At 42.1% G+C, this 576716-nt stretch overlaps 3 protein-coding genes across 4 annotated transcripts; 1 reads left to right on the top strand and 2 right to left on the bottom strand.

The window, feature by feature from the left end:
- Positions 1 to 107487: 107487 nt before the first annotated feature.
- Positions 107488 to 120547, top strand: CD180 (CD180 molecule). Its single transcript, XM_054987189.1, has 3 exons — positions 107488 to 107621; positions 115002 to 115168; positions 117750 to 120547. Exons 1-3 carry the CDS (start codon positions 107532 to 107534, stop codon positions 119479 to 119481), a joined length of 1989 nt encoding a protein of 662 aa, XP_054843164.1. The 5' UTR covers positions 107488 to 107531; the 3' UTR covers positions 119482 to 120547.
- Positions 120548 to 121525: 978 nt separating this feature from the next.
- LOC129335200 (microtubule-associated serine/threonine-protein kinase 4-like) lies at positions 121526 to 447312 on the bottom strand. Of its 2 annotated transcripts, XM_054987644.1 has the most exons (27): positions 447249 to 447312; positions 370045 to 370076; positions 234938 to 235026; positions 214019 to 214088; positions 208410 to 208488; positions 197656 to 197813; positions 195409 to 195484; positions 193259 to 193468; positions 182459 to 182560; positions 179855 to 179987; positions 169971 to 170038; positions 168842 to 168927; positions 159727 to 159935; positions 157776 to 157914; positions 156708 to 156840; positions 155790 to 155955; positions 151665 to 151766; positions 141799 to 141921; positions 141482 to 141594; positions 139389 to 139516; positions 138727 to 138959; positions 135323 to 135523; positions 134100 to 134329; positions 131250 to 131372; positions 129549 to 129685; positions 128631 to 128812; positions 121526 to 127893 (listed from the first exon to the last, which is right to left on the bottom strand). In XM_054987644.1, the coding sequence occupies exons 1-27, from the start codon at positions 447297 to 447299 to the stop codon at positions 124025 to 124027; spliced, it is 7242 nt and encodes a 2413-aa protein (XP_054843619.1). In that variant the 5' UTR covers positions 447300 to 447312; the 3' UTR covers positions 121526 to 124024. The 2 variants fall into 2 exon arrangements, with proteins under 2 accessions (XP_054843619.1, XP_054843617.1); XM_054987642.1 differs by lacking the exons at positions 370045 to 370076; positions 447249 to 447312 and adding an exon at positions 287478 to 287863.
- A 3870-nt stretch (positions 447313 to 451182) lies between these two features.
- LOC129334539 (microtubule-associated serine/threonine-protein kinase 4-like) lies at positions 451183 to 574326 on the bottom strand. The gene is made up of 4 exons (XM_054986699.1): positions 573626 to 574326; positions 511374 to 511527; positions 470108 to 470229; positions 451183 to 451443 (listed from the first exon to the last, which is right to left on the bottom strand). Exons 1-4 carry the CDS (start codon positions 574070 to 574072, stop codon positions 451183 to 451185), a joined length of 984 nt encoding a protein of 327 aa, XP_054842674.1. The 5' UTR covers positions 574073 to 574326.
- Positions 574327 to 576716: the final 2390 nt, after the last annotated feature.

The raw sequence follows: 576716 nt of genomic DNA, 5'->3' as shown, positions 1-576716 counted from the left end.
ACGGAATATTATCCTGGACAAAACCACAGCACACCTCGCCACTGAACTTTGTCACTTCGTACTCACTCACAATTACTTCGAATTTGGTGACAACTTATATCTACAGATTAATGGCACAGCCATGGGCACACGCATGGCACCACAATATGCTAACATATTCATGGCGGACTTGGAGCAACGCTTCCTCAGCTCCCATCCACTGGAACCACTACTATACTTAAGATTCCTGGATGACATCTTCATCATTTGGACCCATGGGAAGGAAGCTCTTGAGAGATTTCATCAAGACTTCAATAACTTTCACCCTACTATCAACCTAAGCCTGGACCACTCTACACAACAGGTACACTTCCTGGACACCACTGTACAACTACATAATGGACGAATAAATACCACTTTATACCGGAAACCAACAGACCGATACTCATATCTACATGCCTCCAGCTACCACCCTAAACATACCACTCGGTCTATTGTCTACAGCCAAGCCTTACGTTACAACCGTATCTGCTCCAATGCTCTCGACCGAGACTCACACTTAAGAGATTTACAACAAGCATTTTTGGGACTACAGTACCCACCAAATGAAGTGAAGAAACAAATCAACAGGGCCAGACTAGTACCCAGAAACAGCCTACTCCAGGACAAACCTAAAGGAACTAACAACAGAACACCACTGGTTGTCACCTATAGCTCCCAGCTCAAACCCATCCAACGTATCATCAGTGAGCTACAACCCATCCTGGAAAATGATACCTCTCTCTCAGAAGCCCTGGGTGGAAGACCTTTCCTTGCCTACAGACAGCCCCCCAACCTTAAACGACTTCTCACTCACAACCATGAATCGGCCAGCAGAGTCACCAGCACAGGTACCAGGCCCTGCAACAGACCCAGATGCCAGCTCTGCCCCTATATCTACCCAGGGAATACAATTACAGGACCCAATGGCATCAACTACACTGTCTCTGGCTCTTACAGCTGCTCATCCTCCAATCTGATATATGCCCTCATGTGCCAACAATGTCCTTCTGCTCTGTACATTGGACAAACCAGCCAACCTCTACGCAAAAGAATAAATGGACACAAATCTGACATTAGAAATGGAAACGTCCAGAAACCAGTGGGAGAACGCTTCAATCTACCAGGACATTCCATCAAAGACTTAAAGGTCACTGTAGTTCAACAGAAACCTTTCAAAAACAAAATCCAACGGGAGGCTGCTGAACTGGAATTCATATGCAAATTTGACTCTGTCAAGCTAGGACTGAATAGGGACTATGAATGGTTATCACATTACCACAGGTAACAGATTTCCTTTACAGAGGTGGGGTCTGGGGGAGCTCAGTGGTACCTGGCGTGGGCTTTCGGGAACCACAGATCTCTTTGTCAGATTCATCTGGCAGGGAGAGCTGTGGTTATCGAAGGCCCATACTGCATTGGAATTGGATGGTCTAGCTGTTTGGCTTCTACAAACTAACAGGGCAAACTCCTTTGAAGCCAACTGATACACACACCAAAAGGAGATGTTTACATATACTAGCAAAGGAATGTTTTGATTGCTCCCTCCCCCTCCCCCCCTAATTGCCTCTTCCCTCTGCTCTTCTGTGTTTGACCAGTCTCTGTATCAGGCATCTGACGAAGAGAACTTGATTCTCGAAAGCTTATGCTAAAATAAAATTGGTTAGTCTTAAAGGTGCTACTGGACTCTTTCAAATTTTGTAAGGTATCACTCACTGATCTAACAGTGAAATCCTATCTATGCAGAGTTTTTCCAGTCTAAGAGTAACTCTGCTTAGGATTTCACTGTAAGTTTGCCACTTTGTTTCAGCTGGGAGACTGCCACTGACGCACCTTTGTCTCCACCAGTGATCAAATGATTGGGGGTAGAGGAAGTATATTTTTGACATCACTTCCTACTAAAACCCAGAAGTGATGACACTGACACTTAGGATTTTGCTGTGGTAAATATCATAGAGATCAGTGGATCCTAGAGCATCAGTGATAATTCTTCCAGGTTTTAGAAGGAAGTAACATTGTTGACATCCTTTTCCACATGTCCCCCCCACCCCCCCAAAGTCTTCTAGGGGTTCCAGGCATGTGCCTCACAACCCTACACTGGACTCCTGTTTTATTTTACAACAAGAAGACTAATAATGCTGCCCCCCTGGGATTATTAATCAAACAGAAGGTGGCATCTCAGCTAACACAGTTTATCACTGCCTTAAAATAATAAATTAACTTTTAACAAGGTTTCATAGTTTGCATTATTTTTCCAGCTATGTTATGTGGATTATATTTAAACAGTTTCATTTGGTTACAAAGGACTCAACATTAAGAAACAAAATGAGAGTATTATAGCATTCTTTGATTCAGTTGGGATAGCCACTCAAGAAATATAAAATTAACTGGTGATTGTTCTCAAGTAAAATTTCAGATGTGAGGCGAGTGGTGATAAGAGACAGGACTTTCTCAGTAGTGGCACCTTGCCTTAGGAATGATCTTCCTCTTAACACTGGCCTGGCACCTGCACCACTCTTAGGTATTGTGGCAAAAAGTTTTTTCCCAGGCTTTTAGTTAAAGAGTTATTCATTTAACACACACACCCTTTATAGTATGTTTTTATCCAGGAAACTGTAAAACTCAGCACTGTTTTATGTTTTTATGCCTTGGCTGGATTACTAATGCTAGATTTTAATTAACAATTGTATGGTGTTTTATGTTTTATTATATTTTATTCCAAAGAAAGCAATAGGAGGCAAGGGAAGCTCTGCGGTGAGAATATATAGCACTGGGAAAATTACCCGCTGAAAGTTGTCAGTCAATCTTTGCGGGAGCAATCTTGGCAGGATTCATACAGTCATGATAGGCACAGGGAAGAGGAGGTTACTTGGGCTGAACAAGTGGTAATGTCACAACATTACAACACATGCACAAACTTTTTTTAAAAAGGTGACATGCATTCGAAAGCCCCTAAAGCCTGCAACAAAACCAGAGCTTCGAAGCAAGTGTGAAACAACACACAGGAAGCCAATTCGAAACTTCTTGGACAGTGTGAAATGCACAAGTGCCGAGCCGAATCCATTGTAATTCTGGCGACTCCTCAGAAATGGCGTGTTAACCTATGAGTGTGAAAGGTACCTTTTGTCAGCCATCTCTGGCAGGTTCCCTAGAGAGGCAGTATAGGGATAGATTAAATAAATAAACCAACAAACTGAACAGATGAACTCTTTAACCACAGATCTGGCTGGAAATTGACTTTCTTGAATGAAATAGGTATGTATTTTAGTTTCCTTTGGAATAACTGTGATTAATGAGGGCAGGGCTTTTTTTCTGGGAAAAGAGGTGGTGGAACTCAGTGGGTTGCCCTCAGAGAAAATGGTTACATGGCTGGTGGCCCCGCCCCCTGATCTCCAGACAGAGGGGAGTTTAGATTGCCCTCTGCGCCGCCAAGCGGTGCAGAGGGCAATCTCAACTCCCCTCTGTCTGGAGATCAGAGGGCAGGGCCACCAGCCATGTGACCATTTTCAAGAGGTTCCGGAACTCTGTTCCCCCACATTCCTGCTGAAAAACAGCCTTGAATGAGGGACAGATTCTGATATTTTTCTCTCCCCATCCAATTCTAAAGAAACATTTCTTTCTAATTGCCATTTATAACTTTCAGTCACTGTAGAATATTTTTTAAAATTTAACTTTACATTTATAGAACTTTTAAAAATGTTTATTCCATATCAAAAGGAATTTCTCAAGTAGAAACAAACTGATTTCTCATGGCTTCTCCTCTAGGAACTGCAATTATTCGAAGAAAAGAAGCAGCTCTGAAATTTTCAACAGCTCAAGTAAACCAAAAATCCCAGGGGATCTTGGAGAGTTAGCTACGTTTAAACCTGGTTTCAGTTTGGAATATGTGAGCAAAGGAACTGTAGCCCAGGGGAAAGACCTACCAGTAGAGAAGCCCAATCAAAAGTGGAATAGTACAAGGGCTATTAATGGCTGGCTGCCATTAATCGGCACAAATGAACATTCCACTAGGTTGTGCCTAATGTTTATTGCCTTTTCTTCCATTCTAGGTAGTCCGATCTCATCAGATCCAGAAGCTAAGCAGTAGATCACCAAAGAAAGCCAGGGTTGCTACACAGAGACAAGCAATGGCAAACCACCTCTGATCTTCTCTTGATAAGCCCTACGGCATCACCATAAATCAGCTGTGACTTGATGGCGCACACACACACGCACAAAGAGGCTACTTCTCACAGAGTTTTTTTTATTGACTGCACTTGAAGTACATGATTATTTCCCCAAAATGCCTCCTTATACCTATCAGGCTGTGGATGCTATGACAGTTTTATGAATAGTTACATTTTTCCTTTCTGCTATAAATCTTCTTCTTCCAATGGTACATTCAATTTTATACCCATTAGGCAACAGGCATTGCAGATGCATACCCAGCCCTAACTAGACTTTTTTTCAAGCATTTCTATTAACATAAAAGAACAATTTTATGACGAGCCCTCTTCACTTGAAAGCTGCTTTGAATTGACTTAGGGAGCTGGAAACCCAAAAATTTGCAGGACATTTTCTTATCATTTTCTTAGATCAGCTTTGGAGCTGATCTAAACCACCCAGACAATTTTTGTCTGCATTCTGTAGGAGCCTTTCATATATCTGAATACTTACAGGCACAGGGGAAATGACCCAGACAACAAATTCTCCACCACTCCCATGCAGAATTTTCTCCCACAAACCCATTAGACACTCTACCATATGTGGAGAGCTTACACATGCAGAGCTCAGTGGTAAAGCATCTGCTTTGCATGCAGGTTCCAACCCCAGCTTTCCAGATGAAAAGATCAGGTATTAGGTGATGTGAAAGACCACTGCATAAGATCCTGGAGATCCAACTGCTTGCTTCTGACTTGCTCTTCTGCTTGTGCTGCGTCGTGCGGGAAGTTTTTTCACCGCGACGTCTGGAAAAGAAAACGAAAACAATTATTCAAGTGGACTTTTTCACTACAGTGTACTTACCTTGCATTGGATTGTATAAGAGATTATAGCTTGGTTGGCTACCCTATAAGAGACTTGAATTACTTGAGTGTTATGACATATGAGAGTTTATGTGTAAGTACTTGATTAATCATTGTATGGTGATTCTATCATTGTAAATTGCACACAGAGCTCTTGCACTTTTGATATAAATGCAATCTTATTTATTTAAGGTCCTCACTCACTCTCCATAGGAGATTTTCCCCTAGTTTTCTTTGTGTTAAGATCCTGGAGAGCCATTGTGAGTTACAATAGTCAATACTATCTTGATAAACCAATGGTGTGACTTAATATAAGGTTGCTTCATGTGTTCATATGTAGCATACCATCTGTTTTGTGCCTTGTGTGACAGCATATGCAATACAGCCGCATCTCCCTAGTGTTCCAGTATTATTATTCTGATTTAAATATGTACATCCAATAAACATGGTGAAAAAAACAACTGTATCCATTTTAATTTTGGTCCTAAATTAGCAATCATTTGTTTATATTATTGCATCCCCCCATCTATAAACAGCAAATTTAGCTACAAATCTATATTTTCTTCATCACTCCCACTCTATGTAGCAGATGTTAATTAACAACACAGGGAGTTGGACCGGTTGAAAGCATATCACAAATGCCAGAAAGCCACAGAAAACAAATGTTTGCTAACAAAATACATCAACTGGCCCCTCTCTCTTCGAGAGGAATGCATTTTTCCATCCTTAACACACTGCTGAAATGAAGCTTTTAAAATGCTGCAAATCTGTCATTGCAATGCTGATCAGCTTTCCTCCATTAATTAAAACTGACTCACAGTTTCCGCAATACACCCAGTTTCCCAATACATTTCTGTGATTAAAATATAGCAACTGATGTCGTCAAGTTTACCTGCCACAGATATTTTAGTTCCAGATCACACATTTCTTGAGAAAGAAGATGTGGGTTTGGGAGGTTGTTTGATTAGGGGGGCAAATCAATTACGGGAGGACATGGCAGAGGTTTATAAACATGTGAATGTCTTGAAGAAGATGATCAGAGAGAATTGTCCTTCCCCTTTCAGTAAACTTGATGAAAGTGAAATTGATTAGCAGTAGATGTAGCACAGAAAAAAGAAAATCCAAATACCTCTTCACAAGTTGCATAAAACTAACTTGCAGAATTTGTTGCTGTATGATGTGGGAATGAATAGTAGCTTAGATGACTTTAAAAAGAGATCAGACTGAGTCATAGATGGTTGGTCTATCAGCAACAATACTTACATGGAACTTTCCTTATCCAGACATCTTAATATTGCTTCAGGTGAGGAGCAAACAATGGCTGGTTTTACAAACATTAGAGAATGGTCTCTCGGTGCACTTTAGCAATTGTTTGCAACTGGATTTTCCTGCATGAAACAGGAAAATCCACTTGGAAACAATCACTAAAATGCTTTGAAAGTGCATTATCCACCGTGTATGAAAACAGCCAATGTTGAGGGCCTGGTTGTCTGTGAGCATCTGATTGCCAGCTGTAAGAAATGACAGGAAGACTGATTTACCAAGACTCTTCGAATATTCCTGTAGTATTCTTGATATTCCATGTCTCATTCACACTTGTTACTCTTCTGTTAGAGATGACATTCTTAATCCCAGTATTTGGCACTGACAAGGAAGTCCAAAGCCAAGTTAATTTTGGAGCCCAAGCTTAAATACCTTTCCATTAGATCAAATTTCATTCCGTCTTTGTGACAAAAACCAGAAACCAAGATCTAATTCTCACATGAAGGATCAGCATAGGATACTTGCTCATCTTCTTGCAGCTGTACCACTGAAGTTATCACGTTAATACATACTCTTGTGTGCAAAACTCTTTACAGGTAGAAAACTTAAATAGCAAAGTAATGTTTTAGTCTCATTTTCTCCTCCTCCTCCTTAATATATTATTTTCCACTAATATGGAGTTTTTAATTTTTTATGATGGGGACATTCAAACATTTAACCCCCTACCACTGCATTTGAAGTATGAAGTGGTACAATCCATGCAGGACTTCATCACTTGCTTATTCTGCATGTTTCAATCGGTCCTAAGGGCATTGGATCTGGGTCACAGTAAATACTTTCTGGGCCACCATAGTCAATGACCCACAATTGCTGTCATCTGACAGACAACTGAAACTGAAATCCCCAGTCCGGCTGACAGTATTCCAAGATAAGAGGTCAAGAACTAAAGAATAGATGCTGCTGATGGCCTTCCCTAGATAGACCTCCCTATCACTTTACTCTGATTGACTTTATGGAGGGACACATCATTGCTAGATTGTACTCCACTCACCCACTTCCACATAAACAGACAACAGTTGGTTTGTATAGTATAATGTATATAGAGAAGTTGTATTCCCACTGACAGCTACTGTTCTATGAGATACAAAAAAAGATGTAAAAATAATATCCATTTGCAGATGTCATTTGCATGTAGCCCCCGGGACACTTGCCTTATGGGAACCCCTACTTTGATCCCTCCATTTTAAATGAATATTGAACAGCAATAACTTTTTAGTTAGATTGCTATCTTCTTTTGGTTAATTAGCCTATTGGCTTTAAGACCTAGATGGGATTGGATTTGTCTCAGCATGGGCTTCAAAATAAGAGATGGAGTCTGCAATAAAGCAAATACCAAATGGCAGTAAGTCAGGCCAAGGGTGCAATGGAATGCAAAGCAGCTCATCCATCAATCATGCAAAAGACCATCCCAAGAGAAATTAAACCAGAAGGCCCCCTCCCCAGGCACTTCAGGTCCTCCTCCCTAAGCAATCTAACCCTAATGAACAACCCAAGATTTCCAACACAATAAGCAATGGACAGATTCTGGCCAGCTTATCCCTGCCCTTCCCTAATCCTATCAACCACGCAGACATGGTTCTACTTTTCTAAGCCTTCTCAAGGGAGCATGCTTTTATTATTAGTCTTCCTTACTTTTGCTTATTGCTCATCTTGCTCTGGACAAACCAGAAAAAACCTCCCCTTTATAGTATTAATATAACTTTATCACACAAACTTGCCCATCTACAGGAAAAAATTGATTTTTTTATCACTGCCCCATTCAGATGCCAATGTTTCTTCACCTCCTCGGTATTGGGAGCAGCCTTATCATAAACCCATAATCCTCCCCAAGATAGCCATCTGTAACTCCCACTTGTTCACTTATCACTGCCTCATCTGATGACAAGCATGTTATGTATTGCTTGAGTAGAATGAAGGCTCCTGAAGACTACAAAGCTATTGGTGTTTGGGTGCCAGCATGGCCAATCAGAACTGTTGCCTTGTAGCCAGTCGCTGTGCTGAAAAATAGATACTTGTATATAATTCATGAAAATGAAGGATTCTAGCTGCTTACATTGTATTGGTTGTTGTACAAGTGGGTGTGGTTTCTACAAGTATAAATTGGTTACTGTTGAGCCTGAGTCTTCAGTCTGTCTGCTTCCAGTTTTCAATAAAGATGTTTATCATAATAAAGAGCTGTTAATCTCAATATACAATAAAGCACATTCCAGATCATGAACATCTGCACCATCCTGAACATTCTCCTGCCTGATAGTTAACCAATAGAATTCAAACTTTGTGGCTCCAACTCAGTCCTGATCATAGCACCACCAGCATATTTACATTATAAACACAGCCTTCAAATCAACAGTACTCTGCAGCAGTTTTTCCTGATTGTCCAGCTACTACTGCCCCTGTATGACTTGGAACAGAGTCCGTGGAAACACGAGCTGGTGTCTCTCTCTCCTCTCCTCTCCTCTCTTCCATTCTCCACATCAGGACTCTACAAGATTTCCACACTCTACAGGACAGGTTGTATGCTCTCATTCCTCACCCCTACCCTGTCCCCCACCTCTTTTAGACAGGTAGCTGTTAGGGAAAGGTTTTTTTGGTTTGCTGTTTTTTTTAAAGAAAAACTTTCTCTTCCATTTTCTTAACAGGTGTTTAAGATTTGGCTTATATTGCTTAAATAAAAAAAACCCTTTCATTTTAAAAATGCTTCTTCCTTCTCATTTTTTCAGATGCTGTACAGAATCTGGGCCTTGGTATACACAGGCTAAAATATTGACTTAAATACCCCACCATATGCGTGTTTGTTCTGTGCCTTTGCTTGTTACAGGGCCTCCACATGAAACATAAATGTTCCCCAAGCATGATATACCTAACAGAGGCACAAAATTTACAGTATGCAGTTTTGTACACACATCTGAAGATTCCACAGGTCCTTAGTCAATCTGTAACAGTCTATATGCATGTATGCAGGCATTATGCTGAATACATGTACTGGGGAGGGGGGCAGAGCAGACTTGCTAGCTAGCACAATTACATTCCAGTCATACAATGTTATTTGTAGTTTTTTAAATAAATTTTGTAAGCTGCCCCAGAAGAAAGATATTTTAAATGAATAATTCACATTTAGTCTATCCAGAACTAAGATTTGCACAGGGATATTGTCACAGCAAATCAGTCTGTGGCAAGGGGACTTCAACTTAATCAGGAGATCAATGTGGATTGCAATCATCACATGAATGATACATCCACACAAAGAAAAACAAAGAAACTGGAGTTAAATCATATTACAAGAAGCAAGTTCCAAGGGCCCTTGTTAGTTTCTGAAACAAATTTTGAAAGCCAACACTAGCAAAAATCATCACAAACTGTTTTGTAATGATTTTTGAGAACTGTTTTCTCTACTAAGATGCTCAAACGCCCATCAACTTGGCTCACATTCTGCTCCTCATGAACTGATTTCTGATTGTTTTATTTTTATTTTATTATGGAGCAATTTGGCTGTTTGTGAGAAGTTTGAGTCTGTCCAGCAGGTTACTTTATGCATATTGAAATAATACAATAAAATGCAAAAAGCAGCATTTCACAGCATTTTGTTTCCCTACTACCACAGACTTGTCATCTCTGTTTTTATGAAATCCATGACAGAATAAAGAGAATCAGAAACAATTGCATAGCAAAACCAACATTAAAATGGAGATACTTATGTTTTTTTCTCACCTGTAGCTGTTTTCTCTTGAATTGCTCAGATAAGAAGAGATGTGTTATCTTGGGTTTAAATTGATGGAAATCAGGAAAATAACAAATTAATGTCACATGAAGACATATTGCATGCTGCAATGTGTGTGCAACAACAGCAATGTCAATTGCAAGAAGCATTGATTGACAAGTTAGTTACATGTTTTAATCACTGTTGCAACAATCTCGTTGATTACTCCAATTAATTGATAAGAAACATTTTGATAGATTAAAAAGATGTTCCCAATTAATAGGCTAGGAGTGTTTTTAAAATATATATATATATACTGTTTTTAGTACAGCATTCCTCGTCTCTCAACATGAGCCTGTTACCAGTTGGCCAGAACTACACACTCCAAATCAATTCTTGCCTGAAGGAAGGATTGTATTTAATATCAGCACAGAAAGAAAACAACTGAAGATGGGATATCCAGTGGGTCATACTTGCACTGAATTGCTAAGAAGAAAATCTCATTGACCGTTTCTGTTCCAATGTCAGGGTTGTCTTTTCATTATTATTTGGAGTCAAGGAAGAATTTCCCTGCAGGTCTAACAGGCACGGGCGTCACAAGTCCACTCTCTTCTGTCACATACATCCCAACTCTCCATTTATACGTCATTCCACTAAATGCATTCCTTGTCCTGAAGTCTATTGCTTAAGTGTTATAATTGAAGTGTGGTTTAATTTGTCAAGATTTTACTCAGGAATATTGTATTGGAGCTCACTAAGAGTTACAGATGTTTGCAAGCTTGTCAATCAGCAGCCAGTTTTAATCTCCAGCATTCATATGTTGTTCATTATCTTTAATAAAACCTTCATTTATTCATTAGCTTGTCCGGACAATGGTATTCAGAGTCAGTGTAATACCAGGCACTGGCTATGGTAGGCAGTAACTGTAGCATCACAGGAAGTACCAGAAAGGAGAGGTATTTCTGCTTGGGTTTACACTTAGGCTTAGTCTAGACAATGCAGGCATCATGGGAATATTTCTCTGTCCATATGACATATTAGTTCATCCTGAAGACCCACCATGGCCGTTTCCACACAGCTTACCTTATTCTGCAAAATAGCGAAATCTTGTACAAAATCTCACGAGAAGACGCTGTTATCGTGTCTTCTCGCGTGATAACAGCGTCTTCTTGCGAGATTTCACACGAGATTTCGCTATTTTGCAGAATAAGGTAAGCCGTGTGGAAACGGCCCATATATATTTGCCACCTCAAGAATCTACCTCAAACCTTCCATGATAGTTTCCCCATGATTTTTCTTAATCTATGGCAATTATAATGTTTGGGAAAGAAAGCTTTCAAGATCAGCTGTTCAGAGTTCTGAGTCCAAACGGTGTGAAAGAATGGAAACTAATCAACCATCTATGTCTTACCAAGTACTGACTTCTACAGTGTCCTTTAGCAAAATTATAGTGTCTTATGGGATAAGTCCTCAGAGTTTCTGGGGACATTTTTATTTTTTAAAAAAATATCCTATACACCATGTTAAGGAAATTAACATTTGCAGTGATCAACACTTGTGGCAAACCCTCTTGACTGATACCAGTTAACCAGCCAGAAACATTGTCTGGCCCAAGCCTTCACTTCAATGTTTTGGTGTGCATAAAATTGTACCACTTGTGCTGCTTGCTAATCCAAGTGGACTGACATTAGGATTGGCACTAGGATCAGATTCAGAGCACCAATTAATCAGGAAAAAGTTGTACATGAATGGGAATTACTTCTTGTCTGTTGCCAGGGACAACCCCCCCCCCCCCCGTTATGGAGCCTACTCTGAACTGTGCCAGTCTCCTGCCCTGCTGTTTTGAGGCTCCACCAAAGACTCTGTTTAAGGGCAGCGTTGCCCATGTCTGTTTCCTGTTCTCTCTCTGCTGTAATGGACTGTGCCACCTATGCCTGTTTCCTGCCTCCTTGGACACCTACCTCACCTGGGCCCAGAGCCATGCCACTAGCAGTACAGTGCCAGCCGGAGGGACCCTCCACGAGCCTGGCCAGGCACCCCCTGGTCAGTTCTCACAGAGAGCCCTTGCAGGACGGTCACTGGGTCTGCCCTCGCCACTAGGCAGCCTGCTAGCTGGCCCCCAAGACAAGCCAAGGAAGAAGCCATGTTCCCAGGCAGCAAAGTACCAACATGGACAGTTTACTCTGAGGCTGCCATCTCAAGACCCGGCTCCTGTCATGTCCACACCACCCAGCCTCACCCTGGTATGCATATCGCTGGAAGCCACCCCGGAATGGAAGCTACGTGCTGGCTGTCCAGAACACCTAATGGACGCATTTCAATACAACCACCACATTCCAGAACAGATGCAATCAAGACAACTCCAGCTTCCTGGCAGATTCAATCAACCCGCCCGGCACTCCCCTCCCCTCCCTTGTCCCCTCTTCCCGAGGTGTCACAATCATATATTCAGACACTAAAGTGGCCCATTAGCGATAGTTGTAGACCCATTAAGCCTTTGCTTCCCCTCTTGAGAACCACATGGAAGGCACTCGCCTCAGGGTACGTTTTTGGGTACTTAAGCAGGCTTTCCCTGCCATGACTAGAGGTGGGCACGATCCAAAAAAAAATACCGATCAAGCTGATCATGGATCTGCGCTAGCGATGATCCCAAATTAACTATCCACACCAATCATCTCCCGTTTCCGATCTGTGGATCGTGGATCGTTGAGGCAAAAGTGGAGGGGCGCCCCACTGTTCTCAGTGATACAGGAATGGTGGCTGATGCCGGCGGCATCTGTGTTTGTGTTTGGCTGTCTGTGTTTGGCCATCAGAGCTGCCTATCAGGGTTTGCAGGGATGAGATTGGAGTGCCCATGGCTACAGAACACCCCCTTCCCCCTCCCTCCCTTGGGTGTCTTCTCCCAGCTGGTGACTGCTTTGCTGCTCCATGGTTGGAAGGAAGCCCTGCTGATCAAGGAAAGCTGGGCTTCCATTCAGGTTTCCAGGGCGACAGAAGGAGGGCAAACACAGCTCAGGCATTCCCCTGGCTCCATTGCCAGGGGAATAGATTGCTGGCGCCTGAGTGCCTGGCTTCCCGATCCGAGCACGATCGCCCCGATCAAGCCCCAATCCAGCCCCCCTCCCGACTGTTGGATCGTTGGCTGTGCCCGAGCACGATCCGCCGGGTCCCGATCGCGTGATCGCCATTATCGTGGGTTGTTTTCGATTGTAATGCAGATCGTGTCCATCTCTAGCCATGAGGTGTGCGCCATTCCTCTCTTGAACCTCAACCGTCACTCTGCGTATCTAGTGCCGGCATTAGATATTGCCCTGCTTCGCTGCTGCTTCATTGCTTCTCGCCGTGACCAGGTACGTATCGCCCTGCTTCTTCGATCTCAAGTGGGTTCCCTGCTAATGCAAATGGCTCTATTTTTCCTACTCTTTATTTCTTAGCTCTTTTATGTACTTTGCTTGTATGTGCTATTATAGGCATACACAACATTTTTAGTAAAACACGTTTTATACTTATTAGTCATTGCCTCTTTATTACACGAGTAATCTGAAAGACAGACTCTGGTATAGTTGGTTAATATCCGCACTAATTAAACCCAGACTGCGTGCTAATTTCCCCATAAAATAGCAGTTCTGGTAACATGTTTGAACTGTATTCTGTGATTCTACAATAACTCTGAGCCAAACTTTATTCTTCCTATCCTGTATATTGATTGGCAGTTAAAATAAGCCTTACCAAGTCAATAAATAAGGGCATTGATTAAAGAATTAAGAGAAACAAAGACATTTAAATTGCTAAACCATACACCAATCATCTTATCTTCCATGTTACAGTATTAAAATTAAAACAAAGAGGTGGTATTGAATTTTAGAATGCCTTGAGAGCCCAGAAGGCTGTCCGTTCCTTCCTGATGAAAAGTATATAACACAGTTAGAGTCTGATCCTATTATATTATCTTTAATTAAAGAACCTTATAAGAGAATATATACCTAAATAGAAATATGGAATACTAAATACTGTAAAATGAAATACACAAGGGAAGGGAGGAAACTTACAGAGATGGCTATAATAAAGTGATGGAGAAAATACAGCTGAGGAAAACAGCAAATACTTCATTTGCACACAATAGCAGGCAGGGCTGCCCCAGGAAGTGAGACGTTCATGCTCTGTGTTTCTCCCACAAGACTGCCCACCTGACAGGCAGGCTGGGGGTGAAATGGAAAAAGTGGCCAAAGCTCCACATGTGCACTATTTTAAAGAGCACACACACACACACACACACACACTCACACACTTGGGAGATCAGTGAAGACAAATTACCTTCTCATCCTTCTGTAAGAGAAAAAAAGGCTGGTTCGGAATCTGAGGTTTCTTCTTCTTCATGGGGTTAAAAAGCCTTGCAGCTAGCAGGGAGCTGTTCATGCTCTTATACTGCTGTTTGAAGCATATTTTCTCCTGGTCAGGTTCTGATATGGGTTGGAAGAAAATCCTGGAAGAAACAGAGTAGAGTGAGCTGCAAGAAGGGCCATAGTTAGCTTCCCTTGTTTGCATGCTGCATGTCTGCCAAGAAACAGATACTCACCACCTGCTTAAAAATCCTGAGAAAATGCATACCTTTTTACAGCAACTAAGAATCTTTATTGCTTATTGAACAGGGATGCGATCTGATTGTTTTCCTAAAACAACAGCCTCATTAAAGAAGGCAAATTTAAAAACAGCATACCTAATTTTGACTTTTTTGTTTGCACACCCTCACGTAGCCCTCCACTTCCTACCCTTAAGAATAAGTCTCAGAATCTCCCACAAATATATCGTAAACAAATCAAAGTAAAACCTTAGAGAAATGCAAAATTGCTTGGCTGACATTTTATGTTGTGGCCTTTTGAAAAGCCATGAAGCTTATAGGAGTGGGTGTAACCAAAGAAGTTTTCCCTAACTCAGCAATGCTACAGCCATCCACAGGAAGCAGGGGGGGGGATTTATACACTGACTTTTTATTGAAAGAGAATATGGAGACAATGTACTAATGCTGTTACTACTGGCTGACTTGACTGCTGTACTGATAGGGGGATCTCCCACCCTCTGCCATTGCCCACTGACTCTCCAGCAGCAGTGAAAGAATATTTAAAGATGGCTGTCAATAATGGCATGATATCACTTCGAGGAAAAACCTGGACGTCAGTCCTCTTTAGGAATTTCAGCAATTACAAGAGAAGAACGATGCCCCTTCCGGGCTTTTTCTGGAAAGTGATGTCATGCCATCTCCAGTGGCACCTCTTCATATCCCTGCTCCCCTCCCTCTAGACTCTCCCATATTCTAATAGGAGAAATATATGTTTTCCCAGCATTAAAGACAGATAGGCAGCTGGAGAGCAGTTCCACTGTCCACAATCTTCTGTAGATAAAACAAAGGGATAGGTATTGATTGCTGTCTGGAGGAATCAAGCGGCATTCCTTACAAGGGCCACTTCTGACCTGAGATGGGTCCAGGGGAGGCTCTCAAAATCCAAAGCCTCACCTGCCCGCACATATTTTGAAGTTTATCCCATCATTATGTTCACATACCTCTGTTACTCAAGAAGTTTATCAGGCCTGACATTTTTGGATGCTCTAGAATGCAACAAAGAGCCAGACTCCAAGAACAAGCTCCTCTGAACAGCACCGGGAGAGAAGACAGCTTTCAGTGCAACAAGCATGAGGCATAGGTGAATAATAGGGTTGTCAGGTCACCCTAGCAATCACTGGGAGGTTGGGAGGGCTGGGGTACTTACTTTACTCCTGTTTCATGCACCATGCAATGACATCACTTGTGGTTATGCTGGAAGTGACATCATCACACCAGGGCCTATTCTTTATGAATCTTAAAGAATTGGCCCTCATGTGATGCTGTCACTTCCGATATAACCCAAAATAATGCAATCATGTGGGGCATAGGAGCATGCATGGCCATTTACCCAGGCTGCCCTCCAAAGGCAAGCAATCTCTGGAAGGCCTGCCTCCTCCCAGTGATCCACTGGCAGAGGCAAATCGTTGGCAAGCCCAGTGAACAAGAAAGAATAATTTTACAGGCTCCTGAGCTAAGGCTTACAGAAGCATGAAACAGAGGTGAGCAAAGAACTGCTGTGGGTATGGGGAGCTGAAAGAGTTTTCGTTGAATGGCTAAGAAGAAACTTGTAGGCCCAGGACATTTCAAGTTCCTTAGAAAGAGAAGAAAAGGGAAATTATTAGAATACTTCGGTTTAGAACAGCAGATACCTATTGTCATAGCTTGTAGGTGGTGTCTGTATGTATGTCCACTTATGGAAAGATTACAAACATTGCAAAACAACACCCTTCTGTCTGTGAATCAGAGAGAACTAATGTAAATTAAACTAGGGCCATTAGGGTGTCCATAAGTTTACTGGTCCATATTTTACAATGTTTTGGAAAGAAAACAGAACTAGGATCTGGAAATCTTATAAAGTTTAGAGTTGGCCCATAAAACCTGATTTCTTCTTTCCAAGTTTCATTCCCAAGCTGCCAGGTCCCCACCACAGCTCTGTCACAGTGAGCCCACCCAAGCACCAGAATGTTATTTGCTCTAAAAATCACTGTGAGTGTGAGGGTATTAAAACAGGGCGATAAAAATTTAATGACGTGGAACTGGGAGTAAAAGAAAGCTGAAATGAATGATGTACAAATATACCTATGGAGTTAAGGCACTGTTGGTACTGCCTGATACTCCACATGCTGATCATAAACAGGTGTCTTTTTCTGTGTATGTACACCACAATACATATAAGCTCTGATCATGTTGTGAAATCAGCACCTACGCCCATTGGGCCTATGTTTGTATGCTCATAGCTCATCCCACAAGGATCGCAATTGGGGCAGGTGCTATTTATTTGTTCATAAATGGTCTCGAATTAGGAGCAAGCAGTGTAGCTACAAAATTATTCAGGATGGTGAAAATAAGGATTTCAGGATGGCGAAAAGCTCCAGGAGGATCTCTCTGAATTGGGTGAGTGGACAACAATGTGGCAAATTAAGTTCAGGATAGGTGACCCATATGGGAACAAAAAAATTCCAACTTTAAGTACATGCTGATGGAGTCTGAACTTACTGAAACTGCAAGGAAAAGAAACTTTGGGGTCATAGCATATAGCTGAATAAAAATGCTAATTCTGTGTGTGGCAGTGGGGGGAAAGTCAAACTCCATGCTGGGGATTATTAAGAAAGAGATTGAAAATAATGCTGCCATATTATAATGCCACCATATAAATCTATGGAGAGGCCTCATTTGGAATAGCGTGTACAATTTGGTCACTGTATCTCAAAAAGGACTCTACAGATCTGGGAAAAGTCCAGAAGAGGGCAACCAAGACAATTAGGGGCTTGGAGCACCTTTCCTATGAGGACAGGTTTGAAAGTGACTGGAACTTTTCAGTTGAGAAAAAAGACAACTGAAGGTGGTTTATAAAATTATGCATGGGGCACAGAGGGTTGATAGAGATAACTTTTTCTCTCTCTCCCAGAATACTACATCTTGAGAACGCCCAGTGAAATTGATAGGCAATAGATTCAAGAGGGACAAAAGGAAGTACCACTTTACTCAAGGAGTGATTAAAATGTGGAGTTCATCACTACTGGAGGATGTATTGATGGTCACAAGCATAGATAGCTTTAAAGGGGGATTTGATTCATGGAAGGTAGATCCATCCGTGGCTACTAACCATAGTGGCTAAAGAAAACCTCCATGTTCATGGGTAGTAAATTTCTGAATATCAGTGCTGGAAAGTAACGTCAGGATGCGGGACTAGATGGACCACTGGCCCAATTCAGCAAGGCTCTTCTTATGTTCTTATTCTTAGTGGTAGAGTAACTGCTTGTAATGCAGAAGACTCCACGTTCCATCCCCAGCAGGTTTATGTGAAAGGATTAATAGTAGGTAATCTAAAAGGCCTCTTCGTGAGACCCTGGAAAGCCACTGCCAGTCAGAATAGCCAATACTGATCTTGATAGACTAATGGCCTTTTCAGTATAAGTCATGTGTTCAGAAACTATAATCAACATATGCAGGCAAGGATGGTTTAGGTTCCCCAATACCACTACCATATATATTTGTAAATGTATACATTTTCAAGGGGCTTGCATCAACCTTCCCTCTAACTAACAAACAGTGTTTCTTTTCCAACAGAGCATTTCCATTCACCTTTTCAGTGTTTTTACTATCTTTCAGGCTGAAAAGTAATCTCTCTTGTACAGACAGGTACAAAACCAATTTTCATGCTAACATTGATTATATTGGACTAGAATGTTAACATCCATTACAGTTCTGAAGCCAGATGTTTTCTATCATCCATGAAAAGTTAAACCCCAGGTATCAACGTATGACTAAGTGAACATTCTTCATCCTAGGTTTCACAATTACAATAAAAGTGGCAGGCAGAATGGAAAGTGGATGAGTTTAATGATATCCTTCATATTCTCATTAAAGATATTTCATTTGGTAAGGCAAAAAGACTTTGCAACATGGCTGAGAAGCAAGACAACAAGAGCAAGCAATATCTGCTCTTGCTAATCTAGCAGGATTTGAGCCCAGGGACACCCTAGAAACCAACAACCTTTTCAGGGTAAAAGCTTCTGAGAGTCAAAACCCCCCCCCCCTGTTCCTTAGAAAAATGGAGGAGCAGAGAACCCTGAGCCTTTATGTCCCCCTCAGGAGGTGGTAGGAGTGAAATAAAGATGGGAGTCAAGAGGATGCAAAGGTACAATGCAGTTATGTTTGCTGTAAAAGGTGGAAATTGCTGAAGGCCTGGTGAAATTCCTCCAGCGCTTCTTTTCCATGTGTTCAGGTGATGGATATATCTTCAATAAATTTCAAATACAGAAGGGGGGATAGCGGGTGAGAGCTGAGAAAACACTTCCAAGTCAGCCATGAAATGGTTGGCATATTGTGGTGCGCTGCGAGTACCCATGGCTATGCCATTGATCTGAACGAATAAATCTTCACCAAATCTGAAGTAGTTGCAGGTGAGGACAAACTGGCAGAGATTGGTAGCGAGGTCAGCCATGGTGTCATCCTGCTAATCTATGTAGGGCCAAGCTACAAGTGACAAATGGCCCTTGAATGGCAAGTGGATCGAGTGGAGAGCAAGTGGGTGGCAAGTGAACAGGAAGGAATACACTTGCCGTTCAAGCGTCATTTGTCACTTGTAGTTTGGCCCGTAGTCAAAGTATAAATGTGAAGATTTTTTAGTTGGGTACAGACAGTCAGGGAAAGTGAAAGAATTAAACACCATTTGCTCAACCAATGTACTGTGAATCTTGGTAACTGCAGCCTTATTTAGGTGGTCAAATTGCACACAGAATGAATATGGAAGAACAGGTTCATGGTCACAAGTTCCTTCCTCCAACATCTATCTATTCTATGGCTTTGGGTGTATGTACCAGCAGTTTTGCAGAGTCCAATTTTGCACATACAGAGCCTATGCACATATACTATTTGAACCTATGAATGTTGAGGGTAGGGACAGTAGAACAAAGCCACTCCCATCCAACATGCATTCTTTATAGGGTTCAGCCATCTGAAAAGGACATGTAACAGACCTGCTCATGACATGCACTATCCCTGCATGGAGGTTTACCTGTACCTCCACGTCTTTCTACACTCCAAACCCATGAAGCTATTCTTCCACATGAGCCCTTCAACCCTGGGAATTATTTTTCAAGGGTCAGAAAGGGCTACGGGAACAGAGAGGAACATGGGAAATCTTTGTGTTCTGTGCATGGTGTGGTAGGATACTGCCAGTTATTTGATCCTGTTTTTCAAATGACATCTTTCTTCATTCCACTCAGTGTGTGTAGAATATTCCTGAATACACTGTTCAGGCCTCACAGGGTTTAATTATGGGCTCAGGGGAAGACTCTACTACGGTAAATATAGTATCTTCCATTTGAAGCATTACTTGGGAAATATGATGCAGGAGGCAAGCCTGATCCAATACCCGTTTCCATATTCACCACAAGAAAAAAATGTTTCCAGTGAGGATAAGAGCCAGAGTGGCATAGCTGTTGAAGTGTCAGACTTGAATCTGAGGGAATCAGGTTTGAATCCCTATGGAAGTTTGCTGGGTGGTCTTGGACCAGTCACACACTCTCAGCCTAACCTACCTCACATGGTTGTTGTGGGGATGTGGGGATAAAATGGAGAGCGGAATTATGTAAGCCAACTTGGATCCCCATTACGGAAAAAAGTAAGGTATTAAATAGATAGATAGATAGATAGATAGATAGATAGATAGATAGATAGATAGATAGATAGATAGATAGATAGATAGATAGATAGATAGATAGATAGATAGATAGATAGATAGATAGATAGATAGATACTAGCATATAGCAGCATGTACCTAATGTTAGTGTTTATCTGACAGAATGCTTCTGGGTATTTGGAACATGATGTAATTTTTAAAAAAAATTATTTAAAACATTTCCTCTCTTGCTTTTCCATGAATAGTGTTTCGTGTGAATTTCTTAACAAAAAGCATAAATATAAATATAAAAAAGGAAATAAGCCAAGCACAAAAGTTACCCTGGCATGCAAGAACAAAACGTTTCTTTGTTTTATCTTCTGTGCATTTCAGGAGGCTCACAGCAGCTTGTGCATGGATTGTTTCCTTCCAAAGAGATCACTGTAGATATGGAGTTTTCAAATTAGAAAGAAATCGATAAGATGTGAATTATGCCACTGCATAGGAAATGCCACCCCAAGTGAGTTATCAATGCAAACTCAAAATGCAGAGTCTCCCGTCCAGCCTCTACTTCCAGAGTAGATGATTTCTGCTTAGTAGATGTGGACCTAAATCCAATCCATACAAAACAGACAATGATAGACTCGGTTCACATATTTTGCTGGAAAAGCCATCAACATGTTAATTACATGGTTTGGATCTGACCTGTTCATGACCTAAAGGCAAGATTATCTGCTGCCTGTTTTGAAACCAGACACTAAATCCAGTTGCCAACACTTTATTTATTTGTTCTACAGATTGCATGCTGAATAAAATTGCTCTATTGCCTGCAAAGCACACATGATAGTCATCCCTAAATCCTTTTGTGGGGCGTGCTGAACATGATAAGGGCTAAAGGGTTTTGAAACTAAATTCCATTAAAAAGTGTCCCCCCCCCTTCCAAACTGCTGCTTATAATTTAAAAGGATCATGAATAAGTGAGAGTATACTACAAAACCAAGGAAGGAATGACAAATGCCCCTAAGGAAAGGGCTTTAAATGCATTTTTATCAACAATCATTCTTTGTGATTATTTTTAAATGAAGGAATTGAATTTTTTCCCACCAAATCAAATCAATACCACTCTAAAATATCAGGGCATTGTTTGGTTTCAGGCCTAACAGCTGCCATTTGGGATTAAAACAGTAATCTCTTCTAATCTGAAGGTATTTAAAATTACTGAAAGAATCCTGGAAATAGCTAAGCAAATGATTTAATACCTCATACAATTATTACATGCATAGAAAAGTCAGTGGTAGGGATTTACTTAACATAGGCCTGATAGATGTAAACTAATATGGAACAGGGTAATGCCAATCACCACTTAGGGGTCAGGAAGGAATTTTTCTCCAGGCCAGAATGGCTGGGGATCCTTCTTCTGGGCATAGAGCAGGGGTCACTGAGGAAGGGGGGGAGCCATGAATTTCATGCGTTGTGCAAGGGGTTAGATTAGATGATGCTTGGGGTCACTTCCTAGGGATCCCATTCCCCCGGTGGGGGCAGGGGACCCCCCACTGCACACCCGGCTGGCAGGAGGAAAGGTGGGGAACAGGCCTCCCAGGCACACTCCTGGGGTCTGGTGCAGCAACATCACTGACGTCATTGCACCACCCCAAGAGCACTCCCGAGCTTTGCAGCAGCCTTGCGCAATAATGACACTTCCTGAAAGCACTGGCATGGGGAGTCCCAAAGCACCAAGAAGGTAAGTGTTGGGTTTCCCCCCTCCCACTGGGAGGGTAAGGGGACCTGGCAACCCTATCACTTCCAGATCTATGTTTCTGTGTTTCTTTATCCCCCAAGCACGCTCATATCTCAGTTTCTTCTTGTGCAGATGACACCCCATTAACCTCCTATTTCACAGATGCATACGCATGGGTAAATCATTATTTAAAAGGTGATTGAGGGAAAACAAAGGAAGAAACAAATTAATATATGGAAAGGGCAACACGAAAAATTCAATTTTTCTAAAATTTGTACTACAGTGACAAAAGAAGAAATAGTGGGTTGGATTCTAAAAAGAACTGTGGGTCAAGCAGGTCCCCAGGAAGGATTTTTGCTTCATGTGCTGCCTGAAAAGCTGTTCCTAAGGATCAGGCAGTTCCAGGGAACAGCATGTGATACAGTGAGGAAAGCTGCTAACTGGATGGTATTACTTAGTAGCTGGAAGATTGGTGTCCTGCACCCTTCTTCCAAACAAGAAAGCTGGATTGTGGTTGTGGGGGGTGGGTGGGATGTTTCCAGTAGTGTTTTGGCCTCTCATTCCATCTTTAAGCAGGTCTACTCAGATGAAGGGTCCAGCCTCATTCTACTTGCAGAGACCATATTAAACCCACTCAATTTTTATTTCCAAATCCATCCCTGGATTTATGGGTAACGGTAATCTCTATGCTGAGCTTCTTTGCAAACCAGCTAAATTGTAAGCAGTAAGACCATGCTGGCTGGCTATACTCGGAATTCATTAATGAGAACAACAAAAGTAAAATCTACTTTAGAACTAATTCATTTGGGAAGACAAATTTAAGCATTGTTGCAGAGAAAATAATTACGTTAAGTGCAGTAGTGATATTGGAATGTAAGAGACAACATGAAAGCTTGAATTGCTGAGTGTGTGTAAGTGCGGTGGTGCAGCCGCCACCCCCCCTCCAGACACACACACACAACAATCTCCAGCAAATGGTTTGACTATCAGTCAATTTGAGCATCAATAAATCAGCGATGTTTTCAAATCTGTGTTCACTAGGCCATCCAAACCCATAGGAAGTCAAGCACCACTAATTCACAGCAGGCAATATGAGCAAGCATTTGGATACTCGCAGCCAAAAATATGTCTGAAATTTGCTCTTTTGGGTCAGCTCAGGGGTATCTGAAACGATCTGAAGAAGAATGTGCCATCAAGTCAACCTAAAACACTCCTAAAATTCCAGGAGTAAGAAAATTTATCCCCTAGAATTTGGCAAGTGTTTCAGGACAGTAGTAGAAAGACAGAGAGAGGAATGGGGCCCCAACAAACAACTGTGTGGTGGTACCTGGTCCATTTAATTTTAAAGGGCCATTATATTCTATAGGAAGATCTAGCCATCAGAGTTCTGGAGGCATCACCCCTACAAAATAATAGCCCTTTATAATTTAAAGAGATCAGCGTAACATCTGACAGCCCAGCCATTATTTCATCTGTGGGGGGTTAGACTTGGCCACTACCAATTCTGCTGAAATATCTGCTGTTATTTGTCTCAGCTGTAAGTTGGTCTCTCTGGTCACTTTAAATTTTAAAGGGCTGTTACGTTCTACGGTTTCTATGGAACTCCAGAGGCTGGGTCTTTCCCCAAACTGCTTTCCAGGGACAGCATCCCCTTTCTTCCTACTTGCCTCCCCGTTCCTGTTGCCTTGGGAGTGGGGGTGCAATAGGAGGTGAATGAAAGGTCTGAAATTCTGGAATGAGAAACAATAACCCCAAACCTTAAGCCAAAACTAATAAAGACAGTAATCTGTCTAGAAGAGTGGTATATAAGCAAAGTTATTATTATTATTAAAATTCAGGATCATGGAACCAGTGCCCTTCCAAAATCCAGATAGTAAATCATTATGACTTTTTAAAGCGCACACACACACACACCCCAGTGGCCAGCCAGTTGCCCTAGAGGGCAGAGAGGCCAAGATCTTCCCTTGACTGTGTCCAGAGGTTTACTTCCTATAAATGTAAAGGTTCCCTTTAGTCACCATGGGTAGCAGGCATTGATGGACCAATGCATTTCCCCAGTCCCCTTCTGTTCAGATATGTTCTTCCGTGCAGGTATGCCTTCCAGGCAGGTATGTGCCCCACAGTGTTGAAACGTATTCTGCTTTTCTAAGAGTGTGACTTCTGCTTCCTCCAGCTTTTGTTCAGAAGCAACATAGCCAAGGGAAGAGAAGCAGTGAGGAGGGTCATCATACCACACACACTGTAACCCTGCAGACTTCTTTGCAGTGATTCCACCAGGACCAACATTGATGTGCAATCTTGATCCCTTGGAGCAGAGCCCATGCTCACTGTTTCATGCTGTAGGGATGAAGACAGTTCTTGGATGAGGGAAGCAAAATGGAAACTCCCCCTTCCCCTTCCATCTTGGAGTACCATTTCCTCTATAAGCACAGGGTTGAAGGAGAATCGTGTCTGGTTTGAGAAGGAGTGGTTTTCTCTGTGATCTTCCAGTTAGACCAATAGTTCTGGACTCACCAAGAGGGCAGCAACATGATCCACCTCAGAATGGTATTGTCCTCTGGCTAATGACAAGAAATCTAATTTTCCTTTCTCCCTCCATCCTATACAATACAGACATTACAATTGCACAAGAGTGAAATGAAAGGGTTTTTCATAAATGCTCGTTCACTTTACAAGTATTTTCTGTGTTCATTAGGCTCACATCTCTTCAGGTTAATACATATTCAGCCAAACATTAAGGAGTGGCTGTCTTCAACAGAAACACTTGCATGTGCATGCAGATAGGAGAATTTGTGTGCCAGCAGAAGCACCAGCATTCATTTTTTCTAGGGGTTTTTTTTTGTGATTATCAGTAATAACGAATTGTTATACTAAACTGGCTCATACAATGAATTATGTTACTAATCCATTTACTAAGAAGATATTGTTGCTGAATGAATATTTAAAACAAGTAGTAAAGAATGCATTTGTGAAATAAGGAGCAGCTATCTTTTTGCTCTCTGGTGGTCCAGTCCTTAAATGTTGAGACTGGTACAACACCAGCACACATCCTGTGCTTGCACTGTGGAAGGGAAACATGACATAAAGACCCCACAACAGCACACACAAAGCATTGCTATTGAACTGGAATCCATTGCAACCCTGCCACAAGCTACCAGTTACACAGTTGCTGTTCACAGAATCATAGAATCATAGAGTTGGAAGGGGCCATACAGGCCATCTAGTCCAACCCCCTGCCCAGTGCAGGATCAGCCTAAAGCATCTCTGACAAGTATCCATCCAGCCTCTGCAACACAGCCAACTGGCATATAAGGGTTGCCAGTCCCTTTCTGGGGGTGGGGTATTGGCTGCTGCCCATACCACCACTCACCCGGCCAGCGAAGAAGGAGGTCTGGGGAGGCAGGTTGAGCACGTGGCAAAAAGGTGCGCGTGAACTCTGCGGGGCTTAAAATTATGTTCCCGTTCAAACCAAAAGTGACAGTGCCTCCAAGGGGCCAATTCTTTAGGAATCAGATGGGATTATTATTTCTATCTGTGGCTGTCAAATGAAAAGTTAATTGTGATTGGTTAGTTTTCCAGACCAGACTAGAAATTAATTTTCTTTCCTTCTCTTGGGTTTTGTGGTGATTCTTTTCAGTGGGAAGGAGGTGGAATTGGAGGTTCTGAGGCAGCTGTTTTTGCATTCAACAGCACAACCCCCCACCCCCAGAATATAGTCCTCCCTCTGAACCACCGACTCACTGAATTTCCAGCATACACAAACAAGGGGGTTGGTGTTAACAGACCCTGAAGTGGGTGAGTGTTGGCAGTGCAGGCTTGTTGTTTCACTCACTCCTATGGCAGGAAACTGCAAGCAAACTGCTAGTGGTGGGCTGGTGCCCCAAGCAGGAGAGCAGCACCACTGGCCTGTGCTAGCTGGTGACATATGGAAAAGAAAACCTACTTTTTTGTTGTTGAGGTCCCTTTAAGTTTACCCTCATTTGCATAACATGATCCTTTCCTGTTTTGCAGGGAAGGGAGACCCCTCCTTCCCCACTCCCTGCCAATGCCTCATGACACACAGAGACACTGCTGGTGCCTCTTTCCTTTCTGTGTGTAAAGGCACACAGAAAGAATCCTTTCTCTGTGTAAAAGCATTTCTAGAAGTGGGCAGCTCTGGGCTCTATTATCATGTTGGATGGGGGAAGAAATTGGGGGGGGGACCACGAAAACGTAGAAGCGCCTGCGTGCTGCTGTGATGAGAAGGCACAGTTGAAAGCACTTAAATCAAAAATATCACAAAATGTTCAGAGGAGTGGTTTCCAAGACTACCAAACAGCCCTGACCAACGTCTCTGTTCTGGAGAAATGGAAGTAAACCTCAAATGCAGTTTTTTCCATGATTTTTATGGCTCGGGATTTTTCCTCTGCACACCCCTATTCTGTATTGCTCTTTGCACTGTATCCAGGGTTATAGTGACACCTACTGGGAGATTACAAGCATTGCTAACTAGACATGGGCACAATCTGAATTACGATTTCAAAAACGCTCCGATTTTGGCATTTTCGCCATCGTGACTCAGCTAATCGGTTCCGTCCATGGCAACCGATCCAGCAGTTGGGGGTTTGCTTGTTCGGGACTTGATCGGATATATCGGTTTCTGTTCGGAATTGCAGACACTCTGGCACCAATAATTTATTCCCAGGGCAACGGAGCAAGGGGAATGAGCTGTGTTTGCCCTCCTTCTGTCGCCCTCAAAACACGAATGGAAGCCCAGCTTTCCTTGATTAGCAGGCTTCCTTCCAACCACGGAGCAGCAACCCAGGAGAGGGAGGGGGAAGGGGGTGTTCTGAAGCCATGGGCACAAAGGAAAGGCAAAAGGCAGTGCGGGAGGCTGGGAGGCTGCCCGCACCGTTCGTCTTTCCCCAGGACAAGGGGCGCATGGGCAAGCCAGCTGCCCCTTGTCCTGGAGAAAGGCAAAAGGCAGCGCGGGAGGCTGGGAGGCCGCCCGCGCCATTAGTCTTTCCCCAGGACAAGGGGCGCACGGGCAAGCCGGCCACCCCTTGTCTGGGCGAAAGGCAAAAGGCAGTGCGGGAGGGCTGGGAGGCCGCCTGCGCCATTTGTCTTTCCCCAGGACAAGGGGCGCACGGGCAAGCCGGCCACCCCTTGTCCTGGGGAAAGGCAAAAGGCAGCACAGGAGGCTGGGAGGCCGCCTGCACTGTTCGTCTTTCCCCAGGACAAGGGGCGCACGGGCAAGCCAGCCGCCCCTTGTCCTGAGGAAAGGCCAAAGGCAGCATGGGAGGCTGGGAGGCCGCCTGCGCCATTCGCCTCTCCCCAGGACAAGGGGCACGTGGGCAAGCTGGCCACCCCTTGTCTTGCGGGGCAGGTGAACAGCATGGGCAGCCTCCGAGCCACTCGCACTGCCGCCAGCTCTGCAGCGCACCAGGACAGCTGGCTTGCTGCATGGGTGGGGGGGCGACCCAGGAGCGCGCGCGCGCAGGAGCCTAACTACGGTTACCCTGGGCACTGGTAATTGTAGATCCAGCCCTGGGAATGTCCCCTCCCTGAGGGGAAGCAGCTCGTTGCCAGGTTAAAAACTTCCCCCCTCTACTCTAAGTGTGTGTGTGTGTGTGAATGTCCCCTCCCTCCCTGAAGGGAGGCAGCTCATTGCTGCCTCCCCCTGCCCACCGGGCCTCGCGGCCGCTGCCACCAACCACCGTTCCTATATCGCTAGAAACAGCGGGGCGCCCTCCCGCTTTGGCCTTCCCGATTCCATATCAGAAATGGGACTTGATCGGTTAGAATCGGTGGCCTGGGTTTGGCAGCAGCCCGGATCCAAGAACGGCTTAATCGGAATTTTTTTTTGGATCGTGCCCATCTCTATTGCTAACATTAAAAAATAAATTGTTTGAAACACTAACCAAAGGATATAGGGAGGAGATGCATTCAGATATTCCATGTTAGAAAGGTTGCACAGGTAAACAGACATCAAGTTCCTAGTCCTAACATCCTAAACCCATCATAACTTTGAACAGATCATGTAATTTTACTCATAGCATGTGGCTGTTGAACATCTACATATCATGTGAATTCTTGCATAGTATATGCCTCCTATTGAACTCAGTTCATTGAACTAGGCAGATTAACAACTCTGATCTAGTTAGATTATTCATATAAAACTAACTATATTTGATGTGACCACCACCACCACCACCTTGCTTAAAAGTGGAAAATCTGCATTCAATTTATTAATAGCATAAAGTAAAAACATCAGATGAATTCACTTTGAGGGTGGTCAATGTTGCCATAATAAATAATTGCTTTCAAAGCAATTCATTTTATCTCTTGCAGATAATCAAATCAGAACCCAGATTCATGTCCCACATGAAGAAATGTTTCTTGGAAACTAAAAGTGCTGCATGCTTTTTCAAAGAAATAACATTTCAAACTGAATGCCACTATTTATGCACAATATCTCGTGGGAGTTGATCAATTGCATTGTTGCAAACAGATTCCCAGTGAGGCTTATGAAGTGGCTTCCCATTAGCATTTCTTAGAAATAGGAAATTTAAAGTGAAGGGTGGAATGTTCAATTCTAGGAATTTAAAATAATGCCTCTACTGGGAAAAGGTCAAAGACTTAATAGACAGATATAAAAATGCAACAGAAGTGCTTCTCAAACACTAAATGTTTGCTTTGGAACATTTCTGTCTTTTGCTGCATATGTATATACATGCATATGCATAGATATACATGTGAGAGCATATATAGACAATTTGTTTCAATGGAACTTTCAAGGGCTATATTCTTGACTGAGATTGTATCCTCTGTTTTTTCCCCACACACTGTGGGATATGCCAAGATTTAAAAAAGAAAGAACCCCTCATTGCAGTTGGGCTGGATTAGAACAGTGGCCCATCTAGCCCCACATGCTGTTTGCATAGTGACCAGTCAAGTGCAAGGAGGCGCAAGCCCGTGCTGTTGTTGCCCCCCCCTCCCCGAACTGGTATTCAGAGAATTCCACTGAAGTTCCATTCATCATGATGACTAATCGCCAGAGATGGGCCTGCCTTCCATGAAACCTGCATAATATCTTTTGATGCCAACTGAACTAGTGACCACCCTACAGTTTATGACAATGAATTGCACAAGTTAATTGCTCTGCAAGTGGAAAACTTTTTTTTGTCTGTTGTCCTGAATCTACTGCCCAACAGCTTCATCAGGTGCCTAGGAAGTATAGTGTGAGGGGCAAAGTCTTCTCTATATACTTTCTACACTCCACGTGTTTTGTAAACTTCAAGAGACAAAGTTTCTGTACCATTCTACTCTTATGTAAGATTGCTGGCTGCTCTCCAGGGCTAAAATGTATTGCATTTTGTGTAATGTAATTGTGTAATGTATCACAATTTTGCTCTGGATTCTGAGCAATCAAACATGATAGCAGGGCCGTTTCCACACTACTTACCTTCATCTGGAACGCCAGGGAACGTCGCGAAAAAACCGCGGAAGATAGCATCTTCTCGCGCGAGTTTTGCATGATGTCACACAAAACTCGTGCAAGAAAATGCTATCTTCCACGGTTTTTTTGAGACATTCTGGATGAAGGTAAGTAGTGTGGAAACGGCCCAGTTTCCTAACTAACAGAAATATTTCTAAAAGACAACATAACTTCTATTCTTCTGCAGAGGAACGAAGAAAAAATGGGACAGAAAATTCCTTGGTTCTCCTACTTCCAATTAGTCTATTTTTCAAAAGATATCAAGCTGAAAGAAATAATGAATAAACCAAAAACTGAGTTTGAACATTTTATTGCCACTCAAGAATTCATAAGAAAACGTTTAACTTCCAAAATTTACAATTTACTAATACACTTATCAAGCACACCCAATACTAATCTATATTCCAGATGGCAAAAAGATTGGGAAATCACTATTTCAAATACTGATTGGGAACGAATTTGGGTCTGTAATTCATTTAATACACATGTGATCAATCTTTATTTACAATCATACAAAATTATTAATTACTGGTACCTCACACCCTATAAGTTGTCAAAAACCTACTCAAAAAGTTCCCCCCTATGTTGGAAACAATGCGGGGAACTAGGTAATTATGTACATTGTTGGTGGAAGTGCAAGTATGTAAAAGAATTTTGGAAAAAGATTTTATATCAAGTGGAACTTATAACTTCATATAAGATTCCTCTAAAGCCAGAAATTCTTTTTTTGGATAATTGGGACAATCTAAATATCCCTTCTGTTAGAAGGGATTTAATAACTATACTATTTCATGCAGCTAAATCCTCACTTGCTTCATTTTGGAAGTCACAATCAGTTCCTACAATTAACACCTGGTTCAACAAGATATGGGATTTTCTAATAATGGAAAAAATAACAGAAAAGCTATACCTACAGAAAAACCCCACTGGTACTTCGAATTTTTATGTTAAGTGGGAGCCTTTCCTCTAATTTCTTTCTAAAAACGATCTACTTTTGACAAAGCTACCTTACCGAGAAGTTATTGATATGGAAATGTGGGGTTTGTGGTGACCTTTTGTGCAGATTGTTATATTACTATTAATATCTCTACTGTTAAGATTGTTCTGTTTGTTACATATTTAAAATAAGTATTAATGGTTTCTTGTACGTTTACTGACAAACTTGTATCCATCTTTGGTTTTAATTTGAGTATATTGTTGTTTAGTTTGATGATAGCTGTTAATGTTATTAAAATTATTTTTAAAAAATTAAAAAAGCAGAGTTAACACCCTCCTGATTTACGATTGGACTGCGAGAAGCCTTGACATTTGTTGCATTATGATCCAACAAACGTCGTCACACAGCTCACATGCTTTTCTTGTAACCTCAATTTAACACCCCATTCTCCTTCTCTTGAGCAACAAACTGTTTAGTATGCATGTACAAACTTGCATGTGCATGTTGCTAGCCAGTAATTTGGATGATTGCATCTGCTGAAATAGACACATCATTCTTTACATACACAACCTTTTGAATAAGTTTGCTCTGATTGCAAAGAGATGAGAATAAGTATAACTATAAAATAAATAGTAATACCACAGAAGCCTCAGCAGGTACTCAACTCTTCACACAGACTATTAACTGAGCTCCCTTTGGATGTAGTGTGCAGATTAAGTACAAAAGCTTATACAGTGGATAAAATTGTGGAAGGGTAAAGGTAGTTTGGCCAGAAAGTTTGTTGCTTTGCCATGGCTGGATTGCTGTGTTCTGTTAGAAGAAGGAAATGGCGATGTCTCTTGCTCAGGCCCTGAGGACTGCCAGCAGAGAAGAAGAAAGGCAACAACCATAGAGTCAGTTAGATAAGGCGGCTATCAGTCTTCTTCCTGCCAGGGGAACTTCCTTCCCTTCTCTCTCTCTCCTTCCCTGCATGCACCAGGAGAGGCAGTATGTTGTCTCCTCCTGAGAGATGGCTTATTTTCAATCTAAAGCCATCCCTGTTTGTTAGATCAGTTAGTAGTTCTTTCTTTCCACTAAACTTATGTAAATATATTTCTTTAGATAAATAGTTATTGGGTCTCTACCTTGGTTGAGAGCTTTCTGTGTGCAGTTTGTTTAGTTAACATGCCTTAACTAAAACCCAATATATTCTGATTGCACAGGAAGCATCAGGATATACAAGAAGACAAGCTCAATATTGGTTTGAAACCACTGCCATTATTAGTTATCAAAGGAGAAGGTCCCAGGTTCCATTGTAGATCACCTGCTTTGCATGATCTATCCTTAGCATTTCTAGTGAAAGAGTCCCAGAGAGCAAGTTTTGGAAAAGACCTTTCTCTGAAGAGCTGCTGCCAATCAGAACTTACAGCACGGAGCTGGAAAGACTGATTATATGACCCAAATAAAACATGCAACTGTGAGTTCTGTGGATGGCATTTCTAGCATTTTTGTCTTTATACTGTTGATGTACATGGTGTCAATTTAGATTCAGACCACAGGGCAAGGGAAGGGGGAATAAGCCCCACTCCATTTCCTTGGCCTGTGAATCCATTATTTGCCCCCTTTGGAAAACAGGCAGGTAATGATAGAAGTGCTTGTATGTTTGCACAAACAGGGCAAAAAGCAGTTCTGTGGGGCTCTTTTGGTTGGAAGAACAGCACAGGAGAGGCTCAAGCACACCTCCTTCCTTCTCTCATACTTTGGGTCTGACCCAAATTGGAGAAACACATACTTGCTATTTAAAGAAAGAACACTGACAGCTCCATCCACAAAACTCCCAGCGGCACATCTGCTTGGACCCTCAGTATAAGTTGGTTTCACATGTTCTTAATTTATTGTAAACTACTTGATGCCAAACACTCTCTGAATAATTCAAGAGGATAACCTTTGCAGAATAAGCTCACGCACATAATTTCTATCCCCGAGACGCTTTAAGAAATTCCCTATTTCTTTTCCTCTTTGGGAGGGGGGGGGGAGTGTTAATTGCTTCTCCATGAAAAGTAGCAGAAAGCAAAGATTAATATATCCGCTAAAAATTAAGAGTATCTTGTTTGACAGAGCAAAATTAGGATATACCACTCTGAAATCTTGACAGCATCTTTATTATAAGATTCATGTTTCAGCTACAGCTTGTACATGCAAATGATGCATTTTCTGTTTATAATCTTTTCAACAAAAATAGTATAATTACCTAAACTGTTATCTTGGAGTAACATTAACAGCCACCCCTGTTGCACCTGGAAATCAATTTAAGAAGCGTAGATTGAAGAAGCATAACTGAAGTAAAATACAATAACAACAACATTCGATGTATATACCGCCCTTCAGGACAACTTAATGCCCAGTCAGAACGGTTTACAAAGTATGTCATTATTATTCCCACAACAAAACCCCCTGTGAGGTGGGTGGGGCTGAGAGAGCTCCTAGAAGCTGTGACTAGCCCAAGGTCACCCAGCTGGCTTCAAGTGGAGGAGTGAGGAATCAAACCCAGCTCTCCAGATTAGAGTCTCGCACTCTTAACCACTACACCAAACTGGCAGAATTTGGCTTCAAGATCTACATAAGTTAACTGGAAAAGGTGCATATTTTAATACTCTATTTACACCATTTAAGTAAATCAAATTCAGATGCAGTTCTAGGAGTAACAACTTTTTATTCCTTAAACAGCAGCCTTGCACATAGAAGTTACACAGGTAAAGCCTCTTTTACACCTGCAGAATTTCACCTGCAGAATTTTTGCTTATTGTTAAATGTATAAGAGCAAAGATTGCTACAACCAAACTTGGCAACTCTTAAGTTAGTCCTATTATCATTCAAATAGCCCAGGCATTCCCCAATCTCATCAGATCTTAAAAGCTAACCAGGGTCAGCTATAAGGTACTTGGAGGGCAGACCATAATAGAAAGTCCAGGGCTGCTATGCAGAGGCATGCGATGGCAAAGCACCACTTCTTGTCTCTTGTCTGGAAAGCCTGCAACTTGACAGCATTTGAGACACAATTTTGGCCCACAAAGTATTTTCTTCAACTCTTTTCTTCCCTCTCCAACCATGAACGTTCTTGTATTCTGAGGTTTTTAAAGAACTCTTTAGTTTGCCTACAGCTAAAATCTCTGCTATATTTATCACCATTTCAGCAGATTAATCTCTTAATGATATAGTCTGGAATGGATATGGTATGGATGGACTAAGACGCTTTCAAAGAACATCCAGGTGGAGGAAAAGGAACAAGCCCCAATGCACTCCTTGAAGATCAGTCTGGCTGACCACACTAAGCTTTGCTTTTTTAAAACAAGCATTAAGTTTGTTACAAATAGCTATTAACGTGTCGACTGGCCATAGACTCACCTTACCATTGAATGCAGGTCTAGACAGGTGGTGCCTTGACCACTGGCTTTCTACCATGTTAGACAAGTTATGATGTGCTAATCATGCATCAAGTCTTGAAGAAAATTTTGTCAGGGGTGGGCAGGCAGGGGTGGGCAGGCAACCATAATTATACATAGCACTTCTCTTTCACTTTCCAACTACAGATCTCACAGCATAGACTGCAGTTCAAATAGTACCTGTTTAATAATTTGGTAACTGTTTCCCCTTCTTTGAACGTATTACAAATATTTGCTGAGATTGAATTTGTTCTGGTTGAAAGAATACTGCCTCTCGTTCAGGTATGCTGGGAACTTCACAACTGACATTTGAACTGACTTTGTTCTAATTGCTTGATTTTTGTCAACCTTCTTTTTAAATCACTTCCTGGCAGCGGACAGAGAGAACGTGCATGCACAATCAGCTTTTTTGAACACTTGAGCATATGCAGTCTGTTCAAGTACAAACAAACAATATGCATATGTAAAGGTATGTCATTTCAACTTGAAGACAGCTTGCAGACAGAATCATATGTGTGACCAATCATATTTGATCTCGTCTCATCATTCTGTTATACTAAATCTAATAACAAACTGGGGGGCCCTTGCTGTCAATTTTTATTTATTTCTATCCCACCTTTCTGTTCAGAAAGAACACAGAAGGTGCTTAAAAGATACATTCTATTATAATACAAACATAAAATAATTAATTGTTAATTAACAAAACTGTACCAGATTTCACATTCTTTTACAGGCAGGCAGCTAGGGCGTGGAGGTGAGCAGGTGGGAAAGCTCAGCTCTGACCAGCAATCACAAAAGCAACAAAGATAGGCCTCTCACAGAAAAAATATAGGGGTTTCTACAAATGCCAGGCACTTGCTAAATATGAGAAGAATGCGAATTTGTAAATTAGCAAATTTGAGGACAGAGAAAGGTTCCTGGAGGTGTAGAATGATGGAATAATTGAAAGAAAGTTAAATGGGAGGGGGATAGGAGCAGGGTTGCCAGTCCCCCGCAGGGGGCAGGGATCCCTCACTCCCACCCTCCATCCCTGCTTACCTGGCTGGCCAGGGGGATGTGCCTCCCGAGGCATGCTCCTGGGCAGCATGGCGCGTTCCCATGCTCCACAGCAACCTGATTTGTGACTGATTCAGCCCAAATTGGGCAAGATTCAAGACAAATTGGGCCACTGAGGGGCGCAGGAGCACTCCTGCGCTCCGCAGTGGCTGGATTTGGGCCAGTTCGGGCCCTATGTGGTCTGAATTGGGTTGATTTGGGACAAATCAGGCTGATCCGGCCCCCTGCCGAGTGCAGAAGTGTTCCCAGGGCAGCACATATCCCATGTGATGACATCACTTCCTGGAAGTGACCTCATTGCACAGGCCGGGAGCACACACACTCTGCATGCATGAGAGAGGGACAGGAAAAGGTAGGTACCAGGCCTCCAACCTCTCACCCAGGGGGAGGGGGACCTGGCAACCCTAGACAGGAGGTGATAGAGAAATAATCTATTACATATTTATTCAACCCATTCTCCAAGGAGCTTGTTGTGGTGAATATAGTTCTTCCTCTATTTTATCCTCACGGCAAATTAGTGCAGTAGGACATAGACTAATTGGCCAAAGGTTACTCAGTGAGTTTCAGAGTGATGAATGTGAACCTGGGTATCCTCAGGTGTATTCCAATATTCTAACCTCTTACCCACTACACAGTTAGACTCTGTTCAAAACTCCTTATAAAACCCTGGAGGAGAAATTTCCAAACCGCTCATCTTTCGCCTATGATTTGTCATGATTCCTCACAAGCCTGGAATTCATTTCAGCCAAAACGAAATACATGGCAGAGTGCCTATCAGGGCGAAAGAGACTCATCAATAGAGAAGGTCCCTTGAGGGAATCCCTCGGTATGTAGAAAAATAATGATCTGTAAATTTAAAATACGAATCTCCATTAAGAAAGGTCTGAGTTGATTGGGCACGTTTATTGCCTTTGGAATGTAAGAGCAATAGAGTCAGTTAACAAGGAAGGCAAGTCAACAGAGAGAGGAAAGGAAATTGACCTCAAGCTTTTACTCCATAGATACTGAATCAAGTGTGGAATATTTTCTACTGCATTTTGACAAGCATTTGGAGGTGCCTCCAGCAGCCTGAAAAAACTTGCTGGGGGGTTGGAGGTAGGTAGTCAGATCTCGTCTGTTGGCCTCCAAATTGTTCACCCCTGGCTTTGATAACCACCCAAGTCCCCTTCTATTCCATGGGTTTTTTGAATGCTATAATTGTAAGTTACAGATGAAATAAATATTTGTACCAATTCCTATCATTGCATTGAAGAATTAATTGCATTATGGCTAAGGAGACTCTTCAGATAAATGGCACCAAACTTTCCATTGTAAACTTAACTTTATTTTAATAGTCTTTTTCAAGTAAAAGCGCCTGATTGCAGATGGCAGAGCTAATCCTCTTGATTATTAGATTCCAGCCACTTCATTAATTGCCAAGAGTTTCAATGTAGCTGTTAAACTAAATAATCTACACTTTTGCAGTTCTTGATGTTCAGAAAGTAAGGTTACCCTATAATTTTATAGTAAACAGTAGATTGTTAAAGTGCAGACATATAATTAGGATATCTAGACATTTTGAAAGGGGGAAAAGCCCAAAGATTTTCTTCACCGCTCCCACAACTGAATTATCTCTCAGACAATCTGACAGGCGGTGCGTTCCCCACATACACTTCTAGTTAACCCAGTTGAAAACATAGTCTAGTCTTGCAAACAGGGCACTAAGATTAAAGACTGTGGAGCCATATGCATATTTTGGTTGTAGCAGATTAATTTATGGGAAATTAAGATTTAGAATCAAACATTTTCTTAAAAGCAATACAGCTTATCCATCGCTAAACTGCTACAAAGCAGACCTTTTATTCACAAAGTATGATTTTAAGCAACAATAAGACAGAAGTATCTGTTTCTGATAGGTGGAACTATTACCAATATTTCATTTTCGAAAAATAAAGGAAGACATCTTCCTGCCTGTTACATGTTGCTGTAGTCATGGGAAGAAAAAGTATCTTCTTAGGTATCTTCATTTGTTACTTCTGTATTATTCTCTAAAACAGAATAAACAAAGAAGTAGATGTTGGGGGGATCTGAAAACTAGATGCACAAGATCAACTTCTTAACAGCAAAAAATAACACCAGAAAAGTGCAGGTATACATAGTTATTACTTGTCTTTTAAGCTCAGTTGTATTAGCATATGTAATAAACTTCAACCTATCTTATGTACACTTACATGAGAGTAGGGAGTTCCATTTTATTGAATGGAACATATTGACAGGTAAGTGTTCATCGGAACAGATTGGAGGATAAGTTAGATGCTACCAACACTAGAAAGATGAAAAGTGGATAGTAATATGGATATCTTGTCTAAAATAGAAATACTATAGACGCAATCCAGTACAGATCTACACATGCTTAAGCCCACTGGAATCAATTGGTTCAAACCCATTTTATTCTGGAATGAGTTGTGACCCATACGGTTCTAAACAAAATGACAATCTAATTCCCAAGGGAATACTCTTAGTATAGAGTACTTGGGTATTTGTCACAGTGGCCTGTAAGAGAACTTTCAAATCCTGTTTTCATACAACAACATCTATTAATTCTTCTGGCAATTTAAGTTGCTCAGAAAGGTTAGATAATGAGAAAGATCAATATTGTGAAAATAAGTTATTTGTAAGCAAATAAGTTATCTTGAAAAAGTTGGTGTTGGTATTGTGCAGTCATTAGGCATCACTGATATCAGAAAGTGCACAGGGTCCTTTTAGTTCTGCTAGATTTCTCCACAATTTCTGATACCATTGACCATGGAGCTATTCTAGATTGCCTTGCAGATATTCTAACAGGACACTCAGTGCCAGATTCCAGAATGTGGGGTCGATCAACTTAATGGACTTCAGTCTGTGCAATCCTGCAACATTCCATACGTTCATTGTGTAACATGCTATTTAATACCCACATGGAAGAAATCGTCAAGAAATTTAGACTGCATCCACACTAGTATACTGGTGACACACAGTTTTTCCATCTAGTCCTTAGGATCCTGTTGAAATCCTGGACAGCATTTGAAGGTAGATTAGGCTAAGAAACATAGGTGTAAACTACGGGGGGGGGCTGAGGGGCTCAAGCCCCCCCTGGATTTGGCCAGGGGGGGCTGAGCCCCTCCTGGGCATCCAGTGAACTAGATGGAGGCTGAGGGGCTCAAGGCAGAATCAGGACTCCTGTAATTAATATCCAGGAAAACTTTAAAAATGTTTCCCTACAGGCTTTTCTGTGTTGCCTTTCTTAGTGTCAAATTTGTGACCATTAGTTTGTCCTATACACATGGTATATATATTTGTAGATCTTAAAGTGATTATCTTAAAAGTGAATTTCAAAAACAGGACACAGCAGGAGATCGCTGAGATACCACTATAACCACTGGCCGACCCCCACCTTTTCCTAGGTTTGGCCCAGCCCAGGGTCATTGTTAGGGAGGTACCCATGGGTGCCTGGGTGCCCCTAAATTTGTGGGGAGTCCCACCCTAAATCCCCATGGCCCCGCCTCCATAGATGGTGGTAATGGAAGCTCCTCCCTGTGATGCCATTGGCTCCTCCCTATGATGTCACTGGGCTTCCAGTTCTTTTAAGGACTGGATATACAATGCCTCTGGCCCAGGCCCACCCACCCACCTGGAAAATTGGAAAGTCTATGCCCCTGCTAAGAAAGAATGACTAGATTCCCCATTGAGGTTCCCCTCAATGGCCAAATAAGGGCTTGGGGTCTGGATCCCCCAGTCTCAGTTTGGTACCCTAACCATTAGACACACTGGCTGTCTAGGAGTTTATGAAGAGCTTTCAGAAAGGGCTTGTGATTTCTACACTGGATCAAAGCAACCACTGTTGAGAATTTGGCACAATAGGGATGTGTGGGTCTTCTTTTCTCTCTCCTACTAGATGGCAGATGTACAGGCCATTCTCTGATCATTCCAGAATCCAAATGAATGGGAAAAGCCACAAGCTAGTTACATTTTACCTGCATGGATCTATCTGAATGTTGAAATAGTATTCTTCTGTGAAATTATGAGCAAACTGCATCAAAAGTTGGTAGTAAGGGCCATTATGACTCTCTGAACTGTGTGGAGAAATAAGGTCCAAGATGATGACAGGCAAAATGAAGTGATGTAATCAAAAAGTTAGGGAAATCAAAGTAAAGCATGGGTGTAAGAGCCGTTGCATTACTCAGACCAAAGAACCAAATCCAACATGGCAGATACTATGCTGAATCAGACCTTATCACATAACCAACTATGAACTTTGCCCTTGTCATGCTCAATGAGGCTTGTGCAAATTTTAGAAATTAAACAAGAAAATCAAGTGATTCAGACAAGAGTGGCAATGATGGAGTGCAAGGCAACGGAAAGACAGCTAAGATTTCGCAGCATTCAAGAATCTGAGACACAAACCACACAGGAACAGATGGCAGAGATATTGGCAGAATTTCTAGGGAAAGAGAAGGATGAAATAACAGCAAATATGGACCTTGCATATAGAATTAATTCGGCTTTTCAAAGCAAAGGAAGATACCAAGAGATATTATTGTGCAACGAGTGACAAAAAGAATGAAGGAAGAGATTCTCAAGAGACATTTTGAAAAACCCTTAATAAAAGAAGGGAGTAGAATCAAAATTATGAAAGAAGTACCAAAACGGATTCTCCAAGAGAGGAAGAAATACAGGGAGCTGACCCAGAAGTTAAGATACCAGGATATTAGATACAGATGGGAAATTCCAGAAGGATTAAGCTTTGATTATAAAGCGTTGAGAATAATTATCCAAACTAAGGAGCAGATGGAAAGATTTTTACAGGAACATGCAGAGGACTTTCCTGGCATATTAAAAATGTAACAATATGGAGTACAAGTTAATATCTTGGAATGTGAATGGACTAAACTCACCCCAAAAAAGAAAAACAATTTTTCATTGGCTAAAGAAGCAAAATTCTAATACAATATGCCTACAAGAGACACATATCAAAGATAAAGATGCAAAATATTTAAAAAACAAGCAATTGGGAAAGGAATATATATCATCGTCCAAGCAAAAGAAAAAAGGAGTAGTGATTTATATAAGTGAAACTCTAGAATCAAAGTTAATCTTCCAAGATAGTGATGGAAGATATATAGCTGTGGAAATAAATATAGATGCAAAGAAAACTCTGGTAATAGCCCTTTATGCCCCAAATGGAGCCAAAGACCAATTTTTTAAAGATATATTGAGTAAATTGGATCAGAACGTATTTGATCAGATGATTTTGGTTGGAGACTTTAATGGCATGGTGGATTTACAACTAGATAAAAAATCGAAAGCAAATGCTAAAAAATCAGGAAAATTGCCAAAAAAAATTTTTGAATTAGTCCAGCAGGGAAACTTGGAAGATGTATGGTGAAAGGAAAATCCAAAAAGTGCAGAATTTACTTACTACTCCGCAAGGCATTTATCTTTTTCACGTATTGATATGATTTGGGCGACAAAGGATTTGACTTTAATGACTAAAAAAGTGGAAATATTACCAAGGGTGAGTGCAGACCATAATCCAATGTTATGGGAATGGACAATGGGCCGAAAAAAATTTAGATGGAGAATAAATGAGATTTATTACAAAATCAGGAGAACCTGAATTATTTGAAAGAAGAAACTAAACAATTTTTTTAACAAATAATAATAATGAAGTTTCAACACAGATGGTATGGGACACTTATAAGGCTGTAATAAGAGGAAATTTAATTTTATTAAATAGTAAGGACAAGAAGAGAAGACAGGAGAAATGGCAAGAAATACAACAAAAAATTTATAAAAAAGAACAACAGTTAAAGAAAAAACCTGGGAAAAAGTCGATTATACAGGAAATTAAAATACTACAAGACCAAATAACAGCCATTAGTAATAAAGAGCTAGAATGGAAGTTAAAGACATTAAAGCAGAAATCATTTGAAGGAGCAAATAAACCAGGAAAGTATCTAACCTGGCAATTGAAAAAAAGGAAGGAAAGGAAAATTATTAATAGAATAATAGAAGATGACGAGAAGTTGAGAGAGCATCATTCAATTAAATGCACATTTTATAAATATTACGCTAAGTTATTTCAGAAGAAATCAGTAAACTTACAAGAAATAGAGGGGTATCTAAAGAATACTCATCTACCAAAGATACCAGAAAAGATGAAGCAGAGACTGAATGCTCCAATTACAGAAGAGGAAATCATAGAAGCAATTGATGCGGCTAAGATTGGGAAAGCACCAGGACCTGATGGGATCACAGCTAAATTTTATAAAGTAATGAAGGAGGACCTAGTACTGATTTTAAAAAAATATAATGAAAGAAATGCTTCAAGGAAAAGGCCTCCCAGATACATGGAATGAAGCAACTAATCATTCAGCAGGAACTGAATGATTTAACAAATTGCGAAGTGGTACATAGAACTAAGTATTTGGGGATAGAGCTGACAGCTAAAAATATAGATTTATTCAAGAATAATTATGAAAAGCTCTGGACTCAAAAATGGAATAAATTAAATTTGTCGTGGTTAGGTCGAATTGCCACAATCAAAATGAATGTGGAAAAGAAAAAGAGAGAGAAAAGGACAATAAGCAGAATTATAGAAGAGGGGAAGGAATTATATGATCAAGGATTGATTGAGAGAGCATTCTATAAATACTATGCCAAGCTATACCAGAAAAAAATAGTGGATTATGAAAAGATAAGAGACTACTTTGATATGATTGATTTACCAAAGGTGCCGGAGAAGCTGAAAGAGAAGCTTAGTGCTGAGATAACAATAATGGAAGTGCTACAAGCAATACAAGCTACTACAGTTGGCAAAGCTCCAGGACCAGATGGAATTACAGCAAAATTTTATAAAGTGATGGCGGAGGATCTGAAACAAATGATGCAAAAAGTAATGAATGAGATATTGGAAGGGGTTGAGATGCCAGATACATGGAATGAGGCTAATATTACATTGATACCGAAGGAGACATTAGACTTAAATAACGTTAAGAATTACAGACCAATAGCTCTAACTAATAATGACTATAAAATATTTGCAAAGATATTAGCGGAAAGACTTAAGGCTTGGTTAGTGGAATTCATAGATGAAGACCAAACTGGCTTTTTACCGGAAAGGCAAATAAAAAATAATTTACGAGTGTCGTTGAATGCCATTGAGTATTATGATAAAAATCCAGGGAAGCAGGTTGGGGTTTTTTTTGTGGATGCAGAGAAAGCGTTTGACAATTTGAACTGGGATTTTATGTTTGCAACAATGGAGAAGTTGCAGATAGGAGAGAAGTTTATACAAGCAATAAAGGTAATATATAAAAACCAATCTGCAAATATAGTTGTCAACTCAGATGTGACGAAAAAGTTGGAAATAAGGAAAGGAACAAGACAAGGAATGTCCGCTTTCCCCACTTCTGTTTGTAATGGTATTGGAGATCTTACTTAGGCAAATAAGAGAAGATAATTCAATAACAGGACTGAGGACAAAAGGATTTGAATATAAAGTGAGAGCTTTTGCTGATGATATAATGGTGATAGTGGAGGATCCAATAAAGTGCATGCCAAAATTGATGAAAATGAAAGACTTTGGAGATTTAGCGGGATTTGTAATAAATAAGGTGAAGTCCAAAATACTGTGTAAAAATATGACTAAACAACAACAAAAGGAGTTGATAGATAAGGTGGAATGTGAAGTAGTGAACAAAGTCAAATACTTGGGAGTGGAAGTTACTGCGAAAAATATTGATTTATATAAGAATAATTATGACAAGTTATGGCAACAAATAGATAAAGATATGATCAGATGGAACAAAATGAAGTTGTCATGGTTCGGTCGCATTGCAGTAATTAAGATGAATGTTCTTCCAAGAATGATGTTTTTATTACAGACAATACCTGTTGTTAAGGATAGTAAACAATTTGAAAAGTGGCAGAGAATGATTTTAAATTTTGTTTGGGCTGGAAAAAAAACCAGAGTTAAAATGAAAGTACTTTATGATGCAAAACAAAGAGGAGGTCTACAATTACCAAATTTTAAATTATATCATGATGCGGTATGTTTGGACTGGTTAAGGGAATGGTTGTCATTGAAGCATTTGAAGTTATTAGCATTGGAAGGATACAATAAACTATTTGGATGGCATGCATATCTATGGTATGATAAAGTAAAAGCAGACTCTATGTTTTTACATCATTATGTAAGAAGAAGTTTGTTTGCTGTATGGAACAAATACAAGAAATATATGGAAGAGTCTATACCAATATGGATTATTCCTGCGGAAGTAGTAAATCCAAGAACAGAATATGCAGGGGAAGACTGGCTGACATATAAAGAGATTCTTGAGATAAAGCAGAACAATTATTTGCTTAAAGGCAATGATGAATTGCCATTCCAATATGGAGGGTTTCAATATATGCAGATAAAAGACTTATATGAGAAAGACAAAAGGAAAAATGGTTTTAGATTACAAAATTCTGAGATTGAGAACTGTTTGCTTCAGGGGGGGAAGAAAATAATTTCTAAAATATATAAGATATTACTGAAATGGTTTACGGAGGAGGAGGTTGTTAAAGTTCAGATGGTCAAATGGGCAATAAATTGTAATAGGGAAATTTCAATGGAAGCTTGGGAAAAGGTGTGGAAAAATGTAGTTAAAATTTCAGCATGTACCACTGTGCGTGAAAATGTATATAAAATGTTGTATAGATGGTATTTAACACCGAAGAAGTTGGCCAATGGTAATAGCCAGATGTCTGACAAATGTTGGAAATGTAAACAGCATGAAGGTTCATTCTATCATATGTGGTGGACTTGTGATAAGGCTAAGCAGTTCTGGGGGGATATAGTAAAAGTTATGTCAGATATTTTACAAAGGAATATAAATAAAACCCCGGAATTGCTGTTATTATGTATGAACCTAGAAGATTTTGATAAAATGGACAGATTTATGGTGTTTTATATGATCACGGCGGCCAGAATGTATTATGCACAGTTGTGGAAGACTCAGGAGATACCATCTATGGAAGATTGGATTTTGAAAGTTTTGAATATGGCAGAAATGGACAAATTAACAAGGAAATTGAAAGAACAAGAAGAATTGGATTATACATTAAGCTGGGAAAAATTCAAGAAATATGTGGAGAAAAAGTGGGACATGAAGGGGAAACTGTGGTCTTTGGAGAATTAAAGGGGAGATAGAAACTTACTTAAGGTCAAAAAGGGGTATATTTTATTGTATTTTGTTGGATTAGTATGGAGTTATAGTGTTATAGTAATAGGTATTTAAGGAATAGTATGTTACACATATATATGTATCTTTTTTAGTTAGTATATTTAGTAGTACTTATTATATACTTATATAATTTTTATATTTTTAATTAAGATAAGTAATATAGTAAGTGTAGATAGCTAAGATAAGTAAAGAGATTTGATTAGTATGCATAATATAGATATACATTATAGACTTTAAGAATTTATATGATATACTTTTTAGATTAAGTTGGGTATGGAAAACTGCTGGGAGTCACTAGAAAAGGGGGGGGAAGGATGGGGAAATTGTTATGGGGTAGATAATGTTAATGATTTCTGTGTATGTTTGTGAACCCATCCAATAAAAAAAATTTTTTTAAAATGAATGTGTTGCCCAGAATGATGTTTTTAATGCAAACAATACCAATAGTGAAAGATAAAAAGCAATTTGAAAAATGGTAGAGAAAAATTTCGGAATTTGTCTGGGCAGGAAAGAAGCGGCTGAATAAGGACCCTTAGACAATCTTAATTACTGTTGCAAGGAACTGGATATCGACTTGCTGCTTTTGAACAGTGTTTATGCTATGGCCTGAAGAAAGATTTAAATATCTGAAACGAGTGAAAAAAAGAGGCCGGCGTGGCTCGTTGCCTTTGATCTAATTACAGCTCCGCCTTGCCTTGGATCATTTTACGGCTCTGCTTTCCACAGCAACTTCGTCTCGCACTTCTGACAATTTTCTAGCTCGAACACTGCAGCTTGCTCATCGACGCCTGCAGTTTCCAAAGCGGGACGTGCCTTGTCACACCCCCTGACATTGGATTTTCTCCAGTCCTCGCTACCGGACCTACATTGAGACTTTATTTTCTTTAATTTGCATGCCTTATAAGGAATGTGGGTCTTGTTGTTTAATTGTATTTATTGACTAAATTGGTGAAATAATACACTTTGGTGAGAATTTTTTGACCCACATTGTTCTGTATTTTTTATGCCTTACTTCCTTGAGCAGGGTGCTCCTTATTCAGTCTCTTTTGTATGCAAGGAAGTTGTTTCCCTCTTGTTTTGCTGGGCAGGAAAGAAGCCAAGAGTGAAAACGAAAGTTCTTTGTGACGCGAAGGAAAGAGGAGGTATGCACCTACCTGATCTAAGACTTTATCATGAAGCGATATGTTTGGTGTGGATTAGAGAATGGGTAACCTTGACCAATCATAAATTACTAATATTGGAAGGACATAATAAAATATTTGGATGGCATGCATATATGTGGTATGAAAAATATAAAATGGATGCAATGTTTCAGCACCACTACTTAAGAAGAAATTTACTGTTAACCTGGCTCAAATACAAGAAATATATAGAAGAAACCACTTTGGATTGTGCCGGCTGAAGTAGTTAATCCAAATTTAGAATATCAGGGGAAAGAATGGCTTACCCTCAAAGAACTGACAGTACTAGAAGATGATCAGTTGAAGCTTAAGAGAAATGAGGATTTGCCATTTAGATATGGTTGGCTGCAATACAGACAAATCAAAGACTTATTTGATTCAGAGCAAAGGAAAGTAGGTTTTAGAACCAAAAACTCAGACTTGGAAGAGATACTATTGGGAGATAATATTAAAGTAATATCTAAAATGTACATGTTGTTATTGAAGTGGTTCACAGAAGATGAGACAGTAAAAGTTCAAATGGTAAAGTGGGCTATAAACTGTAATAAAGAAATAACTATGGAAGCATGGGAACAGTTATGGAAAAATACCTTTAAAATATCAACTTGCACCAGAGAATGGGCATAAAATGTTGTATAGGTGGTACTTAACACCGAAAAAGCTAGCCATTGCTAACAAACAGTTGTCAAACAAATGTTGGAAATGTAAAGAGCATGAAGGTTCTTTGTTTCATATGTGGTGGACTTGTCAAAAGGCTAGGGACTTCTGGTCTAAAATATGTGCTGAAATGTCTTTGATATTACAATATAATGTTGCAAAAAATCCAGAAATGTTATTATTATCTATACCATGGTATAAGTATTAAGTATTATTAAGATCTATACCATGGTATAAGTATTAGCATTATAGTGTAATAATTATAATATCTATGAATAAACGGGGGGCTCAAGTGTTGTTGGAAGTCAACAAAGAAAAGGGGGAGGGGAGGGGTGGGGTATATAAACATGTAGAAGAGTTAAATTGGATAAATATATTGTATTAAGTAATGATTGTATATTACCTCATCCAATAAAAATTCTATAAAAAAAAAATGAGGCTTGTGCAAATTTGGCTAGTTGCTTGCATCATTCAGAGATTAGCAGTGCTGTGGACGAACCTGAATCCTTGCTCAACTTCTCCAAGGCTTACAGTCTTCTAGCAGCGTGAATCCTTATTTTCTTTGAGCATCAGGGCTAAAGAAGATCTATAGACAGATATATTAATGACAGGTATCGACTGGGCTCTGGATAACTGCAATCAAAGAGCCATGAATTCTGGTGAATCAACCACCCGCTGAAAATGGATAAAGGTAGTGACACTGAACCCCAGAAAAACTCCAAACACAAAAATGACTTGATCAGGGTATCAGTCATTCATTAAGGTATCAAAACAGTATGAAAGTTTTGGAATTCTCCAGAATTATTCTTCAGGATAAATGGTCTATATAAAACGGGGGAAGGAGAAAAAAGTATGTTGCCTCAGGGCACTATGGAAGACCTCCCCCGACCAAGTCTGCAGACTGTAGTCTGAAAATACAATACAAGATGTGTCACAGACTTCATTGCATTATAAGTTAATAGAGAGAGCCCTTAGCATTAAATGAAACACACAGGTCTCTTGCAAAGAGAAAGTGCAAACAATGAGGAGTCATTTAAAATGGAGATTAATTTAAGGAATTGGACTAGCTAAACAGCCAATGGAAGCCAAAGGGAGTAATATTGTGCATTGGTCAGAGGACAACCATCCTCTATAAGAAAAGTTTCATTTGAAGATCTTCCTTCTAAGAAAGCATTCCCCTCCTTGTTGGCTAAATCATTCCCATAAAACTGAGGTGGGGGGCTAGTCCCCAGATCTCAGAATAAGAGACCATACATGATTGAAAAGAAACTCTTCCTCCTTATACATTGGTTTGACAACATTACAATATTAAAGTCGGTCCCTGTATCTTCCACAGAAATGTTCTTGAAACAATAAAGCAAGGATGCACTGGCCTCAGTTTCATTCCAAAGTCATTTTCCCTCCCCCACCTTCTTCCAAATTGGCAACAATTAACATTACATTTGAAAAGAAGTATTATGATTCATCAGCTCATGCATAACCCACACAATTCTTCTTCTTCTTCAGAACAGGGCTATTAAAGTGATTAGGATGTCCAGGTTCCAATTCTAAACCCGCTTGCTTAGGAGCCAAATCTACTGAACTCCCTGGAATTTAACAAATGTGTTTAGGGTCAATAGCTTCACTTCTAACATTAAGTTCCCATTTATCATGTTCACATCAGTTCTCATTCTGAGCACAATAGCCAGTTAGTCGATTCCGATCAACTCCTATCGCTTTTTGACCTTTTGGCTAAGACCAAGTATAGTGTGTAATTATCCACCCATTTACAGGTACTGTTGCAACATTCAGCTCTTAAAGAATGAGGAGCTCTGATTGCTGATGCTATTGAACAACTATTTTCCAGCACTGACCAGTTTCTTCTTACCCTCCCTGCATCTGAAGAAGAGAACTGTGATTCTCAAAAGCTTATGCTACAGTAAAATTGGTTGGTCTTAAAGGTGCTACTGGACTCTTTTCTGTTAAAGTAGTGGGGATTTTTGTGGAGGCTGCAGAGGCAAACTGCAAATTGGCTGCATTGCATATCACAATAATAGCTAAGTGCTACCCCAGGCTGAATGGCACATCCAAAACAGAATGATTGCCAGTTCTTATTAACATAAAATATTTGTTTAAGACATGACTTGTGGGTTCCTGCAGATGTGAATTAGCATTAGAGCAGAAAATTACTATTTTATCAGTCTTTCTTGGTGATCTGTACACCTGGTTCCAAATCATTTAAGAAGTTCTACTTGAATCTGGGGAACAGTTTTGATGAATTCAACTTCTCTGTGAGCCCCCCATGGACTGGAGATTTTAAGCAATATCTAACAGGCTAACGCCATTGAAAGCAATGGGCTGGAGGTTTAGCCATCATTTTTGCTGGATTATACCCTGCATAAATTTGGTATAATCGTTAAGAGCAGCAGGACTCTAATCTGGAGAGCCGGGTTTGTTTCCCCACTCCTCCACTTGAAGCCAGCTGGGTAACCTTGGGTTAGTCACAGCTTCTAGGAGCTCTCTCAATCCCACCTATCTCACAAGGTGATTGTCATGAGGATAATAGCACACTTTGTAAACCACTCTGTGTATTAAGTTGTCCTGAAGAGCAGTATATAAATCAAATTATTATTATCTTTATGAACAGAAGGACATAAAATGAACACTGTTGGATCAAACCAATGGTCTATCTAGTTCAGGCCGACATCCTATTTTCCACAGCAGCCAACTAGATGTACCAGAAGGCCTACAAGCAAGGCAGAGAGGCCAAAGCGTCATGCTATTATTGACCCCACAAACTAGAACCCATAGAACGTGGAATCTTTATCATAGGAGGCATCATGAATCTGTTCAGATTTGCCATTGTCTCCCTCCCACACCCATTATAAAGCAGGTAAGAGATCAGCATTTTCCTTAATTTTTTTAAAGACTGTATCCACTTAGTTTGTGCACTTTCCACAGTCCAAAATAGCTTTCTTGCTCCATTCATTATCCCCTCTACTCCTTCTACCCTTGAAGGAGCATTGTAGTTTGAAGTGAATGTTCATTGTAGTTTGAAGTGAAGGTCTGCAGGCTTTGCATTAATTTTGGTAAAAAGATTCCAGTTATCTCAGGTTTTATTCACTGTTCTCATCATTCCTTCCTAGATAGCCTCAGAGCCTTGGATTCTGCCCCCTTCCCAGCAATCCATGGATGCTTTGTGTACTTGAAGGTTTTCAAGTCTGCAGTAGCTGATGCAGTTTATCTGAGAGCAGAACCACAAGTGACGAAAGGCACAGATTGGACACTTGTCTGCTTCCCTCAAGTTTTGATGGGAAATGTAGGCATCCTGGTCTCACAGCTTCGCTCTCTGACTGCTGTCCAATGGACTTTTCAACTGTCACTTGTCCAACATTCCACCAAGCTGCCTACATTTCCCATCAAAACTTGAGGGAAGCAGACAAGTGTCCAATCTGTGCCTTTCGTCACTTGTGGTTCTGCTCTGAGTGTTCTTTTTATTGCCAGTAATCATATTTCATCTTCTTGCTTTAAGCAATTATGCTGTCTTCCATAACACCATTTTCTTTCTTTTGCTGTTAGAAAATGAAACAGGCTGCTCACAGTTGTCTCAAGTCACCTTATAATATATATTGCAAGTACAGTACAACTTCAAAACACCTTCAGCTCAAGATACTAGATTTGCTAGTTCAGAATGACATTTTCGTTGGAACTTCTAAATGCCTTAAACAATGTGGTACTCAAGACTGCTTCCTTCCTGTATGTGCATACTTCAAATCATAGACCTACTGAATTCTTTGCACACAACTTTCTGGTGCCATGGTGATCTAGTTAATTCTTCCTTGTCTCAGGATCTGTTCCTGTGCAGCATGTACCAGGGAGGAACAAGGTGTCTGTCATCTGCTATGACAGCAAAAATGCTATTTACCCATTGCATGCTGATCTAAACAGCCACCTACATGAGAGAGATATGGGTAACAATGTGCTGGAAAGGTTGATACTGTACCTGCAAACAGCCAGGAAGTTGTTATAGCCAAGATTACCCATTTATGCCAAGCATACAATAGAATAGGCCTAAGCAAAACTGGAAATCTTGAAGTTATATAATTATCTGAGAATACCTGTCACTGGAAAAGGGAAACAGGCTGTTTAAACTCTCCACCTGTTTAGCAATTGTGTTACCATGCAGTTGAACAAAATATAAATGGCAGGAAATGTACTACTGCCATACACTCCTAGCTGTAGCATTGTTTCTTCTTACCAGTACTTAACTGGTAAACTGTGAAAGGAAGCAATTCCTGGCACCCATCATTTACATTAAAGGCCTCATGTCTTCCAGGAGATGGCAGTTGGTCAATGTTCCACACAAGTTTCCCAAATGTGAATTCTGGTGCAGAGTTGTCGTACACTGTTAAATAAATTTAACACACATTTAACACCATACAACGTATGCCTAACTTAAGTCTTAATGCTGTGACATGCATGCGAACGTTCAGTGTGCCATTTTGAAACCCAGGCATGCTCCCTTTCCCTTAGCCAGGTGCCATCTGATAACCTCTCCAGTTATCCACCGCTAGACAGTGTGTAGGAGGGAAATGCTCCAGCGCAAACTCTTGGGCTTGTTAAAAAACACCGCTGACATCCAGTGAAAGCAAATTACTCTCAGTAATCTGTGTCTGGAAATATGGAAACTAGAGTCGGGGGTGGAGACACTCCACTGGGGATGTGAATAGAATAATTTTAAATGTGGAAAACTGCTTGCTGCTGAGAACTAGGTCAAACATAATAAATAAAAAAAGTGAAACTATGCCTTAAATGGAATCAAGCTGCATGACCGTGAAAAAGAAAATGATCTGGCAATCAGAGTAGATATACATTTTAAACCATCAGCCAATGTCTGGCAGCAATCAGCAAGAGCTAATGGATTACTGGCTTCTGTCACTGAAAGAACCACTTTGTAAATCAAAGGACATTATTAAGATGGGAGGGTGATAGATCTGATAGCATGTGCCTCTATAAACTAAAAAGCACACACGTAAAGGAGCCACATTGTGTCCAATACAAAGCAAATAGTGATGGACAAAATTCCCCTTCTCTGAGAGCAGAACTACAAGTGACAAAAGGCACAGATTGGACACTTGTCAGCTTCCCTCAAGTTTTGATGGGAAATGTAGGCATCGTCGTCTTGCAGCTTGGCTCTCTGTCTGCTGTCCAATGGACTTTTCAACTGTCATTTGTCCAACATTCCACCAAGCTGCCTACATTTCCCATCAAAACTTGAGGGAAGCTGACAAGTGTCCAATCTGTGCCTTTTGTCACTTGTGGTTCCGCTCTGAAAGCCAAGCTACAAGTGACATTTTTCACATGAAGGACACTTGATCGTTTTCGCAAGTTTTTCTGGGAACTGAAGTCCCTCTCCCCTGCCCCTTTTCCTTCTGTTCCTTCCCCTCTCTGTTAGAATCGCTGCCTGAAGAGACAGAGAAAGCCAGCAGCAGCAGCAGCTTTTGCAAAATGGATCCTCATGAATTCATATGATTTTTATATTGAAATAAAACAAAAAGGCTGTCATATTATAGATCATGTCCTAGTCTACAGACAGCAACAAAACAATCATGCATCCACTAATCCGTGGCGCTGCTACAGCACAAAAACATGCTAAAAAAGTACGGATCTGCATAGATCCTCTTGATTTTTAAGTGGGGCCACCCAAAATCCACCACACAATCACAGACCATGTCTGTTGCCACAAATGGGACCAAAAAATTCAGCCATTCACTACTTCGTGGAACCACCATGGCGCAAAAATACGGTTCAAAAGCACGGATCCTCATGGATCCTCTAGGTTTTTACATGGGACCACCCCAAATCCACCATACAATCCCAGATCATGTCCATTGCCACAAAAGGGGCAAAAAAATCAGTTATCCACCACTTCGTGGCACTCCCATGGTGCAAAAACATGGTCTAAAAGCATGGATCCTCATGGATCCTTGTGATTTTTATGTAGGGCCACCCAAAATCAACCATACAATACCAGATCATGTCCATATCCACAAAGAGGACCAAAAAACTCAGCCACTCACCGCTTTGTGCCACAGCCATGGCGCAATAACTTGGTTCAAAAGCACAGATCCTCATGGATCTTCTTGATTTTTACATAGGGCCTCCCAAAATCCACCATACAAAACCAGATCATGTCCATATCCACAAATGGGACCAAAAAAATCATTCATCCACCGCTTTGTGGCAGCACTACAGCGCAAAAACATGGTTCAAAAGCACGGATCCTCATGGATCCTCTTGATTTTTACATGGGGCCACCCAAAATCCAGTATACTGTCCCAGATCACATCCAATGCCACAAACAGGACCAAAAGATCTGAAATATGACAGCCTTTTTGTTTTGTTTTAATGTAAAAATCATATGAATTCATGAGGATCCGTGTCTCAGATTCATGTTTTTTCACCGTGGCAGCGCCAAATATTTTTGGATCTGTGTTTTTTATATTTCAGTCTATGGACCAGGCTGTGATATGTGATTTGATGTTTCATTTGTGTTTTTCCTATTTAAAAAACCATAGGATCCGCGAGGATCCGTGTGGATCCTGGTTTTACTTTCTTCCTCTCCAGAGCAGCTCCCCGGGAGCAAGACGATTTGCAAAAGCTGCTGCTTCTGCTGGCTTTCTCTGTCTCTTCAGGCAGCGATTCTAACAGAGAGGGGAAGGAACAGAAGGAAAAGGGGTGGAAGAGAGGGACTTCAGTTCCCAGAAAAACTTGCGAAAACGATCAAGTGTCCTTCACGTGAAAAATGTCACTTGTAGCTTGGCTCTCAGTTCAGAACAAGTTAATATAAACTACTTTGGGCTTGGTTAGTATTGTTCAGCCAATTCCAATATGCAACAGGAATATGAGTTGGCCTGGAGGCCTCGCAAAGCTCTTGTGAGCCTCCTCCCTTCTTCCATTTTGCTTTCCAGCAGCAGTGATGATAGGGGATCCAGAACCCTGATCATTCCCAGGGCTCCCTTTGTGCTGGATGCATCCTGTTTGTAAAGTTTTAGGTCCTAATGAAGGCTAAGTAGCAGCTCTGACCTTTATTCCACTCTACATTCCTGCTCCTAGAAAGTAAGTTTTAAGAAAAAAAGAAGAGAAAGGGGATGAAGGAAGCTTAGAATTGGGGAAGGGGGGTTGAATGACGGTGAAGCCACGTTCCCAGCCCTGTGCCAGCAAATGCTGGGAGATGGGAGGGGGCAGCGGCTGGGAAGGGTAGAGTTTCAGGAGGAAATTAACTAACTTTCAGCTGATATTCTAGGTATTTCCCCTATTCCCTATGGGAAAGATCACAAAGACTAGGGTAAATTCCTATAGCATTACCACACTGACACCATTTCACCTTCTCTCCCCACCTCCCACCCCGCCCTCAAATTTTCAGTGGTGAGATATTGGAGGTGAGGGATTTCCCATTACCAGCAGGTAAATGGTGAGTCATCAGTGAGGACGTGAAGACAATGGAAACACATAAGCAATGTTCACAAGAAGTAGTGGAGTATAAATCACTAAAAAAGGATAATTCTTCGGCGCTGCCAAAAATGTTTACAAAGCACTGGGTGTAGCTTTGACTTTTCTTTGCAACTGATTAACATAAGCATGCTTTTGATGTGACTGGTGTGTGAAACTTTATGATGAACATTTTAGGACTAAAAAAGGAGCAGGATTCAGTCAAATCTGGTAATAGTCCTAATCCGCAAAAGAACAAAGCCAACAATATTACATACTCTAACTCAAATTAATCAAAACAGAGCATTTGTCCTTCCTTCACAGTACATTACTGTTGATTCTTTGAAAAGATGGGATACTATGGCTTGTGAGGGACTAGCTGGTTTCTGGCAGCATTATGAGCTTTCATACCCATGGTTATTGTTATGCAAGTCACAATATTTGAAAACTCCATTTGTCGACACACGGTAGTAGGAGCCAACGGAAAGTTATGGTGTGCCATAATTTATCAGCAGAGCTGTCACATGTTCCCTCAGTTGTTATAAACACATTGGTGCATTCTGAAAGGCAGCCTATCTATTAATCAGTTGGTACAAATGGCAATAAAACTATATAAATTCAGAACAGAAATCTCCAGAAAAGCAGCTATTCCTATGTTAGTACCAGGGAACCAGCAGGAAGGTTTTTGGGGGAGTGAAATCTGACAATATACCTCCCCCCACCCATGAAGTTGCTTAATACTAAATTAGAGCCATAATCTGCCTAGGCCAGTTCTATCTTCTCTGATTGTTTACTCCAAAGACTCAGAAAAAGGACAACTCCGTCCCTGTTAACTGAAATCCTTTTTACTGAAGGTGTCATGGATTGGACTCAGTCAGGAGGAGGAATGTATACGTGGAAAGCAATGAACAGCACTAAAAATAAAGAGTGTCTAAATAAAACATGGCTTTAATTCAGACCCTCATGCGTTGCTGGCTGAGCTATCCAGACTCCACCACTGAGTTCTCCTTTCCCCGTCTTGCTGAGTTTCCCCCCCCTCTCTCTGTCCCTCTCTTGTATGCCATTTTCTTTTGTAAAGCCACTAGTCTTATAAGTCTTGAGGCTTTTTTTTAAAAGTCCTACAGAAAATTGGGACTTTCTGCTTTGAAAGCCAGTTGGCCTCCTACTAATATTTTATGTATCACGGGAGGCCCATATTTTGAATTCCAGGCCAAGTGCAAGAGGCTTGTTGCATAGCAGCCCTTGCCAGAGAAAGATCTGCTTCTCCTTCTGCGGGACTCTTTAATAAATGTGACATATAATGAAGAATTCTCCCAGGTCGTTAGAAGTGCCCTCTACGTTCTCATTTTAATACAAAATGCAAACTGTGGTAGGTTTCAGTAAGGAGTGAAAAGGGGCTCTAATGGTGACCCTCCACATAACCCCGAAGCAAAGACCTTATTTTTCTTTCTTTCTGTGCTCTGAATGGTTTGCTTTGCACTCCAGTTAACTCATGTACTGGACCGTCTCCAAGTACATTTTGTCTTTTGAGAGAAGGCCAGCCTTCACTCAGCTGTGGTGCCGTTTTCTTCTCGCTCTTCACTCCCTCCCTCCTGGACTCTGTGTTATTATTCCCATTGCTTAGGACAGCTGAGGCGGGAGAGGAGAAGAAAGTGGGACAGTGGAAAGGCATACCTCTGATAAGCTCTGCAACGAACTGCTCGGAGGCTATCTGCCGCCCGCCGCCCCCCTGTATTAATGAGTTCTCCGCATCGAACTGTCCCGAGCTGAGCTCCAGCAATGAGAAGGTATGCCTGAAACCAGCTGAGGCAGAAAGCATTTGAACTCTGCACCCTGCCAAATAGCTTCCAGATGTGTAAGATACAGCCTCACTCTGTGCTCCGACTGAGGCTCTGCCAGCATACGTCTGCACATTTCTGGTACACGGGGAACATGAAAGAAGATCTTTTACAACATCTGCTGCCTTTTCCCAATGCTCTCTCTGTGTCACTCTGCTTCTTCCCCCGCCCCGCCCCCCGCAAGAAAGGTTCATCTATCCTCCTTTACTTTTTTTTTTTTTTACAAAAATTGTTGAAAAAATGTTACACATCTTCCCACTGACTCACTGAACCCTCCTAATTTGTTCTGCGCTTCCTTAGGCTGGACATAGGATAAACAGAGAAAGTTGCACTATCAGTTAAAAGAGCAACCAAGGATCAGCCCACCTATAAACTCCTATGCGGAGTGCTGAGTCATGCTCTTTATGAGCTATATCAAAAACACAGGATATAACCCAACAACTCAAGAAGGGTCAAAAAGTACACAAGTACGGGTTGGGTTTTTAAAAAAATAATTCCTAGGCAATTAGGGTCAAAGCGTGGTTTGATCACCGTGGATACAGCTGGTTTTTATCACCTTTCTTTCTACTAATGGACATATTGTTAATTTTCTAAACAAATCTGGAGGAATTAACTTCATGGCCCTAACGTACTATGGTCCTTGGAAGTATAGAATGATCAGTGGGTGGTTTGCAGCTCTTCATAAATACATAAAATTGCCTTCTAGTGAATCAGATAACCATTACTCCCCCACCCCCATCTAGCCCAGTACCAACTACCATAATTGACAGAGATTCTAGAAGAGGACAAGATTGGTTGCTAGAGATCATTTTAACCAAAGATGCCAGGTACTGAATCTGATGCATTGTGCATTCAAAGTACAAGATATACACTTCTTCCACCATCCTTTCTGAGTTGTGAAATGCTTCCAGAAATTATAGTTTTAGGTGGATAGCCATGTTGGTCTGCACTCTGCCGTAGAACATGAAGATTCCAGTCCAGTGGCACTTTAAACACCAACAAAATGGTCAGAGTCTAAGCATTTGAGAGTTAAAGCTTCCTTCATCAGATGAAAGTAAGAATGAAGATCCCTGAGCCTTTATATCCCACTCAGAAGGTTGGAGAGGTGTAGCAAAGAAGGGAGTCAGGATGCAAAGGTATAATGCAGCTTGATTAGAGCACAAATCAACATCTGTAGTGAGATAACAATCCTATGCCTTTATTTAACCCCTCCCCCCTTTTCAGGAGGGCATTGTTCTGAATTTGTGAATTAAGTTCAGCAATATCGTGTTATTGTTCTAACACCCCTTTGAAGCTTCTGTTTGAGGACTGCCGCTTTTTGGTCAGCAATGGAATGTCCTGGAAGAGTAAAATGGTCACCCACTGGTTTTTGAATATTGTGGTTTTTAATGTCAGATATATATCCATTTATTCTTTTGTGTTGAAGCTGACATGTTTGTCCAATGCAGACTGTGGAAGGACATTGCTGACACTTGGTAGCGTATATAACACTGGAAGTTGAACAAGTGATTGAGTCTGAGATAGTATATAACGGGTGCTGTTAGGTCCAGTGATTGTGTTATTGCACTTATAGTCCACTCTCCCTACAATGTTAGACTATCAATGTTAGACCATCAAACGAAAGAAAGTGATATAAGAACAATTTGGTTTGACAGTGAACGCTCAGATATGAAAAAGGTGTGTTCTTAGGGTGTACAAACTGATTCAAATTAACTGCTTACCTAATTTCTTCTTCAAACTCCATAATAAATATAAACACCTACTTTGTGGGGGGGGGGGGAAGCTGCCTCAATAAGAGAATTGTGGCATGAACTCCCTTTGGCCTTAACTCAGAGTTCTGCTGCTAGAGATTTGAGGAGTTCTGGATCAAAATGAGACCTGCAGTGCTCATATCCTTCTTTGTAGCAGCATGCACCTTACTCTCTACATTCACCTTGCTCTAAATTCTACAACAACATGGATATAATTTCTAGTGGCAGGGAGTTCACAGATCCAGAGGAGTTCACACTAATAATTACATAGGGAGAAATGATAGTGAATAATTGTGAGCCAGGGTTGTATGAAGCCCTCTGAAATGTCTTATCTTTGGATAACAACGGCTGAATCCACACATCTCAAGTTTTCCACTTTTTCCCCACCCATTATTTGCTTCTCAGAGGGCTGTTCACATACTCTTACCTCAATCCTGCCATTCTCTCACGTCTTTCACGTTGTGCCTCAGATGAATTTGTCATGTTTGAATGCTTCTCTTGCGTGGTTCTCACCGTGTATGTGAACAAATAGAAGCGTTTCACAAGGAGACTGCCCCCTTCAAACCACCCCACTTCCGTGTTTGCAGCCTTTCAGGAACACCATCCCTTTTTGCCATGCAATTATCAAGCTTTTCCACTCTCTCCGCAGCATGCCTGCCTGCCCGCCTCTTCCCTTTTTTTTTTTTAAAGGGGACTTTCCAAGCACTTTTGCACAATCCCGGGCATAAATCTTAATTGGGGTGCTCCAAAATCCCCACAGAGACATCAAGGGGTGGTGTCATTTCCATTTCCGTGTCATTTTTAGGATGCCGAACAATTGGAAATATCAGTGGCTGTTAAAATTAATTTTTTTTAACAGTTGAAATTACCGTTATAGCGGAAATCCATCATTCTAACATTACATTCAAGCGTCAAAGAATTAGTCTGCCCGTTTGGAGAGTTTGGAGAGTTTGGATCACCCCCACACCCCAATATCACTTCAAATTAGCCTGCCAGAATAATGGTCCAATGGATTTCAAAGAAGAAGGCATAGAATAACATTAACCAATCACAGGCATCATAGGGGTGTGGCCTCGCCATAGTGCTATAGCGGAAATCTGATGAAAAAATGGAGGGGGGGAAATGAACACGATGTCTTTTGCCTTCTGCAGGTGCCACCTTACTGATGGGCAAGATCAACAACTGCCCATCTCTTCATTCTCAGAGTGGCCCCTACCCTGAGAAACAGCCTGCCTGAGGAGGTTAGGAAAGCTCCTATGCTCTTGACATTTGGCAAACTATGTAAAACAAAATTGCTCAAGAGGGCATTTTTTAAAAAGGAAATAGGGCTACATTACTACAGACTGGCACAAGAAAATGCACATTTTTTACTGATTGTAATACCATGCTCTGCATTGTTTAGCATGTCATGTTTAATACTTATGCTTTTTTTAGAAGACAGTTCTGTTTCAAATTTCTACACTTCCTAGTTCTGTTACATTGCTTATTAGATGTATCATCCTATTGACTACATTGATTTTCATTGTGTTATCTGCTTTGAGTCTTGGTGAGAAAGGCTGGCTATAAATAACATGCAAGCCAATTTGATACAGCAGCCTTGGATGGTCAAAGCAAATACAAAGTCATACTAAACAAAGGAGGAACAGTTCCCTGGGTACAAGAAACACAAGCTTCAATATGTTAAACACATTATCCCCCCCGCCCCTGGCAGTGGAAATAGATCTTCAGAGCTTCACTCTCTGAACCTATGGACCCAGTGAGTGGCAGTGCAAGACACGTTGACTTGGTATCAGTCTCCTGATTTTGCAAAACACTTTGCACAAATTGCTACTGAAAATCATTACTAAGAAATAAATGCAGATGACAAGGGAGTGAGCAGGAGCTGCGTGATGCTACAAGTTTGACATAGCTTTTGCTTCCACTTGCTTGATATTATTCATGATAAAAGAGACTGGAGAAGTCTTTCTCTGAAAAGGTCTGCTCTGTTTATTGCAGCAGGACAGTCTGCAGGTTTCCTTATCACTTACTTTCCATTCTAGGTACAATAGAAAGGCTCACGAGGAGAGGAATCTCTCATACAGCAGCAATGGAGCAGCGTATCAAACTCATTTAGGTATTGTCCATGCGTAGTTTAAATGGCAGTTCTGTGTTGGATTAAGTAATGAATATCTGGCTTCAGCATCTCCGCTGAAAGTGCCTTAGGATCCAATTAGAATTGAGGGTTGTTACGGGGAGGGGAGAGGGAGTGGATTTTTTCCCTGTTTTTTTTTACATACGGAAATTGGTTCCTCTTATTCTCTTTTCCTCTTTCAAAAGAGGAATTCTCTTTGATTTCACATTAATTTAGCTTTGAACTTTTAAAATCACCTGATAATATAGATTTCCTCACTTGCGGGTTTCTGCCTGTTGTTGTGCCACTGTAATATGATACAAAGGGTAAAAAGAAGTCCGATGCAGCCAGGATATATTCATACAAGTCCTGGCTTGTGTTCAATTGTTTGTTTAATGGCTCACCTTGTTCTTAATTTTTCACCTGTGCTTGTAGTATATAAATAAATCAATACATTATTTCTTAGAGATCTAAACTGAATTTTCCTCTTTGAGAAAGGAATTGATTCAAAACTGACTCAAATTCCTTTAAAAAACGAATAGAAACAGGGACTTCCGGTTTGGGATCCATGGAGGTCTAACGCAGCTCTAAGTGCAGAGCTGACCGGGCTGCCGTTTCAGCGGCCGGAGGGGCACAAATAGCCCCCGGCCACCTGCTCTCAGGCGGAGAACAGGCAAAGAACGCTCAAAGACCTCAGGGCGCGTTGATCTCGGGCGAGGGGGGGTTCTGCGCTAAGGATTCTCTCTCGACCCTTGAGGTCCCACCCTTTGACAGGTCGGCATAGATCTCTGCGACAGACCCGGGGCCAGTGCGGCTGGCATAAGACCTTCGTGCCCAAGCTTCAACAGGGGGAAAACAAACGGAAAGAGAACTTAAGATTGAAGCAGTGATTACAACCCAGAAAGACGTTTGAAAAGGTAAAGATCACTATCTCCTGAATTGGGATGGATTGTTAAAAGTAACGAAGTTTTAAAAGGACTTTTTAAACTGCAACAGACTTACTATAAGGAGGGGGAAACCCGGCAAGAAATAGATTCCAAAAAGGACTAAGTAAAAAGAAGTAATTTCAGAAAAGAGACATTTGTTTATCATACCTGTGGTTGAGAATCGATAGCAGGCTGTGGGAAAACTTCTACCATCGCGAGAGCTGCAGCGGAGAGTCGGGAAACAGGAAGTACGTAATAGTGATAGAGTCGCCAGAAGGAGACGGCCCCTACTGGAAGACAGGAAGAAGGGCATCGCCATTTTTGAACAGGGAAGGGCTTTGGCTTCAGCAAGGGCGGAAGTAGGACATCTTGGATTACAAAAGGGTACAGAGAAACCATAGAGAAAAGACGCCCGACATTTTGGATTTTTGAAGCGATTTTTGTTCATTTAAAGGACCGGGACTTTTAAATTAATTAAAAGGACTACCAATTTGGACGCCACGGAGCTAAGAAAACGTGCAGACTCGTGGGAGCGAGGTAAATCAAGCCCCACGATGTCGAAGAAAGAGTGGCAAGCAGCCATAGAGAACTTGGACAAAAAATTTTGTGAAATGCTAAAGGAGCTTAAAGAAACAAAATTGGAGTTGGTGAAAGAAGTCAAAGATGTCAAAGAGACAGTTAAAAATGAGCTGGCAGAAGTAAAAAAGGGAATGGAGACGATACAAACCGACCTGCAGGCAGCGCAGCAAAAAGTTAACGATGTGGAGAAGGCGATGGACAACCTTACAGAGACGCAGCGAACGGACATGAGAGTAATGAGGGGAAGAATGGCAGTTGCGGAGAGTAAATATATGGAAAAGCAGCTGAGGTTTCGAGGTTTGTTGGAAGTAGAAGGAAAGACAGCACAAGAACAGGTGACTGAAGTGTTAGCTGAATACCTGGAAAAGGAGGAGGAGGAGGTTGTGGCTTTCCTAGATGTGGTGTACCGAATAAATTCCAGATTTGCGACCCAGAGAAAGGTACTAAGGGATGTGATAGTGCAATTTACGACAAGGAATGTAAGGGAAATGATAGTGACTAAGCAATTTCAAGATCCATTGATAGTTGATGGCAAGACAATTATCATCATGAAGGAGTTACCCAGATCGGTGCTCTTGGACCGGAAAAAATACAAAGTGTTAGTTCAGACTTTGAAAGACATGAAAGTAAGATACAGATGGGAATTACCGGAAGGGATATCTTTTGAATTTGGAGGGGTAAGAAAGCGCATCAGATCTGAATTGGAAATGGAAAGGTTCATGATGGACAATGAAAAAGACTTACCAACAACAAGGCTTTGAATATGGAGTGCAAAGTTTTATCGTGGAATGTAAATGGACTTAACTCACCTAATAAGCGAAAAAGTATTTTCCACTGGCTATTAAAACAGAAATGTGATATAGTTTGCTTACAAGAGACTCAGGGCAGTTTAACACGGACTGGGGAAAGCTGAAACAATATTTGGTGAAAAAATGGGAGGTGGGAGGAGAACTGTGGCAGTTTGAAAATTATTGAGGTACACAGGAGGAGAGAAGTGACTATACCGAGGGGGTGGAGAGTTAATGGAAAAATTCTAAGCAACTTTATATGATTTTTAAGTATTATATTAAGTAGCAATAGCGTTGATACTATGAGAATTAATGGGATAGAAATTAACTAATCTATATTTTTTGGAAAGATAACCGTATAACATAGAGTGAATATATACATACATACGTAAATTCAAAGATAGGTCTAATTGTTAGACTTATGGTATATGTATAGATAAAGAACAACATATAGAACAGAAGCCTAAGCAAATGACAATAAGTGTGTATAATAAGTATGTGTATAGAAGTATTGGAATTGATGTATAAAGGGGGGCAAATTGTTTGTCCCATATTGAAGAGAATAGAAGGAGTAAGATAAAACACAGGTTATCAAAATGAATATTATTAGTAGTTTTAATGAAGAAGATAGATTAAGAGGATTTTATTTATATGACAATTTATATGACAATTTATATGTGAAAGGAAGTGGAAATAGTGCTTAGAAGAATCTGAAAGTATATTATAATAAACAAATAAAATAAATATGAAGGAGTAGAGCGAAAGTGGATAGGGGGTTGGAAAACTGTTGGAAGTCAATAAAAAGGGGGGGAAAGGGAGGGGGTTAGAATTAGAAAAAATTAAAGAATGTGATTATAATTGTTATTATATGTTTCTAATCCAATAAAAATTCTTTAAAAAAAAAAACGAATAGAAACAGATTGCTGGATTTCAAGGAGAAATTCGGCAAAGATAAATTAAGAGAAGTCCACTTAACAACCCTATCAGAATCTCCAGTCCAGAAATTTGAGATGCGCTCAAACAGTACATCATAAAAACACAGAAACAAAGAGATGAAAGGTCCTCCAGGAGTCATCTAGTCCAACCCTCTGCACAATGCAGGAAATTCACAACTATCTCCCCCCTTACCTCCCCCAGTGACCTCTGCTCTATGGCCAGAGGAAAAAATCTCCAGGATACCCAGCCAATCTGGCCCTTCCTGACCCCAAAGTGGTATTTGGGCTTGTGAGTGTCAGGTCTTGCCAGGTATTTCCCTGCAAGCACTTCACTGCATCACTTAGGTGTATGAGTTAAAGTTACTTTATTAAAGAAGAATACCAGTATCAAGATTGGTCAGCCTTGATCATTGGCTGGAATGACTCAATGTAGCAAATCAAGGTTAATTATAGGGCAAAGTCCCCGCCCCCCTAGTGGGAAAGAAAGTCCGTTAGGATTTTGGCGTGCCGAGCCAGGAAGCCAGGGAAGAGGAGGGAAAGAATGAGCTATGCTCAGTCTCTTAGGAAGTTGGTGCAGTCTCTGCTGGAACTTCAAGGCCGCGTTCTCAGGCCTGCCAGGAAATTGTAACCAAAACACCTGCAAGATAAGCAGCTAGCAACCATTCAGCAAAACAGGTTTCCCTCTGCATGTTCTCAGAGGTACACTACACACTGCAGAGGTACACTCCAAATATGCTGGAGGTGTATCTGACAGTGAGAAAGGGCCACAAGAACCTAGCACTTGTTCATGTCTTCATGCCCTTCCTCTCCTGATCTGTTTACATTCATATTAAGTCAGAGAATCATAATAGCTGTCAGATGACCATCTAGCCTCTTCCTAAATACCTCAAGGAAGGAGAGGCCACCACATTTTACCCCGCGGTGCACAGTAGAGGAGTTTCTGTCAGCAGAGGCTGATCTGGACATGTTACATGTTAGGAATGGGGCAGATTTAAACATCACACTGTTTCCCATACTGCACTGCTTTACTTTCCCACATAGGAATGAATTAAAAATATTTGTTTACATGGTACATATAGGGACATCACTGGGGTGGAACCCCCTGCCCCAGAGCAAAGAGTAGGTGGGGACAAGAAAGCTTATCCGCAAGGCTATAGGATATATATAAGAAATGTACAACAGAACATTTATCAGGCTAACACAACTAAACTGGATTTTGTTGAATCCCAAGAGATAGCCTCCCACTCCAATCCACACTAGGCCTATTTTAAAAATTATGCAACTGTGGAATTAAAAAAATGAGACCTTTTTGGAATTTGACATTAAAAGCAGCTATTACATTGTAAGGTCACTTTGGGGGATGTACATCAGACTGTACCAGGTCCCTCTTCAGAGAATGCAGAGAATGTCTATGTATTACAAACTGGGAGAGAAGGAGAATAACCAATGGGCTCAGCATAGTGAACTGGAAAGAATGATGTAAAGAGAGGATTCTACCTTCTTTCATCACACCTGCTTTTATGAGAACAGACTTCCATCTCAGCTCATAAAAGCAGAAGACCAGGGTCAATGAAACTTCCCACCAAGACAAACATTTCTGTCTCAACGAGACACAGCAGAAGTTTCTCTGTTTATGGTGCCCCTCAAGGAACTTGCTTGTGATGTCTTTAAAACTTTCTTAAAGCTTCTTTATGTTGTTTTTATGCTCTGGGTGGGTTTTTAATAGTTTATTCATTGTTAATTACTGTCACGATATTTTGTCAAGTTTTGCTTTGTAAATTATAAAACACATTACAGTAATTATCGATGAATAAATTATTAAAAACCCAGCCAGAGCACAAAAACAACATGAAAACAATATGAGAATTTCATCAATCAGTTCTCAGGCACTGTAAAATGATTTTAAAAGATCAAACTCTTAATTAAAAGCATGGGTAAAAAGAAATGTTTTGGCCTGGGGGCTAAAAGAGACAAGGGTAGGTGCTAGGGGAGCCTCATAGCAAAGAACATTCCACAGGACAGGTGCCACCACACCAAAAGCCCTGTATCTAGTTGCCATCTGCCTGACTTCTGAAGGCAGAGATACAAAGAGCAGGGTTCATTGAGGAAGCTAATAACTGGCCGAATGGACTGTATGGGAAGAGATATCCGTTGCATATCCTGGCCTAGGGGTGCCATTCCTCTACCCGGGGCGGGGGATCTCCTGCTCCCACCTTTTCACACCCCCGCATCCACTTACTTGACCAGCAGGGGGGTGCACTCCCTGGGGCACCCCCCCCCCGGGTGGCGCGGCACACTTTCATGCCCACAACGGCCCAAATTGCGCCCCACAGCAGGCCTGTTTCAGACCGAATTGTGCCCCTCGGTGAGCACAGAAGTGTCCTTAGACCTGCGGGGCCACCCTTTGACCCGCGTAATGATATCACTTCCCAGAAGTGATGCCATCAATCATCATGCAAGTTGGGAACAGGCATGCTCATGAAGACAGAATCCGGGGATGCGAGAGGATAAGTGCCAGGCTCCCATTCTCTCGCCAGAGGAGTCAAGGGACCTAGCAACCCTATCCTGGCCCCAAGCCATTTAGAGCCTTAAAGGTACAAACCAGAACTTTGAATCATGCCTGGAAATGGGCAGCCAAAGCAGGTCTTTCAGCATTCCTGTACACCACCTTTGACAGTAGCCAAGCTGCTGCATTTTGAAGCACCTGAAGTTTCTGGATAGTTTTCAAAGGCAGCCCCCATGTACAGTGCATTGCAATAATCTAATGTAATCAAAGTATGGATCACTGTGGTCAGAGATCACACTTTCCAAGCAACAGCCATAGTTGACTCATCAGGCAAAGCTTATGAAAAGCACTGTGTGTCATGGAGAAGACCAGAGCCTCGAACATTAGGCTACAATCCAGCAGCACCCCTAAGTCACTAGCCTGTTCCTTTGGAGAGGACATATAATCCCCTCCAGGACACATGCTTAATCATTGAGAAGCTTTGACAACCAGCACCTCAGTCGTGTCTGGATTGAGCTTCACACTGTGTAAGTTTTCCCTTAATGATTCTCTCTGGATAAGCAAAGCATGGCATCCCAAGCCTCTGAGGAGGTAAGATTCCAAGAACATAGGAGAATTCTATACCCCTTACCTGCTGCCTAATTTCTGTCCTTGTGCATTATTTGGAACCGTCACTTTAGATTTTTCCTGCTGATAATACGGCAGGATACCAATATATGCTTGGTATCAGACAACCTAGTTAGTGAAATCCATGGATGCATGGCATCCAATCTGCAGCTGTTTAGCTCTCACCTTGGAAGTGGGTTCCAGCCACTATCTTATCCTGCAACCATCTTTAAAACCATTGCAAGATCCACCTATTTGGGCCAGAGTTTATGGCTTAGGGTTCAATCAGAAAAGAGGGTAGAAATATCACAGAGTTCAAGTCTATTTTACTGGGCTTTATTTATGGTCTGGTTTCTCCATGCTTAAGGCTGCTCTTCCCTTACTTTCCATGTCGGGGTTTTAGATCTGCTGAGAATGCCTTTTTGACTGTAATATCCACGTGCCCCACAACTTGGCAAAGCCTTTTTCCCTATGACAATTTTGGTTGTTTTTTGATGTTAGTTTGTTTCGAAAGAAACAAATTCAATGCAGCTGAACAAAGGGCTTAAAAAAGAACTGGCTGCCAAATATTTGTGTTGTTTCTTCGCCTTTCAGCACCCTTCTACTCCCCTGGTGGTGGCTATTTCTTTGTTCCAGCTTCTTCCCTAACTTTAGCCCACACTGCAATTTAATTGGATTGGTTGGGGCAATCCATATGATTTTGCCTGCAAGCATTTGGGAATCACATCTGGCAGAATAAAGGTTCACCACGGCCAATGGTATGTCATTAGTACCATGGGCAAATGAGCTAGATAACTGTACAGGTAAAGGAAAACAAAAATAGTCAAAAGAAGAGTACTGAAATGATTAAACCCTCTTTGCAATGAAGGCTGAACATTGCTGAAAACTGACATGAAAGCACACGTGAAACTAGTTAATTCAGCCCAAACACAAAACAAGTTAAGTCATTTCAGTTCTGCCCATTTTTTTTATTCTGTCTTTTTCCAACTGTTTTCACTGACCTTGAGCACTGGGAATGGGGAGGGGGAAGGGAGTTGACATTTAAAGAACCAATCAACCAACCCATGGCTGACCTGGGATTGGAACCCAAATCTCCCATGCTTCCACTCAATAGTCTTTTCGCTCCCCCACATTGTCTGTTTTCACCTTGGAGCTGGGAAGCAGGAACAGTAGGCCAAGGGAGGGCATAGGTGCAAAGCACTGTTTGCTAGCATTGGTTCAATATTCAATTACACCTGAGGATAAAGTAAAGTTATCAAAGCAGAGCACAGTTAGAATTCAGTTTTAGAAATGCTGTGGCTAGCATCCAGGAATTAATTTGACTTCACAAAGCAATGCTTCTTTCTATTTCCATGGATTTGTTTTTCCCTACTGTATTCAAAAGGGCGCTATTTCTTATTCACAATAAAAGTTAAAATCCATCTCCCGTAACTGCTTATGTTTGTTTCTTGCTAGGCAGGTGGTACTGTATCCTCTTCTAACAATCGATTCCCACAGGCACTAAAAGATAAGGAAATCCAGCTCCCTGTTGACTTTTGTCTTACACACGCTGTTATATAGGAAAAATATAAAATCAACTTTCAAAATTATTATTTAGGAAGATACCCAGGGACTATGATTCTATCTATCTATCTATCTATCTATCTATCTGTCTGTCTGTCTGTCTGTCTGTCTGTGTCTGTGTCTGTGTCTGTGTCTGTGTCTGTCTCTCTCTCTCTATCTATCTATCTATCATCTTCAAATATTATGTTAAAGGTTATGTAGGGGACAAAATACTTGTCATGTTAAGAATGTGTAGTAAGAAACTGAATCATTGCCTGAGGAAAGGAAAGAAATTGTGTACAACATACACAGGCCTATTGGATGAGAGTTTTAAAAGAATTCATCAGGGCCGTTTCCAGATGGCTTACCTTCACCCGGGACATCGCGCCTCGTTGCGGGGAAAATGAGAAATATCGCGTTTCCTCACACGAGGAAACGCAATATTTCTCATTTTCCCCACAACGAGGCGCGATGTCCCGGGTGAAGGTAAGCCATCTGGAAACGGCCCTGGTTGGGAACAGGGTTGTCCTTATTCCACAATCAGGATAGCCAGGTGTGACGGATCCCCCAGCCTTATCTGGCTGACACCCTTCGATGCCACCCCTTGTGAATGGTTCTGCTAGCTTAGGACGGTTCTGATTTGGGATCTCACAGCTCCTGTCACCACTTGTGAAGTATTCACTGGTCGAGGGACCCTTCTGACAGGGAATAGGGACCACTTACACTCCGGCTCAGTAGGTGTGTTGTAGACCTCTCCTCATGAGGCTAGAACTCAGGCTGGAAGCGGGTTCACTCTCTGGACAGAATGGAATCCTCCTCAGCTCTCACAGACACAAACTGGAACTAGAATGTCACTTCATTGCACCAGCACCTCCTCAAACTCTGCCATTTAGTCTGACAGGCTGAGAGCTGGTTCCCCTCAGGGCGTATAAGACAGGCAGGAATTATCAAACCGGACTCAGATGGTTAACAGAACAAATTAACTTTACTGAAGCACATTTTATCTTTCTCCTGCACAGCCTTAAACAGTTAAACGTTCCAGATACCTCATTAACTAGTCCTCCTCAGAGAACTCTCTAAACACATCTGCCTTCTCTGGTTGCTAGCCCTCCACTTTCTTTTCCAGAGTCTCCCTTAACTGCCAAAACTCCCAACTAACTCTTCTAAACGGTCTTAACTGCTCTTCACTGCCACTCTCTCTCAACATTCTGTTCAGGACCTGTCACTCAAACAGGGCCTGTCCGTCACACCAGGTCTCTTGGAGAAACGGCTGACTTACCAGTACCACCACCACCACCGCTGTTAAAATAGAAGGGAAAAGACTTTCAGAAGAGGAAAGGAGGTCAGCAGGGCCCAAAAAGTGGAAGTAGCACCAAGGGGATTAAGATTCTTGCTCAGTCCTACAGATTTGCTCCTCCTTTTCTTTTAAAAAAAGAAGAGCAAAAGAAAAAGAGGAAGAGAACTAGCTACACAGACATTATTCTGCAAGAGCCATCACTTGCAGCATGTGTCAAATGGAGCCTGTTGTCTCTGTGAACTCCTTCCAACTCTCTTGCATTTTCCATATTGTAGCACAGGAATGGCATGTGAATGGAAAGTCACATTTGTGGAAGTATGAGAAGGGTTTTTAGAAGGACAGGAGGCATCTAGGTTGTTTTTATCTTTTGTATATTTTTAAGTTTTAAATTGTTTTAATGATGTATTTATGTGTTAGTTCTAATGGCTTTTAAGATGTTTTAATTTGTATGTTTAATTTGTTTTAATGACTGGATAGGAGTAGAAGGCAGGAATCAGGGGTCTGATAACTCTTTACTAAACTCACATTGCTTCTTCTAAACTCCTTATTACCATATCCTTGCACAGAATCATAGAGATGAAAGCAGGGGCATGGCGGAGAAGGTACACTTCTGGAAATGCTAGAGGCCTAGCTGGCCCAAGCTGCATTCCATTACCACAATGGGTTGGGTGTGTGTGTGTGTGAAGCTAAATTGTAGGCAGGGCCGGATCGAGGGGGGGCAGGGGGGTAGTCTGCCCCCAGCGCCGCCAGGGAGGGGGCACCGGGTACAGCTGCCAGCTGCCGGAGCACACAGGCAGCAGCATGGTCAGCCTTGCAGCCCCCCGCACTGCCTTTCACCTGCCCCGCAGGACAGGGGGCGGCTGGCTTGCCGCACACCCCCTGTCCTGCAGGGCAGGCAAAAGGCAGCGCAGGGGGCTGCGAGGCCGCCCGTGCCATTCGCCTGTGGGGAGGCAAATGGCGCGGGCAGCTTCCCAGCCCCGCATGCTGCCTCCGTCACTCCGTCCTGCGTGATGATGTCACCGAAATGATGTCATCATGCAGCACCGGGGGGTTGGACTAGGGTTGCCCTGGGCACCGGCAACCCTAGATCCGGCCCTGATTGTAGGCCATACTTGCAGATACTTATTTAAATTTATTTCCTTGTATTGATTGATGTACCTATATGGGGTTTGAGATCTACTGAGATTACTGTCTGGAGGCAATGAGAAGAGGTCTTAGGAGAACAGGTTGCTGAACATTAAGTTGCTGGCCCAACCAAAGTCCTCCTCTAGAATTCAGCCATCCCAGCCAGTGGCAACAGCCACTCAGGCCGGTGGCTGCTTTTGCCTCCTTGGAAGGAGGAAAGCAGAAGGCACACCCTGGCATCCAAGGCTTAGCATTGGGGGCAGAGTCTGTAGCCTTAGCTGGCTTCTCCACCCCATTGACTTCAGTTGAGGCTTGGCCTCTGCGGTGGCAGGATTTAAGTTAGAGGATAATTTGAGCGGGCCGGTGAGCACCCTTGGCACCTCCCCATTGGTGGGGAATTGGGGTCTGTCAGGAGTAGCTGGCTGCCGTATGGCCCAGTTGCGAGGACAGACGCCCTGGGTGGGGAACCCCTGGACAAGCCAGTCTCCCCCCGCTGCCATACGGCCAGGTGGGGGAGCTTTACAGGGGTGAACCACTTCACCTGGCCAGGCCGGGTCCCAGCCATACCATGGATGGCTCGCACCCGGGGCAGCAGGTGTCTTGGCCAGACAGGTCAGGGCGGGGTCCAGGAGTGACCCCAGGGCCTGACCTGTACCGCTAGTTAGGCCCTTGCCGTAGTTTATGTTTAATTGTTGTAATTTTAATAAAGCGGCCCATTTTAGAACCCATATACTGTGTCTGCCTTTCATTCCGACTGAGGGGGCAACAGATGGCTCTCTGACTTTTCTTTTCCTCTCAGGACGATGAGAAACTATATAATTGCTTCTCCTACAAAGACCCAACTGACTGCACAGTCACAAAACCCAGGGAATGCAATCCAGTCCATGCATGCAGCTGTGCAGGTGCAAAGAGGGGTCAAAAGGCAAGCAATCCCATGCTTTGCATGTATCTGTCAATTTAATGACCAAATGGCCACAACCCCGGGGAACCCTTCCTTTTCTATGGCAGGATTTGAATCCATGGCACCTAGAGACCAACAAGATTTTTAGGGGATAAGTTTTTGAGTGTCAAAACTCCCTTCTTCAGATACCTTCTTCAGGGAGCTTTGATGCTCAGGCTTACACTTTGGGGCTCAGATCCTACAGTTCTGCTACAGACCAACATGGCTACCTACCTGAAACTGTTCCTCTTCTATGGTAAATGTGACAATGTATTCTTGAAGTGGGCAAAGGATTCATGTTGCAGTGACCAAGCAACACAGGTGTGGAGCTGCTTGATAGAGCACTGTGCTGAAGATGAACTTTTCCAGGAAGCACTTGGGCCATTTGATCAGGAGCTCGGCTCAAATGGAATCGAGGGAGTTCAAACAAGGTACATTCTGCTTGGCAAGTATGTCTGTTCTCCGTGTCTCAGCATGCCTACTCAAAATGCTGTTCATTTTGAATAATCAGCAGATCATCAAGATCCTCATCTGGGGAGGTGCCTGACTTAACAGAAAATAGGGAATATAAACAAGGCAAATACAATTTTTGAACACCTTATTTGCGAACATGAAATAGTCCCTGGTTTCATTTAGCTGCCCTGGTTCACAACTCTCTTAGCAACTATTCACCCCATAAGATACCAGCTCCGTAGGAAACAATTATGAGTTACTATTTAAGAAAGTGAAGGATGCAGCCATTCCTTGACTGGACTAATCCTAATTAAAGTCTGCAACCAGCTGCATCTGGCTGTGTAATTGTATTAATGCAAAATCACAAGTCCGGTCCTTGTGTGTGACAGAGATGATGCTTAGGGCACCATCATTTGCATGTGACTGCAATGCATGTACACACACAAACCCACGTGCACGCATGTGTGTGTGTGCACATGCACACATGCATGCATGCACACTTAATTTTTGTCCAGGATTTGTTTACTAGGCATTTCCATTATCTCTTCTGAGTGCATATAAACCCTACAGGATAATTTACTGCTCAGATTCTGTGTTTTCAAAAGCTGTTTTCGTATAGGAGGGTGGAAAATATGGAGCATCAGCACTAATATTTTTTTAAAAACCTTATGAAATGATCTACATTGATTGTATGAAATCATATTACAGTCTTTTTAATGTTGCTGTAAATTTCATTGCTCTGTTTGCAAAGATGTGAATATCACCATCATTTATCTTAACTAATTGTGTCATTATGATTATATTTTATGAAGGATGAAAGGAAGTAAAGAGCATGGGGGAAAACAAACTATAAACTTTATACAATGAGGAAAGTGTAGGTACATGTTCCCGAATTTACTCTATCTGTGTGTATTGCCAGTGGAGAAACTTAACTCCTTTGGGCTGCAATCCAGACCAGTGCAAATTTACGTTAACACTAAGGCTGTGAGATCCTTTCCCCCCTCTTTTTCTTTCTGCCTGTGTGTGTGTGTGTGTGTGTGTGTGTGTGTGTGAGAGAGAGAGAGAGAGAGAGAGAGAGAGAGAGAGAGAGGGAGTTGCTGCGGTGGGAACAGCAACAGCAACTGCTTCTTCTCCCAGCGATTGAAGCTGGGGGAAGTTTCATAACCTGCCTGGGATTAAGCATTTGGAGGCTATTGTGCTGAAAAATAAAAGTGAAACAATAGCTACACACATGGCTATTAACTCTCTGGACTGCAGCCTTTGGCAATACAATCACTGCCTTCCAGACAAATCAGGATAGAACTCCACGTTGCACTGTATTTCCCCCCCCCTCTGTATTGGTAATTTGGAGGTAGAACTGAGGGGGGTGCAGCACAAGAGGAAGGTTTAGGGCTGCCAGGTTGTCCACATTCTCCTGCCCTTGAGATCTGTGCTCCTTGTGATTTCATGGAGCAGCAGGAGTGGAATGGCAGGGGCATCAGCATTGCATAATGCCACTACGTCATTTTCGGTTTGGGGCCCAGAAGTGACATCATGGTATAGAGATCAGGCCATAGAGATTAGTTCCCCTGGAGAAGATGGCTGCTTTGGAGGGTCGGCTGTATGGCAATATACCCTGACGAAGTCCTTTATGTTCCCAACCTCCCACCCCCCACCCTCAGGCTCCACCCTCAAAATCTCCAGGAATTTTACAACCTGGTGCTGGTAACCCTACTTCAAATGTTGTTAGTGGGCTCTCCCACAAACACGTAACTGTACAGGCTTTTTAAAATGGTCTCTTGGCCTTTGATACTAGTTATAGAATAATGTTCCTGCTTCACACCTGAGTGGAATTACACCACTCACCCTCTGGGTGGAGTTATACGGCTCTCCCTCCAGACTTTGTCCTATTTTAAGGTCCTCCCAAGCACACATACCCATCCCCAAGCAGAGTTTGCCTGTCCCTTTGCCCTTTTTGGCTACCTACACATTCTTTTGCCGGTTTAAGCTATTTCCCTCTGACCTATGTGACACACTCCAGGCTAGTCACCCCCTGTCCCTCCAGGCTTCTTCATCTTTCTGGGCCCTCATTACTTGCCCCTGACTTCTGTCTGTGCTGCTTGTCTGGGCTTGCCTCTTGTTGACTGGCCACGTGGAGCTTCTGGTCCTGATCACAGGGCACAGGGACATCCAGGTTTCCTGGACCGACCAGGGCCATATTAACCCATGGCCAGGCGCCTAGGCCTTCAGGTATTTTGGGCCCCCTCTGGCACTTGAATCTTTCACCCCACTACAGCCTGACCCTGATAATAGTAGGTTCTAGACCACAGTACATAGCCCTATATCCATTTTGAGGGTCTCTTGAAGTATTCTATTCACAATTTTTAAAATATTTTTATTGCGTGAGTACAACTCTTCAGGAAAGCCTATTTTGGGGGTATCATTGTTCAATACTGTAATATTTTGAAGTGAATACAATTTTGATTATTTATAAAAATAAGTAATTTATGGATAATTGTTTTAATATGAGACAATGTGTTTCACTTCAATAAGGAATCAGTTAATTATCTTATTAATAGAAGTTATATAAGAGAATAAATTGTAATTTATGCAGGGGTGTGCCTCAGCAAAAAAAATTGAGGGGCCCCTCGTCCCTGTGGGGCCCCTAGGCTTCAACCTAGTCAGCCTTATGAATAATTCGGCCCTGGGACAGAACTTCCCACCTCAATGCCAAGAGTACTAGTGTTTATATATAAGATTCTTTCTGTTCTAATAATATACTTCCACTTGTTTACTGCAAAAATTGTGTTTTCTGTTTTCAGCTCTTTTTTTTTTGGTCTCTGTGGTTGCAAAAACTAAGATGCTAAAGTAAGGTGCAGAAGTTCACAGCTCTCCCAGTAGTATTAGGTAGATTCACAGCTTTGCTTGTAGAAGACAAAATCTTTCATACATTTAAAATTTCATATATATCCAAAAGGACAATTTTAGATAAATGACAAAAATAGCAAAAAATAACAAGATAAAATATTAAAGTAATAAAATTAATTTAGGTTTCATAAGAATATTGCATGCATTTTCATTTCCCCCAATATTTTCTTTCTTCTGGAAAAAAACTAAATACCTTTCAAGTTTGTCCTATGGCTTCAACATTTCCATAAATTTTACATCTTTGCCTCCACTGGGACTGCGGGGGATTATCCTGTGAAATTGACTAAGGTCCTGACAGAGTTCAGGAGAGGAGCCATAAACTCAAAGAGAGCAGATCACGGACACCAGGCACAAGAGTGTACTGGCAACATTGAGACAACTGTCAGTTCTCCCATATAAAGAGATAGTTGTGTTGTTGTCTCTTGGCCTTTGATACTAGTGGGAACTCTCCAGGCCTCTCCTGGAGGCTGGCAACCCCAGATGGGGAAAAGTTGTTGCTGCTCCTGCTGTTTTCATTTCCTTTCTCACTGAATCCAAAAGCAGATTACACCCCTTATAAGTGAAATACAACATAATCAACATTCACTGAGCAAAATATAATAATGATCAAGAGTAAGGACATTCAAGGAGCAGGTACAATAGGGAATGGTTGGGGGCAGGGGCTAGGGCTTTTGCCCCCTGCCACCATTTACCTGGCTAGTGGGAAGAAGGCAAGGAACAGGCCTCCCGGACACATTCCTGGGGATCAGTGCAATGATGTCACTGATGTCATCCCGCTGTCCCAAGAGCTCTCCTGCACGCACACGCACTCCCAAGCCTTCTGCGATGACATAACTTCGCAGAAGTGAAATCATCACACTGGCACAGGGCCGCACGCATGCAAGGAGCATCCCAGAGCACCAGGAAGGTAAGTGCTTGGTCCCCCCTCCCACCAGGAGTAGGGTTGCCAGGTCACTCCCCTTCCCCAGGTGGGAGGTTGGATGCCTGTCATTTACCCCTTGCGCACATGCCCAGAGTGTAAGTGTGCTCCCAGCCTGCATGATAACATCACTTCCAGGAAATGACTTCATCACACAGGTCGTGCCACCCTGGAAGTGCTCCTGCTCAGGGCCTGAATCGGGGCCAAATCGGGGCCAAATTGGCATGACTCTGGTCCGAATCTAGACGCTGTGGTGCACAGGAGCGTGCCCTGGGAGGCACATCCCCCCCCCCATCAGCCAGGTGAGCTGGGGCAGGGGGTAGAGATAAGCAGGGGCGGGGGACTGGCAACCCTAACCAGGAGAGAAAAAAGAACTGGCAACCCTAGGAATTAGGGTTGCCAGGCTCCCTCAAACTCCCGGGGGGGATTGGGGCCTGGCACTTACCTGTGGAAGTGGGAAGTGACATAATCATGCAGCCCCCTGAGAGCACGCCCACGCTCCACGGGGCCCCGGATTGGGGACGCTGCAGAGCACAGAAGCGCTCCTGCCCTCCACAGTGGCCCAAAACATGCCCGTTTCAGCCCAGATCGGGCTTGTTTTGGGCCCGTTTTGGCATGGATTGGGCCTGTTTTGAGCCACTGCAGAGCGCTGCACTCCCCCCCCACACACACACACACACACTGGCCAAGTAAGCAGGGGTGGGATGTAGAGGGCAGGGAATCCCCCATCCCTGGCAGGGGTCTGGCATCCCTACTAGGAATGGTAGCAGAAAAATCTGCAAAAAAGCATAAAGCCAAGAACAGAAATGAACTCTACTATATCATGGCAAGTTAGGAATTTGGTGGTGTTCTCTTATTGAAATGTTTTTCCTTTTTGAACTGTTTAGGTATTTCCCCTGATCCCTTAGGGCCAAAAAGCCTGTGCTGTAATTTGGTTTCACTTCCCCTTCTGGTAATTGGCTGTAGCAGAGGCTGGGGAAGACCCTGCTTTTGCTCAGATAAAACTTTCAATACTTCAGGCATGGTGTGCTTATGGAATTATTACAAACTCTTTCTGAAACAAAGTGTAATTAATTAACTTGGCATGTTTAGCAATGTGGAAACTTCTTAGTAGGAGCATATCTACATCAGCAGATAGTATCCAATCTGTTGTAATTCTGGGAGATCTCTAGGCACCACATGGAGGCTGGCAATCTTAGAAAGAGAAAAGTTCTATCCTAGCCTTCTATATATTGTGCTAGCTTTCCTCTAATGGAATTAGTGACGCTGGGAAACTTTGAACAATGCAATTTTCTCCTCACAATCTGAAGAGTCACAGTCTATTCTGCCTCCCCTGCACTGCCACTTCATTGGCACCACATTCTCCTGCATGTATTGACCTGGCAAATTATGTTCAGGGAAAGGATCTCGATATTAACTGTCTGTACTACTGTATGTTTCATAATTCCCCATCATGCCTCTCTACAGCACTTTCCTGTCTTAAAAATGTTTACTTGGGAAAAAATGCATCAGACATGCAGCGGAATGAAGTGGCAGACTAATAAGGAAATGCAGTGGACCTTACCACTTCAGGCTGTGAGTAAAGGATGACTTTTTAAAAGTTCTCTCAAATTAAGAATTCCCTGTAAGTGGAAAACTAGTGCAGTATGTAAAGGGCTAAATTGGAATCATTTCCCTAATGTGTTATTTATTTTTAATTTGGAGAGATGTTTTAGATGAGAGAGCTCTGACGTTACAACGCTACATCTGCAGTTCAACGTGGTACAGCCCACTCTTCCATTTCAGAAGAATGCTTAGGCTAAGTATGCTTAGGCTACTACCCTATGTATATCCCCACCCGAAGTAAAATGGCCTTCCTTTTTATCTCTTAACAGATTCATTCTCTTTGTGTCTTGATTTTTATTATATAGGGAGACAACAATTATAGACTTGTCTTTAAAAGTCAGCTTGGAACAACTCTTTATGGTTAAATTAGAAACCCATGCATATCACGATTTAGAAGGAAAAGTCTGATAGAACAAAGAAATGGACATGAACTGCCCCCATTGATTTTAGCCTCAGCAACCTCCTAGATTGTAATTATGAATAAAATAATATCTTTCCACAGATAACTAGGAGAAATTTTATAGGGGGGGGGGTAAAAAATGTCAACTATTTTTTAGTCTTCAAGAGAGAGGCATTTTCCCACAGCCTCAACCCACTAAGTATTGCCACAGGAGCATAGCCAGCCACCAACAGTTACAGAAAGGTTTTACAATGTCTGCTCCCACCCTGATAGTGGTTATCTTCCAAATACAGAAACCGGTACTGTGACCCCCCCAAAAAAGGACTAAAAAAGAGGATCTTAAAAATGTGCAAAACACTGTCTATATAATGGCATCTAATGTGCATCTGTTTTGTTAAGATCTGTCCGGGGTCTGAGCCCCAGCCCCCAGACTTGACAAGAGGGAACAGCAGGGGACAAAAGGGTGGCAGCAACTCCACCCCCCAAGCCGGCAACCAGGGCCAGAACCTACCTACTCCATGGGGAAGGGGCAAAAGGCCAGGACCTCAGAGGGGTGGAGGGGGCAAGGAGAGACCAGCCAGCCCCACCTTCCAGGGGGAAGAGAGGGGGCTAAGCAGGCTGGAGGGAAAGGGACACAGCAGGGGGAAGGTGGGTCCAGCAGCAGCAGCAGCCCAAGCAGAGCCCTTACCTGGCAGGGAGAGGACGCCGCTGCTGCAGCCCAGAGCCACACCATGGCTAGAAGACAGCAGCCTGGCTCAGGAGTTGCTAGAAGCCAAGCCTCTCCAGGGGGGGCTGCCACAGGCATTCTGGGGGAAGAGATGGGTAACCCCGCCCAGCATTGCTGAGCAGGCAGCGCAGGAGCTGGCTAAGGCAGCTCCTCGTGAGCAGGGCCAGGCAAGCTCAGTAGCTCAGAGGCTGGCTGGGGCAGCTCCTCGTGAGCAAGGCCAGGCAAGCTCAATAGCACAGAGGCTGGCTGGGGCAGCTCCTCGTGAGCAAGGCCAAGGAGCCCTCAGCTGGGGATGGCTCGCACTCAACCCCACCCTGCCAGCAAGGCAAAAGAGCCCAGGAGGGATTAGTGGTTGGAGGGAAACACCTGGAGGAATGCACAGCTGGGCCCAGTCAGGAGAGGGAACAAGCCTGGAAGGAGGGCGGGGTGGAGAAAGGAAACCCTATAAAGGGTGGCTGGGAAGAGCTCTGCGGTGGTGGGTTTGAGTAGGAGTGATGGAGCAGAGTGAGAGTGGAGAGAAGCCAAGGAAAAGGCAAGAAGGAGAGTGGAGGTTTGAAGGAGAGTCTTGGGAGGAAGAGATGGTGGAAGAGGCAGGGGGTAAGCAGGCCAGGTTGAGCAGGCCAGCGAGTGGATTGAGAGGGAGTCAGGGTGAGGTATACTGCCCCTCCTTCCACAGAGCAGGGTCCTGCAGAATCCCTGGCCCCCCTGTGACGTCAGGGGCAGACTGCCCAGTGCCACGCCCAGCGGCAGCTGCGGCAAGCCCTGACAAGATCTACTAAACCAGGCTTTGCAGAAACTTTAACAACCACTTTCTGTAGTTCCATTTCACCATAACATGCAACCTCTTCTTCTATACGCAATGGGCCCTACTGGCCTTCCACATAATCCATGCTTTAAAGGGGATGGTGGCAGAGATACACTTCTCTCTTTTCTTCTTTAAAATGCCAACAGCATTTCTAGCCCTACAATTTGAAACCATGAACAGCATCCATGGTCGTTCATGCCTCCACTGAATCCTTATAACAACCCTGTGAGGTAAGTTAGGTTGACAGAAAATGATTGGCGCAACATCATACAGTAACCTTCATGGTGAGGGGGATTCTAGTCTGAGGCAGTAACCACTAACCCAAAACTGTGGGGTGGCCCATCAGACTGTACATGTCTACTCAAAAGTAAGTCTCAATGGATTCATTGAGCCCCACACCCCCCAATTAGCAGCACATAAGGGCACAGTTTAACAGCCACATCCTAACCATGGGGGTTACTAGAAGGTCTGTATGGCCCCTTCCAACTCTGTGATTCTGTGATGATCATACAAAAATGAATCCCACTAATTTACTTTCACATACAAGAGTTTAGGATTACAGCCTAAATCTGTATGGCTTTTCAGAGAAAGCATTTATCTAATGGTTTTCATGTAGGAACAGATCATTCTCCCTTAACTCACCATGGTATGTGGCAAAGTCCTCTTGTCAGAGGAATGCAGACTCACTGATCAGAACTGCAGATATGTCCGTGGGATTCAGATAGTTAGAGGTTTCAGAAACAGATGGCATTTTACGTTTTTTCCTCCCCAAGGAGTCACTTTACAGCATAACCGCTTCCAAAACGGCTGCCCGCTTGCCAAGACAACTATATTTTTAAGGCACATACCAAGTTAAAAAGGCCATTCATATTGGAGCATTATCTAAGGCCTAGCTGTCATTATTAATGGACACAGAAGTCTGATGTGTTCAGCCAGTGCCATCTTGTGGACAGTGCTTTCAAGTGCTCTGGAAAAGAAAAAAATGTTACCATTAAAAAAGGTGGTCTTCTCTCTCATCTGCCAACAGATGTTCAAAACAATCCATTCCCTTAATTTTGTGTCAGTTATTCATTTTATGTGAATTCACACAGTAATAGTGTCTCTGCCTGTGCGAGCAAGTCTCACTGTCTTTGAAAGGAATCCTCACTTCAGTAAAACGGCATTATCTGTTTCTGAAATTTGTATCTCATCACATGATTCAGTTGACCACTTGGTGGCTTACAGCATTAAACATGAAACACTATTAAAATACAAAAAGATGAAGTTAAAACCAGTATAAAATCAGCCATCTTAAATAAGAGCTCAATTAAAGAAAATTCAAGTAAAATAGGAATATGAGGTAGTTTTACACACAGATTATGTGGTTTCCCCGTTGCTTGTGCAGCTGCAAATAAAGCAAAGCAGCAATGAGGCTTCGACATGGCAGGTTTCCCTGCAGTTTCACTGCCCCGGTCCCTCAACAGTGGCCACACAGCTCTCTCTCAGACCACCAAGGTTTTTACAATTTAAAAAATGGTAGTAGAATAGCTTTACGCTGGTTCTGTGAATCTCCAGCTTTCTTTTTAACATCAAAGCAAGTCTCTAGTCTCTTCCTTTGAGAAGATATGCCTTTCCCCTTATGGAAAGGGGCAAACACAGGGCTTTTTTCCAGCAGGAACGCGGTGGAACGGAGTTCCAGAACCTCTTGAAAATGGTCACATGGCTGGTGGCCCCGCCCCCTGATCTCCAGACAGAGGGGAGTTTAGATTGTTCTCAGGGAAAATGTCCTCAGGGACATTTTCCCCGAGGGCAACCCACTGAGTTCCATCACCTCTTTTCCCAGAAAAAAAGCCCCAGGCAGACACATATTTTTTTTAAATGAATGCTGATAATTCAGAGAACTTGTTATACCTATTGTTACAACAGTATAGCACTATAATCCAAATTTTCCTACCTATAAAGCATCCCTCCAAGCATTACTGCAGTCTTTCCCAAAACCTCTGAGCAATGTAGGTTTAAGAAAGATTGGAGGGAAACAGGGGATACCACAAATGTACCATGATGCTATGGGGAAGCAGGGGAGACATCCCAACAGCATTGAACCCAGGAAGATAACCCACCTTCTAACTCAGGATCTATCCCCAGAAGCTTGCTATAATATATAAATCTTTAGTTATTTGAAAGTGCATAAGAGAGTGGGCTGGCATTCTTTCAAATGGAAGTTCTGAAGTATAGGTGCAACTACTGAAAAGGCCCTGTTGCAGATCTGTGGTGGCCTGGTTCACAAGTTACATTACTCCACATGAGAGCGTATCTATGAACATTCTGAGTCACTCATGTGAGCAAAATATTGTGAGGTAGGGTTGGGCCAAGTAACAACAGATTGTGCAGAAATTTTGATGAGAAAGGGCTTTGTACAAATCGATTTATGTAAAAGGAAGACTTCTAAGCCTGGTGTGTGCATGGAAAACACAAAGATGACAGGGCTGCAGCAAAGACAATGAAAAGGAATGGTCAAGAGTGGTGTGGCAGGGAAAATACTTGAAGCAGAAAGCTTTATATACACGAATTTAAATCTTTCGTTGGATGCAGAAAACCGCAGATAGCCAGTGTTAAGGAGGTCTAGTAGACGGCAGCTATGCCACTGCCCTTGGGCAATCCACCTTAGGTCAGCACTTGGTCCTGTTGGCCCATGGAGTGCAGCCCTTGGTACTTCTCTTCCATAGCAGGGAGAGGTTATAAGCTGCCTGGAATTGTACAGGCAATTGGACAAGATTAACATTTTAAACACATTAGGAAAAGAACAACCTGCACAAGTGCTTTCAACTCTGAAAGGTACAAGTTTGTTTAGTTCTTACAGTCCTTTTTTGTTTGTTTGAGCTGTAACAGCTCAGGGATATGATGACCCAAGGGAAACCTCACCTTCCCCAAACATCCTGATTTTGATACATCCGTTCCCTCAATTGACCACATTATATAATTTATTTATTTACTTTATTTATAGTCCACCTTTGTCACGGAGAGTCAAGCAGATTACAAAATTAGAAAATAATGAAATAAAAACAATATAGAGCATATCATAAATGATGTAAAAGCTACAATGCAAAAACTAGATTACAACAATTAGAAGTCAATGCATTAAAAATAATAAACAGTACAATAAACTAAAGCCCTGTTCCATTTATAAAATGACTCTCCTGACCAACTCCATTTTGCTTTCCCTTTATAAAAATGCTGTTATGAACAGTGGCTGTGGCAGCTAAACCTGAAACCCAAAGAGACTTCATAAAGAACGCACAACCTATTGTTGCACTATAAGGAAGGTTATGGTCACACACAGAGACACACTTATAATTGTTGTCTCATAACTGTATAAGTTATAGGGGGATCCAGCTCCCAGTGTTCGATGGGGCGCCACTTGTGCCCGTACCGGCGGTCAAGAGACTTGGTGTGACACTGGACTCCTCCTTATCAATGGAAGCCCAGGTCACAGCAGTTGCCCAGTCTGCCTTTTTTCACCTTCGGCAGGCCAGGCAACTTGCCCCCTGTCTTTCAACCCATGACCTAACTATGGTGATACATGCAATGGTCACCTCAAGATTAGACTACTGTAACTTGCTCTACGCAGGGCTTCCCTTGGGTCTGACCCGGAAGTTGCAGTGGGTCCAGAATGCTGCTGCATGTGTCCTGGCGGGTACACCGTACGGGACACATGTGACTCCAACCTTGCAGCAGCTGCACTGGCTTCTCATGGAGTTCCAGATCAGGTTCAAGGTTTTGGTCTTAACTTATAAAGCCCTAAACGGACTGGGACCGGCATACCTGAGGGACCGCCTCTCCCCATATGTACCCCGGAGAGCGCTTAGATCAGCAGGAAAAGATCTACTGGTGGTCCCTGGCCCTAGGGATGCTTGACTGGTCTCAACCAGGGCCAGGGCATTTTCAGTCCTGGCCCCAACCTGGTGGAACTCTCTGTCGGAGGATACTTGGGCCTGCCCAGACCTTGTGTCCTTCTGGTGGGCCTGTAAGGCAGAGATGTTCCGCCAGGCATTTGGTTGAGGCCAGTACTCAGATCCATCAAATGGCCTTTCTGCCTGTCTCCTATTAGTAGGGGGCTATATTGAGTCATCTGCCCCATGTAGGAACAGTGGCTAATCTCACACCAACTCACGTCCCCACCCCCCCCTCTTTCCTTGTGGTTGGCAGGGAAGGGTGAAGTGAACCTGGGACATAGTGCAGAGTCAGACCATAGTGCAGAGTCTGTTTTTATGCTGCTAAATCTGGCTTTTATCATTATTTAATGTACCGTTTTATCAATGTGTTTTTATCTGTATGTTGTAATCCACACTGAGCCCATCCAGGGGGAGGGTGGACTATAACTTTAATAAACAACAACAACAACAACAGCAGCAATAATAAGTTACATGCAAAAAACCTGGTATAAAATATAGCCTTTTAAACGAATGTGCTAATTATTTTTACTGCTGAAGCTTATTCCCCAAAGCTTCAACATGAAATGTAATTTAGATTCTATCGGTTAGTTCCTTTTCCTGGGTACAGATTGGAGAAGCCAGTTGGGCTGCAAGAGAAGTTTCAAGGATAAGGAAGAAGAGAGGAGAGTAGGAGTTTGGGTAAGGAAAGGAAAGCTTTTACACACACTTTAATTACTGATAAAGCATCAAAATGAACCTTAAAATGAGGAGTGTGTCTTCATGCACTGTGCTGCTAAGTTGCTTTAAAACAATCTTAGTTTTGTGATGTGACTGAATATGGAGAAAGGAAAGGTAAGAAAGAAAACTAGGTGCAGAGGTTTTCCTCTAAAGGAAAGGAATTGTGGATTGGGCCCTTATACCAAAAATCCAGTCTAAGCATATAATGCTTAATGTTCCAATGCTCAGACACAACCTGTTGCTGATTTAAGCGTGTAGGGAAGCAGGTTATTTCAGATATTTAGTGTCAAGGAAAAGTACTCTACTCTATGAATACTCGAAGGTCCTTTTCCTCTGGAACTCGGACCTGATCTTGATCACAGACTCCAGAGCGAAGTCCTCTTGAGGACCCTGCACCTAATTAAGCAATTAAGTCGGGCTAAGAATAAGAAGGAGATGTTGCCAATGACACCAAAAGGGAAAAGGGTTTTTTTTCATGAAGCTGTTTTTGTGAAGTGTTGCTGGAGATGTAGGGAAATAGTGACAGTGCTTAATTTCTCAGTATGGTGGTGCTGAAGCTTTAATCTGCATGGAGGGTATTCCATGAACTCTATTCTAAAAGCCCTGCTCCTTAATTATGCGTGTGGGGAGACTTTGGTTCAGTAGACAGGGGGGAAACAAACTTAATGCTGACTAATTGGGGACTAGTCCATTATTGCTGTGCCCAAGTTACTCCCCAGCTACAAAATGGGACCTGAAATAATCTGGCCTGGAGGAAAATTGCTTCCTGACCCCCAAGTGGTGATAGGCATCGCTCTGTGCCGATAAGAAAGGCCCGCGAGAGCCAAGCGCTGGCTCATCCCTTCCTGCCGTCCCTCTCACAATCTGCCTAAATTCATACTGAATCAAATAATCAGCATTGCTGTCAGATGGCCATCTAGCCTCTGCTTAAAAACCTCTAAAGAAGGAGAACCCACCACCTCCAGAGGAAGCCTGTTCCACTGAGGAACCACTCTAATTGTTGTATTACTTTAGGCTAAGCTGTCCTGCCTTCCATTTTAAAGGGCCTCAAGGTAGGTCGACTTATAAAGCAAATATAAAATATCACAATTGCAGTTCTAGGAAGGATCCATAAGAGCAACCAAATCAGATACTGTAGCATAGAAAACAGAAATAAATTGCACAATGAGGTTTTAAATACTGTAGCAGGAGGCGGGGGGGAGGGGCAGGGCGGGGGTGAGAGTAAGCTCTGCTCTTTTCTAGAAGCTATATTATGGAGCCAAAAAGATACACTTCACAGAGTACACTTTTATGCTTCACAAACTGCATAGGTCTTTCAGTCATGCCTGTCCCACTTGGGTCCTGCTGTTCCTACATTGCAATACACCCAGCATTCTGCAGCCAGTATTACTAATGGAGGACTGTTATAATGCAGCCAGAGTGTAAGACGTCTTTCAGGTTCAGCGCCACAACATGCTGAAGCAGCTGTTCATCATTAAGTTTGTGGGATTTCAGGTAGGGTTGCCATCTCTGGGTTGGGAAACTCCTGGAGATTTGAGGATGGAGCCTGGGGTGGGCAGATTTTGGGGAGGGGAGGGACCTCCATGGGGTATAATGCTATAGCGTCCACCCTCTAAAGCAGCCATTTTCTTCAGAGAAATTGATCATCATCTGGAGGGCACTTATAATTCCAGGAGATCTCCAGACACCACCTGAAGGTTGGCAACCATAGAAGCAGACCCATGGCTAAGAGAACCCAGAAGTAGCTGTCCCATATAAACTGCCCCTGGAAGAATATCTTACAGTAACTCTGCAGAGACGTACACATAATCAAAACCAAGAGGACCATAGTCAGGTGCACAGCAAAAAACCAAGCAATGTTTTCATCATAAATGATGAAGAATACTCTTGATAAACGTTCTTTCAAGTAGTTTTTTTTTAACCATTAATAATTGTTTACTTGATGTTTTACATTAGTTTATATTATGTCGACTACATAACTTTAATAATTTGATTGCTAATTATGGGAACTCTATACTTGTAACAGTATATTACAGATTTCTCTGAAGAAGTCTTCTTGGTGAAACATGTATGTGAATAAGTTAATCTTTTCTCCTTATTTGAACCCTTGGCTTTTTTGCCTGCTTCCTTATCAATTGCCAGCTTCCAACAGAATCCTTCTTGTCACGTGGGCAAAAGCCTTATCAAAGAAGCAACTTATGCAACAGAGTCTACTACCCAAATACATAAAAACATGATAGTGTATGAAACAATGTCAGTACATCCCAGAAAATCCACAACAACCATCATTCTCCAGCCGTGAAAGCCTTCGACAATATTTCGACAATATAATGTCAGTACTCTTTTCATATCGGGAGATGCAGAAAATAGGAAAGCAAAATCACAAGAGCAGTTTTGGCTTATAACAAATGCACAAAGCATGACCACTGTCACCTAAATGTCTCAAATCATGTAATTCTCCCACCAGTTCTTAGTTGTTCAGTTGCTAAATACAGCTAATCCTGAATAGCCATTCAACAGCTTACATGCACAAAAGCCAGTTTGGTCTGTGGAGGGCTGCTGGAATCCAAAACTTCTTTAAATCCTGGGTACAAGAAAATCTTTGACAAATGTTTCAGCATTTCTTTAGCTCTGAATTGGATTTCTTTTGGTTTTAAATCTTTGCAAATTACTCGTTTATTGAAATATCTTTGAAATTGATGGACTCAGTAACTCACACTGTGTAGTTCGCGTTGCCTCTCAGTGAAAAAGATGGACTATAAACAATGTAAATAAATGAGAGCATAAATGAATGAGTTTAAAATCACAAAACCTTGCTGGTTCTAAACTTTTAAATGCCGGGAGACGTGCTAGATGTATATTAAGGTCCAGCTAAAGGCTCTTAGATTTCAGATTTTGAGGAAGACTTTACTCTGCCTGAAATCCGGGAACACAAACTACAGAGGCTTCCCTGATAATAAACCGGAAATGAAGGATGGAAACCCACAACCACAGAGATCAAAAATCAATCTATATAATATAGCAACAACATTTGATTTATATACTGCCCTTCAGGACAACTTAATGCCCACTCAGAGCGGTTTACAAAGTATGCCATTATTATCCCCACAACAACAATCACCCTGTGAGGTGGGTGAGTCTGAGAGAGCTCCAGAGAACTGTGACTAGCCCAAGGTCACCCAGCTGGCTTCAAGCGGAAGAGTGGGGAATCAAACCTGGCTCTCCAGACTAGAGTCCCGTGCTCTTAACCACTACACCAAACTGGCTCTATAGCGTATTAGTATAAATTTTAGTATACATTTTTAAAGTGCAAAGTGACTATGTGCTAATATACATACTAATAAATATTTAAAGGTTCTTACAAAAATCCCTCCACATTCCATAGTTAATTACAAGTCAATGCAAAGATAAATACATCAGGTAAGTACAAAAGTCATAATTGTCGGCCGAAATTGTACATTCAGTATTGTGCAATCAGTATAGGTCCAGATTTATATTCAGAATACTAAAGTATCTTCCTTTGTGTTTCTTTGCAGATGCGCAGAAGATAGGTGCTCTGAGAGGAAGGTCCTCCTAGGTTCTTAACCCAGTCAGCGAGTATTAGTTCAAAGTGGGAAGCACGACCTCAGCCATCCCAGCCAGCATTACAGTAATAATGACAACAACGTCATTTGCTTTATTACATGGAATTATATAGGAAAGGCTACAGAGAAGGATAGAATGAAAAGTCTTCTCTGATTCTTGTAACACACTTGGCCTCTGGGTCTCAGTAGGATAAAAATCCAAATTAAATTAATTCAGAGACCAGGGAGCCAAAATGAAAACTGTCTGGTGTTATCATCAGCTAACGTGTTTAAAAAAATAAAATAAAACCAAACCTGTTAATATGCAGCACAGCTTTACTCTCCGAAGCCAAGGAAGAAGCCAATTGTACGATGACGGAGCCTACTTTCAACTCTGTGACAGCAACCATACAATATGACCCACATTTGGTCAGAATATAGGCACTGTGAAACAGATCAAAGGGTGCAAGGAACAGCGCTATGGGCCATGCATATTTTTGAACTCAGTCTGGGAAGAACTTTTGAACTCAGTCTGCTGCAAAGATATTAGAGCAGATTATAAAGGGATCTGTCCCCAACAGATCTTGTCAGACCAACCTGGTTTCCTTCTGTAATTGAGTGACGAGCTTACAGGATCATGGGAACTCTTTTGACATGATTTACCTAAATTTCAGTAAAGCCTTTGATAGGGTTCCCCATGACATTCTAATGGGTAAACTGGAAGACTGCGGACTGGACTATAGGACAGTTCGGCGGATAGGGAACTTGTTAGAGGACTGCACCCAAAGAATGGTGGTCAATGGCGTCCAGAGGTGGAGGTGGAGGTGTCCCGTGGAGAGCCACAGGACTCGGTTTTGGGCCAGGTACTTTTCAATATTTTTATCAATGATTTGGATGAAAGAGTAAATGGGCTATTTGTTAAATTTGCTGATGATACCAAATTGGGAGGAGTGGCAAACACTCAAGAAGACAGAGTTAAAATTCAACAAGACCTGAATACTCTGGAGAAGTGGGCAGTTGTGAACAGGATGCAATTCAACATAGATAAGTGCACAGTATTACATCTGGGCCACAAAAATGTGAAGCACAAATACAGGATGAGGGATACACTTCTGGGTAGTAGTGTATGCGGAAGAAATCTTGGGGTCAGAGTGGACTGTAAACTAAATAGGAGCAGTCAGTGTGATATAGTGGCAAAAAAGGCAAACTGAGTCTTGGGTTGTACCAAAAGGGCTATTGCATCGAAATCGCAGGAGGTCATAGTCCCTCTCTATACTGCCTTGGTCAGGCCGCACCTGGAGTACTGTGTGCAGTATGAATACCAGTCCCATGAAGCAACATCAGGGGAAGGCCTTGGACTCTGTGCCTAATTTGTTGGGTGTCCATGGCAGGAGGCTGGCCACTGTGGGATACAGAATGCAAGGACTAGATGGACCACCCATCTGATTCAGCAGAGCTCTTCTTATGTACCACAGAGGCAAAGGCTGTTTTCTTGTCCTTCGCCTCTAATGCATCTGATACAGAATTTTGTTGAAAACATGGCTGAGCTAAAGTTGTACTATTGAGATTTCCTAACTAGCCCATTCTTGTATTTCAGTGGCACAGAAAGAACAGCACTAACTGCATGGTAAAGCATGTACTTTACATGCCCAAGATCCAATCTCCAGGAATCTCTGCTAGTGGGGCTGGGAAAAACCGATAGAGCATAAGTCCAGCAGGAGAGGACAGCACCAGGCCAGATAGACAGATGCTCTGATGACTCAGCAGCTTCATGTGGTATGCACAGGGAAGAGTTCATATCTCAAGTGCAGTAGGAGGTGGGAAGAGAAGAATCCCATTTATATTGCAAATGCAGCTGAGGAAGAATTTAAAAAAACACCTAGAATTAATAGAAGCAACTGATAAAGCTGGAGGAATAATTTATGAGCAAGCTGTGAGGCTGTTATCGTCAATGAAGGCAATTATTTCTTTCCTTTATTTCTCTCATCCTATCATTTATCACTATAAATGTCTACCTGCGAGAAAAAAGGACCATCCCTAAAGTGCTATTGTGCCTCTTTTCATTTAGTCATGGTAAGCAAATCCAGAGCCGCAAAATGCTAAACAGCCCAAACAATGGCTTATTAAGAGGCGTTGATATTCCTGGCACACTGGCATGCAAAGCACACAGGTAGTTTTGGAACAACTGGTTTGTTTATTAAATGCGATGTGGGTCTCCCACCGCCTCTTGTTTTTCCTTAAAAACCACTTTTCAAGCGAGCGAATCCCAGTGCCAGAAAGCTATTCCAAAAGGGGGCTTGTTTCAGATTGACAGGCACTGGTGCCTTTTACACGCTCCTCTCCATTGGCTCATCTCCAAGTTTTCTGGGAACAAGGATAAGGAACAGCTTATATTTTCTGGTGGGAACAACTTGTACCTTATAGCGTGTTTCCCAGCAGTGGAACATCACAGAAGACAAGTACAGCACCTGTTTGGAGGACAATTAATTTTTTTTTACACACTGCCAATAAAGAGTGTTTCAAAAAATGTGATGCACACATTAACACTAAAATAATGGCAGTAGCAGTGGAGGAGGAATCTGGAATTGGACTCCTTTTTACCCAGATGTTTTTAGAAAGGAATAGCTTTGTTATTCTAACCAGTAAAAATAGGCGGTGAACGACTAGAAGAAGAACTCTGCGGCAGTAGCCAGGGAAACTCTTTGTGGTCTTTAAGGTGCTATGGGACTTGAACCTTATTCATACCTTTTCCAGGGCACACACTCTGAGTCTGGGGTTCATTAGGTGCAGCAAAGGGGCTGTGCTAAGCTGGCAGGCTTTTTTAAAAATAGGACCCCCTGCTAGATGCCAGAGCATCATCTCCATTCACTTCAAAATCCATTTGGCATAGGGGCCTGCTGTTCATGTCCAAAACACACGAAAAAGCCCATAGGCATAGAGAACTCGGCATACAGCTTTTTAGATTCTCCACCACCACCGCTCTTCTATAGTATCAAAGCAATCCCACTGCTATGATAGCAGCTGATTTTTTAAAAAATTCACTGTTGCTTAATTTCCATATACAATTACTCAAAAATATCTGTGACAGGAGGCAACCTGGAAAAATGCTTCAGATGATAAAGTAGTTGATATTCTCATTAGCGGCAGACAACTGTCAACCCATCTATGCTTGAAATGAAATGCTAAGTTCTAAAGCAAGACGACTTGTTCTTTCATCATCGTGATTGATCAAACCATGTGTAAAGGAGAATTCCAGTTCTGATTCAAAGCAGAAATTACTGTGAAAATGTAATATAGGCACCATCTCTGTGAAATGTGGGAAGGGGGGAGAGAGAATAAGAGAGGCTCCACATATGCTTACATACGTGAGGAGAGCAGCGCTTGTTGAACAGAAGAATATTAATTTGCATCTCCCAGAGATTTCAATGAAAGAGGCAGCCAGCAGAGAAACAAGAAAGAGATGGAGGAAGATAAATTGCTCCCCAAGTACCAGATGATCAGATTTGATCTCACAAAGCTGCACTGGGATTTTGAGAAAGGATGTAGAGCTGCATAAATTAAGTGCATATGTGCATTTAAAAACTTTGAAAGAGGTTAAATACAGGTCCAGTTTTCAAATGGCGTGACATACCTTGGTTGCCCCAACTTTCTGAGGCTCATTAGGTAGCAACCCAAGAGGGCCCATCTTAGTCATGGTTCCAAAATTATGGCATTCCCTCCCCAGAGACCTTCATCAGTCCTCCTCTGTCTCCCCATCTGTCCCCCTGTCCCCCTTCACCTGTGGGTGAAGACTTTTTGGCCTTGTCTGTCTGAACAATGTGGGTCTGGACGTTAGAGGGACAATGTCCAGTCTCTAATATTTCCCTATGATGCCTCTCTGGAATTACTGCCCCTTCTCAGAGTTTAGACAGTATTTCTTCCTTACTGTTTTTTTTAAATTTATTTACAAGATCTGTTTGATTAATAAAACTGCCCATATTTACTGTCGGCAGCAGAATTGGCAAAACAGTGGAATTCCTCTCACCCGTCTTCCACTCTTCAGTAGTTTGGCACAAATGTTTTTGTGGCAGAGAGAGATTGTGCACCAAATTAAAGTCAGCATGAGCATAGCACAAACAGAAAACTTTCTATTGGCCCCTTGCCATTGATTTACTCTCTTGATAGATCAACATCAAGCCTGACCAATATACAACCACATACATACAGTAAAATATTTGGTTCTTTCCATCCTAACAAAGTCATTTCAAGGAGAAGCAAAAGGCCACTTCTCTTTTTTCTGATTGTGACTTAGCTATTTTCACACATGCAGAATACTGCACTTTCAGTGCAATTTAGCAATCATTTACAAGTGGGGTTTCCCATTTCACACAGTAAAATCCAGTTGCAAAGTGAATTGAAATGCATTATGCAGTGCGTATGAAAGCAACCTTAGATGTAAATGGCATAGCTAACTGAGAGCCAGTTTTGTGTAGTGGTTAGAGTGTGGAACCAGGATCTGGAAGCCCCAGGTTCCAGTCCCCACGCAGCCATGTAGCTTGCTAGCTGACCATGGGCCAGTCACTGGCTGATTCCGCACACGTTGGATAATGCACTTTCAATGCACTTTATCAATCGTTTGAGGTGGATTTTTTGTTCCGCACACAAAAAAATCTGCTCCAAATGATCTATAAAGAGGATTGGAAGTGCATTATCCAACGTGTGCGGAATCTCTTTTACTATCTCTCTGAGCTTAACTTACCGCATAGTTTTCTGAGGGCAAAATAGCTGGAGGGCAGTGCATGCCACTGTCTCAAAGGAAGAGCAGGCTGAAAATGTACTAAAGAAATAAACTGTATTTCGATTCGGTTTCGTTTTCGCAGCCATGTCGGACGCTCCTCTCGGCAGGTCCGAGAGGAAGCAGCCGAGCCGCCTGGCCGGGCGGCTGATCTGCAAAGGTTAGCCCCCAGACTCTCAGGCAGGGAGTCTGAGTCCGGGACGCGGCGGGAAGAGCCCTCTGACAGATTGAGGCAGGGGGTAAATCGCCCGTTTGTCCCTATGGAGGCCGGCAGACGAGCGCGGCACCTAGTGTGCTGCCGGGCTATGGAAAACGGCAAGGAGCAGGATTAGGCGAAAGCCTGCAAGTAAGCGAATCCCTTCTGTTACTACAAGCGTTGTGAGGAGTGGTGGGGTCTGAAGGTTAGAAGACTTGGATTTTTCCCCCCTCATAGAGTCTCGGAAGATTGGCGGTTTCCCCCCCCCCTAAAATGGCAGCAAGAAAGCAGAGTCCTTCTCTTGGCAAGTCAGTTACGGCGGCCTTGCAGAGGGGCGAGACGCTTGAAGAACTGGTTAAAAGAGCGGTTATGGAAGCCATAAAACCCTTTGTTGACAAGCTGAATGAAACAGATCAAAGGGTGGGCTTAATTGAAAGCGATGTGAAAGCCATTAAAGAAGCAGCGGGGGGGGGCAGAGAAGTCTGCCCGGGAAAGTGCGTCACTTATGAGAGCAATGAACAGGGAATTAAAGTTGGTGGAAAACCAGCTGATCGGACTGCAAGTGGAGCGAACACAAACCATTTTGCGTCTCCAGAATGTTAAAGAGGAGGAAAAAGAGGATTTATGGGATCTCGCCTCGGAACTTTTAGCGACACCCGCGAGGGCAACTAAAGAAGAAGTGAAAAGCGCCATTTTGGGAGTCCGTCGGGCATCTTCAAAATATGCAACGAAGCGGCAGCTGCCTCGCGAGATTGTTATCGAGTTTTCATCTAGGAGGGTCCGGGACAGTATCCTATATAATTCATACAATGCGGAATTGTACTTTCTGGGAAATAAAGTCAAGATATTGAAGGACGTTCCATTTTTAGTGCGGAAGAAAAGATTTAAGTACAAGATGTTGGCAGCTCTTTTGAGGGAACGGGACATAAAGTACAAATGGCTACTCCCGGAAGGAATCGGGTTTAGTTATAAAGATAAAGCTTACAAGATTAATTCTGAAGATCAGCTAAGGGATTTTGTGGATAAAAATCCAGAATTTGGACCAGACACCAAGCAAAAAGAAGAGGATCTGAAGCCTGAAGGGAGGGGGGAGGCAATGAGCGCTCCGGCGGTAGCTGCGCAGAGGGAATTGCGCCCGAGGCCCAGGGGAGGGAAAAAGATTTAATTTGAACTGTAATTTGTAATTTGTATGATCAACCACTCCGTCACTATTTTATTAAGCTATTTTTTTACTGTGGCAGTATGAAGGGAAAGCATTGAAACGTAGTGTTTAGTGTTTGTAGGTTACCTTCCCCTTTTTTTCCACCCCCCTTCCCTTTCTCTTTTTTCTCCCTTCCTTCCCATCCCTTGTGCTATTGTAGTCTTTTGTAGGTTATGTATGTATGTAGTAGTTTTGTATGTTAGATATTGAAAAATAAAAAATATTATAAAAAAAAAAGAAATAAACTGTATTTCAAACTGATGCCCCCCTCCCCATTCTGAAAACTTCTCTCTGCAGATTTGGGAATTCATGAAGTATCATTCCCAAACTCTTCCAAGTGAGAAAGTCTTACCATTGATGAGAATCTCACAAGGTTGCCTTTGTGAGGTCCTTCCAAAGTCGGTGGTTCTCTACTGATAGCACTCCCCCCACCACCACATTCCACATTCCCTACAGTTGTGCATCGTGTTTTTTTCTAATCAGATACACTTAGTAGTGAAACCATCATAGACTTTTCACTGCACTTTTGAATGTTACTTCATTAACCGCTAGGTGGCACTATTGAACACATGTTGAAATTCACTGAACATTGCTTGCAAAAGGCATGCAAGTAAGATGCTTGGCATTTCAATTACAAAGAATCATAAGCAACCTTTCCATTTTAATACCCAATTTCAGTTGTATGCATGGGTCACTTGTCTATACGACATAGTAAGATTTAAGTTTCTTAGTCATTTCCAAGACCAGGGCTTTGGAACTGCTGGTTTTAATGGAAAGCATTATAAAATATGCCATCTAGGTAGACTGAAATGTATGCCATTATTTGGTCCCTGGGCAGTAAAAAAGAACTGGTACATTTCTTTTGTCTGCTCCTGCAGAATTAATTGCTGCCCTGCCCTTTCAGTGCAGTCCACTGTAGAGCTACCTTCCCTCTAAAAGAAAACACAAGTTATCAGCCTACATGGCTATTTATTCCCCACATCTAGATGTTCCAAGTACAATTTGATTTATTTATATACTACATTTTTATTCTGCCTTTCTTCCAAGGAGCTTGGGGTGGCTTACCTCTCTCTCCCTCCCCTCCAGTTTACAACCTTGTGTGGTAGGTTAGGCTGAGAGGGGGTGGCTGGCCCAGGGACTCCGAGAAAGCTTCATGGGAGAGTGAGGATTTGAACACGGGTCTCCCAGATGCTAGCCCAACACTTGAAAGCATTTGAGGACTCTGGTTTGGGAAAGTCCCCAGCAGCAGCACTAAGTTCCAGAAGTCAGGATTGTCAAGCAGCTGCAGCCTGAGAGGGAGCAATCTGCAGCCCACACTGCTTGCCCTGTTCTGTCTTAGTAAACCAGATTCCGATTTGCCCAGTTCCTGCATGGGATAAATGCTTGGAGCCCCTAAATGTGCTGCCTAGAATTTCTCAGAGAAAGAGCCATTCAATAAAAATGTGATGCTTAAAAATGTTAGTGGTGCGCAGGGAGGTATTTGAAATGTAATTCCTCACTTCACTTTAGCTGTGCCTTTAATGGGATTTAATAAAAGCAGTTCTTATAATGAAGGCACATCCTTTGGGGAAAACAAATCTTTCTTCCTGTGGCCATATTTTTTTGTGCATACTTGATTTCTTCACGGTTTGCAAGCTAGAGGAGCAAAAAAGAGAAATGCTGGGCCTGTGCAAAGAACCACAAAGAGTGCCCGGGCCAGCCGTTTGAGGAAGTGAGCCACTGAGGCACCTGCTGAATCAGCCAGACTGTGTTGTTGTGGGTCAAAGCTGCAATGCTGCAGCAACGGGCGTTTTGTCTCCTCTGCCCTACAGTTCTCCAGGAGACCATCTGCTAGCCCTGAAAAAAGCTGGAAACTAGACTGCAAATAACCTTTGATTTTTTACGTCCTGGTTTCTGTGCCCATGGGTTTTTGCTAGGACCCCTGCTTCATAACCATTTAAAATAATTTCCTGAATCATATAAGTTGTGAGGATTCTTTTCATATAATGACAAAGTTTCCCCAATGTTTACATCAGGACGTAATAACCAAAGATACAACTGAAGTTATGAATCTACTGCTTTCGACTAACGACTAACGAATGATGTGTTGCTGCTAATCTTTGACTTCACTAATCTCTTAGACAGTATCACTGTTGGATGCATAGCTGATCATTAAGCAGTGATGGTGGTATCAAAACCGGCAGGTACATATTTCAGTGGCATACGTTCACTGCAAAGGGAGGGTGGGAAAGATCTTGATAAAGGCAAAGCAAGGTCAGCTAGGAACAAGACAGAGAAGTTCAGCCATTCCTCATTTTAAGAACATGCGCTATCGGTGTAGCAGATTTTACTCATGCAGTTACAATGAAGCACCAGTAAGAGATTCCTTAGCACAAAATGTTGCAGGGAACCAAGAAAAACACCAGTTCCAAAAGAACCTACAGGGGCTGCATTGGTGGGTCAGAAGATGACAAATCACTAGAGATGACACGTATTTTGAATCTAGAGGAACTGAATTGTTCAACCCCCCCCCCATTCTTTTACACAAGTTCCATCTACATCACTGCCCCCAGTTTGACTTCTGTGCTGTTGCAAAGTTTTCAAAGTGAAATAAAGTTAATATATTTTAATGGTTTTGTAGAAAGATTAAGAGCTGCTACAGATGACCACTGGCTCACCTGCCTCTTTCTTAGATATTCCCACCACCTCCTTTCGCCCTTATATAACCTCCCTTTCTCTAGCCTGCATTTTCTCAAAATCTCCTTCATCCATGCTGGTGAACTGAAGTGGAGCAGCAGACTGGAATACCTGTCTAAAGACATGTGCAACTGCTTGTATTATCACTGCCCACTTTTGCAAAATATGAGAAGAGCAGAAGAGAAAAGTCAGTTTGGTTTGCAGTAATGTCTGAACAAGTTATCTGAACATGTGTTACTAGCATGGGAGCATTGAAATAGAATAAGATACAAGAATTATGTAATTATTCATACTGAAATTTCCAAAGAGGTGCACTTATTTGCTTTTAGTAATAAAGTTCCCAAGTCAAAATTTATACATTTCAGTAACGTCCTGTACATGTCTGTGTCATTTCCCCACCCATAATTGATTCTCCCTCAATGTGAATCTAACTTCTTCTAGTCAGTGATTGGTGGCTTTTCCTCCGTGAAACATGATCCTTCGTGAAACATGATCCTTCTAACTTTCTGGAGCAGGGAGTGCTTGGTGCTTGCTTGCTAGGTGAGATTATTTCAGCATAATTAAGAAAACTTGTCAGTGAGAGTCTGGCTCCAGGCAGCAGACCCACTGTCTGTGGGACTAAGCACGCATGTCCTTGGCATTCGGGAAGTCCAGCTGTCTTTATCTTCTTGGGCAATGAGTTAGAGTCTGTCCAGATGGTGTCTTGATTGCTTGAAGCTCAATTGATTGAATTAGTGGAGCTGTTATCTGCTCAGCAGTTTCGACACCCAGGACTCCCATTCGTCCTCATCGCATTAGGCTTTGGTTGCCAAATTCCTGGTGGGAGGGCCGATCAATAACTAACAACTCAGTAGCATTTCTAAGTGTGTGTACTTAACAGCCTGGCTCTGGCCCGGAGAACGGGTTCATATGCTTCCTGCTGACCTTGATGTGGATGGGCAGAGATGCATCTGGTGCTCTTGAAACAGAAGGCTCTCACTGTCTGATTTACATTTCAGCCTCATTTAACCACATCCTCCATGCAAAACCCACAAGGCCTTTCTAACACCTGCCATCAGGCCACTACATCAGGGAACAAACCAATAACCTCCCATTTTTACACTGATGTTGTGAAGAGGCTACAGTAATTGGATCACAAAACGGAACATGAATCTTGGCCCTGATTCAGACATTGTTTGCCTCAAGAGGCCCTCGGCATGGCATTAAAGGTTCCAGCAATCAGATAACATTTCTTGTCAGAACAAAAATACTGAAAGACTGACATACAAATCTGCCATGACCTGGATTTCCTTCTCCTCCTCTAGAAGTATATGATGTTTTCTTTTGAGCACAATTTATCCAGCATATTTCAAAATCAGCTAGAAAAGATATTGCTGTTCTCTTGAACAGAACAAAAAGAATCCTGGCTAGTGCTGGAGAGAAAAAGAAAAGGTTCATACCCATCTAAATAACACTATGAATAGATACTCACCACAACAGATCATTGGCTACTGCCTGACAAAATGCTATCTTAATAAAGCATATTGATTTTTAATGGAAGCAATTTGATAGTATCTCCAGAGAATTCTGATGGAATGATGGAAGAACCAGACAAATTAATCTATGCAATAAGAAATGTTTATGGTGCCCACTAAGGGGCACCATAAACTAAGGGGCACCCAATAAGCCCCCCCTCCCACTAAGGGACACCCACCAAGACTGGATTACAAGCTTCGGCAAACAGCTTGATTTAGTGACTTGCTGCAAGTCAAGGGAGTGTGTTATTAGCAACGTGATTCCACCAAGTAATTAAACAGGACATAAAGTGGGTCAGGCAGAGCAGTCAGAGGGGAGGAAGAACAAAATGGAATAGTGGAGAAGAACTAAAGGACCTTGAACATTTTGATTTTAAAAAATCTGGTTGTATTTTAAGTTCATCATGGAATGAAATAAGCAGGTGTCCTTGTTACTAGGAGAGGGCAGAAAGCAACTGGATTAAGAATTAATATAATTAATGGCAATTTTTGTGGCAGAACAGAAGAGGAGGACACCAGTGTTACTACCATTACCACAGAGCTGTGACCCTGGTCACAGATTTCCAGCACTTGTACTCTTACAGGACAATTTTCTATCTCAAAAGCCAACATTCCAAACTTTCCTTAAGCTGCAGCCGAATTTCTTGGGACCATTTTAGTACATGAATTGTCCATTTCCGTTTTAATAGGAAATGTCAAACATCAAAGGATTAACTATGCTTGACCCAGGATCGAATCCCAACAATGGCCTAATGGGACAAATTGTGCCCTTGGCCTTGGTGTGGGGGTCACCGTTTCCAAACCAAGATCATCAACACATTGCACAAGATGAAGGTGAAAAACAATTCAGATATTCAGCATAATAGCTAGTGTTAATTAGCTAGCTTACCATCTGACACATCAGCTTTCCATTTGCATGGAAAGATGTTTCCGTAAGAGCACAGAGAAGGAATAAGACAGCCAGCTACTATTCACCAACCCTACCTTGATCACCTTCTCCTGCACTGTCCAGCCTGCCAGTAAAGACCTGCCTTCCAAGTTCTAGTCTTTGTGTCTAGTCTTTGCTCGGGCCCACTTGTGAGGGGGCATTACTTTTAAACAGTCACAAGGAGATAACACCCCTGTATTTCCCAGCCAATAATGTTGGAAGTCGCAACATCTGGTGTATAAAGATAAAAGGGGCAGCAAAGATTAGTCAGTCAGGAGTGTGAGGACAGCACCTCTCTTTCTGTTAAATGTCACTTCCTTGTCCTGTCTCCAGATCGGTACTCTTAGGGCAATATCCTGCTTCTTCTCATAACACTCTGTCTCTTAGTCAGCTAGATATCTATATGCTGTCTCTATCCTCTTCATTATCAAGTATGTAGTTCCTAAATAAACTTTCTTTACTCTTTAAGCAGTAACATGTGGCTATCATTGTGTAAGGCACTCTACCAACAAATAAACAATGTATTAATTAAAACTTATATTTAAAAGTTATTTGATGACTAGAGATGATTAAATGACAATAATTGAATAGATACAGAGAACATTGGCATACCGCACAGAAATCAATCCTGTATAAGCATACATGTCATTCATATTCTACCTAAACTGGTTTTTAGAAGAAAGGTTAAATTTCCAAACTCCTTACCCAGAGCTTTGCCAAAAAAGGGGAAAGAAGATTTCACTGAATTCCAAAATCTGAAAGATTCAGGAGCTAAAGAGTGTGGCCAGTTTATAGAGATGCTATCATATAGGCCAGCATATAAGTTTTGAACCTTTTGACTCATGCCGTATAAAAGCCTGATATGATACTCCTCTGAGCATTCGCCAGTATTTTTTCAATGGGATTTTTACGATGGATTTCCCCCCCCAGGCATCAAACCAACAGTGCGGCATTATCCTTTTGTTAAAAGCTAGTTTGGCAGAAGGTCCATCTTTCATAATTCATTCTAACAATGAATAATGCAGCTCATCAATTTGGCCAGCTTGTTCAAGGCTGAAGAAAAGTAACTGTGAGATTGTAACTTTTACAGGAAACCTGAAAGAAAGCTACCAGCAAGAGGCAGTCAAACATATCTTGCAAGTCAAACATATCTATAAAATTCCATACATGATATGAAAACAGAGTTGCGCTTACCGTAACTACTGTTCATTGACGTCTTCTGTGCAGACACACATGGGACTGCGCCTGCGCAGGCCTGCTGACCGGATTTTTCTTTTCTAGCCAACGCCCACTAGGCTTTTCCCGCCCGAGCGACATTGGGCGACGTCGCCCCCTTCCCCTCAGTTTCTCCTTTGCCGCCGAATGCCTTCACATTATCTGGAAGAACACAGCGGGGTAGGAGGGAGGGTTGTGTGTCTGCACAGAAGACGTCAATGAACAGTAGTTACAGTAAGCGCAACTCTGTTTTCACTGTCCATCTTCTGTGCAGCCCCACATGGGAGACTCACAAGCCACTTACCCAGGAGGCGGGCATGTGTTCTCATTGAAAAAGAGACTGAAGTACTGCTTGACCAACAGCAGCCTCTTTCCTTTCCCACACATCTAGTGCATAATGCTTAGCAAACATGTCAGAAGACGACCACGTTGCAGCCCTGCAGATGTCTTGCAAGGGCATGCCCCTAAGGAAGGCCACAGAGGAAGCTTGCGCTCTGGTGGAATGAGCTGTTACTTCCAAAGGGCAAGGTAACTTAGCATGCGAGTAGCAAGCCCTAACAGTCTGAGTAACCCAGCGAGAAATTGATTTGAGCTGTAGCAGCTTTTCACTTCCTGGGCCCATAATAGCACACAAACAGTTGTTTGGCACATCTGAACTGTGAAGTACGTTGAAGGTAAAATAAAATAGCCCTTCTCACATCCAAGGAATGTAATGCCCTTTCAGAGTTATCAGAAGGGTCAGGAAAAAAGATAGGCAGGACAATGTCTTGTGAGGTATGAAACTGAGTGGAGACTTTGGGTCTAAAAAGGTCAGGTCTCAGAACCACTTTATTTTGATGGACCTTCAAAAAGGGAGGATCCCACCTTAGGGCCGCCAACTCGCTAACTCTGCGGGCAGATGTAATGGTGATCAAGAAAGCCACTTTCCAGAACAACCATTTTAATTCACAAGTAGCCAGCGGTTTGAAGGGCGACTTCATAAGCCCCGCCAATACTACTTGCAGTGACCATTGGGGAACAATTTCCTTGACTTGTGGAAACATGTTATACAACTCTTTCAAAAAAGATTTCGACAAACTGTGGGAGAAAACCGTTTCCTCATCTATCTCAGGGTGGAAGGCTGAAATAGCCGCCAAATAAACTTTAATAGAGGAATTAGAGAGCCCCCCATCCTTTAGAGAGAGAAGGAACTCAAACACAGATGACAGATGGCAATCCCAAACATTCACCCCTTTGTCATTAGCCCAGGCTTCAAAACGCTTCCATTTAGCAGAATATGACCTGCAAGTAGTGTCCCTACGTGCATTCAGCAAAATCTGAGCTACTCTGTCAGACATTCCTTCTGGCCCAGAATGTGCCAAGCAGTGAGGCTCAGTTTGGGTAGGTCGTGATACCAAACCCCTTTGTCGGACAGAAGGTCCGGGTTCAGAGTGAACCGATAATATGACCCCTGTGAAAGCTGCACGACATGTTGGAACCAAGCTTGTCTGGGCCAAAAGGGTGCCACTAGAATCATGTGAGGCCCATCCCTCTGAATTTTGCTGATGATTCGAGACAACAGCGGGAACGGAGGGAAGGCATAAAACAGGTGCCCTGTCCAGCGTATCTGGAACGCATCTCCTAGGGAGTGGTGATCCAGACCTCCCCTGAAGCAAAATTGTGGGGCCTTCTTGTTGTCCTCCAGTGCAAAGAGGTCTATGTCTGGGAACCCACAGTCCAAAAAGATGGCGTTCAGGTAGCCATCTGCTATGGTCCATTCGTAGCTGTCGGATCGCATACGACTCAGTTTGTCCATGATGACATTGGTGGTGCCAGGAATATGGACCGCATGAATGAACACGCCTCTGTCCATGGCCCATTCCCAAATCCGAACGGCCTCGTCGCAGAGGGCCTTGGAGGTAGTGCCCCCTTGCTTGTTCAGGTAGAACATCGTGGTGCAATTGTCCATGAGTACCTGAACGGACTTCTGCTGCAGCGTGTCTGTGAATGCGATAAGGGCATAACGGACCGCTCTCAATTCTAGCAGGTTAATGTGATCTTTCCTTTCCTGCTCTGACCAAACCCCATGTGCCCTAAGGACTCCACACTGGGCTCCCCATCCTATCGTGGAGGCATCAGTCGAGATTGTGATCTCGGTTTGGATGGACCCAAATGCAACACCCCCAAGGAGATTAGTCTCATCAAGCCACCATCGTAAGGCATGGAGAATCCCTCTAGGGATGGAATACCGCTTGTTCTGGGATTCGTGTTCAAAATCATGAACAGATAGGAACCACAGCTGGAGAGGTCACATGTGCAACCGGGCCATAGGGGTAACTGCCGTAGAAGAGGCCATAAGGCCAAGCAGTCTCTGGATAGCCATTACCGACTGGAACCTACATCTCGAAAAGAGATTCACCATCCTGCCAATCTTTAGTGCACGTTCCCTGGACAGAAAACCTCTATTTACATTGCCATCCAGTTCCATACCGATAAACAGTATTCTCCTGGACGGGGTAAGGTTAGATTTTTTGAGGTTAACCAAAAGTCCTAATCGGGAGCAAGTAAGCATCACCTTATTAATTTGGACCAGGAGTGCATCAGCAGAGGGCGCTGCCAAAAGCCAATCATCAAGATAGGGATAGATGGTACAGCCTTGTTCCCTCAAGTATGCCACTACAACAGCCATACATTTAGAAAAAACCCGGGGGGCTGTTGATAATCCAAAAGGGAGTACCTGATAATGGTAGGCCTTATTGTTGCAAAGGAACCTAAGGTATTTCTTATGACTAGGATGGATGGCAATATGGAAGTATGTGTCCCTGAGATCCAGGACGGCGAACCACATGCCCTCAGGCATTAACTCGAGGACTGTATTTAAGGTAAGCATTCTGATCCGCTTAACGAGAACGAATTTATTCAATTCTCTTAGGTCTAAGATGGGTCGTACACCTCCATCCTTCTTGTCTATAAGGAACATCCTAGAGTAAAAACCCAAGGGGGGGGTCCTGATGGAGTACCTCCTGTACAGCCCCTTTCTCCAGCAGTGTTACAACCTCAGTCTGCAACTTATCAGAAGAGGATTGTACTGAGTGGTGAGGAAGAGACAACACTGGGTAAGCATCAAACTGAATTTTATAACCAGCTGTAACAATGTTAAGAACCCAACTATCAGAGGTAATCTCTGCCCATGCTGAGGCAAACTGAGCCAATCTGTTACTGAACACGACAGATTGTTCAAATTCTAGTCAGAACTGTTTAGGTTGAGTTGCTGACTCTTTGGCATCGTGGGCTTGTTGACTGCGACGTGGGCGGTAGCTAAGCCTCCGGCGCTGGAAAGAGCTCGCAAGCGGCTGGAACTGCCTGTAGGACCTATAACGTGGATACGGTTGGTATCTCTGCTGTCGACCACGATAGCCCTGCAAGGAACGATAATGGAATCGATTCTTGGTGAATGGCCTGGTTGGGAGAATACCGTAGGAACGGGCTGTCAGCCGATCTTTACATTTCTGCGACAGGTATTCATCCATTTTAGATGAGAACAGAGACTGACCCTCAAAGGGCAGATTTTCCACTTTGTTTCGTGTCTCGACAGGCAGTGCAGTTGTGCGAAGCCACGAGTGTCTGCGGAGCACGATGGATGATGCCAACGCTCTCGCAGAGGTGTCAACCGTGTTGCGGTCAGCATTTATCTGTTGTCCTGACAGTCGTAGGGCCTCATCAAGCACTACCTTCGCCAACACTCTCTGGTCTGCCGGAAGCTTTTCCTTGAAGACCGCCATGCGATTCCATAGGAAAATTTGATAAGCACCCATGATGGCCGAGTAGTTAGAGATTTTGAGTGTCAGGGCAGCAGACGAATACAATTTCTTGCCCAACAAATCGAGCTTCCTGCTCTCTTTGTCGATGGGTACAGCATAGGACCCTTGGCGTTGACGGGTCTGCATCTACTCAGTAATGAGGGAAGAAGGCGGTGGATGTGCAAAGAGATACGTACAGACGTCATCCCTTGTCTTATACAGAGCTTCTAATTTACGAGATGTTGGGTAAACAGAAGCCGGTTTGTCACAGATTGCGGTAACAATTTCCACCAAACCTTCAGTGAATGGGAATGCAATGGTTGGAGGATTCCCAGACTGGACATACTGCAGGATCTTATCCTTTGGTTTCAGATCTACAGCCGAAATCTCAATGTCCAAAGAACGGGCCATTCGGATCATCTGCTCAGTATAGAGCCGGTAATCTTCCAAAGGCGAGATACGACCAGTCCCAATGATGATGTCATCAGGTGACGGGTCAGATGGAGGGCTAGGGCTGGGACCTTGGTAAGGCTCAAGCTGCCGGTAGGGTGAAACATGCCCAGGAGAACCATAGTGGGAGAACTCACTCCGAGTGTCACCCCAATACTCTCTGCCAAAGGATGGAGAATAGGATCCATGAGACCTCGCATAAAGGGAGCCCTCCCTGTCATATCCACTTCTAGGCCAGCGATAATGTAGATCCTCTCTACCAGCGTAGTCACCAGAAGACCGCTTATGGGCCACACGAGGTGGAGCATCGGGCAGGTCATTGTCACCATCAGAGGAATGGTACGACGGAGACGACAGGTGCGGTGAAGGAGTCGTGGGCTTCTCCCAGAGCACCTCATCAGTTTGGACGGAAGTCGATTGTCTGTGCTTCGACTTCTTTTTGGCCTTCTTCTCGCCCTTGGAGGCTAAGCCCTGATCGGCGCTTCGACTCCGGTCCATCGGATCCGGCGGTGTCAAAGTAGGCAACAGATCCGAAGCCTTTGGTTTCGACCTGGCATTAGGCTTCGGAACGAGGCTAGGGCGAATCGGCTCTGTATGCTTCGGAACCGATGATGTTGGTTCTGGCATCGGAAACGAGGGTTTAGGAGCTGATCCGGCCGGGATGTTCGGATCCGATGAAGTCCTCTGCACCTTTGGAGTCGACGTAGCCGGCGGTTCCGACCTCAAGGGGGACTTGGAACGATATCGTCGCTTCCGAGTCGGATCCGACCGCGGAGGTTTCACGTGATCCGAAGTGGAGCCCGAAGCGTCTTTCGGAGTTCATCGGAGTCGGAGTCGGAGTCGGAGTTCATCGGAGTCGGAGTTCATCGGAACCGATCCAAAGAACGGGAGTGAGGGGTGGAAATGGAGCTACAGACAGACTGTACGGCCGAGGGAGCTTCAACTGTCCCGCTTACTGGTGGCGGTCCTTTTTGAGGGGTATCTGGGGCTCCCGATGCCCTCATAGCCCTCCTCCAGAGTAGGGCATTCAATCTATTCGCCCTCTCAGCCCTGGCCTTAGGCGTAAATCGCTGACAATGCTCACATTTCTCAACGATGTGTCCTTCACCCAAGCACTCGAAGCAAACGGAATGGCCATCCGTTCTGGTCATCTTCGTCGAAGAAGTCGAACAGCGTTTAAATAAAGCTTTTTCAGCCATCTCTGAAGAAAACGAACCATCTCCTCACAAAATGGCGTTTCTCACAGCGGACAGCTAGATCTTTACCGGTCGGTGGCAAAGAAGAAACTGAGGGGAAGGGGGCAACGTCGTCCAATGTCACTCGGGCGGGAAAAGCCGCGCATGCGCATTGGTGCGTACATGCGCCCCCTAGTGGACATTGGCTAGAAAAGAAAAATCCGGTCGGCAGGCCTGCACAGGCGCAGTTCCATGTGGGGCTGCACAGAAGACGGACAGTGAACTTCATAGTATACAGGATTAACACCACATTCCATCATACCCCTGCCTTCAGAACCGAGGTAGGTGACAACTGGAGAGAGGACATTTTCAGTGGTGGTCCTTCATCATCGCCATGCCTTCCCCTTTGAAGCTCACCTGGCACTAGACCACAATATTTCTTTTTACCCAGACTGTTAAAGCAAGCATTAAAAAAATAGCTGTTATACAGTCCACTTCTGGTCTGAAGTCTCTTTTATGGAATTGAGGGGGGGTGCACAATGGTTGCTTTATGCTGCTTTAGTGCCCCTGCATAACAGTGGTGGGTGCCATTTTAAAGCCAGTCAGAGTTCTATATTTTCAGTCTTATTTACCCAGAAACACTCAAATACTGATACAAATCAGAAATACAAATGTTTCTGCAACATCACATACTTCAAAAAGCTGGAAGGAAGCCAGCTGTACTTGAGGAGAGTCGTAATTCAGTTACATTACTGGGCTCTCCAGGTCAGTATTGTTGGCAGAGTACCTTTGCAGCAGTCAGGACATCAAACTGATATAAGAGTAACAAAAGCTTTATTATTAGAACTGACAAAACTGGATAGGAAAGTGGAGAGATAAGCCTACCTTCCTAGCTAGCTTGAGAGAGACAGTGAGTATTAGCAGAGAGGTGGAAGAAAAGCCTAAGAATAGCATTCTGCAGAAAGACAAGGGAAAAAACCTTTTGAAAGAAGATATTCTCTCTACAGTAGAGATGGGCATGAAACGAACCAGGGAACAAAATTCTGAACGGCACGTCTGGTTCATTTTCAAAGAAATGTGTTCTGTGAGTCCACGTTTTTATGGAACAAATGACTTTTCCTACTGTTCCGTTCCGTTGCTGGTTCGGGAAGCCAGACACTTTGCACCATTCAATCCATCGCCCAGGCAACGGTGGCAGTCTTTTGGTTGCCCCCAATCTGAGGCCTCCATGCTTGATTGGCAGCTGTCCCTGTGAACTAGAGAGCTCCCACTCTGGCCCATCCCACCAGGAAAAGGGCCAGCAAAATGACAGGAAAGGGGGACCCACGGATCATGCCTTTCCCAGGGTTCAATCCCTCTGAAACTTGGACAGGGGACAGTGACTATGTCCCCTGCAAATTTGGTGGGTATTGGACATTGGGAAGGTCAGTTTGTAGCCCCTCAAAGTAGCTTCCAGCAGACACGCTAGTTTTTTCACCGTGAAGAGAAAATGACAGGAAAGGGAGGGACCCATGGATCATGCCTTTCCTGGGGTTCAATCTCCCTGAAACTTGGGGGGCTGTGAGCAAGAAGGTGCCCATTCTGGGCTCCCTCGAACCTCAAACCGGTTTGGAACTGGCTCAAGTTTGGCTAATGCGTGGTTCCTGTTCCATGAAAATGAACGAACCACAAACAGCGTGTTTTGTTTCCCCCCCGTTCCGTGCCCATGCCTACTCTACAGTTCTGTCTAGCTACAGCTTGCTTCCCCCTGAAGGTCTTTTTCTCTTCTTAGACATTGCTTACTCCAACAAGTAGGGTCTACTTTGACAGGCAGCAACTCTTCAGGGTCTCAGGCTGAGGTATTTCACATCACCTATTACCGGATCCTTTTAACAGGACATAACAGGGATTGAACATGAGACCTTCTGTGTGCTGATGCTCTACCTCTGTGATGACCTTCCCAAAATTTTAATTATTTTGCAGGCCAGTATCCAGAACTAAGCATTTTAGCATTGCAGTTCTTACAGAGATAATGCAGGTCTTATGGAGATGTGGAATTTTCAGACTTTTTGGCTCCATTGGTTTCTACCTTCACAGGTCCTTAGTGAAATATGTCGCCTTTTCAGTAAGATGTGGTGAAGCAAGCAGAATTCTTATAAAAGCCTTGGAGACAGACTTTGACACCTTAAGCCTGTCATAACCAGAATAAGATCATGCATTCTTTTCTCTCCCAAATGCTTAATTTATCTACTCCATGGTATGGGAGCTGCTCATGGTAAAAGGTAAAGGTGCAAGCACCGAGTCATTACTGACCCATTGGGGGATGTCGCATCATGACGTTTTCTTGGCAGATTTTTTTTACAGGTGGTTTGCCATTGCCTTCCCCAGTCATCCACACTTTACCCCCAGGAAACTGGGTACTCATTTTACCGACCTCGGAAGGATGGAAGGCTCAGAGCCAAGCTACAAGTGACGCCTTACACAGGTTGGACACGTGTCAGCTTCCCTCAAGTTTTGATGGGAAATGTAGGCATCCTGGTTTTACAGCTTGGCTCTCCAAGACCAGGATGACTACATTTCCCATCAAAACTTGAGGGAAGCAGACAAGTGTCCAACCTGTGTCAGGCGTCACTTGTAGCTTGGCCCTGAGTCAACCTTGAGCTGGCTACCTGAACCTAGCTTCCGCCAGGATCAAACTCATGTCGTGAGCAGAGCTTGGGTTGCAGTACTACAGTTTACCACTCTGTGCCATGGGGCTCATGGTTTACACTTAATCAAACTTTCTCCAAGGGAAAAAAGGCCCATCAGATTTATACAAGATGTTCCAAGCACATGGGGTGTACACAGGAATATAGAGATTGGTTCTACTTAGAAAGCTCTCCTAATGAAACTGCAGCATGTCCCTTTATGAAGATAGTGCGACCACAAAGTCAGCAGGCTCCCTATCTTTCTGTTTGAATGCAGAGGAAGTGGCAAGTGTGATGCAAGGAGCTGAGGGAGGGAGGAAGTGAAAGAAGGATTTCATTGCATGAATGTCACTACTTGGTTTCAAAAGGAAACTTGGTTGGGAGGGGTTATCAGTCATGACTGTTAGTCTCACTTTCAGATTTAGCACTTTTAGGTTTAGCAAAGCTGTCTGAACCCTGTTCTAGAAAATTATTTTTCATCTGACTCCCATTACTGAAGCTCCTCTGTGTGGAGAATCTAATAAAGCTCCCTAATGGCCTGCTGCACCTACTGCTGGGTTCTGATGGGGCTTTTAGGCATTAGCTGTGAAGTAACCAGGACAGTAGATAAGATGTGCATTGAGGTGAGTGATAACTTATTTGTCTCTCTGTTGAGGCAAACCTGTCTTTAAGAGAAGATCAATAATTAATCTGAGGTAGTGAATACTTGCATACTAACATCGGGTTGCTTTAAAGAACAGAAAATTGCTGAAACTGTGACTGAAAGACATCAACAATAAAAAGGCATTTGCTGTCATTCACTGATGCTGGACAGAGCCAGGGCAATCCTTTTTTCCCTAGGGCTTCTGTTTTTGTTGAAAAGCAAGCAAACTTTGGTCCCAATCCAACGAAAGTGAGTTGCAATTATGTTTCATTGACAACAATGAGATTGAAATAGGTAGCGGTTAATTTGTGCTGTTCATTTCAATGAGTTAAATCATGACTAATACCCCTACCTGTTAAGGTTGGGGCTGCTTGGAATCTCAACCCAGGCAACTGATCAAGAGCTGAAGGATAGAGTTTTAATTTTGTATCAGTTTATGCCCAACTAATATGGATATGTGCAGATCTTTTTCTCTCATTAAGAGTGATGTGTGACCTTGCACCAGAAAAAGCCCTAGAGATGACAGAAAGCTCATTCTTTGATTTAGTTCACACAGTATTTCACAGAGTGAGGAAAAACAACATTTTGTGAGCAGTTTGCTGGAATCAGAGGAATTGTGATGAAAAAAACCCACTTATCCCTTTCAGCTGTGTGGATCAGCAGTGTCAGAACAGGTGCTTTGCTTTATAAGCAGTTTAAATGCACTCGATTTCTCTAGAACTAGACCTTGGGGTGATATTTTCCCTTCTGCACACTTCTGGCCACAAGCAGGACAATCTTTTATAGCTTTATAGCAGGAGTTTCTTCGCATTCCTGTTGGTTGGTAAGCCTCGCTTTCAGTTTTATTGCGCTATTGCTACCTTCCTGACACAAAGAGAGCTTAGAATGAAGATTTGTTAGAAGTGGTAGCTTTTTAAAATAGTAACTGAAAAACAGGCAATTCCAAATTCAAAATTGCTCTTTCCCAGGAAAATAAGTGTGCCAGAAGATGCAGTGTCTGAACGTGTGATTGTGCTCTGTTAATTTCTTGTGGTATTAGTTTTGATTCCATATCTTGTATTGTTTTTCTGTGATGACATAGCTATATGCTGAAAACTATCATTTCATTTCACCTTTTACAGTATGTTTATAATCGTACTTCAGCCAATTTTTCACTTAACATGCATTAACGTTGCAATGGTGATTATCTACAAGGATCTCACTCCAGTTTATAAGGATTTGAGGTAGCAAGATAAGGAAAGACCTTGGCATGAGGACGTAGAGAATTACTGCAAGCCAATTACACAGCCCCAAACTGGATAGACCAATAGTCTGACAAGGTGAAAGGCAGCTTCATGTTTTCACAAGCCTACTTTTTAACATGGGGGGTGGGGTTTAGTACATTGATCGTTCCCAACTCAGAAAATGTTTCCTGTAGGTTTTGAGCTTTCTTCCCTTGATGACTGGAAAACAGATCTCCAGGAGCACTTGGAGTTTTAATTAGATTTCCAGTTACTAAAACTGATGCTTTATCACAGGTTGCTGTGGCTTTGTCTGGAGATTGCCACAGTATTGGCCCTTGTCAAGGAGAAAAAGTGCCTGAAGTCTCATTGTGCGAACTAAATCAAAGAATGAGCTTTCTCATATGGAAGGTGTTCCAATCCCTTAACCATTTTAATTACCCTTTGTGTACATTGTACAGCTCTGAAACATCTTGTTTGAAACAAGACAGTTGGAAGTGTACACAGTATACCAAATGCAGCCACCTCTATATTGGTGGTTTTATTTTTAATCCTTTTCCTAAATTTCCCTAATATTTTAATATTACCTTTTAATATTACCACTCACCGAAGAGACGTTTTCACTGAGCTAACCATTGTGGCACCAAGATCTCTTTCCTGGTGAGTTACAGCATATATGTAAAGTTAGGATTTTTGCCCTAATTTGCATTACTTTACACTTAACTACACAGACTCTCATTTTACATTGTTGCCCATTCACCCAATTTAGAAATATCTTCTTGGAGCTCTTCACAATATGTTTTGGTTTTCTCCATCCTGAATAATTTTGTTGTGTCACCTGCCACTTCATAAATTTATCTGGACTCAGGGAGTGAGTAGTGAACAAATGAACAAATTAAACAGCCTGGTCCTAATGTAATACCCCTGGGGGACTCTTACACTAATTTCCCTCCACTGTCCCTTTGCCTCTTTCCCACAGAGCAATGCCTGGCATACATGTTGAATGGTGGCATGCTGAACCATTTTGCTCAGCATGCAGGGTTGGTTCTACACCCAAGCAACCAAGGTGAGCCTGAGCTGGTGGCATTGCTCCTGGGGATGGTGTCATGGGAGAAAGCAAGAGACATTGCTTATGCCCATCATCTCCTGGATCTTGGCAGTGAGTTGAGCCCCTAAAGGGCTGGCAGTGTCACTGAGTTTCAGTCTGCTCGCTGTATATATAGACAAGTGCAATATTCACCCCTGCCCTGGTTTTGTCTGCTGGCATAACATCTTCATATGCATATGATACAGTCTAGGGAAGACAGGGGGCAGGAACACGGACCACAGAGATTCCAGAAATTCCTAGAGTGGACTGACATCACTTCTGTTTTTCCCCCAGAAGTGATGTTACGCTGTCACTGAGGGCTACATTTTCCACACCATTTTTCTCCAGTTGGCTGTTGCAGGCCCACCTACCCCCATATCAATTTGAACAAGTATGGTTATACGTTTGCAGGGGGTGAGATAACATGGCCACAGGATCAGATGCAGGAAATAGGAGTCAGGGAGAATCCTGTACCAGGAATCTGGGAACCCTAGCATATGAAGGTGGGGCACTTGGGCCAAAAAGAAGTTGTCTACCCTGTCCTATCTTCTGCTACCATTAATTTAACCAGTTAGTAACCCATGAGAGGACCCATCCTTTCCTCCCATGAATGGAATATTTACTCAGAGCCATTGCTGAGGAATTTTTGGGAAATCCTAGTATGTGATGGCGATCAGATTACCTGTGACACTGTGACACTGAGAGATCTCTGTCTTTTGGTGCTACACCTCTGAAGATGCCAGCCACAGCTGCTGGCGAAACGTCAGGAACTACAATGCCAAGACCATGGCAATACAGCCCAGAAAACCCACAACAACCATCGTTCTCCGGCCGTGAAAGCCTTCGACAATACATCGATCAGATTACCCTTTGTCCAGATGCTTGTTAATATTCACCTAATTCTAGTTGACAGAAGGGATTTCCATCAGTGAATGGGGCTCTCTTCGCCCCTGTCATTTTGCAACCTGAAATGCTCCCCAAAATGCAGCTCAAAGCAGACAGGAACAGGTTTATTGCAAAAGGAAGAAATAGAAGCCAAAACACAACAGAAGATACACTAGTTTCTATATTTTCAGCTTAAAAGCATGGCAGACAACATCAATCTAAAGAAAATAATGAACACCCCAACAACTAAATTTGAGAATCTACTAGACACTACATCTACCACTCGCAAAGGCCTAATTATATATAAAATAATTTTAGCCGATTCCACTCACAAAAACCTAATTTGTCAACAGAAATGGTCCCAAGATTGTAATATAGAAAACTCGGCAGAGCAATGGAAAAAGATCTGGTCAAACAACACTCTCAACTCAAATATAATAGTAACTAAACTACAAATGTACAAAATAACACATAGATGGTACATGACCCCCCACCCCCAATTGCACAAATCTCATCATCAGCTTCTCCACTATGCTGGAAAGGCTGCGGGGAAATAGGCACTTTCTCCCATTGTGGAAATGCACCCACATAGAAAAATTCTGGATAGAAGTCTTACAAACAATTAAAGATATAACTACATATGAAATACCCCTAGCACCTGAAACAATCTTCCTCTATCAATGGATAATATTCAGATACCGAAAATCAGAAGAGATTTAGTCACAAATTTACTTGTAGCAGCTAAAAGCACTATAGCATTCATTTGGAAATCAAATAACGCACCTTCACTACAAAAATGTTTTCCCAAAGTCTGGGACCATTTCATCGCAGAAAAATTACATGCCAAAATCTACCAAGCAGAATACTTCCCACTTAACACAAACTATTTCGGAAAATGGCTCCCTTTTTTTGAATATATTGAAGATGACAACCCTTGGCCTCACACAAAACTTTTTCAAACTTTAATAAGTACATGAATGACTATAGAATAAGCACTGGTTGACAATGTAAAGTTGAATCACCTTTTGTGTAATGTTAGCTGTATGCTAAGTATGTAATACAAGTTCAACTGATGTTTTGTAAGCAACTTACCCTTCATTTTCTGTATCGTGTAAATGTTTAATTTTTTTTAAAAAAGCAGACAGGAACAGCAGAAGGTGAATTGGGGCTCTGCAGAAGAATGGTAGAATTATTGAAAATTGCATCCCTTTTCATTAACAGAAATATATGGCAAGATCCAACACATTGTGTCCCCTTTTAAGCATCTTTGGCATGCAAATTTCTCTTACATCCTTTCAGTCTCCTCAAAAGGCTTTTATTTTCTGCCAGGCACTTATTGTCAAACTCTGGCTGGTTCCATTTAGATGACATAGTGCAATCCTAAGCATAGTTACTCCCTTCTAACTCCATTAAAGTTCGGGGGCTGAAAATAGTGGAACTCTGTTTAGCATTTAGTTTATTTCACCATCTCTTAGAGATGAATTATCCCAAACTGGATGCTCCCTGGCTCCTACTGACTTTCCACCAGGCCAGAGTGGCTGACTTCCCCCCAAACAAAGATTCTCTCCCCTTATCCAGACCAAATCCAAACACACAGAAACAAATAACAAAACTTGCTCATCTCTGTGGGTCACAATAATTTTGCCCTCCTCGTTCCCTTCCCTCAGAAGGCCTGCTGGAGGCTTATATAGATGATACATGGAGCATACAAGGGGGAGGGAAAAATAGCCAGAAAAAGACCAGCATAGTCAAGAAAATGCTGATAAAGTGACTCATATGTATGTGCCCAGTAATCTAAAGAGTTAATGACAAACTTCCTACTCATCAAGAAAGCAAAATACTGCTGCTTTCCCTCACAAGTGAAAACTTTTCACTTACATGGTTTCAGTACAAGCAACCATCCTGCATGATAGGCTGGTATCATTCCCCCCATATTACATAGGGGCACATGTAAGAGATTGAAGTGGGCAGACTGTGCCTTAAAAGCAGACGATGGATTCATGGTTGGACTGAAATTCTGCTCATAACCTGTGCTGTTAACAATTGAGCTACACAAGCTGGAAAGATCCTTGTTCGTTTCCATTAACACGAGGATCTTTCTAGATGCCCTCTCACATTGCATTATTGCTTTCAAGACAGGCATATATTCTTTCTTTGTGAAAATCTGTTTCTTTATCCATTGGCAGCGGGACTGCAGTGCCATAAAAACAGATCTTTTGGAGGGAAGGCTAATGTGTACTAATCTCAAAGTTTTTGCTCACTAGGAAATTTTTATAGTCTTATGTTGCTAGGATACATCTTGTGTATCTTGCAGGCGACATTGAGAAAAATGGTAGCAAAACTATAACAGCAGGCTACATACTCTTGCCTCGTTGACTGTACAGTTAAAAGCATTTATTTTGGGTAAAAACAATCGAATTTTTTTCACATGGGCTTCACAGAAATTCTTCATAAACTATTATGGTCTCTTTAATAAACTATATTATTATAGTTCATTAATAGTTGGCTATGAATTTTTATCCACTATTAGCTGACATTTCTAAATTAATCTCTTTGGGGGAGGAGGAATAAACACATCTCCCTGCAGATAATCAAGGCAGAAATTCTATTAATTTTTTCCTGCATTAAATGTTTCTGGCCATCCCTATCTGAATGCACTGGAAGATCACTATAGTTCCTAGGACTAAATATAGAATATACAAAGGAGTTTGGGAACTCATTTTTAGTTAACTTTCTCAAGATGAAACACTAATGCAATCTCTATTGTAGTCCATTCACCTTACATTCATGAAGCTGTTTTATTATATTACTGACAAACTGTACAAGAAAATGCAGGACATCATGCATTTAAAAATATTTTCCATATCATGGCTTAATGCTTCATGCCCCACAAATTCTAGCCACTTACAGTATCACAATTATTTAGCAAAATGTGTTTTGAATTACTATATAAAATACGATCCCACCCTGGAAAAATTAACATCATTTACAGTAAAATCCTAAGCAGAGTTACTTCAGACTAAGCCCATTAACTTCAGTGGGCTTAGACTGGAGTAACTCTGTTTAGGATTTCATTGTTAGTTGTATATTGGTGCCTGGTATTCCCTTGGAAAATTTTTCTCCCAATTCAAGTGCCTTCTGGCTATAGGAAACGGAACACCCACCCGGGCCCTGGGTTCTTGAAGCTGATGGCAGATGGTTCCTCTCAAGGTCACCTGTAACAAATTACACGGGCATCTACTAATACATCAGAAGTTCAATCCTAATGTTTATAACTTGTTTTAAAAATGTGTCATATTCTAGCATGTCCCTAAAACCAGAGAGTTTTACGGTTTATTCTGAGTCTCTATATAACACAAATTTATACAAGACATCAAATAAGAGGAGAAATTGCCCAAAGTACAAACCAGCATTGTTAATTCCAGCATCTTTAGACTTTATTGTGCTACATTTTTACTGTATCTTGCCATTACTCTAACAAATTAAAAAGAGTGTTCATCGTAGCACAGACCATTGACCTGTACCTGACCTACTTTCTCTGTGGTGGCACCTAACCTGTGGAAGGGCCTGCCTGAGGAGGTCAGGAGAGCCCCCACTCTCCTAGCTTTCTGCAAACGATGCAAAATCGAATTATTCAAAAAGGCTTTTGTATTGTAGGGAGGGGTCTCAGATGCTCCATTAATGAGTTTGGGACCATACACTTCACCCTTGGACTTCACCACTATGTTGCCTTACGTACTATCTGTTGCTTTAAATATCTGCTCCTGTGTTAGCCCTAGAATTGCTTATGTTCTGTTTCAACATTTCTCCAACTCTGTATTGGATTCTTGCAAATGTTATGTCTTTGTTAATTTGCGTTTATTTACCCTATGGCATTGTTTATGAAATTGTCCTTGATACTCACTGTACTACTCTCACACTGTATAATCTCCCTTAGGACTCAGTGAGAAAGGTGGACCATAAATGACATAAATAAATAAAATAAAGACAGATGTCTTCAAGACTATTCTGCAGGCTTATGCACTGAACCAGTAACTTGTTTTTAATACAGTGCATTCATTAAACATGGGAACTATGTGATGCATTTCTGTCAAGGATATACCTACTTATGGTATCTCTATTCACATTAATTCTTCTTTTATGTATACTTTTCTTTTCTTTTTTACAGTTTATTGCTAACAGAAGCTACAGTTGTGAAGATTTAGGACTGGAACAGATTCCAGAATACCTTCCTTTCACTACAGAAGTCCTTGATTTCAGCTTTAACTTTCTTTATGCCCTTCAATCACCAACTTTCAGCAAGCTAGAGGATTTGGTATCTTTAGACCTAACTAGGTATGCTAGATTTTTACCACTGACTCTTCATGCTGGTTGGATTTTTACCTTCAAATTTTAAAGCAGGCAGTATCTCCGATTGCCATTCTTCCAGCTTGAAATATGAAAAAGATATGTAATAGAAATGTCTTTTGCTAAAAACCTTTCAAAGTAGTTGTACCTGTAAACCATTAATTGTCATGACATTCTGTAAATGTGGTATTTGACACTGATCCATAGACCATCTTCACAATTGCCTCACAGGCTGTGAAGTTATATTACTGAAAGTTCCCTGTAAACATCCTCCAATTTTTTTTTAAAAAAACCCTCTTCAATAATTCAATTCAAAAATGCTGCCTGAAACTTTTCCAAGATACCGGCAAACAAGTAATACCAATGCACGCCACAGTACCAGAAACTGAACATGGCTTCCTACAAGACATTTATATTTATTTAATTTATTTATTATTGGACTTGTAGTCTGTTCTCCCCACCAAGAAGGCTCACATCAATTTAAAAGACATAAAAACAAGTAAAAACTGGTAGCATAAAAGGAACAAATACAATTTCACAAGTTCACCTCCAGCAGTGCACCTTGTACAAACCTGTATACAGTCACTTGGGACCGATGGGGGCCAGTAACAGTCAATAGATGAAAAAAGCAAAGACAAAGAAGGGGACAACCCCCCCCCCCAATAGGAGGCCAAATAGGAGACCCACTTGCCTCAAACACCAAAGGCCTGGTGAACATTTCTGCTTACAGGCCAGGCAGAATGACAGCAAGTCCTGATGAGACAGAGAGTTCCACCAGGCAGGGTCCAGGACCCAAAAGGCCTGGGCCCTGGTTGAGGCAGGCAAGTAAGCTCTTATAGAATGGTATGAATGATAGACTGTGCAACCCTGTCTTGTTTCTAGCCATATATGAACTGATCAGTCTAATTCATGTAAGGGGCTGTGACTTGGTGGTAGAGCTCATGTTTCCTATGGTCTCATTTCAATCCCTGACATCTCTATTAAAGCATCACAAGCAGTAAATGTTAGGAAAGGTTCCTCCCTTCGTCTGAGCCACTGGAAAGCCACTGCGGGGACAGATAATTTTGAACAAGATGCTCACATTCACACAGAGCTGCTTTATATTGAGTCAGACTGTGTTGGTCTGTTGATGTTAGTATTGTTTATGCTGATTGCCAGTGGCTCTCTGAGGTCTTAGGTAAAAGGTCTTTCTCGTCACCTATGACTTGATCCTTTTTTTAGTTGGAAATGCTGGATATTGAACTGGAGATATTTCACATGCAAAGCAGATAACCTACCACTGTGTCATAGGCACAACTCCTCCCCATGATCTGGCTTAATAAAAGGTAGCTTCTAATGTTCATGCAACTCACTGAGAATTGAAGAAGGGACTAAATGCAACAATCAACTCAAATGGTGCTTTTCCCATCCAGGAGGGTACAGTTCTTACGAGGTTCTGGAAAGTCGGATGCAATCTTCTTTGTTTATCTCAGCTTGGTTTATGAAAGAAAGAGTACACTCTTATCACCTCTTCCTCTATTCCTCACTGTATTTTAAAACATTCTATTGAGGACCCTCAGATTCAGATTTTAGGCTGATTCATAGCGAATCCGTAATTACTTCTAGCAACTACCAAAGTATTTTTTTAAAATCTTTTTACTGTAATAATTGAGGGGCTACCTTAGGACCAAGAGCTGTGGAACATGAATGTTTTAAATAAATACATCAGCACGGGTGACACAAGCTTGAACCAATGGGAGAGATACAAGTTACCTGCAGTTAGAATCCTTATATTCTTCTGAATCGGTCCAAGCCCCTGTGCTGCCAGTCAACAAAAAAATGGGAGTTGCAGAGTATGAAGTGAAGTTCTAGTCTAACATGATAAAAATGGACATTTTGTCACCAATGCACAGACCGTTTAGGGGATCTGTAAGACAATTGGTCTCTTAGAGTGTTCCCACCATAAGGGTGAATCCACAATTGATAGTTACAAGTGTTGATTTAAAATAACTGTATTTGCCATTACTTAAATTATAATCAAATCTAAAACATTTTACTACTTACTTTATTTATACCCCAAGTCTCTCCGCAATGGAGACCCAAAGCAACTTACTTACATCATTCTCCTCCTCCATTTTATCCTCACAACTACCTTGTGAGGTAGGTTAGGTTCGAAGTATGTGCCTGGCCAAAAGTCACCCAATAAGCTTCCGTGGCAGAGTGGGGGTTTGAATGTGGATCTCCCAGATTGGAGTCCAACACTCTGATGCTACGCCATACTGACACTCTTTTAGTTTTGGTTAACTCTTTAGAATGATAGTGAATTAATCTTTATATTGATAGTGAATTAGCAAGAGGCTAATAGCCATATTTTTCTTACCCCTTATATGCCTGCAAAAGCCGTAATGTACACACAAAGATACAAGAGTATGTTATTCCTCCCCCCTTGCTACAGTCTAACCTGTTTTTGCATATGGTTCTCAGCTATCTAATGAAGATGGTATTCTTGTTTCCTTAATTATGTATTAATGGCTCATTTTTACATAATTGTTGCATTACTGACACCAGAATTATTGCTTTTTCTTTAAAGGTGTCAGATAAATTGGATATACGGAGGTGCCTTTCAAAGCAATTCTCACCTAGAAACAATTGTGTTGACTGGAAATCTTCTTCTGTTCCTGGCAGATGAAGCATTCACTGGACCCAGTCATTTGAAACATCTTGATCTAACTCAAACAGGCCTCACCAGTTTAGAGTTTATCCCAATGCAGGACCTTGGCAAGTTGGAGACCCTGATACTGGGAAGCAACCACATCCAATCAATACAATTCCCACCAGACTTTCCCACTAAGAATCTCAAATACTTGGATTTTCAGATGAACATCATACAAAAAATATCAGCTAATGATATAGCAATATTAAAGAAAACTAGCAATCTGACTCTCATTCTTAAAGGGAATAATATTGCAGTCATTGAAGACAGAGCCTTCAGTTCTATTTTTTTCTACAGTTTGAACTTTGGTGGTTGTATTAATATTTCAGTGATCTTGGATGGATTGCAAGGCGCCGAAACAGTTGTTCTTTGGCTTGGGTCTTTTGAAGACATGGCCCATGGAATAGACATAAGTGTCCTTATGTTGCAAGGCATCTGCAACATCTCTGCACATGAGCTCAATCTGCAGTATCACCATTTCAGTCAGATCTCAGCGGGCACATTTCAATGTTTGACCAAACTCCAAAAGCTAGATTTGACCCACACCTTCCTTAAAATGTTACCTCCTGACATTGTTAGCATGAATGTGCTGAAGGAATTACATCTCAGTAAGAATGATTTCATGCTTCTCTGTGACATCAGCTCTGCTGCTTTCCCCAACCTGACTCATCTCTTCATTAGAGATAATTCTGAGAAACTGAATTTGGGCTCTGGATGCTTAGAAACATTGTCAAAACTTCAGTATCTGGACCTGAGCAATAGTCAAGTACAAAGTTCAGACTGCTGTAACCAGGAACTCCGTGGTTTGAGCAGCTTGCGACACCTCAACCTGAGCTATAATCGCCAGCTTTTGTTGCACAACATAGCCTTTGAAGAATGTGCTAATCTAGTGATCCTAGACCTCGCTTTTACACAGGTTACCACCAGTGAGCCTGAAGGACCCTTCCGCAATCTGCATCTTTTGCAGTCCCTGAATCTTTCATACTGTCAGATTGGCTCAAGTATTCAGTACATCTTGCAAGGTCTAGAGAGCCTTAATGTTCTCAACCTGCGTGGGAATAATTTTGAATCTGGTACAATGCTGAATGACAATGTCTTTCGGCAGACACCCAATCTAGAGGTATTAATTTTATCTTCCTGTAAATTGCCAGGTATACAAACCAAAGCATTTTATGCCCTCAGAAAGCTAAAGCATGTGGACCTGAGCTACAATAACCTTATTGCATTCAGTTCAGACATATTTTCTAATCTCAGGAGCATTTATCTCAATTTTGCCAATAATAAAATCCGCATTATCCCACGTGATATGTTGACTAGCTTATCTGGCAAGAGTGTAATCAATTTAAGTTACAATCCATTGGAATGCACCTGTTCCAATATTGAGTTATTAACTTGGTATAAGCAAAACATAGATAAAATTGAAGATTCTGACAAGACCACATGCTCTGAGCCCAAATCACTAGCTGGCATTAAGCTCTTCTTTGTAAATCTTTCCTGTGGACATCACACTGCGCAAATAATATTGATTACCTTAGTTGTGATAGCTGTAATTGCAGCATCCTTAATTCTGATTACACGTTTTTTAAAAAGAAAGTACCAACATATTTGAGCTCTTTAAAAAAAGAAAGGCGCACACAAACAATTAATTTCAGAGAAAAAATTAAACAGCTTATAAGGAAAGGATCAATGTTTTGCTTCTGTCCCTCAACATTAATAGTGCACCCATTTAATTCAGTTCTGATGTTAGATAGGGTGGTAGCAAAGATCACAGCAATCTACAGAATATAGAAAAGAAAGTCAAATTCAACCCTGCATATGCTAAATAGAATTGCATAGAAATTCATTCTCTTCTCTCAGTTGTATACTAGGAGACTCCAGTGATGACAACAGATGCAGAACAATCCATATGCTAATTGGTCTTTTTATGTGGCAGATAATTAAAGAGACAAACAGCAACTTACCCTAGAAAGTGGGAAAGAAATGAAGATCAGCTTTTCCCAACTCTAATTATACATACTCCTTGGCCAGTGTACAGTAATTTAATCAAGTTTACATATCTAACATGAATTGAGAGCCCCACTGTGGTTACAGTACTGGACTAGAGAGACATGAGTTTAATTCCCCACTCTCCAATAAAGATCAGTGGGCAAACTTGGACTAATAACCCTCTCTTTCTCTCTCTCTCCCTGAGCCTAACCTACCTCACAGGGCTGTTGTAAGGATAAATTTATATGTATATCAGCAATTTATAAGCACAAGATTTCCACTCACCTGCTCATTCTCTGCCAGGTTACCAACATGAGAGCCAGTTTGGTGTGGTTAAGAGTGGCAGGGCTCTAATCTGGAGAACCAGGTTTCACTCCCCACTCCTCTAAGCCAGCTGGGTGACCTTGGGTCTCTCAGCCCCACCTACCTCACAGGGTGATTGTCATGAGGTTATTAACAACACACTTTGTAAACCACTCTGAGGGGTGTTAAGTTGTCCTGAAGGGTGGTATACAAATCAAATGTTATTATTATATTATATCAAGTTTGCCTGTTGCTTCCAGAGGCCTTGCACTGAAAATTCCCCATTTGCTATTGAAAGTTGTTTTATTTAACACATTACCCAGCATGTGTGTGTGTGTACAAATATTACAGGTTTTTAAAAAGTACATTATTTTTCTTGTTTATAATGCCTTCTAGTTTTGTCTGTTCTTAATTTTATACAGGTAAAAGATTATTTCCTAATTTCTCTTGTGTAGTTTTCTCAAATACAGAACTTCATTATAAGCATCTCTAGCTCATATATTCAAAATCAATTGCATATAATCTGTAGCTCATTTATACAAAGTATTTCAAATTTCAGTTTTACCCATTTTAAAAAAAATTCAAATATATTAATATTTCAAATAAATGTGTAGATAAACCATACTTAGATGCTTTATATATCTTACTCGGATGTTATCACATGTGATCAGTGTGCCCTTAACAACATGGAAACTAATTTTGTACCTTTACTAAAGGACTTCACAAGATATAAGAGCAGAAAGGAAAACTTACAGAGCAAACATGTCAAACAGTTCTGAAAACAGCAGTTTTAGATGATTATGTATTGATTGTACATATGGTTTTGTTTTGATTGTTTGTTACTTTTAGTACATTTCAAAAGCTGATTCAGTCATTTTAAATTAATACAAATATTTGGTAGTGTAGATTTTTATAAAGCCCAGCCACTATCAGCACCAAACACGGAACTACTTCTTGTATACCTTTACCAGCGAATATTGTTTGGCTCTCAAGTTAAATATAAGATACATAAAAGTAATGTATCGATCAGTGAAACAAATAACCAACAGCATGGCTTTTCAATCCATTTTAGTCTATGTAGTTGGTGGTGGTGGAGAGAGCCCTCAAGTTAGAGTTGACTTATGGTGACCCCTGGTGGGGTGGTTTGCCATTGCCTGCCTCTGCAACCCTGGTCTTGGTTGGAGGTCTCCCATCCAAGTGGTAATCAAGGCCAACCCTGCTTAGTTTCTGAGATCTGATGAGATCTCAGAAGCTAAGCAGGGTTGGGCTATCCAGGTCAAGGCAGCCTGTGTAGTTAAAGGCCTATATTTAATGATAATTCAAGTAAGTCATTTCAAGAAACAAACTCCGCTTCCCTTTCATGCTCAATTTTATTTCAATATTCTGCAACTGCATAAGTATAAATATTTTTATTTCAGTATCCAATGGTTATGACATCCTTAAAGAAAATAAGACTGCAAACACTTTATTGCACAGATCCTATTTTTTTAATAATCCAATAATCTATAATAGGAAGTACTACAAAGGGAACATCTTAATATACAATCACACGAAGACTGACAAAAGAGTTGAATACACACTTAGAAAGATCTCTAACAATTTACTGTAAGGTAAAACGTTAACAAACAGGGACTACATGAATACAAGCTCAGGAGCTACTTAATAAACTTCCAAAATAAGAAAAAAATATTTGGCAGAAGTGATAAAGCACTATACAAAATATACATACAAAAGATACATTTGTAAACAAGATAGCTAGATGTGCTTTAAAGGAAACTAATGGAAGGTTTTTAAATGCAGAGAGCTGTAAACGATGAAATACCTCCCAGATAGAAATGTCATGATTTTGGAGCGCATTAGTGTTTGGTTATTTCAACCTAAAAAACACAAAACACAGAGATGTAGCTTTAATTTAAATGTGATGCTGAGGCAAAAGAATTCACCTGTGAGACTTTGTACTCACACCAATGTTTCATTTAAACTGGGCCTCTACCCATGCAAAGGAGCTATGCAGCAAATGGAAGTGCTCTGCACAGGTAGCAGCCCGATTTAAACAAGATACCGCATGAGTGTAAAGTCCCTTTTGCCTTAGTCATCCTCAAGCCACAGACCACTTTGTTCAAAATAGGTTTTCCTTCAGGTGTTTTTAATCACTCAGAGTGAACTGAAGGGAAATGAAAGTACTAAGCATGACATGGAAAATTACAGACTTGCTAGTCATCTCATTTTCTGAAAAATGAACAAGCCCAACTAGACTAGTCCTTTTACTCAGGGTAATGCATTTACCACACTGCTAAGTACCCTACATGCTGCCAGTTCATAATTGTGCTATGCTTGGATGACAATCCTTAGAGAAATGGGGGAAATGCCCAGGAGAGGGGTCAGCATTAAATGAGCTTCTGTGAGGAAATATAGCAGGGGGAAAAAATCTATTATGTTCTGGATCCCAGTCACTTAAACATTCTTCTGATTCTGGAATGCAATGTTCTAAGAACCAAACCAAATGCCTTTGCTCCAAACTGAATCAGACAAATTCTACATATTCTGCAATACACAAAATTTAAATAAGGCTTAGCAAAAAAATCTTTTTGTCTGACACTCACATTCTAGCACCAAATAGCTCTAGCAGGTCCCTCTGTTACAAAAAATGCCTTTTTTCATAAAAAAAATTACAACATTAATTTCTTTTGCATACAAATAAAGGTCACAATATGAAATGTATAGAGCTACTTAATGTACTTCAAAAAGAATGTGAAACCTGGTATGACTTGCTAAAAACAGCAAGCTTATCTACAACATAAGGCCCCCAGCTAGGTATTATCAGATGTGGATATTTTATCTAGCTATGCGGCTGAAAAATACCCTCCCCCCCACACTTTACCACTTTTGTCATAAAAAAGAAAAGAAAGCTGAACCACTAAATGCTCAAATTTACCTATCATGATAATGAAGAAAATTCAAATTCATTAATGTTCATGAAAACCTGTTTAGCAGTTTTTGCCATGTGCTTCCTCATGCACTTTATTCCACACACCAGTCTGAATGTAAATCATTATGACCGGAACCAAGACAACTAAATTCACAAAGAATTCACAATGTCAGCATAGAATAAGGAGCAGGATATAGCTATACAGGGAGGCTCCATATTAGCAGAATAATATGAACTGGATGTTGTGAGAAAGATAATGGAGACACTTCCTTTCACTAGGCAGATCTTAACCAAGAGGCACATGCTGTGCTTTGAAGAGTTGCATTTTGATCTCCAATTCAAACTCAGAATGCAACTGGCTCCAAACAACACTGTCAATCCCTAGCTCTTACACATAACAATTCACAATAAACCACTATTTCTTAATTGTAATCTTATCTATAGAATTTTAAACAACTACAATTGGGGCACCTCCACCTAAGGGCACCTCTACTCTGCCCCCTCATTAAACCAATATATTTGTGGGCTCAGCCTAGGGTCAAAGCTTTAGTAACTCTGCTTCTTCCCAGATTATGGCAAATCAGTGGCAAAGCTACGATCATTAAAAAGATATAGTAAACAATGCAATCAGCAGCAAAATGGATATGCTACATTCAAAAAGATACAGACTACCTAAGTATTTACAAGGAATCCCACCCCAAACACATCTCGCAAATTGTAAAAGTATTTTGTACAAGTACAATATGGTAACAGTTTAACCGGTTGTATTTTGGGAAGGCATTTTGGGGGAGGGGGGAAGTGTCCTCTCTTTACACACCCTGCTTAAGTGGCTCTGAAGGTTTTCCTGCAAGAAAATACTACACAGTGCTGATTTCTGAAAGTAAGACAAAACACTCAATTTTCAACTAGGAAGTCCTATTTGCAACTGTTCCTATTAGGAGGCCTTTTTGTGAGGACTGTTCCGCGAGACATCTTTTCCTCGCCTCTGCCGGGCAGAGTCTTTGTCAGATGAAAGTGCACTGAAAGAGTCAGCTGGAGTCCCTGACTTTGGCAAATCTTTCCCTACATTCTGTTTTCTTGCAGCAGAAGACTGAGGCCGAATGGGATCTTTTCCCTTTATGTCCACAGTAGTGTTAGCAGACTGAGCCCTCTCTTGGCTTCTGGGTTTCCCCCCCAAACTTGAAGTGGGCATGTGCTCTTCTGCGGGAGAAGCCACAGAGTATAAGCCCAAGACTGAAATACTTTTAGTCATTTCTACTCTGCCCTCTGCTGAGGAAGCGCTGGCTTGCTTTTTTACTTCCCTGCAGCTCCCAGCAAGCGGCTCTGATGACCCCAGCTTAGCCTTTGCTAAAGGCAAAACTAGGGCTTCCTGTCTACAGTCAGGAAAGTTGGACGGGCAGTCAAGCTGTTTGGTAACTGTTGTGGCTGGGCGACATGAACTCTGTAAAACAGCTGAGGAGGAATGCTTTGCTGCATGAGGCTTGCTTCCTTCGGCTGGCTGTTTCTGATTTGTGTGTCCTTTTCCTTTAGCATCCTGAGAGTTCTTGCCACCCATGACTGTCTTTTCTGAAGCTTTCCCTCTGGTATCACAGCTAATAAAGGAAATATTAGAATCTGAGTTCCCATAGTCATTCTGAAAATAAAGTGCATCTGTGCATTTTTTCCATTCAGGTGGTTTTTCTGCAGAAGGAGTCTGATTGCTTGGGCCCTTGTCCACCTGTTTGTTTGGCAAAGGACAATCTTTCGCAGCAGATACCTTTGGAGCCACCGTTTGCTTGCTGTGTATATGGAGTGCCTTTTGATCAACAGGATCACTTAAGCTTGCCATTTCTTGCCTTTGAAAATTCTTAGTGTTCTCTGGGGCTGCTGCCACTGCATGGCTATTACTGAAGGATTTGAGCTGTTTTTCAGGCATGGAGCTATTGATTAGGATTGAGGGCTCTGACCTACATTCTATGACTAAATGCCTTTCTACCTGGATATGCTCATTATTTAGTTTTTTTTGAGAGCTTGAAGGGTATGAAAAGGAATCCAGTACAGTTTTATTGACGCTCTTCCCCTCCTTCCGAGAACCTGCCAAGACCTGAACACTGATTTCTTTTTCTTTCACATTTATAGCTATTTGTTTTTGTGTCGGTGTCAACTTGTCAGAATGCTTCGATTTAGAAGAACAAGCATCAGGGACATGTCTGGATTTAATGGAGCTGGTATCCATATATGATGCAGATCGGAGATTATCTTGGTGAGTGAAACACACAGGAACCACAGATGGTCTGTTGACAGATTCCTTTACAGCAGGAACATCAGAATTGCTGCCTTGTTGCCTAGAAGCAATGCTGGGCTCTCTGTCACCAGCTGGTAACATAGCTGGAGGCTGTGTGTTTTTGGATTGTTTCTGCTCTTTTGTCCCCAGTTCTCGAGGGGTGTCCTTTTGCACAGCAATACCAACCAACGGTTTTTCCATTTTGGCAGAATTTGTATCTGCTGATGTTTGTAAAGACTTTGAAGGAAGCGAGGCTTCAGATTTGAAATATGCACTTGCTTTCTGCATGTCCAACTCACTTCCTGAAGGTTGTTTAGTGATATTATCCTCTTTTGCATGTTGCCTGAGCACATCTTTGGGCTTCCCCTTTGAGCTCACTACCTTCGCTTTTGTTACGCCACATGTCTGCAGATGAGCAGCTGACTCAAAGGGACACCTCTGAATGTGTCTACTGTCTTGATTTGGGAGCACTTCTGTACCAGGCTTTTTGGCTGATGAATCCTCAGCGACCTCAGGCTTTTCTGGATGCAGGTCATCATTCCTTTGGGCCTTTATTTGGTTGTCAAGTGCTTCTTTGGATGCTTTCTTCTCTTTTTGTTTGGCTTTTTCAGAGATGCCCTGTGCTGTGGAAGATTTATAGGTTGTCAAAGCAGAGTCCTGGTTTTGAAGGCTGCTTGATTTAGCCTCACTTGCAATAAACTGGGTTACCTCTCTTTTTTCGTTAGACACCCGAAGAGCTGGGTCACATTTTGCACTCAGACTGCAGGCCATTTTTTCAAATGGCTGTTCTATGCCCACAGTCGTTGCTGATGGATTTTGAATATTTTTATTTGGTTTTGAACTTTGAAGCTCCAGTAGTTCAGATTTATAAAACCGGGATTGTTGGTAGATTGATGGTTGTTCTTTTTGACAAGAGGGCTCAGTCTTCACACTGCTGCCACTCTGGCACGTAAGTGTGATGGGACATTCAGATTCATTTTTGGCACTCTGTCCTCCTGGGGATGCACATGAAGACCCCTCTGAAGGTATCTTTGAAGCCTGTGGCCCTGAAAGTAAAGCAATATCTAATGTGCCTTCAATTGGTTTCAAGCAAGACACAGACCTCCCTTCTAGCTTATATTCTGAAGGACTCTTTCGGACTGGGGACTCTGTAGAAATCAGGGTTGATTTTTCCATGCCACTATCTGCTCGGCTATTCAAGGCTTTGAGGGGAACAAAAGAAACAGAGCTAATCTGAGCAGAATGAGCACTGCTGATGTATGATCGGCTGTCAGATGACAAATTTGAATCCTGCTGTACAGTCACTGGTCTGATTGTATTGAGCTGATGGCATTCATGTATATTTGATGTCAGTTTGGACTTTAGCACTGGACAAGGGCTGTCATCTTTTTCTTCAAAGGACATTTTCTTCCGAAGATAATCAATATTTGTGAGCTTACTATCTAATCTTTCGCATTTGACCAATTCTTTTGTTGGTGCAGTTTTATCTGCATTTTCTCCCTTTCCATTCAGTATCTTGTCAGATGATTGGGGCAGCATATCTTGCAAGTTAGAAGCAAGGGAAATTCTTTTGAAGTCGTATGACAAATGATTGAATTCATTAAGCAGGGGGCCATGACATGGTGTGTGTGCATCTGAAGCAGTGCAATCATTTGATCTCATGTTGGCGTTCTTTTGAAGGGTATCTTTCAGCATGCCACCTACCGACTGTGTCTCCAGAGCTGCGATTTTAGTTTCAAAGTGGCTTGATCTTTCCATGGCTTTATGAAATGTTTTCTTGCCTTCTTTCTCCTCCAGGCATGAGGTAACGGGGTTTTCTGATTCACAAAAAGGTTCATGCATGGTGCTTGCTTTCTGTAAATATTCTTGTTTCTCTGCCAGGTCTTGTTTTTTGACAACTATTTTGACTTTTAATTTTTCCCTGTCCAGCTCATCAATAGATTCCTGCCTGCCCAGTTTCCTAGAAACAGGCCGTTTCAGGCAGCCTTGCTCTACAGGCCTCACTCGCGTAAAAGATGGGGCATCTAATACATTCTCCTCCAAACTCTGAAGGGTTACATCTCTTGGAGATACCTCCCTGTTAACCTCTTCCTGAGTTACCTCCAAGCTGTGTTTGCGTGAGCATAAGTGTTTCTTGTCAGTCCCATATGAAGGGGCAAGTTTCTCTTCAGACTGAACCCTCTTGAGCAATGGAGATCTCGGTGGCTCTGCACTTTTAGGCCGAACTATATGCCTGACAATAGTAGGAGGAGAATGCATTTTACTAGGGAAGGCCTGAGTTATTTTTGCATTTCCAATTGAGTGTCCCAATAAAGGTGATGGAGACCGCTGAGGAGACGTTGGCTGAGGTGTTGGAGAAGGAGTCCGTGCCAAAGGTGAGAGAGGAATGCTACCGGCCGATTTACGTCTTCCTGATCTGTATCTTTGCCCACCAAGCTTTGGACCCAAACCATGAAGAGTGCTAGGTCTAATATGTCCTGAACCAGCTGGAGAATTGGGTGCACTTGAGCTTGGGGAGCTGCTCTGGGAAGAATTTGTTCCTGCAAAAGAAAAAAATTGAGACTTAACTAGGTTCCACATATATGAATGAATGAATGAATGAATGAATGAATGAATGAATGAATGAATGAATAATAAAAGGCTTTGCTTTGCTACAACATATTGACCAGGAAAACACTTGATGTTAACAAATCACACATTGTAGCTTTTGGATCTTTCTTCTCTCCCTTTTCCTTCAAGTGTAAACGAGCTGGAACTAACCTCTTCTGACCCACTCTAGGTTTCCTCTAGCTGATACAATTCAGATGGCTAACATACAACATTTTATATTACTGGATAATATAAGAAGCTCTTTCAGAAGCTTTAATAGTGGGTAGCTCAAGGTTTTTGGACTATTGAATGTCAAGCTTTTTTTTCAAATGAAGTATTCTGTAAGCTCTGATGGAGCTCTCTGTGCAATGAAGCAAAAAACAGTAATGCAGTATCTTGCACTGAACCAACTTTTGCTAATTTAAGAATATACAAAGGCTAGCTCTGACTCCATTAGATAAGGCTTCAAACTTGGCATTTTTTTGCCTTTTGGACGTTCAACTCTATACTTCCCTTGGATACAGCAGATCTGCTTGCCTCCACTGAAGTTAAGAGGAAAAACCTACTCATGCATTAGCTCTGTGTGAGCATAAACATGCACATAGGACTGTGATCAACTGGTTTTCTGTTTCTACACAGTAATTCCCTATCTTTCTTCCAGCTTGTATCTTCATTGTCAAACACTCACCTGAGGGGAAATCAGGGGTGGAGCGGAGGCTTGGTGTGGGTGAGCGGGGAGACAAGCTGTGAGTTGGAGAGCCTGGCAAGCTCTCTCCCGATGACAGCGATCGGTTCAGGCAGGAGAAACTCCGGCTTGTATGAAGAAGGGGTGACGGCTGCTTGGCCAGCTTTTTAAAGAGAGATCTCCTCCTAATGTGAGGACAGAAGATCTTTGTCAAATGCATACTCCGGAAAACATATCACTGGCTTTAACAGGATGTGCTGATATCGCAACAGACATGTAATAATCTACAAATTCTGTGAGAACAACTTTTTATACTCAGAGGTTTAGAAATCTTTAACAATAGTACTCTGATTTGTACCATGTGGCCTTTATTGCATGTTTTTCTTTTTTTCCCCTGTACTGAGAAAATGGTTTCTGAGTAGACAAAAAACTAGAACACCCTCACCCCAAACCACAAACACACCAAAAAAATAAATTTCTCACAGTGTCTATCAAATACATGCCATTTACACTGCACTTGAATTATGAAACTGAACGAAGAATTTGTTCACTGTAAAATATACAAGAATTTGGCACATCTTAAAGGACTTACAATGTATATATCAGTCAAAACAGCATACATTGTAAGACATACAGAGAACTTTCACTGTTTATTACAGGCATACAAGATAGTATAACAAACTGAAGTAAATGGAATGGGAGAAGAAAAAATTAGGGGTTTTCTTATGGGGCGTTCCTGTTTAGAAGAGGTAGGAGGACAACCAGAACTGTCCGGGCTGCCCCCTCATCAAGAGGAAAGGCAATCCTAAAGGTCCCAAATGTCTTTCAATCTATACTGGGGCATCCTGAGTAATTATTAAAGACATAGAAGCACATTTTCACAAACATTAGAAACTTGTTTCATATTAAACTACCACTCACCTTTCCAAACTCTCTTTCTTTTTGGTTTTCTTACTGCGTCTAACCATTCGGCTCCTATAGCTATTTCTTCTGGCTGGTCCTGTTTTTATTGACGTATTCTCAAAGGGTGTTGTAGTAATTGACACTTTATTACCACTCTGCCAAAATAAGAATGTTCCAAGAGTAAGTCATTAGTTACTGTTCCTACAATAGACTCCAGTGTTGGGTTCTGCTTCTTGTTGAAGAGTCAGGGAAAAAAATTATCTTGTCTCAGTTTCACAAGCAGCCCTTAAACCCAAACCTCACAAGCCATCTATTCATTCCTATTCCTTGCTTACTGCTACAATCCTACGAACACTTTCCAGGGAGTAAGCCCCATTGAACTAATTCAGTTTGCAGTGAAGCTCTGCATAAATAGGAGTTATGCATGTTAACGCAAGAAGCCAGTTACATCCAGGAGCTGATAGAGCTGTGCAGATTCACAAAAGTAATATAATAGTAACATGAATGAAGCATCTGATTTCATTAGGCAACGTATAAAAAGATCTTTTTTTAAAAAAGGAATTGTGCCTCTGGACTTACAATCTAAATATTCACCTAGATGTTGTAGCAGCAGCACCATGAATATAATAATATTAATGTGCTTTTTGATTAAGCATACATCAAAGTATGAGCACATATCTGAGAAATGGGATTTAAGACTAGTATCTCCTCTTTCTTGGATAAAAATTAAAGTGATTGTCCTCTCAGCTGTATGCTCAACAGCATATGCAGGCACATTCTTTTTCACTGTCTGGTGGATGGGCACAGTATCCACTACAGTCACTTAAGCCTTTTCCGTAAAAAACTGAAGGAAATTGTAAGTGAAGTTGTTGGTAGTGCCAAAAGCAGTAATAGGCAGTTATTACACAATAACCAACTCCCAAGTTTTGAAAGAACATCTTGATGGCTTTGTTGTAACATGAAGAAAAACAAAGTTACATCTAGCATGCCATGTCCATTCTGTGGAAAAGGCGAGTGTGCAACTGAAAGGACCAGCTGCTGAACGCCCCCTTTAATACAGCAGTGACATTTGTCAGGTGTTATCAGAAACGCTGAAAAGGATGAAATATTATTATACAGTTTGGAGGAGGGATAATTGCAATGAGTGCTTCATTTTATATCATTACACTTGTGCTATTTTTCTCTTCACTGACTTGTGAATGCATCTCTACCGCCACTGCATGCTTGCTTGCCCCATCTCTGCAAGGGGAGCATTCAAGCCCCAGTTTTATTATGTTTAAGTGGCTTTATTAATCCTTAGGCTTCTATTTTCCACTTGACTAGCCAAATGTACATGGTTCAGAACCACCAACAGATGCCCAGGGCAACCCAAAGAGAGTTGCAATAACAGAATTATTTATAGATTTTAAGAGCTCTTCTGATTTTGAAAGAGAGACAAAAGTGAAATCCTCATTTACAAGTTGAACCAATACACACAGAAACTTTCCTCTATCTTAATGTTTTATCAGAAACTGAGATCTCTTGGAACTGATACTTATACATTACTTTTATGCTACACTAACTTTATTTTCATGATCATAACTGTCAACTGAGCATCTTGAGATGTAAAGCAGGAGTCACAGTCACCCCAGCATGCATCTGATGAAGAGAGCTGTGGTTCTTGAAAGCTTATGCTACACATAAGTTGGTTAGTCTTAAAGGTGCTACTGGACTCTTTACCTTTAACAACAGCTCTATGACTTCTGTGTGAACAAGACCATGGACAGGCTCTCCATTAATATGAGTGATCAGATCGTCAGCCTTCAGTCCAGCTTGATAAGCCGGGCTTCCTTCTTCAACATTCTAGAGACCAAAGGAGGGAAAAAATATCATTCCTATCTTTTCTTAGTAATACACGCAGAAAATAATATAATACTCTTGCATATGTCACAAGAAGGATAAAAAACAGAAGGCTGGGTTTCACAAGCCTCCCCCACCACAGCTTTCAAACCATTTATGTTCTGGAGTTAGTACAAGAGGTGTGAATAGCTTCAGTTACTTCCACATGCTTGTTAATATCATTGAATAGGGAAAAGTACAATTCAACATTGCTGAAACTGAGTTCATTCAAAATTTCAAATAACAGACACCCTCCCCTAGGGCTGAATAGGGACACAGGGTTCTTCTCTCACCAAAGATGTTAATTTTCTGCATTTCTTCCCCTGCTCTAGTCAAGCTAATTATATTTCACATTGTACCTCCACATCCTATCTTATTTCTTTGCAATACCCCTCCCATCTTCTAACTGGGATATAAAGATTCAGAGATTTCCATTCCTTCTTATATCAGATGAAAGAAGCTAATACCCTGGAAAATCTTGCTGGTCTTTAAGGTGCTACTGGATTCCAATCTTGCTCATCTAACTGCAGACCACCATGACTACCTATCTGAAACCACTCAACAAGCGACTTTCTTGATCAAATGAAAGTCATCATTCTAAATGGGAATCAAAAAAACATTTTAAGATTTTGAAACAACTGTCTATGCTGTGATTTGTCAAGACACTTTCTGTCAAGACACTCAAAGCAGTTTGTAATTTAAAATAATGAAAGAAAAAACAAGCAAAAATTGACTCAGGAAAAACAGTTCTATTTTTAATCTCTACATTTCAAGCCATTTTAAATTGGAGGAGTGTGTTTTTGGAGAAGGTTGCTGTTTGGTAGTCTAACAAAATACTGCATCAATCTAAAGTTAATTAAGTATAAAAACACAATTGATGTTAGAAATCATTTAATGTGGCTGCAATTAAAATCCATGACGATACTACGAAATCTTCTCAGCCACAGACAAAAAATGAAGCTCTAGTTATATTGAAAAAGAAGAAGAAACAACAGAAAACCAAATTATGTTTTCCCCCTTCTACATAACATATTCATAAAATTGAGCTTGTTTCAAACTGATGTGAGCAAATTTAATAATCCTGATTGGGCAATGGAATCCTTGCTAAGATTTTGTCAACAAAACTGCTTCCATCCATTAAGGATCTATCCCACTGATTTTTTCTTCTTTTTCTGCAATGAATAATTTGTTTCATAGATATAATCTTGACTCCATTCAGTTCATGGAATGTTAGTACATCAAAGCAAAAGCACTGTTGGGCAAACTAGTGCTTAACTGTAGTCATTACAATTAAGCACTAGTTCACCCAACAATGTTCATGAAGTCCTTGTTTCTGAATCTTTCACAGAACCACAGAGTTGGAAGGGGCCATACAGACCTTCCAGTCCAACCCCCTGCCAGCTGAACAGGAACTTAATTTACTCGGTTAAAGAATCAGAAAATAGAAACTGCTGTAGTTTTCTTCTGTCAAAGCGCTGGTTGACCTTTGGACTGAGGAAATGTAATAGGCAAGTGACACGATCATACCTTTCTCATGTCTATGAGTCTGAGCAGCCCCTTGGTTTACTGAGGGATAGTGGATGATGAAAAGATAAAGGAGACAGCTAGAGCAACCGTGAAGAGTTAGGACGAATCCCACATTGGCTAGAATTCCTTTTAAAACCTACTCTGTGGTGGTGATGGCAGCAAAGAAACATTTCTCTGCCACCACTGCATCTGCAGAATTTTGGAAGTCTTCTGGGTGGTTGGGACCCTGCTGCCATCTGGCTTATAGGAGCCTGTTGCAATTGTTTTCCTCAATACCTCTCAGATAAAATCTCTTTCACCCATTCCATTATTCTTACTTGGGTTTGGGTAGATCTTAATACCCACCTTGAGTATTAGTTTTTGTATTTGTTTTTAAAAAGTTGGATACAAATATTATAATAAATAAATGTTTTAACAAATAAATGTAATTAAAAGATTAATATGGTATTGTGAATGCTTTTTCAATGAACTTACGCTAGGGACGTTTTCGGGAATTATGCCTCTATCACTATTTAGGGTAGCTGAATACACATTTCCTCTTTTAAAACACAACTATCAAGTTTAATTTTAACTTTAAATCTACATTTATTTAGAAAGATGATCCATAATACATTTAGTTGTAACACCTAATTCAGTTTACTAAAGTTATATTGGTAGGTTATTTGCCTTACTAAACCATAAAATAAAATAGTATGACATAACAAATAACTGAACATTCTGACCCATAACTTCTTATCCAGAGCCTTGGGCACATGTATATGACTGAAATTATTCATACAGCTATTTAAGTAATATCTCATTGGTGAGGTGACTGACTAGTAGATTCATACCTATAGGACCTGGGCTAAGAAGCCCATAGTCACACTCAGTTTAACAATGAAGCACCAATTGCATGCTTAGCTCTGCAGAAAACATAGAAACCGTGACAAACCTTGTCTTGTCCTAAATTGTCTGTTTTAGATGGTACATAACATAATAAACATTCTGTCCGCCTGAAGAGAGTCATGGGTAACTAGCCGAAGTACCATAATGTTAGATTCAGATGAGCATTTGTCTGACCAGGATCAGGTGATATATACTTGACAAGGTAAATGGAAAAAGCAACAATTTCAAACCCTGATAAAAAGAAAAGCCAGATTTGGGGGGGGGGGCTTTCCCTCTTACCCAAACAATATGTTGAACTGTGTAGATGTCACTGTCACCCACATACACTCTGATTGCTCGGATAGTGAACCCATACTTTTTGCCAGATGTGTGGATTATGACTGGTTGGTGAGGACTTGCAGAAGCGGTTGAAGAATCACGGCTAGGAGAGGAATCCCTTGAGGATGATGGATCTGAAGACATGGAATGAGGGGACATAGGGCTTCCCAAAGGAGACACACCAAATATATCTGGAAGCAAGAATCCAACTTTTAACAACATATTCTGAATTTGTGGGTAGATGTTAACACTAACACCTACACACCAAGACGACCGAATATAACTGAACATTAAGAACTGCTTCTCTTCCATCCTGAACATTTTCCAAAATGCTTGCAACTGTAAGTTTTACATACCGTTACAAAACTGCCAAATTAGAAGTTTATGAACATTTGAGCATCGTACATACAGTTACATATTTTAAATATTACCTTCTACACTTCTAACTTTTTAGCTATACAAGTCCCTTTTTCAATTACAGCACAAAGAAAATGTTTTGAGGTCACTTGGGTTTAAGAGGCAAAAAAAGAAAAGACGACGACAGCAGACATTTATGTGGTTTCTCTTAACGCCAAATCATGTATCTGTGTGTAAAACTGTACCATCCAGAATAGTCCCTCTCTCTAAGACATTTTCAGAACAGGAATACAGATGCAAATGATATCTGCATGATGAAGGTTCCTGCACTCTAAGCATCTGAGGAAGCTTGTGTTTTCCTTTCTATTTCAAGGCTGAAGGAATAACTCAAAGGTCTGTCATGTGAGAACTTCCTATCCTTCTCTATGGAGATAAATATTGTGCACGAGCAACAGAGGTACTCTCCTACTGCCCATACAGACTACTGTCTTGCTTATAGAAATATGTTTTTAAAAAAACAAAACACAAAGCTCTCTGTGTGTGTCAAGCTCCATGCATGAGTTGGAGTCACCTGATCACATTAAAATCTGAATGACTTATGAAGCTAAGTAGACTTTTGTATTCTGTAGCAGTGTGTCAAAGAATGTCAAACAGTTCCACAGATTATGGTCTGGCTTATTACTACAGACTTAGGGTAAATGCCAAGAAAACAATGACATCTGTATCTGAGAAAATTACTGGTGCAAGAAAACTTGCACTGAGGACACACTGCATAAAGAAAAGGATAATACAAGTATCGATTTCATAGTTATAATTGTAATCTCTACCTCCTGGGATCATGAGGGAAAGCGCACTAGCAGAGAGGGACTTTGTGACTTTTCCGGAGATTTTCTTTTTCTCTGTAGTTTCTAATCGCTGACGAGCCACACGAGATGCTGATTCACTGGATGGCTTTGAGGAATTATCTGTGCCGTCCACACTCTCCCTTGTTCCATTTATCTGATCCAAGTGCTCTGAAAAGCTGCCAACTGCAAAAAACAAGAGAGAGAAACAAAATCAAGAAACAAGAAAAGCAAGAGTTGATGGGACATTTTCTAATAATGTCACACAAATTGATTAAATGTTAGAGCTAGTGTGGACATCATTATTTACAATGTTTAGGGATCATAAGCAAGACTCAAGACTGCACTCCCTCCACTATCATACACTAACAGTGCAGTCCGAGGCAGAATTACTCCAAGTCCATTGCACTGTAATAGTCCTAGATCCTTATTGAGTTGGTCACCAAGATTTGAGTTCAAAAACAACAAGATTTTCAGACTATAAGCTTTCAAGAGTCGAAGCTCTCTTCTCCAGGTATCTGTTGACAGTGACCAACACATTCATAACCCAAATGCAACACTGAAGCAGGATTTTATTTGTTTTTATTTATAGTCCACCTTTCTCAGTGGGACTCAAGTAGGATTATAAGTATGACAAAACTATTCAATCAGTAAGCCAGTTACAAAATATGATATTTGAAAGATAATCATATTTAAATCTAATAGCAAAGATTTTTTTTAAGACAAAGCAATTCTGTTAATCAGCAAGAGGATTACAAAATATGATAAAATTTTAATTGCAACAGGAAAGGTATCTATTAAAAGGACAAATTAGGGACTGGGTAATAACGTGTGTGTTATGGGCTGTCAAGTTGCCTCTGACCTATGGCGACCCTATGAATGAAAGACCTCCAAAACGTCCTATCATTAACAGACTTGCTCAGATTTTGCAAACTGGAGGACATGGCTTCTTTTAATCATCTTGTTTTAGGTCTTCCTCTTTTCCTACTGCCTTCTGCTTTTCCTAGCATGATTGACTTTTCCAGAGAATCCTGTCTTCTCATAATGTGACCAAAGTAGGATAGCCTCAGTTTTGTCATTTTAGCTTCTAGGGAGAGTTCAGGCTTGATTTGATCTAATACCCACTTATTTGTATTTTTGGCTGTCCATTGTATCCACAGAAGTTTCCTCCAGCACCACATTTCAAATGAATCCATTTTTTCCCTGTCAGCTTTCTTCACTGTCCAACTTTCACATCCATACATTGTAATAGGAAATAATAACATAATAATAACATTCGATTTATATACCGCCCATCTGAAAAACTTAACAGCCACTCAAAGCAGTTTACAAAGTATGTTATTATGATCATGATTATGATTATTATACACACAACAATCACCCTGTGAAGTGGGTGGGGCTGAGAGAGCTCCTAGAAGCTGTGACTGACCCAAGGTCACCCAGCTGGTTTCAAGTGGAGGAGTGGGGAATCCAACCCAGTTCTCCAGATTAGAGTCCTACCCAGGGTTTTTTTCCCTGTGGAAAGAGGTGGGGGAAGTGAAGTCATCACGCACAGCACAGCTGCAACCCAGGAGCGCTCCCGCGATTTGGGCTCCCGCACATGCTCGCCCCTTACTTGACTGCCGGGCCCTCTGCCACAGGCCTGGCTGGCTGTCTCCCCTGGGCAGCCTGGAACACTGAAGGTGTGAAAAACCTGAAGATGAAAAAGCTGGCGGAAAGCCTCGAAAGCTCAAAGCTGCACTTTTGAAAAAAAGCTGGCAGAAAGCCTTGAAAGCTCAAAGCTCCCCAGTGGTAGGAGAGAGAGGAGAATCGCCCCACCCCTCCTCCCAGTGGGTGAAATAAGCGGCTGGAGCTTCCCCTGCTTCAGCTGGGAGGGGGGAATCCCCCTCCTATCAGTGAAGTTTAAAGCCCGTTTGGGGCTTCCCTGGCTTCAGCTGGAAGGTGCTGGTATGCCATTCCATGGTGGTCCGGCTGAAAAAAAGCCTTGGTCCTGCCGTTCCTAACCACTACACCAAACTGTCTTGGCCACATCATTTTTCTCTAGCATGAAAAAATGACCGCCTGTTTTAAGTAATGAGCACCTGTTTTAGGGCTCAAGGAAAGGTGCCCCAGGTCAGTGATTGATTTATAATGGACATTAAGAACTCATTGATGTGCTCTGCACATGCTCGAAGTATCCAGGATCAGCAAGGATATATAGATCCCTCAATGTTACCATGTGCTTTTTGCAAAGGCCTTGGATAAGCTCACAGATGCACATTATTTAACACTGTACTGCATCATAAGTTTGTAGTCTTTAAACCTGCACAGCCACTCTTCCACATATGAATACAAATACTATTTTGTACAATAGTGATTGAACATCATGACAATGTATACATCTAAAGAATATTTGTTCATAAAAACACAGAAGCGACTCCCACCTGTGATGTAGAAGTACTTCATCATAATATGATCTGAGCATGGGGAAGTAACAAGGATAATAAGATAAACTCCCCGAGATCATACCCAGTTCTCTCATAAGTGACCCCACTGTGTGTTTCTAAATGCTTAACTGGGATTTGCTGTTATGTCTGCACAAGCCTTTATATAACTTTACAGAATGGTTTCCGGTAACTTGGGAAGGAAAGAAGCTAACAATTAAGACATATCTTGTGTCATTTAACTATTTATGGAAGACTAAAAAAAATTCAGCAGTAATACAGCACTCCTTTATTTGAAGTCTTTTATCTCTTGAGCTTGCTGATGGAAATAGTTATTTACATTCTGCTGTAAGAGGATCAACAATGTTTGTAGCTTCAAAAAGCCAGAGAGATTTTGTCAGCAAAAATTTGGTCAACTGCCTTGAGAAATAATTTGTAGTGACTGTGTCTATTTTAAATAAAATCTGGCATTGGTTTACATGTTGCTTGTTCTATAATATGACAATTGATTTTAACATCATCAACTGCTTATCTGCATAAACCATATTTATTTGAATCTTGTTTACTGTAAACCTTCCTTCACAGCTACAATTAATAAATGAAAATGCAATAGAAATATATGTAGCAAGTGTTCCATACAGTACGTCTCTGGCTTAGGGGGGAAAATAAAATGAGGAGAAAGGACAAGTTTTGCATTATTTGCAGTGGAAATCAGCTCTGGAGAGAACTGTCAAATCTGCAAAAGAACTAAACCTACTCTTAAACATTCCTTAAGTTCCTGCTCAGAGCACCCTGGTTACAATACTCTCATAGAAGAGTTGCTTGTTTTACTGAAATTCAAGAAAATTTTGATCTCAGAATCTGAGGAGAAGAAAATTATCTCCCCTAGCGCTGACACTGTAATTAACAAATCTAGATGACTCTGTCATTTTGAGTGTAGAAAATACTTCACTGTGTGCACTCTACCTGACAATGTGGAGCTACTGATAGTGCTTGCTGGAGTTGTTACGTCTACTTCATCTTGAATTGTTTCCTCATTAACAAATGCAGCTTTTTCTTGTTCTTTACGGGCTCTGACAGAACGTGAGGCTTCTTCTTGATCTCCTTCAGCAGATATGGCCAATTTTGGAAGCAATCCTGAATTGTGATGTTGCCTGGAACTTTCAGTATCAGAGGAGACAGATGTAGATAGCTGTTGTCTGCATTTAAAATGACATTTGCATAACATAATTAATCAGGTGCACACAAACTGAAACCTGTACAGCATATAAAAGGTTCGCAGATATTGCAGTAAGCAGATGAATTTGTCCATTTCTCCAGGACAATATGTGCTTTTAACAGTAATTTCTACTCCAAAGAGAGCCAGAATGGTATAGTGGATTGAGTGTAGGATTGGGACAGGTACACATTTCAGCTCATGAAGATCAGTGAGTGGTCTTGTCATTTACGTCTCAGCCTAATCTGTTGTGCAGGCATGTTGAGAAGATAATAATAAAAATAACAATAATATCTGTTATTTATAGTCCGCTTTTCTCACTGAAACTCAAGGCAGATTACACAGTATAAGATAATATGTGATAACCCCACATATGCCTTGGGTGGGACACAGCTATAAAATTAATACTTACATTTCAGAATATTCCGAACTCCAACTTAAGGATTCTGCAGATGTTAGTGACACATTTTTGGCTCTCTCTGTTGCATCTTCCTTGTCTTCAGTTTGATTTCGAGTTATTCGATCTATACTACAAAAAACCTGTGCAAGGAGGCAAAACCACAGAGGCAAAATTGATAGCTAACTGTATCTAAAGGACTTCAGAAAAAATACTCATCACACAGAGCTCTGCATGCTTTAAATACTTATAGGCTAGTATCCTGGAGTTTTAAAGGCCTTTAGTAGATGATGAATGAATTTCCAACTTTGCTCTTAAAATGATTTTTTCAATTCCACTCTCCTTAGCTTATCAAGCTAAGCAACAGGACAGCAAACAGTATTTTTTCTGTCATAAAGATACCTCATTTCCTACTACCCCATAGGTAGTGGGGTCCTGAAACCCCACCTACCTTCGCTTCTGAGTGTATCACAGAATCCATGCACATCTCTCATTACTTCTTAACCATAAAGTCATTGAAAAACAAAAAGCAAATCCCAGTGAGCCATTTAATAGCTATCAGTCAGGGGTGCAAAGAAAGATTGGGGGTGGGGGGTGGGTGGGGAAGTGAACTGAAATTGACCATGAAGATGAGAATAAATTACTTTGCTAAAAAGATTTAGGAGAAGAAAACAAACAAAGTGGTCATCAGAATCCAGTTGTTTATCTAACCACCTGCTTACTAAGCTTGTCAGCAATGAGGAAAAAGTCAAGCTATGAAGTATCAGGCTACTCTTTCAGTATTAATCTCTCCGAAATACGGAGAAGCTGCCTGCAAAGAGAAGATTTTAATGTTCCTCGTTGCTGAGGAATTGGATTCCTGCTGCCAAGTCATGATAAAGGTTTCACTTCAGTACACAGAGAGCAAGACCTTCTATCACCTTCCCCACTTCTCCATTCTTAAAATGTCTCAACAGATGAGTGGTGATTAAGGATTATTGCAGACAAGAAAATGTATAAACATGGAGAGGGGAAATATAAATGTCTGCTGTAAAGAAATACTTTCCACTGAATCATATTCTGAAAAGAATGTGTTTGTGTGTGTGTATAAAATTGAGATGCTATATAGTCACCCTCCTTGAGTTTATTTACTCTTAGAGCCAATCGTTCACAAAAGTTCAGAGTTATGCAGCTATAGGAATATGAAAATATATATTTAAAATGACTAAAACAGAATTTCAAGCATTTCTTTTTAAAAAAGATTCTCCATATCACATTTAGTACTCTTCTTTAAAAGCTGATTTCACTGATACTTTGGAAAAAGTTAAATTAACACATAATTGATATACATTAAACTACTTATCAGTTTGCACTTTTATGAACTCAACAGTGTAGTAATTTTATTTGTAGGATTCCGAAGCTTACCTCTATTTTATGCAATGTTAACTAGCTTATTTTCCTTACTACATCCAGGTTCTTTACTACATTACTTTCTTACTTTCAAAATTTTAAAGTTTTTGAGTTCTCCCAAATTTGTGGTGCAGTTTTGTTTTGGTAGGGCACCCTGACCTGGACTGTCCAGGTGAGCCTGATCTCATCAGATCTCAGAAGCTAAGCAGGGTCAGCCTTGGTTGGTAATTGAAAGGGAGATTTCCAACAAAGAGCAGGGTTGCAGAGGCAGGCAATGGCAAGCCACTTCTGTTAGTCTCTTGCCATGAAAACCCAGCAGGGGGCGCCATAAGTAAACTCTGACTTGAGGGCACTCTTCACAATCATGTGATAGAGCAGAAAGGGAGAGAAAGAACCCTTGAGTACACGTAGAGTAGAATACAACCATTTTAGTATTTGTTTTAAGGAACCCAGAAGCATGCTCTGGATATTTTCCCAAGCAGCCCCCAGGGAACCAAATAAATACTACAATATGTTAATAGGAAATGACCCTTACAAAAAGATACAAGTGAAAAAAAATCCTTATGTTTCTGTTGCCATTCAAATTCTACACATGTATATGAAAAAGGTCTCCAATGCTTTGCCCCTATAATTTACTTTTTGTTCTCCCTCCATCTCATTCACTGTAAAGTATGGTATAGCTGAACCATATACTGTATGCAAAAGTAAATATTCCTTACTTTTGAAAATCTATGCGAACATGAGGAAAACTGCCTAATCTCCAAATTAAAGTCTTCATCATTTGTGTCATCTTCTTCTTCTGTTTCCATATGGTGGTATTTCTCAGAACGTGCTAAAAAACACAAAAAAAATTTGTGATTAGGCTTCATTAGGCTTGAAAACCTAATGAGGCCTAATTTTGTTTTATTGTTTCAAATACTGACAAAGAAATTCAACAATATTGTCTGGGACTAAAGACCTAATAAAACAAGCAAACCTTCCTAGGGCAGTAAAAAACAAAAGGTATCTTAACAGTACTATATAAGACTTCACATACTGTCAAAGTAACTTGTGTCGTCTTCAGATTCCAGTTGTGGAATGAACTCTGCTTTCTGTCTAAGCAAGCTATTCCAGTCTAGATTTTGGAAGAACGGGTGTTGTTTCACTTCATACGCACCACCTGGAGGAGCAAGAGGAAACCATCTGGATTTTTTGACAAAGAAAGAATTCACTTACATTTATTTTATGGCAATAGTACCTTTCCAAAATAAATTGTTCAGGTTGTTATAACTGAAAGCTACAGTCTATGGATGATGCTACCAAGTTGTATACAGAAGTTACAGGTTTATCTTATGCCATCGTTTCAATTATAGCAGGATCCAGTATTTTGGTATCCTTTGCCAGAAAGTGTGTCATTTTGCTATTTTTGTACTTTGGCAGGATTATTATTGTTATTAACTATGTGTAAGGGTCATATTTGGCTCAAACGTCTGACAGAATCAGACAACCTACTGGCCTGGATCCAAAGAACCAAATTGACCTGCATTCTAGAGCCTTCTGCACCACCTGCCCTCCTGATCTACTATAAAAGCTGCTCATCAGTAGAACCTTAGGAGCACTACCCTTAGGATAGTGACTTCTGCTTCTACAAGGGCACCTTTGGGTCCAACTCAATTTGCCTTGGATCCAAAGAACAGTGATTAGAAAGAAATGGCAGTGAGCATTTGGCAAATGCTTGTGCAGGAACTCATGCAGCATTATAAAAGGTAGTTTCTATAGGAGTTTTAATGCTTCTATATGTGCAAGTGGCTGTACAAGGTCTTGGACAAGTGGAAAAACTACTCTGGATTAGTTTCATTTTCCTTGTGCAATGCTCTAGAGCACCATCTTAAAAAAACCCTTTCAAAATTAGTGTGGTAGTTTTTATTTCCGGAGCCAGCACAGTACAGGGTATTAAACTAGGATCTGGGAGATCCAAGTTCAAATTCCCATCATGACATGAAGCTCAATGCATGATCTTAAGCCAATCACTCTCTCTCAGGCTAAACTACTTCACAGGATTGTTGTGTGGAGAAGGGGAGAATGATGTACATTGCACTGAATTCTGTGGAAGAAGAGCAGAATAAAAATAAATCAATAAAATACAAGAAACCTTTTGTACACAGCAAAACATCTTTGATCTAACCCGCTACATACTTTGTACAACACAGTGAACCTCTGAATGGGGCATTACCACTGACAGAGAGGGAAGCAGTATTACAGGATGTGATGGAGATAGATGTTATTGTTTGGTCAATCTGATATTGCTGATTTACATTTTAAAAGTAGAAACCTTCATTTTGGAGGCTTAAAAAACTTATTTATTTATTTATTTATTTATTTATTTGTATTTCAATTTATATGCCACCCATCCCCAGGGGCTCTGGGTGGTGAACAGTTTAAAATCAATAAAAACAAGAAAACAACAATATTAAAATCAATATACAAACAATAATGAAATAAATTAACCAAGTGCAATGGTGGGGAGAACCTCCCCCCCCCGAAGGTGGGAGGTTGACATGGCACCGCCCCCTTCAACCACCGAACGCCTGGCGGAACAGCTCTGTTTTACAGGCCCGGCGGAATGATAATATGTCCCACTGGGCCCGGGTCTCCATTGACAGAGCATTCCACCAGGCTGGGGCCAGGACTGAAAAGGCCCTGGTTGAAGCGAGGCGGGCATCCTTAGGGCTGGGGACCACCAGTAAACATTTATCCGCTGATCAAAGCAGTCTCCGGGGAACGTACAGGGAGAGGCAGTCCCAAAGATATGCTGGTCCCAACCCGCTCAGGGCTTTAAAGGTAAGAACCAATACCTTGAACCTGATTCGGAATTCAACTGGAAGCCAGTGCAGCTGGCACAGGACAGGTGTGATAAGTGACTGATAAGATATACCAGTCAGGACTCGCGCCACCGCATTCTGGACCAGTTGTAGTTAGTCCTAATGGTTATACTATTCTTTGAGTCTAGCATTTCCCTCTTCCAACTTCAACACAAAGTTAATTGCTACTCACATTTACATGACCTGAACTGCTCTAGGAGAAGACTAACTCTATATTGTTTCTTCAGCTATTAATTTGAATTAGTATGCAAGATTGAAACCTTATGCTAGAATAGATCCAGAGGAGTTAGCCGTGTTAGTCTGTAGTAGCAAAATCAAAAAGAGTCCAGTAGCACCTTTAAAACTAACCAATTTTATTGTAGCATAAGCTTTCGAGAATCACAGTTCTCTTCGTCAGATGCATGGAGGGCAAAAAGGAACTGGTCAGATATAGAGGAGGAGAGGGGAGGGTGGAGTAGATGCAAACAGCTCCTTCTGATATGGAGATGCAAACAGCTCCTTCTGATATGGAGATCAGTTTGCTTCTGTTGAGGAAATCAGTTACCTCTGATAATGAGATAACCATTCATAGTCCCTATTCAGTCCCAGCTTGACAGAGGCAAATTTACATATCTACTCCACCCTCCCCTCTCCTCCTCTATATCTGACCAGTTTCTTTTCGCCCTCCATGCATCTGACGAAGAGAACTGTGATTCTCGAAAGCTTATGCTACAATAAAATTGGTTAGTCTTAAAGGTGCTACTGGACTCTTTTTGATTATGCTAGAATATGCTTTCATGTTTACTTTTTTCACCATTTCTCCTGCTTTGTAGTAGTCTCAGTAACTGGTAATGTATTCATTGGCCTCAAACAACAAGAAGTTAAATTTCAGCCTTTCCCCCCTTGAAACTTGTAGGTTTGAAAAGAAGAAAGACTGGAAAGAATTCTCCCTCTCTTCTTTATAGATTTTAACTGAAACCTACATAAGAGACATAGGGGATGAGTCAGCTAGAGTTACAGCACAGCGTGGAGAGCCCAAAAGTCATGTGGCTGACTGCCATTTGTGGACGTTTGATATTAAACATTGAACTTTTGAAACAAAGTTTGAAAGGTGCACTGGGACCCTTATTCACTTACTGCCTTTTTAGTCCATCTTTGCTCTAAGAGATTCAATACATGACTCTCCCCTCTTCCATTGTATCCTCACAACTGGCTGCTAAGTCACCTAGTGAGTTTCATAGGGAACAGGAATTTGAATCTGGGACTCCCTGAGCATAGTCTAACACACTATTACACCACACTGGTTGTATTTCCATTTTAATCACAGTGTAGAACTTGTACTTTGTTTCATGCAACTTTTGTTACTTTCTATAATAGAAGGTGTTTAGCATGCATCTAAATTTTACAGAAAAGCAAATCAAGATTTCTTAAGTTTAGGGTTTTTAATGAGCTTTGAGCTGCAGTCATTTTTTAAAAGATATTATTGTAATAGAGTTTTATTGTACCATGTACAGTTTTAACTTGAAATTGTGACTCACCAGGGAAACGAAGGGTAAAAATGTTTTAATAAATAAACAAAAATGTTTTCTTACAGAAAGATATCCTCCTCAGATAAAAATGGAGAAAACAGAAACCTGGTTGGGGTGAACAAGGATATCCTGGACCTTGAAGCAGCTCTTACCTACAGCTTCTGACATGTCTAAAAGCAAGTAACCCTTTGCTGGTGGCGATTTGCTGAGAAACAACATTTGATAACAGAAAAAAATTGCTGAGTGTGTTTGAACATACAAAAGTACTGTCAGACTCTTCCCCAACAGGGACAGAATCAGCAAGCTCTAAGCTCCCAAGAGATATGCATCTCAGGATACAGAGAGGAGAGGGGTTCTGTTACACCCTAATCCCTCTCTCTCAAGCCCGACTACTCTCCACTGACATCTTAAAAATAGTCTAGCCCTTCCTGCCTACCCCTTCTCTGGGCTGATTTTGTAAGTGGAATACCCTCTTACAGGGCATATTTCACAACATAAAGAACATTTTATATTAATGTCTTGCAGAAAATGAGGATCAGGCAACTCTTCTTGAATTCTAACAAAGCAATCCTAACCAGAATTATATCTATTGAAATCAGTGGGCTTAGAAGGCATAATTATGTTTAGGATTGCAGTGTCAGAATCTATTACTAGTTAATGTTTAAAGGTTTCTGGGAGTCCTTGAAAACAGTTATTCAAGTTTGTCAGGTAGATATGTAATTATGTATTTTCAAATGATACCATTAAGATCATCAAATACTCTGAACCATCTTTTAAAAATTATAGCTAATTTGAACTAAGAAGTCCCAAATTTATCCTGAAGCAGGATAGAATCTCAAGCAATACAGTTAATTCCTTCAATAATGTTATCAGCAGATATACTTTGTAATGTACACTGAGTAATTGAAAATAGAAAAGAGTCCAGTAGCACCTTTAAGACTACCAACTTTAATGTAGCATAAGCTTTCGAGAAAAACAGGTTGCCTTCCCATAACGTTTGTCTAGGTCTTCGTGCAGGCACACATTGGGACTGCACAGCCTCAGGCCAGCCACCGGAAAGGATTTTTCAAGCTCTCAAACAGTACAGGGCGCTCTCGCACCACAACATGCATGCGCAACAGTTCCCACCGTGTGCCGTGTTGCTGGGTGGAGCGATCCCTCTTCCCTCAGTTCCTCCAAAGGCGCCACGAGCCAGCATCGTGCTTTGACTCACAGCGGGGTAGGAGGGAGGGAATGTGTGCCTGCACGAAGACCTAGACGAACAACAGTTACGGTAAGGCAACCTGTTTTTCGTCTACAGTCTTCGATGCAGTCCCACATTGGGAGTATAGCAAGCTACTCACCAATGGAGGAGGGTGTGAGTCCATCAGGAAAACAGTGAATGCAGGACTGCCGTTCCCACAGCTGTGTCCTTCCTGGCATTCACATCTACTGAGTAGTGACGGATAAATGTGTCTGTGGATGACCATGTAGCTGCCTGGCAAATATCCCGAAGAGGGGTTCCCTGCAAGAAGGCTGCCGAAGAGGACGGTGCCCTGGAAGAGTGCGCCCGGATGGATACCCAACATGTAACTTTGGATGAGGCATAGCATCGCTGGATGGCACTTACAATCCACCTGGAAAGAGACTGGTTAGAGGCCCTGCAACCTTTACGGGGACCTGAGTAACAGATGAACAATGCCTTAGATTTCTGGAAGGGCCTTGTTCTATCAATGTAATATAATAAAGCCCTTTTTACATCCAACTTGTGTAGTGTGCATTCTGACTCACTAGTAGGTTCTGGAAAAAATACTGGAAGGGTGACCTTCTGTTGTAGATGGAACCTGGAAACCACTTTAGGGAGAAATTCCATACTTGGGTAGAGGAGAACCTTTTCCGCAAAGAATTGTAAAAAGGGGGGATCTATACAGAGTGCAGTGAGTTCCCCCACTGTCCTTAGAGATGTGACCGCAACCAGAAGGACTACCTTCCAAGAAAGAAGATTGAGCTCACAAGTGGCCAACGGTTCAAAGGGGGTCAGCATGAGCTGACTTAACACCAATGAAAGGCTCCACTGAGGTAGGGGTGGAGTCCTAGGAGGGAAGGTGTTCTTAACTCCCTTTAAAAATTGTTTGGAGGCCTGTTGAGAAAAAAGTGTCTTACCATCTACTGGTTCATGAAACGCAGAAATGGCCGCAAGGTGCACCTTAATAGAAGAGGCCGATAGGCCATGCTTCAAGAGGGATAACAGGTAATCAAAAACCAGTGCAATAGAGCAAGAGAATGGGGAGAACCCTTTGCCTGATAGCCATGTAGAAAACCTTGACCATTTATAAGAATAAGCCATTCGTGTGGATGGCTTGCGGGCATTTAATATAATGTCCAATACTTCCTGAGAGAAGGGACAGTCTGAGGAAATAGGAGCCAAGCCATAAGTTTTAGATTGTTTAAGTCGTGGTGGAAAACCCCCTCCCTGTGGAGGAGGTCCGGTGCTTTTGGGAGGTAGATATGGACACCCTTGGACATTTTCCAAAGAGTTGGGAACCAATCCCTGCGTGGCCACAGCGGGGCAACTAGAATGCAATGCGTTCTGAAATGTTTGATTCGTCCTAACACCCTGGTTATCAGGGGAAGTGGGGGAAAGGCGTAAAAAAGACCCTTGGGCCACTGAATTTGAAATGCATCCCCCAAGGACAGGGGACCCAATCCCCCCAGAGAGCAATAGGCTGTGGCCTTTGCATTGGTCGCTGTCTTCCACCACTGGAAAAGCTACTGAAGTGGGGGAGTTGTTGTATAGTGCCTGGAGCAGCTTGCTCTTGGGTTTAGGAGTCTCTGATGCAATGTCAAGGTCAAGGGCTCTGGCCATCCTCAGCATTTGTTCAGAGAACAGGTGAGCATCCTCCGTTGGAGAGGGTGAGGCAGTATCTCCCACTGTCTCCTCAGGGGAGGGATCTGAGACCAGTTCAAGAGTCACATCCGAACAGGAGTTTACCTTGTCTTCTCCCTCAGATTCAGCAAGTTGAGAGGACCGTGCATCAAAGCGATGAGATGAAACCAAAGTTGCAGCAGATGCCAGGTCTGGAACGGTCTGGATCGGAACCGGTAATCTAGGTGAAGATGGAACCGAAGGTATCGGAACCAATTGAAAGCCCGACGTCGATGGAACCGGGTGTAGTGGAACCAAAGGAAGCATTGGAGCCGATTGGATCCATGTCAAGAATTCTTGCCAGCTTGGGGCTTGCGCCTAGGAAGACGTTAAGGGCCATGACGCCGATGTGTTAGGCGTTTGGGTATAGGCACCCGACTGAAATGGTACCAACGGTTCTGAACATGGTGTATTATTAGGGACCACCGTCGGAGGAAATGGGTCTTGAACCGGTTCCGGTGAAAAATGTTGGAATTCTTCGGATGGGCTGAAGTCCTCTATCTCCCATTGTAACAAGGAAGTAGGTGGTGCAGACGGTGTACGAGGATCCTGTAGGGTATCCTCTTCCACGACAAGAGAGGGGGTAGAACTAACAGACTGGTGACGGTGGTGATGTTTGGTCTTCGACTTCAACTTCTTTACGGAGGGTTCTCCCAAGTGCCCTCCCTCGGAGGAGTGGCATTTCTTTGAACGGATCCCTGCTCCTTATTCTTAGGAGAGCGATGCATCCTTATTCTTAGGGAGAGCGATGCATCCGAAGCAGGTTCCAGCGGTCTTGATGGAACCGATACAGCATTCAAAGAAGGGCCAGGTGGAACCGGTGGTAGGTTCCGAGATGGTTCCGGAGTACTCACCCTCAACGTGGAGGGATTTGCGTCGGAACGTTGTTTGGGCTCTCTATCTGAATGTTTAGCAGATAGTTTAGCTGAGCCTGTAAGGGATTGTTCCCAAAGTGCTGCTTTCAAACGCGCAGCATGGTCATTTCTGGCCTTTGGGGTGAAGCTTTTACAATGTTGGCAGGCCTCGACATTGTGTACTTCTCCTAAACAGAGTAGACAGAGTTGATGCCCATCGGAGTGCGGCATTCTAGTGTTGCATTGTAGACACTTCTTAAAAATAGCTTTTTGAGACATGCTGTCGATAGAAGATACGGAGAGCAGAAGAAAAGAACCTTTCACAGCGGCGGCAAGAAAGGAATTGAGGGAAGAGGGATCGCTCTGCCCAGCAACACGGTACACGGCGGGAACTGTTGCACATGCGTGTTGTGGTGTGAGAGTGCCCTTTACTGTTTGAGAGCTTGAAAAATCCTTTCCAGTGGCTGGCCTGCGGCTGCGCAGTCCCAATGTGGGACTGCATCGAAGACCGTAGACGAATCACAGTTCTCTTCTTCAGATGCTTCAGGGGCATCTGAAGAAGAGAACTGTGATTCTCGAAAGCTTATGCTACAGTAAGGTTGGTTAGTCTTAAAGGTGCTACTGGATTCTTTTCTATTTTTGCTACTACAGACTAACACGGCTAACTCCTCTGGATCTATATGACTGAGTAATTGACAAACTCTATTGGGAAAATTACTCTGGGTGGGCTGGAGGGGTAATTTTACAACCAAACTTCACCAAATTTGGAGGAAACCAACTCCAGACTGTCCTCTAAATATTCCCCTTGTTTCATGAAAATATCTGGGAGCTATCATGTGTGTCTGTGTGTTATTTTTCATGAAATTTCCATCAAATTTCCAGAGGACCCACTCCTGACTGTCCTCTAATGACTCCTCCTGTTTCAGGAAAATTGGACATCGGGGATCAATTCCATGAGGCATACAGTAGGGCGGAGTACATAGGCATGTGGAAATCTCTGCAAGGCAGAAAATGGTTCTGAGTAGGTGCAAAGGCAGCCATTTTAACAGTCTAGGAAGTTGACTATGATTCATTTTGCCTCTGTGGATATACACTAATTTCTTATGAAAATGCTTGGCTTGTATTGAAACAACAGATCTTCAAGAGACAATATGCAAGGCAGACAGTAGAAATAATCCCATGAAAAGCTGTACAGTAGACAGAGAGAGGCCTCTGTGATCAAGAAGGCACAGTGGGCAAGAAAGCAAGCAGCTTTATGCTACCAGTGCAGACTTCTCAGTGATAAAGTCAAAGGGCCAGCAGTTGGTGGACAAAAACAGGGGACAAGTGGACCCTGTTCCATAACCAGCTTCTTCATCAGAATTATACATCTGTCAACATTCACTCTGGGTGGGCTAGAGGGATAATTTTACCAGATTAATCTACACACAGATAGAGGCTAGATTATCAGTCAAACTGTTATATTGTGCTGCAGAGGATGCCAAATTGGGGTCCTTGGCATAGTGCGATTACAAGTCAGTGTCTATTCATGGAGATTATGTGTATACTTTCTAACAATCACTTTAGTAGATGTGGTACAAATGCCAGGAAAACTCAACACTGAATAATGGAGGAAACAGCAGATATGTTTGCAAAGGTGGAGAAATTTTAAATATTGTTAAACTGGTTTTAGCATCAAATTTCATTTAGCATCAAATTTCAGGTGTAGGACTACATATGTGCTTCTCTTGGGTTGTGAGCGTGAAAGACCAAGTGCATGAACAGTAGCACCAGGAAACATAGCAGAAAGATCAGAGAAATTTGGATGAAAAAAGAGCCTCTAGGTTCAAAAATCCTTTGTTGATTGGCATTTGAGTTCTTTTAGCAGTTGATGATTTCTAAGGCCCAGCAAGTGTGTCTTCATGTGCCCCCAGCAGAAACTTTGGTGCAATCCATATAGAAAGCATCTCTGAGACTAACACCTTCCAGCATACTTACTGAGAATTAGACAAAAATCTAATGCCATATACCACAAGTGCAGGGAAGGAAGTATTTATTTATGCACTTCATTTATACCCCACCCTTCTCCCCAATGGACACCCCAGGTGGGTTACATAATTCTTCTCTCCTCCGTTTTGTCCTCACAACAAGCCTATATGCTGAGGGTGTGTGAGTGGCCCAAGGTCACGGAGCAAGCTTCTATAGCACAGTGGGGATTCAAACCTGTTCTCCCAGCTCCTAGTCTGACACTCTAACCAATACATCATGCTGGCTCTACAAAACAAATACAAGCATGTTTCCTAATCTGAAAGAGGTTGGGAAACCCCACTAGCAGGGGTCTCCTACCTTCTCTTCAGCAGAAAAACTGCAGTGTGCAAATGTATGCATATGCATACTTTTGAATGAAGCACTGCTGCTTAAGCTGACATGCAGTGGGTCATTTGCAATCTTCTTAATTTGCAAAGTTAGCACAGTTAAGGGCTCTAGCATCTTCCCGTATGTGGAACAAGTAACTTTGAAGAATAACTCTGCTGTTTATCAAATGATGGTTAGTGTAGATGAAAACCTGTTAAATGGCGTTTCATTGAATGACAGCCTTGTAAAAGCGTTCCCTGTATCAGCAGAACAAAACAAAACAGAAGATGCTCCTGTCATAATGAATCTTCAAACTGCTCGGCTGAAGGTATTTCTCACCGAGAAACAAAAATGGGCAAACAAAAGGCCCAGAACAACCCAAACAAATAACTATTTCTAGCCTTCTGACAAAAATGAATGGGCAAGCCATGCATTCTAACCTGTGCCAAGTCTCTCCAAGGGGTTTTGTCTTAGAAGCAGCGCAATCAAATCCTGGGCATCTGGAGGTGGAGCTTCATCCTTTTCTGGCCAATTGATCTCATCTAGGACAGAGGAACCCAATTTGTGAACGTGTTTTAAATATATTTTAATGATATTACACACATTTCTCAGATTTTCCATCTAAGCACCGACCAGAGATACTTACCTTTAGCCAACTACTTAGCTTTAACTAACTACTACTTCTACTACTAATAAAGCACATTTATCGTTCAAAGCAATTCAAAACACTCCGTGCACATTAGCAGGTTGTAATCATTACAACAACCTAAAATAGATTATCATCATCAGTCCCTTACTGTTGTTTCGGGGTTATGAGGGACTTTCTTGTGTTAGGCCACCTTGCAACTTTGTGGCAGAAATATGAACTGGGACTAGAGGTGTGCACAGGGAAAAGATTTGTGTTTCCCACTTCAGGTTTACTTGAAGCAGGAAAACAATCCGGAATATCCCTAAACCCTAAGCGGCAAGACACTTTGGGATTAGGGCATTTCAGCCGCTTTGGTACGCTCCATAAAAATTTGGAGCATACAGAAGATCACAGCAGGAGCTCTCAGCTTTTTACCCTGATGGGAGGGTGGAAGAGGCAGGGCTTTTCAGCACTCCTCTGAGCTTTAAAAGTATCCAGGCTGGCTATTTCATCCAATGGGAGGGAGGCAGAGGAGGCTCCCTCCCATTGGGTGAAATAGCCAGCTTGGAGTTTTTCAAAACTCAGAGCTGGGCTTTTCAGCACTGCTCTGAGCTTTGAAAGTATCCAGGCTGGCTATTTCATCCAATGGGAGGGAGGCAGAGGTAGCTCCCTCTTCCTCCATCCCCTTGGGTGAAAAAGCCAAGGGCATTTCCCTCCCCACTTGGATCAGCTGTTTGGCGGGGATTTCTCCACCAAACAGCCGATCCGGGGTTTAAATGCCCCTTTCCCTGCTGCTTTGCAGGGGCAAGGAAAGGGACATTTTAAACGCTTGACCTGAAGCTTCCCAAAGCATAACCAATTGCTTCGGGAAGCTTTGATTTGGGATTTCCGAATCGAGCCCAGCATGCTGGGCCCGATTAGGAAATCCCGAATCTTTGCAAATTGGGTCTGATTCAGGTATTTTACCAGAATTGGAAACCCGAATTGCACACCTCTGACTTGTACCTCCCAAATCCCACTGACCTGGATACCAGGTCAAATCCCCGACCTCCTCAAGCAGGCCATTCCCAAATCCCCCTAACCACCTCAAGCAGGCCATTCCATTGGGTAGGGGCCACCACAGAGAAAGCCCATGTATGGGCTGCTGTTGATTTTGCCCATGTGCAGGCTGGCACCTGCAAGAGACCCTGTTTGGATGAGCGAAGCTGCCATGGAGGGACATAGGGAGGGAAGCAGTCCCGTAGGTATGCCAGGCCAAGGCTGTGAAGAGCTTTGTATGTAAAAACCAATACCTTGAATTGAGCACAGTAACTGATAAAGATCTGGCCACTGTCATGCATGCCCTGGTTACATCTAGATTAGTTCAATGTGCTGTACGTTGGCTCTCCTTGGAAAGTATTCAGAAACCTCAACAGGTATATAATGCTGCCAGTAGGATGTTGATAGGACTGGGTTGAAGGGACAGTATCACATCTTTAAAGCCATATATGGCTTTAAAGATCAGATTGGGAGCCAGTGTAGATAACCCATCTACACTGGCTCCCAAACTGATCTTTAAAGCCATATATGGTTTGGGACCAACATATCTGAAAGACTACCTCTTCCCTTAAGAACCTACCCAACCTCTATGGTCATCTTTGGAGGCCCTGCTTTGGGTACCCTGCTAAAGGTGCCTCCACCTTCTGAGATTAGGCAGGTGGCAACCTGGAAGAGGGCTTTCTTGGTCATGGCACCAAAACTCTGGAACTCTTTCCCTGGGGGAGACTTGTCTGTTCTGTTGCCATCTTCTGACAGCAGCTAAAGCCTTTTTTGTTTGTTTAATTTGGTGTTCCCTCAGGGCCAAACTAGATGTTGCAACAGCTGCGGGTTCAAGCCATGGCCACTACCACCATTTTAGGGAAGAATTTGTCCAATTAAAAATGCTGTGAGGGCCCCTTATGTCTTTTCAAATACCAGTGAGCCTTCCTTCCTGTCCAATGTTTTAATTCTTGTTCTTATGTTTTTCTATGTATTGTAGCTGTAGTTTTAATGGGGGCAGAAAAGTGGGGTATACATTTTGTAAAATAAAATAATGAAATATCTAATGATGCAAGTTGCAAACTGCTGTACATTTTACCAGGGACATCAACACAACCATGATGGAGTACAAGGAGAAAGGGTAACAGATTTTTTTCTGTATAGATCCAGAGGAGTTAGCTGTGTTAGTCTGTAGTAGCAAAATAATAAAGAATCCAGCAGCACCTTTAAGACTAACCAACTTTATTGTAGCAAAAGGCTTTTGAGAGCCACAGCTCTCTTCATCAGATGCATCTTCGTCATGCATCTGACGAACAAAGCTGTGGCTCTTGAAAGCTTATGCTACAATAAAGTTGGTTAGTCTTAAAGTGCTACTGGACTCTACTATTTTTCTATATAGAGCCTCCCTTTCTGCAAAAGTTAAGATAACTTAATTCTCATCCAATGCAGAAGCCTCTATACTATACATATATCCAAATTATGTGGGGCAACCTATATTATGAAGATTCAATATATACTAAGAACACAAGTTATTTATATGATTGCTCACCTACAGCTTCTGCTACACTTTTAAGTTTAATTTGAAAAAATTAGCTATGAATATACATTGCTGGTGTAAGGGATGAAAAATAAAGCCAGCATTTGCTATCTATGTTAATTAAACATTTGATTTCCCCTTGCCAAACCAGTGTTGTTTTGCAGCACAGCAGAAAAAAGCGTATCATATATCTATAAACTGCTAATATATAGTATAAAAAGGTTATTTACATTGCAGCAACCTACAAAGCTTCTTCATTAGCATTTGCAAACATGATCTAATGCCATACATCCTCACACAGAGAGCTGTAGTCTTTTCTTCCTTCACTGAAGGACCTTTCCACCATATTTTAGTAAAATGAATTGAGAAACAACCAGCAACAGAGATGTCATTCTGGCACAGTGGCCACCTACATCTATACATCTGGAAAATTTATGGAAACAGGAGGTAGGATAGCAATAGATGCTGTTTAATTATCATTTAGTTTTGCCACAAGCTGCATAACAATACTTAGGGTCGGCCTGTAGGTTAAGATCTAAAAGGTTATTGAATTTTAAATGAAAGACGAACAGCTGTTACAGAAATAACATTATACTGTAACAACCACTAGTGAAATCATTAACAATCTGTGAACTGCATTTGAATCCACACACCCCCCTCGCATTATTTATTATTTGGGACACATTTGTTTTATGGTTTTATTACATTTCGGTTAACTTACTGCATTGTGCCATTAGGCATTTATCCATTTATGCATATTTAGTACATGTGAACTTTTCTGATCTTTTTAAAAAAATAAAGGCCAAAAGGACTGTGATACCACACCCAAATCCAAAATTAAATCACCTATCTACTTTGTGTACTACTCTCCTTTATAAAGGTATTTAATCATTTCTCTTTTTCCGCATGCTTTTTCCTGTAAAGATAGCGAGAGCTTTTCAAAAAAAAAATTCATTTTGTCTTGTTGCAGCACTAACATAACCTCTTCCTAGTCTCTTCCTTATATTTGATGTCTTAAATTATAAATTCCAGGAAGGAAATTATTGCATATATGATTTTTATGAAGTATTTAGCACATGTAAAGTCAATTCTTGAATTCAGTCCTGCTCTAGTTCACAAGTTCAGATTCCAGCTTTATAAATTTTGCTGGCTGTCATGAGCAATTATATTTTTTTTATTTGTGCCAAATGACCTGAAAAAGAAATACGAAGTTGATTGATTGTTACATGGAAGAGACAGAATTACCAATTTCCCCTCAAGAGTTTTATTTAAAGACATGGTAGCAACAAAGGCCTGACTGAACAACATTAAAGCTGGCCAGATGGCTTATCTTGGGAAAGATTGGTTTTAGGATCTGAGGAAGAAATGCCTAGTGACATTTACCACTGATTACTTGTCCAAATAGTTCCTCTGGTGTATCCCCGAAAAATGGCACACATCCTACAAGAAATTCATATAGGATAATTCCCATGGACCACCAGTCAACTGGCTTGCCATATCCTTGTCTCAGAATCACTTCAGGAGCTATATATTCTGGTGTGCCACAGACCTATAAACGAGATAAGGGGGAGAAAGACAATTTAGTGCATTACGTTGTCAGTTGATTCCTATCTATGTTTCTAATGTTTCTAAGGATCCATGATGAAAAATGTCTAATTTCCTTTGCTTTTACATATTGTGGACAGTGTATATATTCTAAAGGAAGCTCTCAACTGAATTTACACAAAACTAAAAAAATTACAGTGTCTTTCATTTAGGTTGCTTACTATTATGAAGTCATAGTAAATTACATATATTTACATTAACAAAATCAAGTCATTCTTATTTTTACAAGAAAACTCAATGGTTTTTACCTTAAGTAACTCTTATGGGGAACAGATTGTGGGCAAATGGTAATGAGCCATGCTTGAAGGGAAATGGGCCATAGCTAGGATTTTTAGCACCCTTGATTGTACAATGCATCATGAGTTCCACAAGTACTCTGCTGAGACTCCTGAATTCTTTATAAAAACAACTTTCCATTTGTCTCTCTCACAATCTTACTTGCACACAATTAGATCGTTCATCTTACTAATAGACCATAATGTGGGGGTGGGGGAGGTCTGAAACAATCTGCAGTGCACTAGTAAAGGTAACTTTTATATAGATTTGTGAAACCAGTATAGAAATAAAAAAGCAACTACTGTGTTTTTACCTTTACTACTGTGTTTTGCCTTTAAACTGTCACTTCTTACTAAATTGTTAATAAGAATTAATAAATGCAAATACAGATGGGGTGGAAAATGGGAAACAATCTCTTACCTGTTTATCCAGAAATTCTCTAGCATCCTTCTCAATATGACCTTCATAAAGATTGGTGGTCATACTCATGAGGCCAACTTTAGATAGCCCAAAATCTGTTAACTTTATATGTCCCATGGATGTCACTAATAAACTGTAAATGACAATGACAGTAAAATACTATAGTCACCCTCACAATAATCTCAAGATAATGTCATTGCTGCGCTGAATTTTAAACCTGCATTTCAAACACATCTTGCCTGCATCAAAGAACAAACTTAACAAACGGTTTATGACAATTACGTTACGTGTCGTCTCATATGCCTTTTCTATAATACTTGGATGTCTGCTAGAGAGTGCTAGAAAACCATACTACTACTACTACAATTATGTATTGTTTACAGAGTGTTTCCAAAGATTCATACCATAGAAACTGAATTGTGATTGTACCCATAACAAACCTCAGTTTTGGAGGCTGTTGAGATTTATGCAATATCCATCTTAGTCCCACAAGATCACTCACTCAATCAATCAATAAATGATTGATTGTTTCACTCAATAAGTAAATACTTAAGATGCAAAAAAATAGAACATTATTTCAAGATCTACAAAAAAAGTTAACAAAAAGAAATGGGATGTTTGGCTTCCTTCCATTTAGCACAGAGTAAGGATGCTTCAACACAGTTGGCAACATTTACAGAAGGATAATAACAAATCTGGGTTCTTAGGCACCTTTAAATATAAGAACTGAAATAGATAGAATGAACACACTACCATTTCTCTCAAGTACCAAACTGCACCTTCTGCATTTTGTTTGCCTTTCAAGACATTCTTAAAATGTTATGTTGTTTGCCTTTCAAGACATTCTTAAAATGTTATGTTTAAGGAAATAAAACATAACCAAAAATGAACAATCCAATATGCCCTATTATCATTGCACTGTTTTTAAAGAGAAATAGAACATTTAATTGCTCAGTACTGTTTTAACATGTGAATTAATGTCTATGATGAAAACAATAACTTCAGGCTGAAGCATTTAATGCTTTCTAATGTGCCTAGTTTTCTTGCAGTCACATGCTACATACATACTTATCTGGTTTCAAATCTCTGTGTACTATTCCATAATTGTGAAGATACTCCAAAGCCAGAACAGTCTCTGCAAAGTACATCCTGGCCATGTCTACAGGCAGAGGACCCATATTTTTCATTAAAGTAGCACAATCTCCACCTACAAAATAAAGTGCATTAATGCTGGTTATTTCTCCCTGAGATATCCAAAATACATGATAAGTTTCATTTTTGCACCTATAATTGTGGACAGCATGCCCATAAGGGTGTAAATATTGAAATGTGAATTCCCAGTATTGTTCCCAGTATTGATGGAGCATCATTTGTGCAGGTGTGAAAGGGGGGGGGCAGAGAATGACTCCAGGTGCCTCTCAAGTGGCTTCCTGCAGCCTGCCGTCATGGGCCATATGTATTGCTGGGAGGGTGTGTTCAGTGAACTTGAGGGCTGCAGATTTTTCAATCAGATCTGTGACTCATGTTGAAAAGAAGGCACAGCAGTACACTGGGCATTCAGAGCTCTCTTCCAAGAAAGACCTACCCTCTCACCCCATGTTTTCAGATTTTATTTCTGTTGTGGCTACCTATCCTTTGCTAAGTCCACAGGGGGTCTCTGGTTAACAGGGTCAGGAGGGAATTTTACCCAGGACTATGACTGGCTAATAGGCCCTGGGGTTTTCACTTTCCCCACAGCAATATACTGTGTATGTCTGATCTCATACTTAAGAAGAGCATAACAATCCCAATTGGCTGCTTGTGTTTGGGCATTAGCCCAACATAGTACAGGTTATGCAACACCAATTCCCTGCAAGACCATAAAGAGGGGCCCTTTAAGAGGCTCTGTGGGGAGGCAGGAACACAGCAGCCAAACTCAGGGCTGATGCGGATTGGTAGGAATGGCAGTTTCTGTTGCTTCCAGCCCTAATACCAGTCCTCTTCCATTGATTACACCAACAGGTGGCTAAAGGAAGGTGCCAACAGCAGATGAGCTATAAACAACACCCACTGCCCCCACCCATGCTGCGCCAAGACCTGAGGGACCTGTAATCAATAAAACTGTGGTCTGATACTCCTCAGCACCGTGTATTTCTGTCATCTCTCCCCCCACCCATGGCCTGCCCCCTACTCCAGGCACAAATATTTTTATAAAAATGTTAGTATATAGTATTAATTCACTAATAATATATAATATATATTAAATAAATTCCTGTCATGTATTTTAGATGCATGCACATTTTAAAAAATCCATATACTCACTTACTTTACACAGGCCTTTTTATATAAATGTGGCCAAAAAGTAAAGTTACTTTGTTTTATCATAAATGTCTAGCAATAAAGGATGGCTATAATTTAAGAATTAAGCTATCTGGAGACGAAAGGAATCCTTTCTGTACGTCCCCAGTATACACTTGGGGAAGGTACAATTTCTAGTGTAAATACATGAAGTTTATTCATTTTTTTCAGTGTTACATTATTATGTGATAAATTCCAGATTGATTGTATCATAAGCTTTAGCAGAGTTTACTTCACCAGATGCATGAAGTGTGTCTTCAGTTGTCAGATATATAGGTATACATTGTTGAGTGAAAAAAAATGGTAAATACTGGAGTCAAATGACAATGGAATGCAAGAGATACAATCTGTGATATTTTTATGCATGGGTCAGTTTTATACAAGAAATAGAGTGACAGTTTATACCAGCATTAATAAATGAATTGTCATAATGTTTATCCTGCAAAGAACTGAGCTTCACACAAAAGTCCAACTGTTTCTCTAGTATTTCATTACCTTTTGACCCAATTGTTTATAATCTTTCTCTATGCCAATCCACCAACATCACAGGCTTTTTAAGATGTGGGCTCTAGTCCACAAAAGCTTATACCACAATAAATCTTTTAGTCTATGGTGCCACAAGACTCCTTCTTGTTTTTAGATTATCGAGTGTGTGCACGCAGATGCAAAACAAATACTGTACCTTCCACATACTCCATGACCATGCATAAATGGCGTCTAGTTTCAAAGGAACAATACATGCTGACTACAAATGGATTTTCTGCAAATGTCAGGATATCACGTTCAACAAAAGCCTGCTGAATCTGATTTCGAAGAATAAGATTCTGTTTGTTAATCTTTTTCATGGCAAATCTCTGTCTCGTTTCTTTATGCCGCACCAAATAAACAGCACTGAAAGAGTCCAAGTGAAAAGGCATCAGAATATAATTGTATTACTAATTGTCAATTTTTTAATGTTATTATTACATTTGAATAATAATTCCAGAACTTGTTTTCAGATCACCTCAGTTAACTAACAACTGATAAATCCTATTCAAAATGCATATTATATTTGGCAGTACTCCAGAAAGGTTCTATTACATGTCACAAAGTTATAGCCAATCCTGATGTCATTTATTCTGCGTGCCTGCATCTTATTTATGACTAAGAATCCATTGCTGATTTCTCAGGATGATATCATACATGAAGTACAAAGGAGAAAGGATAGGAATTTCATGAGCAGACAGACAGCTCCTCTTTACCAATTGTGAAAACATTACACCCACTGTCACTTATATGACCCATGAACAGAATTTATTGGCACTGGGGGAGATGAGCAGTGACTGAGTCAATCTTGAGGAAACAGTTACCTACATTATTAGCCTCTGAATAATTTCTGTAGAGAAGCAATTAATAGGTTTATTGTAATATAGGCTGAGAAACAGAACATATAAAAATGGTAACTGGTTAGAGCTGCTATTATTTCACTGAAGATTTAGTGAAATGGAGCACAGAAGAATAGATTACTCTGAAACAACATAGGTGGTTACTACTTTAAATACTTCATGGAGAAACGTATATACTGTTTGAAACTTTGCAACTGTTTCGAGTCAGACAAGGTAAGTTGTCTGGGAACCAATAAACCAATAAACAAGTCTTTCATTTGATTTGTGCCCCTCCCCCCACAAAAAGGACAAGCTTTTAAACATGCTGAAAGGTTGCCTTGCTCATTAATAAGATTTATCATCTTGATCTTTCTATTCTCTTTGCGCATAGTCAAAGAGGGTTCTTTTGTTACCACTGCAGGATAATTTTTGAGACATTTTCCTTTCTTTTCTGTCAACAGAGTTTCCATTTCAGTGTATGGTAGCGAAAGATGACTGCATAATATTGAAACTAGGATACTATTGCCTGTGGTAGACTATCAATCATATCCCTTTTGTACCTTCTACACATTTATACTTTACAACAAATCATGCCCCTCCCAATGTGGAGCCTTTTAAAAATTAGTTTGGCACACTATCTTCTTTTTTTCTTTTTTTCTTTTGCACTGTCAGTTGCGTTTGGATTTGTCCAGTCTGCTCTGTTTTGCCTCCAAAGTCCAGACACTTCGCCCCTTGATTCCAGTTCTTTTCCTCTTTGTCCATCATATTTATGCTGGCCTTTACAAATGCAGTATATTTGTAAAAAGAGTAGGATGACAAAGATAGGGAAAGAACCACTGACCAAACTTCAATTAAGTTTTTTTTTTTTTTAGTGTCTAGGATATGAGATTAAGACTCATTGTGTGAAATAGCAAACAGGTTATATACCAGGCAAACAAGAGCTGTTAAAAAAAACCTAACAGGGAATGAACATAAAATGCCATATACAATATACCACACAGTTCAAGATTCTGGATGATGACCTATTTCTTTTCCTTTAACAAAATGAAGAAAAAATGACACAGCAGATGGTACTACAGAACAAATACTATGGTTCTCTATAAGGGAGAAAGCCCACTGGAACAAACAAAACCATCTCACTGAAAAAGATCTTCACTGCTAGCAAGATCCTACTGGGTCTTCTAGTCCCTGAGCAACCAACACGAACAAGAGAAAGCCAGAGCAAATAATGCTTCTTTGGGGAAAATAACACTACAGGTAGAAACCAGAGATCCCCCTACCCAGCATTCATACAATAAATCCTTCTGTTCCAATTGGCATGAGGTAGAGATGAAAGAAATTCAGGATGCTGGACAACAAAGTCCCACTTGAAATTCTTTTATCACCCTACAGTCTCTATGAAACCTTAATGTCAATGTGACTGCCTATTTGCTTTGCATATATCAGATACATTAAAAATTAATAGTGATTCTCAGTGAGAGTTTCCCACATTATCGACAAACCACATCAAAGATGCATATTTTTCCTAATCTGACTTGTTTCCCCCCCTTCAATCTTTCATTTTAATTGTCATATTCCCGTATTCGTTTACTTTTCCTGCTTCTATATATATTATTTTCTAAAGAATGTGTTGAGAAACACCTGATTAAAGATCAGGATTCAGACGTGCATGCAGTAAAGAACTATATACTTTGCAAGAGATTTAATTCTGTTTTTCTGTGTAAGTCATTTGTGCTGCTAAATAGACCAGCAGATCTGTAGTTGAAAAAGTCGAAGTAAAACTTTAGGTATAGATATTGCACTCTTCTGTGTATGCACAACTATTCTTTGGATCCTAATTAAAATACTTTGAAAACTAATCATGTTTTAAAACATAGGATACATGTTTTAACTTTCTTTTCAGATGATCTACATAAAGTAGTGCATAAAGCAAATATGTTTGCATGAACTCTTAATAAACATGAACAAAGAACATAATGATTCTTTTTGTCACTTGCATACTTTAATCGTAGGAAAGCATCTTCCTATATATAAAAAAACTGTGCTATGTCAGCACTCTCAATCTCTAATTCACTTAAAACTGACTCATATTCATTGTTCTTTTGCTGAAAAAGCTCGATACAGATTTAGGCCACTTGCACAATATAATTTTTTTGTGCAGTAATTTTCAAGCTGGTATGTCTTGCCTGAAGATCAGACTTCAACTGAAAAGTTGTTGCATTTTCCCATCTTCATACTCAAATACTTTGAGCACGAGAAAATCTTTGGTCAGAGGAAGTTTCTTCCATCAAAGGAATCTTGCACACTTAGAGCATCCTCGGGTCCAACCTGTGGACACTGCTGCCATTTTAAAAGGATCAGGATCAGGCCCTCACAGCACTTTTAAATCCCTTTAAGATGGCAGCAGGGTCCACAGGTTGGACCCATGGATGGTGTCATGACTAGTCTGGCCCTCAGTGAAAGAGAATCCCCAGTTTCAATGCATTGTTCTTCCCCCCCAACAGCACCTGAATGGGCACTGCGACTGGTGTGTGAAATATGGCTGGATATTTTTGTGACATAATTAATGATGAGTGGTGCTTTCTTTCTTCAGTGACACAATGCTTTGCAAACTTTAAGCTCATTTTCATGTGCTGCATTTGTGGTGGTGAAGCATAACCCTGAATATCAGGGAAGATAGAGATGAAAGAAAGGTAACTTACGCTAGGAAATCCAGCTCATACATTGGCAAAAGGGGTGCTGGTCCTCTTCAAGAATGCGTGAACAATCATGTACAGGTGAAAAATCATGCACAGGTGGTACCTAACCCCACTCAAGCTACACTACATAAATCCTTCATATGACCCCCAATGCTGGCGCGGCTGCAAACAAACAGGCTCTTTTTTCCACTGTTGGTGGAATTGCCCTTTGATTTCACATTACTGGAGCCTGATCTTCAACATGACTGGGAAAATAACTGGTTATGTCATTCAACCACGTCCTGAACTGGTTTTTCTTAATTTGTGGGGAAATGAGGACATCCCCATAATCTGAAAAGATCTGATTTCAATTATGATCAGTGCGGCCAAAGCCATAATCACAAAATCATGGAAATCCAATTCCAAAGTCCCACTCACAATACAGCCTTGGATTAATAAATTATGGGAATTTCTCACAATGGAGAAAATCACAGACCGCATCTCAACCGCTGAGAACCAGAACTTCCAATCCAATTTCTATGAGAAATGGTGGCCTTTTCTGGACTATATGGAAAAATAAAACAAATACTTGCAGTCAATACCTGACAATTTCAAAGTTATAGCAATTTATTAAATTTTATGTTCTTTCGTTGTCTTTACCACATATATTGTAAATACTGCCAAGGCAATTGACATGCTGTCTCGAGAACATGTTTATATTCATACTGTTTATATAGTTATATGGTTATATATTTTTTTACTATTGCATATTATTTAAAAAATTAAAAAATAAAAATTAAAAAAGTATATATGACTTATATATGATATACCAGTATTGCCAGTCCTGATTAATCCTGAAAATATTCAGAATAACTAGGGCCATTTTTTTAAAGATCACAGCAGGGTTTTTTCCTTACTTCTAGAGGTTTCTTAGGTAAAAAAGGGAGGGGGAAGTGACTATCATAGGCAAATGGCATCATATGTTAGGGGGAGGTCAATTGTCTGTCCAGTCTCAACAATTCTCACATGTGGTCTATCAGACAACTGTCATGATTCTCTGAGAGTCTCCTTCCTCCCCCTCCCTCTCTTTACCTGGGAAAGATGCAAAAAGGAAAAAAAATCCCAAGCTGCTGCTAACAGATGCAGTTTCATGGTGAGCCTGTTTTTGAGAGCATGTCTTCTGCTGCCAGGTAGGTTCTGCTGGGATTCCCTGGTTTGTCATTGGTTCTGGTGGATTTTGCTGGTTCTTTTCGGTCAGTGGTTACTCTTATGTGTTTGGTTAAGGTTACTTTACTCTGGAGAAAGCATCAGATCCCCCTCCCCATAGGAAACAATGGAGAGTAGCTGGGGGCACCATGTTTGGGAGCCTATAGAATTGGATCCCCTGACCAAATCTTTTTGAAATTTGGTGAATCTTGAGCAGTCAGGCAGCCCTCACTCTGCTACAATTTATGTGTCATTAGCTTCAAAAACAGCAATTCCAGCTCCCTGGAAAGATTCCCCCATAAAGAATAAAGGGACAGCTTAAAAAAAAAACAACCAAATTCTAAATACTGAATACCAAACTGGCATGGGAGGACCGGAATATAAGGAATACTAATGTTTATGGCCTTTCCAATAGCTGGATCAAAAATATATAATTTTTTCCTAGTGCATGCCCCTAATTATCTATAATATTATAAGTATATAATATTTTTATGCATGTCTTATAAAATATGTCCTGTCCTAGATTATTATGAGACATAACCGAAGAAGAGTTCTCATAACTCAGGAACATATTCAAATGTTAAAACAGGTCACAGGAATCTCAAACTGGTCACCAATTTCAAAAACCTTGTAAGAACATTCCAAAAGAGACTGAACTATCACTAATCCTCCTAAGCCTCAACATACTTTCAGCATGCACGTACTATTTTTATGCAAGTATCCACACCAAAATATTATTTCACATCTAGTTACTAACATTTGCAGAATCATGAGAAGTGATTCCAAATTTCACCATACAATTGTTGCAATTATGTAACCCCCCCCCCCCCAAAACAAGAAAGGATTGTCTATTGAGCTAGTTCACAAAATCAGGCTGATGGGCGATTAGCTAATGGGACAATTCTGAAAGACACTTCTGTTCCAGCTTAGAACAATTCTGAGAGAGAAAACATGTTACATTTAACATAAGTAATAATTTACAAACAAAAGCAAAATATGTGGCTTGAAGAAAAAGTCTGAGAGACAGCTTGTGAGGCCTTTAATGATTTGGCCAGCATCCGACATGTTTACTGATTCACAGCTTGTTTAACTTCTTATATATTCCCAACAAACCATTCCTTGGTGTATCTTATCTTCTTTAAAGTCATTTAATTACATCACAAATGAATTCACTCTTCCAATTATACAGAGAGCTCTAAAAAGGTATGTATTGAAACTTTTTTTTACAAGAAATTTTTATTTTATTAAGAGAATTAAAAGCCCAGTGAAAACTTTTTAAAGGTTCATGTATAAAGTAATCGATTAATGCATCTGACAAATCTCTACCAAAATATGCCATGACAATTAAATTCTGAAAGAAAGCATTTTAACTCAGTAATGAAGACATCAAAATCCAAAGCAGAATCAAACAAACAAATTGGCCAATTTACAAAAACACTAAAAAATACACTTGCTCAATCACAATACTTTTTTCATTATACCCTTGGAAGGAATAGCATGTTACACAACTGTAATACAAACATTAACGAGCTACATCATAAAAATATACCCAATGACATTCCTGAAGACATATCAATGAACCGTAAACAGCAGCTTAATCATTTATGTTACCTCAGAAAATTAATGACCTGGAAAACACTGAAAGAAAAAATATTGTTGCACAACAACATTAACTTTATTTTCAGTTTATATTAGTAATAAAAAAAATTAAGTGCCTATGAAGCACTTTACTGCTTTGCATTCACAAAGGAAACAACCATTATTGTTTAATTATACTAACATTCCTAGGCACTCAGGTGTTAATGTGCTACTATTTCAACTTAGACCAAGTGAGACAATTTATTTGACAGAACAATGCTGACAACCAAAATGCTCACCTTTGGAATGCACAAGGCACTGGAATTAATGGTGAAAAACAGACACTATCAGTTTAGAACCACTGAATGGTTCTAAACTGAGGTTCTTAACTGGGCCTGGGATTCCTTTCCTAAATAACAATGTGGAAGCCATGTGACCATCCATCCCCATATATCCAACACACATAGGAGAAAATGACACAAACTGTTGTGGGCTGGGCCAGCCCAAGTGTAAGCAGTCCACCCAGCCTCCGCCAACTTTAATAGCCATTTTAACATGGCTGCTTGTGATATAAAATCACCAGGCCTCTGGATTTAAAATGGCAGCTTGTATTGCAGCCAGAGGACCTCCAGCCAACAGTTGCTGAGTCCCACCCGGGAGACCCAGGCATGAACAGAATGCCGCATAGGAATGCGGAGTGATCAGTGGGGACTGGATGTGCAGTCTCCCCAGCCCCTAAGGAATCCAGTGCAACAAAGGTCTCACAGAGTCATCCCCACTTAACACATTCCTTTACCTCCTCCCGTGATCAGATTTCCTGTCCTTGATTGAGGAGCTAATCAAATGACATTCATAAGTATTTACAGTTCGTTCCTGAGAAGGTACATTCCCCAACTAAATTCATCAACTAAGCTCTGGTGGACTTCATTAACAGGCTACCCCTTTTGTGCAGTCCTAGAACAAATTTTGCATTCTCCTTCACACACCCCAGCAGCTACCAATCAAGGTAATCAAGCCTTTTGTTAACCCCAGGAACTGACCATTGGAGTCTTTGTTCTAACAGCTAGGCGGGCCATCCCACCTCAGGACATGTTTTACTCTATAAAGGTAATGCCCCAGCCCCATTCAAATTGTACACGCTTATCGGATCCAAAGCGCTGTTCCCTTGAGGTTTGCCCTAATCCTCTTGCTCTCCTGGCTGAGAACGCTGGCATTTGAAGCTCTCCATCCGCAGACTTCCCTGCTCTCCTGATAGGTAATTATCGCCTTGCAGTCCCTCAAATCTATTCCACCTTCATCACTGCTTTTTAATTAAGAACATTGGCTTCATGTGTGTATCCTTGGGAAAGGACCTCTCACATAGCTGTCTTCCTTACTTTCTAATTCCCCCAATCTATTTACTCAGAAAGAGTAAATAGGGCAAATGCTGGTGTTTGAAGTCTCCGCAGACTTCCCTGCTCTCCAGATAGGTAATTATCAATCCCTCAAATCTATTCTACCTTCACCACTGCTTTTCCTAGGCCTCTTGTGTGTTGCATGCAATCTTGTGTGTATGCATTTGCCCCTCAAATAAAACAATTATCCTTTAACTAAGAACACCAGCTTTGTGTGTGTATCCTTGGGAAATGACTCCATAAATTATTGGTGAGAAAGATCCCATGGTTACCGGCCTCTCGCATAGCTGTCTTCCTTGCTTGCTAATTCCCCCACTCTATTTACTCACAAGGAAACCACTCCAGGTAACACAAGCAGAATAGTCAAAGTCTGGTCCAAAGTCAGAGCACGAGTCAAAAGCCAGGGGTGAGTCCAAAGTCCAAAAGCCAAGTCAGGAGGTCTGTAGGTCAGTTACTGGTAAGCTCAGGTCTAGATGCAGGCAGAGACAGGGCATGGTCCAAGAGCTACAGGTGCAAGGCAAGGTTCAAGAGAGTGGTCACAGCAGAAACAGGAATCCAACATGTTGCTTCCACACCTCCTGGTCTTTTGTGGCTGGGTTTTATAGCGAGGCTAGGCTCACAGTCAGGTGCTTGAGAGCTATCCTGTGGCTACTCCTCATCACAAACACCTGGCATTGACCCAGGAGGTATGCGCTTCGCCACCTCTCCTGCAGCCCCATACGTTGCCTTTGCCTGTGGAACTCTCTGGGTGAAGCTGAAGGTTTGGGAGTCCTTGGCTGTGCTCCACCTGTGGTGTTGGAGCTGGAGGATGTCAGCGCCTCCAGGTGCTAGCTGTGGACGCTGATCATCCAGCAGCTGTACTTCCTGATCACTGGCCTCTGCTAATTCAGGGCTGGCTACAAGAGGCTCCTCTCCTCCTGAGGAGTCAGGGCTGGCTGCATTAGGTTCCTCTCCTCCTGAGGAGTCCTCACTATCCGTGAGCCCCATGACAGAAACCAAGCATTCTACAGTTTTTCTTAGGCACACTTGCCATTCTTAAATAGGAAGGCTGATTAGAAGCTACGTTGAGAATCCCAGGTTTAAACAAACTGACTGTCTTAAAGTAATCCAAGTAATCTGCAGTGTATTGCAAAATTACAATTCACTGGCCTTCAAATTCATGCATTGTCTTTAACACATTTTATTCAAACCAGAGCAACTGAGAGGTCTTTAGAAATAATGTCAGTATTTAAAATAACAGAAGAGCTACTATTTCAGCTTTCATAACACTCATTTCAAAAGCAGGAGGTTAGGCTTAAAAACACAATTTTTTCTGAAGTTTGTTGTTTAGATCTATTTATATATGTTCATTTCTTACATTGCCATTCAAGTAATGAGAACTTTTAAAGATTTTATACAGCATTGTTGTTAAGTCTACTTTCCTAACATCTTTAGCTCTCTTTCAAAGAGAAATGATTGTGTGTATTGTAAAAGATAAAATTACATTAATAATATAATTACTGATTTAAAGTCATATACCATTTTATAGAAAAATACAGAAAAGCATGAAAAAAACCATGAGAGCCTTATATACTCACCCATATGCTCCATTACTAATTAATTTAATAGTCTCAAAATCACTTTCACGAGGCTTCCTTTGAAGTTTGAGAGATGTATTGGAACTCTTCAAAATAAATAAAAAGAGATCTAGTTACACTAGTTGCAGAACTTTGTAATATACAATATGTATATTGGAATCATAAAGAGGTGACAGTGGTATAACTTTAGCCAATCGTTCACAGGTCTTAAACCCAATGCCTTTAATAGATTCAGCAAGGTATCAACAGTACCAACATCAAGAGTGCACTTGATCCACTGCATAAAACGGATAAATGCAATTTTTTGAATTATTTTCTTAGGATATTCTTTTTCTATTTAGCAAAGAAATTGCTAATTTCTCTAAAAAATATTTACTTAAAATACTGTTTCCAGACTTCTGAGTGGGTCACAATATCTGTTAGTCTGGAATGGACTTTGTGAATGGATTAATATCTATTCACATTTTTTGCTGTCAAGCAAGCTGACAAACAATTGTTTGCTATTGCACCAATTTCATTCATTCTTAAAAGGATAATGGAGGAAAACTGCAAAAAAAAATTCTAGATTCATTTACAAAACTATCATAAGGAGCCGTTCTCTTCTATTTCACTCATTCTCTTTCCATATTGTATATATTATTTCATTTTAGATCCTTATTAGAGTCAAATTATAGAATATTTGTAACTAAATCTATCTAATAAGAGCAAAGACAGTGACTGTTCCCACAATCCCCATATAGATCTGAAATAAACAGAAAAAACCTTCATACAGTAACCACATAAGCTCCTATTTACTGGACAATCTTACAAAATCATTTATTGAAACTCAATAGTCAATCATTTATTTTAAACTCAGTACAATAAAACAGAGGCCCTGACCTGGATGACTGAGGCTAATCTGATCTCGTCAGGTCTTAGAAGCTAAGCATAGCTGGCCCTGCTTAGTACTTGGATGGGAGACCAACAAGGAAGTCGAGAGTCACCACACAGAGGCAGGCAATGGCAAACCACCTATTGTCTGAACATCTCTTGCCTTGAAAACCCTACGGGGTCACTAGAAGCCAGCTGCAATTTGACAGCGCCATCCATCACCACAATAAAACATAAGCCAATGTAACAAAAGACTTACACTGACTGATTCATCTGTTTCTGGAGTTGCTGCTGTTCCACTGTCATAGTTAGCTAGCTGAGCTATTTCTACAAATAAAAAATAAAAAAATCTGTTTTTAAAATACAGTTTGGACATTTATTAAAATGCTGAAGTACAAGATGGAAACAGTTGATTTTCAAGGTTGTTTCAGAGAATTATTGCAGTTTCAATTTTTTATATGTCCCACTATGTTCAAAATTAAAAGATTTATAGTACTGCAGTTTTGACAATGCTTGAGTGCTTAACATGATTTTAAATCATTTAACATATGACTACAGTTAATCAATAAACGCTTCCCCCAAAGCAACCAAATACATAGTATGCTTAAAACAGAAGGTCTCTGTGAGGAGAAAAGGTACATTTGTACAAGTTTTCCTACTCCAGGAGATGTAGAAAAACATTAATGGAGAAAATCAAGTATTTTATATACTATATACATCTTAATAGCTACTTGGGAACAATTTTACCTAAAAGCAGCAATGATCTTGTTTGGCTTCTTAAAATATTAAGAACTGGTAACTGTCTTACAAGCATCTAAACTTTCTTGTTTAATAATGCATGCATAAACAAACTATTTAGGTTAAGAGGACCTGCTTTAATACTTAAGGGGTTTACTTTACTAGGACTTGCAACCACCCAGAATGTCCACTAGCTTCTGAAAACTCACAATAATTCAAGTTGCATGTCACTTCTCAGCTTTAAAATAGTTTTACAACTTTTAACTTTAAATTGTTATTGATTGATTGATTGATTCAATTTTTATACCATCTCTACACATCCCTGTTCGATTAGACATAGGATTTCCTTCTGATATTAAAGAGATGTATATAACACAATCCCAAATATCACTGAAAGTTAAACAGTGTAACTTCCATCAAACATATAATTAGAGTTTAAAGCTCACAAGAGTTTCTGAACAACTTGAAATTGTACGTGTTATCCACAAAAGGAAGTTCTGATTTTTAAAAGATTTTTGTCAATATTAACTAATATTCAGACGTCAAGATACGTATATTTGACAGCACACAGAGTAACTTGCATCAATATATGAGTATCTGGTGTAGAATGCTATGTGAGATAAGCAAAGCCTTTTAACATGTGGTTAGGTCCGACATCTGGACCTGCCCAAGTGTGCAACATGCGTACCTCACACTTACTGCACACTGGTGGCAACCTGAACACCTTCAGGGTGGAGGTGAGGTGTCCAGAGTTAGGCAGGGAAGGATGGGAGACTGCTGGGCTGGCTACTGCAAGGCCTTGCTCCATGCTGAGGTTCTTGACGTGTCACGCACAGCAGAGAACATCGCGGCCACCTTGAGGAGGGAGTTGGATGGCTGGATAGGCGAGGGCACTGTCACCATGGGATGCATGGTGACGGATGGTGACCAGAACATGAGGGCAGAGGCGTGGGAGGTGAGCCACGAGCACATTTACTGTGCCGCTCACAAACTTCACCTAGTGGTGAAAGCTGCGCTTGGGGTGGGGTCCTCCCCAGAAACCCTGGACAACGTGACTCATGACGTCCAGTATCTCCTGCATGTTGGAGACTCACAAGTAACTTCTCACGCAGTGTGAAATCCACTTATGAACTGCACCAGAAGCAGGGCCAGGGGCATGTCCTGATCTCTGACATAGTCACTCACTGGAACTCCACCTGTGCCATGCTGGAGCGCTTGGTGGAGCAGCAGGCCGTACTCGAGGTGTGGCTCTCAGAGAGCGATGTTGTGAGTCAGGTGGGTGAGTTCAGCCAGGAGGATTGGCTCACCATATCCCAGACAGTGGAGGTCCTGAAGCCCTTCAAGGACTTCACTGTAGCGGTCTCGTCTGACATAGCAACCCTGGGTCTGGTCATTCCTCTGGTGCACACGCTCCAGAATTCATTGGCCTCCTTTGTGGACCCAGACGCACCACATGCAGACAGTGTTCCAGTGGTGCGCGTGCTCGTGAGAAGGCTGCAGCAGGGCATAGCTGCCAGGCTAACGCCTCTCATGTAGAAGGAGTCATACATGTTGGCGACCATATGCAATCAACACATTAAGGGCACTTTTGCCGAGCGGGACAGGAACCTCACCCAAGCCAGAGATGCCCTCTGTGTGCGGGTGAGGCGCAGTCAGGCCAACAAGGGACGCCTGTCATCAGAGGGGATGGGCTGCCCCTTCTGAGCAGGTTTACCCCCGCGGCCACCGCTGGAATGTCCATGGAGATGGAGATGCTCCGGCAGGCGCCCGGCCCCTCTGCGATTGTGAGTCGTGTGAGACAGGATTCAGCGGAGGCAGTGGTCAGGGACTACCTTGCAGAGTCCTGTGAGTTGCTGTCCATCGATCCGCTAAGCTACTGGGCCAAGAAGGAGGCAGTCTGGCTGGACCTCTCCCTCGAAGCGCAGTGGCTCCTCTCATGCCCTCCAACGAGCATGGAGAGCGAACGCGTCTTTTCCTATGCAGGTGACATTGTCAGCCCACATCGCTCTCGCCTTCTCCCACGGAGAGTTGAGCAGTTGGTCTTCCTGAAGGTCATCTCTCGACTCTTCAATTTCTCAGGAGTGGACTTCCAGAGTGAATGAGGTGAGCCCTCCTTGTGGCCTGCATCCTCTGCAAGTCTAGGACCTGGGGAATCACGCTCTTCCCTACAGTAATGAAGTAGAAATCCAGCAGCAGGAGGGTGGGTCTCAGTGGCAAAGGGAATGCACCCTGAAATTTGCCCCCCCCACAGGAAAAAAACCCTGAAACTACTGTCACAGACCCTGTAGGCTCAAATTTATTCTGATAATTGATAACAGGCCCCTGAAATGTGGATTGTCACTGGAGGGAGAGACAGGTTAGATAGGGACTGGTTAGGTTAGGGATTCCCAGCAAGAAACTCAGAGCTGCCAAACTTAGCTATGCTGCAGTGCTGAGGGAGAATGTGGTTAAATGTTCTTTAATGTTGTTTACAGTTGTTTTTGTTAAAGTTAAAAAATGTTCATGTTGAAGGGGTAGGGGAGGAGTGGGGCACGTACAGATGGTGTGGGAGGGGGCCACTGCCAGTTGATGACGAAGGATACATCCCAACACTAACTCACAGGTGTTTTCCAGTTTACCTGAAGCTGGCGGCGGGGGGGGGGGGCTCTGCAACCGTGATCCGCAAATGCCATTGTGTTGTGCTTGTGGCTAGGTACTGTTCTTCTCTGTGGTGTTTCGCCACTGGCTGAACTGAGAATCCAGCTGCAGGAAATGACAATGGTTCTGCTGGACTAAGTTGCAAGAGTTTCCCCCAGTTCAGTTTGGTTTGGGTGGAATGGATGTGTGACACTGTGGTTTGGCTTCCTTGGAGTCACTATAGTTATTGGGAAGGGGGGGGGGTTGTAAATGTTGTGCTGCTGTCTCCTACCCTCAGCCCAGGAACTCCAAGAAATAAAGTGTTTTTGCAAATACTTCTGTGTCTGATGTGAGGATACTTGTGGTACTGCTTGCCTAGGAGACTGTTGTGATATGTTCTGATGTGCCTTCCATGCTGCGTAACTTAAAGCCAAGAAATAAAATCTTTTTGCAAGTGTTTGTGTGTGAGTTGGTGATTCTCTGATGTGAGGATAGTTGTGGTGCTACTGCCTAGGAGACTGTTGTGATATGCCTTCCATGCTGTGTAACTTAAAGCCAAGAAATAAAATCTTTTTGCAAGTGATTGTGTGTGTATGTTGGTGATTCTCTGATGTGAGGATAGTTGTGGTGCTACTGCCTAGGAGACTGTTGTGATGTGACACTGGTGCCATGTGCCTCCCTTTTAATGCTATAAGTGAAAGCTAAAAAAATAAAAAAATGAACTTTCAATGCGTGTTTGTGTGTTATTCCCTAGTGTTAAGGTTGGTTCCCATCATAGGGAACTATGGGGAGTGGCTGGCCAACCCGCTCTGGGGGTGGTGGGGAACTTGGGGGTGTGCGTCTGTGGTTCAGGTGTGCTTTCCCAGGGATGAACTTGCACTCAGGAGTGTGCACTTCACTGTGGCACCCCTGGCCTGTGCAAAATTGCCCTGGGAAAGACAGTTTAAAAGTTCTCATCATAGGGAACAATGGGGAGTGGCTGGCCAGCCTGCTCTGGGGGTGATGGAGAACTTGGGAGTGCGTGTCTTTGGGTCTGTGGGGTTGCTGGGGGGTAGACTGAAAGGGGGATTATGCCTGTGGCCATGGATGTCACATTCCATGGGTTGCTGCAGTGGGAGGCTGAGCAGTTACTGCAGGGGTGGTTAGTTTTGTGTGGGGGGGTGGTTCTGAGGGGCAGTGTAGCCACACTGTGGCTGTGGCCATTTTTAGCCACAATCCATGCGTTTCTGCTGTGTGGGACTTCCCCACAGTAGAAAAAAAATGGTAAAATCACCTCTGGGGGGGCTATAACATGAACGTTGGGGAGGGCATGGTAGGACAGGTAAGAGCAGGTCCTCTGAACACTGGGTGCATTTTGCTTGCAAAATGCCACCCCAAGCCATGTAGAAAGCCCCCTTTCTTTACCATAGGGAATAGTGAGAGTGGAGGAGGATGGGGCACCTTCTTTGGGAGGCCATAACATGGCCCCCCAAAGTGCAATCTTCCTGAAACTTGGGGGAGGGTGTGAGAAGAGGTAGGAGCAGTTCCCCTGAAAATTGCCACCTAGAAAGCCCTTTTGTTTTTCCCCATAGGGAATAATGGAGATGGGGGTACCTTCTTTGGGGGGGGGCATAACATGGCTCCCCGAAGTCCAATTGTTCAGAAACTTGGGGAGTCATTAGAGGAGAGTTAGGAGAAGGTCCCCACCAAGTTGGGTTTGCTTCCTAAAGAAAATGCCCCCTCCCCAGGCTCCCAGAAAGCCGGGAGCATGTTCCCAATTGAAAACAAGGGCCGAATCTTTATGTAGCAAACCCGAATCTTTCTGAATCGGCTTGCCGCTTTGGAATTCCCTTTATTCTGAATTTTTTCCCCAATTCCGGTAAACCGAATCGGGAAACTCAAATCATCCTGGCCCTGCACACCCCTAGTTTCTATGATTTTATGATTCTATGCTACCATAAGCATCCTGATATTATTTGTAATACAGATGATACAGTCATGGAAGTACACCAACAGAGTGTCTGCTGAACTCATTGTATGCTGATTTAGCAGTCTATATGATTGAAGGATAAGTTTATGTTTGTGTAAATTATCTCTTTTTTGTGTAAATTATCTTTTTAAGTAACTGCATTGTTCATATGTAGCATATATGAAGGGATGTTTCATTCTTCGGGAAGCAAGCAAATATACAATATTTCAGAGAAAATAAACAGGTCAAAAGTCACTTTGTATGTACATGTACATTGTATGCACATGTAGATTAGTTTTGCTTTTAAAAGCAAACCAAAAAGGAAACATTCCATATAAGCAAATGTGTAGAAGAAATCATTAATACATAGTTAGTGTGTATATGCATGTAAAATCAAAACCAATGCATTTTGCTTCTTAAAACCACCTCTATCAGCAAGGTAAAACATTAGGTTAGCTTTACTAGCAGATTATAAATATGGGTTTGAGTAATCAAAATGCTGAAAGATTTTTGGGTTTGCAAGAACTGAGCCATTATAATATACTTTGACAGCCTTCTCACTCAACAAATTATATTCATAAATAGAAAATTAAAATGGTTCAATTTTAAACATTATTTTTTGTAAAATAACCATTATCTGAGAAATATATATTATTTGTAAACAGTAGGTAGTAATGGAATGAAACCAAGAGTCAGCTTTTGAAGCAAGGAGTTAAGGAACCATTTTGCAATGCTTGAAGGCATTTTTTAAAACTCATCTAAATACCATTAAACATCTGCCTTTTTATTTCATTGATTTAAACCATTTCTAAAGACTCATGATTCAAAAAGGTAAAGATGGTAATTTAAAAGCCACAGGAAAACATTTCTCCCCAGGGAATGTTTCTGAAATGCAGCGACCAGACTCTAGTAAATGATGAATCTGCTGTGCTATCGCTTCAAGTACAGTATAGGTTTATCTGGCATTATCTCCAAGAATTGCATGCATCATTTCACTTGCATAAAAGATACTGTAGCCAAAAAAAAAAAGTAAAGGGTTTCTGTCCTAAACACAATTTCTAGAAAACAAGTTTCATTGAGATGTAAAGCACCAAACTTGCTTTCAACTGAAAATAAACCTTTTGCATTTCATCCTTCAGTGGTTTTATTCATAGACTTATTTCAGAAAACTGACCAAACTGAGCTAGGCATGTCTCCTTTAGCGTACCAATAATTAAATATTATATTTCATAACGGACAAAGCAGCATGAATTCTAAACTGTGATGTTTTAAATAATGGCTCAAGTTGTTCAATAACATGCACTGCTTGGTAGAGATCTAATAATGAGATGTAAAAAAAAAAATACTATATAGGACTGCCAGGTCCTTCAAGGGCCAAAATGGGGGTGCAGGGGTATGGGCAGCAGGGCGCATGCATGCTCCCACATTCTCCTATTGCACTGGAAAATGATGTGATTTTCCAGAACAATGGGGAAGTGCACGAGGGTGTGCAAGCACTTCTCTTACCCTTTGGTGCCTTTCTCCCTGCCAGCCAGGTGCTCAAGGCCACGGGGCGGCAGGTGAGAGCGGGGTTTTCCCCATGCCAGGCAGGTTGCTGTCAAGCCTGTTCCTATAAGATATTGATAATGATGGAGAGAAAGGCTCTTAATGTGAAAATCTGAAGAGGCTGTCTTTGGAAATGTTCTCAAACAGTATTTATTAAATGTGTCTGCATATATCTACTACTAGAGACATTGACTCTTACGATAAGTAATATTCTGTAGATGAGAGTCAGCTCTCTATTTCATAAACATTCCAGAGCCCCAAGTAAAGCTGTACAATCCAGGAGCCTGGATAACCAATATGATCTTACCTTACCATATTTGCTCCACTGAACTATGGGCACAGAACTATAAGGGTTTTCAGAACTTCTGAAAAGCAAGATTACTAGGCAAAATAGTTTTGCCATGTTTTGGAAATTAAGTATCTATGATGAATTCATGAATATTAATAATTTGGAACAAAACACATTGTGGAGTTCAGACGGAATATATAAAATACAGATTCAAGATCATCTGGGCTCCAAGGACGGTCCCGCTTACATTCAGGGTCGTACTGCCTAGATTCTTATGCCTCTGATTACAAGTCCAGGGTACAAGACACTGTCCTCTTTTCATTGCATCTCCTCAGAAGTCAACTATTTCCCCCCATTCTACCCCTTTTCATTAAAAAACACTTATTTGATAAATGGTTATTATTCAGTTTTGAGATTGTGTGTAGGCAAATAAGATGCTTGTAGTAAATGATATTCTTCTTTAAACTAGGACATTTTAAAATATGGGCAATAACTATAGTTTTATATTAAATATAATGGAAACTTTAAAATAATTAATCTAATTTTTTTAAACATTAAGTTGCAGTGCAATCCTAAGAAGAGTTACTCCAGTCAGACTCCAGTCTGAAATCAATGGGTTTAGACTAGAGTAACTCTGTTTAGGATTGTACTGCTAGTTTCTGGTAATCTACCCTGCCGTTCCTTTAATTAATACTAAGCTCCGTCTAGCCTTTTCAGGAGCTTTAAAAAAATTATATTATGTTTTATTGAAAAGAATTTTTCAAGCTAATAAAAAGACAGCAAGAAAAAAAAGGAAAAAAATCATGTATCTACCAAAAAGAAAAAAAGAAGAAATTAGTTATAATCACCAATTTTCTCTGTGAAAAGATAGAGAAATATTAACTTCACATTTACCCTTACCATCAATATTATACCTTCACTTCAAATTTACCCTTACCATCATTATACCTTAACACCAAATTAATCCTAAATGACTGCATCTCCTTCCTCTTTAAAGCATTTTTCTCCACCTCCTAATCTTCAAATGTACAAACTATCAATTCATGTCTCTCCGTTTCCTGTAAAAAGTCTATAAAGGGCTTCCAGGTAACAATATATTTATCCAGTGACTTTTCCATAATCAAAGACATAAATCTGGCCAACTCAGCATACTCCATCATCTTCTCCAGCAATTCCTCTGTTGTAGGTATTATTGTAGCTTTCCATTTTTTGATCATATAACAGTCTCGCTGCTATTGCCATATACAAAAAAGTGTACCATGAGTAACTTCCAACTGTCCATTAATCTGACAAGAAAATCTCATTTCATTTGTATATTCATTTTTAGAATCTTCTGAATAATTGAATGTATTTGTAGCCAAATTTTTTTTAGCTTTATTGCATGTCCACCATAAATGATAAAATGTCCCCTCCTGTGGCTCACATTTCCAGCATCTATTTGAAACATTCTTACACTTGCTAATTTCTCCAGTGACATATACCATCTGTACATCATTTTATAAAAGTTTTTTTCATTGTATAATGAAATCATCTCTCAGTTTCATTTTACACTCACCTTGTAAAAAATCTAATATATCTCAATACCTTAACCACTTATGTTTGAATATCATTTCTCGTCTAAAAAAGGCTTCTTGTAGTGAAATCCAGAAAAGCGTTTTTGGGCACAGCCTGAATTTATATTTATTCCATACTCTCAGGACGGCATGTCTAATATAATGATTTTTTAAAATCCACATTAACTTTAACTTTGTCATACCACAAATAGGCATGCCATTCGTATCTTACCTCATGTCCCTCCAACTCCAATATCCTTTTATTTCTCAACATTGAACACTCCTTCAACCTTACCAAACAACAAGCATCAAATTATATTTTCAAATCAGGTAGGCCTAACCCCCCCTTTTCTTTGCAACTTGTAATATTTTATATTTAACATGTGGTTTCTTCCCTTGCCACACAAATTTGGATATATCCTTCTGCCATTGTTTAAATGGTCAATACTGGTATTGTCTGAAACAAAAATAACATTCTAGGTAGGACATTCATATCTTATTTACAGATATCCCAACAAAGACAACTGTAATTTCCCCCATCTTAATAGGTCTTTTTTTTATTTCTTCCCATGTCTAGTATCTTTAAATTAATGACATAAAAATTGTCCAGATTGTTCAATCATGCTTTAATATGGTTGTTGGGGGTTTTCCGGGCTGTATTGCCGTGGTCTTGGCATTGTAGTTCCTGACGTTTCGCCAGCAGCTGTGGCTGGCATCTTCAGAGGTGTAGCACCAAAAGACAGTGATCTCTCAGGACACTGAGATATCTGTCTTTTGGTGCTACACCTCTGAAGATGCCAGCCACAGCTGCTGGCGAAACGTCAGCAACTACAATGCCAAGACCACGGCAATACAGCCCGGAAAACCCCCAACAACCATCGTTCTCCGGCCGTGAAAGCCTTCGACAATACACCATGCTTTAATATGCTCCTCCATTATCTTAGATCATCACAATCCTTCCTTATCTTGGCCTAAGACCTGTTCATACATGCGGTTTCCTTTGCTTTTGTCAGAACTGTTAAGCATCTTTACTACAGCTTTCTTCACCTACTCAGTAGGTACTGAGTAACTTGAATTTCATATTTTATCAGTGAAATGAACAATGAATTTGCTGCATGCTTTATCTTCCTTTAGCGTCACGTATTTCTAAAATCCTTTTGTGGTTTCGAATACTGCCTCCTATTTGCTAAATAATTTATAAAGTGGAACTGGTTACTTTGCAGCTTGTTTGTTATTTATTACTTCTGTGTTTGAATTTCAGCACAGTGCTAGAACGGTTAGCTACTTTGAGTGTCCCTTGTGGATGGAAGAACAGGATAAAAATATTTTAACAAATAAACCGTATAGGATGATGCAAAACAAATATATGTTGAAATGAAAGGGCATCCAATATTAGACCCTCCCACTCCCATCTTGATTTAAGAACAGATTACTGGACCATGAAAGCCTCATACCTTCCAAAGGATCCTTATTCAACCCCAGCTGGCTAATAATATACCTAGGGATGTCAGTTTTAATTCCTTGCCCTTCTTTAGCATGCCCTTCTGCAGCTTCCAAAAGATAATAAAATTCTTCAGGATCAAACTCCTGAAATTAGAAAAAAAAAACTATTACAAAGACTGTTCGCTTTATTTCTATAGAAGGAACACAATTTTCTTAATTTGGTTGTTAGACTGAATAAACTTTAGTCACTGGAGAAGAAGACAGATTCTCTTATGATTTAATAACTGATTAAACTACAAGAAGCAGAAAGTACATGGAAAATTCTCACAACAGACTGTAAGAGAGCCAGCATGGTGCAGTCATTAGAATGTTGGACTAGAATCTAGGAGAACCAGGTTCGAATCCCCACTCTGCCATAGAAGCTTGCTGGGTCACCTTGAACCAGTCACACTCAGCCTACCCTATTGCTCAAGGTTGTTGTAAGGATAAAATGGAGGATAAGACAATTATGTAAGCCACTCTGGGTATCCACTGGGGAGAAAGCTGGGATTTAAATGAAGGAATCAAGGTTCCCTCAGGAATCTGGTAAAGGACTGTAATGTTTAATTTGTTCATAATTTCTTTTGGAATCAAAGATGAACAGTGAACTATCAAATTCGGTAACAACAAATTATTCAGAATGGTGAAAACCCAATTGTAAAAAGCTCCAAGAAGACACTTCCGAATTAGGTCACTGGCCAACAAAATGGAAAATGAAGTTCAGTGTAAGTATGCAAAGTGATGTCTATTAGGGCTAAAAATCCTAACGACATATACACTGATGGTGTCTGAAACTGGCAGTAACCAAGAAAGAGATCTTGGGATCATGGGCTTAATGAAGAATCATTATGAAACGGTCTGAAAATATAATAGCCAGTACTGTAAAGGCAGCCCTGACCTGGATAGCCCAGGTGAACATGATCTCATCAGATCTCAGAAACTAAGCAGGGTCGGCCTTGGTTAGTAAGTGGATGGAAAACCTCCAACGAAGACCATACCTTCAGAGGCAGGCAATGGCAAACCACCTCTGTTAATCTCTTGCCATGAAAACCTCACCAAGGGTCACCATAAGTCAACTCTGACTCAAGGGCTCTCTCCACTACCATTGTAAAGGCTAGTATTGTAATGCCTTTAGGTTCAACCACATTTGGAACTCCATGCACTGTTCTGGTTGCCCCATCTCAAAAAAAGTTATCATACAGCTGGAAATGGTGCAGAAAAGGGAACCAAAGTGGTTAAAGAGTTAGCAAACCATAACTACAAGAAAAGCAACAGATTGTGTGAACTTTCAGTTTAGAAAAATAGTAATTTGGGAGGGGGGCATATGATAGAGGTTTATAAAACTATGCAAGGGTTGGGAAGTTAATCAAAAGAACTTATTCTCTCCTCAAGACAAATGAACTTAGGGGAGAGGGATTAAATTGATGGCAGTGGAATCATGACAGAGAAGGAAGTACTTTTTTACACTCTGCGCAATTAATTTGTAGATCTCACTACCACAAGGTGTGGCAATGGCTGCTAGCTTAGATGACTTTAAAAAGAGATTTAAAAATCTTGCAGGATAAATCTGTCATTGACTGTTGGCAGTGATGACTGACTGGCATCTACATATTCAGAGGGAGGATATCTCTGGATGGCAGATAATTAGGGGGCAACAAGAAGGGGAGATTTTGGTTTCTGTGCTGTTGTGGTTGCCTAGTTCCTTCATCTACTCCATGGCTGGCTAGGTCCAGGAGACAGTAAATGCCTACCTCAAAGCAGGCAGTGGTGTTCTGGGGTGGGAAAGTGGCATAAAAATACTTTAAATAAATAGGAAATAAATAAGAAATTTAAAAAATCAAATAAATTAAATAAATTTAAGCTCGTATATTAACTTTAAGACAGAATTCATGAAGATAGTTTATTTACAGATTGTACTTAAATGGCTTCAATGCCCACAATACATTTATGAAGAAATGTCTGCATTATATATTATCTATTTGTAGCAGACTCTCTTGCGCATGTGCGCACATATACATACACATATTATGATGACTCTGAAATATCAAAGATGATTTACTACGTCATACTTTCATCAACTTGTTACCATGAAATATACCATAGTCTTGTTTACAGGAACTAGTGGTAGTAATCAAAATTTATTGCATGGCCATTGATTGTAACAGACGACTAGAAGTGAGGGTTCACAAGTTCCCTCTCTGATGCCCTAACAGCCTTATGCACTGGCTAGTTTTGAATGTATTTCTAAAGGTGAAACAATTTCATACCTACCCTCCCAACACACAGGGGCATACCAACCAAAACAATGAATGCATCCAACATCAAATCGATGGTCACAGGTCTCAAATGTTTACATTCTATTTTTGTCGCTTTCACAAAGTTTATCCCAGATAATAGGAGGAGGAACAAACCCCGCACTATGATTTAATATTCTCACATACCGGTATGTAATAGATTTTAAAAAATAATATTTATCTTCAAAAACAGCAGTTCAAACTTAATATACCCCCTCCTCATAACCTCTCAATTAAATTTCATAGCAATCCAAATACTGATTAAAGTTAGGATAATCTTACTAAGCATTCAAGTAAGCGAGCAGGACGAGCAATGACAATAAGAATCTTTCGGACAAGTTGTTTAATAAATGCCAGTTCTCCACTTTCTGATCTCTCTTGAGCCTGTTAAAGAAAATCAATAAAAACAGCCTTAATGCTAAAAACAGACACAGAAAAAGCAAACTAAACATTATCAGTAAAGTTAACTGTATATATACCTAACACAGCAACCTTAGTGTAGTTGTTTGTTTAACCAGGTCATCACAGAATAGTATTCACAGGTTTTATATGAGAGAGATAAACTTACAGAAATAATCAATCCAGACAGTACATCAATTAACAAACATACCAGTTTGAGAAAGGTCAAAATAGTTTATTTGTTATAATAAACTTCAGTTAAATGATCACCTCTTAAGGAAAGAGCAATAGATTGTACATTAGGTTTACGTTTCCCATCTGCTACAGCACAATTTGGAGTAAGCACCAGCAAAATCTGGGATATAAGATGACTCATTCTGTTTAACATATCCCAACACCATTAAAATTCAAAATAAACCTGGATCCAGATTGCAACAGAGGAATCACTGAAACTTAACAGTGCAATCCTAAGAAGAGTTACTCCAGTCTAAGCCCATTGAAATTAGTTGGCTTATACTAGAGTAACTCTTCTTAGGATTGCATTGCTCAACTATTATATTATTTTTATATTTATTTTATATATAGTTTGTCTGTAATTAAGGAAGATTACTGAGTGCAAAACAGCTAGGATATTCACTGAGCAAAATACAATAGTGATCAACAGTTAGGACATTCAGTGAGCAGATACAAAAGAGTATGGTAGCAGAAAATGTGGAAACTCCCTACTAAGAGCATATCTAAACATATCTAAACTATGCCAATACCATAGTTTATAGTACTTGTTCCTACCAAGACATCCGTGACGGACTGCACTTAATGGCAGGTTTCTGCAGTGCAGCAACATCAAAGAGCTGGGAGGGGAATAGTTAACTGTTCCCTAGAATGGAAACCTTAACAGGCTATTCCCTCTTCTCTGATTTGTCAGCACCAGCTTTAAAAAACCTGTATGATCAACTGAGTGCTGAGGAGTAGGGTTTTTTGTTCATTATTCCATACGGGAGTTTCTGTCAGTTAGAATCAGTCTGAACATAGTCAGTTGGTTTCTGACAGGATTTGGAGTGAGGGAGTCTGTCAAGGAAAGTTAGGCAGGTTCACTTTTAGAGTGAAGAAAGAAGACTCCTTTGCCTTAACAGTAGTATAATTGACCTTAGGAAGCCTTCTATCTAAGAAGTCAAAGTGTCAGTGTAAGCTGAAGCATGCTTTACCCAGACATCAGAAAACTGGGAGCGTGTTTTGGATGAGAGTGATTGGGTAGTGGGTTGAGACTCCCTTTATAGCCAAAAAGAAGGGAGTTATATTTTCTGAGGAGGAGAAGGTTAATTCCTGCTCAGTTTTGAAGAGGGTTTAGCTCCGAGGAGGACCCTGGGTCTGCTGTGAAGAGAAAATGGTTTTAGACTACTCAGGACATAGAAATAACCTCTAGTTTCAGGGAAGGAGAAAGTTAGGCGCACAAAGAAAGTGATTAAATCCAGAAAACCTGAACTATCATATGGAATTAGGAAACATTGTTGCTGTAACTAAATTACTAAGTAAAACACCTCTCACTGTTAATAACTAAGAAGATATGAAAATAAGCTTCAAGAATACTATTTTGCCTGTTATACAAAGTTACATAAATACCAACAAAATTTTACCCCCACCCTTCTATTCTCTGACTACATTTACTCAATCACAGCCTATTAAATAAAGCTGTTATTTCTTTTTGAATGTTATACAGTCTCTACTGCCATTTCCAATTGCAAAAAGAAGAGGGCTCCTGCTTTTCCCCATCAAGTACCTAGGCTGGGCTAAAAGCTAGAATTATATCTGCATGACATACTTTCTTCCCAGAGAACCTCACCCCCCTCAGGCACAGGACAGGACACAACTGAGATTTGAGGTGCTAGCAGCTGCCTTATTGTGTTCTGTGGATCAGCTGGCCAAGCAATCCTGGGGCACATTGCCTTGTAGGATTGGAGCCCTATGCAGCAGCAGCACTAGATCAGTCAGGTGTAATAGCAGAGCACTTCCTCAGGGGTTTCATAAGTGTCAATAGGATGACAATAGCATGTGCGTCAGGGGGAGTCTCTCGGCCAGACCCTGCTGGGATGCTACAGGCATGGCTCTGGCCAACACAGCATCTATGCTGTTTGCCATCACTGCATATGTCTCTGTTTCACTTCTGTGCAGGTGGTGATTCAATAAGAAGATCTGGGAGCTTGACCACTGCTGTTTCTGCCATTCCGCTCAATCACCAGTTCCAGCCCACCTCCAGAAGCATCCTGCCACAGGCTGCTTTTTTGCCCTGGGAGCCCACTTCGCTCATACATATACTGAGCTAAGAGCTTCTTAGCCTGTCTGCACATGGTCCCTTGGAGCAGCTTGCAAACACACAGGAGCCATACTGAAAAGACGGAGTTGCTGGAAAGAGGAAGTTGTCTCCCACAGCAGCCATTTTGTGGCTGGCTCCATCTCCCATGGTAGCCATTTTGTGGTTGTGCCCTCCACACTGCACCAGAACTCCAAAGGTGCCCATAGGCTGAAAAACAATGGGGTCATATTATAGGGAGTCATGTATAACTAATTTGTGGGAGAAATGAAATGTTCCCAAACTTTCAGTTGAAGATGTGGCAATGCTAAAAGCACCAATTATGGAGGGAGAGCTTCAGAGAATTATTCAAGACTTAGCAAATAACAAAACACCAGGATCAGATGAATTTCCAGCCTGTGCTTTAAGAAATGTATTTAAAATTTGAAAAAAACTATAACTTTATATATTCAATGAATTTATGGCAGAAAAAATATCCCAAAATCTTGGAGAGGGGCAAAGATTATTTTGACTCCTAAGGCTGGTAAAACCTTAACTGCCTCAGAACTGTATAAACCAATCACTTTATTGAGTTAAGACTTTAAAATATGGCCTAAGATTCTGGTAAAATTATTAGGCGCTATCTTGAGGAAAATATTCCGGAAGATAGTGCATTTTTGTTTGATAGAAATATAACATCAAATATCCAACATTTAGTAGATTCAACTGGTGAAATTCAGTCTCAGGATGTTTGCCTTGATTTTTTTAGATGCAGAAAAGGCCCCTGACCAAGTGGAATGGCTGCAGTGAGAAAGGTCTCAGAAGCTTTTAATTTGGGGGAAAGTTCTGCAAATTGGATTTAAGCAAAGTATTATTCATCAAATGCTAGCATGTATGTAAGTGGATCCAATTCCCAAGATGCAAAGACGTCCCTTTATTGCCTTTGTTATTTGTGTTAACTATAGAACCACTAGCTATTACTATTAAGGAACATCAGGAAAAGTTGTGGAACCCAACTGTGTGGAATCAATTAATTTTATGTGAATCTAGCTCTCTAGCTGGATTTAAAAATAATTGCACTAAGGCTGGGTTTAAATATACTATCTTCTTCGAAAATTGATATCTGTGTCTTTTCCCTACAAAATTACTACAATAAGTTATATGGAGATGTGGGTGAAAGAGGACATTAACAAGATTAATCAGTTTAATCATGAAAGACTACTCTATGAAATTTCTAAACAACCAAAAATATAAACATTTACAATTATTGTGATTGTGTGAATTGGGTATGTTCAAGTGTACAGTTCATATTTAGTTGGTGTTTGTATGGCTTATAGCTTCGGCCGGAAAAGCAATAAACATATTATTATTATTATTCTTGTGATTGGGACAAGTAACATTGATTAAGATGACTATATTGTATCAGATATTGTTTTTACTGATGAATGTTGAGCTTACCTAAAAATATGGCAGAAACTCGTGAATTCAGTTTTTTGGGCAGATAAACTTTCACGGGTGTCACGTTAATGCTATCCAGACAAGGGGGGTGGGTGGGTTTCCAGATATACAAATTTATTATTACACATGTAAACTACATAAACTGCTATAATTTTGTTGCAAACCACCTGGTGGTTTGGTTTAGACCAAATGTTGGAGTATAAGCAAAGCATGTTTAAGGAACATAATGTGGTATCATGACAGGAGATAGAAGTAGTTCCTTAAAAAAACTGCCAACAATAAATGCAACTCTGGCAGTTTGGGAGAAATTTAAGAAAATACTGAGCCCAGGATTATCACTCTAGCATGTGTAATTTATAACCAGAAAGTCTGTACTCTTCCAGGTTTTTTGACAGATTAGAAGAAAGATTAATCTCATCCTATGATGAAGTAGTAATAAACAGACTGAGTGGTTATACTAACCCAACATTTTCAACTCATGCAATACTAAATTTGGGTTTATGAAATTGAAATAAAAGAGAATTTCAAGTACTGGCAAGAAAGTCAAGGTGTAAAGGAAATATTGGTGTAATATATCAGATTTTAATTGATGTACAAGATAAAGAAGACACCTAGAGGAATAAATGGGTAAAAGATACAGGCAATGAAACTACAAAGCAAGAATGGAACTGGATATGGAGTAATCACTTGGAATGTGATAAATGTCTAAATGAAGGAGAGTTTCTATAAACTATTTTGAGTTGGTAAATGACATCACTGAGGCTGAAGCATATTTGTAAGCTAGATAATACAAACTGTTATTGGTGTAAGGCCTTGAATGCAGGCATTAGGCCTGTGTTTTGGAGTTGTCCAATAATTATACACTTTTAGAAACAAATCCAAATGTTACTTATATAAAATGATGTGACATTTGATATTAGGTACTTTGGTTAGGCTTTTTATAAAATATTTCTGGCCTGGATCATATAGAGCTAGTTACAATTTTCATAACTTGGGAGAAGATGAGATCACAAGTGCGTAGAAAATAACAGATAAATTATCAATAATAGTTTGTTGTAAGAGACTTTAGTCCATAGCTTTTATCACTAAACTGACTCATTAGAAGAGAGAAACAGAGTGCTTTAATCAAGCAGACTTGTGAAAAACTGAATTTTGTTTATATAGTGCTGGAATACAGTGTCTGTGATTCTGTAGAACTTTGTGTTATTTAGCTGATATAAAAGGAAAAATTAAAATACAAAATGATCAATAACAAAACAAGTCATAAAACAACATTAAACAACCTAAACAACCGAAAATGATATACATAAAAACAGTCCTCAGGCTAGAAGGAGACCACAAAAGCAACTAAGAGTTAAACTGCAGTTCAGTAGCACCTTAATGAAAGACGAAATTTAAGGTGCCACTGGACACCTACTTAATTTTATTGCAATAAACTAACACAGCTACCACTCTCAAGCTAAAAGAGGGGACTGGCTCAGTCTCCTACCATCAGTGCGATTAGTACTGTGAATGCTGATGGTGTAAACCAGTTACTACTTGTTATATTTCTATCCTTTCCTTCTTTCAGGAAGCTTGGGAGAAAGCATCTATCCCTGCTAGCAAATTCACAGGCATGACCCATTAATATCAAATAAACAGTAAGGTATTTAAAATACCAAGCATTCACAGACCACATCTGGTAATGTGATGCCTACATGGAAACTTGCTTTGCCATACTGATTACCATTGCTGGACCAAAGCAAAATCTTTAACATTTTTAGTCATATGCTTAGGAGTAAACATTTCACTTCCATAACTATACGCAGCTGAAGGGTGGGGGGGAGTAGGTAAGAAAGCTGCAAGTAGTAAATGCAGTGGTACGTTCTGTAGATAATCAAAAAAGAGAAAGGAAATAAAGGGCTTTTTCTGGGAAAAGAGGTGGTAGAACTCACTCGTACAAGGTGCTCCCAGGACCATGTGATGATGTCACTTCCGGAAGTGATGCCGCTTCCTGGAAGTTACGTCACTTCCCAGAAGTGATGTCATCACACTGTCCCGGGAGTCTCTAAAGTCTCTAAAACATTTAATAACATAATTGATATTTAACAGCCATACTAATGAAATGATACCAGATTCAAAATGTTAATAGTACAAAGTTCTCCACTTTAGACATACAGAAGAGAGCATAGAACAATAAAAGCATAAGAAATGCAAACATTAAATAGCACGTATCAGAAACACTACTAGAAGAAGAAAAAAAGACAAACCCCAATTCTTAATTGCGTTATCCTCCTCACCCAAAAGCTCGAGCCCTGTATCATGGAATTTTTGCCAGCGGAGGTTGCAAAGGGCTCCTTTCCACGGCTTGTGCAGGGACAAGCCAGTGGGAAGGAAGGCATGCAGGATGCCGCTCCCCGCGGCAGGGAACAAGGGAAGGGTTAAGGGTTAGGGATCCTCCTCTGTTGAGTTTCTCACTCCTGGTCAGATTAGGAAAGGCTCAGGGCTGTTAGGCCAAAATAAAGAGAGCTGCCAAGTTCCAACTGCCTGGAGGGGGGGAAATCCAGCCGCTTTAATGGGATGTTATTTACTTGCATGCTAGGAAGAGCTTCAGCTGCTCATTGTCACATATTAAACCACTATTAAAGGGACAGGACTTTTTTCCCCAAGCCAGTTGGCAACCTTACTAAATGTGGGTTGCCAACTCCAAGTTGGGAAATTCCTGGAGGGGTGGCAGGTGGCTTCAACAGGGTATAATGTCACAGAGTCCACCCTACAGGCAGCCATTTTCTCTGGGGGAGAACTGATCTATGATGTCTGGAGATCATTTGTAATTCTGGGACATCTGCAGGCCCTACCTGGAGGTTGACAGCCCTACTTAACAATGGCCATACTTTAATTAGGCTTGGATCTGGGAAATGCAGGTTTGAATCTCCACTTTGCCATGGAAGCTTCCTCGGGCCAGTCTCTCTCTCTCTCTCCTTCTCAGGGTTGTGGAGCCCAAGAATGTCATGAGAGAAGATGAGACCCACCTCTCTCTTCTCTCTCCTCTCAGCACACCACGAGGCGGCTGCTGCACAGCCTCTTTTAAAGCAAGTGTAAGGCTTCTAGTCTCTATGGTAGCTTTACCATAGAGACTAGGAGGGAGACTCCTACAGTGTCACTCCCATTTTTGAAAATTCAATCAGCTAGCAGGAAGGACTTTCCCCTGGAGATTGCCAGGCAATTGGGAACCCTAGCTGCCTGACCTGCTCTCCTGGGGAGGCTCCCTTCTGCCTCCAAGGGGACCAGGGGAAATCAAGAAGAATCAGGTAGGTGGGGCCACCAGTCATGTGATAATTTTGAAGAGGTGCTGGAATGGCGTTCCTGGGTGTTCCGGCTGAAAAAAGCCCTTGAAATAATAATGTGAAAGAACAGGAACAAAAGAAAACTTTTCTTCAAAAAGGTTGGAAAAGAATTTACAAGAGTTTCTGAATTGCATTTTGAATTATTTCAATTTTTTTGTCTAGTAACAAAGAACAGACTCTCAGAGACCTAATGAATGCAAAGAAGACATATGTTGCTTCTTTTGGCTGAATGATATTGACATTCCTTTGTTCAGTTCTCAAAAAAGGCACTTTGTTAGAATAATAGAAGCTGCAGGATAAAGTTCCAATTGCATCCAATACTTATTCTCAACTGTATTGCATGGATATTCATGAATGCAACGCTGAATTGAATAAACAGCTTACACTTGTTAGAAATTCCCTACCCTGCTAGAAACTTACCTTTCATTAAAAAAAAATTCTCATAGGTTAGAGCTAACCCAATAAAAAGCAAACACATAATTAAATATTTAGTTTGTTAAATATATCTTGTTGTTTAAAGGCAATACAGATCTATTATTGTGGTACAGTATTACATGGCTTAAGCAAGATTGGTTGCACTATATATGTCTTAGCTATGTCTGCCTTACAAACATTGGTATGCTGAATGTACCTCTATTTCTATCTAAAGTTTACATTTGCACCTAATGTTTCACATGAACAAAAAATTTCATGAAAGTAAAATAAGTTGCTGCAAGAAAACATTAAACTCAAATTGACCTTGACCTTAGAACTACAAAAATGTCAGCTAAATAAACTGCTTGCTCCCCTTATGACTTTCCCTAGTCATGTAGAGCAATCACAATGTGCCAAGCAGCAGGAGGTCGCTATCTACTGAATGTCACAGCTGAGAACTGACAACGAATGTATCATCAGAAACCCAAAGTGTGTTCCCACAATTTAGTTCCAACAAACAGCAGGCATCCCTGCTAGGATTTATGTTTAAGATGAACATTGTAAAAGCTGGCACAAAAGATAGTTTTCATACTTGTGAATAAAGGTACAAAAATGAAAATCATAAAAACTCTGTGTGAGCCCAAGGATATTGTATATAGGTGTGCTTTAGAACCAATCATCATCCATAATTTAACACCACCAAAATAATTCCTTAATATGTCCTTTAAAACTGCAGCACCGTTTTAAAATTTTTATTTGGTTTGCTATCGGTTTATCACAGCCAATAAAAGATATTTATTCCTTTCATATTTTTTCTGGAACTACCAGAAGACTCAAAAATATTTAAATCATATGTAGCATTTTTCCTGTACTACAACTTTATTAGAACTTTAAACGCAGTGAAAAAGTTTACATGTGAAACATATTTTTGTATTTGTCCAAAAGGAAAACTAGGGTTAAAAAAGAAGTCATATTATATTTACATGCAAGCTACAAGTATGTATGGTGATTTTTTAAAGAAGTGTGCATAGCGTATTTTTAGTGGATATCTTCTTATATTCAGTATCATCATCCTTTCAGGCAAATATGGCACATCTTCCACATATTTATTTTATACATTTCAAAACTAAATTTTAAAAACTTGAATGCTACTTACTTAATGCTTACAGTGCAACAGACAGTGATTTAACTGTAGTGAAAACTGCAAAAGCATCTTGATGGAATCAAACATTAAATTAAGAAAAATGCCTGTTATTATTGAGTCTATTGACTTATACACCATTTAATGCAGAATTTTAGCTATAGCTGGAAATGGTCCTCTCCATATTCTCCAAGACAGAGCTGCTTTACCCTGGCTGCAGATTTACCTGGGGTGCCAGTCTGCAGCCCATGGAGGGGGTAAAGGGGTGTAGAACATGGTGGTCACCAATAATTGGAGCCTGGCAGCTCCCAGCAGCTGCCTTGGAACAACACAGTCAGTCTGTGGTTCAAAAACACCCAACCAGCCAAATAGCAGAAGGCTGGCTGGGCTCGGACTGGCAAGGGCTTTTCAATCGGTGGATGGGGAGGGCATAGTCTCCCCTCTGAGCTGCTTAGAAATAAATATCACATCTGGCCAGGCCCCCCCAGCACTCTGCTCTTGAACTGGGTTCCCACCCACCCCCTCCCTAATTTCTAGGGATTGTTGGGCATTTGGATTCATGAGCTAGGCTGTCACAAATTTGGTAGGGGCTATTTTGGCATTGGGCACGTATCCTTTTGAAGGAGGGAGGAAACAAGGCCATGTCCCCAGTTTCCCCATACTTGGGGATCCTCTTAAAGGATCCTGGGGGTGAGGCATTGCAAGGACAAGCCCAGATGGGGGCTGTCAGGGCATGCTTCCTCCCAGGCGGCAGGGGAATCCATGCAGAGGTTTGTGCCCATGTGGAATCCCATGGTCTGCCATCCGGAGATTTCTCCCTTCAGCAGGAGGGTTGAAAAGGTGAGGGGCGTCATTGGTCGGCGGGCAGATTGGTCGATGCTTGGATCTATGCCCTATGCAGTGTGAAGGCTCCATAAGCTGTAAACCAATAAAGTTGCAGCCTTTTAAATTCCAACAAGTTGTCTTGGGTCTTTTGTTGCCTTGCCTTCACCTCTATAATGTTGCAAAGCACTGTTACCTCAAATTCATCAATATGTCAAACGTTCAAACCTTGGACATGTAGACTGTGTGTTCAGGGGATAAAAATGTATACTGAGTAAAAGCATTAGCTCTCCAAATAAATCATTATTCTGTACATATTGCTAAACATATAATTCTGAACTTAAGTAATATTTGCAGAACTGCTTAACCAAGCAATAGCTTAATTCCTCAGTCTCATTGCTCTCAGGTTCCAGTTCTGTACCCAGCTGATAAGCAAACAAACTTTTTAAAACAGTCAGCAATTTATTCTCAATGGGGATTTTGTGATGGGTACTTTTCCCCCTTCCAAACACATCTCTAAGTCCTCATAAACAAAGCAGGAAAGCAGTCTGGCAAGGACTAAAATAAATAGGACAAAACAATTTCAGTCCTTTATCAATGAATGTGTTTTGTATCATCTTTGATGTCAAAGGCACTTGCAAATCCAGTGCCTATATGCAACCATCAACAATAGATTGGACATAACGAAGCAACTATTCTAGAGTGGTATGTTTAGTCTTTAAACTTTAGGTCTGTATTATAAAGAGGTCCCATAGATTTCTGAAGGAAGAATACAAAGCATTTTACTATATATTTTTTTAAAACGCACAAGTTTTATGATACAGGATACTCATGTACTTTTTCTTCTTTCAGATGATTTGCAATTTTAATTGTGCTGATGCAACAGATACACAAGCCTTTTTTGGTAGAGTTTTCTTTTCCTGGCCCATCCAAATATTTAGCAAATTCAACAAAATTAAATAAGAACGTGACATTCCATTTGATCACAACAATGGGATATAGAAGACTGTTGCAACTGGCACACAATGGGAATATATAAATTATATTGCAGGATTTGTTTAAATGCCTTTACAAAGCAAATATTCAAGAGCGACCTACTAAACGTTTCCTTAGGCAGCCACTGAACTAAGCATGTGGTTATTTTTTTTAATGCAGTGGCATATCATCTTCAGAACTGTAGTTATTTAATTTAACATATCTCTGCAATTCCTAGGTAACCTTCACGTGGTTCATACCTCCTGCAGGAGCTTGTCCAATTTGTGCTGTAATTCAAAGAAATATCGTGAGGTGATGAGACCCTGATGCGATTTATCCAGGCAGTCGCGAGCCAGCTCAATGATCTGATGGTGGGTGAAACTAAGCACGCCATCCGCCAAGGGAAGGACGTTGTCAGGAGAATGGTTGGTGATAATCTCCTGAAGTCGATCTTCCATCTGAGCTGTCGCCTAGACAAAATGTTTTTAAGATTTAATCAAAATATGCATGTATTTACTATTTATTTACTTACTTCATTTATAGCCTGCCTTTCTGACAAAGATTCAAGGCAGATTACATTTTTTAAAAAATCAGACATACAGCACAATACATCCAATAAATGACGCAATAGTACTAGGATTATAAAATTACAAAATAATGTAAACAAAAAACTGTATAAGGAAAACATATCATAACAATGAAGAAAGTGGATTATAATGGTAGAAGACAACATGCTAAAAACAAGCAGATACATACAATAAATACTGCAATAGACCTGTGATAGTGTCTTGGGAGCCACATGTTACTCTTCGATATGCCACCTATGGCTCTTCTGAGCACCAGTCCTTCATGTGGCATCTACTCTATGTTTCAAGAAAGTGGGCAAGGCCCTTATCCAGTGGGGCTTGTGGATGACAGGTGGTTCCTTGCGCAAAACAGCTACTGCCAGAGGAACAGGTAAGCTGTGAGCTACCTGAGGTGCAGGCCACATGCCAGTGAGGGAAGTAAATGTGGCTATTTTCGTTAATGGTAATTGTGAATGTGACTGACCGCCTCCCTCCTTATGTTCCTCCACGGCAGCTTCGCTCATCTGAACAGAGTCTCCTGCAGGTACTAGGCTGCACACAGGTCAAGTCAGCAGCAGCCCGTACATGGGCTTTCTCTGTGGTGGCCCCTATCCTGTGGAATGACCTGCCTGAGGAAGTCAGAAGAGCCCCCACTCTCCTGGCTTTCCGTAAACGATGCAAAACTGAACTATTCAAAAGGCTTTTTACTCAAATGGGAGGGCTGTATTGTAGGGATGGGGTCTCACGTGCTTCACTAACAAGTTGGGGATCATAGACTTCATCACCATTTTTGCCTCATATATTGTCTGCTGCTTTAAATATGTACTCCTATGTACAACCATCGCTCCATGCTGTCTAATGTTAGCCCTAGAATTGATTGTTTTGCTTCAGTATCTCTACTATGTCTTGGATCCTTGCTAATGCTATGTCTTTAAACTTGTATATGTTTACCTTATGGTATTGTATTGAAATATGCTTACTTGATACTGATTGTATTAACCTCATACTGTGTAATCCGCCTTGAGTCTCAGAGAGAAAGGCGGACTATAAATGACGTAAATAAATAAATAAACTTCCAAGTGAGTACCACTGCAACAGACTACTCTCCTGTTCACAGAGTTCTGATTATTACAGTCCTTGCAAAACCAAATGTGAAGGGTAAATCCATGAAATACCCTGCATTATGTATGCCAAAAAATGAATTAGAAGTAAAACTATAATGAATCTTTGGAAATAGGTAAAACTTTGTCCCTCTTTTAACCTAGCAGCTCTAAAAATCAATTCAAATGCTACATTTGTAGAATGATTTAAGCACTAGTCTGTGTAAACAGCAGAAGTATCCCTTTTATAAAAGACCCAATAAAGCAACCTTTCAGGTAGATTCCAAAAATTGTAGATGAGCTTGCCACATCTTTACCAGGCTTACATGTATGACCCATGATTTCTTACATTCCTCTTTCCTGATCTTGCCCCTCGAAGAGCCCACTGGAAAGTCTAGCCTGTAGTATTGCTTCCACTGTAGCACAAATATTGCGGCAGAGAAAGGCTGAAATCAAGAAAGCTGGTGCCCAAGCACAGATCGTTTTGGACCCTGGTAACTGAAGACAGGCAACGCACAGCACATTTATGTCCCAAAGCAAATAAGCTGCAGTATTGGATAAGTATCTTGATGACAATAAATGTTTTAAAATGAATGTTTAAATAAGAATGTTGATGCCTTGATGAAGCATCTTTTGCCTTAGATATGTTAAACTGATTTACCAAAAATAATATATGATAACTTTGTGCCTTAGAACCTGGACTTCTTAAGTTAGATACTGGTTATAATGAATATTATTCATTACCTTTGGGAATCTTTCTTTGTATACATGGTTCATCATAATTATTTCATGGTCACAGCAGGCAGGAGAACGTCCAGGGCTGCAAGGAAAACAAATTGTCCCTTGAATCTTATATTGGATGAACTGAAAATAAGTTTTTAAATATATGTTTTTGCGATGTTAGCATCATTAGTATAGTATACTTTCTTAATTCTAGGGGAAAATGACTATATTACTTTGGAATAGGGGTCAAAGTGATCCCAAATTACAACAAAAATAATAGAAACCTGATAGCTCTCTAAATCATGGCATTAGCTACTAAGAAAAAAATCAGGCCTCAATAATAACTTTCTTCAACAATGCAGGACAAAGAAGAGTAAAATTTGGAATTGAGGTCAAAAGTATTCCTAATTGAAAATATCAAAACCCCAGAGAAAAGTAAATGGGGTTAAATTGACCCCAGCATTTTTAAAGCATGACACAGTTAGGAATCTGTAAAACTGTTTATTTTTTAACAAAGTGATTAAAGTGATCAAAGTGTTACAAAGCTAAAACATTTTTAATGTTACGAAACTGAAACTTAATGTAATAATAGTGCAATGTGGAACAACAGATAACAAAAAAGTGAAGCAACAGGTGACACAGGTAGAATGTTTTAAATAAGTAAAATACAGTAGTTTTAATAGAACTGTGGTCTGTGGGATTTTAATGCTTTGACCCTGCTGTAAACACTTCCAAAATGAGAAGGCTGAGCATGGTTTTCATAGATGGACTGCAACATATAATATAAATATATTCCCAGTCCATGTATTTTCAGATTAAGATGTAATAATCCCACATAAATGTAATTGGGGTCAAATTGACCCCAACATTATTATAGCTTATGACACAGACATGGAAAAAAGTAGGCACACAACAGACCCTTGCAATGAAAAGGGGGATTCCATTCCTGCCAGTTAAATGTTAACAAAAAGAAGGGAAAATATCTTCATTCTTTTTGCAAGCCTTCTTTTAACCTGTCCTCAGGCTGCACCTGTAGGACCCTTACAATTAAGAGCTCTTCCTGAACAACAAAGGAAAACAGTCAGCTCAGTGGACAGATGGCTAGGGGTCATCTAAAGTTCCAGGCTGAATGGGTTCTTCAAGTCTGGAATATGTGAAGAGGTTCAGAGGATGTCTGCAAACATGCTTAAGCTTGTCTTAAAAGGGGGATAGAATGATCCCATTTTCAAAAATTGCAATACAGTTTAATTTGAACTTTTCCATGTGGCTATGAGATATAAGGGAAGCTTTTTAGAGCACAAACACAGGGCTTTTACCTTCTCCTACTATATACCCAACTATTCAGGTTGCAAATACTGGTTTTCCCAGGTAGTAATTTCAACCTCCATATCTGTAAGTGTGATATTTTTGTACAACAAATATCTTTAGAGATAAATTATGGAGAGAATTTTTAGTTTTCACTATTTGCTCCACCTTCCTATAAAATGGAGATAATAGGTGTTGGTCCATCTATTTATACATGGAAACAGTGCTAAAATTATTTTCAGTTTTTGTTGGGGTCACTAGAAACCCCAAACACAATTATGCATAGTACTTTTATATTCAAGCCAGGTCTATTGGGGGCTAGAATGACCTCCTTTAACCTCAAACTTAAAAAAGAAAGGCAGCAGGGAGGGAAGAGAGAGACTTCAGGGCACTGCAGTTCATTGGGGAGAAAGCATAACAAGAGTTTGGTGTCTGTAGAATGCTATAAATAGGTAAACCAATTTTTTCCATGACTTTCGAGGTCAAAATAACCCCGATTTCTTTGGTAACTGTAAAATGAAACACAGACATACTGACAAAATTTAAAACAATTTAATAGTAAAAACCATGAGTTCATACAACTGGGTTGTATCTAACCAGTGTTTTTGCTAGGAAAAAGGTAAGCAGGGTCCCCTGAATTACCCAAACAGGATATGCTGGGAATCATGAGATCTGTGTGTTCAAAAGCCACATGAACTGGGGTCTACTCTAAGGAGAAGAACTGGGTGAGATAAAGTGAAAAGGCTGGTTGGATAGTACCCACTGTGAGCTACATTAGGGGAGGACTACTTAGAAATGAAAGTATATTATAGGCATAATACTATATTGACAAATACTATATTGACAGGGCAATCCTACGGTGAGTTTCGCTAAGCTAAGCTCATTGAAGTCAATGAACTTAGACTGGAGTGACTCTCCATAGGATTGCTCTGATAGTTTCTGATTTCAGATAAGTTAACCCACCTGAGGCTTCTTGATCGTGGACGCATTTGAGTAGTCCTACATCTATTATCACTGGCAATGCTTTCAGTGGCACAGAAGTGTTTAGACAAAAAATGTAGTTCATCTGGTGTTGGTTGGTATGGTAACTGGTGTAACTTCTCCTGGGAAGAGCAGGATGACTGTAATAAATAAGTGAAAGATTAATTCATATTATAGTCCTAAAACGATTTTAAAGATTATATGGATTCTTTCTGAAAATCCAAATTTTTCAGAACATAGTAAAGAAAAATTAACTTTGGAATTCTTAAAAGCAATACAATTAAAATATTCATTTAAAATGCAACTGTACAAATACAGGCTTGTACTTCCAAACAGTCTTTCATTGGTAAGTTTTCCATTAATCCTTTCACTTAAAATAGAAGCTAGTAAAACTATGAATATATGAGCTTTACTGGATTCTCTCTGATTCAATTAGGAGTCTGGGAGTTATGCTGGATCCAGCATTACTGGGGAATCAGGTTGATTTGGCTACTAAGAATTAGGGGTGTGCGCTTCGGCTTTCCGATTTGGAAAAAATGCCCAAATCGTACCCAATCTGTAAACATTCGGGTTTTCTATCTAAATCAGGGTCAGCATGCTGAACCCAATTCAGGACAAATTAAAGCTTCCAGAAGCAATTCAGGTCACTTTGGAAAGCTTTGGGGCCCTTTAAACTTCAGCTAGCCCGTGGGCCAGCTGAAGTTTAGGCCTTTGGGCATGCTGGAGGGGGGGAGTATAAAGGGAAAAAAGCTTACCGCACCATTTGCAAATGGTGCAGGAAGCCTTCTACCCTTTAAGCTCTCCCTCCCCTCCTTAGAGCCAGCTTGAAAGGGGGAGAGTTTAAAGGGCAGAAGGCTCCCGCGCTGTTTGCGAACGGCGTGCAGAGCCTTCTACCCTTTAAGCTCTTCCCTCATCCCTCCAGCCAGCTGCAAAGGGGGAGAGCTTAAAGGGTAGAAGGCTCTCCACGCCGTTTGTGAATGGCGCACGGAGCATTCTACCCTTTAAGCTCTTCCTGCGTCCTTCCAGTCAGCTGGAAAGAGGAGAGCTTAAAGGGTAGAAGGCTCTCCATGCTGTTCACGAACGGCGCGCAGAGCCTTCTACCCTTTAAGCTCTCCCCCCCTCCAGCCATCAGCGAATGACGTGGAGGAGGCCCTTCCTGCCCCTCAAATGGCCACCACGGTGGTGTCCATTTGAGGGGCAGGAAGGGCCTTTTTGGCCTCCTCCACTGCCGCGTGGGCCCACAGGGTGGTGGAGAAGGCCAGAGATGCTGCTGCTGGGCCGCAGCCTCCACCACCACAGCAACAGAGCCAAGGTAAGTGGAGAGGCTGGGGCAGGACACCGGGGAGCTTGGGGTTGTGGGGTTTAGGGTGTTTAAAGGGTACTGCCGCTTGCAAGTGGCAGGAAATGGGTGAGGGGTGGGATGGGTGGGGGTTCTGGGAGAAAACTCAGCCCCCTGAATCACTTTGGAATGCTCTGAATCTTTACGGAGCATTCCAAAGTGATTCAAATACCTGAATCTGAAGTGGCTTGCCTCTTTGGGTTTGGGGTATTTCCAAAAGTTTTCGGGGTGCACACCCCTACTAAGAATGCCTTCTTCTATCTGTCTTGCACAAAAGTTGGCTCCCTACTTCAAGTTAGCTGACCTGACCATGCTAGAGCAGGCCATACTAGTATCAAGACTAGGCAGTGGTAATGCATTTTACATGAGATGGTCTTTGAGCTAATTGGGAAACTTCCCCTGGTGCAAACTCAGGAGACTCTCTTACTATTTATTTAAGTATTTGTACTCTGCTTTTTTCCCTGAAAGGAATCTAATCAGCTTACAATATAAAAGACGCTGTACACACAAACCAGTAAACACCAAAACAGTAACATAACAGCAATATACAGATTCCCTGTGTTTTGAAAGTGCTTCACTGGCTGCTTATTAGGTTTCAAGTTCAATTCAAGTTACTGGTTATTACTTATAAAGCCTTTTAGGATGTGGGACCTATTTATCTACAGGACTGCCTCCTCAACCTGTTCCGTTGTGACAGCTTCACTCTGCAAATAAAGATTCGTTTTGGATTCCATCTTGCAGACAGGTTAGAATAGCACCTGCATGTCCCAAGGCTTTTCTAGAAATGACCCCTACATGATGGAATGGACTTCCTGAGGATGTTAGGAAAGCCTACATACTACTGGTTTTGCAGAAGCTTGTGAAAAACTGAGTTATTCCAACAGGCATTTATGTGAGCCTGTGTTCTCTGATTTTCTGGTATTTATATTAACATTATTATAATTTATATATCTGTTTAGAACTATGGTCTTAAACAACATGCTTTGAGTCCTTTTTGGAGAAAGCTGAGTTATAAGTGTCACAACGATATAAATGATGCATAAGAGAGTTTTGTCAAGGTTTATCTATGCAGAACAGCAGGATTTGAGTCCAACAGCACCTAGGAGACCAACAAGATTTTTCAAGTGTATAAGCTTTTGACAAAGTTCCCTCTTTTTTTGTCCCTTCTTTGGAAGATGGGGGCTTTGACTCTAAAGTTTATACCCTTGAAAAATCTTATTGATCAATAAGGTGCCGCCACTCAACTCAAATCCTGCTGTTCTACTGCAGACCAACACGGCTACTTACCTGAAACTATTGGAAAGATACAGAAGCAATTTTTAGAGCCATATCCACTTTATACATGTTAGTTTGCCTAGGTGGATTTCATTATAAGGTAGGAAAACAAGAGTTCACCATACATACACTATTTGTATATTTGCTTGCTTGAAAATTATTTGTGGTTATACATTCCTTTAAAAATCTTCATTTTTGTTTTTAATCTTGGTTAAAAAAATAATAAGCAAAGCTTCTCCATTAAAGTTATTTTTCTTTTGCTTGCTAACTAATTTTAATGAATTGCACTGACAGATTCAGATTGATTGGTTATTAGACAAAATAAAGGACCAAATGACATATAATATGGAAATATAACCATACTAATGTAGAACCATTAGTAATTTGCACTAAGCCATTTTCAAAAGGTTTAACACAATAGCAGAACATGACAGCATGCTGCAGTTCATTAACAATCCAACAATGGACAAAATGCAATTCATATTTCTTTTCAGTTTTCTACACTCCAGTGGATCTTGAAAATAAGTATGAATGAAGTTGGGTTCTATATTAAGATATTAATTCACAATTGCTGAGCCATCCATATTTTCCTTATAGTGAAGACAGGCCTCCAAAGGAATACAAGACTATCCAGGGATTATCAAATGTTATCTAAAGGGAAACACTGTTTACATCACTGTCAATGTAAACATTGGTTTAGATTCAGATTAAATTGGCAATTTCTACTAATTCCCTCTTCCCACTGCAGACATCTTCCTGATGAGGGCTGAAAAGAATCCAGGAGAGATGCAGTGTTGAGTAGAGCCAAGCATCACTTAAAAGAAAAAAAAGTGTGTGTAAAAATAAGTCTGCTCAAGCGGAGCACTTAGGGAATCTTGGCAATTTTGAGCCACCCATAAACAAGGTAGTGGTACTCAGGAGTAGAGATGGGCATGAAACGGGGGGGGGGGAATGAACCCTGAGTTTCATGGTTTGTTGTGTTTCATGAACCATGAAGAACCACGAACTTTCACGAAATTGTCCTGTTTCGCGAAATGATTTGTTAGGTTCATGATTTGTCAGACCCCGGGACCCTACCACAGCCCCCTTCAAACCTAGAGATGCCAAACTCACAGGGAGACTTCAGTGGTACCCTCACCCAATAACGTTCCCAGCAAGGACAAGAGCAGAAAATAAGAGTCTTTTCAGTATTTTTTGAAGCAGCAGCAAATCCAGCCAAAAGCTCCCAAATCCACTCTCTCTCACTCCAAATCCCAGCAACAGCTCCTCCCTCTCCCTCTGTCTACTGGAACTGAAGGCACGAGGCAGAGGGCTGTGCCTTATATAAGAAACGCTCACATAGAGCAGAACAGGGACTCTCTGGTTGGCAGATAGACCTGCCTAACAGAGTTTGGAGGGATGAGATTGGTGTTCCCATGGCTACAGAAGGCCCATTTCCCCCCTGCTCATTGCTGTCATAGAACAGAATGGGAGGTCTCAGGTTGGCAGGGAGAGCTGTCTATCAAGGTTATGTGGGCTAAGATTGGGTTTCCATGGCAACCCATGGTCTGTAGGCATTCCAGGCTCTATGTTGCCTAGGGAATCAATAGATCAGCACCAGCCTGTCTGGCATCAAAAAGTGTTCACAAATCGAATGAACTGGCCCCAAAAGTCGTGGATTTCATGAAAAACACGGCCCCGTAAAATACGTTTTTGCGATACACGAATCGGCCTGACTTGTCACAAAATTTGATTCGTATTTCAATTCGTGCCCATGTCTACTCAGGAGGGTTCCTGCAGGCATTATGTAGAAAAATATGAATTGTAAATTAACCAAAGGAGAAAAAGTACTAGCCTGGATGAAGACCACATAGGCTCCATGGGCATGGAATGATAAAACAGTTAAAGGGAGGGGTCATTTCGTAGAAAAAGAGCTGGAGGAACTCATTAGCATAACTCATTAGCATATGTCACACTCCTTGCCATCACCGGCAGTGTGTCATTAGCATAACTGACATCACCTATTCTGGCTGTTTTGGACCCAATCCTGGGCATTCAGGGCCGAAATTGGGCTGAAAATGGCCAAAAAGGGGCCCAAAATGGTCAGGATCGGGCCACTGCTGAGTGGGAAAGTGATCCACCACCCATCAGAGGCCCGATCCGGGCCGTTTCAGCCCCAATACAGGCTGAAACAGGCCCAAAATGGCCGAGAGTCAGGTGGGCAGGGCCACCTGACATGTGACCTCTTTGAGGAACTGCCGGAACTGTATTCCTGTGCGTTCCTCCTCGAAATGAGCCCTAGTTACAGGAAATCGTCAAAGAAGGGGGGCAGGAGAGAGGAAATCAGCCTACTCAAGCCTATGAGAGTTTAGACAATCTGCACAGGGAAATTTTGGGTATGGGATGGCATACTCTACATTTCCCCTTCCCCATGGGCTCCCAAGCTTGTAAATTTTACTAATAGCAGAAATGATAAAATCTTTATTCAGCATATGCACATGTACACACATATCCCATTAAAAAATACTAGGCCAGAACAAATATGAAATCAAATAGAAATTTAGGGATCAAATTGTGGGATGCTCATTTTGGAATATATGGTTTTGGGGGTGGGGACCTTTCTACAAAGAGTTACGTCATGTTGATGGTGCTGTAAAACAGTAAAGCAAAAATCTACACACTTAAGTGAATTATAAACTATCCCAACCACCTAAATTGTTCACTCAATAATATGTGTATATGTATCACTAACTTATTTTTGTATTTGTGCACTAAATTATTTTGTATGTGTGAACAAATATAAAAATATGCTACCATATTGTGTTAAACATCTTTGCCAATGGCGGTTGTGTCATAATTTTAAAATAATGGATTCACACAATCATGTAGTCAAACTCAGTTTGTACAAACACACACACACCCAATGGTTGTTGAAGGACAGATTATTCAAAGAAGAATAAGAAACTGAAAATCATTTGTAAAATACAGTTCAATTTGATTTCAGGTGGTTTCAGTACAATTTTCCATGATGCAGGGAGGCTGCCATAGTAATTATTTATTAGCTAACTGTGCCTGTTCCTATTTTCAAGCATAGTTTAAGAAACACTGTGTTCATTTTTCATCCAAGATCAGCACACCCACAAGTGAGTTATGGGAAGTGATAACAGATTTCTTTCTAGACTCAACAATTTATTTTTTTAAGTAAATATTTTGACAAGCAAAATGAGGGTGGAATAAGAAGAAATCACTGATATCAATGCATTATACAAATGAAGTCATTTGAATGTTAATAGTGGAACTATGGCTGGCATAGGGATTAGCACATTGTACTTAATCAGCAATGTTCAAAATTAGTTTTCAGCCTTTTTTACTGAAAATATTAGTGTTTTTTGCAACAAAGGAAGGAAAATCAGGGGGAAAAGGCAAATATCAATATTGTATTGAAATATAGATCTCATGCCCAATTACCTCCACCTGGAGACAGTGACAGCCAGTTTGGTGTAGTGGTTAAGAGCGATGGGACTCTAATCTGGAGAACTGGGTTTGATTCCCAACTCCTCCGCTTGAAGCCAGCTGAGTGAATTTGGGTCAGTCACAGCTTCTTGGATCTCTCTCTGCCCCACCCACCTCACAGGGTGATTGTTATGAAGATAATAATAACATACTTTGTTAAACCGTTCTGAGTGGGTGTTAAGTTGCCCTGAAGGGTGGTGTATAAATTGAATGTTATTATATTATATTATATTATATTATATTATATTATATTATATTATATTATATTATATTATATTATATTATATTATATATTCCTTTTCAGACAACATAAATTCTATGCATAGTATCTACTAGGGGTGTGCGCTTCGGGTATCCTATTCGGAAATACCGAAATACCGAAGCTTCGAAGTAGCCAGCGGAAGCCATTTGCTGGCTGTTTGCACAAATGCAATGCATGCAAGCAGCCAGCAAAGACAGAGATTCCTGCCTAATTTACAGGTTGGGAGGGGTGAGTGACTAACTAGGTGTACAAGGGGGAGGAGGGAGGGGATCAGGGAAGGGAGGGGGAGTTAGGAGTGTCCAATCCCACTGCTGCATTCATCTTCCAGTCAATGGAATCTTTGGAAGGAGATGCATCAGGGGATTTAAATTAGAGGCTGGCCTTTGGGTCAGCTTCCATTGTGTTCCTGCTAGCCAAGAGAGAGACTTTGAGAGAGAGCCTGTTTCTCACTGTCCCTGTGTTGGCCTGCCCTGCCTGGACTTCTGCTGTGCCTGTGAGGAGGATCATCTGACTGACTCAGTGCTGGACTTCAAGAGACTGGTAGGAGAGAATTTCTAAGGGAAGGGAATTTAATTTGAAGCTTTTTACTTTTAATTACTTTATTTATTTGTGGGGGTGGATCCTTGTCTGTGTGTGTGTTTTTGTGGTGGCCTTTATTTTGCTTTGAGTGGCTGCAGGCTGGGGAATTTGGTTTTTGTTTTAAGGGTTTATAGCTGTGGCTTTTTATTTTCCAGTTGCTGTTGGGTGGACCTGGGCTTTAAAGGTTTAAAGAGTTAGGGGCTTGTTTTTTTTCCAGTCGTTGGGGGAAGGGTTAAAGGCTAACAGTATTTTGATTACTATTACTAACCAGCTTCCTGGCCTAGAAAGACTAGAGAGACTCTCGTTGCTGCTGCTGCGCTTGTAGAGGCTCTCTGTCTCCAGTTTGGCTGCAGCCTGCTACAGAGGAGGAGAGGACTTCACCTGGGGGATTCCTGCCTGCCTGCCTGCTTGACCATCGCTGGACTGCAGGACTGGTGAGTCAGTCACCGACTCACTAGGTTTTCTATTGTGGGGGGTGAGGTGGTGGGCTTTTGCTTGTCTGGGTGGGCGGAAGGGGAGGGAATTTAAAGTTACTGTTGGGGCTTTTATATATATATATATATATATATATATATATATATATATATATATATATATATATATATATATATAAATAGGCTGCCCATTAGTTCTCCCCTGACTAGGGTTTCACTGCCCAGCCACCCTTGGAGCCAGGCAGGGCGCATTAGTTGTAATAGGCTTTCCTTTGTATTGGGGTTCAGGGCCAGCTAGATTCCTGAGGAGGAATTCAGCTGTTTGGTAGGTTTAGGTTTCCAAAAATAAATAGGGTTGTTTAAAAAGATATCTAACTGGTCATCTCCAGTAGTAATACAGCAACAAGAAACATAAGATTTAGAAATAGGTAGATAGGTTTTGAAACCAAATTGTAAATTTTTGGTTCTTTTAAAAAACTTTACAACAGGTAGTTAGTGTAGGTTCAAGGAGGGGAAAAATGGCTGACATGAAAGCTGAGAGGGGCCTCGGGGAAAAGGCTAGAGGTAAGTCTGGAGGGGTGGAGGGGAGGGGGAGGGGAAGTGCTGCGGCTATCCCCCCATCTGAGAGGAGGAGGCCCTCCCCTGCACTGCTGCCGTTCACCAGCCTGGCTTCTGGTGACAGGAAGAGGGTTCGCAAGGCCCTATTTCCTGAGGGAACTGCTGGAGGTGTCTGAGTCAGGGTCTGGCACTGGGCAGGGGCCTGCTGCTGAGGCTCCCCCTCCTCCAGTGGTTGAGACCCAGCTGTAAGAGGAGGGGCAGCATGAGGTGTCTACTGGGATGGACGTGGGGCACGTGACTTTTCCGTCCCTCACGCTCACCCCAAGGACCCGTTGGATGTTGGAGGAGCTGCAGGAGGAAACCCCTGCTGGGCAGTCCTCCCCTGTTTTCTCTGAGGCCAGCAGCAGGCCTCTCATGGCTGTGCAGGAGGAGAGGGTGCTGAAGGAAGAGGAAGAGAGTGTGGTGGAAGAGCCCACATCTCAGGTCCTTCATCCTCATCCATCTCCAACTGTCCAGCCAAGAGTGGGACATGATGTGTCTGGCCCGTGCACAGGCGGTGTCTGCTGGGGAGCCTGTAAACGCCTCCCCTATGTGGCGTTGGGCCTCCATTACCTCCGATATCTGGCATCACTTCCAGAGAACGGAAGACCGCCGGTTTGCCCAGTGCTGGCATTGTAGGCAACGGATCAGTCGTGGTAGGTATATGAACCATCTCTCCATGTCTGGAATGCAGAACCACCTGAAGAGGCAACACCAGGTGGTGCTTCTTTGGGGGGGAAGAGTTCAAGTGGCACCACATGGCTGCCAGCTAGCCAGAAGGAGGCAGGCTCCTCTGATACTCTCCCCCCATGGATTCCTGTACGGCAGGGATGCCAAGCCTCTCTTCTGGAGATGCTTGGTGCGCTGGGCCCTAGTGTGCCCAGAGAGGGGATCCAGAAGGCGACCCGGCACCTGATGCGCCACCTCATCAATATGATTGCAGTCGATGGTCAGCCTTTCTCCGTAGTAGACAACTTCGGCTTCAGTGGGCTGCTCCATGATGCCTGTCCCTGGTACACTATCCCTGCTCACACAACGTTGAGCAGGGCCATGGTGCCCTTGTTTTACAGGGCTGCCAGGGACCACGTGAAGGCACAGTTGTCCTGCATTGCCAGGAGAACTGTGTACTTCATGTCCAACATCTGGACTTGCCCAAGTGTGCAGCATGCGTACCTCTTGCTTACTGCACACTAGTGGCAACCCGAAGAACTTCAGGGAGTGTGTGAGGTGTCCAGAGTTAGGCAGGGAAGGATGGGAGACCGTCAGGCCAGCTACTGCAAGGCCTTGCTCCATGCTGAGGTTCTCACCGTGTCGCACACAGCGGAGAACGTCGTGGCCAACTTGAGGAGGAAGATGGATGGCTGGATAAGCGAGGGCACCGTCCCCATGGGATGGATGGTGACGGATGGTGGCTAGAACATGAGGGCAGCGGCGCAGGAGGTGAGCTACGAGTGCATTTGCTGTGCCGCTCACAAAGTTCACCTAGTGGTGAAAGCTGCACTGGGGGTGGGAACGGCGAAGGAGTGCATGCCTGCAGGCACAGCGGCTGACGGAGCTGGACACTGAGGGCGAGGCTGGGCAATCAAGTGAAGGAGAAACACCTGGCCCTTGTCCTCTTACGCTGTCCTGAGCATATAAGGAGAACGCTGGGCAGGGCCCAGTGTGGAAGCAACGTCATTCACCACTCCTTGCGCCCACCAGCTCGGCTCCTGGAAGCTTGACCTCACTTGGATAGACCTCCTGTTCCTGACTTCAGCTTTGTCCTCGACTACTCTTTGCTTGTCTCCGTGTTTGACTGACAACTCTGCTTTCTGACCTCAGCTTGACTTTCGGATTCCCGTTTGCTCGTTACACTGACGGACGGACTTTCTGGCTCTCGACCCCGGTGTGTCCTGGACTCTTGCTCGCTCTCTCCCTTGCCCAGCCCTAATTGTGACACAGCATGAAATCCACTCACAAACTGCGACAAAAGCAGGCCAGGGCAGGTGTGCCGGAGCATGTCCTGATCTCTGACACAGTCACTCGCTGGAACTCCACCTGTGCCATGCTGGAGCGCTTGGTGGAGCAGCAGGCTGCACTCGAGTGTGGCTCTCAGAGAGTGATGCTGCGAGTCAGGTGGGTGAGTTCAACCAGGAGGACTGGCTCACTGTATCCCAGAGAGTGGAGGTCCTGAAGCCCTTCAAGGATGTCACTGTAGCAGTCTTGTATGACGCGGCGACCCTGGATCTTGTCATTCCTCTGGTGCTCACGCTCCAGAATTCATTGGCCTCCTTTGTGGACCCAGACACACCACGTGCAGTGTTTCAGCAGTGCGCACGCTTGTGAGAATGCTGCTGCAGGGCATAGCTGCTAGGCTAACACGTCCCACGCAGAAGGAATCGTACATGTTGGCGACCATGTGCAACACACACATGAAGGGCATAGAGTTGGACTGTTCCATGTATAGTAACTTCCATGTTAGTAACTTCTAGCATATCTAAGGGATGACACTGTGCCACTTGGAGTGCATATACCTCCTAGCAACGACATCTTATGCACAAGATTAATTATTTGTACAGATGTTTGCAGGCTAAATGCCATTATAATTTACACTCCCAAACACACAGACATTGCTGTATGACCTACAATTGACTCCATTCTTAGTATATAAAATCTAGAAACAGATTCGATTTTTTGTAAACTGAAAGTGAAAATACATTTTAATTGGCTGATTTTATACAGATATGATTGTACAGATAGTTACAGATAATTCACTTACTGAAACTGTTGAGCTTGGAGTATTTGTACCATAGCCAGAGGAGGGGAGAGATGCCAGTGACCAACGTCGTCCATCGGTCCTGTTGGGAATTTAAGTTCACACTATATAAGACAGCTGTTGCACCATTATTTATTCCTTACTTGGAAAATTAATGATACAAAAATAATACATGAATCTGACAACAACTACAAAATGACAATGACAAAATGTAGACAAAATCATAAGCATGTATTACAGAAAGCACTTAAAGTAACTTGCATTAAATAATGAGTGCAAATGAGGCTGTGGAAAAACACCTTTTTTTGTGGAGTTAACTTTCTATGGGCTGCAGAGGGGAGGGGCCAGTTCTGGAATGGAATCTGATTGGAGGGAGGGCGAGTCAGTTGGTGGAGGGAAGTTGGAAGTTGACAGTTGGTGGCTGGAGTTGAGGGAGAGATGGCTCTGAGGGGAGATGTAGATCTAATGTAACCCCAGGTACCAAAGTATCAGGCCTGCCTTACACAACATCAAATTAGGGCATGAGGGAGATAGAGTAGGGGTTTCTTTTTAGGTTGTATTATTCCTTCAGTTCACTGTATATTTGCCTGTGTATAGTTACAAGTTAAATAAATGATTTTTGGAATTTATGAAGGAAGAAAGATCTTCTGTTCCACATAGTCCCCCAACCGCTTGCGCCCACTAGCAAAGGAGGGAGGTTAAGAGGCTGTCCTGCCTAACCAGGACCCACTACAGGGACAGTGGTGGCAGCAACTACCCAGAGACAGGAAAGTGAGACGGCTCCTCCAGGAGCTGGGCTAGACAAGGGAGGGGTAGGCAGAGCGGGGTCTACCAGTTAAGACAAAAAAGAAGGGAGAGGCCCCGTTTCGCCACAGAGGCATTTAGTTAGCAAATAAAAAATACTGAGTAGAAAGGGGTAACATGGGCACAAAGACTGATACACTAGTGTCCTAGTGCGCAGTTCTTAAGAATTAAATGGTCCTTAAGTTTTCAGGGTAGGGGCAGTGATTTTTACTAGTTCCTTACTCCCATTTCAGGTCTCCTCTTTGATGCTGCTCCCGACAGTTCCTCAGGAACATTTCATATTCACAGAACATGGGGCAGGGGTGGGGGAGTAGGAAAGTCCCATTCTGTAAAATTAGCAGATGATACCATTTCCCAATGATTACATTGGGAAAGCACTTCCCAAGGATTGCAGGCAAATCTTAAAATTTCTGACAACCCTACCAGGAGGGGCTTCGCTCAATGATTCCCAGACTCTCACCTGGAAAAGCTCTTTTAATGGAGATGGTTTCTTAAACAAAGAAACTGCCTAGGCTTGCTATGATCTGTGCAGGTTATCCCTGTAATCTGGATCTACTTCCCAGCCTCATGTTTCTGTGAGATGCCATGCTGGAGGCTCTTGCTGAGAGCTAGACAGAGCCCAAAGACAAATCACTGCAAAAGCTGCTGCAAGGGCAATCTTCTTCAGTTAATCCATCGGCTCTTCAGAGATGTCACAATCTGCCAAACAAAGATCGCTGGTACAGAGAAAGATGGTTCTAGAGAACAATGAATTGAGCCACTGAGGCCCTGAGGACTTCAAAAGAGGCCTCAGAATTCTCTCTCAGTGCCAAGTCCTATCATATTGAGCCCTAGGGAGTCCATACGACTCGCCAAGAATCACTGAGTTGGAGCTAATGGTGGTCACTGGAACATCTACCAAAGGCAATATGAAACAGTCTGTGAACTCTGAAACTAGAGAGTTAAACTTAGAAATTACTTGGGGATTACATTTTGTTATTTTCAGAGTGCCCCATTCAGTCTGAATCACCTTATCAAAGGCTACTGAGACAGGCAGAGCAAGAGGTTTGGGTACTCCTTAAGGAAAATCCCTACTGGACTCCTGTGGGATGATTGGCAACCTGTGCCTGCTCCCCTTTTTGCTCATCTGACAATTGCAGAATTCTAAGGACTTTTGGAAAAAATCTGTGAAGTCCTCTTGGTTCCAAACTGTCTTCTGGGATCTGTTCTTTCTCATGTGTAGCAATTCAGTATCATTATTAAGAGTTGTGGGATTAAGTGTCATCAGTATGCAGATGACATCCAGCTGACTAAAGCTCAAGATGAGGTCATTCTGGAATGTTGCCCAGAGGTTGTGGTCAAGTCACTAAAGCTACATCCATTCAGGATGGAAGTAATGCTGACTGGAATGGCTGGTGTAACTATGGCATTGGTGTATTTAATTAAGGGAGTATTCTTGGATGCAGCCTTGCAGATGGAAAAGCAGATTGTTGTTGTTGTTAAGACTACTTTCATTAAGTTAAATCTAGTTCTGAAACTGGGTTCCCTCCCGGATATGGCCAATGTAGCTATGCTGATCCAGGCTACTATAACTTCATGACTTGATTACTCCAATGCACTCTCTGTGGTATGCTATTCTACAGACTACAGCTGCCTGCCTGCTGAGAGGGTTTAGTAAATTTGGCCATATTACTGCCATCCTGAAATGTCTACACTGGCAACTGGTTTGTTTCCACATCAATTCAAAGTTTAATTTAACCTTTAAAGCTCTTAACGATCGGGGACCTACATACTTTTTAGATTGCTTCTCCTGTTACTACGCTCTTCAAATCTGGGTTGTTTACAGACCCAACACTGAGAGAGAATGGGACAGTTTCAGTTTGTGCTTGTGTTTTTTCAATGGAAGCTCTAGTCCTTTGGAATGGGCTACAGCAAGTGTCATCTCTGAACTATTTGAAAGCTCTTTAGAAATTGTAGTGTGGTACTGATGGTTTGAATCTACTGTTGTTGGTTTAAATTTTATACTCTGATTATATAATGTTATGTTATACTCCTGTTTCTCTTCAGAGTGCATAAATTATCTGTAATATTATCTTATATCATAATATATAATTAGTATGACTAAAAGAACTATATAATTATTTTCAATAAATAAAAGAGAAAACAACTTCAGTGTACCCCTTTCCCTCTGAGAAAGTGGCTTGGATGGGGGAAAACTTGCTGAGTTTTTTTTGGGCGGGAGCTTCCACTGCTACTCCTAATGAGACATGAAATTTATGACCAAATACGCAAATTACAAAAGTTTAGATACGAATTTTATGACATTTACCTCTCATTTCGGTGCCCATGACTGCAGTGCAATTGTATCAAGTAAGTTAAAAAAACACAAGTGGAAGAAGTATATAAATACATAATTTGCATATACAGTTTCAAACAAAACTGAGCTTCAATTCATATACATTTTGCAGTATTTTATTATTATTGGATTTTCTCTATGCATATGGAATGTTTTCCTTCAGCATATACTGTCATTATTGTTCCATTAACTACTCTTTTTTAAAAAGTTTGAAAAAAGAGATACTCTGTAACTTGGAAGGAATCATATCTTTTTTAAAAAAAAAAGCTGAAAAATAAAGAATACAATCAAATGAAGTATTAGATTAATCTGAAAATTCAAACATATTTTTAACAACTAAAATGTTTATTGGGCCATTATCACATCCTTATATAGTGAAATTAGGAGTGAACTTTGGGTCTATATGCGTCTTCCTGCATGCCACAGAGAGATTAATATCTGCACCAGAAGATCCTGCAGGTTAAAATGTGCAACAGTATTTATTCAAATGCAAGACTAGACTTGCTTTCACACATGTTGGATAATGCACTCTCAATGCACTACCGCAACCATTTGCAACTAGATTTTCCTGTGTGAAACATGAAAATCTATTTGCAAGTGATTACTGAAAGTGCATTCAATATTGACCATGTGTGAAAACAGGCCTCATTTTTCCTCAAGTGTTCCATAAAAAAGAGAGGGTATTTTCTTACATACAAGTTAGAGTTATGTCCAGCAACAATTATTTTGTGTGGACAACATTTTACATCTTACTTTTATTGTACATTCAACGTCTTCCTTTCGAATAAATACAGCAGAATATTGAACACATTTGACAAAACAAGGCAGGACTGTAGGGATCCCGTTCCCCTGGTCAGGATGTGGGATTCCCAGCTCCCAGCCTCCGCCCCCCACTTACCTGACCAGTGGAGGAGGGGAGGTATGGGGAACAGGCCTGGGTGCTCTGAAGGACTTTCTTGTCACACTGGGAATGACATCATTCCCAGTGTGACAAAGAAATCCTATGGAGCATGAGAAGTACGTTCCCCCCACATATGTGCTCCTCCCACAACCCACTGTCCCTCTGGTTTGAGCCCCAGGGGACCTGGCAACCATATAAGAGAGGTCATATATTTTAACAACCACATGATCTTATAGTTTGAATGTTACCTTTTATTTGTCTTAAAGCACGCAAACCTGAGGCCATTTTCAATCAACATGTACAAACCAGGGTGAGAGAGAAGAGTAACATCTAAACACGACCTATATGCTACCCTGAAGATCTGTTCAAGCTTTAGAAAATACCTTTAAAAACATCAGTGAGTTCCATTTTTTTAGTTCAAACCCCACCCCATTGCTTCAGTATAACATTGGACAGTTTTATAAAAAACAAAAATCGATGTATTATTTTCTGTGCCCTAGAAGAGATTGTTGGGGCCCCTCGGGGCTTAGCAGTAGTCTTGGACTCTCCAGTGAAAAACAGTCAGTGTGGTTCTTCATCATTTTCTTTGATTACAATTAAGTGCCTGCTAGTCACACACTATATTTCGATGTAATCTCAGTTCTATTATTTCTAATTATCTGAATATGTCAGGTCAGTTATTAAAATGAGATATTTTTGTGCCATTTCAAATATATCTTCCAAGAACTGCACCAACATGAATCCTCCCACATTTGCTTCAGAGTAAAATACTTTCACTCACGCCTATAGAGCTTTGGATTCTGTATATTCTCATCCAAGAATGACCAACTCATTTCCTAACATAGGCTTCATTTTCCTCAGTCTTTTAGTCTATGTTCAGCTGAAGGCACCTCCACCTGTTAACTACAATTGATGAACAGCAAACCCACTTCAGGAGGGCTTAATTTAGACTTGCATCTTAACTAACAGTGCAGTAGAATGGCATGGCAGCTACGATCTTTTTCAATGAGTCCCTATAGTCACTGCATTCTCTCCCAGCATGTGGAGTGACTGGTTTGAGATTCACTGAGATAGGTAAACTCCCACAATACTATACATAATGAACTTGCTGAAAGCTACACCACATAACTTAGGCAAAAGCAACTGGGATTTAAATAACCTATTCACGAAATGCCATTGTTACATTTCATGAACCAATTGAAAAGTCAGAAGTTTTAAAATAGTACTAAATCTCTTCAGTATTAAAAATGGAAAAGGCCAGTTTATGATTCTGTGTAAGGTTCTATATTCAGTTTCCTGCCTTGATTATGGAAAGAAACAGCTTTCAGTTGTCATGAAAATAGATTTCCTATAGTTTGTCAGCTGCAACATGTCTGATTTTAAATAAACAAACTTATATATCGCAACAATTGAACAATGTAAACCAAAACAAATGAGGACTAACTGCATTTCGTTTTATTTAAAAAGTTGTGTTTATCACTTCGTTCATCACATTTATCAATAAATATGCACACAGCATAGTAGCCCTTGGTAGTTATGACATGTTAAAACAATCAAAAACATATTTCCTACCTTCGTGCAAAAGAAAAGTGGGCTGAGGCACTAGGAGAGAAGTTTCTTGGGCTGTCTTGAGGGCTACTACCTATTAGGAAAATAAGAAGAACAAAATAAGTTCATTGAGTTTTTAAAAGGAAGACATCAAACATGTAGTATTGGTTTTTACATATTAAATATCTAAAGTACAGAATTTTATAACACAGTTTGTCATAGAAGCCATGATTGGAGCTGTTTTTTGAGTCCATGCCTCTTAGGTATACACATCCTGCTTTTTATCTGCTGAATCTCAACTTCACAATATCACAACAAACATCAACCCACTTCCCTTATAGAAAGATCTCTCATGTTTTAAAAAAAATACAGATCAGAACATTCTTTTTTTGAAGTAACACAAAGTACCTTTCTGTACTTGCACATTAACATTTATAGACATCACCATGACAAAACACTGAGATAAGGATAAATTCTAAAAGAATTAGAAGTTTCCTTTGTCTATTAATCTATGTTTTATGCTATTTTATATGTCAAGAAGCACTGTGAAAATTAGATGGGAAAGTTATTCCCAAAGCTGTTAAAACCAAGAGGTGATCTCCTTAAATGATATGAAGATGTGACTGCTCATTGTGAAGAGGACATTTTCTTTGGGGGCTTGTTACTTCCTCACATTAGACCACTCAGCCTGCTGCTGAACACTAAGAAAGCTTGGCAGACAGCTGTTGAGGGAAAGTTCACCAACACTCTAGCATGCTTGTGCCTCTCAGCATGCATAATTAGAGTATGAGGACTGTCTACAGAGGAAATATAAAGCCAACACCAGAAAAAACGTTCTTTTTATGAGCAGTGGTGCCTGTTAAGAAATATATAAAAGTCCTTCCAGAGATCATATATACACTGAAGAAAGTACATTTTTTAAGTGGGTAAAATTATCAGACACATCTTGTATTTTTCTCACAGATATCAGCATTGTTTCAAAAAGGTGGGAAATTACCATCAATATACTGAAGAGTAACAGCTACAGATTATAAAGACACCGAATACATGATGGATTTATATTTGAATTATTACATTATTTTATAATCAGTTCATTTTCTCAAGACAAATCAGCAATGTGTAATACTTACTGGATTAACCTGTGTTGTAAAGTGCCAACAAGTCACAGCTTATAGCGACCCCTAGAGGGTTTTCAAGGCAAGAGACAAAGAAAGGTGTTTCGCTATTGCGCACCTCTGTGTAGTGACCCTTGGCTTCCTTGGTGGTCTCCTATCAAAGTACTAACCACAGCCAACACTGCTTAGCTTCCAAGATCTGACTATTCAGGTTACGACAAATAAGCCAATACTTATTGAGCATGGATAGCCAAACTAGAAATTAAATTAATCAAATTTTAAAACAAAATAAAACTAAGTATTGCTTTTCATTTTCAGGATTCTGTTAAGAGTTAATGGGATGTAGCCCAGTGACAGAATTTAAGAAAATAAGAAGATTCCTGCTGGATCAGACCAGTGGTCCATCTAGACCAGCATCTTGTTTCACACAGTGGCTAGCCAGTTGCTCTGAAGGGTCAACACACATGGCATAGGGGCCAAGACCCCCACCCACCCTGCCTCCTAGCACTGGGTTTTAGAGGTTTACTGCCTCTGAATATTGAGATTCTCTTTAATCATCATGGCTAGTAACCACAGATGGACCTAATCTCCTTGCCTAATCCCCTTTTAAAGCCATCAGTGCTGGCGGCCATAACTACATCAGCAGGCAGTTAATTTCACAATTTATTAATTCAACGAATAACAAAGAATTTTAGTTTGTCTGTCCTGAATCTACTGCACATCATCTTCATTAGGTGCTCCTGAGTTCTAGTATTGTGGGAGAGGGACAGAAAGTTCTCTCTATCCATTCTCTCTGCACCATGCATAATTTCGTAAATCTCTATCATGTCCCTCCTTAGTTGCTTTTCTTCTAACTTGAAAAGTCCCAGACACTTTAGCTTTTCATCATTGGAAAGGTGCTCCAGAGCCTTAATTATGTTAGTTTCCCTATTTTGTACTTTCCCCACCTCTGCAATATCATTTTTGAGAAACAGTGACCAGAACAGCACATGCTATTTCAAATACCACCATACCATGGAAAAACAGTGTTGTACTTACCTGTAACTGTTGTTCATCTAGGTCTTCCATGCAGGCACACATGGGACTGTGTGCGCGCAGGACTGATGATTTTGGAGATTTTCTAGCTTAAAACTACTAGGGGGCGCCCTCACCTCTAAGCGCGCATGCGTGGCTGCTTTCCTTCCTAAAACGACACTCTAAGAGGTGGGGCGTCCCTGCTTACCCTCAGTTCTCTTTCGCTGTCATACTCTCAAGTAAGATAGAAGAGCATTAGCAGGGAAGGAGGGAGGGTATGTGTGCCTGCACAGAAGACCTAGATGAACAACAGTTACAGGTAAGTGCAACGCTGTTTTTCATCGTCGGTCTTCCTGTGCAGTCCCACATGGGAGATTAACAAGCTTAATTACTTGGGTGGTGGAACTGATGTTCTATTACAGGAAGATAGACTGGAGGGCTGCTGTGCCCACTGGTGTCTCCTTCCTATCCAGGATATTGAGCGCATAATGCGAATGGAATGATTCAAGATGGCAACGACAAGGTAACGCTGTTGAAAGTTCCCCTTGGTATCCGGTTAGAATTCTCATTATCATAGTTCATTACTGAACTGATTCGTTTATATTGTGGTTGGGAACTGTCTGAAGCCTTGGCCAAAACTTTAAAACAATAAATCTGAGGTGTGCTGGCTAGAAGTTCAGAAGCTCAGACCAGGAATCATGGGGGCTGGAAAGCACCCACGAGATAACGAAGATAAGGAAGACGTATCTTACTTACCAGCCACTAAACAAACAAAAATTGTGGAGTTCTTCCCTCAGAAGTCAGGAAATATCTTTGCTGTACCTGTTTCAAACTCTTTTGCTCCCCTGGCTTCCCTGGCAGTGAGCCCTGACAGAGGAAGTGAAAAGAGGGGAGTAGTGAATAAACAACTTGCAGTTTCCCTAGATAATTACGCCCTTAATGTGGAGCAATTCAGCAAGGATGTAAAGCTAAAAGATTTACTGCTACAGAAGGAGGAGGTGGATGGTGACAGAGCTAAAAACTTTATTGAACAAACTGACGTGCTGAACTTAATGATTAGACCTTTGAATCATATTCTCAAATCCCTAAAGGAAATATCTGATTTTATTGAGCACATAATGCTTGACAAAGGTGTCAGCAGCTTCCCACATTGCAGCTTTACGGATGTCGATCTGGGACACCTCTTTTCAGTGCTGCAGAAGCAGCTTGGGACCTAGTGGAGTGAGCGTGGACCTCCAACGGACAAGGTAAGTTAGCTGCTTTGTAACACATATTATAGCCTGGACAACCCACCTAGCTAAAGTCTGAAGACTAGCTATCCTCCCTTTCTTAGAGCCTGAAAAGCAAACAAAAAGTTGAGAATCCACCCTCAAAGGTCTACATAAAACAATAGCGCCCTCCTAACATTTAGAGTATGATGGGCGTTCTCAGCCTCGGTGGACTGATTGCAGAAAAATACTGGCACTGTTTTCTGTGCCAAGTGGAACTTAGAAACTACTTTCAGCAGGAAGTCAACCTTTGTCGTGAGTACCACCTTTTCCAAGCATATCTTTAAACAGGGGGGTTCACTGCATAAGGCAGCCAATTCCCCGACCCATCTCGCCAAGGTGACAGCTACTAAAAGAGCTACTTTCATCGATAATAGCGTCAAGTGGCATGTGGCTAAGGGTTCATAAGGTTTGGTCATGAGTTTAGTCAGAACCAGAGGCAAAGACCACTGTGGGACTATAGTCGTAACTGGTGGAAATAAATTATTGAAACCGCTCAGAACTAATTTAGAAAGATAATGAGAGAAAACTGTCTTCTTATCTATAGGGGGGTGAAAAGCAGATATTGCCACTAGATACACTTTAACAGAAGAATTGGATAAACCCCTCTCTTTGAGGTGTAACAGAAAGTCTAATATTTCGGGAAGGGAACCATCAAGAGGGTCCAACCCTCTCTCCTGAGCCCAAACCCTGAACTTTTCCTATTTCAGATTGTACAACTGGCGGGTAGACAACTGCTTGGCATTCCACAGAACATGAGTCACACCCTGTGAGAAGGTGTTTACTGAAGTATCAACCATGCCGTCAGTCTGAGCTTGTCTATGCTGTGGTGTAACACCCCTCTCCAAGACAGCAGATCTGGCTTTTTTGGTAGGTGGTATATTTGAGTCTGCAACCTCATCAGTCTGTGAAACCAAGGTTGTCTCAGCCAGTACGGAGCTATTATGATTGCTGATGTTTTGTCTGCCTGGATCTTTTTGACTACTCTGGTTAGCAGAGGGATGGGTAGAAACATGTAGTGGAGATGGATGGACCACTGAAATTGGAAGGCGTCTCCTAATGATCTGAGGCCTATACTGCCTCTTGAACAGAAGTGAGTGGCTTTTCGATTTTCCTCTGAAGCAAACAAATCTATTTCCGGAAGACCCCACCTGATGAAAATGGGCTCTAAATATGAATCTTTTAAGGACCATTCGTGGTTGCCCCCCCCCCACAGTCTGCTCAGGTGGTCCTGATATATATACACCTGATATATGCACCACTTGAAGCACACCGCATTGTCCATGGCCCAGGTCCAAATCTTTATGGCTTCTCTGCACAGTGTTTGATGCCATGTCCCCCTGTTTCTTTAAATAAAACATGGTGGTTGTGTTGTCTGTTGAGTATCAAGACGGTTTTGCCTCTTACTGCATCTGCAAATGAAGTCAAGGCATACAAAACTGCTCTCGGTTCCAATAGATTAATATGAGACTTCCATTCAGTCACGTCCCACAACTCATGTGCATAAGACCCATTACAGTGCACTCCCCAACCAAGGTTGGATGCGTCAGTAGTGATGGTGATATCAGTATTTGGGTGACCGAAGGAAATAACCTCAAGAAGATTAGCCTCATTCAGCCACCAATCTAAGGAGCTCAAGATCCTCCTATGGATGCTAAATTTCTTATTTTGCGCATCCCTCTTGGTGTAGAATACTCAATTAAACCAGAGTTATAGGGGTCACATGTGTAACCTAGCAAGTGGCACCACCACAGTAGTGGAAGCCATACAGCCCAGTAGGGTCTGGATATCTTTGGCGGATTGGAATCCACAATGTTTAAACTTGTTTGTCAACCCCTTAATTTTATGTATTCTTTCCACAGGTAAGAAACCCTTGTTTTGGGCTCCATCTAGTACAGCCACTATAAACTGTACTACTCTAGAAGGTGTTGAGTTTGACTCCTTTTGGTTCATGAAGAAAACAAGGTTTAAACAAGTGGACAGTATGATTTAGATCTGCTTAGTCACATCCTCCGCATAATGACCAGTGATGAGCCAATCATTTAAATAGGGATAAATGCAACAATCCCGGGTTCTAAGGTAGGCTACAATGACTGCAACACACTTAGTGACAACTCTAGGTGCAATTGATCGTTCAAAGGGGAGAACACAGCACTAGAAAATGCGTCTATTATATGTGAATCGCAAAACCTTTTTCTGTTCTGGCAATATGGAAATATGGAAGTATGTGTCTTTGAGGTCCAAGACTGCAAATCATGACTGCAAGGGCATTAGCGCCATAACCGTCTGCAAAGTGGTCATATGGAATTTATGTGTCACTACTGACTTGTTCAAATCCTGGAGATCCAGGATGGGCCTAAGACCCCCATCCTTCTTCTCCACCACAAAGAGGTTGGAGTAAAACCCCCATCTTGAGGCCTGATCTGTTACCTCCTCAATTGCCCCTTTAGCTAAAAGGGCTTTTAGTTCCACATGCACCCCCGAATGAGACACTGAGTAGGCAAAATTAGGAAGTCGCAGACAGGGCAAGTTTAGGAACTCAATTTTATATCTAGAATAAACAATGTCAAGAACCCAACTGTCAGAGGTAACTTTAAGCCACTCTGAATAAAAGGACCTTAACCTATCCTCCAACTTGGGATCTGTACCCTGCAATAGACAGAATTACTTCTGAGACTGGGGCTGCTCTTTTGAATGCTGTTGTTGTGAGCCATGCTTATTTCTATTATTCTGCTTCCTTCTCGAGAAAGGTTGAGGACTCTGGTAGGAACAATGGGGCTGATAACAACCCTTGATAAAGGTGGAAACACTGTGAGCGGCTTCTCGAGAAATATTTGTACTGGGGTCTCCTAGTCGATTGTTGTTGTTGTGGGAATTGCGACAAATATTCATCTGCCTTTTCGAAAAACAGTCTTCCCTTCGAAGGGGAGATCTTCCACTTTGTTTCTGGTTTCCGTGGGTAAAGCCATGGCTCGCAGCCAAGCATATCTACGGAGCACAACAGCAGACAGTAGTGCTCTAGATGATGTGTCAGCCACATTACAACTGGTGTTAATCTGGGGTCGAGTTGAACAAACTGCTTCCTCCTGAATCACTTTGAGGTAAACTCGTTGATCCTCTGGTAATTTGGGGATGAAAGTTGCAGCCTTGTTCCAGAGCAGTAGTTGGTACGCCACCATTATAGCTGAGTAATTAGCAATCTTGATGTTGAATGCAGCCAAAGTATATATTTTTCTGCCTATGGAATCCAATATCTTCTATCCAAGGGGGCAGAGTGGGATCCCTGACGCGTTTTTGTTTGCATCTCCTCGGTCGCCAAGGAGGAAGGTGGAGGGTGCAGAGATAAATAGGGACAGAGTTCATCTCTGGTTTTGTAAAGGCTCTCGAACTTCTTGTTCATTGCCAGCGTAGATGCTGGTCTCAGATTCATATTGGTCATAATTTCAATTAAGACTTCGATGACAGGGAAGGCAACATTGGTCGCAGATCCGGAATAAATATACTGTAATATTTTATCCTTGGATCTAGGTTAGGCAGATGAAATATCAATATCAAGTGTCTTGGCCATGCACAGGAGTAAGCCCAAAAATCATCTGTAGGCAACGCCTCTTCCCATGACCCAACTGCCTCGTTAGGTGAAGGTTCTGACAGGGCTAGGACTGGATCGAGGAAGGTAGGTATCTCCATTGTCTCCCTCAGAAAGCAATCTTGAGCTTGTAACGGGATAAGCCCTCAACAGAGGTGACAAGGAATGATCTCTGGGGAGAGAATATCTCCCAGAGTCTGGGTGACCGGAAGGTGCACAATCTCCATGCCAACGTTCTGTGGTATAGTGTCCTCCATGACGTGCGTAGTGGGTTTCCACTCTCTTCTGAGGAAGCTCGCCTTTCTCCCGCGAAGATCGAGAGGTCCAGGAGTTGTTTGAGAGTGACCTGGAAAGTCCTGTTGGTGTGGGAGGGCGATCAAGGATAATTACATCATCTTCTATCCAACCTCTAGAAGAAGTAGAGGCGCTTCGATCCAAGGGGGACGGTGACTCGAACTCGAGTCATCTCTTCCTCAGAGGTTCAGAACCAGATCTTTGTCCAGGATCACTGACAGGTGGGCAGCTCTGTAGTCACCTTGTCTACTTTGGACCCATGGCACTTCTTCTTCTTCGGGTCGGAGCTGGATGGGGGTCTCCATTCCAAAGCCACCTCCTGTTCCTTTGGTTCCAAAGGCTGCTTGGGTTGGATACAAGGAGACCACGCGGAAGGCTGGGTCGAAGCCAGAATGGAAGTCACTTCAATCGAGGTCGATGGAGTTCGACTCCAAGGTGTCTTCGATCCTGATGGGATCGGATCCGACAAGGGGGCCGGAATTGATGTTTCTAATGTGCTCCAGGTCGGTTGGGCATTTGGATCCGAGGTTGATGGTTCCGGTGGAGCTTGAGACTCCAAATGTGAAGGCAAGGCTCGGCTGCACGGAGTTTTCAACCCACTGCACAGGGGGTTTGACCTGCTAGGTCTTGTAGAGTGGTCGGAGACACCAGATGAGGCGAGTGTCTTTGCCTTTGCAGGGGGATCTGTGGCCGCCATGGTTCTCTGCAAGAGGGAGGCTTGCAATCTGCCCGCTCATTCTGCCCTTGCCTTGGGCATAAAGGTATGGCAATGCTTACATGCCTGGGTATTATGTATCTCACCTAGACAGACAATTAGAGTGGCCATCTGACCAAGTCATTTTCACATCTCTTGAATAATGCTTTGTCCGACATGCTAGCAAATGAGGAACGCTTTCCAAGACAACGTTGACGCTAGAACCTCCTGCAATGGCGGCGAAAGAGGAACTGAGGGTAAGCAGGGACACCCCGTCTCTTAGAGGGTCGCTTTAGGCTGGAAAGCGGCCACGCATGCGTGCTTGGAGGCAAGGGCACCCCCTATTGGTTTTAAGCTAGAAAATCTCCGAAATCGGCAGGCCTGTGCACGAGCAGTCCCATGTGGGACTGCACAGGAAGACCAATGATGAACTATATATTACAATTTTGGCCACCTGATTTTTGATTCATTTTCTGGTATCACTCAAAATGGAGTTTGCCTTTTTCACTGCAGCCACATGCTGAGTCAACCTTGTAATCAACAGACCCACTATGTTATCCACCATGACTCCAAAGCCTCTTTCCGTCTCAATTAGTTAATATCCCATCAACATATATTTAAACTTGGAGTTTTCTGTTGCAACATGCAATACCTTCCAACACTGTTGCCTGTTCAATTTCAAGAGTTCCTCTGGGAGCTCTTCACAAAAAGCCTGGGTTTTTACCAACCTGAATAATTTTGTATTTTCATTTTTTATTGGTTTAGTTATAGACTTTGAAAACTTGATCAAGGCAGCAAAGATTTTTCATTCTTGCAATATAGCAATAAGCAGGAGAAAACACACTCTTTCTGAACCAAGATGGTGCAATGTGATCAGTAGACTAACACTCCTTTTTACACTGAGTTCCATTTTTTGGGATGGGCAATTATATAAACCCCCTCCGCTCTTGCAATGCATCCTCCACAAAACAAGTGATTAGACTGAGACATAGTTAGTCACAGTGTGAGAGAACTCAAATGCATTCAGAAGTTCCTTGTTGCTGGAATTTATAGCAGTATAGTGCCTGCTTCTGAGACTGGGAGAACCACTCTGATGGTGCCTAAAACCAATCAGAATACAGACCTCTACAGTTCTGAAATGAAGCAAGGGTTGAGACTCTTACCTCTTCCCATAAGAAGCAGCTCTCCATTAAGATGCTGTTTTTTAGTCAAATAGGTTACCAAGTTGCTGAATACATTTGAGGAGTTGGAAAATGGGAGACATTACTTAGATTTCATATATAAAAAGATCATGATTATAGAAGGTCTCTAAATAGAAAAATGGTAGCAATGATATTAGGAAGAAAGCACTTTTTAAACAGCAAAAAAGGCCTACCGTTAAGAAAACATTTTTAACAGCAAAATATCTCTTCTTTGACCACATATTGGTTCTTTGTAGAAAATTATTCTACCAGGAACTAGATGTAGCCTAAGTCTTAAAATTCACTCAACTTTCTGTTCCTAATTTTTACATGAAAAGGGAAACTAAAATGTTTTCAGTCTTATTTTGTACCATTCTTGCTTTGAAGAGAGATACCTTAAATGCCATTGATGTCACCCAAAAAGTAGAGAATTAACAGCTTCTGAGACCCTTCCCCTAAATTCTTTCCCAAATGAATTAAGCCTAAACCACAGTTAACACTCAGACATTTCTTTAGAAATGCAATCTGAAATTTTACTGCAAACTGAACTAATTTTTTAAGGAAATCAAACAATTCTAAGAGTCATCAAGCAAGCAAGAAAACCCAAGAAAAATAGGGAAAGGAATTCTACTGCTGTGGATTTTAGGTGTGGCATTCCAGAAAAGCAAGAAAGATTACAACTGAAGTCCTATGTATGACCTTCATCACTCACAGCATTTCTCTCAGCACTCATTCACCCATCTGCAAGTCAATGCCTGAGAGGCTTCTAAAGGATAACTAGCAGCAGTTAATTCTCTGCCCATATGTGCAGTGCCTGCTTATTACTCAGACCCTGCTATTCCCAGGGATTTCCTGGCTGTTGCATGTTTTAGTTTTAGGATATGCTGGTTGAGTCTACTACTGTCATTTCTGGCCTGATAAAGAAAACCTGATTGCTGGGGTCAGGTATTAAAAAGATAATTAATACTATGATCTCCAGGGACACGTTAACACTGAACAAAAATAATCAGCATTTCAAAACAATACAGTATTTAATGGCAATAAATACAGATCCTCATTACATATATATTTAGTGTTGAGAATAATTAGCTTTAGAAAATGTGTATCTCTGCCACAAAGCCAAGAACCAAAAATCGTATACCGATTAAATATCATAATTGTTATAGTATTTTAAAACCTGTCTATTTATAAAAACAAGAGTTTCTGATGCACTGACAATGTATTAATGCTGAGGGATTTAGAGATTCATTATAATTGCTCTTTTAAATTCCAGATAAATAATACACTGATAGGACAGTCACAAACCTTGTTGTCACTATTTGACAACTACCTTAAGTGTCCCTTGGCATTTTAGTATCATAGGCACAGATCATACAAGCACTGTAATGACCTCTTTTAGTAGTTTATAGAACATGCTGTGATTAAATCAGGAATGTTATAATGCAGGTGATATCCAAGAAATTATAATTTCTAAGGTATGAGTTAGGTATGCTTGCTCCACCAAAAAAACAACTTTTCAAGAAACTGCCAGATGATTTCTGTATAACAGTGTATGAGTGGCTGAAGATTTACAAAACCACGATTCACTACGTATCACCTAGAAGGTGACAGAGTTCAGTTAAAGATTCACCAGAAGATGTTCTTTTCAGTGCAAATAAAGAAAACATTAGTCTATAAAACGGGCTTATAATGATAGCTGCTGACTTGATTTTTAAAAATCTTCAGAAAAATAATGCTAGGAGTCTTAAAATTGGCCACAAGCTTCAGGATCATCTTGGAAATTGCAGTGTCCAAGGGAAATCTGAACACCCTGGCCCACATTGTCTCCAAAAACCACCACTTCCAATGCAATTTGCAACAGAAGCCAAGGTTCTCTATGGTTTGCATAATTCATCATAAAATGAAGATGGGAGTTTAAAAATGGACCACCATATTCAGGAGAATCATGAGAGATGCAGTGCAAAAAATGAAGGGAATTGGAACTTCTGTCCCAGGTTATTTCCAGGTGCCTGGTCAGCAGATGTACCAGCTTGTGAAGAAGAGAGAGATGTTCTAGAGTTTTACATTGAAGGCCCATACAGTTTGAATGATGAAACAGATGATGTGAACGGGGTAGAAATATTTGCCAGTTTAAGAGATTGGGCTCTATGTATCCTGGGGAATTGTGGGATATCTGAAATGGAAGATGGAACTTCTATTCAGGTGATAGTAATTTTTTTTTGCTGTATTGCATCACCTCCCTCCCACTTTACTGTGTGTGTGTGTGTTTGTTTGATTCCCCACTCCTTCACTTGAAGCCAGCTGGATGACCTTGGGTCAGTAACAGATCTCCAGAGCTCTCTCAGCCCCACCCACCTCAGAGGGTGATTGTTGTGGGGATAATAACAACATGCGTTGTAAACTGCTCTGAGTGGGTGTTAAGTTGTTCTGAAGGGTGGTATATAAATCAAATGTTGTTATTGTTATACATACCATTCTTGATATGATTTATCCTGATATGGCTTATAAATATGGCGTATTCTTTTTAATTAAATTTGTTCTGTAGTTTTGGAATTGGCCTTTTATATAGCTAGAACTAAAAAAATCTTGAATAGCTCTTAGACAACTGGACTACTGAAAAATTATCATCTACTCTAATTTGAGTGCAGACTCTCTACATATTTTTTGACTTAGTAGTTTAATTTTACCTTTATTAATTTTTAGAATTTGAGGGGTTTTTTTTAACTAACAGATACACACACAATAATTAAATAACTTTTCTTCTTCTTCTTTCTCCCCTTTAGGATTATTTAGTGCTTAATCAGGCATCCTATAATATATTGTGTGTATTAGGGGAGTGCAAGGAATACCAATGATATACCCGAAAAAATAACTATTTGGAATTATTCGAGAATATCCAAATATATCCAGCATATTCAGATATATTCAGATAAACCAGTATTTACATTCCCAAATTATCCAGATATATCTTGGGATATCCAGGAATCACATTCTAAAAATTGCAACAGCTAGCCCCCCCCCCCCCACACACACACACAGACACTATTGCAGGCTTCCCAGGCAACAGGAGGGAGAGGAAAGCAGCATTATTGTGTGTGTATGACTGTGTCTGTTTTGCTTGCTTGCCATCTGCCACTGACAGGTTTGGCTGCTGCCTTGGTATTACTGCCTTGCTGGTTGCATGCTGGGATTCTCTAGTTTGACATTGGTTCCGTTGGGCTTGCATTGGCCCTGGGTTCTCACTGGCATCTTTGAGTGACACTGGGTCTGTTGAACTTGTAATGGTGCCCTTTGATTCAGTTTGATTCTGCTGGGATTCTCTAATTTGATATTGGTTTTAGTGAGATTCTCTGGTTAGAAGATTTTTAGAGGCAGGAACAGACTGAATTGCCCCCTTAGTTAACAGATCGTTCAAAGCATTCTGTAATGCACTGGAACAATGAACTGGTCTTGAAGGAGGAAGGGTCAATACCAGAAGTTCCATAAAATGCAGATGGTAGCCAAATTTGATAATGGAAAGTATACAAGAGTCATTGTAGATCATCTCCCACTGAGTTGCAAATGGAACCAATCTACTGAAGAATGAAAGCGTTCCAATCCTCTAGTCAATCCTCTAGTCAAAAGAGATATTTGAGCATCTAAGCAGTCCAAGAGAATTCCTTCTGGGGTTGCTTTGACCTCTGCTTGGAAGTGCTCTTTCTAGGCAGAGTTTGAGATGGTGCATAACGTCTCTACTGCTGGTAAAGTTGGTGAAAATATCTGGAAGGAGGATAGTGAGAGTGCTGCTCCAAATAGTGGGTAGACAATCACTGTCACTATTGTTGTTGAGGATAAGCAATTATCCCCACATATTTAGCAGTTTGATGGTTCTTCTTGATTTGAGAAAGAGAACTGACAGTCTTAGAGGCAAACACAACCGAGTATCCTGGAACGAAAAATGCTCAATTTTATTTTTGGTGTCCTGGGGCACAGCTGTCAACTTGAGCCAGGATTGTTGTTGAAACAGAATACCAGAGGCCATGGCCCAAGCTACAGTGTTGGCTGTATTCTTAGCAACTGTCATCAGTTGATCTGACAACTTCATTGCTTCCATCTGCAGTACGTTGTCAAAGTAATGACAATCTTCCGATAAAAAGCCTAAGTAGGAAGTAATATTTTCCCAGAGGAAAAGATTGTAGGAGCCCATGATTGCTTGATAGTTAACAATATGGAAGATCAAGGCTGCAGAGGAATAGCACTTGCATCCCATGAGTTGAGCTTCATACCTTCTCTGACCACCGGAGCAGAATGGGAGCCTGGTCTGTAGCAGACCTATACCTCTTCTGTGATCATGGAAGAAGGGGGGAGGATATGTGAACCAAAAAGAGCATTCTCTTCTCTTCCCTCTTTTTAAGTCAAGAGAGGTTGAAAGATCGGAAAGTAGAAGAAAAATTAGGATAAACTCTGTGAGGAGAAAAATGAATGCTGAGGTAAGTATGAGAGGAGCAAAATGTTAAAGGTGTTCTCCTGATAGTGGTGAAAGAAGAACTGACAGAAAGGAGCACCACCACTTCTACAAATCATTTCCTGGCCCTGCTTAGAGGTCCTTTTATCTTGAGATGCTAGTACATAAATTTGGCATCTTTTTGCAATATTAAACTATGCTTAATATAGAAAAAACATCTGAAAAAATGGACTCTACTCTATGAACTCTTGCCACCAAAAATGTGCCTCATAACTCCTTGTGGCTGGAAAAGAGTTGCACAGTCTCCCATTATGGCGGGAGGCCTCTCAGCTAATCACTGCTGTTGCCTGCTGCTGCTCCAAACAGCAGCAGAAAAATAAAAATGCCAACCTCTGTGCCAGTACTGCACTTCTGGGTACAACATGAAAGTGATAAAGGATAGGTCTAGAAACTGCTGGAAATGCTGTGGCAAATTTGGTTGTTCCTAAAACTAACATAGTGATGTTACCGCTGTCAAACACACACACACACACACACACACACACACACACACACACACACACATCAATACTCTCACCTACCCAACCTTCCGACTGGTTGCCACACTTTGCCTGGCAACCCTAAAAACTCTTCACTTTTGTAATAATTTCTTTTGGACACAAGTACATCGCATTTCTAAGAAGCTCAAATACTATCTAGTATATACATTTGGCATATAAACAAAACCCAGATGTAAAGAAGTTCTGGATTGGCTAAAAGTTCTTCACATTTTGTGAAAGTTACTGCGCCAGAAAATATACTTTAAAAAAATCCAAAATAACATTAAAACAAAGTTACATTTAAAGTAAAATAAATATTTGGTAGAACACAGGCCTAACAAAAATAGATGGTGCACCCTTAATAAAATAATAATAACAAATATTAGGAAATGAATATTAATATTTTGCATGTACTTGTTAAAGCCAAGTCCTTCTTTAACTGTAAGGTTTAACATTGCTTCAGTCCACCTTTCTATGTGAGGGTTAACTTGGCTCTAGAGAATTCGTTCTATGCGCTGATCAAGAATTCCTCACTACATCCCGACACACACAGAAAACTATGCAAGTAGTTGGAAGTGTTGTCCAGTATTTTGGTGTCCTGGAATAAGATACTGTGCCCTGTTTGTGTTAGGCTATGTTCAGCCACTGCTGATTTTTCAGGTTGTCCAAGTCTGCAGCGTCTTTCATGTTCTTTTATTCTTGTCTGGATGCTACGCTTTGTGGTCCCGATGTACACTTGTCCACAGCTGCAGGGTATACGGTATACTCCTGCAGAGGTGAGGGGGTCTCTTCCTCACTACATCCCGACACACACAGAAAACTATGCAAGACAGAAGCACAGCCACCTAGACTATATGGACTCCCTAAAATACATAAGGATTCAGTCCCACTCCGACCCATTGTGAGTGCCATTGGTTCACTGACATATGAATTAGCTAGACATCTGGCCGATCTCCTGCAGGACCACATCGGAAAAACCTCATCTTACATCAAAGATTCAGCAGATTTCATCAACAAAATCAGTTCTCTGAAACTCAATCCACAAGACATACTTGTCAGTATTGATGTTGTATCCCTGTTTACCAAGGTTCCAGTAAAAGACACTATTGCACTTATTAATCAGATTTTTCCAGAGGATGTAACAGCCTTATTCCATCATTGTCTGACAACCAGTTACTTCCAATGGGATAACGAATTCTATGAACAGATGGATGGGGTGGCCATGGGGAGCCCTCTCAGCCCAGTTATAGCCAACTTCTACATGGAACATTTTGAAAAAACAGCTCTAGAATCAGCACCCCACAAACCTAGTGTATGGTTTCGGTTTGTGGATGATACATTTATCATTTGGAGCCATGGGGAGGAAGAATTGATGGGGGTTTTGAATCATCTCAACAACATCCACCTGAACATACAATTCACAATGGAGAAAGAAATTGAGGGAAAACTCCCATTCCTGGATACCTTGGTCATCCGCAAAGCAAACTTTCAGTTAGGTCACAAGGTCTACAGGAAACCAACTCACACTGATCGGTACTTGCGCAAAAACTCCAATCACCACCCCCGACAGAAAAGAGGCATAATGAAAACATTAGTGGATCGTGCAAGACGGATATGTGAGCCGCACTTTCTCAGTGAGGAAATTAATCATCTAAAGCACACACTTCAGGCAAATGGCTACTCCAGAAATGAAATCCGAAGAGCAATCAAACCCAGGATGAATCAAACAATCAAAGAAAAACAGTCTCCTACAGGAAAAGTGTTTTTGCCATATATCAAAGGAATTACTGATCAGATGGGAAAGCTTATGAAAAAGCATAACCTTCAAGCAGTATTCAGACCCACCCGAAAAATACAACAGATGCTACGATCAGCAAAAGACAGTAGAGACCCCCTCACCTCTGCAGGAGTATACCGTATGCCCTGCAGCTGTGGACAAGTGTACATCGGGACCACAAAGCATAGCATCCAGACAAGAATAAAAGAACATGAAATACACTGCAGACTTGGACAACCTGAAAAATCAGCAGTGGCTGAACATAGCCTAACTCAAACAGGGCACAGTATCTTATTCCAGGACACCAAAATACTGGACAACACTTCCAACTACTTTGTCAGACTGCACAGGGAAGCCATTGAAATTCACAAGCATAAGCAAAACTTCAACAGGAAAGAAGAAACCTTAAGAATGAACAGAGCATGGTTTCCAGTTCTGAAAAACACCAGGCTAACAAAACACTCTACACCCGACAATAGCCCTGCAGAGAAGATTAGCACATCAAGCACCAATCCATATGCAAAAGAACCTCCTCAGGATACAGTGAAGCCTCCCACCATTAGCATTCCACACCCTGGGAAACTCTTACAGGATGACTCAGCTCAACCCCACCCCTCCTGAGTAGATATAAATGACCTGCCAACATCTTTTCCACACTGTGTCACTGAGAGATCTCTGTCTTTCGGTGCTACACCTCTGAAGATGCCAGCCACAGCTGCTGGCGAAACGTCAGGAACTACAATGCCAAGACCACGGCAATACAGCCCGGAAAACCCACAACAACCATTGTTCTCCGGCCGTGAAAGCCTTCGACAATACATCAAACTGTATTGTTTTTATTTGTATTCTATTTCAAGCAGGACTCTGTAGAAGCAGTATTTACATTTCTTAAATAATAGCAGTGTTAGTAAAAGGTCCAATTAGTCTAGAAATTATTTTATTTTTACAAGTAATATTACAGTGGTATTGGACTCTGCAGAGGGCTTATAGAAAACAGCAGTTGGCTACCTCCTAGTCACAGGCCATATATAGCAGTCTGCTTTTCAGTGTAGCCTGATTTCTGGTAAACTAGTGCTGAATTTGTAGCCTGCCAAACCCACATATAGGTAAGCCACCCTGAACAGCATTATCTACTTCAATATTTACCATGCACAAATGGATGTCTGACTGGAGGGTGAACAACTGTTCTTCCTTTCCATTCTTATGGTCTTCAAGCTCCTATAAATTAAGTATGTTTCCTCCTGCTGCAACATCTCCCAATGTGTCCCTTCTTACATTCTATATAGGGTTGCTAGAGGGTCATTTAAACAATAAGTTTTTAGGATGATTTAAACTTTATCAGGATGGTATTTACATCCTGCCCTTTTTTATCAAACTTGAGGGGCTGATTGCAACATAAAAGCTTTTGTTCCTTAAGCATAATGTTCCACTTGTCTCTGTGCATGCAAAGCTAATTCCTAAATATATTCTCACTATGAATATTGTCCCAAGCCAGGTTGATCAGTAAAAGCTATTCTGGATAAATAAGCAAGCATTATATGGCTATGCTATAATGTCAGTCTACTTTGAGATGACTCTGTATTTCCCCCCTTGAAAGTACTGATGAACCAATAGCATCCATGGCAGAAAAATAGTGGCTTCATGGTACAGATGAGATTTGAGCCAGGAACTAATACCATGATTAAGGATCACTTTCTCTTTAAAACAACAGTCTTTTTTTGGAGATTAAGATCTCTGTTTGGGAGGCATCTGACCTAATAGATATCACTAGAAGGAAATTGGGATGATTCACGATACACCCAGCATTACATGGGTTTAGAATTAAACATACCTGGATATTTGAATGATATCTTTGGATGTGTAAGTACAACAACATGTGTATTATAAATTTTATGTGATTTAGACTTTATATTGTGGTATTATTTTAATTGTATTAAATTAATTACAGAGACTGTGATTCTTTGATAAAGATTTATATTGAAACGGGACATCCTGTTGGAACAAGAGTATTATCACAGCCTGTTCAATTTACAGCAGCAGAATGACTAGCTAATACGTTCTTTCTACACCGTGAAACCTCTATTATTATAAGGACAAATGCCTATGGACTTTGGGACTTCATTGTGAATGTTTGAGTATCTTACAAATGGACTTGTGCAATATAAGAAAAATTGAATAGTATCATTTTTCAATTGTTTATACCATTTGTGGTAAGTAGCAGTATTTAAGATGTGATTTAATTCTGTCTTGCACATGCCACTTTATTATAAATTATCAGCACAGTAGACTTTAACAGGAGAATTCCCAGTCAATATACCAGTTGCATATTGCTTGTCTACACTCAAGTTTGTAACTTAATGTATGAACTGAAATGTTGATATTTTTGAGCATACAATATAAGAACATGCATGATTTCTACTGACCTCTGAGTACTTTTCATTTAGAGTTTAGTTTGTGGTTTGTACCCACTTTGTAGCCTGATTGTGTGGCTAAGTTGCTAAAGAGTATTATAGCCTTGAGCAGCTCAATCCTAAGAGGGGGGTGGAAAGTGCACAGAGAGAGAACTAAGTCTTGCGCAGGTGTAAATGGCTCATGTTGACATAAACCTCTTTCCACTGGTGCCCACCCGAGGCGCACTACTGCAGACGGGTTGCCGCCAGTGTGAATGCTTGGTGGCTGGGCGTGGCGCAAGTTCCCACGCCAGCACTGGAGGGGGTGAGGCAAGGGGCGGGCCACGAGTTAGTCCACTTCCAAAGCCACTCCAGGCCCAGGAACGCCCCCTGCAGCGGTGGAAAGTTACGCCACAAAAAAAGGAGGTGTAGCCCATAGGCGCCCATTGAGCTGGAAAACTCGAGCCCCTCTCCTGGCGCCCCGCCCCACCTCTGCAGCCCAAAGGAGCACAGGATGGGAACTACCATGGGGGCCAACCCATGTGCGCTTCCGGGGTGAACGATCCCCCGTCCTCGCACCCAATCACCTGCGTATGCACCCTCCAAAACCTTCAGCTGCAAAGCTCATGACCTTAGGTAGGTGAGCACGCAGCCGGAGGCTCTGACCATCAGCCTCCTGCCGCGGGAACTTTGTGTGCAATACGGGGAAGTGGGTACTCACGGTGGCAGGCCCTGAGTGCACTGGGGGGACTTAGTGGGAAAACTGGGAGAACTTTGCACTTGCTCAAGGGAAGAAGGGCAAAGTCCAGAATGTCTGGCTAACTAACAATAACCACTCAAGTCTCCTTGCAGGTTATCTGTCTCTGAAGTTCCAGTTCAGTAAGGAGTGAGGGAGCACTTACAGTTAAGAAGGAGATGGGGGGTGGCTAACCCGTCAGCTGCCATGTCAGCTGCCCCCTCACCTGCCCTCTCCTGATGGCCCACCTGTGCAGGTGATGCTCAACGGGGAAGGGAGTGGTGGCAGCAGCCCCTGCCTGCCATAGACAGTTGCTCAGAAGACTACACTTGACACAGCCATGGGGGGGGGGGGCTCACCGGCTACCCATCTGGGTGCTCTGTTCAGACTCCTTCAGCCACGGGTCAGGTTGACTGGGTGTTCTTAACACCCTGTTGACTTTCCCCCTCACAGAATAAGATAATCCCAAGGCAGAGCACTTCCTCGCCAGAGGGTCATGCATCATCTGGTCACTAGCTGCACCTGTGAGGCTGCAGCTGCTGCTTTCAACTACGGGCATCTTCCCAGATGTTGCAAATTGGGCTTGGCTTCAGACATGGACCAGGCTGGGTCACTTGCAACACATGTGTCTCTTTCCCTTGCAGGCATGTCACAACTCATCTGGGAGACCACGGAGCATGTCTGTTTCAGCCCTCCCCCATAATCCCCCACGATTGCCATTCAGGTCCAGCCCAGGGGGCAGTTTCCCAAGGCAGCCCACATCTCAGCCTCGCCCCTGGGAGCACAGAACAAGGGCTGTGCAAACTGCCCTGGCTCCCTTCCCAGCTGAGGGACATTGGCACTTTTTCCAGTTTAATAAAACGTGTTGAAAAACAACAAACTGCTGTGTTTTCTTGCTTGCCTGACACTGAGTAGCTGCCCCCCCCCAGCTCCCCATCAGAATGTTTCCCAGCTCAGGGCAGAGATGGATGGGGTGGGCTCTGCTGCCAGGAGGAGCAGGTGTCAAGTAGCGCCCCATCCAGGATCACTGCCCCCTTCCTCCCCTCAATGTAACTTCAGGCAGTGGGGTGGGAATTGCAGGTAAGTGCTGCATGCGAGGGAAGGATGGAGTTGCTGCCAGAAGGTGGGGGATGTGAAGTGACATCTTGAGATCTCCGGGCATCTCCTTCCAGGAGGCTGGACCATCTTCCTTTCCACTGTTTGCAGAACACGGATGGACTTGGGAAATCTGGCGTGAGGAGCGGCTGCAAATCTGTGGGTGCTTTTCAATCCCCTCGCCTCCAATCGGCCTTCTGGCTTCTTGTTTGGATTTCAATGCATGTTCCCATCACTCATTGGAGAACCTGCCCCTCCCACCTGCCTCTCCGGAACCTGGGGTCTGATTAGGGTTGTCAGTCTCCAGGTGGTGGCTGCAGATCTCCCAGAACTACAACGGATCCCCAAGCAACAGAGATCAGTTCCCCTGAAGGAAATGGCTGCTGTGAAGGGTGAACTCTATGGCATTTTACCGCAGTGAGGAGCCTCCACTCCTCAAATGCCGCCCCCTCCAGGAATTTCCCAACCTGGACCTGGCAACCCGCCAACCTCCGCTAGACTGCCCCTTGATGAATTGCCCAAGCTGCCTGGATTGGCTACCACCAGACCCATGACTGCGCATGATCCTCGTGTGCCAAGGGCCAACGACCAGATGGCTTAGTGTCCACATGCTGGCAGAGAGCGTGGACACCCCGCATGCACCAGGTGGTCTGACACACAGTTGGGACTGGTTCAGCTTAGTAGAATTATAAATCAGTGCCAAAACTTTGTATCATATATACATATACTGCTAAAATGAAAATAATACCATTTAAGAAATATTTTAAATCAGTCTTTTTAAATTAAAGTTCATGAACAGAGAGTAATTACCTGCATGAGCTGAAAGTGGTGAATGGGGTCGAGGCATAGCTGGAGATTGTCCATTGCATATCAAACTTTTCCGGTTACTTGTACGGCAACTGTACAAAGGGAAGGGAAAGTATTATTAACTAGAGAATTGTAAGACACTATACAACTGCATCATTCATTGTTATTTATGGTACTCGTATATTTGTTTCTTTATTATTCCAATCTGCTATTAAACTCTGAGTCTATTAAACACTATTTTGATGCACAAGACACCAGGATAAGACCCATACTGAATGGCAAAATGAGTTATGTTGTTTCACTAACAGAGTAAAATTCACGGAGTTTAATTATAACCACGTATGCAATTCAGGTACAATCCAGAAAACTAACCCACCTGCCATTGCTACATTGCTTTATTGAAGTCTGAGATTTCATCTGATATAGCGCAGAAATGTTGTAATGTATAATTATGCCAGAAAACAGATCACCAATTTACAATCATCATTCAATACATGTATTTGTGTTTACATGAATCCCAGCTATACAAAGTGCAATAATTTATCAATCTTATAATATAGTAATTAAAAATCTAATTATTGAGGCAAATTTCACATCTGTGCCTTTTGTAAATAGACCATACATATCCTACAAAGATAAATGTGTTCCTTCATACATTTTTCATCTCAAGCATGGCAAATCACTATTTTTCTCTATTACAGATAATTATGACATGAATAGTAAACTCATAAATCTACTAAAGGAGGAGATTTTGCAATTTTCTTTACATGTATTGATAGGCTTGTAATTATAATCAAATACACTTATGAATACCTTCCCCACTCTGAAATAAATTAGGTCACCAAAGCTAATGAAGTTATGAGTGTATATGTGCATCAGATATTTAAATAGTATTCTCGATTTTACTTAAAACATTTGTAAAAGGGAAATTTACAAAGCACGCCTCACTTCAACCAGGGCCAGGGCCTTTTCAGTCCTGGCCCCAGCCTGGTGGAACACTCTGTCAATGGAGACCCAGGCCCAGCAGGACATATTATCGTTCCACCAGGCCTGTAAGACAGAGCTGTTCCGCCAGGCATTCGATGGTTGAAGGGGGCAGTGCCATATCAGCCTCCCACCTTTGAGGTGGGGGGGGTTCTCCCCACCATTGCACCTTAATGTATTTGGTTAATTTATTTTATTATTGCTTATTGGATGTTAATTTTAGAATTATTGTTTTCATGTTATTATTGATTTTAACTGTTGTTCACCGCCCAGAGCCCCTGAGGATGGGCAGTTTATAAATCGAAATAATAAATAAAAATAAATTATATAAACTAAGTGTAAATACATGGATTTAATCTGAATCTAGCCCAGCAGTGCCTCACAATCCTATCAAATCATGTATATGGATTAAAAACCAATGGCTTTAAACTCTACTGAGAAGACTGAATGAAGAGATGCAAAGAGAAATATGCACGTAATGGATGTAAAGTATGTTGCAACTGACCTGCCTCAGGTAAATTGGTGTTAAATTGGTGTTTTCTGCAGAAAGCACATGAAGTGTAAATGAGAAATTAAGTCCTTTAAGAACCAATGTCTTTTCATGCTATCTTTTAAAAAAAAATTATAGAAGAGGTGCTATCTTAACCAGGTCTTCCAAACATGACCACAAGCATGATTAATTCCATTTTTATCCTTGGATCCAATTTTAAGTGTTGACACTGCTCAGGATGGAGCACTATTATTTCTGCTACTCAGGTGACTGTTCTTAACAACCACCACAACAAAAACATTTTATCTCATTTATAGTCCATCTTTTTCACCAGAATCCAAGGCAGATTAATATGATGCAGAACTTTTCAGTTAATCAGCAAATGGATTACAAAATATAATAACAACAGGCAATCAGTGAGTGGATTATAATATATAAGATTTGAATCTAGCAGCAAAGATTCCTAGTAAAACGAAAATGTAGCTGGGCTGGGATTGTAGAACAAGGGAAAACCCAAAACAACACCTACAAACTTATCTGCTTAAGGCAACAAAACTATCAGTTTAAGACTTTACCCCTAAACCATTACACCACCATTATATTCCTACAGGAATATTCTGAACAATTCTGCTTTGCACATTTTGCAAAATGATAGAGGCATGGGTGCCTTTCTAATAACACCAGCTAGTCCATTCCACAATGTAAGAACTACCATGTGAATAGGCAATAACAACTGTAATGCCACCAGTTGCCCCGGTGAGTTCTACTAAAACATTTATTCTTATTCAGAAATGGGCTGGCAATAGACAACAATCTCCCTGACTCATCTTCTGAAAGCAGGACAGTATAGTCAACTGGACATTATTAGCATCTGTATTTACAAAGAATGCCACGAACTTTACCAAGATATAGGGAGTCACGAGATCTTAAATGCAGCTACTGATTTATCCATTCATCCTACATATCTGGCCAAGCTACAAATAGCTGCAATCACAGGTGTCTAGGCCCCAACCAGATTGTGACCTTTCCTATGCAGCTCCTAAATCTTGTTAATCTATAACAGTCTGTCCTTCTGCTGTCCCTGCCTGCTTCCTTCCAGCTTTCATGTATCCCGATTCCCTACCTCTCCTGCTACTTTTTTTGCCTGCTTGCAGTTTCATCTCCCCTGGAATTTTCAGAAACCAGCCTACAATGGTCATTTCTCCTGTGAATCTATCCCAGTGTTCAACATCATTTCTAAGCTTCAATTCTACTGGGTTTGCACTTGTCTACCTGTTACTCAAGTACATATATATAGGAACACACAGTGTGAGTTTCTTGATTCATTCGTTTTAGTATGAACTATGAATAACTGAATTGTGAATTTGCAATAATAATTTGCTTTTCTTCCATGGTCCTCCCATAAATACTGCAGTAGTTATTAGTCTTCAACTTTTTAAGAAAATGAATATACTGATGTGTCAAACTGCACAGCAAGAGATGGCAGCTGAGAGGGCATGACAAGAGAGGGAAGCTGAAAAGGAACATGAAAAAGAAATGTACAGTATGAACATGAGGGGAATTCAGATAAGGGCAGAGTTGCTGCTTCCACAGAGAAGTGGGAAAAGTACTTTACTGGAACAAAAGAAATTCCTACGTTATTAAAAAGGGGATGATATGAAGGCAGTTTTGAATGAACTTGTAGAGATTTGGGGGATTCTGAAGGGGCGCAGTATAAAATGTGAACAGTGTAAAATGTTTCATGTAAACATACTAAAGTCTTACCATGATAGAGGTAATCTGGTTCTTACGACTAGAGGAGGGCAGAAATTGCATTGACAGGTTGGGAGAAGGTAACCCAAAGTAGCACAATTAGTGAGGTGAATTTGGCACTTATCCTAACTAAAGATCAGCAATGGCATGTTAAGGGAATATCAGACCATCTTTTATGATTTCTCAGGGAGAACACAGTTAGCTCAACATAAGATCGATACTGGAGATGCCAGGAATACTGCTCTCCCACCTTATAGAGTAACTGGCCCAAATACCATCAGTATCGAGAGGGAGGTTAAAGAAATGATGAACCCTGAACTTATTGTTCATTCCAAAAGTCCTTGGACCTCACCAATTATTTTAGTTCCCAAACGGTATCAGACAGTGAGATTTTGTGTTGACTAACGAAGTTTAAACATGGTTACAGTCCCAAATATATAACCGATGCCAAAGGTGAATGAACTGGTGGAAACCATTGGGGCTGTACATTTCATTTCCAACACTGATTTAACAAAAGGATGTTGGCAGGTGGCAATGGATCCTAACAGCCAACCCAAAATAGCTTCTGTGACCAGAGAAGGAATCTTTGAGTTCATGGTCTGTGTCTGGGCTTAAGAATGCCCCAGCCATGTTCCAGAGGCTGACTGATGAGTTGTTAACAGAGCTAAAAGACTTTGCTCTTGCCTATATAGATGACATAGCCATCTTCAGCTAAACTTGGAACGAACACTTCTAACATCTGGATATTGTGTTTCAAAGAATAAAGGGGGCTGGCTTGACTGTAAAAGCCTCAAAGTGTCAAAGAGCAATGAGCCACGTGAAATACCTAGGGCATGTGCTTGGAGATGGAATGACAAAACCTGACTGGAGCAAGGTGCAAATGATACAGGAGTGGCCTAGACCCACAACCAAAAAAGCAGTTCAAAGCATTTATAGAAGTTGTGAGTTTTTATAGGAGGTTCATTTCCAAATTTAGTTCCATTGCTGCTCCTTTGTGTGAACATACAAAGAAATTCTTTCCAGATGTGACTTGGATGCAAGAATGCCAAACTGCATTTGACCACCTATAAAGGGTACTAACCACAGAGTTGAGGGCTCATGACTTGATGAAACTCTTTACCCTCTAACACCAATACTGGGATACGGCCACGTGAGGTCAGACTGGGGAGTATGGAGATCACCAGCATACTTTACATTAGTAGTAAGTTGGTGGATAGAGAGCAATGCTCTGTGATTGAGAGGGAATGTTTGGCAATAGTGTGGGCCACAGGTAAGTTAAAACCATACCTACAAGGACGGAAGTTCACTTTGCACACTGACCATTCACCCTTCTACTGGCTCAAAGGGAAGAGTGGCCAAGCTGGCAGAGGGCAGGGGCACAAGCAGGCAGCAGCCTGCCTGCCACACAGGGAAGATGTATCCCTTTGGGAAAACACATTTTACCCCTTTTTACCTTAAAATCCCTTCTTAGCTGGCATTAACATCATGAAAGGAATGTTCTCCCCAAATTTCATGTTTCTAGGTCCAGGGGTTTGGGCTGGGCATTGATGAGTCAGTCAGGACACTTGTCTTTATCTCTATAGATTACCTCATAAATTTTCAACCCCTGATTTCACCTGACCTTTCCCCCCTAAAGAAAATAAACTAGTTAGTTGTTTTTGGAATTTTAAAAATACCTCTGGTGGCATTTCTGTTGTTTAAGGATGAAGGAACGTCATAACTGATAGCACCAAAAATAGTTAGGTGGGTAGCCATGTTGGTCTGCAGTAGAAAGCAGTATTTTAGTCCAGTGGCACCTTAGAGACCAACAAGATTTTCAGAGTGTAAGCTTTCAAGACTCAGAGCTTTCTTCTTTAGACAATTGAAATTTGAATTTGACATCTAGACCAAAAGCCTTTTGCCTGCTTCAAATACAGTCTTTCAAGTATTTGGTAACTATTTAGTTTTTATAAAGAAAGCCACAACGAGGTAAGTCTGTTTTCATAAGCATGTCAAATAAAAGACCATCACAACTCATATCTCCAACAGATGGGCAAGACCCAATTGGCACAACTTTCATGTTATGTGGATATTCACTGGGAATAAATCAAATATATAATGGACATATAAATCAACATTAACATACAATAATTTTTCAACATGGTGCTAAGTGCAGCTTTCATGATAAAGCAATGAATAGCAGAGATAAGACACTGTTACCATTAACATCCCTTCTTCAGAGAAAGCTTTTTACTATGGATACAGGGGTAAATTACAGGCAATAAAGGTTAATTGCTAAAAAGAACAATGTGAGAGGGATGAACTGACAGCAATTACTCCCTGACATACTTCTCACATGAAATCTGGCATCTGTTTTAATCATTTATAATGATTTCATTTTAACATCCTCAATTATTAATATTTACACTTATAACAAAGATGGATATGGGCTCTAAACTATTACAGAAGCACCTTTAACATCATGTGCTGACTACTGCACTCTGCTACAGTGCAGGCTTTAATTTTGGTGTCATATTAATACACTGCTTGAGGAAAAGCTGAAGTTTAAAAAGTAGATGGATATTTGTATTTGAAAAGCTAATGCAAATAAAAGCCCTATAATACTGAGCTAGATCAAATACAGCAAATAACTTCCTGTAAGCCAATTTTAAATTCCGAGTGCCATCTAGGAGCACATAATGACTCTAGGGGGAGAGAAGCTGTTACAGTTTGATATGAAAAATGTATAGTTGAACACCACCCTCAGGACAAGCAAACTGCCTCTTGCAGGACATGGGACACAGCCACTGTTTACACAGGATGAGTTTAATTTAAGATATATTTATTAAATGTGCTGGTCTAGGACTCTAGATTTATTTGCTGCCCTTGCAAGAGCATAGATGTCAGACAGCCAACTACAAATGCTGTACAGAACAGTAAACTTTACCTTGCAGTTCATATGTTCAACAAAGAGATTCAAAGGGGTAAGAATGCTTTTTTAATGGCTTATCTAAGAGTAGTGGAATTTATAACAAAGAAATGCCAACATTCTGCTCCTTTAAAAGGTTAGCGTTTGCTTGAAACAGCCCTTTGGTAGCCCTGTTGACATCACATCAGAAGCATTCATTTGCATCCTTAAAATACTCTTCAGAGCAACCAGTTATAAAATTACTGCTAACCTATGTTTCCATTTCCCTTCTTCTCTCCCCACCTCTCCGTTAAGGCTAAAGGAAAATTAGTTATGAAATATAAAACATCTGCACTGGCAGATATATATGAGAACAAGTAGTCACAGCAGTGTCAACATATATGAGCAAGAAGGGAGACCTAATGCCTCTCCCACGCCACCCACCCCTACTTCCTTGTCTTAAGTGATTTTTTTTCTGGAGCTATTCCTGCATGCAGAGCTCCAGAAGAAGAAAAACAGCTGAAGAAATGCTATTTTATGTAGGAAACGCAAGCAAGTATGTACTACCCTCTCTCTTCTGCCCCTCAGTGCTTTGCTTTGCAGCTCCCTCTCTCCCTTGTAGGGATTTAGTGGCAACATAGTCCTGACATCCTATAAATAAATAATTGATAAAAAGCATCTTATATAATAATTGCCAAGTTGGCCCTGATCTGAGGATACTTAAATACAGAGCCTGGAGCCATGAACAGGCAAGACAAATCATCCTACACACCTAAAAAATGCCCCAGATTTCCAGAAAAATCTGAAATCTAAAAAAAACCCTTACACTGTGGGGGTTAAAATAACCCAAAATGGTAAAGAAGTACCTGTAGCTTTAACTAGATAGCCTCAGTGGCTGTTGCTAGGCAATCATAACAGTTTAGCCAGAATTCCAGGCTTGATTTCTATCTGTAGAAGACAGGGGAAGGGGACAGGGCTCTTTCCAAGGCTGTTTTGGCCTTTGAGGGAAGAATCATTGGGGCCAAGCCCAGATGCAACACAGAGTGACTTGCTACCTTGAGATTCACATAATGGACCCAGGCCCGGCTGCTTGCTACAGTTCAACAACAAAAAGAGGCTCCTGCGGGAACAAAGCAGGGAAAACCCCACCCACCAGAGGAATATCTCATATACAGCATTATAATGAATCATATAAACATGTATTTCCAAAGTGACAAGTGCATAAGGTGACTAAATAATTCCTTCCTATAAATATAAATATATAAATAACAGTAATTACAATATCCATGTACAATATCCTCCAATACATCTAATCCTCATAATAAATACAATAAATACATTATCAAAACACATTCATGGATGCATGTATATGGCCATTAGTCCAAAGCAAGAATAACTGTTCTTTCCTTCTCTTGTAGAGATGCTAGGATGAAGTCTTAAAGTGACAAACGCTATCTCATCCTGTTCAAAAGACTCCACACCCAGTGTTTTCTACAGCAGCACATTCTCAATTAACGGCTGTGACGGACTCAGCCTCAAATGCTGAGACAGTAAAGAGGATGATTGGACAGTAAAGAGGATGATTGACAGCCCCCCCCCCTTTGTGGCTGGCCCAAAATGGCAGTTAGTGATGAAATGTTGAGGGGTTGACAGTTGGAGGAAACTGACGAGTGAGAAGAGTGAGAGTTGAAGTCTGACCAGCGAGGGTCAGCCAGAGAGTCCTCTGTGTGACGAAGGAAGGGGAAGGTGTACCCTTTAAAGAAATATCTTTATGTTCATGAAGCACTTGTAGTCCTTTGACTAAAGTGGGAGAGACAGCATTAACTTCTGCATAGACACAAGAGATCTGGGAATTGTAGTGTGCCAAGGAAGTGGGTAGAAAGGAGTCTCCCCTTCGGCAAAGGAACAGGGTTATAACTTGAGCATAACTATAATGCCTGCCCAGTTCAAAAAAAGGGTTTTGACTCAGTGAAGTACCCTGTCTGCAGAAGTGGGGAGAGTCATGCTGTGTGTGTGTTAACAGTGCCGCACCTAACTTGTGAAGCAGTGCCAACCTCTGAAAGAACTCACTTAAACATCTTTAAGTCTAATAATACCAACATCTCTAATACAAGCCAGCAACTTAAGAATCAAACTAAGTGCTTTGTGCCTCACACAAGTGAAGTGTTCAGTTCATAAACCTCTTTAAGTTATTTCAGTTTAAACACCTGCTCTACATGCTTTCTTACGTTACCTACTTGTAAATAAACTTTGTTTCTTTTTGAATCTCCACAAGCCTTGTGTGCCAGTTTCTGTTTAAGGGAAGCATAAACCCCTGATCTTTCCCCTACTTGGACCTGGATGGGTAACCATATCACCCATACGTTCCTGAAGGATGGGACAAGAAAGAAAGTTGAAGCTAAATCACCACGCTACTACAGGCTTCCCAGCCCAGTACTCAACTTCATAGGCTTAGAGAGGAGAAGTTTTATCTCATGGTAGAGGAAGGTCAGCCCAAGCCTGAGTTAGATGAGGGTTTGCGACAATGGCCATTTCCCATCATTGCAAGTTCCCCAGCATGTAACTGGGAAAGGCTACCGGGGGGGGGAGGGGAGAGGCTGCCAAGGAGAGAAGGAGAAAAAGTTGACAGGGAGACAGATAAAGATGGGTGGGAAAGAAAAAAAGGAAGCAGGAAAAAAGGAAAAGGCTATGGTGGGGGCAGGGAAGGGAAAGAAAACATGGTGGGGGAGGGGGAAATGAAATGCCCCCCAATACTTTGTGGGTCCCCACTTGTTATCAATAATAATTTTGTCTAAGACTTTGTTGTTGTTCTATTTTACTTCTGTACATTGTTTTTGTTTGTTTGTTTGGTTGGTTGGTTTTTTAAAAAAAATTGTTAAAAAAATAATAATTTTGGAATGTTCCTCCAAGTTATAAATTATTTGTGCAGTTTTTTTTTAATTTACAGGAAGTTGGGCGAGGAGGGAAAAACTTTTTCCTTGCCATACTAGCATTCTATTTGCATGGAATTTGTAATCTGAAAGGGCAATCAAGAACTAGACCCCCACTACCTGCAATGGTGCAAGTAATTTTGCATCATTAACCTTCTACCATCTCATTTCCTTACATGTGTAAACCGAATCCTACTCCATCAAAATCAGGACGAACACATAAGATATAAATGAAACATTTCAGCATAGCATGACTAAGGTACTATATGCTTTTTACCCATCACATGGCTCAGAACATGGTGTTTCCTGGATACTAATTTCATGAGCTGAGGGAAAGTGAGAACTCTGAACCACCTAAGGAAGCTTGTGGGCAGTAGACTGTGAACAGAAAAGCAGTAAACAACACAGCATTAACTTCTGGAATTCACTGCCACATGCTGAAGCAATGGTCACTAGCTAAGATGTTTTTTTAAAAAGGGTGCTAAACAAATTTATGGAGAATTAATCCAAAAATAGGTGATAGCCACTATGTCTCAAAGGAAGGGAATCTGCATGCAGATATGCTGTACCTCTCAATACCAACTGATGGGGGCACCAACAAGGGCCAGACTCACTTGAGGGTTTTCTGGAGGCTTCTGTTTGGCCATCATAAGAAACAAGATGCTGAATTAGATAGATCTTAAAGCTCTTCTCGTGTTCTTATATATTCAAGGATGACATAGGATTTACTTCACATTCACTGGAATTTCTGAGGCAACCCCTTCTACCTGTATCCACGTAGCCTGAAAAGCCACCCAACATTGCTCTTTGAAAATGAAAGACTATGGCCTAAAACAGACAGGATTCAAAACGTTTTATGCATTTCACATGCTCAACAAAATTTTACCAGTTTCCCTTTTCTATGCAGCTCCGTGTACTGACTCAGAGGCAACTCAGAAAGAGCTTTTCAGAAATTATTACATTTTCAGTCATATTGACACTTATTAATTATCATTTCAATTTTTGCACATTACAAATTTAGCTAAAAGAATACCCAACTGGTTCCTAACTACATGACAGAACTTGCTTTACTTGTTCTATTTTATCACTCAATTTGTTGATTCAGAAATTACATAGTGATAGTAAGATTTTATTGAATCGTCTAACTCTATAATAAAGATTTGTTCATAAAATGGATGTCTATGAGATATGAATCTGCAATAAAAATATATATGGTCAGTGTAGGGACACATTAAATAGTACCCTAGCCCTGCCTCAGTAAATATCTTATTTTCAGTTTATCATCCGTGTAATGTATATATTTACAAGCAATATATCCCACATACAAATGTTAAAATTTAACTCCAATGGGGCATGCATGTTTAGTATTTTATTCATATTATGTAAGGAATTCACAGAGCACAGCCACTTCTGTAACTGCAGTGTTGCTATCAACTAACTTAATTTCACAGTACACAAACATCTTTTCTTGCCTTTAAGGGCAAATATATCAATAGGTGTGAAAATCTATAATAAGAAAAAGCTCATAAGGCTGGAACTTGGCTAAGTCATTCAGAACCATTTTGCCCATCTGCCATCCATACAAGCTCTACAATCATATGCTGTTTTCTGTAGCTGAGTGATGGTATGGATGAAAAGGCAAGCCTTCTCTTTAAGGTAATATTGACTTACAGAAATAAAAAAGTCCACAATGGTGAATGAAACTACTAGTCCTTTTAACAGAACAAGACAGAAAAAGCTTACTTACAACACTGCGGCATAATCCGCAATATTTCTTTCAAATCTTGGTATCCCCCACCCCCGCCACCAGCCCAAGATGGAATTAAACTGGCTAGGAGAATCCCATGTTGGACTGTTTGCAAGCTTCTATCCAGTTGCGCTGGAAATCAATATGAGATCAAATCTAGTTAAGTGGCTCACCTGATCTTCCTTCATCCCTTTTTGTCCAGTCTTCCTGTCTCTTACCTCCACCTGTCCCTTCATTTGTCTGCTCTCTCTCTCTTTTCTCACTTTTTACCTGTCTCCTTCTGTGCACACTCATTCATCTCTGTCTCCTACCCTATTCCTAACGTATAAATGATAATATAAGGTTGCCCGAATATGCGCAACAAGCCGCAGCCAAACTGAAGATCCTCCCTTTTCTTTAACCATGGCTAAAGCCAGCAGCTTGAGAATGAAAATGGTTCCATGCCAATGGCCACATCACTTTCATTCTATCCTGCTCCTAATTCATCTGCCTTTTCAGCAACAGGGCTAGCTCAAGGCATTTTGATGAGTGAGGGAAAAATCCAAATGGCACTGCACCCTCCACCCACACAATGCACACACATTAGATTAATGCCCCATTAACATGCTTGGCTTTAGCAATCTAATTATATTCATTCATCATGCTTTAAATTTGTCAACTATGCATATCCTCTTCTCAACGAATACCTGATGATGTAATATTGTATTCTGCCAGTGTGATAATGGAATAGTGACAGCATTGATTCAACCCACAAGGTCATCTTGTAAGACAGGTGAAGACCTCCTGTAAGTACTCCCTTGGCCACTAGTCAGAAGAAACTGCAGGGATTTCAGGAGAGGAAACAAGCTTTGTTAACTACACTCCTGAACTTGGGAGCCAAGAGAACAAGGAAATCCAATCCCATGTGGCTTCAGGCTACATAGCTTTAAAGGCTCCTGCTCTCTCAGTATGTGGCATCACTGCAATAAACTTTCCTCTTAATGTGACACTTTATCTGCCTGTTTTCTGCTATCTCCCACACTAGTCACAGGTTTGCCTGCATATAGTTATATCCTACATTCACTGTCAGTCTTAAAGACTGTTACCTTGGCTTTTCAAGCATTCACTCATTTTTACTGCATTATAACAATGAAAAGTAATATTTTGTAATAAGACTGTTATTCTAATATAATCGGTCACTCTTACTTATAATTGTCAAATTCTCAAGTCCGGAGTTGCCTCTATAATTCAGATCAATCCAGATGAGACAGATCCTTACAAGCAGGGTGGCCTGCAAAAATCTCAGTAGGGAGGGGAATCACAGGTAGCCACGGTAGGCTTTTCCACTCCTTTGCAAAAACTGTTGTCTTCTCTCCCCCTCACAACAGTTTCCCATTGGCTCCCTTCTGTCCCAAATACCCTTATCCTTCCCTCCCTCCCAAACACCCTTCTCCTTTGGACCCCCTCCCTTCCAAGCAGCCATTCCTTTGCCCCCTCCCCCAACCCTTGGCCTTTCCCCCCTCTCTCTCCCCAAACCGTTCCCCCTTTCTCATTCTCCCTACAAAAAATGTCCCCTCCCCGCTTAACTTTGGTAGTGCTGGTCAGGGCTGACCTGGACTGTCATGGTGTAGTGCTCCTTGGGGCCAGCGCTGCTCTCCATATAGTAGCGCTGCCACTAACCAATGGAGATGAAGGGTGAATTCATTTTCTGCTCTTGCACAGGAAACACTTGTGTTAAGTGTCTTACTTTGGGAGGATTAAACCCCACCCCCCCAATGAACTTTGTTGATAGTTAAGATTTTTCTTTAAATCTGTGAGGGGGAGGTGTCTCCAGTTTGCAGAAAGTTCTGTTGTGTTCCCCAGTGGCCTTGATTCACAGGTTAAAGGCTCTTCATGCAGGGGAAACTTCCAAATTAGATATATGGTAATAATCTCATCAATTAGATTTTTGGGGGGAAATGGTAGACTGGAGTAATTCTGCAGAATTACTCCAGTCTAAATCCATTGAGTTCAATGGGCTCAGAAGAGTAATTATGCATAGGATGGGCACTGTATACTTCCCAAATTGGGAATTCCTGTGAAATATCTGAGAGCACCCAATAAAATATCAGACATTGAGTATGATGTAAAACACCTCTAAAGTACAAAAGTACAGCTACTCATATATCAGTAGTATTTCTGCATGGCAAACATTATACCCAGCAAAATTTACAGCATGACACTTATTTTCAAAAATCTGTTAAGTCATTCCGGTTCATATCTAGTCATCTGAAAAATGAATCAGCTATATATTTATTGAAATGTGGACTCCTTGTGAGCCAAGAAGTTAGAACAGATGAAGGAAAGGAAGGGGACATTTTGAAGTCCTTTACAACAGATATTCAAGTAACTAAACTTATTGTAGAAATATCCATTTTTAGGTGTTCTGCCTTTTGGATTACATAACTCAGGCCTATTCCTACATCAGGTAAGCTTTATTCACATTAGCAAGCATACGAAGGCCCAGTTACAGAGGCTGACTGCTAGATACTTCACTGGATCACTCCTCCCTAAACAAGTTTTATACTCCATTCCTTTTATGACAGATATCCTTCCATAGGGAACTGGAAATGCAGCTCTAGCTTAAATTTCAGAGTGCAAAGAGGAGGGGTCAGAACAGCAGCCCAAGGCTTGGATGTTAATCTCCACTTGGACGAGGAACTTCTGCTTTTGGAAGAAGGGGGGTAATTTTTGCCAGTTCCTCCCTCTCACTACAGCATTTCACTATGACCACCAAGGTGCTCCACTGACCCATGGGAGCACAATTTTGGAGTCGTACAATATTGTGGGAGTAAAAGAGAGAAACTGCTGTTTATGCACTGCAGCTCCACTCACACGATATAGTATATCCGACCCCCAGTTCCTGTAGTTTTATCAATAAAGTCTTATTAAACCTCTGTATTGTTTGAATAATCTAAGCACTATTAAAAATGGTGACAGAACTAAGCAGGGTTTTTTTTGAGCTGGAAAACTCCAGAACGGTGTTCTGGCAGCACTTTAAAAGACCCATGAGACTGGTGTCACGTGAGAATTTTTTTAAATGGCCTATTTTGGCCATTTTGGGCGCAGATTGGGTGGCTGTCGAGCAGGGCAGGGTTCCACCACCAGGTACCAGCCCGATCCAGGCCGTTTTGGGCCCTAAATAAACCCAAAATGGCCAAAAAGGTGCTGAAATGGCCCAGATTGGGGCTAAAACGACTAGGATCAGGCTAGCACCAGGCAGGGGAGTGTTGCCCCACCTGGAAGCGGCCCATTCCAGGCCAGTGTGGCCCTGATCCGGGCCATTTCGATGCCATCTTGGGCCCATTTAGTGCCCCAAACGGCCAGGATTGGGCCGGTGTCAGGCGGGGGAGGGTTCCTCCACAAGGTAGCAGCCCGTTCAAGGCCGGTTCAGCCCCGATCCAGGCCATTTTGGGCCCATTTAGTGCCCAAAACAGCCAGGATCAGCACCGAAATGGCCAGGATCAGGACCAAAAAAGCCCAAATCGGGCCTCTGCCAGGCAGGTGAGCACTCCCCCACCAAGCAGCGGCCTGATACTGGCCATTTGGGGCCAAATTCAGGCCCAAAATGGCCAGGATCGGGCCCAAAAAGGCTAGAGTTGGGTCCCTGCCAGGCAGGGGAAGACTCCCCCGCCTGGCAGCAGCCCGGTCCTGGTCATTTTGGCCTCCTTTCAACTATTTTGGGCCCAATTCAGACCCAAAATGGCAAGGATTGAGCCGCTGCCTGGCGGGGGATTGCTCTCCCATGTGGCAGCAGCCCGTTCCAGGCCAATCTGTGCCATTTCTGGCATGTTTTGGCCCAATTTGGGCCCAGAACGGTCCAGATCAGGCCCTAAACGGCCAAGTTTGGGCTGCTGCCCTGCAGGGGAGTGCTCTCCTGTGTGGCAACAGCTTGTTCCAGGCTGATCCGGGCCGTTTTGGACCCGTTTTGGCCCAATTTTGGCCCGACATCCCCAGATCTGGCCACTGCTGGGCGGGGGAGTGCTCCTTCACGGCGGAGTGGCTCGTTCTGGGCCTAATCAAACCCCCCACCCTGGAGCACAAGAGCACTCCAGAGGCAGCCACGCCTACGTGATGATGTCACTTCCTGGAAGTGACGTCTTCATGCAGTTCCAGGAATGTGCATGTGTGCTACACGCACATGCATGTATTGAGAAGCACACTACCTCCTCCCAGGAACTGCCCCAGGTGAAATTTCCCCCACCTTTCCCCCCAGAAAAAAAGCCCTGGAAGTAAGAATGCTTTTCTGAAGACAAAGGGTTGAAGCAGCATTACAGATAGAACAAATATAGGGAGGATAAACAGATATTTTAGCAATATAGCTTGTCTGATTCTAGTTCCTGGATCTATGGCTATGTCAGGGGCTGTACCTGGATGTTATTCAAGGTGCAAAAGAGAATTATGAAAAGTTAGGCTTTCAGTTGTATCAACTGAAACTTAATCCTAGCAAGACAGAATTGCTACTGGTGAGTGAAAAGTCTGACCCAGGACTTCAGATGTCACCTGTTCTGATGGGTTTGCAATCCCTTTTAAGGAACAGGTCCACAGTGCAGGAGAGCTCTTTGACCGTGGTCTGTCTGTCTGTCTGTCTGTCTGTCTGTCTGTCTGTCTGTCTGTCTGTCTGTCTGTCTCTCTCTCTCTCTCTCTCTCTCTCTCTCTCTCTCTGTGAGAACTGTGCTGGATAAGAGGTGGCAGCTGTGACCAGGAATGTCTTTTACTAGCTTTGACTGGTAAAAGTTGCAGTCTTTCCTGGTCAGAAAAGATACGGCCACTGTAGTGCATCCTGGTTCCATCCAGCATGAGTCCTGGAGTCCTGGCTCTGTTGGAGTGTGGGGGGGGGAGGTGCTTCTCAGAAAGGTAACAAAAGTCAACTGTATCCAGGCAGGGTGGACAAAGGGGCTGGCAGCGTGGAGGCTGTTATAGCTCCAGAAGAGATTTTGCGCACTTGTTTGTGTGTAAGAGGGCAAATCTCCACACTTCCCTCTCCCTTTGGTTATACCTCCCTCAGACTTGCCACCACTAAACTGATTTCCAGTTTCCCTTGCAACAGCAATTTGGCTCTGGTGAACCTTTAAACACATGCAGATTGTCAAGCATGAATAAACAGCTAGGCATGTGGAGGAGAAATCTGACACAGCCTTCTTCTTAAACAGAGAAAGATCTTTACTGTACTATACTAAATAAGTTTCAAAGCACAAGAAGGCAATATCATGGCATAAATGCCAAACAGAACTAAAGAAAAAAAACATACTAAGTAGTCTAACTTAAGGTTTATTCTGATGGTACCACAAATCAAAGCCTATGGAATGGATGTCCCAACACCCAAAACACAGGAGACAGAGGCAAATGTCCTCCTATCCCCTCCTGAACCAGAACAAACATATTGTCAAGGGACATGCAGATCTTTTTAAACTCCTTCTGTCAATGAGCCCATGTCCACTCTCCCACCAAGCTTGGTTTTGGACGGGCAAGCCCTCATGGGTCCTACGGCGTCTCTTTCCAATTATTTGGGCTTACACACATGGTATGCAGCGGGAGTCTTTTATTGCCCTGCATAGTTTGCAAGACAGTCATCCTTCTAGCCCAATTTCACATTTCAGCCAAGTGGTTAGAACTCCTCTCCACTCCATGGCAATGCGAGAACTTTAGTGCTCTCTCCTCCTGAAAAAGAGAGTCTTCCCAGGTTCTGATTTCTTGGGGGTTCAATTAAAGGCCATCATTATCATTATCATCCACAACACAGGCTTCACCCATGCCTGAGGCAAGCTGGTAGGAGACATTCAGACAAGGTCAGTAAAAGGAAATCACACCCACCTGGCTGCTTAATAGTAATTAGATTTGCACTCAGGAAGACTTGCATTTGCTGATGAAATTACATTGATAGACCAGTGGGTGTCCAGCTTCACAAGTCCCTCTGGCAATGGGCAGACATGCAGATGTCCCATCAGTGAATCAGTCTCCCGCCCAAGGATTTGGCATAGCCTGAATAAAGGAGAGCCTTGAACTCACCTTTTCTAAAGGAAGGTATTGCTCAGTCCTAAAATGGCTGCCACCTTGACCTAAGTACTGCCGGGGGAGTAGGTGCAAGCGGTCTGTTCAATCAATCATACTAGATAAAAGTCCTGGAAGACTTCAATCACAGGCTGCAATTCTAAAGACATTTTCCTAACTTGAGGCATACATCTGAGTAGACCTGTTTAGGATTGCTTCCCCCTCCATCACCTGCCAAAACATTCTTTAAAAAAAATTATCTGCATCAAAATTAAGTCAAGCCTCCTGAGAGCCATTTGCCTACTCTGCCCCTTCAAAAACAATCCAGCCAGCCCACAGCAAAAGGAAAACTTATGGAAAAAACATAGATCTGTTTAGGCCAGGGTGGAGTGGAGGAGTGAGAAAATCATGCTGCCTCCCTGTATGCACTTGGGTGATAGAGATTGGCTGCGATTAGTGCAATAACACCATATTTTGAAGTGGAGTGCTGAGAATCAAAAGGAAGGATTTGTCCCTTATCCTGGTAACAAAAGTGCAAAGCACAAGGAAACATGGTACTAACAGGCAACTGCAGGTAATAATTTATTGGCACTATAGAAAATGAAAAAGTGAATATAACGCAGGATTATTTGTAATGATGCCCCCACCCTGTTACCCCTTTGTCAGCCACTTTCCCACCATAGCATGCTCCCATCAGCATAGTCCATTATTGTGTTGGTATGTGTATAGAAAAAAATGATGGATAGACGATTTAGAGGGAGGACTGTGTACTGTGCAATTCTGGTGCTGTTAAGTTAGGTATCCCAGGTCCCTCAGTGGGTGCTGGGGATTCTGCACTCCCACCCTGTTGCCTGCTACCACTCACCTGGCCAGTGGGGGAATAGGCCTCCCGGGCGCATTCCTGGGGAGGCACAACAACATCACTCCTGGGAGAGATGTCGTCATGCTGCCCCGGAAGAGTTCCTGCGCTTTGCAGCTTTCCAATTTGGGCCTCAAGTGGGCCAAATCAGGCCCATTTGGGGCCAAAATTGGTCCACTGCAAATCACGGGCACGCTCTCAACACCTGTGCAATGATGTCACTGCCCGGAAGTAGTATCATCATGCCACTCTGGAAAGGAGAGAGCCACATCCCCTCTCCTGCTGGGAGGGTAAAGGGACCTGGCAACCCTATGTTAAGTACAAAGGAGCCTGGAAGCTCGTACTGCAAAGAATGGGGCCGAAACTCATGATAACGGGGGGGGGGGGGACCAAATGGATTAGATCTGAGCCAGCAATGCCTCACCCAGCAAAAAATTAGTAACAATATACATAGTTCATTTGGAAACTCTGGATTCAAAATTGAAACAAATTTTTCAGTGAACACCCCTAGTAGCTATGTAGAACAGCCAATGGCAAACCACCTCTGAATGTCTCTTGCCTTGAAAACCCTAAGCAGTGTTTCCCACCAGGGCTACACAGGACATCGTCAGGGGTTCTGCGAGAAATTAAGAAATAAATAATTTGAAATACCACAAAAATTCCAAATATCGCTCAAAATATTATGGTTATTAAGGCCATGTTTAGTTCTATTGTGTCTGTATTCATTTCATATTGTTACAGAGCATTGACAATAAAAATGACAATAAATTAGAGGAAACTCAATTACTGAATTGTGTTCCCTGCCATCACCTTTTCTGCCCTGTAAATGGTTTCATAGGGGTTCCTCAGGACTTGAAAAATTAATTTAGAGGCTCCTCTAGAGAAAAAAGGTTGGAAAACACTGCCGTACACAGTCGCCATAAGTCAGCTGTAACTTGAAAGCACTTTCTACCACCAAAATGGCTGCCAAGGCAAATTTACCCAAGATGGAATCACAAATTAATTCATCCAATAGTGCCTCAAGTAATCTCAGTCTTCTCTGATATGGATGTACAAAATTCTTCTCCAACAAAGCAAGAAAAATATATACTCTACATCCCATGTAGAGGCAGAAAAACTGAGTGACCTGTACAACCCTACAACACCGCCAAAACTGTAGAAGTAAAGTGATCAGAAAAATTCAGCTGCACATATTGGTACTGTGAAGAGCACCATGCCCTGAGCAAACCATCTATACAATACAAAAATTTTGTAAATGAATGATGGGTGGGGTATGTAATTTATGAGAAATTCATCAATATCACTTACATAACTACATTTTAATTGTTTCAAATGTTTATGTCAAGAAATTGTACTGTTGTCCTTTATTTATATTTTCTTTATTTATATTTTCTTTCTACTGTCCAATAGGGCGTGTTGCAAAAAAAATCCTAATCTGATTTGTACAATAATGCCCTCACTGATCACTCTTTGCCCTAGGTGTAACTTTTTAAAGCTAAAATGTGGGGGACAGAAGCTGGACAATTTCAGTTTCAAGGTCAAACAGTCAAGGACAAGGTCAGAACATCAGCCCAAGAAGTTTCTGCAGATTTCCAGTAAAGTTTGAGCCATTAAGAGTAGACCTCTGCATGGTTTGAACAATCCAAACGCTATTAAACCATTTCCCAAAGCTAGTCTTACTTTGTTTTGAACAAGAATCCTCTTCACCTCCTTTTCCCTAACATCCATCCTGCCCAACCCGTGGGGGTCAGAGAATAGAAAGCTTCTGGGCTGGCTTCTTAGCTACAGCCCTAGTTTACAGTTTCTAGGTCTGAGTGCTTCTATTCCAGTTGTCCTTCTATTCCAGTTTGTAACCTGCTTTGCTCCTTCCCTCCCATCCCTTTCTTTTTCTCTCTATAGCTTCACCTGCTCTCCATTTAAAGCCCTATTCACTGTATAGCTGTTTTGTCTCTTTCTGGCTACTGCCATGTTTCTTTGACGGCCATGTTTCTCACAGCTGACTTTGTCCTTTCCTCAGTCCTTGGATTTCTGTTTGCCCATAAGTTTTGTGAGAGCTACACTGGGAAGGAGTCGTGCAGACTGCAGCATAAAACAGGTCACACTAGCAGGAAGGAGTCCAGCCGTAAATATTTATATACTGCTTTATATTGGTCAAGGTAGGACTTCCCAGTTCTACTCCGTTAGACACTCTACTACTCTAACTTACTTAATATATAATTATGACCTTAATATACACAAATAGGTTTCACATTTCCCATAGGCATTCACTGACACCAATACTTCTTCAGCACTGGTATTAATGGAGCCCAACATCCCTTGTGATAAAAACTAGGTAAAAAGGCAACAACAACACAATTCACAGACAGACTGATTGGAGGAAAAAAATATTGGTTCTAGCCTTCTTGCATAAAATACAAATGCATAGCCTTTCATTTAAAAACCAAAATACTGATCTTAAAAAATGTATTTGTCCTCTTTGTCATGGTTTAAATTTAAAATATTGGACAGTGAGGCACTGACAAATACAGATTTCAAACGCTGACAATCCTATAAGATTCTTGTTTTTTAAAAGACCTCTCATCAATTACTCTGTTGTACACAATATGTATTGAAAACTTCTATATGACTCACTCCACTCAACACTCTAGTAGCAGAATTCTATTCATTTATTGTAAGTTTACATTTACAATTTCATCAAAAAAAACCCACAATGGTTCATTCAATATGATTACTAGCGTAAAACTAACTGATTTGTACATTGAAATTCTGAGAGTTCTGTCTATCAAAGTCACACATCTTTTCACACAAAAAGACAAATGCAAAGCTGCACAGTTAGGGACTGTCCTGTGATTCAGATTTTACCTTTTAGACTTTTAAAGGTCCACGTAAAGAATACATGAAAAATTAGTACAGTCAGATTTTAACTATCTGGAAAATATCCTGAAACATCTTATGAACACTAACTGTTCCCTAGCTTCTGCATATTAACCACTTCTATTTTCAGGCTGGAAAAAAAAGAAGGAAGAATTAGATTTCAAAGAGAACAGGCCAGTGGAATGAGTCATCATTTCTCCAGATGAGGTAATAAACTTTTTTTAAAAGCTTCCTTCAGATTCTATTGAATGTAACCTAATTTTGTTTCAGTTGTACTAGAACAATAATACATAGCTTATTCTGTTCCTGCAGAACTTGTTTGTATTGCCTTTTAAAACTATATATTAGTTTTTCATATACACACAATACAATACATGATAGCCTGTGCAACCTAGATCTTAGTGAGTCAGATTATAAATAAAATATTATCATACCTTGTCAAGACTCAGTGAGATAAGCAGCCTATTAACAAACAATTCACAGAGGATCATGAACTATATCCAAACAATATCACAGTTAAACTGAACACATTTCATCTACTAAAGTATAAGATATCTTGCATACCTAAAATTAATTATACAAGACTGTTTTCTTCTTTTTTGCTTTACCTTTTGATTTTGCATTGGGACAGAGTAACCTGTGTCTTCTTAGTTAGAAAATCTGGCTAATTGTACACTTCACTGGAATTGTGAATATTCTTTGGACAACCCAGAACAGAGCTTTCTATATGTTTCAATAAATCCTGTAAATAATAATAATCCAATAAAAATAATCGAATAAATCCAGTAAATACCAATAAAATATGTGATGCTGCATTTCTGACAGATAACAGTTGAGACAAGCAAGGCCTCCACAAAAATTAGCAACTATTTTTGAACTGAATTTTTTTCTCTCCTCTTTTTTAAAGGAGAACTTTTACTACTGATCCTTTATAAGTCTTTCTACTACTACTCTTAAAGCATTAGCCAAGAAAAACAGAATTCACAGTTAAGGGAAACATTCATTCTATAACTTTTATTAACTTATTACCAAAATAAGTTTATAAACAGTTTTCCAGGTTTCTCTAAATTGTGATTTTAAAACCCCCAGAGATAATTAGCTGTAGCAAACAACTGATGAAAACTACTACTAATACTCAAGTTTATAAACAGGACATGGCCTCCTTGTCTGATTTTTTTTTCTTATTCTACCCTTCATGTTTCTCACAACAATGCAATTTAATAATTAGGAGAACATCAAATGCCAGTTCCAGGATGGTTCACACTTTACTCTTTCTCTGCCCATTCAACTTCTGTTATCTATAGTTAATGCCAAATCAAGAGACAATTTGTTTTGCTTTTGAACAGCAGGAATGTACACAGATTCTCTTCATTAAGAAGCAAAGATTTCATGCAAGTGTCGAAGAAACATATAAAATAAATCCCAGTGACAGACAAATTCATGACTGGTCTAGAAGCTACTTGGGTCAAGCTTGTTAATAACAGTCCCATGATGACACACTTTATAACAGTGGATCACAAAGAACAAGAGCTGCACTGAGAAATAAGCTGTTTCCAGTAAACACATAGAAATAGATATTAAAATTGTGATATATTGTGAATATACATGGTTTAAGCACAAACATTATGCTGGCATGTCTACCCAATGCATTTAAATCATGCCAGTTAACTCAAACTTCCTATCCAAGAAACCCTGGAAACTGTAGTTCACGACAAGGCTAAGGGCCTTTCCTAATAACAAGCAGTCACTTCAATCTGGCAAAATAAAAAAAGTACATTCTAGTGCCTGTTTTCTCATTATGTGCCGCCAACGACAAGGGAAAGTAGTAAAGTACAGCAGACTCATATTGGGATGCTCAAGGTGATATGTTGTAAAATAAAAATGTTCTGCAATTATGATTCTAGAATGTCAACAAAATTTGTTTATGGCATTTCATACTTGTAATGAGATAACTGTACCTCAAAAGGATATATTCAAAGGAAATATTTTCAGGATAGGATTCCCTTGAAAAATAAACTGAAGTTATTGTCAGTCTCATGATAATAAAAAGTACAGGAAACCTGAGAATTTTTAGAATCAACCTCGGAAGGAAACCTTTGTGAACATCTTATCTGATATAGGCTAGTTTTCATCACAGAGCCCAGGGTACCGCGATGAAACCCAGCTCTTTTCACAGCTTCTGTTTTGTCTTTCTCAACCTTGGTACTTCTAAGACTCCTCAACTTTTACTGCTTTCTCTTCATCTGTTTTCTGTTCATTTTACCGGAATTTTCCAAGTCATATCCTCTTTCTTCTATTTATTGCACAAAGGTAAATGTCCCAAGATTCCCAAACCCTCTTCCCATTTTTGAATGGTGAAGTCATTAAAAATGTCCATTAGCCTGTTCTTAATTTGATTTTATATGAATATTCTTGTTTCCTTATCTCTTTTATTTAATAGAGTGCTCTTTGTCTGGGAGAGGGGATGCTCTGTTAAGCTTCTGTACTGAAATATCCCAGGAAGCCTCTCCAGATTGACTTACACATCAAGGCTTCCAGGAGACCTGTAGAAACTTCCTCTGTTGGACCTGCAGTTGCTACTGTGACCTTGTTCCTCAGCCAAGCAGATCTTTTATAGACCTCTGACATGAGTAAGAGGTAGTCAAAAGTAGGGCTGCAGTGCTGCTGCAAGAGGAAATGTCACCTCCCAGTCACAGTGGGAGTTTATAAAAGACCAGTGTATTAGAGGAACAAGGCATCAATAGGATCAGCAGAGCTGATGGAGAAGTAAGTTTGCCGTGCTTTGCAGGAACTTCAAGGGCAGGGACATGGGGGGAGCACATCATCTGTACCATGACATCACTTCCAGGAAAATGCCTGTTGAAGTGACATTGCAGTGCAGATGCTGGTGATCTTTGTTTTTCTTATGCTGCCACTTGGAGCAGTGGCAGGCAATGAAGGCAGCTGGCAGGTAGTCTCCCACTGTAGCAGGCAGCCTGGCATCCCTACTGAAAAGGCTATAGCAAGACTCCCAGGAGGAAGCCTCAATGCATCACATCTTTCCAGGCAGCCCCAACACTTCTGCTTCCAAGTTGCACAGGTCTTTCAGAGACTTACGATGTGGGTGGGAGATGGCTGGAGTTATACCAAAAGATTTGGTATGATGCCTCTGTGGGCAGGCTGTGGGCTCAACTACATCTCCAAAAGACCAGTCACAGTTGAGGAACAGGAGCAGTGGGACCAACAGAGAAGACTGCTCCCAGAAGGAAGCTGCAATGAGGAAGGTGACCTGGAAATGATTCTCTGTTTGCTGCAATATGGGAGCCTAACAGAGGCAGTCAGTTGATGGTTGCTTCCTCCTCCAGTCTGCCCTCATATATCACTCATACATAAGAAAACGAGATGCTGTGAACACACCTCCACTGGAACAGTGCTATAAATATCTCCTATAGTGCTTTTCACACAGCAGTCGTTTCTAGGAATACATCCATAACATTCTAGGAAGCATCACTGCATAGAATGCATAGTACTTCCCTGCATAGTAGAGAACAGCTAAACTACAGAAAACAGACTCAAAGGGCAAAGCCAAAAGACTGAAAGTGGAATAAATAAATAGAAGAACTGAGAAATGAGTTTGCATTATCTGGTGTTTTCACTGTGTTTGCACTATCTGGTAAATAAAACCACTACTCCCACATTATCTCTCTCTCTCTCTCAAAAAAAAAAAAAGTATCCTCATTTGAATCCATTAGCCAAAGTTTGGTCTTGAGCTTTTTTTGTTCTTTTTATTCTCTGTGGTTCCAGGAAGGACCCAAAGCCAATTAAACATGACAACGAAAGAGGGAGAGAAGAGCAACACACTACAGCATGATCAGACTCAGTAAGACAGGAAAAACAGCACACATGGGCTCTTGAGGATGTTTTCCTGATGCCTAAGGCCTTAAGTTAAGGTACTTGTCATCTTCGCTTCTAGGCAGAATTCAGGCTTGATTTGATCTAGTACCCACTTATTTGTCTTTTTGGCTGTCTATGGTATCTACAAAACTCTCCTCCAGCACCACATTTCAAATGAATCAATTTTCTTCCTATCAGCTTTCTTCACTGTCCAACTTTCACATCCAAACAAAGCAATGGGGCATACCAGAGTTTGGATTATCTTAATCTTGATTCCCAGAGAAACATCTTTATCTTTAAGAATCTTTTCTAGCTCCCTCTCAGCTGCTCATTCCAAGTCTCAATCTTCTGATTTCTTCGTTGCAGTCTCCCTTTTGATTGATGATTGAGCCAAGGAATAGAAAATCTTGAACCACTTCAATTTCCTCACTGTCAGATTTAAAATTGTGTAATTCCTCAGTAGTCATCACTTTTGTCTTCTTGATGTTCAGCTGTAATCCTGCTTTGGTACTTTTTCCTTTAACATTCATCAGTAGTCATTTCAAGTCTTCACTATTTGCTGCCAGTAACGTGGTGTTATCTGCATATCTGCCAGTAACGTGGTGTTATCTGCCTATCTCAAATTGTAAATGTTCCTTTCACCAATTTCCATTCCACCTTCATAAGTTTTCCTTATACTATACTCTACATAGAGGTTGAACAGGCAGGGAAATAATATGCTCCTTGTCTGACACCTTTGCCAACTGGAAACCATTCTGTTTCCCCATGTTCTGTCCTGACAGTAGCCTCTTGTCTAGAGGACAGTTTGTGCATCAAAACCATCAGATGTTGTAGCACCCCCATTTCTTTTAACACTCTCCATAGCTTTTCACAATCCACACAGTCAAAAGCTTTGCTGTAATCTATAAAACACAGGCTGATTTTCTTCTGAAATTCCCTGGTATGTTTCATTAGACATGGTAAATTTGCAAAGTGATCTCTAGTGCCTCTAGTGGCATGAATTAAAACAGCCTAAAATGTTAAACATTAAAAATGCAAACCCTTAATTTAATTCACTTTTATGTTAAAAAAAAATCATACATGTAGAACATAAAGGTGATATCTAGAACAAATCACTTTCTCAATTATTCTATTTTAAGCATTTTTTATCCATAACCACTATCACTGATAATTCAAAATTACAATAAATATAGTTCCTAAAGACATGATGCATAATACTCAATAATGGATAATACTTATTGTAAAATGCCATCCAAGATTCAGAGGCCTAAAAATAAGCAAAAGAACATGATCACACAGTCTAGCTGATCTCAAAACTAACACATACATTGATCATGCAAAATGAGAAGAGAACAAGCAAGTTTTAGTAGCTTCATGTCCCTCATTAATCTAATTGTTTAGCTTAAAACAATTTTTCTCAAGTAAAAGCTCTGAAAAGTGAGAATATAAATAAGAATGCTGCTTTGGCAATTCGATCCATTTTCAGTTGTTGTGTTTAATTGCACATATGGGACAGAAATCTGTGGGGCTGCCTGGAAAGATGTGGTGCATTGAGGCTTCCTCCTGGGAGTCTTGCTATAGCCTTTTCAGTAGGGCTGCCAGGCTGCCTGCTACAGTGGGAGACTACCTGCCAGCTGCCTTCATTGCCTGCCACTGCTCCAGTGGGACAGATTTCTTCCAAAAGGGGCAAAATATATGCCAGCTTCAGAACATATATATACCAGTTCCCAGATTAATCTGGTACATGTGTGTCACCCTTTTGGAAAAAAATCTGTCCCATGTACACAGTCCCAGATTAATCTGGGATATAGTACACATGTACAGAGTGGAAAATCCATGTACAACTCCCATTTAGTGTTGTGTTTTTTTGTGTTTATATGTTCTTATTGAATTACTTTATATATTATTTTAAATCTTGTTTTAATGTACAGATGTTTTAATGTTTGCTGCCTTAGGGTCCCCATTTAAGTGGAAAGGCAATATTAAAATGTTTTAAAATAAATAAATAAATTCAGAAGAAATGGTGCACATATAGCAGGAAGATCGTACATGACATGTTGATTCCATACCCAGTATCATACTGTCAGAAACATAATGACCAGGGCTTTTTTTGAGGGGGAACACTCCAGAATGGCATTTCAGCAGTTCTAGAATCTGCCCATGTGATTCCTTCCTCCTTTGGCCCCGCGGGCTCTGCAGAGGAGGGCTAAGCTGCTTTGAGTTCATTCTGCTTTCCTTTCATTCCTCTATGAGAGAGAGAGACAGAGAGAAAGAGAGAGAGAAAGAGAGAGAGAGAGAGAGAGAGAGAGAGAGAGAGAGAAAGAAAGAAAGAAAGAAAGAAAGAAAGAAAGAAAGAAAGAAAGAAAGAAAGAAAGAAAGAAAGAAAGAAAGAAAGAAAGAAAGAAAGAAAGAAAGTTCAAGCAGAGCTGCTGTAGCCGGCTCTCCAGAGGAGGCTAAACTGCTTTGAGTTCATTCTGCTTTCATTTCATTCAGGGGTTTCTATGTGTGTGCTGCTTTGAGTTCATTCTGTTTTATTTTCATTTGAAGAGTGGGTGGGTGGTGCTGTGTGTGTATATGTGTGCTGCTTTGAGTTTATTCTGCTTTCTTTTAGGGGGGACTGTGTGTGTATGCTGCTTTGAGTTCATTCTGCTTTCATTTCATTCAGGGGTTTCTGAGTATGTGTGTGCTGCTTTGAGTTCATTCTGTTTTATTTTTATTGGGGGAGTGGGTGGTGCTGTGTGTGTATATGTGTGCTGCTTTGAGTTTATTCTGCTTTCTTTTTGCGGAGGACTGTGTGTGTATGCTGCTTTGAGTTCATTCTGCTTTCATTTCATTCAGGAGTTTCTGTGTATATGTGTGCTGCTTTGAGTCCATTCTGTTTTATTTGCATTCGGGGGTGGGTGGGGCTGTGTGTGTGTACTGCTTTGAGTTCATTCTGCTTTCTTTTCTTGGGAGTGTGGGGGCTGTGTGTGTGTGCTGCTTTGAGTTCATTCTGCTTTCTTTTCAGGGGGTGGGTGGGGCTGTGTGTGTGTTGCTTTCATTCTTTTGTTGACTGAAGTTGACATTGTTATGGTTCCCACAGCTTTTGAACAAAGATTGGTTCTGCGTTAGTTAAATATATCAGTTATGGTTATTTGTATTAGTTAAAACATGTTATGGTTATTCCAGTTTTATGCTAGGAGTGGATAACCGTGTCCAAGTCACAGAAGGCTTTCATCAATATATTCATCAGCATATAGGTGTTCTTATGTCTTAATAGCTGTAACTCAAATGGTTCTCCCCACCCTCAGCTGATTAACATCACTGAAATTGCAATGGACATATGGGTGTTAAAGAAGTTTTTATGAATATTGTTTGTATGGGACAATGTCACAACAGCTTAGCCATTGGTAAGGTAGAGTTGGCAGGCAACAAAAAAAAGCCATTTTAAACTAAGTATAGGTTTAATGCAGCTAAAGTTGAGTATCTAATTTTGATTTGCTCCAGTAAAGCAAAATCCTCCCTGAAAATTTGAAAATTCAATATTCATTAGATTAGGAATTTCAGAGTCTGTGGAATTTTGAGAAAGAATTTTGGAATTTTTTTCCCTACACTGCCAGAGGGAATCTGTTAGAATTTAGATTTGTGATATGGGTTTTGGATTTTTAGAGGCCCCCTCCTTCTTGCATATTTTAAAATATGATTCCAAAAAAATGAAAAGTTTGGGAAAGGGAATGGAAGATTTCACTTTTTGTAGAGGATACAGAAAGGAAAAAAACCTTTTCTCATAATAGTGTAATTTTCCAAGCTTTTATCATGTATCTCGTCATAATGCATTGTGCTTGGTTCCGGGAACCAGCGTCACTTCTAGGAAGCAGCAGCACTTCCGGAGGTGATGTCACTTCCGGAAGTGGCGTCATCATGCATTTCCCATGCGCACATGTGATAACAGAGAGTTCCACCACCTCTTTTCCCAGAAAAAAGCCCTGATAATGACTGAAAGGGGCTGTTGGGTTTTACAGATCAGTTCACTTTTTCCTCAGTTATCTCTTCCCCATTTCCCTTGGCCATTCACTTTACTGAACACACACTATCCACAACCAAACAAATCACCAGAAAGAACACATTTAACCTGGAAAATAAAGCAAACCTTGCAAACTAGAGTTATTTGGTTAACAAAATGTTAACCAAATAACGACAGGGGTGAATGCAAAAGGAAGTTTTGAGGTCTAATTATGTGTCGTTTAGCTGTTTATGTTCTATATAATATATTGTGAAAATAAATCTTAATAATGCTGCACACAAGGAAGAGGTCGGCATATACTGGAGGTGGAATTCCCCTCTACATTTAAAAAGCTTTAAAGCACAAATAAAATAGGCCCAGAGAAGAGACCGGATAGGATGGGAGAGTATGCTATTGCTACGTGCTGCTCTGGGGTGGTTTCACCATGCATCTGCTCAGGACAGAGTTCAGGGAAATTTTATGCAGCAAATATTACACAGAGTCAATAGTCAGTACTCTTCTTCCAAGCTGGCCCATGGAAAACCCACTTCCTCATTCACTCCTTTTTGCAGGACACTCAGTATACCTAAGCTGACGTCATGAGAACAGTAGAGCTGTCTGCTGAAAGGGACCTTTACTAGCAGATCTACTTAAAGTTACCACTCCCAGGTGGGTTAGTAACAATCAAAAGTTCAAGCTAGGAGCTAGAGGGTGCTGTGTCTTAGATATGAAGCAATAGCTGTCTACTGAAATAGGCTCCAAACTAAGTGTAGTCTATATCTCCACAGTGAAACAGCTGAAACTACAGTTCTATTAAAATAGCTATAGTTCTATAAAAGTTCACCCACAACTTCAAATAAATTGTGGAGTCTGTATAAAGCACAAGTGTTCTATAGATATCAATCTCTGACAAAAATCACACTCTAGGTCTAATAACTGCTAAAACTAACAAAACAAGACAGTCAAGATAAACTATTTTAGAATTTATCAAACTCCAAAGAGTCAGTGCAAGAAAAGGGTTGAAACTCGAAAGCTTTTCTGGAACTGAAACTCCAAAGTGAATGCCTCTTATTACAAAAATTTCAAAAGAAAATTGAGGCTTTTCTTTGTTCACCAATTTCTAAAACTCCTATAAACTGGAAAACAGAAAAAAAGATGAATCTTTGGTAAAGCTATTGCTACTCAATGGCTCAGCAAGGGGTTTCAGTCTTATTTCACACATAAATCAGATCAATTGAAACTCAAAATACATTATACATAAGACAAACCGTTTCAAGGCATGGCTGCTCCTTATATACTATGAGAATTATCACTGACCCGCATTTGTATTCTGTATTAAAACACAAAACAGCATGACAGGGAATAATGCACATCCATTCCTTTCCAGCTCTTGAAGAACATTACAGTAAATACAAAAGTTAATGAATCTGACAGCAACTTTTTGCAATGAAGTTCCCTCTACCACAAAGCATAAATTAGTTTCCTATCTAGTTTTACAGAAACTTGTAAAATATTCATAAATTTTGCATTGTTCCAAGTACTCTGAACAGATAACAAATGTTAACATACTATTTAAATGACAACTGGGCTTTAAAACCAGGGCAAGTTTATGTAAGCCTAAAAACTACTTTAAGGTTATAATTTCAAAATTCTTTTAAACAAAATTGAACAAAGTACAAACACGGGGGGAAATCTCAATGAGATAAGCTTTAAAAGAAACTGAAGATGTCCCCAGTGCCTCGCTCTCCTCTACCACTGCTGAGATCCTGATTGCAGTGAACATGCTCCGTTAAACACTGATTTTAGCATACACCTCCTGCAGAATCATCGCATATTTTAGAAATAAATATATACAATGTACAAAGAATGCAGATTCTGCTCTGGAAACTGAGAGGTACAAGTAAGCCTTCAAGAAGAAACAGTTTGGGATTCCTCTATTCTGCAAAACTTTCATATACCTCTTAAGCACCTGCTCTGGCATCAGTAAATCTAATTCTCAACATGGCCCCATCTGTGAATACTTAAATGGCAATTGGGGCCATGGACAGATCTTCCTACAAATCTGAGAAAAACACCAGGTTTGCAGAAAAATATGAAATCTTTAAAAAATATATATTGGGAGGTTAACTCTCCCAAATGACAGAAACAGTGCCTGTAGCTTTAACAAACAACTGCCCTCAGAGGCCATTGCTAGGCAACCACAATAGTATTGCCAGCCAAGGTATGGATTCTGTCAGTAAAAGGCAGAGGGGAGGGCCCTCTCCAACGCTGTTTTGGCCTTTGACAGAAGACTCATCAGGACCGGGCCTGGCAGCCACTATCAGGAAACTTGCTACCACACCACTTCCATCACTCACCCAGGCACAGGTGCTTCCTACTGTTGAATGGCAGCCTGCCCACAAAAGCCAGTGTGGTGTACTGGTTAGAGTTTTGGATTAGGTTCTGGGAGATCCAAGTCTGAATCACCACTCTGTCATGAAAGCTCACTGGGTGACCTTGGATCACTTACAGATTCTCAGCCTATTTTACTTCACAGTGTAAAATGAAAGAGAGAGAGGAGATACAACTGGGGACAGTGACGACAGGAACCTGCGTGTGCACGCACACAAACCGTGCCTGAATCCCCCAGTGATTAAGCCATTTCCAGTGCAACCTGGAAGCGATAGATCGTGACAAGGGCAGATTTTTTAAAAAAATCAGCCCAAAGCATAGCGCTCCTTCTCCCACCAGCCATGTGAGCAGTGGAGGGGGTGCCGCTGGGGATGGGATATAAGCTGCTTTGGGGCTCTGGGGTGTAAGCTGCTTTGGGTCCCTGTTGTGGAGAAAGAGGTGATATAAATAAAGTAAATAATAAACAGCTGAAGATGGGGGGCAGTTTTCTAGGAGGGAAGGAGAAAAAGAAGCAGAAGGGATGATATGGACTGACAGGAGGAATAAAAGAGAAAATAATGTGTGGAGGGGGATGCAGGAGAAAGTGAAATGCCCTCCACAAGTCCTAACAAGTTCCACACCATGCAGATGGAACCAGCATGGAGGTTGGCACTATGAAACTGGGCCCAGCCCAGATAGCACCACACAACTGGGCCTAGCCTAGTGACTTGCACTGTGCACTTTGGGCAGTTTAACCCAAGGAGAAAGGAAGTAGGGAAAGCTGAAGACGGGGGCGGGTTGATAAAGGTAGGTTGGCTGGTGGCGGGGAAGGAGAAAAAGAAGAAGGGAGAATCTATGGGGCTGACAAGGAAAGGAAAGTGGAAATAGCATGTGTGTATGTGCCATCAATTCATTTTCGACTTAAAACATCTCTGTAAAAGAATGCCCTCCAAACTGGTCTTACAAACTGAAGGCTGTGGCTTACTTTATTTAATCTATCCAACCCATGCTGGGTCTTTCTCTTTTGCTAGCATTATTATATCTTCTTTTCTTCTCATGGGGGAGGAAAAAATGAGATGTCCCTCCCAAGTCCTTGTGGATCCCCCGCTTGTCTCCACAGAATATCCATATCTCTTTCCATCATCCCATGTCCTAACAAAATCAGTTCTTCACAGTCCAAGTATTGCTATTTAGTTATGATGTGCTATGGGAAAACATTGTTAACTTTCCCACCAAGGATGGATACAGTCTTTTGTTTTTTCTTGGCTTTCAGTGTGTGTGTTTGTGCTACAACTCCATAGTTTCACATTACTGTTTCATGACAATGCTATTTTTGAAGGCAAACCACAAGTCCTAGGTAGATCAGCTCATGAAATCAATCAAGAAAGCTATTTTTTGAAATCTTATCCATCAATGAGAATAAATGGTATTTACCGTCCCCTAGCCCAACAAAAACACTCTCTGCTTTACACTCAGGCCTTCTGCTACATTCTCATGGCTTCATAACTGTTTTCGAGGTTAAATCTAAACATTTCTTGATCTGTTCCCCAATTCCAGTATTTTTCCCCCACATTCCCTCTTAAAGAATTCAGAATCTAACATAACATCATCATGCAACCAAATATTGTTTTAATTAGCTGGTAACAGCAGGCCATGATGAGCTTGCCCAGGAAGTAAACATAGGAGACTGAATCTGAGATTAATACAGATAATAGATGTTACGAAGACAACCTTGGTATTCGAATAACATAACCTGGTATAAAATCCAATACAAATTGGATTTAAAACCTTACTTTAATATTTTAAAAGTTTGTGCCATTTTAAACAGTTTCTGGCAACAACCTGAAAGCTTGAAAATGAAGCAGAGAAAAGATGCACAACCACTGAGCGCACAACAGCCTATGTTCCACTTGCCTGAGATACTACAGTCCTCCTTTCCTCATTGCTACTCCCATGACGTCAAACATGTTTTGGCTAGCTAGCCCTTGGAGAAAGTGGGGAGGGAGGATCCAAACCATGCATGTACTCAATTCAATGATTCCTGGACAAACCAGCACTGAGCAAAGGGCATGCATGTCTCCGCTGCTCTTCTATGCTCCCAAGACTAGCAGAGACACTCAAGTGAACCAAGGTGTAGTTTATTACTCGTATGTGTGCTAAGGATGTCAATTTCCTGGAGATTTGGGGGCAATGTCTGGGAAAGGGGAACTTGGTGAAGGGAGAGAGCTCAGTGGGAGTATGATACCACAGAATCTGTCCTCCAGAGCCGCCATTTTCTCCAGGGGAGCTAATTTCTACATTCTAGGGATCAGCCCTTCCGGGAGAACTCTAAGTACCACCTGGAGGATGGTAACCCTAGTGTGTGGGCAACTGTATATATCTCAGATGAATTGCAAATTACAAGGTTCACACAGATGGGCAGCCAGTAGAATAACCCCGGAGGAATATATTGTCGAAGGCTTTCACGGCCGGAGAACGATGGTTGTTGTGGATTTTCCGGGCTGTATAGCCGTGGTCTTGGCATTGTAGTTCCTGACGTTTTGCCAGCAGCTGTGGCTGGCATCTTCAGAGGTGTAGCACCAAAAGACAGAGATCTCTCAGTGTCACAGTCAACCCCGGAGGACTCTGAAAATCATTCCTAAATCCTTTGGTGTTCTCACTGCCCATGCATGTTCAACCTTTTCTGCCCCACACCCTCCTCACCTATGAGAGCTATACAGTGCAATCCTATGGTGAGTTACTCCAGTCTAAGCCCATTGAGTCAATGGAATTAGACTGCAGTAACTCTCTATAGGACTGCACTGATAGTCTTGCTTTTTGTGACTGCTTTTCAAAACAACAGCTTAAGTTATCAAGACACTGAACAATGAACTGAATACTTGATATCAGATAGAGGAGGAGAGGGATGCTTGTTTAAAGACAAGGAAAAACACATTACATGAAGTTCAAGCACAAATATACTGTATTTCTCCCCAGCAATGTTGCCCTTGCCTCATTTGCTTCTGTTTATTTTACACCATGGCTCTGAGGAGGCTCCTTCACCAGGCTAATCATTCTGCCTGACTGAAGTAGTAGAATATAAATACCTCATCTGTATGTGGAATCCCACCCTGCAGCCAAGACATATTGGGTGGAATGAAACACTATGTAGTTCCATAAATATTTTTCCCTAACCGTAAAAAAAAAAAACAGTATGCTATAACGGAGATGCAATATAAATGGGAGGCTGGCTATTTAACTCTTGCTGCTTGTGCTATTTTTCCACTGAAAATCTCCACCCACAATCATTTCTATGGTAAAAGTTTTACCCAGCTGTAAGGTACCTTGGCCTGTTGAAAATTTAACTTTAATCATCATCACCCCCCCCCCCCAAGTTAAAGCAACTTGAGAATGCTCGAGCAAAAGAACAGTATGAGGATAAAGAATTACATTGTCTTTATCTTCCCACAACAGTCTTCATTTTAAATTACAGCTCCTGCAGCTGCATTCTGTTAAAACAACTTGGGAAAAATAATTATGGAACTATACATAATGTTCTGCTGTTCCATGGCCAGTTTCATTTTGGAGATATCTCTTCCTGGAGAATATGTTTTTCTACAAGTAGGGAAAAGCCTCCCTGAATGAGGGTGTATTTACACAATTAAGCTTTAGAGTTAATCTTTGGGCATTCTAGCCGTATTCTCTTACAGAGTGTTTTGACACGAGACCTTCAGAGGTGCTTTCATTTTCTGGTGGTACTGCAATCTTCAGCTATCAGATACTACAACCCTTCTGTTTACTTTTCATGAACATTCATCTTGGAAAATAATAAGGAAGAATTAAGATTACCTGCTATTGCTAGAGCTTCTTTCCAAAACTTCAATTCATTTCAAGCTTTGAGTCACTCTCAAGCCAAAAGCTCACAAATCGCAGAGATGCCGTGTCAAGATAACTATGTAAAACAGCCCCTTAGATTGCTACCTGTTTCAAAATATCTGTTAAACGTAAGAACAAAAACAGGGTTGCATTTACCTTTAACTGTTGTTCGTCTAGTGTCTTCTGTGCAGGCACACATTGGGGACTGCACAACTGCAGGACAGCCATGGAGAAAGATTCTCTAGCTCTAAAACTGTAGGAGGTGCTCCCTCCTATTTCAACATGCATGTGCGGGAGTTTTCCCACCTAAACGGCGCATTGTCGGGAGGAGTGCCCCTGTATCTTCAGTTTTCCTGAACCGCTGGAGGTCAACTCTGATAGCTCTCACAGTAGGCCTAGTGCACAGAAGACACTAGATGAACAACAGTTACAGGTAAGTGCAACTTTGTTTTTGTTGTCAGTCTTCTGTGCAGTCCCACATTGGAAGTATAGCGAGGTACTCACCAATGGAGAAGGGTGTGAGAGGCGTAGGTGAACAACAAATGTAGGACAGCCATCCCCATTGCAGCGTCTTTTCTCATATTTGTGTCTATGGAGTAATGTCTGATGAAGGTGCCTGCTGACGACCAGGTGGTGGCTTGACAGAAGTCTCACGGTGGGGTTCACCGGAGAAAGGCAGCCAATTATGCTTGTGCTCTGGAAGAGTTTGCCCTGATCATTACTGGACAAGGTACCTTGGCCTGAATGTAACACTTTCTAATAGCTGCCTCTATCCACCTAGAAAGAGACTGATTAGCAGTGGGGAGGACCTTGCACGGCCCAGAATAAAAAACAAAAAGACTCTTGGATTTTCTGAAAGACCTTATTCTGTGCAAATAATACAAAAAAGATTTTTTACATCCAACTTACGAAGAGAATGTGATTAGGAAAAAACACAGGCAAGATGACTCTTTGTTGTAGATGGAACCTGGAGACTTATCTTAGGAAGAAATTCCAAACTAAGGTATAAGATTACTTTTTCTTGAAAAATTTGCATAAAAGGGGGATCTATGCGGTGAGCAATTAACTCCCCAACTCTCTAACAGGAGTGTGATAGCTATCAGGAGGGCTACTTCCAGGATAGTTATGAGAGGGTTATGACAGGATAGTTATGAGAGGGCCAATGGTTCGAATAGAGGCAGCATGAGCTGTGCTAGTGCAAGTGAAAGGCTGCATTGTGGCACTGGGGACATTCTAGAGGGAAAAATGTTAATTATGCCCTTAAGAATTTGTTTAGAAGCACGGTGGGGGAAAAACTGTCTTACCATCTATCAATTTATGAAAGGCAGACAGCTGCTAGATGGACCCAATTGAAAGGACAGCTAATAGCTGTTTTATTAGTGATAACAAATAGTCAAAGATAAGAGTCAGCGTGTATGAGAAAGGAGACTGTGTAGTGCCCGCCACCCATGTAGCAAAGTAGTTCCACTTATGCCCACAGGAGGACCTTGTGGAGGTCTTGCGAGCATTCAGCATAATCTGGGCTACCTCCTTCAAGAAGGTAGAGGCCTGGGGAACAATAGCAGTGCTGTGACCCTGAGGGTGGATATATTGTCATAGAGAATGTGGCCCTTCTGAAGGAGGTCTGGTACATTTGGCAGGTGTATGAAGCTTCCCTGGGACATGGCCCACAGGGTCGGGAACCAGTCCCAGCATGACCAGAAGAGTGAAATAAAGATACAGTACGTTTGGAAGTGGTGGATTCTGCACAGGACCCTGGGCACAGAGATATAGTGTGGGGGGGCAGGGAGGCAGCATCTCTGTGCGCAATATTTTGAAGGGGCGCCATGTCCACACACCCCCGGGAGTGCCCCCATTCGCCTCTCTGCTCCTTCGCCGCTGCTGCCGCTACCCGTGCTGCTGCCGCCGCCGCCACAACCACCGCCTCCAGCTCAGCGTCCAGCAAGCTGGCAGGAGGCATGGCAGGCAGCGGTAAGGGGCGGTAAAGCGAGCCGCCCTAACTGCGTGAGTGCTCTGGGGGGCGGGAAGCGCCCCTGCGCGATAACATCATGGAAGTGACATTATCGAGCAGGGCCTGGAGGGCAAGGGCACCCTCTCCTGTCCCGGGCGCAGCTAACCCATGCTATGCCACTGCCTGGGCATTAGCAGTATTGGGGGGAAGGCGTACAACAAGTCTTGGCACCAAGGGATTTGGAAAGCACCCCCAGAGAGTTGGGATCTGTGCCTGCCAAAGTGTTGGATGATGCTGCAAAGAGGTCCACATATGGGGTTCCCCATGTTTGGAATATGGGAGATATATAGTTATTATTGATCGACCACTCTGCTTAGGAAGTATGCTTTGTCATTTGTTGTGCCTGCTATATATATTGCCTATGGGAAGACTGGTTCTTATGGCTCACTGCCATAGTTCTGAAGCCTTGGCACATAGAGTCAGTGAAGCTGTTCCCTCTTGCTTGTTCAGGTAGTACAGTGCGGTGTTGTTGGTGGTGTGTACATGAACTCTTGCTGCATAGAATGTTTATATGCCTTCTTGTTTCTGAAGGTGTCCAAGTACGCTGAGAGGAAATATCAATGCACTGCACTCCCCAACCTGTAAGGGAAGATGGAAATGTACGGGAGCTAGATCCCAAAGGACACACCCTTAAGGAGATTCTCACTGTGTGCCCACCAGCAAAGGGATGTGACTATAGATCTGGGAGTGGAAAACTTAAACTGTTGAGAATCTCTGGCCTGGTCGTAGCACCTAAAGAACCAGCTTTGTAAAGGTATCACATGGAGAGGAGCAAACAAAACAACACTAGCGGTAGCTGCCATGAGTCCCAGTTGTCTCTTTATAGACAAGTCTGATTGGAAACAGACTGGAAACAGAGAGCAACTGATTGGAGTGACCCTGACCTATGCAGTGGTAGGAATGGCCTCCCTACCATAGCATTAAACCTAGCCCCTATGAACTGAATAAATTGGGTAAGTGTAAGGTAAGATTTTTTTCCAGTTAATGAGGCCCAAATATGACATACTGTGTATGTTAATGTCAATGTGTTCTAAAAGCAGCTCCTTTGTGCAGGCAGCAAGGAGTCAATCATCGAGGTAGAGGTAGACAGCCCCTTCTACCTGAGAAAAGCAACTACAACAGCCATACCCTTGGTAAAAACATGTGGTGCCAAGGCTAACCCAAAGGAGAGGACAGTATAGAGGATGGCTTCATTTTTGCATAAGTACCTGAGGTATCTCCTGTACCCAGGGTGTATGGCAATATGAAAATACACATTTTAAGATCTATTACAATGAACCAGCAATCTGGTTCTAAGTAATGTATCACATTGGATAGGATTAACATTCAAAATTTCTCGACTTTAATAAACTTATTCAAAGCATGGAGATCTAAGATAGGGTGGACCCCACCATCCTTCCTGTTCACACGAAAATAGTTTTGAGTAAAATTCCAAGGGAGACTTCCTGGGGTACCCTCTGGATAGCATCCTTGGAAAGCAATTCAGAAATGGCAAGATAGAAGTCCTGAAAGGGACATGAAGGAATGTTCCTTGGTAGGGTCAAAGGAGGCAATTCTGAGAAATGTAAACAATAACATTGAATAACAATTTCAAGCACTCAGGCATCATTGGTAATCATGCCCCAATTAGACTGGAAAGAGGTGGGTGGTTCCGTCTTCATTTGAAGGAAAGAGTCACTGGTCTTTTTAAAAAAGAGGGAAGTACCCTTGAATGGAAAATCCTCGATCTTGTGGCGCTTATCCTGTGGCAAGTCAAGAATGACAATGTAAGACAATGGCAGAAACCACAGACCTGGCAGAACAATTGGTTGCATGTTTACCCGCAGACATTTGTTGTTTAGCCAGTCCTGTTGCCTCACTTGCAAAATTCTCACAAATACCTTCTTGTCCTCAGGCAGATCCTAGATATAGTTGGATAGACATTCTCATAAGAATAGACTGTAGGAGCCCATTATAGCTTGAAAATTAGATATTCAAAAATTAAGTGCTGCAGAGGAATAAACCTTCCTGCCTAACACATCAAGTTTGTGTCCCTCTTTGTTCACAGGAGAAGAACAGATCCATAACGGTACTTAGATTGAACCTCTTTGGCCACCAGTGATGATGGTTAAAGAGGAAAGTACAGTACTGTTATTTCAACTTATAATAATTTTTGATCTTGTGAGAAGTGGAAGGTATGGAAGATGGCTTTTCCCAGATGCCGTGGGCAATATTCAGAAGATCCTCCACTGTGGGAAAGATCACAGACATTGGTGAATCTGTGTAGAGAGCCTTTGGTTTAAGTGCCATTGCGGAGACATCTAGTTCTAGAGTTCTTGCCATCCTTAGCATTTGTTCAGAAAAAAGGTAAAAATCATCATTGGGAGATGACAAAGCCACCCCTCTAACCGCCTCCTCAGAAGAAGGATCCGGTCAACTCAGATGAAGTTGAGAGCCTGCTTCTTCCTCCTCCTCAGAATCCGAAAGACTCAGGGATCGAGTCCAGAATCAATGAGATGAAACAGATGGGTCAGTTGGAGCTTATGGGTCACTGGGGCGAGAAGAGGTGTAGCTTGTAGCCAAGTCAGAAGTTCTTGCCAATTTGGTATCTGCGTTGAATAGGCTGAACCCAGTGACCAGGGCATGGATAAAGGAGGAGGTGCACTTGTTAGAATCTAAGTTGGGTTCCATGTCTGAGGCAATGGTTGAACAGGCTGTTGTTGTACAGCTTCTGGATTCGACAGTTGAACAGATGTACTTGCTACCAGAGCCGAGGAGACTCAGAACCAAAAGAGTCAGAACCAATGTTAACAGAACCAATTGAGTTGGATGCATAATAAAGGAGAGTGCAACTCCTCTGTTGGACTCACATCCTCTTATTCCTGATGTAAGATTGGAGTGGGTGGAGGTGAGGGTGTAGAGGGAGCAGTGATGATCTCCCTGACAATAAGCGATGGTGTCAAAGACAAAGAATGGTGGTGTCCACAGAATGAAGAAATAGAAGCCAGTTTCCTGGGATATTTGGTTTTTGTCTTCAACTTCGTCGTAGGTGATTCTGATGCGGTTTGCTCGGAATGGGATGGTTCCGGCAACTGGCACTGGTTTCCATCTTGCGCTTCGGTCGTTGAACAGGTGACGATGTCCTAGATGGGCAAGACTCCACAGGTGGTGTACTTGGAACCGGTGAGCGAGTCTTTGGAACTGAAAAGGGTTGTTCAGATTGGGGGTTGGGTTCATCCTCAGCAGATAGCTCTGCTGCCAGCCTGTCGAAACCTGGCAAAACCATCTCCTACATTACAGCTTTGAGGTAGGAGGCCCAATCAGTCCTGATCTTTGGTTAAATCTTTGATAGTGTCAACAACCGAAAACATTATGCGACTCCCCCAAGCAGAGAAGGCAGAGCTCATGTTTGTATGTATGAGGCAACTTGGTGTCACATTTTGAACACTTCTTAAATAGTGCCTTGTAAGACATACCTGTCTCTATAATATTTTCCTTGATTTTACTGCAGGTGAAGAACATATCTGAAGGCGAAAGATCCGAAAAGTGGAGCAAAGAAGAAAAAGTGATAGAAGAACCTTTCTCAATGGTGGCAAAAAAGGAACTGAGAGATATGGGGGCACTTTGTCAGACAACACATTTCAGCAGGAAAAGTCCTGCGCATTTGTATTGAATAGGGCCAGTGCCCCCTACAGTTTAAAAGCTAGAGAATCTTTCTCTATGGCTGGCCTGTAGCTGCGCAGTCCCCAATGTGAGACTGAACAGAAGACTGACAACAAAAACCTATTTATATATTTTGTTTTAGTATCTTCTTTTTAGTAACCTCTTCAATCAGGCATATTTCATATATATTTTTAGCAGCATCTGTTTGGTAAAAACACTGTAACTGTTGCCTCCCCGCTAATTGCATCCTGTCCCCTTGTGATATATGTCCCCTTCTTTCTCCCCTCTCTCCCCTCCTCTTCTGTATTTGACCTGTTCGGATCATGCATCTGACGAAGAGAACTTGATTCTCGAAAGCTTATGCTACAATAAAATTGGTTAGTCTTAAAGGTGCTACTGGACTCTTTTTGATGTAACTGTTAGATGTGGTGGGGAGCCTGAAGGAGAAACCCATATGATTCGTAAAGCAACTATGAACCTCCTCAAGGAATGCAAAACAGAACATGGGGAAAATTTAACCCTCAATTCCAACAGATGTTCAATATTCCATTACAAAACTCACTTTGTGTGTTCCAAAATGTTTTGGTTTTTCATGGTAGTTATTTTCCCCATCTACCTTTTGGCTGGAATATAAAGGCTAAGGGATCGCTATTCCTACTCATCTCTGATGAAGGGAGCTCTGACTCTCGAAAGCTTATGCGCTGAAAATCTTGTTGGTCTCTAAGGTGCTACTGGATTCAAATCCTGCGGTTCCTCAATCTGGGCCTGAAGCTGCAGATCAAGACCCCAAAGTGAGTTACAACTCTCTTGCAGGAGAGTCCCACAGTCAAGAGGGAGGAGGAAGAAGAGGGTGAACTGAGAGGGGACTGCTTCTTCCCACTGGTGGAAAAAGAAAAGGAAGGAGCTGACACATTCCCTTCTCTCCTCTGCTTTATGGCTCCATTGATTCCTTCAAGAAGGGAGACCCTCTGAGCTGAACTAGACAGCTGCATGTCCTGATGGTAACTCCCATGTGGAAAGTGCCAGACAGGCCCAGTTCTGATTGAGACCACAGCCTGGAGAGAGGAAGGGCTCCTGCCTCCCCACCCGTACAATTATCAACAGTCAAAATGACCCAGGACTGCAGAGGGGTGTTATTTGTTCTAGCAACAGGTTACTTCAGCTGCTGAAAATGGTCCAGGGGGAGGTTGGAGCACCTCAGAATTGTATCAGAATCAGGCCTGCCTGCACTTTTTATATGGGCATTGCCACCCGGACTTTCAGCTGCAGTATTGGCTGTGCAGATTTTTAAAACACTGCTTTGGCAGAAGCTACATCCATAGCACAAGGATGCACTGTGTGACTGAAGGTAAGTTGTAGCAGCCATTTTGTGACAGCCATTTTGTGGCTGTGCCCACCACACTGTGTCAGTATTCCAAATGTGCCCACAGGCTCAGAAAGGTTGAAGACCCCTGATCTAGGCCATCGTAGTAACTGATATAAATACACTAAAATTATGTTACTGAGGAACATATAGTATGTTATGCTTTCCTTCTCTTAAAAATGCTGTCTCATTTTATTTGATAAACGGAAGAGCGAAATGAAAACTTTTTAAATGCACATGTTCACATGTTTCACATTAATTTACTATCTGGGGATTGTCATTACATTCCAACTGTAGCACTGGCCATCTTCTCTTGGCAAGGTTTCCTTTAAAGCAGGCTCCAATTTAATAACAGAACAGTGAAACTTTTCATCACTATGTAAGAAGCTTCACATCTCAAATTTCTGCTTGTCATGCAAAAACAACTGAGAAGAAACAAGTGGCAACAAGCTTAACAAACTATGTAGTCCCCTTACTGCTTCTGGCTCACTACAGAACATGACTATTACTGTTGTCATTGTTGTTGTTTATAGCCCACCTTTCTCACTGAGGTCCAAGGCACATTACATACTACAAGTGAATACAATATAATCAATAGCTAGGACATTCACAGTAAAAATACAACATGATCAAGAACTGGAAGATGCAGTGAAAACAGATACATAGCATAAAGTTGAACACATAGGTGAAATCTTTCTGAATTAAAGTATAATTAACATGACAGCTTTAGCAATGTCCAACTGCCCAGCAGGAGAGTATCGGTATCAGCAGCCGGTACCCAGTAGCCTAGTCTACGACCCTTCCTGTTTCTGGCTCACAATGGAACCTGACTGTTATTGACGACCAATTCTCTGAAATACTCTGCTGAGTATGCAGCGATAACAAAGGAGGAAATAGGGGATGGTGACATATCTTTGTTCAGTTCTGAAACTACCTGCTGTAGTCATACATGAGAATAGCATTACATCATCCTAAATTAATTTTAACATAAGGAAGTGGCACGCAGACAGTAAAAACAGGGTGTCATCTAGCCTGAAGTCAAATGAAACTTTTATGAAAGCTGTCTTCTCTTTCAACATGCCCTTACTTGTGCCCCTGGTAAAGGAAGGATAACCTATTTATTAGTTATCTTTGGGTGGTGTGATGAGTCATGTGCTTTGGCAAAATTTGTGAAATCCTGAATGAGAGACAGCCACAAATCTTGTTTTTCTGTTTCAAGCAGCATTTTGTAAAAAGAAAATACCCACTAGCACAAACAGTAGAGCACATCAAATAACACAGATTAAGAAACATTTTTACATAAATTGAATTATAACAGAAACGGTACAATTAAATAAAACAGTCACGGCAATAAGCATGGAAAACAAGACTCAAAATATCACAGTCAAACAGATGAGCAAAATTACAGCTCAGCATTATATTTAAGAAGCACAAGTTTGTGTCTTTCATAGATACAGCAACAAACACAATATTCTTGGGTCAATGCAAATGACTCAAAATGGACTTTGCTGCAAGATAAATTGTATTGTCAAGGTAGACATGGATTCTTTTCAATGATTTATCACTCCTATCACCTGCACAATGTTTCTAAAAGGCCTTCTTGTAGGGCAGGTGAAATAGTTATTATACATAATCAGCAGAGATTAAAGAACAGGCTTCTTCATTACAAAACACATTTTTTTAAGTGAAACATCAGGAAACAAGTAAAAGGATAACAACTCTCTCACATAAAGCTGAGTCACCAAATAAACCCCTTAATCACTGGTTTGGTTGTTGGTAGTACACTTTAGAAGAAACTTCTTGTGAGTAAAATTTTAAAACAACTCTTATATCTAGAACTAATGGTCCCTTTTTAAAGTGAAAATGAGAGGGACATTGAGCACAGCTGCATATTTCTGAGGGGACAGAAATATTTACAGTAGAAAAGTGCCTTTTTAAAATGGGAAAGTGAAGGGTGTAGGAAAATGTCTAAGCATTATACAGCAGAGTATCTGTAAAATCTTAAACATCCATTTTTATTGGTTCTGAAAATTATCTGAACCCACCTGACTTAATAGGCTTAATAGTGTTTAAACACAGGGAGCCATCCGACATTTTTAAAAAGGGTCGGTTTGTTATAAGAACACGGCTGAACTCCTCTGTTCGTTTGCTCCCCTCTTCCTTCCTTCTCTCCCAATTGCTCAAGAGGTGAGGGTCTCCAGAGTCTCCAACTACAGTAAACCCTTGCCATTCCTGGGGGATCTGCTCCTGGGATCACTGCTAATGGCCAAATCCACAAATACTAGGAGGCAGGGGTCTGCTGCCTCCCAGTGGTATATCAATCAAATTTCCCACAAAGTATAGCAATGTAATGATATCAAATAGCAAGGCAGGAGTAAAAACAAGCTGGGGAGGACTGTGTTATGTGAATAATTAGCAAACTGTGAATAAGGGAAACCTGGAGTTATGAGTCCCCAAATAGAGAGGGTACCATACTACAGTTTGTCACAATATGTGAATTGTTTTCTTCATTTCAAACAACCTACAATCTTGGGAACCTTGCCTCCTTTGATATTTGAGGGGAAGGAAAGGGGAGTGAGGAGCACATGAGACTGAGGATTTCAGAAACATTCTCATAATGAATAAGCTATAGTCGAAACGTTACACACAAAAGTGTTTAATTACTGTACATAACTATAAATTATAGACGAACTTAAGATACTCCCAGTTCTTTTTCCTAATGGCATATCTGAGGAAAAAAACACTACTTTTTAGATATTTTCTTCTGTTCATAAAAGGCAGCAGCATCTAAATCACATGTGTAAATGACAATTAAAAGTTAGAGATTTATTCTGAATAAATCAAATAATTACTTTGATTTGCATTATTTAGTTTTAACATTTGCTTCCATAATCAGTAATCTTTTCTCTTCTTACATTTTTGGATTTATAAATGAGAGTAAACATGTGGCCACCATTCACTGATTTCAGATTGTAGAGCATTTCCAAATAAGAGGTTTAGGATTACATCTACCTTGTACTTGCCTAAAAGTTAGCATTCATCAAATTTGTAATTGTTAAAAGTTCATGGGTTGGAATCAATGACTTCCCTTACACTAAGTGAAGATCTTTACTTCAAACAAAGAGGGCTTTCTTGGACAGAGGAAAATTTGCAACTTGGTAGAAGGGAATTTGCTGGATCCTAGATTTTTTAATATATAGAATATTGGCTTTTGATTATTAATTAGCATTTCTATTGGCAAGTACTCAAAAACTGTGTTACAAGACCTTTTTTCATAGTTTATTTTTCACTTAGACAAAATTAACCAATAATGAGATTGGTTGTGATCATGAATGTTGGTTATAAATTACTAAACATGTAGAAACACAAACTAGTGGGAAATGTAATGATCTCTCTTATTTACCAAAATAATTAAAACAAAAACAAAACTATAATCTTTAAGAATATTCCATGTGAATTTCATCAATTCCACAGCAATTATGCAAGGAAGATTAATAGTAACTAAAAGGACATGAAGAAGACTGGGATGCTTTTGCTGGTATCACACCAAATTAATTAATGCTTAGCAGCTACTAGGGCAAAGCATTTCTTAGTTTGCACCTTCTCAATAGACCTTTTACAAATTGGCAAATTTATTTGCTATGTATCAAACTTTTGTAAGTTGTTTCTGTCCATGATGAATGGAGCCCAAATATTTTTACCTGCTACCATACAGCATCTTCTGGCCCTCTGCTGGATTGTTTTATTTATTTATTTACTTCATTCCCCCTCCCCACTGGGGCCCCAGAATGGCTTACACAATTGCCTCTCCTCTATTTATCCTCACAACAACCCTGAGAAGTAGGTTAGGCTGAGAATGTGTGATTGGCCCCAGGTCACACAGCAAGCTTCCATGGAAGAATAAAGATTCAAACCTGGGTCTCTCTGATTTAGTCTGACATTCTGACCAGCTCTTTTAACCTAGCCACAATCTTATTTTTCCCTGACCTCATCAGATAGTTTTGACCTTCAGGTTTATTCGGACTGAAAGTAAACTGTTTTATCACTGCAAACCTAAGTATTCATAAAAGCAAATGAAAGCTCATTATATTCAGTTCACTGAAGAATATTTTCTCTGAACATTTATTGCTGGAGTAACATGTCAGAACTTAATGCCCCAAAAGGTACAGCACATGTTTTCTGAGTCACTGATTAATATTAGGAATCAGTACATTAGAATAAACCTATCATAGATCTTATCAATTTCTGCTTCAAAACATCTAGATTAACACTATGACAATACTATGCAAAGAACAAACAAGCTACACAAATGATCGGAAAGGTTTATTTAAAATAAATGTCCTGCTCATGCAAATAATAGTTTGATGGGCTTAGCCAAGTCAATAAAGGCTGTTACTCAGAAACAAAGATGGCTCTTTAAAGGCTACATCTATCCTTGCACACCTGACAGACATAGGTAAATCAAAGCTAAATAAACCAGTACTTGATTATACGTAGAATAGCATGGATTGTGTTTTTCTGTGTTTTCTATGCAGCCAAAAAAGTTTCCAAACTGTTCAAAATAAAAATTTCTATAGTAAGCAAGATTCTAAAAGATATAAAGCTACTGTGTGCATGTTAAAAGTAAAATACTGCAAATGTCACAGTTATCCTATCCATGGCTTTCTTAAACTGAAATGGTATGTATCCTAGGATCATTTTATATTGCAAATAGCTTGTACACTGTGTACTGAAATAAAGCCCATATCTCTTGTTACATCAGAAAGCTACACCTCCCACATCTATCGGCAAAGACTGGAGAGCTACATTTGTGGTTAAGCTAAAGGCGGCTTCAGGAGCAACCAACCCTAAGCTTTACTACCACCCCTCCCTCTCTCTCCAACTGCCATGGCAGCCACGTATATAAACAAAAGTAATTTTTATCACCACAATAAATTTGTTCATTCATTCAAACTATTTTAACCAGTTAGTATAAGAGTTGTCCATTCATTCCCCTAATTTATTACCAAAGATATTAAAGAGAGGGAATTGATCCATCTATCTTCTTTCCCTAAAGTACAAGAGATTTTTTTAGATCCAGTTTTAAAACAAGAAGTCTCCTTTTGATTTATTAGTTCCAATGCCCATTTACAGGTTGGGCTTATATAAACTGCAAAATGCTATCTGTACTATCACAGCAAGCGTTCAACATTGGCAAAATATGGCTAGCTATGAATTGTGCTTCTCTATGTTAATTCTGGTGAACTAAAGAGAAACTGTATGTTAGTGACATTTATGTTAGTCTACTATATGCTTCAACCAACCTACTACTGCCATAACCTTGACAGGTGGCATTAGATAAGCCACTCCTCTTAGCCTCAGCTACCCAGGTGTATTGTGAGGGTAATAATAAAACTGACCTTGTTCACCATTCTGAATGGGGTGCTAACCTGTCAAGAAGAGCAGTATGTAAATGTAGTTGTTGTTGTTATAGGCAGCAAAATTCTTATAATTATGTTTGAAAAAAATTATGAAAAGTATCATAGTAATTGATAGCGCAAGATTCCCTCATATTTCCCTGTGTATACTGAAATATTTTCTTTCACAATTGTTTTCCTCCTACAAAGCAAACATCTGCAGACATGCTTGCCTTTCCTTGCCTGAACACTTCACAACCTATTCTACTCCAAACCATTCACTGCAGAATATTCTATATCATCACAGTAATTCAGTCATTGACATCGGGCGGGGAGTCTTCCCCTTTGTTTTCAGTCCCTTTCCCCCAGACTCAACTTCCTCCAGAAATTTTTCTCCATTCATCTTTCCCACAGCTCCCTGCTTCCTTTACATGCACCCTATACGCTTGCTGCTACCACCACTCTTCTTTCATTTGCTGCTTTTTCTTGCTTGGATTTATTCTCCCAGACAGGATCATTTTTTAGTCCTTTTTGCCCTCAGGACCTGCCATCCTCATTGCAATTCCTTCCTAGTCCACCTGCAGGGTTCTGTGATAACAGAGCCAACAATCTGAAGGGTCCTCAGAGATAAGCTAGTAGTTACCTATCAGTGTTTAGAAACCTAAAAACTTAGGATACACATAATACCTACTGTGCAGCAAATGCACTGAAAATCCTATTTTTATATTAATGTCAACTAGTATATCAACGAATCAGTGCTGATGCATCAAGGCCTGTCTTGCTCAAGCAATTAATGCTGCCACTCTCTCCTTCATCTGGGAAGCCATGCATTTCCAACAAGGCATCCAAGATGGATGCCTCCCTCCCATTTCAGACACCAAGCAGAGGGAGTGCTTTGGTTCCTAGGCAATGGAAGAGAAGGGGCAACAGTAGCAACAAAACAAGTGGAAATGGGTGACAAACAGCAGCATATCTATTATCAGTCTCCTCATGTTATACAGTCAGACGTTAATACAAAAACGAAATGCCTACAGGATGTTCACAGCACAGAGAATTCTCTCTATATATATTACCAGTATCTTTCACTTGACTGGCTGTTATATGGGGGGGGGGGGGGGCGGTTAGTATGTGTGCACAAGTAACAATATATAGAGACAGGGAAATCTTCAAACTGAAGCAGCAGTGATAAGAATCTGGGAACTTGACTGTTGGGAGTTTAAAGAGTTTAGTCTTGAGGGTATTGATGGAAAAGCAGAAGCCATGCCTTACATGCACACATGCATATTCACATATGCGCACTGCCTCCATCTACATATTACATAGCCTCAAATACTGACTATATATTTATTTATTGAACAAGGGCTGGGATGGGATATTTTTCTACAGATAAACTTTTAAACAAGCCCATCATAGACTGGTAAGGATTAGAAAGGGAAGAAAGGGAGCACAGTCTTGTACGACAGTGTCCTAGAGTCTGCATACAGTGCTAGAAGCTTGTCCTGATGCTGGAAAAGCCATCCATCCCATGTGCTCTGTATTCATAAGCCGTGGAGGCTAAGACAAGGGCAGGATCCCATTTCTTTCAAGATACATACTCAAGGACTTGGAAATTGGGAATACAGCAACAACCTGCACCATGCTGAACACAAGGAGAACTCTTTTACCCTTGGAACTTCTTAAGGTCCAAGGCTCTGAAGCGTCAAACACAAATAAATTCCCAATAGATGAGGAACACTGGAAGAAAGGACTGACATGTAGAGTAGGTGACCACCTTCCCAAGAATTATGATTAGCAATGACAGAGCCAATGCAGTATTATATGCTTTTATGTTCTAAAACCTTAATATGTTGTATGACCCTTCTGTAATCAGAAAGCATATTCAATATTAATACTTTAGAACACAAAAGAATCAAAAACATTGCTTGCTTCTAGCATTGCTCTTGTTCTGATGTGATATTAGAACAGGTTATTAATAGCTTGCATAGTAGACATTCAACAGTTTCAACTGTTTCCAAGCAGCATAGTTTGTTCCCAGTCGGGACAAAATGCCATGTAGCTATCTATTCCATCCAAGAAATGGGCCTGCAGCCTCTACATAGAGTGTGTACTTCCTTACCCACTAACTTTTCTCCGACACAGCACTTTGGGTAAATTTACTTTGTAATGTAAAAAGACTGACATCATAATCCTATTTACTATTAGCCAATGTTCATCTTCCTGACAATTTAATTTAAACATTAAGATTTTTATATGGCTAGTTGTGGTATACCTCTGGGATCTATGCCAGATAAAGTTAATTTGTTATGCAACTTAAGGGGCTGGAAATCCAGGTGTTTCCTTCCTGAATCCTGAGCAAAAAAACCCCCTTCAAATAAATACACTGTTCATCAGAACTACAGACTCACCAGGCTTCCAATAGTGAAATTTACATCATTTCTAGTTCAGGAAGGCAGATCAATAATTTCAGAATACTCCCAAAGTACTATGGATTTTTATTTTGTGGAGATCCTATCAAATAGGCAGAAGGCTATTACAGATTTTAACTATGGCTAACTTTTTTATTTCAGAGAAATAAAAAACTAACAGCATTATATTTAAATGTGTACAGATTTGTGTACAAAAAACTAACAGCATTATATTTAAATGTGTACAGATTTTTGCAAGCATGAGATTTAAAGCAGCTGTCTAAGACCTAAACAAAAGGATTTTGTAAAAAATATGTGGGCACTCCTAATCTCTCACAATTGTTCCACCTATGAAAGTAGATCCAGAGGAGTTAGCCGTGTTAGTCTGTAGTAGCAAAACAGTAAAGAGTCCAGTAGCACCTTTAACACTAACCAACTTTATTGTCACATAAGCTTTCGAGAGCCACAGCTCTCTTCATCAGATGCAACAAAGTTATCTGCTAAATCTTTTCTGTTTCTCTTGGCATACCCACAGTAAACACTTATTGACTCTCTTATTGATTAGCTGGGCATGTTTGTTTGTTTATAGGTACATAGTTCTTACTGCATTTATATATACATATTAAATGTTATTTTAATGTTTTTAATGGTTTAATATCTGTTCACTACCTTGAGGATTCTGCTTGGGTGAAAAGGTGGCATTTAAATGTTTTACATAAATAATAAAAATAAATTTTAGCTAGTGAAAATTTGAATTACTAACAAGCCATGATCCACAGCTCTCCTCATAACTGCCTATAGCTAGATACTGGCACAGAAACGTTTCCTTCTAGGAAAGGAAAATGCTACCTGCTGCTCAAGTTGCCTTTTAATGCACAGGTACGTGAAAGTGAGCAGCCTGGCATACTGTTGATGCAAAGCTGCCTTTTCCATACAAACATGGCAGAACAAGTTATCTCTTTTCCTTCCCAACCCTTACAACTTTCGGCTTTACCATAAATGCCCTGAATTATGTAAATATTCACCAGCCAACAGGAGCTTTGTCACTAAAAGCTCCATAAAGGTGACAATGGGGAAAATTTTTGAAGCAAACAGAATACTGAACATTATCTCAGTGTTGTAAGGAATGGAGAAAGTAAAGTAAAATGGAACTGATGAGAAAGGGTGGAGCTTGTCTCACTTTTGACAACAGCTGCAAGCTTCTTAAAGCTTGGCAAATACTCTACAGAAATACATATAAGAACAATGGAGGTCATTTTGCTGCACTGTCAGTTTAAAACATAGTTAGGACCAAAATCCATTTTTAGAGGAAATTTATACAAATCTAGACACGAATAATTAAAACACACGGCAAAAAGAGAGAGAAAACTATGAATGCCAAGTACTGATACCCATAACCAACCTCACTATTCACCCATTTGTTGCGGGTGACAGCCAGCACTCAGAAAAGAATGCTCTTAGATGTTCTCTGAAATAAAATGCTAGGAATTATTGAACTACATAATTCAAGAGTAAACTTCTATTACCAATACACAGATACGACGTTAGTGGTCATATTAAATTGCAAATGCAAAAACATGCAGACCCGTGCCCTGCTGAAAGTGGCTAAAATCATAAAGCTGAATAAACTTAGCCAAAGGTAAAGAGGCACAGACTGCACCCAGAGTTCCCAACTGGACAAGAAATCATTTACAAATAATAAGCATCTGCCTGGATCCATCAGAAAATATCCACTGACTGAAGAGATTTCCATTGGTAGAGTGGGCCTTCCTCACTACAAGACAAAAAAACTTTCTTGAAATGCTTCTCTTTGGGGGACAGGAAACACCTAGGAACAGCTGTAAGGAAGAATTGTAGGTCTGCAATGGAATAAGGGAATTGGCAATCCCCCCTCCCTCTAGTTAGTGAGTAGAAATCTTCCAAGGAATCCAATGTAACTACACCTACAATTAAACTAAGCCTTAAAGTTTATATGAGGAAAAGCATGAGTTGCTAATATTTGGTTCGTAAACTGAACTGTGCTTCTTCAAACACATTCCCCCCACCCCAATCCCTTCTAGCAGATGACAAATACATGCAAGTTATGCTCATCTAAATCTACTGGGTTTTGTTGTCCTGCCATTTTTTTTCCTTTACCAAAACAGAAGTTGTAGTTCACATCCTCACATTTTATATGCGAATTTTTGCAAAATATGCACAAATTAATGTACTTTTGGATTTATTGAGGAAAAAAATGAAAACAATTCAATTTGAATTCTGTCATTTTATTTTTAGTGAAAGTGCAGAAAAGTCAGAACACATCCTCAGGGCACCTTATTAAGAAAAAGGGCCAGACTGGCAGAATAGTTTCAAGTCATACGAGTTTTTATTTTACTTCATTTATAGCCCAATTTTCTCCTCAGTGGGGATCCAGTGTGGGTTGCAATATTATCCCTTTTGCCATTTTATCTTCACAACAATCCTGTAAAGCAGGTTAATCTGAGAGTCTATGACTGGCCTAAGGTCACCCAGCAAATTTCCATAACAGAGTGGGGATTCAAACTTGGGTCTCTCAGATCCTAGTCCAACGCTGTAACTACTACATAATGTCGACTCTTAAACACAAAATTTTATCAGTCATATTTTCTTCATCATTTTTAACTGTATGATAGAATCAAGTACTTTGCTAGGAAAACAAAACGTTCCGCAGCTAACCAACTTGTGTATGTTTTTTAAATTAGACAACTTATAAAAATTAGAAATTACATAACTCTTGATGTCTCTTTATAAAATACTTCTTCAAGTATTCTTCAGAACATTAAACTAAAATTTATACAACCAAATCTCACTCACTGTTATTGTTGTTTCAATCTCTCCACCACCATCACCACCACCACCACCACCACCTGTATTTAAGGTAGCTTTAAGCCCCCAAGCAAAAGAAAGTCAACAAAGCGATAAAAATAGCATGAAACTCAAAACAATGAAGCAGGAAGTATGAAAGAAATATTTACCAGCATTACAAGCCATTCAGCTACTGTACTTGGTTATCTATTGTTTACATTTTTAATATATTTGTAACATAAAGATGACAGGCAAGGAGGCACAAAAGCTTCCTCCTGACTCAGTTTTTACCTTTGTGTTCGACGAAGCCTGTTTCCACTCCTTAAATGAGGCAGAGTAAAGTTTGAGAGAACAGTCCAAAAGTTTGGATCAGACATATCCATTGTCCTCTCTTTCTCTCTCTCTCAAGAAGAGAAAAGAACTAAGAAAGGAACGCAATCCGCAGCCTGATTATTCTTTTCCCCCGCCGAAAATGTAAACATTAAACTTTTCTTAAGAACCACTTCCAAGCACAGCAAAGTAGCTGGGTTTTTTTACACTTCCTTAATAGTTAGCAACTTTCATTCCCGAAAGTCTGAAAAAATCTTCTTTGCTCTTCAGTCTACAGTCGCCGGTAGGTACGCTGCCAAGCAGTAAATAATAATTACAATAGTTTTAGCCTCCCGTTGTGCTGAAAACCCCGTCCTTGTACGTGTGATTCAACCACTAAGGTACTTGGTCATGTTTGGGAAATACCATTTAGATGAAACAGAAGGGGGAGCCATAATTTTTGTTTCCTTTTATAGTTCTCTTCGCTATCATAACTATACGCTTCGGATGAAGAAACATCATTACTCAAACATTCATTTTTCGTCACTGTTCTATAATAAAAAATGAAACCTTAAAGCTCACTTAAAGATTGCACCCCCAAGCATTTTTAGAAATGAGCTCAACTTTCAGAGACTTTTCCAGGACTTAAACCTGTCACCTTTGATCTCCTCTTCCTGATTACGGATGGGGCAAAAACGAAGTCAGGATCTTTTTTAGCACAAAAGTAACCCCAACACACACACCCCGGCAGCGAAAACTTCATCTACTACAATTAAATATTTCTCACAGCATTCTTATATCGTGTGATACAGAGATCTCAGCAGCAGATTTTGTGGAAGAGCAGGCAGGATATGCCATCTTGCCCAAACTGGAGGGCAGTGGCAACAATTTATGAATATTTCCTCCCTAAATGCCATCGTATTTTTCCATGGGCAAATATCAAACCTGGGAGAGAAGGCTGTGAAAACAGCTTGGGGGAAATGGAGGTAGTGAGTTCCTCTGCCCAGCCTGCAAAGATTGTGGTTCCAGCAGCTATTTAAAAACCAGAACAGTGAAAATATTTCACTGATGCCAATGTATCCAGTGATAGTTACTCAAAGCAAAAATACACTTCATAATGCCCCCCTAAGAAAGGAACATCTAATATGTTCAGTTTGTGCCTAAAATCAGAAATCAGGGAATTTAAATATTATCATATTGAAAATTACACTAGTGTAAATATCTAATTTTGAGTAGCAGAAATGATCCTGCTCACATGCTGAGGCTTGATCTGTAATGAGCAAGACTGAGACGCCAGTAATGTGGACGAGTGCTCAGCCAATGCATGGGAAGTGTGACAGCAGACTTCTTGCAACTAGAACTCTCCACCCAGTACAACATTAAAAAATTCAGGGTGGGGCAGAAGAAACTATTCAATGAATACAGCTACACACCCCATACTTTCTTCCACTTCCAAGCACCTTGATACTTCACCCACTCATTAGTCCCAAGACAAACATCATTTTATCTACCGAGTCAGTGCAATATAGTGGTTGGAGTGTCAGACTAGGGACTGGAAGACTGAGTTTTAAATCCCCACTCTGCCATAAATCTCACTGAATGAAGGTGGGCCAGTGACAGGGCTCGTGGAAGGATAAAACAAGAAAGGAAAAACCCTATATACTGCCTGGATCTACTTGGTCCCCACTTAATTATTTTGTCCATTTTTCTACTAACTTTCCAGAAAAGCTTGAAACAGCTTTCAATAACTAAATCCACAAAATCACTCCATAAAAGAAATACTCATAGTGCATTATAGAAATCAACCAGCTGCTTACACCTACACATGTAAGCAAATTAAGTGGGAATGAAATGGTAAAATGCTGAGGTGGTAAAATGGACTCATCACATTAGACTGCAGGTCGAGGATCACATTTTGGAATGTTCTGTCAAGAAAAGGCAGGGGGGAAGGGGCAGGGCTCTTTCCAGGACCTTTGAGGGAGGACTCATTGGGGCTAGGCCCAGAAGCAACCACCAGGCAACTTAATACCGCAGGACTTCCATGATGGACCCAGGCCTGGCTGCTTGCTACTTATCAACAGCACCTCCTCCCACCACGCACACACAGAAGCCAGTGTACTGCAATAGTTCACTTCAGAGTAGGATCTGGGAAACCCAGGTTCAAAATACCACTCTCCTGTGGAAGCTCACTGTATGACTTTAATCTAGTCACACACTATCAGCCCAAACTTCCTCTCAGAGTTATTGTGAGAATAATATGGAGGCAAAGAAGGGTTGCCAGGTCCCCTGCCCCCCCCCGCACCCGGTGGGAGATCAGAGGCCTGGAACTTACCTTAGAGTTTCCCTTGTCATGCGCACGCACTGCCAGCTTGTGTGATATCACTTCTGGGAAGTGACGCCATTCTGTGAGTCACAGGTCACCCTGGGAGTGCTTCTGCACTCCCTAGGGGAGCCAAATCTGGCCCGAATCAACCCGTTGTGGAGTGCAGAAGTGCTGCTGTGCTCTGCAGTGGCCCAATTCAGGCTGATTTGGCCCAAATCTAGGCCAATTTGGCCAAATCTGGCAACTGCGGAGTGCAGGAGCGCTCCCGAGCTCTGCAGTGACCTGATTCTGGCCAAATTGGGCCCAAATCCAGACAAACTGGGCCTGATTCGGGCCAAATTTGGCCCAAGTCGGGTCACTACAGCACCCTGGTAAGCATGCCCCTCCCTGCCGGCTAGGTAAGTAAGAGTGGGGGGTGGAGGGTGGAAGCAGGGGATCCTCACCCCAGCAGGGGACTGGCATCCCTAAGGCAAGGAGAATGATGTAAGCTGCTTTGGGTCCCCACTGTGGAGAAAGGGAGTATAAATGAAGTAAATTAATTAATAGATGAAGATGGGGGGGGGGGTAGATAAAAAAGTTTAGTGGGTTTGAAGGAGAGAAGGCTGTAGGAAAAGGTGGGTGTATAGAGGCTGCCAGGAGGAGAGAAATAGTGTGGGAAGGGGAATCATGTAACTGGGCTTGGCTCGGCTAGCACTATGCAACTGGGCAATAGGGGAGAGCCTGTTGGGGAAGGAGACAAAGATGGGTGGGAAGAAGGAAACAGGAAAAGGGGAAGAGGCTATGGGAGGCTGGAACAGTAAAGAGGAAATGGTGGGGGAGGGGAAAATGAGATGCCCCCTTAAGGTATTTTAAAACTTTTCAATCATTCTATATTTCAGATAAATCTTGCAGAGATAAAAAGATATCTATAAATTAATTGTAAACCACTGATGTCAAAAGAGTCCAAAAACTTAGATCAAAACCAAAGTCATTTTGAAATTAGTACTAGATGTAATTTTAAAAAGTTAAGATTGATAAAACCAGGGCTTTTTTTCTGGGAAAAGAGGTGGTGGAACTCAGTGGTGGAACTCAGGACAGCACAATGACGTCACTTTGGGTCAGCTGAAACAAGGGAAGAGTTTTTAAAAGTTTAAATTGCCCTTGGCAAAAATGGTCACATGGCCGGTGGCCCCGCCTCCTGATCTCCAGACAGAGGGGAATTTAGATTGCCCTCCACGCCACATGGCACAAAGGGCAATCTAAACTCCCCTCTGTCTGGAGATCAGGGGGCGGGGCCACCGGCCATGTGACCATTTTCAAGAGGTGCTGGAACTCCATTCCACCACGTTCCTGCTGAAAAAAAGCCCTGGATAAAACTCTAGGAAGAGATGGCCTCCTAACAGAATTCCATAGGCAATTCAGCAACAAAATACCAATACATCTAAATGATCTTTTTAATAATATTCTGTAGCACATCAGAATCTCTGAAACATGGTGAGAGGTATGAAATGTGGTCATATCCAAAGCAAGTAATGTTCTTACCAATTTATTTTCATATTCTATTTCCCTACTGAACCCCAGCCAGTTGTCAGAATTAATCTCTTCATCATGCATAATGAAGTCAGACAAACTGGGCTTTATACTTTAGCAAAGCATATCTCAGAAGACATCACATGTACTTTAAACATCCACCATTGCAAATTCAAATCTGGCAATACTTTCACTTCATGCCAAGAAAACCTTTGACTGCCTAGAGTAGTCCTTTTTATCAGAGATGCTGAGAAGTATAAATTTTGGAGATAAGTTTATCCAAGTAAGCAATGCACTTTATAATTTCTTGAAGACATCCATGGAAGTCAATAAGAGCATAGGAAGAGCCCTTCTAGATCAGACCAATGCTCCATCAAGTCCAGCATCCCATTTCACATGGTGACCTAACAGTTACTCTAGATGGCCTTCAACAGGGCATAGATGCTGAGGCCTTCCCCCGATGTTGACTGCTGGCACTGGTATTCTACTGCCTCTGAATGTGGAGGTTCCCTTAGTCAACATGGCTAGTATGAACTTATCATCCAGGAATCTGTCTAAACCTCTTGTAAAGCTGCCTGTGCCTGGGGCCATCACCATATCCACATTTTAATCACTCTTTGAATCACTCCTTGAGTAAAAGAAATACTCCCTTTTGTCTCTTGAATGTACTTCCCATCAGCTTCACTGAATGCACTCACGTTCTTTGGGAAAGGGAAAAAAGGTTATCTCTGTCCACTCTCTCTATGCTATGTATAATTTTATAAGCCTCTGTCATGTCTCCCCTTAGTTATTTCTTCCCTAAACTGAAAAGTCCCTGACTTTTCAGCCTTTCCTCATAAGAAAGGTGCTTCAAATCATCTTCTATACTCTTTCCAGCTCTGCAATATCCCTTTTAACATACAGTGACCAGAATTGCCCACAGACCACACTACAGATGTATGCAGGGGCATTATAATATTGGCTGTTTTATTCTCATTCTTTTTCCTAATAATCCCCAGCATAGAGTCTGCCTTTTATACTGCTGCGGCACACTGAATTGACATTTTCATTGAACTATTCATTACAATCCCAAGGTCTCTTTCCCTCTCAGTTTCAGCAGCTTCAGGCTCCATTAGCATATACTTGAAGTTGGGATCTTTTGTTCCAACGTACATCACCTTACACTTGTCTACACTGCAGGGTGGATAAAAATCAATGATTTTTTTAAAAAAAAATTTTAAAAATCGGATTTTTTTATTTAAATCAGATTTTTTTTATTTAAATCGGATTTTTTTTATTTAAATCGGATTTTTTAAAATAAAATGCTTTTTGAGGAAAATATATTACCATCCAAAGGTTATTCCATCATGAAATAAAGATTAGTTTTTAATTATGTAGAATAAGGCTGTATATGTTTAATTTTTTTGGTAAATAAATTCCATTAATCCATTCACAATGTCATGCTCTTCCAGAGGTTTTTGTAAGATTATTGGGCAGTTTCTCTGCCTACAAGATATTATCACAGATGCTTGGTTTTGCAGTTCTCAAAACTGAATTTGTGTCAGCTCAGCAGAGATCACATGCCTCTTCTTCACAGCAAAAATGTTATAACATGAATAGAGCTGAGGAAAAGACCTTAATCCTATTGTTCTACAAACCTATGAAGACAGAATCAACCCCGCCAGTGCTAAGTTTCAAGAAGTTCAGTGAATAGAAACAATATTTTTCTGATTGTTTGGAGTGGAATAGATCTGCACAAGAAGAAACTAAGTGTGAGGAGGGAGGGGCAAGCAGTACAAAATGAAAGTGAAACTTTTTGAGCACAATACTGCACAAGTCTTTGGCTCTTTTGTGTGTATGACCTGAGGTTTATCACATTCTTTCCTTGGAAGAAAAAACCTATAATGGCAGCAGGCCGTAAAAGAGACCCAGTTTGGGAATACTTTAATGAAGTTCCTTTACCTATCGGTAAGGCAGGCATCTACTTGCATATTAAAGTTATACCAGCAAGAATTAGTCTTTATGTAGAAAACTATGATTTAAATCAAGCCTTAATGACTAGTGATTTAAATCGTGATTTAAATCATGATTTAAATCAGTTTGATTTAAATCAAATCCACCCTGCTACACTGAACTTCTTTTGCCACATTGTTGCCCACTCACCCAATTTGTGGAGTTCCTCCTAGAGCTCTTCACAGTTGGCCTTGGGTATCACTGTCCTGAAAATTTTTGTGTAATCTGCAAACATGGGCATTACACTGCTCACCCCCAGTTCCAGATCATTTATGAACAAATTAAATAGCACCAGCCCTGTCAAACTCGATCGTATCCACACACCCCTCAGAGCAGGAGGAGGGGGTTCCAGAGCAAAAAACCCAAAACCGGGAGTGAGTCTTCACTTCCAGGATAACGATGCACTGCTACCAGCTTCTCTGACTAAACACTCCGCTGTGGAACCAAGAGGCAAGTTCCCAGTCCTACCAGGTTTTAACGAAGAAGTCAGCCCTGCAGGGTAGGACTCCTATGGACTGAGTTTCAAAAGAATTATTTAGGTAGCTATAGACAAATAGGCCAAAATACTGGATTAAGACTGAAGCTTTCAAACTCCCAAAGAATATACAAGGATATACTCAAAAGAGTTTATTAACAGAAGTGCAAAACAGTACAGACATAGAAATGTGCAAGCAGAAGAGAAAACAACAAAAGCTAGCTAGTCTATCATAGTATACTTAAACAAGACTTTCAATCTCCCAGGCAGAAGTTAGCTTTCAGGATAAAACAAATTGTCCAAAGAAGGTTCCAAAATCCACTCAAAATCCAGAGATAGAAATCCTGGGCTGGTACTAATCCAGGTAAGCAGGTCCAGAGCACCAAAGAAGGTAGCAGGAACCCTTCAACAATCACACAGAGTCAAAGGGGATCAAGCTAGAATGACCCTTGTTTAATCCAAAACTGTTGAAATTGTTCTTATCCTAATTAGCCAATCAAGGACAGTGCACGTACTCCCATCTAAGATCCCTTGCTAAGATGATGTAATGTAGGTATAAGACCTTGGAGCTATGACATCATTGCACCCATGTAATTCTATCCCAGCTCCAAAACTGCAAAATCTAACCCAAAAAGTGAAGTGAACCAAGTAACAGGTTGGAACAAGGCAGCTTCTTTACAAGCCCAAACACTGATTCTTGTGAGACAGTCCTGCTCACTCCCCTACTTTGAGAGAACTGTTGGTTTTAGTTTAGCTTCTCTACCATCTCTGGTTCTAGATCAAATCAAATCTAACTCGTACTTTAGTCACATCATGAGAAAACAAGACTCATTGTAAAAGACAATGATGCTAGGAAAAGTGGAAGGCAGTAGGAAAAGAGGAAGACCCTGGGGATTATTTTAAAATCTTTTCTATCTGATATTCAGAACCAGCAGTGTAGTTCCTTTTGGGGTCAAGTGAAGCCCATCTCTTCTGTATAGGTTCAACTTGCCCCAGAAAGTTCCTCAGTGCCTAACAAACCTAAATCCTTCCTCCCAGCACCACTTTCTCATCCACATGATGAGACCCCTAAACTGTGCCTGTCTAGCTGGTCCTGCATGTAGAACTGGTAGCGATTCTAAGAAACGCTACCTTTCAGATCCTGGCCTTTAATTTTCTGTCCAGTAACATAAATTTTTCCTCCAGGACCACAGAACTACATTTCCCGATTCGGTTTCATTTTCTCAGCCATGCCGGACGCTCCTCTCGGCTGGTCCGGGAGGAAACGACCGGGCACCCTGACCGGGCGGCTGATCTGCAAGGATTAGCCCCCAGGACTCCCAGGGAGGGAGCCAGGGTCCGGGACGCTGCGGGAAGAACCCCCCGAAATCAATGCGGGGGGGGGAATTGCCCGTTTGTCCCTATGGAGGCCGGCAGACGTGCGCGGCGCCTCGAGTGCCGCCGGGCAACGAGAAACGGCAAATAAAAGAAACAGGCGGAAGCCTGTAAACAAGCGAATCCCTTCTGTTCTACAAGCGTTCGTGAAGGAGAGGTTGATCTGAAGAAGACTCGCTCTTCCCCTTCGGTGAGTTCCAGAATTTTGTTGGCGCCCCCCCCCCCAAAATGGCAGCAAAGAAGCAAAGTCCCGCTCTCGGTAAGTCAATCTCGGCTACCTTGAAGGGAGAGTCGCTCGAAGAGTTGGTGCGCAGGGCGGTGGTGGAAGCCATAAAACCCTTTGTTGACAAGTTGAACGAAACTGATCAAAGGGTGGGCTTAATTGAAAGCGAAGTGAAAACCATTAAGGAAGTAGCGGGGGGGGCAGAGAAGTCTGCTCTGGAAAGTGCGTCACTTGTGAAGGCTACAAAAAAGGAGCTGAAGTTGGTTGAAAACCAGCTGATCGGGCTACAGATGGAACGAACGCAGACAATTTTGCGTCTCCAAAACGTGAAAGAGGAGGAAAATGAGGATCTGCGGGATGTGGTCTCGGAACTATTGGCGATACCCGCGAGGACGACTAAAGAAGAGGTTAAAAGCGCCATTTTGGAGGTCCGTCGGGCTTCTTCAAAATATGCAACAAAGCGACAGTTGCCTCGTGAGATCATTATTGACTTTTCATTTAAAAAGATTCGGGACACCATCCTATATAACTCATACAATGCGGATTTGGACTTTATGGGTTTGAAAGTCAATATTTTGAAGGACGTTCCATTTCTAGTCCGGAAAAGACGTTTTAAGTATAAAAAGTTTGCAGCTCTTCTGAGGGACCATGGAATAAAGTACAAATGGTTATTCCCGGAAGGAATATGGTTTAGATATAAAGATCAGGCCTATAAGATACTATCAGAAGATCAACTAAAGGATTTTGAGGATAAAAACCCGGAATTCTGCTGCACCGAGAACGAAGAAAAGGAGAAGCCGGAGGGGGGGGAAGGAGGAGGAGAGCACCGCAACAGCGGTTGGACAGAGAGAATTGCGTCCGGGACCTAGAAGGGGGAGGAAAGTTTAATCAGAATTTGAAATGCCTATTCTCTGTATGATTAACCACTCCATCATTATCCTATGGAGCTATTTTTGTATTATGACAGTATGAAGGGAAAACATTGAAGTGTAGTGTTTAGTGTTTAGTGTTTGTAGGTCATCCCCCCCCCTTTTCTTTTTCCATCCCCTTTGTCCCTTCCCTTTCCCCTTTCCTTGTGATAGTCTTGTGTAGTGCTGTGTAGCGTTTTGTAGTTTGAAAAATAAAAATTTATAAAAAAAAGAAGAACTACATTTCCCAATCTCATCAGTGCCAACACTCACCACAACTACTGACACATCCCCAGCATTATCCAACCTATATAGGCAACACGAAACCTTTGAACCAGATAGGTAAGACACCACTGCAAACAAAACACCTGTCACAGACCCTGCTTTCTATATTCCAAATAATCAAATTACCCACTACCAAAAGCATACCCCACCCCCAACCCCAGAAGGGTACCCTTGATACAACAGGATATTGATCCATATCTGAGGAAGGGGTCCCATCTAAGGGATCATGTTACTTCTCACACTGATGCCCTCCAACTTTGAGACTCTCATTCTCCACAACAGCAGAAGAGCTGTCAGCACATGAGTGAGACTTTTCAAGTAGGCTCCTGGAAGTCTTGCCCACTCAGCACACACCAAAGGCTACAAGATTTTCAGACATACATACTCCAATCATCTTAGAAACCACACAACCTTGAGCAGACAGACACACACTTACCCCTCTTTGCCGCTTGCACCAATTCCAAGCTCAACATTTGTTAGACTCATATGGGTGGGCAGAAGGGCAAGAATTAAATCCAATTATCTGGATACAGTCAGTTTTTTCACGGGTAAAAAGAGAGAGACGGGGTCTCCTTTGTCCACTGAAAAAGTCTATGCTGAGTATCATGGGGCCTACATTAACAAAAGCCATGTAGGATGGAGGCTATAGTAAGGAAGAGAACTGAGCATGATTGAGCGAAAAATCAAGCTGAATTCAAATCAATATTCATCTAGGGAAAAAAGCTGCGCTGCTTGGCCTCAAATTATACTCACCTCAAAATGTTACTACAATATGCTTAGACCACCCCCTTCCCCCACCAAAATGCATTACCTGGAAAGAGAAGCACATGGAAAATAGTCCTTAGAAAAATTAAGACAGAAAAGTGAACAGACCAGACTCCATATAAATACACCTCACTAACAATTAAATGACAGGAAGGAGTAAAACAAACATCTGGTTTCTAATTCTTCACTGGTAAGGTATCCCCGTTCAATATTAGTTTTAGTCAGGCATCTCAAATGTGCAGCTCTGAAAATGGGGGTAACAAGATGAACAGATTCTGTGAAATCATGCCCAAAAAGATTAAACAAGGAGAATTTAAGCACCAAAATAGAAGTGACTTGTGCCATGGAATCAATATTTGTAAAATAGCTCCACTCTGCCAAACTCAAGTTCCTAAAAAATAAACACAGGCCTGATCCCTTATGAACAATTGATCAAACTGATACTCAACTACTTTAAAGTTGTTACCTCACATCTCTGTCAACAATAAGGGCCACTTAATTGGAAAATTACACCAAAATATGTATTTTTTAAATTTTATTTTATTACAGCAAATGACAAGCAAAGGTTTACATTAGGAGACAAATACATGAAAACAAACAAACAAACAAGAATATAGAGGTAGACATACCATTTAAACATTTTACAGAGTTTTTCTTTCTTCTTACTTAATAACTCATCCATAATACCCATCTTAACTAAACATAAAACTTCGACTTTACTGCGAAGATATCTGCATTTTTCCGCTTGCTTCAGCCTATCATTTGTTGCCAACCTTATAACTCTAATGTTCAAATCCACAGATCATTAGTTCTGACTTCTCTTTTATATACAGAAAGTCCATGAAAGGTTTCCAGAACTTCACAAAATTTGCTGTCGTTTTGTCTCTCAGCAATTCCGTTAATTTTGCCATTTCCGCAATCTCCAACATCTTTATTAGCCAATCATCTACTGTTGGCAATTTATTCGATTTCCAATATTGTGCATAAATTATTCTTGCAGCCGTTGTCACGTATCTAATCAAAATTCCAAATTCATTTTCTATTGAAATATCCACTAAACTCAATAGGCACATCTCTGGCTTTAGTTGCAGGTTGGTCTTTAATATTTTTTGCATTATTAGATATATTTGTTTCCAATACTTTTTAGCAACCGGGCATGACCACCACATATGGTAGAAGGAACCCTCATTTCTTTGACACTTCCAACATTTATTTGACATCCCCTTGTACATCGTCGCTAGTATTTGTGGGGTCATGTACCACCTATACATCATTTTATAGAAGTTTTCTTTCAAGTTATAACATGTAAATTTACACCAAAATATGTAGGGCTCCAACAAAAGGTTTGGGGGAAAGAAATTTGGAATGACGTTTGAAGAACACAAACATGAATATCAAATGCCATAGTATTATGGAAACTGTATTCAAATCAGTAGGTAGATGGCACTTCCCACCAAAGAGACAAAAATGAAGCTCAGCAAATAAATCTGAACTTTTACTGAAAAGGTTGTGGACAAGAAAGTACTTATCATATTTGGTGACCTGTACCGAGAATAAGAACTATTGATCTAGATTTCTCTATTATATCAGAAGACATCCCAGGCTACAAAAAGATCACTTAGTCCCAAAGATGTTCTTCTAAACCGTGTACACAAACTCGATTTCTTCTATCAGAGCTGATCTGGTCTCTAACTTACTGATGTCTGCTAGGAGACAAGTGACCACTGTGTAAAAATAATAATAATACAGAAATACCTTAATCCATACAGAAATAGCAAAATATGGATTTACTTATAATTGACAAGATAGAATAACAGATAAAAATCCTATGAAATACTTCAGAAATGGCACCCATTTTATTACACATGGAAACAAGCCAAATTAGGAAAACTAATTATAATGTTTAAATCACAGGAACATTTTATTGTTAACCATCTCAAATATTAAGTAAAACCTAGAATCACACTGTTGTTACAGGCAATCAAAAAAGAATGAAATAAATCACCAGCTATATCTTGCCTGAAAAGGTAAAATAATAAAAATTATGAAAAAGTCCTATGAATAAAATTCCAGATTTTTCTCCACACAACAAATAGGAAACAAACCAAACATTAAAAGGTTGGCTGACAGTTCTCAAGCACTTCACTGAATATGCCTGAGATCTGGGTATGATATGCATATATCTAAATTGTCCTCTATGCTGAGGAACCCTTGATCATCTGTCTCAAAACCTCATGTAATGTTACTGCCTCCAGAATCCTGTACATGCTCTATAATGCCTCGATGCATACAAGGCACTTTTGGGCTTCACTATCACATCAAGTTGACCTGGGGTTGTGGTCTAAAACTGTGGTATCCAATCTTTGGGGTATACTGACCCATGTCCAAATTTACTTTATATGATGACCCATCCAGGGTGCTACTGGACTCTTTACTATTTTGCTGCGACAGACTAACTCCTCTGCATCCCAGGCTGGCTCAAGAGAATGAGAACAATTTAGGAGATGTGGGAAAATGGCATATGTCAGCAAAGAGGTGAGTGGCAAGTGGCTCAGTGCAATACATCTCCCACAGCAGGCAGAGGGCAGTGAAACACTCCAAGAAGCTGGGCAAGAGGTTGAGCTGCTAAGAAGCAATGCCAAGAGAAAGAAACAACCTGAACACCTCTTTTTCTCCTCCTCTCATTTTTCCATTCACTGAACAACTCACCTCCCAACCACTCTCCAGATTCCCCCCCCCTTCTTCCACCTATCATAAAGATACTAGTTACCAGATAGCTTTTCCCCCTCATTATTGTTAGGGGGGGGAGGCAAGAATGTGAGGGGTTAGAAAGGAAAGAGGAAAGAAAGAGAAGGGCGCAAAGAGTAGGTGCTGCAATTAGGGATGGCTAGCCAACAACCCACTTTCAGAGGCTTAGCAACCCACTAACTTCCTCCTGCAGCATCACACTGAAAGAGAAAATTAGCCAAATGTGTTTCAGGAAACCTTGTCTCCTTTTAAATAAGAAACCCCAGACAAGTTTCTGAAACCCAGCTATTATAATTAATGTTTCTTTATTTTTGGTTGAAAACTAAACTAATAATGAATGCCCATTAGACTAATCAATACTGCATCTGTTGGAGCTTCTTCGTTTACTAGACAGGCGGAACCACTTCACATTTTACCTGGCAGCCCACTGTGAAAAAGAGAAATGCAGAACTGCAATGAACACAGCAAACACACATGTAGGTGTTTAGGTATGGCATGTTTCTCCTTCACATGCTTGCCATGATACATACAATATTGAATATACAATATTGGTATATTCAAGTACAATTATAGTCCCCAAGTTATGAAGAACTGAGTTACTAGCAACCTATACTTACAAACCTTGGAAGTCATGTGCAGACACTGGAAGTAAAGTTCAGTGATCTGGTCAGAGCTGGAGATCAAAAGCTGGAAACTGTGTGACAGTGAGTGACTCAGTTAGAAGAACTGGGAGAGAGCAGGAAAGCTGTAAACCTCAGCACTCAACCAATCAGGAATGCAAAGGACCTGTGGCGTGGTTCTGCCTAGAGAGCTGATATGGAGGCCATGGTAAACTTTGCAGGTCTCCAAAAGCAACCTAACAAGACAGAAAATTTGCAATGAAGCTCACAAAGAAGTTATAGCCAAGGCGTACTTGGCTAGTGGAGGTACAGGCTGCTGCCTGCTGCTGCCCTTGCAAGGGAAGAGCCCATTTTGCTCCTGCCTGCCTGGGAAAAGGATAGAGCACCAGCCAGTGGAGACAAGCTTTTTTTAAGTCTCAAGGTTTCCAAATGCTTTGCAAGGCCTGTGCAGGATCCTTTACAGGATAATATGTAGGGAAAATGGCAGTCAAGGGAGGGCAAGGTTGAAGTTTTAAGTCTGGAGAAATGGCTGGGGATAACACTGAAGCCCCTTTCTCCCATGTCATTTTCCAGATCCTCAACAGGCCCTAACAAGCAACAAAATGGCAGGAAATGGAATAAGGTTGAAGCTGCTCCACTGTGCCAACTTCTTGGCCCTAAACAGGCCTCAGTAAGCATTTGGGAACCTGGCAAATAGCGAAAAGCCTCCCCACCCCCACCGCCCAGCTCCCCTTTTTTATCCCAAGCAGCCAAGAGCTCAATGGGCTGATTCCCTGCAAGTGCAAGAGGGGCAATACCTTCACCAACCAAGTAAACCTCTGCCTCAGCTCTTTCAGCCTCAGCTCTCCTTGAGAGCTTCATAAGTTGTTGGGTCACTTTTGCAAACTTCACAGCAAAAAGTGACCCTTCTCATCCTCACAGACATTGCCTGCATATTCAAGGAAAACATCCTTTCTCCTTTAACCTTTAGCGCATTACAATGGAGGTAGGTGGCTGGGGTAGATTGGTCATCAAGGCCATTGAAAAAGGGTCCAGCCGCCTCATCTTCTGGCAGGGTGCCCTGCTGGAGGTGAGAAGAGTGCACCTCATCTGATGCCACTTCCTGTAATAAAAAATCTTATTCTACAGTTATTTTATTGTCTATTTTGTTTAATTACTACGCAGTATTACAACAGTATTATTTTCCTCTGTTTCTCACTGTAAACACACAGTATTTCAGCAGCAATATGGGTTATATCAAAGAGCCCCGTGGCGCAGAGTGGTAAGCTGCAGTACTGCAGCCCAAGCTCTGCTCACAATCTGAGTTCGATCCTGGCGGAAGCTGGGTTCAGGTAGCCAGTTCAAGGTTGATTCAGCCTCCCATCCTTCTGAGGTTGGTAAAATGAGTACCCAGTTTTCTGGGGGTAAAGTGTAGATGACTGGGGAAGGCAATGGCAAACCACCCCATAACAAAAAAAAAGTCTGCCAAGAAAACATCGTGATGCAATGTCCCTCCATAGGTCAGTAATGACTCGGTGCTTGCACAGGGGACTGCCTTTACCTTTACCTTTTTATACCTTTATATAGACTTCTGTGGGCTACCTTGAATGCCTCGTTACATGTATCTTTATAGGGAAATGTGTTCTGAGTTCCAAACATCTTACTTGTAAGTAAACTTTTAGAACACAACCCATTTGAATCTTGGGGACTTAAGTGTATAAAGGAGCTCTCAACAAGTAATTATATTTAATTAACTGGAAATATAGTCAGTTTATGTTACAATTATGCTTTCTTTAATGGAGAATACAGAATTTCAACTAACTAGATACAGAATTTGGTGGAGGGGAGTGAGGGATATGCAGTTCTTATTTGTCTGTAGCAAGATTTCAGGCACGATACAAAGTAAATAATTTTTATAGTTTACCCTTCTAACAGTGCAGTCCTATGCAGAATTCCCCCAGTCTAAGTCTACTGAAATCAATAGGCTTAGCCTGGAGTAATACAGGCTGCATTGAAAATTTGATAGCACATTTAAAGACTGACCTACCAGAAGTGAAGTTCATTCCCTATGAGTAGGCAAATTCCTGCCACCCAGAGTTCCCAAAATAAAAAAACAGGGCTGTACCTACCTGTAACTGTAGTTCATCAAGTATCTTCTGTGCAGGCAACACATTGGGACTGCACATGCGTAGGCAGATTTTTGTAGCTTTTAAAATGATTAAGGGGGTGCTCAGCCTCTACTGCGTACACACAGAGCCTTTCCCGCCGAAAATGGTTGACTAGGCTGAGCGCCCCCACATTTTCTCAGTTCTCCTAAACCGCTGGAGACAAAGAATATCATTAAATAACACAGTGGGGTAGGAGGGAGGGAATGTGTGCCTACACAGAAGATACTTGACAAACAACAGTTACAGGTAGATGCAACCCTGTTTTCATCATTGTCCTTCTGTGCAGTCCCACATTGGGAGTACAATGAGCTACTCACCAATGGACGAGGGTGTGAGTGGTTAACTGAATAATGATTGTAGGGCAGCTGTTCCCACTTCCTGGCATTTGTATCCTCAGAGTAATGTTTCACAAAACTGTTGGCTGAGGACCACGTGGCAGCTTGGCAGACATCACACAAGGGAACTGCATGGAGAAAAGCAGCAGAAGAGGCCTGAGCCTGGTCGAATGTGCTTTAATCAACAGAGGACACTGAGTTCCGGCCTTCTGGCAACAAAGTTTGATGGCCAAAACAATCCACCTGGATAGAGTTTGTAAGGAAGCAGGCTGTCCCACTTGATGACCAGAATAACATACAAACAATAATTTAGTTTTAGGAATGTTAACATCTGATTTGTGAAAAGTACGTTCTGCTTTAAATGAGGGAGAAAGGAAAAATGCAGGTAATGTAACCTTCTGCTGCAAATGAAATTTTGATACCATCTTTGGCAAGAACTCAATACCATTCTTTCTGCAAAAAACTGTAGAAATGGAGGGTCAACTCTAAACGCAGTGACTTCTCCCACACATCTAGCTGAGGTAACTGCAACCAAGAATGCAACTTTCCATGTAAGAAGTGATAACAAACAGGAAGTCATAGGCTCAAAAGGGGACAGCATCAACCGAGCTAGGACCAATGGAAGGCTCCACAGCAGAACTGCAGAAGTCTTAGGAGGGAAGGTTTTCAACATACCCTTAAGAAATTGTTTAGCTAAATGATGAGAGAAAACAGTTTTCTCATCTATTTTGTCATGAAATGCTGATATTGCAGCCATGTGCAACTTGATAGATGAAAGTGGCAAACCTTGCCTTTATAAGGACAGCAAATTGTCGAGGATAGTAGCCAACAAGCAAGAAAAAGGGGAAACCTTCATGAGTTTTAACCAAGCCGTAAAACGATTCCACTTGTAATTGTAAGACGTTCTAGTTGATGTCTTTCTGGAGTTTAGAATGGACTACGTCATTTGAGAGTTCTGGTTTGGTGGGTTCAGCAACCATGCTGTCAGGCATAGGGTAGCGACACTGTGGTGCCACACCTGGCCCGTGTAACAGGTCTGGTGTTAAAGGAAGTTGCCCTGTGCCATGGAACAAAAGGTGATGAGCATGCAGTGCATGCGGAAAGAACGGATACTGCATAGGACTCTGGTTATTAATGGTGTTGATGGGAAGGCATAGAAGAGGTTCGGTGTCCGCGGACTTTGAAAGGCATCCCATATTGACAAAGGGACCATATCCACTAAGGAACAGAACTTCTGGGCTTTTGAATTGGCCTGTGGGGCAAAGAGATCCACTGAGAGGGAGCCGCACTGTTGAAAAATTGGAATGAGGTACTTCATCTCTATTGACCATTTGTGCTGTGAATGGAACACCCTGCTGAGTGCGTCTGCTTTGATATTCTCTGCCCCAGCTACGTGAATGGTGTGTGGGAGCACATTGTTCTTGATGGTCCATTCCCACAAAGCCATGGCTTCAGCTGCAAGCATGTTTAAGTAGTATAAAGCTGTTGTATTGTCGGTGTGAATTTGGACTCATCTGTTGCACAGGGTACCTGCAAATCGCTTTAAGTGCTAAAACATTGATATGTAGTTTTTTTCCTAAACAACAAAGAGGATATAGAAAGAAATAAGGAAAAACAGAAATATCCATTACACTCAGGGAAGATTAAGATACACTTTACACAGATTATCTAGAGCACAATCACCATACATCAATTAAATATCATGTTCAAGCCCACAACAACCATTCTCAGACATTTCCTCTCTCTTCCACTATGTCTCGCTATTAAACCAAATACCAAAAATATTATAGTGTTTTAAAATATTTGCTGCTGTACCCCTCCTTCCTCCAAACCAATAGCATAGAACACACCATGATCTAACATTGATATGTAGTTTTGACTCATCCAAAGACCATGTGCCCTGAACTGATGAATTACCACAGTGTCCACCCCAGCCTAAATTAGAGTCATTGGTTGAGACAGAAATATCTGCACAAGGCCTGCCAAAGAGGTAACCATGAGTTAGATTTTCAAGGTTAGTCCACCAGGCCAAAGATCTCAGAACCGACCTGGGGTTAGACAACCTAACCTGTTGGTTGGTAGTTATAGGGTTATAATGACACAAAAACCAATTTTGTAAATCAGGCAAAAAAACCCACACATGTGGTTGATGCCATGAGACCTAGGAGGGTCTGGATTAGCAACGCAGATTGATACCTGTGTGCCATAAAAAAACCCTTGCCAGGGTTTGTAACCTCTTTATTCTCTCTTGGGGTAGGAATGCTCTGTCTTGTGAAGAATCTAGTACAGCCCCAATAAACAGAATGGTTTTGGAAGGGATAAGAATCAATTTCTCCCAATTGACTAACAAACCTAAAGTAGTAATGGTTGCCATGTTCATATGAACATGTTCACGAAGTAAATGTGGAGATTGTGCTACCAGGAGCCAATCATCCAAATAAGGACATATGGCGCAGCCCTCTGATCATAAAAATGCCACTACTACAGCCATGCACTTAGTGAATACGCATGGCACTGATGATAGGCGTATCCTTATATTCAAAAACCTTATATTCAAAAACTTCGTTACCATATAGGAAATGGAGGTATTTTCTGTAAGTTTGATGGATATATGGAAATAAGCATCCTTCAGTTTAATAAAGGCAAACCACAAACCACACATTAGCTTCCAATAACTGAAGGACAGTGGCTAAACTGAGAATGCGAAAATTTTCAAGTTTAATAAACTTATTTAAACCCCTCAGGTCAAGAATGGGGCATGTTCTCCCATCCGTCTTTTTGATTAGGGTTAGAAACAGAATCAACTTTCTGAACAGCTCTTTTCTCTAATATTACTGAAACATTTTCTACTAGAACAAGTGAACAAAGCCCAGAACCAAAGGGCCATAAAGACTGTGGCAGCATTTCAGAAAAAAACCATCTATAACCACACTTAACAATAGAAAGGACCCATGAGTCCATGGTAATACGCTCCCAGGCAGGAAGGAAAGGACTTAGTCTGTCCAGAAATGAGACAGTAGAGCTTGAGTCCTTGGGGTCTAGTCAGAACAGAGGTTTCTGTCCTGAGTAGATGACTTTGGAGAATGAGGTTGGTTCTGTTTCCCTCTAGATCTAAGCGCCCTTTTTGATGGGGGATGATAAGAGGATGAATAAGACCGCTGCCCATACGGTTGTTGGTATTGGTGGTATTGGTACCTTCCAGATCGATGTTGGTATGACTATGAACCTTGGAAGTGAGGTCTAGCCCAGGGGTGGGCAAATTGCGGCCCGCTACAGAGTTTTTTGTGGCCCGCCAAGACAGTAGAAAAGTGTGATAGGGTACATTTGTCTCATTCAACTGATTCTAAAATTAAATGTGCTTGCAGCTATAGATGATATGAAATTAGCACAATAAATAAATTGAATAAAACTATCACTATTTTATTTAATTTATATTTATTGATTTTTATGATACAATTTATACCTTTTCTGAAATGCAAAGTTAACTAATGAATGCAATCATTTTAAGAGGTGCAGCCCTCCGCTAACCTCCGCTCCCACAAAGTGGCCCCCAAGCCAAAACAATTGCCCACCCCTGGTAGCCTGTTGAGAATGTTGTGGGGCAATGACACCCAGTGACTTAGGCCGTTTGCTGAATCTTTTTCATCTGATTTAGTGAATCATCAGTCTTTTCCGCAAACAACAGAGCATTTTCAAAAGGGAAGTCTTCAATGCAATTCTTCTTATCTAGAGGAAGAGCTGTTGATCATAGCCATGCATGGTGTCGCATGACAATGGAGGATGCCATAGATCTGGCCAAACAATCCACAGGGTGCTTTCCTGCTGTCATTTGCTATTTTGCAAGTCTGGAGGCCTCTTCCTGAACCAGTTTCACCAAGGGTCTTTGGTCATTTGGGAAGTCTTGTACAAAGTTTGAGAGTCTCTTTCACAGATATAGACTTTAATGAACCCATTATCGTTTGATAATGGACGATTCTAAAATTGAGAGTGGTGGAAGAGTACATTTTTTGTGCCACAGCGTCCAACTTCTTTCCCTCATGGTCAGCTGATGCTGAAAGGGAACCATGTCGGTACCGAGCTTGTACTCTTTTGCCACCAGGGAAGATGGACATGGGTGGCTAAACAGGAATGGACAGTCCTGTGGATTTCATTTGTAGTATTTCTCAATTTTCTTTGACATAGCCAGGATCGAGGCTGGAATCTGCCAGACGGTGTGGGCAATATCCAAGAGATCCAATCCTGGAGGAAAAGCAATAGATGCAAGAGTATCATTATAGTGACTGCCAGATCTTACTCTTAGGCTCAGAGGTTGAAGAGGAAATATCCAACTCTAATGCCCTGGCCATACGTAGCATTTACTCCAAGAAGAGTTGGTAGTCCTGATGAGGAGAGGAGGATCCAGACTTACTGACTGATTCTTCTGGAGAGGGATCAGAAGCCAAATCAGAAGCGATTTCAGAACGGGACTCCAAGTCCTCTTCTTCTGATTCCAAAAAATCAGGTACCAAGCTGAGATTGTTGCTGAGGAACTGACGAATGCACCGAATGGGAAGATGAAGGGACCATCGAGTTTGGAACTGAAGGTGGTATCATCGGAACTAAGGAGCAAGGTGCAGATCCCAGAACTGAGGTCATTGGAACAGATTAAGATGGGTGGAGTGACGGAAGAATCAGAGCTGATCGAAGGCAAGTTAGAAAGTCTTGCCAGTTACTCACACATCCCATTCCTGGAGCTGGTAGCCAAGATGGAACCGATTGAGTCAGTGGTGCAAGCTGTTGTGCCCAGTTAGGCACTATCGACTGTTGGGGTGTCGCAAGTCAACTAGGAAACGGAGCCAGAGCCAGCACCAAAGGAGGAGGTGGAACCATAAAGTCATCTTAAGGTAAGCATTCAGCTCGTCTTCATGGAAGAGCGGTGTTGGAGGTGGTAATGGCATATGTGCCAGTTCCATGCTTCTCTCCTCTAAAATAATAGGTGGAGGTAATGCTGGTGAGTGGAGCAGAGCACTTCTAATTGGTGACGCTGTCTTTTTACAATGCTTGGTCGTTGGCTTTCACTTTTTGACGGGTGGTTCTGAAGATGCTTGTTTTATTTGCTTGCCTCTCAAAGTGTTTTGTTTTTTCCATTTCAAAGAATGAGAAGGTTACAGATCACTTGCGGTGGAACGCAAATCCACAGAAGCTGATTGCGCAAACGACAAGGATTGTTTCGTCTGATCCAAAGTATGCCCAGACGGAACCGATGTTGGTTGGCTCTTGGCGGGCAATGTCCCTTTCACGGCAGATTCTTTTGCTGCTGGTTTTTGAGGGCCTTGTAATACCTTCTCCCACAAGGCTGCCTGAAGATGCTTGTTTTATTTGCTTGCCACTAGGGGTGTGCAAAGGCACACTGTTTCGTTATTCTTGTTTCGGGTTTACCCGAAACAAGAATCTGTTTCGGATACAGGCAAAAGCCGAAACGGCTAGCCGTTTCGGCTTTCGGGTTTGTTTCGGCTTGTTTTGGCTTTCTTTCGGCTTTTTCAATGGGAAAATGCCTCCGTCTTCCCGGACGCCTGGGGGAGACATTTTCCCATCGAATCATCCCAAAATTGGTGGGGACCTTCCTCTAACCCCTCTCTAACAACCCCCCACGTTTCAGACCGATTGGACTTTGGGGGGCCATGTTATGGCCCCCCAAACCAGGTCCCCCTATCATCGCATAAGAAAGGGAAGGGTGAGCATATTGTTAGCTTGCTGCTGCTCATCTTCTTCTTCATTATTTCCTATGGGGAAAAAATGAAGAGGCAGGTTTCCTTTGCCACGGGTGGCATTTTGCATGCAAAATGCCCCCCAACCCTCTGGGGCCCTTCTCCTACCCTTCCTCCCACCCCCCACCAAGGCACAGCCTGCTCCCACTTGGGGGGGCATTTCATGGCCTCCCCAAGTAGGTGCTCTTTTCTCTACTACTTACAGCTGGGGGAGGCTTGTCTTGCCAGGGGTGGCATTTTGCATGCAAAATGCCCCCCAACCCTCTGGGGCCCTTCTCCCACCCTTCCTCCCACCCTCCACCAAGGCACAGCCTGCTCCCACTTGGGGGGGGGGGCATTTCATGGCCTCCCCAAGTTGGTGCTCTTTTCTCTACTACTTACAGCTGGGGGAGGCTTGTCTTGCCAGGGGTGGCATTTTGCATGCAAAATGCCCCCCAACCCTCAGGGGCCCTTCTCCCACCTTACCTCCCACCCCCCACCAAGGCTCAGCCTGCTCCCACTTGGGGGGGGCATTTCATGGTCTCCCCAAGTAGGTGCTCTCAGCCCCCAAAGTCCACCTCCTACAGCCCCACACAAACCCAATTCCCCCCCAGCTGCCACACACAGACCCAAATCCCCACATTAGCCCCTCACAGACCCAAATCCACCCCCAGCAGCCCCACACCCATAACCCCAGGAACAGGCTGGCAAAGGCCAGCCCCTCTCCCTTTGTTCCCTATGCTGGGAACTTCTAAACTCTCTTTCCATGGCCAATTCTGCACAGCCCAGGGGTGCCACAATGGTGGGCACACTTCTGAGTGCCAGCTGGTCCCTGTGAAAGAGAACCTGAACCACAGACACCCTCCCTCAAATTCCCCCACCACCTACAGAGATGCCCCATTGTTCCCTATGATGGGAACCAACTGCACAACAAAGAATAAAACACGAACAACACAAAATAAAGTTTTTTAAAAATTATTTTCTCCCTTTCAAAGTACAAGTAGGCAAAGCATTATGACACATTACACCAGCAGTCCCCCACACAGAAAAATAACACAACCCACTTAACATCAGAGAATCACAAAGCACAATTCCTGTCAAAAACACTTTATTTCTTGAACAGCTTTAGGTTACACAGCAGGGGGGCACACCAAAAGGCATGGCAGCAGTATCTTACACAAAAATAACACAACTCACTACACATCAGAGAATCACAAAAGCACAATTCCTGTCAAAAACACTTTATTTCTTGAACAGCTTTAGGATACACAGCAGGGGGGGCACACCAAAGGACATTCCAGCATTCCACCTCACAAAAATAACACAACAGGACATGATAGCAGTGTACTACACAAAATAATACAACCCACTTCACCGTTTTTGACAGCAATTGTGTTTGGGTGATTCTCTTATGTGAAGTGAGTTGTGTTATTTTTGTGTAAGATACTGCTGCCATGCCCTTTGGTGTGCCCCCCTGCTGTGTAACCTAAAGCTGTTCAAGAAATAAAGTGTTTTTGACAGGAATTGTGTTTTTGTGATTCTCTGATGTTAAGTGAGTTGTGTTATTTTTCTGAGGTGGAATGCTGGAATGCCCTTTGGAGTGCCCCCCTGCTGTGTAACCTAAAGCTGTTCAAGAAATAAAGTGTTTTTGACAGGAATTGTGCTTTGTGATTCTCTGATGTTAAGTGAGTTGTGTTATTTTTCTGTGTGGGGGACTGCTGGTGTAATGTGTCATAATGCTTTGCCTACTTGTACTTTGAAAGGGAGAAAATAATTTTTAAAAAACTTTATTTTGTGTGGTTCGTGTTTTATTCTTTGTTGTGCAGTTGGTTCCCATCATAGGGAACAATGGGGCTGGCTGGCCAGCCATCTCTGTAGGTGGTGGGGGAATTTGAGGGAGGGTGTCTGTGGTTCAGGTGCTCTTTCACAGGGACCAGCTTGCACAGAAGTGTGCCCACCATTGTGGCACTCCTGGGCTGTGCAGAATTGCCCAGGGAAAGAGAGTTTAGAAGTTCCCAGCATAGGGATCAAAGGGAGAGGGCTGGCCTTTGCCAGCCTGTTCCTGGGGTTATGGGTGTGGGGCTGCTGGGGGTGGATTTGGGTCTGTGAGGGGCTAATGTGGGGATTTGGGTCTGTGTGTGGCAGCTGGGGGGGATTGGGTTTGTGTGGGGCTGTAGGAGATGGACTTTGGGGGCTGAGAGCACCTACTTGGGGAGGCCAAGAAATGCCCCCCCAAGTGGGAGCAGGCTGAGCCTTGGCGGGGGGTGGGAGTAGAGGTGGGAGAAGGGCCCCTGAGGGTTGGGGGGCATTTTGCATGCAAAATGCCACCCCTGGCAAGACAAGCCTTCCCCAGCTGTAAGTAGTAGAGAAAAGAGCACCTACTTGGGGAGGCCATGAAATGCCCCCCCAAGTGGGAGCAGGCTATGCCTTGGTGGGGGGTGGGAGGAAAGGTGGGAGAAGGGCCCCTGAGGGCTGGGGGACATTTTGCATGCAAAATGCCACCCCTGGCAAGACAAGCCTCCCCCAGGTGGAATTGGTGGAGAAAAGAGCACCTACTTGGGGAGGCCATGAAATGCCCCCCCCCAAGTGGGAGCAGGCTGAGCCTTGGTGGGGGGTGGGAGGAAGTGTGGGAGAAGGGCCCCAGAGGGTTGGGGGGCATTTTGCATGCAAAATGCCACCCCTGGCAAAGGAAGCCTGCCTCTTCATTTTTTCCCCATAGGAAATAATGAAGAAGAAGATGAGCAGCAGCAAGCTAACAATATGCTCACCCTTCCCTTTCTTATGTGAGGATAGCGGGACCTGGTTTCCAATCGGTCTGAAACTTGGGGGGTTGTTAGAGAGGGGTTAGAGGAAGGTCCCCACCAATTTTGGGATGATTCGGTGGGAAAATGCCTCCCCCAGGCGTCCGGGAAGACGGAGGCATTTTCCCATTGAAAAACCCGAAACAACCCGAAACGTTTCGGGTTATTTTCTTTCGATTAACCCGAAACGTTTCGGGTTTCCCAAAACGTTTCGGATAACCTTTCGGGTTTCTGAAAGCTCTGTCACTCCTTGCCTTATTCATGAACTTCTGACAAATGCAGCAAGCCACGACATTATTACCTTCACCCAGACACAGAAGGCAAAGATTATGTTCATCAGTGTGAGTCATTTTAATCTCACATCTAGTACCCCTTTTGAATAAAGATGCAGAAGACATTGCTACTTTTACTAACTATAATTGCACTAGCTACTAAGAACCTCTCTTGACGGCAGCGAAAGAAGAACTGAGAGAATGCAAGGGCACTCAGCCTAATCAACCATTTTTGGCAGGAAAGCCTCTACGTGTGCACAGTCGAGGCCGAGTGCCCCCTTAATTGTTTTAAAAGCTACAAAAAACTCTCTGTGGCCGGCCTGTGCATGTGCACTCCCAATCTGGGACTGCACAGAAGAACGATGACGAATATACAAGAAACAAAAATATATAAAGTTCCTAGTTATGCAGCCTCTGCATGTGCACAGTAGAGGCCGAGCACCCCCTTAGTCATTTTAAAAGCTACAAAAATCTCTCTGTGGCTGGCCTGCGCATGCACAGTCCCAATCTGGGACTGTGTAGAAGAACAGTGATGAATATACTAGAAACAAAAATATATAAAGTTCCTAGTTATGTGGCCAACATTTCCTTTTCAGCCCTCATCTGCTCATGGTGTTTGAAAAGGAACAGTACAGCTGCTGCAGAAAGATAAAACTTTTGAACAAACATTAATTTACTCAGATATACAAAAGTGTGATAAAACAAGGCTTACAAAGTGAAAACAGACATACAAAGACATGTTACATTTAATTATTTCCCAGTGATAGCTTTATTTAAAAATTGCAAGGCTCAGCTTTTAAATCTTCATAGTTCCTATTATCCAAATCTTATTTATAAAATAGTATTCAACAGAAAACATGCTAATGATTTGTCAGATATCAAACCAAAAGCCGAAAATCACAGACCGGCTTCACAAATTCCAAGCTACAGCAAAAGAGACCTTTTATAAACATTTAAGCTTAAACGTGCACAAGTTTGATTCGGTGGGTCACAGACACATACTGTTGTCTTACCTGACATCATTGGGTAGTTCAAAAGCCCATGTTTCGTTATCTACACAGAAGTGCAAAATGAGGAAGGGTTTTAAGGTAAAGGGCAATATGCACCTAATCAACACAGTTGCACACGCACATGACACTGTTTTATACTGAATCAGATCATTGGTTCATCAGAGTCAGTACTGTCTGCTCAGTCTGGCAGCAGCTCTCCAGCGTCTCACACACAACTCTTTCACATCACCTACCCCCTGATCCTTCTAACTGCAGATGCCAGGAATTGAACCTGGGACCCTCTGCATGCCAAGCAGATGCTCTACCAGCACCTCCCACAGTGGTGGACTTTGCCCGTTTGGTGGTCAGCAAGTTATAATTGCCTTTAGTAGAACCATGTATCATGCTAAGGCACTGACCAACATCTGGGCTAGATCAGTATGTAGACTGAAAATAAAACACTACTTTTGTCTTGTTGGTAGCCTGCATGAAGTGGTCAGAGTCCTCTTCTGTCACAAAGCATATCATTCCCAATTACTGAGCTAACAATACTGCCCAGTTTGCATAGTTAGTAACTGGCTAAATGTAACACATATATTAATTATCCTTATAAATCTGCTTTAGTATCTTCATCCTTAAACATTACAAGGCAGTCCTCTGTGATCCCATTGAGTCAAATATTAAAAGTTCTCATAATACTGATCTTTAGATCAGAGGGACATGAAATACCTCTTATTACATCCCAAAAGCTGAAAAACCTGAAGATCATTAAAGAGAATACTAGAAAAAGAGGGAGCAAAAACATATCCACAATTTAAGCTAAAGTTTGTTCTATGTCACATATATGCCCCATACATGACAGAATTTACTGACTGCTGAGAACAGAGGAAGAAGGAGAGGGAAGGAAGGTCTTTCTCTGAGTAGTAGCTGAAGCAATAGACAAATTTCATTAATTGCTAATACACAAGTCCATACAGCCTTCATAAACCACCTCCAAATCATTTTCTGCACAAGACTTTTTACAAGATGCAACTAACCTTCTTTCCCACATCATACTACTATTTTGCCCCCATTATCATACAGCCAGTCCTTGCTTCTTCACTGACTACCCAGCTAGGTGAATCTGTTGCAGCAATAAGGTAAATTTCCAAGCAATGTTAATGGCTGGAGGATAACTGGGAAGCAATCAGCACAGCATGGAGGTACATTTACTCTTTACATTTACTCTACTCCTCTTTCCCCTTCAGTCATTTCCACCATTCATAATCACAAGAGATGGGACTGCAAGAGAAGAGCATATATATGAGTGCCATTGCAACATGAGGCAGCAGCAAAATTAGCACCAGTTTAGGGGAAAGTATTGCACAACAGATCCGCCAACCTAAAGAAATTAGCCTGTGATATTTTTTCATTTTCTTTCACTGAGAACCAATGTAGACAAACAAGCTAACAAATAAGGAAATATAGCACAGCCGTGGTACAGGGAGAATGGAAAGATGTTTTCAGAACATACTAAATCAGCCTCTCAAAGGGAATAAATAGTGACCTTTGCTGATAACAGGCACATACTTCTAATTAGATCAGTTGCTAGTTATCTAGTTATATTTCCTGCACAGTCGGCACTGGCAACAATTAAGAACTAGCTAAAACACAAGTCAATTTTATTTCAAGCCCTTGAATGCACACAGCAATAGAAATTAAGTCACATTTCAGAACAAATCAGAATTATACACTTATTTTGTTAAATGAAGAAAAAGCTGTGAAAAATACTTGTCTTTAAACAACTAGTTACCCTCTTTCATTTACTGTCAAACAGAAAAAATGTAGATTTCAATTAAGTTTACAAATGAAACAAATCAAAACAATATATTTCTTACCCTGCCTAACACTGCCAAACAGCTGGTGTACAGAATTCAACAGAGATAAAATGTAGGAAAAATGAGTAATTTACATAGTTTGTGTGTTTTCTCAGAGTGACTCCATGCATATCTATTTATCACAAAATAACTGCAGCATCCTGGTAACTTTGAAGCTTGACTGGGAGCTTGCCTACCCAACTTTAAGTGCCAGGAGAGCAGGGCAGCTGCATGGTTCATAAACTCTGAGGGCCAGAGGACAGAACTACTGTTAATAGGTTTTAGCAGCCTCTCACTGAGGAATGTCTGAGAAAAGAGGTAAACAGAGCAATCTCTCTCTCTTGCTCTCTCTCTCTCTCTCTCAGATCTCTCAAATCCGGATTCCTCGGCTTCTGTATTGTCTAAAAATGGTCCAAATGGCCACAGTGGGGGATTAAAGGCATTCTGCATCAAGCTGAAGATCCTGCTGCTTCTATTAATCAAGTCCTGAAAGATCTTACTCCTGAGCCAAACTGAGACAGGAATCAGTTCTGTCAGAAAGCCGGTGTAGGGCTACAACACAATGTTGGGTAGACAGGGTTTTAACATATGCTTTGTGGGATCAGTAGGACTAACAGATTATCTTGCACTTGTTTGACCAGATTTTGCATCAAATTAAGGCCACTGCCACTCTCTCGGCTGGAAAGATACTAATGAGCTCAGATGAAGGGACTGTTCAAGACCCTGCTTTATTCCCTCCTCTAGATAATTTACCTTCCTTGCAGCTCTTCTACTAATTCTTGTGCTCTCTTATTGTTACAGTTAACTTCTACTAATATACCCACTGTATTATTATTTATGCAGTAATGGTATTTATACTTTATTAATAGCAAAGCCATTTCTTATATTCTGAGCGTAACTATTAACACAAATCAGTCTGCTTTTTCTGTTTTGCATTATTACTGGCCTATGAACAAATTTAAGGGGAGTAGATCAGATTAAAAAAGATTTACCCTCCAAAGATCAAACACACTGACAGATTTCTTATCTCAAACCTAATATTGAACTGGACGATTACTGTTTAATTTGGCTCTGTTAATGCAGCCATAGGCAAAAAAGCAGACAAGCATTGCTGAGGGTTTGCTGAAGGACCCTGGGATACAGGCTCTGTCTGTCTATCGGTCTGTCTGTGATCTGGGGTGGCTAGCAAATCTATTGTCCTATATTGTCCTCAGTGCTTTCCCTTGTATTCAACTTGTATATTTATAAATAAATCAAATACTATAAATCTCAAGTACTCTCTTCTATGAAGGAACCAACTTGGATAGGTGCTATTTCCTGGAATTTCTCACCACTCAGAGAAGTTAGACAAGCATAGCAACATTTTCCCATGAAAATTCTCCATTCATCCAGCTACAAATCATTGACTAATGAGTTATGTCATTAAAGTTATGGCTGGTATTCATATATGCACCAAGGCCTTTCCATCCTCCTCCTCGCTGCAGCTTTTTGAGCTCTCATAAAAAGTTCTTCTGAGGATAAAGTCTCCCCCCACCACAAGTGTCTTTCCATGCAGCATGGGGGGGGGGGAGCCTAACTTTGGAAATCATCTCCTACCATTTGGATCTTTGCCAATGTAAAAACATATGAAGGTCAACTTTTAATCTGTCAAAAATTTGACCTCTAGGGCTAAGCCACAGGTCTTGCTTCTGTCTTGCACAGGTGGCAGTACCCTCTTGCCTTGCTTTTATCATTCATAATATTTTTCTCCCATCAATGTCTATTCCCTTAATTGAAAAAAATTAGTAAGCTTATCTAGACAAAGATGGGGTAGTTCAGGCAAGGGGTGGAACTTCCCCCAGGTGCTGCTCCAGCCCCTGGCCCTGAGATTGGCCCACAACCTGGGGGTGGGAATAGGTGTATGAGGCTGGGGATGAGGGGGATAAAAGAAGGCTCCAAGGACAGGACAGGAAGGAGGATGGAGGTGCTGCAGGGGGACCAGAGAGAGAGCAAGGCAGCCCACTGAGGGTGCATTAGAGGCCCCAGCCCAGCATATCGATCTCTGAGGCCTGTGGGAGACCTCAGGGAAGGATCAGCAGGACCATGGATGATTGGGAAGCAGGCCCTGTGACTCCATGGGCCCACAACATGGTTCATAGTTAGGAAGACAGAGCTGGAAAGCATCCCAAGGGTCATTAGTCCAACCCCCTGCACAATGCAGAAAATTTACAGCTATCTCTCTCCCTCACCTCCCCCAGTAACCCCTGCTATATGCCCAGAGGAAGGCAAAAAACCCTCCAGGACACCTAGACAATCTGGACTGAAGGAAAATTCCTTCCTGTTCCCAAAGTGGCAATCAACATCACCCTGGGCATGTAAGAAGGGGCCACAAGAGCCTCATACCGGCTCATCCCTTCACGCCCTCCCTCTCCCAATCAGTGTTTCTTGCTTTTTGGCTATATCAAGAAGAAATTGTGCAAATGTACAGTTCAGATAACTCAGAAAATATCAGGAAAATGTTGGACAAACCTTGTCCCTATATGCACTAGGCATACCATAATCAGGAAAAACATAAACTTGAATGAGATATAAGTATACAAGTAGGAAACCAGAAATGTATCATTTAAACTAGAATGTAACATAATTGATAGAAGAAATATCATTTGCATACATCATCATCATTATTATTATTATACAATTTTTGCCCACCATTCCCATGAACGGGCTCAGGGCAGGTTACATTACATTTAAGTACAATATAAAATCACAATAAGATCAGGTAATCATAATACATATAAAATGTACAGCTTGCAATTTCCAAGATGGCAGTCCTCAACCTTTGCATCCACCCCTGTTAATAGTGCATAGGGGGTAAGGAAAGGAAGGGAAGGGCAACGTTTGAATTGGACTGATTTATAAGGGGGGTTAGAATGATAACACGGCCCCCTCCCCTCACAAGCCCCCCTAAATTGTACCTGTTGGTAGGTACTGTCATCAATATACTACATTTACTTCCAAATCTTCTTTGTGCTGCTACTTTGTGCTTCTCTTTGTACTGAGAAACAATATGGCATAAGTCCAATGCTTTGTAAATAACTTTGAAAATGTAAAAAAGGAACTCCTTATCTGCTGTACTAAACTGAAGTTTTGTGTGTTATATCTTTTACATCTTGGGAGTCTTAGATCAAATTTCTTACAATATAGTTTTATATGATGCATCATTAGAGAGAGAGATAAATCAGGGGATTCAGAGTAAAGTACCACCAACCTGTGGATGACACCTAGCGATACTTCTCCTTAACAGCTGAGTCAGATGGGTCTTTGGATGTTTTGAATAGGTTCCTAGTGAAGGTAATGGGATGGATGAGGGCCAATAAACAGAAGCTCAAGCCGGACAAGAGATGCTGCTGGTTAATAATAAAGTTGTTTGAGGACTGAGGAGTCAGCCTGTCCTGAAGGGAGTTGTACTTGGCCTGAAGGAACAGTTTGTAGCTTGGGGGTACTGCTGGATCTTGGCCTATAGTTTGAGGCCCAAATCTCTTCTGTGGTGAGTACTGCCTTTTATCAGCTTCAGTTGTTATGACAGCAATGGCCATTCCTTGAAAAATACAATCTGGCCACAGTAATTCATGCTCTAATGACATCCAGGTTAGATTACTATAATGCACTTTACATGAGACTGCCTTTAAAAATGGTACAGAAACTTAAGCTCATCCAAAATGCAGCAGCCAAGCTATTGTCAGGAGCCAGATTCAGGGCTCTGCACTGGCCCCTGACAGTATGCACTGGCTCCCCAATTGTGTCCAAGAACAATTCAAAGTGCTGGTTCTTATCTTTACATCCCTATATGGCTTGGGCCCAAGGTACTTGAAGGACCACATCCTCCCATATTGTTCAGCCCATCAGTGAAGCTCTGCCTCACAAGCCCTGCTCTTTGGGCCTCCACCTTCAGATATGAGGCATGTGGCAGCTAGAGACAGGGCTTCCTCAGTAATGGTACCTCACTTATGGAATGTCTTTCCCCTTGAGGCTCTCCTGGCACCTATGTTGCTCTTTTCTAGGCATCAGGCCAAAATGTTTCTGTTTACCCAGACATTTCATTAAAGTTTTAAATTAAGGGGTTGATCTTTAAATACTATTTTAGTCTGGAAACATATTATAAACTGTCAGTAGTCTGTTTGTATGGTCTATGTTTTTATGCTGGACTGTGTTTTTATGCTGGATGTATTTACTAAGTTACTTACTTATATTCCACCTTTCTCCTTAACAGGGACCCAAGATGGCTTACATAACTCTCTTTTCCTCCATGTTATCCACACAACAACCCTGTGAGGTAGGTTAGGCTGAGAGTGTGCAGTGGCCTAAGCTTCCATCGCAGCATGGGGATTCAAACCTTCGTTCTACCAGATCCTAGTCCAACACTCTAAGCACTATACCATGCTGGCTCTCTGGATTTTAATTAGTATCTTTTAATGTTTTGTTTTCATTATTTTGTAAGCTTCCTCAAGCAGGTTCCTGGAGAGGCATCATAAAATATTTCTAAATAAATAATAAATGAGTACTGCAGCTAACAACTTTTTCACTGAAAAAAGTTTTCGCTTTAACTACATATTAATTAACTGTATATTCATGAAGGTTTCCCTCAAAAATATGGTCTAATTATTTGATATATTATTCTGTAGTGGTGTACCCCCTAGGGATTGGCTGCCCAGCCCTAAACAAATGTACAGGTCTGTATCATGATACTACATATCAGTTTAATGCAAATGTAACAATTCACTTCCAAGCAGTAGGGCATATGTTTGTACAGAAACAATTGTATCCATGGGATATGAAATGACTTCAGTGTGGTATTCACAGCCTCCGTCACACCATAACCCATTTCAGCCTCAGAGCTATACCATACTGCAGCAATGGATAAAGCTGTACCTGGCATAACAGTACCAACCCACCTTGCTGCTAGGCAGTTTAGAACACCATAGCTCTTATTTACCACACTAAGCTCTATCAATACATTGTACATTAGAGATGGCTTTTCTGGTTTCAACGTATAAATACTATTATTTTTGTATTCTTCCAATAATTTGCAGAAATTGTCTTTATATGTATATGATGATCAACAGATCTGATCATATAAAAGAAAAAAAGCTAGCAAGCTTCCTGAAATCCCCTATCTCTGACATATTTCATCAAACTGACATTATCTGAGGTTAGTCAGGCAAATCAAACAGTACCTGGAAGAGTTCCTGTACCGGGAAGAGTTCCTCTTCACTGATGACCAACACATCAAATAAGAACGTGTATGTATGTAACACTACTATGACAACTTTGGTTACAGAGTGTATGAATGTTTAATAAATTCATCTGTATCTATCTCCATGTCTGTGTGTGTTCATTTACTGTGGACCATTCATAACGTCACACATCAAGAGATTAACAAAGCTGAGACTGTAAAGGAATGAAGGACTTGGTAAATCAGTGCAGCCCAATGAAGCAGAATGGAATCGGGAATGTAGAGGTCTTTTACGAGAATGGCATATTTTATCAATACTCCCTTATGTCAAATATAATGTATATTGCAGCAGAGACAGTTCCTCTCATTGTGCCACAAGATCAACAGTCATGCAACAAGTGATAGACATGTATCACCATGTATGTGTGAATTATCTCTTTATTTCCCTATTATCACAGTAATTCTCAAGAACTGGGCTAAAGCTATTTTTACCAGATGTAGTTAATATTGAAAATTTCTCTCTTTCTTTACCATATCAGAAACCAATAAAGTGCAATTTCAGAACACTGAAATCTATAAAACAAAACCAATAGTTGTAAAGAATTCATTATTGTAATATTGAACTGGCAACTCTATTCGTAACCCACCAGATGAGCTTTGGGCAAGGGATCAAATTACTTCTCAATTACAAAATAGAATAAATTAAAGGGTTTCAATTACTGCAGAATTGATTGGGATACAAATAAATTGAATGTTGTTATTATTATTATTATTTAGTGGTACATGGAAAAGCAGTGTGAACACAAAGCTGTCAGTGACAAGATTTGCAAGGTGTTATGCACTTTTGGTGGTGGAAACTGCCATCAAGTCATAGCTTAGTGACACACACACCTGCAATAAGTGCTGGGGTTTTCATGGCAAGGGTCTAACAGAGGTGGCTTGCCATTGCGTGCCTCTGCAGCCCTGGTATTTGTTGGAGGTCTCCCACCCAATTACTAATCAAGGCCCAACTCTACTTAGCTTCCAAAATCTGACACGATCAGACTTGTCTGGGATATCCAGGGCAGGGCATTATGCCTTTTTAAGATATCTATAATAAGCCTGGTATTTTCCCTAATCCAGACCCACAAAGACCATCTCTGACACCTTTAATTTTCCAGTATGCTCTTGGCATGCATACAAAACAGCAGCTTTGGAAGATTTTTTTAAAAAGAACCACTCATATTTGCTTAGTTGGACATGCATACATAAAAGTTTCAATTACATGTTATTTTTTTCTTCCAAAGGCGGAAAAAAAGAACTGCAACAATGGAAGTCAACTTGCTTACCTCCAAAAATGAAAAGCGAACAGAGGACTGCAGGGACTGCAAGGGCTTGTTGGGGTTGGGCTCAGGCTTCTTGGGGTGAGACTGAAAGTTAAAATATAATGCCATCTCTAGTAAACAGAAGCTCAGCAAAAAATATTATAGTATGACTGAATTTCGGGGTCTGGGCCTTAAAAACAATCAGGCAACCAATCTCCTACACTGATACAAAATTAAAACTGTTAAAATTATTTACACTGATCGTACTGAAAAGAGGGAAATATCTGTAGCAGCAGCCTCCATATTTGGCATTTCAATAAAAAACTGTCCGTGGAAAAAAATTCCATACCTTTCAGTAACTTCACAGTTAAAAACACAGAAAAATGTTATTCATTTTTTAAAAGTTTTTTTTAAAGAAACCTTAGTATATTTAATGCATGGGGGGAAAAATCAAGGTGACTCCATAAACTCACAGTTGAATAAACTTATGGGAACATAAATTGACACTGAAAATAAGAACTAACGATTTCAAGAACACTAACAGTGCAATCCTAAGCAGAGTCACTCTAGTCTAAACCCATTGGGCTATGGGCTTAGACTGGAGTAACTCTGCTTAGGACTGTGCTGTAAATGCGCTAACTTTTGAACTCACACTTCCTTGCAAAAAGTTGAAAACGATTTAAAATTTCAAATAAAAGTTTGTTTCAATGTAAATGAAATGATGACAATATTAGTTTGAATAGGGCTTTGGTCAGAAGCCAAATGCAGTTCTATTTTGAGAAGTGCCATTTGTGAAAAATGTGGTATAACCACTGACAAACCGCAGAGCTGCAATACTGAATTATGTTCACATGATGTCTCAAATATTTGTTCTACAAAAACATGTAGCATTTTTATCATGTTCCTGCTTGTAAATAGTGCCAGTAACAATTTTGTGCCATTGTGCATTGTTCATCCATAGTGAAGTAAATTTTAAACCTACAGAGGCAAAGCAAACAGAACTGCCAGGTTCCCCACTATGATAATAACAGTGCTTATATATTATTCTTCTAGATTAGAGCCCCACTCAGAGTGGTGAATAAAGTCGGTGCTATTATTATCCCCACTAATACAGCTGGGGAGCTGGGGCTGAGAGGAGTGACTTACCCAAGGCTACCTGCTGAGCTCATGGCAGTAGTGGGATTTGTACCAGTAGAGTGATGACTCGCAACCCAACTATTTAACCACTATACTACAGCAGCTATTGTGGGAGATTTCTTGCTCCCAGCCCTCACCAGCCACTGCCCCCACCAGCTGCTGCCGCTCTCCTGTCCAGCTGGGGAAAGACAGGTGGAAAGGGGAGAAGCAGGGCAGCAGGTATACATGCCCCTAGTGATGACATCATTTCCTGCATTACCTGGAAACAAGTTGCGACCCATTGCTTCTGGAAATGATCATGTCATTGCTGGGGGTGTAGTAGCATATGTGGAAGAAATTGTGATTTTGAGGAGTCTAGTGGTGTGCCACAGCTCCTTCATCTTGTGCCCAGATTGCTGTGCAAACCATGCCTGCCCATTTCTATTTGGCAATGTACAGTGTTTTTATTCTGAACATCTTATTTTTTACTCTAATGGCCATTTATCTAACCATGTTACTGTATTTAGGAGTGAGGTATTTAGATTAGCACCTGGTACGAGTGTTTTAGGGAAGATAGCAGCACTCCTCGTCTTGGACGCTTGCCAGATGCACTGCTTATCAGTTAGCCTTGCATATATAATCTCCCTCTGTCTGAAGACAGCTAGGGGTAAACAAGTACCAGGTGTAACTATGTAATTGCAACTTAGTTTCTATATAAATCTTAGAAACCCCCTCACCTGCTGAACTCTAGCTCAGACTGAATAGCAGAGCAGCGCCATACAACCAACCAGAATCAGGGGTCTGCCTGTTGTAGTTTCCAGGGGTTCCCGACAGTAGTATAGGGGTATAAACATAATTTGTTCCGTATCTGTTCTCAGTTTTGCATCAATTCATTTCTTTCCTGTAAATTACTGGAGGGATTTAATAAAATGTGTCTTCCTTCCACACTTGTGCGTTTATTGCCTTCAAATCCAAACGAACAATTTGCCCCTTGGCAAAACTGGGGGAAGCAGACTCAGCTGAGTTTTCTGTATTCCCAACCCCCAGTTTGGAGAAGTGGGAACCTGGCAAATCCAGGTGCAAACTGCTTATGCTGAAGATTTCCAGTGATTCTTCCTTTATAAAAACTCTACTGACCACAACATGAAAGATATTTGTTTAATTAAAAATATCTTACCTTGCCTCTCATAGGTAGCCCAAAGAAGTTAGAGGAATGGCAGTATACTAACTACTAATATTAAAATCCCAAATTTAAATTATTCAGAGCAATGGCAAATAATCAAGTTATGCACAGTTGAGCTGCAACTAGATAAAGAAAGAATAAGCAGTGGCAACCCAATTCTTCCGCAGTAGAGTAGAAGAACCTGGCCTCTTTCAGCAACAGCTCTATTTGGAAATAAAATATTGCCTAAATAGGATTAAATACCAAAATGAACAGAAGAACCAACAAAATCCAAATCTGACAGATGACTTCTACAAGCCAAAATCATAGTTTAAAATAAGGGTTATCAGACTGTTGATAAAGAGGTAAAGAAATAAACTGGACAATTTTTATCTTGGAAACTTTGTAAATAAGTAGCATTGTTGAATACAAGTAATATTCAACGTAACATCTGTAAAAGGTAATGATAGAAGATTTAAAAGTGTAGTAACTAATAGATGTCATAACATATTACTTTAAAAAATAAATTGCATAACATGACATACATAGTAAAGTTCTACTCAAGTCTCTAAATTCCACATCTACATGAACATAGAAGTCTACCAATTTCCTATAACTATATCCAAATTAAAACCCTAAAGTTAACATGCATTTTTATAATAATGTATCTGTAAATATTATGTGTGTTTATGTATTACATACATATGTATATATACTTAATGTTTATTACATTAAATTCTAAAAGAAAGATCTGGAATTATTAATAGTGTTTCTGTACTGTAGTTAATGAGAGTTCAAAACTATTAAAATGCCATTTTGACAATAGGACTAATATATTCTAACAAGACCAACTACTGAAAATGGCATAATGTACAAACCATACATAAACCTATGTTACATATTACACTGCAGGCTTAGCAAACGGGGGTTCATTGAAAAACGACCTAATCTTACATCTAACTTGTTCTCTAAAGCAAGCTACCATACTTGGTATCCGAAATCCCTATTAAAATAGAATATTTGTGGAATACTGACTGCATGCATATGTATAAGTGCATATATGTATAAACACGTATACAAACCCATTCATGCAGCAAGTCTGTGTGGGGCATAAACCTATTAGTTTGGGGCTGATTAATTCACAACCAATTGTGCTGTCAGTTTTTGAATCAGAGGTTATGGCCAACATGGTCACTATAAATCAGATATGCATGTTTTTATGTAGCAGCTTTCAAAATGCAAAACAAGACGTATTCAAATAAGTCCATCGGCTCTAAAGGAGCTCTAAGTAAACAAAGCTCTTACCTAACCAAACATATTTGGTGCAAAGACTAGAATACCAAGCAGAAATTTCAAGATGCGATACAATTCACCAGTACTGCTATTGAGTAACATAGATCATATGCAATGAATTTTCACAAATAGCATTCCTCTTATGCGCTAATCTCTTGCAGAGCTTTCTATTATTCAGCAGAGAAAGAGGCCTTTCAGAAAGGCAGCACTGGGATAAACAAACAGTAACAGAGAAGGGGAGAGAAAAAGAAACACCATGGCCTACTGAAGCATTCATTGTTATGCTTTTAGGAAGCTCAGGTTCATGCATTAGGATTCAGCAACTTTAAATACGAAGCATCATTCAATCTAAAATGTACTGCAATATCCTGGCTTTAGACTCACACATTTGCAGGAATCAACTGCAATACATTTTGAAAATGTTCCTGCAACCTTCAAGCTGCAGTGCTCTGAGACTGTCAGCACATACGCATGTTAAATAACTACAGCTTGCACAAAAGCTAGTGCCATGCAGAAAAACATTAAAATATTAAAGGCAGACAATACTTACTCCAAGGTCAGCCCTGGAATTTGCAGCCTTTCCCGTTGGGCTTTCATGGCTGTTACATTATCACATTCTACTGTAACCATGACACACACTCAGTGGCAGCATCCTGGTGATGACAGAGAGCCCAAATGAGCCACTATAAAGGAATGGACTAACAATCTCTTGGGGAGGGAGCACTGCAAGTTTGGGTCCTTCCACTTCTAGCTGTCATGAAGAAATATCAGCTGCTTTTTTCCAGGTTAGCTGCAAAGCATACTGCACTGATTTTGCTAGCAGAATGAAGGCTTCGTGTCTGCATATCAAGCTAATCATTTCTAATATTCTAAGAAGCAGTTGCTGACACACAGACTTTTCACTTTGAGGAATGAAAGTCAGCTTGCCACGCAGACTGTCAGTTCCGAATAAAATAAAAAACCAGGAACAATGTACATGTAAAACATTACTTCTTAGCAAATGCCTAACATTCACCACCCTTTATGACCCTATCAAAGAGGATTTAGCTGCTTGGGTCAACCCATCCTCCTTTCCTACAACATTATTCTCTTTCTGCAGAAAAATCACAAGATCAGGTTTGTTCCTTCCCACTGAATGCAGAAAAATTTATTATGGTTCAGACAGGAACAGATGACGTCGAAGCACTGCTGTTCTTCAATTCATGATTGAAAGTTAATCACCTTACTTGGATAAGCTTGAAGTTGACTTCTAAAAATGGAAATAAGTATTTTATTAAAGAAGGATAGGCGCAAAAAAGGAAAACAAGCTTTTCACAATATAACTATTAAGCATGCACACAAGCATCATTTTTACATGTTTTAATATTCATAGATATTTTTAATATATAACATCATTAAGCAGCCTGAGAAATTTTGAGAATATTGCTTTTTTGCAGCCATCTCAGCTTTAAACGGAAGACTGACTAACAAACTCCACATTCAGTGTCCAGTTTTGTTTGCTTCTTGGTTCCTACATTCTATGAACTTGTACCTACTTTACTCCTTTGGGATATCTTTACCTTCATCTCAGGGAGAGGGAAGCAATGTGCAGAGGACAGTTTACAAACATAATTTTCTTCTAGATTAGTGACATCCCTGGGTTCCACTGGACACTACTTATCCCCACAATTATTAAGTATAAACCACACTAGATTGGTTGTTCCAGCTTTAAACTAGGATTCAATTCACCCTGAACCACACAATATGCCAATAGCTGCCATCACTTATTGGTTTAAAGAGTATTAGGCTTCTGACATTTTATGCATAAGAGATCCAACTGAGTCTGCCAGCAACCAATCCCTGACCACTCACATCCACTCAGAGGGCTGGGAAGGCATCAGGAATGGCATGAGATGTGGCATGTACAGCAGCAGCAAGAATGGAGAATTAACAGAAATCTCTCCAACCCTCTTGATCACAAAAGACCTTTCACAAGTGCAGGCAGCAGTAATTTCTGCAGATAAAGAGACTGAATCAGCCAACAGTTTTAGCCTGGATATAGATTCTTTTACTTTTTGCAATATCTGACTAATTCCATCGACATATAAACAACAAGAATTAGCAGTCGGTCAATGAATTATCACCTTGTGATGACTGACTTTCTTCCCCGGGTCAGGCCGACTAAACAAGGGACCCCAAACCTTTTTGACCTGCAGACACCACTGGAATTCTGACACTGGATGGTGGTTACAACCACAAAATGGCTGCCACAAGAGGCAAAGCCAACCACAGAATGTCAGGGAGTGACGTTGTGCTAAACTGTAACTCTCCAACATTTCAGGCAGAGGCTCTCTTTTAACAGTGATGATTCTTGTAATGAGCCAGCAATTGCTGCCAACGCAACTTTTTAATCTGCGCAGCCAATCAGATCTCCAATGGCTATCTGAGCTCCTTCTAGGAAAGAGACCAACCAGGCCCCGCCTACTTTCTAAAAACACTTGATGGACACAGGCTTAAAGGTGTCCATAGGCATTATGGCACCCACTGGCACCCACTGGAGAAGCCTGCTCTAAACCATGTAAGACACACATCTTTCACTGATACTAATGAATGAAGATAAATTTTTGTGATTTTTTTTCTTTAAGAGAAATCTAAGTCGCTGTGACATCTTAAAAGGAGATTCACACCCTTCTAAGTCTGTTAAAGTCAATAAGATGGCACTAGGATAGCCCAGTTCTCATCAGATCTCAAAAGCTAAGCAGGGTCAGCTCTGGTTAGTACATGGATGGGAGACCACCAAGGAAGTCTAGGATTGCTATGCAGAGGCAGTCAATGGCAAATCACTCTGAACATCTCCTGTCTTGAAAACCTTATGGGGTTGCCATATGTTGGCAACTTGATGGCAAAAAAAAAAGGTACAAATGCTCCCAGTCTTGTGAATAGGATCTAAACTTACACCACAGCATTTAAAATGATAGGGGGTGGGTGGAATGGATAAGATCAACTTTTGGACAAAGTTACCATGTGTTATGCTTGAAATTGTACACAGTATCTCAGATTTGCCATGCAGTGGAACAGAACAATGTCATGAGTGGGGGGAAGACTTAACATAACGTAAAGGTGGTAGAATGGTAGGGTTGCCAGCATCCAGATAGAGCCTAGAGATCTCCTGGAATTTTAACTGCTCTCCAGATGACAGAGATCAGTGCCCTGAGGAAAACAGCTGCTTTGGAGGTAGGTTCTATGGTAGGGTTACCAGGTACCCCTCACCTCCCATTGGAAGGGTGGAGTACCTGGCACTTACTTTGTGCGGAGCACGAGGTCTTCTTGCGTGCTTGTACAAAGTGTGCGTGCCCTGGAGCTGGAGTGATAATGTCACTTCCTGAAGTGATGTCACCATGCGAGCTGTGTGAGCACTCCTGCAATCCGCACAAGGCTGATTCAGCCCATTTGGGGCCCAAATCAACCCCCAACAATGCATGGAAATGCTCCCACTGGGCAATCGGCAAATGAGGCGGCAAATCCCTGGAAGTTGGCCCGCCACCAGCAGACACTTGGGAACCCTACTCTATGGACTTTTACTCTGCTGAAGCCCCTTCATTCCTTAAACTCTGCCCTCTCCAGGCTCCACCCCCCAAATATCCAGCCATTTCCCAACTTAGTGTTGGCAACCCTACAGAGTGGGCTGTACCAATTTAGACTGCAGGTGGGAGTGCCAAACAGATTCCAGTAAAATAAATTAAGATGACAATAAGGCAAACAGAATATAGTTTTAAGAAGCAGATTGCTAAAAACACAATCATTAAGCATTTCTTCAAATGTACCAGGAGTAGGAAATTTAGTCTGTATTACGCAGATTTTAAAAAAGAGGTCCAGGGGGGATCCAAGAAACTACAGACCAGTTACCATGACATCAATCCGGGTTACTTAGCAGAAAATGGTCTAAAGATAGAATTAAGCAAACAGAGGATCAAAGCCTGCTGAGGGATAATCAGCATGCCTTCTGCAAAGGGATGTCCTGGCTCACCAACTTAACAGAAAGTTAACAAGAAATAACAGGGGTTTAGCAGACATCTGTATACATGGACTTCCAGAAGGCAAAAAAACCCTCACCAAAGATTCCTAAGTTTAGCAGTTGTGGTATAAAAGGACTAGTCCTCTTCTGGATTAAACAATATGAAGCAGACAGTAGGAATAAACAACAAAGAGAAGCAAGTAGTAAGAGTCTCACAAAGACTCATACAGAGGTTGGGACTTTTTAATTTTAACATAAATGATCTGGAACTGGGGATTAGCAGTTTAGTGATACCAAAGTATTCAAGACAGTGAAAGCCAAAGCAGGTTATGAAGAACTCCAGGATAACCTCTCTATATCAGACAAGTGGGCGACAACACAGCAAATGAAGTTCAGAGTTTCCAAATGTAAGTTGACGAACATGGGAACAAAAAAATCCTAATAAATGCAGATGGGGTCTGAACTGGCCAAGACTGACAGGAGAACATCTTCCGGTTATAGTAGATTGCTTGATGAAAATGATGATTCAATGTGCTGCATCAGCAAAAAAGGCAAACTCCACGCTGGGAAATACAACAGCCAATACTGTAATGTGGCCTCATTTGGAATACTGTGTATAGTTCTGGTTGCTGCATACTGCAGAGCTGGAAAAACAACAGAACAGGGCAACCTGTGAGGAACAGCAGAAGAAATCTGAGGATATTCAATTTACAGAAAGATGTGATACAGGAGACATGATAAAGGTTTATAAAATTATTTGTGGAGTAGAAAAAGTTGATTGGGGGAGCTTTTTCTTCCTCTCATTGGGTAACTCACAGATACCCAATGAATTGATATACAGTAGATTCAGGACAGGCACAAAGACGTACTTCTTTACATAATGAGGAATTAAATTGTAGAATTTGTTACCAGAGAAAGTAGAGATGGCCAGGAGCAAAAATGACTTTAAAAGGGGATTAGACTGATTCATAAAGAATACATCCCTAATACATTCCTAGCCGAGGGAACCTTTATAATCAGAGACAGTAAACCTCTGAATACTAGGTGCTAAAAGGCAACTTTAAGTGAAAACTTATGTCTCTAGGACCTGTTTCCTGGCTCCAAGGGCAACTGGTTTACCATTGTGGCAAATGCTGGACTAGATGGACCACTAGCCTGATCCAGCAGAATTCTTATGTTCTTACGTCCACATTGGCAAATAAGGGAGAAAACATCTAGCCTATACTATTGCATGAAGTGCTAGTTTTCTGCTTCCAGAGAACTTTTAATGTGGAAGAACTTTGAACAATGTAATCTCAGATATGAAGTGGTTCAGTCCATTCTACCACCTCATAATCACTTCATTCTGCTACATGTGTAGACCACTACATAATGCACTTCAATAAACTGCTGTCTTCTGAACAAAACAACTCCCCCCGAACAGTCCATGGGTGAGTGTTTGTCAATTGCAAGAGAGCCACACAGGATGTGAGCAAAGAGGAGCCTGAACTGGGAGCTACAGCTATTAATTAATCCTGATTCCAATATAGATGACAAATGTCTAACATGTAACATTAATGGGGCACATTCCCCCCAAAAGAGTGGGGAAGTGTTTCATTATTTAAAAAATCTAAAACAGGATATTATTTGTTTACAAGAAACCCATAATAGAAAAAAGGATACAAAATATTTGGCTTATAAAGTTTTGGGAAAAGAATATATTTCAGCAGACATTAAAAAGAAGAATGGAGTGGTTTTATATATTAAACATCACTTAAAGCCTAATTTGGTTTTAACTAATGAACATGGAAGATGTGTAAGGGTAGAGGTGGACTTTCATGGTAGTAAAATGTTTGTGGTGGGAATGTATGCCCAAATGAAGGTAGTGAATGTCAGGTTCAGAATGCTGTGTTGTGCTGCTTCGCTTAACTGACTCCATCTTTAATCCTTTCAGTGTTTAAGTGCTTTCTCCACAGGTGCCAAGGTTCCCAGGCAGCTATCTCACAGAAGAGGATTGTTTTGGCTACCGACGTTCCACCAAGAACCGGCCTTGGGAACTTGCGCTATCCTGACTTCAAAGGGAATGTTTTGAGAACTATGGGGGGAGGTTGGGCCTTCTGTGATCTGTTACTTTGTAGCTCATGCTTTGCTAGTCATTGGTAACAATGCATATGTACCAACCTGAATATTGCATTCAGGCCAGTGGACTATAATGATCTTTTTCTTCATTAAATGCTTTTTGGAAACAATGGACTATTGTCTAATTGCAGAAGGCAGACTGGAGTAAGGATATTATCTAGCCACGGTTCTGACAGTGAAGACGTTTTATAAAAAAAACCCTTATGGGTTCTTTAATTGACCTATCTTATGAAGCTGATGTTTAATGAGGAATTGGAATGGAGTTATTGCCCCCGAAATAGATAGGACCTCTGAGAAACATATTAAACTGCTCCAGGGTAAATTGCTAAGAATTTTTTGACCTTATGGATAATTTGGGGCTGGTGGATCTCTGGAGAAAGACAAACGGTAATGCAAAAAACTATACATATTTATGAGAAAGGTACAGATTAGAGATGGGCACGGAACAGAAAAAAACAAACCACTTGGTTTGAAGTTCAGTCATTTTGCCAGAACATGAAACACGAACTTCCGAACCACAACCTATTCCCGAACCAGTTCGAGTTTGGGGTTCTGCTGCCGCCTGGTGGCACCCGTGCCCACCCACACAGCCCTACGGGCGATCTCACAGCTGGTGTGTGGGTCATGTTGGCGGTTGCCCCCTCCTTGCAAGCGGGTGTTGGGAGGCGGCTGGCCACCTCCCAACTTGGGGCGGGGGGTCTGGCTGCTGCATGGCATCATCCCCTGTGCCCGCCCTCATGGCCATATGGGTGACCGCAAGGCCAGCATGTGGTTCATATCGGTGGCTGCCCCCTCCTCATGTGGGTGGGCTTGGGCAGGCAGCCAGCCGCCTCCCAACTCGGGGCGGGGGGGGGGTCAGGCCGCCAGCTGGCCAGACAGGAAAGCTACCCGTGCAGTTGTGTGTCAGCAGGCAGCCCCAAAAACCAACTTCACCCAGACACTGTCCCCAGCTGGAAAGGGGCTCAAAATAAAATGAAACAGTGTGTGCACTGATGGTGTGCATGCGCACAGCAAAAGCAAGCTGCACAACAGAAGTGTGCAAGTGGGGAGCCTGCAGACAGAAAAGCTACCTGTGCAGTTGTGAGTCAGTGGGCAGCCCCCAAAACCAATTCCACTCAGACACTGACCCCAGCTGGAAAGGGGCTCAAAATAAAATGAAACAGTGCATGCGCTGATGGTGTGCACAGCAGAGACATTTGAGCAACCCTGTGCAGATGTGAATCTACACACCAGAGGCACGAGCCCAGTGGCACTGGCTGGAGAGGCGCTCCAAATAAAAGTGAAGGGCACTTGAGGAGTGTGGAGAAAAGAGGAAAACTGCACTACACTACACAAGTGCACAAACACAGGGAGCCAGCCTACAGAAAAGTGAGGCTCCTTGGAGTGGGGGGGACACAAAACAGAAGACAGACCCTTCCAAAAGCAGAGGAAGAAAGAAAAGCAAATAAAAGGGCTCCTTGGGGAAGGGGGCCCACAAACCCCCAGAAACCAAACCAGAAGATTGGAGCCCAAAAAAGCAGAGGGGGAGAAACAGAGAAAAAGCAAATAATACTCACTTAGAAAAGCAAGAACCCAGTCCCACTCAAAGGCCTAGGACTAGGCTGGGGAGGGGGAGGGTGAAAAGCTAGCACTGGAATGGGGTGGGAGAAGAAAGGGAAAAAAGCACCATTTTCCAAGAACCTCCCCCAGTCCCCAGTAAGAAAAGGAAGAAAGAGAAAAGAGGATTTTAGTGCCTTCCCAAGAAGCAAGAAGTGGCCACAGATCCTCTCCTAGCAAAACAGCCAGCCAGGCAGCCAGCAAACTTTCTACAACCCACTCAGGAGAAAAATGAAACCAGGTCACATGGCTTTCCGTATTTATAGAAAAAGCCAAGATTAGAACAACACAGGAGCACTCTGTTTGGGAGAAAAAGGTGCCTAACATGGTTTTGGAGGAAGAGATTGGTGTTACCATGGCTGCTGAAGACCCATCTCCTCAGTTGCCTTAGAGATCCTAACCCCACCCCCCACCCCGCTTTCCCTGGCTGGATTGGTCAGACATGGGAGATCTCTATTTGCTAAGGACAGCTGCCAATCAAACGTGGAGGCCTCAGATTGGGGGCAACCTGAAGACTGCCACCGTTGCCTGGGTGATAGAATGAATGTGTGTTGCTGCTAAAACCAGGAAAACGGAACAGTAGGAAAGTTCATTTGTTCCTTTAAAATGTGGCTGCTTGGAACGCGTTTCTTTAAAAATGAACCAGCCGTTCCGAACAGAATTATGTGCCGTGGTTCATTTTCTGCCCATCTCTAGTACAGATCCTTTTCAAAAAGAGACATGATTTTGACAGTGAGAGATTTAATTACCAAAACTTCTAAAGTAGAGATTTTACCAAAAACTTTTTCAGATCATAACCCTAGATCTATGATATTTAAGAGGAAAGTTGATACTTTCAAATGGAGACTTAATGAAGCTTCGTTATAAAATGAAATAGCTGTTAAAGACTGTAAAATCATATTAAAGGAATTTTTTGAAATTAATTTGAATAAGGGTATGGATATGAGAGTGGTCTGGGATGTGAGGAAAACTTTTATTGGAGGTTATTTAATACTCAACTAAAGGTTGAGGTTATAATGCTCAACTAAAGAGAAAGAATCAGGAAAAAACCAAAATATTTTGGGTGAGATAAAAAGAATTAAAGAAATTCCCAGGAAATATAAATATTTTGCAACCAATTAAGAATTTACAGCAACAATTATTGTTAACTTTAAGAGAAATGAAAACAAAATTGAATTATGTTAAACAAAGAATTTTTGAATATACAAATAAACCAGGGAAATGGTTGGCATACAAACTGCTAAAGGAGAGAGAAAAGAAAATGACATTGAAAATACACTATGTTAGACATGCCCTTCTGACAATATGGAATAAATATAACCTTAGGATCTGTTCGAAAACACCCTTGTGGCTATTGCCACAAGAAGCTCATTTTAGAAGGGAAATGGCAAGTATCTCTAATCGGTTAACGTATCGAAATAGCTTAGAATTTTCACAAGGTGAAGTTAAAATAAAATCAAGAGAAGAGTTCTCAATAGAGGTACTTACTTGTCAATGGTTTATGTATATGCAAATCTTAAGCAATCTAGGACTGAATTTGAGACGGATTTATATATAAAAGATTAACCTTATCAATCTTGTGATTCTTGTTATGTCAATAAAGGTAGATGATGATGATGATGATGATGATGATGATGATGATGATGATGATGATGATGATGATGATGATGATGAAGTTATTGTTAAAATGCATAAATTCTTGTTGAAATTTGAGACAGAAGAAGAGCAAGTGAAAGAATGTATGATTAAAGGGGCTAAAATTTTTGATGTGATATATTAATGGAACAATGGGAAAATATTAAAAGGGTTGAAATTTAAATTAAGCTCAAGTCTTAAGAATTTCTATAAGATGTTGTACCATTGGTATATGACACCTGAGAAACTGGCTAGAATGTACAAGAATATTTCAAACATATGATGAAAATGTACTCAGTATGAAGGACCTTTTTACCATATGTCGTGGACTTGTAAGAAAGCAAAAAAAAATGGACACAAATACAACTATTGATTCAGAAGATTTTAAAGATTAAAATACAATTGAAAACAGAGACTTTCTTGTTGGGAATGATGGGTGTACAGTTGGAATGAAGCTATGGAACTTTATTCTTATATATGATTATCACAGCGAGACAATTATATGCACAAAACTGGAAGAGTCCAACACTGTCTGCAATAGAGGAATGGTTGATAAAGGTGCTGGACCTTGCAACAATGGCAAACATACTTCACTGATCAGACAGAAGACAGTAAGTTAATTTATTGCTGAATATGAATGTCTATGAAATAGACAATAATGATTTGATGACTTGTAGATTTATGAACTAAGAATGTAGACACTGGAAAAAAGAGCATTTATTTTTTATAAAGAGTAAGAGAAAATTTGAAAATACTAATATTTATCGTGGAGAAAATTGGAAGCTTCCTTTTAATTTATACAGTTTTTCTTCATCTTTTCTGTTATTTCTGTTTCTCTGTTATTTTATTTGTCATTTAGTTGTTGTGTAATTGTATCTTTATGTTTTTTATTTTTATTATAAAAAACCCATATTATTATATAAAAGCATAGGAAATGGAAAGGCTCTTGGGAAGACTGAAAGATTCTGGAGGGTAGAGTCCCTACACCTGAACATTTTTTCAGATTGTAACACTGCAAATAAATAAACTCTTCATACAAAATTAATGTATTACCTTACAACTGAGGGTTCCAAGTTAATTTACAAAACAGAATTTTAACTTAATAAAACATTCTAAAACCACACTGAAAGTAGTAGCTCAATCAAAAACAAATCAGATATTGATGAAGCCAACAACGAAATGCTCTTCAAAAAGGTCTTCACTGGCAAAATCTTGGCTTAAAAAAAATTCTTCAAGAGAAGTAGTCAAGTAGGATATCCAACTAATATTCCACACAGTAACTTCCATAACAAATGAACATTTATTTTGATCAGGAAGAGGATCGATTATATGGGAGAAAACACTTGATTAGATACATCAGGGTCCTCACTATTTTAAAGGTTAAACCATGAACTAGACTCAGAAACTCAAGTCAACAATAGGCTTATTTCTATGACTTGGCAATCTAGAGGTCTCGAATCCCAGAATATATAACCTTGAAGTTAATTACTTAATTTTACAGTGCAATCCTAAACAGAGTTACTCCAGTTTAAGCCCATTGATTTCAAACCTATTGATTTCTGCTTAGGATTGCACTGTGAATCAATTTCTTCTTCTAATGGATTTCAAAGGTAAACAGAAAACATATTCAATTCAACAGTATAAATACAAGCACTATTTACTTATTTCGGATATTTCTATGCCGCCTTTTCAGAGTCCTGCTCCAAGTGGCTTACCATTAAAACAACATAAAATAAAAACAAGCCATTAAAAACAAGCTACTGGACATAAACAGCATAAAAGCTATTTATAAAACAGAAGTCCATTTTAAAAGCTGGTAAGATAAAACCTGGAGTAAAGGTCTAGGTAAAAAGATATGTTTTGACATGGCATTGAAAACATAAAATAGGTACTAGGCAGACCTCAAAAGGGAGGGCATTCCAAAGGTGAGGTGCCACCACAGAAAATGCCCTGTCTTTAGTCACTATCCACATCACCTCTGAAAATGGGCACAAAGAGAAGGGCTTGAGAAGGATATTTTAACTGCCAGGCTGGACAGTATGGAAGGAGATGGACCTTCAGGTACCCTGTCCATTTAGAACCTTAAAAATATGAACCAGCACTTTGAACTTTGCTGGGAAACAGATGGGTAACCAGTGCAGATCTTTCAGCACATGGTCATAAGATAACTATACAAACAATGCATTAGGAATCTAGGTAATCAGGATTATTTTAAATCTGTGCACAAGCAATAATGTGCTTGACGATGCCCAATATGATGAGCATATGCATGGGGGATAACATTTCAGGATAATATTCAAACAGGAATTTGGAGTTTTCAATATTCTGATAATAATACACTATTTTTACTTATCTATATACAGAAAGTTCAGGTGACGTCACCTAGTTAAATGCTTTAGAATGCACCCTGCTTTATTCTATAGTGTAACATCAGACTCAGCAAGTCTGCAATCAAAATTTTTAGTTCCTGGTTGCCAGCTAGAACTGAATGTTGGCAGGCTTTCAATGGGCATAAACTCCTACTGAGGTGCCATTGAAATGTTAAAGAACAGCTCTGAAATGAAACTGCTGGGATCTGATTATTTTTAAAAGAACGGTAAATGCTTTAAAAGATTCATGTGGTTTCAAGTTAGATTTTTAACTTCTCATTGAGACAACTAGCATCAACTGTAATGGGAATGAAAGAACCTACATTTAAATAAATATGAATCATTTTAGACTATGAAATCTCCAAATACGGTCACAGCTAAACTACTGACTTTCAAACAAACACACAGCAACAGTCATTCCAAGCAAGATGTCACACGTACATATAATATACTTAAGGTTAGTTGATAGGGGTGTGCACCCCAAAAATATTTGGGTTTCCCACTTCGGGTTTACCCAAGCTTTGGGAAAGCTTTGGAAAAACCTGAAATCCAAAGCAGCATGCCGCTTTGGATTCGGGTTTCTAAGTGACTTCGGTATGCTCAATAAAGATTCAGAGCATACTGAAGTGATGAGGGAGGGGGAGGGGAGGCCTACCCCCACCCTTAAACTCCCACCCCACCCTTAAACCCCACCCCCACCCCACTTACCTGGCCAGGCGGAAAGCTGGAACCAACGCTGCGCTGGCCAGCTGGCTGGCAGAGAAGGCCTTCCTGCCACCATCACCATGCAGCCGGGGCCAGCTGGCCAACAGAGAGGACCTTCCCTGTTGCTGTCACTGCACAGCCGTGGCCAGCGCGACCAACTGGCTGGCAGAGAGGGCCTTCCCTGTTGCCATCACTGCGCAGCTGTGGCCAGCGTGACCAGCTGGCTGGCAGAGAGGGCCTTCCCTGCCACCACTGCTGCACAGCTGCGGCCGTCATGGCCAGCTGGCCGGCAGGAGAGCCGCCGCCACCACTGGAGGCCAGCGGGAAGGTGGGAGGGCTGCCTCCTCCAGCACGGTGCCAGGTAAGTAAGGATGGGGAGGTAAGGGTAGGGAATGGGAAAGTTTAAAGAGCCCTGCCGCTTGCAAAAGGGCCCTTTAAACTTAACCCCCAGGGCCCTGAAGCTTCCTGAAGCATTACAAATGCTTTGGGAAGCTTTGATTCAGGATTTCTGAATTGGGCCCAGCATGCTGGCTCCGATTCGGAAATACCGAAGCTTTCCAAATCAGGCCCAATTCGGGTATTTTACCCAAATCGGATACCCGAAGCACACACCTCTATTAGTTGGCCATGTTCACTGACTCACCCACTTACACAGAAACATGAAAATGAAGGTTGCACATGATATAGAAAAATGCATGCAGCCAAGACATCATGAATATGAGTACTTTTTATGTATCTTCTCTGAAAGAAACTTTGAAAGAAGTTTTATCAGTTTCCTCCATAATCTATCCCTGTCAAGAGAATCAAAAGCCAAGGCCAGGTCTATAAAGGCAACATAAAGCACTTTCATTGGGCCTCTAATTGCATCCACAGCCAATGAATATAATGTTTGACAATGTTATAATCATAATAATAACATTCAATTTATATACCACCCTTCAGGACAACTTAATGCCCACTCAGAGCGGTTTACAAAGTATGTTATTATTATCCCCACAACAAAACACCCTGTGAGGTGGGTGGGGCCAATAGAGCTCCAGAGAACTGTGACTAGCCCAAGGTCACCCAGCTGACTTCAAGTGGAGGAGTGGGGAATCAAACCCAGCTCTCCAGATTAGAGTCCCGCGCTCTTAACCACTACACCAAACTGGCTCTCAATGTTCAATTGTAGAGTGTCCTTTTTAAAACCCTATCTGCAGGGGATGAATTAAGTTGTTCTCAGTAACACAGTCCTCTAATTTATTTTCAGATATTTACTATAAGGTTTAGAAGCGATGGACAATAAACTAATCAGCCTAAAATTATGAGGGTCGTTCCTATCACCTTTCTTATAAATTGGGACCACAATACTGGGCCACCCCTGCTTCTACGGGTTCTGAATTTGATACAACGGACCCCTCTGATACAGAACAATCGGGGGACGAGGGTGGCTGGACCCTAAGAAACCGTACGATTCCAACACAGCAGTCCCGGAGACCTTTTTTGGCCAGGGGCCGCCTCTCAAGGAGAGGGAGGTACAAGATTTAGTCTTTAATTTATCATCCAAACCACTCACGGATGTTGAACGCACTGTGTTAAACAAGGGGTTGGGATTTGTTCCATTACCCAGATACAATGCTTTGGATACCCGTATTGACTTGTTTAAATTGTTTCGTAAGCTAAAATTAAAGAAATATTTCGGCACTGCATCTGGGGTTGTTGTGAGTAGCGGCTTGAAACATCGGTCTACATTTACCCCTAGGATAATTGACGTACAAATAGAAGCATTTGAGAAATTGGTACTTAAAGAGGTAGGTACATTAGAAAGCAGAGAATGTAGGATCTGGCATAATGTGACCAGGGAGGAAATGGTGGCAATAAATAACCTTAGGAAAGATACGGAAGTGGTTATTAAGCCCGCAGACAAGGGGGGGGATAGTGGTTATGAATAAGGAGGACTATCCGAGTGAGGCCCTACGCCAACTGTCTGACAGGGATTTTTATCTCCCTATAGACCACGACCCCATAGGAGAAATTAGAAGGGTCATTAAGGTCATTTTAGATGAGGCATTGGGAAGTAATATGATCAACCAGTCCCCTACACCGGGATTTGATTAACAATGACCCCCGGACTCCTGTCTTTTATTGTCTCCCGAAGATACATAAAAACACCCGCCCACCACTGGGGAGACCGATAATATCAGGGTCCAACTCTATACTCAAACCTCTTGCACAGTATCTGGACCGCATCCTTCAGCCCTTCATAGTAAAAGTAAAATCCTATATTAAAGATACTACGGATTTCATCAATTTTGTAGAGAACGTCCAGATCCCTGAGAATGCTCTCCTTCTATCTATGGATGTTCAGTCTCTCTACACCTCGATCCCCCATCAGGAAGCGAGACAGGTGATAGAGGATGTTTTAGAACAAAGACCTCAGAAATCCCCACCTACCCACTTTTTGCTAGATCTATTAGACATAATAATGGAACGTAATTATTTCAGGTTTGAGTCCCAATTTTTCTATCAGGTCAGAGGAGTGGCCATGGGTTGCTCGGCGGCACCCAGTATAGCCATTCTCTTTATGGCCAACTTGGAAGATCAGTACTTTTTCAATAAAACAGCCAATCCCTATTATGATCAGATAATTTGTATGAAGAGATTTGTGGATGACGTTTTTATGATAATTAAAGAAGCACAATGTATTGATGGTCTGATGAGATGGATTAATAACATAAATCAACATATAAAATTCACTCATCAGAGTAACTCAGAGTATATTACTTTCCTGGACGTTGTTGTTTTCAAACAGACAGCCACACGACTGGGCGTCAGACCGTTCCGAAAGCCAACTGATCGAGCGGCGTATTTGGATTACTCATCCTATCACCGCTCGAATCTAAAGAATAATATACCGTTTAGTCAGTTCCTACGCATTAAGAGGAACGCATCACAACAACAGGATTATTTGTATGAGGCTAGGAATATGACGGCCGCCTTTGGAGCGCGGGGTTACCCTAGGCATGTGATTGTAAATGCAAGGAAAAGAGTGGAGGCAATTCCACGTACTGCCCTTTTAAAATACAAAGTCCGTAGCCAACCATCCGAAAGTAAGATTACATGGGCTATGGACTTTTCGCCGCTTGCAGGGAAAATTGCAGGCATTATTAAAAGAAATTGGCACATTTTGCAAGACATTCCGGGGTGTAATTCTCCTCCACAAATTGGGTTTAGACGAACCAGAAGTCTACGAGATATGCTGGTTCACTCCGACTTAAAGACGCAGGAGGTTGCTTCCAACTTGCCGCAGGGACATTACCCCTGCGGTCATTGCAACATCTGCCCACTTAGCACAGATCTTAAAAATATAGTGCACCCGAGGACTGGTCTTCCATTGTTTTCAAAATATTTTTCAACATGTGCCACAAATAATGTGGTTTACCATATCCAATGCACATGCACTTTACTATCTGTAGGTAGTACCTCGCGCCCAGTCCGATTGAGGGTCCAGGAACATATTTCGAAAATTAGAACCCAGAATCAGGAAGCACCTTTATCCCATCATTTTCAAACGTATCATAGGAACGAAAAAGAACTAAAATTCACAGTTTTAGAGGTCGTTAGAAGTCCGGGCTATGCCAATAGGCTTTTACTGCAGGCTGAAGCACGCTGGATATTTAGACTTAACACCTTGGCACCAGCAGGTCTGAATAATGAATTGGACTACTCGGTATTTTTATAAATTCTAGTCTGACCACTTTTGCAAGTCTACTCTGACTGATTCCATCAATCTTAGAGGGGGACTAAACAAATGTTTCTTCAATTATAAAATTAACTGGCAGGTTTATGATGTTTTAAGAATATTTATTCTGTATTTATGGAACGTATATTTATTGAATGATGTATAAAAAAGTATTTATTGAATGTTGTATAAAAAAGTATTTATTGAATGTATATTTATTGAATGTATCTTTAATGCTGCACAGAGGGGACCGATTCTGAGTGAATAATAGTTGCTTTTGACAACTGGAGGCTACAGGAGGTCTCTTTAAGCAGTGATTGGGTAATTTAATTAAATATTATATAAGCTAGTATTGAGAACAAACGATTACCTGTCCCATTGGATCACTGCTCTTTTCACATTGGAGGTTTAAATTGCGGAAATAGATGTTGATGTAAGTATACATTTTTGTTACATGTCTATAGAGATAGTTTTGGATGGAAGCTTATTTCGTTATGGTTTATTATAGAACTAACGGCCTGAAGAAGAAAGTGGGTTGAAACGAGTGAAAGTAAAGGAGACTGGTATAGCTTGTCGCCGTGGATACTGCCTTTGCCGTGGACACTGTTCTTAGTGAACCCAGTTGCCATAATCTTGGCAAGCTGTGGCATTGCTGCTACCACCGATAACCGTGGACATTATGTCTGTGATTACAACCCGCATTAGCAGAAAACAGTGAACTTATCCCGCATTAGCGGAAATTCATATTGAACGGAAATTTACACCAAATGTTGGTTCTTTATTTTACCAGTCAGTAATTTAGGCGTTATGGTTCTGTAAGTTTGGGACTTTATGATATATACACTGAGATTACACTGTATAAATTGTGTGTGTTTGTGACTTCCTTGAGCCTGCATGCTCCTCCAGTTCAGAACAGAGGGACCCACCAATTGATATGCATTTTGAAACATTCTGCTAAAATCAAGTCCTCTCCTGGGGATTTACCTCTTGGCAGATTCCACCCAGGATCTCACCAGATTCTGACACAGGGGGCCAATTCGGCACACTTGGTAATAAATTACATAAAATTGTGTTCCCATACTCACAGCTGTACATCTTCAAAAAATAATTATACCAAGAGTCAACCTGAGCAATTCTAATAATACATTCCTGAAAGTAAGCCCCACTGAGCAGACTTGAGTAAGATTCTGAGTACATCTGCTTAGGATTGCACAGATAACTTCTCAACAGAATCAATGTATTGCTGCTAGCTGAGTAGAGAATTCAGGAGGATGGTACTTGCCACTCCACTTGAAGCTCATACAGAGAGACAACAGTCCATCAGGAAAGGGGATTTGAATGTCACTTTCTGAGCTGGAACTGTATAATTCTCTGAAATTGCTTCAGTACTGACAATGAACTTAAAAGTGTTACTGCACGAGGACCATAAAGAAGCAACACCATTTGACACAGAAAAATAAAATGTTAAACACAACAAACACACACAAGGTACATAGACAACAGAAGCTAGTGTAATCCCCAATACTGATTTAATTCAAAAGGTGAAGATTCTGTCAATACAGGTTAGAAGCACGGTGACAGTGTTTACAGGGGAGCTGTATACAATTCTGAGCTCTTATCACATTGTCTAAGCTAACTGAAATTTATATATGTGAAACGTTAGATGGAAATGGGGGGGGTCAAATTTACTATGATTAGTATTATTATTGGAAACACATTTATTCATTTATCTATTTATTTCTCTATTTATTTACATCATTTATAGTCTGCCTTTCTCACTGAATCAAGGCAGATTACATAGTGTGAGATTAGTACAATCAGTATCAAGGATATTTCCATACAATATCAAGAACATTTCCATACATTGTCAAGGACATTTCCATAAACAATGTCAAAGGATTTTACAAAGACATAGCATTAGCAAGGAACCAATACAGAGTTGAAGAATTGCCGAAACAGAACATAATCAGTTCTAGGACTGACATTAGATAACATGAGTCATATTTAAAGCAGCAGATAATATGTAAGGCAACATAGTGATGAAGTCTATGGTCCCTAACACATTAGCAAAGCATCTGAGACCCCTTTCCCTACAATACTTCCCTCCTGAGTAAAAGCCTTTTTGAATAATTCAGTTTTGCATTGTTTGTGGAAAGCCAGGAGAGTGGGGGCTCTCTTGGCCTCATCAGGCAGGCCGTTCCACAGAGTAGGGGCCACCACAGAGAAAGCCCATGTGCGGGCTGCTGTTCATTTCGCCCATGTGCACTTGCAAGAGACCTTGTTCGGATGAGCGAAGCTGCCATGGAGGGACATAGGGAGAGAGGCAGTCTCATAGGTATGCTGGGCCAAGATCGTGAAGAGCTTTTTATGTAATAGCCAATACCTTGAAGTGAGCACAGTAACTGATAGGTAGCCGATGGAGTGACTGTAGGATGGGAGTGATATTCATGCTCCTGCTCACTCCTTGCTAACAATCAAGCTGCAGCATTTTGCACCAATTGGAGCCTCCTAGTTAACTTAGGTGGGAAACCAATGTATAGTGCATTATAATAGTCAAGTTTTGATGTTACCATACCATGGATCCAGGTGGTGTCAAAATGCTGGCAGTATCTACCATATCCATACTTGGGTGCGGGTTGGAGCTGGAGATGATGATGCTGTGACTGTCTGTTGCAGCTGTGTTTCCCAGGATGTGAATTCTTGACTAATCTCTTACTTAACCTTGAACCTTATATCCTCTCCTGTACAGTTAGTTTCAGCAGATTTAGTCAGCCTCTAGAAAGCGGGGCGTGGGGGGGGGAAGGTGAGAATGTTAGTCTGTGAATGATACAAGTACTTGATATGTAGGCATGCCTCATTTCTGATAATGAACCCAGTAAGATCATGAACTAGCAACTTTTCAATAAAGCTCTTACTAACAAATAGTGGAGTCTTTTGAAGGTTACTCAGCAGATCCTTACAGGTGGCCAGGTCAGCTGTGTCAAGGTAAGAAGCCATCCTCCAGGCTACAGTGTGGTTGTAAAAGGCATTTTTTTGCAGCTGCCTTAACTTATTTTTCTAATAGTAGTGCTGGATCCAGTATAACCCCTAGGCTCTTAACCGAGTCTACAAGGGTCAGACGAGCTCCATCAAAAGTGGGGTGTACAATGTCTTTCAACATTTCTGCCTTCCCAACAAGCATTACTTCCATCTTGTCCAGGTTCAATTTCAATTTGTCATTTTTCAGCTATTTCACCATGGCTTTCAGGCAGCGAGCTAAGATTTCTATTGCATCCGGTGGGGACCTGGACAGAGAGATATAGAGTGGGATGTCATCTGCATATTGATGATATCCCACTCCATAGCTGCAAATGAGTTCTCCTAAAGGTTTTATGTAGAGGTTGAATAACATGAGAGAGAAGACTGTGCCCTGTGGAACCCCACAAGACAGTTCCCATTCTAGAGATAGCTGATCTCCGACAGCAACCCTTTGAGTCTGTTCCATGAGAAACGATTTAAACCAGTCCAGGGCACATTCTTTGATGCCCACTACTGTTTGGGCATGATCTACTGTGTCAAAGGCTGCAGACAGATCCAGGAGCAGCAATAACAAGGCATGGCCTTTGTCTATATTTAGCCAGAGATCATCCAGTAATGCTACTAGTGCTGTCTCTGTCCCATGCTCTGGTCTGAATCCAGACTGGAAAGGGTCTAGAGCGCTAGCGTTTTCCAAGAAAATCTCGAGTTGGTCAGCTACTGCTCTCTCAATTACTTTGCCCAGAAAGGGCAGATTAGAGACTGGGCGATAATTGGCCACATCATTTTTGTCTAGGGATGGGTTTTTAATTAGTGGACGGATAACCGCCTGTTTGAGCATCTGGGGGAAGACGGCCTGAGTTAGTGATTGATTTACAAAAGACCTCAGTGAGTCACTTCTGTGGTCCTTACTTGATTTTAACAGTCAAGATGGGCAAGGATCGAGTACACAAGTAGTGGCTTTCATAGAAGTCAGGATCCTGTTAATATCTGTCATTGTAATTGGTTCAAGGCAGTCCAAATGCAAGCCAGATGGTGCATTAAGCATTTCTTCCATCTCGTCTGCATTGCAGCTAGCAGCTAGATCAGAGCGTATTCATGCTATTTTATCCGCAAAAAACTTAGCAAAGGCCTTGCAGCTGATTGTCTGTTCTTGGGACTGTAAAGGTTCAGAAGTAGGGGTTAAGAGGTGTCTGCATATCTTAAACAATTGGGATGAGAAAAAAAACGTAGCAAAAATCTTAGCAAAAGCCTCACAGCTGATTGTTCTTGGACTGTAAAGGTTCAGAATGAAAGATTTGTATTGACTTACTGTTAAGCTTCCTTTTTTGGTGGTCCAGGAGTGGGGCAGTCCTTACTTTTGGTATATAGCTCCTCCTCTCCGAAGGCAGGGTCAGTCAGCTGATTTTGATCCTGGAAGGGAGGGGCTTGTCCCTGGAATCACCAATCCGTTCTCAAGCCCTAACTCCCCATCACGATACCAGAAGGGAAAATAATAACTCCCTTCAATTTTTTTTAATAGAAAGATGCCTCCCTTGAATCCACTGGGAAGAAGACTATCGTCCTAACTCTTCATCCAATCCTAATAGCCGCCCCGCAAGAAATTCAGGTGTGCAGGACTACCCCACTCCTGGACCACCGAGAAAGGAAGCTTCACAGTAAGTGAATACAAATCTTCCATTCTCCAGTGGTCCTAGGAGCGGGCCAGTCCTTACTTTTGGGACACACAAGAGCAGTGTACCCCAGGGTGGGTGGTCCAGCTTCCAGGCCTAGAGGGTGTGTAGTAGTACCCTCCTGCTAAAGGTTGTCTCTGGGGAAGACAACTTATCTATCCTATGTTTCTTGATGACAGAATATACTTATTTCCATGTGACCACCTTATTGATAGTTTCTCACGACTAAAGGATTTATAGGTTGCCTGTGTCGTTGTTTCCCTTAGTGAGTGAGCCCTGACATCTATGGGCATCTCCAGACCTCTGGCTTGACATGCCAGAATTATGTACCCTCTGATTTACCTACTTAGTCAAGAAAAGGACACTCTGGGTCCCAAGAAGGACCTCCTGCAAACACACAACTAGCGTCCCAGACTTCTGAAACACTGTTTAGTCTTGCCCAAGTGGAATCTCACATCTCTACATATATCAAGATAGTGAGATTGACTGATTGATTGATTGATTGATTGATTGATTGATTGATTGATTGATTGATTGATTGATTGATTGATTGATTGATTGATTGATTTTCTTCCCGTGCTTTGGATTAGATTAGAAGGAGGGAAGTACTATCTCTCCTGTCCAATGAAAACATGAAGTTCACATTTGGAAGAAAGTCGTTTTCATTCATAATTTGCTCTACCATCTTGGAGGAAAGGGCACAGCTCTCTATCTACTGATAGTGCTTGCCACTCTGACACTTGTGTAGCTGATTTTATTCTCATCTGAAAGATGGCTTTAAAGGTCAATTCCTTTAGGGGACATGAGGTCATAGGCTCAAGGCATCTTTTGTATAATGCTCTCAATACCAGATTAAGATTTCACATGGGAAAACACGAGTGAATCCTTGGACGATTCTACAATGAGGTCCCCTTTTAGAATCCATTGCCATGAAGGTGATATATAAGGGAACGTCCCTTCCTAGAACCCCTAATTGTTGGGATGGTCACTACCTGTTGTCTAAGGGTGTTGGTATTAAGACTTTTCTTCAACCCCTCTTGAAGAAAGGATAGTAACTCCCTAATTAGCCCCAAAAGCTTATATGACTCTATCCATGCACTCTTCTGGGAACTTGGCAGGAACTTTTAAAGACTCTGTGGAACTCTTCTTGGAGGCTAGCATAGTACCAATCATGCCTTTTGTTTAGTCCAACCCTATTAGCTGTTTGTGTTCGACCTCCACACTGTGAGGCTTGTCAGAGCTGGTCAGGGGTGTCGTATTGATCCCTGCATCAATGGGCACTCCTGCAGTGGAGATGCCAGGGATCCATGCTTGAAAGATTCTTCAGGTTTTGAGACCATGTCTTTCTGGACCTGAAGGTTGCTATTAGCATCACTTTTGCACTTTACTGTGTGATCTTCTGAACAGCTCTGTGCAATAGCTGTAATGTGGAAGACATACAGGATGTGTGAAGGCAGCTTGCTGCTCACATCATCTATCCCTATGGTTTGAGGGTTTCTTCTCCTTGCGTCTTGTTGAAAACTGTGGTAAACCAGTTGGAGAATCTCTCTGGATAGCATCCATTCTGTTTGGTTCATCACTCTCTGGCTTAGCCAGTCCGCCTCAGAGTTGTCCTCTGTATAAAAATATAGTGACCTGTGGGAAGATTCTGAGATTCCACCATATCATGTCTGATGGCTCCGAGTTCCAAAAGGTTTACCCTGTTGATCATTTGTCCTTCAGCCAGATGACCTATGCCATTCTCCCTTGGGTGTGGGATCCCCATCCCCAAAGACATGCCCATGGTCATCACTGTTCTCTCTGGTTCCTTGAGTGGGACACCATCGTGGGAATGAATGAGGTACAGCCACTGGTTGTTTTCCTGTTTGAGCATCTCTGGCAATTCAACTATCTTGGCCTTCTTGTGATCTAACGCCCCATGGTATGGCAACAGGCATTTCTGAAGTGCACAGATCAAGATGTAGTTTGGATATGGGAAAGGAGCCATGCTCTGTGGTCTAGCCATGCTATCAGTGATACTAGGATTCTGATGAACACCATAGGTGGCGTTTTCAGCTCAAAGGAAAGGGTCCAATGTTGGAAGTACCTCTGAGAGACCGATGGAAGCCAGACAATTTCCCTTCTGAATGGCAGTCATGACCAATTTTAGCCTTTCCATTCAGACCTTCTTGTTCCTAGGCGTCTATTTTATTTGAACAAATTCCTTTGGATCTAGGGGAAAAGGGACCAGGTGGCACAGAATTGAATTCCACTGATCACAGTATTCAACACCCGCCTGTTTCTTCTTAGTAGCTGCCAAGAGTTTGCCAAACATTGTAAGCATCCCGCAAACACCATCGCACCTGCTGCCTTGGTGTAGACACATTGACTTCCCTTCTTTGGCACTTTAGTATTCTGATTAGATTTGTTGAGGGAGAAGGTACTACCCTCCTCTTGATGTTTGGTCTGCTTTCCGTTATTTAGAGTTTCTCCAGACAGGCTGATATCTTTGAAAGGAACTGCGGTTACTTTGGCTTTGGGGTAAATGGTTCACATTCCAATTTCTAAGCTAAGTGTTGTGCCTGGTTGCCTGAAAACCATGGTCCTTGTTGACCACAGCATAGCATATTGCCGGGGCTATTTTCTTAGTTTTGCTCTTTGGCAGGAGTTTTCTGCTCACTGCAGCCAGGTCTGAGACCCGAGAGAATGTGACTCTAGGAAGGAGTGGAGCTGTCACCAATGCTCTGAAGGATGTAGCGGAAACTTCCAATTTTCTGTGCATAGTCAGTTCAAACCACTTGATGCTGGAATCCTAGGTAGTCCATCCTTGTCAACAGGCAGCACAGGATTAAATGGCAGGCTGGTTACCAGATCATCCTCCAATGGCAGCTTGATACTCTCAGTAACCCCTGGAACTAATGTATAAGACTTGGGCGGGGAAGGAAATTAGAGTAGTTAGTTATGCCAAAGTTTCCCTCTTAGACTTCTACAAGTATGAGAGACTACTGGAAGGGAATCCCTGATGGGATTATTCCTGATTCTAGGGAGGATTCTCTCCAGCCACTTAGTCCTTAAGGGAAAAGACGCCAGGATCCTCATCACCTTAGGGAGCTTTCTAGGATATGGCTCCTGAGGAAGACCTGCTAGGGAATTTTCCCTTCTTTTTACAGCTCCCCCTTTCTTCTTGGCTGAGGGAGAAAACTGAAGGCTCAGGGGTCCTCAGGTTGAAGGCTTAACTGAGATATGTGCTCTTAATGGCCCTTGCCTCCTCTTTAATCTGGGGAGGGGGCACCCCTTTACCTATCTGGAGTCAGACCCCCATACTGGAATGCCTCTCTTGCCCATCTGAGAGTCTAGCCGCTAGATTATTTATTGGTGTGCCTTCAGGACCTCTTTAAATTCCTTATTCCCATCCTGGGCCATGCCAGTTCGTTTGTTAAATAATAACTATGGCTGCGACTATGTAAATAGAGGGCATGTGATTTCTTTCCCCTTAGTGGTGGAAAATGTCATCCAATTATAGTTGCCTCTGCAACACTGGTCTTTTTCGGAGGTCTCCCATCCAATTGCTAACCAAGGCCAACCCTGCTGAGGTACTGAGATCTGATGAGATCTGATTTGCCTGAACTGAGATATCACAGTCAAGGGCCGTGATAAGGTCAGAATCATCATTATTCCCCCAGAACTGCTAGGTAATTGAGACTTTTACCCAAGGTCAGCTACCGAGTTCAAGTAATTATGGGACTCAAACCAGCAGGGTAATAATTCATGGCCCAACACTTAACCATAACATTACAGCAACTCATTTCAGACTTCCTTGCCTGGTGGATGCAAACCCCAAACCTTCTCCCTTTTACTAGTCTCTTGAGATGCCCGGGAGTAGGCCGAGGCCTGGGAGTTGGGCAAGTTTAGGCTGCAGGCTTGCACTCTCTGAGGCCTGGAAGGTGGCTAGGCCTGCCTTTGCTGACCTACCACCAGCAGAAAATTTTTCAGGCATTCTTGCCTGACGGGTCCAGGCCCTTGGGCTTTTTCTCTTTCACTGGCCTATTGAGAGGCCTAGAAGAGGCTGAGGCCTGGGAGTTTGGAAAGTCTAGGCTGCAGGCCTGCACTTTTAGAGGCCTGGGAGATGGCTAGGCCTGCATTTCCTGACATTCTGCCATCCAGGCCCCTGGGAATTTCTCTTTCACTGGCCTGTTGAGAGGTCCAGAAGGGGCTGAGGCCTGGGAGTTTGGAAAATCTAGGCCACAGGCATATGCTCTTTGAGGCCTGGGAGGTAGCTAGGCCTGCCTTTGCTGAATCTGCTATCCAGGCCCTTGGACGTTTCTCTTTCACTGGCCTGTTGAAAGGCCTAGAAGGGGCTGAGGTCTGGGAGTTTGGAAAGTCTAGGCTACAGGCTTACACTCTTTGAGGCCTGTGAGATGGCTAGGCCTGCCTTTGCTGACATTCTGCCAACAGAAATTTTCCTGCCAAAAGGAGAAATGAAAGTGCACCTCACAAGTTCTGGCTGAAAGAAAAGAGAAATAAAGGAGGACTCCCTTGTATTTAGGGTGAGCTAGCTCTGAGGCTTCTGCTACTCCTCCCTCCTTTCTTTTGCTGCCCCCGTTACCCACAGGGTCAGTCTTACCGTGGTTCAGTCGGGGCTGCCGTGGTTGGATCAGGTCCTCTTCTGCTGCTGGAGGCTGCTCCCTCCAAGCCTGAGGAAGTTCCCAATTATATCGGTCTCTACAACAGGCTACCGCGGACTCAAACACCACACCCTCTGTACATCTGAGGGGGGGTTCCTCCCAACCCGAAGGTGGGGAATTTCGGTGGAGTTTTGCGGTTGTGGGTGTGGAACCTGGGAGCAACCTAGGGCCATTGGCTCTAATGCTCACCGTCACTCTGAGTGAAACGGGGGCAGGGTAGGCAGTACGGCCTTTCCTTTCCCCTGCGAGCTCCGCACTGCCTGTGGCCTCGGCCTCCCTGAGTACTGGGATTACAGGCGTGCGCCGCCACGTCTGGCTCATCTCTAGCAGTTTCTTCTTCACTGGGATCGCAAAGCGCTGCTGAAGACGTCCTGCTCGGATGGCAGGGTCAGAAAGACTGGTGATTCCAGGGACAAGCCCCTCCCCTCAGGGATCAAAATCAGCTGACTGACCCTGCCTTCGGAAAGGAGAAGCTATATCCCAAAAGTAAGGACTGCCCCACTCCTAGGACCACCAGAGAAGTAAGGGTTAGAAGGTGTCCGGATTTCCTGAACAAGCTAACATTGTTATTATAGGCTTGATTTTTCCAAATTGACGCCTGGTTTCTGTGATGCCTAGTTTACTCCTTTAAGCGAGAGAACTGCATTGGAAGACATTGGCACCTGACCTGATGGACCAGAAAAGCTAAACTTTGCTCACCACAAAGCTATATCAAACAACCAGTCATTGAATTGAATTCAAAGATATTATCTGCTGCAAGTTTCTGTTTCCTGTTACACCTGTGTGTTTTGTTATACAAATCTTGTTTTGTTCTGTACATTGTAAACTGTAAACTACCATGTAGTTTAGCAACTTTTTTAATGGTATTGTATATGTGGAGTGTAGTATTTGTTTTATGAATTGCTATTTTAGAATTATGTGTTTTACTGTGTAATGTGTTTTATGTATTAAATACACTGGTTCCATTGTTGTCAGACACGTCACGTGGGTTTTTGCTGTTATTATTATCCCCACAACAAAAAAAACCCGGTGAGGTGGGTGGGGCTGAGAGAGCTCCTAGAAGCTGTGACTGACCCAAGGTCACCCAGATGGCTTCAAGCAGAAGAACGGGGAATCAAATCCGGTTCTCCAAATTAGAGCCCCGCCCTCTTACTCACTACACCAAACAGGTAAAAAATTGATTCAAAGATAACTTTTATATTGTCTGAAGCCTATAAAAATAATAATAAGTGGTTAAAGTGTTGGACTAGGATCTGCAAGAACCAGGTTTAAATCCCTTCTCTTCCATGGAATCTTGCTATGTAACCTTGGACCAGTGATACATTTTTCAGCCTAACCTACCTCACAGGGTTGTTGTGGGGATAAAATAAAAGAGAGGAAAATTATGAAAGCCACCTTGGGTCCTCACTGAGGGAAAAGATTGGGGATAAATTGAATAATTAAAATAAATAAATAATTATATTGTCGAAGGCTTTCACGGCCGGAGAACGATGGTTGTTGTAGGTTTTCCGGGCTGTATTGCCGTGGTCTTGGCATTGTAGTTCCTGACATTTCGCCAGCAGCTGTGGCTGGCATCTTCAGAGGTGTAGCACCAAAAGAATGAACAGAGCATGGTTTCCAGTTCTGAAAAACACCAGGCTAACAAAACACTCTATACCCGACAATAGCCCTGCAGAGAAGATTAGCACATCAAGCACCAATCCATATGCAGAAGAACCTCCTCAGGATACAGTGAAGCCTCCCACCATTAGCATTCCACACCCTGGGAAACTCTTACAGGATGACTCAGCTCAACCCCACCCCTCCTGAGTAGATAAAAATGACGTGCCAACATCTTTTCCACACTGTGACACTGAGAGATCTCTGTCTTTTAGTGCTACACCTCTGAAGATGCCAGCCACAGCTGCTGGCGAAACATCAGGAACTACAAGGCCAAGACCACGGCAATACAGCCCGGAAAACCCACAACAACCATCAAATAAATAATTGTTTTGAACAAAATTGAAATATAATGAGGTTTTGCACAATCCAGGCCTGCACAACTTGTGACTAGCAAACTGAATATAGTCAAGCAGCCATACATGGTGGCTCATTGTGGGCTCAATAATCTGCTTTTGTGAAAATATGGGCAGTTGCCAAGCATCTGTCACGTGACAATATATAGCTGGAGGGCTGCATTCAGCTTAGTAGGTCACAAGTTGTGCTGAACTGGTACCCGCCAATTTTTGTTTGATATGATGTTTTAATGTTTTTATAATGTTTTTATTGTTTTAAGCTGTTGTTAAACCGCCCTGAGCCCGTCTGACGGGGAGGGCGGTCTAGAAATGTGATTAAATAAATAAATAAATAATACTGCATCTGATTTATGAGTTCATATAGCTTCATATAAATTCATATAACTTCCAATAAAGTAAAGTTTCTGCCGAAGCCAATGTCCACTGGCATTTTCACTGATAAAGAATATTCTCTGATCAGGTTTTATTTAAGCAAAGATTATATTTATTGAGTTGGATCCCACAAATCCATCAGTGGAAGGTGCCAATGATAGTGAATTTTTCCTGTGTCCCCTTCTCACATTGGAAAAATTGATTCCCTGGGTCTAAGATCTCACATGAACTAACAGCCACATGGTTTTGGGGAGCTGCTTGGCTTCATTTTTGCATTTCTCATCCATTTTGTTCGCCATATTTAGCCAGCTGCCAAGTTATGTTACTTTCCCTTTTATAGTACTGCAAATTATGTTCCTTCCTCTCCAAGCCCTTGGCAAAAAACCTGGTACATGCTGTGATTGTCTCTGACTACTGCAACTTCCCGTTCTCTAGTCTTCTCATGCCACACACTCCCCAATCCAGCATTCTACCACCAAAAATAATCCAGCCCTCTCACCATTCTAATGGGATTATCTAAACCTGATTCAATCTGGATTCAGACCTGCCTTTGAGATGGAAATGGCCTTGGTCACCCTGACTGATGACTTCCACCAGGGGAGTGCATTCCTGTTGATTCTTCTGGACTTCTCAGCAGCTTTCAATACCATTGATCATGGTATCCTTCTGGAGAGACTGGATGGACTGGGAGTAGGGGGCAACATACTTTGGTGGTTACACTCTTACTTAATTCCAGAAGGAAGTGGTGCCAGGGGATTGCTGCTCGGCCTCATGGCATTTGTGCAATGGGCCCCCGGCAAGGTTCCACCTTATCACCCATACTATTTCACATCTACATGAAACTGCTAGGAGAGATCATCGAGGGATTTGGAGTAAGGTGCCACAAATATGCAGATGAAATCCATCTCTATTTCTTCTTGATAGCTAAGCCAGGTAGGTCTGTGGAAGTCCTGAATATGTAGCAAGAGAAAGTAATGGGATGGATTAGGGCCAATAAACTGAGCTCAATTCAGAGAAGACTGAGGCACTGTTGGTCAATGGAGAAGCTGCCAGGGACTGTTCTTGAGGAGGCTGCACGCCCCTCAAAGGACCAAGTTCATAGCTTGGGAGACGCTAGTGGATCCTAGCCTATGGTTGGAGACTTAGGTCTCCCCCGTGGCATGTAGTGCTTTTTATCAGCTACAGCCATTCCTCAAAACGTTCCAACAAAAAGGAGAGGTACCCACTTATTGAACACAATACAAAGGTAAGATACCAGAAGTGGGGTAACACAAACAATTAACAGATGCTACAGTCAAATCAAAATATATTCATCATACAAAATGAAATTAATCATCCAAATAAGCAATTGAGTCAGATTAATACAGTCAACGTGCCATTATATGAAGTTTTTCAAACAGAAAAAGTATTGGAACAGGAAGATGGCCAACACGTAAGTATAATCTAGAGTTGGTATAATGAAGTTAGTACAGGAAGACATCTGACAGGTGAGTCTCCCGTAATGCCACATAAACATGTGGCATTCAGTTCTATGATTCTAATGATTCTATTTCCTTTGTTGTAGGTGGAGATGAAATTAGTGCTACTATTCTCATAATGGTAGCATGTAATGATTCTAGGACTAATTGGGAACCACTGCCTACACCACACTTTCCCATCATACCACCAAACACAACTGTGAAGGGGGGGCAATTTTTTTTTATTTACTGACCTGTGTGCTTAGTTCTATTTACTGTTAGTCACCCCTGAGGGGAGGTTCTTCCCCACCACCACCTTGGTAAAATCCATTTACAACCTTTTCTGCTGTTAATGGAGAACACAGATTTAATTTAAATACAGAGATATTCTTTCTTCACAGGGAAGTGTGTGTGTGTGTGTGTGTGTGTGTGTGTGTGTGTGTGTGTGTGTGTGTGTGTGTGTGTGTGTGAGAGAGAGAGAGAGGGGGGGGGAGAATGAATGCCAGTAACTGCCAGTGAGTTTTCCTACTGGGAAAGCTGTTACAGTTCTCCACAGTACAGACGGGCATGAACCAGGGGGGGAAAAGAACCACACGGTTCGTGAAGTTTCACGAACCACTAACTTCCACAAACCTGCCCCAGTTCACAAATTGGTTCATTTTGGTTCATGAAAGTGTCACTTCCGGGCCAGCAAATCACCACTTCCAGGTCAGCAGAAGGTCACTTCCAGGTCAGCAGAAAGTCTGCAGGAAATCCATCCCCTGTTGCCTAGGAAACTGATTGATCGGTGCCAGGCAGTGATGAACTGAAAAACGAACCAAACGTACCAGCCTAAAGTTCATGGCAGTTCATCAGAAATGGGATCTGACAAACCGCTGGTTCATGAACCATGAACCAGTCAGGTTCGTCACAAATTTTGGTTCGTATTTTGGTTCGTGCCCATCTCCACAGGTTTCCTACCCTTTTTAAAATGACTACTACAGCCTTTTTTTAAAATGCAGACCTCTGCCTGCCCCGTAGCTTTTCAATCACCCTGAAAGATATGAGATCCATATACCATTGTGTGCCACAACAGACCTGTCCACTTCCACCTGAAGTAGGGTCAGGTATCCTGGAGGTTCTACCTTCCTCTGGGCTTAGAGCAAGGGTCACTGGGGGAGGCAAGGGAGAAAGATAGCTGTGAATTTCCTGCACTGTGCAATGGGTTGGACTAGATGACCCTTGAGATCCCTTCCAGCTCTATATTTCTAAACCCTATCTGACTCAACCAGCATTTAACAGCTCTTTTTTATCATCTTTCTCCTCCCTCCAAGTGTCCTGATTGGCCATTGCTTGCTTTCTCTCCAGACTACCAGAGTACAAATGGGATGGACATGGTTCTGTCCCTCACAAAACTTCTCAAAGAAGAGTCCTGTATTCTTACACCCTGAAGGATGCCAGCACAATACAGTGGTCGTAGGACTGTTGTGAGGATAAAACATGAGAACAGAACAACGTAAGCCACTTGGTACCCCCACTGGCTTTATTTAACTAAAGTAAATAAAATAAAAAGTTCCTCGCATATTGATAGTATTATGCGAACAATATGTTCTCATATACTCAAAACAGTAAGACATATGATTCATGTTTTGCATTTTAAAATATTGTAAATCTGCTGCTTACTTAAAGTACTTTGTAAATCTGCTGCTTACTTGCTATGATTAATATCCCAGAAGAGCAAGTATATAAATAAGGGACATGCACAATTGTCAAGTTCAATCAAATAAATAAACACTAAGGTTGACAGAATATAACTATGGAGTAGAAATATTTTGAATCAGAAAGAGTCCGCACAATTGTCAACTTCAATCAAATAAATAAACACCTTATAGAAAGAGTCTATAAAGTAAAACTCATATAGAGTGACAAGAGACCCAACAATGCTGAAGGATTATATATATATGGTGAAAACTATAAGAATCTTAGAAAAATCCAGGCATATACAGATTATTGTATTATACTATTCTACTAGCAATTATAAGCAACCTCAAGCGTTTGTTCCACAGAAAGGCAGCATATAAATAAAAAAGTAAAAGTATTATATCTGAATAAACTCAAAATGCACAATCAAGCATTGTGAGACTCAATTTTGTTAAACATGAAAACAATCTCATATCAACAATCTCTTCACTTATCTTCTATATTACATCAGCTGATCATCCATACATAAAACATGTGATCCTGCTGCTTGTGCTCTATTGTTTGCTGCTTCTGAGTGTGTTAGCTAAAGAATGGAAAGTTGAAAATTTTAAAAATGCAGGATCAACAGGTCAGGGCAGAGGACAGGACAAGAAGTATACAGGTAAAAGCAGTCTAGCAGATAAAAAACAAGACTGAAAAAGCATAATTGAAGTGCCATATAAAATAGGATTGGCAGGTGGTCCGCTTTAGTCTTTTTGACTTCTTTCCACTTGCTGTTTTCTGGTCAATTTTTGTCAGGTTCATCTATTGGGTCTTGTTAGTGATTGTTGGAGACCTTTTACCTGCAGGGTATTTTTCTTAATAATGCTTCACTTCTCCAAGAATACTGCACAAAAGGAAGAGATGAACTAAGAAATATAAAATGTGTACTAAAAAAAATCCACTGTGTTCTTTCTTTAGCTTCCTAGATGCCCTTTTCAGGTTGACAGGAATTTCTGACATATTGAATTGAATTCTCTAGATCCTACTCTTATTACGCTAAAGAATCAGGTGAGATTTATTAATAGACAATATGTTCCAATGCTGAAAAATCTTTCATCACAGTTCATTTCTTGCTATGAGTAATTTGTAGTATTACAATAAATATTTCAAATACAAATTCAAGTGTCATTTAATTGACAAAAAGCAATTTAACAAAAGCAACCATGGCATACTTAGCCACAGAATATTCCAAGCAACCACTTAAGGAAACTAGTTGGGAGAGCTGGCATGGAGATAGACAGGTGGGAGTTGACTACATATAACTGCAAAGTATGTAAGACTGCATGTGTTTTTCAAAGTTCTCTGTGTGTTGTGAGGCAACGGAGCTGTAAAGATTATTATTTGATTTTTACCGACCCTAGTGACAAATGTATGAAAGCCCAGAGCACTGAGGGTATGCATAATGAAGACGGAAAGATGACAAGTTCAAAGTAGCTGTAAATACAACTACAAACATTCAGAATGGCGATTTCCGAAGAGCAAAACAGGATCCCCCCTGGATCTCCCAGTAAGTGGCAACGAGCCCGCCAGCTTAGAGTTGCTCATTTCGGTTTCCCTTCATCTTGGCCTCCTCTCTGCTATAAAAATATTAGTGATTATAAACCACATTTATTCAATAGTTAAACAGTATACACCATCCCTTTTACTTACATGCACATAACAGTCAGAATCACGCTTTCCAAATTGATACGCCCATAGCGACACTTTCTCTTTCCAATTAGTGCTAATTCACAGCAGGCGCTTGTCTACAATGATGGGCCTTTTTATATTCCCTCTAAACACGTTTTCTCATTCATCTTAAAGGTACAAACTACTACAAATGTCATAAGACAGAATGCTACAATATGCTACAAAAATCACAAGAACACTGCAAAATTGATTTCACTATTTAACCCATATGGTATCAGACAATTCATTCTATGGATCCATTGGGCTTCAAGTTGTAATAATTTACTGTTGACATAATTTTCAGATCGCATCACTTCCAATACCGAGTATCTGAGTTCTCTTTCATTGTTATGATTCTTAATGAAGTGATCTACCAACGGGGTTTCCAGGTTTCCTGTGCGGATCTTAGAAAGGTGTTCCCTTATTCTCACTCTAACTGGTCGTTTAGTACTGCCCATGTAAGTCAAGGGACATGGGCATTGAATAATATACGCTACTTGTGGTGTCGAGCATGTAGAGAAGGACTTAGAATAAAGCGATCTACCTGTCCCAGGATGTTTAATGGATGTTAGTGGTATGCTTAGGGCACAAACATTACAATGCCCGCACGTATGATGGCCAACAGGTAATGATGGTAAAACACTGGTCTCTCTAAAGTCTGAATGTACTAAAACATCTCGCAAACTCTTAGTTCACCTGAACCCGACCTTTAAAAGTATATCACATCCTGGTATATCCTGGATAACATGCCAATGCCTTTTGACAATACTGGCTATGTTGCCGGCTAAGTGGGAAAACTCTAATCCCCATGCTATGCCCGGGGGATCCAGGGGGGATCCTGTTTTGCTCTTCGGAATTGGCCATTCTGAATGTTTGTAGTTGTATTTACAGCTACTTTGAACTTGCCATCTTTCTGTCTTCATTACGCATACGGACTTTGTGCGCAGGACGAACATTAGTTTCAAGAATCATTGTCTCTCCAATAATTTGTACAGGAGAGGATTTGGCTGTATAAAAGAACTGCCGTTTGCTATCTGCAGCAATTTTGGGACATGTATGGATTTGTATATATGTAATTGTATGAATTTTGTAATATTGAATGAACTTTTGTAGTATTGAATGTATTCTTGTATACTCTGGTATTCACATGGTGGGAATGTTATTAATAACTAAATTTGTTTGATATAATTTTTGAAGAGTTGTGGGATTCCTGGGGTGTTACCCTCAGTGCTCTGGTATTTCTGGAACCCTTCCTGTTTGGTGTTGTTTTGATATGTATGAAAGCCATCATGTATTGGGATGCAAGAACCATACCAATAACAGCAGACATATTAGGTGTCCTACCCATAGAAAGACAATCTTCTTTCTCTTCTACAAAAATTTTTAATCCATGCATTACTGGTAGTTAATAGGCAAACCCAGAAACTCAGCAAGCGAAATGTCAACTAATATACAATTTATTCCAGCGACTGTTTTACAAATATTATTTTATTTTATTTTTATTTTTTATTTATGTCATTTATAGTCCACCTTTCTCACTGAGACTCAAGGTGGATTAGACAGTGTGATATTAGTACAGTCAGTTTCGGACTTCCGGTTTGGGATCCATGGAGGTCTGAAGCAGCTCCAGTTGCGGAGCTGACCGGACTGCCGTTTTAAGCGGCCGGCGGGGTGAAAATAGCCCGCGGCCGACTGCTCTCAGGCGGAGAGCAGGCAAAGAACGCTCAAGACCCCAGGGCGCGTTGATCTCGGACGAGGGGGGGCTCTGCGCAACGGGTCCCCTCCCGATCCTTGAGGTCCCACCCTGCGACGGGTCGGCTACAATCTCTGCGGCAGTTTTGGGGCCAATTCGGCTGGCATAAGACCTACATACCCAAGCTTCGATTGGGGGAAGAAGTGGAGAGGAGAAGCTAAAATCGAAACAGTGATTACAATCCGAGAAAAGTGAAAGAGAAGGTAAAGATCACTATCTTCCGATACGGGACAGATTGATAAAAACAGAGAGGAAAAAAAGTAGATTCTTAAGCTGCAACAGATTAATGAAAAGGAGGGGAAGACTCGGCAAAAGTTGTATTTGAAAAGAGACTAAGTTTAAAGAAGTTATTAAAGTAATTGGACTATTGTTTTGAATACTTGCGGTTATGGAGCTGTGAGAAAAAGACACCATCGCGAGATCTGCTGTGGGAAGACGGGAGACAGGAAGTGCGTAACAACAATAGAGTGGCTGGAGAGAAGCGGCCCTTGCTGGAGGGCAGGAAGAAGGGAATCGCCATTTTTGAAAGGGGAAGGGTCGCGGCTTCAGCGGAAAAGGAAGTAGGCCATTTTGGATTACAAAATCATAGAGAGACCATAGAGAAAAGACGCCCGACATTTTGGACTCTTTAAAAATTAATCTATGCAAGAAGACCGGGACATTTGAAATAAAAAAGGTACTAAACTCAACGCCACGGAGTTAAGGAAGAGAGCGGACTCGTGGGAGCGAGCTAAAGCAAGCCCCACGATGTCGAAAAAAGAGTGGCAATCGGCAATAGAAAACCTGGATAAAAAACTTTTAGAGGTGATAAAAGAATTTAAAGACATGAAATTGGAGCTGATCAAGGAGGTTAAACAGACAGTAAAATCGGAGCTGTCAGAAGTAAAATCGGAGCTGTCAGAAGTGAAGAAAGGTATGGAAACAATACAAAATGAATTGCAAGGAACGCAGCAGAGAGTTAAAACAGTAGAAGGAGCGATGGAGAACTTAGCAGACACGCAACAAACGGAGATGAGACTGATGAGGGGAAGGATGGCGGTTGCGGAAAGTAAACACATGGAAAAGCAGCTCAGATTTCGTGGTCTGCCGGAGATAGAAGGAAAGACAGCGCAAGAACAGATGACTGAGGTGTTAGCTGAATACCTGGGGAAGGAGGAGGAGGAAGTTGTGGCTATCCTTGATGTGGCATATCGCGTGAATTCGAGAATTGCAACCCAGAGGAAAGTACCAAGAGATGTGATTGTGCAATTTACAACACGAAACATGAAAGAGAAGATTGTGACTAAACAGTTTCAAGATCCATTGGAGATCGATGGCAAGACAATTATCATAATGAAGGAACTACCCAGATCAGTGTTACTAGATCGGAAAAAATATAAAGCGCTAATCCAGATGTTGAAGGACATGAAAATCAGGTACAGATGGGAGCTTCCAGAAGGTTTGTCCTTTGAATTTGGAGGTGCCAAAAAGCGCATCAGATCTGAGCGGGAGATGGAGCGATTTATAAGGGACAATGAAAAAGACTTACCAACAAGATTATGAGTATGGAGTGTAAAGTATTATCTTGGAATGTAAATGGACTAAACTCACCGAATAAGAGGAAAAATATCTTCCACTGGCTATTAAAACAAAAATGTGACATTGTTTGCTTGCAAGAGACTCATATTCGAAAGCAGGATGTAAAATATTTAAAATTGGGAAAATTGGGCAAGGAATTTGTAGCGGCCTCAAGCAAGAAAAAAAGAGGAGTGGTGTTGTATGTAAAAGAGGAGCTACAGCCAAAATTTGTAATGAAAGATGTGGAAGCCAGATTTGTAGCAGTGGAATGTATTTGGAATTTAAAGAGAGTGTTGGTAGTCGGAGTTTATGCGCCTAACGGTGCAAAAGAAAGCTTCTTTGAGGATTTGAGGAAGCATTTAGACGATCTTTCATATGATCAGATAATTCTTGCTGGAGACTTCAATGGAGTGACAGACTTGGAATTAGATAAAAAGACAATAACGACACAAAAGAAAAGAGGATTATTACCAAAGCTTTTTTTTGAGTTGATTCAACAAGAGACTCTCGAAGATGTATGGAGGAGAGAATATCCCAAAAGCAGACAGTTTACTTTTTATTCTGCAAGGCACTCTACATTATCAAGAATTGACATGATCTGGGCCTCAAAAGACTTAGCGTTATGGACTAAGGAGGTAGAAATAATGCCGATGATAGGCTCAGATCACAACCCAATTATGTGGAAATTAGGGAAAAGGAGAAAAAGGAAAGCATGGAGAATAAATGAGGACTTGCTACAAGAAGGCGAGAACATGGAGATATTGAGAAGAGAGACAAAGTTCTTCATACAGTATAATGTGAACAAAGAAGTACCAACTGACAAAGTTTGGGATGCTTATAAGGCGGTTATAAGGGGCATACTAATGGACTTAAATGGTAGAGCAAGAAAGAAAAAAGAGGAAAAAAGACAAGAGATTGAGGAGAAAATAAAAGCCAAAGAAATACAGCTAAAAAAGAGACCAGGGAAAAAGAAATTACATCAGGAAATTAAAATACTTCAAGAACAGTTAACAGCAATGAGTAATAAAGAATTGGAGTGGAACCTTAAAAGACTGAATCAGAAAGCATTTGAAGGTGCAAATAAACCTGGGAAGTACCTGGCATGGCAATTGAAGAAGAGAAGGGAAAAGAAAATAATAAACAAAATTTGTGAAGACAACAAAACGTATTTGGAACAGACTACCATTAGTAGAGCCTTTTATAAATTCTACGCTAAGCTGTACAATAAGAAAGAAGTAAATAAAGAATCAATAGCGTCATATTTGGAGAAAACGAAACTTCCAGAAATCTCGGAAGCTTGGAGAAATAAATTGAACAGTGAAGTAACGGACGAGGAAATAAGCAAGGCAATACAATCTGCAAATCTAGGAAAGGCGCCAGGGCCAGATGGACTGACGGCTAAATTTTATAAGACAATGGCCAATGAACTGGCACCATTCCTAAAAGAGGTGATCAATGGAGTTTTAAGGGATCAAAGGATTCCAGACACCTGGAGTGAAGCGAACATATCATTGATCCCAAAAGAGGGCCAAGACTTGACTAATGTGAAAAATTACAGACCGATATCGTTACTTAATAATGACTATAAAATCTTTGCGAAGATATTGGCGGAGAGACTGAAGGGGTGGCTCTCGGAAATCATAGAGGAGGAACAAGCAGGTTTTTTGCCAGACAGACAAATCAGAGACAATTTAAGGACAGTGATTAATGCTATTGAATATTATGATAAGCGTTGTGACAAAGAGGTTGGTTTCTTCTTTGTTGATGCTGAAAAGGCGTTTGACAATTTAAACTGGGATTTTATGTTTGCCACTATGGAAAAGCTACAACTGGGAGAAAGATTCATCAGAGCAATTAAGGAAATTTACAGAGACCAGACTGCAGCAATTGTGGTGAATGATGAATTGACTAAGAAATTGACTATTAGTAAAGGAACAAGACAAGGTTGCCCGTTGTCTCCACTGTTGTTCATTTTAGTATTGGAGATCCTGATGATACAAATACGACAAGACGAGGAAATTCGAGGAATAAAAATTAAGGACTATTCATACAAGGTCAGAGCATTTGCGGACGATATAATGTTAATTGTAGAGGACCCACTGGAGAACATGCCAAAAGTGATCGATAAGATTAAGGAGTTTGGAGACTTGGCAGGTTTCTATATTAACAAAAAGAAATCAAAGATACTATGTAAAAACATGATTAAGCAGAAACAACAATTGTTAATGGAAATAACGGACTGTGAAGTAACAAGTAAGGTGAAATATTTGGGAATAGAACTGACTGCAAAGAACATAGACTTATTTAAAAACAATTATGAAAAACTATGGATTCAGATAGAGAGAGACTTGATTAAATGGAATAGGCTGAATCTGTCATGGTTGGGTAGGATTGCAGCAGTTAAGATGAATGTGTTACCAAGAGTAATGTTTTTGCTACAGACAATACCAATCATCAGAGACTCTAAACAATTTGAAAAATGGCAGAGGAAATTATCAGATTTTGTATGGGCAGGCAAGAAGCCTCGAGTGAAAATGAAAGTTTTACAAGATGCAAAGGAAAGAGGCGGAATGCAACTGCCCAATCTGAGACTTTATCACGATGCAATCTGCCTAGTGTGGCTGAAAGAGTGGATGACATTAAAGAACAAGAAATTATTAGCCCTAGAGGGATATAAAAAAATATTTGGATGGCACGCATACCTATGGCACGACAAAGTAAAGGTCAATTCGATGTTCCTGCATCATTTTATACGGAGAAGTCTATATACAATCTGGAAGAAGTACAGAATTTATCTACAAGAAGGAACTCCTTTGTGGGTAGTTCCATATGAGGTGATAGACCCGAGAGCTGTTGATAGTGAACAACAATGTTTAACTTATAAAGAAATAACTAGAATTGAACTATCTAAACTTAGAATAAAGACGCAAGAGGAACTATCACCTCATTACGATTGGTTCCAGTATAGACAGATCAGAGATTTATATAATTCGGACTCTGTAAAGGGAGGTATACGAATAGAGAATTCGGAACTAGAGCAGACCCTTCTTAAAGAAGATAAGAAAAGAATATCTAAGGTATACCAAGTACTGTTGAAATGGTATACTGAGGATGAGACAGTTAAAACACAAATGGTGAAATGGGCTATAAATTTTAACAAAGAAATAACAATGGAGGCATGGGAATACTTGTGGAAGACTACAATGAAGACTACGACGTGTACTAGCATTAAAGAGAATATTTACAAAATGATTTATCGTTGGTACATGACACCAAAGAAGATTGCGCTAGGGAATTTGAATATTTCTAATAAATGCTGGAAATGTAGGAAGCATGAGGGCTCCCTCTATCATATGTGGTGGTCGTGTGAGGTAGCTAGGCAGTACTGGGGGGAAATAATAAGGGAAATGAGTGAAATTTTACAATTTCAAATTAATAAGAACCCAGAACTCCTGCTACTAAACTTGGGAATGGAGGGAATTCCAGCCCATCATAGGACATTGATATTTTATATGACGGCAGCGGCTAGACTTCTGTATGCGCAAAAATGGAAAGTACAAGAAGTGCCAACTATTGAAGATTGGATTTACAAATTGCTGTATATGGCTGAAATGGACAAGATGACAAGAAAACTGAGAAATCTGGACTCAGGGCAGTTTAACACAGATTGGGAGAAGCTGAAACAATATTTGGAGAAGAAATGGGAGGTGGGAGGAAAACTGTGGCAGTTTGAGAACTACTGATGTGTAACAAAGTGTAGAGGAGGGTGACTTTACCGGGGGGGAGAAGAGAAAAAAGCGAATCTATAAGCAGTTAGATTAATAGATGGATATATATATAGATATATGAAGGCTAACAAATAGAACATTGATAGAAAATAATTAACTATAAGGATTAAATATAAGGATTGAGTAACCAATAATATTTTCTTTCTTTGGTAAGATCTGTATAATGCACCAAACTGAATGTCTAAGGATAAAGATGAGTCAAATTGATTGACTATATGATGAGAGCTATATTGAATTATATTGAACTATTATAAGAAGACAGCAATATATATATAAGTTAAATTGTTTGACTTAAATGAATGTTTGATTTACATGGTTTATGGGTTATAGAAATATTTGAATTATAGAAATTGGGATAAATTGTTTATCCAAGATGGAAATAAGGACTTACAGTTTGGGTATAGAATATTAAAAATAGTTAAGGATGTACTGCTTAGAATAAAGGAGAATATATATTTGTTTTAGATAGAGGAATCAAATAGAAGTAAGGGAAAAGGGACAAGGGGTTGGAAAGCTGTTGGAAGTCAATAAAAGGGGGGGAAAGGGAGGGGGTTAGAAATGAAAAATTGGGGATAATTGAATGTAATGTAAAAATAATGGATTCTAACCCAATAAAAAATTTTTCAAAAAAAAAAAAAAAGTACAGTCAGTTTCAAGGACATTTCCATAAACAATGCCATAGGGTAAATAAACACAATTTTACAAAGACATAGCATTAGTAAGAATCTAATACAGAGTTGAAGAAATGTTGAAACGGAACGTAAGCAATTATAGGGCTGATATCAGATCACATGAAGCACAAGTAACTCATAGTAGCACATACTTATGACAACAGGTAGTACGTAAGGCAACATAGTGGTGAAGTCTATAGTCCTTAACTCATTAGTGAAGTATCTGAAATCTCCTCCCTACAATACAAAAGTCTTTTTGAATAATTCGGGTTTGCATAATTTGTGGACAGCTAGGATAGTGGGGGCTCTCCTGACCTCCTCAGGCAGGCCATTCCACAGGGTAGGGGCCACCACCGAGAAAGCCTGTGTACAGGATGCTGTTGATTTTGCCCATGTGCAGGGTGGCAAAATGTTCAGATGAGTGAAGCTGCTGTGAAGGAACATAGGGAGGGAGGTAGTCCCATAGGTATGCTGGGCCAAGGCCGTGAAGAGCTTTTTAAGTGATATCAAATATCTTGAACTGAGCACGGTAGCTGATAGGTAGCCAATAGAGTGACTGCCGAATGGGAGTGATGTTCATGCTTCTGCTCACTCCTGATAGCAGTAGTGCGGCAGCGGTTTGCAACAATAGGAGTCTCCTACTTAATTTGGATGGGAGACCTCTGTACAGTGCATTACAATAGTCAAGTCTTGATGTTACCATAGCATGGATCTAGGTAGCCTGGTTGGCCCTGTCGAGGTAAGAAACCATCTTCCAGGCTACAGTGAAGTTGTAAAAGGCATTTTTTGCAGCTGCCTTAACTTGTTGTTTCTAGTAGTAGCACTGGATCCAATATGACTGCTAGGCTCTTAACTGCTAGGGTCAGACGAACTCCATCGAAGGTGCGGAGTACAATGTCCTTCAAGACCTTGTTATCCCCCCCCTCTTTTTTCTGTACCCCTCTTTGTTCTTTAAAAAAAGAGATCTCTGCCTTCCCAATAAGGATCAATTCCGTCTTGTCTGGGTTCAATTTCAATTTGTTCGTTTTTATCCATTTCAATACAGCTGTCAGGCAGCAATCCATGATTTCTACTGCATCCTAAGGAGACCTGGATAGCGAAATATAGAGTTGGGTGTCACCTGCATATTGGTGACATCCAACTCCATAGCTGCGAATGAGTTCTCCTAAAGACTTCATGTAGAGGTTGAATAACATGGGAGATAAGATTTTGCCCTGTGGAACACCACAAGATAGCTCTCATTCTGGAAACAGCTGATCTCCAACAGCAACCCTTTGGGTCTGTCCCATTAGAAACAATTTAAAGCAGTCCAAGGCACATCCTTTGATGCCCACTTCTGTCTCTAGACGTCTCAACAGGATGGCATGGTCTACTGTGTCAAAGGCTGCAGACAGATCCAGGAGCAGCAATAACGAGGCATGGCCTTTGTCTATATTTAGCCAGAGATCATCCAGTAACGCTACTAGTGCTGTCTCTGTCCCATGCCCTGGTCTGAATTCAGACTGGAAAGGGTCTAGAGCACTAGCGTTTTCCAAGAAAATCTGGAGTTGGTCAGCTACTGCTCTCTCAATTAGGAAAGGGCAGATTAGAGACTGGGCGATAACTGGCCACATCATTTTTGTCTAGGGATGGGTTTTTAATTAGTGGACGGATAACCGCCTGTTTGAGCATCTGGGGGAAGACGGCCTGAGTTAGTGATTGATTTACAATAGACCTCAGTGAGCCACTTCTGTGGTCTTTACTTGATTTTAACTGTCAAGATGGGCAAGGATCGAGTACACAAGTAGTGGTTTTCATAGATGTCACGATCCTGTTAATATCTGTCATTGTAATTGGTTCAAGGCAGTCCAAATGCAAGCCAAACGGTACATTAAGCATTTCTTCCATCTCATCTGCATTGCAGCTAGCATCTAGATCAGAGCGTATTCATGCTATTTTATCCACAAAAAACTTAGCAAAGGCCTTGCAGCTGATTGTCTGTTCTTGGAACTGTAAAGGTTCAGAAGTAGGGGTTCAGAGGTGTCTGGATATCTTAAACAACTGGGATGCATTTCCACTTCATAGGTCCTCCATTGGGTTCTGTAGCATGCTTTATCTGCTTCCATGTGGGTTTTTCGCCAATGTCTTTCTAGACGTCTTCCAACCCTCTTTTAAGTCAGCCAGCTCTGTAGTAAACCATGGGGCTAGCTTCTGTCCCAAGGGCCGGAGGGGTCAACAAGGAGCAATGGCATTAATTGCTTTTTTATCTATTTTGAAATTAAGTGTTTAGCTTTTAATTGTAATTGATCATTTAATAGATGATAGAAAGTATATTTATCCAATATAAGGTGTTACTAAGCTCCTCATCTGTAGTGGAAGACACTCCCCACCTGTTGTATAGTTCAGCATTCTAAAATTAGTGCTTCATTTGCCCCTTTCTCCTTGATCTTGTGAAGCTACCAGCTTCGTTGCATATAAAACACCAGAGAAGGGACCTAGTGACTTGCTAACTGCTGCTCTCCGAGAATACAAAAATGGTTTTCCACCTGACAGACAGACCTATTCCGCACTGTTTTCAATATTGTGATTTCAAACAGATCTGCAATATTGCTTGGACAATTTGCTTAAAACATATGCTATCTTTTTTACGTGGACCCAAATCTTCCTTCTAAAATAGATGTCAGTAACACACAGTTAACAACAAAAAATTCAGACTTCTGCATAAATATAATACTGCCTCATTATTCTTGTATTGCTTGGTTGTAGTAGGATTCTATTCTATTTTCTATTTTTATCTTTTCTTCTTTAAAGTAATCCAATAAGCCACACTCAAACTCATTGATAAAAAGACCAATTACAAACTCTTATCAAACTGTCACAGTAAGCCTTAAGCAAAAAAGAAGCTTAACAATTCCTATTAAGTTGTATGCATCTGGAATCTTCTGTTCAGTACCTCATCTGATGTTATCAGTTACTTTCCTTGCACAACATAATGAGGTTTGTGATCATTATGTAGCAAACCTGCAATAGCCAGATTTGTGTGTGTGTGAAAACAGATGAAAATAGAACAAAATGGTCCATGGAAAGTTTTTAGTTTGACATCTTTCATTGAAATGAGATTCAGTACAGGATAAGTAAGTTTGAGAATCTGTTAAAACCAAAAATGACAGTACACCTTAATTCTGTTTTTTAATGGTTTTGGATTGTGAAGGCCTATGGCCATATACAATAAACTCAAATTCAGTAACTCAGTACACCTTAGTTCCAAAGTCCTCTACCATATTTCTAAACCAAGAAGTCTACTAACCATATTATCATTAGGATGTTCTATACCCACAAATGCACAGATAAACTTTCTACTTATATAACAAGAACTATTAGCAAAATTAGCTGAATATACAAAAAGTAGTATTACCCATTTCCAAAACTAGGACTTCAAATGGGGCTTCTTTGTCACAAGTAACTTAAATTCCCATATTCATAAATCTCATTTTAATGCTATTTACATCTATAGCTTGTATTTGCTGTTATTTCTGAAACTTGCATGCCGTTTTTAGCCCAACCCCCTCCTCTGCCCTATGTCTGCGGTATCCTCTTCCCAAATACTTCATTTTCTGATAAGAATGTTGGTAATTCAAGCAATAGTGATAATTCTACTGTTTCAAACAGTATATAATGTCCTAAAGAGGGCCACTACCATACAGGAAAAAGTTGTAGGATTACAACCACTACTGCTTTAATGGAAAAAAGATTAGGCATCACGTACTGAGAAACAGAGAGTATGCATCAGTGCTGAGCTGAAAGTCTTTTTCGTTTTAATTTCATTCTTGGCGTTTTTCAATTTTTATGACTTTTAACAATGTTGTTTTTAATTATGTTCTACTCTGTAAATCTTCTTGAGCTGGCTGCATAAAGAGGTGGTATAGAAATCATCCAAATAAACAAACATATAAGTATTCAATTTTGCCTAAGCATCCCTAAGAAAAAAAAAGATACAATACTAATGACCAACGCATACTTTAAATCATAACAGCCTAAAATAATAATATAAAAATAGTTTTAAATGCCCTTGGAAAGAAAACAAAGCATATGCATCTATACAATAAAATAACCACAAGATATTAGGTTATCTAAATATACTTATTTATAATCATTTTTTTTTAAAATAACATGCTTGCCAGGCTCTAAACAAAATCCGTAACTTCACTGATCAACTATCAAACTATCAACTATATTATCCAATACGTTTAGTTTCCTGAAAATCTATTGCTATCTAGATTTAAGTCAAATCAGCTCCAGCTAAATGCAAAAGTGTTCAGATATCTATGAAACTCAAATAATAGAATTTATGCCTCCAAGGTACATTTCTTTATTTATTTTGCTAATAGCCTTCTGAAAACACAATACATCCTTTACTAAAGATCACTAAAGTGTACCAACAGAAACATTCAGTAAAGCATAAGGACCTAAGGGCATGGGTCTACAATCTTAAAGTTTTCTTTCTGAACATCATAAAGCCAATCAACTGCCACATTTAACCTTCATTTCATTGGCCACTGAAAAAACAGAAAGAGATTGAAGAGCTGTCAAGCTTCAAGCAGAGCACTTAACACCATGAAAGAAAGAAACATTAGCTACTTACAAACTTCCTCTTCTTGGAAGGCTCAGCTCCTTCTGCAAATGAAGAAAAAGGTCATTATATGATCAGTTTACAGCATACAATGAAATATTTTTCATTTAACGGATAATCCATTTTTGCATGGATTTAGATTTACTGGAAAATCTGTTTAGTTCTTTGTGCACTGTTTGATGTAGTTATCCAAAGCACAGATTGCCTTGGTGATTTCCACTTACATTTTTACTATATATATAATATATCCATTTTCATGCAGAGAATTTTGCAATAGGAGTTCTCATTGCAGATTACCAGATCCAAGAAAGATGGGAATTGGATACAGGGTATGTATTATAGCTAGGTCATGATAGAAAATTTGTCAAACAAGCCTGTCTATGAAAGAATTACCAGGCTACTGTAAAACAGATCTCAGTCAGTTTTGTAAGGCATGAATGGAATATTTTTATATCTAATTGTAAACAAAGGTCAAGGAGTATGGATCAAAAAATCCACACAATGGGGCCAGATATGGATACAGGTAATGTTTCTAGAGGCATTTTTTTTGCAGAAAAATACATAAAAATTAGGGTGGTTAAACTCCTGAAAAGTGAGAATGTCTACTGACACTGCATGAAACTTCTAGAGATCACAGTAGTAATTGTTGAGTTGCCTTGCAACTAAAGCATTAGTCCCTTAGCCTTGCAACTAAGTTGCCTTGCAACTAAGGCATTAGACCCTGAGTCTAGGCAACCTTGGTTTGACTGAAGTCATGAGGGAAAGGGCTGGAAAAAGAGAGAGTGAGGAGCAGTGTTGAGGGACAGAATTTCCCTACTGCACAAGTCTTGTGGGTTCCCAGTTTGTTCTTTAAAAACTACTATCTAGCACTAAATGTTCTTTCTGAAAAGTAGATTATTATTGAGACAGTGCATTGGTTAATGTTATTTAAATAATCTTTCTACACAGTGGACCATGTTTACATAAAGAGATGTCAATTGAAACAAGGCACAGTAAATGTTACTTATTGAGCACAGCTCTTGAATACAGCATGACAACAAAAAATCAGCAATAAATCTCTATCCAGAAACGAATTCTATTTTTTCACATTTTTCTTTATACAGCATACTGCCATAACTCAAAAGACTCACAGTTACTGTATACCCCAAAACATTCAGTTTAATAGAAACAAGGAAGCTCACAAATAGGGTGTGGTGGATAAAAGCCATTCTAGAATATTGTCCTGGAATCTAGTACTCAGAAGCAACTTAAATGGACTAGTTACCATTTTTCCCCTTTAGTAAGCCTTTGCTGGTGTGACATAGTTCTTCAAATGCACTGATGCAGCACATATATTTCCGTTATGGCTCTCTCTCCAACACCTTCTGTAGCAAATTTGGTTGCAAATAATTATGTTTCTCTGTTATGTCTGTGTTTCTCTGAATTTTTTTTATACCTGTCTTGTACAACAGTACTGTTGTTTCTCTAGTGGTTTTGGTTTCTGGCATATTAACAGATGACTCCCATCTGATGAAAATACACTTCATATGTAGCATGGCAACTCCATGCATCTGATGAAGTGAGCTCTGACTTACAAAAGCTTATGTATGTTGAATTAAAGTTTGTCAGTCTTTAAAGTGTCTGATTCAGCATATGTACAATATAAGATAATACATTTAAAACTAAACAGGCTTAATAAATTCAATAAATGTATATTCTTTGTATGCTAAAAATATTCAAAGTGACTATCAAGATGTTTATCCATTTATTTGGAGTGGAAACATCACTTCTGTCTAGCCCTTGTAGCTTGCAGTATTTTAGTCAAATTATGAAGTTCTTTACAAATATATTTAACATTCTAAATCACTGATAGAGCAATCCTAAGTGGGGTGGAGTGCTCAGGGAGCCAACTAGACCTTACGCCAACGTACCTTGCACTTACATCTACACAAGTCTGAGCTACTCGAGCGCAGCTCCCTGGCACTGCCCCACCAGGTTGGTGCACCAGCACTGGCCCACCACAACCATCCACCAGTAGGCCCTTGTGTGTAAATACCTGCAGCAGTGTAGGAACGGGCCGGGGGACTGTCTGGGAGTTAGTAGGCTTACTAAGCTGCACCAGGATGAATAATGACCCAAACAGTGGCCAACAGTTATGCCATGAAAAAGATGGCATAGCCCTTAGTTGCCCATGCAAAGGGAAAAGTCAATCTCTCCCCCACCCCGAGCACAGCCCCACCAAAATGGCCCAGAAAAGCATAGGATGTCAACCACTGCCACAAACAATACCTTCACACAATGGCCAGGTCCCCATCCTACATAAAGCCCTCCCAGGCTGCCCTCGAACTCAGTAGCTAGGGGGCGCGGCATAGGGCTCTGTCTCAGAGCTCCCTGCCACGTGAGGCACTAATAGTGGTGGGAAAAGCACAGAGTGGGCAGTTTGCAGAATTGGGTGAGTACTTTTGCACTTGCACCCTGGGGGGACAGCAAAGTCCAGAATGTTTGACTAACATCTTTCATTGCAGACCCCTAACAGATACCCTGTTTCCAAAGGCTCAGCTCAAAGGGACAAGGACAAACTGACAGGTAAGCAAGAACAGGGGATCCACCAGACCCATTCACTAATCCACATGTCTCCCCCATTTCCCTCACACAAGGCAGGACACCACCCTCACAATGCTAGCCTCCACAATCGAGGCTAATGTCGTGGATGGGGGAAACAGCCTGAGCCTAGTCCTCTAAGCACCATGGCCCATGTCTAACAATGGGGCAGGCTCCCCAGGATGTCTAATCAACAGAATTGCCTCAAATGGGGAGGGGCAGAGTATGCTTGGAGCCCATAACAGGGCTGTTTGCAGACTCCCTTGAATGGACTCCCCCTGCCTTTGGGCAGACAACAGGACATAACTGTCGGTCAGGGTGGCTGGGAGCTGCCCCTGAACCAGGAGTCCCAGACGTGCTATCCTAGTGCCTTTCCACTGAGCAATGCTGATCTTTATGATATTCTCTGCCCGACCCCATGTTGCAAATGACATCAGAATTGCAGTGGGATGTCTATTCTCTGTTGGCATGTCTCTTGGGAACCCCCTCTTCTAGCCCTGAGGCTTGGGCACTGTGAGTTCAAGCTTAGTCTAAGCCTTTTTGGTCTCTTTTGGCTTTTTATTTTTACTTTTCTGAGAAAAGGGGTGTGTGTTACTCAGAGAAGGGGCATTTGCAAGTGGTGGCACTTTTGCTGCCAGTCTGGCCTTTGCCAGCAATGGGGTGGGCTCCCTGCTGGGGTGTGTGTCCCCTCCAGGCTGGGCAGGCAGAGTCTCAAGCCAAGTGCCTATGTCACAATGTCACAGTCCAGCTTGTCAGCTGACTCTCTGAGGAGAAGGGTGGCACTGAAAAGCAGCAGCCATAGAATGCAGCTGAAGATTAGCTTCTCTTGTAGCTGCCACTCATGAAGCTGCCAACGGCAACTATTGTGTGATTGGTGGATGTTGCTGGTGTTTCCATTTAGACTGTAAAGCTTGCTTTGCTGCCTGTGCCTGGCCAGGTTCATATGTTGGCATATCTCCCTGTCAGGAAGCAGACTAGCACTGCCAAAATTACACAGGCACCTAGATGTCTCTGCAACATCGCCCGTTAGAATTGCACTGTTAGTTCTGTACATCTTCATTTCCTAATAAAGTTACCTATTATTTGCTAACATAGCATTTATGATGTGTTAATATGGATGCATAACCTCCTATCATTTACCAATATTATATTTGATATAAAATCTGTGTGATCACTGTGGCTTTAAGACCAATGTAGAACTGTACAAGCCTGTCAGGAAAGGTTTACATTATGCTGAGACTCAGATTACTTTAAATAATATGATCCAATTATCAGTCTGAGCAAAGGTCACTTCTGGCTTAGGATATTTTTTGCTAAAGCAGATTATATTAACTGTTGCAAAAAAGCTACCTCCCCCACCCCAAATTCTCCAGGAGGCCAGTTTGTGGGTAGTTTGTGGCGAAGGCTCCTCCCGTGGTGTTTCAGCTCAGACAGCTCCCTCTGGCCCCATGTGACGAAGCGGGAACCAATAGATTTGAAACACTCAGCCAGCCAACTGGGAGCTGGCCAGCCAAGTTGAAGGGGCATGCCTGAGTGGGCAGACCTGGATAGCCTCGTTCTCCCCTCAGGTCTGCCCAGCTAACGCTGAAAGATGGGAGTCGCCTGGGCTCCACATGCTGGTTTCCATAGCTGGTGTCAGCAGCAGCACTGGGCAGCAGAGCAGCTGATAGTGGCAGAGAGCAGCAATGGCAAGTGGGGAGGAATTGAGGTGGACAGCAGGAGCAAGGTGGTGGCAGGAAGGTGGGGTGGGAGACAGCACTGGGTCTGCCGTTTGGTGTGGCTAGCCAGCAGCAGCTGTGACTGCAGCAGCAGACAATCCTCACCAGGCAGATCTGGCAGCCAACAGAGATAGCAGTGTTCATCAGGATTATTTAATTGTAGTAATAGTTGTATAGACTGGCTTTATTCTTGACATCGAAGAATAGACTATGTTAAGTCATTTCACTGGGACTTCATTACCCACAAGCTTTGGTTGTGCCAGGGGAAAGTCTCCCCGACACATCAAAGGAGCAAGGAGGGCACCTTCACAGGGCGGACCCTCGGTTGGCCTTGCAGCCTTTCCTCCTCGGGGGGGGGGTAGTTTCAGGTCACACTACTTTAGGCCTGGGTCTTCATTCTCTGCATGTGGGGACCAGGGGTTGGCCATGCCACTCAAGAGGGTAGCTGAGGCTAGCTTTCAGTGGAGGGAAGGCCACCACCCAAGCCAAAGGCACAGGGGGAAGAGCTTGTGGCCTGCTAGGCCTGCTCAGGGATCCTTTCCCAGGCCAAAGGGAAGTTACAACCTGCAAGGACTGTCTAAGGCTATTGAGCACCTTTCTGAGAGAGTGGAGCAACTGAGCGTCTCTGAGTACAGGGCAGCAGTGGAAGCTGTTGCCCCAGGGCCTGGAGGCCTCCTATCGGGCAGCAGGTAAGATTGCCAGGGTGGCATGTCAGCCATGAGGGTCCAGAAGAGGATGCTCATCCTCTAGTAGCAGCTCCAGCAGTCTGGAGGGAAAGAAGAAACTGGTGAAGAAGTGAAGACAAAGGTCTTGCAAGTCCCGGAGATCGTTCCATAGGGGTGATGAGTCAGCATGAGATCAACCAGTGAGTCCATTTTGGATCTTGCTGATGATTATTGGAATGAGGCCACACATGTGCCAGAACTGCCAGCCTGTGCCATACAGCGCAGGGCTGGAGGGAGAGCGTGTGTCTCTGGGCCCAGTCCTAGTTGGTCAGGTGAGTGAGAGGATGCCTCCGTATCCCTTGCTTCTCCTGGAGGTTCATTTGACCCACAAGGTCTGCAACAAGATCCTTGATATGTTTTACATGAATGTTTTCTCACTGTTGTGGTCCAAGAGGATGGGTGGAGCAACTAAACGTCTGTATGCCTGAATGACACAACTTGATATGTAAGCATATGATATGTATATTGAGATATGTGACCTTATGTATTATCAGTCCGGGATACATGTTTTGTTAAATTTGTTACACTGGCTGTTATTCTTTGAAAAAGATACCATTTTGAAATAGGATACCTTGGATCTAGATGACCCATTAGAACAAGAGACTAATCACAGCCATTCTCAAGTAGAACAAGTGACAACCCACAGCCATTATCAAATCTTGTGGAATTATTGTTGGACTTTCTGCTACAGCAAGGACAAAGTGTGCATGGATCCTTGAGGTTTATTATTTTGAATACATTATGGACCAATTAGCACTTTAATTAATGGATTTGTGTAACATGGTTAGTGTAAATGTGTTACAGATAAATTAGCACCTTAACATGGATTTGTGCAATATGTTATATAAAAACTGGATTTCCTGTATTTAGAACAGTATTGGAGCTCTTGCAATTTATTGCTAACAGGATATAGAATACTAAACATTCTGGTGTAATATTTATAAAAATGGTTTGATTAGCACATGCCACTTTAAGAAGGTCATTCTTGTTAGTGCAGAAACCAAATGTATTTCATTTGTTCATTTAAAGGATTGTGTTATTGTACATGAATTACCACTTTATAATACCTTATTAAATTGTAGTAATAGTGTCAGGGTCTGTTATCCTGGGAGAATGTGGCCTAAGTAACGCCATATTAATTTCTGTAGTTGTTTAGTCTTTCTCGGCCTCCAGGTCCCCCCCAAGTACCAGGACTGCATTTTCCATGGGAGAGGATGCTGCGTCTTATCTTTTTTTTTATATATAAATTTTTATTTTTTTTCATAACTACAAAACACTACACAGCACTACACAAGACTATCACAAGGAAAGGGGAGAAGGAAGGGACAAAGGGGGGTGGAAAAAGAAAAAAAAGAAAAAGGGGGGGGAATAAACTACAAACACTAAACACTACACTTCAATGTTTCCCTTCATACTGTCATAATACAAAAATAGCTCCATAGGATAATGATGGAGTGGTTAATCATACAGAGAATAAACATTTCAAATTCTGATTAAACTTTCCTCCCCCTTCTAGGTCCCGGACGCAGTTCTCTCTGTACAACCGCTGTTGCGGTGCTCTCCTCCTCCTCCCCCCCCCTCCGGCTCCTCCTTTTCTTCATTCTCGGTGCAGCAGAGTTCTGGGTTTTTATTCTCAAAATCCTTTAGTTGATCTTCTGATAATATCTTATAGGCCTGATCTTTATATCTGAACCATATTCCTTCCGGGAATAACCATTTGTACTTTATTCCATGGTCCCTCAGAAGAGCTGCAAACTTTTTATATTTAAAACGCCGTTTCCGGACTAGAAATGGAACGTCCTTCAAAATCTTGACTTTCAAACCCATAAAGTCCAAATCCGCATTGTATGAGTTATATAGGATGGTGTCCCGAATCTTTTTAAATGAAAAGTCAATAATGATCTCACGAGGCAACTGTCGCTTTGTTGCATATTTTGAAGAAGCCCGACGGACCTCCAAAATGGCGCTTTTAACCTCTTCTTTAGTCGTCCTCGCGGGTATCGCCAATAGTTCCGAGACCACCTCCCACAGATCCTCTTTTTCCTCCTCTTTCACGTTTTGGAGACGCAAAATTGTCTGCATTCGTTCCATCTGTAGCCCGATCAGCTGGTTCTCAACCAACTTCAGCTCCTTTTTTGTAGCCTTCACAAGTGACGCACTTTCCAGAGCAGACTTCTCTGCCCCCCCCGCTGCTGCCTTAATGGTTTTCACTTCGCTTTCAATTAAGCCCACCCTTTGATCAGTTTCGTTCAGCTTGTCAACAAAGGGTTTTATGGCTTCCCCCACCGCCCTGCGCACCAACTCTTCGAGCGAATCCCCCTTCAAGGTAGCCGAGATTGACTTACCGAGAGCGGGACTTTGCTTCTTTGCTGCCATTTGGGGGGGGGGGGCGCCAACAAAATTCTGGAACTCAGCGAAGGGGAAGAACGAGTCTTCTTCAGATCAACCTCTCCTTCACAAACGCTTGTAGAACAGAAGGGATTCGCTTGTTTACGGGCTTCCGCCTGTTTCTTTTATTTGCCGTTTCTCGTTGCCCGGCGGCACTCGAGGCGCCGCACACGTCTGCCGGCCTCCATAGGGACAAACGGGCAATTCCCCCCCCCCGCATTGATTTCGGGGAGTTCTTCCCGCCGCGTCCCGGACCCTGGCTCCCTCCCTGGGAGTCCTGGGGGCTAATCCTTGCGGATCAGCCGCCCGGTCAGGGTGCCCGGTCGTTTCCTCCCGGACCAGCCGAGAGGAGCGTCCGGCATGGCTGAGAAAACGAAACCGAATCCATGCTGCGTCTTATCTATGTTCTTCTTAGTCGACCTTGGGTATCCGGCGTTCCCACAGAGAAGGCTCCTGCTATGTGAACTCTGGGGTAACTAATAACTCTGGGGGAGGCTGGGTTCTGAGGGCTTGATGTGTAACAACTTTTGTTTTGTACCTCATTCCTAACAAAGCTTTGCTCAGCCAGGATCTACTTGGTCCTGGAGTATGGACATCTGGGCCTGAATGCTGTCTTTCAAATAAAACCTTTTGAAACCAAAAGACCTTGTCTTCTTGCAAAAGGGAGGAAGGCAGACTCGTGCGTCTGGAATGCCATAGCCTGACATATTGTTAGGAATCCTTTGTTTTTTCCCCGACACCTCACCTAGGGAGGATGGATACCAAGGACGACTTGATTGATCTGTCTGACCCCGGCCTGGAGGATAGGGGATTCCCAGACCAGACTCAGACGGTACCTGACAGTGACCCTGAGACTGTGCCTGATCCTAATAATAGTTCCGCTCCAGATGGACGAACTGAACCTGTTCAGGACAGCGGGACGGAACCCGTGCCCGATAGGGTGGCAGAACACGTCCACCCGGTCGAAGGGGGTGCACGGCCAAAACTGCGTGGGATTCCCGGGGGGGATCATCTGATTTCGCTACCGACGCCGCAGCAGTGGGGCTCCTGGCCTCGAAAGGCAAGGGAGAGACGAGCCAGCACCATGTTTTCCCGGTCGATGATAGATGTGAGACGAACCGTCGGGTCGATGGAGCAGGAGGGCCCGAGCGTCGTGTGGGATTTGACCAGGTCCGCCCGCACTCTGGAAGGAGCGCGGGCCAGCACCCAACCTTGTTATAGGTGGGGCACAGAATCTGGATGCCTGGAAGAGTGGGACCCCCGGAGGGAGACCAGAGATACCCAGGACTGGGAGGCCACACGACATGAGCTCATGAGCTGGGACTATACAGGTGTGAATTCAGCCAGAGCCTGGGCTCAAGGGCGCGCGCGGCAGTTGGTGTCGGGCCCAGGCGGTGGAGTCCAGAATTCTGGCCGTCACCGGCTTGTCAAAAGGAATACTTGCCAGCATGACCGTTGAGGAGGAGCAGTCCTTGCAAGGGGGAGGAGAGGAAGGTCCGATACGACCAACTAGAGAGATCCCAGATTAGAGGTCCGATGGCGGGGTAGAGGGTCCGATAAGACCATGGCCCAGGGATTACGTCCCTCCGAGGTCGCAGGAGCCATCGGTGGTCAACGACCGCGGGGAAGATGGAGCGTCAGAGAGGCTTCCGTACCACTACCACCGGATGGAGAATAGAATGGGAGCGATGGAGGAAGACCTAGCCCAAGCCATCTATCTTATCCACGTGTTGGTTAGAGAGCAGCGGGAGACGCGAGCTGCGGCAGCGGTGGGACAAGTTACAACCCCGTCCGCTCCAACGCCATCAGCGGCACAGGGCCAAGTTCCTCCGGGAACTCAACCAACGTGCAATTCGGGTGCCCCGTGCCAGCCACCGCCAGCCCAGACAACACCGGCAGCGCCAGCGCCACAGCTGCTTCAGCAAATTCCTCAAATATTACCGACACCTCCGCAGCAGCTCCAGCACCCACCTCCACCTCAGCCGACGCCAGGTCAAGTGGTTCAGCCACCTCTGCCACCTCCGCAACAGGTGATTCCACCACCTCCTCCTCCGCAGGTACCGCCGCCTCCTCCTCCGCGGCAAGTTCCTCCATCACCGCCTCCCCAACAGGTGCCTCCTCGCCAGATGACACCCCAACACCCACTGCCGCTGAGGCAACCGCCTCCCGTGCAACCTGCGCCAGTACTACCTGGACCCCAACTGGCCCCACAACCGATCCCAGGATTTCTTCCACCGGGCCCACCGGGGCAAGGGCCAAGAGCTCCACCACATGGAGGTGCACCCAGACCCCAGCCGCAGGGGATTGTAGGACATGTACCCCCACCACGAGAGCAACAGATCCAGCCTCAAGGACTGATGCAGGGGCCGGTGCCAACAGGAACCCCTCCGGCTCCGCGTTGCGAGCCCAATACGAAGACCCATTAGAAGAAGACCGCGCCCGCACCGAACTACAAACACTGCGACAAGGCACGCAACCGATCCGAGACTATGCTGCCAAATTTCGTCAATTAGCAGCCAAATGTCCCCATTGTGAGGAGGGAACCAAGATAGTAATGTTTAAAAGTGGCATGAATCCCAGACTTCTGGATCGCTCCCTAATGCAAGACGACCCCCCCAACGCTATTAGGCTGGATACAATTAGCCTGTGAAGTGGAAAATCGCATTCAACAGGTGAGGTTAGTAGAACAGCAACAGGCAATGGGAACGAGAAGGACCCCAGTAATCGCCAAAGGGGGGCGAGCAGGTCCTCCAAGCTGCGGAGCGCAAGAAACTCATTGGCGAAAAGGATTGTGCCTCCAATGCGGCCGGAGCGGACACTTTGCTGCCCACTGTCCCTTTCGCACACCAGCCCCAGTCGCCCCTATTCCTTCTTGCCCCATACCAGCACCGAGGGCGAGCCATGGGCGAGGGGTGCAGAAACGAAATCAACTGGAGAAGGGCCTGGAAGCAGAGGAAGTGCTAATGGAGTTTCCCTGGCAGAAAGTTGAGCGTGAAATTAAATTGGGCTCCACTCCAATTTGGAGGAAGGTTTTTTCGCTTGATCCCCCTTTCCTTTGGTTTTTAAGAGATTGGTTAAAGGAAGGGCAATTTGAGCGAATCCTTCTATGAAGTCTCTATAGAAGTTGGCAAATCCCAGGAAGGATTGTAATTGTTTCAGAGTGGAGGGAATATGCCAATCTTGTACTGCTTGGATCTTGGCGGGATCCATTTTCAGCCCTTGTCCTGATATACGGTAGCCCAAGTAATCCAGTTCCTTTTTATGGAACTCACATTTAGAGAGTTTGATAGGGAGCTTGTGGCACATTAAGGTGGTCAACACCTCCCGCATCAATTTCACATGTTCTTCTTTTGTTTTTGAATAAATTAACACATCGTCCAGGTAAACGACCACTCCCTTATATAAATATTTGTGCAGTACTTCATTGATCATGGACATGTATACCGATGGGGCTCCAGATAAGCCAAAAGGCATAACAAGGTATACACTGGATTTATTCTTGACATTGAAGAATGGACTATGATAAGTCATTTCACTGGGACTTCATCAGCCAAAAGCTTTGGTTGTGACTGGTAGGTTCCCACATCAAGGGCAGGGCCAAATGCTTTAAGGCAGGCAGATGGGGTTCCAGGCACGAATGGGCTCTGGGTATGTGTATGCTGGAAATACAATCCATCAAAGGAAGTGTCAGTGGCCCAGGTATAGATACGATCACACTTACAATGGTTATTTCGGCTCTCACCCCCCCAGCTAAGATGCCCCCAGTCTCCAGGAGCCAGCAGCCCCTTCAGGCAACCTGGCTCCCCTCCATTATGCCCACACGGAGAGAGGGTCCACCAGGGCACGGCTGGCCTCCTTCGGAAAACAGTTCCCCGCACATGGGACTGGGGATCACGTTTTCCCCCATCTGCAAGGAAGACCTCCACCACTTGCTGCATTTTTTTCCAACAGAGCAACCATCTCCTTTTTGAGGGATGGGTTTTGTAAGGGGTTCAATATATCCTTCAGAGTCCTAAGGTGACCACAACCTCCAGCTATCTTAAATCTGCCAGGGATTTGCCAAAGGTAGTGGCCACCAACATGGCTAAGGAGTTTACCGCCATCCGCATTGCAAGCCCCTTCAACAAGCCACCCCAACCCACCCCACTGGAGGATCTATGAAGCGGAAATGAAAGCGGCAAAGAAACGTTACTTCTCAGCAACCATTGCATCAGCTAGTTCACGACCGTCCCAATTGTTCAGGGTATCCAGACACCTTCTAACCTCTACTTCTGAACCTTTACAGACCCAAGAACAGACAATTAGCTGCAAGGCCTTTGCTAAGTTTTTCACTGATAAAATAGCACGAATACGCTCTGATCTAGATGCTAGCTGCAAAATAAAAGAAATGCTTAATACACCATCTGGCCTATATTTGGATTGCTTTGAACAAATCACAATGACAGACCTTAACAGGATCCTGGCATCTAGGAAAGCCACTACTTGTGCGCTTGATCCTTGCCCATCTTGGCTGTTAAAATCAAGTAAAGATCACATAAGTGGACCACTAAGATCTATTGTAAATCAATCGCTAACTCAGGGCACCTTCCCTGGCCATTCAAACAGGCAGTTATCCATCCGCTAATTAAAAAAACGTCTCTAGACAAAACTGATATGGCCAATTATCGTCCAGTCTCTAATCTGCCTTTTCTGGGCAAATGATTGAGAGGGCAGTAGCTGACCAACTCCAGATCTTGGAAAACACTAGCGCTCTAGATCCTTTCCAGTCTGGATTCAGACCAGGGCATGGGACAGAAACAGCACTAGTAGCATTACTGGATGATCTGTCTGAATATAGACAAAGGCCATGCCTCCTTATTGCTCCTCCTGGATCGGTCTGTGGTCTTTGACACAGTAGACCATGCCATCCCATTGAGGCATTTAGAAACAGAAGTGGGCATCAAAGGATGTGCCTTGGAAAGCTTTAAATTGCTTCTCATGGAATGGACTCAAAGGGTTGCCATTGGAGATCAGCTACCTCCACTATGGGAACTATCTTGTGGGGTTCCACAGGGCGTAATCTTATCTCCCATATTATTCAACCTCTACATAAAACCTTTAGGAGAACTCATTTGCAGCTATGGAGTTGGGTGTCATCAATATGAAGATGATACTCAACTCTGTATCTCACTATCCAGGTCCCCGCAGGATACATTAGAAATCTTAGCTCGCTGCCTGACAGCCGTAGTGAAATGGCTGAAAAATAACAAGTTAAAATTGAACCCAGACAAGATGGAATTGATGCTTGTTGGGAAGTCAGAGATCTTGAAGGACACTGTACTCCCCACTTTTGATGGAGTTCATTTGACTCTTGCAGACTCAGTTAAGAGCCTAGGGGTTATACTGGATCAAGTGCTACTACTAGAAAAACAAGTTAAGGCAGCTACAAAAAATGCTTACTACAAACTCACTCTAGCCTGGAAAATGGCTTCTTATCTCGACACAGCCGACCTGGCCACCTGGATCCATGTTATGGTAACATCAAAACTTGTCTATTGTAATGCATTATACATTCGTCTCCCATCTAAGTTAACTAGGCAGCTCCAATTGGTGCAAAATGCTGATGCTCGACTATTACCAGGAGTGAGCAGGAGCTTGAACACCACTCTCATCCTACAGTCACTCCATTGGCTACCTATCTGTTACTGTGCTCAGTTCAAGGTATTGGTTATTACATACAAAGCTCTTCACGACCTTGGAACAGCATACCTATGGGACCATCTCCCTCCCTATGTCCCTCCATGGCAGCTTCTCTCATTGAACAGGGTCTCTTGCAGGTGCCCGCCTGTACATAGGCGAAATCAACAGCAGCCCGTACACAGGCTTTCTCTGTGATGGCCCCTACCCTATGGAATGGCCTACCTGAGGAGGTCAGGACAGCCCCCACCTTTCTGGCTTTCCGCAAAAAATGCGAAACTGAATTATTCACAAAGGCCTTTTTCTCAGCTAAGAGGGCGGTATTGTAGGATAGGGGTCCCAGAAGTTTTGCTAATGAATTAGGAACCATAGATTTCACCATTATGTTGCCTTACATATTATCTGTTGCTTTAAATATATACTCCTATATACTGCCTGTGCTTCGTGTTGTTTAATGTAAGCCCTAGAACTGATTATGTTCTGTTTCAGCAATTCTTAAACTTCGTTTAAGATCCTTGCTAATACTATGTCTTTGTAAACTTGTATTCATTTACCCTATGACATCGTTTATGGAAGTGTTCTTGACACTGTATGGAAATGCCTGCCCTTGTCCTTGCCACTGATTGTACTAATCTCACACTATGTAATCTGCCTTGAGTCTCTTTGAGAGAGGTGGAATATAAATAAATAAATAAATAAATAAATAAATAAATAAATAAATAAATAAATAAATAAGAGGGTGTTCCTGCTGGTGGTGATTCTCAAAAAGGCACCAGAAGAATATTGTTTCTTTCTTACTCACAGGGTTTCTTTCCTACCCATGGGGCTCCTTGGTGAGTAACACAATCCCAGCTGAATACTGTTCAGTCAGGTAGGCATCTTTCGACTAGGCCGTGTACCTCGTCAGGTCCTGTGGGGTGGGTGCACTTATGGACAAGTGCGATATGCAGTTGGCTTTCCACCTGCTCCTCATGAACCCTGACAATTTTTGTCTCCTGGCTTTAAATTCAATGAAATTAAGTACATTGATAAAGCCATGCCCTTGAGATGCTCCATGGCCTGTATAGCTTTCAAGGACTTTAGTATCTTCTTAGAACAAGCAGCTAAGAGCTGCATGTGCAGCATGCACATCAAATACTACCTGGATAACTTTCTTATAGTGGGTCCAGTGGGCAGCATGACTTGTGCTGATCTCTTAGTTTCCTTACAAGCTCTAGTGACCAAGTTGGGTATCCCACTAGCTCAGGAAAAGACAGAGGGCCCAGTCAGCCACCTCACCTATCTAGGCATAGAGTTTGACTCTGTGGTGCGGTGTTCCCACCTTCCTGCAGCCAAGCTTCAGGCCCTGAGGGAGTTTCAACTGAGCACCCTGTCCCACGCCAAGGCCATGCTCAGGGAAATCCAGTCTCTGATTGGGTACCTCAACTTCACCTGCCAGGTCATGGCTCTGGGGCAGGCCTTCTGTGCCCACCTCATCAGGCAACAGACAGGGCCTCTGCCCCCACCACATTTGGGTTTCTAGGAACACCAGGGCCAACCTCCAGGTCTGGCTCGCATTCCTGGAACGGTACAATAGGGTTTCGCTCTGACAGGAGGTCTGAGAGCTGAGGGCTGAGCTGCAGGTGCACTCTGATGTGGCCAGTAGTGTAGGCTTTGGCATCTACCTTCAGAGATGGTGATGCTCTCAGAGATGGCTGGAGGCTTGGGCCTGGTCAGATCTGCGGCATGACCTAACCTTCCTTGAGCTCTTCCCTATCCTGGTGGTAGTCATCATCTGGCAGGGGCAGCTCAGGGACAAACTTGTCCACTTCTGGCGCAACAACCAAGTGGTGGTCTGGGTTTTGAACAGGCAATCCTTGTTTTCAGCTTGTTATGTGGCAGGGACTGATAACAGAATTGTGGACCCATTGTCTTGCTTCCAGATGGAGACTAACCGGAACCTAGATGCCTTCCCAGAGGACTATGGAAGCTTGGCGGCACATGATACTACAAGAAGTACTTGCTTTGGTCACCCCGTCCACCCTGTGGGCCTATCAGGGGGCCTAGGAAAATTTCACAGACTTTTCGTATGCAGTCGAGGGTAGGGCCTCCCTTCCCATGTCTGAATCCATGGTTTTGAGGTATCTGCCCCCCACCCCCCAGAGAGTGGACTTTGGCACTCAAGACCATGAGCAGTCACCCTGCTGAAATAACCTTTTCTAGCAAGGCCAAGGGTTTCTCTGACCCCTACAGCTCCTTTGCCGCATAATGATCCATTGTAGACTGGCGGAGGCACTGCCCTCCCCCAGCAGATGACGGCAGGCCCATCATGTGACTCATCCTTAACTGCATCATTGGCCAGCTCCTCGTGATTTGCCATTCCCCATTCGAGACCAGCATTTTTGTGGTTGCATTCATACTGGCCTTTGCGGAGGGGAGCCTTCAGGGTTGGGGAGTTAGTGGTGAGTTCTCACCACGATGCCTCTGGATATGCCTTGGCATGCGGGGATGTGGCCATGTGGGGGCCGCAGGTGGATATCTGCCTGCACCAAGACAGATCAGATGGGGCAGGGAATGTACTTTGCATTGGAATCCATCAAGGTGTTGCTTTGCCCAGTGTATGTGTTTTTGGCCTACCTCCAGATCCCGCCAGCTAGCAAAGGGTCCCTACTGGTCTATGCCAATGGGTCTCCCCATACCCACTTCCAGTTTGTCAGCAGCCTCCAGTCTTCTTTGTCAGCAGCGGGCTTGCCCGCCAGGGAGTTTGGAGCTCACTCCAGGTTCAGGGCAGCTACAGTTGCCTTGGGCCTGGGTCTCCTCCCTTCACAGGTCCAAGGAAATCAGCTGTGGTGAGTTCCCCTTCATTGGCAGTCTTCAAGAAGCAGCTAGACGAATACTTGTCAGAGATGCTTTAGGCTATTCCTTCATTGGGCAGGGAGTTGGACTAGATGGTCTGTAAGACCCCTTCTAACTCTATGATTCTATGAAGTCAGGTGTACAAGACCTATATTTGTCCTGATCTCACAGTTTGTAGTTTCCACAGGTGGCAGCAGACAGTGTGGTTCTGTGGGCACAGCACTATCCATCTGGCCAGTTGTTACTCAGCAGAATCAGGATGGGGCAGCATCTTGGACTTCAGAGAAACATTGAGGTGAAGTGGATTGGTGTGTGAGGGATGCGCTAGGACACCTTCATCCCCACAATGCTTCGATGTGTGCAGTACTCGAGGCTGCCGGAAGTATTAGTGATCCAGTTAGGGGAGAATGATTTGGCTTCGCAGCCTGACTTGGACTTATCGCATCTCATCATAGAGAACTTGGGGTTGGTGCAGCGACATTTTCCAGGGCGGCAATTGCTTTGGTTGGACTGACTCAAGAGACGCTCATAACAGGGCGTTGATTCATCCAAGAAAGTGGACTTGACCAGGTACCAGGTGGCAAAAGCTGTGGTGCATTTTGTGGAAGCAACAGGGGAGTCGCATCATCTTCCATCTACTCACTTCATATTGGCTGGAGGCCTTGTACCATCCTGATGGGAGTGCACCTGTCTAATTGGGGACAGGACATTTGGTTACAGGACATTCCAGATGGGCTGTGGGATAGTTTGCAGCTTTAGGAGCTTTGTTGGGAGCCATTCTGGGGCTCCTATAGCAGTCTGGCATTGGGCACAGAGCCGTCTAGGGGGAAAACACAGCCTGCGTGCACTATTTTCCCATAGCAAGGGATTCCCTTAAGGGATCTTGAGAATGATGCAGGATAGTGACAAGCCCAGCTCGGGGGCTGTCAGGCCATGCTTGCTCCCAGTTGAAAGGGGAATCACACAAAGGTGTATGCCCAGGTAGAAGCACACTTACTGTAATCCCATGGTGCCCGTCCTCAGCCGGCAGTCTGAGGGGGCGAGGGGGTCATCAGCTGGTAGGTGAGTCAGCTGATTTTGGATCCATACCCCATGCAGTACCAAGGATCCTCCAGTAAGCAATAAAACTTGTGGTTTTTTTATCTCCATTCCATGGTCTCTGTGTTTTTCTGTCACTGTCCTCACCTGCAGCCCTCAAGCTGGCACCACAAATTAAATGCTTTCTATGGGTCATGAAACAACCCAAGTCTGTTTGCTAAAAAAAGGTTGTTTGTCATATATCCCACCTTTCTCCCCAATGGAGACCCAAAGTGGCTTATGTCATTCTCCTCTCCTCCATTTGATCCCCACAATAACCCTTTGAGGTAGGTGTGACAAACTGCACTTGAAAGCAGGTTTCCTAAGTTCAGCAATCAGTGAGCAATCAGAGAAAGAGTTAAATCTTGCTTGGAATGGAGAGCTTGAGTGACAGACTGCCCCCTCCTCTCTGGTCAGTATGATTCAGATTTCAGGCTGACAGTGGGTTTCTGAGAGGATTGAGGAGAGTTTGTGAGGAGTCTGACAGGGAAGGTCAAACAGGTTCCCTTCTGAAGTGACGGAACAGGAAATCTGTGCCTTAACTGTAACATCACTACTGTCCTGAAGAATTCTATTTAAGAATTCTTAGTATAAGTGTCAGCAAAAGCTGAAGCCCGCTTGACACAGACACCATAGAACTGGGAGTGGTGTTTGGCAAAAGTGACTGGAGTAAGTTGAGACTCCCTTCCAAGCCAAAAGAGGAAATATTATATCTTCTTAGGAGAAGAAGATTAATTCCTGCCTAGTTTCTAAAAGGGAGCTCACTCTGAGGAGGACCATGGGTCCGGTGTGAAGGGGAAACAGTTTTTAAACTAACTTCAGGAAATCCGAGCTGTCATAGGAAACTCTGTGAAGAAACACTGCTGGTGTAACGAACTCTCACTGTTAAGAATCAAGAATATAACAAACTAAGCTTCAAGAAAACTATTTTGCCTGCTACTCAAAGTGTATTCTGTACTACCAACAAAATTAACCAGCACTTCCATTCACTCACTACTCTTATTCAATCCCTGCCTGTTAAATAAAGTTGTTGTTTTTTGAATGTTATACAGTTTCCAGTTTCATTTCCAACAAGAAGGAAGAGAGTTCATGCTTCCCCGCATCAAGTTCCTGAACTGGGCTAAAAAGCCAAAACTATATCTGACTGTCAGGGTGGGACAAACATTCAGACCACAAAGATTAAAACACTACTTGGGGCTGCTCAGCCAAAACAGGCAAACTGAATTTTGGTGGGAAAATCTGCCTCACTGTGGGTGAGTGGTTCCATCATAGTAGGTCAGGCTGAAATTGTGTTACTGCACAAGGTTACCCATCAAGCTTCTGTGGCATAGTGTCAATGCAACTTGTTTGTAAGCTAGAGATTTACCGTACTCTTGTTTAGAGCTCAGAGGGAACAAATAGGGTCTGGGGGGGGGGGCATCCTTGACTTTTGTGCAGGGGCTCAGAATCTCTAAGACCATCCCTTATTAGAGATGAATGTTCCTTTGAAAATTAATATGACTTAAATTATTGCTTAGTTATTGTTGTTCTACCTTGACTACAAATTAAGTTAACATTTTCATCTTTTATTTTCTATATTTAAAATATTGTTATGCTACATTTCCACACAATTTAGGACAGAAGGTCTGTTAGGGAATGTTCAACAGAATAGAAAAGTCTTCACCTGAATACTTGTATTATATGTATGTACTTGATATGTTACATGAAAGCTGGTGGAGCTTTTAAGAATACATAAACTTATGTCAAAGGGATGTAATATATCTATTTCCCATTTCCCAGAAAGATCATATTGAAATTACTCCAAGAATTTGTTTCAGTTGAAGTGCCTGTGATATAAAGGTCAGGTATTTGCTAAAATGCCACAAAAGCTAAAAGCATTCAGCAAAATAAGCACTAATACATTGTATGTGTTAAATATACTAAATGTATTGCATACAAATCTGTTTTGAATAATCAGAAATGCAAACAAGCAAGTGACGCAAAACTTAGAGAAAAGTTTGACAACTTCTGCACTGCTCTGTGGCATGTTCACCCATCCACACATTTCTCAATCATAAGTAGAACTATTGATAAAATTGACTTTTCAAAACTTAACACAGAAAGGTGGTTTGAATTTTAACATGCTTCCTTTAAGGAAAGCAAAGCAGGTATTAAAATATAGGGGGTTCTGCAGGGTGGGTGGGCCACTGCTTGAACCTGACTCTCTTCATACTTTCTGCCTCAGTTGATGCACAGTCATTCTCCAAATCAAATGCTGATTTCCTCTTTGTCTTTCCTCCCATGCATGAGGAGGCTGTTCTCCCGCCCCACTCATGTTTGACCCTGCTGCTTTTACAATACAAACCTCATGCAGGTTTACTCCAGTTTAAGCCCATTTTAATCCATGGGAGTGCACTGTTAGAAACCCAAGGAGATTTTTCAATCAGTTTTTCCAAACAAGAGCAGTATATTTCTTCTGAGACTGGTTGCATGCGCAAAATACCAGGAATGTGTTTCACAGCAGGTTCACAACTAAATTAGGTGCACTTGGATGAACCAACTTTTCTCTTAATATTCTTTGAAAATATCTACAGGTGAAAGAGTATAGACATGCTGCCACATAGCCTGGCTCCCTAAACACTACAAGAATATTTCATAAACAAAACAGTATTTGTATACACAGACTGTGTAGTGTCAGCATCTGACACATTTCAAAACACCATTGATACTCAATCTTCAGGAACCCAGATCATCAGTTTAACTATTTACTTTGAGTTTCCAGATGAAGAAGAACAAAGACTTTTACCTACAATAGGTGATAGATGAAAAGGATATATGCCACAGCTGTAACCCATAAAGCACTACAATTCTTTCCATTTATTTACCCATTACCAGTAAATTACTGTAAATTTCAAATATTGATCTAGAGAGCAAAGAGATGCCATCGACTTTTATTGCTTGTTGCTGGGTCCTCTTCCCAAGAATCAATAAAAGCTACAATGTTCACAAAGTGCTAAAGAGATTACTAATGTGGCTATAAGGAAGCTTTTAGATCCATTGTAAATCTGATCTCTGTCAGTTATACCGAAAATGTTTTCAAATATTTAGTGATCTTATCCAAAAGCCTTCTTACAATTATCTAAACATACTCCAGAACAAAAAACTGGTCATATAAATGTCACTTTCATGGGGTAATTCAGTCTTTTAAAATCCATATACTGACTGGAGCTGATTTCAAACTATACTTTTCAAAGATGTTTATTCTAGGGTTTATACTGGATCCAGCATTATTACTAGAAAAACAAGTTAAGGCAGTGGCAAAAAATGCTTTCTACAACCTCACTCTAGCCTGGCTTCTTATCTTGACACTGCTGACCTAGCCACTTGGATCCATGCTATGGTAACATCAAGTCTTGACTATTTTAATGCTCTATACATTGGCCTCCCATCTAAGTTAACTAGGAGGCTCCAATTAGTGCAAAATGCTGCAGCTCGATTGTTATCAGGAGCGAGCAGGAACAAGAACATCACTCCCATCCTACAGTCGTTCCACTGGCTACCCATCATTTACCGTGCTCAGTTCAAGGTATTAGTTATTACATATAAAGTTCTTCACAGCTTTGGTCTGGCATACCCTCCCTCCCTATGTTCCTCCACAGCAGCTTCTCTCATCTGAACAGAGTCTCCTGCAGGTGCCAGGCTGCACACAGGTGAAGTCAGCAGCAGCCCATACAAGGGCTTTCTCTGTTGTGGCCCCTATCCTGTGGAATGACCTGCCTGAGGAAGTCAAAAGAGCCCCCACTCTCCTGGCTTTCCATAAACGATGCAAAACTGAACTATTCAAAAGGCTTTTTACTCAAATGGGAGGACTGTATTGTAGGGATGGGGTCTCAGATGCTTCACCAACGAGTTGGGGATCATAGACTTCATCACCATTTCTGCCTTATATATTATCTGCTGCTTTAAATATGTACTCCGATGTACAACCAGCACTCCATGTTGTCTAATGTTAGTCCTAGAACTGATTATGTTTTGCTCCAGTATTTTTTCTACTCTGCCTTGGATCCTTGCTAATGCTATGTCTTTTAAGCTTGTATCTGTTTACCTTATGGTATTGTATTGAAATGTACTCGATACTGATTGTATTAACCTCATACTGTGTAATCTGCCTTGAGTCTCAGTGAGAAAGGTGGACTATAAATGACATAAATAAAATAAAAAATAAAATATCACATCACAGTAACACCAAGTAAGTGGGGTTTAAGCTCAATATAGAGACTGTCAAGACCACATTGACTTATAAACAAAGAGCATACAGCAGCTAAGAAAATTTCTTTTAAATGAGAAAATTTTCATTAGTGAGAATTTGCATGCTCTCCAGATCTGGATTCTTGAAACACTGTAATTGTGTGATTTTTTTTAATGAATGAAATAACTATTTCACATTGCAGTTTTCTATGGAAACTGGCTCAGTTACAAAGATTGATCTGTGCCACCTGAAATCTTTATGCCCAATGATTTGCCCGTCCTTCTATAAGAAGAAAAGCCTCAATGGAGCAAGAAATTGGGCTATTTTAAAAGAAACATCTACTCCCCACTGTATTAGAGGAAGGTGAGGGAGGGGTTAGGAGTAAGTCTTGAGCACTCAAAGCAAGCACAATACTGTTAAGCAGATAGAGTAGCTGGTGTGTTTAGGCATTTTATCTTTTTAATTGCTTTTTAAGAATATCATTTGGGTAGTGCTAGGAACTGCTGTATTCTACTAATAAGGGCTCACAATTATAGATGCAACTCCATCCCCATATTCACTCCAATAACACAATCACTGGACCTCACAACACCAGTTATACTATCTCAGGCTCATTCACTTGTTCATCTTCCAATGTTATATACTCTATAAAGTGTCAGCAATGCTCTTTCACTCTCTGCATTGGACAAACAGGTCAGTCCCTACTCAAAAGATCAATCAGACACAAATCTGACATTAAAAATCACAACACACAAAAAGCAGTGTGAAAACATTTTAATCTTCCAAGACATTCCATTACCAACCTAAAAATGGTTGTCCACAAAGAAAGAAGCTTCAAGGGCAGATTACAATGTGAGATTGCTGAACATGAGTTCATTAGCAATATCAGAACTATGCCAACCTGGGGGCTGAACGGAGACAGAATTTATCTCACTACAGATGCAAACTTCTGCTCAAATCAAGCTGCATTGTACAGAAGGGGAGAATTCTTCTTCTGTCTTTATTCTCAGCTTTGAATATTGTATTTGTGTAATCTCCTTGTAAGTTAGGCATTGCTGTTCGTTATCAACAGTTCTCAGATCTATTACTTCATACGGAACCACCCATGAAGGGATTCCGTCTTCCATATACACCTTATATTTCTTCCAGACCGTGAAGAGGCTTCTCCGAATATAGTGATGCAAAAACATAGAGTCCGCTTTTACTTTGTCATACCACATGTATGCGTGCCATCCAAATATTTTTTTATGTCCCTCCAGGGCCAGCAACTTGCGATTTTTTAACGTTATCCAGTCTTTCAACCGTACAAGACATACTGCCTCATGATACAGTCTTATGTTGGGCAGTTGCAAGCCACCTCTTTCCTTCGCATCTTGTAAAACCTTCATTTTCACTCGTGGTTTCTTGCCTGCCCACACAAAGTCTGAGATTTTCCTTTGCCATTTATCAAATTGTTTGGAGTCTCGGATAATTGGTATAGTTTGCAACAAGAACATCACACGTGGTAAGACGTTCATTTTTACTGCTGCAACTCTTCCCAGCCATGATAAATTCAATTTGTTCCATTTTATTAAGTCTCTCTCTATTTGTATCCACAGTTTCTCATAATTATTTTTGAACAAATCTATATTGTTCGCAGTCAGTTCAATACCAAGATATTTTACTTTATTAGTCACCTCACAGTCTGTTATCTCCATTAGCTCTTGCTGCTTCTGTTTAATCGTGTTCTTACATAAGATCTTTGACTTCTTTTTGTTCACATAAAATCCAGCCAAATCTCCAAACCCTTTTATTTTCTCTATTACCTTTGGCATATTTTCGATTGGATCCTCTACAATTAACATTATATCATCCGCAAAAGCTCTGACCTTGTAGGAAAACTCTTTTATTTTCGTACCTCGGATTGTCATCCTCACGTATTTGGATCATCAATATTTCCAAAATCAGAATAAACAACAATGGAGACAAAGGGCAACCCTGTCTAGTTCCTTTGTTAATTTTCAATTTTTTTGTCAAATCCTCATTCACTATGATTGCTGCACTCTGGTCTCTATAAATTTCCTTAACCGCTTGTATGAACTTTTCTCCTATTTGCAGCTTTTCCATGGTAGCAAACATAAAGTCCCAGTTCAGATTGTCAAATGCTTTTTCCACGTCTACAAAGAAAAAACCAACCTCTCTGTCACAGTGCTTATCAGAGTATTCAATAGCGTTTATTACTGTCCTCAAATTGTCTTTAATTTGTCTGTTAGGTAAAAATCCCGCCTGTTCTTTGGCAATGAATTCCGACATCCATCCTTTCAACCTCTCTGCCAACACCTTTGCAAATATTTTATAATCATTATTCAACAACGAGATTGGTCTATAGTTTTTGACATTGGTCAAATCGTGACCTTCCTTCGGAATCAGCGATATATTGGCTTCATTCCATGAATCAGGAATCCTTTGATCTTGCATCACTCCATTCATTGCCTCTTTCAGGAAAGGCGCCAGTTCGTTAGCTATCACTTTATAAAACTTTGCCGTTAGTCCATCTGGTCCTGGCGCCTTTCCTATTTTCGTTGATTGTATAGCTTCCTTTATTTCCTCTTCCGTCACTTCCTTATTTAATTTCTCTTTCCATTTTTCAGGAATTGTCGGAATTTTCATCTTCTCTAAATATTCCACTATTGAATCTTTGCTCACTTCTTTTTTTTTGGTACAGTTTTGCATAGAACTTAAAAAAGGCTCTACTAATAGCCGCTTGGTCCATAAACACCTTATCGTCTTCTAGGATTTTGCTTATGATTTTCTTCTCCTTCCTTTTTTTTAATTGCCACGCCAAATATTTCCCGGGTTTATTTGCGCCTTCAAACGACCTCTGATTCATCCTCTTTAAATTCCACTCTAATTCTTTGTTGTCCATTGCCGTCAATTGTTCCTGCAGAATTTTAATATCCTGATATATTTTCTTTTTCCCCGGTCTTTTCTTAAGTTGTATCTCTTTGGCTTTTATTTTATCCAAAATTTCAGATCTCTTTTCCTCCTTTTTCCTCCTACTTCTTGCATTTAAGTCTATTAGTATGCCTCTTATCACTGCTTTATATGTATCCCATACTTTATTAGTCGGCACGTCTTTATTCAGGTTATATTGTATAAAAAATTTGGTCTCCCTTCGTAGCAACACAATATTTTCTTCTATTTGTAACAAGTCCTCATTTATTCTCCACCCTTTTCTTTTATTATTTTTCCCAAATCTCCACATAATTGGATTATGATCTGAGCCTACCTTTGGCATTATCTCCGCCTCTCTAGTCCATAGTGCCAGTTCTTTAGAGGCCCAGATCATATCTATTCTTGATAGTGTGAAATGTCTTGCAGAGTAAAATGTGTATTGTCTGTTTTTAGGGTACTGTCTCCTCCACACGTCTTCTAAACTTTCTTGTTCCTTAAGCATAAAAAACGCCTTTGGTAATAGTCTTCTTTTTTTGTGAGCAGCTTTGGACTGCTTGTCCTCTTCCAGGTTTGTAACTCCATTGAAGTCACCCGCCAAAATTATGTGATCATAGGTCTGTTCATCTAATTGTTTCTCTAGGTCCTTAAAAAAATTTTCTTTTGCACCATTAGGTGCATAAATCCCAATCATCAGTATCTTCTTAGAATTCCAAATAATTTCCACTGCTAAATATCTGGCTTCTGCATCTTTTAAAACTAGTCTGGGCTGCAATTCATCTTTTATATACAATGCAACTCCCCTCTTTTTCTTTTTAGAAGCGGCAACAAATTCTTTTCCCAATTTAACAAATTTCAAATATTTTTCATCTTGCTTTCTAATATGCATCTCTTGCAGAGAGACTATATTACATTTTTGTTTTGATAGCCAGTGGAAAATAGCCTTACGTTTACAGGGTGAATTTAGTCCATTAACATTCCAAGATAAAACTTTACACTCCATGATCACTTTCTTATAGTTTTTGGTAAGTCCTTTTCATTTTCCCTAATAAAAGTCTCCATCTCGTGGCCAGATCTGATGCTCTTCCTTACTCCACCAAACTCAAATGCCAGTCCTTCTGGTATTTCCCATCTATATCTAATTTTCAACTCCTTTAGCATCTGAACCAGTTCTCTATATTTCTTCCGCTCGAATAGCACCGATCTGGGCAACTCTTTCATGATTCTCACCACTTTTCCATCGACTTGTAATGGATCCTGAAACTGTTTGCTCACAATCAGTTCTCTTGTATTTCTAGTCGTGAATTGGACAATCATATCCCTTGGTAGTTTCCTCTGAGCTGCAAATCTGGAATTGATTCTATACACCACGTCCAAGAAAGCTGCAATTTCTTCCTCTTCTTTCCCCAGGTATTCTGCCAAAATTTCTGTAATCTGGTCTTGGGCTGATTTTCCCTCTACTTCTGGGATCGCACGAAATCTTAATTGCTTTTCCATTTGTTTACATTCTGCAATGGCCATTCTGTCTCTCATTCCTCTCATTTCAGTCTTTTGCAAGTCTGCTAAAGTTTCTACCGTTCCCTCTACTGCATTGACTCTCTGCTGTGTAGCTTGTAGGTCATTTTGTATTTTATCCATACCTTTTGTCAGTTCTGCCATTTCCAATTTAAGTGTCTCTTTAAAGTCTTTTAATTCTTTCGCCATCTCTAGCATCATGTCCTTAAGCTCTTTATTTCCCTCTGAAACTTTTTTATCCAGGTTCTCCATCGTGGTTTGCCACTCTTTCTTCGACATCGTGGGGCTAGCTCTGCTTCGCTCCCACGAGTCTGCCCTTTTCCTTAAATCCGTGACGCTAATTTGATACTTTCTTTTATTTTTAAAAGTCCAATTCCAGTTTGTTTTTGTCAAACGCTATTTTAAACTGTCCAAAATGTCGGGCGTTTTTTCTCTATGGTTTTATACTGAAGCACTCGCCCTTACCTTCTTTAAAGATGGCCTACTTCCGTTCTCATTGAAGTTGCCGCTTGCCCTATTTCAAAATGGCGTCGCCCTACTTCCGACATTTAGAAAAAGAGTCCTTCTCCCTCGTCTCTTTATGGTTCTGACGTATTTCCTGTTCCTTTACATTTCACAGCAGTTCTCGCGATTTTTAAGCTTTCTCACAGTCCATTATCTCTTCCCCGCCACAGGTATGTAAACAATAATCCAATTTCCGCGCTAACTTCTCCTTGCAAAAGTACTTTTCAAATTTTTTCTTGCCGGAATCTTCCCCCTTATATAACTAGTCTGTTGCAGTTCTTAAATCCACTTTAGCCACTTATTTCTTTTTATAATCTGTCCCGTACTAAGAGATAGCGATCTTTACCTCCTTTAGCGTTATTCTTGGGTTGTACTCGCTGCTTCTGTTATCTGATCGAATCCCGTCCCTTTGCTGTTTGAGTGAAGCTTGGGCATGTAGGTCTTATGCCAGAATTTGACTCCAGAGCCACTGCAGAGATCTTGGCAACCTTTTTTCGGGTGGGACCCCAAGGGCGGGTGGGAGTTCGTTGTGTAGAACCCCCACACACACCCGAGATCAACACGCCCTCAGGTTCTCGAGCGTTCTCGCCTGTTCTCCGCCTGAGAACAGGTGGCTGCGGGCAATTTGTGCCCCTCCAGCCTTCCAAACAGTGGCACGGACAGCTCAGCTCTTAGAGCTGCGTCAGACCTCCATGGATCCCAAAACGGAAGTCTGCATTGTACTTTTGCATCTTGACTCCCTTCTTTGCTTCATCCCTTCTACCTCCTGACTGAGATATATAGGCACAGGATCTCTTCCTTGTATCTGGAGAAGGGAGCTTTGATTCTTGAAAGATTATACCCTGAAAACCTTGTTGGTCTCTGAGGTTCCACTGGACTCAAATCCTGTTGTTCTACTGCAGATCAACACAGTTATCTATCTACAACTATAAAGAGAGCGAAGAGGAACTACAGAGGTAGCTACTTTCCAGGTATGATCTCTGCTGAATATGGGACATCGGAATTAGATTCTGACAGTATTCTGTTTGCCTATGGGCAATTTCTAATTTTAAATATACTCTAATAAAATAAAATCATTAAAAATAAAATAAAACATTAAAATTCACAATAAACTAAGGCAGTTTCCATTATTATAGCCTCTCTATTTCCCATCTAAAAAAATCACCACTGACCTCCAAACAAAGATTCTCTTCAAGGTCTCTCTCATACCTACCAGACCCAACCCAATACCATGTGAAAACAAATCAAATGGTTTTCCCATGATACACAGAGCAGTAGAATTTTATTCCTCTTGTTCCTCCTCCCTTCCTCAATTGCCCTGGCTCAACCTTTCCATATTAACTGCAATCAATATCCAAACATCCAACAATTTCCAATCACTGATCTACAGAAACAATCCTATTGTTATATATTAGTCTTTCACGTTATTTATATTTGCATTTATTAAAACTACCTTACAGGCACTCCACTCCCATGGGTTCCTGATGAACCAGCAGAAGAGCTCCCTCACATTCTCATGGACCATCTTCCATCTAGGGGTATCAATTAAAATAGCCCAGTTAAATGTGACATTTACTCAGCAGCCATGGCTGTTAGCACAAAGGGATCCAGAGTACATCCCATCAGGGAGATTCCCACTTCTTGGAAAAGAAAATGATTATCATCTGTTTAGAAATGAGTCAGGTTAAAGCTTCTTACATCATCTCCTGCTAGTTGGAAAAGCAGAGATCTTGAAGGTCATTGTGCTTCTGACCTTTGATAGGGTTCAGTTGACTCTGGCTGACTCCTAGAGAAACAAGTAAATGCAACTGCAAAAAGGCCTTCTCATAACTCAGACTGGAAGACGGCCACTACCTCAACATGGCTGATCTGGCCTCCTGGATTCATGGCCCAATAACATCGAGACTATACTACTGTAACACTATCTACAGAGGCTTCACCTAAAAGTTGACTTGGAGACTCCAACTGGTGCAGAATGTTGCAGCTAGTTTTTCTCTCAAGAGCTAGATGGACCATGCATATCACTCCCATTCTGCAGTCATTCCATCTGCGTTCCATCAACTACTGGGCTCAATTCAAGGTCATGACTATCACATTTAAAGCCCTTCATGGCCTTGGCCCATCATATCTGTGCAGCTGCCTCTCCCTCTATGTTCCACCACAGCAGCTTCATTCAGTTGAGCAAAATTAACAGCTGTCTATTGGGCAAAATCAACAACTGCTCATACATGTGCTTTCTCTCTGTGATAACTTCCACCTTGTTAAACAGCTTGCCTGAGGAGGTCAGGAAAGCTCCCCCTCTCTTGGCTTTCTGGAAACTATGCAAAATGTAATCATTCAGGAGGGCTTTCTATCCAGATTATAGCGCTATGTCATAAGAAATAGCTCCAAGAGATGGGACAGGAACTATACACTATGCTATTGGGTACTGTCTACTAATGTACATATGCACCTACTAGGGAGTTTCCACATAGCTTAAATATGCTATGTCAATTGGTTACACTTTATTTTAGAAATATTTTATCTCTGTACTCAGCTTTATGCTTGTTTTCAAATTTTTCTGCTACCATGCCCTATCGTATCTACTCACTGAATGTCCTAACTATCGTTCATTATTGTATTTTGCTCAGTGAATGTCCTAGCTGTTGATTATACTGTATTTCACTTGTACTGTATAATCTGCCTTGGGTCTCAATGAGAAAGAGGACATAAAATTAATTAATCAATTAAACAATTAATTAATTAATTAATTAAATAATTGGCTGGATGGATGGATGTGAACATGGCTAAGTGTCTAAAAGTAGCTGATTATGTCTCTTTGATATTGATCTAGAAAACTTTTGTGACAACAGCCTTGGTTGTGTGAAAAAAGAAATTTTATAAAGAGGATAATTATATTATTAATGTCCTGTTAAATACTTGGTCAGAGTATATATTTAAATTAGTGCCAGGACATTATCCTCTTTCCTGTTATTAGAACGAAAACTTTCAGACTAGACATTATTTTTTTGTAAAAGGGAGAAAGAAGGAGATGCTAGACTTCATATCCTTATTGCTAATTGTAAGGTTTTACCTATGAAATAGTAATTACATTCGCTGGAACAGGAAAACTATTACCATGGCTTCACTATCTTCAGATAAAAATATCTTTATCAAAGTAAATAAGAAAAGGATGTATTTTGAGAGATTTTACTGAAACTGAGAAATTGTTCATTTCTGTTATCTAAAAAAAATTCTTCGATATTTATTGACTTTTGATTTATACTGTTAGTAAAATAGGAAAACTTTGTTATAAAATGGCAGAAAGCTTTTGGTTATAATATAATTGGTATTATCTGGAAATTTCTATTTCCAAAAGGATTAACATTTTCTGTGAATTTAAGAGAAAATACCATCAAGATGCTTAATCAATGGCATTTATTCTCAAAAAAGACTGTCAAGAATTTAAATTTGTTCTGGAAACTGATGGTACTGTGGTGCAGCCGATGGCTAATTTTTCCAGATTTGATGAAATTGCCCTATGGCATGCTATTTGGGAAATATGTTGTCAGACTGTATATCCTCTGCCACTGCAGTATAAATTTTACTTACTCTAAAAACGTTTTTGTTGAATTACGTAGGAAGAATTTCAAGTAAACTTTTAACATATATATTCAAAACAGCACATTTTTTTGCTCATTATTAAGAAAAGGCTTCTCCAAGTAGATAAGTGTGTTTCAATAAATTGAGACAATATCTTTGTATGACCAGATTAACAAATGTTTTATGATTAAACCTTAACAACTAATTAATGAATAGGGAGGAAGGGAAAGCCAGAAGATTTTCAAATTAAGTCCCAGAATAATAAAAATGATTTGTCATTACACAAAAATCATTCTAACAATATCCCACTGAAATCTGCAAGACTTCTGAGTAAACCATATAGGTAGAGGTGTGCAATTCCGATTTGTAAAGATTCGGGATTTCTTGATTGGCCCAGCATCATGGGCCTGATTCAGGAATCCCGAATTAAAGCTTTCCAAAGTGATTTGGGTTGCTTCAGAAAGCTTTGGGCGCGTTTAAACCCCTGTGTCCTTGCTCCAGCTGACTGGTGGGCTCCACCCTATAGTTCCTGTTTAGGTAGCCAAAACCCTGAAATGCTTATCAATATATCTAATTCTGAACATGGCCTCATCTATAGATTCTTAAATCTAGAGACTGGAGTCATGAAGAGAATAGACAGATCTTTCTATACCTGAAGAAATGCCCCAGGTTTGCAAAAAATCTCAAACCTTTAAAAATATACTGGGGGAGGTAAAACTTCACAAAATAATAGAAGCAGCGCCTGTACCTTTAGAAATGGATGGCTAAGATCTTGGTGGCCATTGTGGGGGTTGCTAGGCAACCACACAATCTTGCCAATTTCAAATCTTGATTTCTGCCAGTAAAAGGGAAGGGGTGGGGAGGGCTCTTTCCACGACTATTTTGGCCTCCAAGTCTTCCTTGGCTCTTTTCTTATCTGCCCAGAGGAAGGATTCAATGGGAACCAGCAGCAGCTATGACCAACTTTACCATGTAATTTGCACAACTTATCCACATGAAGCAGTGCCTATAACTTGATGCCATACACTTACCCAGGCCTAGCAGCAGCCTCCACACATCTTATGTAATTTGGCTGGACCAAGCAGTGACCACTAAACAAGTCACCTGAACAACGGGCACAAATACATATGCTCAACACTATGGCATTATGCCACTTCCAGGAAAAACCCAGAAGTGATGTCATGCTCCTCTAGAAATTGCCAGGAATTCTATGGTTTTACCACAGAGTTTCTAGCAATTCCTAGATAGGCATGCAGTCACTTCCAGGCTTTCCCCAGAAGTGATGTAACGCCAATTCTCCCCACATCCTCAGCTTCCCATCTTCCCTCCAGTAAGGCAGTCCTATTTTAGAGAGCATTTGGCGGAGGGTGAATGTTTCCAGCATATTTGGCTGTGAGTTTACTAATTCTATGTATTTCTACTCTTAGACCAGTTAGGCCATTATTGTAATGAAGAAGCTCTCAATTAAATAAATAAATAAATAAATAAATAAAATATCTGTGTTGCCAAAAGTATTTTCAAATATTTTCAAACAAACAGAGAAAAGATCCATTTTTTTCTCATGACCTGATAGAGAATGCAGTCTAGGAGACACTGCAGGCCCTCCTCAAGGTCTCCAAATCCAGATTGATATAGCAATGAAATTTCTATAACCTTATGATGTCTTCTATGACAGAAAACAATGTGGACTGAAAAATACAGAACAGTGAGAAATCTTCTTAAACTAATCCCATTTACCCACTCAAGATATTCTTCATTATTTATGCACTGACTTTACCGAAGGATATCAAGACATCATCTTGCAGTCATAAACTGCTGCCAGGTCACATTCTCTAGCAATAAAAACAGTGTTGCTTACCTGTAACTGTTGTTCATCTAGGTCTTCCATGCAGGCACACATCTAGGTCTTCCGTGCAGGCACACACAGGACTGCGCACGCACAGGCCTGCCGATCTCAGAAGTTTTTTATAGCTGAAAGCCACTAGGGGGCGCCCTCGCCCTTCAGCGCACCTGTGTGGACATCTTTCCTGCCGAAAACATCTCTTAAAGGGCGGGGCGTTCCCAACATACCCTCAGTCCTCTTTCGCTGCTGTACTGCAAAGGTAAGTACTAAGAGTATTAGCGGGGAAGGAGGTAGGGTATGTGTGCCTGCACGGAAGACCTAGATGAACAACAGTTATAGGTAAGCTACACTGTTTTTCATCTATGGTCTTCCTGTGCAGTCCCACATGGGAGATTACAAAGCTTAAATACCTGGGTGGAGGCAGAAACTCCAATCATGAGAAGATCGACTGCAGGACCGCTGTGCCAACTGCTGTCTCTCTTCTATCCAGGATGTCCAAGGTTTAGTGCTTGTCAAACGTGTCTGCTGAAGCCCATGTCACCGCTTTACAGATGTCCTGGATTGGAACACCTCTCAGGAGGGCTGCCGAAGATGCCTGGGATCTAGTGGAATGCGCATGAACCTCCAACGGACAAGGTAAGTTTGCAGTTCTATAACACAGTAAAATAGTTTGAACTACACAACAAGCCAAAGTCTGAGAACTGGCCTTTTTACTCTTTTTTGACCCCAGAAAAATACAAAAAGGTTGGAATCAACCCTAAAGGGCCTAACTCTATCCAAATAAAATAAAATGGTTCTACGGATGTCTAACGCATGTACAAACCTTTCAGCCTCTGAAGAGTGGCTACAAAAGAAAGGTTGGTAAAGATATTTCTTGTGGAAGGTGAAACTTCGAAACCACTTCAGGCAAAAACTCCACCTCCATGTGGCTGATGTAACAGCCACCAGGAAAGCCACTTTCAGAAAAAGAAAACATAAAGGACAAGTAGCCAAGGGCTCAAAAGATTTCGACATAAGCTTAGCCAAAACCAAAGGAAAGGACCACTGAGGGATTAAAGGCTTAACTGGGGGAAACAAATTGTTTAAACCCTTTAAAAATAACTCTGACGTAAAGTGAGAGAATACCGTCTTTTTATCCACAGGAGGGTGGAAGGTGGAAATAGCCGCCAAGTATACCTTAATGGATGAATTGGACAATCCCCCCTGCTTGAGTTCCCAAAGAAATTCAAGAATCTCAGGTAAGGAAGAAGCTAGGGAGTCCACACCCTTCCCCTGGCACCATAAAGTAAACCTATTCCATTTCAAAGAGTAGGATTGGCGAGTAGACAAGCGCCTCGCATTCTCTAGGACATGATTTACTTCTTCAGAAAAGGTTCGTCCTGCAGAATAAGCCAGGCCATGAGTTTGATTTTGTCTATCCTGTGGTGAAACACACCCCTCCAGAGCAATAGGTCCAATCTTATTGGAAACTTGTGCATTTGGGTCTGCAATCTCGAGAGGGAGTGGATCCAAGGCTGATGTGGCCAGTATGGGACTATTAGAATTACTGACGTCCTGTCCTCCTGTATTTTGCTGATGACTCTGGCTATCAGAGGGAAAGGAGGAAACGCATAGAAGAGGTGATTCGACCACTCTAGTTGAAATGCGTCCCCAAGAGACTTGTGGCCTGCTCCTCCTCCTGAGCAGTAGTGGGGAACCTTGTGGTTTTCTTCCAAAGCGAACAGATATATATCAGGACAACCCCACTTGGTAAAGGCTGGACATAAGTAACCGTCCCCTCGTGATTGTCCCCTTGCAACCTGCTGAGATGGTCCACCATCGTGTTGTCTACACCAGGAATATGGACTGCTTGTAGCCATACTGAGTGATCTACCTTCCAGACCTTTATTGCCTCTCTGCATAGAGTAACAGACGCAGTGCCCCGCTGTTTGTTTATATAAAACATGGTGGCTATATTGTCTGTCAAAATCTGGACTGTCTTGTTCTTCACGAGATCTGAAAAGCAAATCAAGGAATACACAATGTTCTCAGTTCAAGCAAACTGATATCTTCCTGACACTCCAGTTCGTCCCACCTCCCATAAATGTAGGACTCATTGCAATGCGCAGCCCAACCTAGGGTAGATGCATCTGTCGTAATTGAGATCTTGGATTGTCTATACCCAAAAGGGATTCCCTTTTACGCTGGAATCATTCAGCCACCAATCTAAGGAAAGGAGGACTCTCTGAGGAATGCTAAGCTTCTTGGACTGAGAGTCTCTCTCTATAACAAATACAGAAATAAACCACAACTGTAAGTGACGCATATGTAGTCGCGCCAGGGGTACAACAGCAGTGGTACCCCTGCTGTACACGCCATGTACACCAGCAAGACCTGGATGAGCTTAGCGGGTTGGAATCTACACCTCTTAAATTTCCTAACTAGCACTTTTATCTTCTGTGCTCCCCATCTACAATAGCCCCTATAAATTGGGTAACTCTAGACAGGCAAAGTTTCGACTTCTTAAAGTTAACAAACAAGCCCAATCTTTGGCAAGTAGATAAAGTGAGCGAAATCTGCCTTTTCACATCATCAGCAGAACTCCCCAAAATCAAACAATCATCTAAATAGGGAAAAATACCGCAGCCTTGAACCCTAAGGAAGGCAATGACCACCACAATGCACTTCATGAAAACTCTCGGGGCAGTGGATAATCCAAAAGGGAGGCCTCAGTAATGGAAAATTCGAGTACCATAAGTAAAATGAAAACTTTTTATGTTCCTTAAAAATCGAGGTATGAAACTAAGCGTCTTTCAAATCCGAAACCCCAAACCATGACTGTGGGGGCAATAGGATCAGCACCGTCTGTAAGGTGGTCATTTTAAACCTGCGGACCTTGACAGATTTGTTCAACTCGCAAAGGTCCAGAATAGGGCAGAGACCGCCATCATTCTTCTCTACTACAAATAAATTAGAATAAAATCCGAAAAGTGAGGTTTCATTTGTCACCTCTTCAATAGCACACTTGTCTAAGAGGGCTGAGAGTTCATCCAGCACCCCAGGTTGACAACTTGGAGTAGAGAAAGTAGGGAGCCGGAGACAGAGAGACTGAAAAATTCAACTTTATAACCATTTCTAACTATTTGTAAAACCCAAACATCAGAGGTGATAGTGCACTATTCATCAAAAAAACTCAGTCTGTTCCCAAAGAATGGATCAGATCCCTGTAATTGTCAACACTTGTGGGATTGGGGTTGCTCCTTGGCCTGCTGTTGATGACCTCCCTGTTTATTCTTGTGCCCTTGCTTCCTTCTTGAAAAGGATGATTGTGGGCTTTGATACATTCTCTGAGGCTGGTAACTGTATCCTTGGTAGGGGTGAAAAGTTGATTTTGGCTCCTCATAAAAGGCCTATATGGAGGCCTATTAGAAGGTTGTTGTTGAAACACTCCATCGGAGCACGCTTGTAAGCCTATCCTTGTGCTTCTTTGACAAATAGTCATCTGTCTTTTCAGAGAATAGTCTGCCCTTCAAAAGGGAGGTCCTCGACCTTATTCCTAGTCTCTGCTGGTAGAGCTGTGGACCTCAGCCACACAAACTTATGGAGCACAACAGCAGAAAGTACCTGGCGGAGGTATCAGCCATGTTTCAGCACACATTAATCTGGTGGCGGGATAGACAGACAGCCTCCTCTTGAATCACTCGAAGGAAGACTCTGATCTTCCAGCAGTTGTGGAATGAATGTAGCAACCTTATTCCATAGAAGAAGCTGGGATGCAGACATCATTGCAGCATAATTAGCAATCTTAATTCCAAAGGCTGCAGAGGTATACATCTTACGTCCCATGTTGTCAATCTTCCTGCTCTCTTTGTCTGAGGGTACAGACAGGGACCCCTGCTTAGGCTTCACCTGTATGTCCTCGGTAACTAAAGAGGACGGAGGGGGGTGAAGAGACAGGAAATGACACTGGTCGTCTTTGACCCTGTAGAGATTTTCCACCTTCTTGTTTGTAGCCGGGGTGAAAGTAGGCTTCAAGTTCAAGCCCAGGAGAAGTTCAACTAGGCCCTCGATCATAGGAAAAGCAACCGCAGGAGTCGATCCAGAATATATGTGCTTCAAAATCTTATCCTTAGAACGTGATTCCGTAGAAGCCACTTCAATCTCAAGGGCCTTAGACATCCGTTGAAGGAGTTCATTGTAAGCCCTAAAATCATCTGTGGGTGAAGCCTCCTCGGACGGACCGATCACACCCTCAGGTAAGTCATATAGGGGAGAATCATAGGACCCTGCGCGTCGGAACCAATCCTCATTCTCAGCGTCCAACAGCCTCGGGGATCGTCTCTAACCTGGGTACAAGCATGCATGTATTGATGGAGACCTCGAACGCTCCTTGTACCTATAATCGGAAAAGTAGGAGCTATCTCTATGATAGCGGTGCAGAGCCAGGTCGTCCCAAAAACGGTGACGGTCATAATACAGACTACCCCTTCCCTTGATAGAAGGGCTATCAGGGCACCTCGATCATCTCCTTTCCCCCTGAGATGAGTGCGAGGACCATGACTCCTGAAAAGGAGACTTGGAACATCCTGAAGGACTGGGTGGCTTCTCTATCAGGACTACATCCTCCTCTGTCGGACTTTTAGAATGTGTGGTACTGGGGGACAAATGATCACCCGATCCCCTATGTCTCTTTGCAGGTGGGATGGAGTCGACATCACCCTGAGGATCCCCTGATGGAGAAGGAGAGATAACGCTCTCTAAAATCTTATCCAGTTTAGAAGATTGTCGCTTCTTCTTCTTCTTTTCCAGAACGGGACCAGACGGATCCGAAGAAGCCGCAGGAACCAAAGGTTTTGGAACCAAGGAGGCACTGTGACAGATCCGAGAAGACCGTCGGTCCGAAGCTGTTCCACTCCAAGGCATCCTTGGTTCCAACGGTTTTGGAGTCGCGGAACCTTCCCATAGAGTTGAAGAGTGAGAATCAGTCGCCATTGATGCCGAGGGAGTACAAGGTGGTCTCGACTCCAGTGCGCTCGGATTCGAAGAGGTAGATAAAGTCAGTTTAGAAACTGAACTCAGTTATACCAAATGCAAAACAAGACTGTAAAAAGGATAAAGAAGATAATGAACAGTTCCTCCACACCACCACCCATTGACCATGACTAGCTAGGGAAGTAATGGTAGGACTTGTACTTCTATATAGCAGAGGTCCTCACAGGACTGTTTTTGGAACATTCCAGTTAGACTACTGTAATGTATTCTACATTGGAAATATCCTGGTCAAACTTTATTAGGCTACTACTCTAACACACACACCAAATTACATTACCATTAACAAAGGATATCTTTCCTTGAAAATACTTTTTCTAAAAAAGATTCAACACGAAGTTGTATTTTCTTGTGGCTCAGAAATGCAGTTTTTTTCATGACTTGTTCTACCTTAATACTAGCCAACTGCTCTTCAACCCAGCTAAAGGTTAAACTAACCATGTGTTTGCAAAGCTATGATTACTGTGTTGTGAAAGGGGAATGGGTTGGGGGGAAAGTATCACCAGGATTTGTTAATATTGGTTTTCTCTTTTCAGATGACATGGATTTTGCTTATCGTGACCCACAAATTCCCGCCCCCACCCCAATCTCACCAAGTTGTACAAGTTGTACAAGAGTGCACAAAATCAACTCTCCCAGCATACAAATTACCAATCTGAAAATAGGACCTTAGAACACAGAAAGGTTTGTGAAAGACAGAATGGACATATACATCACCAGGAAAGCAGTAGATCAAATAAGTCACAAGTATCGAGTCATATATAGCTGATCTAATTGGTTCCCTTTCCCCTGATCTTTCCCGGGCATTATAATCTAAAATTTGAGAAAAGGAAAATGAAAGGAGGGCAAGGAGGCAGGCCAGGGGTAAACAAGGAAGAATGTGTGTTAATCTCGGTTACATGTACTTCAACCCCAATGTCCTATCCCACACCACACTAGCAGTGTTCACATGGAAATTACCAAAATATATCTACCATTTCAAACTTTTCCTTTACAAAAGACTTTTATGTTCTGAAATAAACAACAATAAAAAACCTACAAGCACTTAACTTTTTCGTCCCATTGACATGGTTTTTCGGTTTCCAAAACATTAAAGCTATTCTTTCAGTTGGAATTTAAAGATTTCCTACATAAAATGAAATCCATTTCTGAACAACAGTGATATAGTAACAAGGAAAATAGGTGTAATGTAAAAACAGTGTTTCACTTACTGTAACTGTTGTTCATCTAGGTCTTCCATGCAGGCACACATGGGACTGCGCACGCGCAGGCCTGCCGATTCCGGAGATTTCCAAAGCTCAAAAACGCCAGGGGGCACTCTCACCTCTCAGCGCGCATGCGCAGCCGTCTTCCCGCCGAAATGGCTCCTAAGAGGCGGAGCATCCCCCACATACCCTCAGTCCTCTTTCACCGCCCTACAGCAAGGTAAGTACCAAGAGAGTTAGCGGGGAAGGAGGGAGGGCATGTGTGCCTGCACGGAAGACCTAGATGAACAACAGTTACAGTAAGTGAAACACTGTTTTTCATCTACGGTCTTCCTGTGCAGTCCCACATGGGAAGATTACAAAGCTTAATACCTGGGTGGAGTTGTCGCAGGTTTATTACAGAAATATCGACTGCAGAACTGCCGTGCCCACTGCTGTCTCATTTCTGTCTAGGATATCCAGCATGTAGTGTTTTACAAATGTCTCAGCTGAAGCCCACGTCGCCGCTCTGCAGATGTCGTGAAGAGGGACACCTTTCAGAAGAGCCGCTGACGATGCTTGGGACCTGGTAGAGTGGGCATGCACCTCCAGGGGACAAGGTAGGTTAGCAGTTTTATAACAGGTCAATATCATTTGCAGAACCCATTGGGATATAGTCTGTGAAGACGCTTTCCTACCCTTCTTATGTCCCGCAAAGCACAAAAACAAATTAGAATCTACCCTAAAAGGTTTCACCCTGTCCAAGTAAAAGAGAATCGCCCTTCAGACATCCAACGAGTGCAGGGCTTTCTCTGCCTCCGATGTCTGCGTACGAAAGAAAACTGGCAAAGTTGGTTCTTGAGAAAGGTGAAAACTAGATACCACCTTTGGTAAAAACCCAACCTTGGTCCTAAGAACCACCTTTTCATTATGGATCTTTAAGTACGGGGGTTCACATGACAACGCTGCCAATTCCCCCACCCTCTTAGCTGAGGTGATAGCTACCAGAAAGGCAACTTTCAGAGACAAAAAACGTAAGGGGCACGTAGCTAAAGGTTCAAAAGGCCTTGACATTAACCGTAACAAAACCAAGGGCAATGACCACTGAGGAACAATGGCCCTCACAGGGGGAAAGAGGTTATTCAACCCTTTCAAAAATAACTTGGCTGCATAATGAGAAAAAACTGATTTCCGGTCTATAGGAGTGTGAAAAGCGGAGATAGCCACTAGGTACACCTTCACAGAACTGTTAGCCAATCCTGCTTGCTTGATTTCCCATAAAAATTCAAGAATCTCAGGTAGAGACGACAGGAAAGGATCTGATCCCCTCTGTCGACACCAAACAGTAAATTTATCCCACTTAAGCATATAAGACTGCCTAGTAGACAGTCACCTAGCATTTTCTAACACATGAGTCACAGCAGTAGAGAAGGAGAGTCCCGCCTGATCGGCCAAGCTGTCAGTCTGAGTTTCTCGATGTTATGGTGTAGGACCCCCTTCCAGGACAAGAGGTCCGGAACCAACGGAAAACTGCGTGACAGAGTCTGAAGTTGCAGGAGAGCGTGGAACCACGGCTGACGCAGCCAAAATGGGGCTATCAAGATGACAGACGTCTTGTCCCTCTGGATTTTGCTGAGGACTCTGGCCAGAAGCGGGAATGGGGGGAATGCATAAAACAGGTGACCCGACCACCCGAGTTGAAATGCATCCCCACAAGATTTTAGGCCTACGCCTCCTCTGGAACAATAGTCCTACGTCTTGCAATTCTCTTCTGAAGCGAAGAGGTCTACGCTTGGGAACCCCCATTCAGAGAAGACAGGGAGAAGGTACTTGTCCTGAAGGGACCACTCGTGATTGTCCCTGTGGAGCCTGCTCCGATGATCTGCAATTGAGTTCTCCACCCCAGGAATATGTACTGCCTGAAGCCACACTGAATGCTCTATGGCCCACGTCCAAAGTTTTATTGCTTCGGTGCAAAGGGACACCAATGCCATGCCACCCTGTTTGTTTATATAGAACATCGCCGTCGTATTGTCCGTCAGGATCTGGACAGATTTGTTCTGGACGGCATCTGAAAAGGAAATTAATGCATATAAGACTGCTCTTAGCTCAAGAAGATTAGTATGTTCATTGCGCTCCGCATCAGACCACACGCCATGGGCATATGAGCCTTCACAATGCGCTCCCCAGCCCAAAAGTGAGGCATCTGTAGTGACGGAAAGGTGAGATTGTCTGTAACCAAACTCAACCCCTCTGAACAGATTGGAATCAACCAACCACCATTCTAAAGAGTTAACCACCCTCCTGGGCAGTGATAGCCTCCTATCCTGCGAATTTCGATCAGGGGAAAAAACAGAATTAAACCACATTTGTAATGGTCTCATAAAGAGTCTAGCCAGTGGAATGACCGCTGTAGTAGAGGCCATACATCCCAACAGACTTTGAAGAAATTTAGCAGATTGGAAACGGCATTTCTTTAACCTGCTTATGAGAATCTTAATCTTAGAAGCTCTCTCCTTGGGTAAGAATCCCTCATTTTTTGTACCATCAAGAACAACTCCAATAAATTGGAGAGGTTTAGCAGGAGTTAACTTCGATTTCTTTTGATTAACGAAGAGCCCCAACTGGATACATAATGCTAGGTGAGGGAAACTTGTCTATTAACATCCTCAGGTTAGACACCTACTAGCACCCAATCATCCAGGTATGGGAAGATACAACATCCCTGGATCCTCGCTACCACTACTGCCATACATTTTGTAAAAACCCTCAGGGCAGTAGCCAGTCCAAAAGGTAACACCCTGTATTGAAAGACATGTCCATTATATTGAAAACGGAGAAACTTCTTGTGCTCTGAGAAAATTGAAATATGAAAGCATCCTTGAGGTCAAGGACTGCAAACCAGGAATGTAATGGTAACAGATTCAAGACCACTTGTAAAGTGACCATCTTAAATTTACGGACCAGAATTCATTTGTTTAGGTTCCTGAGATCTAGAATGGGTCTCAGACCCCCATCTTTTTTCTCGACCAGAAATAAATTAGAGTAAAACCCCAACCAAGAAGATGTATTTGGGACTTCCTCAATGGCCCCTTTATCCAACAGCGCAGGGACTTCCGAGAGCACCTCAGGTCGAGGAGGTTTGGAAGTAAAAACAGGGAGACATAAGTAAGGAAACTCCAAAAATTCAACTTTATAACCCAATTGAACTATAGACAAAACCCAAACGTCAGAAGAAACAGAATGCCATTCATCCCAGTATACGCTCAACCTGACTCCAAAGAAAGGGTCAGGACCCTGTAATTGTCAAAACTGTTTGTGTAACTGGGGCTGTTCCTTAGCCTGCTGCTGCTGTGAGCTGGCTCGACCTCTCTGATTTTGCCTATGTCTGTAGAACGAAGGCTGCGGGCTCCTACGGGATTTGTAGGCATACCCTTGGAATGGCTGGTACCGTTGTTGACGGTTCCGCTGAAAAGACCTATAATATGGTCTGGAGGTCTGATGTGGAGTTTGATGGAGTACTCCATACGACTGAGCAGTTAGACGATCTGTCCTTTTCTTTGAAAGGTACTCGTCCATCTTCTCTGAAAAAACAGGGTTAACATACCTGTAACTTATGTTCATCGAGTTCTTCTGTGCTGACACACATGGGGACTGCGCAGGCGCAGGCCAGCCGCCGGAGAATTTTCTAGAGCTTCCATGGCTCCGAAGGGGCCATTTGTCGCGCGCCTCAGCGACCGTCTTCCCGCCCAAACGGTCACGTGATCCTCCAGCGACCAACGGCCCCTTCCCTCAGTTCTCCCTTGCCGCCGCTTGACCAACACACCTCAGCCATAACACCTTAAAAACACCAATTTCCGTTACAGCCATCACATTATCGTGCATTGGAGTTCACAGCGGGGTAGGAGGGAGGGTTGTGTGTCAGCACAGAAGAACTCGATGAACATAAGTTACAGGTATGTTAACCCTGTTTTCATCTTAGTTCTTCTGTGCCTCCACACATGGGAGTGTACCAAGCTTCACACAATAAGGAAGGCGGGGGTGAAGTCCAACACAATTTTATTAAGCAAACAAGAACAACAATAAATAGATATGCATATATACATCTATGTAAAAATACTGTGTAAGGACACATAAATACTCAATATTTACATATATACACACCCCCAGGTACATATATACACTGTCACTCAAGGGTACCCAACAGGTACGCCAAGAAAGTCATTCCAAAACTCCCTCAGGAAAAAAGGGAGTGTAAGACAGCCTTGGCCACAGATACATCCTGCTCCGCATTGACATCAACGGCGTAATGCCTGACAAAGGTGTCTGCAGAGGACCATGTGGCTGCTTTACAAATGTTAACCAGGGGCACCCCCCTGAGGAGTGCCGAAGAGGATGCTTGGGACCGCGTGGAGTGGGCTCTGACATGAAGCGGGCAAGCCACCCCTGCCAGGGAATAGGCCTTGCTAATGGCCGTCACAATCCACCTAGACAGGGTCTGTGAGGAAGCCCTGCTACCCTTGTCCTTGGCCCCAAAACATACAAACAGGTGAGGACAGGAGCGGAATCCCTTCGTCCTATCCAGGTAATAGGCTAGGGCCCTCTTCAAGTCTAGGGAATGGAGGGCCTTTTCCCCCTTAGAGGAAGGTTGAGGAAAGAATGCAGGCAGTGAGATATCCTGCGAGAGGTGGAAGGCGGACACCACCTTGGGCAGGAACCCGAGGCAGGGACGCAGGACCACCTTGTTGGGATGAAACACAAGAAAGGGAGGGTCAGACCGCAGTGCAGACAGCTCACTGACCCTTCTGGCCGATGTGACGGCCACCAAGAATGCTACCTTGTAGGATAGCATATCCAAGGGGCATGTAGCCATAGGTTCAAATGGAGGCAACATGAGACGTGAGAGCACCAAGGACAGCGACCACTGAGGCACTGGCGCCGACACAGGTGGGTAAAGATTGTACATGCCCTTAAGGAACTGGCGGGATTGTGGGTGAGAAAACACCGTAGCACCCTCAACTCGGGCGTGAGCAGCTGATATCGCTGCCAAGTGTACCTTGAGGGAGGACACCTTCAAGCCCAGGCCACGCAAGTGGCACAAATACTCGAATACAACCCCCAAGGGACTGCTGTCAGGCACCACTCCTCTGGCCAGTGCCCAGAGCTCAAACCTGCGCCACTTGGCCGCATAAGCGCGCCTAGTGGATGGCCGACGAGCATTCAGGAGGACCCTCTGTACCTCGTCAGTAAAGCCTACAGGGGAGGAACGATCCGCCAAGCCGTTAGGTGCAGCTTCCTGGGATCGTGGTGGACTAGGCTCCCGTTTAGGAGAAGGTCTTGCCGAGGGGGCAGACTCACATATGTCCGTTGGGACATCCGCAGGAGCTTCGGGAACCAAACCTGCCGTGGCCAGAAGGGGGCCACCAGGATGCAGTCCGTCCCGTCCTCCTCTATCTTGCACAGGACCCTGGGAATCAAGGGGAACGGAGGAAACATGTAGTGCAAGCCCTGCGTCCACGTAAACTGGAAGGCATCCCCAATAGAGAGGGGGTCGCTCCCTGCCCTGGAACAGAACGTGTGGGCCTTGGTGGTCGCCGCAGTGGCGAACACGTCTATCACTGGATGACCCCACATCTGGAAGATCGGCCCAACGCACTCTACGTTCAGTTCCCACTCGTGGTCCAGCAAAGGGACCCTGCTGAGGGCATCTGCCCGGGCATTGTCTGACCCAGCCACGTGTATAGCACGGAGCGACACGCCGTTCCTGATAGCCCACTGCCAAGTGAGCGTGGCTTCCCGGCACAGGGCCATGGACACTGTGCCCCCCTGCTGATTCACGTAGTACATGGCAGTCGTGTTGTCCGTCTGCACCAACACCTGACGATTTCTCAGCAGTGCTGTAAGAGACACAAGTGCGAAACGAATGGCCCTTAGTTCAAGCACATTGATATGGAGGGTCTTTTCCCTGTCAGACCAGACATCTTGCACAGACACATCACCACAGTAAGCCCCCCATCCCAACAGAGAGGCATCAGTGGTAACCGTGATGTCATGGTGTTGATACCCAAAAGGGGTCCCTTTAAACAAGTTGTCATCAGACAGCCACCAGTCCAAGGAGGAGAGGATGACCCTCGGGATAGAGAATTTGAGGGACGGAGGGTGCAGCAGAGCATCGTACCTCCGCACAAACCAGTTCTGGAGAGGGCGCATACGCAGCCTAGCGAAAGGCACCACAGAGGTGGCCGCTGCCATATGCCCTAGTAAGCACTGGATAGTGCGCACAGACTGGAATCGGTTCCTTTTAAACATGGACACTAGACCCCTTAGGGACCGAGCCCTCTCCAAGGGGAGCAGGGCCTTACCCTCCACAGAGTCTAACAGTGCACCAATGTAGGACACCTTGCAGTTGGGCACCAGTTTGGATTTCTCCAAGTTCACCAGGAGCCCCAGGCGTTGGCAAGTGCTAAGTACCAAGCCAATGTCCTGCACCAGCCTAGACTCCGATTCAGCCACGATGAGCCAGTCATCGAGGTACGGAAAGATGGTACAGCCTTCTTCCCGTAGGAAGGAAACCACAGGGGCCACACACTTAGTGAACACTCGTGGGGCAGTGGACAGGCCAAAGGGGAGCACCTTATACCGGAAAACCCTTTGCCGGTAAACAAAGCTCAGGTATTTCCTGTGCTCCTTCCGTATGCCCACGTGAAAGTATGCGTCTTTTAAGTCAAGAACCGCAAACCAATCTCCCTGTTTCAGCAAGGCGATCACAGCCGCCAACGTAACCATTTTGAATTTGGTCACCTTGAGGAAGGCATTAAGGCCCCTCAGATCTAAAATGGGACGTAAGCCCCCATCCTTCTTAGGGACCAGGAAGAACCTAGAGAAGAAACCCTTTACAGAGTCCTCATAGGGCAATTCTTCCACAGCACCCTTGGCCAAGAGCGACACGATCTCCGCATCCAGCTCGGCCATAGTGTTATTAACAGCTGTCAGGGGCGAACTGCATCTAGGCAGCTCAACGAATTCCAGCCCGTATCCCAGTTCAACAATAGTTAAGACCCATGAGTCAGATGTTATTGACTCCCACTCAGAGAGGAGTGGACTCAGTCTGTCCGAAAAGTCCGGGGATACGGCTGGCGTGACCCGTCAGTACTGCCTCCCGGCGCCCTGCTGATCTTTCTGCTGGGCCGGTAGCTGCGCCGGACGAGGCTTGAAGGGCCGACGCCTCCTCTGCTGTTGTGCGGGAGGGTAAGGCCGCTGCTGGTAGGCAGGATACTGTTGGTAGCCCGGCCGCTGATGTTGGTATCTGCCCTGGTAGTGGTAAGGGCCGGACCGGGGAGCGTACCGTGGCCTGGAGGAGGGCTTGTCCGCTGGAGCCAGACCCAAGGACCGCGCCGTCTGCCTGTCCTCTTTTTTCTTTTTCAGGGTCTCGTCGGTCGATTTGGAGAACAGCGAGTCCCCTTCAAAGGGCATGCTCTCCACCCTGGAACGCACCTCCTGGGACAGGGCCGTAGACCGCAACCAGGAGTGGCGCCTGAGGACCACCGCCGAAGCCATTCCCCGAGCAGCAGTGTCGGCAGCGTGGCTCCCGGCATTCATTTGCTGTTTAGACAGCCGGACAGCCTCTGTCTGCAACAGGGAGACGACAGCCTTCTGCTCAGGTGGAAGGTCTCGAGTGTAGGATGCCAACTTCTCCCAGAGGTACAATTGGTACCCTGCCATGATGGTCTGGTAGTTGGCGATCCTCAGACCCAGCGAAGCGACGATGTACTGGCGCCTGCCCATGGCATCCAGCTTCTTGCCCTCTTTATCGGCAGGCACCGAGGAGTGACCCGACCGTCGGGGGTTGAATTCCTCCGTGACCAAGGAGGAAGGTGGAGGGTGTTTCACCAGTGCCGGCCAGGTACCCTGCTTGATCTTGTAGAGCTGCTCAATCCTCTTGGATGTTGGAGGCTGATCACAGGGCACCTGCCATACCTTCTCCACGATTTCCTCAATACCCTCGAGCATTGGAAACCCAACGTACGCCGGATTATCCCCGTAAATACGTTTGAGGAGCTTGTCCTTGGTCTTCGGGGCTGCTGAAGAGATGTCCATCTCGAGAGCCTTGGCCATCCTTGCCATCTGGTCGGCGTAGATGCGGAGGTCCTCGAATGGGGAGTCCGCAGATGGCACTAGCTCCTCAGCTGGCGATGGTTCGGACCAGGACTCCGACTGGTAGCCGCCAAAGCTCTCCACATCCTCCTCATCGGAACCGAGCTGGGATTCCGGAACCTGGAGCGGAGGGGGAGCCCACGCCGACCTCGATGTCGAAGGCCTCGGTTCCGACACGGAGAAGCCCGCAGGTGCCCCCTCCCATTGGCAACGGTATGGCGAGGGGAGGTAGGAAGCCTGTCGATGCCGGGACGCAGTGGACCGGACTGATCGGACACTGTCCCCGGAACCATGCCGCTCACGACCGACCGGAGGTGGAGACGGACGGACAGGCGACGGACGGCTCCGACGAGGAGACGGGCTCGGTTCCAGCCTCGGCGACCGAAGGGCAAGCGATGGTCGGCTCCGACGGCGCGGGCTCAGCTCCGGCCCCGACGAGAATTCCGCGGGCACCGTCTCGAAGGCCATCGGATCCGGCACTGGCACGGAGATGTCTTCTGGCTCCGGGGAGCCCAGATGAGGGGAAGGCGTGTGAGGAAGCACGATGACCTCCTCCTGAGGAGCGGGACGCGGCGACCGGTGATGCTTGGTCTTCTTCTTCTTCTTCGCTGGTTCCGAAGAAGACCTCGGAACCGACGCGCTCCTCGCCTTCGAAGGGGACCTCGGCTTCGACCTCTTCGCCTTGATCGGGATCGAACCGGTCGTCGGTTCCGACCGGGGACTCGGTACCAGGACCCTCGGTTCCGAAGCTGGTCTCGGATCCGACCTGGTAGAAGACGCGCTACGGGGCGGCCGCACCGGTCCCTGCGCTGGAGAGGCCGCTCTCGACGCCGAGGTACTCGGGGGACGCGGTTTCGACCCCGACCTCGCGGAGGCCACTGAGCCAGCTCTGGAATGCCGTTCGGCAGAGGGGCTAGGGCCGGCCTTGGACGGACGTAACGGGGTTCCCTCCGACATGACCTTCTGCCACAGCGAGGAATTAAGCCGGGCCTGGCGATCCTGCCGGGCCTTGCTGGTGAAACCCTGGCAGATCCTACAGGCCGAGACATTGTGGGTCTCCCCCAAGCAAAAAAGGCACAAATCATGGCCATCGGATTTGGCCATTTTAGTGTGGCATTTTAGGCAATGCTTGAAGAGAGCCGTAGAGGCCATCTTCAGGGGCACGCGAAAGAAGGGTCAAAAACAGTCCGAGTCAAATTACCGAGTCCACGTCAAAGTCCAAAGCGAGATCCAAAGAATAGTCGAGGTCACGAAGTCCGAAGTCAAAAGCCAAGCAATCAGTTAGAGTAAAGTACGAAGCACAAAAGCACAGAGCAACGAAGCTCACGTTCTCTCCAAGCGGCGGCAAGAAGAGAACTGAGGGAAGGGGCCGTTGGTCGCTGGAGGATCACGTGACCGTTTGGGCGGGAAGACGGTCGCTGAGGCGCGCGACAAACGGCCCCTTCGGAGCCATGGAAGCTCTAGAAAATTCTCCGGCGGCTGGCCTGCGCCTGCGCAGTCCCCATGTGTGTCAGCACAGAAGAACGAAGATGAACAATGCCGTTTCTTCAAAGGGGAGATCCTCGACCCTGTTCCTAGTGTCAGGAGGGAGCGCGGTCGTTCGCAACCACGCATAATGGCGAAGCACCACTGCAGAGAGAAAGGATCTAGCACAAGTGTCTGCCATGCTCCTGCTGGTGTTGATCTGGTGGCGGGAAAGCCAGGTTGCCTCCTCCTGTATCACCCGAAGAAAGATCCTCTGGTCGTCAGGGAGCTTAGGGATAAAGGTCACAACCTTCTTCCAGAGCAACAGTTGATATGCGGCCATCATTGCCGCATAATTTGCTACTTTAATCCCAAAGGCAGCCGAGGTGTAAAACCTCTTCACCATAGTGTCGATCTTCCTGCTATTCTTATCGGCAGGAGCTGACATTGATCCCTGCTTGAGTCTGGTCTGCATTTCTTTCGTGACCAGCAAGGAAGGAGGGGGATGCGTAGAGAGAAAAGGATGGGCATCATCTTTTAAACGGTAGAGATTCTCTACTTTTCGGTTGGTAACAGGTGCAGACGCCGGTTTTAGGTTCAACCCCTTCCAGAGATCAACAAACCCATCGATTAAAGGAAAGGCTACGGTTGGCGTGGAGCCTGAGTAAATATGCTGCAATATTTTGTCCGTAAACTTGGACTCCGACTTCTATCTCCAGTGCCTTGACCATGCGCTGGAGGAGTTCATTGTACGCCCTAAAATCGTAAGTGGGCGATGGTTCGTCCAAAGGGCCAATCTCTCTGTCCAGAGAGTCAGATAGGAGCGAGGCACTGTAACGTGTGCGGGTCCCCAGGAACTCGACCTCAGACAGATGTGGTGTCCTTCTCGGGTCATCACAGGAATAAGCCCGTAGAGAAGGGGATCTAGAGTCCCTCCTATATGGCCGGTCAGACGAAGGTGAGTCCCTCCTACAGTAGTAGGGAATAGCTGGGTCATCACTGAGTCGGTCTTCCCTGGACCAGCTTCTGTATGAGTGTGGGCTATAACGGTGGCTAGATCGACCCCTTCGGCTCCCAGAAGTCATGGGTGAGCGGGGTTCACATGAAGCTGACCTTGGACGTCCCGATGGAGTAGGAGGTTTCTCAAGTAGTATCACATCATCCTCTGGGCTTGCTTGTCAAAGGGAGCTCCGAGGGGAACGATGATCTCCAGACCCTTCACATCTCTCCTCCAGTGGATTGGACCCAGCAGGCTCAGGCAGAACCAAAGGGGAAGTGGAGATAAGACTCTCGAGCACGGCTGTATCCTGCTTCGGTGAGTGCTTATGCTTCTTCTTTTTCTTCTCCAGGGTCGGCTCCCGGGTCTTCGACATCGAAGGTGGTTCCGAAGGCCTCGGATCCGAAGAGGGCTCTTGAGAAGACACCGGAATGGTCCTCGGAACCGAGGGTGTTCGACTCCGAGGAATCATCGGGTCCAGAGTTCTGTGTGTAGAGGACGCAGAGACAGCCGTCGACGTTGAGGGTTGATTACTCCGATGGACCCACGGAACCGATGGTCTCCGATTGGAGATCGCTGGTTCCGAAGCACTCCACGTCGAGGCAACAAGCGATTCAGCAGGTCTCGGTTCCGACTGACTCGGAGAAGGGCGGGAGCGCGGAGTTCTCGAACTAGTCAATCCCAGGCCGGGTCAAGAGGCGGAACCAGACGAGGCAGATGGCGGTGCCGTAGCCGGTGGGTCTGTAGCTGCCATAGCACGCTTGCAAAGAGAGGGCTGTAAAAGACCGCCCATTCAGCCCTAGCCTTGGATGTAAAGACACGGCAGTGCTTGCACATCTGGATGTTATGGGTCTCCCCAAGGCAGTACAAGCAACTTGAATGGCCATCTGACCTTGTCATTTTTCGATCATAGGTCTCACATCTTTTTAAAAGAGATGTTTCCGACATCGCGACAAGAGAAGAGCTGGAAACTTCATCAATCGGCAGCGAAAGAGAAACTGAGGGTATGTGGGGGACGCTCCGCCTCTTAGGAGCCGTTTCGGAGGGAAGACGGCTGCGCATGTGCGCTGAGAGGCGAGAGCGCCCCCTGGTGTTTTTGAGCTTTGGAAATCTCCGAAATCGGCAGGCCTGCGCTTGCGCAGTCCCATGTGGGACTGCACAGGAAGACCGTAGATGAACTATTGTTACGGTTAAAAATGCAAATATCATGAAAGATGTGAAATATTTCTCCCATTCAACATTTTGAAATAGCCCTTAAGTACACTCACTTTTGTAGCTGCTGGTTCCACTAGCCTCTGGCGATGCCGACTTGAGCTGAAATGACTCTTCTGTGGTGCCCCTTCCTGACAGTGAATACGAGATGGCAAAGGGAAGAATAATACAAACAGGGAAAAATGGAACATGGGAGGCAAGGGGGTGGAATGGGAAATGATTAGAGAAGGGAAGGGGAGAGTATTTAACTGGTGTACTTTCACTATATTTTTAAGATTGTTATGAAACAAAATTCACTAATAATACTAAAGATACTCATAGTTTATAACATTACAGTGAAATAACTATGGACACTCCATACAGAATTAAGAATCTTACCGGTTTCAGTGAAAAAGATTTAAGCACTTGCTTAATTCTAGATAGATTGTGCTGTATGCATCTAAGCTATTAAAGAACAAATTGTCTTCTGTCCATATTAATGTCAATGTTCAGTCAAGGACCAAAGCTTCAGTGTGCTTTAGGCATTTGCAGTCATTGCCCAAGTACACAGGAAAATAAACGTATTTAACTTCACTAGATCTTATTTAACCAAGAAAGATTATTCTTATACCAAAGACACTTGTGCTTTAAAATCTTAATATTAATTCCAGATTATTAATATTTAGCAGCAAATAGTGAAAGTCTTATAAACCATACTTCTTTAACTAAGCCTTGCTCAACTATATAAAGGGCATTCTGTGACATAATCAATGTATTACAGCCTTCTACAGTTTGTAGTAGAGGGTGGCTTCAAAAATAAACAAAGTTATCACTTGAAGCTGCAAACAAAACTTCTGATGTTTTCAACAAATAAAACAAACCATCAAATCCTTAATGTATAACCTGGAGGCAAAATGTAACTAATCAATGTGACTGACGTCACAAAAATTTAAAAACTAAACTTGTTTTTCCATCATCAGTTCCCTTAATTCAAACAGTTGAATCAAAAAGTGGACTGATTCCATCATCCTCCCAGCATATTAGCAAGAAAAGTAATGAACTGATGCAATGTATTTCCTCCTACCACCACCCCAATACATAGGATTGCTTGGCTGGTGACCACTGAGAGGCTTATTGGGTTACTAGCAAAGGGACTCGGGGGGGGGGGGGGACACAGTGGAAATGACATTGTGCAACATTGCAATGCCATTTCCTGCCAAATAACCGTAAGTTACATCACTTCTCGTTATTGGACATTGTGGCATGCACAGCACTGCCCCCCCTCCTCCCACCAGGCAACATATTGCAGCAGCAGACAATTGCCCGACCCTGGCAATGCTGCCAAGGCCCAACTCAGTAAAGGGAATGCAGAAAATAAGAAGACATACAGGAGGAACATAAGAAGAATACAGGAGGATGACCAACTACGGTTACAGGGAGTATGACAAAACAAAAAAGCCTTTACCTGTTGGTGAAAGAGAGAGGAAGAGAGAGATTAATCTCCGGGGTACGGAGTTCCAAAGTTTTGGTATCATGACCAAGAAGGCCCTTTCTTGGGTTACGACCTGTCTAGCCTCATATGGCAGAGGCACCCAAAGCAGGTCCTCCAAAGAGGAGGGGGTCCTAAATATATGCTGGCCCAAGCTGTAAAGGGCTTTAAAGGTCAATACCAGCATGCTGAATTGGACCCAGAAGCAAATTGGGAGCCAGTATAGATGGAACAAGACTGGAGCAATATGACTTTCTGGCAGTGATTTTCTACTTCAAATCTGTATTTTCAGTTCAAAACATAAAGCAATATGGTCCCTACAACTTTCTAGTACAACTTTCTACTTCAAATCTGAATTTCCAGTTCAAAAACTGCTTGTTTTGTCTTTAATTTCCCACCTTAACTATATACCATTATTATTAATCACAGACATTAAAAAGGCAATTCTAAGGCCAGTTCGGAAACTGGTTGAAATATCAACTAAGCCCCATGCAGGTGTATTATTTATTTTATTTTTATTTATTTTCTTTGAATTTCTATTTTGCCCTCCCCACGAAGGGCTCAGGGTGGATGCAGACCATGCGGATATAATGATGGTGTCTTAGGCTCAACCAGTGAACCAAGGTTTATGATTTTCAAATTCTTATTTTATATTTTTTTTCAAAACATAATGAAAAGTGAGATATGTATCTGCCACTATAAACAAGTTTTACACTATTCATAAAAGATTATTCATTTGGTGATAGCTATATTTTTTAAAATTGAGGTATTATTTTTTATTTCATAAACTTTATTATTTCAAATTACATATTTAATCTACCTTTAGTACATGCATAGAGAATACAAATATTAAAACAAAAATTAACTGTAAAATTACTTAAAATTCATATTTTAAATAAAAACTCCTCTAAACAGTCGATCCAGTAATGTCTTCCATTTGCTCCTAGTAAATCCTAAACTAATTTAGATTATCCAAAATTAACTTTGTTCCATGGCTTTTACATAGTACCTCCAAATGTGAGTTATAAGCAGCTTATGAACTACTAGACCCTAGCCTTATTACTACTGTTACTGATATTGCTACTAGAGTGTGCACCCACCAAAATTTGATTTGATCCGGATCCAGGTATCAAGAATACCATAAAAATTCGGTATTCCTGATATCCAGGTCAGATTCTCTAATCCAGTTTGGTAAAATTATAGAATCCCAAATTCATCCAGCCATTATACTTTATGGAAAAAATTATCTGGGGGGAGCGGCTAAGGGAGGCATTTTTTCAAGCTATCAGCACCAAATTTGCAGGTAACCTACTTCCTCCTGTCCATTAAAGATCCCCCAAGTTTCAGGAAGACTGGAGGGTCCAATTCTATGGGCCCCTGAACAAGCTGCCCCCAGCCACTCTCCATTGTTACCTATGAGGGCAAAACATTCCAAGGCTTTCCAGGGCAAATAAATCTTAAGCAAAGGCCTGGTCAAAAGCCAATCCCAATGCAAGTCCTGCTCCCAATTCCAACCGAACCAACAAAGCCCAACAGAACCAAACTGAATCAACAGAACCAATGTCAAAGCAGGGTATCCCAATGCTAAATGAGAGAATCACACCAAAACCAAACTGAAGCAAGGGATTCCTTTTCTAACTGACATCAGCATGGCATCGCTAAGCATCTGCCATTGTATGTCTACTATAGATGTGTTCCCCATTACACATGTTGACAACACTCACCAGGCTGCTTCATTACAAATGGACTGGACCATGTAGTCCATCAACAGAAAATTCTGAGTCATGGACTCTTCCCACATTCTCCTGGGGTCATTCCTGGGGTCATGGGGTGAAATTGCCCTTCTGCCTCTTCAATCAATGCAGCTCCACTGACAAAACAGAGAAGAAAGGATGGCTTCATTCCTTCCCTCACCCAACTGCAGCTTCCCAACCCCTATGGATATTAGACCACCAAGGTCCCTCAACCCCAGGAATAAAACTTCCAAGGATCAAAAATGACTGCTTTGGAGAGGGGAGTGCAGGATATATCTACAATCCTTGTGCCCACCGGATGAAAATATGTAACTTTTGAGACATCAGAGTGCTGTTTCTCCATACAGAAAAAGCTCTCAACCCCACCAATACATGAGTTTTTAAAAAACAAAATACCTATTTAAAAAACTTATTTGAATCTTTCAAAGTACATAAAGTCTTCTTATTGTGAAATCTAATAACAATGGATAAAATCCAGGGAAGACAAATGATTCCTTAAAGTAAAAGTCTAGCCATAAAACACTAAAACAGGAGAATACTTCCACACTCAAAGTTGGTAGACATGGATTAATAATTACAGATAATAATCCAGTTGTAGTGGGAACATGGATTAGATCACAATATACTCTTGTTATACACGTGACATATATTATAGTGAACTGTGTATGAATTTTCATCAGATTGTATAAAAATACAGCTGTTTGATGGTTGTTGTGGGTTTTCCAGGCTGTACTGCCGTGGTCTTGGCATTGTAGTTCCTGACGTTTCGCCAGCAGCTGTGGCTGGCATCCTGTGACACTGAGAGATCTCTGTCTTTTGGTGCTACACCTCTGAAGATGCCAGCCACAGCTGCTGGTGAAACGTCAGGAACTACAATGCCAAGACCACGGCAATACAGCCCGGAAAGCCCACAACAACCATCGTTCTACGGCCGTGAAAGCCTTCGACAATACATCAATACAGCTGTTTCTTTTGACAACTAATTAAAAGTAGTGGACAGTGGAAGATAAATTATTCTTTAATTCCTAGAGTGGACCAACCATAACCTGCTCATTTAACTTTTTATCAACAAGATTTATGAAGCTTATCTTGCACCTGCACCATACCATCACTCCTGGCTTAGGTAGAATGTCATAGGATTGAAAATCTGAAGAATCTAAAGAGTCAGTTTGGTGTAGTGGTTACTCCTCCACTTGAAGCCAGCTGGTCAGTCACAGCTCTTTCAGAGCTCTCTCAGCCCCATCCACCTCACAGGGAGATTGTTGTGAGGATAACAATAACACACTTTGTAAACCACTCTGAGTGGCCATTAAGTTGTCCTGAAGGGCGGTATATTATTGTTGTTGTTATCTAAAACCAATCATATTTTTATATTGTTATCATGTGTGAAAGATCTTAGATATCTTTGTAGATAGCACATTTCAACTAGTGTAAAAGATGTCACCTAGATGGGAGATTAGGGATTTGACAAAGGAAATCTCATGAAGATTTAGGTGAGAAATATATTTGTCTGTGTTCTTATTGAAAATTCAATGTATTTCAATGTAGATCTGATTTTAAATCAATCTTATTGAGATATATTAAATCAATCTATTAAGATATATTAAATAAATCTATTGAGATATATTAGAAGAATTAATCTTTATTGCATGTATTTGTTCATTAATTATAGGTTTCATTTTAATAATCCTTTATATTTTAGCATCTTGCTTAATTAAAAAGATTAGAGTTTATTTCAATAAAGAATAAATATTACACTAAAAAGAAGCCTCTGTATACCTTGATGGAAAGGGTTAAAACAAGAAGAACCCATACAAATTATTTGTACTAAGCAATAGGTTCTTTATAGAACTTCATTATCTAAAGCCTTTTGAGCTGTTCAGAACTGGGATATAAATCTCTGAACTGGACGATTTGGAAGCTTTAATGAGGCATGAATAAAACATTCCATTACACAATCACATGGGAAATGTGGGGAACTGTTACCGCATGATAAAATCCCCAAACTTTACTACATGTAAGACTATATTTCAAGACTCCAGATGTTTCTTCTCATATAGTCTCCATGCCTTTCAGGCCAATGTTGAAAGCACAAGGACAGGATGCAACCCTGTTGGACTCGACAGTAGGAATGTTTTGGAGCCAAGCAGCTCCCTCCATCAAGCACCATCTTCTGGAACCCAACAACTAGATTGGAGTGAAGCCACCAGAGTGCAGAACCTTCAATATTCAACAAGGCCAACTGGTCCAGGAAAAAACCCCCAAATTTGATAATATTAAAAGCTGCTGAAAGGTCAAAAGAAACAAGATCACACTTCTCCATGTTTCTCCCGATGAAGGTCATCCATCAGAGGAGTCAAGACTACTTCCATCCCAAAAATAGGTCAGGAGGCAGAGTGAGATGAGTCTTATCCAGGTATAGAGTTTTATCCAAGATTAGAGTATCTTGCGCCAGAAGTGGATTTTTACTATAGGTTGATAGTTAAGATTTGGGATCCACAACTGACTTTTTCAGAAGTTTCACAGCTGCCTTCTTCAAGGTAACTAGCACAATCCTCTCCTCTAATGAAGCATTCACTACCTTCACGGACCTAGCCAGGCAAATGTTTGTGAATACCTCACTAGGTATTGTGCCAGGACCTAGAAGGAGGCAGTTGTGAATCTAGTTATATAACCCTTGAGCAGTTTATGCCACCTTGAGTTCTGTGAGGTAGAAAGGCAGCTGATAAATTGTTTAAACAAACAAACAAACAAAATATTATGGAAAGACATCACAAGCAAAGATGGACCACCCATTCAAGCAATTTGTCGATATTCTCTGGCCTGAAAAATTGCAGTCAAGCTATGATAACATTCTAAGACTGAATCAGAACAGTCTAAGTCACAAGGAATACAAATGGATTTGTCTGCAAAATACTTAGTAAACAAGTCACAGATAGCTTCCATATTTCCAGAATATGCATCATAAGGGTTCTGATGTAAAAGCCCCACACCAATTAGAAAAGCTTAAGGAGATAGAATTACATAGATGTGATAACAGTAGATAAGTATAAACCCATTGCCATTGCACCTGCAGAATAGGAATCAAAGTATGCTGCAACTAATTTGGTTCTAGTTGGTCTTTCCACCATTTGCATTCAAGTTGTTTGCCTATCCACTTTACTGTCCCAAGCCCACAGTAAACTAAGGTACAGAACACAGAGATTAACTACCTATATTAACATAATAAATACTAAAATTTGATTGAGGGGGGCACTGCATTCTCTTGCACACGTAAAGCCTTCTGAATAAATTAAATTGTAGTCACAAAGCCTCAGTGACGGTGTTTGTCTGAGGATCCTGAAAAAAGGAGTTAGTTTCCTTTAGGTATAAAGCAACAATTTTTTTAAAATATCATTGGCCTGTATCTAGGGCTTTTTTCTGCAAAAAGAGGTGGTGGAACTCAGTGGGTTGGTAGCACACAGGCAACTCCCGGCAGGAGGTGATGCCTCTCGTACTAAATGCATGCGAGCGCAAAGCACCCATGCTCCCGGAACTGCGCAATAATGTCACTTACAGGAGTTTAAATTGCCCTCTCCACCGCTGGCGATCTAAACTCCCCCCTTGCTCCAGATGACTGTCGACAGCCAGCTGGAGCAGGAGGGGGGATTTAAAGTTTAAACCATTCTCTGGACAGCTGGAGAGGGCGATCTAAACGCCCTCTGCTCCAGCTGACTATCGGCAGTCAGCTGAAGCAAGGGGGGATTTGAAAGTTTAACTTGTTCTCCGCGCCAGCACAGAGGGAGATCTAAACTCCCCCTTTTACTCCAGCTGACTGTCGGCAATCAGCTGGAGCAGGGGGATTTTAAAGTTTGAAGTCGCCCTCCACTCCTGGGACCGTGCGATGACATCACTTCCCACAGTAGTGCTCCTGAAAGGGGGGAGTTTAAATTCCTCTCCCCACCACTGGTGATCTAAACTCCCACCCTTGTCCAGCTGACTGTCAGCAGTCAGCTGGAGCAGGGGGATTTTAAAGTTTAAATCGCCCTCCACTCCTGGGATTGTGCGATGTCACTTCCAGGAAGTGATGTCATCGCACAGGGCGCAGCCACCCTTGGATGTGCTCCCACAAGGGGGGGTTAAATTACCCTCCCCACTGCTGGTGATCTAAATTCCCCCTTGCTCCAGCTGACTGTCCTCCCCACTGCTGGTGATCTAAACTCCCCCTTGCTCCAGCTGACTGTCGGCAGTCAGCTGGAGCAGGGGAGATTTTAAAGTTTAATGGTCACTGGCCACTTGACCATTTTCTAGAGATGCCGAACACCGTTCCATCAAGTTATAGCTGAAAAAAAGGCATGCCTGTATCCAATGAGTTTCTTTACAAGTTGTGTTCTGTTAATGCAAGGGTCATAGCACAAGTAGTACTGATAGACATGGTAGATTTATAGACATGGACACTAGGATAAAAGCTGCTGTTAGGTAGAATCATTTTCTCCTTATATATGAAAATACAGTATAGTCCCTATTAGAATATTATTTCATAGCCAACGTTTTTCAAAAAAATTAACAAAAGTTTCAAAGGAACACTTCTCCCTGCACGTTCCCATGTGGCACCTTCAGTATGTTTTTCCTCAGCTCAGGTTTTTTCAATAGTTGCCTTATGGTTGTGAAAAGCCTCCTGGAAGAGGTCATAGAGGCCACTACCCTCCTCTGTAGGAACACAACAGAATTATTCCAATGAGGCTATAACAATTATTCCAGAGAGCTTGCAGCCAGGGAACTTGGAATAATCTGAGCCTGAGCAAAAGCTGTGCTGTATGTAAGACATTGTTAGATTGGTACTTTTAATACAGTGTTTATATTTATAACAATTAACTATGTCTTTTATATTTATAACAATTAAAGATTAAAATTATTTTTAACTCTGAGATTGTATAGAGTTTTATTGTATTTTATATTAATATTGTTACTTGCCTTGCATCCTGACATGGTCAGAAAAAGGCAACCAAATAAATATTTTAATTATAATAATCATTTTCAACTGGGCAATTCTAGTTTCTGGTGCCTATGTTTGTTACTATCTTATACTAGTTTTACCCTGAAAGGCAAAAGATACGTTTGTTATGACAGACAGTTGCAAGATGCTTTGAGTTTCACCTAGGAGGCCACAATCTCAGATAAAAATATTCTCTCTCTGGAACTAGGTCTATAAACTGCTTAAATTGCTGCCTAAGAGGAGATGAGTTTCCTGCATGGAGATAACCATTTGCCCAACTGTCAGGAAGGGGCAATGTGTTTTTAAAACAGGTTTGCCAAATCCCCAAAGCAGCCCCCCCGCTGCTCACTGGCTGGCAGGGAGGAAAGGCACCTGGAAATGCCAGAGGAAGGCCCAAGGCACACACATGAAGTGTACATGCATCCACCCACTGTACTGGAAAAAGATATTTTCAGCATGATGTAGAAGTAACAGGTCGCGATGGGGGTTGATTCTCTAAAAAACAGCCCTAAACGCTAAGTTTGGGGATGATTTTTAGAGACCCTCCGGTATGACCCACTGCTTTCACAGGGCACCAGAAATAATGTCATTTTCCGAGAGGATGTGCACACTTTGCACATGCATGGAGGTACCCCCTTCCCCCAATTCTCCCAGTTTAGCACCCAAGAGACCTGGCAACTCCATGTAAAACACAATAATGAAATTAATCCAATCCAAACTCATTCAACAGTCAAACTCGTAGACAGATATTGCAGACCAACACAGTTACCCACCTGAAACTTATCTTCAAAGGAAACAATGAATGACAGCTATTCTTTTTTCCTATCAGAATCTGATCTGCCTCCACACTGATTTTTAGTCCTCCTTTAATAAGAACCAATGCAAATCTTAGTGACTACTGCCCTATATCTAGTGTATGACTGGCCCACCGCTATTGATTTCAGTATCCGCCCATATACAGTAATGCCAAACTGGTTTTCAAAAAGCTTTTTCAAACCTGACCTTTATGGCCTGACAACATTTTGCCCGTCAGTCAAGGCTGCTGACTCCACCTGGGCACTTACAAGGTCTGTCTCTCTCTGTGTCTCTCTCTCATGGTATCAGTATCCTGAGTTCACTTGCTTATTTAGGAGAAACTGTACACACTTTTGTTATGTTCCAGGATGTTACTATGTTCCAATATTACTGGTAAAGTTAGTGTCTGTATATTGTTTCTTGTAAGCCTCAATATCAAGATATTTAAATTGATTTGGCTCAACAGGCAATTAAAATTACACTTATTTCCACTTCCTGACTATTAGTTACAAATCTGTTGAGCCATATTTGAAATATACAAGAGTTGATGTGATAACAAAACATGTATCTTTTTCTGTTTTAAAGACTTTTTAGAAAGACATCACTACATGCAGTAATCCATTTATGCTTTAACAAAGCTGTCTGGATAAATAATAGCTTAAAAGAAATTATTGCTCAATTGAGTACATTTCCCAAAGGTCATTTTATAACTCAGATAGTTAATTGGCACTGCCACTGTCTAATAAAGTATAGTTTTGTGCAACATGAAATGATACATATACTTTAGCACACCTAAGAGACAAATGTTTTTACATACTTTAACAAGCATTTACAAATTCAATAGTCAAACACTGCAGGTTAAGGCAAAATCTGACTCTTTATAGCTTAAGTAAAACTTCTCAAAGGAGGAAGATGAACTATCACAACTGAACTATCTTGTTTACATTTAATTAAGCAGAAACTAAATTAGATTGTTTTCCATGTTTTGGTCAAATTCATGCTTGATCACTACAGTGCTTCATTTGTGGGGACCCACACCATCCTCTCACTGACATTTTGGATCCCTGAGTCAGACCAGACTTCCATATCTTCTAAAACAACTCCTGAGTTTAACCCTGCAAACTTATGCATTCCTTGTCAACAGAAACGAGTCATACATAAGAGAATGAAGAATACTCATCTAGAAACTTTCTATGCCATCTCTCCAGAAAACTACGGAAACAGGCAAACCACACACACACACACACACACCACACAGGCACATACACACATACACACCAAGCCTCCTCATGGTCTTCTCTTTGTACCAGCCCATATCAGCTTACTTTCAAGAGCAGTGGGACTGCTCTTGAAGATTGTTTGGAAAGGTCAACTGTTCTTGAATACAGTAGCCATTCCGGGGGCACAGCATAGAGATCATTTCACTCCAATATGGAAAGATCTTCACCAGCTGATAATTTGTTTCCAGGCATAATTCAAGGTGTTGGTTCTTATCTATAAAATCCAAAGAGTGTGAGACCAGAGTACATAAAGGGCTGCCTCCTCTCATATGTAACTGATCAAGAATTTTTATCTTCCGCTAAGTCCTTTCTTTGGGTATCCTCGCCCTCAAAGTTAAGGCAGATGAGTATTAGAGAGACACCTTTTTGTGATGGCCCTAAGCTTCGGAACTTCCTTCCAAAGGAATTTTGCTGGGCATTATCCTTGCTATCGTTTATGCACCAGCACAGTCTATCCCATTTATCCAAGCTTTTAATAGTAAATTAATCTCTATGGTTTTTATTCTGATCTTTTTAAAAATGTATTTTAAGAACTGTGCACTGTTTTGAGGATTCTTCAATGGGAGGCAGAGTATAACATTTAAATAAATAACTGAAATTGGCTATTCTTCCACTCTGTCTGTAAGGGTGGCACGCCCTAAGACAGTGATATTCACTAAGTCACACATGGCTCTTCTGAGCACTGTCCCCTGATGTGCCACCAGCTACATGTCTTAGGAAAGTGGGCAAGGTTCATACCCAGTGGAGTTTGTAGTTGGAAAACGGTTTCCACTTTGAAACAGTTGCTGCCAGAACAACAGGTATTCTGCAAGCCTCCTTGAGATACAAGCCTCATGCCAGGGATGAAAGTAGTGGTGGTGGAAATTTGGTTGATGGTAATTGCAAATGTGGGTTTCCTTGAGCCATGGAAAGAGTACAACTAATCTAAGGGCTCTGGGAAGAAGAATGGTTAAAAAAAAACTTCAGTCCTTTTATTCAAAATATCACCCCAAATTCATTCTAGTTTCTGTCTTAGGCATGAAAGTGTATTTTATATTATTATTTTATGTGATTCTTTTTGTTTCTTTTGAGAATTGCCTTGAATGCACCTCTTGGGGTAGAAAAGCAGAAGTTACTTACTACTATTGCTTTTTAAATTTATGCCATTCTATCTGAGAACCTGCCAAATAAAGAACAATCTCAGTAACCTCCACAAAATAAAGAAAACGCAGTTTCAGAACTGACAGCCCCTCATGTTAAATTCTGCAACAGCAATAGCAATTATCATTGTGCATATCAAAATATTGGTAAGTTTAAAGAACAGATTCATTTATTTGGAAAGCATAGTTAGCTAGTAAGCAGAGAACCAAAACGAAACAAAATATGGTGCTGTTTATGGGTCCAAGAATCCAATGGAATTCAATTCAAATCATTTTCAAGATTTCTCTATAGAGACATATTGCTTGCTAAAGGACTTGACACGAAGGAACATTAAGCTTATGCTCTCCTTCCAAACATAACACTAGTCAGCTTTGTAACATATTGAAAGCATTATCAAGAAATGTTGGTGCAATTATCAAAAGGCATTAATGAGAAGTACGATATGGGCTACAGACATTTAGTTTGGCCAAATGCCAAATAGCTAATAATGTAGCGGATTTTTCTTCTACTACAGGAGGCCAGTAGAATACAGAGAGAAGTGAACCCATGGGAAACTGTGTTAACCCTTTTGTGGAGCTTGAACTTTATAGCTTTAATAATAGCAGGATAAACTGTCACAGAATAAAATGCCTTTTGTACAGCTTGGCAGACACATAACGATAGATAAATGCCTTAAAAACACAGACAAATCAAGCAAATTCACTGTGCTTTGTTACGCCAATAGAAGTGGCAACTAATCACAGATGCACATAATTTGAGCGATGAGACCACTGTGAAAATGCACTCACAGTATTTTGTTCATATGTACAGTTTTCAAGTTCATAGGAAACCCACTTTCCCTGCTTATTTTATTCGGAGACTCCACCAGAAGCTGGCTGCAGACAACACTGATTGACTAGCTCCTTCTAACATCACAGTTTTCTTACTTATAAAAATTGGGTTATTTTAATATGCATGGGGGGCAGACTTGTTTTTTTTAAAAAATGTTAAAGGCAGACAGCCAGTGAGAAGCAAGAACAGGGGGAGGGGCAAAACAAATGGAATGAATTATTAATTCACTCAATATTGCCACCCTGAATGCAGAAAGAATTACCCTGCTAGGAAAATATAAACTGGGACTTGTGGCTTTCGTATACTGTATGCACAAACACAGGTTAAGGATTATGGGTAGTTAGGGATGAGGAGGGGTAAGTAGTCAGTCCCAGCCTATTAGTATACAGTATACAGCCTATTTAGTATACAGGCCTATAATATAAAATCATAGGGCCGCTGGATTAAATGCAGCTTGATCTGCATCAGGGGGAATTCCAGCCGGCTGGACAAGAGCATTGCTAAGCCCCGCCCAGGAGACTAAGGCATGAAAGGAATGTTCATGGTAATGTAGAGTGACTGGTGGTGATTGAATTTACTATCCAAGATTCTTGAAATCAGGGAAAGATTCTCTGGTCCATTTAAGACAAGATTGGAGAATCCCAGATGTATTCAGCCATTATTCCCTATGGGGAAAACTATCTGGGGGCTATCCAGAGGAGCTGAGGGGACATTGTTCTAGCAAACTCCACCAAATTTGCAGTGAACCTACTCCCGACTATCCTCTAAAAACAGCCCAAGTTTCAGGAAGATTGCACCCTGGGGTCCAATTCTATGGGCCCCAAAGAAGATGCCACCAGCCTCATTTCCTATGGGGGAAACATTTCCAAGCAGGCTTTCAATCAGAAACACACATGGGCTAGGCTGCCAGTAGCGAAAGGCGCAGTCCCAAATGCAAGAGGAAGCACAAAAGAACCAAACTGAAGCAAGAGAATGGATGGAATCCTCCAGAACCAAACCAGGACCAACATTAAGCCAGGGAATCATGTCTAAGCAGAGAATTCCACCCAAACCAACTTAAAGCAAGGGACACTGCTGCAACATAGCATTTGTAAGGAATGTTATTTATACACTATATAAAAGCAAAGCAATGCAGAAGATGTCTATTTTCATGACAAAATAAAAACTTTTTTACTATAGTATTAGCACAGTGCCCAGAGAACCGCATAAAATGAATCTACTTAGAGCTACAAAACAATGAAAATTGAATTTATCCCACTCTACTATAACAATACTAGTTTTACACTTACACGCAACTAGAGTTGCAAAATATGCTATGCGATCAAATTTTGCATGTTCAAGTCAAGAGCATTAATGTTGTATAGTCAATTACAAAAAAGCCATGAAGAACATAGCTATTAAATTGTCCTTTCTGCCTGTAGGGGAAAACAGTGCTTAAATCTATTCAGAACTATTACTAAAATTTTCAGTATTTTCTTGTATGTAAAAAGATCTTTATTCCCTTTTAAAAGGTCTAATGAGTATTTCCTTTCTTATTCCATCAATTTTTGTTCACTTATCTATTAACATGATAAATACTGATTAAATCAACAAAATCTCAATACGGAATTAAATAAACAAAAGGAATAATTACATACATAGACTTTTTTCTTATCTCATTTCCTCAGATATAAAGCATTTTTTGCTGATGCATATAGTAATAGATCATGTATGTATTTCCAGTAACTTACAAAATTCATTTCACTGTAAGCAACAGGATGCAGAGCTTCCTTTCCCACCAGGAAAGGGTTGTGATTTGCAATTACCCTAAGATTACTAAAACCAGTAATGCTAAACCTATTTCAAAACCCATTCTAGAATTGCTGTCATTTAAACAATATTTTTGCTTGTGATAAAGTTGCTTTTAGAAGGCAGTTTTCATTTGGTGCTGCTTTCAATTACTTATTTGAAGACTTTTAAAAAACTGGGTCACAATCCAAATGAATTACATGTAACAGCACAATGGAATTTCCTTTGTAATTTTCATTACTGTAGCTCACAAGCAAGCCACTCTTAAAACTAAATGGCAAGTCTTGTTGAAACTCTAGCTTCATAGGTAGTTCCCTTGCCTATAAGGTATACTTGTGAGCACAAGCTAAATATGTAATTTGAAACCTCTTTCTATATGAATGTATTATAATTCTCATGGAAAAGTTCTTCTCTCTAACCCCTCCCCTATCCACCAGCTAAAATCTACAATATTTTTATACTCAATGCATCATAAGACAATCTTTTTTTTTCTAAAGATCTGTGGAAATGTAACAGAACTTATATTCAGTCATTCCATCTTACATCATCCTCCAGAGTTCTTTAGAAATTTATCAGATGGTTCCCCCCAGCTGTGCTCAACCACTCTTCTTTATTCTTCAATTATCAATACTAAATTCATGGTATGGTTTAACAATCACTGTTAATTTAGAATCCTGTGCCAAAGACAACTCTACTTATCCCATTTTCATGAATTAATGTTTAATTAAAATATTTATATACCCACCTTTCTCCTGAGCAGCTCAGGATAACTCTCTCTGAACGTCTCTTGCCTTGAAAATCCTTTGGAGTTGCCATAATAGAGCTAAGCCCTGATGGCAAAAAAAAAAAAATCTTGGCCACCATCACCACTGCTTCACAGATCTTCCAATGGGCAATATAATTTTGTGTTATTATAATTTATATCCCAAGGAAGAGTGCCTAGCCCCCTCAACGTTCAATCTTTAGGAAGCAGTTGATGATAGTTTTATTAAGAACTGCGTTTGATTAGTTTGCCATTTATTGATCGTTTTAGATTGTGATTTTAAATTGAGGTTTTTAATGTATTTTTATGTTTCTTATAAGTTGCCTTGAGTGCCCTAAGGCAGAAAGGTAGCTAATAAATGTTTTAAATAAATAAAACAATCTGTCAGATTCAGTACAGGTTTTCTTCCAGCATTCTTCTAGGTGTCTGCTGGCCCTGCTCCTGTTACTAAGCTCCATAGTAAATTAGATTCTGCCCCAAATGTGGAAGAGGTCAACTAGGGGCAATCTTGCCAATAGTTTCAAGAAGTTTCACATTCCATGCTCCCGCCTCAACAGAACACGTATTTCAAATCCTAAAATCCTCCAGAGAGATCTAAATCCAGTAAGATTCACGAGTGTCTGTGGGAGGACCATTTAACTGGGTGCCTTTCTAGTGGGATGTCAGGGCCACTTTCATTTTTGCTTTGAATAGATAATAGATCATGCTTCAGGCCAAATCTCAAACCACAAGGCCAAGCCTTCCCTCAAAGGCTCAGTGCAAAAGATTAAATCCAAAGTGCGACTTCTTTCACATTTTGGCCCTGTAATGATTTGAGGAAGGCCCTCCAGCATGACTTCTAAAAATACCTCAGCCAATTCACAGAGCATGCCCACTGTGGAACCTGCCAGTTAGCAGACAAGCAGAATGCCTAATCTATCCTTAGTCCTTAATGCAAGAAGCATTACAGACAATACAAGTGATAGTTTGGGCTGGAAGTCAGCAAAAGTTAAAGGACTCACAGATGACATGTCTCCTCCCCAGCCTCCTGTGCAGGGTGATAGAGGACCAGATGACAATAGTTGGGAAAGACATACCACATCAATTTCTTCCAACCATGTCTGTTATGCAATACAAGATGGATAGCCATGTTAGTCTGTCTGTAGCAGTGGAAAAGAGCAAGAGTCCAGTAGCACCTATAAGACTAACAAAATTAGCGGTAGGGTATGAGCTTTCATGAGTCACAACTCACTTCTTCAGATACAGCTAGAATGTGAGTCCATCTGTCCTTATATGAGGTATGCAGACGGGTAGTGGGTGTGGAGAAATTAGCACTGGTAATGAAACAGGAAGCCTTTGTCTCGATTCAGTCCGGGTGGATGCATAATCTTGACAATCCTTTTGACTATCCTCTTGACTATGCATCCACCTGAACTGAGTTGAGACAAAGGCCCTCTACTGGTTCATGAGTAGAGATGGGCACGAACAGCAATACGAACAAAGAAAAGCCACAAACAGCCCAATCTGCTGTTCGCGAACAAGCTGTTTGTGAGGCCCCATTCTAAAGGAACAGGTGGTCGTTGCAAGCCTCGTTCATTGATGTTCATCAAGCCAGACAGTCTGGCACCAGCAATCAATTCCCTTGGCAGCTTAGGCAGGGATTGTCTGAACTCCTGCTGTTGCCCTGGAAACCCCAATCTAAGCCCAACTGAGCTTGATAGGCAGGTCTTCCGTTCAAGTGTAGAGCTCCAAATTTGTTACAAGGGAGCAAAGAGCAGGGGGGAGGGGGCTCCCAGCTCTGGCTTAGTTTGAAGACAGTGGAGTGGGAGAGAGTTGCTGTTGGCATTTTGATAGAGAGAGTGCATTGGAGCTTGAATTTTCTTTGTGTGTGGTGGGATAGGGATCTACCCCTTCAATTTCCAGGGCTGCTGCCAGGCTCTGGGGCCAAGCTATTATTTATTATTGGTACCTTTCCTGGTGCCTGCTCAGGTCAGGTTTCTGGAAGTGGTGCAGTAGGGATCTTGACTTGGATGATGGCTGGAGGAGAGCCTGCTGGTCCCCACGAACAGTCAACCACAAACATGTTCGTGAACAGGACCATTTTCATGGTTGGTTGTGAGTCCCTGTTCTTGGATGGCAACGAACAACGAACATCATGTTCGGGGTTTTTTTTCTGTTTCTGCCCATCTCTATTCATGAGAGACAGAAATAGCTTCCAAATGTACTTTAAGGAAAGATATGATCAACAGAGGTATACAACCTAGTCTGGGATCTGGGAGGAAAACCAGAATCCCCCATCCAGGTACCCTGATTCAGACACCTGAATTAATTCAGGTAAATTTGGGTTCAGTAATCACAGTTTGGCTGTTCCCTTGCTGTTTCCCTGCAAAGAAACAGCATTTCATGCCTTTTTTGCAAACTGAATGGGGAGATGGGGGATTTGAGACAGAGGCAGGAGGTAGGAGGAATGAGGCAGGGAGGGGGAATGAGTGTCATTCCTTGCAGGAGCTCTCCTTCTGTGGCCAATGGGATTCTCTGAGAAACAGAGAACCTTATTCTAACTGGCTGCAAGGACTTAAAAAAGCAGGCTTGGCACAGCCCAGCCTCTATTTTGTGTCGTCTGGCCTTGCAGATTGCTGCTGCCTGCTGGCTCTCTCTGGTCTGGTCTACTTTGGAATGGATCTGCTTTGCTGCTGGCTTTCCCTGAGCCTACCTACTGCTGTTGCTGCTGCTTCCTGGAGAAAGAACAAAAAGAGGCGGCACCTAGGACTTCTTTTGCCATCTGCCTAGTTTGAGAGTTGTGGACTCATTGGGGGAACCTGCCCAAGATTGCTTACAAAAATAACAGTTAATGAAATCATAAACGCACCATAAAAGTTACCAAAACTCAGGATTAAAAGCTCAACAGAGCATAAACCCAACATAAAACATCAAAAGATCAACCACCCTATCTAAAGGCTTAGGTAAAAAGAAGTATTTCATCTGCTTCCTAAGAGAGTAACATATGTGCCAGCCAAGCCTCAAGGGGAAGGATATTTCAGGAGAGGTGCCACTGCTGAGGGCTGTCTCTGGTCACTATTCACCTCACCTCTGAAGCCAGGGGCACAGGGCTTGAGAGGAAGATCTTAAACTGGTGGGCTGGACAGTATAGCAGGAGTATTCTGGCTTCAAGTTACTTAGGGCCTTAAAGGTAAAAACTAGCACTTTAAATTGCTAATGGGCAGTTGAGTGCATATTTTCATAATCGGAGCAATACAATCCCTACATCCCACCACTGACTATCTTAGCTGCCACATTTTGGATCAGCCTGAAGTTTCTGGACAATTTTCAAAGGCAACCCCACATACAGCACATTATAGTAATCCAGCCTGGATCACTGTGGCTAGATCACATTTTTTGATAATCATTGCTGGTATATTATCTGAAGCTGATAAAAGGCTTCTCTGTGTGCTCCTAGATTAATAAGAGCAGCAGCAGCCATGAAATACAACAGCAAAGGGCAACAAACACCTACAGCACCTACTTCATTATAGCAGGCCACTCGCATTCCCAGAGCACCAGAACAATCATCACACTTTGCATTAAGGATGCTACCACAATGTACTTTAAGAACTTTGTGCCATGTATTAATTCAGACTTGCAACCAACTCTACCACTGTAGCTTTGAGATAAAAAGAACAACTAAAAACAAGGTAAATATTTTACCTTGAAAATAAGTTCACAAAAATTATCGATTCCCCCCCCCCCAAATATCTAAAATTCCCATCTACATCTGTCATTTTAGTAATTCGGGGGGGGGGGGGAATCTTACAAAAAAAACACAACTATGCAGTTAATCTGGACTCTCTTCTTTCCTCTTAACAGGGCTCTTTAGAAGCTCATCTTAATAAATGATCTATTAAAAAATCCTGATCCTTCTGGGCCATTTAATGCTTGATGAATTTAAAAAGGTGTTTCATTCTGGCTCAGCTCAGGTTGTGTTAAATTCTGAAGAAAAAGTTCTACAACTGGTATTCAGCCACTGGTTCTTTTAGAGTGCCCCTGTTCTCCAAATTTTGTAGTGTCTCTTTTAAGCTCTGAAAGAGAAACAGAGTATAGTCATCATTGCCCTAATTTATATAGAACACAGCATGCAGCTCCACCCCTTGTTACATGAAACAATTTTAAATCTCCATATGTAAAGAGGCCACTATAAGTTTGTTTTGCAAGAGGCAATAGGTCATTCCCATAATGCAACAGCAAACCATGATATCCTATCCTCTGCACAAATTCGGTGCTCTTTGGAGCCTTGTGGGTAGCTCCAACAATAGCACATTACAAATCTATCAAATACAACAGCATAAATGACAAATACTAGATAATCATCTTGTATTCATCTGATATTAATCTAATACTAGATATTATTCTGAAAGATTAATCCAGACAGGATTTGTGCAAAGTCATTTCCATCTAAAGATCTATGCTGGATAAGGCAGGATGAAAAAAGAGACATGTTATATAGGTCTACAGGACACACAGTAGAAAGTTCACTACCCTCTGGATCTTCTTTCTAAAAATGATGGCAACTAATTAACACAAACAAATGCCAAACTCCAAAGTCTGCGTTACATCAAGGATTGTTTCAAGGTCTAAGAACAATATAAATTTTGGCTAAGGCATAATTAAGATACAGAGACTAAAAAGGATATCTCAGTAATCATACAAAATACTAAAACCAGACTCTCACTAGGTATCTTATGCAACCCAGGGCCAGTTCACAGGTTTCCCCTCTGAACACCAGCACAAACACAACAGTGCCTAGTTTTACCCTGCTGGTCTGAGCACAGAGTGGCTAGTATGGTGAAGAACGGCAGTGCCTGGCTTTGCCATGCATGCAGAGTTTGGAGTTTCACAGACCCTGCATTCCCCATCTGCGGCTTCCCATTCCTGCCCCCAACTTTCCGTTTCCATGCCACATTCTTGTGCCTCCCGCTGCCCATTCTAATTTTTTGTGCTTGCCGTAAAGCCTCTACATTTCCCAGCTCCAATTCAGTATGCCTCCTAGTGCCACACTACATCCTGCCACACTTACTCCATCAATTCCTGGGCATCCCTCCTCTTTGCCTGTGCTCCATATACTAGTCAACTTCCAGAAAATGATAAACATGCTCAGGCCAGCCTTACCTCCACTTTGCCTTGCACCAGCAGGCCCTCCAAGAAGCTCTGGTTGATCTTCACAGCATGCATCAACCTCAACAGGAATAGTAATAGTAATATCAATTGCAGAAACTACAGTTGCCCCACTGAAGCTACTCCAGACTAGACAAGATGGGACACATCTTGGTTTCTTTGCCTTACTGTTTTTACTCTTCCCAGGGAAAGGGATGCAATAATATTTGCAAGTGGTTGGTACTTTTGCTGCCAGTCTCTCCCCTTGCAGTCAATGGGGAAGGTGCCCTGTCTGCCACTGGGGTGTGTGTCCCCTTCGGGCTGGGGAGGAGACCTCTCAAACCCAGTGCTTCTGTCAGGGTGCCACAGTTACAGGGTCTTCCACCCTGTCCACTGGATCTTGTGGGGGGGAGTGGCATTGAGAGGCAGCTGCTACATTTGCAATCCTAAGGGTGGGGGGAGTGCTGAGGGAACCAATTAGCCTTAATGCCAGCATACCTTGCTCTTACGTCAGCATAAGCCCAACTTATGCCAGAGCAGCTCCCCAGTAACATCCTCCCTGGCTGCTGCACTGGCATTGTCCTGCTGCAGCTAGCCGCCAGTGGACCTTGGGTGTAAATCACTGTGCCCATATGGGAGCAGGCAGGCTTGGAGTTAGTCAGCTTCCTAAGCCGCTCCAGGCTAGGTAATGCCTCCAAAATATAGCTGACTGTTACACCATGAAACAAGACAGTATAGCCTATAGGCACCCATGTAAAAGAAAAAGTCAACCACCTCCCCAATGGCACAGCCCTGCCCAAATGACCCAGAGGAGCACAGAATGCCAACCACAGCCACAAACCCCCTCGCATCCCAACACTCAATCACGCCCCTTCCCAACCCTTCCAGGACACCACTGAACTCAGTAAGTAGGACACACAGCATGGAGTTCTGGGCTCAGAGTTCCTTGCCATGTGACTTAGAGCGTGAGGCACTTTGAAGCCAGGAAAAGCACAGAATGGGCACTTTGAAAAATTGGGCGAGCTCCTAGCACTTGCACTCCTGCCAGAGAGCAAAGTCCAGAATGTTTCACTAACATCTCTTATTGCAGAGCCCTAACAGGGTACTCCATCTCCAGAGAGACAGCTCAAAAGGGCGAGAGCATACTAACAGGTAAGCAAGAACAGGAGATCCACCCATCCATCCACATCCATCTCCCCTGTTCCCCTCACACGAGGTCAGACATTGCCGTCATAACAGTGGCCTTCACAACCGAGGCCGGTGGGGTGTTGGGAGGCTGGGCTGAGCCTGATCCTCTAGGCATCATGGTCCATGTCTAACAATGGGGCAGGCTCCCAGGGAAATGTACCCAACAGAGCTGCTCTAGATGGGAGGCAAGAATGCTTGCAGCTCCATACAGAGCTCTTTGCACACTATACTGACAACCCCCACTCCCCCACAAGGAACAAGGACTGGGGACAACCTTGGATTATGGTGCCTGGGATGTGGCTCTCTGTATTCCACCATTAAGGTGGCCAAGTGATCCTGGGCTCAATTCCCTTGCAGGATGAGACCCCTATACAGAGGCAGCAGCAAAAGGCACAAATCAACCTGTCACAGTAGCAGAGAACTTCCTCTCTGGGTGGATAAAGTGTCATTTGGATACCAGCAGCATCCACCTTGGTGGGATCTCCTGGCAACACCTTCACCTGGTATGGAGCTACGGTTCTCCCAGGATGCTGCAGACTTGACTGTGGCAGATGCTTTCTTCCTTCATTCATGCAGGTTGCAATCCAACCAGGATACCTGGGTGCACAGCCATTGCAGTTCCCGGCACTCTGCTCAGAATGCATTTCCATCCTGACTCCTGGAGCATACTTCCTCAGGCAACAGTTTGACCCAGGAGTCTACCTTGCTCACAAGCATGCAATGCTAGGGATGGCTGAGCCTATGTCCACAAGTTGGCAACCTGGGTCCTGGGACCCCCCTTCATGATTTGCAGTTTAATAAAGTCTGGGTTGTTCCACACCTCACTCCCTGTCTGTTTGCTTGTGTGCAGATGAACACTAGCTCCACACTCATCCTTGCCCCAGCTCCCCATCTGTCACTTCCCTGTATGGGTGCCTCTTCACACAGCCCAGAAGGTGGGCTTTTGCTCAGGGTTGGTGATGCTGGGGTGGCTCCAGTAGGTTTTCCAGGTGTCACTGGACCTCGGATTTGTTTTGCTGCACAACAGAGCAGTGGTCCAGAGGCACCTTGGGGGTTGAGCCCACATTTAGGTCCCCATCTCCCTTCTTCCCCCTCACATACACTGCACGTTGCTGGTTGTGCCTTGAAGGGTGGTCCAAGGCAGGGTGTTGCTGCTCGTGGGGGGGGGGGGCGGGTCCCCACACTCTCCCACAGAACTGCTGGCATCTGATATGCCATGCAGATTGTTAACATATAGGTGGAATCCAAAGTGGATGCTAGGGTGCTACTTTCCATGGGTGCAGCAGAGGGTGAGTTGTGAAGCCACATCCTGGTCAAAATGATGGATCTCGAGGGTTCCTCATCAGCTGGGTTATTTTGATCTCCTTTTACTGTTGGCAGGAGGATGCAAAAATCCAGACCCAGGGCTTTAGCCTGTCTCTCCTTTTTGCCCAAGTGGGCTTTGAATCTGGAGCCTCAGCCACGCTATCCCAGTTCCCTTCCTGCTGAACCATGGTGATATGAGTAATATTCTCTGGCCTCCCCTATGTGCCTGGTGGTGACATCAGAGTTGCAACAAGGTGTCTAGTCTCTACTGGCATGTCTCTTGGGAACCTCCTTTTCTAGCCCAGGAGCCTGGGAGCTGTGAGTTCAAACTTGGACTAAGTCTTTTTGGTTTCTTTGCCTTTCTGTTTTTACTCTTCCCAGGGAAAGGGATGTGTGGTGCACAGCAATAATATTTGCAAGTGGTTGGTACTTTTGCTGCCAGTCTCTCCCCTTGCAGTCAATGGGGAAGGTGCCTTGTCTGCCACTGGGGTGTGTCCCCCCTTCAGGCTGGGGAGGAGACCTCTCAAACCCAGTGCTTCTGTTAGGGTGCCACAGTTACAGGGTCTTCCACCCTGTCCATTGGATCTTGTGGGGGGGAGTGGCACTGAGAGGCAGCTGCTACATTTGCAACTGGAGATTGGCATCGCCTGTAGCTGCCACTCACAGAGCTTCAATAGCTGATGTTGTGTGGTCCAGAGTTTCTGTGATGACTGGAGAGCTTGCTCTGCTGCTGATGCCTGGCTGGGTTCTTACTCTGGCATATCTCCCTGTCAAAAGACCTTAGGGAGCAGACTAGTACCACTGAAGTTACATGGGCATCTGTACACCTCTGCCACGGTGCCCCTTAGGTTTGTGCTGACAGTGTGCTGAACTTCTGCACCAGCTGCTTCTTTGGGGAATCAGGACTGTTATGGCAAATCTGGCAGGATGCCCGAGGAAGGAGGCTGAATACAAGCCTGCCATGACAGTCTGTTTCCCAGCAGACAGGATAAGGAAGGATCTAGAGTGGTACATCGCTGCTGAAGGACTGAACAGGCTGCTAAAGAAAGTCTCGTCCACCTCAGAAGAGAAAAAAAAGAAACTAATTTGGCACCCCTCGAGGTTTATGCTCTAGGGAACTGCCTACTCTGGCTATATGGTCGAGCTGACCTTGACGCAACCCATATAATGCCAGTACATAATTCCAAATTCTTATACAAAGAGGGCATTTTGAAACAGTAAGACAATTATAAAGTTAGCATAGCAAGATGTTTTCTTGAACAGTATCCAGGCAAATACAGAATTAAGTCTCTCTATCCTTGATAAGTTTGCAATTGTATTTAGCAACTAGTTAGCCACATTTCCCCAGTAACACCAGCTGAGGCCAATGCATTATAAGTGCTGGACTCTTTAAGCATAGGAGATGTAAAACACAGCTAAAGTTCAAATGAAAAGGAGTCTTGCAGCACCTAAAAATTAATTTAAACATTTCCAGCATAAGCTTTCATGGGCTAGAGCCCCCTCTTTCAGATACATCCTATAGAGCTACTCGTTAGGAATACATTACCCATACTATGATCTGAGATAACCACTGTTTACAAGGCTTTTTATTATACACAACAGAACAGTTCCACCAGGTAACATCATATACAGGCACTGCAGCAGCTACCCTTCCCCTCCAAAAAGGGATTTTCACCAACAGCACTATATTCACTTCACACATATTCAGCCGCCTGTCATGTGCCTTCCTACTGCACTGCCTTGGTAGAATCTAAGGCTGCCTGCAGGGGAAGTACTTCTGCCCCTAACCCCTAGCAGTCGCAGGGCAGTAGGTGATGTCAGGCACAAGCCACACCTGTTGCCTCCTCTCACAACACTTCCCCCAGTGGTTTGGCAGCCCAAGTGGCTGCTTCAGTTGTTTGAGTGCTAAACCCTATTCCTGTTCACAAAGAGTGCTGTCACTGTGTCTGCTTCAACATACTTCATCTTACAGTCTCATCACCTTTCTTATAAAGGCACATCACTCTCTCAAGACCCGAAGGGTAAGCTGCCTACTTTTCCCTGTTTATTGCTTACACTTTCACCCAACTTTTCAGTCAAAATTGGCCTGCAAAGCAACTCGCAAGAATCAAAATCTAATACAAATGAAAAAGTTCAATTCAAAGAGTTCCTCAGGGAGAAAACTGGGCTAAACTGGGCTAAAACAAAATAAAATGAATTTCAACAAAGATAAATGTCAAGTTCTGCATTTAGGTAGGAAAAATCACATACCTAATTACAGGATGGAAGAGACTTGTCTTGGCAATAGTATGTGCAAAAAGGATCTAGGGGACTTAGGAGACCATACACTGAACATGAGTCAGCAGTGTGATGTGGTAGCTAAAAAGGCAAATGCGATTTTGGGCTGTATTAACAGAAGTATAGTGTCCAGATCATGCAGTATGATGGTATCGCTTTACTCTGCTCTGATTAGACCTCACACCTAGAATACTGTATTCAGTTTTGGGCACCACAATTTAAGAAGAAGCTGTAAGATGTCCAGAGGAGGGCATAGAAGGTGATGAGGGCTTTGGAGACCAAGTCCTATGAGGAAAGGCTGAAGGAACTCGGTATGTTTAGCCTGGAGAGGAGATGACTGAGAGGTGATATGATAACCATCTTCAAGTGCTTGAATGACTGTCATATACAGGATGGTGCGGAGTTGTTCTCTGTTGCCACAGAAGGTCAAACCAGAACCAACAAGTTCAAATTTAAAAGTTTTTAGCTAAACATTAGGAATAACTTCCTGACAGTTAGAGCCGTCTCTCAGTGGAACAGGTTTTCTCAGGAGGTGATGGACTCTCCTTCTTTGGAGGTTTTTAGCTCGCCATCTGACAGCAACGCTGATTCTGTGAACCTAAGCAGATCATGGGAGGGAGGGCAGGAAGGGTTACATCAGTGCTTAATTCTTATGGCCCTTTCATACATGCCCAGGTTAATTCCAGTCGCCACTCTGGGGTCAGGAAGAAATTTTCTCCAGGTCAGTTTGGCCAGGGATCCTTGAGTTTTTTTACCATCTTCTGGGCATGGAGCAGGGGTCACTGGGGTGTGGGGGGAGATAGTTGTGAATTTCCTGCATTGCGCAGGGGGTTAGACTAGATGACCTTGGAGGTCTCTTTCAACTCTATGATTCTACGATTCTCAGTCAAGTTGGACTTAGGGACTGTGAAAGGGGTGACTGGCTATTTCCTGTTCTCCCTCTAATGGATCACTTAAAATATTGGTTGAAAACTGGAGGTGGGGCTCTCAGCTGCAGCTGCATGCAGGCATGATGGAGGTGTGCCTGGCTGCTTATCCTCTGATAGAATTATGTTCACACTGGAGAGATGTTTGATCTACAAGCATCCCTTCCATCTTTAATTCCTGTTCCAATTCATATGTATAGGGCTTTACAAATGTTCACAAGCTTCCTGACTCTTACTAACATCAAACCAAACTACCCTGGTATTCCACATAAAATTAACTGTAGCCCATCAGAGTAAGCTGACAAGCCATTCCTTCGCCTGTAGAAGCCTTATACTGAGTCGTATATGTTCTTATTAAGATCGTCTTAACAACAAGAGAGTACATGGTATCTGATAGACTTCAAGATGGAGGTACTTCTTAATAAAGTGCTAACCCATTCATTCAGGTACAATAAAGTCAATGTCACCTATTAGGCATTAATGCCTAAACAGGTTAAGGAAAGGCATTTTTCTTTGGGCTAAATACAAGCACAGTAGTGGCAGAATACAGAGAATATAATGAAAGATGAGGAAGAAGAAAATAAAGAAATTCATTTTAATATAAAAACCTACCCACCTGAAATTGTTAAATGCTCTTTTCCTGAAACTCATTGATACCTAATGATTCGTAAGTAGGTTTTAATTTTGCCACAATTATCTGGAAACCAATAATCTGGTATACAAGAGTTCAGAATCACAGTCTTTATTATGAACTTTTCTTGTGCCAAAACTCTGGTACAAAGTAAGAAAACATTTTTAAAAGTATTATATAATCAATAAAATGCCTCAAATAGCTGAGTAATTATCTTAGTTAAGATTATTCTGTCTGTGAAAATGGCCACCATATTTAGAAAAAAAATCTGTATTTAAAAAGGCACCAGTTTTAAGTTCTGAAGTTTAAAAACTCTAGCACACAAATGATGTGCACAGAAACAAAGGTGATAAATACAAGACAGCTTCTTTGTACTAACTGAAACAATAGCAATGTATAGAAAACATGGAGAAGGAAGTTCAAAGATGAGAGACCTAACCAATATTCTTCTGCTAACAATAGGGCACAACAATGACATTTAGAAGTAGCACTACTTCTCTCTTCAGTTGGGAAAACTGTATTTCAATTTGGGCTTAAATGATTATACCCACTAATAGTTAATATAAATACTGAGCTGTGATTTTACAATTCACTAATGTGTTAAGACAAATAGTTTTAAAACATTCTATGGCATTCACAAATCCACAAAACAAAAGCCCAACATGACTGAACAGAAAATATATAATTACTTTAAACATTAAGCAATAGGACAAGCATACTAAAGTTATTACTTTGATAGTACATTCAAAGCTTGCAGTAGTTTCGTTCACTTTCCCAGAAAATTAGGTCCCAGTAGCCTAGTTTGTCTCATTTTAACAGAACATACTTCCATAACCTACAAACTGGAAATAAATGACACTGCATGGTAAGTGTATCCTTTCCTCTCGAAACAAGTATTACTGCCAGCTTCACAACTTAAGGAGGGGCAGGAGGGAGTGGAGGTTATTTATTACTGAGAATTTAATATTGAGGATTTCCAACAGCTGCTCATATTTGCTTCAATGGTGAAATGGTGCCACACTTAGATTTTCTTTTAAAATGTCTTTATAGATCAGTCACATCAATACAATAAACTTACTATCACACTTGTAGTTATTCAACATCAGCTATATTTTTAAACATAACATGCTCAAATAAATATTACTAGAAAAATTTCCCTGTCCCTTGGAAAGGAAGCAGTTTTTCTAATAAGTCTTGTACTTGAGTGTCATAACACTCACAACACTTCAAATTTGTTCCTAATTTTTTGCATGCTACATGCAAATTAAACTTTTACAGCAATAGAATTATTGCTGAAAAAACATAATTCATTAACTATGTGTCCTACCTGAAGTCCTCGCCTCCTCAGAATGCTGGACTCGTCCATTCCTTCCCTCATTCCTTTCACAACAATATAGCCATGCTGCACTACCTCAGACTTCAGTATACTTATTCAGATCTTAGCAGCTGCTAAACACTTACATCACAGTTTATCTGATTGGAGAGAAAGAGTCACCTGACTTTGGCCAGTTATTCACTCAGCAACTTCTGAGCTCATGAATGCTTGCTGTACTGTGTTACAAAGCAGCAAGTGGGCTCTAGACACCTACCACACTCTATCCAGGCAGGAGTAGCTATTCAACAGAGGAAATCCTGCAAGAGCACTGTTACGCTCAAAAAACAATAACCCCGGCATCCTGTGCTGACAGCAAACAGTTTTAAGCACGAACTATAGGTCAAGACTTTGAGAGGAAACTGTAAGGTCAAAGTGTCTGAGTAAATCAGCAATGACATCTCAGTGAAGGCAGAAGCTGATAGTAATCGTGAAAAACTGAAGCATAGCTGGTCATTCAAGCAGCACAACAAAGTCTGGCTCTCATCATTCAGATGACATCAAAGAAAACAAAATGCAGAACAGGAGAGATGCACAGGCAGCTTTCCAGTCACTACTGGCAATTTTTTTTAATAACCTGAATACCAATTTGTTTAACTTCCTAGGAAACATTATTTTGCCCACAAATAAGGATTCCAAATATTAATAATATTTATAACAGTATTAACGCCAGATAAAATATAAAATACAGTCATTAATTAAACTGTTAGCCTATATGAAGGAGATGAAGTAATAGACAGAAATATCATTTTCCTGCATCATGCATAATTTCACAGTCTGTTTCCACTTGTTTACTCTGATAATTTTCTTTTTATTTCAGGTCAACACAGCAAGGAGATGAATATTAAGTTTTTATTGCTTGTAATTTACCGCAGCAATAGTTTACCATCCCACCTCACCAGCTTACAAAAAAGTACCTCCAGCTGCTTCCATGTTCTTTATTTCAATAGAGAAAACATATTGTGCTTTTTAAAAAGGAAACAAGAACCAGCATGCTGTTTAGCCACAGCCATGTCTTCACTTTTGCTCATGATTTCTGAACAAAAAAAATTTCAAAAAAGACAAGAGAAAGCTATCTGATTTGCCTTATCAGTACAGCTGAGGTTAACCCGGTCATTGATTTTTTTTAAAGCTGTCATCAGGCTATTAGGCTTGATATCAATTGATTAGACTGTGTCATTAAAAATTGCTTAGGGATTTAAGAAACTATCAACCAAGTAAATCGATGGCATTTTGAGCTTCAAAATGGGCTCTGCATATCTTGCTTGATTTACACAACAAACGCTGGTGAACCACATATTTAAATCCCCACCAAGAGGGTATCCCTTCAAGTATTTTAATGAGCTTTCCTAAAGATTGCTCTTCAGATACCATTTCAAGGCTACTTCACTATCTCTTTCCCTTCACAAGTATTCCTACTTGTGCTGAAAAAAAGCATACAAGTTTTTTAGGTAGAGATGGTTAATACAGTATACTACTACTACTAACTACATTTAGTATAGTTTTCAGTCTAGCACACACATTAAAATGACTCCTGGTATACTGACTTTGCAGTGCATGTACATGAATGAAGACAGTTCTAAACACATATGAAATTGTACACACGATGCATCTATAAGAGGGGAATCAGCACATTTTAATTGGCCATATTACTAAGATCAAACAGCACAAAACAATACTTGAGTAAAAACTGTCAAATGAGCATGGAGAACAAGATGTGTCAGAGAGGTTGTGGTTTAGTAGGAACTATCAGAACTCTCCAGTTACCCCAACTGGATTTTTATCATAACAGGACACAGTCCAGTGGAACAAGACGCTCCCAAGCACCATATGAAAGTCTCTATACACATTACAATTTTAAATACATTTAGTAAGTACATGTTAGTTACAAAAATATTTCAACAATTATTCTATGAATGAAACAAAGAAACCCATAGATAGAAGCAAATTTTTGCAACTGTTTCTAGGACATTCCCTTTACTTTTCAAATTTGCTTCCCAAAAGAATCACATTTTAGACATATCCTGATTACATACCACTTTTGTGCCTGCACAGTAGACAGGGGCACAAATTGAAATATGAAGCAAATTTCGTCACAAAACGGGCCATTCCGTGTGTCGCGAAACCACGTTTTGTGGGGCATAGTTATTATGAAATTCATGACTTTTTGGCCTGTTTCATTCGCTTCGTGAACGATTCGTAATTTCAGACAGGCTGACGCCAATCTATTGATTCCCTAGGCAACAATGGGCCCAGACCTTTTGTTGCCATTGGAAACCCCAATCATAGCCCACTTACCCTTGATTGACAGCTCTCCTAGCCATCTGGAGAGCTTCCATTCTGCTCTACACAACCAGGAGCAGGGAGTTAATCCCCTAAGCAACCAAGGAGGTGGGCCTTCTGTAGCCATGGGCAATCTCACCCCTCCAAACCCTGTTCGGCAGGTCTGTCAGCCAACCACAGATCTCCTGTTCTGCTCTGTCAGCATTTTTTATAAAAGGCACCTCTCTCTGCCTTGTGTTTCAGTCCCAGTAGAAAGAGGCAGCCCTGCACTGCACTGCAGACGGTAATCCTTCGTCCTCCTCCTGACTCACCAACTCCCAGTCTCCATTTTGATCAGGCACTGTGGCAGCACTTCCAGACACTTCCCAACAACCCCTGTGCGGTGCTCTTCCAACGATGCCCTGGTGCGTAGGAGCTGTGACCCTAAGCACCTGTCATCAACTGCTCTCTGCTTGCATCTGCAGAGGCACCACCCGAGTCTGCTGCCTCCGGAGCAACGTGAGTCATCTGGTGGGCGGAAGAGGAGGGCTCCTGATCAGAAAGAAGGGGGAGGGTCACGGGAGTCCACCCTGAGCAAGAAGCCTTGCCCCGAGGGTGCTGCGGGTGGAAGTGGAACATCCAGACAGGTTACCTTGCAGGAGGTTGTCCCCTCGGGGTTGGGGATGGTGCCTATCAAAAGAGTCAGGAGGCGGGCACTTGTGTGCTGGTGGAGATGATTGCACTGGAAGGACTCCCTTTGTCTATCATGGATAGCATGGGCTTTTGGAGGCTCCTGCATCATTTTGCCCCCTGGTTCATAATGCCATTGCGGCAGACCATTGGCCGGCTAGTCATTCCCGCCCTCTACCACAGTGTGTGAGAGATGGTTGCTCAGGAGCTGTTGCGTGCGAAAGGATGGACCATGCACTTCATAGCAGATATATGGAGCAGCTGCCATCATGGCTACCTTGCCCTCACTGCCCATTGATGGCAACCGGAGGACCTCTGCTGCCCCAGGGAAACACCAGGGCCCCAGGGTAAGGTGCTGCCCTTGCAGCCGGGGTACAGAGTGGTTATGCCCCAGGCATGGGGGATGGATGATCACCACACAGGGAGGAACATCACCACCATGATCAAGGCTGGGAGGAGGGAGTGGGCGCCCATGGGTGATTTTGTCCGTGGCATCATGCGGGAAGAGAGAGGCATCCCTCGATGGCCTTGTCTGCCTGGCACATAAGCTGCACCTGATCATGGCGGATGCTCTTGCACTAGGTAGCAAGGTCAAGGCCACCTGGGACCAGGCAACGTTGTCCATGGGTGACTTCTTGGACAACTGCCAGTGTCTGGCTTTACGCTTCTCCCGCAATATGAAGTCTTCGTGTGAGCTGCTCCAGAGGCAGGGGGACAGGGGGCGAACCTAAGCACTACCTCTACCAGGACATGCCCACCTGCTGGAACTCCACCTATGACATTGTTAGTCATCTGGTAGAACAAAAAACCCGGTCCAGGACATCATGTCATCCATGGCTATTATGCGGGAGAGGAGGTCAGCATCAGCTATGCAGACTGGTTGGCACTCTCCCAGATGGTCCGTGTCCTTAAGCCCTTTAAGGACGCCACTAAGCTCCTATGCTCGTACCAGTCCAGCCTGGGACAGGTCATCCTTCTGATCTACATACTGGACTGGGTCCTGATCGATGAGCTGGAGAATGAGGAAGATCTTGCCCGCAGGGTCCGGGACTTGGTCAGGAGGTTGCAGGTGGGCATAGCTGCCTGCTTGCATCCCCTCTGCCAGGAGTAGCCCTACAGACAGGCCTGCATATGTGACCCCCAGATAAAGGGCAGCATTGCCATGCGAGACAGACAGCTGCAGGACTGGAAGAAGGTCCTGCACAGAGCAGTGTACTGGTATCAGGCACAAAAAGCAGGGCGGAGGGTTGAGGGTACGGCGGGAGGGTGGAGGAGGGGGAGCGGGAGACTGTAAATGAGCCAGGCATTCTTAGCCATGAGAGCCCTCTCAACACAGAGTTCTGGTCATATGCGGTGGGCTGTGCGGTTGATGCCAGCAAGGTTGGTGCATCTGTCAGGGTGGAGGACCCGGTGGGGGCCATGATGCAAAACTACCTTGCCGAGCCCACCGAGCTCCCCCACACCAACCCCCTGGAGTATTGGGCATGAAAATCTGCCATCTGGCCGCTAACATCCTCTCCTGCCTTCCCACCAGTGTCCAGAGCGAGCGGGTCTTCTCCCACCTGGGAGACCTTCTCTGTCCCCGCCACGCATGTCTGCACCCAGACCTGCTGGATATGTTGTCCTTTATTAAGGTCAACCTTCCCCTGCTTGGGTACCCCTCCCTGGACCTGGACTTATCTGGGCCCTGAGCCACCCTGGATCGATGTGTGTCCACCCGTCTACCATCAGGCTCCAGGGAAAAGCTTCCTCCTGTGCTCCTGTTGTGAGGGGGACAGAAGGGAGGCGGTTGCGAGGGGGATCGACCACCTCCCAGGCCCGCGAGGAGGGGGCGCCCACCAACAAAACCCACATGACAGATGTCGTGGGCACCTATTAGGGCCTAAGGGGGTGCTGAGGTCCACCCTGAGCCCATGGCACGGGGGGACAGAAGGGAGCATCGACCACCTCCTGGGCCTGCGAGGAGGGGGCAGCCACAGACAAAACCCATATGCCAGAAGGTGTGGGCGCTCCTTAGAGGCCGCGGGCCACCCTGAGCCTGTGGCATGGGGAAAAACAGAAAGGAGGCGGTCCGGAGCATTGACCGCCTTCCGGGCCCGTGAAGAGGGGGCGGCCACCAACAAAACCCACATGCCTGGAGCATCGACCAACTCCTGGGCCCATAGGAGGGGGTGGCCAGCAACAAAACCCACATGCCAGAAGTCGTGGGTGCCCCTTAGGGCACATCTCAGTTTGAATGGCAAGGTTTTGGGAAACATCCAGCTCCTCCAGTCCACATCCACAATTCTTGGGACTGTCCCTGCCCGAGTCCACCCCTCACTCTGTCTTCCCGGCTCAGCTCCATATTGCGGCCAGTAATCCTTCGTCGTCCTCCTGGCCCAGCAAGTCCCAGTCCCCGTTTCAGTCAAGTAATCTGGCAGCACTTTCCTACCGGTCAACATATTGCAATCTTGGCCAAACTAGGAGGGTGGGTGGAGGAGAACCTGCTGAAATCTCCCTGCAAGCTTGGCATCTCTGCGTGAAGGGGGCCGTAGAAATGCCCCTGGTTTTGATGAGTCATGAAACTAAAGAATCTTTTCACAAAATGGGTCAATTTCGTGGAAATTTATGAAATATGATTAAACACGAACCTCTCGTTTCAGTTTTTTTCTGTTTCGTGCCCATGTCTACTGCACAGTCCTCAGACTAAGCAGGTGAGGCCAGGAGCCAATGGTGGTACATGCTCCTGAGTCAACATTTGGTATTGATGAAACAACTCTGGGTTACTGTGATTAGCATGAGCTTTTGTAAATGTAAAAGCTGCCAGAGAGGTTCCACCACCTCCCCAAGAGGATCCACGCTAGTAAATATGAAGAAACAGCAAGAAATCTGTTAATGTACAAGGAACACAGAACAAAAGGGAAATTCAAAGGTTACACACACTACAATTGCCAAGCAGCAGTGCAACAATGAATACATACCAAAAAAAGACATTTTTGACTCAATGAAGAACACTATTTGAAGAATTCACAGATGTTGCACATAAATGGCAACACAATTAGAATTCAAGATACATGGAATTTGTCCATTGTTAGTTATTACTACTGTCTGCAAAATCCATGTTCAGAGAAATCCCATGTACATAACTACCAGTCTAGCTGAAAGGACAATTGGCCTTTCTTAGTAACAGTAAATCAGAAAGAATGTTCAAAAGTTTGAGGTGGGGGGGTACCTCCATAAAAAGGTAGTGTTGTTGGAAAATGAAATCTCTTTCCCTACCTGCTAAGCCACTTTTATTCATTCCTCAAATATTCCCATTATGTTTGGAAGGCAACCCAAACACTCATCCTAAGTATATTCCTGACCCTTGATGTACAGACTAGAACACTAATCAAAGAAGCAATCAAGCATTATTGGCCAAACAGGGCCATCAATTAATTTTAGTTATCTTAAGTGTGGCCTTTTCTGACTGAAAAGGAAGTCTACATCTTGATTATGCAACTGTCAAATGTCATGCGTCATGTCTAAATGATCAAAAACAACTTATCTGAATGAAGAAAATTCAGCTATTGTGGAATCAGCCTCTGTTCTTGTAGGTGGAATTCCCTGACACTGAAGTTCGAGCAGGCATGCTCATGTTGCTTATGGGAACACCACAGTTCTGCATCCTCCCCATACACAAGAAAGTGGGGGCTATACACAGGACAAGATGAAAAGGAGGCAACAAAAGTCCCTCAAGGTTTTCTCCTAGAAAATGTATCCGGGAACAAACTAACTCAGACATACTGAGTTATGTGATAGTCTACTGGCTGTGCCAGCTTCTTCAGCAGTCACTGACCATAAACACTACTGGCCATTCAAACAGGATACAATCATCCCACTGCTGGTTCCTTTAAGGCACTGCTCGTATTGGAAAACGTGTTCACATTTATAATGCTCAAGATTCAACTTACAGTTACAGAAGCTCAAACAGAAGGCCTCAGAATGACCTCAACGCCTAAAGAAGAACCTGAGTAAACAACACTAAGAGTAGAACACTGGTTCTACAGAGTTATGGCAGGTCTTTTTTAAAAACTAATTTTTAAAAGAGAAAACACCACTGATACATATCATACAGTTTCCCAGACTTCCATTGGTGAGATTTAATAAGTTTTTAATGTAAACTAAAATAAACATTTCTCAACTCATTCTAAGTCATTCAATTTTTATTCTATTCTTGTTTTCTATGCCTAGCTGATGTTAGTGATGGAGAAGCTAACATATATATTGAGAGTTCATGTATTCTTCTTAATGATAACTTTTTATTTCTACAATTCTATACAGGTTTACTCAGAAGGAAGTCTCACTTTCTTCTATGGAGCTTATTCTCAGGTAAGCATGGACAGGACTGAAACCTAAAAGGATCTAACACCATTGGTATCTCAAATAACTCAACTATTCCAATAGATTTGAGCTCTAATGCAAACCAGTCACATATGACAAAAACACTCTTATTTATACAATGCTGGATCCTACTACTATTTTATATGTTATGTAAATTCTAAGATATAGAGGCTACTGAATTGTCATGTTATAGTAGTATAGTATAGCCAGTTTGGTGTTGTGGTTAAGAGTGGCGGGACTCTAATCTGGAGAATTAGGTTTGATTCCTCACTCCTCCACTTGAAGCCAGCTGGGTGACCTTGAGTCAGTTACAGCTCTTCAGAGCTCTCTCAGCCCCACCTACCTCACAGGTGATTGTCATGAGGATAATAATAACACACTTTGTAAACCTCTCTGAGTGGGCGTTAAGTTGTCCTGAAGGGTGGTATAAAAATTGAATGTTGTTATTATTAATTTATCTCTAAATAGACCTTTGAAGCCATATAGTTTAAATAAACTAACAATTAGTTTAAATAAATAAATATAACATTCCATTATGTAATTCTCCATTATTGGGTTGGATCCTATGGTACCTTTCAGTTAAGTTGATCCTATGACTCCCTTTTGCTAAGTCTTCGTTTGACACAGAGACATTTGCCGATGTGAAAACACTTGGCCAAAAGGAGTTGTAGGATCCAACCCACTGTCCCCTCAGGGCTATATTTTTCAGCTTATTATCCAATTTCTCCCTTTAATCATTGTCTCTCTTGGTTAGCATTCTTGTCTTCTCACATCACCCTCCACTCCCCCTACAAATTCAGAATAAGGCTGTCCTAACTTTAAACACTGATATTTCTTCACAGCACTTTATGGGGTTTTTTGTCATGCCACCTCCTCTTTCACCGATTCTTCCCCAGGCTCTTTTTTCTCAATCTACTGCCTATTCTACACCTTTTACTCCACCTTTTATTCCTGTTCCTTCACTCCTCTTCCCTACTTTCCCTGGCCCTTTTCACAATCTTCAACTTACCCCACAAAGCTACTCCTTAGATCCCAGTTAAATGCATGAGCATATCTCATTTAAGGTTTTACCAAACATTCTAGGATCATTGTCAAAGCACACATATTGGTTTCTCATTCTACAGTGGTCAAATCATGGGCACCATTACAGGGTGATGGCCTGAACAAGCACACCTCAAGAATCGCCTCTCATGAAGAATCCTTAGTAGTGGAAAAGAAAAATGTGCAGCTTAAAGACAGGCGCTGAATCTCTCCGTACTTGTAATTGCTGAAGTATAGTGAAGTAGCCCAATTGATGTTTGAAATTCTAGGTATTCAATATATCTCTTTGAAAAGATTTACAGAGCTGGGGGGACAGGCTCTGCAGTAGAGGTGAAAGGTACATCTCTTTCCAAAGGCCATAGAGACAGATAAAGCTACAGGTTAGTATTTGGCCATTAACAAAGTCTACAATGAGGATTATGACAATCACACCATCAAATCTAGTATGAAAAAGTATTGATTTGCTGTCAGAATGCATCACTTTGAAAAGTAGTGCACATACATTTAAAAAATTACTTGCTGGAGGCAAAAACATGTGGGACAAAATAAGAAGCTGTTGAAAGAATACCTCTGGGCAACCTTATATCTACTGAGAAAAGAGTAAAATTAACCTACTGTCTTTTGCTACATACTTGTGTATTCTGACCAAGTATGAGAAACAATTTTTGAAATAATGAACAAAATCAACTGAACCATGCTTATTTAAATTGAAAACTAAGTCCAAGGCTAAAAGAATCATTCACAAAACTTAGTATTTGCCACATAAATAGAGAGGATCAAGTGCTTTACATTGTCATCCTATGCAGAATTACTCCAGTCTAAGGCTACTAAAATCAATTAGCTTAGATTAGTGTAATTTTGCATAGGATTGCACTGTTAACATATGTCAAAGTGCTACTGTCAACTGTCTGCAGATATAGTAGATTCCCACCATATCATATAGTCACAGTTAATAAACAATTATCTTAAAATTCTACTGAATTTTGAACACAATTTCCAGATTCCCCAAATCCTCAGACAAATTATTTATTATTGAACTTCTTCTTTATAATTGTCATTAGCGCTGTCAGAAACTACAGTAAGTCTGTACAATTTGAGTACTTTTGCATGGTTTCCTATGCACTACTGCGTAATTCTCACATAAGCCTATGTCATACTGTTAAGGTAACCTTGACAACATGGCAAACAGCTACATAAAGGTTACCCCAAGATTTCCTGGCCTGCTTCTAACACAAGGACAAAATGTAAGTCAGCAGTACCCCTCACAACATGGGTAAGAACCACTGCTGCAAGAACTGTGGTAACATGCTTAGCTGGCCTCTTTGTGGCCTCTCTGTTTGCCACACGCAAGCGCAATCTGATTTACTTCAGTATGTCACAGGAAAGCCTTTGTTCTGTTTTTCCACAGTGGTTTCCTCCAAGCTAAAAAAAAACTAGATAAAAATGCTGCAAGGCATGTTTTAGAGTTAAAGAGATTATTGCCTTTGAATATAGTATGTAATTTGTCCTACAAGGAGACATTCAATTCTCCATCATTCCACTATATCCATCCTACATTTCAGTTCCTAAAGTGGCCTTTTACCAAATTATATTTAAGATAAATTACAGATCAACGTGTGAGCAACTTATCATTTCAAGTTTATAGTTTGATCTACAGGGCATTATAATATATACAGTGTGAACCTAAAACTCAATTGGCCAAAGTGTTCTTTAATCTCTTTCAGTTGATCAGGTGGTTAAATTTCTTCCTGATCTAATCATTTGATAATGTTATCCATCAAAACTTGATAAAGTAAGAGCGATAGGAATCCCAGTACTGAAAATTTACATTTGAAAAAGGAAAACAGGAAAATTTAAGTTTTATGTTACATTATTTGTGACAGTTTAACCATGACATTCCCCCATATTCATATGATATATAACAAACTGACTCCATACATTTCATCCCATCAATCACACAGAAAGATACTCCTATACTTTGGTTGCACATGGCTCACAAAGTTCTCATCCAGGCCAACTCTCAATTTGAATTTCTGGCTATAACAGTCATTAGCAGCAATAATCTTATATGTTTTTATTTAATCCATTCGTAGGACCTGGTTAGCCATTTAGGATTGCCAGGTCCCCCTAGCCACCAAGTAGGAGATGTGGGACCCAGCTCCTACTTTTTACTTTTAATTTTCATGCGTGCCAGCATGCTCATGCTCCCAGCTTGCACAATGACATCACTTCTGGGAAGTAATGTCATCGTATGGGTCACGGACTGCCATGGGAGCCAATTAGGGCCCAAATCAGGCTTCTGAGGAGCACGGCAGCACTCCTGCGTCACATAGCGACCAGATTTGGGCCAAATTCAGCCCGAATCCAGGCCGATTCAGGCCCAAATCAGCCTGAATCCATTTGCTGTGGAGTGTGGGAGCGCTCCCATGCACCACAGCAGCCCAATTCAGGCAGAATTGGGCCCAAATCTGGTGGAAATGGGCCCAAATTGGGTCTCTGCTGTGCACAAGAGCGCACCATACTACCCAGGGGGCATGCCCTGGGAGGCATGTTCCCCCCATCAACCAGGTAAGTGGGGGTGGGAGCAGGGGATTCCCCTGCTCCCAGAGGGGGACTGGCATCCCTATAGCCATTACATTTCCATATAAAAAAATCAACACTGTTAAAATATAATCCAGTCTCAGCCTTGTGTGGCAACACACCTTCCTCTCCCTTGTCTGTCAAAGAGCATAACACTCCTTCTAGCCTGAATCATATAAGATTTGCTCAATCCTCCCATTTGCCCTGCCTTTGAAGCCAGGGACAGATCACAAGGTCAGGGATTTATATGTTCACATAAATTTGTTAAACACTTAAAGTGCCACATTTGAAATGGTTTCCTTAATTGGCACTAAGAGGTTACCTTGTTGTTTCCCGAAGAATAGTGCCACAAAGAATTATAATTTTGATCCGACCTAAGTAATATTGTTTTACAGCACATGCACACATACACACAGTTTAAACACTGAACACTGTTTAAAATATACCTAGAAGCACCAGTAATAATGAACTTCCCACAGTAACCCCTAGCTTTCAAACAACTCCTATATCACACAAAAAAATATATATTTAAGATTCACATCAGTTCCTGTACCTTAAGCAAAGTCAAAGCATGGAGATGCAAAATATATACCATTTTTTCTTTTGCAACTTATGACATTAGGTATAGTACATAGAATTCTGCAGCAGCAGGGTAAGAGTAAACATGCACAGGATCCAAAAAAGGCTTACACCCTGATCTTAGATAAATAGTCAGACACTTTTTTTCACAGTCATTAGAATCATGCCAAACCACCCAGGTGTGAAATTTCACACAGAAGGCTGTGCACACATGCGCACACAGAGGAATATAGGCTTAGCCTGGTACTAGAGACCAACCTTTGTCAGAAGCCTAGCAGCCTCATTATGCACAGGTTTCAGATTATAAAGTGGCACAAACTGGGAGACCCCAAGGACTTGCAAGGATCACTTCATTTGCTCTTGTATCCTCTTTCTCTCCTTCTGGAAGCACCTGCATCCTCTCCTGCTTCCTTTTCATTCTCCAACCAACCTTTATTTTATCTTCCCTCCCAGTTGTCAGCTTTGTTTGTTTAGTTCATTTATACCACACCAGTCTTCCCAGTGGAGAGCCAAAGCAGCTTACATCATTTTCTTCTCCTCCATTTTAACCTCACAACAATCTTGCGATGTAGATTAGACAGCCTGAGTGACTGGTCTAAGGACACCAGGGTGGATAAAAATCAATGCTTTTTTTAAAAAAAATTTAAAAATCAGATTTTTTTAATTTAAATCGGATTTTTTTTTTATTTAAATCGGATTTTTTTTATTTAAATCGGATTTTTTTAAATAAAATGCTTTTTGAGGAAAATATATTACCATCCAAAGGTTATTCCATCATGAAATAAAGATTAGTTTTTAATTATGTAGAATAAGGCTGTATATGTTTATTTTTTTTGGTAAATAAATTCCATTAATCCATTCACAATGTCATGCTCTTCCAGAGGTTTTTGTAAGATTATTGGGCAGTTTCTCTGCCTACAAATTATCACAGATGCTTGGTTTTGCAGTTCTCAAAACTGAATTTGTGTCAGCTCAGCAGAGATCACATGCCTCTTCTTCACAGCAAAAATGTTATAACATGAACAGAGTTGAGGAAAAGACCTTAATCCTATTGTTCTACAAACCTATGAAGACAGAATCAACCCCTCCAGTGCTAAGTTTCAAGAAGTTCAGTGAATAGAAACAATATTTTTCTGATTGTTTGGAGTGGAATAGATCTGCACAAGAAGAAACTTAAGTGTGAGGAGGGAGGGGCAAGCAGTACAAAATGAAAGTGAAACTTTTTGAGCACAATACTGCACAAGTCTTTGGCTCTTTTGTGTGTATGACCTGAGGTTTATCACATTCTTTCCTTGGAGGAAAAAACCTATAATGGCAGCAGGCCGTAAAAGAGACCCAGTTTGGGAATACTTTAATGAAGTTCCTTTACCTATCGGTAAGGCAGGCATCTACTTGCATATTAAAGTTATACCAGAAAGAATTAGTCTCTATGTAGAAAACTATGATTTAAATCAAGCCTTAATGACTAGTGATTTAAATCATGATTTAAATCGTGATTTAAATCAGTTTGATTTAAATCAAATCCACCCTGAAGGACACCCAGCAAATTTCCATGGAGGAGTAAGTAAGTAGATGAATTTATTCTGGGACACCGTAACTACAACCAGACCCTGTGAGATGTCATGAAGATAGCCTGTTCAAGTTTACTCAAACATAAATCATGCAGGGTCCACAGGCTTGCCATTTGCTTAGGACAGTGTGCAAGCTCTGGCCCCCGAGGCTGCAGGGCTTGCTAGTGCTCTTCACATCAGGGGATGTGGCATATGCAAATCAGTTATACTAATGACACACTTCCAGTGATGGCAAGAGGCGTGGCATATACTAATGAGTTATGCTAATGAGTTATGCTAATGAGTTCCTCCAGCTCTTTTTCTACGAAATGACCCCTAGCAACATGTACCAGAAACTGAAAGTTGAGAGGGGGGTAGACGTAGAATGAAGAAAAGGGAGAATAATGATGATCAGAATTATTATTTGATAGCAAAAAATGTAGTGTGACAGAAAAACCAAACATAGGTACCGACACACCACCCATTTTCTCCCTTGATCTTTGATAGACTCTCATCCTTTGGAGCTAGCTACTCAGGGCAACATGTCATAGTGGTTAGAGTACTGGACTAGGACCTGGGAGGCCCAGGTTCAAACCCCACTCATCCATGGGAGCTCGCTGAGTGACCTTGGGCTAGTCACACCATCTCAGCCTAACCCACCATCACAGGATTGTTGTGATGATAAAATGGAGAAGAAGAGAACAACATGAGCCACTTTAGATCCCCACTGAGGAGAAAATAGAGTATAAATACATAAATAAATGCGATGGTTTTGTCACATCCTCCATTTTAAAATGATTTAAAAATTATTTAAAAATGCCATGAACGCCTGATTCTGATCAGGCCAGCAGCACAATGGGCTGAAACACTCTTGTTTCCACCCCCTCCCCCCCACACACACCTTTTCAAATGCCAAAACAACCACAGGGTGGGGAATGGGGGCCTTGCAATATTTTTAAATCACTTTAAAATGGCAGCAGTGCCCCCAGGGCAGACATGAGGGCAGCAGCACATCAGGTTTGGCCCCCAAAACCTAGACATTAGAGGATGCTATATTCTGCCTGCAGAGAAGTTAGCCGTGTTAGTCTGTGGTAGCAAAATCAAAAAGAGTCCAGTAGCACCTTTAAGACTAACCAATTTTATTTTAGCATAAGCTTTCGAGAATCAAGTTCTCTTCGTCAGATGCCTGATACAGAGACTGGTCAAACACAGAAGAGCAGAGGGAAGAGGCAATTAGGGGGGGAGGGGGTTTCTGCCTGAAACTTGTACAAAAATAAAGACATGCAAAAAACAGTTCAGCTAAAACTGAACTAAACATGAGGAAGCTCTTGCGTGCATTTTAAAGTAACTATATACTGACTGCAATCAGACAACAGCAAAAGTAAAGATAACAAAAGAATGAGAACCTACATCAATATGATATATGGAACTGACACACTTGGCTCTCATGCCACCTAGTGGACATCATTTGCACAGAATATTTGTAATCCTAGTACAAGTACTACATCAGTAACAGAAAATACTCCAACCTCACCCCTAAAAATACATTCATTTTACCTGCCAACACACTCCTTTGCCATCAAAAATAGTTGCCAAACTTGTCAGGATCAAAAGAATATGGAAAACTTTTTGCACTGTTACAAAGTTCCGTCATATTAGCTGAGTTGTTAAAGCTCTCATTCCTATCATTTTTTCATTTCATTTACAAACATACAATAATCTTAAGAAGAAAGTTCAGAGGTCTCTTCCAGTGCCACTTGGAAAACTTGCAATTCATTTTAAAAATGCAATCATAATTTGTGACGGCTGGGCTGAGGAATAAATTCTGATAGTTACAACCATATTTGGGAAACAAACTAAAGTTTCTACCCTTCAGGTATACTGACTGATGTCCATCCCAACCCCAAGCAGTACTGTGCAAGGAAGATGGCATTTTAAGCCCCCTCTATATATACACACACATCCACGTTTCCCCCTTTTTCTGTAAGTGATACTCAATGAGATTCCTCGAGCATATTCCACTTAGTCCACTGAGACGGGTTTCTCTTTTTTAAAATTTAGAAAATGATATTTTTCTGCATACCTGGGGAGACTTCTGAATACCCAGATATCCTGGTCTTTTCTGTAATGATGTTACTGTTTTGTCACCCTTAATTTGCTATCAGAAGGGAGGAGGAGGAGGAGGAGGAAGATGCCCCAAAAGAAGACACTGACCTAGCATGGCATAAGATCTTCATCCTAAACAATGCCAAGGAACTTTAACTGATCTTTCAAAAATATAGTAGAATAAATGCTGATTCACTGTAAGTTAACGGAGAAGTGGTGAATGCTCTCTGACTAAAGACTGGCCCACTGACTTTAGATCACCCTCAAATCAAGAAAAATAGGATGACCAGAGCTCGTGACTGGTTATCAGCAACAATTCCCACATTCCAGAGCTATGTAGCAAGAAAATTAAACTCTTTTTTTGAATTAAACAAAACCACAACCGTCTCCGGTGTCCAAGGAGATGTAACCTCCAAATCAATCCCCATGATGTAATCCCCTCTCACCACACAACCCAAAGCCCAACAAACTTAAAAAGTTAAAAGTACAGCTTTCTAAACCAAGATTTGTTCATCATCTCATTGCGTCACCTGAACTCCACTCGCATTACTCACTTTTCAGATCAGGCAATGTACAACCTAGCTCCTCTCCGTCCTCTTCTGCTCTCCTTCTCATTCCCCACCCCACCCTGAATCCTCACACTTCTCCACAAATCATCCCCTTCCCATCCACCTAGCAGCTGGCCTCATTCCCACCAAATTCTTCCTTTTCTCTCCCTCTTCTGTTCCCCTCTTCTGGCTGTCCATATCCCAGTTCCCAGCTCTTAGTCCTTCCTTCTCTGCAGTTCTTATTTCCTTCACTGCTGTTTCAACAGACTTGTCAGTTAGGGTACCCAACTCCTCTGCTCTCCTACGCCTTCCTCTCTCTCCACTCGGGAAGGATAATAAAACCACACACAAGTGGCTCTGAGTGGGTTATCTATTGGATTGGTTGTAACTGGATTTAACACAAAGTGAATTATTTTATACTGCACTGCATTTAAATTGCCTCTGTTCTTCCCTCGCTCTATTCCTCGTTGTTGCCAATTGCCTCCTGTTTTTCCTAATGTTGCTTCAAAACACACTTCTTTATACACAGACCTAAAGATACTATAATTAGGGTTGGGGGAACATCTGTGTAGACTGCCTGCATGTGCATCTTCCCTTGTTTCCTGGGAGAAAATACTATTAGGGTCAAGCTAGACATGCAAGTTTTTAAAGAGTTGGATCAGGGTTCCCCAAACCCAACTTGGGATACCCACAGCCACACAGCAATTTTTTGAAATGCCTGTTAAAAAAATAAGCCCAAATGGCCTTGCAACACCACCATAGGGGAAGGAAGCGCTCCTGCCTCCCCCCCGCCCCCCCCCAAGCTGTTTCCCCGTGTCAAAATAGCACTGGCGGGTTATTCCCCTGTTTTTATTGCACCATACACACAGAATGCTCCATGTGGAACAGCAAAAAACCCCACCCCGCCCCACTCTCTATTTTGGAAAACGGCTTGCAGGAGGAGGCAGAACCCCTTCCTCCCCCCATAGTGGAGTTCTGAGGCTATCTGGACTCTCTATTTTTTAACAGCCATTACCCACAGCTGCTGAGTGGTTGCAGGAAACCTGGATTGGATCTGAGGACCCTGGACCAACACTTTAAAAACCTGCTAATATAACTTGACCCTTAGAGAATATTATATATTCAAAGTGAGCATTTTCAGTTTCTTATCTGTATGATTTGGAGCTTTTAACAATTTTATTAGGTTTTTATCATTTTTAATGTTTAACTGTTGCTATTTTAATTCTTTGTATGTCACCATGAACTAAAGAAAGGCAGAATATAATCAACAAGCAAGACAGCCCTGAGAGCCAAACGTGTGCCTGAACTTTACAGCACTTCCAATAAATATGAATTCCATTGGAATAACCATTCTAGTCTGTTGCAGCTAAAACAACAAAAAGTTCTGTCGTACTTGTAAAAGACTAATGGGTTTGTTATGGCATAAGCTTCCATAAGACGCATTTGCAACTGATGCAGTGCCTCCTAGCTCACAATAGCTTATCCAACAGATGTTAGTCTTATGGTGTCTAAAAGACTGTTGATTTGATTTTTAAAACAAGCTGAAGTTTTGAACAGTCTCAAAGAAATTCCATATCATGTTAGAAGCCACTGACTTCACTTTTCTATATTCCCTCTCTCAATGACAGATTAAATAATCAAGAGGATGCTCTTAGCAAATCTGAGCAATCATGACAACATCAGGAAGTCCCACAGGAATTAATGGACCACATGGTTCATACATGGAATTTGAAAATAAGGCCCAGGAGCTCAGATTTCAGTAAATATTTTAAAGTTCCTAAGCTGATGACACAGACACTGTCAACAGTGTTTTTCTATAGAATTTCAATACTTTTAATGCATTGTGCTAGTGATTTCAACAAACACTGTATCTGAAAAGCATGTTTTACATGTTAACGTTATGTTCAATGTTAACTCATCTCCTCATTTAGCGTTTTTGAAAAAATACTTGTTTATATTGCATGAATATATCTAAGCTAGTATTTGGTGACTTGTTCGACAGGTAATGGATTCTTTATATGGAAAATACAAAATAAGACACCGTTGTCATAATGCTGGAATGTATGCCATTACTAGCAGTCACCATCTAATTAACATAATTACATTTGAAAACATTTTCATAATAGACAAGATATATGACAATTTAGAAGTTATTTATAACATGTTCAGCAATGCTATTTTTAATCTCTCCTAACCAGTAGTGAAAATCATAAGAAACAGAAGCATTCAGTTCATCCAGTATTACTTTGCATATATTGAAGTACCTAATGTCATGTCTGAGCCCCATCCATGCCAATTTTGGTTCTGTTCTACTGAACACAGTGTATCTTGCTATAGCTCAATTTCACTTTGCTAGTGTTATAACTATTCTTTTCTCAGGCTTTCACAGGTGTTTATCTGTTGGACTGTAACAGCTTCCAGTGTTTATGACTAGACATGGGCAAGATCTGAATTATGATTTAAAAAAAAACCCGATTTTGGCGTTTGCATCATCGTGACTCAGCTAATCAGTTCCGTCCATGGCAACCGATCCAGCGGTCGGGGGTTTGCTTGTTCGGGACTTGATCAGATATATCGGTTTCTGTTCGGAATTGCAGACACTCTGGCGCCAGTAATTTATTCCCGGGGCAACGGAGCAAGGGGAATGAGTTGTGTTTGCCCTCCTTCTGTCGCCCTCGAAACACGAATGGAAGCCCAGCTTTCCTTGATTAGCAGGCTTCCTTCCAACCACGGAGCAGCAACCCAGGGGAGGGAGGAGGAAGGGGGTGTTCTGAAGCCATGGGCACAAAGGAAAGGCAAAAGGCAGCGCGGGAGGCTGGGAGGCCACCCGCGCCATTCGTTTTTCCCCAGGACAAGGGGCGTGTGGGCAAGCCAGCCGGCCCTCGTCCTGGGGAAAGACAAAAGGCAGCGTGGAAGGCTGGGAGGCCGCCCGTGCCGTTCGTCTTTCCCCAGGACAAGGGGCACGTGGGCAAGCCAGCCGCCCCTTGTCCTGGAGAAAGGCAAAAGGCAGCGCGGGAAGCTGGGAGGCCGCCTGCACCATTCGCCTTTCCCCAGGACAAGGGGCGGGCGGGCAAGCCGGCAGCCCCATCTTGCGGGGCAGGTGAATGGCGTGGGCAGCCGCCAAGCCACTCGCGCTGCCGCCAGCTCTGCAGCACACCGGGACCACCGGCTTGCTGAGTGGGGGGGAGGCGACCCAGGAGCGCGCACGCGCGCAAGAGCCTGACTATGGTTGCCCTGGGCGCTAGCAACTGTAGATCCAGCCCTGGGAATGTCCCCTCCCTGAGGGGAGGCAGCTTGTTGCCAGGTTAAAAACTTTCCCCCCCTCTACTCTAAGTGTGTGTGTGTGTGTGTGTGTGAATGTCCCCTCCCTCCCTGAAGGGAGGCGGCTCATCACCGCCTCCCCCTGCCCACCGGGCCTGGCGGCCGCTGCCACCAGCCACTGTTCCTATATTGCTCATCACCGCCTCCCCCTGCCCACCGGGCCTGGCGGCCGCTGCCACCAGCCACTGTTCCTATGGAAACAGCAGGGCACCCTCCCGCTTTGGCCTTCCCAATTCCGGATCGGAAATGGGACTTGATCAGTTAGAATCGGTGGCCTGGGTTCGGCAGCGGCCCAGATCCACGAACGGCTTAATCGGTATTTTGGGGGGGATCGTGCCCATCTTTATTTATGACCTTGTGCTCATTCCCAGACAGTGCTGTGTCTTGCTTCCTAGTAACCTCATCATGATATCACAAATATGTGAAATGTTCTCACACCAAGAGAGCGCCAAAGTATTGTTCACGGTTGGGAGGGGGGAGAAAGGAGTAAACTAGAATGTTAAAAGAGAAGTTTCTCTCACATGATGTCATTCCTGTCAACTTCTACTCATGCTGCTTAGATGTCTGCCTTGCTTCTAAGGAGTCCTATAGACCTGTATATGGACATGATCTTATTTCTGAATAAAAGCCATTTGACTAAGTACTTGTGTCTTACTGCAAATGGTCCAAAGATTGGTCTGCCGTATCCTGTCATCCATAGCCTGACACCTAAGAGTATTACTTTTTTAAAAAGTTATAGTTTTAGCTCTCTGTCAATACCAAGGACACATACATAAGATCACAGTAACAGCAATAATCTGGGAGAAAGTCTAGCGACAGTGAATTAAGTGACAGGAAGCAGTTCAAAGTATCACAATGCTTCAAAAAGGCAATACATAAAAAGGCAAGCGTAAAAAAAAATGTAAAATGCTGATGTATTTTAAGCAGCAGCAGAAACATATAATTAGTTAATAAGGATTTCTATCCATACATTTTTGAAGTAGGAAGGTTTGGCCTTGGTAATATTGGTACAATATTACAAATGGTAAACTAGTGTACTCTATACTATGAATGTAGATGATTCCTGTCTGGTGTGACTATATCCAAGAAAAGAGAGGTAGGAAAGATATACATTACACTTGACTCAAGCTGACAAATCTATAGCAAACAACTAGTACACATAAGTAAATTTGCAGGACTCCTGAAAAGCCTATTAGCCTCCCAATTGCCATTCTGCATCAAACACAGCTGAACAACACATGATTATAAAGTATTTGATAATAAAAAATTTAATAAAAACACATATATCTCAAAAAAAAAGCAGTGCTCCCATCTGTAATTGTCTGCAGTATTTTAACAGTGAAGTTGAAAACATGCAGCTGATGCAAATCAGCACTCTGCTGGTTCGACTCCCACTACTGCCATGAGCTCAGCATGTGTCCTTGGATAAGTCATTTCCCTCAGCCCCAGCTATATTGTGGGGATAATAATACACTAACTGCTCTGAGTAAGGCCACTGTCTAGAAGAGCTGTATATAAGCACAATTATTGTGGTGGTGGTGGTTGTTAAAAGTTTAAAAGATACACTACTCTAATTCTTGAAGCACCACCTATTCCCATATCTAACCACTTCAGTCGTCTTCAGAGGCCTGCTTCAGGTGCTCCCACCATCTGAGGCTAGAGAGGTGGCAACTCAAGGGCCTTCTTGGCCATTTTGCCAAAACTTTGGAACTCCCTCTCCAGGGAGAGTCCTCTGTTTCCTTTTATACTGGTCTTCCATCAGCAGGTAAAGGCTTTTTAAAAAAATCTGTCAGTCCCTCACTGTTTATTATCCCTCCTACATTACGATGTTTTATGTTTTTATATATTTCTTATGTGTTTGTGCTTTGTTTGTTTCCAGTATTTTATCTATGAGTGTGTGTACATATACATATATATATGTATGTATTTTAAATGCTTTTTAATGTCTTAAATGTTTTGATGTTTACTGTCTGGGGACCCTGAATTGGGTGGAAAGGTGGCACTAAAATGTTTTAAATAAATAAATTTAATAAATGGGGGCACACTGTTGTTGTAAATATGAATACTTCTCAACTGGGTCAAATCAATTCAAGCTATTTAGTTTAGTAACTAGGCTAGGGGTGCCCAACCTTTTTCATCCTGTGGGCAAAACACAGCCACAAAATGGAAGCCATAGGAGGCACTGCAAACCACAACATGTGAGAGTCTTAGGTTCAGCTCCGGCGCCAGGGTTACTGGCACCTGAGGCCATCCTTGTGCGTGCGCAAAGCGTGCGCGTGCCCCCGGACTGCATGATGACATCATCATGCAGTGACGCAGGGGCCATTGGTTGGTAGGCAGCTGGGGCGGTGCGAGGAGGCCGCCCACGCTCCACGCTCCACACGCCGCCCCAGCCGCCTACTGTCCCTGGCCCGCAGCTGCTGCACCCGCCCGGGGGCGTGTGGCGGCAGCAGCGTGCGCCTCCACCCCCAGCACCTCCTCCAGCACCCCCTCCAGCCCCACAGCGCCCGCGGCCCCCGCCTCACCACCTCAACGGTGGCGCCGGCCCTGCTTAAGTTATGCATAGCTTTAATAGTAATCTTTCAACATTTCAGGCAAAATCTCTGTTTAATAAGATAGCTTTTAAAATGAACATTGTTTTAGAATACTTTCTTGTATAAGGACAGTTTAACAGTCATACAGTGAAGATTCTTGTGCTGTGGTGGCAGCGCTGCCAAAGTAGTATCTGTAAACATCTGGACATCCAATTAGATCTTCAGTGGCCAAGCCCCATCTGGCCCTACCCACTGTCTAAAACAATGGCAGGTACCAGGAAAGGTGTTGGCAGGTGCCATGGTGCCTATGGGCACAACACTGAAGAACCCTGGACTATACAAGGATATACAGGGCTACACCTTCAGGCTCGTTCAACACAGTAAGAGAGTAAGTCACTACCAAAAAAATCATTTTATATGACAGCCAAGTTTTGAAATTAAAGAAGCAGAGCATCACAAAGTTAAAACTAACAGAGCAATCCTAAGAAGAGTAACTTCAGTCTAAGCCCATTGAGTAACTCTGCTTAGAATTGCACTGAAAGTGAGGTATACGTGCATTAGGTAGTAAGGAAGGGGAACTGAGAGTAGCAAGGTGAAAACAGTACACTAGACAACCAAGGTGAAGAGACAAGAGACTGGAAAAGCAGCAGCAGAGTGCACTTTAAGCTCAGATCAGAGAACAAGATGGATCTGCAAGCTTTTGTAGATATAACACAACCTGCCCTGGACTATTAATGTTCCAAATTAAAAAAAAAATTGCAATACAGCTATGTTTTGTCCATTAACTCAATTAGCTCCAAATCCATGCACTGTAAAACCACATCCCTTTAGTAAACCAGTTACATGCAAAAAGCAACTCACAAGAATAATAGGATGCCCTACATAGCCTCATAAGCTGACACTAGAGTATTTTTTTTAAGTATGACTGCCTCTTTTTCTTAAACTTACTACTTTAATGGGGAAAAAACTTACTGAAATGTATACTTCCAGCTGAGATTTTATAGGAAACAAGCAAGGCAATTCAAAATTACAGCTCCCCCAGCAAACATAATTCAGATACACTGAACATGTTTAGTACCATTGTATACGGTAACCGACAACAGTTATGTGAAAGCCCCTGAATTACTGGGGCTTTTGGAAACCATTTTGGATTATTTGACTTTTGTGCATATAAACTCTTAGCCATAATGTTATATTAACATTAGTTTTTTGAATAAACAATAGTTGAAAATTTAACTCACCAAACTAGCTGTTAGAGAAGGAGCAGACTGTCCAAGAGCTTGACTGTGCATTCGGACAAGATTAGAAGTTTCTCCAGTCTGCCATGACGGTTGTGTAACAGCATTTGGCAGCAAGTACCTACCTGTCAAGAAGTTTTTAAAGAAGTGATAAGACACAGGTTTTTGTAAAAGTAAAGTGACTACAATATCAGTTTATGAAACATGCTGCAATCTGAACTTAGAGAAAATCATTTTATATAAATTTTTATTCCAATTGATACATTCAAAAATATAATCATACAATCACCTAAATCATACATCTACTACTGTATTAATCTACATAAAACATAAACTAAACATACATATTTTAACATAAACATAAAGTCATTCAAATCCGTCAAATCATATAGTTCACATATCTATATAAAACTTGCCTTATATATTCTTGATTTTTCACTTCTATTTAAGTATCTCTATTCTATCTTTACCATCTATCTTCATATCCAATAATGATTTTGTTACAAACATATATTGCCAATCTCTTTACTTTCTATTCTAATTTGAACTTAAATTTATCCTTACTTATTCTTGATTTTTAACTAAGTAATCAAAAAAGTTTCAATTTTTCTTGAAATTCTGAGATCGGTCTGTTATGTATATAAGATGTTAATTTTGCCATTGTTGCATATTCATGTAATTTGTTCTTCCATTCCTTCAAATCTGGGCATTTCACTGCCTTCCATTTTGCTGCAAATATTACTCTTGCCGCCGTCACCATATACTTAAATAATTCACTATGCATTTTTGTAATATTACCTGGTATAAATACTTGATTAGGTATAATATTGCTAGGTATAATATTTGAACTGTTAATTAGAAATTGGACCAACCTACTCCCTTAAGAACCAACCCATCCACTCTTCAGAGGCCCTGCTTCAGGAACCCTCGACTTCTGAGATTAGGTGGGTGCCAACACAGGAGGGAGCTTTCTCAGTAGTGGCACCAAAACTCTGAAACTCTCACCCCAGGAAGATTAATCTTTTCTGTTGCCAAACACTAATGGTTGGAGACTTTTTTGTTTCATTAGGTGTTCCCTCAGTGATCCTTTCCTTCTTGCCCAATGTTTTAATTGTGGTTTTATGTTTCTGTATGCATTTTTGTTCTGGTTTTAATTATGTGGGGGGCTGTTGGTTTTAATAGCTTTTAAGATGTGATTTTATTATGTATTTTTCAATTTGTTAGCTGTCTTGTTGGCCCTTATGAGGAGAAAGGTGGAATATAAATTTTGTAAAATAAATGCATAATTTGGACTGGCAGCAGTATGTAGGCCACTTTAACACTCACACTTTTAATACATTCTATGCTTTTGAATCCAAGATAATTCAGGTAACCTTACAGTTAGCTATTCACATACTCAAAGTAATGATTTTGAGTGGGCAAGCAGCTTATTAAACCCACCACTAAAACTACTGACAACTTAAACTACTGCTGGGCCGAATCCACACTTCCCTACCTTCCGGTTTTCCTGTGCATTTATTGCACTGGATTCTATCCCGCAATGTCCCAGGCTGTGTTCACATTCCCTTTCTTACTGAGTCAGCGTCGTGCTATGCTTCGTTCACATCCCTGGGAGAAAAGTGGGATAAGGGGCGGGTCTAGATCCACCGTCGCCGATGACATGACGGTTTTTAAAAAAAATTAATGAGAGATTTCCGCTATATCGATTTTCCACTGTATTGCAAATACATTTGATTCATAGAAAACACCACACTGCATTGCACGCTCAAGCCATGCGAGACCAAGTAGCATTTTTTGTTGGTCAGAGAGCCCCAGGAGAGCACAATGGGTCACTGAAAAAGACTGCAGACATTGGTGGGACACAGGTGTTCACAAGGCCAATTACCACAGACTACTGTGTTACTGCTCAACTATATAGGATAGCAATTTTTTGCTATACCAATAATTTAAAAAATAATAATTTAAAAACCTGGAAAGAGTCAACCTTTGCAGCCACACTCCGCTTATCGGAAATTACCTAGGCTGTCCTTCGGCAGTAAAACATTATTCACTGTAATAAAAATCCCCCCCCCCCCGATGCCTCCACGGGCTTTTTACAACGCCACTTCCCAAACTGCTTGGGAATTGAAACGAGATTGTGCAATAGCACTAGGAAAGCACCCTTTAAAAAAAATAAATAAACTGGACAGGGGTGTGGGCATGCCTCAGACAGAGTTGGGACCATAAGAATTGCTTGGCAAAGAGGGACGGTATTCCAGAAAGGCAAGAAACAAGGAAGTGGGGGTGGTTAAGAGGGGGCGGTTTTCTTTGTGAACCACTTCTATTTGTTCACATCCATGGTGAGAACTGCGCAAGAGAAGCGTTGGAAAGCATGACAAACTCGTCTGAGGCGCAGCGCAACAGGCGAAAGAATGGTGGGATTGAGGTGAGAATATGTTAACAGCCCTCTGAGAAGCGCATAAATGGAGGGAAAATAGTGGCAAACTTGAGCCATGCAGATTTGGCCAAGGACGTTAATTTAAGGTTCTACTGGACCTGAATCTTGCTCTTTTGCTGACAAAGTAAAGTACCAATAGAAAAGTAAGCTGGCCACGTTTGTGTATTTATATAAAGGACTGACTTGCCCCATCCAAACAATCTGAAATTGAATACTGCTGGACAGGTAGCTTTCTTTTATTTAGGGATTGATTCCATTTTTATCATTTCATTCCAGTTATTTTCATAATGCCTTCATAAAGAGAGAATATTGGATTTGTAGCTCTGAGAGGGGTTCATAGCACTGATACTTTGATTATTAGCATATTCTTGCTCCCCATTTCTTCTCTTAGCTCTTGTTACTTGCTTTTTAAAACTGGAACACTCACTTTACTCTTTAGGCATTGTGGCTTGGCTTCTAAGCAACACAAGTGAAGTTGCACTAGAGAAGAGAAACTTCCTTGCCTCCCCTCTTACGACTGCCTTCTTTGCTCCCCAAAATCATGTTCCTTTAATTTGATGGACCCAAAGGAACAGTAGAAGGAAGCAAATCAGAAATCTGCACCAGTAGGGAGCAATTCGAAAAAATCACCTCCCCTCTCACACAAGCAGAACAGTCATTCTGTCAGAGGAGCTGCTGCTGTGCTGACAGACCAGCTCCATAGGATTCAAGTCAATATAAATAAATAAAAAAGAGAGAGATTGCATTGTTGGGTGTTTATGTTGAATTACTTGTAGTAGGGTATAAGGACAGATTGCTGGGAAAGGGGGCTAGAAAGAAAACTGGATAAATTCTAGAGTGAACACTGTATGCACCACAATTATAAAATTCTCTAGCAAGGCTGAACAGTTCTGAATTGAATTCTTTCTCACCCTTCAACTGAGAAAGCCTATGAACTATGAGTGCCAAGAGCAAGATGTCAAACACCCTCTCTTAATGTTAGAGAGACTAATCAGCTGAATGCTTTTTAAAAATTTCATTTAACACAGAAAAGAGGATTAGAGAGTGAACAAAATATCAGAAATAGAATATGTAACAAGAGTATTAAAGCTACAAAATATTTCTCCTCTCGTTCCCCATACTTACTTATAGTAAAATACACTAGATATTTTGTATTCAACATTTTAAATTCTGCAGTTTAGATTACTGATTTAACAATCGGTCTATTTTACTAATTTTTGTTTTAAGTTTTTCTTAAAACCCTTTCCATTTTCCCTAAAATTCTGCAATTGGTCTACTGTGTACATAAGAAGTATCTACCTTGAATTGGTGAGGGATAAGGAGTTTATGTTTAGAACTTTAAAAAATAAATGGAATAAAGAAAAACAAATAACTTCTGAGGAGGTTAATAAGTTAATGGTGAATTTGAAGGCAATTAAGCTAGAAAAGTATAGAGAACTTGAAAGAAAGATAATCATGAAGTGGTATAGAACTCCTGCCCAATTGGCATACATGTTTAAAGGGATGAAACCTAACTGCTGGCATTGCAATGCAAAAGAAGGGTGGTACTCCCACTTATGGTGGGAGTGTCCAAAGGTTATAGATTTTTGGGAAAAGGTACGGGGGAAAATAGCATTGGTATGTAAGGTCAACCTTAATATAGATGTAGATCTATTATTCATGGGTGTATTGGGAAACATTAGAATTGAGAAACAAAACCAGGATATTTTCAAAGCAATGTTATTAGCTGCACATGCAGTGATTGCATACGGTTGGAAGGAGAAGTTAAAATGGACCTTAGAAAGATGGAATGATTACTTGTATGAATATATTCAATCAGATATGTTGGAATGTTTAAAAAAAGATAAGGCATGGGATGGAAAAATGGAGGAGATAAAAGAGAAATGGACTGCATATTTTCAATGGGTATATAATGGAGAAGCCAATACAACTATATTTGGAAAATTGGAAAAAATGTGCTCATGGCTTAAAATTTAATTTGTAGTTATAGGATGGCCACCATGTGGGGGGGAGGGGTACAAAAGGGGTAAAAGATGTATCACAGGAGAACTGTGACTGTATTGAAATGTAATAATATGTGATGCATTAATTAAAAAATTTAAAAAAAACTAGAAAAAAAAATACTGTGTACATAAGAAGTTAATTTAGCCATTGATGCATACACATACAATTTGCTCATCCATTCAGTCACAAGATTCTGCCTTCCATTTTGTTGCATATACTACTCTTGCTGCTGTCGCTACATATTTTAAAAAGTTCACTGTGTACTTTTGTAATATTATTTGGTAAAATATTTAATGACCTATTTTAGAGTCCAGCACAAAGCAGAGTTTTAGTTTCTTTTGCATCTCTTCATGTATTTTTATCAGTCTCTTCTCGCCTTCTTGCACATCCACACATATGATAAAATGTTGCATCCATGCATTGACATTTCCACCGTAGTCCTCACTAGTTTTTGCAATTTCCTTAGGAGTAATATACCATCTAAAAACATTTCATACCGGATTCGGTTTCGTTTTCCCGGCCATGTCGGATGCTCCTCTCCGCAGGACCGGGAGGAAGCGGCCGAGCAGCCTGACCAGGTGGTTGACCTGCGAAGGTTAACCCCCAGGACTCCCAGGTAGGGGGTCAGGGTCTGGAGCTTTGCGGGAAGAGCCCCCTGAAGTTGATCCAGGGGGTAAATAGCCCGTCTGCTCCTATGGAGGCCAGCAGACTTGCGCAGCACATCACATGCTGCCGGGCCATGGAGAATGGCAACAAGCAGATTTAAGGTGAAAACCTGTAAGTAAGCGGATCCCTTCTGTTACTTTAAGCGTATGCGAAGGATTGGTGGGAGTTGAAGCTTAAGAGGGTTCGGATATCTTCCCCTTCATTGAGTTTTGGAACTTAGTTGGCGGACTCCCCCCCCCCTAAGATGGCAACGAAAAAGCAGAGCCCTGCTGTGGGCAAATCGGTTTTGGCTGCATTGCAGGGGAAGGGAGAGACTCTTGAAGAGGTGGTTAAATGGTCGGTCATTGAAGCTATGAAACCCTTTGTTGATAGGCTAAATGAAATCGGACAAAGGGTTGATTCAGTTGAAAATGAAGTGAAAACCACTAAAGATGTAGCACTCGAGGCAGAGAAATCTACTCGTGAAAATGCAACACTCATGAGAGCTGCAAACAAAGAAGTAAAGCTTTTAGAGAATCAACTGATAGGACTACAAGTGGATCGTGCTCAGACGGTATTGCGTTTACAGAATGTGAAGGAGGAGGAAAGTGAAAATTTAAAGGATCTGGTGTTGGAACTTTTGGCGTCATTCGCAAAGGCAACTAAAGAAGAGTTAAAAAGCGATATTCTGGAAGTCCGTCGGACATCTTCAAAATATGTAACGAAGCGTCAGCTGCCTCGCGAGATTATTATTGACTTTTCATCTAAGAAGACTCGGGACACCATTTTATATCATTCAACTAACGTGGACTTGGACTTTCTTGGCAACAAGGTTAAGATATTGAAGGATGTTCCATTTCTAGCTCGGAAAAGAAGATTCAAATACAAAAGGTTTGCAGCTCTTCTGAGAAAGCGTGATATAAAATACAAATGGTTATTTCCGGAAGGTATCTGGTTTAGATATAAAGACCAAGCCTACAAGATAATATCGGAAGTACAGCTGAGGGATTTTGTGCTTAATCATCAAGAGTTTGAGCAAGAAGAAGATACAGAATCTGAAGGGGGGAGTGGGGAGGAGGAAGTGAGCGCAGCTATTGTAGCTGTTCAAAGAGAACTGAGACCGAGGCGCAGGGGGGGGAAGAAGATCTGATCCTGACTGTAGTTCGTATCTTATAAGATCTACCAATCTAATAGCATATTAGAAAGTTTAACTTTAAATAATTGTATTATGAAGGGAATTCAATACTTGTAGTTGTAGTTTGTGTTCTTATGTCGTTTTTTCCCTCCCCCCTTGTTTCTTTTTTCCTTTTTCTGTTTGTAGTTTGTAGTTTTGTAGTTTTGATGTTAGTAATTAAAATTTAAAAAAAAACATTTCATACCAATTCTCTCTTAACATTTGACAGTCTGTAAATTTAATTTCTTTAGTCCATAAAATTTCCCATTGGCTTATAGAAATATTTTCCTCAAAATTTTGCATTCATTTTATCATACAGTTTTTAATTTGTTCTGATTCTGTTTCATATTGCAATAGTATTTTATATACTTTTCAAACAAGTGTTTTAGATCGCCACTGATTAGCTGTTCGAACACTGTTTTTTCTCTTAATCGTAGAATCATAGGATTGGAAGGGACCTCTAGGGTTATCTAGTCCAACCCCCACCTTCTTTGAATCGACCACCTTCTTTGAATAGTTGTTCTTTAAGTTTGGACACCACTTGATAGTACATCAGCCATGGAATGTTTTTTTGCTTGAGAGTGAATTTCTTGCCATGTTTTTATTTTAACATCCTTGTCCATCATATATTCATAATTTACACGATTGATTTTATTTCTTGTAGTAATATCATAATAGGCGTCTACTGGTGATGTCAATGGCAAAATTGGCAGACTTAATTCATTCAGTCCATTCATTTTCCTTCTTTCTTTTTTTCTCTTAACTCTTTTTTTCTCTTACTGATCACTCCTTCCTTCTATCTGGTTGAGGGGCCCAGGTCTTCCAAACTCAATATTCTCTGTTTCCAGCTCTTGTAAAAAGTGCTTCCACTTGTTCAGCTGTTATTATTTTCTTGCCCCATGCCAAGAATATTTCTAGGGCAAAGGTAATTTTCCAACAGTATCTTATTTGCTTCTGCTGCAACACTCACTCTAAGCTTCCAGATTCTTTTCATTTCTTAATTATATCTGGTGGAAAATTTTGAAACGCTGAAGAGAGACAATTTATCGGCTTCTTTCTAGAAAAACGAAATTACTTTTTGGTATTTATTTTTTAATAATACACATGATCCAGCACAACCCAATCACTTTTAAAGCATAATATGATCTTCAGTCAGCTAATCTTGTCCTTATGGTAAAGTTAGGTCACAGGTCCCCCACCCCCCCCACCCCAGTGGTAGAGCCAATGTGCAGAAATGGCTTAACAGAGAGAGTGCATCTTCAGTCACTGCACTTAGGTAGGCGTAAAAGGCACTTGAATTTCAGGATGCATTTGGAAGACAGTAAAATATTTCAGCAGATTTGGTTGTTTTTTTTCAATCTGTGTGTTCTTTTTGCTTTTTAATGGAAAGTTATTTTTGTGTGTATATCTTTGCAATTTATGTTGTAAGCAGTCTTGAGTCTAAGGAAGTAAGGCGAGATATAATTATCTTAAATAAAATAGTTTAATTTCCCCCATTAAAATACGGAACTATGAGGGTTTAGCTTTGAATTAACTGTGCTTTATATATTTAAGTATATTAATGCATTAAATAAATTTTATCAAAAATATTAGATAATCTGAAAACAGCCCTTTCCCCCTCTTTCATATATCTTGGAAAATAAATCTAATCTGGGCAGTAAGAGGATAAATTGCTTTACAGTCTGACCAGAAACAGCCCTAGGGAACTATATTTTATTATTGCATACCTTTCATTGTTCTAGTCCCAGATGGAAGAAACAGTGTGAAAGGTATAATTTTAATATGTCTTCTCACACCAATGCATGGAGAATTAATACAATCATCCCCATTAGCCTTAATAGAAGAATAAAGGAACAGACTGGTTTCAATCCGTTGTTATGAAACACTTCGTTATTTTACCTTGTTTTCTTGTGGTTACATCAAGAAACTTTATTTAAATCCAATTTGGGAGGAATACCAGCAGGCACAAAAAAGTATGTTGCTGTTTAATTCATGCATCATTTGCTGCTTACAACTTAAGGAAATTAGCATCTGTCAAGTGTATTACTCAGCTGCATATGGTTAAAATTAACGGACAATGCTACTTTCTCTGCCAGATTTAAAATAGAGATGAACACTCTCCCCCAATCTGTCCATTAAAGCTGATATAATTCAATCAAAGCTAGAATTACAGCTGCTTTAATTATGCTGTCTTTGGCTGTTGCAAGAGAAACATTTGTATAAAACCCCATTAACAAAATTCAGCACTTTTTGCCCCTTCCCCTTCTCATGCAGTAATAAAACTTATCTAGCACACATTATAGAGGTACTAAAATATTCACAGCAGTCTGGAATAATTGCCCAGTTAACATTTACAATTAGTCTTATTTTAATTCTTTGCTCTTTAGGAATGACTACTAGTTTTTCAATATGATCTGTAATAAAGGAAGAAATTAGAGTCAGCCCAACCCTTAAATTTTAATTAATTTCAATAAAAGTCAATCAATGGAAAAATCTTCAGAAATGACTTATTATAACCTGAACAGCTGAAATGCTGAGTTTTTTGTATTAAACGGAGTATCACAGTTCAATATATCCACAGAAAATCACCACAAATACTGAAAAGAACAAAATAGTACCTAAAACATCTTTGCATATGTGAAGATGTCTTCAGATTACCAGGAAATGCTATAATCTACTCAGATTTTTGAACTAACTGCTTTATAAAAACACATCATCTGTGGGGAGGGCGGGGTATAAATCGAATAAAATAAATAAAATCAGCATGTGTAAGTACATGGAATTTTTTAGTTTCATAGTATGTGGCTTTTTATTCTTTTGCACTTCCTTTTAGAACACATTTCCAGAAGCTGTGCACAATAAGGTACTTCTCAACTTGCTCAAAGTTTAACTAAAACAAAACAAAGACAGACTGCTTGGCAAATGGCACTCCATCCCAGTGGCAAAAAAAATTAAAGAGTCTACAGGATCAGACCAAGTATTTATCTAGAATAACATGCAACCAGATGCCTCAGGTAGGCCCCCAAGCAAAACATGAATGCAATAACCATCCCCTCATTTGCTTCCAACATCATATATGCTGAACAAAGATGGCAGCTTATATTCTACCATCTGTTTCCAGCAATATAAGATCACTTCTATTGTTGAGGGTGGGGCGTTATTTCCATCAATTCCTCTTTCCCACCATTGCCGCTCAGGAATCCTAGGCTACTCATGAGGGTTCACTGATCCCCCAAGAACATAACTTCAGAAGCACAGTAGGCTGTGTTTATAAATTATAGCAAAGCTTTTAATTGTGTAGATCATGAAATGCTATGGATAGTGTTAAAAGAAACAGGAGTGTCAAAACATCTGATTGTTTTGATGCACAACTTGTACTCTGGACAAGAGGCTATTGTTAAGACAGAACATGGGGAAATAGTGGTTTCCAATTAGCAAAGGTGTCAGACAAGGATGCATATTATCTCTCTACCTGTTCAACCTCTGCATAGAAAATATCATAAAGAAAGCTGGATTAGATCTAAAAGGTGAAGTAAAATTAGTGGAAGGAACATTAACAATCTGAGATATGCAGATGACACTACGTTACTAGCAGAAAATAGTGAAGGCTTGAAATAACTACTGATGAAGGTTAAAGGTGAAAGTGTCAAAGCAGACTTACAGCTGAACATCATGACAAAAAGAATGACTATTGACGAATTACACAATTTTAAAGTGACCATGAGGAAATTGAAAGTTTCCCAGATTTTCTATTCCTTAGCTCAATCATCAACCAAAAGGGAGACTATGCCCAAGAAATCAGAAGATTGAGACTTGGAAGAGCAGTGGTGGGGGAACTAGAAAAGATCCTTAAAGATGTCTCTCTAGGGATCAAAATAATCGAAATTACGATATTCCCCATTACTATGTATGGATGTGAAAGTTGGTCAGTGAAGAAAGCTGGCAGGAAGAAAATTGATTCATTTGTAATGTGCTTAAGGAGAGTTCTGCAGATACTATGGATGGCCAAAAAGACCAGTAAGAGGGTTCTAGATCACATAAAGCCTGAATTCTCCCTAGAAGCTATAATGACAAAACTGAGGCTATTCTACTTAGGTCACATCATGAGAAGACAAGACTCATTGGAAAATTCAACAATGCTAGGACAAGTAGAAGGCAGTAAGAAAAGAGGAAGACTTAAAACAAGATGGCTTGACTCAATAAAAGAAGCCATGTCCTCCAGTTTGCGAGATCTGAGCAAGTCTGTTAATGATAGGATGTTTGGGATGTCTTTCATTCATAGGTTGCCATAGATCAGAGCCAAATTGATGGCACATAACACATGCAGTAGGCTGTGTGAAATTCCGTAAGTTTCTCTCCATTCATGGATCTCATAGGCTACACGCCTTTCTACAATTATCATGCTAATATGACAGACTTATTCTCTCTGAATATAAATCCTTTTTAACATTATCTTTGCTAAGGCCTAGTACTCATCTCTTTTGGTGGCCCCATTATGTCCAATTTCTTACTAATCGATGTATTGTCGAAGGCTTTCACGGCCGGAGAACGATGGTTGTTGTGGGTTTTCCGGGCTGTATTACCGTGGTCTTGGCATTGTAGTTCCTGACGTTTCTCCAGCAGCTGTAGCTGGCATCTTCAGAGGTGTAGCACCAAAAGACAAAGATCTCTCAGTGTCACAGCGATTAGTTCTTACTAATCGCTGTCCATAGTAGTCATTTTTCTTCTAAACTAAAAAAACTCATACACATTCCTAGAAGAAAGGTGCTCCACTCCCTTGATCATGACGGCTGCTGTAATGATTTCAAGTAAATGTGTGCATGTGTCTTTAAATGCTTGGTGTGAGATAGGTGAAGAGTGGGGGTGAGAGAGGGATGAGTGAGTGATATGATTGGCTCATAACTGAGAGTGTGGGCGGAGTGAATGCAGTTTGAGACTGGGAATGGAGAGAAAAGTTAGTCAGAAGAAAGCAGGCTAGCTGTGTGCTGCCTGAGTAACTTTAAGCACGTCTGTGAGAGAAATATTGAGTCAGAGAAAGAGGCTAACTGTGTGTGAAGCCTTAGAAGAGATCTGTGTGAATGAGTTTAAATGAAGTAACTTTAAGAACCGAGAACTACTTTTATGAAACCGATATGCTTCTTGAAAAAATGAAAGTTTATTTTGTTTGTATTATATCCCAGAGTAGCTGTCATTGCTATATCCCATTCCTATCCTCAGGGCCACATAGAACCACAAAGGAGCCTGGCGCTTAGGCATGTTACAAAAGGGAAAACTTAAATAAAATATCTTGGAATATAATATTCCTGGTGGCAACAAACTACCCAGAGGGTGTTAAGGGAAAGATAAAAGGCAAGATCTACCCAAGAGAAAGAAGGGGTCATAACAGCTGCCCTTTGAAATACTTTTCTTGCTGTATGACAAATAAATCAAACTTGATACTGCATAATATATTTATTTAATAAATTTCTATCCTGCCCTTCCTCTAAAGAGTTTGGGATGGCATACAGTCTGTTCCAATCCATTTTACCCTCACAACAACGCAGGGAGGTGTATTAGGAACTGAGAGACATTTTGGCCCATGGTCCTCTGGGGAACTTCATGGCAAAGTGGGGATTTGAACATGGGTCTTGATCCAAGTCTGACACTAAGCTCTACATTAAGGTGGCTAAGATCTCCAAGACTAAGTTGAATAAAAACAGGAGGAAAATCAAAAAGAGTCCAGTAGCACCTTTAAGACTAACCAATTTTATTGTAGCATAAGCTTTCGAGAATCAAGTTCTCTTTGTCAGATGCATGGTACAGTTTCTGTACCATGCATCTGACGAAGATAACTTGATTCTCGGAAGCTTACGCTACAATAAAATTGGTTAGTCTTAAAGGTGCTACTGGACTCTTTGATTTTGCTACCACAGACTAACACGGCTAACTCCTCTGCATCTAAAAACAGGAGGAAAGAACGTCAATACCATAAGCTCTAGATCTCTTGTAGTCAGATACAGCTATAGGATGGAGTTGGTGGCTGGTGACAATCTCTGTTTGAATGTAGACAAGGCCTGTGCTTCATTGTTGCTCATACTGGAATTATCCACAGGTTTTGATATTGTGGGCCACGCCATATTGTTGGGGGGCTTGAAGGTAAAAGCAGGGTTAAGGAAAGTCTTTTGGGTTGGTTTCAATTGTTCTTCACAGATTGGACACAGAAGGCTGCCAGTGGAAACCAGTTGTTTCAGTGTGTAGCTAGTCCTGTGGTGATCCACAGGGCTCAATCTTATCCCGTCTACTATTTAATCTGAATGTAAAGTCGTTTGGAGAAATCATTCATAGGTTCAGAGAAGGATGTCATCAATATGCTGATGACACCTGGCTCTATATTTCTTTATCTAAATCTCCCAGTGATGTAGTAGAGATTAGACATGGGCATGAACGGGGGGGGGGGGGACAAACACGATGTTCGTTGCTGTCAATGAACACGAACAGATGAACATGTCCCGTTAACCAACATGTTCGGTGTTCATTGTTCGTGGGGGCGAGAACGGCCCCCATTGGACTTAGAGAGCCCATTTTCACAGGGAGTGTTCAGCAGGCTCTCCTCCAGCCATCACTCAAGTTTGGTCATGATTGCAATACGGATCTTGGAGTATTACATTTCCAAATCTGATGCACCCAGGAAACTCCCACTCAATACAATTGGAGTCACCAGTTGACTTTGGCCCCGTATACAAGTGGTGGACTCGAAGGCAGGCCACCTCCCCTCTAGGGGATGGCTGGTTTAGCCGCTCGCCAGCGGCACCCCCCCCCATGTGCCCACCCACCAGCCCTCCCAGAGGCTACTTTTTGCCAAGCCATTAATGTCGGCCATATCAGCGGCCAACGGGCCTGGTGGGCTGGGGGAGGTGGAGGTGGGCCACCTCCCCTCTAGGGTGAGGGGGTTGGCTACTCACTGGCGGCACCCCCCAGGTGCCTGCCCACCAGACCTCCCAGAGGCTATGTTCTGCCAAGTCTGGAAGGCAGGTTAGGTCGGCAGCTGCTAGGCCTGGCGGGCTGTGGGAGGTGGAGGCAGGCCGCCTCCCCTCTAGGGGGCGGGGTGTGTGGCCGCTCACTGGCGGCACCCCCATGCGCCCGCCCGCCAGGCCTCCCAGAGGCTACTTTCCACCAAGGCCGGAAGGTGGGTCATGTCGGCGGCCACCACATAACCAAATGACCCAGCAGCAACAGTCTGCAAAGAAAACCCTCCAGCAAGACAAGATGGCGTACGCGGAGGCCTTGAACACACAAACACACACCTTGGTGGGTCAGAGACACCAACATACGTCCACCAGAAGGGGGCATCATGACATCGGGGCCAATGCTGTTTTCCACACCTCGCATGGTGCAGAGGCTGTTGCCACCCAAACACACCGGCTGGACATGGAGCACTGGACGTTTAGGTACATGGGATAGATAGGTTTCTCAATAGACAGGTACACAGCTGTATGGGATAGGTGTATAGGATAGAGGGATGCATGGATACATTGGATACCTGTATTAGATTGACAGGAGAGCCAGATACCGTGTACAGGCATATTGGGGAGACATGTGGATTGCATAAATATCTGGGTTATCCCGTCATTAGAAAGTTGGAAGAAAAGAACTAAGGGTGGGAGATGGGGCCAGCCCCTAACATGTAGAACCAGAGGCTCACATGCTGGCCATCGATGCGGTGGAGGATGCCTTCCCCCGTGTCATGGGGGAGGCATCGGTTCCCCTAGGAAAGGGGATTGTGGGCAGACAGGTAGATGCCCATGTGGGGAGCTGTGGACTGCCCCCCGCATCAACCACCGGCCTGCCATCACAGACATGGCAATCTATTCAGCACACCCCACAGAAGACAGCAGTTCCAAAGAATCCACACCACTCAGAGACAGCTTGCCTGTGCAGGTAGCACAGGCAGGCTGCCGCCATCATCACCCACCTTCCTGCCTTTGCAGGAAGGACAGGTGTCGCAGCCAGGACCCATTTCCCCCTGCTCAGAGGGGATAGCAGGTGCCTATGGATAGGGGGCACCATGCTGTGCAACCATATGTGCAACAGCTCCTGAACTGCTCTTCGTGCCCAAAAGCAGCAGCAGCCAACAGCACCAACCTTCCTGCCTTCACAGAAAGGGTGGGAGTCGTGGGACCCATTCCCCCCTGTTCAGAAGGGAAAGCAGGTGCCATGGATAGGGGGCACCATGCTGTGCAACCATATATGCAACAGCTCCTGAGTTGCCCTTCTTGCCCAAAAGCAGCAGCAGCAGACAGCACCCACCTTCCTGCCTTCACAGAAAGGGTGGGAGGGACCCATACCTCCCTGCTCAGAGGGGACAGCAGGTGCCATGGAATGGGGGACACCATGCGGCACAACCTAATCAGCAACAGCTCTTGAGCTGTCCATCGTGGCCAAAAGCAGTGGCAACTGACATCACCCACCTTCCTGCCTTCACAGAAAGGACGAGATGGGCAGGACAGAAGTCGTTGGGAAGGGTCGTATTGGTTCCATCCACAGAGGCCAAGGTTGAAAGAGGGACCATCCAGGAACTTGACAGGGAGAGGACGCAATGGGCAGGGCAAGTCGTGGGGAAGGGTCATTTGGGCACCATCCAGAGAGGGAGAGGTTGAAAGAGAGACCAGGATCTTGTCAGGGAGAGGGGGACAAAGGATTACTAGCCGCATCAAGAAGCAGGACCAGAAAAACCCCTTCACTGGAGAGCCATGAGCCGAGAAACCCACTGAGTCTCGGGGCAGCAGTGGCAGACAACATGACCCACCTTCCTGCCTTCGCGGAAAGGACAGGATGGGCAGGACAGGAGAGGTTGGGAGACATCCGAGCGGTTCCAGAGAAGGAGAGGTTGAAAGAGGGACCGTCAGGGAACTTGTCAGGGAGAGGGGGAGAAAGGGTTACCAGCCGCATAGTGGAGCAGGACCGGGTAGGCCCCTTCATTGGCGAGCCATGAGCCAAGAAACCCACTGAGTCATGGGGCAGTGGTGGCAGACAACATGACCCACCATCCTGCCTTCGCAGAAAGGACAAGATGGGCAGGACAGGAGAGGAACAACCTCCCCAAGAGGAACAACCTCCCCAAGGCCAGCCTGCTTGACCATTCCGCTCCCACCACCAGCACCCTCGGGGCAAGGCTTATTGCTTGGGGTGGATACCGGTGATCCTCCCACTGATCCCGACTCAGAGGAGCTGGTAGCCCTCTGTCTCCCCCTGCTGGATATTTCGCTGGCTGAGGATGGAGACCACAGGCTCAGGTGGCGTGTCTTCAGGTGCCTGGTCAGGACTGTTGATGACAGGTGTTTCCGGTCATTGCCCCTGCACACCAGCCCATCACAGACACAGCACCACACCACACGGGGGTCATATGGAACGGCCCAGAAGGGCCTCCATACAGACAATTTGAACCGTGGTCCACTAACTGTTCCAGGGGAAGTAGGATGAAGGGTTACTGGCTGCACTGTGGAGCTGGCAACGGAAGACAAAGTAAGGGGTGGACTGTAGGCAGGGACAGCACCGGGAGTTTGGGATGGGGACGGGATGGATGTTTCATCAAACCCCAACCATTCCTCCATGGATCCCTCGCCCTCCTCCTCCTCAAACATTTGAAAGAGTTCCTCTTCACCTGGCAGCAAGAGCTCTTTGGCCTCCTCCACAGCCCCCACAGGTGATTTTTGGGGAGCGGAAGTCTCTGCTGCCCCAGAGCTCTGCTTCTCGCGGGGCAACCAGGACAATCTTTGCACTTCCACCCACGACCACCCTGGGCCCCCGCCCAAAGCCTCATTGTGCCAGCAAACAAGAATTAAGGAGGAAAGAAAAGGAGAGAACACTGTGAGCCCTCAGCCGAGGCGCCCATTGAGCTTGGTCCCAGAGCCTGGAAGCAGCCCTGGAACCAGAGGGAGGGGGTAGAGCCCTAGCCCAGCACTCCCAGAAACCTGACCAGATCAGGCACTAATAATAATGTGAGCCCTCAGCCAAGGTGCCCACTGAGCTTGGCCCCAGGGCCTGGCAGCAGCCCTGGAACCAGAGGGGATAGATCCCTATCCCACCACACAAATAATCCCAGCTCCAATGCACTCTCCCTCATTCCCAAAAGGCTAGCAACAGCTCTCTCCCACTCCACTGCCTGCTGAAACTGAAAGCCAGCCTGGGAGCACAGTGCCTTTTATAACCAGAGGTCCCATAGAGCAACACAGGAGGTCTGTGGTTGGCAGTCGGAACTGCCTAACAGGGTTTGCAGGGATGAGATTGGAGTTCCCATGGCCACAGACCACCGCCATCCCCCTTCCCTCCCCCCCATGTAACCAATTGTAACCAATTTGGAGCTGCACACTTGGAAGGAAGACCTGCCCATCAAGCTAAGTTGGGCTTAGATTGGGGTTCCCAGGGTGACAGGAGGAGTGCAGACAGAGTTCAGGCAGTCCCTGCCTCCATTGCCAAGGGAACTGATTGAAGGCACCTGACTGTCTGGCTTCGCGAACAGCGGACAAACACAACGAACGAGGCTTGCAACGACCACTTGTTTGTCTAGAATGGGGTCTCACGAACAGCTCGTTCGCAAACCGCCAATCGGGCTGTTCGTGGCTTTTTTGCGTCCATAATGCTGTTCGTGGCCATGTCTAGTAGAAATCCTGAACCACTGTCTGATTGCTGTTGTTAAATGACTGAGGATGAAGAAATTGAAACTGAATCTTGACAAGACAGAGGCAATGCTGTTTGGGAAGGTTGAAGCCTTGAAGGACGTTGTGCTTCTATCATTCCACGGAATGTGCTAAATACTAGGTAGGCATTACTGGATGCCGTGTACTGCCTGACTGAATCAATTAAACTAGGTGATGAGCAAAAAAAACCCATATAGTATCAAAAGCATTCCATAGTACAGATTAACATCCTTAGAAATAAATTTAGGCACTAAATAGATGATGGAACAATGGCAATATAATCCCTCTAAACTCCCTTCAGTGTCACTATTGCACCCATGTAATGTTATCCAGCAGCACTCTTCAGGGCTGTCAGTGATCTTATCCCAAACCCAAAGATTTTGACCCAGAAAAATTTCAGCCCCCCTGTGACTCTGTGAATCATATCCATGCAATTTAGATGCTACGACTGATTTGGTTAAATCTTAGGAATGCAGGAATGCAGTCTGGCCCTAGTTGCACGGATGAATTTCAGTTGGTGAAGCCTGATGAAATGAACAAGCTGCTCAGAAGTGTGTGACCGACAATACTGAGACTCAATCCTCAAACTTCATGGTTGTTGGTGCCAAGCTGGGCTGGTTTGGTCAAGTAGGACCAGGAGGTAATAAATGCTTCTCTTCAAGAGTTCCAGCTGCTTTGAAAGGTGATGTTGTGAGACTCCTCCTGAAGAAGCTATTTATTGGACCCAATTAATCTAAATATCATCCAGTCAACAGTATTCCGTTCTAGGACAAGGAGCCTGAGTGAGTGGTGGCTTCACAGGTTTAGGCAGCCTTGGAAATTATCTGCACACACTTCGATCCAGATTCAGACCTGGCTTTGAAAACTGCCTTGGTCACCCCAACCGCCAGGAGAGTGATGGGGGAGTGCATCCTTTTTGATTCTTTCCCTGTCCACCACTTTTATGCAATCATTCTGGAAAGGCTGGCTGATATTGGGAAAGGAGAGCGGCACCATGCTTTGATGGTTTCACTCTTACATGGCTGAACAATTCCAGAATATGGTGCTGGGAAACTACTGTGCCACACAGCATTTATGCTATGGCATCCCAATAGGGAACTACCTGGTTCCCCATGCTATTTAACATTGACATGAAAGTGCTAGGGATAATTGTCTGGGAATTTTGAATGAGATATCCCCAACATGCAAGTTACACTCAGTTCTATTTTTATTTAACAGCTGGGCCTGTGGAGTCCTAAACACTGAGGAGATCCTAATTACCAGAGTGGTAAAATAGGAGGGGGGCATTTGGCCTCAGTGCTTTTCAGTTTGTATGTAAAGATTATCATTCCAATGTTATCAGACCCTGAGTCTGTTCCACCTTCTTTAGGTTCCCCCAATCACCTGGTCACAAAACTGGAATCCATTCAAAATCACTTCTTAAAGAGAATTTTAGCTCTACTCAGAGGCACCCCAGTGGCCGTGATGTACTTGGTCTGCCTTCTACCATGGCCCCTGTATTTGTCATTTTACTCAGATTCTGGAAAAAACCAAAGGATGACACTGCTAATCTACTCTGCAGACATGGTCTATGATGATGCAGGAAGTTGTTGCCAGGGTAGCTTGCTTCAATAATATTCTATACCACTAGTCCATCTTGGAGCATATTCAAGATGTTCCTAAGATGTGTACCAATTTTCATGACTATGCATTCAAGTGTGATGCCGCCCTAGACTGACAATGTCCAGCTCCAAATTCTCACTCTGATTTAAACTGTTCAAAAGGGATCAAATCGGAGCACCCCATCTGCCCAGCATCACCCTCCATAATCTCGGAACAGCCTTTACTTCTATTCGGTTTCTGACCATGCCAACAGTCTCGCTTGATGGTCACTGTTCCCAAATACCATTTGCTTTGAACTTCTGTATATGCACTGCTCTCGTTCTATAGAATTTATCCCACTATATTCTATCCCACTGTCTTTAAACAGAGGCTAGAACCAAATTTCTCATAGTGCTTTTGAGGGACTTAAATTTTTCCTCAGCAGCAGAAAGAAGCTGATTTTTCTTTTTTGGGATGCTGACCCACACATTTCATATAGAGTGTCACTATTTGCTCTGGCAACTGAGAAAATGCAAGCACATGCTGCATCCAAAGATGAAATATTTTAACCTTTTGAGTTTTTAAAGATTTGGTTATTTTAATGATAACATTCATATTTTACATCTTATGTTTTCTTTGATGTTTGATTGTAATAATAACAACAACTGTGCTTATATATCACTCTTCTAGAGAGATTAGTGTCCATGGAGAGCAGTGAACAAGGTCAATATTATTATTATCCCCACAATATACCTAGGGAGCCAGGGCTGAGAAGAGTAATGGCCTTTGCCTACATGCAATTAAAGTTTTTTGTACTTTTTTTAAAGTCCTAAACAGGTCCTGGAGAATGCAATGGGATGGATGAAGGCCAATAAACTGAATTTTGATCCAGACAAAACTAAGTGCCACTGGCCAGCAGCAAAGCTACTTGAGGACTGCCCTAGAGTACCTACTTTCCTTTCCTTTAGATCCCAGGCCAAAACATTTTTCACCCAGACTTTTAACCAAGGGGCTCCATTTTTCAAAATTTATTTATATATTTATTTATATTTATGTTTTATTTATATTTTTACTGTCTGTTTTCCTGGTTTTGTTACATTGTTGTGAGCCACTTCAAGCAGGTCTGGAAAGGTGGCATAAAACTATGAATGTAATAAAGACATTTATTATAGTAACAATACATTTCAGGCAAAGGCTGCAATCCAAACCAAAATTGCATATACTGGTCCCACTGGTTTCAGCAGGATGTATGTAGCTTTGGTCCATACTGTAGACAAATTTTCATACCATATCCTACACAGGTTTGTTATACTCATGTAGTGACAATACAGCAGAATGGCATCCCGAAATAATAATTCTGCTGTTCTCCTATGTTATGCATATGGTAAATCTTCCATAAGAAAAGCTAACACAGGACTACCAGAGTTCATAAAATAATGCATAAAGTATTTCTATAAGGCCTTTCAAATGAATCTGGTTTCATCAGCTCCCCGGGGCTAGTCATCATCTGTCAACCTAACTTACCTTGCGGGGTTTCTGTGAGTAAAATCATCACTCAGAAATCCTTTCAGTATAGGTAGGATGCAAGGGTAACAATCTACTTGCTCCAGTTCCAGAGGAGATTATTACCAGTAAGCAAAGCTGTGCTGGAGAGCAAAGGCTAGGTGAGAGGAAGAGTCTGCTGACATTAAGTATTTTGGAACAAAGACAAATAATTTAGCAACAAAATCTATAAAAGCTATACATTGGGAGTGAGGGGCTGTTTTAAGATCATCTTCCCTTTTAAGATCAATGTGAGCAGCAGTGTGAATAACTAAGTGGGAGGCAACTTTTAACTAAGGGGTGTTTATGGATATTTTTAGGGTGCTCGGTGGACATGTAATGGTTTGTTTTTTGACAATTTATTATTTATTACAATTTTATAGTATTTGTTTTACTTGTAAGCTGCCTTGAGCAGGACTCGGATGGCCTATAAAGTCCCCAAATAAAAAAATTAAGCCAATTAAAACAAACCAATCCATTAGTGTATTTAAGAAAATAGCAACAACATGGTAAGCTGTGTAAAATAAGCATAATTATCCAGCTTTTTGCTAAAAATCAGGCCTGATAATAGCTTTAACAATGGCAAAATATGATACATTATCAAACTGATATATATCACAACTGTATTGTGACTGACAAGTGAGAAATAACGTAATAACCTACATAGACAGGCCATCTCCTGCATGTGGTTATAGTTACCCATTATAAAAAGGCTAATATTGTTTATTTCACAACAAGGCTTTAACATAAGCACATCATTATTCTTTTCCCCCCTCAACCTTTGAGTTTATACTCTGACAGCTTATGGCATTTAATTCCAGAGCAGGATTTAACATCTTCCCAAAGCTCTGAAAAATTCTTACAGTTATTTCTAGCTTTTCATTTTTGAAGGAAAAAAAATCTTGTATGAAATCTTTCAGCCCTACAGTTCACAATTAAATTAAACAACTGATGAGATTCTATCATCTGAATGGAGCAAAAAACCCCACAATACAGCTCAGCTACTTGAAGAGGAGCCAAAGAACAGAGATTTTGGATTTTTTGTGCACTTCTGGCTCTCAAATGCTATTTTAAACACTTCAAAGATTATGACTTTTTAAAAGAGAAATTTCCTTTCTGCTGTAAAGACTTTTATTGGTGACTTGCATTCACCATGCTTCCAAAATCTTTAATCTTTCAACAGAAAAGGGAATGGCACTCTGGTGGTTTATGTCCTTTTCATCTGACCCTACTCAAAGGATTGCTGTTAGAGTTACTGAATCAGCATCTTGGGATTTATTCTGCAGGGTGCCACAGTGTTCCATTATTTTTCCCCACGCTCCTTAATATTTATGATTTAGCTTAGCAAACAGCTCTGGGGTCAGATGTTGTCAGTATTCAGGTAACACCCAGCTTTATATTTCAGTAACTAAGACTGCAAACTTCTGCACACTTACCTGAGAGTACGTCATTAGGAACTCTGAGATTTCTAAGTAGACCTGCCTGGGACTGCTCCCTAAAACATCCAGAAGCTTCTGTTTCAGTCCCAGGCCAATATTTGGATAGTATGTTCAGATGGCACAGAGAGAACAAAATAAAACTAAATCTAGACAATACCGAAGGGATGTTGTTTTGTAAGGATGATGTACTAAAAGGGGCTGTTTTCTCTTTGCTTATTGAAATGAGACTATCTTCTCTTTATCTGACTGTGAAGAGATTACTTGCAATAGTAATCTACAATGAGTAACAGAAAGGAAATAAATTCCCACTTTTTGTTCACTTTCTGAGCCTTTTAAGGCACCATCCGCATTTCAAGAACATTTAAGAAAACCACTATCGTGGCTGGTCTCGGGGGGGGGGGAACCATGCCCCTCATTCCAACAGAGTCAAGGAGATGACAGAAGGTAGTGCTGCTTGACCTTATGGAGTCAGCTGCTTAAAAACAACAGATGAAGCCACAGAGAGAATATAGGATAGTGTATATATGGGTAAGAACAAGTAAACAATGGCTCTCCCATCCTCTCTCCCCCTCCCTCTGGGTACTGGTAGCTACCATTCTGATTCTAACAACTGTTAATTTCTTGCTTGGTCATTCCAATCCTACAATGGTAAACAATAGTCAACAGTTGCCTTGTTATCTTCTTCTTCAATGAGGAGGAACTAAAATTGCTGCTGCTGCAGTGCAACAAGAATGGACTGGGTCAGCCAGCCCTCCAGGCAACAGTGGCAATGGATCATCTTGGAATGCACTCCAGTAAATAAGTGACATCTGGACTGACTGGTGCTGCTTTAGAGGTCCTGAGCCAGTGCATGGCTGCTGCAGTTAAATGGCTGAAGATAAACAAGCTGAAACTGAATCCTGATCAGACAAAAGTGACTCTGGTAGAAAGGGCTGAAGTCTTGGAGGGTACTGCATTTCCCATATCTGATGGAGTTCAACTGTCCCTCACTTCTTCAGTAAAGAATCTGTGGGCTATTCTTCAACCCAGTATTATTGCTGGAGAAGCAGATTAATGCAACCACAAAAATGCCTTTTTCCTATCTTTGCTTAGCCTAGAGGATAGCTCCCTATCTATATCTAGCCAATCTAGCCATAGTGAAACATACCATGGTAACCTCACAGCTAGACTACTGTAATACACTCTCAATCGGTCAGCTCTTTTTGGAAAAGCCAGCTAGTACAGAACATTGTGGTTCCATTACTATCAAGAACTGGGCAAAGTATGCATCTTACACTTATTCTGCAGTCACTATTCTGGCTACCAAATAATTTCCAGATACAATCCAAGGTACAGTCCAAACAGTTCAGGACAGCCTCTCCTGTTATGTTCTGCTTAGGAAACTCTGCTCATCAGAACAAAGTGTTCTGAACATGGGTAAGAACTGCAGCCACCCATACCCAAGCATTCCCTGCTGTGGCTCCCACCTAGTAGAATGGCCTACTTTACAAGGAAGGCTGTCACCCTCCTATCATTCTGCAGAATGTATAAAATGGAACTTTTCAGGAAGGTGTTTTTATCAAGTGAATAAAGTTGTGGCTAAAGTAATTAACATCTATTGAATGTAAGGTAATCTTAATTGTGTATTATTATTAATTTATAGTGCACCTTTCTCACTGAGATCCAATGTAGATTACACAGTGCAAGTGAAAATTCAACATAATCAACAGCTAGGACGTTCACTAAACAAAGTACAGTAATGAACAGTTAAAGCATTCCGTGAGAGAGAGATAATATTATGCTTTTTAATAACAATGTCCTCTAATTTTGAAATCCACTCTTGTTACTGTTGTACATAATATAACGTAGGACTGCATTGTTCTCCAATCTTGTAATGCTGCTTTACAGTCTATATTATTTTGCTGGTTCTACATATTATAACGTTCTTAATGCATTGTTTTTTGTTGTAATCCACCCTGAGTCTCAGTGAGAAAGGCAGAGTATAAGTGAAATACATGTTACTCTTCCCTATTTCCTGTCCCTATGAATGAAAAAGGAAAAGAGGTGTAGCTGCTGTATATCACAGCTCAGCATCATTAATAAAGTGGGCTCAATCCTACCACTACCATTCAGAGAAACGGGACATGAGGAGGTGGCTGCTGCTGTGCCACATAAATTCAGCACTGAAACTGACCTTTTGGGGGCCAGCAGCAGCTGCATAATGATGCAGACCCCTGCTCCAACCTTGGCAAAAATATATGGTTGACATTAACCTACTGCTGATAATGGGACAAACAAACGTATCTCTCCACCAGATAGAGAAATCTGCAATGGGAGCACAGATACAACATGAAGATGAGGAGATGGAGTCCTGAGAACCAGGATTAAAGTCTTCAATAGAGACTTGGATGAGTCAGTAGACCTATGTGGATCTTTGGATCATGAAGACCTATGCTTTGATTTGGAAGCATGAGAACACTCTGAATCCTCACATTTGCTCTTTTGTTTTGCCTTTTTAAGAGGAGGCTCTGAACTACTGTGTGGTTTGAACTGGAAGATTTGTTTTCACTTACTGTGAAGCTTCCTTCTCGGTGAGGCAGTCCGTACTTTTGGGAACGTAGCTCCTCCTCTCTGATGCAGCCCTTTTGATCCCAGAAGGGAGGGGTTTGTTCCTGGTGTCTCCAGTTTGTTCTCAAGCTGCGAGTCTTCAAATAACTGTATAAACTCTCAACAACATAATAGCCCCCTCCCTTTCATTATATCCTAATGTCAACGTCTTTAACACTATGTTAACAAACTATGTACACTTAGAAAGCTTGATTTTAATTAATTTATTTATTTTTAAGAAACGGTTATTTTCTACCTAGTACTGTACAATGAACCCTCCAATCTATGGATCCACCCTACCTTTTTTGGGTGGGTAGGACGGCCCCACTTCTGACCACTGAGAAGGAAGCTTCACGGTAAGTGAAAACAAATCTTCCATTCTCCAGTGGTCTGAGGAGTGGGGCAGTCTGTACTTTTAGGACATAAGAAAGCAGTGTGCCCAACGGAAGGTAGGTTGGACTCCGAGATTAGTGGGTGTGTTGTAGAACCCTTCTTCCGAAAGCTATCTCAGCCAAGGCTATCTAGTATACTCTATAATGTTTGGTGAATGAATGCACCAACCTCCATGGTGCAGCTTTACATACAATGAGGGAAAGGAGCTATATGCTGCAGAGGTTGCCGTTCCCCTAAGTGAGTGAGCTGTAATACACTGGGGTGGCTCCTGGCTCTGAATGCCAAGATTATACATCCCCTAATCCACCTGCTCAACGTTGAGGTAGATAAGCTATTACCCAGGGATGACTTCCTGAATGACACAGTGCCTCTGACTTCCTCAACTGTTTTGTCCTCTCCATATAAAAGCTTAGTGCCCTACAGACATCAAGGCAATACCACTCCCTTTCCTTATCATGTGTGGGATTTGGGCAGAATGAAGGTAGAACTCTTTCATCCCTACGAAAAACTGAACTTACTTTAGGAATGAAAGCCATGTCCGGTCTTAAGACTACTTGGTCTTTGTGGAATACACAGAGTTTCCTGTCCACTGATAGGGCTCTAAGTTCAGATACTCATCTTGCCGAGGTAATACCTATTAGCAGGGGTCATTCTGTAGAAAAACAGCTGCAGGAACTCATTAGCATAGCTCATTAGAATATGCCATACCCCTTGATCGGGCCGAAATGGCTGGGATTTGGCTGCCGCCAGACAGGGGAGTATTCCCCCACCTGGCAGTAGCCCAATCAGGGCCCTTTTGGCCCCAATCCAGGCCAAAACATGGCCATTTGGGGCATGTTTTGGCCTGGATCAGGCCCAAAACAGCCCAGATCGGGTCAGTGCGGGGCAGGGGAGGAGTCCCCCACCAGCCACTGACCCAATCCTGGCAGTTTTGGTCCTGATCCCAACCAAAACGGGCTCCAAATGGCCAAAAATGGCCATCAGGTCGGTGCCCCCACGCGGCACTGACCTGATCCTGGCCGTTTCGGCCCCAAACCCAGCAGAAAATGGCCCAAAATGGCCAAAAGTGGCCATTTTGGGCCTTTCAGGCCCAGATCAGGGCCGAAACGGCCTGGATCCGGTTGGACCCAGGTGGGGGAACCCTCCCCTCCCTGGCACTGACCCGATATGGGCTGCTTTAGCCCTGATCTGGGCCCAAAAGGGCTGAAAATGGCCCTTCTGGGCCCTTTTGGGCCCTGATCAGGGCCGAAACGACCGTGGCTGGGCCACTGCCGGGTGGGGGAAGCCTCCCCCACCTGGCACCGACCCAATCCAGGCCATTTCAGCCTGAATTCAGCCCATTTTGGCCCCAATAGAGGCCTAAACGGCCCTAAAATCAGGTAGGCAGGGCCACTTGACTTGGGGGAACTGCCGGAACAGTGTTCTGGTGTGTTCCCCCTCAAAATGAGCCCTGCCTATTAGAAAAAAATAGTTTTGAATGTCAACTCCCTCATGGGCTCCTTCATGGCACGTCAACTCCTTCATGCCATGAGCTCAAAAGGTTCCTTAGTGCTTTCAAAACTATACTGTGATTCCAAGTGGGGAATCAATAAACCCTTGGGGTATTGATCAGTGTGGTACCCTGCAGAAATCTTTTAGCATGCAGGTGTTGGGGTAGAAGTCTACCCTTCTTGGAACCCCTAATCACTGCGATAGCTGACACCTGCCTTTTAAGGGTGCTGGTACTAAGCCCCTTATCCAGACCTTCTTGCAGGAACAAGAGAATCTCCCTAACTGGGACTTTTAAAGGGTCTTTTCCCCTATTTGCACACCAATCTGTTGTCATGATCACCTTTTTTGGTTCGCTGAGCAGAATCCCTTCCAAGGGTTCAGGAATCTTGTTGGGTCCTGCCACTACATGAGCTCTTGTGATAGATTTGTCAGTAGCCTCACTAGTTTGTGTCTTTTGTGAGCTATAGTATCTTGGCACCTTAATAGAAACCTCTGAAGAGGGCAAGCATGAAATCTCAACCACAGTACAACCTCCTAGCATGACACTATGATCCCCAGCAATGTGCTAATCTTATAACTTCTACTTCCTGTTCCTTTTGGATCATGCCTAGGACAGATCGGAACTTCTGCTGCCTTTCTTGTGACAAGAACACTCTGTCCTATGTTGTGTCTATAACTACTCCCAGATGAGTGATTTACTGAGTGGGAAATAGTGTGCTCTTCTCTTTATCACAAACCTGTGGTCCCTTAGACAATCCGTTGTAGATTTCACCATTTCCAGTCCTGTCTCTAATGACTGGGCTTTGATAAGGATGTCGTTGAGATATGAGAACAATATGCCATGAAGCCTCAGGTATGCCACTAGGGCTCCCAATACCTTTGTGAATACCCTGGGTGAAGATTTTAGTCCAAAGGGTAATGCACAGTACTGATAGTGATTTCCATCGTAGGCAAATCATAGAAATTTGCAGTGGGACTCTCTTATTGGAACATGTGAGTAGGCCTCCGATAGATTGATGGACGCCAAGAAGTCCTTTTCCTGAATAATTGCCACAATTGATTTGAGGGTTGCCATTTTGAATTTGCGAGTCTTAATGAACTTGTTTAGCAGTTTTAGATCCAAAATGGTACAAAATGGTCCTCACATCCCCATTCTTCTTCGGGACTATTAAGAAAACCAAATACATTCCCCAACTTACATGTTCTTCCGGAATTGGTTCGATGGCTCCTATCTCTATCAGGTGACTGATGGCCTTTTTTATAAGTAAGCGTTTTGTGTTCGATCAGTTCTTTGGAATCTACATAAAGCGGTTGGGGGGTATTGATTCTAATTTCAGAGTGGAACAATTGGTTAGTATGCCCAAGTCCCATCTGTCCATTACAGTTCTTTTCCACACGTGTGAGAATCTCTGTAAGCGCCCTCCCAATCCTCTGTGCTGTTGGGATCTCTGGATAGTCATGCTGATTGGCCCTTTTTTGGTTCTTTAGCATACTGGTTGGACTTAGTGAATGTGTAAGATTTGTTCTCACTTCAGGGCTTGGGTCCTTGAACTATCTTGTATTGCCAGTGCGCGCAGGGATCGTTTGGGGTCTCAAAAGGATTGGAATCTTTTCCTTGGTCTCCCTTCTTTTTTGATGGAAGAACCTTTTTCTTCTGTCCTCCACTAGGTACCTATATAGGGCTTCTCTGAATAGGTTGACCCCCTTAAACGGAATTCCTGCTTTGGTCCAGGCCAAGAGGTCGGTGTCCCAGTTCTGGAGCCACGTGTTCCACCTGGCTGTCACATTGAAGGCTATTGCTCTGGAAGATAGCTGCATGGCATCCAAAGAGACATCTGCTGCAAATGCTGTTGCTAGGGCAATCTTCTTGACCTCATCCTTCACCTCTTTAGGCACATTACTATCTGCTGCAGCCAAGTCCAAAGCACAAGTAAATGCTGCCCTCCTGAATAGTGAACTTGCCACTGATGCGCTACAAGAGTTGGCTGATGCTTTGAAATCCCGGAGCAGAGCTTGTTCTATCTTTCTGTCACAGGGGTCCTTGGGCAGCCCTTCAGCATTCATTGGTAGTACTGAATTGGATGCAAGGCTATTCACCGGGTCACCCACTAGAGGGAGTTTGAATTTACTAGCAGCATCTGGTACTAAGGAATAGCACTTACTAAAGATTGCATGGGTGGCTTTGGGTTTGGCTGGAGCCTCCCATTCTGCATTTATTAGATTGTAAAACGCTGCTGGAAGGGGAATCCCAGAGGATGCCACCCCCATCTTGGGAAGAGCCCTCTCTGATCCCTCTGAGAAATCTGGATGTGGATCCTCTTTTCCCTTGAGCTTGTGAGTTATCTCCAGTGCCCTTAACACCTTTGGAAGTAATCTGGCATAAAGTTCTTATGGAAAAAGCCTTGCGTGTCCTGAGAAAACTGCTTCATCCTCCTCCTCTGATAATACACCTTCTTCCCTATCTGAGGAGGGATCTGACTCCTGAGAGTCCTCAGATTGAGTGTCTAACAGGGGGCTATGCTATCTGCGAGTTTTGCCCTCCTCTAATTTCCTTCTCTTAGATCAGTGATGGCGAACCTTTTTGAGCCCAAGTGCCCAAACTGCAACACAAAACCAACTTATTTATTTCAAAGTGCCAACACTGCAATTAAACCTGAATACTGAGGTTTTAGTTAAGAAAAAACAACTCATACAGTTGTTCGAACTAATTAACATCTCTCTCTCTCTCACTCACTCACTCACTCAGGAGCCACAAATGAAAGTAAAGCAAGCTAAATCAAAGCAGTTTGCCCTTCTTTACACCAGCAGCCCTGCTTGCAAGCTCTCTCTCTCTCTCTCTCTCTCTCTCTCTCTCTCTCTCTCTCTCTCACTCAGGAGCCACAAATGAAAGTAAAGCAAGTTAAATCAAAGCAGTTTGCCCTTCTTTACACCAGCAGCCCTGCTTGCAAGCACTCTCTCTCTCTCTCTCTCTCTCTCTCTCTCACTCTCACTCACTCACTAAGGAGCCACGAATGAAAGTAAAGCAGTTTGCCCTTCTTTACACCAGCAGCCCCACTTGCAAGCACTCTCTCTCTCTCTCTCTCTCTCTCTCTCTCTCTCTCTCTCTCTCTCTCAAGAGCCACGACTGAAAGTAAAGCAAGTTAAATCAAAGCAGCTTACTCTTCTTTAGAAAGCCAGCCCGGCTGCTGCCTCCGCTTCCTGCTGCTAAAGAGACGGGCAGCAGGGAGGCAGCCTTGAGGAAAAGGAACCACGTGGGCAGGGCCAAAACCCATGTGATCTCTGCTCAGAGCTACTGGAACGCCGTTCCAGTCGTTCCCCCTCCAAATGAGCCCTGGACCTAGCAATCAGTGACTTGGCTCACGTGCCCACGGAGAGGGCTCTGTGTGCCAGCTGTGTCACGCGTGCCATAGGTTTGCCATCGCTGCCCTAAACCCTCCAAGATGTTTGAGAAGAAATAGAGGCTGGTGAGTTGGGGAGTCCCAAGTCACACACATCTCCTGCACCCGCAGGAGCTGCAAGGCCTGCTTTGGCCACCATGTTCGCTGAGGGGAGATCTTCCTGCCAAAGTTTAGAAACAAAAGCGAAAGTGACAGGAATTCCCTTCTTCCAGGCCTCTCCTCCCCTGCTTAGAATATTGTAGTCTTACCAGTTCTAGACGGCCAATGTGGTCCTGGTTTGCAGCCCGTTCCTGCAAAGCAGAGCTCAAGGGAGGGGATGCAGTCTATTTGTCCCAAAGGTGGGGAGGGGGAAATTCTAGCCTGCCAACTAGGGCCCTCATCAGGAGTCCACGCTGTACCAAGGGTCTATTGATCACTAGCACCATCAACTCCTCTGTCCTCCAGTGTTTCATTGAAAGGCTGGTCTGAAGTCCATGGATCTAGGCAGCATCTAGGGCAGTCAGCTCAGACGCTCCACACCGCTTTTCCAGCAACTCGGGAAGAGGGAGGGGAGGGACTACCAACCTCGCTTTTCCCTAGAGCCAGTCTCCGATCCTTTCTCCCCAGTTGGTTGCTGTCATTTGTCACCAGGAGCCATTCTGCTCGTCGACAGCAACAGAAAAACTGGAGACACCAAAAATGAGCCCTTCCCCTCTGGGATCAAATGAGTCGGCTGACCCTGCATCAGAGAGGAGGAGCTACATTCCCAAAAGTATGGACTGCCCCACTCCTCAGACTACCGGAGACTGGTGGGGGTGGGCACAGGAGTGTCAGTTCTGAAGGCAAATGAGGACCTGAGGTCAGATCCATCAGAATTGAAGTCAACCTTTCTCTTCTCCATAATGAGGAGAAGCAGGTGAGTGAAGACACTTTGAGGAGCCTTCTTCCAAAGTGCAGCTTTCAATATGGATGCCCTGATCTGGCTAGACTTTGTTGTACTCAAAAAACAGGGAGCCGCCAGGCTCAAGGAAGAACACCAAGGGGCACCAATATGAAAGATTCCGTTGTTAATACCAAATACCCATACAATAATACAATTCAATTTGAATACGATACAAAACTGGCCAATGTAAGGCAAAATTAATACATCCGTGAGGTGGTTCTTCACACAATGGCTTGGAACTACCATCATACATTCAGCAAGGATTTTTGCACATTGAATCTTTCTATGCATTCACATCGTTTTAGCATTCATAAGCAGTAGGTTACGAAGTCTCAGTCTCAGTGCTTTTTAAGGTATTTATTGTATTGATTGTATTTTTTGCATTAGTATGCATTGTACAGCGTTGTAGGAGGTTTGTGATTAAAATTGCAGCAGATTCGAATTTGGTGACTTTAACTTATATGGAATTCGGACCAGCGTTTGTATAAATCATGGGAGGGGCTTAGATCCCTTATCCCAATGATTCGTCATACTTACTCTAAGGACTTGAACTGGAAGGTGTAGAGCGGTTCCTTGTAAGTAAGTCTCACACAGGGAATATACTGTTTGCTGAAATGTTTGGGGAGGTGTGAAAATTTCCTTTTGTGATTTGTTCACATAGATTTTGGCCTGAAGAAAGAAGAATGCACTTCTGAAACGAGTAGTGAACAGGTCGACCCAGCTCGTCGTCCACACCCTTTTTTCTGCAATTCAGTTTGGCAGATTCATTGTGTTGACTGCCTTTCCCCGGTTTAGCCGGTTGGACTCATTTACGGACTGCCGGCATACAGGCTTATTTAAGCCACCTCACGGATGTATTAATTTTGCCTTACATTGGCCAGTTTTGTATCGTATTCAAATTGAATTGTATTATTGTATGGGTATTTGGTATTAACAACGGAATCTTTCATATTGGTGCCCCTTGGTGTTCTTCCTTGAGCCTGGCGGCTCCCTGTTTTTTGTGTGTCTTTGAAAGGAAGACTTTCCTGTTTGTTTGTGTAGACTTTGTTGTAAACTTGTGACATAAAATTACAGCATTTAATCACCTCATTCTCTTTACCAAAAAAAAGGAAGCCGAGTAAATATTCATCTGTTTGTAGGATCTTGGATCCACAGTTGGTAGATTTCTCAAATAAGGCTTTCTGAGCCATGAAGAGCTACCAGCCACAAGAGGAGCTACCAGCAGGGCAACCAGCCACAAGACATCCAGAGGCTCAGAGAGTCTATCTTCACACACACACCCCTTTTAACACACCTAAGAGTGTGCCTTTTTTTAAAAGGTGGTATATTCGATTTTTTAAAAACTGAATCGGAGAAAAAATTCAGAATTCCCCAAATTTCAAACTGTTTCTGTAATTTGGTTTGAAGCAAGGAAATGTTTTGTGCTTGTGGCTGAGTACTGCTTGGTTCTGTTCTGTGGTGTTTCCCCGCTGGCTGAACCCAGTGCCTGGCTGCTGTGAATGACACTGGTTCTGTTGGGTTAAGCTGCAACAGTATTCCTTGCTTCAGTTTGGTTTGGGTGGAATGGGTGTGATTCTGTGTGATATTGGTCCCCTTGCTTTACTTTGTTTTTAGGGGATTCCATTCCCTTGCTTCAGTTTGCTACTATTGGGCTAAGTTGCAACAGTGTCCCTTGCTTCAGTTTGGTTTGGGTGGAATGGATGTGATTCTCTGGTGTGATATTAGCCCCCTTACTTCACTTTGATTCTGATAGGATTTCATTCCTGTGCTACAGTTTGCTTCTTTCTCTGGGATGAGCTCAGTTTGCATCTGGGAGTGTATCTTGGCCCCAGAGTGTTTCTGCAGTGGAAGTCAGTTTTGACTTTTTCCCCATAGGAAACAATCGAATAGCTGGGGGCACTTTCTTTGGGAGCCCATAGAATTGGCCTCCAGAGTCCAATCTTCCTAAACCTTGGTGAATCTTTAGAGGGCAGTCAGAAGTAGGTCCCATAAAAATTTTATGGAGCTTGCTTGAACAATGCCACCCCCCCCAGCCCACCAGATACCCTCCAGATATTTTTCCCCATAGGGAATAATGGAAAGTGGGGGGGGGGGGAACCTTCTTTGGAAGCCCATAAAATTGGCCTCCAGGTCTAATTTTCATGAAACTTGGAGTGCTGTTACAGGACAGTCAGGAATAGATTCCCCCAAAATTTGGTGATGTTTGGCTTAAAAATAACCCCAGCCCAGCCCACCAGATAGCCTGCAGATTGATTTCCCATAGAAAACAATGGCTGAATTTCACTGAATTTTTACTGAAAATTTGGTAAAAATTCACAATATCTGTTTTTTTATTCAGAATATCCATATTTTACCAAATCGGCCAAAATTTGGTATTTTATCCTGAATTCCAAACCAAACTGCAAATCCTTAAACACACTTTCTAATAAGCTGATAACATAACATTTCTTATCTTTTCTCCTTATGTAATATCTTTTCTCTTTTCTGTTCCCTGCAGAGCATACAGTGGATTGTGAGCCTAAAGAGGACATACTCCGTGGAAAGAACAAAACACCAGTAAGTGAAGATACTCAGAAGAAGTGTTAACTGTCTGCAGTGGCAGAGGAAAAACTCAGGGAAGACACCCTCACACATAGAACAGAGCCATAAATCTCAGTGAGAGGGTACAGGAAAGCACTTTAAGTGCTGGAGTTTTCTCACTTCACAGACCTGCACATGCAGAGTACCTATGTGTAATATTTATTTATTTATTAGATGAGATTTTTAGTCTGCCCTCCCCACCAGGCGGGCTCAGGGCGAAGTACAACATTTCAATTTACATAAATACAGTTAAAAACAGATAAAACAGTAAACAAATAACATTAAAACAACCTTATACAATACAGCTTCTTTTCAGATGGCGATGATAAAATACTGCTTTTCAAGCCCTGGCTCATATGTAGGGTGGTGGATAGATCTTAAGTGTGGCCAGTGGGGGCCCAACCTAGCCTCCACCATCTCTGTCTTACAGGCCGACGGAAAGATAATAAATCCTGCCGGGCCCTGGTTTCCTCAGAGAGTTCCACCAGGTCGGTGCCAGGACCAAAAAGGCCCTGGCTCTGGTCGAGGCCAGATGGGCCTCTCTTGGGCCAGGGACCACCAACAGTTGTTTATTTGTTGAACGAAGCATCCTCTGGGGTACAAATGGGGAGAGGTGGTCCTGCAGATATGCTGGACCCAGTCCGCATAGGGATTCATAGGTCAACACCAAAACCTTGAACCGGACCCGGTACTCAACTAGTAACCAGTGCAACTGGCGTAGTATAGGTGTTATATGTTCCCTAATTGGGACCCTTGCAATTACTCGCGCAGCTGCATTTAGCACTTGGCAGCCCTATGAGAGGGCTGAGTTAAAGTACACTCCAGCAGCCTGGAATACCTGGGCAAGTTAAAACTTGTATAACACAAAAATAATATAACAGTTTCAGATAATGCCTACTAGGAAGAAAGTAAATTCATACTTGCATTTTACTTTCTGAGCCTGTTTAGGCACAATGTCCTCCATTTCAAGCACATTTAAAAACCATTTTCTATTCTGAATTCTACTCTTTGCACAGTTAAGTAAGCTTGTAGAGTATTCTTGATTCTGACAATTTAAGACCAAGCCCAAGTGATTGTATAAAGCTCTTTGAAGTTGCTTCAACTTAAGAAACCCATTCACTGCAGCAAAGGAGCTTTGCGTTTAACCAGTTTTGCTCCTCCACAGTAGAGAAAAAAGGGTTCAATAGTTTCATTTTCTGTATTAGATTGTTATAAAACACATTAAGAATCTGATTTTAACCCAGCTCAAGTCATGAATAGTAATGTATCAGCATGATTATTTCAATTACTAATAATGTACTTAATTTCAATCTGTAATCTGCTGTTCATATAAAGCCAAATTTAAAATATATAAGCAATTTAGAAAGTAAAATCAAAATGGCTGCCCACGCTGTACCTTAGAAATTGCTGTCAGCCTCCCAGTACTCTTGAATTTAGAATTTATTAATATTACATAGTAACATGATTGACAAGTTTCTCTCTGGAGAGCAATACTAGCTTCAAGATAGACAGCTAAATATATCTGAGAGTGTATCTAAATGAAGAATATATGGAATTTCACTCTAGAATTTTGTTCTTCGATCAACAGACCAATCAGGAAAACGGACAACTTTTCCCACTGAAACAACTGAGAGAAGGCAGCTAAAGGAAGAGTAAATGTATCCGTTTGCTACAAATCATAATTTCCTCTAAAAAGGATTCACTCATGAAAGGGAACATATTATACTCAAACAGAAGCTAAAATTTTACTATACAGGTTTTCATATGGCATAAGATCATATTATACACACCTCTCTATACATTATCTATATACCTCCAGTTTATGCTGAACATGAGGGGGGCTTTACTTATTTATTTATTAGTCCTATAAATCAGAATCCCTCCCCCTACCACCACAACACAAACTATTCAGAGAACAGTGCCTAGGAGGAAACCGCAGCTTCAGAGGGTGAAGTCTTGGAGAAACAGAAGTCCTACAATGGCTATAAAGGGTGGATGCTCTAGGGCTGTTTCTTCTATGCCTCTATGAAAACAGGCTGACAGAATCACATGTTCAGTCTTATGAAATGTGTATCTTTGAGTAATTACCCAAACGTATCTGATACGGTATAGTGCAATCCTAAAGTTACATTCTTCTAAATCCATTGATTTCAATTGACTTAAAAGGGTGTAAGTCTGCTTAGGACTGCACTATTAGTGAGGTGGCAGCATAAAAAATTCTTGAGGAGAGCAGATCAAATGAATATAGCCTGTGAAACATGCAAGACACTACAACAGTGTGGCATAATGGTTTGAAGGCTGGACTAGGACTGGAAGACCCAGGTTCAAGTCCTCACTTTTCCATAAAATTCACTGTGTGAGCTTGGGTCAGTCTCTCTTTCTCTCTTAACCTACTTCACAAAATAATTGTGAAGATAAAATGGAGGAGTAGAGAACCACGCTGAACTCGTTAAGAGGAAAGGTGGAGGGAAAATATACTAAATAAGACAGACCCAGGCAAACAGAGGGAGCTTCCAACTGCTCAAACATGCAGGCTTCCACTTCTTAACACATTTGCACTATTAGCATCTCCAGTGCTTTTTTATTTACTTGCTATTTATTTTTTATTTATTTAATTTATAACCCACCTTTCTCCCCAAAAGGGATCTCCAGAGTGGCTTACATCATTCTCTCCACCATTTTGTCCCCACAAAAACTCTGCGATGTTAGTTAGGCTGAGTATGTGCGACTGACTCAAGGTCACTTGGCAAGCTTCTAGTGAGGATATGAATCTGGATCTTGCAGATCCTAGTCTGACATAACCACTGCACCACAGTCTCTCCAGAGAGTCCAATGGGTGTCAAGTTTTTAATAACACTTGCATACACTTCAAGCTACATGAAAAGGATTCTGATTACACTGATACATTCTTTGTTTTGCATTAATTTAAGGATGGGGAGTTCCACTTACAAATTTTAAAATATTTTTAACTACTAGATACATACGTTCTTTCCACTATTTTAGAGAAAGAGACATACAGAAACCAGATGAAAGTTTTCTGAAAACATCAGGTATTTCAATACAGTTGATGATTATATTTGCTATTATCAGAAACATGTTTTAAATTCTGATTACCCTGTCTCCAAGAAAAAGGCAATTAAAAATATCCACTGGGAGATCATCATTTTAATTAAGAACACTGTGGCTATTTAGGCTTTAACTGAACACAGAGCACATAGATTTGCAGTTTGTGTCATTTGGAGAATGTAAACATGGAACCTTTGCAGTCTCAAGGACATACAATTAGCTGTGATGTCCTTGCAAAGCTTTTTGCTGAAAAAATTGCACAGACACGCTCTGATCTGGCTGCCCGCTGTAATATAGGAGTGGATGAAAAAATACTTAATATACTGTCTGGTTCACGTATGGACCACTTTGAACCAGCTGCATTGATGGACAGGATCCTGGCATCTGTGAAGGCCACCACTTGTGCACTGGATCCTTGCCCATCTTGGCTGTTAAAATCATGTAAGGACCACATAAGTGAGCCCTTGAGGTCCATCATAAATCAGCCACTAACTCAGGACACCTTCCAACCCCAGACAAAAAAATCCTCAGACAAAAATGACGTGGCCAAATACCACCCAGTCTCTAGCCTGCCCTTTCTGGGCAAAGTGATTGAGAAAGCAGCAGCTGACCAACCTCTGGCCCCCTTGTATAACTCTGGTGCTTTGGACCCTTTTCAGTCTGAAATCAGGCCAAGCTATGGGACAGAGACTGTTCTCGAGTTGTTAGTTGATGATCTCCACCTGAATGTAGACATAGGCCATGTTTCTTTACTGCACTTCCTCGATCTATTTGCAGCCTTCTATACAGTAGACCATGCCATCTTGGTGAGGCGTCTGGAGGCAAGAGTGGGTATCAAGGGATGTGCCTTGGACTGGTTTAAATAGTTTATCATGGAACGGGCTCAAAGTGTTGCTGTTGAAGGCCAGCTAGCTCCAGAGTGGAAATTATCATGCAGGGTTCCACAGGGAACCCTAAAGGAGAAAACAGGCTCCTAATGGAGAAAACAGGTTCACCAAGAGATGGTAGTAGACAAAGCATGGATTCGGGGCTGCTAGGTAACATGGGCAGAGAAGTTGTGGGGAAGCACCCTGCTGCATGGGATGTGTACAAATCACCTAGGCAGATGGTGTGCACCTGATAGTGCTTTAAGAACTTTCAAAAGAGCTTGCAGACCCTTTATTGAACATCTTGCAGGCCTCTTCGAGGACAGGTGATGAGCAAGAAGGTAGGAGGAAAGCAAATGTCATCCCAGTCTTCAAGGAAGGGGAAAAGGGCAATCCTGGGAACTACAGGCCAGTCAGCCTGAACTCTATCCCAGGGAAGATACTGGAACAAATATTAAAGGTGTCAATCTGCAAGCATCTGAAAGACAACGGCTGTTTCCAGATGGCTTACCTGAAGCCGCTCCATGCCGCAACGCTGTGGATTGTGCCAAGGAAAACGCAAAATATCGTGTTTTGTTGAGTGAGTTTTGCGCGACGTCGCGCAAAACTCGCGCGAGAAAACGCGTTATTTTGCATTTTCCCCGGCACAATCCACAACATTGCGGCATAGAGCGGCTTCAGGTAAGCCATCTGGAAACGGCCAACATGATGATATGGGGAAGTCAGCACAGATTTGTCCCAACAGGTTCTGCCAGATGAACTTCATCTTCTTCTATGATCGAGTGACAGGCTTACTGGATCACAGGAATGCAGTTAATGTAGTTTACCTGGATTTCAGTTAAAGCTTTTGACAAGGTTCCTTATGATGTTCTGATAGGTAAAGTAGCAGGCTGTGGACCAGACTCTAGGATGGTTAGATGGCTAGGGTACTGGCTGGATAACCGCACCCAAAGAGTAGTTGTCAATGGCATCACATCTGATTGGAGGGAAGCTCCAGTGGAGGGCCACAAGGCTTGGTTCTGGGCCCAGTGTTTTTCAATTTTTTATAAATGATCTGAACAAGGGCATGAAGGGATTCCTAATGAAATTTGTAAGTGACAACAAACTGGGAGGAGTAGCAAACAGCCCTGAAGATAGGGATAGAATTCCACGAGATCTGAACACAGTGGAAAAGTGGGCAGATTTGAGTAAGATGTGATTTAACATAGGTAAGTGTAACAAAAATGCAAAGCATGCATACTGGGTGAAGAATACTCTTCTGGGTAGCAGTAAGTGTGCACGAGATCCTGGGATACAGGTGGATAGGAAAAATATGAGCAGTTGGTGTGATGTGACAGCAAAAAGGTGAATGCAATCCTGGGGTGTATTAACAAAGGCATAACATCCAAATCACAGGATGTCATTGTTCCACTATATACTGCACTGGTCAGGCCCCACCTGGAGTATTGTGTGTCGTTCTGGAGGCCTTACTTCAAAAAGGACATGGACAAATTGGAACAGGTGCAGAGGAGAACAATCAGGATGGTCAGGGGCCTGGAGACCAAGCTCTATAAGGAAAGACTGAGGGACACAGGAATGTTCCATTTGGAGAAGAGGAGGTTGAGGAGAGACATGATTGCTCTCTTCAAGTATTTAAAAGACTATCACTTAGAGGAGGGAAAGGAGCTGTTCCTATTGGCAACAGAGGATAAAACTTGAAACAATGGGTTTAAATACAGGAGGGAAGGTACTGGTTGGATGTTAGGAAAAGTTTCTTCACTTTAAGAGTAATTCAGCTGTGGAATCGGCTACCTATGGATGCAGTGGGTTCCCCCTCATTGGCAGTCTTCAAGGAGTGGCTGGACAAATACTTGTTGGAGATGCTTTAGGCTGTTCCTGCATCGGGCAGAGGGTTGGACGAGATGGTTTATAAGATGCCTTCCAACTCCATGGTTCTATGAGTCTATGTTAGGGGTGTACAGCCCAAAAAGATTCGGTTTTCCCGCTTCGGGTTTACCTGAAGCAGGGAAAAAATTCGGAAATGCCATAATTCTGAAGCAGCAAGCCGCTTCAGAATTATAGTATTTTACTTGCTTCGGTATGCTCCGTAAATATTCAGAGCATACTGAAGTGAGGGGGGCAACCCCTCCAACCCCCACCCACTTACCTGGCAGAGAGAGAGCGGGAGGGTCTTCAGCTGGGAGGTGGCAGCGGCAGCACGAGGCTGCGACGGCCTAGAGCCAGCTGGCTCCTCTGCCACCACACCGCCTCCTCCTAAGCCTGCAGCCAGGGTGGTGGGGAAGGCCAGAGCCACCTCCTCCAGCCCTTCCTGCCCCTCAGATGGTCGCCGTGGCGCCACAGCCATTTGAGGGGCAAGAAGGGCTTTCTCCTCCTCCGCCGCCGCTCTGTGGCCCCATGGCCCAGTGGGCAGCAGGGAGGGCCGGAGCCACCATTGCCACCAACAAGGTAAGTCGGGGGGGGGGGCTGGGGTGATGTTTAAAGGACCCCACCGCTGCTTGCAAGCAGCGGTGGGGCCCTTTAAACTCAGCCCCGAAGTTTTCCAAAGCATTACAAATGCTTCAGAAAGCTTTGATTCGGGATTTCCAAATCGGGGCCAGATATCCTGAATCTTTACAGATCGGGTCCGATTTGGGTATTTTACCCGAATTGAAAACCCGAAGCGCACACCCCTAGTCTATGTAAATCCTTTAGGAGAATTTATTTGTAGCTATGGAACTGGATGCCATCAATACGCAGATGATATCAAGCTCTATATCTCACTATCCAAAGCACCCTGGGATGCAGTAGAGATCTTGGATCACTGCCTGACAGCTGTGGTCAAATAACTAAAAGCAAACATAAACAGAAGTAATGCTGGTTGGGAAAGCAGAGAACTAGAAGGACATCAAACTCCTCACTTTCAATGGAGTTCGTACTGTATTATAAGAAAGTGGTCTCAAAGAGATTCATCAGTAAATGGATGGGCAAGGACTATAGACTTTTCTACTACTGGTGTAAGTATGAAAGACCACAGACTTTACTACTATTGCTATAAGTATGATCTTACTGGTTAGCACATATTGTTTAATATGTCTTAGAACTGCTTCTGTTTCAGCATTTCTTCAGCTCTGTATTGGATTTCTGCTGGTTTTAAATCTTTGCAAATTTGTGTGTACATACCGTACTACACTGTATAATATACCTTGAGTCTCAGTGAGAAGGTGCACCATAAATAACACATGTAAATAAATATTTTAAAAACTGTTTACTCAAAATACAAACACTTCAGCCATCTACTAGTAACAAACTATACACAAACGAAAAACAGACTGTGGCATGGCTTGCCCAAAAAGTCTGTTAGTCTCCATAGCAAGGGTTGTGCTTTTTAAAGGTCTTATTAGCTGATTTAACAGCGCGATCTTAAAGAGAGATACATTCTTCTACATCAATTGACGTCAATGGATCTAACAGAAGGGCTGCAGAGGCATAGCCATGTTAGTCTTCTATAACAAAATAAAAGCCCAGTGGCACTTTACAATAGTACAAATGCTTAAGATGGCACTGGACATGATCTAGTAGTGGCCCTTAACATTACAAAAACTCCATTTTTATAGTCTTTTTTTCCTAATTAGGAACTAATAATAGCTCAAGGGGTAGGGAAATTCTTTCAGAAAACAACTCCCTTTACCACAATGTCATCACAGCCCCAACCTAAATCAGGGCCATCCAATCTTGCTTTTTCAAAAAAAATAAAATATGTATCTCCAGCATCTCACCAACTTGTGCCATCAAAGACAGTATACTTCTTCCAAATCCTGGAGATGTACAAACAATCAATTAAATAGTTGTAGATTTTCCAGGATATATGTCCGTGGTCTTGGCATTGTAGTTCCTGACGTTTCGCCAGCAGCTGTGACTGGCATCTTCAGAGGTGTAGCACCGAAAGACAGAGATCTTTCAGTGTCAATGTGTGGAGAAGATGTTAGCAGGTAATTTATATCTTCTCAGGAAGGTGGGTTTGGGTTGAGTCATCCTGTAAGTTTCCCAGGATGTGGAATGCTAATGGGGGGAAGCTTCACTGTATCCTGAGGAGGTTCTTTTGCATATGGATTGGTGGACCAATCCACACATTGACACTGAGAGATCTCTGTCTTTCGGTGCTACACCTCTGAAGATGCCACTCACAGCTGCTGGTGAAATGTCAGGAACTACAATGCCAAGACCACGGCCATATAGCCCAAAAAATCTACAACAACTAACGTTCTCCAGCCATGAAAGCCTTCGACAATCAATTAAATATCTTTCATAAAGCATCTTACTGGCTGTTTTTCAAGAAACAGAATATCAAGCTAGAATAGGGGCAAGAATTTGAGCATCAATTGTATGGATTTTTAAATGGTGCATGTTTGCATAGCACAGCTCTCTCTGTTTAAGGATAAGTATGTGCTTCGTACTCCAAACTCTTCATTTGCGGTTTTCATTATACCCACCAGTCAGAGCTCCTCCAAGGCTTCCTCTTCTAAAAGGTCTCCCATCTTCACTCAGCTGCCTTTTAAATTTCAATGATTTGCCAGGGCCAGAAGAAACCTCAGGGTTGCTCGATTTTCTAAATGGCATTGATGGAGGCGATAATATACTGTCAAGCTGTAAAGAAATGTGAAGATAGAGTTTAGAATGCATTTTTCCTTGAAACTCTATATGAAAAGCATTTTGCATGAAACAGTTCTTCTTAGATACCAAGGTGAGTATACCAGTATTTCAGGCAGAGGGAAGGGGGTAAGGGATACTGCTGGTGGTATATAAACGTGGTGGTGGTGGTTGGCACTCCCAGTATATACCTGGTTTGGCCCTTTGTTGCTTTCTAGGGGCAGGAACAGCTATGCAGGCAGCAATAGAAGGAGCAAGTTCCCCACTAAAAGGCCTATTAGAACAATGACCAAGAAATATGTGGGCATTATTCTTCAAGAGCTGGACTTCTCTGCTATAACATTCCCTCAACCCTAAATAGCAGAAATGGCACCAGAAGCATTTTTAAAAATTCAAAAATAACTGTCAGGCTCTGCCAGAGGATTCTCCTAGACTACTTCACTTCATTAGACCAGGCTGGATGAGTTAAACATCTTTATTAAGAGATTACCACCATTAGAGCACAGTACAAAGCAACTGCCAGGAATACCAGAGCAAGGCCCAGTGGGCTAGTTATACCCTCCTTTCTCCTCCCCCTTTTTTGAGCAGAAGTCCGTTAGTCTTGGCACGCTGTTCCTCACAGGAAAGCTGGAAGGGGGAAGAGATGCAAGCACCAAGGCTCCAAGGTCAGGCGACTAGTTCCCAGGTGCCTCCAGCTCCATCCACCCCCACACCTATAGATAAGACAGCTGAGTGCAGGATAGCAATAGCAGAGAAAATAGTAACAGAACCGCAGAACTACAAACTATCTATCCCCCCCTCCCCCATTTCCCGAAGTAAAAGACATCACTGACTATGGCAGGCAGGTCGCAGGCCTCCTTGACATTCTGCCTCCCCAAAAATCAAATCTCCCTCGGTTTCTCAGGATAATGTTTGTGAAAAGCACTGACCAGTTTGCTAGCCCTAACATCCCCCACTTTGACCCACTCTTTGTGATTCTGGTTAAAGTGTTTCCATTAAATGAGATAAAATAGATTCCCCTTTTTCCATTTTGAGTCCAAAATTGCTTCAACTTCATGGTGAGGCTGCCCATCCACCATCACAGGGGGAGAGATTCCTTGGTCCAGGTGCCACCTGTCTAGAACTGAAGCTTTCCTCAAATACTCAGCAATACTCAGCGAATGCGAGATACTCAGCCCAATCATCCTGCTGGTAATTGATGTAACATCTTAAAAATTGCTCCAAAATCTGGTTAATTCTTTCTGATTGCCCGTCTGTCTCTGGATAATAGCCAGACGCTAATCCCTGGGTAATGCCAGTCAACTCCATTGATTCTCTCCAGAATTTGGCAACAAACCACAGGCCCCGGTCCGAGATTATCTTATCAGGAAATGAACGGAGCCTCACTACATGCTGCATGAATAACGTGGCTAGTTTTTTGGCTGTGGGTAACTTGGTGCAAAGGATGAAATGGGCTTGTTTAGAAAATAGGTCCACCACTACCCAAATCATCATTTTCCCCTTACTTGGGGTGAGGTCTGTGATAAAGTCCATAGATATCATGGACCAGGGTTGGGGGGGAGGGGGGTTCCAGAGGTTGTAACAGTCCAGATGGTTCCCTCCCCTCTCTGTTTACCCATCAAGCAAACTTGGCAGGTAGCTACATATTGTGACACATCTTTCCTCATTTTTAGCCACCAAAACTGGCATTGTACCAAGTTCAAAGTTTTCAGAAGCATCATGACAGCTTCTTAACACTTCCCCCTACAACCCTTGCGGGATGTACATTTTGCCGCTTCTGTACCACCAGCCATTTTCTCCTTTCTCTACTGGCTCAGTCAGCTCTCCCCCCCCCCTCCTTTGCTTCTCCATTTCAGCTTTAACTCTCTCCTCCCACTCTGAGGGGGAAGAGGGAGGGTGATCAGCTCTCTTAGCATAGCTCCTGGTGATGACAGCCCCTCTCAGCTGGGCAGGGGAGAACAATGTATCCACCACCTCTTCTCTTTGACTATCATGTTGGGGAAGGCGAGACAGAGCATCAGCTAGGAAATCTGACTTCCCAGGGAAATGTTTAAGTACAAAATTAAATCAGGAGAAAAACTCCGTCCAATGTAGCTGCTTTGCTTCCAGCTTAAGGGGCTCTCGCAATGCCTCCAAGTTTCTATGACCAGTCCACACTTCAAAAGGTACTTTGGCCCCCTCTAACCAATGTCTCCAAGAGCAGAGGGCTAGTTTAACTGCTGCCGCCTCCTTATTCCAGATCGCTCAGTTCCGCTCAGTCTCCGAAAAAAAATTTGACATGTAAGCACAAGGATGCATTTTCCCATCCATCCCCTCTTGCAGGAGGACCCCCCCCCCATGGCAACATCATTTGCATCCACCTGTATTACAAATTTGTGGTGCTCATCTGGATGGCGGAGGACGGGTTCAGATGTAAACAAAGTTTGTAACTCCTCAAAAGTTTTTTGATACTCCTCCGTCCACACCAATTTAGCACTCTGCTTGGTTCCGCTTTATTTTTAACAAGTCTGTGAGTGGCAGGATAGTCTGAGTAAAGTTCTTAATAAATGGTCGGTAGAAGTTTGCAAACCCCAAAAAGGACTGCAGAGGCTGCCTAGTTTTAGGGGCTTCCCATCCCGGTACTGCCTCGATTTTCGCCAGGCCCATTCCCAAGCCCTTACCTAACACTCAATAGCCTAAAAAGTCCAACTCCTTTATGTGAAACTCACACTTAAAGAGCTTGGCAAACAACTTGTGGCAGTACAGGGTTTCCAACACTTCCCGTACCAGTTTTACATGGGAAGCATAATCCAGGGAATACACAAGCATATCACCTAGATAAACAACCACTCCTTTGTAGAGGTATTTATATAAAACTTCATTGATTAGATTCATAAAGACTCCCGGAGCCCCAAAGGCATCACTCTATATTCAAATTGCCCCATAGGGGTATTAAAGGCTGTTTTCCACTCATTCCCCTCCCTTATCCGTACTCTGAAGTAGACGTCCCATAGGTCCAGCTTCATGAAAATCTTCCCTCGAGCTACCACCCCCAACAGGTCTCTGATAAGCGGGAGAGGGTAGGCATTAGACATGGAGACGGCATTGAAATTTTTGTCAATGCATTTACGCAGCTCCACTTTTTCCCGTGGGCTCATTGAGTTCAGTTTCCCCTTAGGTAATTTTTGTCCTGAAATAAGTTCAATTGCACAATCAGTGGGCCTGTGTGGGGTAGTTCATCCGCCTCCTCCTCCTCGAAAACTCAAATCCTGATATTCAGAGGGGATCCTATCCCTTTCTTCCATGGTTAGACACACAGTCTCTGGGAGGGGGGGACTGGGGCCCAATCTGGCAACCCAAACATGCTTCTGGAAGCCTTCTGAGGGGAAGCATAACTCACCCGCCTTCCACCTAACATACGGATCATGGTCATATAACCGCCTCACGCCCAATACCAGGGGGAACTTTGTGGTTGGACTGACTACAAAAGTCCTTTCTTCCCAATGTCCCCCCATACCTAGCAGGGTTAATTCCGTCTCGTATCCGGGGGGGGGGGGTTCCCTTCATTACTGTCCCAGCCATCTGTTCGAATGCCAGGGGTTCTGGTAGCTTTACCAATCCCTACTCTGTTACTAAAGCAGGGGCAAACAAGTCACTACTGCACCCTGAGTCAATAAAAGCTCTTACTCGGATACTGGTCCCCCTCTGCAGATTTAGCAGGGTGACAACAATAAAGAATAAAGCTCATTTTGGCCTCACTTTCTACGGCGCTGGATCCTCTGCAACCTGATGACTGGTGCCTTTTACAGCAGGTCTCTGTCATTTCTCACCAGTGGTCCCAGCTCTCCCTCCCCAGCCAACAATGATCCTCTGCTGGAGGCCTCTGTCTCCTCCTGTGCCTTGGCAGCCGCAGCTGCCATCACCTTCTTCAGGATCAGACAAGCTTTAGGCCTTGGCCACCCCTCTGATGGTCTCTTTGGCTTCCACCCCGGCTCTGGGGGGGTTTGTTCCACTGGTGAACACTTTGCGGCAAAGTGACCAGCTTTACCACATCTCAGGCACAGGCCTTGCCTCATCCTCTTGTCCTTCTCACTGGGGAGGAGAAGGCTGCCCCGTCCTCTTCCTTTCTCTCGTGATCGTACGTCTCCAGAGCTCCTCCGCTGCCCAGCTTGATGTTGCAGCCGCAATAGTTTCACCACCTGCTCCTGGTTCTCAATCTTGCAGGCTAATTGGATCCATTCCAGCATTCTCTCCACACACCAGTACTTTCCTTCAGTTGGTTGTTGTGGATTTTCTGGGCTGTATAGCCGTGGTCTTTGCGTTGTAGTTCCTGACATTTTGCCAGCAGTTGTGGCTGGCATCTTCAGAGATGTAGCACCAAAAGACAGAGATCTCTCAGTGTCACAGTGTGGAAAAGAAGTTGGCAGGTGATTTATATCTACTCAGGAAGGTAGGGTTGGGCTGAGTCATCCTGTAAGAGTTTCCCAGGGTGTGGAATGCTAATGGAGGGAGGCTTCACTGTATCCTGAGGAGGTTCTTTTGCATATGGACTGGTGCTTGATATGTTAATCTTCTCTGCAGGGCTATTGTCAGGTATAGAGTATTTTGTTAGCCTGGTGTTTGAAAAATCACCTGCCAACTTCTTTTCCAAACTGTGACACTGAGAGATCTCTGTCTTTTGCTGCTACATCTCTGAAGATGCCAGCCACAGCTGCTGGCGAAACGTCAGGAACTACAACGTCAAGACCACGGCTATACAGCCCAGAAAATCCACAACCACCATTGTTTCCTTCAGTTGTTAAACTGAATCTGAAGGTCTCCACAGGCAGTTTCCAACCACACCTGACTAGGGATCTCTTTACTCTCCAGAACTGACAGAGTAGGGAAAATCACCTCTCCTTAGAAGATCTATCCCTTTTCCTTAGCCCATTTGGGAGTCTCCATTCACTTCCCAAACCTTCTTGCCAGCTTTCTCAGTTCTCCTGCCAGTGTTGAAACGACTCTCTCTGTCAAGAATTCATGAATCTTTCTACATGAGACATCTTACACAGGGATGCTCAAGAGTAGGGAGATGCACTGTTAGCTGGGAAATGTAGTTTAAAAAGATAGAGACAGCAGAGATCGCTCCTCGGAGTATTCGTTAATTTCATCTTTGTCTCCATAAGAACTCTGTCAATTTCACCTCCCCTTCAGGGATTAGCCTGTCACTCACTCTGAATCTGTGAGGGATTAACCCTTGATAGTCATGCTATATAGCCCTTCTAGGATTTTTAACATGTGCAATCGGTCACATCTGCATATACAGCTATCGGGTGAACTTCCTACAGCAGATCTCAAATATAGCTAAAAATATTACTTTTTTTTAACTTTTAACATATACATACTTTTGACCAATATTTAGAAAATTCTTGATATGAATAGCGTGGTATTTATTAGTCACATAGTGCTTATTATTAGTCCCATAACATATGCAATATTATATACACATACTCATATAAAGAATCTAATATTAACTGCTCCAGTATCTCTATACTGCAGTTGAAATTAATCACACATTCAACAAACAATTGCTTCAGTTATGTACAAGCAAATCAAGATATTGATTAAATACAATGAATATTTTAGATCTAAGAGAGAAATCATCAGTACCACAGTCTGCATTTTAAAAAAATATCTGAAGACACTATATTCACACATGAAAATCTTCCAGATATCCTCATTTTAATTGTACTGGAAAAAGTAGAGAAGCCACCAGATGGCACTCTACTATAATTAAAAAACTAATAATGCATGTCTCAAAAATAGTTAATTTTAAATTAACAGCGACCTAGAACAAAAACTTTTTTTTCAGATAACACTCTTAGAAGAATTAATTTTGCCTTGGCTATTTTAGAATATTTCAAAAAATAAAATTTAGGTTGACTGTCATACTCCATTTCTGCCCCAAATTAGAATCTTTTTCTACCATTTCAGTTGTAGTATTAAAATAGAGGCAAGAAGCTAACAACCATTTAGAAGAAGCATCATTAAAGAATGTATTTAAAAACAGTTCTTCTGATTAGTCCAAAAGTGCTTTAAAGACTTGTGTCCCATTTCCTGAACACTCACAAGCAGAATATGGGCAATATACAGCCAGCTCAGGATATGTCCCCCAGCAACTGCTATTGCAAGATACACTGCCTTTGGACATGGAAGCTTCCCAATAACCATTTGTAGACATATTAGACATATTCTCCATAAATATGTCTAATCCTTTTTTTAATTAAGCAAAATCTCTGTGGGGCAAAATTAATTTCTATTCTATTTTTGACAGAATATATAGAGAAGAGGCTCAGCAACTTTGCCCTTTTAGAACAAAATCTAAAAGAGTTCAGTAGCACCTTTAAGACTAACAAACTTTACTGTAGCATAAGCTTTCAAGAATCACAGTTCTCTTTGTCAGTTCTCTTCGCATCTGACGATCTGACGCATCTGACGCATCTTTTTTTTTTTTTTTTTGAAAAATTTTTATTGGGTTAGAATCCATTATTTCCACATTTACATTCAATTTTCCCCAATTTTTTCATCTCTAACCCCCTCCCTTTCCCCCCCCCTTTTTGTTGACTTCCAACAGCTTTCCAACCCTTTGTCCCCTTTCCCTTACTTTTATTAGCTTCCTCTATCTAAAACAAATATATATTCTCCATTATTCTAAGCAGTACATCCTTAACTATTTTTAACATTATATGCCCAAACTGTAAGCCTTTGTTTCTATCTTAGATAAACAATTTATCCCAATTTTTCAATTTCAGGTATTTCTATATATCATAAACCATATAGATCATACATTCGTTTATATCAAACAATTTGACTTATTCTCTATATATATTACTCATTCTATCTTTTTATAATAGTTCTATATATCTCTCCTCACGTAGTCAATCAATTTGACCCATCTATATCTTCAGACATTCAGTTTGGTACAAAACTTGTCAGAAAAAAAAGAAAATATTGTTAGTTAATCGCTCCTTATATTTAGTCCTTATAATTAATTATTTTCTCTATGTTCTGTTTGTTAACCTACATATATCTATATATATGTCAATCTATTAATCTGACTGCTTATTAATTCACATTTATCTCTTCTCCCCCCGGTAAAGTCTCCCCCCTCTACTTCAATACTTCAGTAGTTCTCAAACTGCCACAGTTTTCCTCCCACCTCCCATTTCTTCTCCAGGTATTGTTTCAGCTTCTCCCAGTCTGTGTTGAACTGCCCTGAGTCCAGATCTCTCAATTTTCTTGTCATCTTGTCCATTTCAGCCATATACAGCAATTTGTAAGTCCAATCTTCCATAGTTGGCACTTCTTGTACTTTCCATTTTTGCGCATACAAAAGTCTAGCTGCTGCTGTCATATAAAATATCAACGTCCTGTGTTGGGCTGGAATTCCCTCCATTCCCAAGTTCAGTAGCAGGAGTTCTGGGTTCTTATTAATTTGAAATTGTAAAATTTCACTCATTTCTCTTATTATTTCCCCCCAGTACTGCCTGGCTACCTCACACGACCACCACATATGATAGAGGGAGCCCTCATGCTTCTTACATTTCCAGCATTTATTAGAAGTATTCAAATTCCCTAGCGCAATCTTCTTTGGTGTCATGTACCAACGATAGATCATTTTATGAATGTTCTCTTTGATATTAATACATGTCGTTGTCTTCATTGTAGTTTTCCACAAGTATTCCCATGCCTCCATTGTTATTTCTTTATTAAAGTTTATAGCCCATGCATCTGATGATTCTCGAAAGCTTATGCTACAGTAAAGTCTGTTAGTCTTAAAGGTGCTACAGGACACTTTTCGATTTTGCTACTACAGACTAACACGGCTAACTCCTCTGGACCTTTTAGAACATTGTCACTTGTATACTGTGACAATGTACTGTATTGTTTTAGTTGTGAGTCACCACAAGCAAATCTCTTGAGAGGCAGAATATAATTATTTAAAATAAGTAGACAAAAAAACAAACAATATCTCCAGGCTACATCAACTCATCACTTAGCTTTCTTCCTGCAAACAGAAATGCACTAAACCACCTCACACACACACAAACCAGTGTTGCCATTAGGATGCTCTCTTGCATTGGGACCAATGCCATGTAGTGGGATGAGAAGATCTCATTAATTTTTGCAAGGCAAAATTGATCTTGGGAAACACTGAAGTGAGTTATAGTTCTCCGTATCTTGGGGAAACCAAGGGCCTTCACTGGAGAACATTCACCTTACCACAGACTATGATCTGGGAGACCCAGGTTCAAACCCCAATTCTGCCATAGAAACTTTCTGGTTGACCTTGGGCCAGTCACACACTCAACCTAACCTACCACACATAGTTGCTGTAAGGATAAAATGGAGGAAAGGAGAACAATGTAAGCTGCTCTGAGTACCTGTTGGGTAGAAAGGCAGAGTATAAATGAAGTAAAAGAAAAATGAAACAAAAATAACTGCAAAATATCAACAACTACAGTGATTAACAATCACTATTTAAAAACAAACGTTAGGCTCTGTGAAACACACTGATCTCTTCCACCTCAAACAGATTTGGGGGCTGACATTTTATTACTCACCAATATGTTGTAACTTGTCTTGGCATAGCAAATTATCTGAAATTACAATATTGTTATGATTTTTCACAGCTTAATTAATACTATCTACCAAGGGGCAGGAATAAAAGGTAGTTTTCACTGTAGAAGGAAGAAAGCAGCAGGTATCTCCTAAAGGTTTGATTTAGAACTAGTGCTATTTAGCTTATTCTTAAATGATACAGCGACATCAAAAGTGGTCAGAAAGGTAGCAAGGTTTGATATAACAACCAAAAAAGGAATCATAAATAAAACAGAAATAGAACAGAAAACAAAACATAAGATTCACTGGTTCACTTATTTTCAACTCTCAAGCATGTTACAACAGCTGAAAATACAGGAACTATTTAAAAAAAATCCAACCAATTTTGAACTCCTACTAGATACCAAGTCGTTTAAACAAAAGGGATTAATTTCCAAGTTATATAACATCCTTTTATCTCTTAACCAAGTCAAAACTCTAAAATGTCAAACAAACTGGCACTCAGACTGCAACATAGAACTAACACAGGAACAATGGAGAGAAGTTTGGACCTCAGACATACTAAACTCTAAAACAATTACCTCCCAAATTCAAAACTATAAAATAATACATAGGTGGCATATAACGCCAAGAAAACTCTCATTAATAACCAAAACAAACTCTCCGCTTTGTTGGAAAGAATGTGGAAGTCCAGGAACGTTTAAACATTGTTGGTGGGGATGCCCTCGAGTAGAATCCTTCTGGAATGATATTTTGGGCTATATAAAAGAAATAACAGGTTACAAAATCCCCTTTGACCCAAAGATCATATTCTTAAATTTATGGGATACTTTGAAATCCTGCAAATCAAAAAAGACCTAATTGGCACTCTGTTAGTTGTAGCCAAGAATTTGCTAGCTTTACATTGGAAATCAAAGATGGTTCCCACAACAGATAAATGGCTAGAAAAGGTATGGGACCATTACATACAAGAAAAAATATACGATAAATTATATCAAAATGAACACTACCCAAAGGAGACTGATTTTATAGCAAAATGGTTACCGTTTATTGAATTCATTTCTAATACAAACCAGAATCCTCCTAAACATTTACTTTTTGTTACTCAAGACTGAAGTAATAACTATCCTTCTCTCTGTATAGAATTATGGTAAATCACGAAGTCACATCTATGTATATATTTGTATATAGTTAATTAGTAATTTGTTGTTCTTTGTCGTTCTTTTTTAATTCTGTATTCTGAATCTTAAAAATTAATAAAAATATTATTTAAAAAAAGAAAGAAAGGTAGCAAGGTTTGATAAGGGCACTTAATTACATATGATGATGAAAACAAATAAATTGTGATGAGCTCCAAACTCAATTCTTATTGGAGAGGGAAGGGGAAGATTAAACTGGAAATGCATTGCTCTTTACATGTAACCCTGTAGTGTTTTCAGGAGAGGAGCATCAGATTAAATTCACTCCAAACACACTGATCATCTCATATGCTACTCAGCAATGTTGTCAACATTCACAGTTCTTTCTACAGACACAAATTACAACTATTCATTTACACTGGTGACAATTAAAGAGCACACTCAAGGATTCTAATGGATGAGGATTAAACTGAGGATCATTTTAGAGGCTTAAGGGGCCAGATCTCCATTCTTGCTCCTGCCCCCACAACTATGTCCCTATTTATTTTGTTCCATGAAACTTCCATACACTCTTGCAAGCTATTTCATTGAAACAAACCATGACTATTCCCTAATTTGAGAAAAAGTATTAGCCATTCTGTAATTTCATGCCATAAAACAACAACGTTACCTACGAGTAAGAAACTCTTCCCTAACTATTTTTACTCAGGAGGGCAGAACTCGCTCTCGAACTAGTCTTAATATATAATAATATATATAGCTTGGGAGAGCAATAGCCAAAATACAGAACATGCTTTCAAGATAAGGAAACATGCTTTCAAAAGCCAATTCGGTGTAGTGGTTAAGAGCAACGAGACACTAATCTGGAGAACTAAGTTTGCTTCCCCACTCCTCCACTTGAAGCCAGCTAGGTGACCTTGGGCCAGTCGCAGCTCTTCCAGAGCTCTCTCAGCCCCACCCACCTCACAGGGTGATTGTTGTGGGGATAATAATAACATACTTTGTAAACTGCTCTGAGTAGGTGTTAAGTTGTCCTGAAGGGTGGTATATAAATTGAATGTTGTGGTTGCTGTTGCTGTTGTTGTCATTGTTATTAGTATTAGTATTATAAGAAAAACAGAAGCAAGGGAAGGAAGAGGAAGGGTATCGAGACAGTAAAATGCTGGAAGACATGGAGCAGAACGTAGATGTCTGGGAACAAGTGCAATTCCCTAAGAAATATATTTGCAATTCAGTACTCTAAAAGGGGGGGAAATCTAAGTATAACTTTTAACTGCTCTCAGAAAAATACTGAAATCCTCACCTGTCTATTATTCCTCAGGCAACATTTATTTTTTAAAAAACGTTAATACTTTATTATAGACTAAGAAGCGAATTATAAATCGTACCATAAATATTAATTATGCCAAATATACATAATAATTACCATTATGATTAACATCATTTACATGCATCATTCTTGATTTTAAACTCAATGCTTACATGGAAAAATCAGTCAAAAATGCAGCTTCACAACTGTAGGCTCAACCACAGGGTAAAAATCATAGTGAGCTTGCTTTCAAAGTCACTTTCAATCTTATAAAAAAATTAAGTACATATTAAAGAGAGACATTCATATTCATAGTTTGTTGACACCATCATCATTTGACTAGTGAAAAATGCTTCAATTTGCAGGAGAGAATATGTATGCTTGGGAAGGAGATTTCCCTATTTACTATGAATACTAATGAAGTAAACTCGTTTTAGTTCATTTATAAAATCCATTTCTACTCTGTCACCAATGAATTTCTAAGCTACCTAGAATAGCTTTATTTCCTCAGATAGAATGTATAGGCTTCAGAAACCTAATTGTTCACTCAGGTCTATGTACTTCCACCCATGCTCAATTAGATCTCACTTGCCCCTCCCATTATATTAAAGTATAAACTACAAGTGAAAGCTAACATTTATAATTCCAGAGTTGAAAAATCACAATGTAAGAGCAACAACTATGTGGGTTTCTTTGTTTGTTTCTCATTCTTAGCCACTTTTCCAACGCCCTCTGCTCGACCTCTCCTCCAGTTAAATTTCATTATTTTCATAAAGCTAGGATTATCAAGATTTTACAACTTCCATAGGGTCACATACCATGTGTAGTATCCCCTGTGGGGGGACATGTAGGAATGGGCTTACCTCTCCAGACAGTCAGCAGCACACAGGAAACTTGTGCAATTCCAACAACAGGCTTCGTTATTACTCCCAATAGGGGAAGAACATTGGAACTCAAGACTGTTTTAACTAACTCACATACTATAAAAATGTTAAAAACCAAAATAAAGTATTTTTTTTTAAAAAACGAACTCACATACTGAACTGAAACACTAATAAGGCCCCTCCCATACTTGACTTGAAGGTGAAAACCTGAAACTAGTTTATAAGGGTTTACTTAAAGGCTTATACAAATATATACATCACACCATGTACAGCTTGCCTCTATTTTCTCTTTGAAATAAGCTTTGCAAGTAAAACAGGCTCAACTGTGTTAAGTAGGACTATCAATGCCTTCGTAGTAGTCCCAGAACATATGTTACCCAGTTGAAAATAGATTTATTTCTTGAAAAAGAACCATCACCACCTATTAGATGTAACATGTATCCTTTTTTCAATTTTAGATGCTTCCTATCCAGTGCTCAGATTTCTGTTCCATACTGCATTTTCATTCACATAATTCACACATTTTTCACTTCATCTCCAAATTCATGCCTGTTTACCAACTTTTTTGTGTAAATTGTAGGTATGTATTGAATTAATATATCCTAGCATTTACTTACTAATTCTACATTAACAGCTACTTCATATTTTCACAAGTGGCAAAGTCTTATTTGTTAACATTCAGGGCACACAAATGTTCAACACATTAGTAATGAGATGCACAAATCACACTTAAACAAGTATTTGAATTCTGGGCATATGTTTATTAAAAGATACTCTTGAGAACGTAAGTTTGATTAAAAATAGTTCACTTCCTCTTTTTAGAGCCCATTGACAAGAAGTTTTACTAAGATTCAACTGTGAAAATAGTCCTCAGGCATACCAATGTTTATCAAAGCATACTAATGATGTTTGAGGATCATTACAAAGAATGTACTTTTGAAGTTAATGTTCCCAATTTTTTCCTAAGTAGGGCATGAAACCAGATCCCAGCTGTAAGTGACTCAAGGCCACATAACACAGCCTTGTCCAGTTAATGTAACTTCAATATGCCGTTGTTTTTTTTTACAGAGCATTGGAACATGTGCTCTGTATGACTACTGTGTTAACAGTTCCTTACCTTTTATCACCTAGAAATAGGGATGCCAGGCCCCCACTCCCCAAACCCCACCCCCACTTACCTAACCAGAGGGGGATCGCGCCTTCCATGCACGCTCCCCCACGGTGCTGCATACTCCCATGAACAGCAGCCACTGGGATTGGGCCAGTTTTAGTCTGGATCGGGGCCGCTGTGGAGCACTCCGGAGCTCCGCGGTGCCTCAAAACGGGCCCAATCCATGGCAAAACAGGCTCAAAACGAGCCCAATTTCAGCTGAAACGGGTCCGTTTTGAAGCGCTGCAGAGCTCAGGAGTGCTCCCATGCTCCGCAGCAGCCCCAATCTGGGCCAAAACGGGCCCGATCTTGGTGGCTGCTGCACACGGGACCGCACAGCGCCACGGGAGAGCGCACATGGAAGGTGCGCTCCTCCCACTGGTTAGGTAAGTGGGGGCGTGAAGTGGGGAGTGGGGGTCTGGCATCGCCCAAAAACAGGCCCATTTTGAGCCCCTGCAGAGCATAGGCGTGCTCCCAGGGGCCACACGATGACATCACTCCCAAAGTGATGTTATCGCACACACCCCTCTCCCCCAAGGTAAGTGCCAGGCCCCTATCCCCTCACCAATAGGTTGAGGGAGCCTGGCAACCCTACCTAGAAATTAGAACCAGAAATCAGTTTCATGTAAAGACCTGTTATGCAGAGTGTTTGGTTTCCCTTTATCTTAACATCATCCTAAATGCTCAATATATTTTAGATAAAAGGGTAGAAGACAAAGCATCAGACAACCTCATTTTCTGAGAGTGGCAGGGAGTGTACTCAGTGTACTAATCATGATGAGAGTATAGCTGTTGGACTCAGGAGCAGTGCCAGGGTTTCGGGCCTGCATGATGACGTCACGTTTAACGTCATCACGGGCATGTGCATGAGCTGGCCCGATTGCTGCGGCGGGTGGCTGGGACAGGGTGTGGGTGGCCTCCGAGCTCTCCCGCTCGGTTGCCCTGCGCTGCCCCAGACGCCTGACTGCGGCTGCTGCACCCAGCCAGGGGCATGTGCTGGCAGCAGCAGCAGTGCGGGGCAGGAGGGCTGGGAGGCTGAAGCTCCGTGGCGTGCGCTCCCACCCCCAGTGCCCCCTCCGGCGCCCCGCACCCTGAGGCAACTGCCTACATGGCCTCAATGGGCACGACAGCCTGGTTGGACTAGGAATTTGAGGTGAAACTGGCCAAAGCTTGTTAGCTGTGGAGGTGCACACTTTTAGGAAATATAGAACAAGGAAATGGAAAAAGATTCCCCACAGTGTAAAAGATAAAGGAGAGTTGGAAGATCTGACTGATGAAAACTACCAACTACACAGGTTGAAAGCTGCACATGGAACAAAACTTTGCTCTTAAGAGAAAAATCCTGTGTTCACGCAGGGTATTAGCATACATGACTAGCTGCCATGCCAAATGCTAACACTGCACAGATGCAAACCTGTTCTCAGTTCTGCTTATTTTGAATTATGAGCAAATCTTGGAAATGATCAAAGAGGCCTAACTTGACAAAAACCAGACAGTTCCAACAGGGTGAGTCTGAAAATCAATTGCAGTTTTTGCAAAATTTGCGGCATCCCTATTTACTACGTATATCCTATAGACCCAAGGGCTGTAGAAATGCAGAATATGTGAAGATATTCCCTACCCAATACAATTTAAATTACTAAAAAAACAACCAAAGGGAAGGAATAGGCAAAAAGGAACAAAAGATGAAAAACTCAAAACAGGGAAGCCTGGAGGGAAGTGACTTTTCAGTAGTTTTGAAAAGGACAAAATCAAAGAAGCTTAGAAAGAGATGAGGCAGCAGAACTTTCTAATGTTATGAAACAGTGACAGATACTGGACAGAAATAAAATATGGATAAAATACAGTTGGATATAGAGACTCAAGATTTTAATAAGAAATTGGAGAAGGATAAACATGGTCCAAGTGACATGCAGAACAAATTAGTCAACAGAACAATTAAGAACAGCAGAAAAAGATATAACAGCCATCCAAGTTAAGGGCAAAATGGTACAAACAGCACAGTACTTGTGTGGAAATGGGAACTGGAAATACTGTTAAACACTGATGCCCAGCCCATACTATACTACATTACATAGACAATAACTACAGGTCACAGTGTGACATTGCAAAGCCTAATTAAAAAATTGGTAAGATCTGCTGAAAAAATAATGAATACTGCCAAGCAACTTGGAAATATCCCAATGGTGTTACAATTTCCTATCAAACACTCATCCCATGCCCTAGAAGTTAATGTCTGCCAAACGGTATTTAGTAGGTTTTAAAAAAAATCAAAGTATAAAAACTCATATGTTATTGCAGATTTCTTTACAGGAAGCACCTTGTTTGCTTAGAAGTTTGCATAGGGAGTCAGTTTCCTTAGCAAAACTAGCAATGTTTTCTGTTGATTCCTGTCTTCAATTTTCTTTTAAGGAAAAGCGTCACTTGATTTCCTTACATCTACTATAAGGAGGCAATAAATCACTCAAACCACAAGAAAAATTCAACAGAAAATAATCTGTGATAATTTAGATAAACGAGAAAAAGTCTGGCATGCAAAGTGCCTCATTATTTAGTGTTAAAGCCACCCAAAGACAAGCAACAAGCTAGTAACAGAAAAAGCTAAAGGCATCCTGATGACTGATTTTTCTCATACCAGCATCCTTAATAACAATGTTATACAAAGCAGATACTTGGTCCAGCTCAGCAAGTCCCTTAGGACTGCATAGGGGAACCATCAAAGATCCATCAAACTCTGGAAATCTCAGAAAATCTCTCTTTCTCCATCTTAGAAAAGATTACTAATCTTCTTGTATAAATCAGTTTGTAAATGTAATATTAAAATATTTAAAATTTGTAAATAAGGTATTAAGTAAAATATATGAACTTTTTTCCCTGTGTATTCCTGTCTATGATGTTGTCCAAAAGGAGGTGTTGCTTCTGGTTTGGTCAAGAGGCAAAATTAGCATTCTCCTGATTGGTTCAATGAGAAGAGTTCCCTGATCTCTGAAACTAGAGCAGAACCCATTCTCACCCAAGCCATAGTAATTCCATAGCACTACACAACCAACTCTGGAAATCTATTGTTTAAAAAATGGGAAAGGGCATTACTCATCTCTCCATTTATTTTTGAAATCCTCACCTTTAAAGGTGTATGCTAAAAAAAAATGGTATTTTTGGATCTGGGTACCTGGAATACCATGGATATTTGGAATTCCCAATATTCAGATTCAAAAATATAGGTATAGTATTCAGATTTGGGGTTTATATGGAATTCTGAATATATTCAACTCCTTTATTTCCTACAGAGGAATCTTTCTGGGTGGCTAGAAGGGCCATTTTTCAAGGACAGTACACTAAAATTGCAGAGAACTCAGTCCTGCCTGTCCACTAAAGACCACACCCCAAGATTCTTGTGTGAATCTAAACAGAAATTTGGGCCACCATATACTAGGTCATATGGTTTCTGCTTCATTTTTAAAAGGCAATATGACTACTATTTTAGATCGTCATTTACAAAAACATCTAGTAACAGTAAGATTAACTCTTCATAGTGATATAACTTTATATATATATAAAGCTTGAAGTTCTATATAACTTGAGTTATATAATTGATAATACCAACCTCTTGGTTTCAATTCAATGTATGAAGTATATATTTTACTCCAGAAGTTTTTATTTTAGTTTTCTGATTTTTCATTATGTTCAAATATTTTTGTACATGGAGCCAAATTAGTTTCTACAACATTTGTTACTGAAATGTAAATAAAAATTTACTTGGGGGGGGGGGGAATTGGCCCCAAAATAACTTTCAATTGAGTTTGTAGGTTTGCATGAAAGATATCTCAATTTTATTTCATCTAGCACACATCTACTGAGTTCTGCCTAATTCGAACCATTTGTACTCTAATATAGTTATTAAATATTGAGATTTCAGCTCATAGTAACAGCTTTATTGAAAACTGGAAGCATACAGACTGAAGACAGGCTCAACAGGAGCCAACTATATACACACAAGCCACTCCCCTTTTTCAAGCAACAACCAATAGGCACACATAATTAGAATCCTTAGTTTGCATTAACTGTATACAAAGTAACTTATTTACAGTACAGTGATCGGTCTTTATTATACAGCACTGATTGGCTGCTGCCAGCAGGAAACAACCAATAGTAATGAAGACTTCTCAGGAGCCTTAGCTCAGACAGAAGCTAAGTCAATACATAACAATATTGTAATAATGCATATTGTTCATTGATCTGCTCCATCTTTTTTAATAAATATTTTATTAGTTTTCTCATAAAAATAGGAATAGGGGAAGGGGAAGGGAAAGAGGAAAAGTAACAGGAAAATCATAAAGTCTGCTTGCATCAGCATTCTACTTATCTACATATCATATCATTTCACACTACAAATCATTCAACTGTGATCACTAGTAACAGTTTCAATACTACCTTCATATGTTTACTACATTCAGGTCTTTATATTTGTTTTTAATCCAGTTATAAAAGGGAATCCATATGGCAGCAAAATCTTCTTCCATTTGTCCTTTCATTAGTGAAGTTAGTTTGTCCATTTCCGCATTTCTGCTCCATCTTTACGGAACTTTCCAAATAAGAGTTCCCTTCTGTAAAATGTGCTGTTTTTGAAAGATGTTCCTCGAAACACAGAACTTTATTTTCAGATATTATTGTATTTATTAATTTAAAACATAGCAAATTCTCCTTGAAAATGTCAAGGTGGCTCCAAAATCAGCAAAAAGTTTGCTTATAAGAAAACTTACAATCTCAATTAACAATTTGAACCGAACAAATATAATACAGGTTTTGCCTCAACACCTCTGACTGATCTCAAAAACGCAAAAGCCCAACTAACAGATTGGATTGTCCCAAAACTGTTGTATCCAGAACCACCAGCTACAACAGCCAAACCAACAGATAAAACTATAACACTGTATTAGATATATACATTCACTTTAAAATCATAGAATCAGTTGACCTTTTTCTTGCCACTCTTCTACCTGCCCTTGTGTCTGGGCCTATGGGAGAAATGGGGAGGGGCAGAAATGACATCATGCTACATGTCAACATGACTTCAAGGTGAAAATCTGAAATTTCAGATTCTTCGAAGACCCAGGGCTTATCTGGTTTGTAGAAAAATCTTCTCTGTTTGTCCCTGGCCCCATTGTGTCTAGGGCCAAGTTACCAATTAGATATGTTATGAAAACCAGATTGACAGTAGAGACTTCTCGTACCTGAACTATAACAAGTTGCGGCACCTGAAGTATAACAAATGTATGATATTGCTATTTTATGTCACACATAACGTTTACCTATTTGCCTTTAACTTTAATAGGAGCAGCATATACCACAGACCTGTATTTTGCTACTTTTAAAAAGTAAGATTATATTGATATCATGATGAAAAGTGATAGAACTGATAATTGATACTGGTTTTTCATTTAAAACATTCAATCTCCACCCCCCAAACACCAAGCCTTTAGGGTCATTAACAGGTCTATTAACTGATTTACAGTGCAATCCCAAGAGTTTACCACTCATCTGCATTTTAACTGAGCAATTACTGTAGATTTAAACATTTTCATTACAACTTTAAAATAAGGGGATGAGCTACTGAAGAAAATTTAACCTAAATATATTTAAGAATATCCCTCTGAGTCAAGAGGATAGGCATGGTATAAATACTTTTAAAATTAAATTATTACTATTACTAGTTTTAGAAATGCATCTTTTAAATTGGTTTTCATTTCCATTCAGCAACACAATGGAACCAAAGGCTCAAAAAATGTCCTCTTAACTTATAGACCCAACATTCAATTGGCATTTAGTCATAATTAATTGGATTAATTTACTGATTTAGTTAATTAAAGTTCCCAGTTGTACTTTTAATAAGTTTTTTAAAAATCTTTGTAAGTAAAACTAAAAATCAGATCTATGTTATTTTTTGAGGTACTTTTACATCAACTCTTTAAAATTTTCTGAAGGAAAATTTATCATTTGTACCCTGACAAAGGAATATTATGTTTGTAATAAAATAGCTTACTGCTCATAAAAAAAGTTTTCCCTTAGTTGTAGAACAGCTTTAGGCAAAGAATTGTCTTAGTATAAAGTCTATACATCCTGGTGATTCCATCCCTCACAAGCAACATATTTAAGCGACCATTAAAAAAAAAGGTAAAGGTAGTCCCCTGTGCAAGCACTGAGTCATTACTGACCCATGGGAGGACATTACAATTACGAATTATCATTATTCCACTAGATGAAAAGGTCATAGATTATTTACCAGGGCCGGATCGAGGGGGGCAGGGGGGATAGCCTGCCCCCAGCGCTGCCAAAGAGGGGGTGCGGGTGTGGCTGCCAGCCGCCCGGGAGGCTGAGCGCAGGGTTGGGAGACCCTCGCCAGCCCTGCCGATGGGGCGGCTGGCTTGCCGCGCATGCAGGACCTCCCAGCCCTGCGCTCAGCCACCAGCGCGGCAAGCCAGCTGCCGCAGCGCACGCCCTTGCCAGCTCCACTGCTCACCATGCGCTGTGGCAGCCGGCTTGCCGCACGGGCAGCACAAGGCAGTGGGGAACACAAACTGCGCGGAGGGCCTCCTAGCCCTGCGCTCAGCCGGCCGCACGGCAAGCCGGCCACCCCAGCACCTGGTGAGCCGTGGAACTGGCGGCAGCGAGGGCACACGCTGGGGCAGCTGGCTTGCCGTGAGGGTGGCTGAGTGCAGGGCTGGGAGGTCCTGCACGCGCGGCAAGGCAGCCAGCCATCCCAGCATAAGCCCACGCCAGTTCCACAGCTCACCGGGTCCTGGAGCGGCCGGCATGCCTCCCGCCCCTGCATGATGATGTCACATAAGTGACATCATCATGCAGCGCCAGGAGCATGCGCCCAGGCACCCGTGCGCCTAGATCCGGCACTGTTATTTACTGAAAGGCCTCTAAAATCTCTTTGAGATGAAATTATTCTGCATTGTATCAAGCAGCAGCAGTATCCATAGCCATTTTAAGTCATCTGTATGAATCACTATGCATTACTGCATTAAAGTTAAATACAACTGCTAGATATAGGGTTTCCAGGCCCCCCGGAGTTTGTTGGAGAGGAGCAGTGACAGGGCCTTTCCTCACATGTGTGCGTACCACGCATATGCTCAAGCACACTCCCATATTGGTCTGGGAATGATATCATTCCTGGCGAACTCAGAAGTGGTGGTTGCACCAGGGGCCGATTCAGTAAAAATTGGTCACAGATATAGTGTTCCAAAGCATGCTCCTACATGTGTGCACACAGTTCAGAGTTTCCAGCCTCATTCCCATGTCTTCCCCCACCCCCCACCGGGTAGGAGAGAGGTGGCAGGGGCTGAGTCAGAGCTAGAGAGTTTAAAAAACGGACCTTTGAACACTTACTATGAAGGGTCCTTCTCCTCTGAGGACAGGAGGACATCCTGGGTGTTTCCCACCGTCCAATCAGGGAAGCAGGAAGTTGATTTTTCTTCCTCTTACTTTGGCGTGTGGGACCACCCTTCCTTAGTTTGGGTGACTCCCCGCAGCAGTGTACTCTTTAAATATGAAGTCAGCTTACATCTTTGTATTAACACCCTTAGGAGAAAAAGGTATGAAGGTACGAACAGTATTAAAGCAGTAAGGGCAGTAAAGACAGGACAGAGAATTGTGTCTAAGATGTAGTGCTGTTGCTAGACGAAGAACCTGGGAGGGCAAGATATCATCCTGTCTTCAGAGGAGAAGGACCCTTCCTGGTAAGTGTCCAAAGGTCCGTTCTCCTTCTGAGACGAAGGACATCTTGGGTGCTCCCAAAGCAGTTCGTTATATTCTAGGTCATGTGAGATCTTCGTCTTGGACCACTTGCTGCAGCACTCTCCTGCCGAAGGCTGCATCTGCCAATGCATAGGTATGTAATTGATAATGCCTGATGAAGGTCGATAGCAAAGACCATGTGGCGGCTTTGCATATGTCTTCTACTGAAGTATTCTTTTGAAGGGCTGCATTGGTTGCTGCACTCCTGGCCACGTGTGCAGTGATCCCATTTGAGATTTCAGGCTTGAGGTTTTGTACACTTCTTTGATGCAGGTCTTAATGCTGTGTCCAATTGCAGATGGTGACATTTGGTGGCCCAGTTTTGGAGGGGCTACATTGATGAACAGAGAGTCTGTTTGGCGTATGTGCTCTGTTCTGATTATGTATGTCTTAAGTGCTCTTCTCACGTCTAAGTTATGCCATTCTCTTTCTTTTGGTTGGCTTGGATTTGAGCAAAAAGAAGGTAGATTAATTTCTTGTGCATGGTGAAATTTGGAATATGCTTTGGGCATGAAGGTCGGGTCTGTCTTCAATACTACCTTGTCCTTGTGGAAAATGCATAAGTCCAGACAGATGGATAGTGCGCTCATTTCTGAGGTCCGCTATGCTGAGGTTATGGCCACTAGGAAAATAGTTTTTAGTTTTAGCCTTTTCCACGTATGTCTTTCACTGGTTCAAATGGTGTCTTTGTTAAGGCCAAAAGCATCACGTGTAGCCTCCACATTGGAAACTGGTCTATTGTAAGTGGATTCACCAATGTTGCTCCCCTGAGAAATCTCTTGACATGTGGGTGATTAGAGAGAGGTTCGTTTTCCACCGAAGGGATGACTGTGCTGATTGCTGCTACCTGTTTTCTCAAGGTTGCTGGTTTGAGTCCTCTTGAGGGTTAGTCCTCTTGAGGGTTAGGCCCTCCTGTAGGAACCCTAGGATAGTTCCTATTGTTGGCTTCAGTGGATCCAGCTTCTTCTGTCTATTCCAGGTTGAGTTGTATACTTTTACTGTGGATTTCTTTCTGGATGCCAGGAGGATGTTGATAATTTCCAGTGGGTAATCCTTCTTTTGGAAGGATTCCTGTTCAAACTCCACATGGTTAGTGACAGCCACTCTGGGTGTGGTGCCATATGGTGCCCTACTGAAGTAGGTCTGGTTGCACTGGAAGTTGTATCAGTGGCATGCTGGACATGAGTTGTAGGGTTGAGAACCAAGGTCTCCTTGGCCACCATGGGGCTATGTGACGGGCACGGCAAGTGGGCAATGGGAAAGGAACAGGCCAGGGGGGAGGGGACAAATGGGGCTTGGGTGAACGGGGAGAGGGGAAGGGCTGATTGGCAGCCCTGGTGGGGAGGCGGGCAAAAGGACGGCTCTAAAAGGGAGGAGTCCCAAGGATGCCGGGGATGAGGAGGCTGATGTGCAAGTGAGTGGCAGAGAGAGGGAGTTCACGTGTCAGCTGGCAGAGGGAGGACTCAGGTGGCGTTAACCTCTCTCCCCTGACGGACTCTGAGGCTGAGGGAGACCCGCCCTAAGCGGGCGTTAGGACGGCAGACGGCGGCAACCCTACTGCAGGTAGGGCAGCGGCTCACAGTAAGAATGAGGATCTGGTTCCCCGGCTTGTTGATGTAGTTTTTTTGCTGCAATGTTGTCTGTGTGGACTAAGACACGGGTGTAGGTTATCTGGTCACTGAAGTGGTTCAATGCTAGGTAAATGGCTCTTATTTCCAATACGTTGATTGTCAGTGTCTTCTCCTTCTTGGACCACTGGCCTTGGGTTGGTGAGCAGTTCAGGGTTGCTCCCCATCCCAAGAGGCTGGCGTTTGTAAATATCTGTTGGAACTGTGGAGTAAGGAAGTTCTTGCCCTGTTGAAGGTTGGCTTCGATGTTCCACCACTGAAGGCTTTTCTTGATTGCTATTGGAACCTGTACTTTCATGACTTTCTTCAGTCCTATTTGAAGTTGCAGGGGTCTCAGCAGAGATTGCAATGGTCTGAGATGGAATCATCCCCATTATATCACTTCTGCATCCACTACCAATAGGCCCAGTAATTTGGTCAACTCCATGAGTAGAGGGGATGGGTCCCTGATGATGGCTGTTGCAAGTTGTTTGTTTTTGCTGATTTTCTCCTTGGGTAGGAAAAATCAGCTCTCCAGGGTGTTTAGTATTAATCTGAGGTGTTCCAGACTCTGTGACGGTTGTAGTGAACATTTGGATGGGTTTAGCATGAAGCTGTGTTTCTCCAGACACTGGATTGTTAATGTTGTGTTCTTGGGAGATGTCTCTCTCGAGCAAATCAGATTAATATGTCATCCAGGTATAGATGTAAGTGTAGGCCGATTTCCTGGAGTCCAACCACTGGCACTATGAGAAGTTTGAAGAAAACCCTGGGGGCCATGGATAGCCTGAAGGGAATTGCTCTGAACTGTAGGTGCATGTCCTCTACATAGAACTTCAGAAACTGTCGGTGAGCTGGGGTGTCGGTATGCCTCTGTCAGGTCTATAGACGTCAGGAACTCTCCCTGCTGTAGGGCTTCCACAATGGAATGAAGAGTCTCCATCCAGAAACGGCGTAATTTGATCTATCAGTTCACGTATTTGAAATCCAGGATGGATCTCTAAATCCTCCTTCTTGGGAACCTTGAAGAAGATTGAATATGTGCCTCTGCCTCTTTTGTTATGTGGAAGAGGTTTGACAGCTCTGGTGTCTAATAGGTGACAAATGGCTCTGAGTGTAATTGAGTGTCTGTGTGGGTCCTTCTTGAAGGGTGATGTTAGGAACCGTTCTGGCAGAAAGGATGTGAATTCTATTGAATAACTGTTGGTTACTACTTCTCTGGTCCAGGCGTCTGCCTTGGATTCTATCCATGTCTGTTGAAAGAGAAGTAGTCTTCCTCCCACTGGAGCGTCCTGCAAGTCAGGGCTTCTGCCCTTTGTTGTCTGATTCATGCCTGTCATTATGGCCCATCTGTTGTCTGTGTGATCTGGTCTGAAAGGATCCCCTGTGGGATTGGGTTCTCGGGAAGTTCCAGGTGCATTTTGAATCTTGGCGAGCTCTGGGAAGAGTTTGATATGATCGGAATGGTTGAAATCCAAATGTTCATCTTTCTGTTCGCTTCAAGGACTTCGGAAGGGCTTTCTTCTTGTACTTGGTTTCCACTAAAAATTTTCTAAGTGATCACTGAAGAGCTTGCCACCTTGGAATGGATAGGACATTAGGATGATTTTTGCATGGAGGTCCACGCCAGGCCCTGAGCCAAAGGAGTCGTCTGGCAACTGCTGCGGAGGCCATAGCTCTGCAAGGTGGTGTCCGCTGTGAATGTACTTGCTTTCAGTACTCTATTGGCTTCTTCCAGGAGGCATTCGTTGTTTCCTGGTAGGAGTTGTGTTAGTCTTCTGACCCACACCACTGAAGCGGTTTACGATTGATGCTATAGCTGATACTTTGATTGCTATAGCCATCGCCTCATGAGCCCTCTTTAGAGCTATTTTGCCTTTCTTATCCAGGCTGTCTCCTACTGTCCCATGGCCATCCTCAGACAGTAGACCCTGGGATTGTAGGGCCACCACTGAAGCATCAATGCCAGAACCTGCAATAACTCATTTGCAAAGTTAGGCAAGGTATAATGTTTTTTAAGAGCATTAGGAAATTGTTTGCAAGCCGCTGGCACAGTCCACTCCGCCTTTAGTTGGCATTCAAAGTATTCAGAGAATGGGAACACTTTGGCTTTATCTTGTGATCTGGGAAAAAATTCCCTGTTGCCTTTGGATCTAGCCTTAGGTCGCTTTGGCTTGGGATCTTCCTCCTCCTCCCCCTGTCAAGCCTCCTGTAGATCTAGGGCTGACAAGGTTTTGGCTAGAAGGTACTGGTAGTCCTCTGCCTGAAATAGCCTGCTGGACTGCTCAGGAACCATTATCTCTTCCTCACATAAGAATTCCCTTCTTCTAAGCCCTCACTAGCTGAGGACTTCTCCTCTGGCCATTTGGGCGTTTTATCAAGGGCCTTGCCTTGGGAGTTTTTTCTGGCTGCTTTAGTGGACCATGAGCTGCCTTGGGCTTGACTTCCTTGTGAAGTCTCCGGAGGCAAGGTGGAGGAAGTAGTTCTGGGACAAGGTGCTTCTGGTTGGCAAAGCGAGAGGATTTCCTCCCTCACTGCCTGTCTAATTGCTGACAGGAATTCTGGAGGTATTGTGACCAGGGGGAACACTTACATGGCCCTCCTGGGCTTGTTGGCTGGAGTTATGGTTGTCTGAAGTGTTTTTTGGCTGTGCCTCTCCCACTGGGAGGTTGGGTAGCACATCTTCGGCTTTAGGCGGGAAATGGCTCATCGCGTCGATATTTCCCGCCAAAATCGCACTCCACCAGGTAGCACTGCTCTCAGCCAGCTGACTGAGGCATGCTGCTCTGTGAAAGATGAGGCCATTTGGAGGCCTGGATCTCTTCTGAGGCCATTTCTTCACCAGAGAGCCGTCCAAGCCTGTGGGGCATGCTGGTGCCAACTAGGCTTGTTCCTGCCACTGGAAGGACAGCTCCATGGGAACAGCCTGCACTCTCCTCCATAAAACTGCCCTCAGAGTCAGAGTGTTCTCTGGAGGTCATGTTGTCCTCGTCTTTCTTCTTAGTAGGAGAAGTGAAAGAAGAGGAGAAGAATGAGAGGGGGAAGGGTTGAGAGCAGATAGCAACAAATGAGAAAAATATCTTGAGGAAGAATAAGAATGAAGAATTAAGAAACAGAAAAAAGAGAGAAACGGCAGAGCTAGTCTGCTGAAGAACTGCTCTCCCGAGGCAAGAACAGAACTAAGGAAGAGTGATCCCACACACCAAAGGAAGAGGAAGAAAAAACAACTTCCTGCCTCCCTGATTGCATGGTGGGAAACACCCTGTCCTCCGCCTCAGAGAAAGAACAAAGATGGATAAAAACAAAGAATTTAAAAATAGTATTTTTTAAAAAAGAATACAATGATAGTAAGAATCTTTCAAACATTCCCAAGTTTCAAACTGAAACCTTAATACAAATTCTACACTTATTTTTTTAAAAATAAATTGTGACCAAAATGTAAATTTAACTCAGTTTATGTTTTTAAAAACCCTAGAGGAAAATATCAGTTCTCTTTGGAAGAAAAGAATCTTGATCCTTAGGTACCTCCTTTCCTGTCATCCCTGGAGGCAGGAACTGATGGTAGTTTTGTCTCCGATATGAAGGAGATACCCACTTTAATTTCATTTCTTGTTGCCTTTCTACGTGAGTGCATGGCTCTTTGAGAGCCCTAGAGACCCTTCTTTGCAGAGTTCTTCCATAGCAGATAACCTATGTTGTTGTGAATAGCTACCGAGGAAACTGGACCTAATATTGTAACCAGACAAACTGCCAAGGCTTCAATCATCCATTCATCTTCAACATGTTCTATCTATCAATCATGCCCTTCTGCAGTCTACAAAGGACAAACAAGCCAGTCTTGGGATTTCCAGAAAAAACAAGTCAGACTTAAGAGGATCATAATGTTGCCAATGACTCACTGATGTCACTTCAAGAAGCAAAATCATCACATCACCAGCACCGCTCAGGAATTCAGGCAAAACTCTATGATTTTTGCCCAAATACCAAGGATTCCCCAGTGATGTGATGACATTACTTCTTGGTGTACAGGAAGCAGCATGAACACATCACTGGCAATGTGACAGTGTCACCAGAAAAGGTCCACAAAGGCGCTGGTGTGTACCTCAGTTTTGCACCATTTTGCTCCTGCTGACTAGGTGGGTGGTGGCAGGAAGACAAGCTGCGGACAGAGTATTCCCCCTACCCCAGATGGGGCCTGGCAACCGTAGTCAGTCTCTCTACACAAAAGAATAGGTGTACACAAATTTAAAATTATAGAGGCAACATTCAGAAGCCTATGGGTAAACATTTTATTCTATCAGAGTGTTCCTCCACTAACCTGTATTTTCATTCTTCAAAAGGAACTTCAAGAGGGGACTACAGAGAGAAATTGCTAAATGAGAATTCATTAATAGGTTTGACTAAGTCAGAGGTTTAAAAGAAAGCCCATACAAGTGTGAAATTGTTTAAGTAAGTTAATTCATCACCACCAACCACAGTCATTGTGAAAGGTCACTTCCATAGCTGTGAAGTTTGCAAAAAAAAAAAAAGGTCATTTTCCATTTCATAATTTTTTTCCTCTGCCTATATGTCTTTTGCTGATTGTTGAAGTAGATTTTTGCCCATGTTTTAAGAAGTTAATATGTAAACTGTCAGAAAGGCCCTTTTTGATTTTTGCTGCACTAACACAGTTACCCCACAGGAATGTCTATCTTTTGGTTATCCATTGTAAATAATCTCCCCCTCCCCCCTTTTAGAATCGACAACGCTAAACCACAGGAAACCTTTAGGTCAGAATATTTGCAGTTAACCATTAAAATTTTAAATACAGCACAGAATAGTTATTCAAAAACCTAACATTCAGTATGTGTTTTGCTCTCCTCTCCCCCCATAATAAGCACTAGAACGGGGACTTTTTTTAAATTGCCAGTTGAGGATAGCCTAACCTCAGTATATTTAAGAAGGCCTGGGCATATCCCATGCTTGTAGCAGCATGTAATTCATGCCTAACTGTTGCCACAACTGTGCATTTAAACATCTACTAGGCAAACAAAATGTGTCTAAGCAATATTTGTGCAAGGGCATTGGCCAAACCACAGTACAAAACCAAGATTTCGGACACAAGGATTTAATTTTTAAGGAACAGAAAAGGCCTTCCTTCTTGACAGGGTTTGGAAGCCAAGTAGGTTTGCAAACCTGCAGATGGACCTGGAGATCTCCTAGAATTACAACTGATGTCCAGACAAGAGATAGCAGTTCCCCCTGGAGAAAGTGAAAGCTTTGGAGGACATCAAATCCCCACTAAGTTCCCTCCCCTCCCCAGGCTCCACCTCAAATCTCCAGGAATTTCCCATGCTAGAGTTTGCATCCCTACGATGATCTCATTGGCTAACATTGTATTATTAATACAGTTTTATACAACTTACAACTAACTTTACTCAGTCAATTCTCCCCCAACACACCAATCTCAATACAGCTTTGATTAATGCAGTTATCTATTGTGCCCTGTTTGTTCCATGTCTTACAAGCGTTCCATACAATTTACCTGTAACTAAATGACTTCTAATTTGTTTAATTTGTTATACAGGTGTATTTGATACATGATTTCTGAAGTGATTAAAGAAAGCATGATTTTCTGCATTTTGTAATGATTTTAACAAGGGAAATGCGCCCACGGCAGCCATCCTGTGCTGATATCCACTACATTTTTTCAAAAGTCACAAAGTACTCACAATTAGTACCCCTGGCCTAATTGTATATAATATGAATAGCCAGCAGCTCTCACATGATTTTATTGAAAACAACACTTAAGTATCCAGTTCTCTGGACAAAGGAGAAATCAGAAATCAGTTGCCTCAAGCTGGCTAATTCTAAGACTAGCAACTGCTCCAGCAAAGTCCATGCCGAGTCCTTAGAGATCATGGTAGGAGAGGCTCTGGTTCTATCCCCAACTACTAATAATTAGTATTAAAGTTCTACCTTGCTTGGAGCAGTGCAGATTAGTTTTGGATATTCAAACATTTTGATATTTTATGTATTTCAATACTCATGGTGGCAACTGCATATGGTAAACACAGAATACCGAAGAGATTCCATGCTTCCTTGCTCATCACACCATGCTCACAGGGAGCTCTAACAGTCTGCCCATTTGGGGCAGCCATCAGTCCAAGGAGCATTTGAATTTTCAGGGCTGATTGGAATCTACAATTTTTTTATGGATTTGACTAAGGCCTTCAGTTTTCATGCTCTCTCCAATGGGGGAGACACCTTACTTAAAGAGGAGTCCAGTAAAGCACAAATAAATAGTATTTTTCTGGAGGGGTTGAGGTTGGATTTCTTAACATTAACCATTAATCCCAGGCACTATCACATCTCTAGAGCCAGATTTATGTCCTCCTCTAAGACCTCCTTGGAATGGGCCGAAATTAACCAGTCATCCAAATACAGGTAAATTGAACAACCTCTAGTTCTCAAGTATGCAACTGCTACAGCCATGCATTTGATAAATATCTTTGGGGCCATAGCTAGTCTGAATGGTAGGACCTAGTTTTGATATGTGATATCCCCCAACTGAAATCTTAAGAACTTTCTGTGGGAACTGAGGATGGAAATATGAAAATAAGCATCTTTAAGGTCCAAGACTGCAAACCAAGAATCGTGGGGTAGCAACAGCAATACCATATTAAGTGTTACCATTCTAAATTTACATATTCTGATCGATTTATTCAAGTCCCGCAGGCCTAATATGGGACAAACCCCCCTCCTTTTGGACTAAGAAAAACCTGGAGTAAAACCCCAGTCTAGGTTCAGATAGTGGCATTTACTGTATCGCTCCCTTCTCTAGCAGCACTGACAATTATTTCACCAGCCTAGATAGCGTACCTCAAGTAGGTTTATGAAGAAGACTCAGTCTCTCTACACGACACGAATTACACAAGGACGCTAAAGTGAAGGGAGACAAAATGTTAACCGGGAAGCCGAGTTTTTTAAAAAAAAAGATCGGAAGGCTCTTACAGTTTCACCTCTCAAGATGGCAAAGATCACTCCACAGAGGGGTTGTTTATTTTTTCTTCACCCCCCCCCCCAAAGGGGAGGTAAAATTGACAGAGCCTTCCAATTTTTACTACCCTTCCCAGCTAATATTGCATCTCCCTTCACTTGAGTTTCCTCGTGCAATTTATCTCCCATAGAGAGACTCTCAGACACAAGGAATTGTTGAACTCAATTTTATAACCATTCTTGATAATTTCTAACACCCAAACATCTGAGGTGATGGATGTCCAGGCAGCGTTAAAATGGGATAGGCTATCACCAAAAACAATAGGCTTCTCCTGCACTAGTCAGAATTGCTTCTGACTTAGGCTTGAATCCTTACTCCCCATTAATGAGACACCTTGTCTTGATTTTATGAGTGGGCTTGCGCCTCTGATACTGCCCTTGATCAGTTGATGTTGGGTGATTGTGAGAATACTGATGCTGGTAAAGACGATATCTGGAGTAGCGACCTTTGTATTGCTGCTGTTACCTGTAGAAAGGCTGAGAACACGATTGCTGAGAGATACAGTTTGCTGATACTTTCGCTTTGGGGATAAATGGTCATCAGTTTTTGCAAAGAATAATGCTAGGGCCATGGTGGAGGAATCAGCTACATGCCTTCCAGCATTAATCTGCTGCTTGGAACGGACCTCTGGACACTTACCATGAAGGGTCCTTCTCCTCTGATGGCAGGAGAACATCTTGAGTTGTTTCCTTTTACCCAATCAGGGAGGCAGGAAGTTAAAAAACAACTCTCTTCCTCTTCCTCTTGGAGACTAGGAACGCCCCCTTGTGCCAGTTCTGGTGACTCCTCTAAGCAGTTGAAAAAACAAACAAACACATGGGGAAAAAAGGCATTCCAAAATAACCAACTATCAAAAAACTGGTGCTCGACTAGAAAAACGTAGCTGTGCACACCTAACTATGTACAGTATTGAGTGTGAAAAAACAGCGGTAGGCGGAAGGTAGAAGGAGAATTAGACAGACTCCAGACATTCAGGTGTAGTTCATGAGGGCAAAAGATGAAAAGAAGGAAGGATGAGGGAGCCCGGGAGGGGCAAGATGTCCTCCTGCCATCAGAAGAGAAGGACCCTTCACGGTAAGTGTCGAAAGGTCTGTTCTCCCTCTGAGGCGGAGGACATCTTGGGTACTCCCAAAGCAGTCATCTATCTCCGGGCGGGAGAGGCTCCTCGTCTTGAACTACATGCTGGAGAACTCTCCTTCCGAAGGCTGCATCCACCGAGTCGAAGATGTTCATTTTGTAGTGCCTCACAAACGTGGAAACGGACGACCAGGTGGCTGCCTTGCAAACCTCTTCCACGGAGGCATTATTGAGGAAGGCTGCGTTGGTCACAGCGCTTCTCGCCAAATGAGCTGTAATTCCCTGTGGCACGTCTCTATTGCACGCTTTGTATGCTTCCACAATGCAGGAACGAATATTCCTTCCGACAGTTGCCGACGACATCTTCTTCCCTTGGTTGGGGGGAGAAATATTGATGAAGAGGGAGTCTGAACGTCTGATTGATTCAGTCCTAGATAGGTATGATTTGAGAGCTCTACGCACGTCGAGGGTGTGCCAGTCCCTTTCCTTAGAATGAGATGGGTTAGGGCAGAAGGATGGCAGGTTGATCTCCTGCGCCCTATGGAATCTGGAACAGGCTTTGGGAACAAAGGTAGGATCAGTCCTGAGAACCACCTTGTCCTGGTGAAAAACGCACAGGTTAGGCTTGATTGACAATGCTCCCAGTTCCGAGATCCGTCTCGCTGACGTAACTGCCACTAAGAAAATAGTCTTGAGGGTCAGCCATCTCAAGGAGATTGTGCGGAGAGGTTCAAAGGGAGACTTGGTTAAGGCCGAGAGGACAATGTGAAGTCTCCATGTAGGGAAGCGATGCACGACTGGGGGACTCAGTAAGGTAGCGCCCCTGAGGAAGCGGTGGATGTGAGGATGTTTTGCGAACCGAAAACCCTCTAGGACAGGAAGGACCGAGGACAATGCCGCCACCTGGAGGCAGGAAAAGAACTGGCACAAGGGGGCATTCCTAGTCTCCAAGAGGAAGAGGAAGAGAGTTGTTTTTTAACTTCCTGCCTCCCTGATTGGGTAAAAGGAAACAACCCAAGATGTCCTCCACCTCAGAGGGAGAAAGCCTGATTACTGACTAGGACCTTCTGGTCCTCCAGCAGATACTTATTGTATGCAGCAATTTTATTCCACGGGAAGATCTGATAAACCCCCAAACCAACAGTATAATTAGCGATTTTGATGTTGAGGGCCACAGACATATAGACCTTCTGTCCCAGGCTATCTAGCTTCTTTCCCTCTCTGTCAGCAGGCGTAGAATGGAGATGTCTTGTTTGCATCTCCTCTTTGACTAACGATGACAGAGGAAGATGGATAAATAGAAAAGGACATTTGTTCTCCTTGGTCTTATAAAGCCCTTCACCCTTCTTAGATGTAGGGGGAATAGTAGCTGGTTTCTGACATATTATGATCATCAAGTCCGGGAACGCCTCAATCATTGGGAACATGATGTTGGCGAGGTTCCTAGAATAGAGATGTTGCAGTATTTTGTCCTTGGGTCTTGGTTCAAAAGAAGCCACTTCTATGTCTATGGATTTTGCCTTTCAGAACAATTCCTCAACATAAAGTCAAAAGTCATCCATGAAAGAAATAGGTTCCCTAATTCTCACAGTCTTATCTAGTGACTATTCAGATGGTAGACTTGAGCTCCACTCTCTTAAATCGGGCTCCAGATTCAAATCAGGTAGATGAAATGCCATGGACATCTTCAGAATGGAGTGCCGTTGATGGTGCATTTTAGGCTGTGCAAGATCGGATGCGGATCTTTCAGATTCTACTATGTAGGGCTTGTCCCAGTCGACTCCCGAAGCTGGAGGTACTCCCTGATACTACAATGAACATTTATGTGCACAGCAGCTTGGGGGGGGGGGTTGTGCCCTCTAAGCACCATGTAAAGAGGGTTCTCAGGCAATTTCCCTTCCTCTTCTGAGAAGAAAGTCAAGCGGGAGCCTGTATGAGAAGAAGTATGTGGGGTCTCCACTACCTCCAGATCACCGGTCACCAAGTCTATGTCCTGCATCCTGTGAGAACTCCTCTTATGTTTAGAGAGTTTTGATTTAGATTTGATTTTCTTTCTGAGTAGTGCCAGAGATTCTGGATTTGGCCCTTTATTTCCCTTAGACCTATGCTCTATAGGGCTCAGAGCTGAGAGCAGGTCCATAAAAGCAGATGTCATGGATGGTGTTGATGTGGATGAATTTAATAGAGTAGAGTATTTTAAGAGCCTTTAATAACACTATGCAATTTTATGAGTAATATGCAGCTATAGCAAGGTAGAAGCACTAATTATAAGCACAATATTCTTAGAGCACTGCTACTTGAACCTGGTCGTTTTAAGATGTACCTGCAAAATTGCAAGAAGGAAAGCAGCCTTGAAGAAGGATAGACATGTCTATTATGTAAGCTTGCTATTAAAGAAAAATGCAATTGCAATATACACATAATCACATACCTGCTATGCTTGAAACCAAAGAAAATACTCCCTTAAGGGAGAAAAACATATAATAGATGGAGTTAAAAGACTAATAAAAAAAAGGGAGAGCCAAAAGACACCTGCCTATACATAGAGAACAAGAGGCCCATAGAAACAGCAGCTCTAGACATAGCAATCCAAGGCTATAAGGAGCCTGGGCAATAAAAGTAACCTTTTGCACATTTTTAGGAGAGGGAAAGTATTTCACCCCCAAAGAGCCTACAGAAAGCAACTTTAGCCTACATGAAACAAAATGGCCTTGGAGTATGTTACAAGTGTCAAGTCAGCAAAACAAGGGAGAAACTCAATTCTAGCCTGTGGAAGGGAAGTGTGAATCAGAAGAGACTTTTCTTGGAAAGAGATAAGACACTGGGTCATACTGACAAGTAAAGAAAGGTGGGAAATATTATAATTATGATAATGGCCAGGATCAGTCTTCCAATCAAGAGGCATTGGGTAGCTGGAGGTGTCAACTGGTCATCGCCAATGGAGACCCCTGAAAGATGTAAGCCAATTAAAAGCCTAATATTTTAATGAACCAAAGGATATAAAATGTCTTGCACACGCTTTTGTAACTTTGATGAGCCTGGTTTATGCAAGGACTGAGGTCTTCTGTATAGCCAGTATTCCTCCTATTTAATTAAATGACCTAAGGAACCTTCTCTCACTGGATCCTCCGTGTTTTTATTGCTGTTGTATGGATTGACTAACGAGCGACACCAACTGGGTATAACAAAACTGGGGACTCGTCCAGGAGAAGCGCGCTCTGGCCTGATTATTTAGCCAGGCTGTGAATCTTGTTGCCGCCCGAGGGCAGCACCTGGCGGGGGAATTTGCCATGGACCTGGAAAAACAGCCAACGAGGGTCCAGTGACAGAAGCGGGATAAGGACTGAGCAGAGGGAAACCCTGGGAAGAGCAGGTAATTGGGTGTAACAGGGTTCATACCGTCCGATCCAAAAGCTCTCTAGATTTGTCAGATCCAAGGAGCTGTTGAAGCCAATGGGCTTAGCATACTTGAAGCTTGGTGGTATAGTTGGATCCATGACATTGCCAGGTCTGAAGGACTGGGAGTGCCCGAAGCCAATAGGTGGGTCCAAGATGGAGTTGGGGCCAAAGAGTTTGGCGCACTTGAGGTTGAGCAAATCCAAGACAGATCCATGTCAGAACTGTGGCTAGATAAAATCCTTACTCCAGTCTGCCTTCTGCAATTAGACAAAAGTCCATTGTTTCCAAAAAGCATTTAATGAAGAAAAAGATTATTATAGTCCACTGGCCTGAATGCAATATCCAGGTTGGTACATATGCATTGTTACCAATGCCAGGCAAAGCAAGAGATACATATTAAATATCATAGCTGACCCATCCTCCCCCCACAGTTCTCAAAATATTCCTTTTGAAGCTGCAAAAGCGAAAGCTTCCCCAAGGCCGGTTCTTGGTGGAACGTCGGTAGCCAAAACAATGCTGGTTTGTGAGATAGCTGCCTGGGAACCTCTGCACCTGGGGAAGAAAGCACTGAACACTGAAAGGATTAAATATGGAGTCGGTTAAGCATAAGTATACAAAAGAGCATTCTGATCCTGACATTCTGCCCCCCCCTAAGAAACCCCTCCCCGGTTTATGTGGATAGCGAGAGTGGAACGCTTTTACCAGCCTAGGGGCATGGACATGTACAGCACTGACCCACTCATCAAACCCAGAATCAAAGTCCTCTACCTAATTAGGTAAAACAGCTGTTTTCGTTTAATTTTAGAGTCCAGTATTTGTTGTACTTCGTAGTGGGTCTGGTCATTGATTAACGTTGGAATAGGGGGGCCTTTGATGTGCCACTGGTTATCTGTTGGAGCCTTTTTTAGGAGGCTGACATGGAAAGTATCATGCACGTAGCGTAGGTTCTTTGGCAAATCTAAAGCAACAGTCACTTTGTTGATTACTTTACGCACTGGGAAAGGTCCTAAAAACCTTAAAGCTAGTTTCCTGCTGGTTTGAGATAATTTTAGGTTTTTTGTAGACAGGTAGACAAGATCGCCAGGTTGTAAATCCCATTCCGCCGCACGGTGGCGGTCTGCGTATTTCTTGTAGTCCTGTTTGGCTTTGTCGAGGTGTTTTTTGATTAGAGTCCATTGTTGAGCTGCTTCCCCCCACCACTCGGTGACGTCCTGAGAAGCTGTAGTTGGAGGGGGGAGCGCTTCGAACGGGAACGGCTTGAAGTGGAAGCCATAAACTACTTTGAAGGGAGTTTCTCCGGTAGACGCGTGTACACTGTTATTATAGGAGAACTCTGCTAACGGGAGCAAATCAACCCAATTGTCTTGTTGGAAGTTGATGTAGCATCTTAGAAATTGTTCTAGTATCTGGTTAGTTTTTTCGGATTGTCCGTCTGTTTCTCGGTGATGGCTTGAACTAAGCCCTTGTTCAATTCCCAGTAGTTGCAAAAGCTCCCGCCAGAAGTTGGCAACGAATTGCCCGCCGCGATCCGAAATCACCTTGGATGGAAAAGAATGTATTTTCACAATGTTTTTCATAAAAATATCGGCTAGTTTTCTAGCGGAGGGAATGGTGGTGCACGGTATAAAGTGTGCTTGTTTGGAAAACAAATCGACTACGACCAAAATACAATTATGTCCCTTAGAGGGAGGTAGATCAGTAATAAAGTCCATAGAAATAATCTCCCATGGTCGACTTGGCGTTTCTAAGGGTTGCAAAAGCCCCGGAGGCTTGCCCTTTCGGGATTTGGCGCTGAGACAGATGGGGCAAGAGGCTACGTATTGGGAAATGTCCTTGCGCATGCCTGGCCACCAAAATTGGCGTTGCACCAAGTGGAGCGTTTTTAAGTATCCGTAGTGACCCGCTGTGGGGGCATCGTGACATCGTTGTAAAACATCCTTTCTCAGACATTTAGGCACATAAAAACGGTCTCCCCAAAGCCATTCCCCCGTGGCGGATTGTTGCAGTTTGTCTTTGGGCGCCTCCCCCCCCTCCTTCTCCACCTCAGCTTTCAACTTTTCTCTCCACCCCTGATCGGGTGACGGGGAGGGCTTAGCGCGGCTGCGCGTAGTCATCACACCCCCTAATTGCGTAGGCGAAAACACCGTGTCGACCGTCTCCTCCCTTTTGCTTTTATGTTGGGGCATGCGTGATAAGAGCGTCAGCGAGGAAGTTAGTTTTGCCTGGTAGGAAGTTTAAGGTAAAATTAAACTTTGAGAAAAATTCCGCCCACCGCAATTGCTTGGCGTTTAGTCTGCGAGGGCTGCGCAGGGCCTCTAAGTTTTTGTGATCCGTCCAGACTTCAAACGGATGTCGGGCGCCTTCTAGCCAATGTCTCCAATTTGTGAGCGCCGCTTTAACAGCGAAGGCTTCCTTTTCCCACACATTCCAGTTTCTCTCTGCCTCAGAAAACTTTCTAGAAAGGAAGGCGCAAGGTTTAAGATTTCCGTCCTCTCCTCGCTGCAATAATACACCCCCAATTGCCATATCGCTGGCATCGACCTGTACTATGAAAGGGCGGTTTTCGTCGGGGTGTTGTAGGACGGGTTCTGAGACAAATTGCTCTTTTAATTGATTGAATGCTGCCTCGCATTCGGGGGTCCATGAGAGCTTCGCACCAGGTTTTTTTGCTTGCTCCCCCTTGTCTTTCGTTTTTAACAGTTCAGTTAAGGGGAGCGTGGTCTGGGCGAAATTAGCAATGAAGTCTCTATAGAAATTGGCAAACCCTAGAAACGACTGCAATTCTTTTCTGGTGGAGGGGACTTGCCAATTTAATACAGCTTGTATTTTCTCTGGGTCCATTTTCAAGCCCTCTGGCGATATACAATAGCCCAGATAAGTGAGTTTTGTTTTGTGGAACTCACATTTTGAAAGTTTAATAGGCAGTTTGTTATTCATGAGTGTAGTTAGCACCTTTTGTACCAGTTCCACATGTTCCTCCTCCGTTTGTGAGTAAATCAACACATCATCAAGATACACCACTACCCCCTGGTACAGAAATTCATGTAGGACTTCATTGATCATGGACATGAAAACCGACGGGGCGCCAGTCAAGCCGAAAGGCATTACTAAGTATTCATATTGTCCGAGTGGGGTATTAAACGCGGTTTTCCATTCATCCCCTTCTCGGATACGGACATGAAAGTAAGCATCTTTTAAATCCAATTTAGTAAAGATCTTACCTTGGGCCACGACGTTGAGTAGATCTTTGATGAGTGGAATGGGGTAGGCGTTGCTAGCGGACACAGCGTTTAGTCCTCGAAAGTCAGTACACAGTCTCAAGCCCCCATCCTTCTTTTTCACGAACAACACTGGAGCTGCATGGGGACTATTAGCTGGGCGGATGAACCCCCTTTGCAAATTGAGATCAATGAACTTCCGAAGTTCGTCTCTTTCGTTGGGGCTCATAGGGTATAACCGACCCTTCGGCAGTGAGGCCCCTGGTAAAATCTCCACAGCACAGTCTGTCCTCCTATGCGGAGGGAGCGTATTGGCCTCTTCTTCTGTGAAGGCTTTAGTGAATGCCCTATATTGCTTAGGTATTTGGTTAATTTCTTCTTGGGTGAGTAGAGCTGAATCAGACATAGTGGGATTTCTTCCCCAGTTTTGATCCCAACGATGATTTTTGCACGATGCATGGGTGAAAGTAATACTCCCTTCTGCCCAATCAATGTGGGGGTTGTGATCACACAACCATCGGCTTCCCAGTATCAGGGGATATTTAGCTGTGGCACTAATGACAAAGGATCTGACTTCCCAATGTGGTCCCATGCCGGTTATGATCGGAGCAGTCTCTGTGGTAACCGGATTCATGTTAGTGCCATCCATTTGTTCAAAAATGACAGGTATATCCAAATCTTTCACTGGGAGTACTAGCCCATTAACTAAGGCAGGTGCAATAATGTCTCTAGAGCAGCCCGAATCAATAAGCGCTTGCACAAGGATGTGCATCTTCTTGTCAGCATTTACTAACGTTACAGGAATGAACAGTATGGACCCCGGGGGTCGGTTCAACACCGGACCAGACTTACGTGTGATCTGCCGTTTGGGTCCTTTTACGACAGATCCATTTCGTTTCCCGACTCCGGGCTCTCGGGATTTCCTTCCCCGATCAGGGCTGTTTGATCGTCCTCGGTGATTTCCTCCAACTCCAGTCCTCTATCTGGGAAACTTTTTCTTGGCGCTCCCCTACTCCTCGGGGCAGCTCTGGGTACCGGAGAAGGGCGCGGTAGCACCGGGCTGGTTAGGGGAGCTGGGCGTCGTAATTGGAGCGGAGGTCTTTGAACAGGCCGATATGGGCATTGCGCTGCGAAATGGCCACCCTGGCCGCACTGTAAGCACAATCCCTGTTGCCATCTAGCATCTCGCGCTCCCCGGGTGGCATACCCAGTTCCCCTGCTCCCTCTCAGAGACAAAGGTGTGGAGGAGCGTCTTTGGCTCGGGGGTTGCTGATGTTGTTCCGCTAGGCGAACTTCCAGGAGTCGATTTTCAACTTCGCAAGTCAACTGTATCCATCCTAACAGTGTAGGCGGATTGTCTTGCATGAGCGCTCGGTCTAGTAATTTTGGATTCAATCCTTGTTTATACAAGATGATCTTGGTGGACTCCTCGCACCTCGGGCATTTGGCAGCGAGCTGTTGGAATTGTGTGGCATAGTCTCTAGCCGACATGCTGCCTTGTCTAATTGCTTGCAACTCCGTTCTAGCCCGAGTTTCCTCCAAGGGATCTTCATATTGTGCCCGAATGGCATCCACTAACCCTTGGAGAGTTTCTAACTCGGGGGCCCCCACATTATATAGTCCCACGTACCAGTCAGCAGCTTTACCTTGGAGACGCGATCCCAGATGCTCTATCTGACTGGCTTCGCTTCCAAACAGGTGTCCCCAACGATTAAAAAATTGCACCACTTGTACCAGGAAAAATCCCAATTTGGAAGGGTCTCCATCAAAAGTAGCGTCCAGTTTGACCCATCCCATGGGTAAATCCTGTCTGGGGGTTTGATCTGGCATGGGATAAACGTCCATTGGCCCCAGTTGCAGCGGGGGCTGCCGCGGGTGGGGATACGGTTGAGGTTGGGGGGTCGGTTGCCTCGGCGTCGGCTGCGGGTGCAGAGGTTGTAGGGGCGGAGGGGCCACCGGCCCCGTTAGCGGTATCGACCCCGGAGACGGCAGGGGTCCCCTCGGTGTCGGCTGGCGCGGCGTCGGTCGGGTTGGCGCTGGTCGGGTGGGGCGAGGTCCCCTCGGCGAGGTCTGCGTTCCTTGAACCACCCGCGGCGTAATTGGTTGACTTGCTTGGGTTGTCGGTGGGTAAACTATAGGGGAAGTCGGCCCGCGTGGTTGTGCCGGCAAAGTTCCTGGAACCACCGTCGGTGTGGTGGGCTGACTTGCTTGGGTGGTTGGCGGAGGAATTATAGGGGAAGCCGGTCTGCGCGGCGGTTCTTCCTCCTCCTCCTCCGTCTCCTCGCTGCTGCTGGTATCAGTGGTTGCAGGCTGGTCTGGGTACCGGTCGTCTGGACACGGTTCACCACCTTCTCCCGTCAAGAGGGATTCCCCTCCAGTGGCCCCAATCTCCTCACCCGTTTCCGACGGTTGCTGCGGCCATATCTGGTCTTGCAAGTTAGCCAGACTCTGGCTAATGCCAGACAGGCCCGTTGGCGGGGCCCTGTCTCTGTCTCCCGCCACTAAGACTGAAAGCAGATGTACAGCGTTGGCTAGACTCTCTTCCATATTCTGTAGTCTGTTCTCCAACCTCTGTACTCTGTCTGTGGACTGCTGCGGATCCCCCGTATCCCCAGTAGTTGGAGGGGTTGTCGGGTGGTCCGTGCTCAGCGTCTGTTGCCACGGCAGGGGTGCTTCCACCCCTTGTTCCTCCTGCGACCGCGCAGCAAGTACACCTTTGGTTAATCCAGTGATTGCTGAAATCCCAGAATCAATGGCAACGGTTCTACTCTGGAGCTGTGCCCATTGGTGCTCTCCGACATCTGGTTCCCCCGCTCTCGGGGTGACTTCGGCATAGTCCCAGCTCAGAGCACTTCGTTGGGAAGTATCCCCTTCCGTTCGCTCAGCCGTCCGGTTCCAGAACAGACATGGACGGCCCTCAGCTTGCTCCGGTATAGATCCCAGGCTACGCCGGCTGTCCAACTGTATTTGGGTAAACATCGCGCTGATCCTCCGCTCCCTCGTCTCTCTGGGCCGGGCGCCCCACTGCGTCGGGGTCGGCACGCTGAACAATGGAACGGCTGATGCGCTGGGCCTCGTTCTCTCCGTACTGGGAGCGAGGGTAAAAATGGTTGTAACCGTGGATCCTTGTCTCCTTGGTACAACTTGAGAGGATTCCGAGCCTCGGGGACCGGGAGAGACATACGGATCGAACAAAGGGTCCCGGGGCGGGACAGCTTTGGAGTCCGTTTGATCCGGTTGAGGCATTGGAAAGATGATTGGTAACAAAATGTCAGAACTGTGGCTAGATAAAATCCTTACTCCAGTCTGCCTTCTGCAATTAGACAAAAGTCCATTGTTTCCAAAAAGCATTTAATGAAGAAAAAGATTATTATAGTCCACTGGCCTGAATGCAATATCCAGGTTGGTACATATGCATTGTTACCAATGCCAGGCAAAGCAAGAGATACATATTAAATATCATAGCTGACCCATCCTCCCCCCACAGTTCTCAAAATATTCCCTTTGAAGCTGCAAAAGTGAAAGCTTCCCCAAGGCCGGTTCTTGGTGGAACGTCGGTAGCCAAAACAATGCTGGTTTGTGAGATAGCTGCCTGGGAACCTCTGCACCTGGGGAAGAAAGCACTGAACACTGAAAGGATTAAATATGGAGTCGGTTAAGCATAAGTATACAAAAGAGCATTCTGATCCTGACAATCCAAGGGGCTTGGAGCCTCCAAGGACGCGATAGCCGGTGTTGCCAAGCTCAGCCAGGACAGAGGATTTTGCCAATTTATTAGATGGGCTAGCCACAGTCAACAATGCCTGTTCCCACAAGGTGGCCTTGAGTTTGGTAGCTCTTTCTGCTCTGACCTTAGGTTTGAAGTTCTGGCACTGTTTGCAGAAGTTAACATTATACTCCTCTCCCAAACAGACAAGGCAAAGAGTGTACCCATCTGTCTTAGTCATTTTCATATTTCACTGAGTGCATTTTTAATAAGGCTTTTTCAGCCATTCTGACCATCCATCTCTCTCTTTTTTGTCTATGTGAAGAATGAAATTGACAGAAGATTGTCTAAGCAGAACCTCTCCAACCAGTGGCAAAAGAGAAACTGGGGCTCAAGGGCATTGTTCCTCCAAGAGAGCAGACTACCTCCATGGGAAACAAGCTATGCATGTGCTCCAGGAGAGGACAGAGGTCCCTTAGAGGGATTTTAGCTGCAGAACCTACCAATTGGTAGGCCTGCATGGGCGCAGTTCCATGTGGGTCTACACAAAAGACTGAAAATGAGCTCTTTGTTATAATCCCTTCTTCCCTCATGTGATGGATGGACTTGGTTGCTGTAGTGAAGTCTTCTTATCAAGGCTGGTTCTAGTTTTTGAGGGGCCCAGGGAACAGAGTTTCAGCCCTCCCCTGTCCATTATTAGGCTCCCTTTCTTGCCCTGTCACCATTTTTGTGTGATTTACATGCATTGATGTTTCACTTCTATACAGAAAAGAATATATGTGGTCATGTCTGATGAATACAACCATCTGTGCTACCTCAAGCAAAACATGACATCTGACTATATATGACTGGTATACACATTTCCTTGTGTAGTATAATAGTTCTGCAAGTGGCTCCTAGAAGAACCAATTTCAGTGCTTAATTTAAACCAAGGCTTTGACCTGTATTTTGGAAATGAAGACGTGACCCTAGAAACATTATATTCCATGACATACATTAGTTAGTATTTTTTTCCATGGCATATGCATCTTGATTGATAATCAAGTAAAACATGTCCCCATGTTTACTACAGCAAGTTTCTTAGAAGCCTGAGGGGCTTACAGAGAGGAATGGAGAAGGAAACAGTGATCAAAGGCGGGAATGTAACTTCCATATGCAAAATCTATGTGCTTCAGAATGCTAGTTTCTTGCAAGGAGGCAAGTTGTGCCCTTTGTACAATTTTTGCTGGTTTCTCAAAAACATCTTGTTGGCCACTGTGGAAAATGGAATTCTGGACTAGATAGGCACCAAGATCACAGTTCTGTTATGGCATCAAAAAACTCTTGTACCAGTCTAGGGTACAAAGTAAATTTCAATTTGTCACTTTACCCAAAAGGTTGGAAACCGCTGACTTAGAGCTCTTCCATGGGACCAAGGGAAGTCATTAGTCAGGAGTCAAGACTCTTGTCCTTTTTAATAAATTCACAATGGCATTTGCTGTGTATATTAAATATGTTCAGTATTATCCACTATAGCCCCATATTAGCCCTATGCAAATATTGCTGCTTTGTCAATTATCCTGTCTTGTGCATTGGTTCTTTGCTCCCGCGTTTAAGGCTTCACAGATGTCTCCAAAATAAATGTTCTAACATGAGACCTTAAAGTACAATTTGTTTCTGCTTCCAATTTCTATATTAAATCCCAGAAATTATTATTGGGAAAAGGCCATAATGCCATCTTGTTGATTGAACATGCAGAATTTTCTCTCAAAATACAGTTGCTCAATCTGTTTGAAATTACTTAAAAGGAGCTTAATATTTGCTTTAACAACTTTTCAACTAACTTTATAGCTGTACAACAATAATCTGAGTAGACTGAAAAAATGAAGATACTCTACAAAGAAGTAAAGTCACCCCAAAAGAACTTTTAGCAATAGTCATTCATACTCAATCCACAAGCATTCTGAATCAACAGAAATACATCCAAAACTACTCTCGTTAAACAAACAATGTAGATGTATTGTCGAAGGCTTTCACGGCCGGAGAACGATGGCTGTTGTGGGTTTTCCGGGCTGTATTGCCGTGGTCTTGGCATTGTAGTTCCTGACGTTTCGCCAGCAGCTGTGGCTGGTGCTACACCTCTGAAGATGCCAGCCACAGCTGCTGGCGAAACGTCAGGAACTACAATGCCAAGACCACGGCAATACAGCCCGGAAAACCCACAACAGCCAAACAATGTAGACCTGGATATAAGTAAATTTCACTATCAAGACCTTGTCCTGTCCACTTAATCCTATTACATTAAATCCAAGAAATAAAGCATTTTGTCTCTCTATCTTACAAAGTTACCATAAATCATCTTCTACTGATCATCTGCTTCTCAACATCCAGCACAAAGTATGAGACCTCTCCATGACTAATTCTGCGTGCACTGCTGAGAGCTTCAAGGAGAAAGAATCTCTCAGTTCATGGCAGGCAAGAGATACACTCTGCTTCTTTTCCAAGTCCTCTGTACAAATAGTGGAATCAAGGGAGACACCAGACTTGCACACACACACAAAGCTTTACAGGCACTCAAAGAGATTTGCTGGTTTCAAGACTGCCATGAAACAAACAGGACTCACTTGAGTCCTATGTGCATGACTGAACACTCAAGAGACATGGATGAGGGGCAGCTGATGGCAACTACAATTTTTTTTTTTTTTTGAAAAATTTTTTATTGGGTTAGAACATTTTTATTTTTACATTACAATCAATTTTCCCCTAATTTTTCGTTTCTAACCCCCTCCCTTTCCCCCCCTTTTGTTGACTTCCAACAGCTTTCCCACCCTCTGTCCCTTTTCCCTTACTTCTATTAAATTCCTCTGTCTAAAACAGATATACATTCTCCATTATATTAAGCAGTGCATCATTAACTCCTTTAATTATTATACACCCAAACTATACGTCTTTAGATAAACAATTTATCCCATTTTCCAGTTTTGAATAATTCTATATAAACCTATATATCATAAACCATAAAAATTTCCCACATTTAAATCAAACAATTTGATTTGTTCTCTATATATTACTCATTTCAACTTTTTATGGTAATTCTATATAACTCCTCAGATACTCAATCAATTTAACTCTTCTATACATTCAGTTTGGTGCATATAAATCTTGTCAAAGAAAGAAAATATTGTTAGTTAGTCAATCCTCATGTTTAAACCTTATCATTAATTATTCTCTATCAGTTGACCTATACATATCTATATATATCTCAATCAATTAATCTAACTGCTTATAAATTCACATTTCTCTTCCTCCCCCGGTAAAGTCACCCCTCTCTTTTATACTTTTATTATATGATGGCAACTACAATTAATGGTCACCCAAATTTCTGGAACCCTATATATACAGTGTCTAAAAGGGAAATGTTTCCACAAGGTGTATCCTGTTATGACTATAAAATGCTGATGGGAATTAAGTTCGGCACATATTAAGCCTACTTGAAGAAAACATATTAGGTAAGAAATAGCAAACAAATAGCAAATAGAAAACATATTAGGTAAGAAATAGCAAACAAGCAGTAAGCAAATAGCAAAATAGCAGTAAGAAATAGCAAACAAATAGCAAACAAATCAGCAGAACAAATTTGTGGCACACTAATGGGAACCTTTTCTTCTTTTCCACAATGCAAGAATTAGGGTACACAACGTTAAAAGGGCAGTAGCTATGAGACATGCCAGCAGAAGTGGAACTAGCTTGGATGCCCTTGTAGTTCATCACTATTTTAATTTTGACTGGGGGGGGGGGGTTATACATTTTTGTTTCAGTAGCAGTAATTAGAAATTAGCACATTCTTCCAACGCCACTCCAATCAGTATTATCTTTGCATTCAGTCCAGACGGACCATTGAGGACAACAGTGCAAGCATTCAAAGAGACTGTTCCTCACCAAGTGCTCATTTCTGGACTCCATGTACAAAGGGCAAAAAAAAAAATTCACATCCCATACACTTGCACTTTCACAACTCCAGGAAAAATTCCTGTGTTGCAAACAGCATAGTAAGAGAAACCCCTTCAGATCTAGTGCCTTTGTTTTCCAAAGTATTTTGAAATCAAAAACAGCATTTTCAGCATGCAAAGAACTAATTTTGAAGAGTCATTCCCATCCATGGTACAGAATACACCTATGTGCTCAGGACCAAGAAACAGAACAAAATAGATATTCCTTCAAAATTAGCTTTTTGCATACAAAAAACCCTTAAAAATTAACATTTCTGAAGCGGTTCTGTAGGGTTTTCTTTCTAATTTATTTTTATCTTCTAACATCTTTTTGTTTATCTTGTGCACTCTGAGATCCCTGAATCTCGTCACAAATTTGAACATGCCAGAAAGGACACCAGGGGAAAAACTGGGGGTGGGGGGGGGGGAAACAGACTCACATGAAAAATATGAATCCTCATTTGACTGCTCATCAGATCACCAATACATAGGATTTTGATCTAAAAAAGCAGTGTGATGGGAAAGGTCCAGTATTAACTATGAAATCCAGGGAGATCTGCTCACTGGTCAAAAAAAACCAACAAGGGGACCATTCAGATTCAAGGTAATGCAAATAATATTCAAATAATGGTTATCAGATCATGTATTTCTTCTTTCTCACCCACTTGCTTTGCTTGAATATTTGGGGAAATGGAAGATTCCACTGAAAAACATTGTGGACTAAAAAAACAAAACGTTAAGAATGCCAGGATCATGTAGTATCTGATCCTTTTCTGAGATAGGCTTGATCTCAACTTGCCCTTTAAGAAGCAAGACCAATGGGATTTTGGAAACATTCCATACTTCCACTGAATACTAATGGCAACCTGCCATTAACTTTCAATTACAGCTGAAGTCACAAGCTAAAAGTAATGCTTGTTTATAAGAGAAACTTAAGTCAGCAGCTGGGATTTTGTAAAGACATTCTATCAGGCAGAAGACAAAGATCTCAAAACAAGCTTCTAACATAGTTTCTCTTACTCAAGTCCAATTGGTTATAGACATTACTCACAGGTTTGCCACTTCTTTAATTGCCTACAGGGTAAGATCAATTTGCAGAAAAATGTACACAATTTTATTCAAATAGTTCAAAATTCAAAAAAAAATTGGAATTTCAAAAAAACATTTTTGGTTACAATCATATTAAAATGTAATGTTATATTTTCACAGCACATCTTCAAATGTCATGTCAAAGCTAAATATATTGTTTTGTTCCACAACATTTAAAATTGAAAAATATCCTGTCATTTTAGATATCACAACCATTTTTGAAATTATGCATAGATGAAATAAAGTTACAGATTAAATTATTACTATTCAAGGTTTGAAAAATCTTGGGTGCTAAGTTGCCATGGCTCCTAGAAATTTCATTGTGGTGCCTAGTATTTTCAGCAGTGATTTTATTATAGCATGTCCCTGCTATTCTCAATGGAAGTACAAAGCTTATTTATCATTTTGTATCAGAACGTTTTGCTGTATGAGAAAAAATTAATTTGCCTGAAGTTGCTTTCATTGCTCATTTAATCAATGATGTGGATAAATTCATTTTTGACCAGTTGCTTTCTATACTAAGCCCAATATTCAATTAAATGGAATTCAATAAAGCAATAAAAATTATGAAAAATTAGGATAGGGTTAGAGGTTAGCTTTTCGTGTGATTACAACCAGATTTACCCCTACATTTATTTGTATACTACAGCACATTTTCCAGACCGTTAATAAAATTCTGAGAAACTGAAGTGATTGTGACGAGGTTTTATGCTAACAATAATTAGGAAAAAAAGGCTATTAAAATATAGAAAACTGAGAAAGGCTCCTAAGTTTGGGGACTGACTCCTAGAGACAAAGAAAATTTGTCAAGGCATATTAATATTAAGCACTATTTAATATTATGCATTTATCCTTCTTACCAACTAAGTGGCTGGATGAGGAAGCATTTGTCACTCCCAATGAAAACCAGGAGTGACATCATGGAAGCTCCAGGATTTGTTTAGGTTGCTCTATGGAAAAACTATGTTTTTCACCAGAAGTAAAAATTGGCCAACATGATGCCAGCGTGCCAGTCCCCACTCCCTAATTGCTCCTGGGGGTTGCGAGCTGCAGCCTAGCAATCCTAGTCAGTCCACAGGAATTAACAGAAAAGTAACTGAATAACAAATTAGTCTTCTCCAGTGGCTTCTTACATTTTCAAAAATTCACCCAAAATCAACATTTTGTCACATCTCTAACAGGCAAGTATTGCCTGCACTATGTCTGCACTATGCTTGGTGCAGGTTTTTGTCTATGGATGATTTTCAATGAATTTTCTTAACCATACTTCTAACAATTATTGATTTGGGTTCTATATAAATACAAACCTCCACTGCTTTTCTGGGATATCCACTTGAATATTCTTTTCCTATTTAATCTTTTAAGTAAAATCATTAGACTATATAGTAAACTCAATAAATAGAAAATTAACTCAATCTTCTTCATCAGAAGAAATGAGACCAGTTTAGCATGCCTGAAACTTAGCTACCTATCTAGTTGAGCCTGCACATATCTTGGGACGAGATCAACAGAATGTGATAGGGCAAGGATTCATTGCTACATGAGGAATACAGCCCATAGTTTCTAATTTTCAAACAGCCTAACTGGAAAGGATTGTACATCGAGCTACAGGAACATGTCTCCTGTGAGATAACTTAACTGTATAAACAGCAACTTCAATGACAGACAAGCTACAGAGTTAGTCAAAATCCATTAAAAGCCTGTGTTCTTTTATTTTCCATTCCACGATCAAATCTCAGCCAACAAGATAATCTGTACAGACAGACCACCACAACCACTCCAACTATGAAAACACCTGTGTGATTTTCCAACGTAACTGAGAGAAACACTGGCCTAAGTTTATCTTTTAAAAACAATGTGACAGTTGTGCTTAATTTAGACACAGATCGTCACTCAAGATTCAAATCACTGCTCAGCAATGCAGACTAACCCTGAACCATTCATTAATGCTTAGTGTTATAGCATAAGGCGTTATGAATTTGGAGTTATGTTCTCTTTTATTGTACTGACTAGTTACTTTAACATGGTACCTTTAGCAAAAAGCTTTTGCTTTTATTTCACTTTTCACTTCATGTTGTGTTGGCTGTAGCAGGCTATGGCCTAGCAGGAGCCAGAAGAGGCCATGCTTTTGTTCCAATAAAGTTTTTTTTAAAAACTGTTTTGACCCTAGTTGCTGTGCAACTATATTACACACTCAGCGTAACCTTCACAACAAGCTATGTAATGATAAAAGCAACATGTGGTGGGGTTCAGTTGGCCCCTCAGTTAATATCCTAAGGATTATTCTGGAGTCTGGATCCAGCATCGCTGCTGGAGAAGCAAATTAATGCAGCTACAAAAACACTTTCTTCCATCTTCATTTAGCTCAGAAGATGGCTTCTTACCTTGACTTTGCTCATCAGGCCACATGATTCCATGGCACGGTCACCTTGAGACTAGACTATTTAATGCAGTCCACTTGGGTGTGCCCTTGACAACAATTTGGAAACTCCAACTGGTACAGAATGCTACACATCAATCACTATCAGGAGCTAGGCAGAGTATGCATATTACAATCATTCTGTAGTCACTCCAATGGTTACTTATGAGATACCAGGATTAATTCAAGGTTCTAATTATTTCCCAGAAAGACCTTAATTAGAGTTACCAGTCCCTAGGTGGGAGCAAGTATCCCCTGCTCCCACCTTTCGCCCCGCCCCACCACCACTCACCTGCCAGCAAGGGGGAGGCGCAGGAACGGGCCTCCCAGGCATGCTCCCAGTACAGCACACTGACATCACTTCCCAGGAATGCTGTGTTCAGGCTGCCCCAAAAGCACTCCTGCACTCCACAATAGGCCGTTTGGGGTCCAAATTGGCCCGCTGCTAAACACGTACACTCTTGTGCCTGCATGATGATGTTGCCCAGAGTTACCACCACTGGAAGTGATGTCATCATACAGACGCAGGAGTGGGTATGCACAAGGGACACAAAGAAGTTGAGTGCTGGGTTCTTGCTCTCCCGCTGAGAGGGTAAGGGGACCTGGTAATCCCGGTAATGCCCTTGACCCCCATATCTGAAGGACTTCCTCTTCTATGCTCTACCTTGACGGCTTTGCTTATCTTAGCAAAACCTTCCGAATGTGCCACCTGCAAAAGGGTAAGATCAATAGCTTCCTGTATTCTGTTTTGACCCCCCCCCCTCCTTCTAGAATGGCCTGCCTGAGGAGGTCAGGAAGTCTCCCACACTTCTGCTATTCCACATTCCACAGTGTAAAACAGTTGTTCAGGGGGGCATTTTTATGAAGGAAATAAGGCTACAGTATAATGGAATGGTTCAGGACTGCACTTTTATAAAGGAAATAGGACTGTAGTATAAACCAAGGCCTTTATCAGAGGCCTTGACTATTTTTCCTTTGCCTCTAGAAGCCAGCCAAAATTGTAGAAGCTGGAGTCATTTTTCATTCTTGTATTAATGAGCATACTTTCTAACTGTTAGAACCTCAGAACCTAAACTCTTCACATTTTCCTTTATTTTTAAATACTACAGTTCTGTCATAGCTTTAATAAATAAAATAGGGGTAAGCCTGATTGTCATCACCAAACAAAAAGTTAACCTCTAACTCCTTGCCTAATCTTTCCAAATTTTTCATAATTCCATTACTGGTTTGAAAAAGCTCCATTTAATTAAATGTTGGAACTCGTATAGGAGGTAACTGGTTAAGAAATCATCCACCAAGTTAGTATAAAAGTGGTAATCACTCTGCAGCTCACAGACAGCCAGATTCAAAATTATCAATCAAAAGAATCACGTTTGCTTTCCCCTATGGTACAAGGCCAGCACCTCAGAGAGGCTCACAACTTAGCCATTTCCCCATCAGCAGCTGTTTCAAGGTGGAAACCCACCTACCAACAAGAAGCTCCACTGGGCAAGGGCCTTGTCCACTTTCCTGAAATATAGGGCAGGTGCAACACTGGAGAATGGTGCTCAAAAAAGCTACACGCAGCTTCAGCCACATGCTGAAGAATTACATTTGATTCCCAAGCCACTCAGTATCACTGGAGTAAAGTTAAGTTTACATACAAACAACAACTGACAACAATTTCATGCACGTTTGTTTTTATGTTACACAACAAAAAAATTCTGGTGCAAAATGTTTTCCAAACAAACTTTGGGTTGAGTCTAGCCAGCTTATTTGCTGAATCCTGGCCAAGTCCTCTCCTTATTACAGCTCCCATTCCGTGCAGGTCCTGGGATCCAAAACATAGCCTTTTGAATAGACAAAGGGGACCCCTTCCTCCTTTTTCAAGAGCAAAAAACCTGGTTGGATCGAACACTTCATTCTTCCAATGAGACTCGCTGAGACATACTACCACAAAATCACTGCTGAAAATACTAGGTGCCACAATGAAATTTCTAGGCAGCATGCAAACTGGCACCTGAGGTTTTTCGGGCCCTGATTTATTATACATATTATCTTACTCTTATTGCATTGTTTTCTAATTTGCTCGTTCCATTTTTAAGCACCGTTTGACGTACGTCTGATACTTTTTTTGCATAGCCTCTACTTTCATGATCCTAGTCTTACTGCACTGTTTAGTGCATGTTTTATGCTATTTATGTAATCTGCCTTTATTCTCAGTGAGAAACTCAGGCTACAGAACAAACAAACAAACAATGTATATAGCCCTGAGCTCCTTAGAAAGGAATGAGATAAACATTTCATAAGTTGTTTTTAAAAAGGAAGAAATAAAAATAAGCCTGTTTGACTGCCTGTGTATATTATCACTTTAGCTTACTTTCAGTACATGAAGATGAGAAATGTTCCCATACCAAATTGTCACCAAGTTATCAAGAGACTTCACAACCATCTGACCCTGTAGAAGACAATGGTTTTGTCACCCTCTGATTACCACCACCTGTACTGCCACAGGCTAAGTGGGTCACTGCTAAGTACTGGGCTCATCCGTGATCTGCTTTTCAGACTTCATTAGGTGCCAAAAACTGATCTGGACTGAGGTCAGTGAGTGGCAATCAACACACACAATCAGCTTAGCATGTGACAGAAAAGAAAAATTCAACTTGCTGACTAAAAAATGTAGCTGTCAACAGTTCAAAAGGTGATGCATGTGCATACACTTCTGACATGAAATAAAAGCAGAAAATAAGTAAAACTTTCATCTAAATGAATCAATATACTTTTTCTTCATTATGTCAATTCACTGTTTACAACAGCAAGTTTATATCTGAAAAGGAGGGGATAGAGAAAGAAAATTTTCTTATGAGAACAGAGTGACTGATGACCTGGCAGATGGAAAAGACATTCTACTCTAACATCTGGCTCAGAAGAACACCCCTCTGCTGGATCTGTCCATTATGGGAGATAAACATATCAGTTGTTTTACAAACATCTTTCTCTTTTTAGTTATAGTTAGGTAGCTAATATTTCCCATTATATTCAGTATAGATTAAATAGCAGATGCAAGCCAATGGTCAAGAAAACAACACACTAGAACTCAGCATAGACATCCTCTCTACGTGGAGGGCAGGGGTTTGTATACTGGACACCCCTTCTTATGCCTTAAAGCAGGAGGTTGCTTACAGTTTCCATCTCTCTGCTTCTTAACATTGCCTTCCTCATTCAGTTCAGAGATTTCTGAAGCTCTGAATTAGCAACCACAGCATACGTCTACTATTCAACATAAAAAACGTAGAGATTCTAAAATAGTGTGAAAATCACTCTCAATGCTGTAATCACATTCAGGAGAGATTACTGTAATGTCCTCTATGTGGTTTGCAGAAAAATGTAAAAAGTTGAAGGGAAATGAAGGGGGCATGAATGCTGCCTGCATATGCACAGACAATATTCCAATACTCCTTCACCATCCACCCTGCCATGGCCAGCAAAGCTGCAGGCAGGTGGAGTACTCACTGCTGCAGATGTAGCAAAACAGCTAATGGGTGGGGGATCTGGAGCTGCTGGTGGGTAGAGGAACAGGAACTGCTGCCAAAGCGGCAGGTGGGGGGGGGAGCTGAAGCCAGGCCGGGGGGGGGAGCCAGAGCCGCCACTAGGTGAGGGGGGAAGAGGAGCTGCTGCCACAATTGTGAACAGGATGGGGCCAGAGCCAAGGGGGGGGGAGTGTGCAGGTAGGGGACACAGGGGGAGCTGGGCACTACTGTAGAGGTATCAAAGTGGCCAGAGGGGGGCAGGGGGGAATGAAGCTGCCAGTGCTATTGTTGAGGCAGCAAAGCTGGGGTTGGGCAGAATGGAATTCACACACACAGTTCTCACCTTCTCACTGTTTAATTTTAATACGGATGTTGCTAACACATTTAGTTAGCAGTCACTTCTCTGATTACAAAGGGGAAAGCAAAGGGGTATTGATGAAGGCAAAGTATATTTATGAAGGCATTTGACATGGCAACCTTGCCTTTCAACCATGTTTTTATCTGACGTTGACAGTGTCACTGGTGTATAATTAACCATGCACTCATGCTTACTTTTTACAATAATCACTGCAAACAAGAGACTGATAAAAGCTGTTTTCAAAATCATAAAATGCTGTAACGAAGTCTGAAGTATCAGTTCTAAACTGAATGTAGCTTTTAAAAAATGCCATGTGTAAAAAGCACAATAAAAGCCATCCACTTTTGTGCGCAAGGATTTACAAAACCCTTTAATAAGCTAAAAGTAAAGTACCAAAAAATTAAGCTTTTATACAGCTGTCACTAAGCTACTTACAGGCTGAACTAATGTAGTTATGGAACTGGAGCAAAATCACTATTACAGCAGAAATATCAAATTTGAAGCCCACAAGAAAAATTAGGCCCAAGAGGTACAGTGGGTCTACCAGCGCTGGCTTCCTGGGATCAAAGCCCCTAACATGTAATTCAGCTGCAAAGGAGGGCCTAGTGTAACTTGAGACTGCAGTGCTGGAGAAGAGAGGTGTCTTCTCTTTGGATATGCACTGTTTCCACCAACCAGAAACAAGCTGCATTAAGCTCTGATAGAGAAAAGAAACAAAGATACAGGTAACTGTCTTTCCCCAAAAAATGGCTTGGGGGGGGGGTCAACTGGGGACAGTAAATAAATCATTCCTTATACTATATGGTATCATTCCTGATACTATATGGTATCAGTTTAGAGCCACAAGGCTCTAAACGTCCTCTCTTCAACTGCCTGCAGAGGCAGCAAACTACTCTTCTTTCTTCCCTCTTTCTCTACTTGATAGCAGAGAGCAGGAGGCAGTAGCTGTTATGATCCATTGCGCCTGAGTAGAGAGCAGGGGTGTCCAAAAATTGGTAGATAAATAAGCAGCTGCTTCCAGCCACCAACACTTCCTTCCACTCAACTTCCCTTTCTCTGTAAATGGGGTCACAGCTCCAAGAATTACGCCTCCTGGAAGCTTAGATACCATTCCCTTTCTCAGGGTCTGCAGCCTCCTATCAGACAGTGGAAGGCAGACACAGAGAGGGATGCTTGCTGCTATTCAGTTAGTCTTGTGCTTTTCTGAGCAAGTAGTGCAGGGAGGTGACAGAGGGCAGCAGCAGTTCCTAGCAGCAGCACTACCACAAGTCCTCTTGGGCAAGCGACAGTGGAAAGCAACAATTACCACCCTCTCTCTACCCTCTAAGAAAACAGTGAAGAAAAGATACAGCAGGAGGTGATTAGTTGTCACCTGTGACAAAGGTGTATCTAATAGACAGGTAGCCTCTTTGCAAGGACCCCCCCCCCAAAAAAAAGACTAGAGCTGGTCATCTTGTGAGTTTATACTATTAATATTCTACCCTTTCTTCCAAGGATGCAAGGATGGAATGAGGGGTTAACCTAGTTTATCTTCAAGCCACCCTGAGATGTAAATCTGGCTCTGCAATAGCGGCCTGTATCCAACTACATATTCAGGAAAGCTCTTTTGTTCCTGGGGATCAGTAGCCTCTCAATAACAGTAACTTAGGGGGCAAAGAGGGTCTCTGCCTCCTCTTAAGAAAGCTTAAGTTCTCATAAATCTTTGGAATATGTGATTGGATTTAGTCCACAAACTTCCCCCAGGGTTACCCAGTGAATTTCAGAAGTGAGAAGGGAACAGAATCCAAAATCTCCAAAGCCAATTCTAACACTCTGCCCAATAAATCACACTGCCTCTGAAGGTTCCTAACTCATTGACCATCAGGTTCTAATAGCACTATAGCTCCATGATTATGTAATAATGAAATATCTGGAAAGCAATGTACATAAAAACCAGATACAAGTCCTATTACATTAATGTCATCATTGCAACTATGACCAAGAAATATTACTGAGAGTGAAACTAGCACAGATGAATGTGTGTTCCCAAGCCTATGGTTTCTCTGAGATACTAGGATTATTTATTTATTTGCTTCATTTATATCCCACCTTTCTCATCAAAGTAGCTTACATTATTCTCTTCTCCATTTTATTTTCACAACAGGCCTGTGAAATAGCTTAGGCTGAGAGTGTGTGAATGGCCCAAAGTAATTCCAGAGGAGTAACTGAGTTAGTCTGTTGTAGGATAATAAAACAGAAGTCCAAGAGACTAACACAGCTACACCACTGGAATTACCTTAAAGACCAGCAACAAAAGCTTTCAAGCATTAGAGCTCACTTCTTCAGATGCTATTAAGAACTCACATTTCACATTGTTACAGGGAAAATTATAGAAGAGCAGAGTTAGAGGCAGGGAGATGCTTGGAATGAATCCCATCATTAATATTTCAGGTGCGAAGTGGATTAGGTTGGTACACAATGGATGGTGAAAGGGGTCAAAGGTTGCAGCCTCACTCTCAGGGAGTGCAGAGAAACAAGAAGTGTAATTAAGTAGGATAAACAACAAAATGAGGGAAGAAAGTCTGAGGCATGATAAAATTAACTGATATCGGTAAAGGGTTCAAGTATGATACAACATATGGAAAAGGGCTAATTAAAGATTCTAAAAAGTGAGTCCTGTTGAGCTATTAGAAATTACAATGTACGGAAACCTGAGTCTCTGCTTAATGCAGGACAAGAGGTAGTGTTTAGTTTCTTGATGTTCTAATTCAGCATTTTCATATTGTATATTCCCCTTTGAATTTTTTTTATGTAGAACAGTGACTTTAAGATCTACAGTACTCTGTCAAGGAAGATTAAAATGCTCCCACACTGATTTCTGAACATCGCAATTCAGTTACACCAGCCTGGGTTCATCTACTTGCACACCCTCCAGTTTAATCTATGCCATCATGTGCTAACAATGTCCCCTATTATTTACATTGAACAAATAAGTTAGTTCTTATATGACATAATCAATGAACACCCCTTCTCTTCTGTAATTGTCTACATATAATGTTCTGGAATGTGATTTCTTCTTCATAGCACCTGAAGAAGTGAGCTCTGACTCACAAAACCTTAAGCTGGTGGCGCAAGATCCTAGTCTGGCCCTCTAACTACTACATCATGAAAAGAAAATACTTAAAGAGGAAGAGCAGCAGAGAAAAGGGGGAAGCTTAGGCCATTTCTTGTCCAATTCACCCCTGTAAGCATACCCACCACCTCAGCCAGACTTCTGGGAGTAGGGGGAGAAATTGCATTTGCAAAAGAAACTCAAAAAACACTGTCCTCAGCAGAAGCCTTCACCAACAGATTTATAAAGGAAAGACAGGATTTGTTCATAATATGAAGCTCTGCTTCCAAGGGAACTGATTTAGAGAAAAGGTACAAAAAAGCTGGAAAATTCTAGAGTCCCTGCATCCCTCCTTCCAAAAACAAGTTCCTGAATTAGAAGTGATACTACTCTGACTGCTCACCTGAATACAGCTTCTGGATCAGAACAGGGCAAAACACTCCTTTACTTCCTTGTGAGGGCAGGTGCAGTCATTTCAAGGGAAGAAGCAACCATTCTGCCCATGGCAGTGGCCTCAATGACCAACAGTGGGCAAAAAGTTCAAGAACTTCCCTCTGATTGCTCTGTAATCCACCAGTGAAGTAACTGCCATTGCAGGGAATGATTCAGTGATGCTTCTCTGGTCTCAGTCATGCCCTATGCTCAACTGCTGGGACTAGCAGCGTTAAATTAAATCTGGAAAAGGGCGGGGAAATAGGGATGGTAAATGGAGTTTGGGAAATAACTGGAGCTTTCCATTTCTCCAACAGCTGCTTGCCAAACTTGAAAGAACATTAGCTAGCTTATCAATCAATAGTTATTTTCCACATCAGGCTGAGGTTTCAAGGGGTACCTGGAAAGTTCATTTGATGAGGTTCAGCTAAACTTGGCTGACTTGGTTAGGAAGTCTGAGAGTTTACCAACATGATTGCGGTAGAAGCAACTTACTTCAGCTGCAAAAAATGCTTTCTTCCATCTCCATTTAGCACAGAGGTTGGCTCTCTACCATGACCTGGACAATATGGCCCTATGGATCCATGACATCATAAATTCAAAGCTAGACTATTGTTAACACACACTACATGGGGGTACTCCTTGAAGACAACCCAGAAATGTCATCTAGTACAGAGTGAATATATTAATATCCATTCTGCAGCCGCTCAATTTGCTACCATTTAGTTTCAAAATTCCAAGTGTCTGTTTATTACCTAAAGAATTCTTCATGTTCTGGGACTTACATATCTACTGGACAACCTCTTTCACTACACTACACTACAACAGCCTCATTCGTCTGAGCAAAGCCTTTTTGAAGGTGCCACCCCATAAATGGGTGCATCAAAGCACTCTTTTCATTTTGCGGAATAACCTACCTGACAAGATCAGGAAAGCTCCCACTTCGGTATTGTTAAAATGGAGATGTACTGACCATGTTTCAGTAAAGGGGATATTATTATACCTTTATGTTGTGGAAAGTTTGTAAATGGTTTTTATTGTATTTACAGTTGGCTTGTAAATTTTGTAATCCATCTTGAGTTTCCATAACAAAATCAGACTATACATGAATAAATAAAATCATGTTTATTTATAGGTTTGCCTTCCATGGGCTATGTGATTCCAAGTAGCTAGGAGTATCAAGCAGGAAAGGAACAGTATACTCATGTAAAGTTACATACTTGTGTCATATTTAGAAACTTCATCTGAGGCCTTCTCTGAGCTCAGGTATTTATTTAGCCCAATTAATATAGATAGATCTTACAGAGCGGAAAACAAAAGATCCCTCATCCCAGACCAAAATGCAACGCTGGACAAAGCAACCAACTGTGGGGGGCAGAGAAGGTTATATTTATATTTCTACTGAAACATTATGGATGCAGACCATAGACATCTGCCAAGTAAGGAATGTGAAAGTGCTGTAAGTGACATAAAGCCTAAGCTATTTATCTACCTGCAATAAATACTATATTTAAATACAAAATATATATGTTCATAAATACAAAATCCATTAAATACAATGCACACTGGATGAAAAATCTGAGTTCATAAAGTACAATTTTGTTTTCTTTTACAGAGTCCCCCAAACCAAGTGGCCAACGTGTTCCCACAACCAGGAGTAAGTATTGCTGAGACGATATATCTGATAGTGCTGTTCTTTTCTTTTTTACAGGTACTTGCTTCAAAAAGGTGAAAAATGCCACAAGCTGTGTATCAAGTGCAGGAAATGTCTCTTGCAACTGTATGCCTTATACGCCCAATGAGTCTGCTAGCTTATTAAACCCGTTTTGATTTACTTCATCAAGGGCCAGAAACACTATATAAAAGGCTGTCCATGTTTCACAGACACATCCAATACAGAACCACACTGGTTGAAAGCTGATGGCCAGCTGAATAGTTTCTGCCCATTGCATGTGCAATGGCTGCGTATGCACAAACGCACACTCTTCTTTTCAAAGGGGAGTGGGAAAACGAGGTTCTAGGGCAGCTTTTTTTTGCATACAACAGCACCAAAATCACAAAGAACACAGTCCTCCCTCTAAACCATCAACTCACCGAGTGGAGCAGGATTCCATGTTTATGGACCCAATAATGTTTGGGGAAGGCACACGTCAAGGTGAGCGTTGTGCTGAGCAGTGCATACGCGCATGCGCACATACACACACACACACCCCACACACACAAACTGTTCTTTTCAGGGGGAATGGGAAAATGAGGCTCTATTCACACTTCACCAAAAACTGGATTATCCAAAATCAATTGATTCAATGAGTTTCTCCTCAGGCATATGAAAACTCACACAACAATGGACCCCAAAGAAGGCAAGTGTTGGCAGGAAACTTAGGCAAAGAGGTGCTGGCACAATACACCAGCATAGTGAAGCAGGAAAACACTCCATTGCCAACCAGCACAGTGCAGTGAAATTTTAAAAAATGCTTCTTTATGACAGCAACACCAAGAAATTATTATCTTTGAGTCCTGTTGTTATGCTATGTTTCCCTGTGCCTTGTAGTTTCATTTCCATGATGAGGGGTGAATCCTACTCTCCCTAATCTGCTTTGCAGCACTTAGGACTCCATGTTTAAACCCGTTGGCCTGTCCTTGCACTCTACGGAAAAGCACAGAGAAAATGAGGGCTAGATGTTGGTTTTTCCTTCACAGGAAAAAGGGAAGTAGAGGGAATATGACCCTTTTTTGTTGTTTTTTACTAGAAAAAGTGGTAGACTGGACAGATTGCTGGCTGCCAAACTGACTTTCCAATTAAAACTGTTAACCTAGAGTTAATTGAAGATGACCAAATGGCAGAAAGAACTCAACAAGTTTCCCTGCTGTACCAAAACCTAAAAAGTCTCACCAGATTGGTCTTTCCATGTGGAATACTGATCTGGAAAGACTTGGGGTAGGGGGTGCAAGTCTGCAGTGCACACGCCTGCTATCTCCCTGTCATTTAATGCTGGGTTAACAGTTTTAATCAAAGAAGCCCCAAAAGCCAGAAGGCGTTCTGAGCAAGATGAAATTTCTCCTGGTGCTTCTTGACCCACTCATGTGACCCACGCCATGAGCTAAAGGCCCCCAACTGCCTGGCCTGCCTACACGGCCTCTGCACAGTAAATGCCAAAGCAAAATATACACACTTTTCGGCAAGCAGGGGAGTCATTACAGCTTTCTTTCCCAGATTTGGTTAAACATTCCAGAAGCTGCTTTAATAAGTTGAACCAGTGATTTCTAGGAGTAATTTCAGCACATTTTTTTCCGTTATGCATACGCCTATTAGGAAGGGATCCTCATATTTCTTAAGTTTAAGGATTCCAGCTATAGCCAGATACAGTTCTGTTCCACCTGAGCACGCATCAATTTGTTTATATGCTGCATATCAGAGAGTCCTACATTGCATACTCTTAAGGCTCAATTTCAACCCTGAGCAAATTTGCTGATGGCAACAAAACTGAGGAAGGGCTACATAAATGAACACCAGAAACCAAACTGTAAAGTGACCTGAAATAATTAGTGCAGATAGCATAAAATTCTATACTGCAAATGTATAAAATGAAACAATGAAGTTACAGCATCAGCAGCAACTTCTTCCAAAATGAAACCAGACCCTTTGAGTTGTGCTTATTATAACCATTTTAAACCAGATTTTTCAAAAAAGGAGGGGGAGGGGACAAAAACAGTGTTTATCACTTATTAGGCACCATTAGTATCTTTGAAAGTTATAAGATGTATGGTGGAAAAATGAGTAGAATAAATTTTAAGAACCATTAAAAATAGTTCAGATTGCCTACTACTGGGACAACTGAACCCACACATTCAAATATGAAGATTCACAAAAGCAATGCAGGTTACATTGTTAAGATCAATTCTGCACTACTGCAATCTCTGCTACACAAAGATCACGTATTCTATACAGCACCTAGCATACTAAACAGCAGAGGTAATAATATTCATACTTCATCTTAGATTATATTTCTCATATGGACTTAGAAAAAAGGTAGATCTGAATTATTAATCCAGACAGCATGTGAAGACATGCATAACCAGCAGATCTGTCACTTACAAAACCACTCATTAATCCATAAAACTACACTGTTTAGCTCTTTCAAGAAGATTAGTGACAGTTATGTGAGGAGGACATGTGTGTTTGACAATGGAATTCATGACACAACAGCCAGTTATACTATCCCAAAATTAAAAACACAGATACAAAAAACCCATGTTTCATCTTTCAGGGTTCATCTGTCTGCAATTGAACCAATCTTTTTATCTTACTTCTTAAAGAGTGAAGATTCTCTCTAATCCATGAAGAAAGCTCTTTACTCACAGTCTTACTTCATATGTGTCCAAATAGACTCCTAGATGCCAGAACTGACCCTTAATACCAATTAGATTGCCCTACCATGTAAGCCTTTCACTAGAAGAAGAAAAAGTTTTCAATATAAGCGAGTGACCTTGCGCAAGACCTACACTAGCAGCTCAGACAGACAGGTACTTTCTTAAGGAATGGCAGAAGCCAGTTTTGTGAAAACAGAAGCAGCTTTCTTTGCCAACCAGGATTATAGATGCAGAGCAACATCCTCATAACCATAAATAACAAGTCTTCTCTCCAGAAGTAACTGTAGCCTTCTGTACAGTCAAGCTGTGGAGAAAAGATACTGGAATCATACCCACTACCCCCACTTTCAACTTCCACGAGTCCAGCTTCAAATGTGAGCAGAGCTTACCCACATATCACTATATGTTTTCAGGCTTCCTCCATATAAGTCAGGAGCCCTGCAAAAGGCTGAGTTCATGATTGCATGTCCAAAGCCTTCACATGCAGAGATTAGGCCCAATGGGGCAGTCCCTTACCCCCTGCACACATTCACTGAACACATCTATTAAAGGTTTTCCCTTTCTCTCACACACAAATACACAATTTTCATGTTTCAGATCCCTAGTTTTCAGAGACCACTTCTTCACAAAAATACCTCCCCCGAAGACACAAACATCATATGTTTCAGGTGGGTAGGCACCTTGGTCTGCACTGGAAGAGCAAGATCTGGATCCAATAGCAGCTTAAAGACCAACTAGATTTCTAAGATATGAGCTTGTGAGACTCGCAGCTCCCTTCGTCAGAAAGCTTATACTTGAAAAACTCATTTGTCTTTAAGTAGCTATTGGACCCATATCTTGAACATCAAATGTGTTTCTGTTATAACATTGAATACTGGTGAGGTTCAAACTGCAATGAATTATTAAATTAGACCAGGACTTTTTTTCTGGGAAAAGAGGTGGTGGAACTCAGTGGTGGAACTCAAGACTGCACAATGACATCACTTTAGGTCAGCTGGAACAAGGGGGGAGTTTTTTAAAGTTTAAATAGCCCTCACGAAAATGGTCACATGGCCGGTGCCCCCCCCCATCTCCAGACAGAGGGGAGTTTAGGGGAGATTGCAGAGGGCAATCTAAACTCCCCTCTGTCTGGAGATCAGGGGGCAGGGCCACCAGCCATTTTTAAGAGGTGCCGGAACTCCGTTCCACTGCGTTCCCGCTGAAAAAAAGCCCTGAATTAGACTAAATTCACAGGTGCCACAGGTGCAACATAGGTAAATACAAAGGCGGCTTTAAATATACTTTCTGACGGCGGAGGGTGCTGAAACGGCGTTTTTGAACGCTCTTATATTGTTTGGGTTTTTTATTTTTAACAAGCAGAAAGACCGGTTTCCAACAGCGTCTTAATCTTCTTATACACGTGTAACCGAAATCTTTAAAAGGGGCTCTGAACCCACAGCTCCCACCTGGGAGGGAAAGGACTCTCAGTCCAGCTCTCGGGACACGCTGACTCTCGCCGCTGTACCCTTCCAGAAGCTGGCCGGCCGGCCTCCCGCCGCCCTCCCTCCCAAGCGCGCCGCCCTTCACAACAGTCCACGCCCCCACTTGGCTGAACAGGAGCCAACTCTGTCGTCCGAGGAAGAAGAAAGTCTGTCAGCAACAGACCCACGGACGGGCACAAACGGCTCGCCGCTGGGAAAGGAGGAGCGCCCCCAAAGCCCCACATGAACACCCCACCCCCCGGCAGCTACAGCCGCCAGTCAACACCGGGCAGGTCGCCCTGGGCGGCCACCTCCCAGCTTGCCAGAGGAAAGGAGGACAGGGTGGACGCCTCCCCCTCCCCACCCCGGTCAGCGAGGTCGGGTCAGCCACCCGCTTCCCGCCACAACTGGGCAGCCGAAGGCAGCAGCCGCTCAGCCGGCGCTCCTCTTCCCACACGCCTGGCGCACAACCCCGCCCTCGCCTCCTCACCTCCTCGTCCTGCTCCTCCAAAGAGGCGTCGCTCTCTGGGCGAAAGTGACCGCAGCCGCCCCCGGCGCAGTCCTCTTCTTCCTCCTCCTCCTCCTCGCTTCCTCGCCGTTGCCCTGCCGTGTCGCGGCTGTCGTCCGCGTCCCCCTCCTTCTTGCCCCGGAGGACGAAACCCGTTGCTACAGTCAGCGGCGGCGGCTCCTTGTCCACCACCACCACCACCACCCCCTGCCGCTCGGGGGTGCTGCGACTGAGGGGACTGTCCCGGGGGAAGCCACCGCCGAGCTGCCCGCCTGTGCTGGGCGCTGAGGTGGCGCCAGCAGCGGCGACGTCTCCTTCCTCGGAGAGAGTTTGCGAGCCTGACGAGGAAGACCCGGAGCTGGAAGAGGAGGAAGAGCCCCTCCGGCCATCGCAGTCTGCCTCCTCAGCTGAGGAAACTTTCTCGCCCATCGCCGCCCCGCTGAGCGCCCGAGAGGAGCAACCGCCGCCTGGGCTGGGCGATGCGAGAACGAAGGAATAAAGTCAGCCACCCGCCACCGGTGGCCTCAGCAACGGCAGCATCTTTGGCTGCGAAGGAACGGGGCCGCCGCCGCACACCGGGGCACCGCCTAGCGGCAGCTACATAATCCCTATCCCGAGGCGGAAGAGCCGCTCCCTCGGGAAGCGTCCTCGTAGCGGCTCCCGGGACAGCAGCGCCTTCCTCCTCCGCCGGCCGCGAGACAGCGACTGCCTGCCGTGAACCTGCCTCCGGGCCATGGGCGGGAAAAGACGAGCAGCCTGCGGAGCCAATGGCAAAGGCGGCGGCAGTGGTGGGTGGGCCCTGCCGAGGGAGGATCAGCGTGAGGCAGGCAGGTAACGGGAGGAAGGAGAAGCGAAGGGGTGGAAAGAGCGAGGCTGAAATCCTGCGTGCGCCTCCTTGGGAGTAGAGCCAGGGATTTGTCTCTGAGTAAACATGGACAGAATTGCTGCTGCTTGGGTGGCACGCTTACCTGGGAGTAAGCGCCCATTGAATCGGGGAGGGAGGTGCCTTAAAGAAATGATGCCTCATTCTGTCGAACGAAAGTCTTCCAAGAGACTTAATAACAAAAGCACTCCCAAAAAATTACCTCCAGTAGCACTTTAAGACCAACAAGATTTTCATTAAAGAGCCAAAGCACCTTTCTTGAGATAACCTGTCAATCTTTTCAGGTCGGTAACTATGTTGATTTGGAGTCAAAGAGCAAGATTTGGATCCAGTAGTACCTTAGAGACCCACTAGGTTTCCAGGGTATGAGCTTTTGAGAGTCAAATCTCCCTTTGACAGATACCAGGAGTGGGAAAGGGTAGGAGTCTTTATAATTCAAATAGAGGGTGGGAGGGGTATGGCAAATAAGAGTGCCAGGAAGCTAGCTATAATACATGCTGTAATTAGCTTGATTAGAACACATGGGTGCGAAATGCAGAAAATTAGCATCTGCAGACTGAGAAAAATCCAATGTCCCAATTCAACCTGGAGTGGGGGGGAGGGGGTTCCACTGATCTAAATTTGCAAATAAGCGGAAGTTCAGCAATCTCCTGTTGTAATTTTCCTTTGAAATTTCTCTGCTTGAAAACTGCTATTCTTAGGTCAGCGACAGAATGTCCAGGCAGATTAAAATGTTCGCCCTCTGCTGGACTCAGATCCTGGTATTCTACTGTAGACCAACAGAGCTACCTACCTGAAACTCCAAAAAATCAGAAATCTGTACCTCTCAGAGCACACATTTATGAAGCTGAGTTTTCAGTGATGGTACATCAGGGCAGACTGTACTCCTAAAAGGTGGAAAGAAAACCCACTAAATTCTGTAGAGGTTGCTTCCAACTAAACATGATTGGGATCAGCTTGAGGAAGATCTTGGTTCACCAGTTTGTGGAGGAGAAGCGTACATGTGTGTTTTCCCCAAGAATCAGCAATGCATAGAGCGGGGAAATCCATATTCAAATTCTCATTCAGCTGTGAAGCTGATGACTGGGCAGCCTTGAACAAGTCCTTCTCTTTCAGCCTGTCTTATGTTGTTGATGGTGAAGATAAAATGCTGCTCTGCGCTGCTTAAAGAAAAGTGCTTTTAAAAATAAATAAAACTCTTTTGTTAGCAGAGTTTCTGTTTAAAAAAAACAAAAAACTAATGGCCATATTGTCCTGTGTCTTTGGCTGGATTATTAATTAATCAACTGAGCAACAAGAATAAATGTTGGTTGTTGTGGATTTTCTGGGCTGTATAGCCGTGGTCTTGGCGTTGTTGATGTGGTGAACACTCTTCCCAGTAATATGATCTCTGAATTTATAAAGAAAAATATACAATGGAAATTGATCACTTTATCTAAAGACTGCATGACAGGCAGAAACTCAGCTTTTTCGGTAGTATAGAAAGAAAGCTCACCTCTGCTAAAGACACAGAAGCTATATCATAAAAAAGAAAGTTTCTGTGAAGGATTCTGAAAAGCTTGCCAAATCTTGCAGAAGTTCCACTCCACTGGAAATTCTCCTTTCTTTAAAGATCAAGAATGTATTAGAAGAGAGAAGTCTTGGATCAATGGCAGATTGCACGCTCTGTTTGCAGAAGGTATCCTTTCCAAATTCCATTATGTCTGTTTAATGTAAAAGGTTAGGAAAGACCTTTCCTTGCCTAAGACCCTGGAGAGCTGCTTTCTCTTATGGTAGACAATACTGTGCAAAGTGGACCAAAGGACTAATTCAGAATCAGACAGTTTCATATGTTCACATGACAGTCATTCATTCCTGTGCTTCTCAGATCCAAAATGGCACCCTTATGTAATTTGAACTGAGGTTTATGCACAGAAACTCTGCTCAGAAGAATAAAAAAGAGGGCTTGCCCAGAATACTTTTTGCTCATGCTGTATAAGCCTACAGACACATTCATATTAGGGCAAGGAGTTTAAAATATGATTATCTTACTTGTCTCTAGTCTTATTGCCTCTCATTTCAGAAATTAATAATTGGTTAAATTCTTTTAATTTCACTCCATAAGAATGTCAGCATAAATAGGAGATAAATGATGTACAAACAATAAAAGGGGACATTTCTGTCATCTCTTTAAATATAAAAGATATAGAT

The sequence above is a fragment of the Eublepharis macularius genome, chromosome 8, assembly GCF_028583425.1.
Source record: "Eublepharis macularius isolate TG4126 chromosome 8, MPM_Emac_v1.0, whole genome shotgun sequence".
NCBI lineage: Eukaryota > Metazoa > Chordata > Lepidosauria > Squamata > Eublepharidae > Eublepharis > Eublepharis macularius.
This window is presented reverse-complemented; position numbering and strand designations above follow the sequence as displayed.

Coding starts and splice junctions, on each gene's coding strand:
- LOC129335200 (XM_054987642.1), bottom strand. CDS start 287,569: ATGGATATGTCTGATCCAAACTTTTGGACTGTTCTCTCAAACTTTACT. Junction 151,767..155,789: donor ATTTGGACAAGTAATCAGTG/GTAAATGTCACT, acceptor CCTCTGTCCTAG/ATGAGATCAATTGGCCAGAA. Junction 141,595..141,798: donor CGACACAAGTTACTTTGACA/GTATGTGAAGTC, acceptor TGTGTTTTTTAG/CACGTTCTGAGAAATACCAC.
- CD180 (XM_054987189.1), top strand. CDS start 107,532: ATGGCCTGCTGCACCTACTGCTGGGTTCTGATGGGGCTTTTAGGCATT. Junction 107,622..115,001: donor TAGATAAGATGTGCATTGAG/GTGAGTGATAAC, acceptor TCTTTTTTACAG/TTTATTGCTAACAGAAGCTA. Junction 115,169..117,749: donor GTATCTTTAGACCTAACTAG/GTATGCTAGATT, acceptor TTTTCTTTAAAG/GTGTCAGATAAATTGGATAT.
- LOC129334539 (XM_054986699.1), bottom strand. CDS start 574,072: ATGGGCGAGAAAGTTTCCTCAGCTGAGGAGGCAGACTGCGATGGCCGG. Junction 470,230..511,373: donor CCTTGGAGGAGCTCTGACTG/GTGGGTATAATG, acceptor ACTTCTTGACAG/GTAGGTACTTGCTGCCAAAT. Junction 451,444..470,107: donor CTTCTCTAACAGCTAGTTTG/GTGAGTTAAATT, acceptor TGCTCTGTGCAG/GACCTTCTTCCAGTCCTGCA.